The sequence below is a fragment of the Zonotrichia leucophrys genome, chromosome 1A (genome assembly GCF_028769735.1).
Source record: "Zonotrichia leucophrys gambelii isolate GWCS_2022_RI chromosome 1A, RI_Zleu_2.0, whole genome shotgun sequence".
NCBI lineage: Eukaryota > Metazoa > Chordata > Aves > Passeriformes > Passerellidae > Zonotrichia > Zonotrichia leucophrys.
Genome location: NC_088170.1, coordinates 62,546,521 through 63,070,182, shown reverse-complemented (window position 1 = coordinate 63,070,182; position 523,662 = coordinate 62,546,521). Strand labels below are relative to the sequence as shown.

At 37.1% G+C, this 523,662-nt stretch overlaps 1 protein-coding gene across 7 annotated transcripts; it reads left to right on the top strand.

Annotated features, from left to right (window-relative positions):
* Positions 1-86,107: 86,107 nt before the first annotated feature.
* On the top strand, positions 86,108-412,151 carry PCLO (piccolo presynaptic cytomatrix protein). Of its 7 annotated transcripts, none has more exons than XM_064702961.1 (26): positions 86,114-86,479; positions 92,905-94,156; positions 105,370-106,752; positions 225,875-227,095; positions 236,490-241,560; positions 241,936-243,944; positions 271,521-273,729; positions 278,803-278,939; positions 287,063-287,144; positions 299,546-299,671; positions 325,891-325,999; positions 326,617-326,684; positions 329,202-329,410; positions 334,249-334,299; positions 335,198-335,328; positions 336,951-336,977; positions 340,317-340,410; positions 346,924-346,995; positions 349,555-349,735; positions 350,952-351,146; positions 352,409-352,591; positions 363,669-363,810; positions 367,085-367,152; positions 401,698-401,832; positions 402,455-402,600; positions 407,080-412,151. In XM_064702961.1, the coding sequence occupies exons 1-26, from the start codon at positions 86,238-86,240 to the stop codon at positions 407,218-407,220; spliced, it is 15,684 nt and encodes a 5,227-aa protein (XP_064559031.1). In that variant the 5' UTR covers positions 86,114-86,237; the 3' UTR covers positions 407,221-412,151. The 7 variants fall into 7 exon arrangements, with proteins under 7 accessions (XP_064559035.1, XP_064559036.1, XP_064559031.1 ...); XM_064702962.1 differs by having other exon boundaries at positions 329,199-329,410; positions 352,517-352,591; XM_064702960.1 differs by having other exon boundaries at positions 329,199-329,410; positions 352,412-352,591.
* The last annotated feature ends 111,511 nt before the right edge of the window (positions 412,152-523,662 follow it).

Below are 523,662 nucleotides of genomic sequence, written 5' to 3'. Positions count from 1 at the left end.
GCTTTCAGTTGCAAAGCAACTGCAGAGAGGGCCATCAACACTGTAATTGCACAAAGGCCACAGCAAAAAGAGAATATATCAATCTTCAGCTTGGTGGGAGCTGAATATGAAGATGAGCTAAACTTTCAAAGGTTGCAGAATAATCGCGTTAGTCCCCATTCTATTCAGGCTCTAGAGGAAGTGTGTTTGCTTCCCTTTCACTAGACATAAGGCTAAAAAGGACTTAAAAGGAAGGAGAGATGAAAAAGAGACTGATCTCTTTCTTGCCTCATATTTAGTCCATCTCCTGCATAAGAATTTGTGGGTTTAAGCCACATAAAAGCAATGTATCAAATGAAGCAATTAGTCTATTTTTGTAGCCATAAACAAAAGCCACGCTGTGGGAAATCTCTTCTTACCTGAAACTGAACCTTCCTGTCATCAGCATAACAAAGGCTGTTCCCTCACACAAGATCTAGGCAGGGAAAGAGACCAAGGGCTGAATAATTAAGGGCATAGCCAAGGCAGTGATTTATGCAGCACAGATGGTGTGTCTTTCTTTAATGCATACAAGACTTTTACCTGAAATAAGTAAAACCACCCTGATGAGTTTGAAATCAGTAGCTACTTTGCAATAGAATTAAAGAAGCTTCTTCTCAGTTTCTTTGGAGACAAACTTTTTCTTTCAGAGAGAGCTGGCTATTGTGAGAGACTGAAATGTTAATGACAAAAAAAAACCCCACAGGGTTCTTTGCTGAGGCCATGTTTGCACTCCCAGAGAGGGATGAGATGAGTTTTTGGGTGGGTAATGACGAGACTCTGGTCTGCATTAGACAGGTGGGGTGAACAATCACTACCTGAGGTTACAAACTTGGTCTTGAGGCCAAGAAGAGACAGATCTTGAAAGGTGGGATGGTGCTTTTTATCATGCCAATGGCCCTACCCTTCACAATTTATTCAGTTGTAAACACACACACACCTTCCCCCTCTGCTCCTCGGGAAGTTCCTGAAAGAACTGGATGGATGGTTGCACCCAAAGAGTTGCAGTCAGTGGCTCGGTGTCCAATTGGAGATCAGTCAAAAATGGCCTCCCTCAGGGGACTGAGACATCTTCAACACCTTCATTAATGACAGACAGTGAGAATGAATGCACCCTCAGCATGTGAGGGACACCGAACTGAGTGGTGCAGTTATTTGCTAGAGGGCAGGGAGCCCATCCACAGGGACCTGGAGTGGGCCCATGAGAAACTCATGTAGTTCAACAAGGCCAAGTCCAAGGCCCTGCCTTGGGGTCAGGACAAACCCCAGCACCAGGACAGACTGGAGCATGATTGGGTTAAGAGAAATACTTGGGGATATCAGGAGAAGAAAAATTCAACAAGACGTGGCCACGCTGACCTATGGATTGTCCCTTTCTACTCTGCTCTTGTGTGACTCCACCTGGAGTACTGCATCCAGCCCTGGTGTCCCCAGCACAGCAAAGACCTGTTGGAGCAGGTTGAGAAGAGGGCTTGGAGTTCAGCCTGAAGAAGAGAAGGCTCTTGGGAAACAATATTTTGGTTAATATACAAAGGGGGTTTATAAGAACAATGGGGAAGGACATTTTACTAGGGTGTATAGTAACATGACAAGAGCTAATGATTTTAAACAGAAAGGCGGCAGAGTTAGATTTGATTTAGATTGAATAAAGGAAGATTTTTTGGGGGGTCTTTTTTGTCTTTTTTTTTTTTTTGGTGAGACGCTGGGATAGGTTGCCTGGAGAAGTTATTTCCCCATCAATGGAAGTACTTAAGGTCAGTTTAGACAAGGCTTTGATCAACCTGATCTAGTGAAAGCTGTCCCTGCCCCTGGTGGAGGGGTTGGACTACATGGCCTTCACAGGGGCCTTCCACATCAGTCCATTCTGCCAGGGACTACTGAATTAACAGATAATTAACATTACTACACATGGTAGTGTGCCTGTAGACAACTGCCATTTCTATTAGTACCTTGAAATTTTCCTAGTCCTGCCATTTTTGCTTATGTGATCATTTTTAAATATTTTCAAGTTACCTGCAAAACTATATAATTGGGATTTTCTAAATGAAAACCTGCATTCTCTTCCTAGAAAATGAGGATTTTATGCTAGAAGTTTTCTGCTATGACTGTGTTCTCAAATCTCTTACTGTATCAGTGTGGTTTTTCTTGCATCAGCAGTCTTTCGAGTTCCCTTTTTATCTGCAGCGAAGATTTTTTAAAATATTACTGTATTTACAAATACAATTGCTTAGAAGCAAACACCATGCTAGGCACTTCACAGATACCAGCTAAAGACTTTCTTCTTTGTAGGAAGAGATTCGTCTTCAGATCAGGGATTTAGCTTGAGGAACTTGAAACCAATCTATTGGCAAAATTGGTGTGCTTAACATTATTAAAAGAGAAGTATCAGCAGTGGATGAGATTTACCAAGCAATATGTCTGGTCATGGACAAACATAAACTGTGAACCAGTTTGGGAAAAAGTCATAGGCCATTCTGAAAACTGCCTCATATATCCTAATATATTTTTATTAAGATATTTAGCCTAATATCTCTTAGCCTAATATATCTTTAGCCTAATATATCATTATTAAGTTTTTCTTTATGCTAATAGGTTGCATGCATACATCATTTGCTCTTTAGATAGATTGTAGGGTTCAAATAAAAAAAATACAAATATTTAAATATCTGTAGAAATATACAGAGAAGAGATCTGGACAAACACATTCAGATTATTTGTTTACTGTATATTTTTTCCAAATCCTCATTCCTGCAGCACAACTCAATTGCTTTGCACATAGCTGAGATAATGGCAAAGATGTAATTTTGCTGCTCAGCAAATAAGTAACATATGTCCTACTTCTTGAAAGGAACAAATAATGACACTTGTGTTACCTCACACTGCAGACCAGGAGGGTTGTAAAAGAAGCAAACTGCATAGTTTATCAATTCTGCCACTTACATGAGAATTGAATTTTGACCCCATTTAATTCCATAATCATATTCTCAATTATTGAGTAATTTTTGCCCTCCAACTACACCAGCACTGGCCCCTCATTACTTCCCCTGAGTATCATTCTCAGCTGTGTCCAAACAGGGGCTTTTAGGGCTCCATAGGGGGACCAGAGCCAAGGATTCACAAACTGAAACAATTATGCAGGAGGCACAGGAGGGTTAGAGGACAGTAGAAACAGAAAAACAAAAAAAAAAAAAAAACCAAACAAACAACAACAAAAAACCCAGCATGGAATTATTTGTAAGCTGAATTTCCTATTGCAAAAAGGATCTATGACCATTTTACATATTCATTTGCATGAGAAATGGGTTTTTTTTAGAGAAAGCTCACACATTTGTTTGACAGCTATTTCATTTCCAGAACTATTTAATTAATTTCTTTTATTGCCCTCTGTTTATGAGTTAGGGACATATCTGAGGATTTGTAGTCACATAAACATGTGCAATGTACATACAAAACACACCTCTTAGCAAATAGTGCTGTAGAATATATATGTTTACAAGCTAAGCCTAAGAAGTTAAAACTTCTCTAAATTAAAAGTATTTGACACTTGCATTAACTGGCCTGGCTGCTATCACTGCTGCATTGAGTGAGCACCATAAATACTTTCATTATTACTTAGAAAAGTTCGTACACCTGGGTAAAGTAAGTCCAGAAACTGAGAATTCAGAAAACCTTCTGACACATGGCCCCTTTAGACTCTGTTGGTACAGCTAAAACATATCAAACCCGAAAAAAGAATCAGAGTGAACAGCTTTCAAATAATTTTTTTTCTTAAAAATACTGAAAACCCACATTTGTATCTGTCTGGAAGAGCTGAATTTTATGAGCAATTAAACACAAAAGAATGTGTCTCCAGCTTGAACTTTAAGTAGAGGAAGACATAGAACTGAAATGTTCAGGAATAGAACTTTATATATTTAAATGCAAATTACCACAATTCTAGGCTCAATAGCAGAATACAAGTCTGCCTTTACCCCAACAGAAAGTCCCCAGAATAGGACACTTTATTTGCCTGTATTTATCTCCTCTTACCAAAATACAAAGTCCTGTGCTCTGGTTCTTACACGACCTGCTCCAAAACCTTTTACCTCGGACAAGCGGCCTGCAGACATTTCATCTCTGCAGTGCAATAATTTATTGTCTTACACTTATTTACAATCTGTTCCTAGGGCACAAATAATGGTAATTGCAGCTGCAAAACTCCAGGAACATCTGGAATCCACAGGTGATTTCATGTTCAGTACTGTTTACTCTCTACTCTCACAACCAACCCCAATGTGCACATGAAGATGTGTTTTGCAGTGCTTAAAAAGGTGAATTATGAATTGTGGGGAGGAACACAAGACCCCAGCTGGCATTCACATGAAGATGGAGAACTGTGAAATAAAGGTGTCAAAGAACAAGCCACAGCTGTGTTCGTGCTGCCTCTATCAGATCTGTGCCTGAGAGGCTCAAGATTAGCAGAACATGAGATGGAGAGCTGGAATATAAGTTAAAAAACCTGTGTTCAGGGGGATTCTGATTCTGGAGTCCATTGAATGCAAAACAGGCACAAGAGAGTGAAGCAGCCTTTTAAATAGTGCAGGAGGGGAGCTGGTGATTGGCAGCTCCTTCAAATACCAGAGAGGTTCTTGATGGCAGTATAGACTTTTGTCTGGAGATTTTGGATCAGAATTTCTTGGACAGTGTTCTTTGAAATATTTCTAATTCTAAGCACAGGGATACACAGACAGGCAAGCAGGCAGAAAGACAGTCCCCTCACATAAAGAGAAATTGTTTAAATTTAACACAAAAAACAAGTGAAAACTCTTCAAGAAATATAGAATATGGAGAAAAATGTGTTCAGTTGCGAGCACTTAATTTTTTAAAGTTTTAGAACTAAGCATCAATAAAGATAAAAATAAATAAGCAAAAAAAGAATAAAGAAAAAGGAGTTTGAGGTAATTGATTCCTTGCGAGGATTGTTATAAAGAAAAGGCTGTAAAAACAGTAAAAAAAGGAAGCAAGCAGGGAAATAAATGCCAAAAGCATAAAATTCAGTTAAATGAGGAAATAAAAATAAGCACCTGGATTTAGACTATCTGTACTGGTAGTTTACATTAAATTACTTTTCATATAATGCTACTATGTAATTATATTTTTGCAGAATCCTGGATGATGAAAATACCCAGCTTTGAATAACACATATTTCTGATGAATAATATACTTTTATAAGACAAATATTTATTTAATATGCCAGTTGCCAGAAAATTGATAGAAAGAAAATAATCATTATGCTGTCTGTTATTGTAGTTCAATAATATCAGAATGAGAGAATCTACTGCACTGGTGAAAAGGAGAGGGGTTATGTCAGAAAATAATAGTCAAATAAGCCTTTGCTGTCACAGTGTGTCATATAGTCTTCATAGACTGAAATTCCTCCTTGAATTAGGAAAAATGTAATAGTAGAGTTATTGACAGACCAAATTGTAAAAGGAAAAAGTATGCTCTGAAAATGATGAAAAATATTATAATAATAATTGTGAATTAAAACAAGAATTGTGTACATCTTCAGTGATCCCTTCTTAATCGTCATTGACCATGGTGTATAAACTGCACTTTAAAACTGCTATTGTGTATTGGAGTAGTTAGAGCATTCACAAGAGACCAAATTACTTTTAGACTTTTACATCAGTGCCATCCTGGCTCAGGAAAGAAGACTGAAGTGGCAATAATGCATCAGTAGTTTCATTTTTGAGTAGCAGGGGCCATACAGCACTGAAATCTGACAACCCTTAGAGGATACTCCTTCTATAAATGTGGAATCCATACATGCAGGATGAAGAAAGTTAGAATGAGATAAAATAAACAGCTGGCAGGATAAAATACTTCCAAGAAAAAATGGTTAAAGATGTTGTAATAGATACTTAACTTAAAACTATGCCACTAATCAGGTGACAAACAAAATGTATGAGGAGCAAACACACACACACACACACACACATACACAAAAACACACACACAAAGAAAAAAACAAACAAAAAAACCACAACCAAACAAAAAAACCCACAACCAAACAAAAGCCAGATATTATGGTTAAATAGTAAAGAAAAAAGTATTAAGAACAAAAAAATCAACTTTCAAAAAAGGGAGGCTTTGTAGCACAAAGACAGAGAAGATGATAAAATGTCAAATTAGATATAAAACTGCAATGAGGGAAACTAGAAAGGAATAAAAAAGAAAAGAAAAGAAAAGAAAAGAAAAGAAAAGAAAAGAAAAGAAAAGAAAAGAAAAGAAAAGAAAAGAAAAGAAAAGAAAAGAAAAGAAAAGAAAAGAAAAGAAAAGAAAAGAAAAGAAAAGAGAAAAGAAAAGAAAAGAAAAGAAAAGAAAAGAAAAGAGAAAAGAAAAGAAAAGAAAAGAAAAGAAAAGAAAAGAAAAGAAAAGAAAAGAAAAGAAAAGAAAAGAAAAGAAAAGAAAAGAAAAATATTTTAGGGAGAAACTTGCTAGAGGCATGAAAACTAATAATGAAAATTTTTAAATACATCAGAAGAAGGAAATCTGCTAGAGAATTTGCACGGCTGATAGAAGATCATTAAAAAAAGCATTTAGCAGGATAAGAAAAACAGCTAAACCAAATTAATTTTATGTACTGTTAAATAGACACAGGCTAGAAAGTTTCCTGAACAAGGTTCACACATATTCCTCACAGGATGAGATTAACAACCATCCCAAGTAGAATAGGAATAGAATAGAATAGAATAGAATAGAATAGAATAGAATAGAATAGAATAGAATAGAATAGAATAGAATAGAATAGAGTAGAATATTTCAGTTGGAAGGGATCTACAACAACATCTTGTCCAGCAGCCTGACCAGTTCAGGATTGACCAAAAGTTCAAGTGAGTTTTTAAAGGCATTGTCCACTTGACTCCTGAGCACTGGCAAGCTTGGAGCATTGACCACCCATTGACCACTGCTCCAGGAAACCAGTTCCAGTCTTTGATCACCCACTCTGCAAAGAAATGCTTCCAAATGTCAAGTCTGAATTTCTCTTGATGCAGCTTTGAACCATTCCCATGTGTACTATCCCTGGATACCAGAGAGCAGACATCAGTATCTCCCTTTCCACTTATTTTTTTTTATTTTTGAGATTTTGGAAGAAATGAGTGCAAGGAAAAGCAGCAATTTTCCAGGATTGGTTGGCATCCACCCAAAAATCCTTCAGAAACATGAAAATGAAACTGATGAATTGCCATTTGTTGTGTATTTTACAAAAGCAATGAGGTAACCAATGGTAATGAAACCAACCTGATTTACCAGAAAGGATGTAGAATTCTGCATAGTCTGTTTGAAAGCAATTTTTATTTGGTGAACAGTATAACAAGACATCATTTAGTATAAAAAAAAAAAAAAAAGGAAAGAACCTGATTCAATCTCTGCACTTCACAATTTGAGTTTTCAGAATTTTCACTTCTTAAATTTAACACTGTTGTAATTGGAATGCTGGACCAGGATTTGTCATGGGAAGTAACAACGGCCATGAAAGCTGAAAGCATCTGTCTACCAATCATATAATTGATAAGCTCACTTGCAGCAGGCATTTCTTCATAAAAAAGAAAAGAGAGGTACAAAAAACCTCCCTTTTTCTTTCCCATCTTCTGTAAGTTAAGAAAAAAAGCTCTGAAATATTGGAATTTATCCTTTTTTTAAAACTCCAAAGTTGCCAGAAGACCAAATTTCATGTACTAGAGGAAGAAGAATCTTTTGCCTTTTAGTACAGTACTCCAAACAAAAAGATGTTGGGAAGATGAAGTGAACAAAACAAAGTCTGTGCTCCTACATTTCTTACATAAATTGGGGCTTTAAAACTAAATATTTGCCTCAATATAAAAGATAATATTCTTGACCACTGAAGCGGCCAGAACCATTAAAGAGAAAAGGGGGCAGACTTACTTATTTTCTGCCTGCTAACTGGTACAGTGCTGTCTTTTGGATTCAGATTGAGAATATTCTTGCTAACTGATGATGCTAACAGAGATGTTTTAGTTGTTGCTCAGAAGCATTTACTCTAAATCCAGGACTTTTCAGTTTCCCAGGCTCTGCCAGTGGGCAGGTGCGCAAGAATCTGAGGGGGAGCGTGGCCAGGAGAGCTGACCTGAGCTGACCAAAGGGACACCCCACACCATGGAGTGCCATGTCCAGTGCAGAAACTGGGGAATTGATCAGGAGCTGCCTGGGGACAGGCTGGGCATTGGTCAGTGCATGGTGAGCAATTGCATTGTGCAGCTCTTGTTTTTATTAGGCTTTATTCCTTTCTCCTATTATTAGTATTGCAATGGGGACATTATGTGTTAGTAACCATTTGAGGAAGATTATTCAAGAAAAATATTATATCTACTGAGACATAATATGTATAAATATATAAATAAATATATCAACATAGTTTTATATACAATTATATAAAATGCTTGAATATATATATACATTTGCAGATAGGGGTACTAATAAATTTCTACCATGTGTCTGAAAAAAGACATTCATTCTAATGGATAACTCCAAAATATGTATTACTCTTATCTACCATTAAACAAAAAGCAAACCAATGAACAGAACTGTCAGTAGTTTTAATTAATCTGTAGAAGACATACATTAGGTTGTATCTTCTGTGTGGAGAAGACCGTGATTAATAGTGATTTAATTTTCTTTTTAATTAAAAAAACCCAAATACCCTGTACATTGAAAGTTATAAATTGGATGTAAAATATTGGGTTAGTCTATACTTCATTCCACATTCCATTTTTTTCAAAATATCTTGGAAGCTACTGAAGGAAGCTCCACCATGATCAATGTCCTGGCAGTCTTTTGAAAATTTATTTTACATCTGCTATTGAACACCAAGAGCTAGCAAGCATCCTGGAAGCCTGGTAATGAACTAGTGAAAAGCAGCAAAGTTGTGTTGCTGCCTTTGCTCAGAATTAAGGTGGAAGGCAGGATATCCATTCCAAACCTGGCTGGGTGTGCAGTGATCCACAGTGTGCAGCTGCTGAGGCACAGCTGTGTGGAGTCATTATTCACGAGTGGGAATGCTGAGATCCATTTGCAAGGATGTCCCTTGGTATGAAGACCACGGATGTCCTGAATGAAGAAAAGCTCTTCCACTCTATGTGTAAGTCCATGCAGAGGAGGAACTGTGGCATGCATGCTCTGCAGAACATCTGACCAACCTCTGATCAGCTCTCAAAGAGCCTGTGGATCATGAAAAGATGCTGCCTTTACCATGCCTCTTCCTCCTTTGTCTCTTTACCATTCAAAGGGATGAGTATCTGAATCTCAGGCCTGGAAGTTGTCCAAATTCAAGTATCCAAATGAAGGTACTCTTGTGGGAAGGCAAAAAGTTAAATCCATCTGTTACAGAGAGGAAAAAAAATAAGAATTGAAATAAAATGTAACTGTCTGAGGCATAGAGGTACACATTTTTTGGTGCATGATGCTCCATTAAGGACTCTTGTCCTAGCAGATCTTTGGGTCAGAGAAAAAAAGGTTTCTTTTCAAACCCTCCAGTAATACTGCAATAAAGCATAAATATTCATTGCCATCTCTCCCAGCAATTAGAAGGGAATCCATCTCAGTCTGAGCTCCTGAAAACGCCAAGCTCCTTGTCAGACAGACAGAGTCTGTTCCCTCCATACAGACTGCAGAGAGGCACACTTAATCCTGGAATTGGAAATCACTGCACCACTGATCATTGTGACAAACTTATTTCTCAGTTCACTTATTTCTGTGCCTGGATGAGCTTAACTGGGCCAGATCATTTTTGCCTGACAAGTTTTTGAAACTTCTCAATCCAGGTCAAGGTAGACAAAAATAAAAAATAATGATAAAAAATACAAGTTAAGAAGCTGTGCTGACAGTCCTTATTATACTAATGAGCAGATTGGTCCCTTTTGCTATGAGATAATAATTTCCCTGGGTGAGTGATGAAGAGCAGGCTGACATCTAGTAAAACAGGGAAAGCTATTCTGTGCTTTACAGATGCCTTATCTGACCCTTGAACTAATTGTACTTGCAACTCATCAACTCCCCAGTGTTTGGGACATTTTCTTAAAATCATAAAAATGGAGTCGATGGGGATTTCTTGACCGGTGCAATAATCCATCTACCTTTGGGGACAAATCTCCATCTACCTTTGGGGACAAATCTTTGTGAAATTAATCATTTAGCATTAATAATGAAGTCAGATACCAGAATACCAAAGAAATGAAAAATTTTGTTCTTCTACATGTGTTCAAATAATACAGCAATAGTACTGTAGTAAGGCATAAACAGTACAAGCAATATATTGAATAACTTTTTGTGCCCTGAATAAGGGAAGGATCCTATTGAAAGAGCTATGGTTTTGTTTCATATTCTAAAGAGTAGTTATACATTAAAGGATCAAATTAAAGCAACAAATAAACCATGGTATTTATTTTCTTTGGAATTATTTGTTGGATTTACTACTATTAATTAATATTTTTATTTGTTTGTGTTCAATACATGATCTAGTGCAACTGTCTATCTCTGCTGAGGTGCCTTTCAGAACAAATTTTAAACCACTGATTTTTCAGATTGATGTGACTGCATTTTTTTCCACTTTGAGTTGCATTCAATTGCTAATAATAATAGTAGGAAAATAATAACAGCAGAAATGAAATATAAATGTTAACACAAAAGCTATGAGAATAATTCAAAGAGTCTGTGGATAATCTAGAGGAACCTGAATTAGCCATCTGACATCCAGAGCTCAATTTTTCATCATTTTCTTCTATAGTCGGAGGAGAGGAAAAGTCCTCTCTTTGATCTTGGCAAACAGATTCTCATCCTCAGAATCAAGTTCAGGATGGGACAAATAGACATAACAAAATCAATTATACAAGTCGTGACCTTTATATACAAATGCTAAATTTTACATTAAAAATAGCACTAATGAATACAAAAAATATGAGAGCTTGTTATTGAAGAAAATTTAATATTTGCATATGTGCACTGCTCATCTTAATCTTCCTTCTAATTTTTTGTGGGGAGAAATGTTGGATCAGATTTGGAAGAGAAATTCAGTGTTCACCTCTTCATCAGTGTTGATTTGGAAAAGCTTTTAAGTATTCATTTTATCACTTCATTGCAAGACTTCTGATATGTCATTAACACTTTAAAGATACAGAGGAAAACTCAAAGTCAATCTTACTGAAAAAAAATGTTTAATTAAAAGCTTAAATGAATATAAATAACATTTTTAGCTGTTCCTGATAACTTGGAGAGATTTTCCAGAAAGCATATCACTTTATCTCAAACATGCTCCATGATCTCTGAGCATTAGCTAAGAAGCCAGCATGGGACAGTATTTTGAATTTTGATGCAGTTATTTGCCGCCTTAATTAAATAGTATTGAGCTGTGATATCTCAGTCCTTTTTTCAGGTCCCTTTTATCTCCAAGACAGTTGGTACAGGATTTAATTTTAAAATATTTTCTTTTTAATTTTTTTCTTTTTCTTTTTTCCCTAGCAGCTTTGAGCAGCATGTGGACAGGAGCAGACTGACAGGCAGCAGCAAGGGATGGGGACGTGCCACCTTTGTCCACAGGGCAGTGGCCTCAGCAACTCAACCAGTCCCACTGCAGCTCAGTGGGGTGGGTGGCACAGGCTGGGCTTGGCAGCTGTGCTCAGCCCAGAGCCCAGGTGACCACAGAATTCCATGGCAATGCAGAAAGTCCAGGATTTGTGTGGGAAGCCAGCTCTGAGGACCAGGGTCAAGCTCACCAAACCCAAGGCATGTTTGAGGTGTAACTCAGGAGTGGTAATTTCAGGGTTCCCCATGGGAGGAAGGAAAGATGAATCTGATTCTTTGTTCTTAGAAGGATGATTTATTACTTTATGATATTATATTATATTAAAGAACACTATACTAAAACTATACTAAAGAATAGAAAAAGGATACTTACAGAAGGTTTAACAAGATATTAATGAAAAACTCATGATCTCTTCCAGAGTCCCAACACAGCCAAATGGTGATTGATCATTAAGTAAAAACAATTCACATATTGGATAAACAATAACCAAACTACATTCCAAAGCAGCTAAAGAGGGAGAAGCAAATGAGATAATATTGTTTTCCTTTTACTCTGAGGCTTCTCAGCTTCCCAGGAGAAGAAATCTTGGCAAAGGGATTTTTCAGAAAATATGACCATAACACCCAGGACAGGTTCTGAACTTAAATGCAGTTCCTAAGCAAATGACCAATAGAACTCTTTTTCAAACCAACCAGCAAGTTTACACATCAGCTCCATATCAGAGCTGACCTCCACCATCACTGACCAACTTTTGGAGAGGCAGTGTCTGCTCTCAGGTCCCTGCCACAGACCCTGTTACACAGCTCAGCGGCTTTAATGTGACAGCGTGTCACCATCTGTTATGTCCACCACAGCCACACGCCACATTACAAGCACTGTCAAGGAGCTGTGCATACCATGTGAGCACAGAACAGCCCTGCAGCTGGGCAGGGTGAAAAGCTGATTCTTAATTCCGTTTTTTTGTCCCCTGGCTGTAACCGGTTTTCTCACTCCAGCTGTGTTCGGGTGGTGAGTCATCCTCAGTGCTAAAGGTGTAAGAAGCACTCACAGAAACATAAGGAGCAGACATTACATAGCTAATTGTCAAAACTTCCCTGAATGTCTCAGATTTTCGTGAAGCAAGAATCACAAGTCTCATATTTAATGCATGAAAGGAAATAACTCAAAATTCCTTCTATGCAAAAGCCTTAGAATAAAAGTGTCACATCCTGAAAAATCGTGCTCTAAAGTGAGGACCTATATAGAAAAAAGTTCCTCTGTCCATAAAACACATGAGTTGGTAGGATTGTGAGGTAGGACTAAGGAAAATACAGCTCCTCTCTGTGCTGGCAAAGAGCCCTTGGAAAGCCAAAATCTGTATCTGCAGCACTTGGCAGTGGGCAGCACTATCCTGACTGCACACACTTCAGAGAGTCCCTGAGAGTGAACAGATCTAGGCTAAGTAATTTTGATACTTCTGAGATAAGAAGAGATAATAAAATTCATGTTTTGGAAAAGAGCAAACACAAGCCACCACAACATTCCTGATAGTTGTTATTTGATACGTTTGACTACCTTTTCTTGTTCTGTGGCATCTGAAAAGTTTAAGGGCAGTATTTGTTAGACTAGTAATGTGTTGCTAATATCATGACACAAATGGGGATTACACCACAACAGATGCCCAAATGGCTAACACAGTCTGATATTGCTGGAATATTTATGGGCATTCTTCTGTTTCACCACTGTAGAGGCCCTTATGTAATGTTAACAGGAAAAAAAAAAACAACATTACTTTGTCTAAGTTTTAAAAGATCAAAGCAATTAACCAATACTCTTTCCTTCTCCTCAAAAGAGGCCCTTCTCAATCCAATCTTGAAAATCAAGGAGTGCAATTTTCTGTAAGAGGAATTCACTTCTATTACTGGAGCATCCATCTCTACAGCACTGTATTTTAAGCAGTAGTGATAACCTCTAAGAGGTAGTCTTGAAAATATGAAGGTCTATGATCTTCATAGTCACAAAGTTGATGAAATGTAGCTTGAAACCTATGATGCAAAATTTGTCACAGGTGAGACCAAGTCCTATGGGGACGGGCTTGGTCATGCATATTGATTTTGTTGAAAACTTTTACTCTTCTCTAATGACTTTCTTCCATCATGAAAATATGATAAACTTTTCAAATATAACATCCTTTCATGCACTCTGACACTGCTAACACTCAAGCATCTTAAAGATTTTCAAATAGTTCTAATTTTATTTTGAGAGCATATTTTTGTGGTTTAGGACAGTGGGTTGAGTGTAAGTGTGAATTGCTGTATTTTTGGTTATAGAACAGGAGGACATCTTTAATTGATCATATATCCCAGTCTACTTTTTTCCTACATACATCTAGTTTGTGAATTCTTCTAATACTGGGAAAATATGAAGATGATTCAGCTTTCCTGTAGCCTGCTGGTAGGGGTACTAAATGCAGTCCTTTATTCCGGTACTGGGGAGTAAAACAAAGAAAAGTGATTTTTCTTGTGCTAATCTGGATTATTTGTGCTTTCAGTTTCTTGAGTGTGAGGTCAAGTACAGCATCAACATAATCACAACTGCCTGGATGTGTTCTGGTCTGCTCTGAGGACACACACAGGGCAGGAATTAATTTTCCTTTTATGAGGTTAGAGGAGGTTAGAGGAGCTGTTGGTTTCCATCTCAGTATCAATTGCTAAGCATTTTTTTCAGACTAGCACTGAGCACACCATCCTCTGCAGCAGCAGTGTGCTCCAGTTTCAGCAGGCAAAGCCACAGCATTCTAACACTGCACATTGGAGTGTGGGACAAGGAGCTATAAGCCATGCCTTTTTTCTGTGCTATTAAACTGTATTAATCATCATGTCATCTGAGTGTTTGCTTTCCTTTGCAGGTGTTGTGAGCTACTCAGGTTATTTTACTCCTCTGATTTAATATTGATTTCCTTCATTCTGTTCTCTGTACTAGCCAGCTAATCATTAACTCTGTGTGAGAGGTATGAACAATTATAAATACAATATAAATAATGAGAATTCTATCATGCAACTACTGTGAAAAATAAACAAATGATAGTTTTAATAGTCTTCAGAAAACAATGCACTGAGGAAATCAGAGTAAAGGAGTAGTGGTGTTAAAAAGTAAGAATCCATCAAAAAAGGATTCAAAAATTTATTAGAAGCAAAGTAATAAGAAAAAAAGGTCACTTTTCTATACTAAAAAAAGCAAATTTTAAAAATAAAGTTATATGGCAGTTTGTAGAAACCCCAGCCTATTTTACTGGGCTGCACAGACTGTAGATCAAACAAAACACCAGACCTCCATGCTTCTGCATTAAGGTATGAGACAGTGTGTCCTAATTCCCTGGTTTGAAAGAGCCCCCAGGCATGTCAGGTAACTTCTGCTTCTATACCTTTTCATTCCTGCTCTGCACTCAAGCTGCATAGCTGGAAACCTGCAACTACAGACTGCAGACTGGAGCTACAAAGCCAAGGCACTGTGAAAACCCAGATTTACATTTACTGGGTAACCAGAATATCAGCAAGCCCCTTTGTAGATATAGCTCTGCTGCTATTTCAATGATGGCAAAAGATCAAACAAATGTAATTGTTGATAGTAGCTGTGATTTTGCTGATAGCCAAGCGAAGGAAATTTCAATGGCTGAAGCGGCTGCCCATTGTCGGATGAAATTGCAGGTCTGACTCAGTTCTTTCTCCTGATTCCTTCTACTTGTGGGACAAAATAGGCTAGTTTGTGTGGCTGTCAGAGAGCCTAAACACATCCTGTTTCATAAATGAGAGAGTGAAAAGCATGTCAAAAGGGCCAGAAAGGTAGCAGAGCTGTGAAGAGATAAGTTGCTAAGCTGCTGTAAGTCACACTCAGTCACATAAGCACAGCCAATGGTCGGTGTGTCACCTCTTACAGCACTGCCACTGCTGGCTTTAAGAGCAGTATGAAGTGCAATGCATGATTTCTTGTTGCTCATTGTGCTCAGCACATTGTCATGGGACATTTCAAGCTATTTTTGGCCTCCTTCTACCCATCACATTTTCAAGACAATGGGAAGACAATGTGTCTGTGTCTCATTTCCACTGTTATAGTGATTTAATGTTGTGCCATCCCCTGTTCTCATTAATAACCTTCTTAGAGAAACAGTATAATAGGAAATCCACCAGTCAGGAAAGCCTTCAGTGGTAACTCAGCATTGTGATAAAACATGCTGCAGTACAAGGAGAAACTTGTATATGCTCATTGTGAGGAAATGGAAGATGGAAAGGAGAGAATGGAGAGCAAATTAACCCCTTCTGATAACTGAAGCTCATAAACCTCTGGAAGCTTCTCTGCCTCTGTTAGTCATAAGATGTGACAGTAGAGGACACAATCTCTATTGCTCCCCAGGGGATATTTTTCCCCTTTGTAGCAAAACAACCCATTAGGTAAACAGAGCTTTGTTGCCCGTAGCAACAGAAAATTGCATTCCAGCAGGATAACAATGTATTTTAGCTTTGCTTATTTCTTTCAGAATTAAAAGTAAAGATAATCAGGGAAACAGAAGTACAATTAAAATTAGGCCTTGCTTAATAAAGACAGGAGAATTAAAAGAAGGAAGAAGATTCATGAACCAAATTAAAACATATATGAGAAAATTGCCCTGTATTTACCTGCTGCTTACTTTATTTACAGCAGTTGTAGTCTGGCATTCAGTTATTCCCACACTGCCAGACAGCTTGACACAAAGAAGCTGACATTGTTTATATTATAGAATTACTGCTTGCCCTGAGTTGTAAGGGACCCACAGGGATCATAAAGTCCTGGCCCTGCACAGGACACCCCAAGATTCACCCCTGTGCCTGAGAGCATTGTCCAAACACTTGAACTCTGTCAGGCTGGTGCTGTGAGCACTTCTCTGAGAAGCCTGTTCTGGTGCCCAACCACCCTCTGGGTGAAGAATCTTTTCCTAAAATCCAACCTAAACCTACCCTGACACACTTTCAGGCCATTCCCTTGGATCCTGCCACTGTACACCAGAGAGAACAGGTCAGTGCTGCCCCTCTGCTTCACCTCTCAAAGAAGCTGCAATGAGTTCTCTTTTCAGTCTCCTCTTCTGCAGGCTGAACAGCCCAAGTCACCTCAGCCATTCCTCATATGGCTTCACCTTTACATCCTTCCCCATCCTCATGGCTTTCCTTGCACAGGCTCTAACAGCTTCATGTCTTACATTGTGGTGCCCAAAACTGCCCCCAGGACTCGAGGTGAGGCCACCCCAGCTCAAAGCAGAGCAGGACAATCCCCTCCCTTGCTTGGCTGGCATTTATGTGCTTGTTGGCCCCAGGCTTGGCCTTCCTGGCTGCCAGGGCACTGCTGACTCCTGTTCAACTTGCCATCAACCAGGACAACCAGGGCCCCTTCCATGGCACTGCTTTCCTTGACTTGCTTGCACTGCAAGGATATAAAAGCCCTGGGATTCCTTTGTTTGGGGTCCCTCCTTGGAGGCCCCAGCTTGAGTTGTTTCTGTGTTATAGCGCTGTAAATAAATTTCTTTCTTGAGCAAATCATCTGAGACTGTTCTGGGAGCCCTGGGGTTGGGCCAGTAAGGAAACTGCTCCAGCTGTGTGAGTGGGGAGTGTGGGGAGCCAAGCAGGGACCAGGTGGTTCACAGGAGCCACCTCTGTGAAGGGACTTCATTCCCAAGAGTGACACTCTATCCTCAGGAGTGTGATTGCCTGAGAGTCTCATGCTTAGCCAGACTGGAAAAGTTTCCTTAATGAAACCTTTTGCATTAGAAAAGTTTAGTATTTGAAACCCATCTTCCAAGTTGGTTGGTAGCACATATCATTTGTTTAGGAAGGGTGAATGCAGGATGTGGGTACCTTGCAGATTTAATGAGGTGCAAGAATAAAAAGGGATAAGGTTATAAATTTTCTAACTGTGCTTTTACTTCCTTTAGAAATGCTTTGGAAAACTTTCCTTTTGTCCTTATATCTTAATGGCTCCTATTTTTTCCAAACAGTCCTTGGCTTTTAAATTTTTTTTCAAGGAAGGCTATGGATAACATTGGTTAAAATATTACTACAAAGTAAACACTACATTGAAGGAGAATAATGGTAGATTTTATCTAAAGTAGTGAATTGGGGATACTTTGTAATCATCTAGTTTTCTTCAGTTTTCATTACAAGTGAGTTACAAGGGTGGGGAATAAGCTTTGTAATTTTTTAAAAAAGCTACAGACCTGGCTACATGGATGGTAGGTGGTGACACAAATTGAGATGTATTAATGTTGCTATGGGGAGAGAGTCTCCAATAATTCATAAGTCATGAGGGAATTAGAGTCCATTTCTCACATTCATTTTATCAGTAAGAACAGTCTTGAGAAACTTTTGGTCTGTTTCTAAAAATAAATGAAAATAAATTCCAGCAAATTACTTACAGAATATCTCTTGATTTTTTTTTTGTTGGTGAGAAACTCAGAAACCCTCTGATAAGTGTTCCAAAGACCACCATCTGACATTTTACAATGGAAGATCATGGAATCAAGTCATCTTAGACTGCGACTTTTTAATATGCTTTTGAAAACGAAGATTTGGATCATAAAACTGAAACAATGTGAAAATGTGGAATTCAAATACATTTTTTAGAATGCATGAAGCAAACCTAGGTAAAAAATATTTAAATACTTCTCTATTTCAAAGAATTAATTATTTTAACAATAAATCCATGATTTCTTAGTACTTTATTATAGTCAAATGCCTGATTTAATTTTCCTTGATTGCATATTATAATGTAACTTCAAGAATTGCATATTATAATGTAACTTCAAGAATCACGTTTCTTAAATAAGAGCTATTACCTATTAATTCAAAATGTACTTTCTGTGAATATTCTGAAATTCTAGCTAAAAATTCATGTTTCATTGCAGTATTTGTCAATGTGGAACCATGTCAATGTGATTGGTGCAGAAGAAATGGAGAGTGAAATTACCTGGGAACTGATGAGACTCTTTTTGGCTAAGAAATGCAAAAAATCACACTTAATGGAAAAATAACCCTCCCCAACCAATGTTGCCTCTAAACTGATGCAGGGTGATTCTGGTCATGACCCCCCATGCACTGTTGTGGTGGTTTGACCCTGGCTTGATGCCAAATGCCCACCAAAGCCATTCTGTCACTGCCTTCCTCAGCAGGACAAAAAATATGACAAAAGACTTGTGGGTTGAGGTAACGGCAGGGAGAGATCCCTCAGCAGTTATGGGATTTGAGATTGAGGAGACTAAGTGAAGTTATTATTTATCAAATTGTAACAGGAGAATAAGAAAAAATAATAAAAAATCTTAAAATCACCTTACCTGACCCTTCACCCCAAGGCTTAACTATACTCACAATTGCTCCACTTTGTGCTCCCCAGCAGTACAGGGGAAATGGGAGTTGTGGTCTGTTTATCACGTCAGTTTATCTCTTTCATACATTTTCTTTTCTCTCCCAACTTTTTTCTGACTCATAACTGTTTGTTTTCCTCTCAGTACTCCATTTATAGATCTTGCAAACCACAGAAATACCCTTTTTCATATATTCAAATGTTTCTATTTCTTAGACACCAAATGTTTGTTTATATAAGGATCTTATTTCTTCAAATCTGCTTGTGAGTTCTTTCATATTGAGCATCACCTACAGAATATTTTTATAGTCAAACCACTCCTCACATAAAATGCAGGTTAATTTCTCTTCTCTATACCTAACAGACTTACCACAGGGGTGAGGAAACAGCTCTTTTGAATTAGTGGCCATTATCTCAATCACAGGCAATTTACCTGCCAAGAGTCAGAATCAGGACTGACACACAGAAATTTCTGATTGCCTGCCTTGCATCTACTGATTCAGACTGTTAAATAAAGTTTAGCTAGATAGGAACTGATAGACTGATTTTGTTCCAACATTCTCCATGTCCACAATATTCCATATAGTCAGTGATACTTTTGTTTCCAAGTTATGCAGTGCAATCCAGCTATATTCTTTCTAGATTTTCTTAAGTAGAGTATTTCACTTGGTTGTGACTTATTGTGAAAGGCTGTATTCAAGTATGATTAGAATTCAGAACATATCTTTAAACGACTTTCTACATGATTTTGTTCACAGGCAATAACTTTTCTCTATTCAAGTAGTGATGCCAGATCACAATCAATACAGATAAACACTCATGATTTCTCTGGACTTGGCAGAGGTAGGAACTGGTTTGGAGCCACTATGAGCAAATTATAAACAATTTTTTTTAACCAGGGATCAGGAAATAGCTGCAGTGATTTCAATGTGCTTTTTTAAAAGCAGTAATCCATCCTCCCCACTAAAGACACATAGTATGGGTCAGAAAAAAAAAATAGAAAAAGAAAGAAGTAATAAAGGAATTATGGGCAGTTTTGCACTCTAGAAAGTAAAAAAAGACCTTAAACGTTGAAGTGTGTGGGAGTAGCAGAAAGAGCTTGTGCAAAATAACCAGGATCTGTTCCTAAATCATTAAATGGTGACAACTGTATAGAACGACCACTAATATTTAGCTTACAATCTTTCTAAGATGGATTTTTCTCTCTTGGTTCTCTGTAATAATCTTAATTATTTTTGCCACAGCTGTCAATGTTATTTTTACCTAAGGAGTTGATAGCTGGTGTGATTAATAAAGACACAGCACAGCTAAGAGAGAATGACCAGGCTTGCAAAAAAAAGGTGAGCTACAGAGCTGGAAGTGATTGATTGGAATGTCTGGGAAATGCAAAGACCTATCATTTAGTATGTAGAGGCAGTCTCATCAGAAATCTGGTAGAAATCAGGTGAGGCATGAGTGTACACATTAACCTTGGTGGTGGGATAGAACATTGTATTTCAAACACAATTTTGTGTCACTTGAATGACTGAGAGCAAGCACAAGCTTTGCTGGGAGTACTTAGATGCATTTTTACCCAACTTTGAGGTTTCATATTTTACAGGGCTGCAAGGTGCTCCTGGGTTAACTGGATTTTTTGGTATAAAGTACAGATGGTCTTGAATTGGAAAATGAAAAACAGCACTGGACAAATGGACATGGGTTAGCCTTGAACACCATAGGGTTGACAATGAAATAATTATACAATGACTAAATATCATATTGTGATCATTTATAATTCTAACTATTGAGTCCAATATGCTCTTTGAACCCAATCACTTGAAATCAAATCTCATTAAGCTGGTGGTATTTCTTTCAATAATTTCAGCTAGCCTTGAAGCACCCCCAAGGATATTACTGTGACTCTTTCCTTTTACATTGGCCAAGTTATGGTTGAGACTTCTAAACACAGGTGAGATATTAGGATCCAGAATATGTTGTTTAGTCTAACTCCATGGTCAGAGGTTTATGGCAGATTTTCCTTCAAGCAGCAACACAAGTAGTGACATGCTCAGATAAACCCATTGCTAGCATATACCATATAATTTTGTAAATTATCTACCTTTCTTCTGATAGGAGGAAGTCAGTCCTACATTTCTTACTGCTAAATAATTCATATTAATTTCACTGTATGCTCATTTAAATTTGAAGAAAAGCCCTTACTTAATCCTTCAGGTGTTGACACTGCACAATACAATACACTGCACTATTCAGTATTTCTTGATTAGGTAAGATGTGGAAAAGCAATGCCAAACACACAGGAGTCAAAAAATGAACCATAGTGAAAACATTGTGAACTTTTGTCAGTTTAAAATAGTTGCTTTCCAGGTTTTCCTGTGAATTATTATTTAACTTTGCTTTCTTTCACTAGAGCTAGATGTGAGATTTTCTCTTCCCTTAATGACTTTTTTATGTCTTTTGTGTATTTACATACAAATGTGATTAAGAAGAAACATGCTTTTATGTCTTCAACATATGTAATAAATGGCATTGTTTAGTCTGAAGAAAAGGAGGGCCAGAGGGACCTTTTTGCTCTCTACAACTACCTGAAAGGAGATTGTAGCCAAGTAGGGGACAGCCTTGCTCCCAAGCAATACAATAAGAGGAAATGGCCTCAAGTTACAACAAGTTGGGGTTTAGACTGAACACCAGAAAATAATTTCCTCACCTAATAGGTTGTCAAGTGTTGGATCAGGCTGCCCAAGTTTGCCATCTGTGGAAGCCTTTAAAAGATGTGTAGCAGATGTGGCACTTGGGGACATGGTTTAGTGGTGGACTTGGCAGTGCTGGGTTAATGGCTGGACTCAATGATCTTGAGGTCTGTTCCAACCCAAACAATTCTATGACTCAATGACTGCCAGAATGGCATGGCTTATAAAGTCCATTTGATGTGACAATCCTGTTTTGTATAACTCCCTGATCAGTGGATGCCAAACTCAGGTGGGAATGTTGGATCTTGTGAGCAGACAGATCTTTGGCTGTCCTAACTCCAAAAGTCAACATTAAGTTTGTAATGCATATGGGTAGGCTCAGGACACTTATACTTGTCACCTCTGGTTGGAATTGCTGCTAATGCTAATTTATAACTCTCTGTGGTGCACCTGCTATGTGTTGTCCTGTTGTCAGTCCCTGTCTGGCTACACAGGCAACCTACCGGAGTCTGAGCTCTGCAACATCTGGTGTCTGGAAAGAGAGGGAGTCTGATGTCCTGAGCAGAGAATACATCTGAAACATCACTGCATACTGGTTTGGGCAAAACTTCTTCTGTTGCCTTATAAATTCAAGACATATGATTAAAAAGTTATCTTGAAAACAAAGGATTATGAGAAAGTCAAAAATCCAAAACGTGCTACCAAGACATAGAAAAATGCAGAAACAGAATTATTACCAAGTTATGAATTTAGAATTATTGGAGGTGGTAGTCAATATTTTTTTTCAGGTATTACAATGGAGCAAGGCACTGTCCTCCATTGCTAATAAGCTGTTCATATAGTAGTAGGAAACAATACCTGGGATGTGAATATCAGTTAAGTAAAGAGATATAATGTAAAGGAAAATTAGAGATATAATGTAAAGGAAAAATTTCTAAGTTCCCCCATTTCATTATTACTAATTCTATGCAGGTTCCTTTAATACAGGTTAATCCTCTTAGTAAATTAACCCTTCCCTACATTCTACCTGGCTGTTTATTTCCTATCCAGTGTACCTCTGACAGTGTATCTATCCAGGTACAGGATCCAGCTTATATCTTGTTTTGTTAAAAAAGCTGTTCTGGAAACAACCAAGTCCATGAAGTTTATGTCCAGCAGTTAAAATGCCCAGGCTCTGAATGTCATTAATCCAATCCAAGACTGTCAGAAGAAAACATATGGGCTATTTTAACATTCTCGAGCTTCATACCTACAATAATAAACAGTTTGCTTAACAAAATAAGAAAAAAAGACACATTCACATCTCCCCATATTTAATTTCCTATGGTCTAAGTATTTCCCAATTTACATATTAATTCAGCTTAGCCATTAAAATTTACAAGACCACCTGGGAAAAATTCCACTAGATGGATGATCACTGCAACACTGGAAACAGAGTTCAGCTGAGTATTTTCCTCATTGCTCTAAATTTAAAAATGGCAGTGTTAATGTCAAATACAGGACAGAGTTGTGAATGCAGTCCAGAATCCAGGATCACTTTAGTGAGCTCCCAGAACAACATGGTTATACTTGGACTTTTTTTGAGTTTTGGGCCAAATGTATATTGCAAAGTGGTCCTGTCTGCCCACTGGGATATTGCCACACCCAATTATCTGAAAACAATGATGTTAGGGAAATTTTAAAATTAATAAGTTTTTCACTATGAGATTTTCAAGTTATTCTGGTTAATTTGAACTCAAGCTACTCTTTCAATAAATGTCTGGTTTTTCACTCTTGTTGTCTGGAAATAAAGATATTGAAAACCCTTGATTTTGTGGGGAGCTTATAAACCTGTCCAGCTGATTTTCAAAACACAATATTCTCAGTGAGAGTAGCAAAAGCAGGATATGCAGATACTTTTTCTATTTACAAGATTGTTTAATAATTTCTTCTGCATTTCCAACATGTAATATAGCTTAAGAATCACAGAAAAAAGAGTCTTTTTTGAAGGGCAAAAAAAGCCAATCCACAGCAAGGCCTTTTACCCAGACTTGGTACCACCTGACAGAAACAACCAGCTCACTGCACTATGCCAAAATGAAAACCAGTCATCCAAGCCTGCCCTTTTCCTGTTTTTGTTAAAGGCATCACAAACATCCATATAAAATATTTCTGGCAAAAAGAAAAGACTTCAAAGAATAGCCAGGTCACCCAGCCTCTCTCAGAAACACAGCACTGTCTCCTGGGGCATATTCTCCGGCAATGCTTGATTGAGAAGGGTGAGTTTGCTGGTTTTGCTCTCAGTCGTTCCCTTTTTCACACTGTGAAAGACAGGTGTGTCCCATGGTTTGGATCAGACTTATTTAGCCCTAATTTGCTTTTGCACTTCTGTCCATGAAACCCAACCAGATGAATGACTTTTCTTTGGTCTGGTAAGCTTTTCTAGGTATGTCAAAATTGAAATATTCCCTTCAGAAAGATGCCCAGCATTATTTCCACACACCCACCTTCAGTTATCCCCTGCAGCACGTTTTGCTCCCCTCATGTCTCATTATTGAGATTCATTACAAGCATAGGCAAGTGAGAGTGACTCAGCAGCAACAGGGACATTTCCTTTTTCTCATGTCTACAAGATGGGTGTCTGTGGAATAACAGCAGAGAGAAAGATACATTATTGTGCCACAAGGGTGATGGGAGCTGGAGCTCCAATTTATAGTAAAGTGTTTCTGCACACATTTGCATCTATTTTTTATATTTTGATCTGACAGAACTGCTCTATTATGAGACTCTCAAAGTGTGTCTGTGTGAGGTGTAAATGGTTTGCCCAGACCATGGGGTTATTTCAAGGGGTTTTTGTTTCCATCATGGAAACCACAGACCCTGCAAGTGCCAAAGTCAGGCCCCTGACATCATCTTTATGACTATCATCTTCTGTCCACGAGACTAGAAAAAAAATTTGACAGGGAGAGCAAGAAAAATCTGTTAGTCTGCTACCAGTTTTCCATGTGGCTTTGGGCATTTCTGCCTTCTTTCATAATTTGTTTCATTAGCTCTTCAGGACAGCATTTTCCCTTTCTATGCAGTGGATTGTCTCAATGGGATCCTGCCCTCAGCTTCAGCCTTCAAGTCCTGCCATAGAACAAAGACCTGTAATAAATATATTTACTGGCCTTTCCATTAAGGTGCCTTTTGTGAAATCTATTTGATGGATTGCTTCACAGTTACCACAGAGTGAAATCCCAGGGCTTTTAGAGATGGAAACCAGGTGACATACAAGTGTGTTCATCTGGGTTTATTTTAAAAATAGAAGCACTTTGACTGCCATGACACATTTCCCTATACTATTTTCATTAATTAATGCTTTCAGTGCAGGTAACAGCTACAATTAAATTTGTTTTAGTATCTAAAATCAAAGCACCAATCTAGGATTGAAATGAGAACTCCTGAAATAAATAAAAAGTACTGGACTCAGATATAAAATCATCTTATTAATTTGGTTTTGTGGAGTTTTGTGAAGGAGGGAAAAGCAGGGGTTTTGTTCCTGAAATAACAAAAAATATAGAAAATTAAAATAAGAGTCACACTCTAATGCTAGCTGCAGTGAAGGCACTGGTACATAATTCATCACTCCACTAATGCATTCTGGCAGGGGATTATTTCACATGCATGGCAGGATGTGTCAGACCCTTTGATTTAGGGTCTTCTCTAACAGACTCCATTTTCAAAGAAGTGCAAGAGGGTTCTGCTTCCTCTCCCATAAGCGCTATCAAATTCAATAACAATATTCTAAGTGATTTACTAAATCCAAGGAATATTGGGTGCAGATCAAGCAAATTATATCCACAAGATATAAATTAACTAAGGTCTTTGAAGCCCAAAGGTACATTTGAGAAAATCTGGAAAAGGTGCTTTTTAATATTCTTGGTGAGAAAACATAGTTTGGATCTTCATATATTTTAGCATTCTACCTCCTATTCTCATATTAGAAGATTAGTTAAGTAGCATTTTTTATAAAATAAATAAAATTCCCTGTAAGTCTATCTAACAAAAAAAAAAAAAAAAAAAAGAAAGAAACAGCAAAACAACAAAAAACCCAAAACTAAAAACATTTGGTTGACAATGAATGCCATTTACTTGTACTGTGTCTCCTGAATTGCAGTATTCATATCAAACAAAAGGATTTTCATTCTTTTCACTATATTTATGGCTTGAGCTGTGCATGCAACTGTTCTACTCCCCACATATCCATCACCTGACCAAAAATCAAACTCCATGTAACAAAGTTGTCTAAGTAGTCAAAAAAAATAGTCATTTCAATTTTCATAATTAATCCACATTAAGAAAATTGGAAAAGTGAAAATAGATTTAAAAAGTGTGCATATTTTCAGTTTATTGAATTCTTTTTAAACTGTCAATGATAAGATTAATTTAAAAATGCTGTCCATGAGAAGACCCTCAGTTCCCCCTTGACTAAGGGCAGCTGAATTAGCTTATTTCCTCCAGCAGTTGGTGGTGAACACTTGTCTCTCCAGCAGTTACATGGAAGATGGAAGTTGACAAAGTTCCTAATCTAAAACCCAAAGCTGTTTTTTAAATAGAAGGGTGAGAATAATTTTCTCTCTTTTCCTCAATGCAGGAAATATACTTGTTTGCTTCAATTATAAGAGACTTTAAAACTGCTCTTAAAGCATACTGGTTTAAAGCCTGGCTTTATTTTTGTACTTGAAAGTTTATGATTTAGTCTGTGAAGCTGAGTAAGGCAGCATGATTTAATAATCTTCTCTAATCTGGAAATCTGTCTGTATGAAAGATGACTTGAGTAAAGGGAAGCTGTTCCTTGCATTCTGATTGGATTTTCAGACCTGAGTCAAATTAGTCCTCAGAGTTCTGGAAGCTCTTACTTTTATTTATAGAATATATGTCTCTTGTGTTCTGTTCAGGAACTTTGGTCAGGATGGCTCAAACTTTCAGGATTGCATAGTTTTAATCATTTTAATCTTCAAATTTCAAAAATTTCAAAAAAGTCTTTTTGCATCTATCTTTACAATCTGCCAGATTGTCTGTTTCCTGTTTTCACTTTTCTTTGACAAGCATCTGGAAATTTTTGCAAGCCAAGTGCACATTCTGTATCTATAACATTAGAAGCTCTTGCTCTAGTTTTTAATTCCTGCTCCTACTTTCCTCTTTTCCTATTTTGTAACCAATTACAATAATCATAATTACCATAGCCTATCCTGCATAACATCAATTTACATTTTTTCTAAGAGCAACCATACAAAAGATGTAAATGTCCTGAAAACAGATCAAAGCTCATTCTTCCATTGAAAAATATTTAAAATTAATCAGGAAACATGAATTACAATTTGTGCTGTGGGGCTGAATCAGAAAAGAAATTTTGGATTGAGGCTGGCCATCTGTTCTTAAGTCATTGGAAAAAAGAATACTAAATGACTTAAGGATAATATTTTCAGCCTGAATTGACTTCCTTGGGCTCTTGCATCTCCAAGACTGTAAGTTAAGGCACCCAGATTTATAATGTCTATTTCACACCATTTCTGTCTGACTTATTTTATTGTCCCAAAATAGTAAATATGTTTGTTGGTATTCAGTAGCTAAAATTATTAGCCCCAGTGATATTCAATTTGATAAACAAAGACTGGAAAATAAAACCAGAAATCATTGAATGATTTTTTGGGAGTTATTTTTGTCTATGAACAGAGGCAGCACCCTTTGAACACCTTAATCTTTCCTTTTTAGATTAATTCCTGCTTGACACTCTTTTCCAAAGCTTTTGACTAGCTCTGGTACAATTTCTTATTATTCTTACCATGTTCCTAATGTGCTCCTAGAAAATTAGATCACTTTACACACACACATTTGAAATCTAAATTCAAAACTTTATCTTTGAAGCTGTCTTAGAGTTTTGTGGTGAGGCTTAGGTATAATACATTTGGGTTAATTTCTCCAAGCTATTGTCTTTTTGGGTTTCTTGAATTTCTTTACAATAAATACAGTCTGAGTTTATGCCAAAAAAAGTCCAAGGTGTGACTATTTATTAAATTACTCTTAATGGATAAGTTATTGAGTTACCTTTATTTGCCAAATAATTGCCTCATTAATTTTATTAGATACTGAGGGTACAGGACTTGATCGTGAACAAAAAAACATAAAGAGTTTACTAATACGTTCTTAGAAAAGTATGTTGGCTAATACAAACAATCTTTCAATGCTGGTTTTACATGATTCAAATTAATTTTCCTCCTTTGTTTACATTCTGATTCTGCTAGCAAGTAAGTTGTGCAATTATCCTACTTTATTGTGTGTTAGTGGGTGTGTGAAATGTGTACTCTACACCTACAAACAGTCACAGCCCATTTGGCAACAAAATGGGCAAAAGAAAGATATGCCACGTGGTCTGTGTCCAATTGGAACATTATTTATGAACAACTACTTGTAACAATTCCAGTTTCAGGATGAGAATTATTGCCATGATCTGGCTGGAGTTCTGCAAGTGCAGATATTTGGATATATATGGACAGATTGTTGCTTTAAATTCATTTGAGCAGTGTAGTGATGTCAGTAAAAGGGGCTGTTCAGAGCTCAGCAGCCTTGGAGCACATAAATGTGAGCTGCAAACATCAGTGACCAAATGCCACCTCTGTAGAGCTTTGCTTTGCTCAGGGGGCTCACCTCAGTAGTGGAGCTCTGCCAGAGAGGCTTCTACAGATGTTTCAAACAGCTGGAAGCTTTACTGGCTTCTCTTGCTACCTCCCTTACAACTTGTGAGGAAAATACTAGTGTGGAGACTATAAAGAGGAATGGCTCATGAGAGAGAGACTGTCAGGGTGTGTCTCAGGCCAGCACTGCCTCTTCTCTTTGCCTCCCACTGAATTTCAGGTCCTGCAGTGCCCCAGCCATGGGAGTGCATGGCCCTGTGTCTCAGAGCCTGGATCCTGACCCCCACCCTCAAGCTGATGTCCAGAAATTCTGCATCCCCAGATGTGCCTACCCAGGCTGAGGCATCAGGCTCTGTCTGCTGGGCTCTGCTGACCTGGAAGCCCTGAGATCCCAGTCTCCCAGCCCAGGGAGCTGCCATCTCCCCAGCATCCCATCAGATTCACTGGGAATCTTGACTTTGTCTTTGAAGCTTCAAGAGTGGTGATCTTAATACTCAGATGTATGACGGTGTTCACAGGGGTCTTAGGAAGAAGGAAGAGACAAGAATGTTGACTCCATGTTTCATTATTTTATGATATACATTATATTAAAACTATACTAAAAGAATAGAAGAAAGGATTTCATCAGAAGGCTAGCTAAGAATAGAAAAAGAAAGAATGAATAACAAAGGCTCGTGTCTTGGACTGAGAGTCCAAGCCAGCAGGACTGTGATTGGCCATTAATTAAAAACAACTCTATGACACCAATCACAGATGCACCTGTTGCATTCCACAGCAGCAGATAATCATTGTTTACATTTTGTTCCTGAGGCCTCTCAGCTTCTCAGGAGAAAAAATCCTAAAGAAAGGACTTCTCAGAAAATATCATGGCTACATAGATGGAATTAAAATGCACTTTTTTATTCAAGAAGGTAAGGGACAACTCAATTAAAACTACAAATGTTCACTTCCTATAACTTCCTTACTATAAATACAGTGGAAGTAGAAATTTGAAGAAATAAGATCCATGCAGTTCATTTGTTCATGTTTTGATATCTTATCCATTATTCAGGATGAGTATACTGATTGAAAAAAATCAATAAATATGAAAATATCAATCTTCCAGCAGGATGAATAGGGCCTAAGAAAATACATACAGCACTGTCTGAGCTAATCTACCAGATTATCTGAGTCAGCCACAGAAAATCTGAGCTATCTTTAGGCTCTGACATGTGCTAGGAGAATTTGGTTCAGTCCCAAGGTGAATGGACCTTATATTCTTGTTCACTTATAAGCAAACACATCTTCTCCCTTGCTGGTGATTAGAAACTCCTCTCAAAGAGCTTAAAAACTGAAAAGCATTTTCAGTTTGAAGACAGCAATTTTGTGTATTTCCATCACATTGATTTTCAATCTTGGATATTCATTTTTGACACTCAACATCCACACTCACTAGTTTTTGCACATCCATATTATTACACCCAGTGACCTCCAGCTGAAGGTTGGAGATAAAACAGTGGAAATGTGCTTCTTGAGCAAGAGAGAAAATTTTCTCCACTTGAAGACTGCATTTCATGTTAAATTCCTAATCCGATATTTTATCTTGATAAGCAAATAAAATGCTGATCATGAAAATTTTCAGGAAAGTCAATTGCCAGGAATTGTCAAAAATGCTGTGTAACCCAGGAAATATGATTTTTTCTATAACCAGCAAAAGAGTCGAAGTAATGTGTATTGCAGGATGTCAAAACATGTTTGTCTTTGGCTTTATTTCAGCTGAGTTTTGTATTCACTTGGTGGCAAAATAACTATTGCTTCATATTTGTATGAGCTGAAGCTTTGTGAACACCAAGAATGGTAAAAGTCTGGCAAAGCTGGAGAGGAACTGACTTGCAAGAAACAGTCCTTGATGTCAGCAAGGGAATAAGGGGATGACAAAGAGGAAAACTACAATGAGAAAATATTTAAATATAACTCCAAGTGGACCCTAGGAGGAATGAGAAACTCTCATCCACTGTGAACATCACATAGGGAGAGGATGTGAGTTTCAGAATTAAAGTTAGAAAGCATTTCTTATGGAAAGGTGGTCAAACACTGGGACAAGTTTCCTGGATAGGTGGGCAATGCCTCAAACCTGTCTGTGTTCAAGAGGCAATGCCCTTAGTAATATCCTTTGGCTTTTGGTCAGCCCAGAAATAGTTGGGCAGCTGGACTGGATGAATGTTGCACATCCCTTCCAATGCAAATATTCTATTCTATTTGACTCAGTTTGATTCCTACTTCAGTTCACCATAAAAGACAAACAAAGCTGAAAACTCAGCACAGCTATCACCTCAATTCCTGCTTGAAGAAAGATACAACTGTCAAGCTTAAGACAGGAGGGGCATTGGATCATAATGTGAGAGAAAAAGAAGGATTTTAAGTTGTAGGAATATGGGTTCTGTGTAATGATTTTAAGTGTATCATTAATATGAATTGCCATTTCAATTAGATAACTTGGAGGATTAGACCATTAAAATTAGTTTAAATAATATCAGTTATTAGTTAAGTTACATTCTTGTTATTCCTGTTCATTATTACTCTTTATGTTTTAATTCTATGCATGCAGTGTATCTCTCTGGCCAGTTATATTTTATCTAACGCAAGCCTTACCTTGAAACCCAATCTCAGAACCAAGCTGAGATATGGCTGTAGAACATAGCTGTATTTGTTTATATGATGTTGAATTTCAGCTCCCATGAGTATATTTTGAAATGGTAATGCTTTTAACTAGCGCATTGCTGCTTGGTTGGCCTATTACTCATTCATTTTTCTTGTCCATAACATATGTAGAAAACACCCACAGCTACATATAAAGTGTATTTGATAAATACAATCTCATCAGGAATGAGGAAGTGATATGGTAGCACTTGTCCTTTTATTTATTCTCAGGACAGCACACAGGGTGGGATGGCTGAGTGGGTTGGGCCATTCACCCATCTGTCTTTATTTTGCAGGTCTTATGTTGTAACACAGGAATTATATTTCTCTGCCATATTTACTTTAGCTAGATGTTCTCTTGTCCTTTTCTAAGTCCAGCTCTTGGAAGATCTAGGCACTCATTTTATTCTTCAAGATAGACGGTTTTTTTTAGAATTCATTATTAGCATGGAGGTAGTCATACAACATTTTAAGTGGTATTACTCAGACAACAGGAGGTGTAACATCTTGCAAGGTCAAGCCTTTAGAAATCATGCCAGGTCTTTAAGGTCCTTTCCAACCCAAGACATTCTAAAACTCTATTTCAAATATATTGGTCCTTCAAAGAACATAATATGCTAAACTCTCTAGACACCCTACAGGGAAGTTTTCAATATTTACAAGTTAAATACTGTGAATTTAACCTGCTTCACTCTAATAAATATCTACAAGTATTCACAGTTTTTCTTCTGTATGTAGTTAAAAATTGTGCCTTTTTAGTAAACATGACCAGCTCAACAATTTTCTTGTCTTGTTCAAGATCTCTGTACTGGGTGCTTCTCTGTCTGCTAAGCAGCTCAATACATGAATTGTCCTCAAAGTTCCCTTTATGTGATGATTGTATTAAGCTCTATACAAAACAACTCATATTCAAATAACTATATAGATGATGTTTGCTATCCATTTCTTAATTCAAAAGCTCCAGTTTAAAGGGAGTAAAACAGATTCCCTCTACTCTCAGCAACTCCTGCCCTACCAGCAGCCAGTTCTAAGGAAAAGCTTTCCACCTGTGTGGTGAAGTCTTAGAGTCATAGAATATGCTGAGTTGGAAGGGTTCTATCAGAATCATGGAGCCCAGTCCAACACCCAGCCCTGTGCAGGACACTCCAATCACACCAAAACCTTCTTGAACTTTGTCAGGCTTGGTGCTGTGACCACTGCCCTGGAGAGCCTGTTTCAGGTTTAACCATCCTTTGGGTGTAAAAAAATTTCCTGATATGCAATATAAACCCCCCCGACTCAGCTTTAGGCCACTTCCTTGAGTCCTGTCACTGGGCACCAGAGTGAAGAATTCAGTGTCTGCCCCTCCTCTTCCCTTCATGAGGCAGGTGAAGACCACAGTTAGGTCTGACCTCAGTCAGACCAGGCTGAGAAAACCAAGTGATCTGAGCCAATCCTCATAAGGACTCACCTCCAGACTCCTCACCATCCTCACGGCCTCCTTTGGAGACTCTCTAATAGCACAATTGCTTTTCTATATTGTGGCTCAAAACTGTCCCAGCTCTCAAGGTGTGGCCACCCCACTGCAGAGCAGAGAGGGACAATCCCCTCCCTTGCCCAGCTACCAGTGCTGTCTGTCCCTGATGCCTGCAAGACAGGGATGTCCCTCCTGGCTACCAGGACACTGCTGGCTCACATTAAACCTACCACTTGTTGTCATCTTAATGCAAAGCTCCCATACCTTCTTGGTGATTTCTTACAGACATCTCCTCACAGCACAGCCAACAAACTACAACTCTCTTCTCACCCAGCTCACCCACTCTTTTATAGCACTCATCCTTATTGGACATAGCTGTGGCCTGTTTAGGGCAGGCCTGTTCCTGATCTTTGGTGATCAGTACAGCTGCAACTCTTCAGGGTGAGATTACCTTCTGCAATATCTTTATTTTCCTACATTCTGTCCCCTCACAGCCACTGACCAGGACCCTCAGGTCCCTTTCTGCAGCTCTCTCCAGCCTCTTGTTTCCTCATTTGTATACACATCCCCACCTCAGCTGCAGAATCTGGTCCTTGTCCCCTTTAAACCTCACATGGTTGGTGTTTGTCCATCTCTCTAATTTGTCAGGGAGTCTCTGCAGGCCCCCCTTGCTCTGACAGCTTCTTGCAGTTTAGTGTTGTCAGCAAACTTAGTATTCCTTAGAGGTTGGGTTTATGTACCCAAAATCTAATACCTCTGCTTCAGGGAAAGAACGCATCTGCTTTTTCCTGTAGACTCTTAGGTCAGGAGCAGGTAACTGAGAAAATCCTAGTCTCTTTTCCAAGAGTTAATTAAAATGTATACAGTTATGAAAAAAAGAATTTTTTAATGCTTGAAGTCCTGTGCAAGTTGTTATAAGTTCTAGGTTTTATATTTTAAATCCCTTAAACTTCAAATAAAAATTCTTGCTCCACATTTTGAAAAGTGATGATATTGACTCCTGAGAATCAGAGTAGCTATTGCTGATTTTGATCCAACATAGGAATTCCCCTCTAATCTTTATTTAGTTGCCACACCACCACAAAGGAAGTGTCTTTGCTCCACCCTTCACAGATTTCCCTGTTTTAGGCTTCATGTTACTTGCTAAGGAAATGATAATGAATTCTATTTTGCGGTATTTAATTCCCTCCAGGCACTGATTAAGGAACATTAGGTGTTTAACTCAGAGATATAAATCAAAGCCAACTTCAAAGTTTGGGTTTAGATTTGTTCAAAGCCTCTTGAAATTACCTTTCTTGTTGGCAAGATTTGTGAAGGTGACAGATTCTCACCAGCTCTAGTCCTGTGAAGGAACTCTGGAAGCTGTAAAAATGTAGTATCTTTTTAGAAATATAGGATGCAGCATATTTTCAAATTCTTTTGTCTCTGGGGCATGGGGGGAACAGGTCCTTTTGAACTGAAACTATATTTAAAAGAAAGCAAAAAAAAAAAGTCCACCCAAACATATGGAAATTCTGCTTTTCATCCAGTCATACGCATTTTAGTCAAGGCTTGTTGACTAAATTTTGGTGTCCGTACCTGGTTAATAATCCTCTGAATGATTTAAAGTTGTTTAATGTGTGGGCTACTATTCCAGTTAAAAAAAAAAAAAAAAACGCAACCAAAAAAAACCAACAAAACCCTGAAGTGTCCACAAACAGAAGAAAATTGAAAAGCACTGGTAAATATTGTAATTTACGGTTCAGTACCAAAATTCATTACAATTCCACATGGCCTCAAGGTACTTAGCAGGTAATTTGTTCTTAACTGGAAGAAGCATTCCTCTTAGGCAGAGCTGAATTATCTTACTTTATTTTGTTTGTTTGTTTGGGGTTTTGTTTGTTTGTTGTTTTTGTGGAGAAAACTGCATGAGAGACAGGCCTGGTGGAAGGCATTAATATTTGCCTTTAGGGGAAATGTAGGAATTCACAAGGGAAAAATGGAAGAATGGTGCCTGCATGAAAAGAAAGTTAAAATTACATCTATGTCTATATCATCTATATCTGTGTGTGCTTATATCTATACATATACATATATATATATATGTGTGTGTGTGTGTGTGTGTGTGTTGGATAAAGCTATATCTGGTAGCTTTAAATTAGACCCTGGCTTCCCTCGAATCCATTGCACACTTCATTTGATCTACTTGGGGACAAGTCTTCTATTTAAATTTTCTTCACCTAAATTTATGGAGTCAAACTGGGTAAAACAACTAATGAGTAGGTATTTAAGGGGTAACTGGAACATTTTTTGAGAGAGAAATATCCCCCAAAATTAGCCTTATTTTCTCTAAGCAAACACTAAATTCTTCATTAATGCCATGTAATTTATACTAATGTATCCAAAAATCATTAAATTTTACCTCTAGAATATTACTTATCTCTTAGTACTGAACACTACTTTAAACATATGTAAACCTGAATTTGCTCCTTGACTTTTTTCTTTTATTCATTTTTTGTTGCATCAGTGATTATCTGAATGAATGTGCTGAAGACAGATTGGTAGTGTGAGCACAGTACAAAAACCCAGCTAGAAGGACAACTAATTTTCAAAGAAAATACAAAATTCTGGATGCCCCTAAGGTCTTCACACTTTTTACTGAATGTACAATGTTTCAAAGAGGGAAGGAGGGAATGGAAGAAAGAAAGTGATGGAAATGTATCAAGTTTATTGTCCGAAATCTAGATAGAAAAGTAGAGCCTCAATAGCACCAATACTCTTCCTCTGATCGTCCTTCAGTTAATGGATGTCATGAAAGAATCACTGCATTCTATCTCCAGGTGCCTGCTGGACTTCACCTTTCCTCTTCTTGACTCTACCTTTTATTATTCAGTAGGGTCTTAGACGTCCAGAGCAAATAGTTGAAAGACCTGAAAGTTGTTTTCTCATTTGTAGTTGACTAATAATGAAGTGTTCTCTAAGTTCACTTTGTATCCAAGTGAAATGTGCCTCAAATGCACCTAATTTCATAAAGTACTGAAGATTGAAGTGCTTGTTAATTGTACTGATATTACTATGATAATAGATTTTTTTTTGATTCTGCTCTTTGCAGCAACTTTTTAAGGGACAAACCAATTTGTGTTTTCCGGGAAAATGCTGGTTACTGTAAGTATTTTATAAATTAGTTTTCATCTTGGTTGGGAAGAAGAATATAGATTTATATCTAAGGAGTAAAAAAAAAAATCATAATAAGACCAGACTGATTATTACTTTAATCACCAGTCCAATTAAACAATAATATTAATAAAAGGAGAGGTAATCAAGCTAGTTTACTAGAGCTAAGACAGAGTTTTTAACATCTAAGGAACATCTTGATAACCACCCTGCTGTTAAAACACACACAGCTATCTTGGTCCTTATCCCAGATAAGGTGTGTGTTTGAAAGAAGGGAAGATCTGCATCCTCAAAAGTCACCTGGAACAGATCTTCCTCCTGCACCGAATTCAAGTGTCAGAGCAATCTGCATTGCTCCCCAAATGTTTCTGCGGGCTGAAAGTTTGGGAACATCACTTTCAGTGCTTTCATCCTCGAAGGAGGAGCCGGCCGGGGCTCACTAGGTGGTGCTAGGCACAGGCAGGTGGCACGGCCCGCCAGGTCCTAGGGATGCCCGGGAGCATCCCTGCACCGCCCCATTGGAATGGGGGAGAAGAGCTTTGGGAAAGTGACTCAAGTGAAAAGGAACCGGTGGTGTGCATTTGCCAGATCATCCCTGCATTTTAAAGCACTTTTCTGTCTGATAGTAAATAACTTGTTACAGTTGTGTCAGTATTCCCCTTTTTATCTTACTTTAACACTGTCTTTTGCTGTTCTATCTTTCTTCACTTGCATATTAATTACTTCATGATTGTTTATTTTCAGTTCCTCTTTGAGTGGCTATCATTTTGTCAACAGGTTGTTTTCCTTTTGAGTCCTGTGTGCAGCTTTGACCCTACCAATTTTCCTCTTCACCCTACCAGCTTTCCTTGGGGCCACATCTCTTGTTTCTCACTTCCAGCCCATCAATACCTGCAGCTTGACTCCTGCAACCCTGATTTATGCTGAGCAGCATCCTGCCCCAGGCCACAGACAGTGAAGTGTTTCACACCCATGCTGCCATGGCCCATCAGAGGGTCCCTGCCCTGTCTGGGCCATCCATGGTCCCTCAGGTGTGTGTCTGTCCCTGCAGCTGCCACTTTCCTGATTGCCCCTGAGCCTGTTTTGCTGGTTTGGGAGACTCCTGGAACCACCCTGCAGCCACACCAGCCCTATCTTGTGGCTGCTGGCTGGTGCAAGAGCAGCACCAGATTCCCATCCACTCCCCAGCACTCCCACAACACATCAGTCCCACCCCATCAACTCTTTCGGATGCAGACAACATACATTTGAACAGCATGTATATAAGTAGCTACTTAAAGAAATACTGTGGTGTCAGTCAGCCCCAGTGTGAGAACCCAGAACATCCCTCTGGCTGTCCAGGATGGCCAAGACCCCTGCCAGGGGGCTCAGAGACCCTGGTACAGAGCCCAAACTCCTGTGGGTTTGATTATTACCCGTGGAGAAAATTACCAACCTTATATGAAGATCAGCAAGCCACAACAGTTTAGGTAGAATAATAGTGAAGTTATCATGGGGTGGAAAAGTAGATTTTGAGATTTCTGGTAAGTGGGTTAGGAGGCAAGATGGAGGGATCTGGGCATGTCCAGCCTTTCTCCTTCTTCTTCTTGTACTCCATCTTCTGCTGTGATGTAGGCACTTACAGATTGGTTTAGAGTAGAAGCTCATTGTCTAACATAGGTGATAGGTATTGGAAAGTAATTGTAAACATTGTACACGTAGTTTTTAGTATAAAGGCATAACACCACCCCAGGGGCAGTCAGAATGCCTGGAACTGTCCTGCTGGACGGACCTCGGCAGGGCAGGGGAAAATTTTTTATAGCTAAGATACAATAAATAACCTTGAGACTGAGAAATTAAAAGCCCTGACTCCTTCAAGTGCCAGGCTGAGAAAAGAAACTTTCAAACTTTTCTCGGAGTCACTCTGACAAGCTAGAGATCCCGACACCCCAGCACCACACATTAATCTGATGAGACTGGGCAAATCATAGAGAAAATGTTGGGTTTTACTTTACAAAGAACACAATGCCATGTGAGTTTTTAAGTAGAAGTGTATTTCTGCCTCTTAACTGATGAAAACAGTACTACAGATACTTGCTGCTGTATAACAGGTAAATATTGTAATGTTAGTAGTAATTACTCTGTACTTCAACAGGTTTTTAACTTGATGGTTTGTGGGAAAAGACAGACAGCAAACTCCATGTTGAAGGTCACCTGGTGGGAACAGGCAGGTGAGCACAGACTGGTACACAGAATCAGATTTGTAACTTTTAATTCATGGTTCTTTCCAAGCATGACTCCCATGATGACTTTCTCCTAAGTTTGAATTTTAAAAAAAAGAAAAAAAGAATAGGAAGACTGATTTAAAAACAGGCCCCTGCTCTGCATAGAATTTTCCTTTAGTGGCAGACTTACAAGGCCTCAGGAAATATTATCCAGATGCTGACTTCTAGCAGATGACAAAGCCTTTGCTGTCACTCATTACTTGGAACTAATTCTGAGATTGTAAGTATGTGTTTAGGTATACAAGATGCATTCTACCCCACACAGCTAAAAAAATAACTAAATGCCACCATACTCCCAGGGTTTTTTTAGATCTTGTATCCAAGTCTTCCTTCTAATTTGCATATCTATTTCTTGGTAGTTCCACTGGTATAATGCGTGAGTTTCTCAACAGTGCGTGTGGGTTAATTCCAACCAAAGTGGCACTAAAACTACAAACTACCTATTCCTGTACTCTCACTGTCTGAAATTTGTCCCATTTCATAAAACATACAACAGGGGTAGAAAAAAAAAAAAAAAAAAAAAAGATACATAGACAATACAATTCATTTTTTATTCATTTGAAACAGAAGGTAGATTTAGGCAGGTACAATATGTGCAATATATAGGAAAATCTTGCCAATTTCAGCACTTTAGCCTTCTTGATGACTTCCAGTTAAAAATGAAGCTAACAAAAATTAAAAGTATATACAAAAAAGTCTTGGCGCACACACACACACAAAGAAAAAACATCTACTTTTTGAAATGTTTTTATGTAGTTAAGTGGACTTGACTGTCCAGGAAAATGTCCCATTTTTGGGGCTGGTAGACTGTCTGTACCAATCAGCATTAAACAAATTGGCTCTGAGTAAAATTACTTTGAGAAAGGATGGTTATAAGCAATTGTTCTGAGTTTGTGCTCAGAAATCTACTGTGGACCTCCCATGGTCAGACTGAGAATTGGTTAGTCAAATGATTTCTTCAGTGGTTTTAGTGAAACAAATCATACCAGAAATTCTCTCATAATGAGGATGTAAAATCTGAGATACTGATTGGAATGAAAGGCTGCTAATGCTGTAGGGCAGAGCAATTCCTTGATGTAATTGCTCTCATTTCCTACTGAATAGTTGTTAACCAACCTGGGGCAGCACTGGGTGGGAGTTGATTCTGGTAAAAAATTAAGTTCTCTTACAAGGTCTGCTTGTCAAAAATAGTCAGAAATAGAATTTTATCAGATTTTTCAAATTATTCAATATGAGTTTAATTTAAAAATATGTAAATTGGGATTTAACATATAAATAAATCTCTAAGTTAGCTGATTAAAATCATTGAATCAGAGCAAGGACACTTTTGATATGTGACACTGTTGCTGCTATTAGCTAAAATAGAAATAAATTCTCAGCAGTACAGATTAGGATACTGGTTTAGATAAATTTTTAGTTTTTAAAAATAATGATTAGCCACAAAAATGGCATAATATGACCATAACATTATTGATTATCATGATAACTTGTATTTTGTGTTTGATTTGTGTATCAATGAAGCCAGTTTGGAATTTTAGCTGCTGCATGGTCACACCATATGGGTATTTTTGCTTACTGATATACCAGAGTAATGTAATTTCTTGCACTGGGTAAATAAAGGAGCAACAGTCTGATATCAAGATGAGTTCTTAGCCACCAGCTTGTGGCAGAAGGAAGTGGATTATTGGTTAACACAACCTAGGAGATCTTTATGTTCCACAGTTTAAAAAAGTGTAAATTCTGATGATGTATGTAGGTTTTTAAATGAAGTTTCCCTAATTTAGCAGCTGTAGGTTTCAGCTTGGAGAAAGCTTAGATGTTAAATTAAAGCAGATAACTTTACATGAAGCTTTTATCTTAAATAAGAGAGGTGAAAATAGCCACTCCCAAACAAGTGGAGTAATCAGCTTCATCTAGAGAGAGATCAGGAAATAATAGATATTATCTGTAGAATGTAGGAATGCTCAACAACCAAGTCCTATCAGTCCTGTAGAGATGTAAACTTTTTAGATGCATATTATTTTGAATTTTCAATGCAAGATGGAAAAAAATACCTAGGTGCATGAATAAAATATAAGAACTGTATCTTTTATACAGGAAGAAATTGAAGAGAATATAAAATACTTGGGTCAGCTGTCCCCAGAATTAATTAATTAAATGTTCAAAGATATATATGATAGGATAACAAGAATAACAATAAAGAAGCAGTTCTTTGAGGCACATATGAAAAGGACAAGAGGCAACACATGCTACAGCAGGCATGTGTACCAGAAAATTATGAGGCTGAATTTTTGTTAATGAGTAGTCAGAAATTGGAACCATTCCTCTATAAAGATTTCATCCTTTTCATCCATGAAGGTCCATTAAAGTCTACTGGACAAAGCCCTCAGCAATCCCTGGTTTTGAATTTAGCTGTGCTTTGACTTGTACCTGGTACAGATGACGTCTAAATGTTTATTCTAACTTAAAATAATCTTTAATTCTGTGATCTTTCTTAAATAAGGCAATTGTTTTTCTATACTTATTGAATGTTATTGATTTAATGTCCCTGGACATATCAGACTCAAAGGGAGTGACATCAGGAGTTCTTTAAATGTGGTATTTGAACTGTAATTTGGTTTATACATGTGAAATTCCAGGGCAAAGTGGAAAAGAGGTGTCTGTACAGCTTTCCTAGGCTAGTAGTAATGAGTGTCCTCATTCAGCTATGGAAGGTTTAGGGAGAATTATTTCCAACCAAACTTAGATGGCATCATCTTTGTATTATCAGCACTTTTTCCCTGTCTAGGAAATACATAATACGCATCAAGGTCTCCTGCAGTTTCTGTATAGATCTTTATTTTGTAGATTTTAGAGGCATCCCATACATTTTTGCATTTTTCTTGAATGGTTTTGCTCGGTGTGCTGTCAGATTTATTGGCTCCTTCACAACTTGCGTTACTTTAAGTTTTAATGATGAAATGGATCCCAGCTTCTGCTGTTTGTTTATTTGTTTGCTTCTTCACTTGTTTGTTTATAAAACTGGAACCTCCTTATGTTTCATCTGTATGGCTCAATCTGCTATCATCTCCACAGCATCAGGAATAAATTTACAAGTGCAGTTTTTTAGCCACTGATCTCTTGTATGTTTGATCATCGCAAACAGTTTAGCTCTGATGAGTCCTTGCTGTAGTACCCTTAATAAGATGCTTTTATGCTTTTCTAATATGACTTTAAAACAAGTCACTTTTACCATTTACTTATATGTAATCAAGTAACTTGCTTCAAAGTTTTAAATCAAGCAATATTTCAGCAATTTTTATGTCAGTTTTCAGAGTGCTGATCCTTTATGTAGTAGCAAGAAGTAGAGATCTGTCTTTGCAGGTTTTTTGAAATGTCCTTTCAATGCTTTTAATGACATTTCACACAAAACCATAGAGGGTGAATGCCAGAAATCAAGAACAATATGGTTACAATCATATCGTATTTGTGTTCCCCCCAGATGAAGAAAGGAATGATGAATCTGACTCAATGTTCTCAGAAGGCTAATTTATTATTTTATGATAGTATATTATATTAAAGAATACTGTACTAAACTATGCTAAAGAATACAGAAAGGATACATGCAGAAGGCTATAAAAAGATAATAATGAAAACTCGTGACTCTCTCCAGAGTCCCGACATAGCTTGGCCCCAGTTGGCCATTGAGTTAAAACAACTCATAGCAAAAACCAATGAAACAATCATCTGTGGGTAAACAATCTTCAAACACATTCCAAAGGAGCAAAACACCGGAGAAGCAAATCAGATAATTATTGTTTTCCTTTTTCTCGGAGGCTTCTCAGTTTCCCAGGAGAAAAGTCCTGTGTGCAAGGGTTTCTCCAGAAAATGTGAACGCCACAACAATCATAGTCTTTTTCAAAAGGACTTAAACCTGTGCTAGCCAACCTGTAAGTCACACCACTGCTGCAGTGGGTATGTCACATCTCAGAGCTGTAGGTGCGTATCAGGGTTACACATTTAGCAATTATACTCTTCAACTATGTAATTTATGGAGAGCATTTCAACAGGGGTGAGAAATAGATACATATCATGCCATTATTTCTAGTATTGTTACCTGCGGCATTCACATTCTCTGAACATGATTCCTTCTCCCAGGGTTTTTCTCCTGGGAAGCTGAAAGGCAGTGAGAGGCCTCAGAGAAAAGGAAAACAATTCTTATCTCATTTGCTTCTCCTGTGTTGTGCTCTCATGTGGAATGTGTTTGGAGATTGTTTACCCACAGGTCATTGTTTCATTGGATTCTGGTGTGAATGGTTTTGACTCATTGGCCAATCAGGGCCAAGCTGTGTCGAGGCTCTGGAAAGAGTCGGGAGTTTTCATTATTATCTTTTTAGCATTCAGGAAGTATCTTTTCTGTATTCTTTAGTATAGTATAGTATTCTTTAATATAATATAGTATAATAAAGTAATAAATTAACTTTCTGATAAGATGGAGTCAGATGCATCTTTCTTCCCTGCCATGGCCCTCGCTGTGCATTTACAATAATTACCCATATTATTTTCAAACATATGTCAACCACAAAGTGGTGAGCTACTTTTTTCTGCCTCTTCACCTGCTTTATGGGCAGTGTCTCCCTTTTTAGCAATATTATATGCTGATGATTTGCTTTAATACTTGTGGACCAGAAAGATTATTGCTTTTTGCAGGGCACACTCGCTGAAACAAGATACAGCTCCCAGTCTGATGTCATCTGGCTACCTTTGAGCCAGTAACCCAGAGCCCTTTAGAAGTGTCTAAGAAAAACAAACATCTAGGGCATGATTCATCCAACATATTTTAGACAGCAGCTTCAGGAGATGAGATGAATCAAGTTCCTGAGAACATTTGTGCTCTCAACTGAATATAGAGAGGGGTAAAACAACTAATCCATGGGAAGACCATTATGCTGTAGATTACTGGGTTTGGTCTGATGACTGCTGATCTTAGCCCCCTGATTTTAGACCAGAAAAAAACAGTTTTATCATTATTATTTCAATTGTTGTTTTTGTTATTTTTGTTATTAGAATTCTCACCATCATCATCACTATTATTGTTTTTACTGAATTTATATTTAAGTCAAGGGATTACTTAAAGTACTGATGCTCAGAATTATCATGTCAATGATATATTAACTTACTTACCTTCTTATAAAAACTAAAAGAAGATATTCTCAAACTGTTTTGTTGCTTAGCAAAATTGAATATCTCATAGCATGCTGAAGTCACAATGTTCTAGCACCCATCCTAGTTGCACTTTTTTATATGTTTGGTTCTGGGTTTGTTGATGCAATTTGGAAGGAGAATTTGGAGGTGACTCAGCTTTTTTGAATTTTCAGTGTAATTTCTAAGCGGACTGCATAAATTTCAATAAGTTTCTTTTTGTTGCAGTATATGTTTGAAGTATTATCTAGGTAAAATCCACAGTAGCACACTTCTGAAGACAGTTTGTAGTCTGTGAATTTTCTATTAAATATGCAATAATAAGTGCTAATTTTATCTTTATCTTTACAGTATTTTATGATTGAGCTCTGTTTGACAAAATGATTTACAAATAATGCTATTCCATAATTTTAAATTGTATTGAAATAGAAAGTTATTCATTTTCTGCATTCAACATAACCTTGAGTAGCTTCTTTCCTCTCAGAAATTACTCTTTCCAGGGAATGAAGGATTCTCATAAGAACATTTTAGTCCTGATTATTACCTCAAGGCATATTTGCATGGATGTAAAATCTTATACAAATGATACAATGCTCAAGATCTATGAAAGATAATATTTGTAGCTAATAGTTAATATAGTTAATAAATGTATAATATAGTTCATAAATCTTTGGACTCTTCTTTCAGATCATATAAAAATTGTTTTCCAGTTCAAATTAAGCATTAAAAGAGTATGGAAGTACATTTTATTAATTTCAAAACAAAGCTATGTGGAGAGGATAAATATCTACCTGGTAATGATACTGCAACTCTAGGTAGCTAAGCATTGTTTTAGGTTGTGAGAAGCAGTGTGGAACTACAGGATCTTATCCTCTGAGATTTCCCTACTTAAATTTCCATTTTTTTCTGTTTGCTTCAGAAAAGGGTACTTGCCATAGTCACATAAAAATAAAATAAAGCAAAATTAAGACTCTTTTCTATGAAAAAATAGGTAAATACTTTTATTAATTTCATAGAAGCCTTTCTTTAGCTGCTGGAACAGGAGGCATTTCTGATTCACCTCAGGTTGATAGTGACTTGAGTGGCAGATTAACATAAAGGTCAAAGCTATTTCATAAAGCATTTGAGAATTTCTATCTTTCATTTAAGTATCATTTAAACATTTATCGTCTAAATATAAGAACAATTAAGCAATTTGAGATCACTATCACAGGTTATTTTTATCATTAGGTAAAAACATTTGTCCTCTAAAACGTTTGTTGCACATTAAATAGATTCTTCTGTGTTCAATTTGCAAATCAAAAAGTTTCATTGGTTTGGGAAGCACAAAAGAAACCAAACTAGATAATCATATTTATCTTTCAATTTTAATGATGTATTTATCTGCTTCTAATGAATGGAATACTAAAAGAATAGCTCAACAAAAATAAATCAAATAGTTTAAAAAAATAATAAAATATTTATTCATAAAAGTGCTGACAGGTGCCTTCGGTAAGTGTAAAATCACTTGAGGGGAAGTTAGACACTTCTCTAAAAGCCCTCTGTCATCAAAATTACTTCGGGTAATTATGCTTTCACAATAAAAATATATTAAATAAAACAGTAAAAGACCACCTAGCATTTCCTCCTGCCTGTAAGGTGATATATATTCATATTGTCTTACTTTTAATCATTTTTGTTTTAATGGATTTAGGCACTGACAACATTAATATTTGAATTGTAGGTGCCTCAAACCTACTTGGAAGCATGATTCAGATCTAAGACTACAACTCTTTTATCTATTCTGCTGAACATTATTTTCAATATAAGAAACACTATTTGACAAATATTTGAACAGAAACATGACTGCATATAATTTTCAGTAGAATATATGGATAGCCTAGACCCATGTACAGTGCTCTATTTCTTAGATTTACCTGCATATTTGGGGGAAAATCTAGGCTTTCTCACACAGTGTCCCTATGAACTATGTGACTTCACTCTAAAAGGAGAAGAAAATAAAGTCTGAAATTTCACAGGAGCCAGAGCTACAGAAACTGTGGTGCTGCTTTATGAAAATTTTATAAAATGGCTTCTAGTGAAGGCAATTGTGATGCTAAGTTTGGTGTTAGACATTCGCTGAGTACTCCCTTGCAGTCTTCAAGCAAGAGATAAGTGAGAGTGGAGGAAAAATGTGCTGCATAAAAGATGTGTGCTGAGAGAACAAACATTCTCATCTAGTGTTGTGAATCTGTGAACACAGATTTCGTGGTTTGGTTTTTCTTAGAGGGAATTTCACTGTTTTCTGATTTAGGGGCATGTTTTCTATGGTAGGAAAACAGACATAAGCATTTGGGCTGCATATTAGGTCTGATTGCAAATGGGAGCACTGTAAATTAATCTGAGGTGTATTCTCTACTCCTTTTCAGCCATCTCTCTGATCCTAAGGCAAACAGATGGCTGAGGATTTCTCTGAAAGATTAAGTGCTTCGATATGAACATCTCTCAGGATGTAATTTACATGCTACTTGAAGCCTAACTTTTTCTTAATGTGATTGGGTTTTTTCTTCCCAAAATTATTAAAGTATAAAGGAACAAAAGCCATAAGACACAACAATAACATTTGCATCACAAGCTACTTGTTCCTACTGCGACATTGTTTATTTACTTATTACTCAAGCACTCATCATAGTTCCTCTAAGTATATCTTTGTCATCAATTCAAAGAAACAATATAATGTTATGATTCCTTAATTTTTAATGCACCTAAGTATGTTTATATGGGTCATAAAAGCCTCAGGGATAGCAGCAGGCTTTTGATAGATTGTGTTCTTCATGGCTACTTTCCAGCTGATCAGAGCTGCTGATTCCAGCAATATGTAAGTTCTTGACTACCATGATCCTGTATTTTTCTCAGTGTAGCTTCGGATACAAGGGTGAAGCTGCATAGTCTCTCCTGCAGCAGTGCCAGAGTGCAGCCTTCTCTCCTAAACTCAGAGAAGACAGAGAGATTGGAGGCTGGTTTTTTTTTTCTGTGAAAAAGGAATGCTGAGATATTCCCATTCCTTTTCTAGTGGGTAGATTTGATTAATAAGGTGCTATTTTTTTTCTTTGATAATGTAAAAGCCTTTCCAAAGATTGATTTACTCATCCAAATTTAATTTTTTGAATCTGCTTAATCTAAACATTGGCTTACTATGTTGATTTTGTTAGCATAGATCAGTATTTAAGTGACTAAAATATATATGATTTAACACCTTTGAAGTTGTTCCTGGGATGGAATGTCCAATAAGAACTCAGAATCACAGTTCTCTGTACTTAGTAATGCTGTTCACTCTGTAATGTTTGTGACAAGTTTACCTGCCATACTGTATCATCTTTGGTCTTTCTTTCACTAAAATATTTATTCTCTTCTGGAGAAATTACTGCTAAACACAAATATTTACTTAGGATCTTCCTGTGTGGCTGTACTTAGCACAGAAAAACTATCATGAGAAAACATTTCACAGTTAGAGTATTCAACAACTTCCATTCTCTTTTTTCATTTTTACACAGTCCATGTCTCTTCCACATTGGAATAAAAAAAGACATCAGGGATAATCCATCTGCATTGAAAAGTGGAAAATACTCTGCAGGTTGTTCTTATTTAGGTGGTACTAAAATCTTTGACTTGTCAAAATTGTGTTGTTGACATGTTCAACTTCTGATTCACTGTAACCTCAAATCTTGGTTGTCTCAGACATCTTTTTCACTAAAAATCCTTTCTTTAGGATTTTCCCTTCTGGGAAGCTGAGGCCCCAGAAAAAGAATGTAAACAATGGTTATTTGCTGCTGTGGAATGCAACAGGTGGATTTTTGATTGGGCCATCTTGAATGTTTATAATTAATGGCCAATCAATCTCGGACAGAGTGCGAGAGAGCTGGCTTTGTTATCATTCTTTTCTTTTCTATTCTTAGCTTAGCTAGCTTCTGAGGAAACCCTTTCCTTCTATTTCTTTTTAGTATAGTTGTAATGTAATATATATATACATATCATAAAATAATAAATCAAGCCTTCTGATCATGGAGTAAACATTCTTGTCTCTACCATTGCCTGAAAACCCCTGTGACCACGGTCACACTTGGCTTGCTGCCTGCCTGGTTATTCTTCAGCCTATGTTTTATTAACTGGATGGGCTTGCTCAAATAAGTAAATTGTATTATTTACCTACAGAATTCCATAACTATCGACATTTTATTAACTTTTCACTGTAATAAAGTTACATTTCAGTATTTTCCTGCAATATATTCATAGTCTCCTCCAAACCAAAGTAATCTAAATTATAATAAGAAAACAATAAAGCTAACAAGTTTTTTTCCATAATCTCAAGACAGGTTCCTATGCAGTATAGCTTGATTTGTTTTTCATTACTTGCCAGTGCATTGCATATAACTGTTCTGCAGCAATGTTATCTAACTAGTCTTACATTCAACTGTAGCACTTTTATTTGTGTTGTTTTCCTTCCTACTTCATGAGCTTTAATGGACTCAAAATAGAACATCTATTTCTTCCCCTCAACTGCAAGGCCTACTACTGTCATAGTAGACAATTACACTGGTCTGATATGCACCAGATTCTACCTGTTCTTGTTTCATTTTTTCCCATGTCATTAAACTACTTTGGTTATGACTCCAGTGTTTTTCTGATTAGCAAAAAGAAGATACAAGAACTAGAATAATAGGAAAGCAGGTAAAAATTGGTGTGACTTATGGAAGATTTACTGAATAAACTTGACTATAGAGAAATTCAGAGGTGCTCAAGGACTCCGATTTTTCAGCCATCTAAATTTTCTAAGTAGACAGGTTGAAACTGAGGCATTTGCATGTGGAAAAGATTTTCCTCAGAGAGTTGTGAGTGCCAAAAAAAATGTTTTGATTCTGGTTTCATTTACACCAGGACTTGGGTGAAGTAAACAGAGAAAAGCATATAAAAATTGGGTCTGTGCTTTCATTATCAAGCACCACCAAATTCCCTTTTGTCTTGTACATCTGCAAGTATGCTCCTATTTGAAATAACTGCAAAATAACATAAGGAAGGTCTTTGTTTTCTAGAAATTATTTCTTGGTGATCTCATGGATTTACATTGTGAATGGAGTTTTTATTTCTTATAAATAATTTATATTTTTAGTAGGTATATATTATTTTTCACAGCTACAGATGATGGTACTTAGATTGTTTTGGAGAAAGGGTGAGAGATCTGGTGGGGGTGGAGGAGCTGTAGACAAAATGTTGCTTTGTCATTAATTGTGATAATCATGTCTTCCCAAATGCTGGTGATGCTTTCAGCTTGTGAAAATTCAGCTGAGAATTTAACTTCCCTGTGGAAGCAGGGTAGCTTTTATTAATGAGATTATTCTCCCTGCTCTTTGGCTATGCTAAGCCCAAACAATGCATTCAACTTTGATTCAAAGCCATTATTTTCAAAACACTGTCATTTGGAAATTAACAGTTAGGTGAAAATATCTTGCTACAGTAATTCCTTCAGGCTTCTCTTGGCTGCCTCAACTTCATCCCATCTGAAAAGTGATGTATCATCACCTTGGCAAAGATTTCAGATGCTGTGTTCCCAAAAATGAATGTAGCACTTGCATTCATTTTGCCTGTTGCTCTTGGTTTGCTTTTTTAAATTTTAAATCTTTTTGTTTACTTCTGATAGCTCCTCTCCTTCTTCTCCATCATAAGCAGTAATGAATGTATTCATATCTTCTCTTCCATAAACAAAGAAGTGTGTATCAACATTAGCAGTGCATAAATGGTTCAAAGGTGCTGAAATTCATGCCAGATGCTTCAGTGACTCAGTACCAAATGGTGAAATATGTGAAAGCTTAACAAGAGATTCATTTTTCTGTAGAAAATGTCTTCTTCCAAAGGTCTTTTTATGTTAAGAGACATCATTGCTCACAGTTCCTCAATATGCAGAATCAAAAAGCTGAGCAGTCAGCTTACAAAACACAGCAATTTCCTTATGCTGCTTGTATTAAACCATGATTTTATAACAGTCAATTTTTGAGAGAAATTTAAGTAAGATACCTCACAGAAAAAGATTCTTAAGAGAATGGTGTTAATATGTTGATTGTTTGGGTTTTTTTCAGCTTTAAAGGCAAGTGTTAGTTTAGACTCTGATTTTTTTTATTCCTTACAGCTTGATTAAAAAAAAATCAGTTGTCATTTGGAAAGAGAAAAGGATGTGAAAGTTTTTAAATAATAAGTCAAAAGAAATTTAGGCATCATTCAATCCGATTGGAGGTTTGGTCAGTGCCTCAGCCTCATACCTGTGCCTCTTCTGGCTCATTTTAATTTCACTTTCTAAAAGATGGTGACTTATTTCAGCCAAATTAATTCAGTAAATAGAGAAGAATTGTGAATTTTAAAATTAATAAGCATTCTTTTCCCTGTCTCATGTGGTTTGCTCTCTGATATATGAAAGACACTCATATTTCACATGGACTCATGTCCTGAGACACAACATTGAATATCACATAGAAGATTATTTTTATTAACCAACATACTGATTGTTTAAGCTGTTTTAGTGGCCCTTAGGACACTTGGATAGTTGAACCTAAGTCCTACTTGATCACTAGTGCTGAGCTGCATCATGTCTTGATTTTAATGCATTTTCATTTTTAGTCTTTTTCGACATGTGAAATGGAACACTAAAGCAAAACATGTGGAGATTTGAGAACATAGAGATTTTATTTTTAATGATTGATGGAATTAAATACCATGAGGACAGTGCCAATACATTTTCTCTTTAATATGTGGATACCCACAGAAGTTACTGTACTTTCAACATTTAAAAAGCACCTATAATTTATAATTTTAATCTATTTATTCTGTACATAATATTTTCAATTTCCATGCAAAAAGGAGGAAGCAAAGTGGGTAGAGTCCTATTTCTGAGCAGTATCACTTATTTGTGAGACATTACCACATGGATGCATTGTTTCGGATGTAAATGTTATGAGGAAATGTGGATCAAGCAAAAGTTTTTCAGGTATTGGCATTTTTTTCTTGTAAAATTTAATGAAAATGTGATCCTCTGAATTAACAGCTTGATATAAATGTCATTAAAATAGATGGAAATGTATCTATTAATTTAACAAGTCTTTAGAGCAAGCATTTAAATAGCTTTTAATGCTTTTTGCTCCAGCCTGATGAGTATTATCTTCATTATACAGACGATGTTGTGAAGTCCTAGAAAAGTTAAATGTTGATTCCAAGACCACAAAAATGAGACACTTGGAAACTCAAAAACTTATAAAATTAATAGTTTTCTATCTATACTTCATATTTATTTTTTATCTAAATAAATGAATTGTTAAGGGTAATTTTTTTTAAAAGGCAAAATATATTAAAATATTTCTTGATCTTTATATCATAAAAATCACAATCTGAACACTTTTTATTGAAAACAAAGAATCTATGAGGTTCTAGAAAGACTGTAGTCAAGAATTGTTAGATAATATTATGCATCAAAGTGAATAAGAAGCCCGTGTAGGAAATAGTAATATATTGATAAAAAATAATTTTTACAGTGGTCCTTGCTAATAACTGAAATAATATTTTCTTAGTTTTTTTCTTTGATCTCTCTGAGATACTGGTGGAGGTAATAGGAACATTTTCAGTGGTATTTTGACTGGATTGCTTAGATTAATTCTTAAACCAGAGAGAAATGCAAATGACATTATATCTATGGAAAAATTAGCATCCCAAGTTATTATAAAAAGTGCTGTGAGAAGAGAGGAGAAAGGCAATATGGAAGCCAAGCACTATAACACAGTGACAAAAAAGAATTGTGCAAAAGTGATGAAAAACAACACAAGAATATTAGAAATCATGCACCAGTGACTATTTAGCAAGAAGCCATCTAGGCAATCAGTTGTAATGGATTTAGATGAAAATTAAACATGAACTTACTAAGGAATTAAATGCACAAATTATTTATGTGCTTCTTAAAATATTCCAAACATGCCCATGTAAGTTATCAGTGCAGTATTAGCTATATTTACAATGCTATTAAATCTTGGACAAGGTGATACTGGAGTTTTGGAAGAAAAAATCCCTTCTCCCATGTGCTGCAGAGCAGCTTCCATTGAGGGGCTTTCATTCAATCTGATATGAACATGGACATTCCTGGGGCACTTCCTTAAAGCAAGGGAGGAAGGAGAGGCCTCTTCCCATTCCTCTTCATTGCTCAGGCAAAGCCTCCTTGGGCAGAGGAGCTGTGCGTGTCAAAGGAAGGAGGACAGTCTGGCCTCACCATAAGGAATTGACTTCAGGGAGCCAGAACAGTAATCCTGGCAATCACAGAATTAAAGAATCATTGAATGGTTTAGGTTGAGAGTGATTTTAAGATCATCTAGTTCCAACTCCCTTTCCAGGGGCAGGAACGCTTTCTACTTAACCCGATTGCTCCAAGCACCATCCAACCCTACTTTGAACACTTCCACGGATGAGGCATTCATAACTTGGCCAGAAAAGTTCTTTTGTTCTCTTTTCCAGAAAAAACATCATAAAGTTTACACCCACTGTTCAAATATGCCTAAAGCCTTGACCTAGCAAACATTTGGAAAGACATGCTCACTCTCGAGGCTGAAGGTATGTCCCAAGTTGTGACCCTGGTCACAAGGGTTTGCAGGTGAGGGAAGAGACGAGAATGTTGATTCCATGATCAGAAGTCTTGATTTGTTATTTTATGATATATATATATTACATTATGACTATACTAAAAAGAAATAGAGAGAAAAGGTCTCAGAAGGCTAGCTAAGCTGAGAATAGAGAAGAATGATAACAAAGGAGCTCTCTCCGACTCTGTCCGAGAGAGTTCAGTCCTTGATTGGCCATTAATTGTAAACATCCAACATGGGCCAATCACAGATTCACCTGTTGCATTCCGCAGCAGCAGATAACCATTGTGTACATTCTTTTTCTGTGGCCTCAGCTTCCCAGAAGGGAAAGTTCTTAAGAAAGGATTTTTATGAAAGGATGTCTGCGACACCATGTGTACATGGAATATGGAAGGATTGAAATATGATCTTGAGAGTCATCCATGAAGATGAACCAAAGATCAAAATACAAATGCTTTAAGAGAAATTCTAGAAACTTTGTAAAAGAAGAGAGGAGGTTAAAAATGTGGCATAAATTAATGACTCTCAAGTAAAATAGAAGTCATTTGAGATTTGTGCTTGGTTTTATTTTGACCCAATCAAAGCTTTAATCTCAACCTAACCATGGAATATGTTGAGGTACATTGCCACAGATACAGTCAAAGTAATATCTGTGGAATTTAGTTTATAAGTATGCTTGTAAGTCAAGAGAAATTGATTTTAAAATGAGTGGTATTCACACTGTATATCTATGTAGCTATACATTAGGTCATTTCTCACATTGACCTCTTGAATCTGCAGGGAAAATCCAGTTTCTCTGTAAATTGTATTGGCTTTAAGAGACCAAAATATAATCTGTTTAATTTTTCACTCCATTTAGGTGCCCAAGGCAATATATTTGACTCTCCCAAAAAACACATACTGTAAAGCTGGGTTTTGAAAACAAGGTCTAGAAAGTCCTAAGAATCCCAGACAGAAGCATAAATCAATATATTTAGTATAATTTAACTAAACTACTGCCACCAATTTATGTTCAGAATCGCTTTGTCAGTGCCTTGACAAGAAACAGCCAAAAACTCATTGCCAAAGAATTGTCTGAAGAGGAATGAGATGGCAAAAAATTCTCCACTCAGTTTACTCATGTCCTTCACCATCTTCATACAGCACAATGAATGTAAAATAACATATATTCCTGGATTAAATGATGCAGAAAAAAAAATTCACGATTGCTTTACACTGAACTTTAAATCTAAATGTCAGGTTATATTTTGAAGACTTTCCATCCTAAGAAAAAACTTCTTCAAAGTCCAGAGAATTTTGTAGAGCAGAAAAACTGAGCTCAAACTCTCAGGTCTGATCCAAAAGCTGAACAGAAGTTCTTAAACGTATCTGATTATATCCTGGTTCATTTTTGCTGGTAGTAATTGTTCGCATTTTCTCTTCAATTTCTATAACAGGAAGAAGTGATACTGTGTCCAGATAGTAGAAAAGGATTTGGGTTTTAAATGGCAATATTTAGAAGGGAGAAAAAGTAGTTGGGGTGATTGTAGATCTTTAACACTTATCCCAAGTCAGTATTTGCAAGCAAACTGAATTTTTATTATCATATTATTATGCATATGTGTTGTGATTGTTGGAGAGGATTTGGTGTGTGTGTGTGTATGTGGGGTGTTTCTGTGGAGTTTTTGTGTTTTGGTGGTGGTGGGGTGGGAGGGGTTGTGGTTTTTTTGTTTGTTTGGGAGTTTTTTTGTGGTTTAATTTAATTTTTTTCACCCTCAGGATCTTTTTTAATTCTAGCCTTTCTACCCATCTCTGCTTTTTTAAAAATTATTTCCATTCTCAGTCATTATTTATATTTATTGCTACTGTGACCACAAAGACGGTTTGCATTTTTGCACTAAGAATTATTAGCAGAAAATTAACAGCTAATACTCCTTTAAGAAGGATAAGACATGTCCCTGAGGGCTGAGACATCTTTTGATTTGTTCAGCATCATCTTAGCTCTAGAAGCAGTAGTTTTGTTTAACACTGCTCAGTGGAGCACGCTCACCATGAGCAAAGCTTAGACTGTGGCCCCAGAGCTTTCCTTGTTGCAGTCAATTTCTAGAGCAGTTCCCAAGCCCTGCTTTGCAGAGATGGTATGCTGGATGGTTGGGAGAAGGACTGACCCATGGCAATCTAAACAGCAAAGTAAGGAAAGGGTTATTAAACTGATTTGCTGCTTTTTCTTATTTTCTGTTTAAGCTGCCATACAGAAGACTGGCTAGCTGTCATTTAAAACTGACATTTGATTTTCTATGGAAGTGAATCTAGACACTCTCTGATAAACGCTAGGATAATTAATATAATACAAAATTTTCAGTTTTGCAAAGGCATTCCTGGACTACTAAAGGTCCTGATCATTTTTGGCATGCTGAATACTCAGCTGTTCTGCTTTCCCTTGTGCTCATACATGGTTCTTCACTACATATAGTAACTCACCCATTATATTTTTTGGAGTTAGAGGAATTCTGCTACTATGAATGTCATATTTGTCTCAGACCCAATTTTTCTCCATCACCATCCTTACAAGGCTTGTGTACAGAGATTTTTTGCAGTGCACATATTCAGCATGGAAGAAGGCAGTCTCCTTGCCTCACTATTGCATCTGCTCTCTGTAGCAATTTAATTCTGGATATCATGAGTGAGGAGCCTCCTGTGCAGTGAGGCTCCCTACTGCACTGCATTGGCCAGGTTGTCTGTGAATTTACAAAATGGGCTTCAGTTATTATTTTCCCCCAAACCAAGAAAAGTAAAGCACTATGGTTTGACTTGATCAGAGATATACAAAAGAGCAACATAAATCATTTACTGTAAAAAGTAAAAGCCAGACAGTGCCAACAAACAAGCACAAGTGTGGAGAGGAAAAGAATTTTCCCCTTAAAAAGTCCCCACCAAAACACACACACATACACAAGACCCTACCTGATAACCTTTATGATGTAAATACTTGGGTATTCTTTGATTACAATCCATTGGTAAGACTTGATATGGTAGTTTTCCTACATGAGACCTGAAATTCAAAAGATGTGAAAAAAACATGACAATTTTTTTTAACTTCAGAGCTTCTAAACCCTGAGCTATATACTTTTTTTCTCTCATTTTGTGTAAGAAAAATCACTGAAGTTGAGAATAGATATCAAAAGATATTTTCCTTTCCTCTTCACTCTGGCCAGGAATTTCTCTCTGTGTTTGTGAATAAAATAAAAAGTTACAGTCTTTTTCAACTTGTTTTCCTATTTATATTTCTGATACCTTATGGTAAAAATTCCCTGCAGGTATAATGTGATGGCCAGTGCATTCTGCCCTGAAACCACTCTAAATAGCCTGGAAAGAATGAGGGAGCCTGGGGAGTGGAATATCATGCATGACAAGTCCAGCAGCTGGTCAGAGCTGTACTGGGCAGAAGCTGCTCAGCGAGATATGTCTCATGCCATCCATTCTAACAAAGAAAATCATCTCTCTCAGGTATCAAAAAAGTTTGGGAAATATTGCCTGCACTACCTGGATGAATTAATAAATTCTACTAACATATATTAAAACATAAAGCCTCTTTTTTTTTTTTTTTGTGCTCTCTTCTCCTTTAAAAGAAAGTTCAGTATGCTATATTTTTTGTTACTCTTGTGAGAATGTCTGAGCATGCAAATCTTTCAGATACCGTGTAGAAACCTTGAAGTCTTTTTGGAAAGTCTTCCTGACCTCTTCTCATCCAGAATTGGAAGATTTGGGTCAACAAATCTTTACATCTTCACTCAGGTTCTAGTCCTTAGGGATCTGAAGACTTTTGAATAATTGAGTTCCCACTCTTCGTCTCCTCCAGTGGGAAACTACCAGGAAGAAAAATATTTCTGATTAAATATGAATTGGAAAGAAAAGAAAATTATTGAACCATAGACTGTCAGTAAAAAAAATACCAAGCCAGGCCTTTGTCACCCCACAACAAGCTTGAGATTCTGTAGTTCCAAATTAACTCAGTTTATTTACAAAACTCAACTAAGGATTCACTGGTATGAACACATACATCTTCCTGTGAATACTTACACCATTGCAGAAAAACAGGATTATTTGGTGCAAATAAAGGGATATTTCTTCAAAATAATATAATTTAAAATATTTTAAACAAAACTTTAAAGCGTATCATTCTCAAAAAGTGCTGAGTAAGTCAAAGGTTGATTATGTATGACTATATGAATAAAGCCAAATAAGAATTTAGAAACTGCTACTAAAATACATTAGAATGCCCAAAAGCTGTAATACCCCAATCTAAAACAAAGAGAATTTGCAAAAAACTTCTTAATCCTAATTATAATGGGTCATAACTCACATAAAATATTTGATTTGCATCTAGCTTTTTATTAATTCATTGTTTTTCTTGATTTAAACATTAAACAATCAGCTAAGACATTAAATATACCATATCATAAATAATCATTCACCATCTTTAAGAGTATTTTTGATGGGAACAGCTATCACAATTGCCCATAGTTGGGAGGACAAATCAGATGAAGATTGGTAGCAATACCAGGATTTTTTCTTTGTACTCTTATGCTCTGATATCTGTTTTGTCATGCAGATTAAAATTACTGAAAACAAAATCTGAAATCAAGACACTTATGAGCATACTAGGAAGAAGAGCTGAAAACTATAAAATTCACCTATTTTCTTAGTTATGCAAGTTTCATTTTCTATGAAGCTCTTATATTCTACTGATGGGCAATTTAGAAAATTCTTAGATCATTCATCACTAATTGGGAACATTTAATTTATTTGGGCAGATAAGAAATGTGAATGTGGAAACTGCATAGTTTTAAGGCAGTCAAGAGCAAAGACAAAGACGACAGAGAGAAAAGAGACCTAAATTTCCCCATGCCAGCATGAGACTTTGGTCTGGCAATTAATCTCTTTGTTTTAATTTATTTTGTATCAGGAATAATTATATTTCTGTAATCTTGAAGGATTCTGAGATTCTAAATTTAGTGGTGCTCATAAGGCCTTTGAGAGGCTTTTTTGGTAGATGTTCTAAATTAGCACTATGTACTTACAAATATCCTCTAATTTTCTTAAAGGTTGATAATTCCTGGCAGCATTGACTCAATATTTTCTAGGGAGAAATGACTAATTAATTTTCTAATATTGTAGAAACACACTTAAATTAATAAGTTCTACTTACCACAAATTATTTAACACTAAAGAATTGCAGTGCTGTGTTTCAATACATTTGTCATATTATAAATATCTAATTTAAGTTTAAAAAGGATTAGGTATGAAATAACATAAGGCATAATATGGAAAATAGAGAAAATTGACTCTACTGTTGATGGAATTGTAGGAACCAGGTATTTTCTTTTTTCCTTTCCATCACAACTCCTAGATGTTGCTTCCAGGAAAAAAATAAAAAAGGCAAAAAAAAACCAACAAAAAACTGAAGCCAACAAAAACCAAACATATAAACCCCCAAAAAGACCAACCAAACAAACTTAAAGAAAAACAAATCAAACAAAAAAAAAAACAACACAAACAATCAAAAAAGCACTGTAGTTATAGCCCAAACATGAACAATAAAGCAACTTCACTGTTCTGAAAACCTCCTGCAGCAATGATTGAACAGTTCCTGCCACATGTGGTTTACTGCAAACTCACTTTTCCTCCTTATTTAGACTCTACAAATCAGCTTTGTTTTGTAGCCTTTTCATCTTCTCTCAGTGTCCCATTTCTTTTGCTTTTTTTCAGCTGACTGGAAGCCTCTCCTAAATAAAATCCCTCACAGCTCTCCAGTAATGGATAATTGGTACAGAAAGGAACTACGGATGGGGTTTTTCATGCCATTCTTAGTTTTCCATGTCATCTGACTTTTCCCCTCCTTTGTACCTTGAAAATTAACATAATTACTTGTGGTTTCTATAATGAGTTCACCAGACTGCAAGTTTGATAAAATGAAATATAGAGTGATTGCATTTCAACAATACATATTTAAAATGTAGCAAATGTTCCTGAAAAGACCAGAACTAGCTGGAAAATAATTTCTTTTAGGAGGATATTCTGAGCAAAAGCAAATTAAGCTTGTAAATGGAGAGATTTAGGAAAGAGGAATAGAAGTGTCTGCATTGTTTGGTATGGCAGCACCTCCTCAGAGTGAGGTGCTGCCATACCAAACATGAGGTGTAAAAACATGGGAGAGAAAGGGAAAACAGAGATTTGGAAGATAAAGAGGCAGCCAAGACTCCTCATAGGCAGTCTCATCAAAGGAGGTGGATGGGTCTTCTAACCTTGAGTTTGTTTCTGAAAAGCATTGCCTGGGGATAGGGTGAACCTAGGTAGTTGTCTTGGCTTCTACAGCTGATAGTAAACTTCAAGAAATCTTGAAGGTTGTAAATAAATAAAGTCATAAATATCATCTAAACCAAGATGCTGGATACTAGGATTAAATGACAGGGCATATTTTCTTGTGTTACTTTTCTGTAGCACCCTGTCCAGCTGGGTAAGGGCAATAAAGAAGTTGACATAACTTTGCTAAAATAAAAGCTCTTATTTTCATTTGAAGCTTGACTAGTATATAAAGTCAATTTAGGTAATAATGCGCTTTTATATTGTTCTTATTTCTCGTAAAGAAAAATATCAAAACAATTGCATGCTGGCAAATAAGTCACTTCAATATCTAAATTCAAGCAGTTCTAAGATCTCAGGTCTTGTGTATTTGTAATTCATCTGTAGAAGTCAGGCTGGTGCCTGACCCCCATAGTGAGTGAAGCCTACTCCTTTATTTATGAGTGGTTCTGCCAAGGAACAGATAGTGAATAGACAACCTATGACTCCAGGAGAGCACATTTGCTTTTCAGGGTAATAAATTACTGGTAATGATTTCAGAAGAGAGCAGCAGTGTCTACAGAGTCTTCTCCAAGATAGTAGAAAAATACCTCCTGATTTTATAGCAATTTCCTTCAATTGTCAATGATCTGTAAGTAAACCAGTTTCTTTGGCACTTATGTACATAGAGGTTATTCTGAACACTCATCTAGCAAAAGAATGAAATTACCATCACAATTAGCAAGAAAAGATCATTTGAGTTCCATATAGTAGAATTCTGCTTATTTATTTTTTACATGTCAACCTTATCTTGTTTCCAAAAAATTATGCTATTCAATGAATGAATTATCTCCATTACAGTCTCATTTAATTAATAAAATGCAATTCTCACAGAGAAGGAACAGAAAAATATCCACCTTAGAATGGGCTTTCCTCTTCCTATAGAAGACAAAAAAATCATATTCGACTGCGGGTGTTTTATTTCTAGAAAGTAGTTCAGAATCATTAATAACTAGGTTATTAGAGAAAAAATAAAGTAGAAGACAAGATGTTAAGAGCATAGTAAAAGAGCCTGTTTTTTCTTCTTTTTTTGGTTTATTTTTGGTTGGTTGGTTGTTTTGGGTTTTTTTAGCACAGTTTTTGCAGACTCTTTTTGAATATTGCAGTTTTCCAAGAAGAAGCCTTGCACTCTTTGTCTGAAGCCCACTGAAGGATAATGAAAGCTGCCCATAAGCTTTTTATCAGATTGCATGAAAAAAAGTTTCCTTTTTCCAAAAAAGCCCTTGTATTCATGTGACATAAATAGCAAAACCAAAAAAAAAAATTCTGTAAGTTTTTTCACAACATTTCAGTAGAACCTTTAAATACTGTAATACTGATGTAGCACAAAAAGAAGTCAAGTGTTTTGGTTTTTTAATTAACGTTGTCTCTTATTATTTGTTCTTGATTCTCATGCTTTGTGATATTTCATTTTAAGTTCCTTACCTTGGGAGAAATTATTTAGATCAAATTCTTAGCTTGTTCATTGGAACAAGGGTTTTAAATAAAATATTGCATGTAAAGGGAGTTCTCAATATTTTATCCAGTCCTTTGCCCTTCAGGTTGTGGAGAAAACCCAAGATCATCATTCTTACACATTTGTATCAGATGGGAAATAAAAATAATTCAATCTATAAGATGTCTTAAAATTAATGAGTTCATGAGTTATCTTTTTTTTTTTTCCCCAAGAATCTCATGACTTATTGTGCTTGGATTTTTTGAGTGTCTAGCTTTGACAGCAGAGTTAAATATAGATTGTTCATTCATTTCCTTCAATTTTCTTTCTAAAACTCAGCTGTCAAAATCTTTCTACCTATTAATTCAGGTTCTCATTTAACTATCTGATTGCTTTTCAGAAAAAACAATCAACATTTTACTTAGCTATAACTTAATTGTTCTAAATAATTTGTTTTGTTACAATAATGTAATAATGTTCAATAGTCTGAAAAACAGTTCCTTTTATTTTCTTATGTTGCTTTCATAAAATTTTATGCTCTTTTTAAAGAGCATAAAACTTTTAAACTTCTACTAAGGCATTTTGCACTTCAGAATCCTTTTACTACTGAAACTATTGAGTGAAGAAGATGGAAACACCTAGAATGTGTTTAAAAGTGAAAAGTGTATAGATCTGCTAGTCTGGTGAGCAACAGGACAGGCTGCTTATGAGCACTGATAAATATTTCTAGAGAAAAAAAATGTGTAGCATTAATATAATTTAGAGGATGGAACAGTTTAGACAGACAAAACAGAATTACTTTTTTTAATTCACATTTTATTATCTGATTCAGTAAGTATTCATCTTAATTGTAAAATGTTAAAAATGCCCAGGGGGAAATAAACAATCTTGCCACTGAACTGACATTACAAATTCAGCCAAGCATACTGGGGAGTGAGATTCATCTACCTCTTCCTCTGCATGTGAAAGGGCTTTCTAATCTCTACAATCTTTCTCTGTTTATTAATATAATATTTGATTTTGAAACTCTTCATTTCAGTGCTGGAAGTACCCTATTCTTTATTCTAGCAGAGGAAATGGAGTTTGTCCCTTCCTCTGATCAGAGAGACACAATCATACCTTTACCCTTAATTGATCTCACATAGAATCTACCCAACACACAGCCCAGGTGCATTGGTAGAATCAATCATGCAGCTCAGCCAGGGGAAGGGCAAAGTTCTGCACCTGGGGAGAAACAAACACTTTAGGCACTGGTGCTTGCTGGGGCCAATCAGAGGGGACACAGCTTTGAAGAAAATGGATCTGGGAGTCTTGGTGGACATCTAATTGGAAATAAACCAGCATATACCCTGGCAGAAAAAGAGTCTAGTGAAACATTGCCCCCAGGTTGTCTTGATATATCAATATATCAAGATAAACATCTCTTTATTCATTGCTAGTGAGATCACAGCTGAGTCCTGTGTCCAGTTCTGGGCTCCCCACTACTAGAGATACTGGGACATACTGGACAGAGTTCAGTGAAGGGTCACAAATATGGTTAAGAGCATTCCTTCTATGAAAAAAAGATGATGTACTGGTTTAGGGCAAATTTGTTAAAGAATCTGCAAAGGAGGGCCCCTCCAGAAAGCGAAACCCACACGGCCCCTCCCCACAACCGGTTCGGGAAAAAATTCCTCGGAACGAGGTGGAAAGAACCTGTTTATTTGACTGGCCCCGCACCCCCCAGCACACAAAATGAACAATACCCGATGACACCGCTCTGAGAAAGATGGCAAAATCAGAAAGTCTCTTTCGGGGGTGGTTGCTCTGTTCTCAGTCCCTCCGGCGCTGGGCCAGCCGCTGCAGCCGAACCCTTGGTGTTCCCGGGTCCCAGTCCGGAGCAGGTTCGAGATGGTCACAGGAACAGGAGAGGAGAAACAGTCCAGGAAGCAATGTGGACTGTTTAGCTAGAACTAGCTAATAAGCAGAGGCAGAAAGCAGAGCAGAAGCAAGAGCAGAAAAAGAGAGCAAGCAAAAGCAGCAAGCAAAAGCAGCAAGCCCAAAGCTGGAAGTAAAAAAAAACAGCTCTGTGTGCTGCTTGTCTCTGTGTCCTGATAAGAGAAACCCAAACAAAACTTCCACTCTTCAGTGCCGGTCTTAAAGGCACAGAACAGATGAATGGGGATATACAAGCATCATAACGTCACCCCAGGACAGATGAGCTGCAATTGTTCATAATAAAAGGCTTAGGGGGATCTTACTAATGTATAGAAATGCCTGAAAGGAAAGCAGAAAGAAGATGGAGACTCCTTTCAGATCAGACTCCTTTCACTGGTGCCCAGGGACAGGACAAGAGGCAGTGAGCACAAACAGAGATGCTGAAGGCTCCATCTGAACATCAGGAAAAAAATTTTTACTGTAAGGGTGACCAAAGACTAGAAGAAGTTGCCTTGAATTGTGAAGTTTTCTACCCTGTAGATATTAATGACCTGATATGGTCCTGGTCAGTTCTAGCTGACCTTGGAACAGCAGAGATTGGACTAAATGATGCCAAAGGTCACTTCCAACCTTCTCAGCCTGTGCTTCTGTGACTTGCTATTTGTTGTTAAAACATTTCCAAAGTTTGTTTTTCAACTGGGTCTTGGTTTAGGAATTACATCTCAATGAATTTGAACAGAACTTATAAAAAGCGTGATGAAAATCAATGTTCTATGCCTCGTTATCTAAGCTAAGTAAGACTAAAATAACATTAAAATTTTTTTACAGTTGATTTTGATTACAGTTAGGTCCAATTCTATTTGAGTAAAATAAATACCTGGCAAATTGATTTTTTTCCTTGAAATGCTGATTTTCCTTAACAGTTGTCTGCAGTCCCTCCATTCATGTACCTTTTGAAAACAGATCTCTTATTAGAACATTTAGACTCATGATCAAAGGTAACTTTTTCTGTAACTTTGTCTTAAAATAAATATCAGTGCCCAATATCTCTAATGTTCTGTTGATTTATGGTCCTCAGAACAATTTTGCTGTCCTGCCAATAATTCATTCCTATTATGTGTTTTGGGGGAAAGTGTTTTAAAACATAACCTTTTAGATTAAAAGCATCAATTAAATGAAGTAAATGTGCTATAATTACAACAGAGATACACGGATAGGTCTCAGAGAAGATTAACTTAAAAGCTAACTGTGAACACTTAAATGTCAGTTTAATTATTAATGCAAAATGTACTGTTTGTCACAGATGATTAAATACACTCCTAGATAGTAGTTATTCCTGTGCAAATAGGCAGGTGCTGAATATCCTGCTGTTTGATATCCTCCTGATTATGTATGTATGTAGTCTACTCCAGTGAAAGCTCTCTCTAAAGCTGGCTGGTCAGCCTTTATGCAATTTAACGTGTGGCATACCTACTTTGAGTGTCATGACATAAACTGTTGTTCCTGTACCAGAAGAAAATTATGCTATGGATATTTCCATGGAAATGTATCAATCTTTAAATGTTGTATATACAGGTCAAAAAATGTTTGTGTTTAAGCTTCATAAGCATTAGATCTCAGCATTTGAAAATAAAAGTGTTAATATTAGGTCTGTGTTTGTTGTGCATGGCAAGGTTTTGGTAGAGAGGAGTTATAGGGGTGGCTTTTGTAAGAAGCTGCCAGAAGCTTTCCCTGTATTTTAGAGCCAGAGACACCCAGCTCCAAGCTGGATCCACTGCTGGCCAGGGCTGAGCCCTCTGTGATGGTGGCAGTGGGAAAAGTTACTGTGCAGGAGGAATTGCAGCTGGAGAGGGTAGTGAGAAATGTGGGCAGCAGCCCTGCAGACACAGGAGCCAGCAGAAGGAAGGGCAGGAGGTGCTCCTACGAGAGATTCTGGAGAGATTCCCCTGTATCCCTTGGGGAAGATGTGGTGGGACAGCTGTGCCTCCTTCCTGGAGCCCATGGAGGACCCCACATCAGAGCAGGTGTGGGGCCAAGGAAGCTGTGTCCTTGTGGGAAGACCACACTGGAGGCAATCTCCAGGCAGGACCTGTGGACCTCTGAAGAAAGTAGCCCATGCTGGAGAGTTTTGCTGGCAAGGCTTGTGATTTGAAGGACTGCATATAATTTGTTCCTGTGTCAACACTGTCCTGTAGATTCTTGCCTTCAATTGCCTTCAATTTTTTGCCTTGCTTGTTTTTCTGATGCAAGGGCATACAATCATATCCCTTTTTCAGCCTCCACTTTACCAGGTTTTAAAGGACTGCACTCATTTAATACCAACTCCTAAAACAGGCCTTGTGGTACTCCTGGTTGAAATTTTTATCTGCTTTATTTCAAGATATTTTTTCTTGAACCAGAGCTACAATACTTGATATAACCAGCACTGCAGATGGGAGTAAGACCTTAAGGTCTTTCATACTGACATAAAAAACTTTCTTTCTTTACTGCAAATACAAAGTCTGAAACAGTTTAAAATTGCCTTTGCTGTTTTTCAGAATTTTCTCGCATCAATGATTTCTAGTCATCCTGTAACTGATATATTTACCCATGTTCTTTTCCTCTCCTGTTTCAGACTCACCCTCTGCATTGTGGCAACAATTCCTGTTGTTTAGCCTTAAGTTCACAAGCTATTGAATTTCACTTCATTTCTATTATTACCATCCTCAAGGTCATCCAATTTTTCCTATATGGAAGAGGATTTTCAATTCTTTTCTGTACAGATGATGACTCCAATTCTTTTTAATCAGACAATCTCATTAACCCACTCTTCCACTTTGTGCCAAGGACATCAGATAGCATATTAAAAAGATTAACCTCATGACCAGTTCTCAAAAAGATCTACTTGTAAGCCTTCCCCAACCTTGTTCTACTCTTTATTGTGCTTTTCTATATTTCTTGCTTTTCAGTTCTCCACAAATGCAAATATCTCCATATTATCCATTTTTCACCAGTGTGGCACTATCTCAGGTATTTAACTGATGCCCAGATAGGTAAGAGGCACCCAACTTCTAAGGAAAATGAAAATTCATTCTTTTATCAGTAGAAAATTTCTGCTAATCTAGACCAGTAAACTCATTCTTTTTTATGTATTTTTACATCAATATGCCAAGATAAACACCTCTTTTTTTTAGTATGAACATTTATAGGAGCAAAAAGGTTCTGGAATGGTAAAGTAATTTGATAGATGAAAAGAAAACTTGGACTGTAACCTTGCTTTCTCTCCCCTTGAGGGTGAAAAATGTGGGAGACCTGTAAAAGGAAATGCACATGTGGTTTTCTGTACAGAGAGGTAAAAACTAATAATCTGCAAGAAAGTTCTTCTGTTAGTAACCAAAAATATGACAACCACAATATATTTCTGTGTCCTTTACAATGGTGGTCATCTCCTTTTAACCCCAGGTTTAATGAAAAATCTTTGATACATTCCCACCTTTTCCCCTTTCCCCATCCCCCTTTTTTCCTTTGTTCTCTAGGGGCTAGCCTGAGAAGCAAGCTGAAATCACTAGTAGATTGGCATCTAACTTGCTACATCTTAGAAAATGTAATCCCTGCCTAATGACATGTACAGATGCTCATAGTGTAAAAGCTGTGACCCCTGGGAATTTATGGATAAAAGAAATACCTAGTGATGGCCAGCTAAACAGATGCAAAGGGTCATTCCTTTGATTCTTTTGTTCATTCTCTTCCCTGTGCTTAACTGGAAAAGAAAAAGGAAAGAAAAAAGCAAACAAGAGACAAAACCTCAAACCTTTCTCAAAAATTCTGTCTTGTCCTGCCGAGGTGTTAGCATTAAGTTTAGCTTAGCTCTGGCCTTTCCTGAACCATTGACTGCTTCTTACTAGAAGCAATAAATCATTACCACTGCAAACTTTTATTCTGCAGTATTATATATATGGAAACTAGACCTAATAGGCACATTGCAGACCAAAATGCAAAGGAAATGTTTTCAACCCAAAGGCAAGTGATTTCAACCAGAGTTGTGTAATTTGCTGGTTTTGACTTCTGCTCTTCACATATCACATCATTTTCTTTGTGCAAAGTCTCATATTAGTTTGCACTACTTTTCATTTTCTCTGTGCAAAGTCTCAATATTTTGCATCTCTTTCTGAAGACCTGGCCTTTTCCTCCCTCCCTCCACACTTTGCATTATTAGGATGATTAAAAATATTTTTTAATTAATCTCTCAACAATAAGAACAGTGTTGGATGTCATTCTTGTTCAGTGAATTACCATAAAGAATAGGAATACATGTAGGAAGGTCAGCTCCTAAATTAGATTTTTTAAAGATGGTTTTAATTGTTGCTTGGGCTGCGAGTGATGTAAAATTTCCTTTATCTGCCATACTTAAATTGTTTTTTATCACTGATGCTGAAATCAGTGTGCTTTTATGGACTTTACTCTGAATACTTAAGACATTTGTCTGCCTGTGCATAAGCAACAGTAGCATTTAGAGAATTTTCTCAAGAAACTTTGCATAACTGTCCATTTACCACATGCGATGGTAAACTCCATAAAACTAAATAAAGAAATAGTTATGTGAATAGTTGTGTTGCAGTAAAAACTGCATGAGCTCTCGGTCCAATGCAGCCATGGTGACCTCTGTCAGCAGTTAGCCCTTCTGTGCCCTGCAATGGAACACACTGGGAATTCAAGGGAACAGCATGGCAATATCAGAGAATGGGAAACCCTGGCACAAGGTGACTGTAATCTCAGTAATTTCTCTAGATAATGAAAATTGCAAAAGGTTGTTTGTCCTGCACTGTAAAGGACAAGGTAAATAATTAATTACTGTAGAGTGCCTGCAAGAAAAACTTTATTATGGTAAAAAAAATGATCTTCTTCTTATGATTTTTTTCCTTCTGTCTGCATTTTACACTTGTATCATTAGATTACTGAAGTTAAATACTTCTGACCTTTGAGTGGAGTTTGGAAAAAGAAACTTAAATGTGCTTTTAAAATACTGTTTTCTCCTCCTGATGCTCCCTGAGGACTTCATTTTCCCTCTTCCACACAGTGTTAATTATATAGCAGATTGATGTTCTTATGAAAATAGTAGTACATTTGGTGTCCTTTTTAGAAATCTGTATAACTATAAGCAATATTTCCAGTAATTACAGTTCAGTTGGAGAAAAGGTTGAAAAACATGGCAAAGTGTATAGAGAAAGGGTCGGAACAACAATAAGGCAGACAAAAATATCTCCTGAATACAGTGAACTTTTGAGACCCAGTCAAATCTATGCTCTTTTCTAAATGGTAGAGGTCTCGGGGACTCTTTTTTAACATTTGTCATTATTTCTCTCATCAGTGTTATGGAACTGAACCTGCTGTTCTCACAGATGACCACACAGCCCTGGAAATAGCATTACTTTTCTTGTCACAGGACAATTAACAGTAATGAGTTTGGGAAAATTCTATCTCCACAGCTGAAGAAAGTAATATCTTTCACCAGAACTTGACAGAAAAAAACCTCTGAATCCTGTGTAGGAATATTCAGAGTATTTTACCACAGTTTGGGACAAGCAAAACCTTTAATTTCTTGCTTTTTATAGTATAGTAAAATTAGGAGAACTGTGCAAGAGCCAATCCTGACTGAGATTAACTCAGGGTATACTTTTACAGAAGGCATATTGAATTTGACAGTCACAGGTAAAAGAACTTGCCTAAAGTATTAGGAACATGGTAATAAACTGCATTTATAGAAATTTTTTCCACTAAGGAAAACTTCCATCAAAGCTATATCACAATAAGTCATAAATATGTTTTTTATTTTGGGAAGAGAGAATGGAATCTTTTTTAAAAGAGTTTGTTAATTATGATTTAAATGCTTGAAGTAAGGAAAAGCATTTTTACTAACAGCATAAGCAGTTGTTTTGGCTTGCTTCTGTTTATGCCTGTGGAAATGTCTAGCAAGCTTGCAGGCAATGGGAGGAAACATGATTTATAATAGATATAAAAGGCAAAGTTCCACCTTCAAGCTTGAGGGCAGGAAATAGGATTGTGGCTGAGCATAAATGTGCCTCACAATTCGAGCTTTGTTTCTTCTGGTGCAGTCCCATGGCATCAATGCGTTGAAATCTATGGTAGAAGTTACCCCATAACTAATTCCTGCAAATTGTGTGATTTCATTTAGGGCTGAGGTTATAAGGTTGCTGAACAGATCCCTGTGTGTTTCAGAGGAAAAAAAAATAAGAGTTTCTTCTGTACCAGAATTATCTGCTGTTTAATCACTCTATAAATCATGACCCCTTCCACAGAGTGAGTGGATATTCCATGGTTGCTGGGCTCTGTACCAGGGCTCACAAATCATGGTCGTGTTCAGACAGTGCAAGTCTTGATGCAGGACTAAAGGGAGTCAGTGGGATCTTTCACTGATCAATGATTTGCAGTTGTAGGCTTCTATGGAATTCAAAAGCCACCTGCTGGTGTGTCCCTTTGGGGAAGATGTCAATCCAATTAACTGTTAAGAGGTTCAGCACATGAGAAATGAATGTGTTCAATCAGCCTTATTTTGCTAGCACATACAGTGTCTGTATTTTCTATTTTTGCCATTAATTAGGAAGCATTTGGTGATACAGGGTATGCACCATTCAAATTTGCAGAGATATCTGTTGGTATTTTTCTGATTTTTTAGTTCAAGTATTGAGATATAAGAATAAAATTACAGATGGATGTTTAAAAATAAATACTAATGTCTTTATAATTCAGAATTATTTGCAAAATTCATGTCTACAGGCTGAATGGATGCTTGAAATATAGAAATAACCAATTAGAAATGTATAAACTACAATACTTTTTTTCCAAAATTTCTTCAAAATTTAGATTAATCACATATATATTATACTTATATAATTACATGCTTCCTACCATAAATAAGCATAAGAAAGATTAAAATGAGGATGCAATAGAAAAATATACTGCATGCTCATAAGTTAATGATGAAAAAACCACTAATTTCAACCGGCTAATAATTTTATTCTCTATGTTTTATAACCTCAATGAATATATGTTGGTCAATCTTGCTAAATTAAGAATAAAAATGGGAAATGGATATTTAAATTAAAAATATATGACCCTTATAGACATTAAGGGTGGTTGAAGTGTGAAATTTTATTTCACGTGTTCTGATAATCACAATTCTGAAATGTTTCAACCAGCTTTATTGCTTCATCTGTAGGGATGAAGATATCACATTTTAAATGTTAAGCTATATTCTTAACTGAGATATCTCTGGAAGAGATTATCAATGAATACTATTTTTTTTTTAATATGCTATTTGGAACATCATGAAGAAGCAGAAGCATTGGTCAGGAGAGATACACATTAGTGGAAAGAGGTCTTTGCTTTTATGCATATAACTAAGAGAAACAATAGCCCCTGTTCCTCAAAGGTCTTCAAAAGAGACCTTATATCTGTTTTCTGCAGTTTTCTGCAGAAGTAAAAAACAATTTAATCACAGTTAACCTCAAAACACCAAAGGCTATTCTAGAAGGCTGTTTCTGCCAAATGACCCCCTGCATTTCAGGAAAAATAAAAACACCTACTTGCAAAATCACTCTAGCACAGAAGAGTAGGAAAATGTCATCTGAGGGAACATAAACAAGATGGAAATTAAGGTGGTTACCAAGATTTTCTTTAGTTCAAGTGCAAGGATAATCACTGTTTCTTGTGGAGGTGGAGCAATTATTACCTTGGATTGGAAAGGATTTTTTTAAATGTTGAGGCAGAAAAGTAGCAGTTCCCTCTAACCTTGTATTCTCTTTCCATCTGCATCCAGAGACATAACTTTGCAGCAAAATTAAGACAAACATGGAGATAATGTAGAAAAACATTTGCATACAGAGAATTTCTGCTCATGCTTCTATCAGTAACAGAAAACTTGTAATCAGATACCAGATACATGACAGATTTTGCTGATTGCTTTCATCATTGATATTAGAACTGAAATGTACAATTATATATATATATGTAGGTTTATAAATAGTAATTTATATAATTATAAAATGAACAGCCTCCATAGGTCATTCAGGAAAAAGTACCCAGTAGGGAGCAGTAATGACAGCACCAGCATAATCCTTGTCAGGAACCTATTCCAGTGTGGGTCCTTCCTTCAGGGAATATTCACTGGCTCCATTGTTGGGTCCTTCATGGGCTGCAGTGTGGATGTCTGCTCTGGCATTATTCCCTCCCTGGGCTGCCAGCTCTGGTGGCTGGAGGGCCCCTTCCCTGTCCCCTGATCTGTTTGCACTTCTGCTGTTCATCCCACACAGGCATTGAAAATAAATTAAACAATTCCTTCTAAAAATATTATTTATAGTTGTTAGATTATAGTTATAGTTTTAGTTAGTTATAGTTATAGTTATAGTTATAGTTATAGTTATAGTTATAGTTATAGTTATAGTTATAGTTATAGTTATAGTTATAGTTATAGTTATAGTTATAGTTATAGCTATAGTTATAGTTAGCTATAGTTATAATTGTTATACTTTTAAAGGAAAATAAATGTCTATAAGGTGTATTAGGTGTAAGGGGGAAAAAAATGGCCTTGTAAAACTGATGCAAATAGTCTAAGAAGTGAGGATAAAGCTCTAAATATGATGTATTCTATGTCACAGTAAGCTTCATAGTAACAGAACTCAGCATTTTCGGTTTAGTAATGCATTCTTCCATATTTTAATGAGCATATATGTTTTATAATTTTGATGTTAAAGTTCTTGGAAAAAATTACACAGACTCTATGGTGGTTCTGAAATATTTTGCTTACACAAAATCTTCAGAAATTTGAAGATACTGGATATTTTGTGTTTGCACAATTAGCATTTCTGAATTGCACCTTTCTACCTATCACATACAATAGAAACACATGAGAATTTAAAATTTTAAACAAAAGTCATGAGCTGAAGACAGAAGCTAAATTTTTCACTTCTTGATTTCTCAGTTTGGGAGCTTTTTTTCCTACTTGCCTTAGGGATCGCTTACAACTGTTACAGTGCAAAGAGAGACTTGAAGAAAATGGCAGTGTGACAGAGTTGATCACTGCCACAGCAAATCAGGAAGTGTCAAGGTGGCAGCTCCCTCACACTGAACTCTACTATTGATCCAGAGTCAAGCAAAATGCATAAACCCCCTTAAACAAACCCCAGTGACAGGCAATCAGCAGATCCTGAAAACCAATTCAAAGTTACTAGTTTCCACACAAACCTTAGAAACTGGCCAGCAGACTGTTGAAGTGAAAACATGTCACCTGATGTTTCAGCTTTTCAATCCACGGTGGATAGCTTCAGTCAGTGGGGACAACTAATCAATTACCTGGCGTGAATAATGATGGACTATCAGAAACTTTCTTCAAACTATTACTCAGCTGCTAAATTGTGTTAAAACATGACATTGATAATGAATGCAGTGCCATGATTTGGAAGAACTGTTGCTTGCAGACAGCAAGGACATTTCCCTTGCCCAATGTACATCAATTTTAGCATAATTCATTTTGCATGTGACAGTGGAATACACAGGTCACTACAGGAGTTAAAGCAAACCAAAAGTAGAAGTCCAACATTGTAATATGAACTCCAACGTTGTAGTGGTCTCAGATAAGCTTCAACGATGTGATTATGAGATCAGGGAAAATACAACAGATTTTTACAGAAATTTTCAAAATATTTAAATGAGATTTTTAATATACAAATGGATAGTTTACTTGCACATGTCTGCTGTTCAAGTTTTTATTTTTTACAGGTGTACTGAAGCATAGTATAAAGCAGGGTGAGACTTTAAAGGTATTTCAGCAATAGGATAGCTGCGTCTAAAGGATTAGGGACTGGTCATGTGGACAGTTTTGTGTCACAGTGGAAACAGAAGTTACCTCATTTGAGGCTTACCTTGGGAACTTTCATTCCAGTACTGTCTGTTTTTCTGTCTAAAGCAGCTTCTTAAGACCCACCTAGAACACATCATGTCTGTTATGGATGTGCACAAGGGTGGCTGGTAGGAGTAAACAAACAGCTGTCATGCTAATTTTCATTCAACCTAAAACATGACATAGCAAATGCACAGATGAAGCTGCACATGTGAAGAGACACTGAATGAGCCCATCCAAATGTTAAAGCTACAGTAAAGAAAAAAATCTGAGCTCTTCACAGACATTCAGAGAATCAGCAAAGTAATCTTAATCTATAATCCTTGTGTGATGTAATGTGCTTTGGTCTACCGGCAGAAATCATGCTGGGTCAGCTCATCCCAGTTATGCTTCGGGTTTGTTCTTTTCAATTCTACCAACTCAGAATTAAGGGGAAAAATGAAGCGGGTAAGAAATATTATACTGTTACTAATAAAAATCTTTACCCCTTTGATACATTTAAGAATTTGCAGAAATCAGCAAGTAATTTGGAAAAGTTATTGTGAAGAAAACAGACTTTACTGGTTGTATTGCCGTTAAATCTTTAAAAAAACCTGACACTGATAAAAAATAGTCGCCACAAATATGTTGCTAACTAAATGAGAAATCCACCTTGCCCATTAGTTTGCTTGAGGAATGGTGGTTATCAGTGATAAGACCCTAGCTCAGACAGGAAAAGTAAATGTGAACTGGCAGCTATCCAGAGTTGGATTTGTGTGTGTGAGAGCAGGGCACGTGGCACATGGGTTTTGGATCAGGATTGGCTATGCTTTGTATCTAGTTTGTTCACTGCTGCTTATAATTTAATTAATTATATTACTGACAGTTTTCTAAATTAAAAATGACTATTTGAAAAATAGCATAATGAAGTACAGTATACCACTGACACATTCCTGCCCTGAAAGTAATAGGTTTTTAAATAAAAATATCTTGGATAAACTAAACCTTATATAAGATGGCTATGTTATAAAACAGTATGTGAAATTGAATTACTCTCCTGCTATGATGAGTTGGAATCACTGATTTTGCAGTCTGTGTTCAGTATTAAGGGCTACACAAAATACTCAGCTGTGCCAGGGAGGATATGAGGAGATTAGAGAGACTAATATATCACAGACTAACCTCTTTGCTCTGGACATTCACAGGGACACAGGCAATTCTCATTCTGCTGCTTTCTGGAGCCACTAGATATCAAAACAAACAAAAAGAAACCAAGATTATAAGGAAAGCTGAAGTTCAAGGTAAGCAACTCTTTTATTAGTTATAATTTTCCATACTGAATTGTGAATTTAAGTACCAGCTACAATGTTTTAGAAAAAAAAAAGAACATCACTGGTTGAATAGCTACCAGCAGCAAATAATTCATCTTTTCTTTTTTTTATATCTGCTTAGTGGAATTCCAGAATGATATTACTGTTGATCTCAACATTTTGGAATTGTGATAATAAAGGTACTGTGGTAAAAATTAGAATAGTATTAGGAAATGCTTATTCCTTGAAAAATACCAAAAGTCTCCATTGATACATAAAAATCACATGCTGGAAAACAGATAAGCCACACAAATAATTTTTTATTTTCATAAAATCATAAGTTAAAGGGAAATGTAGTCTTATATAACATAATATTTTATCATAATTATTTTTTAAAAAATAGGTTAATAGCAGATAAAATCTAATTAAACAACGCTTTTATGGCTTTCTCCCTTGTCCTAACAGGAGAGATATTCTTGTTTATTTTCTTAGTATTTTAGAAACACATACTAAACTGCAAGACTTATGTTAAAATTTCTGATTCTTGTGTGGATTACCCTTTTCTAGCTGTGTTCTACATCAGTGGTATCAGGAGTCCTGTGAGGACCTTTAGAACATCATGAATACAACCTATAAACAGTAAAACAGCAACTCCACATTATGGAGAGAGTGGTGTTTCCTAGAGATGTTCACAAACAGTGAAATAATTGTATTTCAAACTACATTACTATTACTGCCTACTTGAGGAAGGGAAAAGAGAAAGAAGGAACAATTACCAAAGATGGTAGTAAAAACTGAAGAAAAATACCAACTTCAATCCAAAATAACAACTTCAATCCAACTATTGCAGTCTTAACTGTTGTATAATACTCTGTGCAAGCATACAGAGAAGAGAACAATCAAATTAGTCATATTGCTAAATGCTACTGTTTTGCATTGCTAAACTTTCATGCAAGTAGGAAAAATGGTCCTAAAAATAGTTTCAAGTAAGTTATTTTGATCTTTTTGGAAAGTACTGTGATCCTCATTTACTAATTCTAGAAATTTTTAGGTCTTAAAAATATCTGGTGAAGAGGTACAGCACTTGACATTTATCATTATTTTAAGAAGTAAATATGAGTCAAAAATGCAATTGTGACAAAATTTATTAAAGGCATGAATCTTTATGCTACTTATAATTAATTTACAGAAAAAAATCCTAAATGTAGATATAAAATAAGAATTCTCAACTAGAGATCAATAGAAACTAAGTGACAACAGTAGGAGTTTAAAATTGAACAGGACTTTGAAACTATTATTTTAATGTTGTATATAAACCTGCTCCTACTGTAAGGGAAACTTTATGCTTATGCCTACAGGGTTTTGTCCAAATGCACTGATTTTTAGCAAATGGGCTATTGTATTTTTTTTTCTTTTTATGAGAATAAATAAGTTCTCAAATGAAGTCCTAGGCAATTTAGAATCAAATGCTACAAATAAGTCAAAGTGGTAGTCCTCTGGTGTTTGTGTGATCCTCATGGTAGTAGTAAAAAATGTTGCTACCAGCTGAATAATTCAGAACTTCATAGATTTACCAAAGGCAAGTAAATGAGTCAGGAACTTCTGATGAGGAGTTATGAAGGGACTTAACTGGGAAGGGATTTGAAAAAACAAAATAAAATTTTAAAGGGGAGCTAGTCCTTAGGGAGGAACCAAGTCAAGATTATGGAAAGATAATATAGAAACAGCTCAAAGTTCAAACCTGAGACTGGTGGGAGTTATTAAATCTTGGCCTTTTGAGAGCTTTGTTTTGAGTTGTTTTTGGAAGGAGGTAACTTCAAAAAGTGGGAATTTTGGCTGTGTTGTATATTTCCTTAGTTTAATTTTATTTTGTGGATTTTTAGATCCAGGGAGCATAGTCAATAGCAAACATTTCTGGAATAGAATTTGTCTGTGAAATTTTGGTTTGAAAATGATATTGGGGGAGAGTTACCTCTAACACAGAGGAAAACATTTGAATGGATAGAACTCTTCTTCCATATTATGCAGCAGGTTAACTCAGAAAGTAAACCAGTGAAAGCCCCAAAAAGTATCTAGATCATACTTAAAAAAGATGAATCTTAGATTTCAAAGTCACTTTTCTAGGTCAACAGAAAGAATATAAAGGAGAAAAGAGAACATCCGTTTATTTAGCATAGCACTGTAGATGCATATTTCCTCTTAATCTTTGCATAAATCCATTCTTTAATGAAAAAATGGGGGTTTTTTTCTTCTCTACAGTCATAAGACTATCAAAGACACTGTGGTAATGGGCAAAGTTGAGAACTCAGTTAGGTCATACCCCACCACTCCCATCAGAACCCGTGGGGAGTGTTCAGCTGCTCTTTGATTTTCTTTGTGTGCCTTCTGAGTTACATCTGATTATTTTTACTTTTATTTTTGTAAATGTAGCACAGGTGTTAAGGGAATTATAGACAGACAAAATGATGACTTAAAGAAACTTCAGGGCAGGGGAAGAGGAAAGATGAGATGAAAGAAGGAAGAGGATCCATGTGGGAGGGAATATTTGCTTGTTTTAGCTGAAATTGTAGATTCATCTGTCATCGTATCCTCAGAATTTCTTTATGTGAATTAGTCCAAAAGACTTCAGGAACTGTTAAGAAACTTAATTAAATCTGTTACAACTCTGAGTATCTCTGTGCTATATAAATGAACTCTGTTAAACTGGAAATTCTCCTTCAGCTGGTGAGAGTTAATCTGGGATGTTAAAATCAATGGATGCAATTGAAAAAAATAATCAAGCCCAAATGGGTGAGGTTTATTTTAAGCTTAATGAGTTTATAATAGTATTTCAAAATTCTTTATTAGTTATTTTTTCAGCTAGTTCTTACATTTTATTTAACAGTAAAACTGGTAAGAGAAATGGGCTGGGTATTTACATTCATAATGTACTTGCTGCTGTTCTACAATCTCTAAAAGTGACTGGATTTTGTTAGTTGTGCTGCTTTGGGAAACCCTGTAGCTGAATTAAATCACAGATATGTGTGTGACTTTGGTGCTAAATTATTGCAAAATAGCAAGTTTTTTAGCAGTATTCTATTGAATTAGAGAAAAGCAGTGGAGTCTCCACCCTTAGATGTATTCAAAGCTGTCTGTACATGCTTCTGGGCAATCATGATCCTGCATGAGCAGAGGACTTGAATGGGATTGTGCAGAAGTTCCTTCCAACCTCAGCCAGTGTGTCATTCTGTGAATGTGCAAACATTCCACCAAATCTGTAAAAATATACTTCAGGCCTACAAAAGGCTTGATCGTTTTTCAGAAATAGCATTTGAAAGAGTTCTCATACCCTTCTTCCTCCATGCCTCCAGCTGTTACAAAGATTTTTCCTTGAGGCTTAGAAACTGTTCTTGATCTTAACTGCAGGTGTTATTTGCACTGGATTTGTCAGCCAGGGGCTTGTACTGTGAAGGAAGAGAGCATTTAGGAAAGGCTTATAAACTTTACCTTTCCAGTATACACTAAAACTGAGATTCAACTGAAGACATGGGGACATCTAAATTTCAAGAAAGCTGGCTCTGTGGTTTCCCACAAAGCTGTCTAACTTTATGAGGTATGCTCTGCTCCCTTAAGTTATGTGCCCACAGGTAGGTATGTAATGTCATTTAATGTGCCTTATGGTGGGGCTGGCAGATATGACTGAGAATTTATAAAATAAATTATAGATCTTATAAAAAATCTCTTTCTCTCTGCACTGGCAGATGGAGTCTTAAGTAGCATCTAACATGTTTATGCAATTGCATCCCATCTGTTATTCACCTGACTCCCCCTTAATGGTTTATGGACTGGCTCTCATCCAGCTGCAATGGCAGTCTGAACACTCAGCTCACATGTAGAGTTTGTTTCTGGGTATTTAAATGTAGGCATCCTTTTAACTTAGTTAAATCCTGCTCTAGAATCCAATTGCTTAGTGTGAAAATGATGGTAAGGACTCTGAAAATCTGAATGCTTATTTAGAGAGTGCAAAAGCTGTTGAGAGCAGTGGACCTTGAGAAATTTTCTGCCATGCCACTTGAGATAAAACTGCTGTGGTTCCCTGTTGGAAGCTACCCAGTAGCAAGGCCAACCTTGTGTAATCAGTACACACGCATATGCACACTCAATTGTTCTCTGAGTAAAGACACAGCAAGCAGATGAAGCTGTGAATTGCAAATCACAAGAAATCATGAGATATTTTATCGCACGTCATGACTAGAGCAAGTGAGTTTTCAAAATCTTAAAACCATAAATTACCTCTGTTAGAGTAAGATGTGTCACTGTTCCCATATAATAGACAAGAAAGCCTCCTACACAGTGGTACACAGTTAATAACTAGAAGTGATTATCTTCTAGTGGCTACCTACAGATATATATAAAAAAAAATCTCTTTACAACAGGAAGTCTTGGTTTCTTAAGCTGTAGATCATCTTTTAGGTTTAGCAACTTGTTGAGGAAAAAGAGACTGCTACATTTCCAGATGATCCAAGCCACATCAACATGCCTAACTATCTAAAAAAAGTGGTACTAATAAAGTGATATTGTAAGAGTTAGAAAAGTGTACTGAATATAGTAAGCTTGGGGCTTTTGGACTATACTGAGTTTCATTGTTGTTTATTTCATTATAGTAAAACTCTGGCATATAGGCAACAAATGATAAAAATATTTTTTGTTTGCAAAGGCACTAGATATTTAATAAGAGAAACTCTGTTTCTAAAGTTGAGATTGCACCCTGTGGAATTGTACTGCTGCAGAAATTGTAAGAGGCTAATGAAAGTTGCACATGGCAGTGATAAGTATCACATAACCGATGGTAATTTACATTTTCAGGTACTGGATACTATGAGGAATGTCCTGTGTGGTATGAGACCTATGATAAATGAGAGAAAGATGGTCACCCTGTTTTATTAAGTTTCTCTAAGCCTTCTGATGTTTACATTCTTGTAACAAACTTTCTCACGCACTTTATGTAAATAAGTTATTGTTTTGCATTCTTTTATTGAGGAGGAGAAATTTGATGGACTGTTGGTTTGTCCAGTGTCATTGGAGAGGTGGCACTTTCACCCTCCAATCCACTGTCACTTTTGGAAATCTATAATGTTGGAGTCAGAAATTAAACTTCCCTCTTTTTTACCTTGGAGAGCTGCGTGTTCACGTTGTTTTATTTTGTGTCCTATAGTGACATAAGATATTATGCATTCCTGGGTGCTCATCCCCATGGGCACCAATGACACTGCTAGGGAAGACCCTGAGGCTAGCAAAAGGCTCTGGGGAAATGGTGAACAGCATGGGAGTCCTGGTTTTATTCTCAACCCTCCTGGTGGAAAGGACAAGCTTGGGCAGGAGTAGATGTGCATTTCATGAGATCCCAGGTATATCTGAGGTTTAGTGGGGTCCCTCGTTTGCCTGGTGTGCTAAGATAGATGGAAAGAATGTCTTTAAGAAAGATAAAGGTAAAGAGAAAGGGAATTTCTGCTGTTGTAAAGGAGCAGCTCTTTTGTGGCATGGGCAACTGTGTAGTTGACAGCTTGCATGTCAGGGTCAGAGTGGAGGCCAGTAAACATGACATTTGGCACAAGCGTGTTTCAGACACTCTGAATGTGAGTGAAGGAGTAGACAACCATCCTTAAACAGCTGACTAACTTCTTTGTATTACAGACTTTGTTTCTCATAGGATATTTAAGCCTCCCTGACACCTGCCAAAAGGGCAGTGCAGCAGGACACGTCCCCAGAAAATTCTGGATGTTGTCATGTACAACTTCATAATACAAATGTTGTGTGTGACAAGCAGAGGTGATGTTTTCCTGGACATTCATGGCCTCTGAAGAGCTTGTTGGGGATGTGACAGTCAGTGACAGGCAGGCTTGGTCAGTGACAATGAAATTGCAGAGCTCAAGATCCTGAGGGGATTCCCGAGGAAGGCAAGAAATAGAACCCAGATCCTGAATTCCTGAATTTCAGGAATGTAGATTTCAGCTTAGTCAGAAAACTGGGAAGTAAAATCTGGTGGGAAGCAGTATTGAAGGGCAAAGGAGCTCACAAAAGTTAGATCTTTAAGATCAGTCTCCTTGAAACAAAGCAATGATCCTAGTTCTCACAAAAATTAGTATATATATCAGGAGTCTGTCTTGGTTAAACAAGGACCTGGCTGGGGTCCAGTGCAAAAAGAACATTTATAAGAGTAAAGCAGGCTAAGGAGGAATTTAGAAACATTGCTTGGGTAGGTACAGATGGTGTTAGGTAGGTCAAACAGTGGAAGATGATAGAGTCAGTGATCTGAGTAATCTCAATATATACAGAGCCACAGGAATATAAGGGATACATCTGTGAGTACTCAGAGATTTAGCCAATGTCATATGAGGTAAGTCTGAAAGGTGTCCTTGAAAGGTTGTGGAGACTGGGGGAGTTCCCTGATGACTGGGGAAAGGAAAATGCTACAACTATCTTCAAAAAGAACTAAAAATTATACCAGTAAATAAAAGGCAGGTCCTCTTCACCTTTGTTCCTGGAAAAGTCATGGAGTGAGTCCTGTTGTAAACCATTTCTAGACAAGTGAAGAAGAAAGGGGTGGATGAAAATATCCAATATAGATGTACAACATGGAAGTCATGCTTTGGCCAGTTGGATTGCCCTTATTCTGTTTAATAATTTTACCTATGATCTGGAGGAGAAGGATTCTCAAGCTTGCTCATGATTCCAAACTGGCAGATGAGGTCAATGTGCTCTGTGGTAGGGCTGGCATCCAAGGAGATGTAGACAGACTGGAGGAATGGGCAGACATGAACCCATTGAAATTCAGGAGGGATTTGTGTGAAGACCTTCACTTTAGATGGTCAACAGTATATTGGGCTGTATTGTAGCCAAGAAATTGAGGGAACTGATTATTCCTTTGTAGTCAGCATTTGCAATATTGCATCTGGAGTGCGGCAGCCAGGTTTGGGTTCCTCTGCATAAGAAAGAGATTGACAAACTGGAACAAGTCCAATGAAGGGTTGCCCAGACTGTTAGGAAATTGGAATAACTGTCCTCTGAGGAGAGGCTGAGAGATTTGACTGCATTTGACTGAAAGTTGCTCTAATGTATGTTGGCCTTGTTTTGAGAAAGTGGTTGGTTGGGGTGACCTCCAAAGGCTACTTCTTACCCATTCTAAAATTGGTTTTGGGCTAAAATGAAAATCAAGGCCTTTGGGATATATGACTGGTTTAGTGCCATAGTGAGCAAGGAGCTATTTCCAATGCCTAGAGTATAAAACCTCTAAGTACATATCTGAAGAGAAGGGTAAACTTTCTTAGTCCTGAAGAAATATACTTTCTGGGATAAAGACTGTTGTTTACTTTACCTGAAATGAGCAGTATTCAGAGTCCATTCTAATGACTATAGAACAAAGGTAATTTTTTTACATTTTTCTCTCTAATTCTGTCATGAAGACAGTTCATAGCTCATGCCAGAAAACCTAGTTAGTGTATTTAACATGGTCTACAGCATGTCACTCAATATGTGGTAAAGGAATGTTCAGAACCCACTGGAAATGTGTGCTCTGCATTCTTGTTATCATTCTACATGTGAGCTCCTACAGAAGGACACAGGCACTTAACTTTAATCTCTTATCCTTGGAAAAGGTAACCTTGGCCAATATTTAGAGGTTTTAGTTAAAATCCATGTAATACAAAAGAGTGACATTTCATATAATATAAACTCCCCTCTACCCCTTACCACCCCCCCCCCCCATTCCCCCAACCCTCTGGATTCATTTAGAAGGAAAAAATAAGTAACATCATGTTTAGAATGAACCTGCTCTCTGTGGCATAGGCAGGACCTGAACATATAATCTAAATATGCACTTCACTAGCAAGACTTTCCTCTGTTTAGGCTAAGTAGTTTTTCCTACTGTGTTCTCAGCATGAAAGAGATAACTGCTAGGGGAATGAAAACTTTCAACACTCTTATGTTACCAATTAAAATCCTAAGGAAAGATCCTGAGGGTCTCACTGTTATGCTCGCTGGTGCAAACCCAATTCTTTATTTTAATGTGATTTATCAGAACTTGCTAATGACAGCTCCAATCTTCCCCTAGGTTCTTCCTTGGGTTTGCTTTGGAATTGTAATAATTACACATATGACTCTTTCACCATATAAACAAGTAAAAATTGAGCTCTTTGTGGTGGTATCTCTACCACTATTAGTTGGACTCAACTGCTGCAAGGGAATTAACTCATATTAAAGAAAGCAACAGGAGAACAACGGGACAGAACAACAATATTGCTGTTGCATGTTGTTTAGGACACAGCCTTTGAGATTAGTGGCTATTTTTTCCCATTCTTCCCTTTAAGATGCAAATCACTATTTGAGTAGTAAAATACTGATTGAAAATTATGTTTAAGATTGTGACTAATCTATACTATGCTCATAATGTGAGCATATCAGCATTCCTGTGCTGAACTCATGTGCCAGACCTCGTTTTGTTGAAGTAAGAAAATGTGGTTGTGAGATTTCTGGGAAAACTTAGCCAGATGCCCATGCACTGGCTATTCAGCAGGGTAAAGTGCATGTACTAATTCTGTTTCACTTAGACTGATGATAATGAGGTTAAATATCTGCAGAGGCTTCTCAAAAGTGATTTGTTTAATCTTAAAAATGATGCTATAACAGTAATACTGTTATATTAGAGTGCATGGTATCCCAAAAGCCCAGACACTCAGGTGCTCTGGAGTACCACAAACAATTCTGCCCAGGATGTTTGATAATACCTGGGAGTTTTCATGCTGTATTCAGTTTTGGGTTAGGTGGGTTGTTTTCCCTTAAAAAGGTGAGTTTTGAAGGAGTTTTGAAACAGGGTAGATCACTATTCCACTAGTTTCTCAATCTGCATTTACAAAGTAATGGAGTAGAGAATTCTATGCAGTAAGAGAAGAGTTATAGATATTTGAATAGAAGAGCAAAACCACACAATGCTTTGCAAGGTATCTTGTTATCATCTTTTTTTGGTTATTTTGGTGAATAGTAATTCAGGTGAGACTGGAGAGTAGTCATGATCCCCAAGAACATTTGCTGTGCAGTATTTAGCCAAACTTTGGTTGGTATGTAGATGAGTGTAGGTTTGACACAGAATTAGAACTTGTGAGACAAGCCTTGCTGGTGGGAGCTCTCATTACAAGGCATTGCTCATTCTGTATAGCAGATGGACTTAACTGCTGGATGCATCTTAGCCATCTCTTTTAAACTCCACAGTCTCTGTATCTCTGAAATGAGGTAGATAAATGTGATAGAGGCACTGCAATATTTACCCAAGTATTTATACAAGTTAGAATAAAAAAAATATGAATGCTTAAAATTTTATAAATACGTTTATGCAAATTCTAGCTTCTCTTCTAGCTTCCTCTGTCTTATTTTGTGGTACCGATCAGTGCAGCCTCTGATAATCACTAACAATTAACACAACTCTACCCTCTTCACTTTTGTCTGGGCACAGTACCAGGCATATTATTAAGATATAAAAGTTTCTCCCATTTTGCCAGTTCATGCCAAGGTGCTACTGACCTCTTCCTTTCTTCTGATGATCTTAGCGTTACTTCTCCAACTTCTATGCACTAAATGCCTTTTTCTCAACTGTGAAATGTAAAGAGCACATCTATACTAAGCAGACTGGTGATGAAAAAAAATTGGATGTCTTCATGTTTTTAATCAGTAAATTAACTTCTAGCACTCATTTTAGTGCTGCAGATACACTCTTAACTGAGATTCCCTTGCCCCAGATCGGATTCAGCAATGGCAAAAGATGAACCAGTGTCCTTGTGCTGCTTCTGCATACTCAGCTCTACCTTGGACTGGCTCCTTTGAAGATTTGATGTATCTAGTTTGCATACCAAATTGGTCAGGCCCTGTTGAAAGTACTGCATTACTGATAAAGCACAGTGTTTAGTCTGAATGAGGTTGCATCACTTCAAATATATGGTGCCTTTGTTTTGCAGGGGTAAAGATGCCATGTATGGCCTCAATGTAAAATAGAAAAATGTTTGTGATTGTGCTGGTCTATTTTGGATTCAAATAGATACAATTAAGATTCTACAAAAACTGTGAACAGGTCCTCAAAGGGTAGTTTGATTTGCTGCTATTCATGATTATCCTTTTATATTACCTAGTATCAAAGAAAAGGTAACTTGCTTCTCTATCTCTGCCTCTAAATTTGCAGAAAGAACGCTAATTTGCATGAACTTTTAAAAGGACTGTTTTATCTCTAAAAAGGTTTTAATCATATTTTTCTGTGCAAGAGATTAAGCAATTTTTTATAAGGGTTTTATATTGGCACCAGTGAGCCGGTTCTTAAAAAGTTAGATATTACAATTTTTGGCAAATGGGCTGATTAATTTGATAACTTTTCTTTCCTTGCTACAACAGAATCTTAAGACTCATTAGTTTGTGAGTTTCATTGGTAACATCAAAATGAGAGAGTTCTTGTCACTTTCGGACAGACCATAAAGTACATAGGGAGAAAGATGTGAAAACTACAGGATATAGGGAAAACAGACCTGCAGCAGGACTTCTGGAACAGATAGCTCTTGATTTCATGGTCTTTCATAAGAAAATGTAAATGTCACAGAACTGTGAAAAGAGACTGTTTCCACAAAAATCCCTAAGATATTTGAAATCATAATTTTTAAGGTGAAATCCTTGGCTCCAGTGAAGCCAATAATAAGCTTACCACTGAAGGTCATTTCTCATCCTTTGTCTCTTTCTTATGCTCATCTTACTTCCTTAGGCCTTAATGTCTCTTCCTCCTATTTTCTATTTCAGGACAGATTAAAAGTGAAACAGAAACAGTGTATATAGTTTTAAATATTAAGTCTCATAAGAAGTCGTTTCCCCAATTTTAATTGTTTTATTGAGTGAATTTATTTATTCAAAGTCACTAGTTCTTCTGACTCAGACCAAGATGTTGTGTTATGTTTAAAATAAATACGCCATCTGATTTTAAATATAAGACAACTTCTGGGTCTGAGTCAGAAGAACTAGTCACTCATTTGGCTTTGAAAAAATAAATTCACTCAATAAAATAATTAAAAGTGGGGAAACAAGAGTTCTGCTATTGTTTAAAACTTTCTGATGCTTATTGTTTAAAACTTTCGTTTGGGAACATTATAAAGTTTCAGACTACCCAAATGAAGGACAGAAATACCACCCTCCACAAAATACTCAATATTTAAGAGTATTATGAATGCTCTCATTAGTAAGTATCAGAAAAACAAATGTTTACACTGATTAAATCCCTCTTTCCCCATATTTCTGTTTTGTACTTCCATGCAGCAGCACTTTGCACATCTATTAATAATTACATATAGGATGTTCAGTTCTGAAAAATTACATCGGGATGTGTATTTGTTTCCTTCTAACCCCCTTAACTGAACTTTGTCTTTTCTTTACATGTCAAGGGAATCCACCTTTCTTCAGGTATGACTGCATTGTGTGTAGCCTCCCCCACAGGCCTTTCTAATATCTTTACCTAGACACCATGTGAAGAGGCAACCACTCACACTCATGTCATGCTTCTCCACTAAGACAGTTTATCCTCTGTGCTTTATCATGTTCTCTGCTGAGCTGTTCTCTTGATGTATTCCTGTAGCCATTCAGGAGAGAAGCAGAAAGCCCCCAGCTGGTACTAGTTTCATCACTTACTATGAACCAGTACTGGAAAAATGATCTCTGATTGCTACACTACAAGAGCCCTATAAATATTTGTACAGCATCCCTATGTAGGTCATTTTGGGAGCTCATCTGCATACAGCTGTGTCTGAAGCAAAGTACTGATGAAGCTAAAGAAGGAGACAAGCAAGAGTACCAAATGCTGGCACATCTTCGTCACTAAAACAAATTATATTTGTGAAGATATAGTTGCTTAAGAAACATATTTGAATAGGCAAAATAGAGCCACAATATAGTACGATCTCTAAAAAGGATTTGGTAAAAACTTGGCTCTGATCAATGAGGCAGAAACACTAGTGGCAAAGACATAGAAGGACCAAGGGCTTTTATGGATTGGGTTTGTCCTGTAGCCTCCCAGGTCTCTGAGGGAAAGTATGAGCTGTAGTACAGAGTAATTAAACCAATTGGATATGCAGAAACTTATGACACTAAATGGGATGGGTCAAAAAGTGATGAGGGAGTTGATGCTACTGCAAAGTCAGTCATCTTCAGAAAGTTACTGGGAGAGTTTCCTAATGACCAGAGAAAAGCAAGCCCTGTACCCGTCTTCAAAAAGGAGATCCACAAGAGAACTACCACGCAGTTTGACAAATGTGGCCAGTACCTTCCTGGGAAAGTTACACAGTAAGTCCTCTTAGAAGCCATGTCCAAGCAGACAAAAGATAGGAAGGTTATTAAAAATAGACAGCATGTGTTTAACCTCAGGCAAATCACTCCATCAGGCTTTCAGCATGATCAACTATAGCATTCTTATAGCCAAATTAGTGAGACCTGCACAGTGGATGAAAAATAGACTGAACTATTGGGCTCAAACCAGCTGTGGTTATTTGCATCACATCCAACTGCTGGCGTGTTACTATTTGTATCTTTCTGACTAATGGTATGCAATGTCACTGTTACTGATGTGAGCAAGGCATGGAATACATTCTCTGCAAATCTCAGCTGGGAGAGCAGCAGATACTCTAAAGAGCAGGGCCACTGTGCTCCATCCAGGTGGGAGGATGAGCTGGCAGGAACATCTTGAAGTTGAAGAATGGCAAGAGGAGAGTTCTGTATATGGGAAGGAGTGCACCAGGATAGGTTGTCCCAAAAGCAGCTTTGCAGCAAACATCCAGGTGAAATGCATTCCAGCAGTATGTGGCTGTGATGAAGAACACCATAGGCAGACTGGCATTCCTCTGCTACCTCAGGTGTGGTTGGAAGGTTGGAGAAGGTTATTCTCCTCAATATATTCAGCAGTTGTGAAGTTGCATTAGGAGTACAGTGTCCAGTTTGGGACTAATTGGTCCTGGAATAACACTGATATGGTGGAGACAGTCATCACGATGGTAGTCCAGTACTGAAACGCAGACCGAGGCAAGCTGTAAAATCCCTATCGAGAGGGGCATTCAAAACTCTGCTGTTCAGGGCATGGAGTAATCCGACCTCATTGACTCTAGTCTGAAGGGGTTTCTTGGAGGGGGTGTCCTCCAGACGCGTTTTCCATCCCCTCTTACTTTGCCTCGGGCTAGCGGCGCTCCTTCAAGCTTTACCCGCACATCGTTGTACGCGGACGGAAGGCGAGCGGGAGGGCTGCCCGCGGCTCCCCGCTCGGTCCCTCACGGCGCGGCGGGAGCGTGGGGCGCGGGCGGCGGTGCCTTTAAAGGCAGGGGCTCGGGGCGGGCCCGGAGCTCGGGGGGAGCCGCCCGCCCGGAGCATGCGCTGCGCGGCGCGGGGCGGCGGAGCTCGGCGGGCGGCACCGCCGCACTCCCCCGGCAGCCGCGGCGGCAGCCAGCGAGCCCAGCCCGGCCCCGGCGCCGCCGCCGCGCGGGGCCGTGGTGGTGGCGGCCGCCGAGCCCTGATTGATCGCCCGCGGGGCAGCGGGGCTGCGAGCCGCCCCCCAGCCCGCTCTGCGCCCGGCGGGAGAGGCGGCGAGCCGCGGCGGCCATGGGCAACGAGGCGAGCCTGGAAGGAGGCGAAGGGCTGGGCGCCTTCCCCGAAGGGGCGGCGGCGGCCGGGGATGGCGGCGGCTCCGCGGCCCCCTTGCAGAGCCTGGTCCCGGCCGGGGTGGAGGCGGACCTGAGCCAGCTGAGCGAGGAGGAGAGGAGGCAGATCGCCGCTGTCATGTCAAGGGCGCAGGGGCTGCCCAGAGGGAACCTCGCCGGCGCGGAGCCGCCTCCCATGCAAAGGCATGCACGGAAAATCTCCCTTCTCCCGCTCCTCCCTTCCCCCTTCTCCGTCTCCTCGCGGTGGGGCGGGGGGCGAGTCGCAATTCGAGCTGGGCCCGCCGCACCCGGAGCCGGCGTTCCATTTTGCTGGCAGAGGGAGGGAAGGGGTGGCCGCACGGGCGCGGGCACCAGGACGGAGCCCGCACCCTCCGGCTCTCCCCACTACAGCGGTCTCTGATAATAGCGGCGGTCCCCGGTTCCGTGGGCTGCGCCCTCCTTTCCTGCCTTGCACTGATCTGGAGCACGGGCAGTTTGTGTGTCGGGGCGGGGAGAGATGTGCAGACACCGTTGTGGTTTTCTGTGTGCGGGTGTGTGCTTTACGGGGCTGGAAGCCCCACATCTCTGCTAGCAGCCAGGGAAGCGGATGGGTTCTGCAAGCGCCTGGAGAGAGAATCTTGTTAAATCTTCCAAGGCTTTTGGGCATAATACATTTGCTGGCCGTTACTCTGCTAATTCAGAACCTCTACAACTATCATTCGGCTTCATTAAATAGTCATGGATTGAGGAGGTCTGTTTCAGCCTATTTTTTCACCCTTATTTTTCTTCCTTTTTTTTTTTTTTTTTCCCCCTATATTGGAAGGGTAGAGGCTAAATATATTAAATTGCTTGCCACGGTATTCAGCGTTCTGGAGAGTCATGACTTTACCTCACTGTGCTTTTGCGAAGGCTGGGGTAATTTCCTTCCCTGTTCTTTGCCTGCCTCTCGGCGTATTCTCAGCCCGACGTGCAACAAGCCCGCCTCCCCGTCCGGCTGCTCGGGGCTGCCGCTGTCCGTGGTTCTGAACCACGGCCCTGCCCGGCCCCGTGCCGCTGTCCTCGGTCCTGAACCCATCCCGGCCCAGCTCCGTGTCGCTGTCCTCGGTCCTGACCCCCTCCTCCCCCGACCTTATGTCGCTGTCCTTGGTACTGAACCCCCTCCTGGCCCGGCCCGGCACCCGAGGCCGGCGCCTCTGTTGCTCTCCGACTCCGGGGCTGGGTGTGTTGTTTGTCTTGAAGGAGGAAGCTGAAAGGAGCCTCCTCGACTGTTTCACGGTGCATTGACCTCACCCCACCATACATGCATATTCAGTTTATATAATGTCAGGTTTATATAAGTGAATTCTAGAAGAGAGGCAAGGAGGGTGGGACTAAATTTATTCTTGGGCAATTATTGGAGTCGCTGAGATTATACCTGAGATGATGGTCTCCATTTTTTGAAACTGGAAGTCAAATCTTCATGTCTTGCTTAATTATTGATCAGGCATTAGCACTGTGTGTAAAATAAAATTTTCCATTCAATTTAGATCTCTGCACAGCTTCTGTTGTTAATGAGGAACATTAATGAGAAAAATAAATATTCTTTAGTTCCATGAAACTAAACTCAAAATTCCCTTTTGTATAATCATCTATGAACAAACACACAAGTACTTTGAAACTTACTTTTCACTGGAACAATACCATTAAAAAATAAAGATAAATGTTCTTGAAAGTCATTAGAGTAGGCTGAACTCATTGCAATGTGAATATATCTGCATTTATAAATGGCTGCTTTCCTGCAAACATATTTATTTCAGAAGCTACTTTGATCTTGTTAGCATACCATACTTCCACTCTCTATTTAAAGTAAGGGGACTCTAAATTTGTGAATTACAGCTTTTTACTTTGCGTCAGAATGTTAGCTTTGACTATTATAGCAGTTCCCATCATAGTATTCACGCCTCTCCACTGTAATGAAGTTACTACTTCTCTTGTGTCTTGGTTTGTGGCTTTATTTGCTCCTCTTACTGTTTGCTTTCTTTGCTGTTGAGAGCTACCAAGAATGTTTGCAGTAATTATCAAGAACCTGATACAAACAAAACCCTTGGAGTAAGACTCTCCTAAGGATTACAGATCACTCTCTTCCAGAATAAAACTGGAAATAGGTTTTTTTTCTTTTTTTCTTTCCAGTCCAAATGTTAAGTGAGAGTGTGATCAAAAGAGGAATTCTGGCTTTCAGTCCATATAGCTTTGCATTTTGGCAGTGTCCTTATTGTAGCATCTGTTAATTTTTAACATATTAAGTGGATTCTTCCTCTGTGATTTCCATTCTAACATTAGAGTCTATCAATTATTTTCTATTCTAAATGCTCTCATTCCTGCTCCCAAAATAACCCTAAAGTGTACAAATTCCTTATGATTGCTGGTATCCTAAGGTAATATTTTTTGCAAATACAGGCTTTTTAATAGTAGGTAATATATGTACCAGGTAATATAGTTGCATCTTTACCACCTTAAAATGAATGCTGTACTTTCTAAAACTTCTGTGGGCTTTGAGCTTTTAAGTCTTGTGAATTGCAGTATATGCATTTAGATCTAGAGCACCTAAAGTGAACTGTCTAATAATTGTCCTATTATTTAAAAAAAAATATAATAATGAGAGTTTCATTCTCAAGGTTCCAGTGAGATGTTTAGGATCTGTGGAAATCTTTCTATCCAATTTCAATTATCTGTCTTCAGAAAATTCATGGTTGGGAAATTTCTCTGAAACAAGCAGAGTCAATTTGTAAGCAAGTTCCATTTGTTCTAGCTTCATCAAATGACTCTGTAACTGTGCCAGTGTTCACTTCCTGAGGAATTACACTATATTTGAAAGGATTAGATGGCCAGCTGAATATATGACCATCTAATACAGCTGCTTGGGTTTTTTGGTCATTTTTTTCCCAGTTCAATAAATTGGTCAGAATAGATATAAATAAAATAAATTTTGCTGGATTTTGATAAGAAATGCTAAGAAGTCTTGCTGAGTCGCACTTCTGAAGTATATTTATGGTGTATTTTCTAGAAGAAATATATATATTTTTAAAAAGTTAGCCACTGGAGAATGCATAAATTCGTACATATATTTTCTGTAGATATGAAAAAAATTAACTACCTTTGAGTTGCATTGTTACTGCATTTGTCTTTGAAACTATTAATACTGATGAATGGGGAAAAGACATGACTTCTTAACAGGTGCTTGTAGTTATGGAATTGAAGAACTGGACTAATAGTCTTTTTGTTAAATCTCTGCTCACTCCAAAGTAAGCTTTGATTGGGCTCTAATATGTAATGAATAGAGATGAGTTCCATGAGTCAAGACCAAAGTGAGAGGAAACACAGCAGCACAAAGAAAAGGATTATGTGAGGAAGAACTAAATTATTTTGTATGTTGGGTCTGGTTTGAAGGCTTTTTCATGATTCAAAAGATTTGAAAGCTAGAAAATTCTTGTCAAGATTTAGTTTGAGGTTTCTGATTCTCCAGTTCAATTAAATTTTTTCAGTATCAGTTTGTAGTTCTTTGTAAAATGGTTGTAGAAGAGAAGACTTCAACTTGGGTACCTCAAGCTGAATGAAACAAGTCCAGGCTTCTGACAGAAGTAGCATTTCTCAAGAAGCTTGTCCTTTCAAGGCTTTTTCTTCCACTAGTTAATCACGCGCTGTCTCCATTGCTTAGACACATTGGTATGTACAAAGGCAAGACAAGTCAACTCTTCAGAACATACCTACAGCCTTGAAGAGAATCACCTGAGTTTATTTCCTAGATCATAGGTTTTAATCTCATTTCAAAGCCTGATATCTGATCAGGTGGAAATTTATGGAACACATCATTTGATAAAAATGCAAGCTGGAGCAAAATTCCACTCCAATCCAGTTATTTTTCTTGCTAATTTCCAAGTTGAATTTTTAAAAATGGTTAGGTTTTTTTGCTTTGGTTTTTGTTTGGGATTCCCCCATCCCCCTCTTCTGTTCTACCTTCACATTGTAAGGTTTGGGCGTGGGCATAGGCATGATACCCTATTCTGGACCTGAATTTCAATAGCACTGTTGATTTTTTCTTCTCCCCTCCCTTTTAACTCTTATTGTTGAATGAAGCCTTCCAAGAGTTTGAACATTTGCAAACATGAATGCTGGAGGTGTTCCAGGCTAATAGACTAGTTGCTGGTAGGCTAGTTGAAATGTTTTTTTTTGGTAAGCAGTGCCTTTTCAGATAAACCTGGAGTGCTTATCTAAATAATGAGAAACAGAACTGCAGGTAGACCTACCTTGCTAATCAGAATATAATGTTGGAACCCTAGTTACTGGGAAATTTTGATTTTCTTGACACCTTCAAGAAAACACTACATTTGACCTGAGGCCATAGAGAAAGCTTCCAAAATTAAGTAATAGAACTAGGATTATGAGTGTGTAGTTTGCATAGAAGTGTATAATATCACATAGTAGAAATTTTTAAATTTAAAATTTTAGAGTATAGTAATATATAAAAAATAAAGATTTCAGAGCAGAAGGTTGTCCTTCTTCACCTTCTTCTTCACAAGTTTGAGTAATATTATATATTTAGATTAAAAAATCTGCATTGCAGGGCACAGATAGTTATTGAGTTAAAAATAAAAATAATTTAAGTGTTAGTTCTTAATGAGTTTATCGTAAGAAACCTTATAGAGAGAGAGAAATACGGTTCAATTTTTTTAGTTTTTTAGATTAAAATACTGTGAAACTCACAGTTTGTAAAACTGTAACATAAATAAAAACTAATAAACATCTAAGTCCAAACAAAAAAATAGAATCTAACATATTTAATCCCAACCCTAATATAAAAAAAATAAGCATAAAACTGCTCTTTTAATAAGAAAAAATGCCAATTATTTGAAAGAATTAGATTATCTTTGGGCTTTTCTGAACTATCCTCTTTATTAATTAATCAATGTTGACTGATGGAAAAACACCTGCTCACTTCAGTGGGTTGCACATTAGGGTCATAAGCTTCCAAATATTGTGGTCAATAAGTCCATGGGAATGGGAAAGAATAAATGGAATTGTGGAAGGTTGGGAATAGTTTGTCCTTAACAAATATTGCTTGAGGAAATTTTTAATTAACAGAAAAAGTCAGATACAAGATTACGAGAAATCCTGCATTGAGAGAATTACACAGAAAAGTCTACCACTTAGCTTTGTTCTTTTGTATTGCCATTGCTAGCCATGTAATGGAAAGTAAACACTAATCAGAAATACTGCTAAACTCATGGTGACACTAAAAAAAATTGTAAAATATAAATGTAAAATATATTTTTTAAAATATAAAATATATGCAAAATATATTTTTTAATGTGGCTACTGTAGATGGTTCTGCAGACTTCTGAAAAAAACCTCTTTAAATTGTGCATTTATTTATTTATTAGTCAAGGAATGCAGTTAAATCTAATAAGTGATTTTTTTCTTTTGCTCATGAATACCCAAAAAAATATCATGTCTGGCAAACTAGGATCACAGCTGATGGGTTCTCTCAAAGTAAAACAGTGAAAATTTTATATTTGCAACATTTCTGTGACACTGAAGAGAACCCTGTATCTTCCAGCAGAAGCCTAGTGGTAGCACTGAATAGAATATTTTATTACATCCCTGAGCATTGGCAGCATTGCAACAATATTATAATATTGTTGAGCAACAATGTTATTTCCTGTGCTACGGCCAAGTATAGCAACAAGTGAAATACTGTGCCATATATAAAGCCTTGCTCTTGATTTGGGTTCCTACATTCCTAGTTTCATTTTCTCCAGTTCGAACATACAGCAAAATATTGTTGCATGGGTTTTTCCCAATTCTCTAACGTAATGTGGTGACGTTCTTTTTAATACTGGTCAGTGTGAATTGTTCAGATGATGCTGAGGAGGAGCATGGTAGCTATTGCAAAGAGGAAAAAAAGAAGGTTCAGGGCTAACTGTGAACTGAAATCTGTTTTATTTAATGGAGAACTCTTCTGATTTGTGAGCGGATGGGTGCCAAAATAAATACTTTACAAAGAAGAAGAATACTTTTGCAAAGAAGAAGAATACTCTTTAACTTATATGAATTTTAGGAGTTCATATTGAATTATAAATATATCCAAATTTTGTACAAGTATCCAGAAAGCAAGTTCATAAGTATATTGCATTGTGCTTTTTTTTTTTTTTTTTTTTTTTTGTATGGCTCTGCTTTGATCTGCTAATTTTGACACCTCTGTTTCTTTTAGTCTTCTGTCTCCTTGTTTTTTATATCCTGAGGAGCAGAGTGGAGAGTTAATAATTTGTATATCAGTATAATAGGAAGTTCTAGCTTTGATCTCTTTGGAATTCTGAAAAAAAGGATATCTGGTTAAATATTGTTGTATTAGATTATTTTCTAAAGAATAAAACAGTCTATGACTGAATACTTGTATAAGCCTTTAAAGAATAGTGATTATTTAAATACTTTTTACATGTACCTTGTTATATGCCTTGGTCTTGAAAATGCTTAAGCATTGAGAAACTTCACAGTGCTACCAGTGCACTTCCAGGGCTACTGATATATCTTATTTTATCTAATTTTTATTCTATCATGCATTATTTTGATCTTATTACATTTTCTCTTTGCAGACATCCTGAACTTGATACAAGCCGCCATCCCAGACAACCAGGTAAGCCTCCAGATCCAGGACCACCAGGTTTAAGTAAAAGCAGAACAGTAGATGCGCTGAAGACAGAACAACGGGCGCCTGGACGGAGCCCTTCTACTCTCAGCCTACGGGAATCAAAGTCCAGGACTGATTTTAAAGAAGATCAGAAGCCAAGTATGATGCCCAGCTTTCTCTCAGAAGCCAATCCATTGAGCGCAGTCACTTCAGTTGTGAACAAATTCAATCCTTTTGATTTGATATCGGATTCAGATACAACTCATGAAGAAGCCGGTAGGAAACAAAAAGCTGCCCCAAAAGAGCAAGGGAAACCTGAGGAGCAGAGGAGTCCTGCAAAACATCCAGCTCAACCACAGTCTCCAAAGCCAGCTGTTCAACAACAAGGACCTGCCAGACCTACTGTCCAACAAACGGAGTCTTCCAAGCCAGCGCCGCAGCAGCAGCCTGGGGGACCAAAGCAAGTTCAGAAACCAGGCCATGGCCAGCCAGCAGATGCTAAGCAAGAGCAAGCGAAACAACCACCCCAGCCGAGAGGACCACAGAAATCTCAGCCACAACCATCAGAACCAACAAAACCCATTCAACAGCAAACTTCTGCAAAACCTTCATCAGGCCCAACAAAACCATCCCCACAGCAACCAGACAGCACTAAAGTGACGTCCCAAACAGCACCTCCCACAAAACCATCACCGCAGCAGCCAGGACCTGCCAAACAGCCATCGCAGCAGCCTGCACGGCAAGGAGGTCCTGTCAAGCCATCTCCCCAGCAGACAGGGCCTCCAAAACAGCCTTCTCAGCAACCTGGACCTGAAAAGCCATCTGCTCAGCAAACAGGACCTGCAAAACAGCCACCTCAGCCTGGATCTGGGAAGCCACCTCCGCAGCAAACAGGGCTTGTAAAACAAGTGCCACCCCAGGCAGGGCCTACGAAACCACCTTCTCAGACTGCAGGGCCCACAAAAGCCCCAGCACAGCAAACAGGACCTACAAAACCCCCTGGCCAGCAACCAGGGCCTGAAAAGCCCCCACAGCAAATGCCAGCTGGTGCAAGTCAACCCACCGATTCTGCCCCAAAGAAAACTCTCTGCCCTCTTTGTACAACCACGGAGCTGCTGCTGCACACTCCTGAAAAGGCCAACTACAACACGTGCACCCAGTGTCACACTGTAGTCTGCAGCCTCTGTGGATTCAATCCTAATCCTCATATCACAGAGGTGAGCAATTTTCAAACTGATGTTCACTCAGAATTTACTTTGCTTTTGTTGTGTTGAAACATCAGATGTACCACTGTGATAATTTATCAAGTTCAGTAAAAAAATGCTGTTTCAGATAACTGCTTATGAGTAAAACAGGGTGAAACTGGAGGAAAAAGAAGAAAGTAATGGTTCTCTGCTCATATAGATTTAGAAATGTGTTCTCATCTCTTTATATAAAAAAGGAGAGACCCTAGTGTGACTTTTGTCTCATTTTGATTGTTCTTAATCACCTGGTGTCTATGTTTATAATCTGACCACAATACTCATGTGCAAATACATTTATAGATAAATAATCTTTTCTACTATAAGAACTAATTAAAAAAAAATCAGCCTTCATAGCTCCAGTGTGTGACTTTAGGAAGGGATGTGGAGTGGATTTGCTTTACAACTGTGCCAGTGTTCAGTTGTGTTAGTTGAAAGCCTGAGTCATGAGTTTGCCTTGGTGCTACGTGGGTTATTTCATTCTTGTGGGATGTTAAGATCTCTGTGGACTATTTCTAACCTTGATTACCATTCTTGCTGTTATTCTATAACATAAAAATGGAATAGAAAGCAATATTAGGACTTCAAAAGAATTTATTTTAACCTGATGTTTGTGGTGGCTTGATTTATTGCTTATACATATGCTTTATTGCTCTGCAGGGGAATAAGGCTTTATGTGACTGTTTGCTCAGCTTCTTATACATCCTGATATGCTACTTTTAAATTTGCAAAATAATTGGGGTTTGTTTTCAGTACCAACACTTTTATCAATTTATGGAAATTCAAAAAAAGTGGATCTGGCTCCAAAGGTTAACTAATGATAATCAGAATGGATATTTGGAAAACTTTTTTTTTTTTTTTATCTTGCTCTGGTATTAATTTAGCTGATTTGAGATGAGCACAGGAAGAAGTACAGGCTACTACTGTATTTTGAACCTGAGAAATAATACCCATATCTTTAAAATTTAATCAAAGAATTTCTGGAGCTGGAAAGGTGCTCTGGATATGATGTAGCCTAAACTTCTGCTCAATCTAGTGTCACCTAAAACAGGTTTAGCCAGTGTTGAATATCTTTAAGGATGGAGTCCGGACAGAATTTCTGGGCAGCCTGTGTAGTCAGTACCACAGTGATTTAAGGACATTGCTAGCTGCTGGTTTTCTTTCTAGCACATATTTATTTGTGGCTACCAGGTAAAAAACAGCAGAATTTTTGCATCTAGCAATATGATATTTTTTGGGGTTTTTTTGTTAAAATTGCAAATTTAAGACTGAAAGACTAATAGCAGTAACCACTGGTAGCACTTTGCTTGGTTTAGGAGTGTTAATGTTTTCTTTGAGTTTAGGGAAATTGAGGATTGAGATAACTGGCACTGAAGCCTGGACTGGGAAAGGAGTGACCTGAACATCTGTGTGCAGAAACTTCAGAGCATCTGCAGCTAAGCAGGTGTCAATATTTCAGGGTCTACATGAGGAAAGGTCATTCTGAACTGTTAGGATGAAAAAAAGATGTATAACAGGCAAGAAATGTGACATATTAATATTAAAGTCAACAAGGAAGTTTTATTGCAAACCTTTGCCTTCAAATCCTGCCAATGTTTTTAGGCCAGAACCTCTTACCTTTATTTGTGAGTGCTGAGTTGTTCATGTCTGTAGTGTGCTCTTGGGGCATCTTGAAGCCTCAAGTTTGTTTTCCTTTTAAAGCTCCAGATTTCCTATGGAACTGGTCAACAACTTCGGTGTGTTCAAATGAAACAGGTTTTGAGAGAGAGTTTATGTAAGAAGATTTCTAAGTATTTGGTATTTCTGTGAATAACTACTAGTTTTTGAAGTGGGTACTCAGTAAGTGTGAAATTCAGGTCTTTTAGACAATAAATACAGCTGCATTTAAGACTAACTGATTGCATACATATGTAAAAGCAAATTTGAATTTCATATTAGACATTGAAATAAACACAGGATATGCATTTATTTCATGATAAAATCATTTCAGAAAATGAAGGTATTGGACATCTAATTTATTCAGCTATTAGTTCCAATCTCCTGACTCCCACTCAGGCTTTTCTCATTTGCTCAGCTTTGCACCACCAGCTGTCTTGCTGAAACTTCATTGTGGGTGTCCTGCTCCAGTCTGCCATTGAAGTGTGACAAAAATCACACCTGACTTTATTACTGAACATTGGGATCAAAGTCAGTAGAACCTGCTCTGGCATGGACAAAAAACTCGCTCATTTCAGCTGCCAAGATTCTCGCTTGAGTTATTATCAAGTTTTCCTTCTGCTTTCTGTTTCCTTTAAGTATTTAGCTTATTAACAGAAGTTCCTGATTACTTTTTTACATTACTTTATCCACTTCTTCCCAACTAGCAGGAAGATCATGGTTTGTGACTTGGCTGTCAGTTTTCTTGCTTATGGTGCAATGTTTTTTCTTTTCACTTCTTGTATTTTAACTTCTCCTGAAATATTATTGACCAAAATGGTGTCTTACCCATGCACCTAGTGACTTTACTCTTTTACTTTAGCGTTCCTGCTATTTTTTTTTGGTCATGTTTCATGATTCTGGAATGCCTACATTGTGCTTTTCCCACATCCTGTGTAACTACTGATTTCATTGCTTATGTTAAACAAATTAATTATGGGGAAGCAATAATTTCAAACTAGATGTGGGGAATGGAAGGCATTTATTTAGAAAAATATTTGACTTTTGTTCTTTAAAATTTTCCCTTTGTGCAGCTGCTGGAATTGCTTTCCTAAGACAGTCTCCTTACAAGTTTCTTGCAAGGTAGCTCAGTGTCCAAAACTAATAAAGTGAATATTTTTTCCAATGGAGAATTTTCTAAATTTCTGTGTTCTATATTTCTAGCTGATACTGAAAAGAATTTTACAAGCTGTAAAAACTGGCTTAGGAAGTAGATTGCATACATTGTAAAACCATTATAAAATGCAGATAAAAAAATTTAATTCATTTTATTAATTTAAACCTCCATTTAAAATTCAGTAGTACATGCACTGTGTCTGTTTTAACTCACTAGAGAGAACTCTGTAACTAAGAGCAGAAAGTGATACCTGTATTGCCACAAGGTCAGACCCCTTGAACTGTTTCTCTGAACCTTCTGACATTGCAGTCCTCCTGGGGAAGAAGGATGGCTGGTGGCTTTTGTACAGCAGTCTGGAGAGAACAGGCATCATACATAAGTGTTCAGTAACATATGTCTCTCTAATCTGTCTAGGTATTCATACTCCGCTCATCACCATGGCACATGACTGCCTAGCAACAGTTGCATAAAGTAATGGAAAAAATTATATAAGCAGGTTTGAGGACTGGTACTCTATTCCATTTGCCTTTCATGTACATCAGAACCTTGTAGGAAGTGTATCTTTTACTACGTGGTGACTTATTTTTGCAATTTTTTACCATTTTATTTTCCCAAACCCACTCCCATGAGCCATTAGCAACAGAAAGCAGCACTTCCCAGAAAAAGATTCAGCCCATTAGAGCATTCAAGTAGGAGTAGTCTTTCTGAAAATGAACAAAGGCATCTTGATGAAAAAAGGCAAAACGCACGAACTGCTATAGTTAAATCTAAATTAGCGCATACGCTCAGCAGCTGGAGCAAATTTTCATTCCCTGTGAACTAGTTATTGGAAGATGCATGCAAAACAGACTGAGCAAGGGTTTAAAGGGTAATAACAAAGTCATTATATTCTTTATGATGGTCATCTGTAGAGGTGGTGATCAAGTGGAGTGTTAGAGCTGTGAATGTTGGACCCTTGGCTACTCTGCTCCTGGAGCCCACCTGGGATGTGCGTCTGTGCATGTGGATGCCTGTCTTCTTGGGGGTTTTTGAGGAGGGATTATTCCACATGAATTTTATATACATTAGATCATGTTTCATCCATTGTTCTGGTGTTCTTTAAAGAGAACATTTGAAATCAATCTTGAGGCCAGGTATAATTTTATACATAAATACTTAAAGAAAATTGTACATTCAAATAATGGGAAGCTGTGTATTGGTACAGGATTTTTTTGCTATCCAAAAGTTTTTCTGGGTGGAGATAAAGTGAATTCTTAAAAATATTTTATGGTTTCGGATTTTTTTTTTCCCAAATAATGTGTCTGTGCCAAAGCTGACTTATTGCTAATGGAAAAAAGAGGAGGGATAAAAATTCCGAGAGGAGGAATCAGAAACCCCAAACAGTTGACTATCTCAAAGTGGAGTGTATGGTTTCTGATCAAGTTGAACTTTTTAATGGATTGCACATTTATTTTTCAATTCAATATGAAAAATTTTAAACTCTGTCTGAAATAGTTTCTTTTTTGTTATTGTAATTTTTGGGGGAGAGGGCATGTCTATTTTTGAACTTTTTTTTGATAGGATAGAAATTTTCCATATCAATTGAACTACATATTATTGCCTTGATTTTCTTTTTGCTTTCTTTCTGCCTCTCTTTGTTTTTACAATCATATAACAAGATTTGATTTAAAAATATAATATTTTAGTTCAAATCTTCATAATTATTTTTTGGTATTTGTATTTGTTTTTGTTAAAATCCTGCAACTCTAAATCTAAACATACTTAGACTTGAAGTAGGATCAATAACTAAACAGAATTGAAACAGTCAGAAAGGCATTAATTTTTGTTATTTTCATTATTATCAGGTTGTATAGGGAGAACTATATATAACAATTTAAAATAAGGAAGATGAATATAATTCTTGTGGATCCAGGTAAGTTTTGCTTACACTTACAATAAAATGAATAGAAATTACTCTATTAAATCTTTGTTGATTACATGACAGTAAAGGAAGCTGTTGATTGAAGTATTCCCTGTGGCTTTCAGTCTAGACCCTGCTGTGTTGTAATAGTACATGGGAACCAAAATGCAACTTGGACTGGAAATGATATATAAACAAGAATAAAACTGCCATCACTGTGGGTAGTGGCATGCAATAAAGTCTTAAGTGTTTTGATATCAGGGAAAATAGCTTTGAGTTTGTACACCCTATGTGAACTTGGTGGGGGGATATAACGGTTATATAAGTAAAACAGAAAAAAAAAATCAAAGACCTAAATCTAATTATCAGCTGTTATAGCCATCATAAATTGTATAGAAATGAGTTTAAAAAAACTTCAGCAAATCCCAAGACTTTTAAACATTTTTCATATAGTTATTTAAATACCAGCTCTTAACTGTGTTGAAATAAAGTGAGAAGAGTTGTGTAAAACTGATGGACTTTAGTCTGGGTTCAAACTGATCAGAGAGCAGATGCAAACAAGACTTGTTTAGTTGCCATTTAAAAGCCATAAAAGTGTGAAATATTTGCTGTAGTACAAAGAGTACTTGGGATCTTCCAGTGTTACTAACACTGCAATTTCTATGCAAATGGGGATTATTCACAATTTTTGTGATTAAATTGAAGTTAGCATAGTTCCTATAGTTCTGCCTCTAGCCACAACTTCTGCACAGACATTTCAGAAAATTGTAAAGATCCTCAAGTAGAAGGGTTATGGAAGTACAGGATACTGTTTCTCTCTATGGAATATTCTTAAACAAACTCCCACATTGTTTCTGTCTTAGAGGAAGGCTGTGTGCCTACAGTTCTGCTTTACTTTAAGGATTAGATGTAGAAATAGCAGTGATGCCTTGTGGTTTTTTCTTTTTTTTTTTTTTTCTTCTCTTTACATAAGGGGCAGAACATAGAGGCAAAATCCCTTTGTATAGGGAATAGTGTCCCAATAATTTAATTGAGCAATATTCTACAATATGTTGGAGTGTTTTCTCATTAGTCCAGAAAGCTGGCCTGTACAGTTTTTAACACAAGTAAATAATAAATTAATCTGCATAGCTAAAGATGTCAACTGCAGTCAGCCATCTGTGCCAGTATTGCTGTTGCTCAGCAACTGTAATTTACTACTATGTGAGGCCATGTGATGTGGGGTGGTGTTTGCTGGGCAGCCACTGGGCAGGCAGCAGAGCCCAGCCCTGCTCTCACCAGACAGCTTAATCCTTTCCATGATTCACTCAGTGCAGCTCAGATGAACTTTGTTAACCTTTTCTTTGCCACTCTCTTGATTTGCAGTTAGATTTATTTTGTCAATCATTCATGTTTCTGGCATATTAAATCTCAGTGCAGTTGATGAAAGCAATGAGCATTTGTTGCATTACTGCATGATGCAGTGCACTGAGCTGTGTTTAAATGTCTTTTCCCTGGCTATGTGCATGAGGCAGCTTAATCATATCCTTGGCTATAAAAATCTAGTTTTTAGATATCCTGAGATACTGACATTCAAAAAAATTTTCAAAAGGTTGTGTTCATGATTTTGCTTTATGATTCTAATTACATAAGCTATAGAATAATAGTTCCCCAAACATTCATAATTCATATGCAAACTATAGATTTTTGTATTGGTAATTTAAGTAGAGTAGTGGAGTATGTTTTAAGATTATGCTAACTGCATAATATAATTAATTCTGTAGTGTTCGGTAGGTTTAGAACAGCTAAGTAACATTTAAAAATGGTTTTTCAATATATCTATTTACAAAGTTTGCACCAGCTTTGGTTTAGCACCAAGCTGCAGAGCTTGTAACCATTGCTGTGGTTTGTGGAAGGATACCCATGGACCATGCTGCTGGCTAGAATCTAGTGTCTGGTTTGTGAGCATCTTGAGTCAGTGTTCTCTGGCAAACTCATCATATACCTGAAAGGAAGGTAAATATGTCTTTTGTAGTGACGATGTATTTGCCTGAAATGAGGATCAGTTGCATACTGTGTACAATTGTTAAATGTTTGGTTTGGTGTAATTTGCACAGCTGAGAACTTATTCATAAAAGAATGGTGTAGAAGAAAAAATTTTGTCTCCAGGATTGCACAAGCTTCTTTAGAAGACATTCTAACTTTTATGTTGATGTACCAATTTAATTTGGTTTGTGATAGTTGGTTTTTTTCATAACAGGATTTTCTGATTTAGCTTCTTGTCTTAGAGTATTCCACCACACTGCATGAAGCTGCATAAAACCATGTGCTTGAGCACTTTATTTTTCATGTTTCTCTCATCATCTTGGCAAAAATGTCTGCTAAGAGCCAAATCTGGATTTGTCACTGCTCTTTAAAATTGTCAGGGACCAAATAAGTTAATGTGTTTTCAAACTAAAAGCTGATTTTGTCAATACAGCTTTGGAGCAGTGTCAGCAAAGTCCATTTTACATACCTATGGTAATGTAAAGGGATGTTAATATTTTATGTATATTTTAAGTTCTTTTTTATGACTGTTCTAATTGAGAATGAGACCCGTTCACTTGGAGTGTATCTCTGCTCTGCACGAGGACTGTTAACATGGCTTCTGAGAGCCACATTCATACTGTGTGCCAGTAATTTTTGTATGAAATGTGTGCAATCTTCAAGTCAAAATTTATTTCTCATGTACTTCTGGAATCATAGAATCAAGGTAGATTCTCTTCCTCCCCTACATCATCTGCAAGGATAGAAATTAAGCATGCCAGGCAATGCACTTGGTGACAGCTTTCCTTTTGCTTTTGATGAGTCTGTGTTGTTAGAACAAATCTCAACAATTTTTGAAGAAAGGAACAGACACTGGATTGCCTTCAACTGTTTTGGCTTTGTTTGGGATAGGGAGAAGGACTGAACTATAGTTGCTATTTGTTACTGGTGTCAACTGTTAGCTTGCCTTTCTTTATGCATTCATAATCTGTGAAATGTAGTGTTATAATTTTTTCAAAGTAATTCTCCATGGATGTTGTTAGTAAAATACCAAATAAATTCATTTGGTGCTTCAAACTAGAAGAGTTGATGCTATGGTTGATGAATATATAAAATACATTTTAATTACTTTTTGTTGTTCTGAGGGCATATAGTTTCTACAACAGAAAACAAAGCAGCAATTTTCTTTGAGTTTAAATCTGAACAAAAATGCTGCATGAAATCTGTCAGGTTTACTGTCCTAGTTATGGCACTTATTGGTAGGGGTCTCAGAATGAAGAAAATCACTTACAGACTTCTTCTAGAAATAAGACCCAGCTCCCACCCTATATATTGGTGTAAAAACCAGACAGCTTGGGTTTCTCAGCATCAAAGAGGAATCTCCGTCACAGACAGGAACAGTGAAAGCTCAAAAGTTTTCCTGGAAACTTTTGCTTTTTTACCCCACATAATGATATTAGAAATGTGGAGAAAGAAACTAGGAGGTCACAGAACTCCTGCTCAGGAACATTTTTAAGGATAGAGAAACATTTTTATTTTAGGTATCTGCAGCAGCACTAAGTTTTATTTAATCTGTAATAGTGTGTAAGAGCATCTGTATTTAATGGAAACCCATTCCTGTCAAAATTTATGGAAAATCTCTGTAATTCTGGTAGAAAAAACAGGCAAGTGTTTGATAGAAAACTATATCACATAGCACATTTAATTTTGAACTCCTGCTGTTCCAATCACAGGACTATAGTTTGTGCAGTTTTGCATTTGTTTGAAGAAGTGTGTAACCTATAATGACTTGTGCATTTTGGCACTTAATTCCTCCCACTAAAGTGCATGGGAGGAATTTTATGTTTAAACCAGAGAGATGTAAAAAATAATACAGTGAAGTGAAACTTTGTACATTTTTCATTTTTAAGTTCAACTGTAGGTGTTGCAAATTTGGGTTTGGTTTTGGAGGCTTCAGTTTCATACCAAGAATGCACATATGTGTATATATGTATATAATTTCTTTAATAATAATAAGGAAAAGATTAGTGGTTGAGGGTTAAGGTTTTGTCTTCTGCACAAGGTTGTTTTGAAATCTGTAGCATAAAAGTAATGGTTGTTTGTCTTCCAAGTAGATAACAGAATCAGACTGGACAAGCTGCAGGTTGAAGACAAACCTAAATGCTTATAAGTGCAATTTGAATCTGGACACCTTAAATGTAATAATTATTAGAATTACTCATTTTATAGCCCCACCAAATCTACAGCTACTTCATTTGAGGCCTTGAAGGTGTCATAGTGACTTAAATTTAGATTTCCTGGAGGCTGAATGAGGACAGGTAGGCACCTGTTATTGCCATGACATAAAAAGAAGCAGAAGCAGTGAATCCCTATGGAAAGCAAGTTTTCCAAATATCTGTAGGAATCCTTTGAGTAGGGGGAAAAACCATTCCTTGCTTAGGTCCATTAAAAAACTCCTCACAGGATCTTGTCTTTCTCCACTGTAGAGCAAAGCAAACCTCCCTAATATAAGAAATCTTAGTTACTTTGCCAAAGCCAGACAACTGTGACAGCCTGGTCTTTGATTACACTTAAGCCCTAGAAAACCCTGAAGGATTAATCCAGAAATGGTATTAGTATGTATCTAATTAAATTATGTTACTAATATCTAAAATCAGGTAAGGCAAGTGATCATTAAGCAAACAAAATTGGAGTTAAGCTAAATGTAATCCTTGCTCAAGTCCTCTGTACAGGTCTGAACTTAATTCCTTTCATAATTCAAAGCAGAGTTTAAACATGTGTTTCAGTTTTTTTCAGTTGTTTTCACTTTTTAACAATCATTTGTTATATGCTTTGCCAGTAGAACAGAGAATTGTTTAAACAATCTAAAAAAATTGCGCTGAAAATGGAAGATAAGTGCAGCCTTATTATGAACGGAACTTTACAGCTGAGGCCAAAATTTGTGATCACTTTGTGAAGCTGCTAGAAATAGTGAACTTATATTCCAGAGTGTGTGTTTATACCATGTTTATCAGAATAATTCAAATAACTGTGTTTTAGGGAGCTGCATCCAACTCTTAATTTTTGCTGCTACAAAAACACAAGGCTGGCAAGGCACACCAAAGTAATGAATTCATTGCCTCAGTCCATGATGCCAGAACTCCTTTCTTCCAGTGAGCTCTGATATTACACAGACAAAATCTTTCTTTGCATGTAGTGCCTCTAGATTTGTTCCATGGTGAATAGTAGAGATTTCATAGCATCACAGAGTCATTTATGTTGTAAAAGATCTCTAAGACCATCAAGTCCTGAGTGAGAAGCAGCATCCAGGAATCTTCACCCTTAAGGGAAAAGAGACTTATGTTCTGTGTTCTCCTACTTGCCATTCCCTCTGTTGCAGTGGTGCTGTAGCTGGCACTGTGAGTTTCACACAAAGACTAAAGAATAGGAGAGGAGCTCAAGGTGACCTGCTTAAATATCTGCTTGCAGGTGGAGGCCCACGAGACTCTCTACCATATTGAATGGCATTTTTGCTGCCTATAATGTTTCTGCTAGTGATGGAAAGTGTGGAAAGTAGCACGTGACCAGATGTTTTAGGCAATTTGATCCTTTCTCAGATGGGGAAGCTGGGCTTATCAGAAATATGGTTTCCCTCTCATGTAACACTGTTTGGGAATGATGAAAAGTGTTTTAAAGTTGTGAGGTACTGTAATTGATGAGAAACATACATTATTTGCACTATTCCTTCTCCTCTGTGTGACAAGAGGGGCCCATTGTACACAATAATTATCCTAGAAACTTCTAATATCAAAGGAGTTGGGAAACCTTATTATGGCTCTTGATATACCATCCAGACTCAGGCAAAGCTCATCACTGATTTTAGATGAACACTTGCCCCCTGAAATTGGTGGTAATTCACAAGTCTGTGTTATACCATTTAAACACCTCTGTGGCTAATTCATTGGATACATATGTGCTGCCAATACCTGTGTGCTGTAATTTAAACCATTACCAAAAGCATAAGCTGCATTAAGAGCTTGATAGATGTATACTTAAGGATAATTATGAATTTACTCTGTTTTAATAATTCTGATTATTGTTTTCCATCAGCAGACTTGATGTGTTAAACTATTTTAGCAGTATTTGTCATTTCTCTGGCAAATCATTGCTGTAAATGAATCACCGGGTCCCATGAAATTCCAATGCATTTTTTTCATTCTGATGGGTTTTTATCCTCCAGTATTCAGCTGTGTGTAAACTGAATGTGAAGCCATTAGAATCATGGGCTCAGTTATAGCTTGACTCACAGCGATGTGGAGAAGAATGAAAATAATCAGCTGTGCATGTTAATTGCAAAACATTAGTAGTGGTATTTCTCCCTTTTTACACAGAATTTTAAAATATTGGAGCAAGTCCTATAGTAGAATAACTTATTATTTTTTTTTATTAACTTTGTCTTATCTTAATTATAATTGCCTTTTTTTTTTTTTTCAGATCAGCGAATGGCTCTGTTTAAACTGCCAGATGCAAAGAACGTTAGGAGGTGACCTAGGGCCAGGTCATGGTCCTGGGCCACAGCCACTTGCACCCAAACAGAAGACACCCATTCAACCTTCAACAGCTAAACCATCCCCTCAGCCACAGCCTGTTCAAAAGAAAGATGTAACTCCAAAACCTGATCCTTCACAGTCAGCAGATTCGAAAAAACCTCCTCCACAAAAAAAGCAAACACCCTTGCCTGGGTCTCCTCCTGTAAAATCAAAACAACCCCGTGCAGAACCCACTGAGATTTCCCAGCAAATAGATGCCACCCCAAAATCTGATCAAGTCAAGCCAACACAGGCTGAAGATAAGCAAAAACAACCCAGTGTACAGAAGCCCACAGCAGACACTGTATCTACCTCTGTAGCACCAGAGCAGAAGCAGGATTTGGCAGGCCCCAGACCACCAACACAACAGAAAGTGGCAGACTCCCCAAAGCCTGAGCTTGCAAAGCCATCGCAGGACACACATCCAGCTGGGGATAAACCAGATTCCAAACCTGTTCCACAAGTGTCCAGACAGAAGTCAGATCCCAAGCTTGCAGCTCAGCCTGGGGCTAGACCAGATGCTAAAGCTCAAAAGCCTGTTGAGCCAACGCAAACAAAAGATGATCCTAAAAAGTTACCAACAAAAGCAGCCCCAAAGCCTGATACAAAGCCAGCTCCCAAGGGCCCACAGGCAGGGGCAGGAGCCAAGCCAGGTCCAGCACAGCCAGCACCTCAGCCCCAGCCACCTCAGAAAACTCCAGAGCAATCAAGGCGCTTCAGCCTTAACCTGGGAGGCATCACTGATACCCCTAAGCCTCAGCCTACAACACCACAAGAAACAGTTACTGGGAAACTCTTTGGATTTGGAGCTTCTTTCTTCAGCCAGGCCTCAAATTTGATTTCCACAGCAGGTCAGACAGGGTCTCAGCCATCGGGCCCCCCTCCGCCTGCTCCTGCAGCGAAGCAGCCCCAGCCTCCACCACAGCCTGCAGCCCCCAAAGAGGCTGCTCAGGCTCAGCCTCCTCCAAAAGCTGTTCCTGTAAAGAAAGAAGCCAAACCTCCTGAAAAATCAGAGCCATCCAAAGTGGATAGTGTTCTAACGAAAGGATCTGATTTAGAAAAGAAACCTGGTTTGGCTAAAGATAGCAAGCCTCAAGCTGCTGAAACTAAGAAACCTGATGGGCTGTCGGAACCAGAGAAAGCTAGCCAACCTGAAATGTCTTGTCCCCTTTGTAAAACTGCACTAAATATTGGTTCTAAGGATCCCCCCAACTTTAACACCTGCACTGAGTGCAAGAAAGTTGTGTGCAATCTCTGTGGATTTAACCCAATGCCGCACATAGCTGAGGTAAGGTGATGGAGTCTATATTTGCCTCGTATTCCTACCCACAGGTTCCCTGTGCTGTGGAGACATAAATAGCTGGTTTTTAGCTGTTGAATTTTTAAGAAATTTTATTGAACCTTTCATCATCTCAAGTCTTTTAAAATTAAGTATTTGTGTTGTATGAAACTTTGTCATTTGTCAGATAGCACTGATGAATTTTTGGCATATTAAGGAGGTCTGTAGAGATGGTTGCTAGGGCTTTGAGACATAAGCAGATGTGGTTATAAACTCCTTTGAAACTGGGGCTGCTATGACACAGCAAACTACTGTATTTTGTCTGTTATAAGCTTTTTCTTATACTTCAGTGTTGTCTCCTAATGTGTGCTTCTTTAACCAGTACCTCTGATCCAAAAAACTCTTGAATGAAGAAGTGTGTTAGTGCTTAATTATTGCCCTTCCCTCCTGTTAATACATGATAAATTAATTCTATTAATCCAATTCTGGCTCTGGAGTCTTTGCATATGCTGATGCATTCATTAGGAAGGTTGAAGTTTGAGTGATATCTGTGTGGTGAAAGATGTAATTTTTTGGCAAGAACAATACAAGGCTTAGAAAGGAACTTCATTCACTAAAAACTGTCACTTTGAAAGTGCTTTTTTTGTGATTGCCTGAGACAGCTAATCATATTTAAAAGAATTACACAACTTATTTTCAACAGTTTCTTCACATTGCATGTTTTTATCTTTCTCCAATTTTTTTTTTACAAAGGGATTAGTAACTTTATACTAGCTTAATGGATAGGTGGAGGTACATCTTATTTGCCCTATAAATCTGGCAAGTTTAATTCAACAGAAGTAGACTAATTAAAAATACTTGTGAATGGTTGAAATGTTTAAGTTAGTCTGTGTAGCACATGAGGACTGGGGCAGTTGGTGTTCTGTCTTTGAAATCTGAAATGACAAATGACTGCCAGGGTTAAAGGATATCACATCTCTGTCTTAAGGTGAGAATAAATGTAGGAAGAAATAGCATATTGCAGGGAAAATATTGCTTATGATGATTGCATATGCCTTTCTTTGTGTATTATTTTCTGAAATATGCTATAATTTGAGAGGTTTTTTTTCCTAATATAATAAGCACATTTTATCCAACACATGAATATGTTGTCTAATGCATTTGGGGTCATTTAGGTCAGAAAGAAATGTCTGAAACTGCAGGAAGAAGATTGATCAGGGATTGAAAATTGGGGTTCAGTTAACTTTTAACATTGTTTATGCACTGAATACCATCAAACACACACACTCCATCATTATCCAGCTCTGGGAATACAGACACACAATTATATGGATTTAATTGTGAAAAATGGTTGCAACTTTCTCTAGGGGCTTTCTGGTATGCATACACAGAGTACCATGGAAACAAGATGTGTCAGTTCTGGTGAAACATTGCTCAAATGACAGCTACTCAAGTCTTGGTGCATGACTTGTCCTCAGTGTTGGCTTAGTTGTGATGGTGTGGGACTGCCTTGTGGTGTGCAGACATGTTACCTTGGTTTCCTCTGGTTAAGATGAAAAGGCTGATACTCCGTTTCTGTTTTTCCATCACTGTTATTTTAGAAGATTCCCTCTGTTTCTGCTCTTTAGAATATCCAGAACTTGAAATATGAATGATTTTCCTTAGTCTGACTTCTTCATGCCTTTCTTTGTTTCTCTTTTGGCTCCTGCTTGCACATTCTTCTTCCTTGTACTACACATTTCCACCTCTGTCTGCATTTTCTGTCTTGCCTTCTTTTTTCCACTTACTTTTACTAGAAAGTGGCAATTTATTTTTCCTTCATAAAAGGGAGTGATTTGCTTGGCTGAGAGCATCCTGACTTTCCCTTTCATAAAGATTGGACAGACAGAGCAGGGAGCTCATAGTTTCATCTCTCAATGTGCTGTGTAAATAATGTATTTATGGCCAGATAGCAGTTCTGTCCCTGGATGCACAGTATATGGTATATACCTTTTACATGACAGAACCATGATGATGAGCAAATAGTTAATGCTCACTTGCATACTCTTTTTGTCCACCAAATTCTTCTAATGTGTTCAGTCCTGTCTTGGAGGTTTTATTTACTTGTCTCTTTCTTTGGGACTTAGGAAGGAGAAATAGAAATGCTTTTAAAATTGATCTTTCTGGTGGTTTTCTACCAAATTCTTTTATTCCTATACTGTTCATTCAGATAAAAAATATAATTCCAGAAGCTATATGCTATCTTGGCCCCAGAAGTGATTTTGGATGAACAAATATACTGCATCTTAAACATAATCTTAGTTTTGCTTTGGGCCTGCAGCTGTATCACAATTATTCTGACAATTGCTTATGTGTTGTCTACATTTTGTTCCCTCAGTAATGGCTGAAAATGAGTGGAGTTTTATTGACTGAGTGATGGCTGAACTCTTGTTGCCAACAAAGCTTGTTATTCGGCTACATGATAAGGATCAGTCCAATGGAACAGGGAAGCCAGTGTTTCATTGTCAAATGCAGAGGAGCATCTAAACCCCATGGGCACTTCTACCTTAAGATCTCTCAGCAGGGAATTTTTTCCAGCCAATGTGCTGCACTGCAGACTGGGCTGAGAGTACTTTTAGGGGAAGAAAGTGCTTTCCTACAGTGGCAGTTGTTTGTTCTTGCCTGTATGTGACAGAAATAACTATGAAAAAATTCTTTAAGCTGCTGCAAACAGTCCTCTAATAAGCCCTCTACTGCAGAAAATATAACTAGACTCTTACCTAGTCAAAATCAGCAATATGCTATTTACTTCAGTGAAATTGTTTTGATTTGTGCAAGCAGAGAATTAGGCCAGAATACATTTTCTTAAAATGAGCTGATTGTTCTTTTTCTCCCTGATTTGTTGCTACAACAGTCAAACAGTTATTTACTTAAATGGTAATTTATCCATGATGCAAACAGCCACAAATGATTAAATAAATGACACTTGATAGATTTCAGAGACCCACAGGACCATGGGAGCTCTAGTGCATTAGCAACTCCTTATTCTGCCATTTGCTCAATGGGGAGGAGAACTGTTTACCAGCTCTGTAATTAGCTTTCCAGCTCAGGTAGTTGGAAGCAGCTCTATTTTTAGTAACAAAGCACAAGATCACAACTGCTGAAGCCAGAAATGAAATGTGTGGCAACGACCATTTTGTGCATTTAAAACCCAGTGAACTGTTCAGAATATTGAGCAGGAGCAGAGATGGTTGTCTATAATGTAATTAAATACGTTGAGGTCAGGAATGTAGAACCTGTGATAAATTAATGCAGTAATAAAATGGAAAAAAAGGAGATGGTTTAAAAGCTAAACTAAGGAAAAATAAGATCATCCAGATTTTTAGATTCTATGTGGGCAGTATGAAGGATAACATCTTAATAGAATCACGTTATGAATAGAAAGAGTTAAAAATGTGAAGTGTGTATATGGGACCGTGCTAATGGATTTAATCTAATAGAACCACCAGGAGAACAGCAGAAGCACTATTTAGGCTACTGAGAGCTATAAAATTACCTGGAAAGGCACTGGGAAGTAAAGAATGCTCCATGTGTGAAATAAATTACTGGGGCTACAGAAAGGAGAGAAAAGTTTGGAATGATGCTGAAGGACAGGGAGAACTGGGGAAGGACAGAAGAGACATCATATCTTTGACATGGTCAGGATTTCTTGTTTGAAAAAGATATAATCTGTTAGAGATATGATCAGAATACATAATATAAAAAATTCTAGAGTGATATTTCTTAATATGTTTATTATGACACATGTATTCTGTATGAAATTTGTCTTTGTGGATATGATGACAGGAATCTGTAAAGCTTGATTGTTTCTGTCCAATCTATATTTTTGTATATCTCTATTTTATAAATAGTTGTATCACTTGCCAAAAGAATTTACATGTTTTTCTGATAACTCATTTTACTACTCCTACTTATTAGATTTAACCAAATAATTTTTCTTGTTCCCACAGACTATGGACAGAAGGAAAAGAAAAAATAGAAATTATTTTTTTCTTTAAAGTAAGCACAGTGCCATGATTAAACTCCATATCATAATCAGGTGAAAACCTTGCTCTTCCAGTATGAACTTCTAGAAGTAGCAGTAAATAGCCTTTTGGAACTAATATGAGCCTCTCTGAAGATGAAGGGTGGTGTCATGTACCTGGACACATCTTGGGTTTTTCTACTTCCTCCCAAAATCCTGCAGAAAGGCAACAGGTATGGGTGGGTGAGCAACCAGTGTAAATAATTCTGCTAGATTCTGTTTTTCCAAAACTTCACTGATATTTTAGATGGACTGAGGGCCTGAGCAAGTGTGCCCTAATACTCAAGCTTCAAAAGCAGGCTTTAAAAGATAATTTTTAAAAACCCCCAAACCTTATCTAAGTGAATCAAACCCTGCTGTTAAATGCCCTAATGTGCTTTGGACTTTTTAAAACAGTGTGCAGCAATATTAAAAAGTAATAATCCATATATTATTCTACTGAAAATCTCTAAAATAGTGCACTGCACCATCTGAGGTGACACCCATTGCCTATCTTTAATTAATTAACAGCTCTGTACTGTCATGTATTTCCTGCTTGAAAAAGCTCAGAGTGCTCTGCAAACTGGCAGGTTGAGCTCCTATAAGGAACTCCTATCTTCTCTTTTATGTTTGGTGACAGGTTGTTTGGGAAACAGATGGTGTCTGGGAAACATAGTGGAGAAGAATTTGCACTAAAGAGACAAAGAGAAAAACAATCACTCCTTTCAGTTGCATAATTTAGCATCTCTGCTTCTTCTGTCTCCCCTTAAAGAACCTTTTAAAATTTTGATTGTAAGAAAGTGAATGTTATTACTGTTTAATAAAGTAACTAAATAATACAGAACATAATAGGCTAACACAGTGTACTCCCTAACATTTATGGAAATTTTATCCATTAAATGATAATTCTTTATAATTAAGAAAATATTAAAACTACTGCTAATTATTACTTTGAAAGATAAAATCTGGCATTGAAAAACAGAGTGCATGTTAGATGATAAAAACCCCACTGTATTTCTTGACTGTCAGAGTGAAATTAATCTCACTCCTAATTAGGTATCTTACTTTTCTTCTTAACTTATTCAATATGCATGACAGACAAAAATATTGAAATGGAAATATTTTTCATAGCGGAATGACTCACCTCTTCCATTTTTCCTGTAAAGCTCATATATTGTGTATATATACAGAATAGAAGGGCTAATATGGAATCATTTTTGATGGATGATTTAGTCAAAATTGAACACAGATAAATATTTTTTTAAAAAATTAATGCCTGAATTCACTTTTTAAATAAGTTTGAAGAGCTTAAGCTTCTTCAACAAAGTTAGATTTTGGTGTTTCACATTTGCAGAGCTATTTAAATGCTTAAATATAGACAGATACTTGTAAGGATGTTAGGAAATCATGTCTTCTCTGATGCCTCAGCTAAACCTGTTCCAAAAACCCTGCTTTGGCCTGATGATTTTACAGGGGCCTGAACTTCTGTCTTATGCACATCTTGAGCTGTTCCTTTTGGGCAGTGCCTTGCTTCTGTTTAAACCCCTTTGAAGTCCAGACATGGAAACCTCTTGTGGGGTCTGATTTTGGTGTGTCTTTGAGAATAGTTCAACCAGAGGCAATCCTGCCTGGCATTAAGCATACCAGCTACAGCTACTTTAATAATTGATTACAAGAATAAAGCCTAATTATGCTCAAGTGTGATGTGGTGGTGGTTTGCCAAGTTTATTTCTTCTTCAATGGTATTATATGCAAAATACAAACCTGCAAATAGGCATGTGACTCCAGGACTCTCATTCTCATCTCAAGCCTGTTGCTGCCATGGTACAGCCAAGCTTCTTGTCTCCCAGTATCCTCCAAGACCCCATGATTCTGCACTGAAGTTTCAACAGAGTAACCCACTGCATCCAAATAAGCTATTCAGTAGACGTCCTGTGATGGTTTTGTTTGAATTCCTCATCACTGTAGAGGGGAACGAAAACCTCCTTTCATTCTCACAACTTTCTCTGAACAGGTGTCTTGCAGTTCAATAGAGCTGCTTGGTCCAGAGCAATTTTTAACACTAATGCAGTTTCATTTTTTGGCAGTCAGGTTTTGATAGTTATTTCTGAATGTGATCTTGGGACAATGTTTGAAAGCAAAGCATCTGAGATCTCTGTGGTTATTTGTCAAGGCATGAGTTACAAGATTGCATTCTTGTTGATTTTCCCTTTCAGTATTTATGACCATAAAATTAGGTTTTGTTTTTTCCCCCTGAAATTAAATTCAAGGAGTGAAGATTGGTCTCATTACTCAAAGTAATAGTGTGACCTTTGGAAGAACTATTACCATGATTAATTGCCTGCTATTTGTTTCCTTTATTCTAATCTCGAAAAGTTTCCAAATTGCTGCTCTGAACAAAGAACTCCATTGAAACCAACAGTGAGATATAGACATAAAGCCATGTAAGGCCAGATGGCTTTTATTAATGTTGGTAATGGCCACTGATGGTGTGAAATCCAAAGGGATGTCTGCAGCAGCACTGCTGCTGGCACACACAGCTCCTGTCTATCTGGCTATTTTTCATCCACTTGGAATTCATTTGCAATGAGGTCTTTACTTATATACATTTATTCTATCTTAGATGCCTTTGCAGCTTTGAAATATAAAATCCTTAAGTGAGTGATTAATGCAGAGCTTTCAGTGCTGATTTTTGTGTGTGGTTTATTTTTCTCCTGTGCAGATAGTTTATAGACTGGTGTATTAGAGACAGTCAAGCTGGAGACACAAATGTAAAACAGATTATCAGGAAAATTACTGACCTGGCCTTGAGCCAGGTGATTTTCTTCTCTGTTACTTCATTAGAAATTTGGTTGGTGTCCCATTATTGAATGAGGAAGAAGTCCTTTGAAAGCTAACCTGGTATCAACTTTTTGTATTTTTTTACTCAACTTTATAATAGTAATTTAAAGAGAATTTACTTCTTGAGATAAAGGTATTTCATGTTTTTCTTTTCCATTAAAGCATAATATATTTTTGTTCATGCTTTATTGAGAAACAAAAATGCTTACTTTAAAGACTTTAAATGTTGCTGTGAGTTTTATTTAATATCAGTATAAAACCCAGTGATCCACTTCCAGATTTTCTTGAGCAAACAGTTGAAATCTGCTGTATGTTAAGTGCCTTAATTTTTTAGGGTTTTGGTGCCCAGGTAAGGCATTATATGCTATCCGATCACATTGACACTGTCATAAATTGTGTGACCCTAAAATATAAAGCACTTAGCTTTTTGTAAGAACCCACACATAGTTTTGGTGTTCTGACAGATTCCCTAATAGAGGGAGGAATTCAAATGCATTTTTTTTAATATTCCAGGAATATGAAAAGCTGATGCTCTTCCAAGGAAAAAGTGCTATCATAGCATTTTGAAAATTATCAGAGGGTTTTATATGTCTAAAACCAGGATTTTTTTCCTGAATATTTGTCATTGTGATTGACTGTAGTAGGACAAATAGATATTGTAGTATTTAATAATATTCTGAGAAGACAATATACTGTCAATTTAAATATTTGCATACATTTTGTGGTCTCATTTCTTGAAGAGCAAAGCTATTTATTTTAAAGAAGTTAAGTTCCAATTCCTGCATATGTTAAAAATTTCATGTCATGTTTCTGCTGACCAAAAGCCAAATGTTGTCACGCCACAACAGCATATTAGTAAAGAAAGGTCAATATTTCACACAAAGAAATTCTATAAAATCTCTTGTTTTTCACTACTGTGGGATGATTTTAAACTTAATGGGATGGCACAAGTGTAATCAAAGTAATTTTGCAACTAATTTTAATGTTTGCAAGATGTGTGGCCAGCCGTAAAATAAAAATTCAGATGTAAAGGAAAAGATGAAATGAGGAAGAGGGAGCATTTACCTGATTTTTGTTTGTATTCTGCACATTATTATTTCTCCTTGAGCTAATGAAAAGATTGAGTAATTTAAAGAGACAGTCATCAATAATTATTTTTATTTTGCTGAAATACATATAGTTCAGTGGACCAGAATGAGAACAAATGTGACTTAAGATTGAATGTTATGTATCTATTAAATTGATTTCTGCAGTATTACTAAGAGTAAGGATGGAGGCTGAGGGAACCTAAGCCATTATGTAGTAGTGGAAAGGCGATTAGATTCATGCCCGTAAGCTGCTGGAGATGCTGTCTAGCAGCATTTGGAACAGGAGGTCACAGACTGATGTTGAGGAGGGGGATTAGCTGCTGCTGAACTGTTCTGGCTGAATTTTACACAAAATACCGTTGAACTGGGGGGAAAGGGGGAAAAATATATATTTTTGCATCGCCAGGAAAAAAAATGGAAGAGCCAGTAGGTTGTATTAGACCAGAAAACTCACTGAGAATAATGATGAGGTGTATTAGTTTTACCTCTGTGTTTGGAGGTTAATGAAATTACTCAAACAGTGAGGTAACTTAGGCTTCTAAGGACAAGACTGAAAGACCATCTGGTGGTCTTCTGTTTTTAGTATTTCTAGGTTGGTAAATTTCTTTGTTGTTGTTGGGCTTTATTTTTGTTTTTCCTTAGCAAACAGCCTTCACATTGGAAACGGTCCAGCTGTCATGTACAGAGATTAGAAAGTGAACATATGAAACCTTGTTCTTACGCATACTATTTTAATGCATGCATTTACTTTTTCAGTTACTTTTTGTAGTTACCTTAATAATTGCGCTAAAGATTGCAGATGTATTTATTATATTTTAATTTTATGGAGGGATTTCTGACCACTATCCTAGCGTCCAAAAGGAGTATACTGTTGCAATTTTTTTTTTGCAATGGCATTCTCATAATTGCTGAAGACATTGACATAACTCTGATCCTCATCATTGGGTCAATACAAATATCTGATTTTTTTTTTGAAGTGCCACTTTATTAATTGATCCTAAATTTTGTATCTTCCCTTTTAGATAAGAAGAAAAAATGTATTTCTTTCTGATTGCTGACAAACTCTTAGCTATTGTCTTCAGGATACTAGTTTGTAACAATAGTTTGGAAAATTTAGAGCAGGATATTAGGTTTTTTACTGTCCAGCTAAGCTGTCAGATATGCTTGTTCCTCACCCTCCCCCAAACCAGAACACCAACTCTTAAATTTCTACATAAATGTAATTTACCCACATCTATTCCATGGCAATTTTCACTGAAACATTGAACTTTGACACAGTACAAGAGAACCAGCCTGGGCACACACCCAAGTTCAGATGTTCTCTTCTTGCTTTTGAATTACAGGAGGAAAAAGATTGGAGTGTTTGAAATGCCTGTTATTTCTTAATTAGTTTTGTTTTGAAATGTGCACTAAATATTTTTTTTTTGCTCAAAGGTCAGTCTGACACTGAAAATTGGCTAAAACAATGAAGTTTAAGCATATTCTGCCTTCTGGCTCTTGTTTTTGGTGTTTCATAGGCGAATTTTCTATTTTTCTTTAAAAGTCAGAAGTGGACATTAAAGTTTCAGCACTATCTCTAAAAGTATTTTGATATTTTGTAAAGTTTAACTATACCTATGGAAAGGGAAAAACTCAGAATAAAACCAAACTCTGCTTAGTTTTTAGTTTTGTTTTTTTTTAAGCACTTTGCATTTTCTACTTAATGTGGCTCAAAGTTGATGTGGTATGACATTTGTAAGACTGAGAAAGTGTAGGCTTTGTACTCATTACAGAACAGGTCAAACAGGACTAAACCTCTTTCATGGGCTTTTCTACATGCACCTTTTTGTGACCCACAATGCACTTCTGTTTTTTCCTGACAGTTGTAGCTAAGAAAACTTCTAATGTGCTGTGCAGTGAATTTTTAAAGTCATGTGCCCAGTATATCTGGGACTCAGTTACACTGTTATGCCAGACCTCTAAAGAGGAAGAGCACTACTGTTTTTCTTCTGTATCACCTCTCAGCAGAAGTATCTCTTGATCAAAACATGATGTTTCATTTGATTTGTCACCCTTTTAAATACTTTAGCTGTGCTGCTTCTTTTCCAGACCTATAAGAATTGTGCTACTGCTCTGTCACCCTTCAAATGACAAGTCTGGTCAATGTATTTTTCATAAGGTGCAATGAATGCATATTTTAGCTAAAGGAACCTATGTTTGAATACATAATGTTTTACAATTAGTTACAGACATAATTAGAGATGACAGTGAAATTCATACTCGTCCCTCCCCTTGCTTTATTCTCTATTGGTATTGGTATCAATATTGGTATGCTATTGGTAACTGGAATCAAGAAAGGTTCAGCTTTCATGTGGTAAATTGGCCTGTTCCAGGTGTCGGTCTAAGGTGTGATGCACTTTCCCTGATGAGTTCCTTAAGCTCTTTTGAGCTTGGTCCTTGTTGTCTTTCCAGGATAAAATGAAGTTATATTTGATGCTGTAAGGATTGGTAGGTCTTTAGTAACTGTAAAAGGCAAGGTGAAACTCTCTCTACCTGCAAATCAGAGTAGACCATCCTGTCCAAATCCCAAAGAAGGGTCAGTTGAAGCAGGTTCTTAGAGCCAGTTAGGATTTGATTGGTTCCCAACTCGGAGACTCCACAACCTTTTTTAGACAATCATTGGCCACCTTCATTTTTTTTCTTTATAAGTATTTTGTTAAATTAGTATTTATTTGAAGGAATTGAATTCAAATGAACCTAAATGCTTAGTGCTTGAATTTACGTCAATTTAATTTTTTTTCCTGTTCATTGGATACCTTTGAGGAGACTGTCCTTATCTTTTTTTCACTCTCCTCTCACCTATTTGCACACATTGAGGCAACCTTCCTCAGCCTTCTATTTAGGCTCTTTTTTTCCCCCATTTCCAGCTCTCTCAGCTTCTCCTTATATGATTGATGCTTCAGACCCTTAATCATCTTCATGACCCTTTACTGGACTTGCTCCAGTATTTCCATGTCTCTGTTTTACTGGGAAGCCAAGAACTAGGCTAACTGTCCCAGCAGTACAGAGTACAGGGGAATAATCACCTCCTAGATTTGCTAGCTATGCTCCTCACTAAGACAGCTCAAGATGTTACAAGTGTTTAACCCTGGCTTTTGCTCAATGCCTCCCCTTATTTTCATTCCATGCTCAAGGGCTCAGAATACATGTGTGGTGTCTTCCAGCATCATGGTAGCAGGGTGAGGTGGACCACTTTCCTGTAAACACAACTTATTCATATTAACAAAAGTTATGGGCTCCAGAGGATGGAATCAATCCATGATCAGTCCCTGCTAAGGAATACTAACTTTAAACTGGCCATTAGTCACTGTACATCAGTGAACTTCATACAGACGGAGGTTCTATAAAGTGCAAATTTTGGATTACTGTGATATATCTACAAAATATGTCCTAGCAGATCTTCTCCATGGCATGTGCATTGACTTCTCCAAGTTATATTAACAGGTTCAACAGCAAAAGGTATAGATACTGTTTTGGTGGAAAGGAGTGGTTAGGACAGAATCCAAAGCAAAATTTCATAGGATGTTCCAAGAGTTGAACCTTATCTGTATGTCAGGAATATTTATATCTGAATCAGTTTAGATAAATGTCACTTTCCACTGTCTCCTTTTCCTAAATCAACTTCCTTTCTATACATGCTGAAAGTGTTGTTATTTGTATTTAAAACTGTCTTCTATTAACTATGGGTCTCCTTTGTCTTGTCATCTTTTACATTAATGGTTTTCATTTTTTAAGTGTCTCTTTTTGCTCCAAGCAGTGGAGGAGAAAAAAATTCAGGGTTAATGGGGTAACTTCAATATTTAGTAGCTGGTTTTCCAGGTGCAGAACTTCTGTTGCTGCATCTTGAATCAGTGGATGCATTTTGTAAAGTGTAAGGCTTTAAAAACACCCTGTAATTTACAGAGCTTTGAAGCATGCTGGAATGAAAATTTGTTCAGTAATGATCTGTTTTTTGAACCTCTATGCATGTAAAAACAGTTAATCCCTATGTTCCAATAGGATTTTATTATTTTTATTAGGTGTTTCATGCTCTCTAAATTTTGTTTGGATGGCTTGTCCATATAGAATTAATAATTCTATACAAGCACATAATCTATATTTCTTGATCTTAACTTGCTTTTCAAAAATAAGTAGTCATTTTTCTTTGAGGCCTGGGGATATGACATCAGAAAAAATGTATTATCACTAGAATGAAATTATACTAGAGCAGATGATATAAATTCATTATTAGTAGCAAACAATTATTGATATATTATAATTATAAGAGGAATCAGGGTGAAATGTTTGGGTCAGTCTTCATCAGCATGCAGGATCTAATTTTCAGAGCATGTCAAGGAAAATCTACTCTAGTTTTGTTTCTGAGTCTGAAGCTATAATGATTGCATGTCTTGGATGGCTTTTTCCCTTCTGTTTGCTTTATTTCAGTTCACATGCTCTGTCCTTATGACTTGGATTAATTCTGTGTGCATTGCAGAGTATTAATATCCCTTTTAATTAGTTTCTTATTGCCTACATAGACAAAAAATGACTTCATAGTCTGTGAGAAATCACTGAACAATGGACTGAAAAGCATTTAGTTCCTTTCAGCATTAAAGTTTGTAATTTAGTTCTTTTCAGTACTAAAGTTTGTATATCTGAGAAATCAAGGTGTCCTTGCAATGGCAATTCAGTTTCCAGGGCACAGGTTCCTCTCTTTATGCATTGGAATCTTATTTACACAAGTCAGTAAATTGACACAGTTTTAAGAAGGTGATGCTTTGAAGTTTTAAGTACAAAATGTATACTTGCTGATAAAATAGGGTCAGGTGCTGGTTAGGAACTGGTCATTCTCCTGGCACAACTTCTTTCACATTTTTGAATGTAACTTATGTGTGCAGTTTCTGTTCACATAAAAATATTTATTTCTGCTGACAAGTCTCATCTGCTGTTTGCTTGGCATCACTTATTTCTCTGCACTTGACTTCAAGTCTGCTGTACTGAATCTGTCTGAGAAGAGATACATCTTGAATTTTGTGTTTGTAAAACTAGCACTGCTAGTTTACATCATTCTCTTCTCTCCACTTTTTATTTTCAGACATTTAAAACAGTCTTTTTTATTGCCTGTTTTTCACTTGATTGTGAAGTTAAATGTGTGACTGTCATATTTAACTACCAAAAAATAAGATCCATTTTTAAAAACATTAAGAGAAATGAAACAAGGCAAGTGGAAAGAAGGTTCTGACAAAAAGACAGTGATTTGCAAGTTAGTGCAATAAAAACTAATAAGTCCAGTTAACAAAAATGTATTTCCTTGCAGTTATATTCCCTATATCTCCTAAATGTACCAAGCCAGAAGCCAGTTCTTCAGCATGGCAGAATATGGCAGATGGAATTATTTCTGTGCAAGTATTAAAAAGAAGAGCTCTACATTATCTCCGTCATGATTTAGTTTTGGGCTTCAGTCCCTATGCTGTCTATTATTAGCATCATAAAACATAATGGAAGTATTTAGGGATTCAAATGCATAGATTCATGCTGGATTTCACTTCCTTATGTATCTGCAGATGGTGTGTATATTTTTGCATATTGGATTTTATGGTGGTTAGAATACATTTGATGGGGTAAATGTAGGGAAGTGCAAAGATTCATTGCAAGTGATTCATTCAAAGACCTATATGTATCTTTTGTGAGCCATTTGGTTTCCAATGAAGACTCTGAATCATTATCTTAGTTTATCACAACTTCTTTATAACTTGATGAAACTTTTTTCCTTGTTCAATCAAAAAGGCTGGGAGTCTGATCTATTAAATGCTTGGATGCTTGATGTTGAAGGGTTTATCTATACATGAGCAGAATAAAATCAAGACCTTGTATGCATATAAAGAGAATACAGGAAGTCAGTTTTTCTAAGGATTTTGATTTGGACCCTATATGAGCACTCCAGTGTAATTCTAAACGAGGCAAGTGAAAGCAATGTGTTTTTGAATCATGCACAACCTGCAAATATAAAGACACAAAATCACAGAGGTTCAGTCACAGGAATGGATTTCAGTGATCAGTTACAAGTTGATCAATTGAATTAATCAGGTTATTTTTCCCCTGGTCTAAGTGGAGTTTAAAAACTATGAAGTTCACAAACTCAATTCTTGAGGACAGGCTTTCCTTGCACTTCACTCAAGAAGCTACTGAAAGGGAAAGATGAGTCTGTAAAGAGACATCTGAAAGATGAGTCTCCATCTACTGTATGGAGGGTGCTCACCAGGAAAATTGCCTTAACTTTTGCAGTGGCTTTCATTCTTCATCACAGGTGGAAAATTTATGGAACCAACAGCTTGCAAACGAGACAGAAGTGTTTAGTTATGGAGTGTGTATGAATGGAAAGAAAGGCACAGCACAAGTAATTTCTTCTCCATTTATTGTTTCATGAGGAGATGTCCTTTGCCTGTGCTGGAGTTCCACAGCACCTACTCTTGTGACAAGCTGTTTGTCAGCATAGTCTGGTCGAGCTGGCTGAAGTAATGTGGAAGGGGAGATAACAGAAGGAGTTACAAGACAGTGATGTCTTTTAGATGAAAGTATTTTCTAAAATTAATCAAATAGGTAACATAAATGCCATTTTCCTTGATTTATTTCTCAAGAGTTGACGGAAATTACTCTGATTTCAGGTAGCCTGGCATTGCTCAATCAGCATCATGTAGCAACTGTTCAAATCAATAGATGGTTCTTGGTTTTAGCAAATAGTGTTGTCTGACAGGATGTGACTGAAATAAGTCAGCCTTAGGAAGCAGAACTAAATACCAGATTCAGTGCTTACTTTCTGTCTGTGGGGATATATTTTCATAGTGGCATTTAGGATTTTAGAACTTCATCTTCTGAACTGATTAGCTAAGTGAGAAACTTCGGCTCTCATTAGTAGTTATTTGCAGATATGTTCAAAGATATGGCACTAGAATCCTAAACATTACTTCACCAGGCTTAGAAGGATTTTCAGGAAATATCAAACTTACAGTTCAAGCCTTAGTCTTGCAAGTAAAGAGCTTTCACATGAGTAATCTGATCTACTTCAGCCTTCTGGTTATGAGTAGGGTCCTGCTGTGTCTCACTCCTTTGAAGGAATGACTTATTCTATGAGCAGCTCCATTCATTTGATTGAACTTTTCAAAAAGAAAGAGAAAGCTTATTAAGAAAATAGGTGACAAATTTTGTTCGTCCTGAGTGAAATCATGGTGATGCATGAAATCCTTTAAGAAGGTGACTAATGTGGTACAATCACTTGAAGTGATGCATGCTGGTTTTTCATGGTGCTGCTCTGTTTCTTTGTGCCTAGATGTAGAAGTTTTGAAAATATGTAATTGGTTTGTGATTAGAAACTTTAGTCACATCCCCATAATTGCTATGGTGAAATTCAGAAAATGTGTCCTAGGTAGTTAAATGATTCCTCAGTACTTTTAAAGTCTTGTCTCAGGCTTTTCTAAATGGGCAATTATTTGAGAAGAGGAGGAGTTGTTTTTAAGACAACAGAGCAGGTTTCATATAAGCAAATATATTTAAAGTGTTTTTAGTCTATGCATATTATTTCAAGGAGGAGAAAAAGATTCGAATTTGGAGGAATGGCATCTTGAAGCAATACTGAAGGCATAAATTTTGAAGCTGCACTTTCAAGACCACCTGTGTCCCTATAGATTGCTGAACCTGAATAAATCAACAAGATGACCAAGAGTCTGAGTCAGTGCTAATATACATTGATCATTTGTGCTTCCATTTCCATTAGTGGTGATGCTATTGAATTCTGTCAGCAGCCAACATGACCAGGCTCTGTAAATAAGGGTGTTGAGGGCAACAGCAAGATCTCATTGCTGAGGTGTGCACTGCAACAGCATCTGAACAGGGCAAGGAGAACAGGTGGGACATGGGATGGTAGACAACTAACACAAACATTTAAATTGCAGATACAGAATGACTGAGGTTAGGAGGTATATCAGTATGTCATCTGGTCCAAGTTTCTGTCCAAACTACGGTCCACAAACCACACCAGGTTGCGCAGGACTTTGACATCTAGTTTTGAAAGCCTCCACAAAAAAATGCTACATGAAATCTGTAGACAAAGTGTTCCAATTCTTCAAAGCCCTCAGGATGAAAAAAGTTCTCCATAATTCAGTTTAAACCTCAGTCTGCAGCTTCTTGTCCTCTCAGTGGGCATCACTTTGAAGTGCCTGGCTCTGTCTTCTCAATGGTCTCCTCCTTTGGTCTCTGTTATTTTCCTGAAAAGCAGACTTCTGCATGCTGAACAAGCCTCTTTCCCTCATCTTCTCCTTACAAGGGAGTTTTTCTAGCTTCTAACCATCTTTATTGCCTTTTACTGAGCTTTCTGCAGCTTGTCACTCTTTTTTTTTTTTGGTACTGGGAGATTGACACAGGATGCAGTGTGTTAGATGCAGTCTAATAACTAATGGGCTCACATCCACTGGCTATGAGCCTTTTAGACAGCCCAGGGTGCTCAGATGTTCTCTATAGCAACTGTGCTATATCCATCCTATTTATTAGTGGGCCCATGTTTTTGTTGTCCAGACCTTTCCTTGCATATTTAGCATAGAAACTCTTCTTGTTGCCCTTGATGTCCCTTGCCAGTTTCAATCCCAGCTAAGCTTTGCTTTTCCTAGACAGATGGTTGTGCAGTGTTTCTAAATTCCTTCTTTGTAGCCTAATTAGAATGCTGGTTCTGGAGTAGAGGCAGGGTTCAGAGGTTCAGGCATCCTGTCCCATGTGTGTAGCTGGTTGCTTGAATGATATAATCCTACTGTGAACACTATATGCAGGAATATTTTGGAAGACTGCTAGCAAGTGCAAAGAACTACAGAAATATGCCCTTTACAGTGCTGTTTGTGGTTTAATGTTTACATATACTAATGCAAATATTTTTTGACAGTCTCCTAGTCCAGGCATAGACTGTGCCTGTTATGGCAGTTTATATTTCTGATAGTCATAAGAAACCATCTCAGCTTCTCAGAGATGATAAAGCCATTGTCCATGTGAGTCAAATTTACTTGAAAGTTAATGCAGTTGCCCATCTAAACTTTATGATAATGTCTTGTTCTTCTGTGCTGAGCTACTTGGCACCATTGTATCTGTCACATTTAATAAAGATATGTTCATCTTCAACTTTATTTCATAAAGGAATTGCCAAACTTAGCATATCAACACATCACATTGTATCTTTGCTATAAGATTGGGTTGGTTTACCATAGCAAAGAGTTTGGCCTTCAATATTAAAAGTAGTGTGAGTTATGTTTATCACTACTCATAACAATACTTACTTTCCTATTATAATGTATGATTAAAATTCATATATTCAGATATTCCAGAGTTGCCTGACAGAGGTGTTACTGCCTGTTACTATTTTAAATGACTGCTTATTTGCATTTGTTCTTTCATTAGCTCTAATAGATGATGACATAGCATAGTGGGGGGAAAAAATTATGTTAAACCAATGTTGTGAAAGAGACAGTTTTAATGTGGTAAACACAAAATTATCTTGACAAGCCAAAGATATTTTCTAGTTCATTTTTAGGAAAGAAAAACCCAAAAACAACAGCAACAACAAAAAAACAACCAACCCAAAAAACCCCCAAAAACATAACCCAATTCTTCTTTAAACCCAAATACCTTGATGTTTAGTGAAGATTTAATAGTTGTGTAAGGTGAAGAAGGAAGCACTGATATATGGGTGTAGAAATAGTTTGAATAGAAGTTGCTATTTCTGTGTGGATTGAGTGCATATCTTTATTTTGAGATTTAAATCAGAGATTAGACTCAGTCTTGGGGGTTGGGTTGTGTGCAACAGCCAGAAGCAGTGACAGCCATGGTCCATTCCCTAAAAGTCTTCAGCCAGCTCTGCTTGGCTGAAGCTGCTGACTCAGAGTAGGAATGAAATGTTTGGTTAGGCTCAAAAGTTGGGTGTCTTTCCCTGCACCAGTGTTGCCATCTTATTGGAAAGCTCCCATACTTGCTCAGTGATTTCTCATGGGCATCTCCCCACAGCACAGCCAACAAACTCCAACTCTCCCCTCACGCAGCTAACCCACTCTTTTGTAGCACTCTTCTTCTTATTGGACACAGCTGTGGCCTGTTAAGGGCAGGCCTGTTCCTAACCTTTGGTGATTAGTACAGCTGCAACTCCTCAGGTATGAGACTGCCTTCTGCACTATTTTCTTACATTCTATCCCTCCACACACCAGGGCACAGCCAAGCACCATAATGCCATTTTTGCTGCAGCTTAGCTGGAGGAAGGGCACAAGCTAAAGGCATATTTCCCACCAAATATGGTCCCAGGATCAGATTTGCAAATTGCCTTGGCAACAGTTCACCATCTTTCACTTGTAAATGGTAAGACCACCCTGAATAATTATGAGTACTAGACACTGAGAAGTTGGTCAGCAGGTATGACAAGGTACCCCAAATCTGTGCCCCCCAGAAAGTTTCCCTGTTATGTCATCAGAAATCTTTTCCTTATGCAAGAAAAGAGGTATTAGAATTATTATAGAGAAGATATGTAACATTTCCATGTGAACCTCTGAGCTATTAAAGTCAGACAGCAGATTAGAGCCCATCATTTTCTCTCATTTAATCAGTAGGAATCTGAAGTAGCTGCACTGACACAGTAGAATTTTCCTCATATGTACCAGGGTATTTGAGAATGGATTTCAACTTTAAATCACTGAATTAAGGCAAGCCATCTTTTTCATCCATGTGGATGTCTGCAGCCTTAGGAACTCATAACATTAGCTGTAGGTAGAACTTGAACTGTGTTTTTGGAACTCTTGATTCTAAAACTGACCATCCTTGGGCAATGTTTTTCATTTCCTCTTTCCAGTCATGGACTGGTCTGCCAACTCTGTTTGCTTTCCATTCTGCTCAGCACAGACCTAGATGTGGTTTTTAAATGATGCTGAAATATAAATTATGACAACAGCTTTTAAAATAGGAATTATTAAACTCCACAAAGTCTCCATCTGCTTGCATATCAGCATACAGAATATTTGCTGCCCAATGCCTCATGCTCAGTAGAGAGAACATTTTTGCTTGTTTCCATACATCCCACTCTGACCCAACTTGGAATGTAAATCATCAGAAATTATTAGGCATCTGTCTTTCGGAGATTACTACCTCTATTTTATAGAGCAAACATGTCTGTAGATTTTCTGAAAGGTTTATTTTAGAATTTCATCATCTGCGTTTATCTAAAGTGAATATTGTTTGTTTATTCCCATTGTTGGATACTATAATTCTTTTACATGAAGAGGTGCTGTACAATAAATAGCTTGCTGGCAAAGGAAAAAAATGGTCAAAAAGAGGAGTTTAGATTAGTTAAAAATTACTGTCCTGTAAGCATGAATTCTAGCACACTCTCTGGGATAGGAAGTAGTGGGGATATGAATCCTAGATTAGCTAGAATTCTGGTGTGCTGTAATGCCATAGTGATGGACTGAAAGGCCAAGAAGTCTTTGGTAATTTATTCTTGTTTTACACAAAACATATGTTTTTGTGACTGTGCTTCAAAAATAGGCTGATATGTTGGAAGGGCTCCCAAGAAGCTTTAACAATTACTTTATATGTAGACAAGGAGAAGACCTCCAGAAACAGAGAAAAAGGTATTTTGTGTCTGCTTTCATGAGGAAGAGTATAAGATCAGCTTTTGTAAGATTCTGGGAGTATCCATTGAACATAAATAGCACAGAGCTCTTGAGGTAAACAATTCTCATTGCAAAGTGAACATAGTCAATTTTAGACCATCAAAAGAGGTGAAGGATTGAGCACAGCTGGTTATTGCAACAAAGTACTGAGAATTGGTGATAATATGCTATTTATCAGTTGTATGACATGAGGAACTATTATCAGAAATGCCATGGAAATCAAGATAAAAATAGATGCAGTTTATGTAATGTAGGTTATCTTAGGTTGGATAAGACTGTGGTTTGTGTTAAATGCTACATTAGACTAATTCAAAAAAGTGATTTCTCCTGCCTGTGAACAGTGTAATTGAAGATGATCTCTCAGGTTAAATCTTCTCTGGCACATGGCTGAGCAAAGTGCAGAAAAGTGCCATCACCTGCAGAGTAAAGGCTATCAGATTCATGAGCAAACCACTTTCCCTTTTACTGTTCTGAAGATTCATGTGCCACCAAATTTTGATTGGTGACACTGTTGTTTGGGTTGTTTGTTTTCTTTTTCTTTCTCATTAATAGCAGTCAGTCTTCATCTACTTCCATTCTTTTACCTTCTAATCATCACACAGTCAAAGAAAGAGATTCTTATTTAGATATCTTTTAAGATTTAGTCTAGCTTCAAGATGAAAACGAGAACTCAAGGTTTCTGCAGCTGACCACTGAATATTCTCAACACCATGTATAGCACTCATCCTAATACCATATTAATTAAAACAACTTGAAAAACAGAAGGGGTTTTCATTGAATCAGCAAATCAAGAATTACTTGGAAAAAAACCCCATTTCTTAATATTACCTCTTCCATAGGTTTCAAAGTCTTGTTGTTGCCTTTTTTTCTGACAAAATAGGACAAGACTAGGCTGTAGAAAAAGGAAATTTACACTCCAGATGTTAAGGTCAAATAAAATGAATCACTTTCAATGGGTCTGTAATCAGATCACTAGATCTGAGCCCTTCTGTCTTTTTTTTTTTTTAAGTTCACCTGTAGAGTGAAATGTAAGCTTTGTACTTGGCACTGCTTCTTCTTTTTATGTGATTGTGGAGACAAAGGTTTCTTTGTCTAGTCTTCTGCTTTCGCTTTGTATGTTGTTTTTCTAATGTGGAGAAGGAAAAGGTACCTTCAGGTTTATTACTTTCTCCTGTAATTTAGCTGATGTTGAGATTTCAGCTGGATGAAAACATTCCTATGCTAATAGCTACATTTATTGCACTTTTATGCTTTAGCAGTGGTAAATAATTGCCCCAAGACAACATCTGTCCTTATTTGTCTAGTTTCATTTATGTTAATGTATAAACTGAGCTTTTGATAATCACTTACCCACTTTAAAAACTTACTTCTGTGTGTTGTACTACTGGTTTTGGTTGCCAAGTTATGTATCTAGGTAAGGATCTTTAACTTCCAGATCAGCAGCAAACCCAAGGCTCAGAGGAAAGTTCTCGAAATAACTCTTCCTCTGCTCTGTCTGTGCTATGTCTGTCACTGCACTGTATTCCAGCACAGGATATATTCAGTCTGTTTTATCACATTTCTTGTACCTACTGTTGCATACTGTCAGATCTTGGTTTCATGCTAGCAATTTTCCAAGCTTTATGGATGTATTAATTTTTTTCTTCTTTTGATTAAAACCACTGGCTCTTCACAAGAATATTCTTTCATACAAGAGCTTGTTTTTGCTTGAATATGTGAATGGGGCTAAACTAACTATCTTAGAGACTGGTCAGGTGTAGTTTTAGTTTAGTCTCTGCTTGCTGTTCTGCCAATGTGTCTAAACTCTAGGAAAGTTCAGTGTGAGAATGGATACTTTTCTCATTTCTTTTGTATGCTGAGGAGGCTCTTAAACCATATCAACTGCCTGTGCCTTTGACCATATTCCTGGCTCTAGGAATGTAGTTTTACCTTGGATTATCAAACAACCTTTGCAAAACATCTCTTCTTTTGTGATAATTCTGATGTGTGGTGGGATGGGACCATAACAATTTATACCTTGCTTTACCAGTGAATTTATAAAAATAATCTCTTCTATTGCAACTGAATTGCAAGGAAATATGATCTTTAAATTCAGCCATCTTGTTAGCCAATGTGGCAAGTATGGCTTTGGTCCAAGAAAAACACTATGAAATTATATCCTTGACAGATGCTTCAGCATAGTCAGAGTGACTAATCTTCATTTAAACTTAGCCTTATGCCAATACAGCTCCACTAATGATTATATAATTGTGAACATGAAGCAAGACTTGCATTTAGAGAGAAACCACCTAAATGCATTTTGTCTATTTTCCATGCAGCTGAAGTTCTGACAAGTGGACTATTAGCTGTCATTGTGTTCAGGGGAACAGTGTGGTTCATGGAAATTTCAGAGATCCTGAGGGTCTTTCCTGTGTTTGCTTCCCTGTCTTCCTTCCCCTTACTTTAGTCACCGGAAACACATTGACCACATCCTATCTTCTGTGTACATGAAACATCTAGAAAAATATGAATATATCTCTCAGAAAAGTAGTCGTCATATGAAGTTTTCAATATAAGCTTATTTTGGGATGTTTCATTTTTTGCTTCATTCTCACTTCAAATGTGGCAAGTGTTAATAACACCTTAAAAATAGTGTTCTATAATTTGTCCCAGTTTCTTTGAATCTGTTTTTTTTCCTCTTCATGAACATTTTCATGTTCTTTACCCTTTGACTGGGCTTGTTTTTATATCTAATAACATCTCAGTTCTTACTCTACGTGAATTTTTCTGTGTTCTGTTTCTGTGAGTCAAATTGTCTTGCTCTTCTAGGTTGCATATAGGGAGGACTGGTTATTGCTGCTGCTGCCAACTTTTACAAAGCATTTTGTACAGTCTTAGCTAAGAAGTAGTATGAACTTAAATGTAATTGGTTTTGCACTATCCTATTTATGGTTATTAATCTGTAGCAGATGGGTAAATTCCCCAACTGTTCTTACTGCTGTTCCAGGTGTTTCAGTGATAATTATAATTTATCAATATGGGAAAAAGTCACAGACAAACAAAAGTATAAAAGCCATTTTCGTTTGGATTAAGGAAAGAGTAAAGGAAATCAAAGATGCCTTGAAGTCCCACATCAGGGCCTTTTTCCCTGGCAGTATCTCTTCATATGATCCGTGATATTGAAATCAAGATAAGGATTTGGCTTCTATTACCAGTTTCTGCTGGTTTCTAATGTGACAGCAGGCAGGTGAGCTTAGACAGCATTGCTGACAGCTTTGAGTGTCTGAACAAGGTCAGTGCTTCTTCCCTCTGTTTCCTAGTTCCTGTATTATTATGGCTTCTTGCAGCTTGTAGAAGTGATGATGTGATACCTGCTTCATCTCCATATCCCATCTCTATTTTTTCCATCTACATTTCACACCAATGTTGAGTTTTGATATTGGAAGCATCAAAGAGGTCACTTGGGAGAATTTTTCTTTGTACTATTCAAATGTATGGGTCTTAGGTGTGTAAATAAAACTTTTTTGAGCCTGCCTAGGGCTCTGGGATAGTGCCTATTCTTCTGCCTATTATCCTTTGTCTCCAACTCAGAACACAGTAAGTACTGTGTGTCTGTCTTCTTGCTTAGAGCTAACAACAGTATCTCACCATTGCTGGATTAAATGCATTCTCCTATAAATCATTGAGTTTAGAGAGACCAAATAGCTGAAATATTGTGTGTTGCTTTGGAAGATGTGTGAAGAACAGAGCCTTGCAATTGGAGCTTCAATTTATTGTTTTACCTGCAACTGTAGTTGCTGATGTCCATAAAATCCATCCAGATGTATTCAGTAATTCTAGGCTGCTTTCCTGAGTTGTTGTAGATAACCTTAATGTATAAATTTAATATAACTGTGAAAAAAGTAATATATGCTTTGGTATAGGCTTGAAGGACATAAGTGTAAAAGTTCTTTGCATTATGAAATTGTAGATAGAAACCCTGAATGGTTGAAGGAAGCTTCAGTGCTATTTTACTTCTGTTTGTCTGTTTCCCTAAGGTCAGGTTATAAATTTCCTCATCAGATTTGTCCTTTCATAGTAGAAAATAATCTGCCTTATTTTTTCTGGAGGCAAAGTGTTGCAGGAGAAGCTCACTGTCTGACGTAGTAGACCCTGATTAAAAAGGTATGTCAAATAGCAACTGTCTCAAAATTCAGGCATTATCTGACTCACACTGAGCCTCCCTTCACTGTGAGCACAACTGTGAGGGCTTCATGGAGCTGTCAATGGCATTTAAATAACTAATGACACCTGAGATTGATTTTTGGGATTGACATAGAAAAAGCTGCACAGATACAGGTTGGTTATTGTGTGCTTATGTATACATGTGCATAATGGTGGAAACAGTATTCTCCCTAAAATATTTTTAATTTGTTTGCATTTGTAATGACTCAAACCCCTGTGAAAGGAGCACTGATATGCTTAGTCTTCTGTTGCATACAGACTACAATGTACTGTGTTTCAATTTAAAAAAATGGGAGGACACTCAAGGCCAAATGAGCAATAGAACTCAATTCTAAAGTGACAAAATCCTATTTCTAGCCTATTTTGATGACAGAAATTTTGCTTTGAACTTGTGCATATGATGTCTGTATCAAAGACTCTATCACTCTTGGGGAAATCCAGCAAGGGAACCTCAGTTCCTAGCAAAAGCAGTGTAGTTTGAACCAACTCTGTTTTATTTTTAGCAGCCAATCAGAGTAGGGTAATGAGAATGAAACCCAAATCTTAAAAATGCCCTTTATCCCACACCTCCCTTCTTCCTAGGCTCAACTTCACTCCAGAATTCTCTGCCTCTTCTGCCTAGTGACACAGAGGGATTCAGAATGGGAGTTGTGCTTGGTTCATCACATATGGTCTCATTCCTTGCATTCTCCTCACGGAGAGAACCTCTCTCACCCTTCTCCTGCTCCAGCATGGGGTCACTCACACAGGAGAAGTTCTCCCCAAACTGCTCCCACATGGGCCCCACATATTCTCACTTCTTTCTCTGGCTGCAGAGGCTTTGGCACAGTAATTTTTTTTGTTCTTAAATATGTTATCCCAGAGGCTCTGTCTGATACCATACTCCTGTTGCTGATGGGCTCAGCCTTGGACATCTTGGAATTGGCAGGAATTGGTTCTATCAGACATGGGGGAAGCTTCTGGCATCTTCTTAGAGAAGCCACTCCTATAGCCCCCACCTTCCTCCAAGACCTTGCCATGCAAACCAAATACATCCTCTTAGTGCTGCTGAGAACCTGCTTTATTTCATTTATTATCTTAAAAAATTCTGACTATAATTAGAGTTTGAGAAACCTAACTATCTCCTGGAGACACTTATCAGCTTTGATAGGGATGATATGCAGTTGGATATGCCATATACAACTTGGATTGAAAGTTATTTTGTGCACCCCAACTCCTTCAGTGTGTAACCAAATCTTTCCTAATAGATGAAGTATGAAAGAGCCTGGAGTGTGCTGAGATGGGAGAGAGGCAATGTAAACGGTGGGTAACAGAAGCAGTAAAGTGGAAGAGAATCTGAAATAAGAAGGAGCAGAAATGGAAAAGGTGATGTGATTGCTTTGTAAAATCAGGGAGTAAAAAATCAAACAAAATAGCCCTGCTTGTGACTAATCTCTCATCTTGGCCACTATCAGGTATTTCAGAATAGGGTCTAAGAAATTTTTATTTATTTATTTCATCTGAGAGGATGATTGCAGAATTCCCTGTGCATCAGGGACAGATGAATTTTCTAGATCACATGTGCTAGTGAAGAGCTTGAGGCTGTGCTAGCAGAGTTTATATCTCACTGTGGACATTATTTTTGTATGAACAGGAAAATAATTAATATTTTGTGCATGTAAAGATCTTTAAACCTTGATACTGTCCTCTGCTAGTGTAATAGCTAGCTTATCTTTTTGAAATTTTCTGAGTACTAGGGCAAGGCTGTGTTCTGCGTTTCATGAGGTGACCCTTTATTTCTGCTATTTTGATAAAGTGTAAATTAGTCTGCAAAGCACTCCTTTTTCCTTTTTCCTTTTTCCTTTTTCCTTTTTCCTTTTTCCTTTTTCCTTTTTCCTTTTTCCTTTTTCCTTTTTCCTTTTTCCTTTTTCCTTTTTCCTTTTTCCTTTTTCCTTTTTCCTTTTCCTTTTTTCCTTTTCCTCTTTTCCTTTCCCCTTTCCTCCCCTTTCCCATTTCTTTTTCCTCTAGAATAAGCTGCAGGCAGCTTTGTAGTGTGGACACAAATTATTTTTGCCCCATTAGGAAAGTAAGGCCAGAAGAAGAGGAGGGGACAGAGAGAGCGCCTTGTGCTGCATCCCAGGGAGCTGCTGCCTGTGTTGGACAAGGGCAGGGTGGAGAGGGGCACCAGCCATAGCCCTGACTTCCCCAGGTTGTGGCCCAAGGTCACTGGCAGGGGCTCCACATCCATGTTATAGCTCCTGCAGCCTCCTGCCAAGGACAACCATTTGTCTTGCCTGTGGAGTGGGGTCTGAGTGTTCTGTGGATCATTCTGTATCTGTTGTGTACATGGGGTTACTCAGCTCCTTTTTGACCCATCCCAACCCTATCAAAGGCTTTGTCTTTTGGAGTCTTTACAACCACTGAAACTTATTTAATCACCTATTTCTGAGTTATTATCTGATAGCTCCTTGTTTTGGAACCCAGAATGCTGTCAGGAGTTTTCAGTCGCTGGTCTTCCTTGCCTTTAATATCTCAAACTGTGTTATCTTGCAGCTTTATAACAGCTTTGGCATCAAGGTTTTGATTTTGCTCCTTCAAGCTACACACTGGTAGGGAGAGGTTAATAATTTAGATGCCTTTACTAATTTTCAGCTTTATTTTTTGGATGTTTTGAAATTAATTTGAAGCCTGGTAATGTTCATTTATTTTATTCTGCACCATCTTCAGGGACATTCTGGAACAGATTTAGAAATCAGTGATTTGCTTATCTTGACTTGCACCTTGCAAGCACTGCCCTTCCCCTTTGGAATGGTTTTGATATTTAAGCTCCCAATTTTGGGTGATGCAGTTTTCATTTGATATGAAAAGAACAGATTTGTCCTTGCATGTACTGTGAACTTCCTTTTACTTTGCATTCTCTATTTTACTAAGTCTTTCTGCAATGCCTGGCAGCCTTTCCACAATGTGATTAGAAGGGAAGTTAGTGTTTGACTGGGATATATTGCAATCTCAAATTTCTTTTGGCTATATATTTTGTATTTGCAAACATGGAAAAAACCAGTATAAGTAAGCACAAAAATGTACAGTTTTATATTCCTTAAAACTACTAGATGTTCCCCTTTTTCTTTTTTTTTTTTCTTTAATTACATGTAGGTAATTAGATGGTGGATTACCACAAAAACATTTCTCACTGGGTTATAATTATTTTTAGGAGATAATTTTTGACTATGTGTATGTGTAATATATCTGACTTGACATTTAATAACATGATATGGACATGTATAAATAAGTGGATTTAAATGATCAGCCATGGAGTGATTTATTATTGAGTTACATTGCCTGCTATTGCTATAACAACTGAGTAAAGTGATTTATATTGTGCAGAGATATTTTTCTTGGCAAGAAAACAGCCAAAGTGCCATGCTGCCATATTTTCCTTTCCTTGATTTCTCTTAATCTAAACTGTACAAATGGAGATAGAAGTTTTTTCTATTAAATTAATAAAATAGATGTTATCATTTTAAATTTGAAGCATTTGTCAAGTAAATAATTATTAACACTTACATAGTGGATCAGGAAAGTGAGATGCTTGACATCAAAGTAGAATTGTAGCTGGATGACTACAATATTTTATGCTTGGGAAACAACAGTACTCAAGGTACTGAAATAAGGAATATTTAATGAATTTTAATCCCAGTAATACATTATATTGAATTTTTACTTAAATATTTTTATCCAAGATAGTTTGTGCCATAATCTGCTGTTTTATTAATGAACATGCTTCTGTAATTTTTTTGTTACAATTAATACTTATTGCACAGTCTATTCCCAGAAAAAAGTTATATATTTGACAGGATTTGTATTTGTTGAGATGTTTTAGGTTGAAGAGGAACTACTTATTCCCTAATCCCAAAGAGAAGTAAAACATCTCAGAATGCTGATGATATGACTTTTCTCCATAAACTTGTGGCAAATGAGATCATGGATCTGTTAGATAATATTCTATTATTCCATGATTATCATGTTTCTGTACTGGTCATCAGATTTAGTGTAAACCCAATAAATTATTGAAGGAAATGTGTGATAGGGGCCAGTCCAGTATCCTAGATAGGATGAGGGGATATTTTACAGTTGTTGCAGAGTTCTTTGGGATGAGGCAGTTGTGAGCAATTCCAGCAATGTTGCTATTTTCTATCATAAATATCTTTATTCCAATGTTGTTGGAATTCAGATAAATCGTCATTTTCTATTAAATATCCATACATTGCTGTAAAAGTTAATGGCAAACAACAAAATTGTTACCAGCAGTAATGGTAATACAAGTTGAGTTAAGGAAATTGTTATGTGCTTTTTGCTCAGTTTCCACACTGAGCCTAACAGGCTACTGGGGTAGTTTAGAGGCAAAAACAAAAAGAAAAAAATCCATCCCTAGTCCCAAAAAAAGACAAAAAAAAAAAAAAACCTCAAGCAAACCAATAAAAATCTGCCTTTAAAGTATTAGCAGGAGGCTTGGTCTGAGTGCAGTGATTGGTGTCAGCTGTCTGATAAGTGTTGCTTCTATCCTGGAGATACAGGCCCTGTTAGATAGTGCAGGGTGGGAGGGAGATGTTTCCTACAGACTGTACAAATTTGTGCACCCAAGAACAGGCAGAACCCAGATCTGGTGGGGTTTAGCTGGCTGGAGCCAGGCTTGACTACGTCTCCCTTTGAACGCAAGATCAAAAAAAGGAAATATGATGGGATATGGTGTCATTGGTTTCACTAAAAAATCACTTGTGCAATCATGCAACAATTCATTATAAGAGCTAGGGAAGAGAAGGGTTTCCCACTTTTTTATTATTTAATTAGTGAACATTTGGTAAACTCATTCTACTAAAAACATGTTAATCAATCTTTTTGGTTGAGGTTCCATAGATTTTTGCTATTGCTTTTCACGATCTCAAAAAAAAAAAAAAACAACTCCACAAACACAAAGAATGCACCCCAATCCAGAAGACTATGTGGAAGAGTTATGTGAGATCATGTTAATCTCTTTTTAATTTTCTGTTTTTGGAAGGAATACAACTCAAAAACAGAGAAAAAAACCTGACTGAATATTTCTGTAGACACCTACCTCTTGCAGAGAAGTAACAGTTCCAGTTTTATAAACTGGCTCCATTAATAATTTCCTTGGATGTTGTAATAGTTACTTTATTTACAGAATGATTTTGTAGATGACAGTTGTTGAAATATTGGTTTTAAGTAATCAAATAGTTTGATAAATAAATCAGCCTTGATTGAAAGAGAAAAAGAAACTTGAAATTGCATCAGGCAAATATCAAACCCCTAAACTGTTATCATTAGCATAATGTTGTTATAAATAGGTGAAATTAAATAAACAGTTCTTTAAAAAGACTTAAGAAGGTTATGGTAGAGAATGCTGCATGTTTTCTTGTGTCAAGTGTTTGCTGAACTTCAGCATGATGTCTAAAGCAGTTGCACTTAGGTAGTCCCCTCTTCCTCTCTTTTCCTCACCACTCAGAGCTCTAGGAATATTTGTTCTGGCTCAGAAAAACTTCTTTTGTCTCTCAGGACAGTAACTGCCATGGCTGTGAGTTGGGCTTTTCAAGACTGAGGAAAGGGGAAAATACTAGACAGAAGCTGATCAGTATCTTTTCCACTATTCAATGTATGAAGTACTAATGAGGTTATTTAATTCTGTATCTGACAATGAGTATGATAACACTGAAAACAGATTAGGATCCCATTCTAAGAGAAGATTCCTCAGCAATTTAAAAAGATCAAATCAAAATCTTCATTGCAATTATGTATGAACACAGTTTAGGGAGAGTGCCACCCCACACAGAAAGAGCTACAGCAATACCAACCTGCAGAACTACTGCATTGCCTGGAGGTATTCTAGATACATTTCTGAAAGGAAAAGTTAATTTTGTTTTCAGTGGCCAGCAGGTATAGCTATTCATTTTGATCTCATAATTCTGAGGTGAATTTGTTTTAAGTCAAGTAAGAAAATATTCTGAAATGAAAATGTTTGAAGTTAAAATTACTTTATAAAGAAATACATGTTACTCATAAATACAGGATACTGAATATAAACTAAGGTTCTAATGTGGCAACACAGAGTTTTGGGTTAAATTTATTTAGCATTAGGGTCTTTTTCAGTGTATAGGTACTGAGTTGAGAAAGGCAAACATTTCACTCTAGCACCAGATGTGTTCTCTCTTCAAACAATGTCTTTTATACAGAAGATGAAAAAATTACAATTATCAAGTAAAATAGTCTGAAATACTTGTAGCAATGAGTTTGTAGAAATAAATTATGTTACTGTAAGTATACTTTAATAGATTTTGTGCTTATTGAGGAAGATGTGATAGGCATGTATGAAGGAGCAGAGGAAAGAGGGAAAATTCTATGTTAAATTTGTGAATTGAGGATAAAATGAATTTTAGTAAAATGTAACTATCATGTTAAACAAGATAACAACTTAGAGGTGTCATCTTTTATCACATAATGCAATGAAACTTCAGTACAAATCTGATATAAATAGCTGATAAGCCCTTCTTTAGTACAAATGAGCATATTTAAACCTCGCTCTTAACAGCAAATAAACACAGAAGCAGATGTTTTGTAGTAGAATAGTTATCCTGAAGTTCAGGTGCAATAGTAAAGGGCCAGATTTTCACTGGTGTAGATCATTACAGGTGGCATTCGATTCTTTGAATAGCCTAATCTGTTCTTTTTGAAGAGGATTTATAAGTGCCATTGTGGTGAAAATGCTAAAAGAAATTTTGGTCCTTTTTTCCTCAAATTTTTTGTTGTTGCCATTATTTTGGGTTTTTTTTCAGAACGAGCCATTATTTTGTCTTTGTGGTTCAAAAGCTACTTTTAACCAGATGGATTTTTCTTAAAAAGAATTGCAATGCAAATATAATCTGAAAATTCCTAAACTTTATTCAGCCTGACTTCTGAAACACTGCTTTACTCATTGGAGCTATTCACATAAAGGAAAGAACTTTTGTTTTATGTCATTTGAGAGTTTGGGACATGAAAGAATTTTAAGTAATTTAAGTTCCTACCCAGAGAATATTGAAATTTTTGAAAGACTATTATCACATTAAATTCAATGTGACTGCGTATTTTGTTTTTGATTCCCCACAGCATTTATAATCATGTGTTGTTGCCTTTATAGTTATATAGCAGATCATAACACAAATCTTTGAAGGTTTTGTTAAGGCATTCTTGAAAATTTTTTTCGTTGTCAGTATGCTTGATGAAATATCTAGTGAACTGGCAGGTAGTTACATAAAGAGTGGTAAAATCTCTTAGGGCGAATGTAACAGTATATCTAATGTGACATGCAGAAGAAGAAGCTGTGTTTTAACAAAAAATGGTGTTCCAAAGTTCAATTTAAAGTTGTTTTTTTTTCTTGATTAGATTTATTGCAAGTGAAAGATTATCCCAAGCAGTCACTTTCTCTCCTTTCTTTTGACGAACAAGAAGAGGCACCGGAGGAAACAAAACTTTTGATTTGGTGATACTCTTGGCTTTCAAAGCTGAGGAGTCACAGTTAATGTTTTAGGATCAAAGGAAAATATCTGGGACTTATTCCTGTTCCAGAAGAATGCATAACACAGAGACCACACCATAATATAACACCTAATGGACAGCTGGACTCTGCTCTGCTGCCCTTTCAGTAAATCCACCCTTGAGAGCAATTGTTGCTAGCAGGGAGTTACTCATCCTAATTGTACCTCATCAGAAAAGAGATCAAAGTGGCAAAACCTGCATGTCACTTGGAAAAGGGAGAAAAGGCAAATAGCTTCAAAGTGTACCAGCTCATTCTGAGGTTTTATGTTAGCTTGCACAAGGTGCACCTCTTTTCCATTTCACATGGATGCAATGAAGATGAAACCAATTTGGAGTTGCTTAACCATAATTATACCCACTTAGAAATCACTTCTGCTTCTGCATTTGTGCCACTGTTCCAATCCATTAGGGAATGTGCTTAATAATAATTTACCAAGTGTTACTGCAAACAAAGAACTCCTGCTGAAGGAAAACAAATGACTGAGATAGAAAATTGACTTCTTTTTAAATGAAACAAGCAGAAAAAGTCCACAACCTAATTGACAGAACAGAGTTTGGATCCTGGCTAAATACTAAGCAGCACAACTGTCTTGTCAAATGAAGAGATACTTCAGAAAGAAAATGTGTACCTTGGCTTTCAACCATTTACGTTAGGATGGTTAATTTGTGTGTGTGTGTTTGTGTGTGTGTGTTATCTAAAGGCACAGAGTAAGGAAATCTGCAGCTGGGAGGAAATCTTCACCTTTTAAAATTTTTTTTTATTCTTCCGCTCCCCTTTGTCCATCCCAGCCTTTCCCCCTTTCCCCTCAATCTTCTTTCTTCCTGGTATAGTAAATCCAGCGGGTCTGCCCTTTACAACACATGCTCAGGTTTTCAGGTTTGGAGAACACTAAAGTCCAGCTTACACGAGACTACATAAACAATCAGTTTCTTCTGGAGTTCCATAGTTGCTGAGTTTTCATGAATATTAATTTGAATTTGGGCACTATACTTTGGGATGGGTAGGATTTAAACACTTAGGTGAACTTCTGTATCTAGATCAGATGCCTAGTAAAGCTTTTACATGACTGGCCTGCTAGTATTTTTATTTTTAAAATTTGTGTTTCTTCAAAGAAAATGCTGCATTCTTATCAGGGCCAGGGAAAATAATTGGTTCTTTGGATCTCTTAACTATTTGCTGTCAGTGTTGAATTATTTAGAATTTATTTATCACATTATTGCTGTATTATATAGATCAGTATATGAGTGATAGTATAATATGTACAACAACTGATATTTAGGATGAACAGGTCAGATGTGTATTATCAGTGTTGCTACATGTGTTTACACATATAAGTTGTAAGTATTTCCCTCATTAATATTATTCTGATGTGGCAATCAATATGAGAGGCTGCAGAAAGGTTGTAATACATTTACTCTACCACATCTTGCTGCAGTAGCACTTAAGTAAAAGCAATACTTTCCCTAGCCTGGAGGTGTTGTCTTGGGTAGGTAATTTAAGATTTAAATATGAATTTGACATGAATAACAGGAAAATGAGACAAACTTATGCACTTTTTCTTAGCTGAGTGTCAGTGGAGCCATGTTGAGATTGGACTCTGACTCCTGGAATTGTTTTTCTTGACAATAAACTCTAGGCTATGTAACCCCATACAGTCACTCAGCTTTGTGGTTTGAGAGTTTCTGTTACTGTGGGTTTGAATCTGCTTGTACAGACAACAAAATTGAATCTGGGTCACCCATATCAAGTGTGCAAGTGTTTTAACCAGCAGTTATTACATAAAACTGGAGACTACAGATTTTTTTTTTCCACTCTTGTGGTCTTACATAAGAAGGCACAAAATGCCACTGCAATTTGCACTGAGTTTTTCAACTTTCCTCTGAAAGGCATACTGGCTCAAGCCCTTCATGGGTTTAAATAGAGGATTGACTACTTTCTGGTTCCTTCCTTGGCTTCAGTACAGACTAGCTGTGCAGATTCATATGCCAATACTGTTATAACCAAGACCTATGGTGCCTGGGTATTGCTCCCTAAAATGGGGGTTATGGCATGGCCCTCAGTAGTAATGTTTGCAACACCTGTAATGTTTGCAACATCTTTATATTAAGCATATTTAGGTAGCTTGATATAAAGTCCCTGCTTTCCAGGCTGGGAGTTTCTAAGCTGAATATCTAAATTTATGTAATTCTCAAATGAGAGCTGTGCTGGGAGGTTCTACTGTTCTTTTGCTTTTGGGAAGTAAGGAGTTGGGACACATAAGATTTAAAGTTGGAGTACAAGCTACCATATAAACAGATAAATGTAGGAAAACTGTCTTAAACTGAATTAGTGATTTTGGCCTAATTTTTGGTAGTAGTTAAAGTTCTAATATCTATTTAATTGATTATTTCAGTTAAAGAATATCAGAGCTAAAGTATTTCCCTTCTATCAATGTTAGTGTCTTAGATCATCAGTTGGCATCAATCTACGATTTTCTTGGAGCTGAATCCATTACATCAGAGGAGGATCTCTTTTTCCCTTCATGTCCAAAACCTGTGCTCATCCAAGATGAAGTTTCCCTGCTGTGTTCTCATTCCTTGTCTGCCTGTGCCCAAACTTCTTGAGCATTTAAAAAACAGTTAGGGAAACACTGTAGTGAGGTTCTCTTCTTGTCTGAGGAAAATCCATGCATATATATATATATATATTTATATATATATTTATACAAACTCATGTACATGCACATACATTAAATATATACAACATATTATGTAATATATCCTTTTACATAACATGTGGCAATGTGTACATAGTATGTATACATTCATAGTGTGTTTTGTGTGCTAGTGAAAAAGAACTAAAGAATAAATCAACATACAATCTTCATGGAGGCAACAAACCCATTTTCCATAATAAACTGTTATTTCTTCCTGTGGGAGATGGAAGAAAAAGAAAAGCTTAGATGTTAAATCATAGAACAAAACAGAATCAGCAACATTCTTAATAAACTGGTAGGATACAATCCTGAAAACAGATGCTTTATTGTTAATTCTCAGAAATGGGAATTATGGGTGAAATTCAATTTTAGATATTAATTTACGTTCTTCCCGATAATGTTGCAATACAGCATGTGAATGTAACTTGCAAGTAGTAAATCTCAAAATAAATAATATTCACAAATGTCACCTGACTGAGGTCAAGGAAGTGTTCTCTGTGTGTTTATGTATATGTGTATATATGCCAGGCACATATGTGTATACATGCAAACTACGTATGTATGTATTTATGTGTACTCTACACTTATATATTTGGCAAAAACCTTCAGAAATATCAAATTATTATTGCATATGAGGAAATTGTGTGCACAGAAATATGGAGTGTGCACCCACGGACACAACACCAGGTTCTGCATACTCCCATGTAATCCAATGGATTATTTTCTCCCCATGCTTTTATTTGAATCCTGACCTTGTTCAACACTGGGAAACAACAATGGCTTTCCTGTTGACAGCAGTAAATCAGTCAAAGAAAAGAGCATTTGGAAAGCACCAGCATATAGAATGTAATAAAATACCACCAGCATTTATGTTTTTGGTATCATTTCTGTCAACCGGAGGTTAACATATCAGAAATATCTTGTCCTTATCTGCATCTCAGAGTCATCAAAGTAATCTGTTTCCTATCCAGTGGGATTCCTAAGGAAGGCATCTCATAGCCCTCTCTCCTGCCAGCGCTGTGCTTGGCTGAGCAGAGGCAGCTGGAAGTGATTAGAATAGACTGACATGTGAAATCACGTGGGAAGGGATTCATCTCGCTGAAGAACAGGAATCAATGCTCTGTTCTGTAGGGGAAGAGGAGTTTAAGTACAAAAATGAGCAGATTTTCAAAGGGGCACATGGGAATTGAGCTACATGATTGCACTGATCCCATTTAATATTGCAAATCACATCCTACCCTCAGTAGATTATAAACAGACTGATAATCACAGATGATAGTTTCATAAGAGCATAGGAACTGCCAAGCAGGAGTGAAGCAGTGTTGCTTTATCCTAGTTGTCCCTACTAGCTCTCCCAAAACAGAAACTGATATCAGGCAAAAAAACCTAATAAATAAATATTATAAAATTATAAAAAATTGTATATAAATAAAACAAACTAATAAATATGTATCTGTAAGTGTTACATTTGTAAGGTGAAAGCAGATGTTTCCCAGACATGCAATGTTTGATGATTTCATTTTAAATGTGCACATTACTGGGGACGGGTAAATTGAAGGGCAAAGAATGTTTGTTTTCTCATAAGCAATATCATCTAAAAAACCCAAATTTGTACTATATAATATTTTTTTTTTTAAATCCAGCTGAACGTATGCATTTTATGTTTTGCTTTTATCATGTGATTTTGTTACTTGAGCCTCTCTCTGTAATTTCAATACCAGTATGATACATACAAAAATCATCTCTGCTGAGGTATCTTGCCCACTGTGTTCATCATCTTGGCATCAGTGTGATATTGTAACTTGGTAGATTCTTGGTATAATTTTATTATTAGTCTAATTTACTGTTCTGCAATACAAACACACACTGAGGAGAAAGGCATGCATTTGGGAACTAGGCAGAGCTTTTCTTCTACTTCCATAAACTAGGTAATTTTTTGGTTTCTAAATACTGAAAAAATAAATGAGATAAGTAATTATTGAATTGTGAGAATATTCACACTTTTTTTTTCATCTCCCTAAAGAATTCTGAATTTTACATAGATTTGGGAAATCATGGAACCCGTGGATTAGATTCAGAGATATTTGTAATTTGCCCTGCATCTGAAGTGATATCCCTTGTTTTAAAATTAGGTAATGTTCTGGAAGTGATGCCTTCAGGGGAGATAGGCAGTGTTGTTGATGCCCTAAAGTATCGTGCTTGTCTGCCATCTAGAGCTGTTGACAAGTTGCCTTTTGAATGTCATTTCTCTGCGTGACATTCTGGCAGTCACTTCCTCCTGCAGGTGTCCTTCCTCTTGGTTGTTTAGCTCAGGCAAACCCAGTGTCAAAATTGTGTACAGTGGCTATTCTGGAAGGAAACAGAGCCTTTTTTGTTCTGCAACAGCAGTGAGAAAATGCCATTTAATGTAACAGCTATGAATAACAGACCAATATAGGATATTGTGAACTAGATATACAATGTTAGAGATGAGCATATTCACACCACTAGTCACAGGTTCCTTGAGTTAAATTTTGTTCTGGTTGTCCTACCTGTACTGTGATATTAGAGCTAAAATATGTCCATTTCAGATCAGGGAAGGAACCTGTGTGTTTCCCATATTTAGCTTCATGCATACTCAGAAATGTACATGGCCATCTGTCCAGGGTGTAGAAATACTTACTAGAATTTATTGTAATAAAGTTTGATAATTTATTAAACAGGCAAAAATTAAGTATTGTACATGAAACAGAGCTTGCAAGGTGAGCCTGTCATGGAAGGCATTACAAGAGGGACTTTTGGGTACAGCAGCCATTTGGTAACTGACTTAATTCCCCATTGCAATCTGGTCACTCTTACTGTCTGATGCTCAGATTAATCTCTTCTGCCTCTAGTCATTAAAAAGTTAAGCATGATGCTGAAATTATTCATTTGGGCTCTGTGTGAATTGAATGGAGAGATGTTATTTTTGCAAGAAGTTTGTCCATCTGCAAAGAATGTCAGTTCTTGTCCACGGAAGTCAATTCTCCTGTTGACTCCAGTAATAAACGTGATAACTCATGTGTTATAAAGCAGAAAATGCTCATGTGTTTAAAGGTAGGAAAATAGAAGGTATCATGAGCTTGGGAGAGCTGTTCCTGCCAAGAATGCAACCAAAACAAGAGCAGAGCCCTTTGATGAGTATTTTGAGCACATTTTCTCTCAGTCACTGAATGATCCTCTAGTAAAAAATACATAACAATTGATTGAAAATTAAATAACACCAGAAAATCTTTCTGAGTGGCAAAAAAGTTAGTATTTTGACTATTTTTTGATGAGAATAGCAAATTTGTCTGACCTCTGTTACGAACAGGATGACAGAATTTGCTTGTCAGAGCAGTGCCCAGCCTTTTCTGAGACAAACTAAAAGACCCTCAGAGTCTCCCAGTAGTCAGCTGGAAAAGTGCAGCAACACCTGAATCTTTGCTGTCGGGTCTCCTACTCCACCAAGAGTGGGCATCAGGTGACCTTGCTAGAAATCCCAAACACATGTTCATTGGTTTTATCTAACTTTTGAGAATAATTAAAAAAAAAATTAAAATATTTGATTATATGTATCTGCACACACACATAAGGATGAGGAAGAATAGAGTGGAGTAACTCAGAAAATCATTGAGGTTGGAAGCATGAAAATTATTTCTCAAGCAATAGTCTTCATTTTAAAGGTAGGAAACCTGTTTACTTATCTTTCCTGTGTGTGCTTGTGGGAGTGAAAATTCTGTGCAGTGTTTTTCATTGCTCTCAAGATATTAGTAATTAATTCCCTGAAGAATTGACTAAGACAATGTCTGGCTTCTTTGTTTATGATTTCAGAATAGGACATAGTCATCCATTCTGTATAGAATACTCCTTTTTTTGGTTTTTAGCCTGTGTACATTGGGATTGTATGAACATAAGGGTGACAGTGTTGAGCCACACCAAGGTGCACAGAAAAAAAAGTTCTGTTTCCATCAGCAACAAATACCAAAGGAAGAGTGAGAATAGGGGAAACATATTTTATACTTTGCCCTGATACTCTCATAGCTTCTATTTCTGTAGGCAGTGGTCCTTTAATAATGTGTATATAGGCTCTGCAAGCTGCCCTTGAGTCCAGATTGAAGTTCTCTTTCTCAAATTCCCTTGAGGTTTCTCTGGCCTTTGCTTTTGGATCTGCTTTCTGCACATGTTGCCAGTCTTCGTGGTCTGTTTCTTCTCTTCATCTACTCCATTTGTTTTTGTTTTTTTTTACCATGTGGCATCTTTCATTTTGTATTTTTAATTCATTTTGTATTTTTGTTTTCAGTCCTTTCATCTAAACTGTTAATTTTTAGTCAGAATTTTCCTAAAATCAAACTTTTTTCTGAATTTTTCTGCCATTTGGAGGAGTACTATCAGTCTACCAGTCAGAAATAACTGTTATCAAATGTTTTGGGTTTTTTTTCCCAATAGAATCGGTCATTTCAATAGCATTTTTGTTTATTTTTGAAATTAAAGAACAAAAAGAGTATATTGAAAGAATATTGCAAGCCGCAAAGTCAAACACAAAAAATGGACATGTAGGACTTTAGGTGACAAGTGTGATCTTCATTTACACTTTCCTTCCTTCCCCAGTAACGGATATTTAATTATGTAACAACTTTCTGTTTGGTGGTTTTATATCCACCCCAAAGGACTAGTTATAATATTTTTTTCTTTTTAATTTTGGATATTTGACTTAGTTCATTATTTACTGTATATAGAAAAAATCATGGAGTGAACACAAAGCTATCAAATTTTTCTTGCAGAATGACATAAAGACTAAAGCAAAAACCTCTGCCAGGCAGTTAGAGAAACATCAGACCTTCACTGTTCAGTGTATTTACTGTAAGATGGCACTGCAGAGCTCCCAAAGGGCTAAGGGTTATATGTCACATTCTTGTCTGAGTTTTAGACCCCATCCTTCAGTAGCCTTCAATGGTCAGTGAACTGGGATTCTTTCAGCTGATAAATTCAAAATGTTTTATGTGAGGGGAAAAAAAAAACAGCTCTAGGACAGTTATCTCTTATGCTGTGTTGTAATTAACTGTGCCTGTACCTGTGTTGTGCAGCAGAGCTCATCTACAGAGGAGCTGCTTCTGTCTTTGCCATTAAAAAATATTTTACTCTTTAAAATGAAGTGGTGAAGTTTGCAGTATGGACAGAGACTGATCCCCTGCTTTGCCTTAGAATGGTTTGAGAGTGACCCAGGTGAAACCTACACCAAAAACTGTTCCAACCTCACAGTGTGCACAAGCACAGGCCAGGGACTTTGCTCGGGACCAGGTTTAGTTTAGGCAATGGTGACCATCTGTGGTGGTGTCAGTGAGGAGTCCCTGTGTTTATCCTTTCTGAGGTGGTTTTGGGTTAGTTATAAACAAGCAAACTGAGAGGGGTGCCCTGTAATGATTGCACTGCACCCTAAGAGGGGAAGCCATGTCCCAGTTCTAGGGTGCATATTCAGTGCAAGGTATAGTTCATATAAATTTTTTGTGTTGAAGTGTGACCTTTATTTTCTTGCCAGGCATCTCATGACTTTAGTGCAATAACCTGTGACAGATTGCTTGAACTGGAGAGCCCCGGAGCCCTGCTGTAGGTGAAAAGTGGATGCTCCTTACTTACAGTGAAGCATGTCAAACGAGGGAACAAAAACTGATCTTTTAAAAAACCCCAAAAATACAACAAAGCAAAGCAAATAAAATAAACATAGTGGACTATGAATAAAAAAAACCAGCAGATCAGGGGTATAGAGTTAAGTATGCATTTTGTTAGGCTTGTATCAATGTGCATTGTTTGGTGGATAGGTTGTTGGGATGGTTGCAGCCAGTGTATTATTGTGGTCAGTGACTCCCTGCCTGGCTGGGCATGGACACTCACAGCCCAGAAAGCCAACCCAGTCCTGAGCCACATCACCAGCAGCACGGCCAGCAGGTGAGGAAGAGGATGCTGCCCCTCTGCTCTGCTCTTGTGAGAGCCCACCTTGGGTTCTGCATCCAGCTCTGGGGTCCACAGCACAGAAAGGACATGAACGTGTTGGAGCAAGTCCAGAGAAATGGTCAGGGGGATAGAACAGCTCTCCAGTGAAGGCAGGATGAGAGAGTGGGGGTTGCTCAGCTAGAAAAGAGAAAGCTCTTATATGTGACTCTTATAAGGTGGTACTTAAAATGGAGAAGGGTCATAAGGACTATGGGCACAAACTTTTTAATAGGGTCTGTTGTGATAGGACATAGTAATGATGTTAAGCTAAAAAAAGGGTTTTAAACTGAAGAGTAATGGATTTGAACTAAATCTACCCTCTTTTAAAACAAAAGAACATGGCTTTAGACTAGGTATAAGGAAGTAAGTTTTTACAAAGTAAGTTTTTACAATGGGGGCAGTGAAACACTGGAACAGCTTGCCCAGAGAAGGACCCCAGCTCTGGATCCATTTAGAGTCAGGTTGGATGGGGCTCTGAGAAATGTTCAGGGTGTCCCTACTCATTGCAGAGAGATTTGGATGAGATGGCCTTTAAAGGTCCCTTCCAACCCAAGCAATTCTGTGGCTCTATGTAAAGGTACCAACTTTTAATTCTGAATTCACGCACATAATAAATTAGACCAGCAACTTTGCACTACCCACGCTACATTTGCTGTCTTAGGCTGTATCACCTTTGCTAATGTTTTCTCTTTGCTTTCTAAAAGGTGTAAACAAAGGTGTAAAACAGCTGTTTGCTTTCTGCTAAATAGTAAATACTTGGTACTGACTCAGCCTCACTGATTTTGTGAGAGAGTGTCTTTATTTGTCTCTGCTCACCTGTTAATGTGGTTGTATGCTAAGGCATTGTGGACAGCTCACAGAGGAAATCTGCAAGGTTGCCTCACAAATGAACACATCTTATTTTGTCAAATATAATGCTATAATTAGCTGCATCTACGCTTTATGTTCTTTGCACTCTGTTTATTTTCCTTAAAAATTAGTCAGTGTTGTGAAAGCTTTAAAAGCAATGTGCATGTAGCTGACTAGAATAGAATTAGAATAGAGCAAATGCATGTTTTCCTCGGGGAAAGGGGATGAAGCCAGTTGAATGTAATTTTAGTAGTGGTAAAGCAGACCCATACCTCTGATTTCTAACTAAATACATAAAGAAATTGGATTCATAGCAGTTCAAGGAATTAAATGCTTTGGTTAAGTGCCCAGAATAAGTTACAGAATACAGGCCTGAAATGGTGGCTGGATATGGTGTGAAGGTGTCACTGCTGCCAGGGAGAGCTGATGAAGAACATAAAGGGGATTTTGCAGGAATGGGGCTAATGAGAAGGAAGCAGAGCACTGCAGAGGTTGGAGAGAACTGCAGAGGAGAGAGTTTGTTTTTCTGGTAGGAATGGAGAGCTATCACCTCAGTATTGTATTTGGTCTGAGTTCTGCATATTAAGAGGAATTGAAGGGTCCTGGTTGTCTCATTACATCTTCTGACACTGAAGTTCTGGCTCAGATTATGGGTTTTGCTATAAATTATGCCTGGTAATTATGTTCCAGAGGGATGTAATGGCTGTTAGTTATAGTATGTTGTGTTTTGGCTGTCATGTCAGTACATTCTGAAGTATATCAGCACACTGCCTATTTTTGGCTTGACAATAGGAGCATAGAAATTCACTATGTCATCTTCATTAAACAGAACATGTTCCCAGAGGATGATTCCACCTAGTATTCTGGAGTCAGTTTCTTTTCATCTGCTATTTTTTATACTTTACATGCAGAGCTCAGGAACCCCTTTTGAAATGTCTAATAGGAAAATTTTAAGTAGTTTTGACTTTGTTTTACGTTTGACAAATTTTAAGTAGCTTTGACAGTGTCCATTAAAAATTAGTTTCTCTATAAAGAAGGGAAAGTATTTAGATTGTGCTGTTCAATGACACAGCAGGGACCTTACAGATCATGGCAAAATGTGACTTGGGTGAAGAGGAAACATTTGATGTGTCAGTCTGTGTATCTGTGGATGGACACAACTCTCAAGACAATCAAGGAAATTATCTTGCCTTGTGTGGGGAGAGCTGCATACTTCACCTCTCTTCATAGTGTCACAGGGTGATACAGGTTGTAAGAGACTTTTCCTGAACATGTAGAAGACAGTCTCACAAAGCTGTTTGCTTGCAGTCACATAAAGGAGTTGTAATCAATATTTTTCTTGTATGTTGAGATCAAAGTACTTGGTCATAGATACTGTCTTCCACTTTAAAAATGTACCTGAGATTTACCAATAACTTGCCAACAATTACTGCATGACAACCAAACCCCAGATTTCCCTGTCTTGTAGGAGCAATATATTCCTAATCACCAGAGCACAAAGGACATGGCTACAGGAACATGTACAAATAGATACCAGCTGTGCTGTCTCATTTCCTGAGCTGCTCAGAGATAAGACACCTCCAGACTTGAAGCCAAGTATTCATCTCAAGTGCTGCTCCAAGCCTGAGAAAGTTTGACCTCTTTCCCTGCTGGGACATGCTGGGATAATGACATGGCTCTGTACAAGTGAGCTAAAGCCATCTCATGCTCATTGCACAGGCAGCACAAGCATAAATCTGTTAGCCCTTGTCATGCTATCTCAAATACTGCTAGGTTTATTTACACCTAATATATATTACTCTTGTTTTTTGGCTGCTTATGGCAAACTGTGGGCTGCTTTCTAAAGGCTAGAATTAGATATTTGACTGTAGGATTTTAGGAAAACCTGGCTTGATCTGGTGCCTTCTTTAAGGGGATTTATCTTTTCCAGTGGGCTGCTGTGAATCTTACTCCTAAGATCCTGCTGTCATTTGTATGCAGTCCTGTGTGGCAGTAGCCTTGATTCTTCACCACGAAATTCCATTTTAAAAAAGGCATTTTCAGTGATTAACACTTCTTTTTTATTAATATCTTCCATTCAGTAAATAGATAACTTGTTTTGAACACTGTTATCACTTTTCCTTTAGTGATAAACATTTTCATTTGTGCTGTAAGTGAATGATGATTTCTTTGAAAGTGTGATTAAAGCACTGCCTTCTTCCTAATCCCACTTTATTTTATATGATAAACTTGATTCAATGAATAGCTGTCTGAACCGCACAACAGTAATGAATATTTGATTTCATGACTTTTTCTCAGTAAAGGCTGAAACAATACCTCTTTTAAAGCTCTGTATGCGAATGCATCAGATTGGAAGGCACTGCAAGAGATTTTGCTGTCCACTCTCCTGCTTAGAGCAGGATCAGTTCTCAGGTCAGACCAGGTTATTAAGGACTTTATCCAGCCTTGTCTGGAAAACTGCCAAGGCCTGCACAACCTTTGGACAGCAAATGATTGCCTCTTTAAAAGGGAAATATCAGAGACTGAAGAAGGGAATGAAAATAAATTTTAAAAAGGAGAGGCTTGACAAAGCAGATGTTGTAAATCAGATGTCTTTTTATGCATTTCTTTATGATCACTTAAGTTGTTGACTCTTTGAGTATTGTTTACTACTTCTCATCCAGTGTTTCAAGTACACTAATTGGCACAGCTTATATTCTAAGGAGATGTTAGGAAGCATTTAAGGAAAAACTGCCTTGGGTTAAATTAATTGCCTGTTTCCTGGCCTTGTGAATCCTAAAATCAGTGAAAACTTCCATTGTGCGCTTGCCTGATGAGAGGGTGGAGTGTACCCACCTGCCAATGTTATTTTGTGCAGTTTGGTTGGACTTGGTCTCAGCTCAGCTTTTCTCTTACACCAGTTTTTATCAATGCACTCTCACATAACCTCTGTCTGCTCAAGTGCTGTCCAAAGAAGATGTGAAAATTGACCCTTCTCTTATTCAGAATAGAGTGTGAGATGCTTGGAAGTCATACCAATAAGCTGTGTGCACCCTTCATAGGGGCACTTTGCTGCACTATTATCTGTGCATCGGTTCCACAGTCTGGCTCTGAGTTCTGAGGAAGTGTTAATGAGCTTGAGTCGTGAGAGCAATTGTCTGCTCTTCATGGGAAAGGAAATGGAGTCTTTGATCATAATTGCAAATATAAATTGCCCATCCTAAAAGCTAAAATGTCAGAAAGCTTGTTTTAATTTGTTGTGGAGCTGCAGCGATGCTTCTTTGAGACATGATCAAGGACAAATATCTCTGCAGTTTATTTGCTTATCTTAGTATGAAAGACTGGATTACTGTGTGTGAATTAAACAGAGGATCATAATGAAAATGATGCTCAGCTAACTCCATAAAATTTGGTAGCTAATAGATGATCTATACATTCCTTCCTTCTGGTAACTACAGGATCATCTTTTTAGGATCTCTTCCTTATATAACCCCAGGAAAAATTGTCCATTTTCAAGGGTCATCTATTGCTTGGACTGGTCTGGCAAAACAGTGATTTGACAGTTTAGTGCTTGCTTTATGAATTTATTAATGAATTCTGACATTATTCAGCTTTTCTTGCTGGCATTAGCTTTTTGTGCATCTCTGATATTTATGGTATAGATATTTTAGGGGTATATGGAAAGGGGAACATTTTATATCTTTCAAGTCAGATGTGCTTCTTGATCTTGTAATTCCTTTTTGCAGTTTACCAGATGGCATCAGATTTAAACTCATGTTGAGACTTTGTGCTATGCTGAAGCATATAAGATTGATTAAATCCTTTGATATTCAGTTCAAATTGAGGTTTTAGTTAAGTTTCTTGTTTAGAGTATTGCAAACAACAGGTTCAAATGTCCTCAGAGGTATGACTGCATGGGGAGGACCTGAAAATAGCTGCAAGTTTCTCTTTCACTGTATTTTTATATATTAAAGCATGCCAAATGTGGTCCTAAAGCATCTTCACTTTATTCATTTTAGATAAAAATTCTAGCTGGGAATTTATGACAATTTTTTTGGTAGCAGGACTAAAGGAAGCAAAATCAGCTCCTGGGGCAGGTGCCATATGAATTTGATTAGTTTATATAGGGTATTTGCCATACTGGCTGGTCAGCCTCTCATATAAGCTGTTCCATTTTTCCATATCACTGTCAGTGGTGAGAGAGAAGCAGAATCTTCTTTACTGTTCCTGATTTGGATCAGTCTCAGAAAAGCCATGGTCAGTATTTAGGAGCAGTAGAAGCATCCTTGTCTATGGTAATTTGGGCACATGTCTAGGAAACAAGATAGCAGGAAAAAAGCCTATAGGAGAGTGACTTTTGTAAATGCTGTTGTACATGACTCTTTTCAGCATATATGCTTTTGTATATAACAAGTTTATTACCTTCCATAATTCTAGTCACAAAAGCAGGTTTAGGTATTATTCAAGCTTTGTGTAGACACTTTTCTCCTAAATCACACCTAACTCTTCAAACACTTCAATGAAATGGAATTAAAATTATGAATAGACAATTTGCAAATTGTAAATTTACCCTTGTGGAAGATTCGACAATTCAAGAGAAGCAAGTACAAATGATAAGTTACAGTAGGAGTTTTTGATTTAAGGGGGAAGAGTATGGGTAGATATAGTTAAATTGTATCTATTGTGAAACTGAAGTCCTTAAAGGTGCCATGGCTGAAAAAAGAAGGGACCTTTAAAATGCAAATGATTCATACCTCACAAAATATGGGACTTCAAATTATTTTCTTACAGGTGGTCCCAGTGAAATTACTCACCAGTGTGCCTGCTCTCAGGAGCTGAAAACAGAGAGAAGTGTCCTGTCCAGAGTGAAACAAAATTGTGTGTAATTTCTTGTGAGGATATTGGCTCTAAAATTTTGAATGTAGAAGTTTTGAATTTGGAGATGCTTATATTAATTTTGGAAGCCACTTTGAAAAGTAAATAGTTCCACAACAAATTCAATTCAATAAACGAAACCAATTCTGAATTAGTTTATATATGAAGCAGTTGAATCCTACTCGGACTATTAAATCTTTATTATGTCAATTTAATGTTTTCAAGCTGGTATTAAAATTAAAAAGAAGTCTTTCAAACTTCTGGAATTCTGTTAGCATTGCTTTCTGGAAAGTTGGTCCTCTTGCACCTTGTCTAGATACACTGTGAAATGACAAATTGACTTCTGCTAGAGCCTGTTCACTTGCTGTCTGTATGACAGGAATGCAAAGTAGATGCCAAGTGCTGCCGAATCAGTGGATTTTTCCAAATATGCTTCCATTTTTTACATGGCAAAAAGCAGTAAAGAGTCTGGTCTATTAAATTTTGCTCATTGCTTTTATTTTTCTCAACATCTTTTACTCATGAGTTCTTGTGTCTGCTTGCTGAAAACACTGGTTCCTCCACAGAAGGTCTTGTTTTGTACTGCATATTTTGGTTTTGCATGGGGCACTCATTTAGCTTTCATAATTCAGGAGCTTTCAGAATACTTACCTGATTAAAGTGTGCAATATATAATTATAGATATTTGCAGGAGGAGAGAATCAAGAAAGCATTATTTCTAAGGTTGTAATTAATGGGCTAATCTCTCATCCTTGCATCAAGAAAGAGGATTTGCTACGAGGGAATCTCTAAGTTCTGAGTATGTCGTAATCCACTGAGCAACTCAAGTGTCCAGACCAATGATACTTCCAGGCTCTTAGAATTGCTGTGAGTGATCTGCAATATGTGAAAATTGAACTGTTGGGGGGGTTTGTTTGTTTTTTTTTCCTTTTCTCCTTATTTTATTTTTATTTTTAATTTTTTTATTTTTTTTTAAATTTTAAGAAATTTTAAGAAATCTTTTAATACAAAATAGATAGCCCTTTTAATATAAAAAAGGGCTTTGGACCAGTTCCTTATATAACTTATATACAACTTAACGCAGTTGGTCTTGCAATCCATAAGCCATCATAAACCTTTCTAAAATAGAAAAATCAAAAATCACTCTTTACATCATTTCTGCACATCTATAGGCAAAAAAGCCAAAACTGGTGAGGTTTTGTTTCCTATTTTTTTTCTCTGTATTTAAGTGTGTGGCCCAATAATAATGCATTGCAAAACCACATGATGATGGCTCAACTATTTCATGCTAACACGTCCAACTTTATATAAGAAATATCTGCTTCAGAAACACACATCCTAGGTAAAACTTTAATGACTTTTTTTATAAGATGGTTGTTTTCTTCAGCTGTATGGACTCAGAAATGTTAAACCTGTAACAATGGAACTCACCACTTAAAATCATGGCATAAATTGTATTGAAAGGGACCTCAGATTTTCACCTAGTCTGACCTCTTGCTTATAGCTGGGTCAGCCTTGAAATCAGACCAGGCTATTAAAGGCTTTATCCAGTTGGTCTGGAACACTTTAAAACATATAGAAACTTTCTGGGCAATCTGAGCCACTCCCTGGCAGTCTTGAGGAAGAAGTTTCTCCCCACATCCATTCTGGACATCTCCCATCTCTATTTATTTGTTGACCTCACTGTCTCACCAGGCTGTGCTGTGAGGACCTGGAAGCATCTTCCCAATAATCTCCCTGTAGGTTTTGGGGGATTGCTGTTTGCTTCTCCAGACGCAGCCTCTGCTCCAGATGTCCCTCAGCTGCTTCTCACTGGTCAGAACTGATTTCCTTGTAGACTCTATTGAAAGGAAGGCAGAAGATTCTAAACTGTGTGTCAGTGAATGCAAAGGTGATGGAACTCATCAGATTACATGGATAGAAATGAGTGGGGATCTTGGTTCAGCATGAAGAAAAAAGGGCTATTAGTGACTGAGGTAAAGTACAATTCAGGTTGGGTTTCCCATGCAGAATCACAGAAACACAGATCCATTTAGGCTGGAAAAGACCTCTGAGCTCATTGAATCCAACTGTTACCTCATCACTGCCAATTCTCCACTAACCCATGTCCCCAGCTGCCACATCCACTGTCTTTTAAATAATTACCAGGGCTAGTGACTCAGCCACTTCCCTGAACAACCTGTTCCAATGCTTGACAACCCTTTTGCTGATAACATTTTTTGTAATATCCAATACCCTGGTGTAACTTCAGGCCATTTCCTCTTGTCCTGGCTCTTCTCACTGGGCAGGTAGGATCAACCCCCACCTTGCTACAACCTCTTTTTTCGTTGTTGTACTACCTGTAGAGGAAGTTTGGTTCATCCACTTTAGTAGAAATTTGCAAAGTTTTCCATAAAATATCCCTGCCAAAGCACAAATCTCTAGCCTTTAAAAACCTATTATGATATTAATAATGAAAGACATGTCTATATGATTGGAGTGTTTTGAAGGAAAGTTATTAGTTTTATGAAATTTCACTTAAAAATTTAAGTCGTACTTTTGCCTGTGAATTTTGCTAAGAGAGCAACTCTAGCTTATTAATTTTCTGTATTACTGTTTTGAAAATATTTTCAGAATAGCAGTTGCATAGTCTTTTGTAGTACTTAACTGTTTTTTCTGATTTCATTTGGTTTTTGCCTTTGATTCCTTCATAATAATTTTTAAACAAAGATAGCAAATCCTCTGCTCAGAGATCCTCCAGAAAATTCTCTTCAAAACTAATTATATCTGTCTTTAAAATCTCCTGGCTTCTACTGCCCAAAAAGTAGTTTTTTACTGAAAGATAATAGTCTAAGCACAGTGCTCAGTTTCTTTTTACTGCATAACAGTAACTCGATGTGACATTTCTGCATTGTATTATTATCAAGCTCTGAAAACTTACTAAATCATGTTCTGAGTGATCAATGGATTTATCCTTTGCAAACTAAAGTGCTCATCATTCATGGCACTCCTTTGTTCTGGTGGAATAGAGGACAGTTCTAATGCATCTTGTCAGGTCCTCATTTTCTTTATTTCTTTGAACATGAACTTTACTTTTCTATAAGAAATTGGATAAGTAGGCATTAGGTAACAGCCAGATAGGTTTGTGTTTTGTTTTTTTCTTTTCTCAGAAATAAAGATAATCTTTTTTGAGGAAGAGTACAGTCAACCACAGCCATTCCATTTGTTCAGAGTTCAATACAACTCCTTCATTTTGGGAATTACGTAAAAATGAAAATAGCAGAAATGAAATTTCTGTCATGGGGAATGGAGAAAATCAGATGTTGGACTTGGTCCACGCTGTAAATCGTTCAAGCCAGTGTATTTCTATGTCAATTCTTAACATGAACAACAATGGTAAAGTGGTTGCTGCACTCACTTGCTAAAAATCACTTTTAAATTTACTCACAGGCTGGAATTTAGAACAGATGATGGCAAGAGGCAAAATTTTGGTTCCTCACTGAGATCCGTGGATGAATGACAGTATCTTTTTGGATTTAGAGAAGTAGCTTCAGAAAGTATTTGGTGCAATATTCAGCCCCAAACAAGCAGTCTAATGCTGAAGTATTAATGTATGGCACTTTATGTGTTATAAATTATGGAAGCGATGCTCTCCAGTTTTTTAAAACCTAAACATAAAAATGCACTTGATTTTGTTCATAATTTACCAGTACAGAATTTCCCTAACTGTGAGGAGATATGAGCATGTTGTAGAAAAAAAAAAGAAAATCCTTCCTGCTGCAAAAGCCAAATGAAACAATATAAAATGAAAAATATATATAAGAGAAGACAGAACAGCTGTGTCTCATTCTGGAACATAGTACTTAATGTCAAAAAAGAATTGGTTTATAAGAATTTATATTAGGGACTGTATAAGTAGGCAACATACCTTGAGAGTCGTAAGTTTGTATTATTTTATTTTCAGTCCTATGGTTTCAGGATTTGGGGTTTTTATATGATGAAGTGAAATAAAAATGTTTCCCAGTGTTGGTATAAAACATAAATATATGGGAATTTCTGTTCACTTGAAATGATGAGGTATCCTTCAGATACCTTCAGATTCCTTCTGAGAATACACTGCAAAAAATGCAGGGAAGAAAAAACTCACAGTTACATTTAAAACAGCTCATAATACTCTAAGTTGCCATAAAATAATAAAAAAACAAATAAAGAAAACCCAAAAGAAACCACAAAGAACACTTTTTTCCCATATTGTCATTTCCAAATGATTTCCTTTGTTTCTCCCCCTCAAACTTTGTTCTCCTGTCGTTAGTGCTGAGATATTTAACTTGAAGTGCACTATTTCTGGATTTTTATAAGGCTGGTGGAAAGATCTCATGTCCTAAAAATTATTTTTTTCCTGGGCACCATTTGCAATCAGAAAAATGCTACTTTTTCATGTTAATATTGCGAGAGGTACTGTCCTTCATAAATGTAGGCATATTTTTCAAATGAAGTGGAATTCTGGTAAATTTAGCTGTTCAGTGACTGTGTCTGCAAGGGACTTTTGCAGTCAGTGGAGAGCTGTTCAGTGCACTCTGTGTGGAATTTAACAAGCAGTGCTTCCTCAAGTAGACACCTGTACTTGCTGAGATGGATGGTGCTTTACATTTTATTGGCTGTATTGACCAGGGGCTTTGCTCAGTTGCCTGAGCAGTGACACCCAGTACTGGATGTCTGTGAGTGTTTTCCCTGCCTTCCATCCATGCAGATCTCTCAGGGAATGTCTGTTCAACACTCTGCTGATATCTGCTTTGGGCCACTAAGATCTGGGTCTTCATTCACTGTAGTAGAATTCTAAATAGCAGTCCATGAACTTGTAAATACCCAAGTGTAATCACAAAACACAGAATTTCAGTGCTCCCAGTACAGAATTTAGCATAAATATAAGACAAAAATAGTCCTAGCCATAAATGAGACCTTGCTGTGCTCTTGAAGATAGTATGAAGGTGAGGGATGGTTTTAGGCATGACAAAAGTGGACAGTAGCTTAAAGTATTAAAAAATGTTGTGCAAGAGAGATTTCTGCTCTGAGAGAAGTGTCTGAAGTGCTAAGCCTGGCCCAGAGGCAGCCACATCACATCCCTTCCAAATCCATGCAGCAGCTGGACTGAGAAAGTGCCTTGGCTCAGTCACAGGCAGAAGGGTCTCGCTGCTGAGGTGTCCAGCCCGGCTTTGCCCTCAGTGTTTAGAAGAGAAAACTATGAAAAAAATTCAGAATGGAGTGTTTGGGGTCAAGAGAAGGTTGCTCAGGCTTGTTACCCAAAAATTTATAGGGGATGATGACAGATAGGGAAACGGCTCTGCTGTGACAATGCACTGACAATGCCCCCCTTGCTCCTGGGGTCCAGGGAAGTCTTGTCCCTTCAAGAGTTGCTCTAAACACACCATGTGCTCATGAAAAGTAAACTAGAACTGGAGTGTAAATAATGAGAATATATATATATATATATAAAATCTGAAGATGTGGAGTATTGTATGCATTTTTTAAATAGTGATTAAAACTTGTTTGTTTCTTGGGGGAAGGATGAGGAGCCAATTACACTTCTATAGAGCAACTGCAGGGAAGACAAATAGAATATGAGCTTGTCTTGGCAATGTAATAAAAGAAAAATGTCAAACCATTACATATCTTATTATTTTGAAATAGCACAGGTTCCTGTGTTTAATCTTTCACTGTCCAAACCTAAGATAATTTCCAAGATTTCCTTGAATATTAATAATTTTTAATTTAAATGCAAAGCTTTTTAGCATTACATTTTGTACATATAAATCAACAGCAATAGTATGTGTTGGCTGCAGGTTTCAGCTCCTACAGATGAATTTCAAGGGGGTGTCAGAGTCCTTTCCCTCACACTTGTCCTGGAAGCACAATTTTAGTTTACCCTTGATGAGATATTTTACTGGGTGATTAAACAGAATATTAAAGAAATGTGATGAGTAAGAGTCTAATTGGGGTTTTGAAGATATTCAGCAGTTCATTTAGGGATTCAGGATCTGTTCACAATTTGGTGTCAGTCTCTGATGCTTACTTGTGATTCAGAACATCTGACACCATGTATGCTCTCAGGGTCTTCTGATTTTGAGTGTTTCATTCAAATACCACAGTGATTTAAATAATAAACCACTCTACAGCAATCATGACATCCTGAAATAACAATTCATGCTAAATTAAGCAAAGAAAAGTAGTGACAGCTGACAAATGTCTCTTTTAGGAAGATTGCAGTTGTGTTGTTCTTTTAGTGTTGATTTTCAGTTTGTTTTCCTTTCTTCAAAGTTTAGTTAATATTTTTAAGATACAAGTGTGGTCATTTATATTGCTTCCTGTCATATTTAGTGAAAATATCTACAGAATTTTTTTTCTGGTTATAGGTAGTTAATTGTTCTAAACCCCTTTAATTTTATAAGATCCTTGTGTATCTTTTACAATATTAAAATTTAGCTGAGCTGTTCTGTGATTCCTAATGATAAAATATCCCGGACCTCTGAAGCACACTCATTTTATAAACTCCAGTTAGTTTTCAAAAAATTAATAAAACCCTAAACTTGTCATTTAGCTTACAAAGTATTACTTTTCTATTCTGTTTGAAAATTTATATTTCCTTCAGCCTGTTACTTGAAGGGTAATAAAACTGATTTTGTGAAATCAGTAAACCATTTTATCATTATTTTTCTCTTAATAGAACAGTTTTTTTAAGGGAGTAGATGGTAGTTGTAGATATCTCCAGACAGAGATGCTTCTTCTACTTACAGAATTAGAATAAAATTAAAATTGGACACTATTGTGCATCAAAATACTGCTCATATTGCAGTTTTTGAAAAGAATGGAGAGGACAAAGGAATAACAGTCTAAGAATTCTGTCATTTATTTTGTATCCAGAAACAATTCTATTTGCATTACCGAGTGCTTACACATTGTAGAAAAGTCTTAGTAACCTACTTGTAACCTGTTTGTAACCTACTTGAAGATATCATTCTTGTCTACCCTCCATAAAGAGAGAAATCTGGTAATGCATTATCAAAAACATATGCTATGAACCACAGTGTTTCTACACTTTCTTTCATTCATCAAGGATCTCCATAGGAAAAAAGAAAGACAATGCTGCATTGGATTTTTTTCCAAATTTAAAGATTTAAGTCAGAAGGCATTGTTATATACAGGCAGAATTAACCTCCAACACAGTATAGATAACCAGTTTCCTCTGGTAAATTTGTTTTTTAAGCTCCAAATAGCAACAAGGGAAATAAAGTACTATGGTAATTAAAATGGTCTGCACACTTTTCCACCCCATCTGCCCAGCTGAAGGAATAAAGGAAGATCTGATAGAGCACTGGTTTGTTTTTTTAAAAATATCTGATTTATTTCCTCTACATATACAAAGCTTCTCTGATAGAATCCTGGCTGTCTTCTCCAAATTTGTAATGTACAAATTGTGAGGAGGAGCAGCATAGCATAAATGGATCTTGTTTGCAGAACTGGTATGCACATATGGAGAGAGGCAAGTGCACTTAATAAATGGAGGTTGTATTTTAAATAGAAGAAGGAGGAGGAAGGTCAGAAGGTCAGAATGTTTGCTGCTGAAAACATGAATTTCCCATTTCTGACAAAAAGCTGAAGGTGCTGGACTGAGTTGGCAGTGCAGGGTGTCAGCACGAGTGGGTTTGTCTTGGCAAGGTTTCAGATTGCTTTAAATGAGTCCAAGTGAGTTTTGCCTCCCCTTTGTGTGGGCAGAGGACCTGTGAACACCATGAGTAAGGTAAAGGTGTGTCTGATCTGGGGCAGCACTGCTGTGCAAGTAACAGCCCTTGGTGTCAGCTGAGGCCAGGAGGGAAACGATCAGACTTCAGCAGGGAATAGTGAGAAGGAGGCAGAGTGTGATGAGAAGACATATAAATAGAGCTCCAAGTATATCACAGGATAGAAAAGGAAGAAACTCCCACAACTGTGAACATCATACTCCCAGCAAGGATCCCAGGTTGTTCACAACATGTTCAACTTACCCTTCTCTCTGTTTGAGGAAGACAGTAGGTCTTGACCCTAAGAAAAAGAGGAATATTGAATAGACAAATATGTCAAATGAAATCAGTAGATCCTACAAGAGTTTGGTATAGCTATGATTAAGGTTGTTTTTTGGGTTTTTTGGGGTTTTTTTTGTGTTAATTAGGTAATTTGGATGGTGTAACAGTTTGAACTAACAGTAAATTCTTATATCTTTATATATAGTGTCTTTCCATTTGTCCATAATAGGATTTTGAGTAAAATGCTGTGTTCCATTTTTAGGACTTTAAGCAAAGGGCAGGGTACAGTAATGTGGTAAATAGTCTCAGAGAAATCATTTGGGAGAAGCCCAGTAAGCCTCTAACAAAGGCAGACTGAAATGCCTAGAGGAATCAGAGGGTTTCCTCCTCTTTTATGGCTATGGCCAGTACATTCTGCTGGATTTGGAGACAGTAGGCCCAGGAGAGTCTAGAATCAGGTTTCTAATCCTCTGCTAAGTGCTTTAATCCCTTTGATGTGCAAAATACCCCTGCATCTACCACTGCTTCCTCCTCTAGGAGGTGAATGGTTATCCACCAGCCCAGGCACTGCAGTGCTCCGGGTGGTGAAGAGCAGATTGGCTGCCCAAGGACAAGCTTCTGAAAATTCAGCTTAACAAAGGATCACCACAGAGGGAATTTCCAGGCCACCAGTTATAATATGAAGAAAGTCTAAGCCCTGCCAGAGATGGCCACTGGGTGAAATGTGGGTTGAATTGCTCTCCACACTGCTCTGTCACTCTTTTTAGTGGATAAATTGTCCACAATCAGTGCTGTGGGTTAGGAATTGTGCTGGTCCATTTGGTTGAATTGCTGGGGTTTGTGATCATGGAGCTCACAGTCCCTCTGTTCACATGCCTCTCTGGAATGAAGAGAAGCTGTGACTGCTAGATCACTGTGGGCAGCTTGTTGATGCACATCAGAGAGATAACTAAAATCTTGAAACTGTGATGACGTTAAAGACAAGAAAATGTTCTTATTCATAGGGTTGCAGCATCTGTAGTGTGGAACAATGGAATCAGAAACACTTTTAACAGGAAGCAATAAATATTCACTTCCACTGAAATATGGGAAAATGTTCAACATGGAGCTGAGTATTTTCAGGATCTGTGAAATACAAAATTCCCATGACAATATTAGAATAGCACTAGCACTCAAACAGTAAAATCTTCAGAGCTGCTTAACTTAATTGCCCTGGCTAAACAAAATCTTTTTCAGATAGAAAAGGCCACCTGAATGAAAATACATTTACTAATTGTCACAAGCCTGTGAATAAACAGATTTACCAGGCCAAATTGTCACCTTAAAAACTGAGGCAAGAAATAGAATCCTATAGTGTGTCTAGCATGAATGGACACTTCAGGGCATGACCACAGCTCAGTAAAGGGCAATGCAGTGGATACCCCTGAATGAACACCTATGACAAGTGCAGTGGTAAACAACACTATTGGATAATACCTGGCAAGACTGATCCTAACTCTAGGATAGTTCACTGGCGCAGATATCAATTTGCAGGTTGCTTCATATGGAGTCAGCTGGTGTGTGTTTTTATGACACAGATATGAGCTTAACCACAAACTTGCTGTTGAAGCGATCAGGAAAGTTGTGCCATTTGACAACAGATGGAAGTGTTCATAATCATAGAATCATAGGATAGTGGGGCTGGAAAGGACCTTTAAAGGTCATCTAGTTTGCTACAAGGTCTCCCTGGAGCCTTTTTCTCCAGGCTGAGCAACAGAAGCCCTTGCAGCCTTTCTTCACAGAAGAGCTGCTCCAGCCCTCTGATCATTTTTGCAGTCCTGCACTGGACTGACTGCAGTGGGTCCATGCATTTCCTGTGCTGAAGATTTCAGACTTGTCTTACATGCGTGGTATCACAGGAGCAGAGGGGCAGAATCTCCTCTCTTGACCAACTGGCCAAGCTTCCTGTGATGCAGCCTAGGACACAGCTGGATGTAATCACACCTTACTGTCTCGTATCCAGCCTTTCATCCACCAGCACCTCCAAGTTCCTTCTCAGCAGGGCTGCTATCAATCCCTTCATCTCCCAGCCTCTATTGATATCAGAGATTTGCTCTGATCCATGTGCAAGAGCTTACCCCTGACCTTGTTGAACATCATGAGGTTGTCATGGGCCCATTCCTTGAGCTTGTCCAGGTCTCACTGGATGACACCCCACCCTTCCAGTGTGTCAGCTGCATCACTCAGGTTGGTGGCTTTGGGGAATGGATTGGGGGTGCACTCAATCCTCCTTTTCATTGACAGAGCACTGCTCTCACTACAGACCCCTGAGAGACACCATTTGTCACTGGGACATGGAGGCACTACAGTCTGGATGCAACCATCCAGCAAATTCCTCATCTACCAAAGAATCCAGCCGTCAAATTAATCTCTTTCCTTTAGAAAGGATGTTTTGGGGCAGCCCTTAGGGAAATCCAGGTGGTTATAGGAATTGTTCTGTTGCTTCATAGATGCTATTAGTCTCTGCATTAAGTATTTTGCTGTAAGCAGAACTTCTGCCTGATAGAGAACCTGTATAAAGTGCAAATCTCTTGATTCAGAATGGTCCTGCAAGCTTACATCTGCAAACTATTAAATGAGTTCACATTCACTGAGAAAAATGAAGTCACAGAGACACAAATAAGTGCTGGCAGTGCTGATGAAAGCAGTTATTTTCAAGATGTGATTGTTCAGCTTCAGATATCTTTTTTTTCCTCCCTGTTACTGAAAGGAAAACCATGAAGAATAATATAGCAAAACTTCTTAGACTTATTATATTTCTCTAACATTTCTCAGTTCTTTCTGAAGCATTCATATGTTAAGGATATTGCAATGATTTTTGCATGCAGCCAAACTTTTACTGAGAAGAAACCTTGGATGGCAACGCTGTTTACATGAGCTGTCAGTGTTGTATTGCAGAGTTTTATGATGTGGTGTTTACATGCTCAGATCCTACTCACATTGAGATTTACATGCTGCAGCCCTTTTCCCTCGATTTTTTAGGTTTGCCAAAGGTTATTAACAGTTTTGAGGACTCCTATCAGAGATACTCTCAGTCCTTTTTTCTCTAACTGTTGTTTTATGTCTTTATTTAAACTTTGTAATGAAAAAAAATCCTTCTGAAACTGAAAATTTGTCCACATTTTATGGTCAAGCCTTGTCCAAAATAAGTATGATGGAAACTGTGAGGAAAAAATGATATATTTTCCAAATACATTTTTCTCCGAAGTTGAGGAGTATATTCAATACTTTTAGGTTTGCAGTGCAGAATGTTGATCAGTTCTGTACCACAGTGACATGTCCTGTTGGCCTTGTATCCTGAGCATCACAGGATTAAGGGTGGTGTATTGTATGTGCCTGCTTTCTCACATACCCCCGCATCACCATGTGAAATTAGAGCTTGAATATAGTATCTAGAGCACGAATTTTCAGGATATTATTGACTCCATTCATCTAACACAGGAAGATTCAGAGTATCAAAAGTAAGCTCTTCCTCTGTGGCACTCTGTAGAGTTGCTAATACCTTTCCTTTTCCTTCACAAGAAAGTGTGAACAGTAACTTACCTAGCTGTCAAATAAAGGTAATGATTTGTATCACCTCTGGGAAAAAAATATGATTTGGGATAAGTGGATAGTCCTTCAATTTAAGATTAAGAATGAGGAGAGCAAAATATAAACTGCTTTATGCAAATTGCAAACTGCCTCTCAGCCCTCTCCAGAGACATTTTTCAAGTTCCTTTCCACACCAGACAACATCACTAAGTGGCTCAGACTTGTGGGTGAGGTGGGTGCCATGGTAACAATACCAGGTGAGTAAGGCTTTTAATGAACATTTTCATAGAATCTGGATCACGAACTCTCTGTCAGGGTTTAGATCACGACTTTTACTTGGGTTCTTCAGAATTGTAGGGTTTGTGTACACCAATACACAATTGGTGTAAATTAGCAATTGTCTGACGTGCCATCTCTCTATATCTGTTTTAATTTTAGGTCTACGCTTGTGGTTTGGCTTGGTCAGGAGGCAAGTTTGGTTAGATGATAGTAAGTGTGACACTTTATCCTGTCCTGACAGATGCTGTTTCACCATCTTGATATTAATAGAGGAATTATAGTGTAGCATTACCTGCATGGACATTCTAAATCATGGACAAATGAGGTTAGAACACTGGTGGACACTGGTGGACACTGGAGCCTTTCAAGAAAGAGCACTGGGAAGATTTTAGGTCATTGCTTACTGGAGGCAAAAGGCTCTGTGATACTCAGCAGGTTTTTGTTTGGCTCAGGGCACTGCTTTAGCAGCACAATAAGGTTCTGGGGTACAAAGGATGCACCTACATGCATGCACATGACCTGTTTTCCTTTGATTTGTCTTTCTCTCCCTCCTGTTTGATTCTGCAAACGTGAGGAAATTTTTTAGCAAGATGCACAAGCATCTGTTTAGCTATGCAGCTTTTTTCCTCTTAGTTAGCATCTCTGAGATTCTGTAATTACACTTCTGGGTAAAATAGGCTGTCATGATAACTTATGCATGGAATGCTCTATTTAAAGTAGTGGGCCTCATTCTTCTTAGATTTACACACAAAGCAGAGGTAGGGCGTGATGGAATAAATTAGAGGAAATTTGGTCTTCCTCTGAGAGAAATAGTTGAAGTTCATCAACTCAATACAAAATTGACCAACTTCTAGAAAAAAATAGCTAGGGAAGATTCCTGTTTCTAGTATGATATGGATACTGAATATTTCCATGCTTATTCTGTAAGATATACATTTCTTTTTAGGCCAGCAGGTCTTTTGTTCAGGTTGTGCTACTGACCTTAAACTGTTACATTAACAATAGGGAGGAATACAGGACTGGCAGATGCTGTGGTGTCAATGTGAATTACTCATTTATAGCAGCTTGAGAGTGAGATTGATGATCTTGAGAGCATGTTAAAGAGCATAACCCAGAAGATTAATCTAGTGAGAAATATTCCAGAGAAAAACAATTGCTAAGAGAAAGCAAAAGATAATCTAGAAGATAATGTCTTGTAGCATCTTTATGGTTTTCTTTGAAAAGTTGTCTGGAAAAGATTCTTTGCTGTAATCTGAATGCCTGGTTTGCAAAATACTTATCAGGCTGATTGATTCTAGCATGAAAATTTGATTTCTGCTGGACTGAAAGATTTAAAGGATAACAATTAAATATATAGAATTTTCATGTGGCAGGTTGTAAATCAGGGTGGCTGTTGTGGTTTAACCCCAACTGGAAACTCAACCCCCCATAACTGTTTGCTCACTCCCCCACCAAGAGCATTGGGAAGAAAGAGTCTGAAGACCACAAGTAAAAAAATTCATGGGTTGAGATAAAAAAAAGTTAAATAGATAAAGCAAAAGCTGCACACTCAAGCAAAGCAAAACAAGGAATTAATTTGTCAAGTGTGCCGTGACTTTCTCTGAACCACCTCACCTGGCTGTTCATATTTCTTATCTTATGCAACAAAAATTTGGTACAACTGCAGTTTCCCAGATTCCTGATAATACAGAAAGCAAATCTTGTTTCTAATTACCTTAGATATAAATTTAAGGAGCAGCACAAAGAATGTATCATTAATTTCTGTCAGGATGCCAATTTAGATATTCTCATTTTCACATTATGAATACATAACTGAAAGCAAAAACTGCCTAGTTTCTCTTGTGATTAGCCAATCCCCCAATATAATAAAAATATGAGTATAATTTTATAGGCAAAAGATTTAATTTTATATGGTTTTATTTTGTTATTCCCTGTGAAGGAATTGGCTTGGAAATACACAGAATAGTAATACAGGAAATATTTGTAGATTTCTTTTTGGCTAAACAGGAAGAAGAAGTTGTTTTATATCATCACATTCTCTGACAAATTTTCAGGCAGTGATTCTAGTGCAAGACCAGGATGAGAATCTGCTGGTGAGAAGCCTCAGTATTTCATGCCCAGAGCTCTGTTGTAGTGGCATGTCATTTGTATGAAAGCCACACAAGCTTTTGCATGCTTACAACAACAGTGAGTCATTTGAGGACTCAGTGACATGTGAGATAAACTGTAATTCAATTTTCACCAAAGATTCTCTCCTTAATGCAATTTGAAAGGTAGAGGGCTTGCTTTTTATTTCTTCTCAAACTATAAAATGTTATTTCCTAAATTTGAAATTTCCTAGTGAGAGTCCCTACGCAAAGGGATTTTGTATATATTCAATTGTTCTTCCACCAGTGTGCTCACACTAAAACTAAAATAAAGATTAAAGAAGATAACCCGCTAAGATTTTTTTCTACTTTAAAATGTGGGGTCCTCTAATTTATGCTTTTGAAAATTATTATCTAATGGCTTCTTCTATATTTAGAGATTACTGCTTTCTTAGTTTTCAAAAATACATTAAGAGAAAGAAACATGGAAGTTATTTCTGGAACACACAATGATAGGTGTAGGGACAAATCACAGGATTTATATGCTGATATCAATACTCATATACAATATTTAAAACTTATGGTATAGCATGTATTCAAACTTTTCAGACATGAATTTTATGTTTTTGCTTCACACTGAAGAACCCATGTGGAGATGCTCTCCCATAATTGATCAGTATCTTTCTCTACGTTTTCCTTAGAACTGTTTTGGAGAAAAATATCTGTTTTTCATAGGAAAACATAGTTCTGTCAAACTTATAATGACAGTTTAACTGAAATTTCAGACAGGCAAGAGGTTAGGTTCAAATCATTAGGTTTTCTTACAGAAAATAAGGTGTGATAGAGTAAGATCAGGTAAAATAATAATGCTTCATTTGAAGTGTTAGCAGTAAGAGGGTGCAATGAAGGTGGATAAAAGCAAAACCAAGATAAACAAAAATTATTTAATTCTGGAGGGGCAGATGAATATCCAAGTACTTTTCTCAAAGTCCCTCCTGGTAGAATTTCAGAAAAGTCCATTTCTAGATTGTCCATCTTTAGTTAATTTCAAATATTTGTTTTGACATTCTTAAATCTTCAAATTGAGAGGATTTTTTAAACTCTTCAGAAAAGAAAGGGCTTTTGTTTAGGTGTAGAATAGTTGATAGCTTGTCATAGCCCCACTTTATAGAATTACGGATTTTTTTCTGTAATATTTACATTAAGGTGTTTGCAGGAAGTATTTGAATATTTATCATCATAATCAAAGTCTAATTGATGTATATATTAAAACCTTGATTGTCTTTAGGGAGTGAAACTTAACTGCAGATCTCCAGGCAACTGCTATCACCTCTTGTTTCAATTATGTTCTTCATAATTATTTTCTTTTACTAGATGCATCTGTATTAACTTTGCCAAACATATAAATCTTTCATTATAATATGTAATGTATTTAAATATAACAAATGTATGCGTGTTAAATAAGTAGATGGCTAATATCAATGTTTTCTTCACATGCTTATATACAAGTCATGTTCTCCATTCTCTTTGCATTCCTTATTGTCATGTGTGTCCCCAAGTTCTCCACACACAGTATTGTAGTTGTATTTAGACACTATTATATTAATTCTGTTAATTGGGGTCCTGTGTCTTGCTCAATTGCTTTTTGAATTTGTTTTTAAAATTTATTCCTCGTATCTAGTCAAGGAGTTAAGGTAAATTGAGTCACCTTTTCTGCACTTAATTGGCTCTTCTCCTTAATCATCACAGCTGCTTTGAACAAACAAGCAGAACTAACCCTGCTTTAGGCAATGCTTTTAACTCTCCTTTACCTTATTGGCTGCTATTTTTTTTTCCCACAGAAATTGTAAAGATACATTACATGAGAACTTGCTGTTTATGAACTCAGCCAGTGCTTGGAAAATGGGAAGTATGCCCAAGATTATGGAAAAGCTAGTGAGAACTGCATATCCCAGGAAGCAAAATCCATGGCATTGCCAATATTCTTAGCCTATTAGGAAATAATCTGGTTAGAACTAATACCTGCCCATAATATGCCAGTTTTCTAGAAACAACATCAGAGAAATTAAACTAAAACAAAAAAGTAAGGGAAGAAACAAATTTAAAAGAAGTTCAGATTGTATAAGACAGAACTATGAATCTGAAAATAAGCCATGACAAAACCTGTATTAGAACTGCCGCTATGTCTGTGAAATTGGAGAAAATCATGACTTTGAGAATTTAGCCAGTTCTTCCTGAATAAGCCTCTGCAGCTGAAACTGGATATGGCCTTCCTTAGGTTTTTCTAGGGTCTGTGCTGTGGCATTTCTTGTAGATTAAAATTCCTAAGCCTACAGTTTGGTTGTTCAAGGGAGTTTAAATCTTGGCAAACTGAGTTCTTGGAGCATTTCTATTTGCATGTAATTATTTGAGGATCTTATAAGGGATTTTGTTAGAAATGGTACATTATTCATAAGTGACTTGACAAAATAGTGTTAAATAGTTACAAAATAACCTGCAAATTTGCAGATGCTGCCTCATGGCCATATCATACATATGTGATAGCTTTCATCACTGAAATTCAACCAACTGTTGGAAGTGTATTTAATCTCGGCTTCAAGATTTGTTTTGTTCTTGCTCCTTTGTTTTTCTTTGCATGTCACAGCTTTATAGATAGTTTTCTAAAGGTGTTTCATATTGTACTTTCAACAGTACACACAATATGTGAAATATAATTTCTGGACCTATCTAGTCACTTTGTGTCATTACATCTTCAATGAAGATGCAGAAGCATTAGGAATCACTATTGTTGCTCCAATATTGCACCTGTTGCTTCATAAACAGCTGATTTCTCCAGAAGCACTGGTCATGAGTGTACCTCCATCAGATTGCTCAGACAAAAACAGCTAGCAAGTTGTTTTTGTAGGCTGTGGTGGAATGAGCTGTAATTAAATCTGCTGGTGGCAAATTCATACGATTCCCTACTTTTGTAGGCTTCCAAGATTAAAGGTAAAACACAGCAATAAATGCTTATTAGTTGGAGCCATTATGCAAGTTATCTGGCACCCCCTTCACCCCCATCTCTCTGTGCTTTTGTCCCCTTTTAACTGTATGTCCCTAATTTATTTCCTTCTCTTCCCATCTTTCATTCATCTTTTTTTACACTCCTGGGTTTCCTTCTATTTTTCCTTGCTCATTATATACTTCAGAATTGTCAGAAAGAGGGCCAAAACTGAGCTTTCTTAGAGGAAAGCTGTTGGGACTAATCTAACATGTAAACTCAGTTTGATGTGTAAAATCCAATGAAGAAATTATACAGCCTGGCAGAGCAGCAAAAAGGAGACCATAAAAAATGTAATTAAACAAATCAGGAATTGAGACCTTCACACTTCACCTCATTTTCCCTCTGATTTGATTATTGTTGTGTGAGAATATTTTCTGTGGTATTACTCTCTGTTTTGTCCCATTTTAGAAATGTCAAAACACTAAGGGATTTCCTTAAGGAAAATATTGTTCTACTCCCTAACTTACTATTTTGTGACATAATGGAAGCAAATTATTGAATATACTTACATTTCTCAGTTTTGTCATATTCAATTTATGTGGTATGCTGAAGCAAAACCTTTAACTTTTAAACAGTAAAATGCTCCATACAGTCATCTTTAGAAAGCGAAAATCAAACTATTTTAAAGTGAGAAACAATGAATCAGTTTTACAAAATTGATAGTTTGATTTCTGGATGCTTGGTGAAATTTAACCTGTTTGTTTTTTAAAATAAAATTTAAAAAATTAAAAATTCTAAAAGGACTACGCAGAACTTTTTAAAAAACTCAACCAAATAAGCCAATTTTTTTTTGCAAGATATTCTTGATGTTTTTTACTCTCAGAAAATAGGATAATGATGCATTACTATTATGTCTTTTACTATTACCTTGACACCTTTTGGTGAAAGAGAAATGAAACTTTTTTTCAGGAAATCTCTTTTTCTTTGCTGTGTTAGGTTGTACCCCTAAAGACTTTGGTTCAATCACTTCTACCATTTTACCTCATTCAAAGTTTTGTTTCAAAACTAAGATCTTTATCTTCCTGTTAATCTCCAAGTACCTGAACAGTGTGAGGACTGTGTTGGTGTTTCTCTGGCAGAAAAGTGAAGGTACATGTTCTGTCTCTTATGGTGTGACATAGTATGAGCCTTTCTAGGCTTGAGAGTCATTCTCTAGTCCCGTGAATACATAAGGGGAAGATCTTCAAACAGGATAGATTAATAAACCTGTATTTCATCTCCTAGGGTTGTGCTCTCAAGAATTCCACTGCAAATGAAAGTATCTCCATTGAATCTGAGAGATGCAGAAAAGTGGTAAAGGTACAAGAGGAGGCCCAGACCTCAGGACTGGGTGTTCAACCAAATTAGTTGAGCAGATGGTGTTTAGAGAGGAATACAGAAAACAAAAGTCTCCAGGAAATGAAATTAAAAACTCTTAAACCAATGCAAAAATAATAAACAGTTGTATAATGCTCTTTTAAGTGAGGAGAAGTCATGGAGGCTAAAGGTTCTTAAGAAATGTAAAAATAATTTAAAAAATAACAATAGGTTGCTAAAGAAGATGTCATACATGAGCATGAACATACTAAATGAGAAAAATATAGTGGATAGGTGTGGAAAACATAAAGAAAGAACAATGGAAAGGCCAGTAGTGGAAAAATCAAAGACAAGTAAAAAAGGTAAGTGAGAAAATATCCATCCAAAGAGTTTATTTTTTGTCTCCTTTTCCTCTGCACTTCCATCATCTTAGGCACGGTGTTCTGGCATTGCGCAGCATCAGGCTGTGATCACTAGCAGTTTTTATTAGTAATGTGTGCCCATCTGTATCTAAATGAGTTCCTTCAAAGGCTAAATTTTAATGGTTTGCAACTTTTTCTTCTGTAATTAAATGAAGAAACTGTCACTAAACTGTGCTAGATACCATACTCCCCCTAAGCAATCAAGGTGATGAACCATTCAGAGCAATAGTGTGAAAGCCTGAATTGCCATTTTGTGAATAAATTCTTATATTAGCTTTCAAGGCATTTTAGATCAGCAAGTGCTTATCCCTTGGGGGAAGAGATGTTTTATGGGCAAATCCCAAAGTTGTCAAAGGTAATTTATTGATTTTGTTGCTTCTTTTATATCAGATATAGGGACCCATAGGCATTTTGTTGCACATATAATGACAACTTCCTAAAAAATATTATAATTTCCCTTCTTTCCAAATTAAAATCAGAAAAAATCACACTACCTCACTGGACCAGCACTGTAGTTTTAATTGACAGTCCATTGAAGACTTGAGAATATCTTTGCCAATTTAGAGATATTTCAAAGCCTACTGAAAATACTGTCTGATACTTCATGTAGCAGTGTTTTGCTTTTAAATTTGCAAATGAAAATAAGAAGTTTTCATAAAAATTAAGAAAATGAGATAGAGTTTCATGAACATATATATGCTGTTTTCAATCAGATAGCTCTGTTCCACCAAAGCCCATAGGGTTACCATTACAGCTAATGTGCAAAGCTGTGTTTTCACTGTAAAACCAGACAGAGGAATACTTTAATTGTCTGTTGCTATATTAATGTCTCAAAGAACACTCAATTATTCCAGTAGTTCTCTTCTTCTTGGTAATTATCCTTACTCTCATGGCCTAGTCTACAGATTGTCTGTGATACCTCTTCTCCAAGATGTCTAGCTAGAGGGTACAAAAGCACTAATGATGGTTTTTAGCTTTTAGTTTTTACTAGTATATCACTGAAATAAATATTTGCAGGTGGCTGTTGCAATCATCACTTTTTCAAGCTTAATGAAGAGAGTTCAAAATGAACTTCACTATTGAATTCTGCTTTGAAATCACTTTGTAATTTTTCACAGCGTGTTGGAAAGGTTTATTGTTTTGACTTGAAGAAATCTATTTGAATTTATGGAAATTAGAATTAGAATAACATGCAGTTCACATTTAACACATCAGAATATGTTGCTGTGTGAAAATTGTGAGGCCTGCTGGGTTAATAAGCCAGTTTATGTAAACAAAGATGTTACTTTTTATTGTGCTCCAGCAAGAGTCTGTGATACAAGAATAGATAAGGAAATACAAACTATTTCCAAAGCTTCAGTTCTCTGACTTCCATCATTATTTTAGAAGAAAAGTCATAAAATGCTTATGAAGTTGTATTCTTGGCCCTTCCAAAAAGAGGATGCATATTGTTTTGATGCATAAATTTCAGTGTCTCTTTTCTCCTTCCCACCCCAAATATATACATATATATTATTCCTGAAATTTTATTTTTTATTCTTAGAATATCTTTCACTTCTCAGATCACCAAGAAGCATCTTTTTATTCTTTCTTGATGATGCAACCACTCTAGTCCAGCTTCCCAATTACTGAGCCATGTCTGTTCTACTGGTAGAAGTACTTTTGAGCCCAAATTTTGTGGACTCTTATGCCCTTCTGCAAAATTTTGGCTGCACTTTCTCATTTTCAATAGTTGATTTTTTAGTGTCTTCCTCATGGTTTGAACAGTTCTTTCATCCAGAAGCAAAATCAGAGAGGCTGATTTTCCCTGGGATGAAGACTCTCCGTTCTTTCATGATGAATTAGTTTATGGCCCTACTTTGCAAAGATGTACACATCTTTTAATTATGCACTTTGAGAATCTGATTGCTCTTAATGGTGCTAAGGAAAATATGTAAAGCAGTGCAAGTAGTGTATTTTTCCAGTCAAAGGTTTACAAGTCTGTATTTGCAAAAAGAAAACCAGAAATAAAATAAGCCTAATATTTTTTTAATTTCCTTAATGATGTCAGAACCCTGTGTATGGAATTGTCATTGACTGCACTAGGAGTCTACCCATCAAATACAAATCATTATAAAGCCTCTGTGTTTTCTTCTAGAAATAAAACCTTCTCCTTTCTTTATCATTGAAAATTACTTGTAAAGGGAGATAAAGAATAGTTAATAATTATGAATAATAAAAAAGCCATTCTTTCATTTCAGCATAAAAAATATTTCTTTAGAATGGCATTACATTTATTTTTCACAAAATGAAAATATTATTAAAATGTTTTTAAAAATTGCTGTGGTCTATAAAAAATCTTCTGCTGGCTAAAGTCTTACATCAAAACTTGTTTCTGTTTTACTAGTCTGAGCAAAAATAAAGAGATTGAACTCTTCACCTTCCATAGCACAGATTATCCCTGTTTGGCTGGGATTTTAATTTCCACTGTGAACTCTCATGTTAAATGCTCCTGTTTTACAGGTGGGCTGCTGTAAAATGATTATCAGGTTTGGTACCTTTAATCAACTTTCATATGCTAAAATAAATCAGAACTTTTAGTAGTCTTGCATATTATTTCGTTAAGGAAGTGTAATATTCACTCACCCTGAGGCAGCCTTCTGAAATCAGTTGAATTAATCACACCTCTCCAGGGACTGTAGGGGCATCAAATGTAGCTCTGATGCTCACATTTGGGCAGATAAAGCCATTGCAGGAATTATTTTGTTTTAGGAATCTTTTTTGCAGAGGATAAGGCCAGTCCCAAAACAAAGTCTTATATCCTGGAACAGTGGAGTGTGACTACAGTGGCATAGCACTAGATTTGATGTCTGCATTTTCTACTAAAAATTAATAATAGTGAATTCATTACCCTCTAGTGGGATAAAATTTGGGGGATATAGGAAAGTTAATGAAGCCAGAATTTGATCTATACTGACATTAGCATATACACAGCAACAGTCAGTTCATTGTTCTTATTACTAATAAGGAATCAAAATTTACCTTAAACAAAAATTAAGCCAAAATTAAAATCTAAGAGGGCTCAAAATGCAAATTATGATTCAGTAGCTTTGTTTTAAAAATCTCCTGAACTGAAATGCATGATCTTTTAATAATATATTTTATAATAATATTAGTATAAATTTCTCTTGTGACAAAGGAAAATTTGTTTTGAAATTCGCTTCCATACAAGTGGGATGTCATTGTGTTACTGAAGACAAATTTTGGAAATATTTTGTTCAACTCAGTGCTAATAGAAGTCAGACTGTATTATGCTAAAATTCTAAAAAAGTAAAATTTCAGCACCATGTATGCTATGTTCACAAACCCTGCGTAAGTATACTTGAAGAACCAATAAAACCATGCAAGGTGAAATGCTTCCATGAGAAAATTCTTGTATATGCTTGCTATGCTTAAAGATATTTTGGTAATCAGTAAAGAACAGAGGTGATTGATACCAACATCTTTTTTTCTTTCCTGTGATATAATAATTGTTTCTATACCTAGTTATATATTTCCTGAACATGAACTTGCATTTTTTAAAGCCATGAGTGAAAACCAGGGAAGTATTGTCCACAGTAATTAAATTCTTGCCTCCTATTGTGCCACCTTTCCTAGAATATAAATATAAACATAAACACAAATATAAATATAAATATAAATATAAATATAAATATAAATATAAATATAAATATAAATATAAATATAAATATAAATATAAATATATGAAGCCACACTCACATATGTGGTCTGAGCCATACAGGGCACCACTGCACTCCAGGGCAGAAGATGAAGAAACAAATACTCAGTGTCATGTTGTGTAACATTATATAAAGCATTCATATGCTATAAAAACAAAGTGAAATTAATCCATTGCAGCCTGTCATATGCTATAAAAATAAAGTGAAATTAATCCATTGTAACCTGATTCAGGAATTACTTCCATAATCCGGAAAGAGCAATGAGATTTTACAATTACAGACTGCTTTCTCATGAGAATAAAGAAACTAAAGAATTACTCACAAATACTGAAAAAATCTGGGTTTACCTTTATTATTAACCATAAAAGAGTGAATTTTCCTTCAATAGCTGTTCTTCTTGTTTATGAATAGGAACCACAACTGTTTATTTCAATGCTTTTGTTTCTAAGGTTGGAAAAGCCAAGACTCTTCCTCTTACTGGAACTTTTTGGAATATAGGTGTCTGGATTTTATGCACCAGACGTTACTTCTGCTTATCTTTTACTAATGGTAATTGAAAAAATGTGGTAGATGCCAGAGAAGTAAACAGCAGCATACCTTTTTATAATTGCTTCTCATGAATTGCTAAACTACATTAAAGTGGGTGCAAAGTACTTGCAAGGGGTTTTTTTTAGTATTGTTATTTATTTTTTAAGAATTATTTTCAATAAAGGGAGCTTCCTTAGAGCATCCTTGCAGTTAGAGTCTCACACTGCTAGAGCAGGGAATGAGTTAGTAGGTGGCTCTTGCCATTTCCATTTCTCAGCCTCCAGGACAGCCCCACACCCTGTGTAGTCAGAGTATGAACTACTGCAATTCCTGAAGCTGTTTTACCTGCGTGCTCTTCAGGTTTCCTTTGATGCCTTGAGAGGCTACCTTGAACAGAGGCTAGACAGTGTTGAAGGAATAAAGTAGATATTTATTTAAAAGGCCATCAAAGTATACACCTTGGGCTTTACCTTTAAAAACTACCACATTTTTTTCTCATTTCAGTGACTGCAAATGCCCACAGGAGCCTCAAAACACCTCTCGTTGGTTGTGTCCAGTGAGGTCAATCCATAAAAGTAAAAAACTAAAGGAACATATCAAATAAATGCAATGTCCAAGTTCAAGAGCATACAAGTAGCTCCCTGACTTCAGCTCACAAATGTTGCTTGATAAATTTTTAAAGCAATCTGGCTTGTGTGCTGGCTTTTCTAGAAAATTCAATATTAAGAGCTTGTGAATCCTCTTATCCTGGTGCCTCCATTTTCTTTGCTGTGGTCAGTGAGATGTCCCAGATGAAAGCTGAATGTCCCTCCATGCACTTCCTCAGGGGTTATAAGAGGAGTGTTGCCATTTTGTCCACTTTGTCAACAACTGTGTTTGCTGCATCTTCCCAAATTACAAACATACATTATCAAATGTTTATGAAAACATGGCAGATTCAAATGCCTGAGAGATATCAGCTGAGATCCTCTTTTTGTCTATTTTCACTTCTCTTTCTACTTTCTTCACAACGTCGTGTACTACTCTTCAAAAAATGCTGATCAAAAAAAAAAAAAGACTGATTTTTTTAACATCTCTGCTACGTATATGCTGGCTGCGTTTGCAAAAGTTTTGTATCCCCTGGGCATTTTCTTGGCTTATTTTCATTTTGACAATGCATGCAACTGTGTGTTTTGTTTTTGCTACTGCTCTGAACTCTCTCTGCCTTACTGCCGCAGGTTTTTTTTGTTTTGTATTCCTTTAGTATTTTGGATACTGTCTCATGTAATTCTTTTGTCGCTTGTTATAAGCCTCATTTTGTTAGACAATTTCTTTTGTGTAGAAAATTTTAGTTTGCTCTTTCAAGAGTTGATTCTAAGAATTCTGACTACTCTTTTTATTCTTACTGATCCAAATCATAACCTCTTTTTTTTTTAGGAATTTTTCTAGCCTTTGCAAATTGCGAGACTGCAATTTTTAAACTTAGATGAGATTCCATGTGGGGTATCATATGCCACATCAAATTGCAAATTCTTTGGCCTTCTTTCTCAGAACCAGCAGTTATGGGACATCAGGCTCTCCTGACATCCTCCCTTTTTGCTGAGGATGACTGCTTTGCAGAATCACAGAATATCCTGAGTTGGAAGGGAGACATTAGGAATATGGAGGTCCAGCTGCTGGCCTGCACAGGACAGCCCCAAGAGTCACATCGTGTGCCTGAGAGCATTTTCCAGTGCTTCTTGAATTCAGGCAGGCTTGATGCTGTGACCACTGTCTGAACATCTCTGGGTGAATAACCTTTTCCTAATATCCAACCTAAACTTCTCCTGACACAGCTTCAGGCCATTTCCTTGGTCCCTGTCACTTGTCACTGCACAGAAGGATCAGTGCCTGCCCCTCTGCTTCCCCTTGTGAAGGAAGCTGAAGACCACACTGAGGTCTCCTCTCAGACTCCTTTTCTCCAGGCTGTGCAGATAAAATCCCCTCAGGCACTCCTCATAAGGATTTCCCTCCAGTTCCTTGGCCATCCTTATTCCCCTCCTTTGGGCTCTCTGTAGTAGCTGAATGTTTTTTTTTTTTTATATTGTGGTTCCCAAAACGGCCCCCAGGACTCGAGGTGAGGCCACTCCAGTGCAGAGCAGAGTAGGAAAATCCTTTCCCTTGCCTGGCTGACAATGCTGTGCCTGATGTCCCCTAGGACAGGATTTGTTCTCCTGGCTGCCAGGGCTCTGCTGGCTCATGTTCAACTCTCCATTGACCAGATCCCCCAGATCCACTTCACTGCTGCTCCCCCAGCCTGTGCACACAGCCAGGATTGCCCCGTGCCAGGTGCACAGTCGGGCACTTGCCCTTGTTAAACCTCACATGGTTGGTGATTGTCCATCTCTCTGATTTGTCAAGGTGTCTCTGCAGGGTCTCTCTGCTTTGGAGGGAGTCACCAGCTCCTCCTTATTTTCTATCCTCTGCAAACTTAGAATCCCTTCCAGTCCTGAATTCAAGTTTTTAATGAAGATGTTGAAGACCACATGGCAGAGGCCTGTGGGGCTCGCTTATTGACAGGTCCCCAGTCTGATGTCCCCCATTCACTATAATTCTTTGTGCCAGACCCATGAGCCAATTGCTCACCCATCCCACGATATGTTTATTCAGCTCTGTGCTGGAAATGTTCTTCCAGAAGGATACTGTGAGAGACAGCACTGAAAGCTTTACTGCAACCCTAAAAGATTCCATCAACTGGCTCTCCTTGATAACTAGGGGTGTTAACTTCTCATAAAAGGAAATCCAATTTGACCAGCAGGGCTTCCCCCTCATGAACCTGTGCTGGCTGTGACCAATGCAACTAAAGAAACTATTTTGGTCGCATCTGTGTTACTGTTGTCTTCCAAATTTCCTAAGTTTTAGTGCTGGGGCAAACTTTTAGCTGCAAAATTCTTCCAGTGTTCTTTGGCACTTTCCTTGTGAGTGTACCAGCTGTGGGGTAGAATCCCATTGCTGATTTTGGTGGTTCCAGAAATTCTGCCTGATGCTGTGGCCTCTGAAGCAGCTTTACTGAAGCCTGTTGGCTGGCCTTGCATGGCAAAATTTAATGTCTACAGCTAAAACTGCTCCCACTCCTGCAGGAAGGAGCCTTGTAGTGATGAGGGTCTGTCTAACACTGTCCCCCAGACTGACCAATTTTTTACAGAGGTAACATCAAACCAGGATGCATGCTAACAGCAAAAATGGGTGAGAGACATGGGTCTGAGCCTGTTCCATGCCCCTGTTAGCTTTACTGGACTAGAAGCAGTGTCAATAATATTAGCCAGTAAATTATATATATGTGGGAAATCTAACTTTTAAAAGATTCAGTCCCTCAGGAGAAAGAGCTGATTTGCTCTCAGGAGCTGAAATAAGAGTGTTGCCTCACTTTATAGTCCCAAATAGAAAAGCACTTAGGCATTCCCCAGGACAGAGGGAATCCCACCTTCAAATATCTTTTAAGCTTTATTTGAAGCAAAGGTATGAGCTTTGATCTCCTATCTCTGAACCCTTAGGCTTGCCAAGTCAGTCTGTCTGTATCTGTAGTCCAATGAATATTTAATTATTGAAAAGGGGAATAGTGCTTACAGAACACATTATGGTGTCTAGCTGCAGTCTTCCAGCTGAAAAGTGAGTCTAATTTTAATACCTGACTTTGCTAATTTATCTGAAACAGTCTAATTCACTAAGTAGTAATGGTTTATAGTATTTGAGTGAAAATAGAGGGTTATGGACACCATGTGCCAGGGTAATCTGAAGGTATCTTGCCTTCCAATTTGGCTTGTTTATACAGAATTAAAAAGTAAATGCTTCTGACATGTTTCTCTTTTCTGCATTGCTTCAGAACATTATGTGCCTTTGGCAGTTTGCAGCCCTGGTCTAAGTGCTGTCATTGCTTTTGCAACTTTAATCTTTTAAGATAATTTAATTTCAGCTGACTTTTTAGATTTTTCAGTAAGACATCATTTAATTAGTGTGAGTGTGAACTGGACTTTCCCATTCAATTGAATGATTTATAATTAACATTCTCATTTTTTTTGTTAAACTGCAATTGTACTCTACATTCTTTTTAATCAGTTTTGTTTGTGGTATTTATTTTTTTCTGTTCTTTTCAAGTTGTTCTCATTTGTGTTCTTCTGGTAAAATGCAGTAATTATATCCTTATTAATTCCAACCTCTGCCCTCTTAATTACAATTAGGGGAATCCATATATTATTATATTTAGATTTCTGGATAATTTGAGACAGGAAAAAAAAGTGGTTTTTAGAAGCTTGCATTATTGCCTCACTCTCTCCTTTATTATACTGCTTATGTCTGCAAAATTCAAGAATCAGATGGAAACTAGAAATAACCAGTTCATAACCTCCTATTCAATCTTTGTGCTTTTAGATGGGAGGACCTTTCTAAAAAAAGTTTCTGTACTTTCTTTTTTCCAACCATATTTTAATTTGTCCTCTATGAAGTATTCTGTGCAACAATAGTGTGATGACCTGCTCTTCTGTGTTCCTGGAACTATCTTGGGAATTCACATAGTGGATATTCTACTTCAGGTGTGTAGGGCTAGAAATAAATCTTTGCACGTGTGGGCAGAAACCAAAGTAGAACCACAAAACCCCTTCATATTCCTGTTAAGGTAATGATCAACAGATGGAAAGTTAGTTTTCATCTTTTGTCAGAAAGTCTTTATTGTGCTGGCTATTTCTATTGTTTATATTTCTTTCTTTATTAGGATTAAAGCAATTACAAGACAGTTCAGACAAGTACAGACCTTAAAGTTTTCTTTCCTGGGTGATTTTTTGCCTGCAGCAATAGATTAGCATTGCTTTGGGAGGTGAAGTAGTTGGTGTTGTTTCCCCTTCTGGCTGTGAGCCTGCACCTTTCCCAACACCAGGCCAGGGGGAGCAGATGTAAAATAGCTCAGGCGCAGCTCCACTCACTTCTCCTTTCCCCTGAGAGGCTGATAAAGTTTTTTCTCTGATTCCTTCTCTCTCCTCCATGATGCATAATTGGAGATGGACCAAAGAGTGCAAGAAGTATCCTTCTCTGCTCACCTGGAGAACAGTGCTGCTGCTGTTGTTGGGTGTTACCCTTCTCACAAGCCACAGGAAGGACAAAAAACAGGAAACAGAAGCAAAAAAAGAAGGCAAGGAAAAGCAGTGGAGCACCCTGGAGGAGAGATTTGACAGGAAGATGAAGCACAGGAGTAGTTGCAGTGAAGGCATTTTCCTCATCCACACAGATGGCCTTCGTGCCATCGTGCTAAATGCAATGAGGAGTGTTTAATGCTTGCTACTCAGATGTGAACCTTCAAAACTAATATCCTATTTACTGACTTCTAAACTATGCCTTGCAGATGAATGGAGCATTTTGGAGTATGGAATGGAGTATTGCAGCATTTTGGAAACCTTTATTCCTATGGTTGGGTTATTGAGACCCTAATGAGGGGACCAGTTCCCCTGGTTACAGTTGATTGAGGAATGCACTGACATCCCCATTACTTATGGCAAATATAAACAATATATTCTATTGAAAATATAAAGATAACAGGATAGCTGCTGTACTTATGCTCAAACATATCTGACAACTGACTATTCTCAAGTTTAGCTTAATGTAATTTTTCTAATGTTTCATTCTGCTGAAAAAGCTCTCACAGTGTTAGCTGGTACTCAGAGATCAATGAATGTCATCTCAATGTTGCCTCCACCCTGAGAAGTGATGTTCATGCAATAGCAAATATGGTTTTATTTTTCTATTTCCTTCCTGACAATCCAATGAGACATCCACCCCTCCCATAATTGTGTCCTGTAGATCATAAATGTGTCAATGAATCATGAGATATTTTTTTCAACTCACTGACAAGAAAACTTAGTTTTTAATGAGAATTTAGACAGATGTGGAACAACCTCTTTATGAAAAAAAAAAAATTAAACACCTAACACATTTTACTAAATCAATTATAATTTGACATGGCTTACTGTGAAAGAAACATGAGGTTCTTATGAGGTCTGATGGGATGAGGTTTACATTTTGGCATCAAGCACTTTAAACATACAGATTTTGATTTTCTCTCTGTATTTATAGTGTAAAGGGGAAAAATATCTTTAATTTGCTACTAATTTTCAATAGAGAATCAAGAATTACGGTCACTAAACACATTCGGGACAACATTTTTGGGGGATACTAAAAATAGGTTGCAGGTTCTGGGAAGCACCAGGGAAATCTGGCTTCCAAGAGACTGAATGTGACCTTCTTATTTGTATTATTCGTATTATTTCTAATCCCAGTTTAATAATGGGAAATCAAGAATGTAAATAAGAGAAGTATTTGTTTTAGTATTCATTCTTGATATTCAGAAGTTTTAATTCAACTTCTGCTTTTTGTCATTGATAATTGGAATTGGGGATGCTCATCTGGTAGTTTTATGATTCTGATTATCAAGTGGATTGGACAACATAGGAGATACTGAAATGACAAAAACCAGATGCATTCTTCTATTATCAGTTTTCTAAATAGGGATGAGTGACTGGAATGACAAAGGAATTGGCCAGCTGAACATGTTGGCCTGATCCAGGCCTGGCTGCATTGCTTCCTTGTCAGCTGGGTTCCCCCTGTGCACTGTTGTACAGATTTGCTGCACAGTTTCAACTTCTCTGCCTGCTGTTCAGAGCCATATTTAGCAACACTGTGATCACTGAGCAACCAGCAAACAACTTTGGGTATTTTTCCAAAGGATTCCCTCCATTTTGCCATGAAAGATAGCAAAGAAATCCAAATTTATTTCTGTTCTCCTTTGTGCCTTATCCTTTTCACTTGCATTTTGAGCTTCTTTATGGGTAGGAAAGTCAGAGATAAATTAATTATATGTAAATGTTGAGTTACAATTATGTTCAGTAAAACAGTGATAATCTGCACTTCATTAAGCAGCTCACTTAATAATCTCCCAAAAAAAAGAAAAAAGTAAAATTCTTGTCTCTTTTACAGACCTCGGTAAGGACTTAAGGGAAGATGCTGTAGTGAGGTTTCATATTAATAAAGCTTGATTGCATTTAGTACATATCTGCTAGATTACTGAGCTATGACTTGTCAAATAAATACAGCACAATTTGTGATAGCTTTTTTAATAGAGTTTATTCCTTTCTAATTTGCAAAATCTAGTCATTCATAAGAAGTTCCCTTGACACTGGTGTCAAGTGGCTTAAATCAATGCTATTGGATAAATTAATTTTATTTATGTAAAAAATCTACACAGGGCTGGTGAACACAGTGTCTGAGTTGGTTTCCCAGTGCATTATCACAGTGGGGAAGTGTGAGGATCTGGTTTTGCTGAGCAGAAAGCTGCTGTATGAGGATCCTTCAAGTTTTGAGTAATCTGGTGCCTGAATGTTTCCCATCTGGCCCCAGGACAGGGGTGAGAGCTGGCTCATGTCTCTACCATTGAAGCCAAATCACCAGCACGGCACACCCAGGGCTCAGTCTGGACACTTGGACTGCACATCCTCAGATGGCACTTGGACATCCTTGGTGTTTGACTCTGGAAGTGTGGGGGAAATGTGCATTTTTTGGGACCTTCCTGTTGCTACAGTGGACCACTACTGCCTGTTCCATGCTCTTTGTGCTGCAGGAGATGAGCCACAGTTGATCCACAATTTAGGGGGGACACCAGAAGGGCTCAGGAGCAGTGACACCAGGCCGTGGGCTCAGGGTGATGGGGTCTCAGTGTAGGATGGGAGCTGCATGCATTTGTTACTATGGGAAACCTGGCAAGCCTAAAATCACAGACTTTTATCTTCTGTGACAGAAATCCTCACTACTTCATCAAGGTTAAGAATGAATTAAGTGTCAGTTCTTCAGCTACATTTATACAGGTGACTTGAGTATCTCCAGAGGGTGCTGAGACTTGTTTTCAGAAAATGATACACTCCCCTATAATTGAACTGTTTCACCCAAAAAATCTAAGTGGTCACACCCATACCAGGCCCAGGCAATTTCCCACAGTCTGCTCATTGGAGATTGCTTGGGAGGGTGCTATTTACATGATAAGAAACCAAGGCTAGTGATCTAACATTCAAATGACATCAGGTGTTGAATTTTTGTGCCTGAAGGCACTTCTAGCTCTCCTTAATTTGATATGGTCAAAGCCTTTGGAGCTTTGGTAAAGCTTCTGACTTGTTTAGAAAGTTTGTGCAGAAGTTGAAGTTTACTCAGATGTCCACGATCCAAGATAACTTCACCCCTGTGACAGAAATTACATTAATCCTCTTTATTGCTGTCTTGATTAACTGTCACATCTAAAGTTGATCCCAGCCTCAAGGAAGTATTAGTTTTTGGCAGGGTGGGGAGATGTGGAATGTAAAGATAGATTTGACAGTAAGGGTGCCTTTTAGTTTTGCAGTGGTAAAAAATAAAAATAAGATTTTAAAAGAAGAACAAAAAAGAAACAAAGATACAAATCTTGACTCTGGTGATTCTCATTTTGGTGGAATCTGAACTGTTCTGTTGCTGCTGAATGAGTCACACATTTAAACCTGCAGAACTGAAAAATAGGTTGTTGAGTTGAATCAAACAAGAGATTTATGCAGACTTGTTGTGCTTCAGAAGAAAGTCTGTAGAAAGCTTTTTGAGGAAATGCAGTCTTGCAAATGCTTTCTGCTGTCGCTTTTGATGTTCCCAAATACAGAAGATGTCAGCTTGAAAGAAGAAATGTTCTTGGTAGGGAGGGATGTTGACTATATGAGAAATGGATTTGTATTATAGCACTCTATTCCCCTTGGAATGTTAATACAAGGAAGTGCAAGCTATTTTATTAAATCATGGATTCCAGCATGGAACCTGTCAGTTCTGCCAAGATGTTGTATTTTTAGCACTTCAAAGTTGCTTGTCATGCTCCCACACCTCACCTGCAAATTGTGTGTGAGAAACAATGAAAAGTAATTCACAGTGGCTTCATGTGTTAAGTGCAAACCTCTATCCATTTATATTATCAAGACCTTCTAAAATTACATTTTAGTTTAGTCCAAACAGCTGCATTTGGTGAGGCTAGCTGATACAATGCACTTTGGTTAATCCTGTAATCTAAGAAAATTAATTTGCTGCTTATTCATGACAAATATTTCTTGAAAAGAATTGGTGAGGGTAGGGAGGTGGTATGGGAAATACCAGAAAAACTAAAAATACATGTGCCTCTTGACACATGCATTTGCTCAGTCATGGATAATCTGACATTTTCCTATGAATGCTTCAGAGCTGGAAGTTTTGGTCCTTGTCAAGAGAGGCACAGATGCCTCCATGCTTTGGGTCAATTATAATTCCACAAGCAGAGAAAGAGTCCAGGTGTCTAAAAATCTCAAGGTAAAAGTCATTATAAGAGTGACATAGGGACCTGCCTTTTCATGTTATAGCCATCTTTTATAAAATGTAGCCCTCAGCTTTTCAGTGTTCCCATGGGTGTTACTTACACCATGGGGTTTTTTAAAGACTTCTGTGTGCTAAATAACTGAGAGCCAAACTGAAATCTGCAGAGAAACATGAAGCATATTTTTTAGAGTACACATCTGAGTTTTGCTTTTCTCTCAGTGCTTTATTATTCAGATGTTCTTTCTTTAATCCTGCCCAGAGTACTGACATGGAGGACTGAGCCAGTCATGTAATGTGGAATCTCCAGTCAATTCTCATTTCCCATCTAGCAAAAGAGACAGGCACCTCTGAGCAGTAAACTACAACAGCAGAGGAACTTTATCTTCCTGTCGCTTAGCATCAGGGATCCCTTAGCCCTCTAGAGCAGGATGCTGTAAGGCAGGTTCCTCTGGGAGCATCCTGTCTTTAGGGAAATGAATTTCGCCTTCTCCATTTTATCTGGGCTGTACATTCATTTCAATCCACCAGCTGGAAACCAACTACCTGAGCTGATCCCACTGCCTGGGTATCATTTTCTTAGAGATAAGTCACTCTTCCAGAGTTTTGAAGGATCCATTGGGCACTGAATTGGGAGGTGATGAGAAACTTTGTGCACTGCAGAAAGATACTTGACACTAACCTAGTTTCATTTGTATATCTTACCTGACTTGCCTGAAGTTATTTTGGATTTACACTGTTACAAGGGACCTATATCTTTTTGCAGAATGGCTTTCTTATTAATTTGTTCCATTTTTGGCATTGCAGGTTGTCTTGAGAGAAGTTATTTTATAAGTCAATATCCCATTTTCAATATCCTTCTAGAAGTCCCAAACCTATCTTCATTCTGCCAAAAATTAATTCCTGTAAGTAATTAATTTTTTGTGAGTGCTTCCCTTGAATTCCCGTTATTCACCTACATTGGAAAAAATCCCAACATTTATTGCAGAAGGGACTGCTAGGCTCAGCAGTTTGGGGTTTTTTGGTGGGTTTTTTTGGGGTGGTATTTTTTTTTTTTTTTTTGGTTTTTCATGTTTGTTTGTTTGTTAAACACCTTCTCAAACAGAATGTCAGATTTTTTGGGGCTGGAAGGGCTCTCTGGAGGTAATTTTGTTCAACCCTCCTGCTCAAGCAGCATCACTAGAGCAGGTTCCTCTGGGCCATGTCCATTAAGGTTTTGAACAGCTCCAATGAGTGAGACTCCACAACTTCTCTGGGCAGCTTGTGCCTGTGTTCAACAACACTCACAGTAAAAAGATTTTTGCTTATAATTAAATGGAAATTCCTGCACTTAAACTTGTGGCCATTGCCTCTTGTCCATTCTGCTCTTTGGACTCATCCTGGAATAGCAACGGGCATCCATTTACTTTGTAGAATTCTATTAAATCATAAATGCAGAATTATACAGGCAATAACTCAAATGTCTTTGTGCTTTATGAGTTCCCACCTACATTTTGGCTGTGTAATATCTGCAGCTGAAGGACATGGTGTTTATGGAGCTAGGACTGATTTTACTAACCAAAAAAGAAGTGCCACTAAGGTCTGATTATTTATTTCTCAGCATTTGAGTCCTTCTTTGTCCCTTTCTTAAACTCCCAGAATTACAACACTTCAAAGCTTCATCTTAGTATGGCACCATTTTTGAAGTACTTGCATTTAAATTTATTTGCATTTTCCTACAAACCATATTCAGAAGATAGAGCTGGGTGGTCATAAGAAGCTAACAGGTCAGCAAAGTGAGACAGTGCCAAATTGCAATGTGTATTAGATGTAAACTCAAGAAACTCAGGTTTCATGTGCTAAAGTGGGCACCAAAATGATTGCTAAAAGTAGAGTGGAGGTGAAATAATTTAAAAAGCAAGTCAGAAAAGCAGTCCATTTCTTAATGAGCATTTTCAGTATAGTTTTGGCACAATAAATTCTGATCCACAGTTCTGAATCCACATTGTTCCAATCAGTTGCTAAAAATGGGAAAACAATCCAATTAAATCATGTCAAAACAAAAGGATAGGCTTTTAGAATTTTAGTGAAGTGCACAGATGATAATACAAAAAATTACTGATTGTGTGAACATAATGTATATTATAACTTTTATTGGAGCACCAAGATCATACCAGAAGTACCAACATGTGAATAATTAACTTGACATTACTTTTAAATTCTTGTGTTATGTGATGAAGGCATGATGGTAGTAACAATTCTGGTCTGAAGTTGTTGTAAGCTATGTTTTATTTCAAGTTTTAATTAGCAGAGAAGGATGTAATTGGGATTGGGGGACAATGAAAGGTTTTATCAATAAATGTAATAATAAGTCATTCTTTTTCACTGAATAAAAGAAATTATAAAATTTGTTTCTTTAGCCTTTTGACTAAAATATTTAATTTCAAAATCCATTTAGAATATATTTTAATATTTGTTTTGCTACAATATTTGATTTTGTGTTTATTTGTATGAAAATTTGCTTTGCTATACATAAAATATGGCTGCAACCCCTTGCTTCCATGTGGGTGCGTTCTTTGAGCTTTGTAAATTTACATTAAAAAATAAATTTCAATAGATTATGGTAATTTTATGTAATTGTTTTTATGGTCTCCTACACCTTATGATTTTATATAATTTTAATAGGTTGTCAGTCACCTATAAAATTCCTGTTTCCTCTAAGTAGCTGTACTAAATCAATTACATGTTAAAATAATGTGATGAAATGTTACTAAGGAAGTAGGGAACAAGCAGTCACAAACACCTTTAGAATACATATGAACTGTACGTGAAAAGTCTTCTCTCCATATTTTCCCACTAATTGCTGTGATCCAGTAGAGCAAGGTGTTTGGTCACTGATACATGGTAATTTGGAATCCTTAGGCAGTTTTGTACTTAAAAATCACCTCTAATTGTCAGATGTGATGACTGCAGAAAAAGGTGTCTTTTTCTTTGCAATTATTTTTGTTTTATTTTCATCCCATGCTTATTACTTAAAATGCTGATCTTCATATTTTACTTCTTAGTTAATACTTGCAAAGCAGTTTGAAAATGAAAGGGACTGAATTCATCATTGTTAGGCAAGTATTGAAAAGAAAATTTTATTATGTTTTTGACTTCTGTGTAAGAAATTTCCCAGGCAGAAATGAAAGTTTCTGTTCAGCCTTCCATTGACCTTCATGCACTTAGCATTTTCCATTTTTTCAGTTATTTCTCCCAGCTGAGGTCTTGTTTCAAGAAGGATCAGTATTGAATTTAGTCAGAGGATCCTGGATAGCAACCTTGTTCATTGGAGTGCTAAACCAAAAGTGGAATATTTTTATTCCACTTTTGCCAGTAATTTATGCCATGTTCTTAGCTAGATCAGTTAACCCAGGTCAGTGCCCATCCTATTTGAAATCTGAGCAGTGGTCACTGATGCTGTTCTTCATCATGAAATTGTCTCATTTTAGTCTCACATAACCTCCATATGGCAAAGAACATAAAAGGAAACAAGCAAAGTGGCAAAAATATTTTATCTGTAAGATATTACAGGTTTCTTTCAAAGCTTCACCACAATATATTGAAAACTTATAAGTTTTCCAAGTGTGGGAGACAATTAATTTATTTTCTTCTGCATCCTAGAGGACATAAACATTTTCTGAATATAAATGTAATTCTGCTAGACCAAAAAAAATCTTGCTGTTTTCTTGCTTCATATAGAATATTAAAAAGGATGGAAAGCTGAGTGATATGGTGAGCTGTGACAGTGTTCACAGGCGTCTTAGGATGAGGGAAGAGATGAAGATTTGACTCCATGTTTCAGAAGGTTTGATTTATTATTTTATGATATATGTTACATTAAAACGATGCTAAAAGAATAGAAGAAAGGATTTCATCAGAAGGTTAGCTAAGAATAGAATAGCAAAGAATGATAACAAAGGCTTGTGGCTCGGGTTCTCTGTCTGAGCCAGCTGGGTTGTCATTGGCCATTAATTACAAACATCCAACATGGGCTAATCAAAGATCTCTCCCTGTTGCATTCCACTGCAGCAGATAACCATTGTTTGCATTTTCTTCCTGAGGCCTCTCAGCTTCTCAGGAGGTAAAATCTTAAAGAAAGGATTTTTCATAAAAGATGTCTGCAACAGTGCACTTACTGGGCTGCTGCCCAATGAGCTGGTGATGAGTTTTTGTGTGTGACCATGTAGCATTTTTCTCTGTGTCTGTCCTTCAATCTCTACAGAAGTCTGCCTGTAAATGTCCTTATTCTGCCTACTCATGAAACAAAAGCAGATATGAACAGCAGGAAAATAAATGCTCATATGCTTATCTGTGATTCATAATATGGAACAATATGATCTTAGCACCATCCTTCTCAGAAAATGACAGCAAGCCAAACTATGAGCAAACAGATATAAACAAACCACGTTGGTCAGATCTCCCAGTCTCAGCAGGCAGGAGCTGTGCTGTAGCTTGTGCACTTTTGTGCAGAGTGGAGGCAGGCAGTGATTCCCTCATTCCCTTCCCAAAGCTGGTCTGGTCCATAGAGGATGGAGCACTGCACAACTCCACCCCTCTGAACCAAAATTTCCAGTCTGCACCTCGAGACATGGCTCACAGAGAGGTCTTTGGAGCTGTATCTTTTCCCTTCTTTGCACTGTGTTTAAATTTGTCAGGGATATATAAGGTGATTGATAGAACATGTTTAGTGATTAAAGTATTGGTGTAAAAAATCTGGGAGCCATTGGTGCACACAACACAGCGATGTTCATTCCCACCACTGAAAAAAATAAATGTTCTAAAATCTGCTTCAGCTTTTTCTATACATCAGCCAGAATGATTTGCCAACTGCACATGAGGAGTAAACCCAGAATAAAATCAGGACATTGATAATTTCAGTTCATCCAAAACATAAAAGCTGTTAGACAGATGGATCCCTATTTTTTTATTTTCTCATATTTCTTTATTGTTATCATGAAATAAAGAGATTCTGTTATTCACAGACCAGCAGCTTTTATTTATATCACTTTAAACTTGGATCCCAAAATGTGTATATTTTTAATATCTTTTCAGTTATTTAAGAAATATGTTTTTGTTTCTTCCCCATAGTTTTTATGAATGCAAATGCAAAAGCTTTCCTAAAATCAATATTAGAGTATTACTGTTTTGTTTTCTCTTTAACTGGACCCTGTTTATTTGTATTTAATCATGATCTTGTTAATACTCTTGGTTTAGCCTTTCCCTCACAGAGGTCTGGAAGTGGTTAGAGTAAGCAACAAATCTTGTATCTATTTCATTATGGGGAATTTAAGCACATTTGGAAAATCTGTTCCATTCACAAACTTTTGAAAAATCATGACACAGATGAAGCTTTAGAAACACTCAGCAAGCTCCTTCACTGAAAAGAAGTCCAGGCTTCATCACCCAAGAGAAAATTATCCTTAATAAAAGTCTTTTGAGCGAGGAATGGCACAGAGAAGTTGCTGCTTTATAAATTTTATTTATTCTGATTGCAGTTTATGAAAACATCATGTTGCTTTCCAATTAGTTGCTACCTGTGAGTTCCTGCAGTGTTCATAGGCACATAAACACAAAATGTAAATGTGTTTCTTGTTCCTGTTTGTTTTCCTTAATCCTTTTCTGGCAATAAAGTATTTGTGCAATATAACTCAAACTGTCAGCTTTAATACATGCTGCTTTCATATGTTTTTCTACTACCTATCCCAAGAGGAAATAAAATTTATTCCAGCTTCTATTTCTGAAAGTGTTTAAGGCATTGAATGGATATGTTTCATTGAGATTAGGATAGATAAAATGTGTTAACGAAACCTAGGTAAATAACATGTCATTTCCAAAACCTAGAAAGTCAGAGTCTAAGGCTCAGATTCATAAAGTTCACCCTTTCTCTCCCCATAGGAAAACATGATGAATTAGTGAAAAATAACATAATTTATTTACATTTATTAAAATCTGGAAAATTCATCTATTTAAATTAGATGCATTAAGAATAACGAGAAAAAACCTTGATTTTTATGGGAGTCAGTGTTCTTTTGGACATGAAATGTGCACCATTCCAACAGGTAGTTATAAAAAAAGTACAAAAAAAATCTTTGATTTCTATTTATTTTATTTTATTTTATTTTATTTTATTTTATTTTATTTTATTTTATTTTATTTTATTTTATTTTCTATTTATTAATGTCCTCTCTACTATGCATTTTACTCAAAACAATATGCTGTGCTATGTCTTATGTGACAAAATGGTACAAAAAGTACAGAACATAGATAAGTGTATGCACTATATGCAAAAGTAATTTAAGTATGTAGTACAAGAATAACACTGAAAAGTGATTAATCAATTTTGTGTGATGCCACAGTTTTTCTACTGTGTTGAAATTTTAGAGGAAAGAGAGGAGGATCTCAGACTTCTTGGGTACTTTTCATAGTGAGGTATGCTGGGATGGATAAGGGAAGTTAATATGGGTGCCATTTGTATCAAAGAATAAATGCATTGTAAAGCCTGAAATTCACACAGTATGAAATAGAGAATCCAGAGATAAAGATGATTTGTCTCCAGATCCTGTCTCATTTTGGTATTCAGATTATTAGCACTTTTCTTTTATTCTCAGCTTTCATCTGACCTTGCCAAAGAAGTTCCTAAGAGGTTGAAAATTAGCTCTATATTGTGATCTCTCCTTGAAATGCATTTCCTGTAGGATACATGGAGTGGGGTTTTCAGGAGAGGCTGTGGTAAGCACTGGCATTATGAAGGAAGGTCATCCCATGAGACCAGCTCATCGAGGTTAGGAAGGAGCATCTGAACTCATTAGATTTCATCCAAGAGACTGCATTAGATCAAGTGTGACAACTTGGAGGCAAGTTAAACTAAAAATAAAGCTGTTGACATAACAGAATAAAAATAAAAATAAAATTACATTGCATGAAGAATAACACTTATATCAGTTTCCACAATATGGGACAAAGAGATGGAATACAGTTGCAGGCATCATGAAACTGGGATTTTCATGCTCAGCTCTTGCTAAGTCAGGCTCTGACTGAAAAAGTAATATGAAATGAAATACACTTAATTATACAGAAATAAATTAACTTGGAATATTATTTTTTTCTCTGTTCCTAATTAAAGAAGTGTAGTTTAAAATTCGTTGAAGGAAATTTAGATTTTTAAAGGACAGTAATTAACTGATTTTATTATTTTATTAGCTCTGCTTGTTTCTACATTTCTATTTTCTAAGACTTCCAAGAATAACAACTACAGGATTTTCTTACTGATGAAAAACATGAACAATATTTTTTAATGGGGAGGCTAAAAGGCCAAAATATTTTCTTCAGTCTATGGGCTTGGTTATAATCCTAAAAAGTTGAATTTTTTCTGTACCTAGGAAAAGGCTATAGGAATAATTTCAGGTTTGCAAATCAGTTCTCTGCTCTCTGATTTAACTATAATTTTTTTTCAGTTCATATGCACTGAAATCTATTAGTTGAATAGTCACTGAGACCAGTGAATTGAACCATACTGAATGCTTGGAATTTAATTATCTTAAATGCCTTTTGTTTATATGCAGTAGTTTGGCACAAATCTGATTATATAAATAGTAAATTGTTCAGTTAAAGCACTGTTAATAACTGAATAATAGAATAAACTTGTGAGGTTTTGAAATGATTCAGCCAATGAATGAAAAAACAAAGACAGTTTTAGTAATATAGAACTTCAGACAAAATTTAAAAACACCAAAACGATGAAGAAAAACATGCAAACTTTGGAAAGTTCTGGAACTGCATGGATACAAGTATCACATTTTTTAAGGTTATTGGTAGAATCACAAAGTGCCTTTGCTAACTCCCACGAACATGCCTACTGCAAAACCACTTTTTGTCAGGTGAATCATGACATAAATGGAAAGAAGTAGATACTTTTAAAGATCTATTCATTAAACCCTCTCTGTAAGTGCCTTTTTCCACTGATAAAAAATGGTGACCTAGAAATATCTTGTTTCCTCCACTGTCTTGAAAGCAAACCTGGCATAATCAAGTCCTATTCTTTTAAATATCCTGTTTTAAATACTGAAATGCTAAGCAAAGGAAGGAGTTTGTATTTTATGACAGAGTTACTTACAGTGATTTAAGTGGCATTTGTTCCCTCTTGCCCATTCCTGCTCCATATCCACTCATTGAATTGCGCTGTCAAACTATTTGTGTGTCATGAGGTGAGAAAGTTCCCCCAATCCTAATAAAAGTTAAACCTGATAAATATTTGATTTTTTGCCATGCTAATTCCTTAGTCAAGTTCACATCTATTTTCATAAAATGTTGAGTAAATGGATGAGAAGGCAGAGGCTTTTTGTGCTGGTATTTTTTGCCAGAGAAATACAGGTGAAACCAGAGACCATGAGGTTTATAATGATGCATTCTTTTGGGGAAGGAGTGGGGAATAAAGAGCATCAGCCTTCATGGAATTCACAGAAATTGAGTGACATGGAATTGCAGACCTTTGTGATTAAATTATTTTAGTTTATATTGGTTTTAAATGGCTTAAAAGTTCTCTTTTTCTGGCCTGACATATATTGAGCAGTCAGTGGCACATTAATTCTCTTTGTTCCTTGTACAAGTGTGGCAAACAGAGGCTTAATCACATTAGGTAAAAAACCAAAGGAAAACCAAACAAAAACAAATCCAAAAGTCAAACAAACAAGGAAACAAAAACCCCACAGTAATACAAACACATTAATTTCCAGTATGAATAAGCCTGGACTAGGTTAGAGACAATTAGGAAAATATTATTATTTCCATTTAGTGGGTGATGGTGAAACATGTTATGAGAGTACCTAAAGATCCACCCAAAACAGTTTTTGACCTATATGTGACTATTGTGAGACTCTGGGGAGGACAGGGAAAATCCCACAGGACTGAAGAAGCAGCAGCATAATTCATAGGGAGGGATACTTCCAGTGGATCCCAGCATTTTCCTTACTGACATTGATAGCGAGGCTACAGGTATGAAACTGAAGATAGAGTAAGGCTAAGAAATGCAAATACTGTGAAGAACATAGTTAGAATTCCTAATACAGATAAAAATATGCTGTCTATAACCATCAAGGTAAGTTTAGTAAAGACAAGAACAAAACTCTAGTTTTAATAGGAAGAAATATCACAAATACATGACAAAAGAATGGTATCTGAGGCAATAAGGTACATGAGCTCCATGTAAATTAACAGTGTGATATGGTTTCAAATGAGACAAATCTCTTTCCCAGATTAACAGACACTTTATAAGAGGGCTGTTATTACATCTGCATTCACTGCTATTAAGATCTCAGCTGGAATTTTGTGTCCCTCTTTTGAGCAAATCTGCATTAAGACAGGTATACCCCACTGAAAGGTAGTGCTGTTGTAAATAACAAGAATGGCCTGTGGAAAAAAAAATTAGGCTGTATTGTTCAAAAACACAGAAGATTTAGGGAGATACAACTGTCATCCAAAATGTGGAAGACCATTCTGGAGAAATCCATCTATTGCTATAAAAGTAAGATAGTAAGGCATTTTTTGTATTTAGGAAAAAATTTCATCTTTTGCAAAGATATTAGAATAGTGGGGAAATAGGGTTTGGAAGGCTGTCAAATTTCTTTACTTAATTATTTTAGTATTATTCTTGAAGGAATTTTTTTAATCACAAGAGATTGGATTAGGCTCAAAGGGTTTTGCATCCTGCTTTAAAGGTTGTAGAGGATGCTCTTTCTGTGAAGCATGATTTGAATTTAAAGATTTAGCTCTGTGTTGATATCAGTGGCCAGGTTATGGGTTTGAATTACAGCTAGTATGTGATTACTGTTTAGAATTAGCAGGGAGAGTTTGGAGCAGAGAGGGAAAATTAAATTTTGAGTGGGGTCAGCTGAAGTAAATGGCTGAATATTGTCAGCATTAGATGACGAAGTGCAGGGTCTTTAGAAAAAAAACTTGTAGGAATAGCAGAACCAATGCAAAATACTAATTTCAAGAGTTTTAGAACTGCTGAAAAACACTTTACTGCTAAAGATTATGAGTGGATCCTCTATAGATTACACATCTGTCTGCAAATTTTGAGCCAAAATATGAAAAAATACAAGCACTGAATAGTGTAACATTCTGATGCATTTCAGCTGAATACATCTGGTAAATGCACTGAAATAACATTTAACTTGAGATAATACATTTTACAGCAAATTATGTGAAATAAACAGGAAACCAGAAAGCATCATGTTTTCAGAATATAAGCAGTTAGTTTGCAATCCAGTCAAGTACCTAGATTTAGACTGTGATAGAAACCCAACTAATTTCTTTCCTGCTAGCTCCCCTGCCATGTTACATACCATAGAATAAAAAATAAAACTCAAACAGATTTACACAGGTGGGGAAAATAGTACAAGTGACATTCAGGGCTTTATCTCTTTCTTCTTTAAAATGAAATAAAAAATTCTCAGACCTTATTAACTTCTGAATGTGGGGGCAATTTCACCTCTGACAAAGCCGCAAAAGACTCAAAGGAATTGAGAAGGCTTCCTATTGTGGAAAGCACTTGGGGTAATTCTTTGTGAAAGCTACTAGTTCAAGAAGTGCTTCTCTAAATTTACATTTTTTTCAGCTACAAAGGCAAATTGTCCCCATGCTATTATGATTCAAGAAATATATGCAAGCATATTTAATGTTTTCTTTCATTTGTATTCCCTATTGTGGTCAAGAAATTATGGAGCTCTCTGTAGGTGCTGATGCATGTATATGTAAAATATATATATATATATATATATATATATTTCTGTGTCTATACATGGATTTATTAATTTGGTATACACAATGGTTTTTTGGGGTTTTTTTTTGGTCATTTTTGTGTGTTTGTTTTTATTGTTAGAACTTGGAAAAATTCAGCAGAAACTTTGACCTTTTCTTTTTTCCATTCTGTTTACATGCAGTAACACATATGGCAGTTCTGCCACACTAGGTAATCCTCATACATATGGAAAACATGAGGAACAGTGCTGATTCCTGGGAATTTTGCCTTATGTTCTAAGCACAAGAAACTGGATGTGTGTGTCAGCCTATCTACTTCTACCTTTTCTTGGTCTTAAGTTAAGCAGAAGTAAATTTATTGCAGAGGTCCAGAGCAGGTCACAAGGGAGTTTTTAACTCTTCCATTTACCCCTGACATACATACCAGATGCATTTTTCTAGCCTGTTCTTTAAAAGGTTTTAAAATGTTTCTTTGGGAGTGCATGGTATTTGTATGCAGTGAGACTGAAGCAGTAGCTGTAGAAAAGAACATCTGGTCCTCTTCAGAAGCAGTATTTTTCTCAAAATTGTATGTAATATCCAATAATGATTTCTGTCTAGTGAAAGACTAAGTGAACACTGATTAGGAGCTCTGTGTATTTCAGATTAATTATGTCTTGTGGGCAGTGTAGCATATGCTGCAGTATCCAGAAGGCTAAATTTAAGGATACAGAAATTTCCTTTTCCAAGCAAATCAAAGACACAGGAGCAAAGTGATCTTAATCCCATCTGCTGTCAGGAAAGAGCCAAACATAAGCCAACAAAAATTATAGAGGTCTCCCTGATGACTTGCCACTGGTGCTAGGTTACCAGTAGGACTTCATGATTTTAAAAGGTCTTTCCCAACATGAATTATTCCATTATTTTATGGTTCTATAATTTCTTGCTTTATTTCTTGCTTTATTGTCAGCTGTAACCAAGTGGTTCATAGTGCAACCACAATTATACTGAGTTTCTTCAAACTTAATTTTTCAAGTTAATATGGTGATCTGATACTGTATGTTGTTGGGTCTATTATTTTTTTTCCTTCATAGTTCACTTTTTTTGTGCGTGGGTTCTTTTTTCTCCTAACATGGAAAAAAATATATATAATGACCTATTCCAGTAATCTGCAGTTTCACAGCAATTTAATTTAATTTATCCAATTTTCTTCTTTTTTTCCATGCATAGAAAGTTCTCCTTCCTGAAAAATTATCAATGGAACATTGAACTTCATGTCTATATCTGTTCTGGTGGGAACATTGCAGGCAATGAATATTGAATAGCTAAGAAATAGCTTATAAATATATGAACAAATCAATAGAATGTATCTTGTATCATCACAGATAATTAAAGTGATTTTCTTTTTCCCTCAGCTAAGGATTAGCATGTATTCACATTTAATGGCAGTCTTTGTTTTAAAATTAAGTAGGGAGTTCTTGTGGAAACAATCCAAATCACTCCCTTTTCCCCAAATTTGGCACATTCTTCCCTCTAAAACCTGTGTTTGCAACATGCCTGATTTAAATCAGAATTAATACTTGCTGCTTTCCTGAGAAATCTAGTACAGGACTTCAGAGTTTACACGTATGTTTATTATACTGCAGAAAATGAATTAGAGAAGCCTGTGCTAATACTGGGATTTATTTATAGCCTGGCTTTGATTTTTAAAGTATCTCAACCATTTAGCCCCATCTGACTGAGAAACATCTGTGAAAGGATGATTGACATGTACACTCAATTCCTAGGGCAGGTTGTGTGGCAGTGACAGGGGATTGTGGTGAGGGGACTCTGAGGTTGGTTCCTCACAAATTGGAAAGCAGGAGGAGGATGTGTGACCACGAGTATTAGCTGCTGTCCCTGCTCTGTAGCTTGAAATGGGCAGTGTGTCACACAGCAGATTCTCTTGTGATCATTGCAGAGCTCTGCTGTGCTTTTGGTATTGATGCAAAGGGGTGATGTGGGCAGAGTGGGGACACAGTAAACAGAGGGACTCAGCTCCAGCTGCAGAAATAATCTACATTCAATGCATATGGATAGGAGCCCAAACCTACAGCCCTACAGCCTCTCTTGGCCCAAGAAATGCCCTTCTTTATGTCCAGTCAGTGACATGTTTAGGAGGAAGAGAGACACTACAGTCTGGGTCAGCCTGTTTTTTCTTTCAAAACTGAAATTTTTACAGCCCACTATTTGTGATAGTATTGAACACCCATATTTGGTCACTCCAGACCTCTCTGTCTTCCTCCATCTCTTCACGGAGCAGATCCAGCATGGAGACATGCTTCATCCTTGGGAGATGACTGAATTACTCTAAAACAGCACAATGAGAGACCTTTTTAAAATTGTTTTACCTGGACAGAATAAATGTTAGAGCAATTCTTCTTTCAATTCCCAAATAATTACATCTATGATGATTTCAGAATGGAAGCAGGAGAGAGCTATGCCTTATGGCCAAGCAAATACTTGTTTTTCCATAACCAGTGAAAGGCTGTAGGTTTTGAACTCGTGAGACAATGGAGGCCAGCATGATGTTTGTTTTAGCTATTGTCTAATGGCCAGGTGTCTCACCTTTGTGTGAGCTGAACCTCTGTGAAGGATATGAATGTTTAATGTCTGGAAAACCTTGTCTAGGCTAGGTGATCTAGATTATCTTCCATCTCTCATGATGATCTAGATTATCTTTCATCTCTCATGATTCTGTGAGTATGACGATGTACTCAATGAATGATCAAGTGTCTAGAACATATGAATCAAAAATTTCAAGTTGTTTCCTACTGATGACATAACCTATGCCTGCCCTGTTCCTCAGGGCTCTGAATAGATCCTTAAGAATCAAATTAATTTGGTTGTAATGCATCAGCCTCATCTGTGCTCCAAAATCTAGAGAATGCAAAAGAAACTCATTAAGAGGGAGATTTACTAGCCATGCCAATATGAGTAGATGTTTCTCATAGCAAGTGTTGTATGACATATTGCAGAACAAATAAAGGTGCTTGCTGGGCTGCTTGCCTTTGCAGCTCTCAAAAGCTGCCTGATACTAAGTACAGAGATTAGTCATTTAGTCATTTTCTGTGTACTCAGAGTATCATTTGGGATCCCTTCAGGACACAGGCACTGGCTTTCTGAAGCTGTCATCAGGTGAATGGAAGAAATCACTTAGTGAGCCATTATCAGATTAAACATCTAGGGAAGAATCCCAGAGTTAGGAAAGTGAACCAATGCCAGAATTTGAAAAGGTTTTTTTCTTGTTGGCATTAGACCAACATATTGTACTCAAAAAAAATGTGCTTGCTTTTGAATTTTCTACTCTTTGCTGTAATCACTAGAAAGAAAGGAGCATTTCAGGACTTCGCTGATTTTACCAATATATTACTTTATTTAAGTAACAGAATACCTTTTCATATACAGCCCTGCTTTGTAAGAAACTCCAAAGTCACCATTTCTGCATTAGCATCTCTCTGAGGACCCAGAGCCCTGTATGCCACACAACCTTGTTGCAGTCCTTCCTTGCCTAATCATCCTTTGTGCATTCCCTGATGTGAGGACTGGATCTCACAGCAGTCTTTCAGCTGGCAGATGGGCTTGTAACGCTTGAGGGGGGCTGTTATCCTGCAGACACAAATACCTGAACATGGCAAACTGCTGCCCATGGCAGAAAAACTTGGTGAACTTGTATTCTCTAAAACTTTCCATAGAATAAAGGAATTTCTGTTAAATCAACCTGAATTTGCCAAGTAAGGCTGTGGGTTTGATCCCTGTATGGGATCACTTAAGAGCTGGACTCAATGATCACTTAAGAGCTGGACTCAATGATCCCTCTTGACTCAGAATATTTTGTGATTCTTTGAAATGCCCTGAAAAGCAGAGGCATTCTTAATTTTCACACAGTTACTCTCTCTGGTCCTAGTCTCCCTCTTTTCCAATCTGTAGGAAATATGTAGCTTTTCTAGAAAGTTGCAAGGCTTGATACCTGGTTTATCTCCTGGTGTCAAGTGTCCGTGTCTCTAAAATGATGTGTTCACTTAAAATGATATTTCACAGGTAGTGGTAGTGCTCCTTATGGCATCTGAATTATAATATTCTTAAGTAATATAACTTAATGTGGTAACTATTTTATATGGGAAAGTATTATAGACTCAGAATTATTTAGGTTGGAAGAGACCCTTAAGATCAAGTCCAACTGTTAACCTAACACATCCATCATCTATATTACGTTCTTCTTCACATTAAATCAGTCTAACCCTTGGAAAAGCGCCACAAACATGGTGCTAATATTATTTTGAAAACAACTGATTTCCTTGTATAGGTAATAAATACTATGGATATATTTTATTTATTTTATATGTGTATTACCCCACATCAGAGAAGCAAGCTTTAGATCATAGAAGGTATTACAGTCTCATTTAAATGAAGACTCTCATTTAAGTACTAGCAGACAGGAGCTATATAAAGCTTTTTTTTTTTTTTCCTAGTACTTGAAGACAGGAGCTTCTTTCAAGTTTGCAGAAGGGCATTTTAGGCTTGACACTAAAATATGTTATTTGGTTGTATCATGTCATGTGTCATATCTTTATTGTTACAAAAGTTGGTGAGCCTGTGATGTAGCATAAAAGCTTTCTGGAAGGCAAGTTTTTTTAATAAATGTCTTCTATGCTTTTTTGAAAACATTACTTGGTACAAGAGTTTTCATAACTTTTGTTCTTCCTTCCTCTGTCCCATGCTGTTCCATTTTATATAACTGTGGAGTTCTGGTTAAGGTGTATTAGAAACTGAATTTCAGCTGCACTGTATGCTGAGGTACACACAAATTTAATTTCTGTGAGTCTTATTTTGAGGGCAGAGTTCATTCTGTTTATTCATATACTGCTGTCAGACTGATAACTATGGAAGGAGACCAGGAAGCTGGTCTCCTTCATATAATGGAATTGTGATCTGCATTTGGCTGGAAAAAAGCAAGCCCTTTCCCTGTGCGGAGATAACCCCACAGCTGCCTGCCCTCTGAGCAGACACTGCTGAGGAGCTTTTTTTGCATGGGTTCTTTTTGGCTTAATCGATTGATCTTTGTCTGAATACAGTCCTATTTGATTTAATGTTGAAGCCTTGGATGCAAGAGTCAGGAAAATTTTCTGTAGCAGTTTCCTGTAACCAGACTGTGAAAATCTGAGTAGAAAACCCTTTACCCTATTGACAAACCAGCCAGTTGTGTCTCTCAAGAGCTATTAGAGGCTTCCTCCTGCTGGTCTGAAAAGCTTTTACGTAATGGGGTGGAAAACCACTTTGTCAAAGGGCACAAATACCTCTTCAGAGAATTCTGAAAATAGCAACCTTCCTTCCTCATCTGCAGCACAGTAGGGGCCAGCTCAGCAATTACTGTGATGACTAAAGTGCTGATAAAACAGCACTACTCGCCCTAAGGAGTCTTGTAAATAAAGATCTCCAAGGCTGTCCCAATCTTGTGTGGGGTAGCTACAGCAACAGTCCCAGACCTGCCAGCAGAATGCAACACCCTCTAGTCAGATAAGACTGAAAACATGGTTTATATTTACTGTAAAGCCTGTTTTCCTACCGTGTTATCCCTAACTTAGAAAGGGCAGAATGTATGCACTTTGAAATGCTAACTGAGGCAAGAGATGAATTGCCATTGGCAAACCATTCTGACCATAGAGTTTTATTTCAGTCACTTGAGTCATTCCTGGATAGGTTTTCCAAGTCTCAGTAAATATACTGGATGCTGGTACATGCTCCTATTGCTGCCTACACTTCCATCCATCTGTTATCGTGGCATGAATCCTACTTAGAAGTTGGTCAGACCATTACACTAGATAAGGGGTGCCAAGGGAGTGTGGGTTTAGACACTTACAAAAGCTCTTCTGCAGGCTATCTCTGCTCTGAGAGAGGGTTGCCACATTGATGCCACATGCTTCCTCACCTCATGACATCTGTTGATGCTGAAATGCCAGAAAAAACCCCGTGTAAGTGCAAAATGGACCTTTCTGTTGCTTGTATATGCTGAAAAAATTAATTGCAACAGATATGTTTCATGAGATCACATCCTTTTCCAAATACAGAATCACCTTGCTGTTGTTTTTAAAACAGTTTTGTGACTCAGTATCAGCTAGTAAGTCTGTTGGTTCTAGAAAGTTTGTATTGGTCCTAGTCTCAGTAGCTATCTTAATTATGACATATGTACTTCAAAGGGCTTGATAACTAAGTCTGGATCATCACCATGCAGTTGTTTGCTTATAATTTCATCACAAAATAGTGGTTTTGATGTATTACACCACATTTCTTATAGTTGATTTTTAGTTTTTCTTTTTGGCCAATTCCTTTTCTTGATCAGTTTATTCAAACTATTTGCTTGGTAAAGGATGAAGGTATTTTATAGTAAGTTCTAAAACATGCTCAAACACATGATCAGATGTGAGTTGAATTGTAGCAGCTTGACAAACCAAAGATCAGCTGAGCTGTGGTGATGCCTCTGACTCCATCTTATCAGAAGGCTAATTAGTTACTTTATTATACTGTATAATTCTATACTATATTACACTATATTACATTACATCTAAACTGAATCTGTCAAGCACTCAACTCTGCACAGAACTGCACAGAATCTCATGACTGTCACCCAACAGTCCTGACATACACACACACACACCTGGCCCTGATAAGCCAAGGAAACAAAACATCCTCAATGTGGCTACACTGTAGTCCTGAAGTGCTGAAGTACCCACCCTGCCTGATGAGTGAGTGCTCCCTCAGAAAATTCACAGATGACTTTAAGATAGGGAGGATGTTGATATTCTGGCAGGTAGGAGAGCTCTGGAGGGATCTGGAAAAGCTGGATGGATGGGCTAGCATCAGTGATACCGAGGTTTAACAAGATGAAGTACCAGGTCCTGCTCTTGGGTGACAAGAACTCCATGCAATATACCAGGCTTGGGGGTGTGACTGGAAACTGGCCAGGTGGCAAAAGACTTGGGATTCTGGTTGAGAGCCATCTGAACACAAGCCAGCAGTGCCCAGGTGGCCAAGAAGGCCCGTGGCATCCTGGCTGTATCAGCAGCAGTGTGGCCAGCAGGAGCAGGGCAGGGATTGTCCCCCTGTACTCAGCACTGGTGAGGGCACACCTCAGATCCTGGGGTCACTTCTGGGCCCCTCACTACAAGAAAGGCATTGAGGAGCTGGAGAGAGTTCAGAGAAGGGAACAGAGCTGGGGAATGGTCTGGAGCAAAAGTCTCAGGAGGAACAATTGAGGGATCTGGGGGTGTTTAACACGGAGAAAAGGAAGCTCAAGAAGAAACTTATCACTCTCTACAACTCCTTGAAAAGAGGTTCAGTGAAATGAGGGTTGGTCTCTTCTCCCAAGTGATAAAATGACAAGAAACAGCCTCAAGTTACACTAGGGAAGGTTTAGATTGGGTGTCAGGAAAAATTCCTTCACCAAAAGGGATGTCATGCATTGGAACAGGATGTCCAGGGAAGTGTTGGACTCACCATGCCTGGAGGGATTTAAAATACATTTGTTTAGATGTGACATTTGAGGACATAATTTAGTGGTGGACTTGGCACTGCTGGTTTAGCAGTTGGATTCCATGACCTTAAAGGTATTTTTTTTTTACTTGAACATTTCTATGATTCTATATTGAATATCCACTGTTAAATGACTGTAGAGAATTAGTATGACATTTTAATGGATTAGCTTATGTCATCATAACAGCATTACATGATGATAAGACAACTTTGTTACAAATGTGACTAAAGATATGCCTCTAACACATTTTAAAATTCAATCAGAATGGGAATTAACATTTAGTCATGTGGGGGGGCTACATTGGAAGCTAGGTTCAGCAAGCAATAACTGCATTGCTTATAACAATATTCTCAGCTTATCCTTACTTTGTATTAAAATGGCTTTAACTAACATTGGTAGAAGTAGTGTAATCACAAGGAACTATTCTGTTTTAATTTGTACTGCAGTGGGCTGAAACTGCACATGCTGGTAGTTACATGAGCTTATCTAATGAGAGCTTCTTCATTAAGCACCATATCATGATTGTGTTCACTGATGTGTGTGAATCCTTGTATATAAATATTTATAGGAGTTTTATTCTACTACTTAGGATGTTTCTAACAAGTTTTTCATTATTGTTTCATAAACAAAAGTTGAAGTAGAAATGTAGCTACGTTTTATACCAAAGAATAATAAGGCCTTTAAAATTGCATTTTAGTTCTTATTTTCTATTCACTTATTTTCTACCATTGTTTGTAGGATCATTGCTAGAGTCTGTTTGTTGTTATTTTGAATTATATTTGAGCCTTTTAATTCATCATTATTAGGATTTTCTTTTAATTTCTTAAAAAAAATTTGAAGTCACAGGTTCTACTATAGTAAATGTACGTTTTTAATACAAAGTTCAATGAAGAAATGGCAAGGATTTTGGATCAAAATCTGAGTTTTCCTGTTCTGTTCCTGGTGCTCCCTGAGACTGGGTGGGATTCAGATAAAGATTACTATCTCTAAATTTATTTGACTACAAATAGGTATCCACCCTCCTATTACAGTAAGTGAAGATCCAGTCAAAGCAGCTGATGGAGCCTAGAGAGGGAATTGGGTATCCTAGAGAGGTACTACTGAAAATACACTTTAATGTGAGCTCCTGATAATGTGAACTCAGAACTCTGCACAAGGATTGAGGTGAATAAACATAAATACCTGATACCATTTCAAGCATGTTTGAGTGTCATTATTTGCAATACAGAAAGCAGAGGTCTTCTGTAGATACTGGCTCATATCTTCCAGCTAATTTCTTGTGTTTTGGAGTGTTAATGCATATTTTTAAGTGAAAAGACTTCTCAGTCGAATGTATTGTGTATCTATCGAATGTATCGAATGTGTCTTGCACTTCTACATATGTGTTTTTTTCACATTCTGGCAATATGAAGAAATTACATTATCATTATTTATTTCTAAGTATTTCCCCCAAAAAGAATCACTCAAAACAGTTTCAACACAAAAAAAAAAACCTATTTCTTTACATGAATATAGACATTTCCCATCTCTATGCAGTAGTTTGTCAGTTAATCTCTGAGCACCACAAAAATATTCCCTAAGTGTCCTGTTGGTTGACAGCTTCTATCAGTGTTAGGTAATCATTTCTTTGCACGTTGGTTGTCACTTCAGACACATAAAATTAATCAGTGCCTTTCATAACACCCTTCAGAAAATGGAAGTTCTTAGTGCACTTATCTTTTCCTCTCACTGTTTTCTTCCTTCTTTCTGTGCATGTCAGAGAGAGACTGTGAAGACTTTAAGGGAAATGTTGCTGAATTAAATTAAATGCTTAAATAAACATCAAATAAGTTTTCTGGAGTGGAAGTGAGTTAACATTTTCTGAATTCTGGCTAAACAAGAAAGTAAGATTGCATTTGGACAGTAATTATAAAAAATTACTTTGTGGGAAAAAACCTATTTCAAACTTTAGACATCACAAAAATATTGGAGAAAGATTCATTTGAAACTGGGAAAGAAACCTTTACTACCTTAATCTCTAGAATTTTACAAAATATTCCTAGGTTAGATATTCTGGAATGCTTTAGAAGATACAATTTCATATTTAATCTCTACCTGATTCAACTGAAGGTTTATTCTTCAAATTTACACAAAGTCTGGGGGACATTAATTTAATTTTTTAAAGGATTATAATTTTCATATATGTTTCATAACATTGTAAAAATAAGTTTAAAACTTCTATTTATATTCAAAAATCTCAGTGTAGCTCTTTGATATCTAAGGCTGCATTAATATGTCGTCATTTATTGATCATTGGTGACATAATTTTTTATTAAAAATTTATCACACAGACTGTTTGTCTCTTCTAGACTATAGGAACTAGAGACATATTTATCATACTCCTTTTTTTACCCATTTAGACTACTGATCATATAATTGAGTAAACATTTTATTATATTTTTTTTTACCCATTTAGACTACTGATCATATAATTGAGTAAACATTTTATTATATATCACTTAAATGATTCATGTGGGTATGTCACAGAGTGGCTCAAGCCCTGTGCATCTCCATGAACAGAGCAGTGATTCCAGTCCTGGGGTAGCTCAAAGAAACCTTAGATTTCATTTACCTCTTGCAGAAGTGAACAAGAAATTTCTGTAGTCTGAAGTGATTTCCTCCAACCCTGTTTTGTCTCAACAGCAAAAAATATGTGGCAATGACTCCTCCAGGTTTCATTAAAAGCATATCAGCAGATGGCTAAAACAGTGAAATCCTGCCCCTGACAATCACTTTCTATAGGTGTAAAAAAAGGAAAAACCTTAACTTGCCTGAGCAATAACAAAGGAGATGCCAAACCTTAATCTCTCCCTGGAATCCAGTTATTTCTTTGGAGTGTTTCCTGTGGAAGCTAAGCATTCTGTTCCTATGAATTACTGGGAAATTGCATTTTGTGTCATGTCAGACGTAAGAAACTCAGTGCACTCTCTCAGTGAGGCACCATGCACTGTGAAAACTGTTTTCAAAGATGCCTAATCACACTTTTATTCATCCTGATAGACCTTAGATTATAAATGCTGTGAGTTATTGGATTCTCCAGAGTTTGTGCTGTAAGAATATACCAGTTTAGCTCTGATTTGTAATGGGAATTGTACATTCACACTGCTGTTTGCAGACAGATTAACAAAGGTAAATATTCAAATGTTTTCAGCATTTATTGTTCTACTTAGAAAAAGCAGTGATATACTCTAAAATGTATACCCTGCAAGGGAAGACAATAAGGTTGAATAGTAAATTTGGCCATTTTTATTACAGTTTCTTACTTATTATTAAAGTATGATTTCTGAGCATAGTTATATCTCTTGTAAAGCCACATAAAATACAACTGATGCCTGTGTGTCTGAGTATACTTGTAAAGCTGATTTGAATTCTACCTTCAGTCAGAATCAATTTTGTTAAAAAAATACGTTTGACTCTCTGCTCTTCAGTGACTTCTGAACTTCTCAGTGAACTTCATTTCAATGAGCCATGGCTAACCTGACAAAACAGCATGTTGTCAAGAAGGTTGCTATCCTAGAAGAATGAATAAAAGCAAAGTAAAACAAAATTTCCATTTAGAGAAATGGCCTATGCTACAGATATGTTCTGGGGTTGAAAGCTCCTGGACTTGCAATGATATATGAATGCTTCTGAAAAAGAGATTCTAAAATATTGTTTGCCTTAATTTTTCAACATAATTTAAGATGGTAAAAAATCAATAGAAAATGGGAAAAAATCTTTAATTGGAAATTCAGAAACTTTGGATTTACTTGTTCAGCTCCACATTTTACTCCTGCTTTTAGGCTTTCATGTACAGTAATTGACACTGTCAAGTTTATTAGCTGTTTTATTGGATTTTTCACTCTTTACCGTCAAAAGTTTCCAAATCTGTGTAGGTATTACTGAAGACTTCCTCTACATCTTGTATATTTATTCAGGCAGGTATTCAAGGTTATAGTCTTTATTTTTTTTTTCTTCATTGTGGATTGATTTTCATTGTGGGCTTTTATAGGGTTTTTGTGGTTTTGGTTTTTTTGGGGTTTTTTGTGTTTGCTTGTTTGTTTGTTGGATAGAGGGGAGAAGCAGGTTGGCTGTATGGTATGGATTGTTTTGAGGTATTTTTTTTCCTGAACACCAGAATTTCTAATATAAACTCTGATTGTGCAAGTTATGTATAGAATTCCTTCTATACTATCATGTATTAGAGAGCTTAAACTAAGCAACTAAGCAACATGGTTTGCCTTTTACATTTGGTACTTCTCTCATAATGTTCTTATATTCCTGAATGTGGTTTAAATTTACATATGCTAGAGAAAGATTATGTCCAGAAATTCTGAATCCCAACTTCAAATTGAGATTATTATAGTAATACCAATTGCAATATTCTTTTCAGTATAGGTATTTAAAATAATAAACTTAATAAAAATTATCACTTACAGCTCTTGCATGAAAATGGAGTCAGAAAATTATGGAAAAGCTGTCATGGACATAAAATTAAATTGTAATTCATTGCAAAAAGTTGTTCATAAGAGTAAATTGCATAATTAAACAGGACTGAACAACATGGAAGTACAAGAATTTGCAAATTGTAGTAATGACCAAACTACACTCTTTTAAGTGCTTATCTGTAAGGCAAATAATCTATGCTGTGCTATTTTAGAGGTTATCATTAATTTGTATCAAATTTAATATGAGTGAATTCATTCATAGTGTTCATTCAGAATTAAACTCTATTCTTAGTTAGAAGGAAGAATCTGTCTCTTTTTATTTTCAGCTACAATGCTTAAGCTGATCAGATATAACAATTTCCTTTAGTCTCTTTTAAAACATAAATCTCTCCTGAATATATTGAAATATTTAATGGAATAGTGCAAAAAAATGTTACTGCTGTATTGAAATTATTGTCCAACACACTAGATATAATGAGACCATAAGCAATATAAACTATTAGTAAACTAATTATGAGTTGTGGAACAAGTTATAGACTGAAACTGCTTGCACTGTTGATCTGCATGTTTCCTGGAATGTTTTAGCACACAACAACTTATAATAATACAGGGCAGTTGATGGTCATAATTTGCATAATAGCTTGCAAAATAGTACCACAGCCAGTCTGGATGGAGTCATTCTGGTTTGGGCTAATTTACTTTTAGGGGAAAGGGCTAGCAAAGACTTACAGACATGAGCTCTGCTGTGCCACTTGAACTCAGTTTTGGAGAACAAACACTGACCCATTTGTTTTAGGATATAACCATGGGGCCCTGCCCATTAAGGAGACTGATGGCCCTAAACAGCACAACCTGTACCTTGAGAGGAAATGCTGTAATGGCTAAGCAGGGTACAGATTTAACATCTAATTTTCTCTCTTAAAATGTGTTAGGCCTGTGTTGTATTCAATTTTAAGACAGATAAATAAGACTTGTGTTTGTGAGCAGCATGCTTCTTTCATGCCCTGTAAGGTTAGTTGTACCCAGCTCAGGTATATTGTCAGGTATTTCAAGACAGGTGAGATTAATGTTCCACTGACATCCGTTCTCCTTTATCTCAGATGGTGTTTGTACACTTGAAAAGGGAGAAATAGATTTACAGTTCTGGACTTCTTTGTTCTTTTTTTGCATTTTCCAGAAGAGAGTCTGCACGGCCCTCAAAATTGTCCCTCTAGCACTTTCAAATTATTTTTCCATCATCTTTTTTAAGTACTAAAGCATGATCTGCCAAATTAACTATTTATAAAATTGAGTTGATTCCAATTAAGATTATGATGACTCCAGGTATTAAAATATTTAATTTTTCAAGGTTGGGTGGTGAATACTACTAGACTTCACATTTAGAAACTTTAATTTTGCAGGTAAACAAACATACATTTCCCCACCCAAAGCACGTCAAATATTCTCTTTAGCCACTGTGGGCTGAACAGATATAATTAACTTTAGTTAAAGTCTGCTATATTCAAGGAATAGTTACTTCTTCTGCAGTTCAAATAATCATTTTTTTTCACATGTTCTACACAGGAAAAATTTGATTACCTTAAAAACATTTTATATCTTAATTTTAAGTAATTTGTGTAGGATCAACTTTAACAGACCTTCCTTAAATCACAATGAATCTTTAACAGTTCAGAAGTATTTCATTGGAAACACATAATTTCAGGTTTCCTGTTGGGATTTATTAGGTTTTTTGGTTTTTTTTGGGTTTTTTTCCAATGACAATTATTGATGTGCTTTGAAGCACATTAACAGTTTTTGAATGTTACAACAGTCAGCCCTGTGTGTCTCTTCTAGATGTGTATTGTATAAGTCAACAAACGCTCTTTATTACATCAAGACTGGGGAGTGTTTATCATCCAGAAATCTTTTATGGGGCTGAAATAACAATTGTATTCCAACACTTTTAGAAAGCTAACTGGAGTGTGTGCAAGTTCTTTCTATAATCTTGATATTCACAATGGGCACATGGTCCCTATGTAGAATTTTAAAAAGGCCTTAGAAGGAGTCCCATTCATAGATGAGAAATTATCTATACTTTTCTTTTTCTGCCATTTTTCTGGAATACCATAGAAATCAGGAGTTTATAACATTTATCATCAAGCTTTTGAGATATTTCTTTTCTACAAATATAAAATTTAATTTCCTCAAAATTAATGTTAGCAAGGAGCAAAAGGAAATGCAGACACTAAACCAAAGATCAGTTCCTGGGCTTGTGTCTGGTTCACTAAACTGTCTAAAATAAATCATAAATTCTCCAAATGCACTTTAGTCAAAAGTTTTGGTTTACAGAGAATGCTGTAATGGTTCTTTTTGTTATGAGCATTGTGAATTAAAGTCTGAACAGGACTCTGGCATCCAGAAGCAAGCAACCCATCTAAATGCAGCTTGTCATTATCTGTGTAAGACAGAAAAGAGAATGGTGGAGTCTGAAACAGGAATAATATTTTAGAAAACATAACACAGGTCTATAGAAACTCATACTAAGGAGCCTAGATCAGACAGAAAAGATAAAAAATATATATGAATATTTAAATATATTTATAAAATATTTAAATATAAATATTTGCACCTCACCTGTTGTGGCACCAGATTTGCTGGGGGTTTTTTTTGCATCTGAACTCTCTAGATAAGCCTCATGTTTACTTATATCTGACATGACATTTGCATAGATTGGCAAAGGTCTCAGTTTTACAGAGGACATTTGTAAATCTCACCAGGTAAAAGTGAGATTAATATCAGATACTGCTTACCTATCTAGTGGATCTGTGCTCAGAGTGATAAACTGTCAACCATGAATTCCAGTACTATTTATTCCTGTAAAAATGGTTGTAAAAGGGATAGAAAATGGCAAATTCATAATGCCTTCTTGTCACATACATTGTAATCAGAACAAAAAATATCACTTTTTTTTTTTCATGAAAATCATCAAGCTGTAATGAGAACAGAAAGCAGCACAAAATAGGTACCACTTCTCTGAGCTTCCTAAAATGTGATCTTTTGTTGCCCTCAAATGGCATTTTCCATTAAAGGATTCTTTTAGTCTGCTCATTCTACAGTGGTTTTTTTGTTCCCTTAGCTGTTTCTAAGTGGTTCATTAAAAATATGCACAGATTATAAAAATGTAATGTGGTCATGCAGTTTTTTCACAAGACATTTTAGAAATATTTTATGTCTTTAATCATTGTAAAAATTATGTAAAATTCTGACACTTTCCAGCTAAGCAGGGAGAGTTGAAACCAAGTAGAATTGATTTGGGTCAGCTTGAGGAGGGTTGTGGGTGGTTTGGGGCAGCAAATATAAACTGCATGCACATTATTGAGTGGGCTTTAAGAAAAGTAACTTGAGTCTGAAATGCTGCATTGTGCTGCATTATGTTTAATATGACTTTTAATAATTTCTAGAACTTCATTTCTGTCTTTTATCTATTTATAGTTTTTTTATTAAGACTGAGTATGACATATTTTCTGATTCCAGAAATTCTGGAAACTTGGTGAGTTAATTTCCTAATTGGTGGCACAAAAGACTCAATCAAGCATACATGTTACAGATAGTCCTTTTGACAAAAAGATCTCACTTTCTGACATAGTGATTAAAACAGATTCATTTTAAAAATAAGCTCTTAAAAATATATTTGGGCTCCCATGATTCTGTGATAATTTTTCAAGCTCTGCTTTTGCAGACAGAATCCTTTTACAGTAGATCAACGACATGTTTTTCAAATCAAACCAGCAAAGATACAGTTTCCTAGAGCGTTCATCAGGTTTCAGAGAGGAAGCTCTAAAGGCAGATTAGCCAGTCCTACAGAGAAGCATTTTTATTTAAGTGTGTTTTTACCATGCTTACTGCTGTTATATAACACAAAGTGGTTACCAAACCATGATAAATAGAGCAGCACTCATTTCCTCTTTATTAAACAATTGTTTTTTTCTGAGAAGGATCTTTATTGGTGGAATGGGAGTAAAATGTGTCTTTTGTAAACTTGTACCCCCTGAATCCTCTGGGTTTTGCTGTGCTTTTTCCTCCAGCAGCTGGGTTTCCTTTTAGTGATGCCTGTTTGTGAGCTTTTGTCCTGTCAGGCCTTGCCCTGTGCTGCAGTCTTTTGCTGATTTTTTTTTAATTTTTTGTCAAACTTTTAAACCATTTCCTACTTTTATTTGTGTATCTGCTTTTTAAATTAGTTCATGTAGCTTGTTGATTTAATTCAAGGAGTGCTTTTACGTAAAACCAGACAAAACCAGGCTTACTTCTTCTCTGTCTTCATGTGTTCAGCACAGTTTATTCTGCAATTTCCTAGATAAACTTTTGTCATGAAATACTCAATTTTGTTGCAGATATGGCTTTGTTTTCCTACTTCCATGATCAACACTGCCAATTAAATTCATTAATGATTATTGACAGCAATGCTATTCCCGCAAGTCATTTCTAAGGAATGTTTTGGCAATATTATGCACCATCTACAAATTAGTTCTCTAAGATGCAATGTCCCATGAGGAATTTATTGGGCAAATACTCTGTTAGAAATAGAGAACTGAAAAGAGCTGGTGCTATCTGAGTGAGCTACACACTCACTATACTACATTACTGCTGTAATGTATATTTTTAACTATGATGGAGAAGTAGCTAATGAAGCATTGAAGGATAATGTTTTTTCTAAGTGCCAATGAAGCATAATCTGGGAGATTGAAGCAAAATCTTAATAAATGAATGAAGCAAAATAAAATTAATTTGTCAGACTAGTTACAGAGGTAAATGTTCAATCAACAATAAGATCTCTTAAGATGGCAAATTTTATGAATCTTGGTTGGTATTTTGGTTATGAATTCACTTCCCAAACATCACCGTGGAATGTACAGTCAGGTGAATTAGTATTTACACATTTACACTTTTGGGGTTTTTTGGGGGGTTTTTTTTGGTGTTTTCTGCAGATACTGGCATAAGTGCTTTCAGTGCAATTAAATGTCTTTTACACAATTTTCTTTTACAGAATTTCAAATTTATAGTACATCATATCTGAAAACATAGCAGTAGAAACTCAAGATTTTTTGGGGAAAAAAGTCTGCTTAGTTGTTTTTGCAGAATAATTAAAATGATTGCATCCAAGTTCCATCTTTGAAGAAAAAAGATTATTTGTGAAGTACTGGGTTTATATTAAATGCAGATGATTTTAGGACATAATTTTAACTGCTTTGATGGACAAAAAAATTCACTTCTGCACACTGGAAACTGCTTCCAGTTCTGCCCTTGAAGACAGATGTGAACTTTCCACTTCATTGCCTAGAGATGTTTTTTTAAAGAGCTCCATAATGGTTCATTTTACAAGCAGACTGCATATTATTCTGGCGTCAAAAGCTTGTGAATTGATTACATGGACTATAATACAGATATGATAATTTCTGATGTGTTTTAGGATGCAGTTTGAATTCTCCGGGCCATACACTTGCAGTTATGATCTCTGTAATACACTCTTCATGATTTTATATCTGCAGCTCTTCATAACCCACTTTGACAAAGGCTCTTGCTTTCTGAGGTTATTTAAAATTTCTATCAATTTATAATATAAATGGGGTTTATTCTTTGTTTTTATTCAGGCAGATTCATATTTTACTAGAAGTTTGGTTTGTTTTTTTTTTAATTGGTTTATGTGATATATATGATTAAAAAAATAGAATGTAAATGCAAATTCCTAATTTAAGCTATATGGTTTAATAAAACTGAGTAAGTTTCAATTCTAAAGATATATTTCTTTAGAAGAAAAAAAAACCCAAATTATATCCTGGTTTTATAAATTATGAACTAAGGTGAGAGTGCAGTAGGTAAATTTTTCAGGTGGCACAAAACCAAGAACTAAAAAATTATTTTGAACAGTTTTACAAAAAGGCTGTTGTAGTTTTTTGCTTTGTTTTGGTTTTTGGTTTTGGTTGGTTTTCTTTGTTTGTTTGGCTTGGGGTGGTTTGGTTGGTTAGTTTGTTGGTTCGGTTTCCTTCATTCTTTTTGGGTTTGTTTTTTTTTTTGTGGAAATTTTGATAATTTTAGGTAAGTAAGGAGATTTAGAGACCACCGACAAATTCCATTCCACTATTTTGCTTTGGGATTTTTTTATTTTTGTTTTTCGTAAAATGCTATTTCGATGATTTAAGACCATTCCTTATAGGGCTGTCCTGAGGTAAGTGGAGAACTTGTAAGAAGCAGAAAGCTGCGGGTCTGTCTCTGAAGAGGAATAAAAGAACAGTAAAAGTGGTTGTAACATTTTTGCTGAGGATTGTTGCACAGAAAAGTGGAGGCACTGCCTGGGTGAGCTCCTTACTTCACTTTAATCATCACAATCCCATTGGCCATGTGAGGGATTTCATAGCCCAGACAACACAGATAAGCAGAAAGTTTTGGGGTTTGGGCTGCGTTTTTGGGAGTTTTTTTTATTTTGTGATTTTTGGGGTTTTTTACTTTTCACTTTTCATCAAACCACTGAGAGCTGTTGACTTCTCTGTCATTTTTATCTCCAGATGTTTGTCCTTGACTTATAAGAGAACATACAATTAAATTAATTAGATGCTGACATTAGTATCACTTATCCTGGAAGACTGAGGATTAGATCATGTTATTTATGATATAAACAGGTTCTTTAAAGGGGTTTCAAGGATTGGGCAAATGCTTCAAATTTAATTAAGACTTGAAAATTGACTTTTAATGAGAAAATAAGATAAGCCTATTTTGAATAACAGTAACACATTTGAAAACATAAAACTTCAAATGAATGTTGTTCTTATTTGTTTGTTGTTTATGTTAAGGGTTATTTTTTGCCATTTTGAGTTTTTTAATAAAGGATTAAAATATAGACTTCATTCCAAGGTTTGGAGAATTAAAAATTTTGTTTGTTTTTATAACAGATGTTAATATTTTGGGTTTAGAAGTAAGAGAACTGTGTGCTTCCGAAATGACAGACTAAAAACAACAGTTAACTTTAAAACTCAATAACTCTTTATGTTAAAAGTATTTCAACATATTTCTAAAACTCTTCAACAATTTTCAATTTATCTAAAAGTTTTACTAAAGACACTTGAGCATCAAATACCCTTTTAAAACATGGTTCAAGTCAGACCATGCTTTCAAGATAAAAGTTAAGCTTCTGTGCAATTTCTGCTGTCATTGTAAGAATGATACAAATATTTACCACAAGAATAATGTTTGTCAAATGTGACATAAGGTACAAAATTATTAAGTATGAATACATTAGGTATAGTAGGAAGAAGAAGAAGAAGAAGAAGAAGAAGAAGAAGAAGAAGAAGAAGAAATTCAAATAGCAAATGTGTTATTTCACAGTGGAGCCATATTTATTCTATATTTAGCATTATTGTTGTAGAGTGTTAGGCAGTTTAAACCACAAGCTATTTTCATGACAGAGTAACTGTGCTGCTTTTTGCCAAAAGAGACTGTGAGTATCACTCCTATTTACGGTTCAGCTCCATGGTGTGGGAAGGTGCTGAGCTTGCACCACATGCATCTTGGTCTTGCATGGCTTCTTTTACAGGTTATATTTTTAATGTTTCAATAATATTCTTTAAAACATAAGTATAATTATAATTCATATGTTCTCTAGCTTTTGGTTCTGTATTTTTATGCCATCTAAGAGCCAACATGTAAAAAATTCAATGGATAGAGAAATAATTGGAAGAATAATCTTTGAAGCTAGAGAAGTTCCCCCCATAAATTTGGTTATCTTTCTAAGAAATGCTGAAATGTTGAGAATAGAGAACTCTTTGTGAAACTAGAAGGATTTTGGCATTAAAGAATCCAATCTGTTAAAAACAACGGCCCCTTCTGGACAATAAACTCTATGTATAAAAGTTTGTTTGGCTTCCTAAGTTCTTCATACCTCTGTATGTGTGTGGCTGTCTGTCTATGTATCATTCATGCAAATATAATTGAACAGTTATGGATTTGCCCTTTCCCTGAAATATTTTTGAAGATGTACGAAGGGATCCTCTGTCTTATCAAGGAGAAATTCTGAATCTGCTAAACTATATAAGTAATTGTGTAATTAGCATTTGACCTGAGGTGACTAGTTGATTTGAAAGGATTCTTTTTCCTTCTGAAGACAGCAAAAAGAAGTGAAAGTGCAACTAAGGAATGCTAGGAGGTAATTTTGGAAGCACTTCATTTTTTGTAGGGATTTTTTCTCCACTCTATAGTACAGTGTGTATTTTGAGATATGAGAAAAATTTATTTTTAGAAGGATAAAACAAATAATTTTCAAGCATAATGTGTCTATTACTTGAATGTAAGTCCATTGGGAAATGGAGTACTCCTACTAGCATTGAATATAAAAGGGCCTTTCCCTTACTTCTAAGGAGCTATGACAGATCTATTGACTCTAATGAGACAGAAAAATAAAGCTCCAGATTTCACAGGTTTTTTGTTTTGAGTTTTTGTTTTGTTTCATGGGGTTTTTGTTGTTGTTGTTGTTGTTGTTGTTTTTTAATTGGTGGTGGTGGTGGTGTGTTTTTTGCTTTTTTTTTTCCTAGTCAAGCACTGCATTTTCCTTTTCTATTTAATATTTATATTGAGAGTAAGCCAGTACTTTTGTTTTGGGCAGATTTACATTGGTTTAGATTATTTGGTCTTTTATTTGCATAATTTTATGGTGTCTCTTGAAAGTAAACTCAAGCTTATGTGTGATTGCTGGAGTATATAGGATTTATTTGCACATTAGATACCAAGAAAACATGTGCTTTAAGCCATACTCTAGCATGACAGTATGTTATACTTTAAAACAGATTGCACTCGTATTTCTTTACAAAATACTGACAAGAATTTTTAATGAATATTGGTTTGAAGTTTCCCAAAAAAAGTGTTTTATTTTAAATTCTTCCTGTACATATTTTCCAAACAATGGGAGAACACAACATGCTCACATTTTTGAGTTACAATTTTTGACAGGATTTTCCTGCTGACTAAATGGCATATTCCATTTTAAGACAGTCTTTCCAATATTTTCTTTATGTGGTGGCACAAAGGAAAAATTGTAGGCAGGAAAGTGCAAGGTCAAAACAATGAGTGGGACATACAGAAAAGATTATTGTCACTTAAAACGTGTCACCACAGTCTCCCTGAGAGCTGATCAGCAGCAACCTCAAAGGAGGATGAAGCCAAGAGACTAAAAAGCTTGTGTTTCTCCCTTTTGTACCTGCACCTCATCTCTCCTCTTGCCTCTCCCCAGACTTTGCACTGCATTGCTTCAGGGCTTGGGAATTTGCCTCTTATCAGTGAAAATGGTCACACCTGCTGATAAGGTGTTATTCTGCTCCTGTGTTGCAAAACCAGGCAGTGGCTTTGTGGTGCTCTGCCATCTCTGCACACTGCCCATGGCAGGGAGGGCAGTTTGGTTTTCACCTCCTCATTTTGGGTGTTTAGGAGAGATTTCCATTGGGAAGAGCTGCAAAAGCTGCTGGAAGGCCTGTGTGCTTCTCAGCACGTACCATGTCGCACAAAGCCATGGTCATTCTGCACAGGTGTCACATCTATTTCCTTTGTTTATTTCTTTTATCTCTTTACTGCCGTGGCAGCTGCCAGCAGATCAGAAAATCAATTACATGCAAACTTCTTCCTGTATCTGTAGGTAATGATTAATATAATTTTCCAAAGCCAGGTAAGGGACCTTCCTTCCCTTTCTGCTGCACCTGTGTTCTCTTCATTGAGAACAGTGTTGCCTTGACTATGAATTATCCCCTTTATATTTTTTTGCTCATTTCTTTGCCTGTCCCCCTAATTTTTCAGGCACCTGAAGGATTCAGATATTATTCACATGACACTGAAAGCAAACATTATATGCAAACCATTGCTAATAAACTGAAATTATAAAGCCAGGTAAAATAAAAATAACTGATAAAACAGATATGTACACTGTGATTCAGATTTAAAAGATTCAAACAGAAGAGAAAAACTGAAAAGTGGAAAAGAGTCAGTGGAACTGTCTTCAGGTATTTAGAGATTTTGAATATCAGACCATTTATTTAAATATCAGATTACAGATTTAGGTCTGTTCTTCAGGCTACTATTTTGGGAAAGGTTTATCTTTGGACTTTAGTGTAGGCTCTGAGCAAATCTCACATTCATCCTTGAAGTGAGGTCTGTGTGGAGCACAGCTTGCTGCAGGCTCTCTCCCTAATCAGGAATAGATACAATAGTCAGGCCACCAACACTGTTCATATGAGGAGAGAAGGTCCCATAGCCTGCTGAGTGAATCTGAGTGGACAGGGTCATACATTTAGGTCCTCAGTTAAGTATTTACAATTGGTTAGATGAGAGTGGATATAGCTAGGACTTAAAAAAAAAATAAAATCAGCTTTTTTTCTTTAAGTATTTACATCTCAATTGATAGCATTTCACTTGAAGCATACAGATTCTTCACTAAAAATTAATTATTTAGGTAAAATGGGGACAAAAGACACATTTCAGTCTGTCTTAGCAGAGAATTTTGGTTTTTCAAAGCATATTTTTGGGGTGAACTGCACTTGTTATTTTTAGGATAGTCTGATTTGCAAGAGCAAGCAAAATACAAAATGGTTTTAAGAGCAATAATACATGTAAGTTGTCTCTGTATTTCTATTGAGGATGAGCAAAACAAAAAGTTCTTACAAAGAATGGTTAAGGTGTTTATATACATGATCCATCAAAGTTCAGGTAGAAAGATTGCTTTTGCAGCTGATAACTAAACACATATTGTGAAATGTAATAAAAATAACAGTTCTCCTTTGCTATGGAACCTAGTTCCATAGGTAAGATCTGGGTTTTGAACAGAAACAATTTTCTCTATTTACTGTCTGTAAAAGGTCAGCATTGAACACAGAATTGAATAGACCACAGAATCTTCAGGGGATGGTGTTGTTTTTTGTTTTAGTGCCATCTGTGACACTGGACATTTTGTCAGTTCAGAACAAATAATAGCAATGGTGGGATGGGAATACTCACATATTCTGCTGACCAGTTTGTGGAAAATCGTGATTCAGCTGCTAGGAAGCACAGAAAACAGTTATTCTTTGATACTGTTGTAATAAGGGGTACAAAGGAGCGCAGTGAGGCTTCTCAACATCTGCATATAGCCAAGAATGATTACAATAGCCTAACATTTTTAAAGCTCTGACTAAACTGGTTTATAAAATAACTATTTAATAAAACCGTATTTTTACCATAAAATTATGACTTCAGACACTAACACAACCTTGGATTTCTTTGTCCATAGAGTCTACAGAAATCTTTAGGAACTGCCATTCTATCAAAGCAAGTTAAGAATAGCATTAATAGAGGTCACATGCTGCTATTCATTAATGCACAACTGTGTGGTCATTTGTCACGCATGCAAACAAACAGAAATTGTTTTAGTCATCTAATTGAGAGAGAGAATGTTGCTGCAACAATTTTTATCTCACTCTGGTTGTCAGATATACACTGAAATATGTTTATGAATGTAACTGTTGTCTTCTTATCCTGCCAGTAAATTCTCAATCTGCAGTAGCTTTTGTAAGTGAAATGAGAAACCAAAAATAATACAAAAGCCCCTCTGAGATGGACTTTGCAAATTAGAAGACTCCTTAATAAAAAAATTGTATAATCATTGACATGTAAGGAGAGAAAGTTGATTTTCATGTGTACTTCATTGTAGAAGTCAACATTCAAAAATATCTTAAATGTTTTATAAACAAAAGCTTGTCCTTTGAATTATGCCCATATCAATTTTTTTGTTTGTTTGTTTTTCCTTTACTGGGGTCGTTTTTGCCACACTAACAGAAGTGGTCACCAGGAATACTAAAGTGCTCGATGGGAATTTCTCTGTGTAAGACTGAGGAGGGAGGATCATGCTTTTGTTTTGGGCAACAGCAGCCCTACAACTTGCCAATACAGATACAAGGAGGACTTTTAGTGATCTTGTTATATTGATGCATGAAAAAAGCAACAAACATATCACAGTGCAGTTAGATGCAGAGTAAAAACAATTACAGTGTTGCTAGCCCCTCTTCAATGAAAAAGTTATTTTTCCACAGTTTTGGTTTGTTTGCATCTGTGATGGTGTATATATACACTAGGGATACATTTTTGTGCATTCACAGCATAATTCTAAGCCTCTAAGGGATTTCAGCAAAATAACTAAGGGAAATTAAAGTATACACAGACACTATACACATAAAAATCCCATTATATATTAAATTTAATGGCTAAAATAAAAATTCCCATACAACAGAGCAGTTGCTGAAAAAACACAAAACTTGAGCTTTTTCTGAAGGTGCTGAGATGTCTCTTGAAGTAAGGGTACACACTTTTCAGAATTGTCATCACTTGAAGAAGTAGGTCATCTTTGTGTTGTCATACTCTATTTCATCTGTACATAGTTGAGTGAAATATTCAGCAGTCCCAACCCTATTGAATTAAGGAGCAGGTAATTCCTGACACGTGGGAGAAACACTGATTTCTCTTTGCTTTTCTGGTAATCTGCTTCAGTATTTACAACTTTATCACTTGGTGTGGAAAAAGAAAAGATCATTGAAAATAACTTATTTTATTTCATAGTTATGATGGCTTACAAGTAAACATATTAATTAGTAACAATAATTACAGTCTGAGATAACAGTCTTCCTCAATCACATACTTGAAACTCTATTTGAGGAAATGATAAAAGATGGTATTTTGTTTTCAATTGTTCAGAAAACAATTTCATCTTGGTTGCAACTTCAGCAAATAAAAAAAAAAAAATTCTTAAACTGAAAAGGTAATCCCTTACTCCTCCTGTTGACAAAATTCTTTATTCTGCAGGGATTTTAACAGGTTTTTTTGGTTTTATTTCTTTTTAATGTGATGCTTTAAACTCATCTGAACCAGGGTTTGGAGTTTTCTGTGATCTCTCTTTAGTGGCTAGAAGACACCTTGATGCTTAAACTCAACTAAATTTTGTGAATCTATTTAATGCTAATGATATAATGCATTCTTCTCATGATTAGTATTACAGAAATGCAGTTTTTAAAACTGGTAAGATTCCATGAATTATTGAGTGATTTTGCTGGCAATCACATCACATATTGAAATTAAATGTGTTTCTCTGTACCACACTCCTATTGTATCATACTCCAAACTTCAAATCACTGCTGGCAACGAAGGTGTTCTAATTTTAAAGCTAAATTTGTCCATGGACCATTAATATCCATTTGGTTTGCAGCCAATATACCTTTCCTCCCATATAAGTCATATTTGTGAGATTCATTTCCCTAGGTTAAATTAGCCACATTTTTCTAACCTCTTCTCCAAAAATCAACCATCTGACTAAGCATTTGTTTGCACATAATTTCTCCACTTGAGGTGGAATCCAAAAATAAGTTTAAGTTCCTAAGTGACATTTTAGACAAAATTGATGTGTAAATTCAGGAGAATGAGCCTGGAAAACTGTCTGTGACCTCCACAGACACTTTATCTGTGAAAACCTATCTGCATTTTTTCTAATTCTGGATGCCATAGAGGCTTCACTGTGGACCCTGTCTCTGCCAAACTGGCTTCATTTAGACATTTACCTCCTGCCTGCTTAACACTATTTGGATAGAGAAAATGTGGGATTTTAGTATTTTATTTCTGTATTTTTTTTCTTCTGCCAGATCTACAGTCTTTGTGGTCATGCTCTGAATATTTATGCTTCTCTATCAATCTATGTGGCAGAGCTGATAACTTTTTTATATGTAGATCTAGCAATTTGAATATTTCTTCTAGAGGCAGGAGATCTAAGTCCTCAGTTTGTGTGAGATTTGAATTTGTGGATCACACACCCCAAAGAACTGCTGAGGCCAGCATTCCCTTTCTAGATGGGAATGTAGCCTTCCCTCTCTGTGTTTTGTTCAGGCAGTGTCTACCACAGGCAGAGCAAACACAGCAAGGAGAATGCACAGGCTTGACGAGTACAGAGCAATTTGTGGATGAACACACACAGCAGATAGATATCAATGAAGAGTTATTAATTAACACATTCACCACCTCAGTGAGATCTTTGGATAGTGTCTGCTGGCCAGACAGTCATCAGTCAGGTCAGACAGCAGCAACTTCTCCACCCCCTTGGAACATATCAGCCAACCTTTACACTTGCTGGGCTGTTACCATCCACTTCTCTTTATTTTCCTTTTGGCTTTGTACCTCTTCATGTCAGTATATTTCTACCTGAATTTTTCTCCCTGTGACCCTATGGGGCTTTACATTTTTTTTTTTCCTCCAGTTTTCTTATATCACCTGGTTTTCTCCAAAATACCATCTCAGCAGTGTTTTTCTCAATAAAACTGAGATGAGAACTCTCAGCTGTGCTGTACCAGCCTAGGCCTTGAATCAAACACCTGAAACTCTGAGCTGAGCCTTTCAAGAGTTCCTTCACTCCTTTACTTTGCAGGATGGGCCATTCTGTAACCAGCAGGGCAGAGCTCTTGCTTGATGGCTGAAAAACAGACATTGACAATGAATATTAGACATATGCCCTTTTCATAATGACATTTGTTTATTAAAAAACCATGAGAGGAGAACATCGTGACAGAGCTATTTTGCTCTGCTCAGCAATATTGGGTTGTAAGGGTTGCTGAAACCAGGGAGAGCTGTGGATTCAGGGTATTAAAGCTCTTGTATCACTTTAGTGCCAATCATAAAGTCTATGGCCAATTCAGGGACCAAAGGGTGTGAAGAATTCTGTAAGGAACTAAGAAGATTTATCTAGTGAAGACTGCTAAAAGAAGATGATGTCCATTTCCCAACTCCTAATAAATTTGGGTTGACAGGCTTACTGAAGAGGTAGCCTTAGGGAAAATCTTGCATTAAGGGCATGGGGTTAACTGAGGAAAAGACAAGTCTAAGACTGAGGCATATGACTTCATGGTACAAAATCTGATTTTACAGAGAACCATTCTGACAGAGAATCGGGAGCTAGAGGCCTGGTGCTATAAGATGATTTTTGTACATTCTTTTGTGACCAAATATCTGCATGGTGATGAGAAACCATTATATGAAACACATAGCTTTGGGAGTGTCATACAGCAGCACTAAAAAACAAAGTGGTAAATAGATGCAGATATAGAAGTCCAAGAGCACAATGGCAAGGTTCATTAAATCATGGATATCTGGACAATTCCAGGTTATTTCCCTACTATCACATTCATCATTATGGCAGAGAGGCAAGTCTGTGAGTTCCCTCTTTTGATAAAATTTAGTGCATTTTACCAATTTTCTAATAATCAAATTTCTTTCTTCATGTTAATTGTCATTATTTTCCTTTTTAAGAGTTCTACCATGTTCTCAGCACAAAGCATAGCCCTTGAGTTGCAGAAATTTACTCCAGGGAAAAGACACTAAATAGACACAGCAAGCAGTGCAAACAGTGACTGGGTAACTAAACACTTAATACTGTTACTGAAGTTGCTGAAGTTGTTATAGGTATCCAGAGAATGGGGTCTGTGAAGGATTTAAATGAGGGAAAGGGAAGTGATGATGAATCTGAGAAGGAGCAAGTGTATGAGCAGTGAGTAGCTGCAGCTGGGAGGTACGAGATGGAATCTGCACCAACAGCAGAGACAGGAGAGCCAAGTGTAGATGTACTCCAAATGTAGATTGAAAAGAAACAAACATAGAGGCCCTAGAAACTGGATATAAAGAAATAAAAAAAATAGGTTGAACAAATGGCACTGCAAAAAGAACATGTGAATTTAAAGTATAAATTATCATGTCTATAGAGAATATCTATATACCAGTAATTTTTTAAACTATGGATTATTTCATGGCAGAAACCACTTCATTATGTTTTTTATATAATTAAGGATGGCTAAGGCTAGATTCTGAAAAGCTTAATACATTTAAGTACTGTCTTATTCTCATGCCCTGTGCTGACTGAAGCTATATTAGCACAAATATTAATGGCATTATTTCTGCTTACATTGGGGAAGGAGCATTTTTCAGGCTGAATGGATAAAGCAAAATCTACCCCCTTTTTGTGGGTTTAAAATCTTTTCAGCCCTCCAATAAATTGAAAAAAAAAAAAGACTATGATAATTATTTTGCCAACTTTTTAATGTTGATCCTCACAAATTTTATGAGAAAACAATCAAAGCTAATATGAAATTGGATCTGTTTTTCAGTAGTCTTTTTATGCTGCATTTTATCTAGCATTTTTAGTCCATTTCAGACTTCTAATAATAATTTAATGATTTTCTGTGGGGCAGATTTTTTTCCTGCAGCATTGCTTCTATTTTAAGTTCATAAAATACAGTACACAACATATGAATGGCTTCCAATACAGTTTTCTAGGAAAAGAGAGGAAACTGTGCTAAGAATTCCAGATAAACCCATAAAAAATAAATATTTGCAAGAAAAACGAGTTATATTTTGCACATTCATTTAAAAAAAATAATTTGTATTTCTTAATTAGTGCTTCCTCAACAAATGATGTGTAGTTGGAATACTGTAACTCCCAAGGAGGAGAATAATGGATCCTGAAGGATCATGTTTAAATGTTTTTTTCAACAGAAAATAATTTAAACCTTAATTATAATTAATAGTCTGATTTAGAGCCACATTCAGCTTGGATTTGCATAGGATATAGTAAGTGTTAGGGGAGATTACTGCTTCAGCTGATAAATTGCATTTATTGGGACAATATTATTTGGTACTATTATTAAATGTTTTTGTGTCAATTGCTAGGATGCTCACTAGTTTGGTGACTTCTATAAAAGTAGAATAATAAATACACAAGATAACTTTTTGGTGACCTGAATGATGATGCATATATTCTTGCTTTGCTTGTGCCTCGACCAAAATTTTAAATAGCCTCTCCTTAGTTGCATTTCCATAAAACTAGCCCATTTGAGCTGTTCTTACTTAAGATTTTTGTCATGTCATCTGTGTTTCTTGTAATTTATATATCACTTTTATAAAAATTGTTGATCAGCTATTTTTAAATGTAAATTTTATTGCCCATTATACACCACTTATCCACCAGTGAAGCTCATATTGCACTAGTGAAGTAAACCTTCATTAGCTATTCTAGTACCCAGAAGAGAGTGTTTTTCTTTCCTTTCAGTGCCTTTCTGTGCTTAAAATTTTCTTTTGCTATTTTAAAGGAACTATGAACTAAATCTCACTGGAAACAGTGTGATTACTCCTCTTATGTAGTAGCTAGGCAACTGGCTAGGCACAGATAGAAGCACTTGTCTTTTTTCTGATTTTGGGGAAGAAAAGTATAAGGAGCCAGGGTGCAGCAGGGATTTAGCAGTAAAGTGAGCAGAGAGGTGATCGTCCTGTTGAGTTACAGCCATAATGAATTTATACAGATACCTGTACAAAACCTCAAGAGAGAATTTCCTGAGAGAAACACAGCCATGAGTGCCAGTTGGTTCCCTTTTTCTCAGGCTAGCAAAATTATAGGGAGATAACGATAGATTATAGAGGCTTTAGAAAGAAATGTATGTTAGAAATATGTCAGCAAACTGCATATATAGGTCATCAATGCTTTGGAAAAATGTTGTTGCTGTTAGTTTTCACAGTGCCTTTTTTATATTTGTTCATCTTGGCTCTCTGGATGGAACCTGATATGCTCCATATCTGGAATGGTGCTATGGAGCTTCCTGCAAGAGAAGGAAAGAAAAGAAATAACTTACCAGGATGTGACCGTGTTCACAGGGGTCTCAGGTTGAGGGAAGAGACGAGGATCTGACTCCATGTGTCAGAAGGCTTGATTTATTATTTTATTATATATATTACATTAAACTATACTAAAAGAATAGAAGAAAGGATTTCATCAGAAGACTAGCTAAGAATAGAATAGCAAAGAATTATAACAAAGGTTTGTGGGTGGGCTCTCTTTCTGAGCCAGCTGGGCTGTGATTGGCCATTAATTACAAACACTCAACATGGGCCAATCACAGATGCACCTGTTGCATTCCACAGCAGCAGATAACCATTGTTTACATTTTGTTCCTGAGGCCTCTCCTAAGGAAAGGATTTTTCATAAAAGATGTCTGCGACAGCAGGATACATAGCGTTCAGATGGAAAGAATTCAACTGTATCAGCTGAAAACACTGTATGATTTTATTGTTGCTTTTTCAAATAAGTAACTTTATATGTTTGTTGTGTCACAGGTTCAGGAATGGCTGTGCTTAAACTGCCAGACCCAAAGGGCAATGTCAGGACAACTTGGAGATATGGGCAAGGTGCCACTTCTGAAAACAGGCCCTTCACAACCAACATCCAAACCAGCTGCTTCTCCTCAGAAACGTCCTGTGCCTGCTGTCTCCCATTCCCCTCAGAAGACTTCCACACCTCCCACTCCAGCAGCAGCAAAGCCAAAAGAAGAACCAGGCGTTCAGAAGGAAGCTCCGAAACTTCAGCAGGGGAGATTGGAAAAAACATTGTCAGCTGATAAAATCCAGCAAGGAATTCAAAAGGAAGATGCAAAACCTAAACAGGGAAAACTTGTCAAGACACCCTCAGCTGATAAAATCCAGCTTGCTTCTCAGAAGGAGGACCCAAGGATTCAGCAAACAAAATTGACAAAGACAGCCTCCTATGACAGAGTTTTGCAGGATGTTCAGAAGGAGGATGAAAAGCTCCAAGAAGCAAAGCTGGCAAAAACATCCTCAGCTGATAAAATTTTGCAGAGAGTTCAAAAGGAAGACATAAAAATCCAAGAGGCAAAATTGGCAAAGGTACCCTCAGCTGACAAAATTTTACAGGGAATTCAGAAAGAAGACCCAAAACTTCAACAGATGAAAATGGCAAAGGCACTGTCAGCTGACAAAATCCAACCTGCAGTTCAGAGGGAAGATACAAAACTTCAGGAGGTAAAATTGCCAAAGGCAGCTTCAGTTGATAAAATCCAACATGGAATTCAGAAAGATATAAAACTTCAACATGAAAAACTTAAGAAAACTTCATCGGTGGATAAAATCCAAGAGGAAGGTCAAAAAGAAGAAACAAAACTTCAGCGAGGGAAACTCTCTAAGACACCTTCAGCAGATAAAATTCCTGCAACAACAACTGCAGACCAAAAGATACCCCTAAGCACATTGGAAGAAGGTAAAGAAACTGTTCTCCCAGAAAAGAGCACACCACATCCAGAAGACAAAAAGGCAGAAGTTACAGCTGAGATTAAAGACCATGTTGCTGAAGAGAAAGCGGAAGTTGAAGCACCTTATAAGGGACTGCAGGCTAAGGAGCAAGAAGATGTTAAGAAGGAGGATTTGACAACTGGGATTTCACAAGAGGTTTTGAAAGCTGAAAAAGCCCAGGAAACAGAAATTCCTGTTCAAACAACACCTTTGCCAGGAGCCGACCATGTGGAAGCAGTGCGAGAAAAAATAGTAAGTGTTTTTCTGCCTCCCACTTGCTTCTCTCCACCTTAGAATCCAGACCCTCTCCTTCCTGTTTTACTGTTATTCTTTTTACAAAATGATTCTAAATTATAAAATCAATGACTTCCATCGAGTGAAAGGTTCACTAGTTAGTCTTATGCTCTACATGCACATTTCAAGGTACTTGTCTGTTTTTAAGTCTCAAGCAGTTAGGCATTTGAAACTAAGGCAAAGCTCTTGTTCAATAATTTTTCCAGTATTTCAGATTTATTTACCTTGATCTCTTGACTCTTCAGACCTCAAAGATTAACTGTTGAAACTGGAGTGTTTTCACAGTTCTCAATCCCAAAAGGGAATAATCTGAGAGAGTAACATGTACATCGCTTTGCAATAACAAAATATAATATAAATTTTAGGAATACTTTGTGATGCCTGAACATGGTACATGAAAGTATGCAATCTTTACATCTTTTTACTATTTAACTGATTTATCTCATATGGACAAGTACATTCAGGTAGGATATTTGTGGGCTCTCATGTCAGAGGAATGGGTGAGTTTGTGATAGCATGTACTAGAGGTCAAGTCACTTTATCAGCTGAAGATAATAGCATTCACAATTTGTTGAGAAATGAAAAGTTAAGGGGTTTTGTATTAGCACTGCAAATTAGGTGCAGTGATTATTATCTTATGAAAGTAGTATGTTATGAGGGTATATTGTAAACTCAGAGTAACCCCAACAAAGGGAAGAAATGATGCATCTGACTCTATTGATATCAGAAGGCGAATTAATTACTTTATTATACTATATTATTCTATACTATATTGCAATGCATTTAAACTGAAACTGCACAAGCACTCAACTCCACAAAACCTTGTGACTGTCTCCTGACAGTCATGGCACACACATGTGGATGCAATTGGTAACCTTGGCTAAATAATCTCCAGAACACCTCCCACATGAGCACAGCAAGAGGAGCAGCAAATGAGATAAGAATTGGTTTTTCTTTCTCTGAGGTTTCCTCACTGTGATTCCCATAAAATATCCTTGGGAAGTAGTACCTTGCTTTTCTCTGTGAAGAGAAATGTGGCCACAAGAGTAGGAGTAGGCTTAGGGAAAGTATATAACCTTTGCAAGAATTGTATTTTCAAATAATCCTAGTCAAAAAGGTCAAGGATTTGGTTGATTTTGTTTTATGTATTTCCTGGTGGTAATTAAGATATCTGGACAGAAAAATATTCCAGTTCAGAAATTTTGCTTTGGAAAATACTATTTTCATGAACAAAGTCTCCTGTCTGAAATAAACCTCCTATTACACGTTATGTTCACTGCTCTTGATCATATCAAGAGTTATGGTGTATGATCATACTGAGGGAATCCCTGAATTATGCTTAGAGTAACATAGCCAGAAATCCTACCTTTTGGACCAAACAAAAAGGAGATCTGGGGAAATCCTATTTCAAATTGTTCAGTATTAAAGTTTCTCACCTAGCTTGTGCTTTGTAAAATTACCTCTGATTTATTTTTAATTTATCTTTATTGAAGTACTTCAGTGTTGTCTGTGCTGTTCATCAAACATTGCTAGGCACAGCTCTTCCCAAGAGCGTGTGATAAAAGTGGAAGAGGTGATGCCAATTTAGATATCACACATTGCTTCCATTTCACTAGGTAAAAGACAACATGTACACATTGAAGAATATAATTTATGTGTATTTCAGGGCAGAATCATATGGAGAATTTCAGCTAGGTATATTTTTAATTAGGGATGCAAGGGAAAACCTTTCTGCACTTGACAAACCACTGTCATTTTATATTAAATTCTGTGGAAATGGTAGTTACTAACTCTTCTAGCTTTCCAATAGTAGATAAGCAATTTTTGCTATCCTGTTTTTCACTTAAAAAAAGGCAGCAATAAGTCCCTGGAGCATGAAAAGGCCAAAGTTCTGATTCAGTACAAACAGAATAATCAATGGGAAACCATAGAATCATAGAATGGTTTATATTGGAAAGGACCTTAAAGTTCATCTAATTCCAACCCCTCTGCCATCAGCAGGGACACCTTCCACTAGACCTGGAGGCTCAAAGCCCCATCCAGCCTGGCCTTGTGCACTTCCCTGGATGGGACATCCATCCACGTCTTCTCAGGGCTACCTGTGCCAGTGATTCAGCTACTTCATAATAAAGAATTCCTTCCTAATATCTAATCTAAATTTGCCCTTAGTAAGTGTGAAGCCATTTTGCATTATCCTGTCCATGCTCTTCTAAATATTCTCACTATTTGCTCCGTTCAGATTCAGGACAAATCACAGATATCAATTGAGAGATCTATTATCCTTTAAACAAAAAAAAACCAAAAAAAACCAAAAAAAAACAAAAAACCCAAAAAAAACTACCACCTTCACCACTAAAACATGCCCATAAGTACCATATCCAGATGTTTTTTGAACCGTAAGCTTTATATTTTCAAATAAGAATAAATAAAAGTGAGGAAGAATACAAACAAATAATATTTATAAAGCTAAAACTTCTAATACAAAATAGTTGTATAATGAATTGTCTCTGTCATCACAGAAAAGCCACTGAAATAGCACAAATACAGTTGGAATTAGATCCTTTTTTACATTAGTTAGAGAGGCTGCATTTGCTGTTTTTAAAGTCTTATCCAGACTGCAGGTTTTAAAAGTCCCCTTCTTCCTCATTTCTCAAGAAGTTGCTCTCATCAATGTCCGTATTAGAGCTAAATTTGTCCAGTATTAAAAACACACAGTAGGCAAACTCAGAGGAAATGCCATTGAAATATTCAGAAAAGCCCAGTACTGCGACATGTACCAAAGTACTTCCTAATTTACAAGGGAAAAAAAAGTTTTTTTCATTTAAATGTATTTTTTTCAATCTCAAAGAGTTGTAGAATATATATACACAATCTTTATCAACATTTTTTTGGCAATATTTTGTCATTCATCTAAAAATCTTATGTTTATGATATGTTTGCAAGTTTAACAATAATGCTGTCTTTGTGGATGTGATGGCCAGTACCACAGAAAATAAGCTAGCTGTCTGTCCGGTTTATCTCGGCTGTTTGAGGGGCCTGGAAAGGCCCGAGGTGGCCTTGGGGCAGCCCGCGTATCGAAGGACGAGAAGAGGCTTCAGTTCTTCTTTCTGGTTTTATGTTTATTAATTGTTTATCTAAAAGATGTTCTTTCAGCCGAACAAAGATCTGCTCAGCAGTCAGCCATGGGCACACTGACTCTTCCCCCTGACCGCCACGTATCTTTATACCCCTTGCTACGTATACAATATTTATCATTTTTCCCCAATACCGTCTATTGTTATAACTCGGTGTACTCTTAGTAATAACCAATCCAAAGGTGCCACCGTGGCCAAAGAAGATGGAGGAGAGGAGGAAGAAGAAGGAGGGTAGGACACACCCCAATTCCTCCATCTTACTCCTCTAAACCCCCCTGTACATAAATCTTAAACCTTGTGTCTCACCCTCTAATTAACTAATCCCTTCACCATTCACCCTGTGAAGCCCTCATCCTTGTCGTCTCCTGTGCAGGACCAAAGTCCAGCCACCAGACACTTCTGGCAACATTCCAGGACTCCCGAGACCCCCAAGCTGGTCTCGGAGGCTCAGCATCTCAGGACTGAGATCTTGAGATCCGACATCTCCCCCTTCTGTTTGCCCCAAGAAAACCTCTTTTACAATCCGATTCCAGGCATCTGGGACGACATGGATGAGGACTAGGAGAATTATTACAACATAAAATCCTAAACTATTAAAACATAAAATCCTACCCTTAAAATTCTTCTCCAAATGGGAGAAATGTCAAAGAAATCTGCCCTTAAAATTCCTCTCCAAATGGGAGAAATGTCAAAGAAATCTACCAGCTGATCAATATATGATCCTTTGTCAGTTTCCCCTATAATAGGTAAATTTACCCCATTGCTTATTGCAATTCAAGATCCCAAGGAGAAAACCCCCCAGAGTCTTTTGTCCTTATACAGAAATATTCAAGACCCCAAAGAGAAAACCCCCCCCAGAGTCTTTCGTTCCTCTTGTTTCTCTTCTGAGTTGTCCTTTGCAGTCTGAGTCCCGACTTTTGTCTGAGTATTCGTTTCTTCTTATATCTTGTTGAGGAAAATCGCTGCATAGTTGCAGACTCGTTACGAAATGATGCTGTAGCTCTGCTGAACCGATCCGGCATGTCGTGCACTTCGGTCATTCCCCCACGAGTGGTGCTGTCACCGGGCTCCGTGGCTGGGATGACTGCATGAACACAACTGCCTCTCATTCAGCCGATTGTCGCTGTTTGCAGGCTTACTTGAGACCGGGGTTACCTAGTTTTTGATTCAACTGACAATAGGGTGAAAACACACAAGCCTCCCCAGGAGGGGAGAGGCTTGGGACTCCACGAGGGTTTTTACCAAAGGCACCAAGTCTGGAGAGGGCCCCTCCTCGCCTGAGACGTCACCGGGGGTCTGGCCCGCCCCCGCCCGCGCTCGGCGCATGCGTGCTTTCCGAGCCGCCCTCTGTCTCTCCCGAGGTAATTTTTCCCTCTCCCTTTTTGTTCCGCCTCTGAATTTTCCCCCTTCGGTCTGCCCCGACTCTGTCTCCTCCTCCTCCGACGCTGTGTGTGTGTGGCCTTTCGTCAGTGTGTGCGGCCCGCCCCCGCCGGCACCCGCGCCGGCCGCGTCTCGCTCCGGGTTTTTTTTGCGTCACAACCGTGCGCCCCCTGTGTCTCACGGCAGCCTTTCTGGGATTGCGCAATTTCCCCCATGCCGCTGCCCATGTCGGACGCCCCTGCTGCGCTGGCATGTGACTTCTCCCCCGGGTTCTTGTGAGTTTTGCCCGCCGCGCGCGTTTCTGCTACCTCGCCGGCCCCCGGGGCCGCTGCACCTCCCGGCCCTGAGCTTAGCAAAGCCGTATCTGAACACGCGTCTCTTGTTTTTTCTTCAGCCGCGCTCCCCGCCTGCTCCGCCGCTGCCTGGCTGCCGCGAGAAAGCGCCTCCCCCGATCCCTTTTTCTCTCCCCCCTGCTCTCCCCCCTCTGCTCCTTTCCCCCTTCTGTTTCTGAGTCCTCCATGCTCTCTGGGGTTTTTGGACGTTTTTGGGGTTTCCCAGGGTTTCTGGGTTTTGGGACCGGGTATTTTAATAATATTTCTTGCTCTTTTTCTCCAAGAGCATTTTCCTCTCGGCCTTTTAAGGCCAGAGCTAATAATTTTTTCCTGGAGCCTTGCTCCCCCCTCTCTTTCAGAGAGGCCCCCCCCCGGACGTCTGCTGCGTCTCGGGGTTATTTCTTCCTGGCCTTTTAAGGCCAGAGCTAATTTTTTTTTTTTTCCGGAGTCTTGCTCCCCCCTCTTTTGAGGGCCCCCCCCCGGACGTCTGCTGCGTCTCGGGGTCTTCCTTCCTGGCCTTTTAAGGCCAGAGCTAATTTTTTTTTTTTGTGTATGTTTGTGTCACACCTTATAAGGCGGACAAAATTTCCCGTTGTTCCTGGGAAGGTGTGCCCCCCATGTTCTTATTTTTCAGGCTTTCTTACCAAATCTGTTGTTCAGAGCAGTCTGGACGTCTCGGTCACTGTCCAGCAGATTACGAGAGGTGGACCCAGGGCACCTTCTGGTTCCAGTCCGGGCTGTTCTGCTACGAATTATCTTCGGCAGAAACTGAGAGATGGAATTCTCAGTGACTGCTGGTTTTTTGCAGTCTCTGTTGGCTTTTTTTTTTTTTTTTTTCTTCTCTCTTGTCTTCAGGGCTTTGAAGGTGGTGGTGGTGCCCCCCCCCGAAAGGTTGTGGTGGTCAGAGCTCACCCAGTGGAAGCCAAATGCCCGGTTTATCTCCCTGAAAGGTTTTGTGGTGGTTGTTGTCCGCCCAGGGAACGCCAAGTGTCCGGTTTATCTCGGCTGTTTGAGGGGCCTGGAAAGGCCCGAGGTGGCCTTGGGGCAGCCCGCGTATCGAAGGACGAGAAGAGGCTTCAGTTCTTCTTTTGGTTTTTATGTTTATTAATTGTTTATCTAAAAGATGTTCTTTCAGCCGAACAAAGATCTGCTCAGCAGTCAGCCATGGGCACACTGTGCCGTCCCCCTGACCGCCACGTATCTTTATACCCCTTGCTACGTATACAATATTTATCATTTTTCCCCAATACCATCTATTCTTATAACTCGGTGTACTCTTAGTAATAACCAATCCAAAGGTGCCACCGTGGCCAAAGAAGATGGAGGAGAGGAGGAAGAAGAAGGAGGGTAGGACACACCCCAATTCCTCCATCTTACTCCTCTAAACCCCCCTGTACATAAATCTTAAACCTTGTGTCTCACCCTCTAATTAACTAATCCCTTCACCATTCACCCTGTGAAGCCCTCATCCTTGTCGTCTCCTGTGCAGGACCAAAGTCCAGCCACCAGACACTTCTGGCAACATTCCAGGACTCCCGAGACCCCCAAGCTGGTCTCGGAGGCTCAGCATCTCAGGACTGAGATCGTGAGATCCGACAGCTGTCCTTTAAGAATAGATGTAGGTAGTGACAATATCCTAAGTCTCAGACTACACAAAATAGGGAAAAAAAAACTCAGAGGCTTTTCTTGTAAGTATTGCTTGCATGAAAATTTTTGCATGTACCATGGTGCAGGCAATGATACAAACAATAATTTTAGAAAATATATTCATATTTTGGTAACCTTTAAAAGAAAGTTGGATTTTTCTCATCCTGTTTATTTCTAGTGAGAAATGAAGTCTGTCCTCAATGTAGATCTTTTTCTTCTCCTTGCTTTACCAACAGCAGACTTTCTCACATTCAGTTTCCTGGGATTCATAGCAGTCATTTATGTCATTCACTGAGGTTCAGCACCAGGATGGGCAACAGCTGCCATTTCCTCTGGTTTGGTCACAGAAGGTATTAAATATTGGACTCAGCTGAAAGGATACACACAAAGGCTGAAGCTGTTTCATGACCAGTTGTTCTCTGCTTTTTTCTGTGCTTAACTGTTTAGTCAATGCCTTCTGTCTCTGCTTTGCACCAATAGTATCACATCATCTTGGAGAACCAACTTCTGAGAGGTTCAGTTTCAATGATGGATGCATTCTGTCCATCAGCTCCTGGGAAACCTTCTGAGCTTGAGCAATGTTTGCATTTTTAGTAGCTCATCTAAATTTATCATAATGATTTTTGTTGGGTGTGTCTTCATAACTGTAAACATACTGGTCATAAATGAAAAAATAACAGTCAAATGTCAAGTGAAGTTTTAGTGAGGAACATGCTATTTATAGAGGGAAAAGCAAATTGATTTTAATGATATATGTATTTTTGAAACATAGCAAAATAGATTTCCCTTAAGAACTTTCTTCTTTAATAAAGCGGACAAAGATGTAAATATAATATACAAAACCTGAAATTTTAAACTTTGCTTCACTGCTGACTTTTTGTAAAGACCATACATAATGCTGACCATAAGGGCTAGATAATATCCAAGACTAGATTCTTCAGAATATTGAGAGCTGTAGGCTTCAAATGGTGATGCCTTTCCAAAGCTGTTGTAAGTACTGCAGGTTTCTCCATGTTTATATATTAATCACAGCCTTATCATTCAAGAAGTCCTTAGAAATATTTGTTTTCACATTGGATTTCTATTTGCAATGGATTTTGCTGTGACGGCAGATATTTGAATTTACAATATTGGCTATAATGTTGATAAGAACAAATGTAGTTTGTATTCAGTGTAGTATCTGATTTTGCAAACTATTTAATAAATCACTCCTGTGAATGATGATTAATAAAATATTAATTAGTATACACTGTAATAATAATATAAGTAATATGAATATAAATATTAGTGTTTGAGTGTAGGATTATGTTCAAAGTGATATGGCTAAAAGCAAGAATGCATAACTTGGATGTAAATAAAATCTAAACCTGATTCGTTATAAAAAGTAATATGACTGACTATAAAAAATAGTTGGGTTTTGATATTTTGACCCTAAATGTAACTTTAGTGTGAATAAACTTTGAAAGTACTTGTAGTTCATAGCAACTTGAGTGTAAATGTAATTTAAAATTATAATTAACACTCATGATAATTTTTCTAGTATATTTATTCCACAGTATTTTTAACTACTTTTCAAATAATTATGTTACCAATGAAGTCCATCAATTAAATCTTTAAAAAAATGGTTTGCTCTACTTCAGAAATCACTGACTTAGATTAGCAAATTTGGTAAATATGACCTGTTATTGAGAGCCCTAACAAAAAAAAGATCACATCTTATTAATTAAATCATGAGGCTTTGGGATGCTTGTTCTCAATTTGCCAGTGGATTTGGGGACACTTCCTAAAATTGTCAGCCCAAAGCAGAGCTATGGTGACCTGTATTTTGGAGAGTGAACTGTTTTAGCTGAATAATGAGGTATTTTCGCTAAGTACAGAGCATTCCACAGCTGTGAGAAGCAAGAGTGAAATTGTTACAAAAATACTTTCTGTAGGATATTTTTAGTATTTTTGTTATTTATAGAAGGAGATAGAGATGCTTGTCAGTCAGAATGAGGTAGAAGAATCTGGAATGACTGAGGGTGTTTTATTAGGGATGAGAAGGAGAACGTTGGTTCTGATGCTCAGTCAGGACTGCCTGCCTTCTTGGCTTCCTTTAATCGATGACCATCGTGCTTTCCTCCCTGCAATTACACTGCCCTACCAGCAGATTACTCTGCACTACCAATTTACCAAGAAACTTCTTTTTCATGAGATTCTCAAAAAATAGTTGTACAGTGCCCAGCTGTAGGGGACCTTCCAATATGTGGGGATATTCCAAATATCATTAAATCATGCTTCACTGCTCTATGTATTCTGTTGTATGTTGAAATGTGTAATACTTCAGTCAACAAAATCAAATCATGAGGGGAAAACTTAACACATTTCTAGCCAATTATAAAATGTTGAATGGGCAAAGAAAGGAGCAGACTCCAGAAATTCTGCAGACATTTGTAAAGCTATATTACTTTGTGTTGAAAACCATGTAGGCAGCTTTAAAACAGTAAATAAAATCTTCAAATAAATATACCCCTGGGCAAGCTGTCCCATGAATGTATGATCAAATGGCAGGTTATCATTAATAAATGTTCTTAAAACAATTAAATTTTATATTGAAAAATAGAAGTTCGTCTTGAAACCAGTAAAATCAGTTGCCAGTGTGGACAGCCATGGAAAGCTTAGTTAGAGTCAATGAAAAAATCAAAATTTGAGGAACTTTTTTGTTTTATTCTAATAGTTTTGAATAGCAAAATTAGTGTTCAGTCTTCATCTGAGTAATGAACTCATCTTTTAGAAATAAACCCCACTTTTTAATTGCCAGGAGACATTAAGAATTTATATATAAATATATACACACGCGTTATGTATTTATTTTTTTAGGAAAAGGAGGATGACAAATCAGACACATCAAGCTCTCAGCAGCAGAAAAGTCCACAAGGTCTGAGTGACACCGGGTATTCTTCTGATGGGATATCAAGTTCACTTGGTGAAATTCCAAGTCATATCCCCACTGATGAAAAGGATTTACACAAAGAAATTAGTAAAAAAGACACCATTTCACAAGAAAGTCCACCAAGCCCCTCAGATCTAGCTAAATTGGAAAGTACTGTACTCTCAATTTTAGAAGCTCAGGCAAGCACTCTTTCTGATGAAAAATCTGCAAAAAGCAAAGAGCTTTCTGAAACATATGGTGAACAGACAAAGGATCAACTTAAAACAAAGCCTTTGCCCGTCACTCCAGAATCTTACAGTTCAGAGGAAGAAGACTTAAAAGCTATCAAGGAAGGTGAAGGAACCATTGTAGAAGAGGGCAAAGGAACGGCCTCCTCCCAGGCACAGTACAAGGAAGAGCATGAAGGAGATGACATATCAGCAAGAAGGCAACAGCGCTATGACTCTGTGGAGGACAGCAGTGAGAGTGAAAACTCACCTGTCCCAAGGAGAAAAAGAAGAACTAGTGTTGGTTCTTCAAGCAGTGATGAGTACAAACGAGATGACAGCCAGGGATCAGGTGACGAGGAAGACTTCATTAGAAAACAGATTATAGAGATGAGTGCTGATGAAGATGCTTCAGGTTCCGAAGATGATGAATTCATTAGAAATCAACTCAAAGAGATCAGTGCAGCTGAAAGCCAAAAGAAAGAAGAAGTGAAAAGCAAAGCCAAAGGAACAGCTGGAAAACACAGAAGAATGGCACGGAAAAGTAGTGCAGGCTATGATGAGGATGCAGGAAGAAGACATTCATGGCATGATGATGATGATGAGACTTTTGATGAAAGCCCAGAGCCAAAATACAGGGAAAGTAAAAGTCAAGACAGTGAAGAACTTGCAGTATCTGGAGGAGGAGGCCTTCGACGTTTCAAAACAATAGAACTAAACAGTACAATAACAAACAAATATTCTGAAGTATCTGAACCACAAAAAGGTATTTTATATTTTGATGAAGAGCCTGAGCTAGAGATGGAGAGTCTTACAGATTCACCAGAAGATAGATCTAGAGGAGAAGGATCTTCTAGTTTACATGCTTCTAGTTTCACACCTGGTACATCTCCCACTTCAGTGTCATCACTTGATGAAGACAGTGACAGTAGTCCTAGTCACAAAAAACTGGGAGGGGAGAGCAAACAACAGCGCAAAGCAAGGCATCGGACACATGGTCCTCTTCTTCCCACTATTGAAGATTCTTCAGAAGAAGAAGAACTAAGGGAAGAGGAAGAACTGCTAAAGGAACAAGAGAAACAACGTGAATTAGAACAGCAACAAAGAAAAAGTTCTAGCAAGAAATCTAAAAAGGACAAGGATGAGCTCAGAGCCCAGAGAAGAAGGGAACGTCCAAAGACTCCACCAAGTAATCTTTCTCCCATTGAAGATGCATCTCCAACAGAAGAATTACGACAGGCTGCAGAAATGGAAGAGCTGCACAGATCCTCATGTTCTGAATATTCACCCAGCATTGAGTCAGAACCTGAAGGTTTTGAAATCAGCCCAGAAAAAATAATAGAAGTGCAAAAAGTTTACAAATTGCCTACTGCCGTCTCTCTATACTCACCAACAGATGAACAACCAACTGGACTCCCAAAAGAAGAGAGTGGTCAAAAGACACTGAAAAGTGCTGAAGAGGTATATGAGGAGATGATGCATAAGTCCAAATCATTTCAAATGTCAAATGAAAAAGATGAAGTATTTGAAAAAGAATCTTTGTATGGTGGAATGCTAATAGAGGATTATATTTATGAATCTTTAGTAGAGGATACTTACAATGGAACTATTGATACTAGTCTTGTTATGAGACAAGATGAGAGCAGTGAATATATACAACCGAGAGGAAAAGAGAAAAAAGCAAGAGCTTCAGAACAGGTCTATGATGAACCACAGAAAGTTAGTGATCTAGAGAAAGACTACTATAGTGTTGAGACTTTACATACTATTGTGCCTCAAGAAGATATTGTTTCTAGTTCTTACATTATCCCAGAAAGTCATGAAATAATTGTATTAGACAGCACAGTAACTTCCACCATGGAGGAAAAGCATTTGTTAGATGCAGAAGCTGCTTATGAAGAGCTTATGAAAAGGCAGAAAATGCAGCTAACCCCAGGGTCTAGTCCAACACAACCAGCTTCAGATTTCATTCCCACATCTGATACAAAGGTGTCTGGAGGTGGAGAAATAGTAGATAGTACATCTTTAACATCAAGCACTACTTCAGCAATCTCAGATGTGTCACCTGTCAGTAGCACAACACTTTCTATCCCAGATGTTAAAATAACACAGCATTTCACAGCAGAGGAAATTGAAGATGAATACTTAACAGATTATGCCAGAGAAATTCAAGAAATAATTTCTCATGAAACATCAATATTGACCTACTCTGAGACATCAGAAGGTGCTGCATCAGTTTTACCTTCTGATACAGCTTCCTTAACATCATCTACATCTTCAGTTTCTACCACAGATAGTTCCTCACCCATAGATAGTGCAACCACAGGTTATGTAGGCCCATCAGATGGTGTAAGTAAACCAGCAGATTCTGAAGGTGTCAGGATAGTAACACAGGTTCCCTTAACATCTGCAAAAGAGTACTCTGAAGTGAGCATGCCTTATGAATCTATTGCCGGAGCCACTAAAAAACCATCTCTTGAATCAGATGCAGAAAGTGTGGAGCAAACTGCAGTATGTTTGCCTGAAACTGCACCTTTAGTGGTGGCAACTACAGTTACAAAATCCAAGGAATATGCAGCTGACATCATTACCTTTGATACATCCAAAGCAGAGAAGGAAGCAGCTAGAAAAATTATAAGTACGGTAGAGGCTGGCAGTGTCAAAATTCATCATGAAGAGCCACGCAAAGAATTGGGTGTTGATATGAAAAAGATTGATTTGACTAGTGCTGCATCTGAGCAACCACCTATATGTATAGCACCAGTACCACTACCAGTTACAGAGCCTGCACCAGAAATATCTTCTGTACTCACTCACAGTGTTGTAAGTAAGACCAGCATGGTCTCTGTGCCTTCCTCAGCTCCTGCTGTTTCAGCCAAAGTATTCTCTCTTTTTAGAAGCTCTTCTTTGGATTCTTCTGCTCATCCTTCTCCACCCCCACCTCCTCCTCCTCCACCACCTCCTCCACCACCATTACCACCACCACCTATTTTACCCAAGCCAGCCATTTATCCCAAAAAGAAGCCACAGATTAAGGCTCCAGCAGCAACAGCTCCCACAGTGGTACCTCCAGTCACAAGTGTTCCAACACTAGAGTCCACAGCTGTATTAAAGGATCATGTGGTACCTGTCACTAAAACATACACCCCAACACCACCTCCTGTACCACCCAAACCATCCTCCATTCCAGCAGGGCTTGTTTTCAGTCACAGGACACCTGAAGTAACTAAACCTCCAATTGCTCCTAAACCAGCAATTCCTCCACTCCCAATAGCTGTTCATAAGCCAGCAGAAACACAGCCCAAACCAGTAAGCTTGGCATTGACTTCAAGTATGACTCTGAATTTGGTAACCACAGCTGAATACAAAATACCATCCCCCACTTCCCCTTTGTCTCCACACTCTAACAAATCTTCACCAAGGTTGGCAAAACCTTCACAGGAAACCTATGTTGTCATCACATTGCCATCTGAGCCTGGAACTCCCACTGAAGCTATAACTAGCCAGGCTGTTACCAGCTGGCCTCTAGAAGCACCTTCTAAAGAACAGATTCCCCAACCTATGCAACCAGTTTTTACTACACCCATGAAAGCTATGGATATTCAAAGCATGGCAGGTCAGAGTATGTATATTTCAGGTGCACTGCAAGCTATTCCTGTGACAACACAATCAACTTTTGAAAAAATCCCTAGTTCAAAACCAGAAGTGGTAACAACAGACATAACCAAGACCACGGTGTCTGTGGTTAAGGGTCCAGTGCCTGGTTATGGTTTAGGTAGTGTTGCTATAACTATACCTCCAGAGCCACTACACATTGTAGACCAGCCCAGATACAGAGAGAATGGAAGGTTCCATCCTTTGGGCGATGTCATCGACCTTCGCACTCTGACTAAGATGGACATTGAAATGAGGGACAGCTGTATGGATCTCTCTGCTGTTTCCATGGATGTAAGAAGGCAAATGCCAGCGAGTGACACAGGTGGACGGCCAGTAAGTACTGTCCAGCCATCCATAATAAATCTTAGCACTGCGTGTGTTGCTGATGCTTCTCTGCCTGCAGTCACTGAGACGGTGACTGTAGTGACTTGCACTGCCACTGTGAGCTACACCACCAGCACAGACAGCCTTGTGGATCTGGGGCACGCCATGACAACGCCGCTGCAGCTAACAACATCAAAACATTTTGAGCCTGCATACAGAGTGACAGGCAGCCAGGCCTTCTCTGCAGGTAGAGATGAAGTGCCAATAAATTTATCACTAGGTACTTCAACACAGGCAGTGACATGGGCTACTACAAAGCCTGTTACTGTGCCACCTGTTGGGGTTACAAATGGTTGGACTGATCTCTCCACTTCTCAGGAGCCAGCAGAGAGTGGAGCAGTTGACCTTAGCACCACAAAATCCCACAGAACAGTAGTAACAATGGATGAAACTGCTTCAGGTATCATAACAACGGTAATAGAAGATGATGAAAAGCCTGTAGATCTGACTGCAGGGAGAAGAGCTGTCTGTTGTGATATGGTTTATAAATTGCCATTTGGTAGGAGCTGTACTGCTCAGCAGCCTTCTACTACACTTCCTGAAGATCGTTTTGGCTACAGAGATGACCATTATCAGTATGATCGTTCAGGGTCGTATGGTTACCGAGGAATTGGAGGTATGAAACCATCTATGTCTGACACAAATTTATCAGAAGCTGGACTATTTGCATACAGAAGCAAGAATAGCTTTGATTATCGAGTTGGGGCAACTGATACAGCAGTAGATCTTACTTCTGGAAGAGTAACTACAGGTCAGTATGACACAGCAGCAGATCTTTCTTTGAAATATAATTTTGATGTTCCTCACCTCATTTCAGGATAATTTTTTTATTGTTTTTTTCCCCTCCTTCTGTTATTTTGTTTTCTTTTGGACAGTGTGACAAATTATTCCGGATTACACGTGTTTTTCATTTCTTCATTTTACGTATGTGTTTGCACAGAGGTGCCTGCATGTGCCTGCATGTTCAGAAATGCTGTTTCCTTCACATCTAAAGTAGATCATTAACCTGAAGATTTGCATGCAGTTTCCCCTTCCCATTTATTTCATCAAGATGGGATGACTTACAGAATCCGCAAAGCAGCATTCTTTTGTGGGACTGGACTGTAACTTTGCCCTGTAATTTCAGGTGAGGTTATGGATTACTCAAGCAAGACTACAGGTCCCTATCCAGAGACTCGGCAGATTTCTGGCCTCGGGCTCAGTACACCACAGTATTCCCAAGCAAGAATGGTGTCCACTGTGGGTCCCCAGTTTGGCGTTGGAAGTGTTTTAAGATCATCCAATGGTGTTGTTTATTCTTCAGTAGCAACTCCAATCCCATCCACATTTGCCATCACCACACAACCCGGTTCTATTTTCAGTACAAGTGTCAGAGATCTACCTACTCTCCAAACAATTGACTCAGTGCCCTCTTTATCAACTTTGCAACAGACTCAACCACTCCCAAGATCATATAGTTTCTTGACAACTGTGGCAGCTGAAAAAGATAAAGCAATTACTGCCATTGGTGTGGAGACGGGGTTGCCACCTCATTCTATAGAAACTATTACCACTGAGCCAACCAGCTTGATACCTGCTTTAACTACAGCATCTGAAGTTTACACAGATGTAGTTGATGATGAGGTTGCCCTTCTCATTGCTCCTGAAGAAGGCAAACAGCAGCAGCTTGATTTGGAACGGGAACTTCTTGAGCTTGAGAAAATTAAGCAGCAGCGCTTTGCAGAAGAGCTGGAATGGGAACGGCAGGAAATTCAAAGATTTAGGGAACAAGAAAAGTTTATGGTGCAAAAAAAGCTTGAGGAGTTGCAATCCATGAAACATCATCTCTTATTTCAGCAGGAGGAGGAACGGCAAGCTCAGTATATGATGAGACAAGAGACATTAGCCCAGCAGCAGCTGCAGCTTGAACAATTCCAACAACTCCAACAACAGCTTCACCAGCAGTTAGAGGAGCAAAAACTTCGTCAAATTTATCAGTATGGTTATGACCCTTCAGGAACTGGGTCACCACAAACTACCACAGATCAAACACTTTTGGAAGGACAGTATGCAAGCACAGAAAATGGCCAATTTTGGCCTACTGATGACACAACCACTACAGCTTCAGGAGTGCTGGGTATTGAAATTCCACAAAGTCAAGCATGGTATACAGTTCAGTCTGATGGCATTACCCAATACATACCCAGGTCTGGTATCCTAAGCTCAGTTTCAGAAATGTCTCTTAAGGATATTGATGTTAGAGAGGAGAAGCAATTGAAAAAGAGAAGTTCTATGCCAAAATTACGTGGTCCCTATGAGGAGTTTGAGGAGACCCTGGAAGAGCCCCGGTGTTTCAAAAAAATAGTGGACAGTGGAGTGCAAACTGATGATGAAGATGGAGCAGAAAGAGGTTACACCAACAGGAGACGGAGATCCAAGAAGAGTGTTGATACAAGTGTTCAGACCGATGATGAAGATCAAGATGAATGGGATCTTTCCAGCAGATCCAGAAGGAAGCCTCGTGTAGGAAAGTTCAGTGAGAGCACCACTGAGGCAGACAAAGCCAAACCCTTCTCCAAGGTATCTAGTATTGCAGTTCAGACAGTGGCAGAGATTTCTGTGCAAACAGAACCTGTAGGAACAATAAGAACACCTTCCATCAGGGCCCGATGGGATGCTAAGGTTGAAATCATAAAGCATATTTCAGCTCCAGAAAAGACATACAAAGGAGAAAGTCTGGGATGTCAAACAGAGACAGCATCAGACACTCAGAGTCCCCAATATCTGTCAGCTTCATCTCCTCAGAAAGATAAAAAACGTCCAACACCATTAGAGATAGGTTACACCTCCCACCTTCGCCCAGACTCCACATTACAGGTAGTCCCTTCCCCTCCCAAGTCTCCCAAAGTTCTCTATTCACCCATTTCACCCGTTTCACCAAGCAAAGTTATAGAGTCAGCATTTGTACCTTATGAAAAGCCCATGACTGATGACATCAGCCCTCAGAAGATGCTGCATGCTGACATGGCCAAGGTTCCTCCATCAAGCCCAAAGACAGCAAAGATGATGCAACGCTCTATGTCTGATCCTAAGCCCCTGAGTCCCACAGCAGAAGACAGTTCCAGAGCTCAGTTTCAGTACACTGAGGGTTTTATGGTAAGAAGTATTTGCTTGCTTTTTTTTTTTAATAATATGCAATTCTGGAGCTATCAGTACAGCATGAGGACAGACACACTCATTTCCAATACATGTGTATGTAGTCTTTTTGCACACCTTGGTAAAAAGTCGAGAGGAATATCTGCTGTCTAAAGCAATGATTAGTTCATTCACTGCTTTGCCAGGAAACAGAGAAGCCGATATTACTAATAATCAGGAAGTAATACAAGAAGTTCATTTTCACAATTTGGATGGCATTTTGTGCTTTATATGGCAATTCATTGCCAGTGTAGGGGTTACTGGCAATGCTTCAGAAAATTGAAAGCATTTCCTTTCTAATCATACAACATCCAGCTCTTGTGGCACAGCCTATAGTGCATTTACCTTGAAATTACTGCATGTGCCTTCTGAGAAGCAGATAACACCAGATTTATAATTGCCTTAGTTAGTTGTCCTTTTTGACCCTCATGAGGTTTCTTAGCCATGTGTGATTCTGTGGATAATCTTCTGTCCCATCTTTTATCCTTCCCAGACCAAGAGGTCTCATATCAAAACTCCATTTTTAATTTGTTTGTTTTAGATAAGGAAGATTATCAGGAAGTTATGCAAGTTTTGAGGGCTGTTTCATATAGGAGTCAGAGGAGGCTGACATAGTAGGATAAAAAATTTTCATTTCTGCAGTATTTCTTTTCCTTGAGAAGTAAGATTTCATATTTGGTAATCAGATTGATATTTCTGAATAAGACGAATAAGTCTTGGGAAGAAAAAAAAGTACCTTTATAATATAATATGTTCTTGGCTGTCCTTTTATCTGAGACCATTCCCTTCTGTCAGTTGATGCATCAGTATATTTTCAGAACTCTGGAAGAGTTGCCATTCAGCAATATTTATTTTTTATGTTCAGTTATTGGTGAATACCAGTGATTAGTACAGGCTGGATAGGATAGAGGGTTTTTTTTTCTCTCTGCTTGATAATTTGTGGTGGCTTTCAAATGCAACATTGTCTGGTTATACCCTCCAAGGCTCCCACTGTAAGTAGTTCCTGCAGCTTCACATATTTGCGCAGTATTAAATGCTTCCCATGCTGTTACTGCTTGGAAAACATATTTGGAAGTTTGAAGGGAAAGCCATAGTTATGGCATTGGCACTCTGTATAAACATCATTCACTAATGAATGATAATCACAGTGGGGGAAACTAGCATGAGCACTAAAGTTTCATGTAGAGGAGTTGGAACAGCATCTTGAAGAACGTTGCTCATGGATTTTAGGAAAGTGTTGGGTTCTACTTAATAATGGAGAGTAGGTATAATACTGTAAAATATTATAATTGTAAAAGTATAGTAAAACTGTGTCTTAGAACGAATTATTCAGTTCAATTATTTCACAGATACACATATATATTTGATATAAATTGTATCCTTCTATGATGGATGATGAATTCTATAAACAACTCATTGTTTAAAGGTCTTTACAGTGGAGTTTGAACACATGCATTATTCTTTAATGATTCATGAAAACAAAGAGCTTGTACACCATTGTTTCTTTTCGTACCAACATGTTCTCTATGCTTTTGCCTTGAGCCCAAACAGCAGTAAGCTATAAGGTTTTCACTAGTGTGCAGCTATCAGGCAGCAAATAGTCCATGTCTCAAAGTAGTTGCAGCCTAAATAAAGTAGTGGGGCATTTTTATGGAAGGTAGGGTGCAAGCAGACAAGCACAAGAAAATTAAAAACACTTCCATGAATAAAAAGTGGACTGCATTAACTGGGCCATACAGTAGAGGGTGAGGAAGCTGCTCTGCAAATTTCCCATGACCATCATGGCTGACTTCAGCTTTGATGCTATGTCAAGAATTAAGATTGTTATTGTCTGATGGAGTTTTGTTCATAATGTGTCTTCATAATGAGGTTCAGTTAGCTTATGCTGAGGTCAGGTACATGAATTTTCAAGGAGAAAAAAGGCACATGACCAACAAGAAAGAAAAAAATTACAGTGATCCTTGAAGAATATAATTGACTGACCTCATCAGCATCTGGAAACAGGGGCATATATTGCTTTTGCAGTTTCTGTATCAGTTTCAGTTCTCAATTATTCATTCAAGTTATGTTAGGAAGGAGAGTTCTACAGTACAAAATCTAAATTATCTAGTTTCCACAAGACTTACAGTATTCCCTCCAGAATGTCCATTTGTTATACCATGGGTTTAGGGCTGTATCATCTTGAAGTTCAGGAAAGACCGGACAGTGATTTGTTTTGTAAACTTTATCACATTCAAAAGTTCTGTGAAAGCATACACACAGTGTCATTTTTGGCAAAGTGCAAACCTTGTTGACATTTTTTCAAGTATACATCTTTGTTGTTAGGGCCACATGGTGCTGCTATACTTAAGTTTAAATATAGGATCACTTTTGGGCCATCCTTCTAAGTGTGGAAGTAAGATGCTGCCTTAACTTTGAAATATTTTTGGCACTGGGACTGTTTTTTATTCATTCTTTGTATGTACAGTGCCCACAACAGCTAAGGTCCTTGTTAGTTCTCTGTGCATGCTTTTGTGCCTCCTAACACTGAGTTTCTAATTTCCTAGTTAAAAAATGGAAAGGTAGAAGGGGACAGTTATGTCATTCAAAAGAGTGAAGTACAGTATAGAAAAACTTCCAAAACAGCTCACTCTGAAAAGGAGAATTTACTAGAGCTGAACATAAAAGAATAAAATGGAAATGAAAGATTGATCTTTCACTACCTTAAGGAAATTGAATGTGTATATGAATATTTTTTGCATGGATGAATATCCTATCACTTTTTTAATAGTTCATGAATCAGGGTTATGTCTTTGTCTGCATTCATAAACATTGCAGGTGAAAAGGGTATTCATGTATAGGATTCACAGGCACTTTTTTCATGACAATTGAGCAAAAGAAGTTGATCCTTACACAATTGGTGGGACTAAAAGAGTAAGAATAAAACTGATCTCTTTTGAAGATTTACAGTGAAATGATAACTTGTTCCTCAGACAGTGCCCTTTCATCAGTCATGCTCTTCTTCCAATAGAAAAATTTTTTTACAACATTTTAGGGAAGGATGGTTATGGAGACTGACTAAGATGATTAAATATGTCTTAGAACTCTTACTTTAAATATGATTTTCTTATTTAAGGCAGCTTGAAGAGGAAATCATTACAACATTTTATCTAATCTAGTATAAGTGAAATGCTGAAAAGTAGCCTGCTAGCTAATTACATAATAAAAATTCCAGGTAACATTACTTTTAGTGGTGGCACATTTAATTTTCTGACAACAGAAATTTTTCTGTGTGGTTATGTTATAATTCCACTTGATGGTCTGTCATAGTCATTGTCTCTATGTGAGCACTAGAAAGAATTTAGATGGTGCCTTCCTATTCATCCAAAGAAAAAATATTGCTTGTCACTCTGTCTGCTTTTGTAGTTCTTATATGCTACCCATTAGTGATATATATTAGCACTTACGTACAGCTGAGCCAAGAAAAAATTAGGAATTGTAAATTGTCAGTGGCAGAAACAGTTGTGAAAGCCACCCATTGGAATTGACATTTTGCAAAGATACCAAATTTTGCTGTTTTGTGAGCTTTGTGTCTCTTGCACTCCCTGTGGCAGGGAACTCCCCAGCACTGATTTTATTAGACTGTGCAGCATGGTAGGGTTCAATAGAGTGAATAGCCATAGGAATGGTTTCCACAGAGTCTGGAAGTGAATATTGCAATTCATCCATTCAGCAGCAACAAAAAAATTGTGAGTACCTGTCTAACATAATAAAGAACCAGCTTTACACCAGTGTGCCACAGAATCAAGTCACATGCCAGTCACAGTCATCTTTGGCACTTGTACAGATTGCATATGTGTAATTAAAGATGGGAGTTGTCTTCCTTTTGCCTTTGGATGCAAAATGTCTGTTTAGCTAAAATGAGGCAAATTGCAGAAGATCTTGCACATGACCTGTCACACACATAAAGCATCCCCAGCTAAGCAATGCACAGACTCAGCAGAAGTGTTTGTATTTTTGAGACTAATGCAAAGACACATCTGTCAACAGCCTGTCAGCTTTAGGGTAGAAACTGTACATTTAAGCTTTAACACTTAGAGTAAGTCCTATCAATATGTTTATGAAGAGAGACTTTTCTTGACATTTTCATCTGGTGTGATTTACCATACTTGTAAGGCAAAAAAAATTCAAGTCTTCATAATGTAGTAAAAAAAAAAAGTAATTATTTCCAGCAAAACCCCCTCAAAATGTGTCTTTACATAAGAAATGCAAGATTTCTTCTATTGCTATATTAAGAGCACAATTATACTAAGTTTAGGAGTGGAATTTATTTTAGCTGGCTTATTAACACATTAATGGGTATCATCTTCTGTGGTATTCTGAAGTTTTCAACTTTAAAACTAGAATATTAAAACTTAATGGTTTCACAGAATCACAGAATGATGTGTGTTGGAATGGACTTCAAAATTCATCTAGTTCCAACTTTCCCTGCCACCAGGGACACCTTTCACTACACCAGGATGCTCCAATCCACATCACACCTGGCCTTGAATATTTCCAGGGAGATGGGGCATCCACAAGTGACCTTTGCAGTGTCAGACAATGCTGTACATCTGAGCACTGAAAAGGGAAAACAAGGTGGTTGTGCCCAGTAGAATTAAGACCTTCCATCCATCATATCCATGATCTGATTTTTGCTTGTTTATTCAGGACTAAGCTGATCACCAGACCTGTAGTTCAGCAAGGAGTGTTCTCCATGGACAATGAATAGAGAGAAAAAGGCAGGGGTAATTACCCTGTTTGAAGGTGGATATTTCTGTTTGCTTAGGTTCCTCAGAAGCAGGGAGTAGGTTCATTTCTTAATGTCATGCCAGAATGTCAGGTATCATAATTCTTCTACTGCTGAAGCACAAGACATAGGTGTTTCCCTTGGTTTCCTGTTATCTGAGCTTAATTCCAGCTAAGAAGGGTTGGAACTTTGTTATTTTTTTTTAGTTACTGTAAAATATTCAGAAGTGATTTTTGGTCTGGGACATAGGTGGTCACATCATTGTACTGCAAAAGCCTTAATTCAATGATTTTTAATTTTCCATCGTAGTTCTATGATTCAGCCCAGAAAAAGGGAGTAACATTTTGGTTTCTGCAAAATTTATAATTCCATATAAAGGAAGAATCACCTTTAGCAGAAACAGCTGCTATTTCTGTTTCAGTACAGATGGGTGTTGAGTGAGGAACCATCTTTGGTAGAATCTAAATTCTTAAATTTTTATTTTAAATTTTAATTTTTTAGCTTTGCTTCTAAGTGACATTGGTGTGTTGTGGTTTAATGAAAATTTTCCAGACATTGGTGGCAATTGGTCCTTCATTTTGAGGCTGCATAAACCAGCCCTAAAGAATGATCTGAGAGAAGTCTGATTTGCATAATTCAGATGTTTTCCATGCAGTTTGTGAACTGCACATGCAGGAATGCCTGGAATTGTGTTAATACATTAGCAACTGAGGTCTTACAGGCCCTACACTTAAGCCTGAATGCTGATCCATTGCTTATGGATGGGAAATCTTGTCCTGAATTCAGGCCAGCAATCCAGAGAAGGTGTAGATGTTCCCACCAATTTTCTTTTGTGCTTTAATATTGTCACATGCTTGCTTTGTGTGCTTCAAACTAATTCACTGGGAACTGAGTTACAAAGACAGTCTCTGTCACATTTAGAAACAATTCTCAACAATCTTATCCCTGTGTAAATAATAAAATAGGAAGATTTAAAATTATTTTTTCCACCAGTGGTCTGAATTATTTACAATTTAGAGTCCTATTAACATTTCAAGCTACTATTTCCTGTGAAGTATTTTCTATATATATCCTTTGGAATAACATTTATGTGACTGAAGTGAAGCATCTTTTTTCCATCTGTCAGGTCTTCCAAAGAGACAGAATATCCCAAATTTAGGCAACATGTCATATTAACATTATTTTCTAAAGCACATTTAACTGGGTCAGTCTTTTCTGCCTGATACTTTTGTATTCGTTGGTTTCACACCTTCTCTATTCAACCAAGGGACGTTCATGCGTTATAGAAAATCATTATAGTGTTCACTCTTTTTCCTTAACACTCTTTTATAAAGCATGAGATTTATGGCAAAGTTGAAAAAGAGACTTAGTTTTATGTCACTTGGGCCTTTTCTCACCTGCTTTCAGCTTACCCATCTTCCTCTCAAGCTGGCACTTATATAGACATTAAGGAAACCATCCCTGTCTACAATTCCATCCCTCAATCTTTTATCTTACAGTAATACAAAGAAAAACAGAGGTACAATAGTATCTCTATGTTCATTTCTGGTTCACTTTGTTACCGTGGTTATCCATTTTAAGAATACTTGGAATATTTCGTGTGGAAATAGGTAAATATCATGTTCCTTGTCTTAAGGTAATAAATACTGGATATAAATTTATACCGTGGAACCAAGCAGGCTCAGAAGAAAGACAGAGGGGCACATGCCCATGAGCAAATTTTGGCCTCCTTCAGACCTCCATCTCCTCTCAAGCCACAGATTACTGTAGTTAGCATGAATAGGAGGGTAGAAGTTCTACCAGTGGAATTGTCTGACTGAAAAAAAAAAGATTTCTTTCACATGCCCTCTTGATAATTCTGGCTTCCTGCATTTTATTCTATCTACAGTTTAATGAGCATCTTTGAAGCTCTGAAAACTATACTGATAAAATTAATGTACATTCTCCAAAAGGAGCAGAAGAACAATGTCTATAAAATCTTTATTAGAAGGAAAGTGCTATCTGTGCTTTATTAGCAAGTTGTTTGGTGCGGTAGAAGCTGAACAACAGATCAAATTAGCTGATGTAAATTATCTGCTGTACTACATTTTTGTCCAAAAGGAGCCAGTCATGGGTTTTGACTGGTTTTCCCTGCTGGGATTTGAGCCTTTTTGAGTTACATTTAGGACAGAACTTACTACTGATTTTCTCCAGAAGAAGGCTAATTTATTTATAGTAATTCCTAACTTATTTTTAGCATATGAGATACTAAAATTTCAAAACTCTCTATTATTCCCTTAGGAAAAATATGAAAAATAATTGCTGTACTAGATATACCCCATATAATCACCCCAAAAAATAAAAATTACAAAAGGATGACAGGAAGGTAGCCCAGTAATCTTTGAGCTGGATGTGTTTGTGTTTGTAATACTCTTCACAGCATTATTAGATTCATAAATTCATACCAGATCTCTGAAGGTTTTCTTCTTATCTGTAGAAATCCTGACTAGACCAGATCCCCTTGTGCTATCAGTGTTTAAAAATGCAGTCTGCTAATAGCAACTAACTGTTTGTTTGCTTGTTTCTTAGTTTTTAAATTAATAAGACTTGCCTATGTTAGTTCTAACTTTACTTTTGTTCTGAGGTTCAAAATCCTTCTAATCAGGCATTGCTTTTCTGAGACAGTGATTTCATATTAAAAATAATTTGTTAAGATAGACACGTGGTTTTGCATATTACGGCTGCAAGATCAAATTCCATTATTAAATATTAAGAAAAATAGTCCCTTCTGCTGCACTTCTTTACATTCTTACTCCAACACAACATTATTGCTAAGCTAATTATTTTTCAATGATTTTTAAATGGAAGTTTTCTTTCTATCTGCCAGCTGGAAGTGAACATCTTAGGTCAATATGGTCACTGTCAAACAGGAAAGCAGTTTCAAGTGTATCAAACAGGGACTTGTCCTAGGCTTTACTCTTTAATAATTCAATTTGCAATTTAAAGTATGAAGAAATGACTCATAGCATTTTTAGACCAATATAGGAAATACAATTACTTTGGAAAGCAGAATTGCAATTCAGAGCAATGTTCCAAAATTTCAATAATGATACAGACACTACAGGTAAAGAAGAAAAAAAAAGAAAACAAAACAGGAATATTGCTGATTAGGCAATAGCAGAAGTGAAAATGGTCCAGTGTACCAGTAAATGTTCAGATGTAATGTGAATTAAAAATATCAAGTGCTTGCAGGAAAGGTAGTGGTGGTTTTGGGAAGTGCTGACAGGTGGTGCCTGTGTAGGAGATGTGCTGCAGTTGTTCTGCTCTGCTCAGTGGCTGGTGAGATTTCAGCTTCAATGCTAAATGCAGTTTAGCTGAGCACCCCCGAAGAGTTAGAGGATGAGATGTTTGAAAGTTGAGCATAAGAGAAAGTAAAAAGATTTAGACAATGTTGGTTAGCAGTCTGACCAAAGCTGGACAAGTCTTTCATTGTGTTAAACATTATTTTAAATAGGACAAATATTAACCACTCTATACATCCAGTGGAGACACAGGATAGATGATCTCAATCTGTGGCCTGGGATATTTAATAGATATGAGCTTTCTAACTGCAATAGCACAGATGCCTTAGAACTGATATATTTTAATGAAACTGTGTTACATCTGAATATTGGTAATACCATAAAGGGTTAGATAGCTGACATGAATGATTTCCTTTCCAAGACAAGAATATCTTGAGCACTAGGAGTAATAAAATTATGTTTAAAAATTAAATTCTAAAATTAAATACAACTTTCTTTAGTATTTATGGCTCTTCTGACATATCATGCACATCTTTGCTGTTAATTTGTATCAATGCAGCATTTGCCTCAGAGTGCTGAGTAAGCAAACCACTCCTCTATATATGGCCCTTTCCATAATATGGATGAATTAATATGAATTTAATCTTTTAAATTAATTGAATATTAATTTAAAAGATGGGACAGACATAATCAAATAGCCTAAGTATCCCTTGTTTTGTTCCTTCCATCCCTTAGCTGAAGTGGCATTTACTTCTTATTTTAGTTTCTCTTCTGAAGCCTGGAAGTCTCTTGTTTTCCTTGGCTGACATAACATAGCCTAAGGTATGAAAGGTTGGAAATAACATGTTTAACATTAGATATTGGTGGTGAAAAATCCCACCTGATCTGGCCACTGTATATTCCTGTTATAATCTGCAGGCAGAAGTACTCCAAGGGAACAGTAGTTAATCCACTTATTTTATGGTTTTACTTTAGAATAAGATTAATCTCACTCATTTCTCAAATGACTACAGTAAGGTTCTAGATGATTGAGACTGCTTTTGGTCCCATGGTCACTCAAAAAACCTGTCTTGTGATTCTTCTGTGTTCTTATTTCCTGTTTTTTCTTTCAAAACAGTGAATTTCTTAATTATGTACTAGTTACCTTTCATCAATTCTGCACAGAAAAAAATTATGATTCAGTTAAAGATAGGTTTATAAATTGTTTTCTAGGTCCCAAAGCTTAATTAAAGAAAAATATTTTTAAAATATTAATTTAAAATAACTTTCATTTAGTTCACTGAAACATTTTATAAAGTCTTTTCACTTTTCTGGTCTCTTCACCATGCTTTTAAGATGAATGACTGCTGATAAATGGGCATCATAGAGCACACAAACTTCATAATTCCAGGAGAAGGTTGACTCTGCTGATGCCAATTCAGAATTTCAGAAGCTATCCTATCAACAGTTCTCAAAGCTCACTTGGAGAGAGCAAGTTTTTCATTTGTGCTTATCTTCTCAGTTCAATTTCTCAAAATAACTTTCAATTTTGTTACCAAGAAGTATTTGAACTCTGGTTAAAAAAGTGATTTACCTGCTGCAATGTTCAGCTCAGGGAGTGGAATCCATAATGGCATGGTAAGTGCTTGCAGTCCCTGCATTTAAAATGAAGATGTGAGAGAGGGATTAACAGTAGCCAGGTTGGGTAGGGCTATGCTGCCTAAGTCAACTCTTTAGAAACTCCAAATACAGGGGTAAGTCTGTCACAAGATATGGCTTAGACATCCCTGTGAAATTGTGATGCAGAGCCTGAAATTTCTCCCTTGGTGTGAGACTGCAGAGGAAGCCTGCCTTTTGGCCCTCCTTCAGAACTTCATGCATTTTGTACATCATGAATTCGGGTCTTAGTTCAGTTTCTGTTCACATTCTCCATCTGTCCATATCTTCCCTCTAATCTCCTTGCTAAACCCAACTTCTGTTTCCCAGCTGGTCTTTCTCAGACTCTCTCTCTCATCCAATCTAAGTGGCTCCTATCAAAATGCAGCTTTGATTATCTCACCTTACTCACTTTGCAAGCTGTTTGCTGCTGCCAAATCCAGCTCAAGCACTGAGTGTGCTGGTGCTCTTACACTGCCTGGCAAGCCTTTCCCTGGGGCATTATGGCCAAGCAGGCTAAATGGGCCAGCCAGCAGCTAGGAGTGAAGGCAGGCTTTGAAATTTAATAACTAGTAAGGAGGAAGGTCTGAAGGAGGATTATGTGCTGAGGATTTCTTTAGTGTGTGTGTGTGGGATGAGAAGTTTAACAGGTCTGATTTCTCTTAGTCTGGATAACTCCTTGATTTAGACACTCAGCAGTTGCCAGAGGTGCAAAGATAGTCAGGAAGGGTGATGGATGGAGAGAATCAGAAGGAGAGTTACCCATCTAAAATTTAAATTTAATGTAGGGAAGATTATTGCAAAACTGAGCCTTTATTTTAAGCTGCTGTATAGCATTATTAAAACACAATGGCGTAAGAATCAGGAGGTAGTTTGGAGGTAATAATTACTTCATTTGTTTCTGGAATACATTTTCTGTAACCTCCTTCATAGCTGTGTTTTTGCTGTATATATACAATGCAAGAGGGCAACAGTGAAATAAAATTATGCTACTTGTCTGAGTTGACATTAGAGGCAAATACTGGGGTTTTTTTAGTAATTTTACTGTCTGGGTTAATCACTTACATCATATTGATGCTCCTTTTATGATTCTCAAGTTATAACCAACAGCATCAATATCTGCTCCTCTAGGAAGAATGGAATGGAATAAGTGAGTTTGTGCTTTGCCCATTTGATCAGGCACACTGTAGTATAGAGAATTTTAATGTAATGCCTTCTGATATTTCTTTAGGCAGTAAAAATGATTCTTTTGACAGTGGTAGTGTAGGCTGTTCTGAGTCCTTATGTTCTTACGGCTTGTTTGAGCATTGCTTGTCTGAGGAATGATAATCTAGGAAGAGGAACACATTTTATCTCTTTTCTTCCTGTTTCTTCATCATTTGGCCCAAAAACTCATTATGGAAAACAAGAAGTTTTGACAATGTTAGAGAAGTAGCATTTTTACCAAATGTGTACACACAGACACACATACGTATATGTCAGAAAGCAAATGGCTTTTTTGGAGGGTATTTTTATCTCAGACACTCTGCAGTTATGGGACATCAAAGCTTTAATTTAATTAAAATAAATATTGAAGTTCATAATCTTTCACTCCTTACACAGCATCATAGCACTATATCCATTAAGATGTTGGTGTCTGTTTAGTATTTTGAAAACATTTGCTCTCTAAACTCCTCAGTCACCACAGATGCCAAAATGTCAGGTTGGAAAGATGCTGTGGAGGTCATACAGCCCACCTTGCCCTCAAAGCTAGGCTAATTTCTAAGTTAGATCAGATGTCTACAAGACTTGCCAGGTTGAATTTTGAAAATCTCTAAGGATGGAGATTTTACTGTCCCTCTGTGCAATCTATTCTGAGAATTCACTGCTCTCATGTCGAAGAGTGCTTCACTTCCCTTGTGTAACTTTTTCCTTTCGTCCTTCATTGTGCATCCCTTAGAAGAATCTGATTGTCTTAGTGCTGCTTCATTTTAGAGTGGAGGACAACAATTTGATTTTATTCAAGCTCAGTTCCCTTAACTTCCCTCCTTTGAACAGACACTTTCCCTCAAGCCCTGACCATCTTACTGGGCCTACACTGGGATCTCTACATGACATTTTTAATGGTTTGTGTGGATAGGAAACAGGGTAGGAAGTGTTGGGAGACTCTCCCATCTGAGTCCTTCTCTTCCAGTTAAAATTGTTGTTCTCATTAGCTCGAGTGCAGACACACTCGAGCTCCTGTGCTGCTTCACTTCAGAAACAAATTACATTTCCTAAAGCATTTCCTATGCAGCTTTATAAAGAAATACACAGCACAGTTCAGGAAACATTAGGCTATGCCCCCCATTAAGCTCTCAAGCCCTGTAATTAGTTTAGAGTAATTTGGGAAATTGCTGGATTTGGAGTTTTGGGTTGATGGGATTTTTTTTCACTAGAACTTCCTCCAATTATCTAGATTTTTAAATAGTTTTAAGAAATCATTGTTTCAAAAAAAACCTAGTATTTTTTTGGGGTGCATGTAGTTCATAGTTGATATATACATTCTAAGTTACTAATATCATTATTATACATAGAAAATGTAAAAAAATGCATTTTAGATTTTTTAACTCATAGATTAGAAAATGTCTTTCCTTCCGATGTTATGTAACTAGACTTGAAAAAAAATTTCCTAAAATCCAGTGATAAGCTCTCTCTGAAATACTTATTTTAGAAAATGTGGCATAAAAATATTTCTGTGTTTTGTACAAATATAATAAGAAGCTACAATTGAAGGATAAGTGGAAGGATATAGCACTGTCAAAACACTCTTAAGTTACTTCAGAATCCCAAATTCTAGTTGGCACTCATTAATGTGTTTTTATTTTGGAATTTCTTAGAACATGAATTTTACTACCTTCATGTTGTAACATTTTGCTCTAATATTTTGCTCTATTTCGGAAGATTAAAAAAATGTTTATAACATTGCTGCTGAACCCTTTGTGATCTATCATGATGAGTCTACTGTGATGCTCAGACCTGAGTATTTCCGTTGACTTTTGAAACTATAGAGGCTTCTGTTTCTGTTGTAGAATCACTAATCTGATGGTTCATACAAAATTCTCTAAAATTAATGATACACTTTGTTAATTCAGTCAGCTGTGGATCATGCCTTGAAGAATTTTTTTTTTCTTTGGATTGCTAATTCCAACTATTTCAAATATGAGGAACTTTTGCACTTCCTTTAAAACAAAATTTCTCAGTTCTGGTTGTTATAAAAAATGGAACCCCTAAATTGACAGAATGTGGGGAGCAGGAAGGAAGGCTATTCATTTAAATGATTGAAATATTACTGCTGGAAATTTTGTAGTGGAAACTAACCTTTAAATCTGAATTTTATTTTGAAGAAGTTCAAAATTTGCACAGGAAGAATGGAGTTTTGTTTGGTAGAAAAATACAGTGATAAAAAATAAAAAATACAGTGATAGTTTTTGGAGAGAAAGAAAAAAAAAGGACCAGGCCATTTTCAAGATGAAAAAATAGGTAGTGATTCTCTTTAAACGCATTTTTCCTATGTCATTTAAAAGAAAAAACAAAAAAAAAACCAATCAAAACAATACCCCACCAAATCAAAAAACCAGACAACCATGGAGTTTTTTTCCCTCTACTACCCCTTCCTAATGGAAATCTTTTAAAAACAACAACAACAACAACAAAAGAATGTTTTTATTAATGGAGAAGGATTTTCTGTCTGACTTGTTCTGGAAGTATGGACAGTACAGTCAATAAAGTGAATGGTGGAATGGGGACAGTGACAGACAGTGATAATCAGCTCCATTTGTTTCAAAGCCCGGAAGGAGTTCGATATATAGAAAAGTTCTAAATGTGTGCATTGAACTGGAGATTTCAATAGAGTAGCTGAGACTCTGGAAGTCTCATTTTTGCATCAAATTTTTGATTCTATATTTATTTTAGTATTTTTGATGTGTAGCTTAACCATGTTGATTTATTTCACAGACAAATTAGAATAAATTAAGAAATAAGGTGAATCAAGAAAGGTGCCCTCCTCAAAAAAAGTAGAAATATGAAATGAAACATGTTTTAACTTCTTTGTCCTAAATATTTTGTAATTATATAATGGAGAGAAACATGTAAATGCTTTTAAATATTTCTCTGTGTTTCTGATCCTTATTTCTGAAAGTGTTTGTCATCAGTTGTGAGTCTTCTGCTGAAAGTATAGGATTACCATTACCAGTAATTTATTATTAAACTTTTAAGCATTTTTAAAAAGGATATTACAAATACTTTTCCTGCAGTTCAGGAAATTCAACATTTATATACTCTTTGGAAATCTGGTGGCCAACTGAAAAACAGCAAATTGAAATTTGCATTTTATAATTTCTCCTGAGTTGCTTATACAGAAGAAAGAACAGAGTTAAGAACAAGTTGAAGGTTTTAGAGTATTTTGGTATTTTCACATGCAATTCAACAACTGGAAATCCGTTTCATGACAACAGAACATGCAACACAATTTCAGATCAAAATCCACCTGATTCAGCCTTTCCTCCATGACATTGACTAAGTCATAAATTTTCAGTAAAAAATGAGATCATCAACTGATACAAAGTGATTTAATGTTTTCCAGAAAGAGAGCAGAGTGAGTAAAGAAAAATGTTTCATTGTGAATTTAGTACTTAACGTTTATGTGTAAAATGATGTTCAAACAGCACAGTAAGGAATTGCACACTAACCCACAGAGCTCCTGGATGAAGCATTCTGAGGTAAATTCCATCAGAGCCTCACCATTAGGGATAATCCTCATCACTATTCAGCAGCCTGGCTCCTGGCTGCTAGAAGTACAGCAAGGTACTGGAATGATTCCTGTGCTTTCAGGAGAGGAATCTAAAAATTAAATTATTTCGTATTTCCTGATGAAATACAAACAGCTGGTGCTGTTAGTTTTATGAGTTCTGTAATGTTTATAGAAAGGCTCTTTTGTTTATAGTCTTATCAATGATCTATGAACATCAATATTGTCATCAGAAAATGGAATAAAGCCATATAGATACTTGACTTGATGACTTAAAAATTATCTAACAGCACTGTTCATCATGGAAAATCGCTTGATGTTCACTATCCTAGTCTTTCCAATGCTCTAAAATCTTTGCAGGATTGATGATAAACAATATCTTTTTGTCAGTAGTAGCTCACAGGCAGATAAATATGTGGCTAATAAAGCTGGGACCCTTTAAACATTAAATTTTTTGCAGGATCAAATATTTCAGCTACGATATGTTGCTTCTCTTAAATAATATCCAATATTTATATTTTAAATAATACCAAATTAAAACAAAAATTATTCAAAATTTGCAAAATATGAAATATAAATATTTTTTAAAATTTTCTTATTTAGATCTAGGTGCTCCTAAACTGCTAATAAACTTAAAATGCCCAGAAAATCAGGTTTGACTCAAAACGAGACAAACTGAAACAAAATCTCTGCACCCATTGATTTTATATAGGTGAATTGATGACCAAAACTATTTTTCTACATCAGACACTGTCTAACATCCAGTTATTTAGTGTTCCAAGTAGGAATTCCTCATCTCTATAGAGCTTTTAAACATTCTATTATGGCCTGCTACTGGAGGGTGACTTTCAGGATTAAACTGTTTAAAGTTTGTGCTTCTTGTCTTTCCATCCTTGCTAAAGTTCTCAGTGGCAGCATTGTGCAATGGATGTTTAGAAAAACCATTTTCATGGTTAGCCAGTTTTTCTTGTTTTCTGACTAAATACTAACTAATAAGTGTTCTTGCCATGTTCATCCTGATACTCCACAGCCCACACTTGTTCTTGTTTTGTGTAATTCTGTTTTCTTAAACTTTTATTGTCCTGGAACTGTCTCCAGAGACATCTTCTGACATCCTCACCAGCTATAAACCATTAATCACTCCTGCCTTTTTCGGTGTTTGGGAGCACATCTCTGACAAATCACACTCACACATTTATGTGTTCAGTTCTGCTCTGAACCCATCAATGCTGCCATTTCTTATCTCTAAGGGGATGTATCACCACTCTGTACATCAGGCTGTTATAGGTCCAGTGAGCATTGATCTATTTGAGACTTGAGAACAATAATTTCATTTTCTGTTAACATTTCTGGACCCAAAAAACACTGAATGACACGGCTACAAAGCCTCATATTTTGTGAAGATGTCACTAAAATATTCAGTAGGCATTAGTTTTCAATGGTTTTTTAGCTCTTACTCTTCCATTCGTCTAGAATGTACATTTGGATGATTGCAAATATTTCAGGGTTTCATTAATTTTCTTTTCTTTTTATACTCTCTGTTTGCTAGAAAATTTAAAAGGGTGAATAAAACACATAAAAACAACAGAGAAGAGAACCAACCTAAATCTGTCATTGGCCTGTGAACATTTTTAATGATTATTTCCTGTGTTTCTGTGATAAGAAATGTCATATTGCCTGTTTAGGGTGATTGGTATAGTCCATATGCATATAATCAAGCTGAGCTATTTTTTATCTGGATTGGTTTTTTTTTTTTTTACCTATGGTAGCAGTGGACAAAGAATGGTTTAGAACAAGAATAAGAGTTCTGAAATTGAGGGAGAAGAAAAGAGCCTTTTTCCTTTTGTACATGCAGTGAATATATATCCTAAATTCCAGGCCAACTATAAGAATTTTCATTTTTCTGTCATGTCTTGAAATACTGCTCTTGCATTAAATTCTGTTTCTCCTTTTCTTTCTTTTTTTTTCTTTTTCTTTTTCTTTTTTTTTTTATTTTTTATTTGTAGGTTTAGAAACTGCAAATGGCACATTTTTTTCACAATAACTTCTGGTTTTTCTGGTGCCTTGTCTTAATTTTTAGCTTCATTAGTGTTAAAAAGTAGTCTTTGCCAACTTTCTGTCTTCCTGTCCTGCTTGTCACAATAAGCAGAAAAGGGAAGAGGAAGGGCATGATTCTAAAATAGCATAATTGCTATTAAAATAGTAGGAAGAAAATTCATTAAAAGGTTACTGCTTTCTTCTTCCTCAGCCCTACACAGTTGCATTAAATATCACATTGCATACAAGGTTGTCATCTGATGCAATTTATCCAGGAGTGGAATACTTCCTCCTCTGAAGATGAATGTAGATTACAGTGCTAGTAGAAGAAATTATATTTAATAATTAGTAAAATAATAAAATTTAAATATTATCCCCGTGCATGCCTTTAAAGAAGAAAAAGAGGATGTTCTAAAAACTCATTTTTATTCAGTTGAGCAAATCAAGACCAAACCGAGTTCCTTGTCTGGATTTTTTGGTAAAGAGATGGAGTGGATGTCCAATCTAATTTTAAATACAAATGATGAAGCATTTGTCACTTCTGTGTTCCAGCTGCATGCATCCATGTGCAGTATCCACAGAGAGTAGAATACATATAAAAGTAAACAAAATAACAAAACAACCCGAGCAAAAAGTAAACTGAAAAAATGGTCTCATACCTTTTAAAATATTTTTTTGAAAAAAAAAAGACAGGTAATCTGTTTTCCTTTGGTATCTGTTTAAACAGAAAAAGCTGTTTTCCTTCCATGAGAAGATGCTCTTTTTTGTATCAGTATAACAGATTTCTGTATGTGTTTATTCAAGTGTAAATGCTTTCTTTAAAGAGTTGGCTTTTTGCAGGTTAGGGGTGAGGTATATTTGGTTTTGTTTTATTTGTGTCACTTGGAAATGCATTTGTATCAAACTGAAAATGCCATTTTTATATGAGAATAAGAATAGGAATATGGAGTTTTGTGTGGTCTGGCTAGTGCCTGTTCTCACTGTAGAAAAATGTAATGGAAAATCCGGACATACTGTGAGTAGTTTTCACACCTCCTAAGTTTTGCCATCTGTGGCAGATGATCCACTCTGTTTGTTGTCAGGTTCAACTACATTTCTTTAAAAGGTGTGAGGATCACGCCTGCCCTGGGATCAACTGAGCGTATTTTAGGGGGAATTTTTATGTTTCAGAAAATGAGGGATGGAGGGGGAGAGGAAAGAAAAGTTTCAGGCAGAAGGAAGTTCACGAGGGACATTGAGAAACTGCAGAGAAGAGAGAGAAATATATTTACAACATGGACTGAAGGAGAAATTAACTTGTCCAGCTGAGGCAGAGGGGCTTATGCAGAGTCTACTGCAAGACCTAATAGCTGGTGAGTTCTTGGAATGGATTGAAGCAATCAGAGAGAGTTTCCCAAACTTCTTTTACATTCTATTGTATTCTATTCTATTCTATTCTATTCTATTCTATTCTATTCTATTCTATTCTATTCTATTCTATTCTGTTCTCAGGGTGTAATATTGGGACCATGGTATATAGTACCGGAGCTGAGTCAGAAATGTGCTTTCCACCAACAGAATGTGTTGTATAGGTAATTTTAAAACATTTTTGGAAAGAGAGGGGGAAAATTCAATGCAGATCATTCTGCAGGTGCACAGCAGTATGGATGAAGCCAGGGCTGAGCAGAAAAGACAAAAAGAAGGTTTTGCTGTGATGGCTGTAGAAAAGCCTGAATTAGCAGGTGGGCACTTGGTGAGTTTGTCTAATCTGGGCCTTACAGCAGCAGCTACATGGCCATTGTTCCCCAGCATGAACCACATTTTAGAGAAAGTGGTTAATCAGGGCTCTGCTCACTCTGCCACCTTTAATCTTAGACTGGGGAAGTAAAGCATCATGAGTACAGAACAAAGTAAATATTGCCTGATCAAACTGAGCCAAACCCAGAACCTTTGATTGCTGAGGAGAGGTATGAATTCTGAAGAATTGAAGAAGTGGTGAGATTCCTGAAAAATAACAAAATAATTAAAACTCTTCTTCAAGCAGAGGAGCCAAAAGCAGGAATTGAAACTGTTCAAGTTGCGGTGAGCCTCCTGTCCTGAGACATTTCTTGGTGGCATCTGTGTTACATGTGGCCATTTTCATGGCTGTCAAGTGAAAGAGGTGTGATTATGGAGTGAGCTGAAGAGAAGTGGCACTTTCTTGCAGTTCAGTAGTCTGCAGGACTGGCTCAGATTAACTCTGCACATGATGCCTGTGCTTGGGCAGATGAATCCTCACTCTTGTGAACAAACAAGGGCTGTGGCACAGCATGTGGTGTCTCGTCAGCTCCCATCCTGTGGAGGAAGTCTGTAGTGAAGGAGAGGCAGAAAAAGCCAAGATTTTCTCACACCATTTTCGTTTGGTTTTCTGTGGTTTTTTTTTGTTTGTTTTTGGTGTGGTTTTTTTTGGTTTTTTTTTTTCATTCCCTATGAAACAAGATATGTATTTTCTTCCTTTCAAAGATAACAGGGGAGTTAGTGTTGATTGTTTCAGTATTTTTTAGATTTTTTTTTAATTGTTGCCAAAAGTTTGCAAAGTAGCCTGATATCTGTTGAAAACAGATGGTGCTAATTCAGCATATGCATATCATACTGATAAGTATAAACTGTTCTGAATTTTTCTCGCGAGTATTTTCTGGCCAGGCTTCTCAGTTAGATTGCATATAATCCTGTAAAATTTTCCATAGATGAGATCTGAGTTTCAAATAAAATATATTATTCTGACTGAGGGGTATGACACATAATGATTTGTGTGTTACATGATAGGAAATGGTGTGTTATTGATTTCTATTAGTGAATGAGCCCATGCTAAGGCTATTTCATTACATGCAGAAAGGTTTATTCCAAGGATTTTGTTATTTGAAGATAAAGTTGACTGATGCCTTTCTCTATTGCCACAAGTAGCTTCGCAATCAACAAATCCCAGAGCTAGCAGTTAATATTTTGGTAAAATATCCTTTAATATAGCTTGTTTAAATTACCAGTGGCAGAATCTCATTGCCTCTGTATTGAAACACATTACAATGGTACAGTTCTTTGTTATCAGTTAGTTAAATCCAAAAATGGGTTGTGTTGTAGACAGGGCTCATCATGTGCAAACAATATCTGTATCTTAATCTATCACAGGCATCAGGTTGTCCGTCCACATCATAGAACTTCTGATAACTTCTGATAACATTTTGGCAGAGAAGTTCGGAGTATTTTCGATTCTGTATTTATGTAAAATTCTTTTTAAACTGTCATTGAATCACCAGAGGGGAGAAAAAGAAGTGATGGATGATTAAGAAGCACTAATTATGTTTTAGTGTAATATAAAATGTTATAGTACATAGTCAGCATGAATCTACAGGCTTTGACTTAATCTTGTTAAGCATCTACCTCAGAGGAATTCTAGTTTTGCCATTTTTATTTCCCCATATAGTGAATCTTCCTCTTGTTCAAGTTATTGTTATTCAATACATAGACTCTTTGTCCTCTGTTTAGTCATTTATATCATAATCTTTTGGGTTGTCAGAGTAAAATATGTTAAAGAATTCTCCTCTTCAGAAACCTTCCTGAGTCATGGGGAAGACAGTGTATAGGAAAATCCATTAATTTTGTTCCTTTTTTATTTTAAACAAAACTTGCATATCTTCTTAAAAGTAATTAGCAAATGAGGAAAGATTTTAATTCACAGACAAAGGGATTTGTTTTAAATGCTTTATCAGTCTTTGGCCCTGGAGTAGAGCTGTAGTATTTTAGCTCTCAAAGCATGAGCTGGAGTTGATGCTGAAAACACAGCAGTGCAACAAGGGTAGAATTTTCCAGTGTTTTCTTTCTGTGAAGTCCCTCAATAGTTTTTAGTATACTGATATATAAATAAAATACTTGAGAATATTCAACATGTCTTAGTACAAAGCATCTAAAGACAAGCTTTTAGGAAGCATCTGTAGCTATTGCCTACATAGCAGCTGTGTATTTCCTGCAATGTTTTCAAGCCTGTCATAGCAAAATAAGAAATCTATATTTGTCATTCAGCAAAGAAATTCTGACCATGTTCCTCTAGTTGGAGGACAGACTTTCCCCCTTCTCTCCCTTCCCTCTTTCCCTTCCTTTTCCTCATTTTTACTTCTCTTCTTTCTCAGAGATTGAATAATAGGGAAAATAATGAGCCCCTTTGGTAAAGAGATTCCAATGCAGAAGCAGAACTCAGCTCTGACAATTTGACTCTTTCTATTGGCTTGGCAGATGCCCATTGTCTGAATCAATCTGCCAGAGATTTTTCTCCATTGCAAAGTAACTGAAATACCTGCAATTGTGTATACATTTAATATAATTAAACAGTGAATCTCTCACATAAACTGCTATCCCAGTACATCTTTCAAATACAAGTAATATTATTGAAAAGATGAATAGCAAAGCGTAGCAGAAGGGGAAAATAAATTAGGAATAAAAAAGAAAATAATGAGTTTTGATGGTAATATCACTGTGAGTTAACTAGAAATGTTTCCCTTTTACATAAGGCTTAACTGTGAAAGAAAAAAAAATTACAAAAAGTGGTGAATTGTACTTAGGCAATTGGGAAAAAGGACTGTTTTCAGTGAACAGATAAAGCAAACAGTATAAACATGATCTGCAGAGGTAAAATAGGGGAATTAAAATGTAAGCTTCTGAATAATGTATATGTTGTCTAAAATCCTTTAAATGCACATACATAGAAGGTTGTTGCAATCCCACTATTTAAATCAAAGTTTCAAAACAATGGATTTCATTTTTTTCTCACAAACTGATTCTTCAATGATGTATTACTGCTGATTTAAACTGCTATTTCTCATTTTTAGAAATTGAGGGGGGAATTGCCCCCTTACCCTTTATAGGCAAATTTGTCAGTCCTGTTCCAAATGAATCCCAAATCAGTTAGTCTGTGTAAAACTGTCTTCTGTGCAAACAACTGGGAACAACTATTACATCTGCTCTCATAAAGTAGCTGAAATGTAGATTTAGATCCCTTTGAAAATCACAGTGTAAGGGCCACATCTGTCTGTAGTTTGCATATCAAATTTCCTTTGAATTTCTCCTTTCTCACGATCAAAAGAAGCATATGGGCTTTTATGTGTTTAACTGAGGATAGAAGTTGGTATCTCACATCAGCTGTTAGGAAGTGCACTGTGCTGTCTCCCTTGCATTTGAAGTGAAAATGGCAATTTCAAACAATTTCACAGAGAAAATGAAGGAGTAAGGGGATGGAAAGTACAAAAGTGTTTATCTGAGGAATGAACAACTCTGACTGACATGAAGGAAAGCAAAAAAAAAAGGAAAAAATCTTATTGTTTTGGAATAGACTATTTCTAAAAATTGTATATTGGTGTTAACAGCAAATAAATTTATCTTTATAGGCCTTCAAAGGAGTGGGGAAAAAATAAAAGAGAAAAACAGACTGACTGGCATCTCAGTGCTGCTGTGTAGTGATTTAGAAACTAGTTTTCTGCCTGACTGCTCAGTCCCCAGAGCAACATACTTGCAGAAAAGGACAGGAGCTACATTGAAGGAAAGCTCTAGTATATCACTCATGAAGCAGGGTATTTCACTCCCCTATACAAGGCCAAATTCAGCTCATGAAAATTAATCTTGCACTGCCCTTGCCAGCAATGGCACACAAGCCAAGGCAGTACTGGTTGTACGATAAGGTTTTACTATGGGTTAGAATTTGTTCAGAGAATATATTAGTCCACTCTCAGCACTGCTGATGAGACCAGCTTTTATTAAATACATGTTTCTATATATTTTCCTCACCATACACAACTCATCTGCTTCCCTTAACCTGATGGCTTCATTGGAGGGTCCCCACCTTCTGTGGTTCTTGGTGCTGTAGAAGTGTCCCTATGTCATCCTTGGCCAGTGGAGAGAAGCTTCTCATTATTCTTGCTCTAAAATTTGTTAACCAGGGGTTAACAAAGGTGGTACCTTCCCATCAGCAGAATTACTAATTACTATTACCAATAATAGTATTAAGTCCAGAAGTGTCTATAAAAACTTACATGAGAAATTTTCTTTGCACAGGTCAAGTTAGAAAACATTGTTCAGGACCTCTGCACCTATAGGAAGATGTAGTTAAGGATTCCGTACTTAAAATGAAGTAATCTAATACTGGTGTTAATATTTTTAGGAGTTAGGTCTCATTTGCAAGCAGTTTTAAAGATGCTGTTAAATTACCGAGAAGTCCTTAATGAATGATAACAGATTTCCACAGATTCTTTGTAGTAAATTAAATGTTTAAAATAATGAATTGCCAAAATTTCTGACTCTTCTGACTCTTCTGATACATTTCTAACAATGAAGAACACATGCTGTAATACTGAGTAACACATTCCTACCCTTTATAAGTAGAACAGCTGTATTGCAATTGCAATTTTAACTGTGCATTTTGGGGCTGTGGGGGAGTTGCATTTGGGAAGGTTTTTGTTACATGAAAAATCCAAGATGTGAGAGCTGAAAAGTGAGCTACAGCACAGGCTTCACCTTAAAGATCTGCATTTGTCCCAACCCTAGGTGTTTTGGTTTTTTTTCTGAATGGGAAAGTAATTTCTATCCCTCCACTACCTGACATCTTATCTGGTTAAACCAGTTTATTCCCAGTAATTTCATTAACACATCTGCATTCATCTCTCAACCTGATGCTAGCCATAAGTTGTCTGAGACAGTTTACTGATTGCATGGTCCTTGTTTGAAGACAAAAAATATTATTTTCATTGTTTTTCTGGTAGCAGAAAAATCAGAATGCAGCCAACTTCCTGCTGACATTTCAAGTCCCTTGGAAATTAACATCAAATGTTTCAGGGAATCTAGCCCTGCAGAAAGTGAGGTTTTTTTCTTTACCAGTACAGAACAGGATTTTCACCATGCTGTTGAGTGTTCTGGGGATTGTGGCAGAGGAGCAGCATCATCTATAATCCACTTTATTATTGCTTTTCACAGCACCACAGGCTGTAGTAGTCTGACATCACTGTGTCTATTTTATAGCCTGGTGATGACAAACTAATAAGATGCTGTCATCACAACTGTAATTTACTTCTGCAAATGCATATATGTATACATATATGTATACATATTGTATACATTATTTTCAGCATTTTTCCCTACTTATAAAAAAAATGGAGATATATATATATATGTGCAGCAGATCTGTTTGGTAATCTCTAAAGGGGACCAAAGAAGAAGTTGGTGTTGTGATCACAGAAATTTTTAAAAAAGGAATAAATTATAAGAATTACATTTTTATAGCAAAATTTAAAACATGCCAGTATTCAAGAATTGTATGTTTAAATGTCAAAGCTGAACTTCTGAGCAGATGAAACTAATATCCAAACATGGCTACCTAAATGGAGAGCAGCATATCGTGTTTAAAAACTCAGTTGAGACAAAGACAAGAAAGATTGTGTAGCTAGAATCACAGTAATTAGAGGTAGAAACTCATTACAGGTATCCTGAGCCATTCAGTCCCCCAAAGTAAACTATCTCTTTAAAACAGATAAAAAGCAGCAGACCGTATTAGTATTTCCTAGTAACTGATTCTTGTCAGAGTCTTGCTGACTTTGTCAACAATGACATCAAATTAAAAGAGACAAAAATAGGTAGAAGAAGGTATTTTTAGAAAGATTCGCAAGGATCAGAATGGTCATTGCAAAAGAGTTATTCCAAAGTCACCACACAATTAATTCAACAGTGTTCACAAGCCTTTGTCCAGATGACCTCTATAAATCCAAACTCAGACAAAAACTCTCATCAAGACTAATGTGTATTGGCAAGGCAGGAAAGAAACATTTTGCTAAATCTGTTTGCATGCAACCTTCAGCTCAGTCTTTTGACTTCCTTACTGTGATGTTATCTTGTCATTGAATTGCAAGGCTGAGAAGACTTCCTCCTATGTTTATTTCAAAACTTTTTTAGGCTTAAGGAGTGGTGTTGGAAGGGGAAGATAGTTTGTTTCTCCATTCTTTAGTTTGTAGTATTGTGGAGAACTTCTCTGTGGCTTTATTTCAAGCATGAGCTTAGGCCTTATTTTAACAAGGTCAGCTTTACCTCAGGAGCATATATGATTACCATTAAGTCCACCCTGAAGGGATATCCCAAACTAGTGTAAAATTATACAGGAGTCAATGATAAAATAATAACATTTTTATGAGCATCATGATAAAACAAAAAGCCAGAATAATTTACTTCTAAATTTTGGAAGTTGTGCGCAACATTTAGAGTGGTCATTTGCTAAACAAAAAATTATTTTAAAAATTAGTGGGGATACTAATGGTTAGCTAGAAGTAAACTGCCTAGAATTAAGGGGGAAAACATGGTAAAATATAGTAGGAAACTTTATTGTTTATTCAGTCAGAGAGCTTGCTAAGGTCACCTTTCTGACATCTAATTTAACTTTTAACCAGTGATTGTAAGGTCTAAGAATGCCTACTTGTATTTGATAGGTTTATGTGGCTTCAGAGTGGTCTCATGGAGGTTTCTGCCCCATCTTTCCTTTGGGTACTTCAAATGTAAAGTGAGCATACATTAGAAATGTGAGACAATGACAAAAAACAGAGATAGGACTAGACAGGACAATTACCCCTTTCCACTCCCAATTCTTTTTGATAAAGAAATTAGAATTTGGCAAAGATCAGCCCTAGCTTTCCTTTTTTTTTTTCCATGCTATTTAAAAAATTCAAAGGAAATGCAAAAACTAATAGCAGTCACTTTAAAGTTTTCTGTCAAACTATTGCAGTTGAACTTCCCTTCAATCTACTAAGAAAGTTCCCAGGGAGCATGCTAACATAAGTGATGATGGAAATATCCAGGAACAAGAAAAAGACACACATTTTATCACAGTACTAATTTTCTTTTTCTTGTCCCAGTATAAATCTCAAGTAAAAGCAATTAAGCCTTCCTTTTGTGAGAACAGTAGCTAAAAGCTAGAGGTTATCAATACTTTTTCAAAAGCAAGTGTGACATCTTCCTATAATATCTGTTAGTCTAAGCTTCTTCATATACAGAGAGATCTAAAAGCATTTTTTTTTTGTTAAAACTGATACTAATCTGCCACTGAGATTTATGTATCAGAAATTTAACTATTATCTGAAAATATTAATTCCATAAAGTATTGTAGACCTTTTAATGACTGTTTTATTAATAGCACTTCCCAATACCAGTGACCATCTGTGACTGCTTCACCATCTGTGATCCCAATTTCAGTTCAGGAGGGGGAAATAACAGTGGTATTACACTGATTCTACAATATAAAACATTAGCCAACTAGACCTACTGTAGATGATTAATTTGTCTTTGCTTATAAGTGCATACTGAGAAAGATAAAATTAGCTCCTTTGATTTGTTGGCACAACATGGGTTTGTGAAATAGCCACAGGAAGCTGAAAAGATTAAATTGCTTTCATTGAAATCTGAAACGTGCAAAAGTTGATGGAATTTAGATGAGGAGAATAAAAGAGCTTAAATGGCATTTGAAAAGGTGGTGAATGTTTCCTTAAAGATCTGTGCCAAACAATGTGTTGATTATTGCAATTTTTCAAAGCTAGGTAACAGAGGACCAGCAAAAGGAAATTGTCAACACTTCTTAAAAACTTGTACAGTTTATTGATGCCATATCAAAATAAACTGAGAAAATACTGATTTATAAACTCCTACTTAAAATTAATATTATTTATATCCTATCTGAATGAAGTAGCACTTATTTCAAAATAAATGCCATTTTTAATTAAAAGCAGTTAATCCTTGCAGAAATGCTTTCCTTTTCTGCAGAGGCAGGAGAGTTAATTTGATCAGAATTGGTTTTATTCTTCTATTAAACTGGGCTAAAATGTTTCCATATATTGGTAATAACATGTCTGCATTCCTTAATCACTGAGCTGATTTTTCTTTTGTTTCAGTGTATGTGTGTAGATCAATCTCTTTTCCTTTGCTAAGGCAAGATTTGTAAGAGGCTTTAAGGGAGATAGGGTATAATTTCAAAATCATTCAGGTCCCGCTTCTTAATCTGTATACATAGTGTGGGAGCCTAAACTTGAAAACTAAAAAAAAATTTCAAAAACAGTAGTGATTTAGGATGCAAATTGAATTGCATCTAACCACTTGCATTGTCTACTTTCCTAGCTTATGAACTGACATTGGCACCTCCAAAAAAATTAGTTATCAGCCTAAGGTAGATAGTTCTACATCAGGATGAATCACTCTTCTACCATATGGGGAAATCTGGACATCTGGGTGGAATTAAATTGCTATAATTTTATACTTCCTAATTTTTTCAAGTTTTAAACTGTAGCTTCCTAACTGGAACAAATTTCATTTATGAAAGACTTCAGTGAATTGAAGAAAGCTTACATCAGTTTTGTAAAGGACAAGAAAATCCCCTGAAAAAAAAATACATATATAGCATCAACTATGAGGCAAAAAATTACAAGATCATGTAAGAACTACCTGCCTTGTCACTAGAAAGTTCTGCTTTGTTGTCTGGATTTCAGTAGAAGTTATAGCTTATGGGTATGCATTCAGTGTCTGGCTCAGAGTAATCTATTTGACTGTACATATTTTATATAAATTTAATTATGAATGCTTATATAAGTACATTAGTACATTTATAATCATACATGATTTTTATTAAATTAAATGTTATATGAAAGGGAGGTGTGTATATATATATTTACTCCCCTCCCACACATATATGCATTGAATATGTTTATGTATAACCATGTAGAAATTTAAAAAATAATTAAATTATTATAGATTAAACTTTAAGAATATAAGGTAGATTTTTTAACCTTAGGCTAAACAAAGTCTTAGTGAGTGTCACCCTTATTTTTGCACTAGATTGCTCATTTTTATTAGACTGATGGCCATTTTCCCTTCTATTTTCTGCTGCTTAATCACACATACAAAATCTCTGTCTTAAAGAAAGCATGAGGTTAAGTTAAAAAGCCATACCCTGAAAAAATTTAAATAACTTGTGATTAATTTCCCTTCAGGATAGTGATTGAGTCTTGTTTCTTCTTTTGCAGTCAAAAGGTTCTTCAGGCTTGACTCCATCCAGCACCCAGAAGAAGGTGAAGAGGACTCTGCCCAATCCACCTCCAGAGGAAGCCACAGCAGGAACTCAGTCCCCATATGCTTCTGTGGGATCAGTTTCACGGAGAAGGATTTGTAGGACCACCACTATGGCCAGAGCCAAAATTCTTCAGGATATAGACAGGGAATTGGATCTGGTCGAACGTGAGTCAGCCAAGCTTAGGAAGAAGCAAGCAGAGCTAGATGAGGAGGAAAAAGAAATAGATGCCAAGTTGAGATACTTGGAAATGGGCATTAATAGGAGGAAAGAAGCTCTGCTAAAAGAAAGAGAAAAGAGAGAGCGTGCCTATCTCCAAGGAGTAGCTGAAGAACGTGATTATATGTCAGACAGTGAAGTTAATAATACCAGGTCAACCAGAATAGAAACTCAGCATGGCTTGGAAAGACCACGCACTGCACCCCAGACAGAATTTAACCAGTTTATGCCACCACAAACCCAGCCAGAAACACAGTTTGCCCCTGCTACAAGCCCATATGCTCAATATCAGTATTCATCTCCTGCCCTGCCAACTCAAGCACCAACTCAGTTCACACAGCAGTCCCATTACCAACAACAGCAGCCTTTGTATCACCAGCAGGTTTCACCCTATCAGACCCAGACAGCATTCCAAACAGGAGCTACCATGTCCTTTACCCCACAGGCTCAACCTCCACCATCTCAACAGCCATCCTATCAACTCCCATCGCAGATGATGGTGATACAGCCAAAGCCAAGACAGACCACATTATACATGGAGCCTAAGATAACAACAAACTATGATGTAATTCGCAATCAGCCTCTCATGATAGCACCAGTGTCAACTGACAATAGTTATGCAGTTTCTCAGCTGGGCAGTAAATACTCTACCTTGGACTTAAGGATAGGACTAGATGAGAGGAACAGCATAGCAAGCAGCCCTATATCAAGCATATCTGCAGATTCGTTCTATGCAGATATAGACCACCACCATACATCCCGAAATTATGTGCTGATTGATGATATAGGAGAACTTACTAAAGGAACAGGAGCTCTTGGTTCCAGTTTTAGCCTCCATGAGAAAGATCTGACCAAAACAGATCGACTTCTTCGCACAACTGAGGCCAGGAGAGCACAAGAAGTGTCAGACTTCCTGGCACCACTGCAGACTTCCTCTAGGTTACACTCCTATGTTAAAGCTGATGAAGACCCAATGGAGGACCCTTATGAGCTCAAACTTCTGAAACACCAGATAAAGCAAGAGTTCCGTAGAGGTGCAGAAAGTCTCGATCATCTGGCTGGTCTATCACAGTATTACCATGGAGAGGGCAGCTACAGGCATTTTCCAAAATCTGAGAAATACAGCATAGGTAGGCTTACTCTTGAGAAGCAGGCTGCTAAGCAGCTCCCAGCAGCCCTCCTTTACCAGAAGCAGTCAAAACACAAGAAAGCCTTGATAGACCCCAAATTAACCAAGTTTTCACCTATCCAAGAAAGCAGAGACCTTGAGCCTGACTATTCAAGCTATATGACTTCTAGCACTTCAACACTTGGGGGAATCACTACTAGGGCAAGGCTTCTTCAGGATGATATCACTTATGGCCTTAGAAAAAACATCAGTGACCAACAGAAGTACATGGGGCCACCACTGACGTCATCCATTGGAGCAGGCCTTGGGACTGCACTAGGTCCAACAATGAGATCTGCACTACAAGATGAAGCAGACAAGTCTTATAGCAGTGGTAGTAGATCTAGGCCCTCATCTAGGCCCTCCTCAGTGTATGGGCTCGATCTGTCATTGAAAAGGGATTCTTCTAGTTCTTCTTTAAGACTGAAAGCCCAAGAAGCTGAACCTTTAGATGTTTCCTTTAGCCATGCAGCACCTTCTGGAAGAACTAAACCCACCAGTCTGCCTATTAGCCAAAGCAGGGGAAGGATCCCAATAGTAGCACAGAACTCAGAGGAGGAGAGCCCACTAAGTCCTGTTGGACAGCCAATGGGAATGGCAAGAGCAGCAGCTGGACCCTTGCCACCAATATCTGCAGATACCAGGGACCAGTTTGGATCGAGCCATTCATTACCTGAGGTCCAGCAGCATATGAGGGAGGAGTCACGGACTCGAGGCTATGATCGAGATATAGCCTTCATCATGGATGACTTCCAGCATGCCATGTCAGACAGTGAAGGTAAATTAGGCCTCAGACTGGTATCTTACTATCACAACGCAAATCCTCATTTCTATGCATGTGTCTGATTTTTGTTACACTTCAAAGACTTGTTCTTTTTCTGTTCCTTGGTGCATCTTCTGTGTATCTACATTTTTTGGGGGTTGATTTGTTTTGTCGTATTTGATATTTTTTATTTTACTCTAACAGTTTCTGAATGGTGTTAAGCTACTATTGCATGCTACTGTATTGTTGTTGATTTGCTTTCCTTTTGGTTTGCTTGTGCATTTTCCTTTTCACTTGTTTATGTCTACCTTTCAGTGATACTGTGTAGAACATTCCATGTACAATACAGACTCTGCCATCAGTCTTTGTGTGCAGCTCTCTCCAGTGACTGTGAATCATTGAACTTATTTGCAATCGTTTTGTTGGGATTTGGAAATAATCTCCCAAATCTCTAAAAAACTCCAGTAATTTTATGTGCATGAAATTTCATGATAGAACACAAAAAAATGATAATTCCATCTCCCGATGCACCAATTTAGATCTGTGTTTATATAGAAATAGTCTGCTCATTAAGTACATATTATATGTTAGAACCATATAGAGCTTAACGTGATAGCAAAATAACATTCTACACATGGTTTGTTGAAAGCATCCTGTCATGTGGACTTCTGTGCATTCAGAATTGTGATTATGTAAGATAATTTGTCTTTGAATGGTGCAAGACAATCGCATACTTCAATAAAGGACATAAAGTATTTTACTTCTGTTGATGGGTTATGCAGCGTAGCTGGTTTTATATGCACCCCATACACGTCTGCCAAATAAGCACAAGAGTTTATCTCACTTAAGTTCATGAAAGAAACCTTTCTGATGTATTATAAATAGTGCAATTAAAAATGCTGCTTCTGAATAAGTACAGCAGAATGTTAAAGCTGATGTTGAGTTAATAATTGCAAATTATGTATCAGTTTTGTTTGAGTCAGTTCAGAATTAATATATTCTAAATTGTTTAAAAATCATAAAGTTAGTTTGAAGGCAAATGAAATGAATATGTTCAAAATTGTATGCACTCCATTAACTTTTTCTTATGTGTATTTACTGCACAATAAAAGAGACTTTGCATGCGCTCTATTGTCTGTAAATGGCAATGATTGTCTCAAAAGACATATTTGCATGATTATGAAGTAGTATGGTTTATTTTTCACATTTCTACTAACCTTCGTTCATTATTGCATTATTGATTTTTTACACATACTAAATCTTTCATAAGCATTAGAAAAAATTATCTTTTTGCCTTTCTCATACTTCATACTAAGGGCTTTGTTCTGTAAGTTTTTCTTCATGTTTCTTAGATATTTATAATGCCCTCATGAACTCTGTGTTTCAGGAGAGACTCAGGGTCATCAGCTTTTCTTGATATTTATTAGAAGTTTAACTGTTTTTATTGGCCTTCAATTCTTAGCACACAGAATACTATAATCTGAAAGCAGTTGAGAGAAACTCCCTGAGTTGAAACTCATATCATTCTTCCTAAATATGCAGATGCAATCTTGTCTCCTCTCAGCTTGTGATTTTTACGGGTCATTCTAGAGTCACATTGTGAAAGATACAGGACTTTTCCTGCTGAAAACTGAGGAGAACCAACCTGAACCAAAAAGATCAATTTTGATGCTATTCTACTGCACATGAACAGGTCATAGGGAATTACATATCTGCCCTACAGTGCATTATAGTTCTCATATATATTTGTAACAGACATACATGTAACACTTCAAGTTGAACATGTTTCATGCTTAAATCAGTCTCTGATTATTTAGACCCTTTCTGGTGTATTCTAATTCCATTCACATATTCTGTATTAGATTGATATGTCACTCAGGGCTTCCCCTTCCAACAGTCTTTTTCTAATTTCTATCAAATTTTATCTTCACAAATGGCCGATTTCTTGGGAAACAAAAACACTTGATCACAATATTTTCAAATATGCAGTCTAACAGCAAGTAACCTGTATTGAAAATTATTAATGCAATTTGGATGTAAGATAAAAAGTGTTCAAAAGAAGCAATTACATTTCTACAGAAAGTCGTGGCCTTCTTTATTAGGGACTGCACTCTTCTCTGTAGTGATCTGATGCCCTGACAGTGGGCAGCTATTCTGGCATGTTTCATTCAAGCTTTTAGCACAATTTGCTTTGCAACTTCTCTTTATTTTAAGCAACCGCTGCGTGGTCTTGATGAGATTTCATTTAAAGAAATTAGACTTAAGCACTGTCTTAGGAAAAATTTTCTTGTACTACAGCTTGATTTATCATCTTAAAAGACATTTAAAAATTAATTAAAAATGTTAAATTTGAATTGTTTTTCTTTTGTTCAAATTCAGAGACATGCGTGACTTTTTGTTCATTTTTTATAGGTGACATCCCATAACAAATACTAGAAGAGAATGCAAATAGGACTTTGAGTCCAAACCTTCTGTTTTTCACGAAGTACATACTGTAACAAATCTTAAAACCATGCTTCAGGACATAAGTAGTGATTACACTGGGTTTCCAAACTTCAAACAGGTTAAAAAAGCCTTAGTGTCAAAAGAGCACAATGTCCAGAGCTGCCCATTGAAAATAAACAGCATTTTGAGATCCTGAAACACCTGGGATTTTCTCAGGGTTCCCAGTACCATGAAAACTCTGATCCAGCAAACAGATCTCTGTCAACCCCACAGCTGCCACTTTCCACACATTTTTAGTTATGCTGAAGATAATAATTTTCAAGAAGGCTGAAGCTAGTACTCAATTTTATGACTATAAATATCCTTTGCTATTCAGAAGGTTTAAAATGTACTTTTTCTCACCTCAAGTATATTTTTTCTTTTATATGCTAATTTGGAAATTTTTCAGCAGAGTTTAGAAGTTTAAAATTGAGATATCAAGACATCAAGATATCAACACAGTTGGTTCCTTGTAATTTTTCATCTGTGGGATTTACAGTGATCAGTATTATTTCTCTGATTGAGTTTCTTGGATCTCACGGCCTGAAGTTCAATCTCACCTGGTTCATCTGTTTGGGTGGAACCACCTGGCTGCATTCTGTTAGCCTTAGAATAAAAGGATGACTTCTCTAAGACTGTCAGTGGTCCATCTTGGCTGTTGTCAGGTTTCCACCTGTGACAAATCCCAGCTGTGCAAGCCAAAACCAATGGGGTGTGTGTGGACATGTGAGTGTGGGGGTGTGTGTGTCTGTCTGTATACACAAATATTTATAACTTCTTAAATTTCAATAAAATACACACATTCATCACAGTTTGATTAAAAAAAAATAAAAAAGGCTAGTCTGAACTGCAGTATGGAACTTTACATTTTTAAGAGTAATAATCCAGGAAATGTTATTTAACTGAGGCAGGAGGAAAAACAAACTCATTCTTTCATCTGCTCAGATGATGACACAGATTGTGATAGCCAGCATTAGCATCTGGGGTCAGGAATATGTATTAGGTTCTTCATGCAAGCTTCAGAAAGAAGTTCTGTCAGCATGAGTTATGGAGAAGCCTGCTTTGTGCAGGTACTGATCAAGTGGCATAAATGTGTAAAGCATGAAATTTTGCAAGCTAGATCATAACTGCTATCAATTGGGTTATTGATAGCAGTTAAAAACTAATCAGTAGTGAGATAAGCATCAACCTCTAATAATGTTTCTGGTAATTCATATATTCTTATCTAAATAATATTAAATAAACCATTTCATGTTAGATTAAGTTTGTGCACAGTCATGAAGGGACTGTATAATATCAATCATAATATTAATCAAGATTTAAAAAAAAAAGTGAAGGCTTATTATATTATATAGAATGTTGTTTTTACCACATACAATGTATTCTTTTAAAAAAAAATCCTGCATATATATTTTTCCTCTTTTTGGAAAGCTTTAAAAAAATAGTAATGAAAAAACACAGCTTCCTTTTTTCCCATTAACATATCTTTAAAATTATTTCTTAAACCAAATAGATAATATTTATTTTCACAACTAAATAGGAAAGATTATTAACACTACCATTTTTCCTTTTAATTCTTTTCTGTGTTGTGTTCATTCACTCTTATTATAGCAAAAACTGGTTTTATTTAAGTTTTGCAATTCCTTGTGGTTTCACTGAAACAAATATTGTCTTCCTTTGATTTCCAAATTAATTTTGCTTAATAAAGCATAAAATTCAAACTTTCCTTACATTCTACTTTGAATTACCTGGTTTACACTGATTGGGAACATAGAAGAAAACAGGACATGATTCTGATCCCAAAGGAGTGACAGCTATGTCCCAATAGTCAGTAAGCATAAATATATCCATTTGCAAAACTGATTTCAGTGAAATGATGTTATTTGATCCCCAAAAGATGCCTAATATGACATTTACTGTTGCAAAGAGTAATATTAGTCTTGTAGAATTTTTTGCAGAAAGAACATTTAAAATCCATACATAAAGATTTGTACTGCAAAATCGGGGGATGGAATTAAAAATGAGAACACTTGCAATATTTCTGCTTAGAATTTCAGTTACATAGATTGGTTTCCTATTTTCTATGATTTTGTTTGATATCAATTTCATAAAGATGTTGTAATTTTCTTATATGTAGTTCCAGATAATTTCCAAAATATTTTGAACAGTACTCAGTTCAGAAATTTGGGAATTAGTGGAGTCTGCAATTTGAGGGTTGATTATGATTTGGATTTTCTGAGTTTGGGGTTTCTTCTTAGTCTGCTGCAAAATACTTAATATGACTAAATTCTTCTCAACAAACATTTTAGAGATATGTGAAATCTGCAGTGTATTTCTTAGCTGCCAGAAGGAGGGAGTGGCTATAGCACTTGGTAGATATCTCCTGTATTTAATACCCATGGTTCTGACATAAACAGAATCTTCTCCCTTTGCTGTCTCACAGCTAAATAACGCTCAAGTTCAATGTCTCAAGTCTCACCTCTAACTTTGCTTTAGCTGCATGGCCAATTAGTAACACTCTGCATGTTTGCTATGCACAATGCCCATTCTTGCCCTTTGCCCAGCACTGGACCAGAGCATTTGACCTGTCCTTGGTTTTCAAAGCCTACCATCTCCGCCGGGAAGAAACAGATTGGTTTGACAAGCCCAGAGAGCCTCGTCTGGAGAACGGACACATCCTTGACAGAAGGCTGCCAGAGAAGCTGCCACACTCTCGACCACTAAGTCAACACCAAGATCAAGTAAGCTGTCAAATAAGATGTGCCTCTAGTTTTATAAATGATTGGTAATTTAATCATACTGTCCAACAGTTCCCATAGGAACTACAGGATTACTCAAAATCCAGCTGCATTCAGCTGAAGTGCTGTTGAACCTGTATTCATCACCAACATTTGATGGTGAAATTAGATTAACTTTCCTCTACAATTCAGTATTAATTTTTCAGGTTGTCTTTTGACTTCTGAAATATAACTGAAAATATCTGTACCTTAAGTATTCCTATTGGTGAAAAAAAAAAGAAAAAAACCCCAAACAATTAGTCTAATTTTCCCTTACCAGCTTTATTTCATCCAAATTTAAGTCCCTTATTTTAGTAGTTGAAGGAAAGAATTCCTTTATCCTTTTGACATTTTTTCCACTTTCAGTTGGTAAGTATAATCCCAAAGTGCTGTGATTAATTATTGAATAAATCAGTGAGGCTCTATCAATCGAATACTTAGAATATTTCATTTATTAGAGAGAGAAAGAAAAATACCATAGTCTGCTTTTTCAAGCTTGCCAGTTTTAAAATCTAGTTTATCTTAGGGTACCATTCTATTTCCACTTTTTATTAACAAAATTTATGTATTTCAAATCTCTGAGGTCTTCAGTTGCTTGTTTTAGTTGTCATTTTTACTAACTGATTTAGATTGTATCCTGACAAATTCTTATGTTTTGATTTAGTTTACATTTTTACATGAGATCCAATTAAATCAGTGAGTGCATTTGCTCAAGACAAGAGGAAATAACCTCCAGTTGCACCAGGGGAGGTTTAGATTAGATACTAGGAAAAATATCTTAATGGAAAGGATGGTCAAGAATTGAAACAGGCTGCCCAGAGAAATGGTGGAGACATCACCCCTGGAAGAGTTCAAGAAACATGGATGTGGCACTTGAGGACATGGTTTGTGGTGAGCATGGTGGTGGTACTGGGTTGACAGTTGGACTTGATCACTTTAGACATCTTTTCCAAGATATTTACAGTCCTGTGATTCTGAGAGAAGGTGTTGCATGGCCCCTTTGTGATACTTAACAGCTTAAATTGCTCAGTTAATTTGTCAGATAGCATACAACACAGGAATGTCTCTGTCATGAAGCCTTTCTTCAAAAAAAGTTTTATGCTGGTGAGCATTTTCACTGACATTTCATTTGACAATTAAATGTAGGTTTTATGAAGCAACAGTGTAGATTTCATGAAGTAAGTGTTAAAATGTCTTACAATACAAGCTTTCATTTATTTTTTCCCTCGTTTTCTATCCCTAGCATATATTGAGATTTACGCATCCTAGGTTGTACTGAGCCTACTCATTTCTTGTTGAGAAAAAGAGCTCTACATGATATAATTCCTACAGCAATCTATTCAAATAGATCTATGATTCTATGAATCAACTTAATTACATAATAAAGGATCTTTTTGAGTCTTAACATCTCTTAATATCACTGGCAATAGTTAAAAAACCTGTCTTTCTCAGCACTTTAATCCTCATGAGAAGCATTAATTATTCTAAGAATACATAACTGTATTTTACCACTACAGCTTTCTGAAGTAAAATTGAAATTTTTCCCTAAAAATCAGATTTGTCCAAAAGAATTACTGCTAACCCTGATCTCTGTGATCAGGAGATGATTAGTAAGATACATCTAACTTTTAGAGCTCCAGAGCTTTTGTCCTGGGAAACAGTTCCAAGGCAAGGTCTTAGTCACAGAGATCTGATCATTGCTTTTTTTTTCCTCAAATAAATAGCACTACACTAGGACTAGTTGAAAAAAATTGTTCAAAAATTTCAGCAGGAAGGTTAAAGGGCCTAAGAGTTCTTGTTTTCCTGGACATTTTCATGAAAACAATAGGTTTTTTTTTTCTCTCTCAAGCTGTTGCAATATGCTTATATGGAAATAGAGATGCAGCACCAAAATCTTGTCAAAGGAATTTTTTAAAGGTTTTATGAAATATGGGATGTAAATTGGAGAGTGAACATGTTCTAAATAATTCTATCTGATGCCATGTAAAGCCTCAGCAGAAGAGAAGTGATGTGTGAGGAGAAGTTTTACAACAGTTCCTTCTTCTTCTCTTTCCATCCAGGTTATCTACTGTCAGGCACACATCAGTACAAAATAGTGTCAATGACTCTGCAGAAGGGAGAAATGCCAGGTCTCACCAACTCCACATCATCTACCTAATCAAAATGTTACTCAGAGCTTGTGCACATTAAGAGTCTTCTGGGAACATTTGTTTAAGATAACTTAAAAATATTTTCAGACACATACAGAAATTGAATTGCTTTGTGACAAGATAAAAAGGGACAGAGATATTTTAAATAAGTTTCATTAGCTCCATGATGAGCTGTGAAATATTTAGCAATAGAAGAAAGTAAATCAGTGTTAACATCTCTATTTTTTAGCATTAATATTACATTTTCAAGTGATGAAGGCAAATAAACCATATCAGGGCAATGAGAGTGATGAGGCAAATTCATCACTCCCTAAGGGCTTTTTCAGCCCTGGGTGTAATGAAAGGGTTACTGAGTTCATTGTGCCAATGTTCTCTGTCTCCTGTATTCACACCTCAGTACTGCACAGGAACCTGTTGGGCCCAAGTATGATGTACTCAAAATTTACAAAAATGGCAAGTCATTCTCCATCCAGAACCATCTGAACATATCCACCTTCAACCACAGCTTCCTTTGCTGCAGATGATTTCCTGAAATTAGTTAGGAGGGAAGTTTCCTGGTTAGCACAGGAACTAAGCCATTACAATGCCCTTAATATCCCTTACTGAGCACAAACCAGCCACAGAAAGAATAATTTGCATCAATAGCACTAATCTGCTTGTAATCAGTGTTTCCAAATATCCTTGCTGGCTCTAAATTTGTTATTTTTAGGACCTTCTGTGTTAAAAAATGAAAATATTTTAATGACCACTGTAATACATGTATTCCAGAAAACTTTGATTCACACATGTGAAATGTCAATTTTCTTACTAGATGAAATCAGAACTGCTTGATTACATCCCACAGAGTCTGTACAACTGAAGGTAATAAATAAAGCACAACCCTGAGCTTTTGAAGCAAGAAGGCAGTGGAGTGACAACCCTGAACCTCCAGGTTTCCATGGATTTCTTATAACCCAGTAGATTAAGCTCACATACTGTATTATAAATATTAAAATATATTTGTTTCTATAGCAACTTCTGTGGTGCTATTTAGTATTCTGAAATCATGTTAAATTGCAGTTCAGTTGAATATCTTAATAGCCATTTCCCAATGTATTGACTCTGGACTGCTTACCTGAGGAGGTTAAAACCTTATCAATACCTTATCTATTGTAGAATTCCCACTGATCTCTGCCGACCCCAACAGTTTGCTGTCACTTCCAGCTCACCAGAAACTTATTTAAGCCTCCTGACATAAAGAGTTTTTTTCTTATTATTTTTTGTGAAAATTATTTGCATATCCTGAACTAAACTGGCTGTTAGAAACAGTTTGGGAAAGAACAGTAGGAGAAATGTCAGGGCAGTAAAAGTTCATAGCAAGGGCATGGACAATGAGAATATATTAACAGGACATAAGTAGTTTTTCAGTGAGGGGTTTTAAATACTTCCAGTCATCAGAGGTGGGTCCTTTTAAGCCCTAAATTAATAATAAAATCATAAATTCATCATAATAGCAGTATATTGCCATCAGTTCACTTAGGCAACAGTTTTCTAGTCACAAAAAGAAGGCAAGTGTCCTAGACATGAAACCTTTTGAATGCAATCCCCTATTTCTAAACAACATAAAAAATTATATGCTTTTGTCTTCATTCATGAGTTATTGCCATTTTCTTGAAATTTAAGTCAAGTCTTTTTAGGGGCACTTGGAAAATTAGAAATTACAAAAAATAAAAGTGGGTCAAAAGGGAAGTAGTGGGGCTAAAATGAGAAAATACCATTTGCGACAGAGATTCAGAAGGCTACCTGCACACTTTTGTTCCACATTTTACTTAGCTTTGATTGTTTTCCAACTATTGAGAAGAATTTATTTTAAATTGTAGTAAACTGTTTTCTGTTAGAGACTTGGTTTGGAGTGGGGGGGGACGTTTTGTGGTTGAGGTTCTCTCGAAATATGATGAGAAATTGGAAATTTCCAACTTTAGTATAATTGTTCAAATATTTAAAGAGAGGATTTAATATCTAATATTAAATATTTAATATTTCATATCTAAAGAGTGGATTGTTAGCCACCCCCTTACTGTAATTCACAAAGGAATTTATCTGGCAGTGCCTCATTTCTTAGTCACTCAGAAATGTTTTTATCTCTGCATGCCAGAATGACTTCTGGAGCAAAGGTCAGCGTTGAATTTACCTAATTGCAGAAGAAAATGCAACTCATTATGCAATTTATTAATGAGCAGGAACATTGTATTTGTTAAGTTTTTATCCAGTGTGTGTTTTGGAAATTATCTCCATCACTGGGGATCTATTAGCAGAAAGAACTTTCCACCTTGAGGATTTTGAGACAACTCAACATTTGTGCTCTGCACAGAGGAAATTTAGAGGTTCAAAGGGGCAGAATTACCACAGTTGGAGAAATTATTGGTACCAGCTTGCACAGGCCTCGTGTGCTCATGCAAGTACCTGTGGTATTCAGAAATTAGGATGGATACTGCCTAACCCGCCACCTTGAGCATGCACCATCTTCTTCCTGGATACCCACCTGAGGTAAAGTTTCCCTTGAAAATGGGATTTCCCAGAGGAAAACCATCTGTAGCTGTTCAGTCGCCTTATCAGGCCCTGTCTGACACCAGAAGAGGAGATGCAGCAACATTTAAAATCAGGAATTACTTTGGTGATCCAATCCAAAGCAGTTGATACATTATAAGTGTGGCTATGGCCTGGAAAATTAAAACACATTTCGTTAATTTTATTTCTTAAATACAGCACTGGGGAAATTTTTTTCGTCTTGATTATACTCTTTAACTTATAATATTCTCTTTTATGAGGCTTCCATAGTGTTTGTTTATCAGACAAAACACTTAAAGACAACGGGAAATGAAATGCATTTTTAAACTCATCTTCTATTAGAAGCCCTCAGCACAATTATTTCCCATTCATTCCATTTTTGGAGGGCCTTTGAGCTGACTAATAACATCAAACACATGACCAGAGCTTACATTTCCTGAGGAAGAGGATGATATGCCAGTGCTGAACTGCAAATCAAGTGTACTGAATGCTCCCAAAGAGGTGAGGAAGGATGACAGGGACAGGTGGCAGAAATCTCTGGGGTTTGTAGCAAATATGTGGGATCAAGTCAACTTTTGCCCTGTGCCCTAAATCTGTGCTTGTGGACTTGTCCTCTGCTCCTGCAGCTGTGCAGTGGAAGGATGGCCCCTCTGCACCAGTTTGGATTTCCACTGCCACAGCTGGGTGGCTTCAGTGGGGTCCCCGTCTGCCTTCCCTGGCGAAACTGAGGGAAGAGTCAGCTTGAAGGGATTCCTGGCATATATTCAGGTGAAGGGAAACAAACTCTAGTGGAAAGAAGAAGATGAGAACTATTGGAAACACAAAATAATTTGTGCTCTACAGGTTTTGAAATATTCTAGTATTCTAGTATTTCAGATAAATTTTCAGATAAATTTCAGAATAATGTGTATGAATTTCAGATAAATATGCTCACTAATGATTAAAGCAAAACATAAAGAACAATGTAATTGCTGTTGGTATTATCTATTTACAGCAACCTCTGTTTTTTCCTATTTGTTCTGCCACTTTCAGAAATGTCTGAAAGTAAAGGCCTAATGACATGTTCCATTTAAGTACTGATACCTACCAACAATAAAAAATAATATACTACCCTGGATGCTAATAAAATGTAATGCTTTCATTCAGACCTATATAAATCACAAAGATTTATTCTTCTCATAAAGTTCTGGAAGTAATGAGGAAGCAAGAGGCTGAAGAAGGAGACAGTCTGTATTTTCTGATGTATTTGTTAGCAGTCATGTACAATATGGCATTGAATATTCTTGGATTGTTATTTATTAAAAAAATGAAATAAGATAGAGCAAGTAAAATAATATGAATTGAAGTTTAAGAGCTGCAGCACTCCTCAGTTTAATTGAATTACTCACACCAAAATGGATCCCAGGCAAGGATCTATTCAAATCTGTTCGTACACTTTTAAACTGCAATGTTTCATTTTTTTTATTTAATTCAAAATAAAATTAGATGTATTCTTCCAGATTTTTTGCAATTTTATGTAAGCTACCTGTGAAAAATGAATCACTTCTTTTGTTATATAAAACTTGTTGTATATAACTTTTGTTGTTATATAAAATTTCACACTTCTGGAAGTGTCATTAAAAACATAACACTCTCCCTAGCCATTAATGAGTGTGGAAGCCTCATGGAACTTTATACACTCCTGGTAGTATTAGACTCTGTGTTGTGACAAAATTCCATGATAAATTCAAATGTCTGCCTGATCACATGTTCAAATTTCTTCTGAAGCACTTGTCTGCTATCAAATCCATGATCTCCTTTATGTCTGACATTAATTAAAGTCAGTATTACTCTCACCCTGTTGGGGAGGATTTCAGTCTTCTACATGTAACATCATTCACTGGATAAGTAACTGAATTATGACAACAGATATATGAACTCTTACTGGGATTGAGCTAAGCACTCCCTTGATTTCTCAGTTTCCCTTCCCATCATTTATACGTGCTATCCATTCACTTCATAAACTTTCCAGGGCGGAACTAGGTTTGAAGTGCTTGGCTCAGGAGGAGCTTAATCCCTTTAAATGCTACTTAAATATAAATAGTGATAATAAACCCTTGGCAGCAGGCTGCTGATGCACTCAAGCTGCTGCTTTTCCACATTGAATAGCATTGTCCCTGTGGATCCTTGAGGTCCCATCCTGGAGCAGGCTCAGTCATGCTCCCTCCTCTTGGTCTGGGTGCATTGCCCAGGATTGGAACTGACATGCAGAGGCAGGGAAGGGATGGGTTCAGCTTTGTCACTCATGCTCTGGGGTCGGGGTAGGAGCAGGTGAGAGGCAGGATTGTAGCAAAGGCAAAGAAGGCTTTATTCAAAAGAATTGCCTGGTTTTTATACAGTGGTACGATAGATTTTATTCTATTGGTTAACTAACAGAAACATCTTTCTCACGCACTATCCCTGAGAGAAACAGAAAAATAAAGGAGAAAAATAGCACCTGCACATTGTTTATAGTCAACAGGTTATCGCATCTTTCCAGCTCCCCAAAATTTCTCACAAGCCGCTGTGAGAAACGCTTGCTGTTTCTCTCACACTGTCCCATGGCATCCACACAGCTTTGCTACCAAAAGACCAAAACTGCAGGCAAAGGGGGGCTTTGATGGCTGAGTGTTGCAGCTATCACTCTGCAGAGGGGTTTTGGCTTGGGCTCAGGACAATCACCCCTGGAAGGTGGGTCAGTCCCTGCAGCTCAGGGCCCCTCCTATGCCCGAACCATGGGGCAGGTGGGATCATTTCAACAGGACATCTGGCTCTTTAGAGTTTGTTGTAGGGTGCATTACTTTCAGCTTTGATGTGGTCTTGGATAAGCCCAGGTAAACGTTGCATATTTGCAGATAATGTACTCCTACGAGTCTTAGGTCTTTCAAATAAATGACTTTTGGGATTTGAAGACGAGGTACATTGGGCCATGTGGTTTTGCTGAAATTAAAGCAGTAACTCATGGATGGTAACACATTAAACTAACATTTTGTTTACATGTCTAAGAAAAGAATTTTATAAAAATACAGGAATAATGTTTTGTTTCTTATGTTAAACATGGCACGAATAAAGGATTAAGGTTAAAAGAAGCTACTGAAGAGAGTGACCACCTTCTAATCACTCAAAAAAATCAGAAATAAAGCCATATTTGAAATTAACCAGGAGTTATGAAAGCAAATATTCATTACCCCACGGAAGGAATTTGCAATCTGACAAATGTCTCCAAACTTGGGAGAGTTTTTGAATTGAGAAGTTGTGATATTTTCCCAGATGAAATAAGTTTATTTACTTGTTTCTGTTTAAACTATTTGAAATTATTTATGCAATTGTTGTTGATTATCTTTTTATGACACGCATATTTGTGTTCCTCAGATAAATGGGAAGCCCCTGCAGTACATTTTCCCTCATACAAGGCTCAAACTACTGAGAGACCCAAAGGACCACACAGTTTCAGGTAAAAAACTTTCTATCAGACATGATAATTAATTTGATTAGCATGAATTATACAACAGATTTCCAGTATTAAAAATAGTTCCTGTGTCTATGCAGCAGGAAATTCAGTGGTCATTTTAAATCTTGCTCATTTGCTATAACAGAAAGCAGCAGTGCATAAAAAAGGTCACGACATCTGTTCAAGATATATAAGCTGTACAGACATTAAAAACAGAGGGAATTGGTTATCATATGAACAGTCTGTTTTGCTGTTGCTTTTTATGTAACTCTACATTCTCTGCATGAGTCCTTATAAAATAAGCTTGTGTAGGTGTTCAACATGTACAGAACTGAGAATTTTATTCTTTCTCTTCTGGAACTCTCCCCTTGGTCCCCCTCCCCACTCCTCCCATAGAGGCGATGAGGAGAACAATCAGATCCCGTTTTTCCATGATATCTTCACACGGAGACATTTATCACAGGACTTCAGATTTATCCTCTTTTTCCCTAACACTGACATGAATGTTCATGTAAGTCAGAGTCTGCTTGCCAAGGAGATGAAAGTAGCAGAGGTGATGTTCATTCACCTCCCAGGCTGAGACCTGGAACACAGTGTAATATTTTCATGTGTCAAACTGTAAAAGGCTGCCAGCTAAAGGACCTGTCACAGGTAAGGTCTGTCTGTCTGTCTGAGCTTCTGGAATTGCACCCTTTCTCATGTTTAATACTGATATGGAACTCAAACTTATTTCAATATACTGGTTTTGTTCTTTCAGAGGTAGATGCTTTAAGTGGTTTTTCCGTGAAACCATCAGACTTTCTTTTAACTTGCTTAAAAGATTCTAATAGTGTGTGTCAAACTGTGTTTCTGCACAGAAGTAATTACTGACTGCCAGCCCTGGTGTTCCCTCGAGCATTAAGCAGAAAGTGGCATGAACTTACTTGAATTGCTAAATATTGTTTTCACAGGGTTTCTGGCAGAAAAGTCTTGATAATTTCCATCCTCAGTACCCACCTCACATTTAGGGTGTTAAATGAATGCTCTGTATGCATGATGAGGTATTTTCTTGTTATTCAGCGTAACACCCACCGATGATTTCAGGCTGCAGAAAGACCCCTCCACCCACACAGCCCAGCCTGAAAGGAGCTGCCAGCTCTGCTGTGTGTCAGCCTGTGCTGCTCCAGGCCCTCCCAGTCCACAGGAACTCCTTGGCATCCTTGTGGGGATCTTTGCCCTGCGGGCTGATGAGTAATGCTGTGATCCAAGCTGCTGTCTTACTCAGAAATAAGACGAATTACAACCACGCAAGTGTAAAGCTCGTGATTTAGTGTTGCTGAAGCCTGCTTTCCTATGTAAAATTACTCACCCTTATGCAGAGGGAAATGCCTATTCCAAATTCTTGATTAACTCTCATGCTGGCAGTCACAGCAGCACATTGTGCCTCAGGGAAAATGCCTTGTGAGCAGTGATGTGCAAACCCAAGGTGTAGATATTGACGTCTCATTGACTAATGCCTTGCATAAATGAGGTCCCATAGGATCAAAAATTTGCTGAGAGTCCTGATAACGTTATAGAGCCCTTATAGAGCCCACACTGGGATTTCTCACTGCTATAGCTATACAATATTGTGCTTAAATTCTAATTGGAGAAAGCAAGCTTGGCTCTGTCTACAAGCTGCAGTCATATTTTTGTTTTAGTCCAGATAAATGCTTGGAGACCTGCACAGATATATTTCTGCATGATGCATACCTAGATTTCCCTACAAGTATTTAAAGACCTAAAAGTAAATTTTACATAAAAAAGCCAAAGGTAGAATAGGGTGGCCCTGAAACAGAAGAATTAGTTGTAGTATTCACTCCTTGTACATCTTTGAAGTAACCATAACTCCTTGACTATGTACCTCCCTTCCTTTCCTTCTCTAAAGTGTCTGAATGATTTAACTGTATGAAAACTCCCTTCAAATGTGCAGTGCATTATACTTAGCCTTCAGCTTTCCAAATGACCTCGACCAGAGATAGGCACATAGTTTTAAAAAGAATTAAATTTGTTTAAATATTATCTGCAAATTAATAGTAAACATCTGTGTTTATTAACCAGAGGAAGACATAGAAGTCTATTATGCAGCAAAAGTTACTTAAAATATTGGTACATTTTAAAAATATATACTTTTATACCATCACTGTTATCTCACTACAAGAGTTTTAGATATTCATCTAGATTGCATGTCTGATTGCTTCCCCAGCTGTTTCTTTCTGTTTGTTTGTTTGTTTGTTTTTATTTGTTCCCTTTGTCTCTTTTTGCTCTTCTTTCTTCCTGCCCTTCTTTCTTATCAAAAGTACCAAAATGAGGTTTTGACTCATTTTGTCTGCATTTATACTTGCACCAACACAGGAAGTGTATGTTAAAAACCACATCCTCAGTAAAGCTCACATAAGGAGTCAGATCTTTCTAGAAGAACAGTCGCTGTTGAAACCACCCTTTGAGCAGCATCTTCAGCTGAATTTTTGTGTTGCTGGATTGTTACAAGCCAGCTGGCCTGTGGTCCTGGGTGACCACAACAGGGTGAGCACCATCCATTGTCCCCAATTTCCTCACAGTGCATACAGAACCTCCTCGGTCTTGGCTATGCACAAAAGCCTCTCCTATGTGATGATTTCTGCACATCCAAGAGCAGTTTATACTTATGTTTTAAATGATCTATGTGCAGTTTGGTCAGTTCTGAAGGAGCTGTCTGTGGAGATGCCTGAGACTGACAGATTCTCCTCAGGGATTTCATGAACACACCTTCAATGTACAATTAGTGTATCCTAACTGGAGTGTGCACAGCAGGAGTTATACAGGGAAATGTCCTAAATTGTACAGAATTCCCACTTGGAGAGTTCCTGTAGCTGTTGACCAGCTGCTCTGCTGGGAAACTGGCCAGTGCTTCAGCCCATTATCTCATCTCATCTCACTGGAGTTCTTGGGCCAACCTGGCCATTAATGATTCAGTGTGCTGGGTCAGCCCAGATAACCAACTCTACCACAGCAGCTGTAATTTTAGGACAAGATTTCATCTTAATATCACCTTTATAAGTTAAATTCCACAGGTATCATCATAATCTTACTACAGTAGAATTTGCCGCCTGATTATGAATGCAAAACTTGTCACATTCTGAATATCAATAATAAGACTAATCCCAAATATTGTAAAATTCAGGCTTTTCAACAATGTATTACGTGCACATGTATTTGGTTCATTTGCTTTCTTGATTAATGAAAACTGACTCTGAGGTACAGATGCCTTTGATGCCTCTTACATAACCTGGCATAATTTTGCACACAGAAGCATATAATGTGAATTTTGGCATGTGAATGATGTGTTTGAGGATTGAGGAACCAAGCCAAAATTGTGATGGCGAGAGAATAGTAGTGCTGAATGAAAAATAATTATAAACTTGCTCACTGTCTGCTCTCTTGAAGGCTCTTGTTTCTTTATTATATACCACAATCTAGAGCATGCAGATCTACTTTTTGAGATATGCAGTGTCCCCTCCTCAGACAATGAGAGGTGTGAAGGAATTTCCCAGGATTAACTCTGCAAAAAACTGGTTAATAATTTGCAATTAAGGAAAAAATAAAAAGGAATTGGCATCACAGATGTGCTAATGTGCCAAAGCAATGAGGGCAGTGCTCAGTGAATGATAATATAGCAGTGTTTAATGCTCCAGAAACTCACTGTTTGTTTTCACTGAGAGTCCCTTGTTCCTTTTGGATCCTTTAGCAGAGCAGCATAAGTGCTGTTTTATGCTGCCAGAATTTTCTCTTCTGTTTTTTATCACGCCATCATTATATTTGAAAAAGTGAGTCAAGGATGTGGCTATTGAAGGTAATGAAAGCACTGGCAATACCTTTGGAAAAGTTGCAAAGGTAACTTACATTGTGTTATTCCTGATCAGGAAGATGTTTAGGCACACTCAGGGGGAAAATCCAACAAGGCAGACACATCTCAGTAGGTCTACAGGTACAATGAGTGCACTCAGACAAAAGTAATTTTTACTCCTTTACCTCACATAGGCTGAGTCAGAAGTAATTCTTCCTTTTTGAAAGGAGAGATGTTCTGTGTTTTCAGGGAAAAAAAAAATGTACCTTTGAGCAGCCAGACTGTCTGTGTTGGGGAACATCCTCTTCAATTCTGGTAAAAAAAAAAAAAAAAAAAAAAAAGAAAAAAAAGAAAGAAAAAGAAAAAAAGAAAGAGGTAGAGACACGATTCAGAAAAATCTGCAAACTTTGTAGTGCAGCAAAGAATTAGCTGGTGGGAAGAAGAGTGCATCCCTAATCTCTGCCTCAGCAGTGATGTCAGTGAAACTGCAAGCAGAATTACAGGGTGGCTGTTATGTTGCGCACACGTCAGACATGCCTCACACTCTCCCTAAGGATTGCTAATTCCTGCAAACAACACTACAGTGCTGTTTCTGCAGTGTGCCAGCTCATGCAGTGCTTATCTGGATGGAGAGGAAGGGAATTCAGAGAGATTTCCTGTATCAAGACTTCACTACTATAAAAATTTGTTCTTACAGAAAAATACTAAAGGGCAATGAATATGTGATTAGTAATCAATTAAAAACATGTTAAATATAGTCACAGTTTATTTTCAATGTGAGAAGTCAGAGTGAGAACTGCAACCCTCCTCCTGTCCCCATACTCTTAGAGGATTACCTATCCTACTCCTTTCACTTAATGTTGGGAAGAATTGAGATAATACTTTACACAAAAAAGCAATACTCTCCTCTAATATTCCCTTGTCACTGGAGAAGGACTTAATCCTTAATTAATGGTCATCATTCCCTCAAACACTCACTCCTTACCAGAAACATGCCACAGAAGGTAAAACCCATAAACAGAAAGGGACTGAGCTGTTGCAGTCAGGCTACATCAGAGATTTTCCTGGGAAGTTATATGGAAGTGAATGAGGACAGGACTGGAAATAAAAGGAAAGAGAGATATCTGGTTTTGTCTTAATATCAATTTTAGAAAGAACTCAGTACTGTTAAACTTTTCTAAATAAAACCAAAGAAACAAATAAATTCTTCTGTGTGCTAGAAACACTTTGTAGAGGTACAGACCATATATTCCTTGTCTACAAATTATTTTAATTTGAAAAGCGCTAGTGTGTGTATTTAAAACACTTTCCATGAAGTCTTTTAGGCAGTTGTTTATGCATATTGCAGTACATGAACACTTGAGATTTTGAGAAGAAGAGAGTTGAAGATTTGGAGTGGAGGTAATTGAGAGGCCAATGTGTCTCTTGGATATTAAGGTTCCATTTGTTTTCATAGCTGTCATGCAGAAAAGGCTGCATAAACAGATCACTGCAACACCGAATGTTAGAGTTCAGTAAAACCCCCAGATTTCCATGGAGGTTCAGCTGTCAGTGGCACCTATTGAGCCATCGGTGTCTTAGTAAACACAGATGAAATTCAGTGCCTACAAGGGATTTTATAGATTTAAAACTACACTCTACCACAGATGGCACCATAGATTCTAATATGACAGATTGTCCAAAAAGATGAGACTTTTATCTTGTTTTCAAGTAGATGTGATAAATGCTTCAAGAAGCTAATTCATAAAACACTTTATGATCCTTCAGGATGATAACCAGTGTGCACATCAGCATGAAGCAGATTTGCAGCTGATATAAATCAATGCTGTGCTATTAAAACAACTGCAATATATCTGCATTTCATCAGCTCCTGATTTGACTTCATGTGTATTTTATGCCTTAATTGCCAATGGCCAAGAAATGCAATAGCTGAGTAGATACAATCATGTTTCTAGGAAATTTCATTGAAGCTAATTTTACTAGAAGCACCAAAACAATTCTCCTGAGGACACTCTTGAAAATGCTCTACCTATACAGACAACCAGCCTCTGATATTGATCATCATGTTATGTATTCCAGAGAATTGCATAAGAATAACAATGTAAATGAAATTTTAGGCTGGATTTTATTATACCTTATTTTTCCTGCTGTTTTTAAGTTCCTGAGTTAACTTGTTTTTGTTTGCTTTGTCATGTTTCCTTTCTCTCTGCTCTCCAGACTTTAGAGATTGCTTTATCACCACTACAATGTCTCAATAAATAGCTTGAATTTCTTCATGGTACTTTTAATTCTGATCTTTCCAAGAGAAGTCATTGATGTTTTTAATGTGTTTGAGCCTTCTGTTCCATACAGACAATGGAACAGGGTGTAAAATTGTTCCAGCAGATAAGGGCCTACCAGCCCCCTAGCATATGTCTGGTCTAGATAAGGCTGGAGGAGGAATGAGGAGATAATGTCTAGTAAATGAACACGGGAGGAAGGTATGTTCTGCCTCCATTCACAGCCAAGTAGTGTTGAAAGGCTTCACATTGTTTGGTCATTGCTAAAACGTGGTACATTGGCACATTGCAAAGTCTTTCATGCCTAATGTCTCATTTGCATGCTTTCTTCTCCTGCATTTGCTACCACAGGACCTTGACTAAAGAAAAGATCACCCTTGTACTTCCTTGCCCTAATTCACCATTGTGGTTTTGTTCCAGTGTGGGGGATTTTTTTATATTATTAGAAAGTGATGAAAAACATATTTCAACAAGTCTGTGCATTGGCTCCTGGATCTGAAACACAACAGTTATTCTCTGTTTTGAAATTTAAACATATCTCCCATTTCAGCCTACTCAGAGACAGGTGTTCTTTGCAGTTCAAGCCCATTTCAATTTTTCCCATTTTACTTCTGTATAGTTTCAACTTCAAAGCACACAATATCTGAAGGTGTTAAAATCACCATGGGTTTACAGAAATAGTGAGTTTCAGCTACCATCTTGAAGGGTATTATTTAAGGCTCTCAGAAATCAAAATCAATAGCACTTTTTTAATATCTCTCTTAAAGTTCAGTCACTTAAAAGTCTATTAAAAATTCATATAGGTCTATTTGTAACTGTGACAAAAATCAGATTGCTGCTGACACTCATACAGTTTCTTATGCCAATTTGCACAAACACGTGTGATTACTGAAAATCTGTTGTACATTCTAATTCCTTCTTTGCTTTCCTTGTTCATATAATTAGAAAGACAAATGGTTTCATACTTTCAAAAATTAGCCCAGAGGAAATATTTGCTTGAGTTAACACATGAACAATGTTTGCACAGAGCTTCTGAATCATGTGCCAGCATTCTCCTGCAGTTGTTGAAGTTGTTGCTACTGCACAGGACCTGCATGATGATTAAATATAATCAATCCTTGCATTTGCTGCTGTAATGCTATTTACTTTCATGAGATAAAACATCACTGGAAAATTAATTTTCCCTTTTGTGTAAAATCGGGACCATCAACACCAGCAAAACCCTGCTGGGCCTTGAGGTGTTCATTTTTTTGCTGCTCTTATTGTTTTCTTCCTTATTTTTAACCTTTAACTTATGTATGGGGTTATCAGCAATTGTTTGTAAAGGCAAGCCTAATAATTGCTTGGGTGCTGAAATGATTCCAGGAAATCTAGACTGTTTATACTCTAATGTCTATAATGGAGCTGCTCAGCAAAGCAGTGAAAAGATGGTAAAATTTCATGATCTTCCCTGTGTCCTGAGAGCAACAGACAGATTGGCTACAGCCTGATCTTTATTATCTCCATAAGGACTGAATTGTAATTGCAGAGCTCGGGTTATAGTCAGCATATTCTAGCAAAGTAAATTACAGTCTTTCTGCTGTGTTGCTACTGTGACACAATGAAGTATACAAGGAGATAGGATTTCATAGTGTTTGAGACATTTTGAGCTACAAAAATTCAGAATAAATATATCAAAAGGGACAGAAAGTACTTCATGGTGGAAATAAGAAATAAGGAGTGATGAATTTTGAAAATGCATTTGCAGTAATGCTTGCCAGGTCACCAGTGACAGAATTTATTAGTAGCAGGTTCTTGGTTACTGATCATATATAATATATATAAAAATATAAATAGAAATAAATAAATAAATAAATATAAATATATATTTATAAATATAAATATAAATATATATAAATACATGCAATGAATATGCATCACTGAAACAGTTAATAGTGTCTGGAAGGATATGAAATGACAAATGAAATATCCTTTTGAAAGTCAGAGTTTGATAATTGCCAAAAAGCAAAAAAGGCCATTCAATATTTTTCCTCCAAAAATGGATTTCTCACAAAAATAACTCTGCAGTTATTAAGCACTTGAAGTCTTTGCTAGCACAGAATGGAATGGAATGGAACGGAACGGAATGGAACGCAATGAAATACAAAATACAAATTACATTATTTCAGTCAGAAGGCACCTACAAAAACCTTATAGTCTAGCTAGTGACCAATTCAAGGTGGAAAAAAAACTTAAAGTAGTTAAAGGCATTGTTCAAAAGCCTCTTAAACCCTGACAGGCGTGGAGCACTGATCACTTCTTGCAGAAGCCTGTTCCAGTCTTTGACCATCTTCTCCACCTAAACTTCTCCTGGCACATCTTTGAACAGTTCCCACAAGGTCCATCACTGGATACCAGGGAGAAAAGCTCAGCACTTCCCTCTCCCCTTCCCCTCCTCAGGAAGCTGTAGAGGAAATGAGGTTGCCTCTCACAGCCTTTCCTCCAAATTTGACAAACCCAAAGCGTTCAGACTCTCCTCACCGAACATTCCTTCCATCTCTCTCACCAGCCTCACTGCCCTCCTTCAGACACATTCAAGGACCTTGATAATCCTTCCCAAATTGTAGGGCCCAGACCTGTGCACAGATCTCAAGGTGAGGCTGAACCAATGCTGGGCACAGTGCACAATCAGCCCTTTTGACTGCCTGGTGATGCTGTGTTTGGTGCCACCAGGACAGGGTTTGTCCCTTTGGCTGAGCAGCACCCACAGATCCCTCTCTTTTTTACAGCCATTGCTTTCCCCACTTACACTTGTGCCCAGTCACAGGTCCAGGATCCAGCATTCCCACCTGCTAAATTTCATCCCATTAATCACAGCCCAGTGTTCCATGCTATCTAGATTCCTCTGAAAGGCCTCTTGTCAACAGCACCTCCCAGTTTTTGTCATGAGCAAACATGCTAGTGGTGCAGTCAACTCCTGCATTCAGATTTTTGACACCCATATGGAACAAATCTGGCCTAGAATTGATCCCTGAAGAGCACTGCTGGTGCCCAGTCCCAGCCAGATGTCATTCCATTCACTACAGTCCTTTCAGCTCTGCCCTTCAGACAGTTCTTCACCAAGAACATTGTGAACACACTCATCCCACAGCTGGACAGCTCATCCCTAAGGATGATGTGAGATCCAGCATCAAAAGGCATAGTAAAATCCAGAAAAATTACATCCAGCACCTTCCCATCATCCTCTGGGAAGGTGACCTAAAGCTTCAAACTCTGATTGTTCATATGTTCAGCTGTATAAATCAAAGGCTTACAAGCTAACTGATTTAGTATCTTTTTTTTATTATTTGTTTGTTTATCAATGTATAAAAGCCATTTTGTTGAATGATCAGCCTTGTCAAAGTTTAGCATTATAAATTTTATTCTGTATTTGGTTTGGGTGGGATTGGGTTTTGGGGTGGTTTTTTTTTAGCTTAGCATGCTCCATCTTAAAGCTTTAGTTAAGATTCGATGGGAGAGTAGGATCACAGCCTTGGGAGATCAGTAAAAACTGTTTTAATTAATTACCAGTCTTCTCACTTTGAAGCATCCTAAAAAGGATTGGATTTCTAGGTGCAAAATTCCCTTTGAAGAGATGTTCTCCTGAATATATTTTCATGGAAATCAATACTCATAATTCAGAAAGGTGCCTTCTCTTATTCAAATCACAGTGATTTGCTTTTTGATGGTTTACTGGTCTCGTGTCTTCTAAAGAAAAAGGAAATTTATTAATCAGGAAATCTGAATAAGAAACATTAATGTATGGTTATATCAAAATAGCCTGAGAGATGGAAATTAAGACTCAAAATTAAAAATAAAAGCAACAACAAAAACAAGGGAAAAGATATCTAAGAAAGCATAAATGAATGTGTCTGATGGGTATTTTAAAACTGTCTGCAGTCAAAGTTATAAACTGGGCAATGAAATTTCAAACAGAAGTAGTAAGCTCAATATTTTCAATAGATAAAATATTAATAGGCCTGAAAACCCAACTTTACATGAAAAAATACACCAAGATCCAAGCAATATTTTATTGTCAACCAGAACAGAGCACTTAGAGCTCATTCATTTTAACTACCAGGAATGAAGGCTTTGTAATTAACCGTAATTTAATTTGTAATTTAAATAATTTTCTAGTAGTGTTTTTGCAACACACACAATCTCACACTCACCAGTGATTGTCCCTTAGCAAGCATATCTCTACTTTATCCATAAGGTCAGTCATACATTTGACTATAAAACCTGCAAACATAAAATACAAGCACTTTCAAAGTGTCTAGAATAAAAAAAAAATCATCATATAATAGCATGAAAAGTACTTTCTTTTATTAGCAGTAATATGGACAAAACACTCGAAAAACTAAGCAAATGTATCAGCCAAGATTTTCAGTTCCCTAGCATAGGTATCCATGTGAATGCCTCTGAAATCAAGTGTACACTCATTTATATGACAAACTACTTCTCTGCCATTCTGTCACAAATAACCTATGAGAAGTAGAAATGCCAAGACTGTGCATCATGATAAAATCCTGACTCTGAGGAGTTCCTGCCCTCTGTGATGAAAAATATAATTAAAATTCCCTGTGTTGACTGTGTGAGTTAAGATACTGTGTCCTTGCTTGTGTGTGTTATGCACAAAGAATAGTTGTTTATTGGCTTTGCTGAACTCACTAGTTCCCAGTTTAAACATATTAATGACTCTTTTCATACTGCTTGATCAGAAGTTGTCTGTGCAGCCTGCACGAATTTCTAAGTTCTCAGGATGGACTTATGTTTAAATGTTTTTTCAGGTGTATGCATTCACTTTATGCAATGAGGTACTTAGTTTTTAAAAATTGTATTGTCTAATTTTTTAAAGGGCATCATCCTTAGAATGGTGGCTTTTCTATCCCTGTCAAGTTAGGAAAAATATACTTTACCTACCAGTGCAAAATTTCCAATTTGCACTGAAATAAGGTAATTAACTTAAAATATTAACACAGTTTGTTCCGATTAAATGGAAAAATCACTCTCCTAAAAGAAAAAAATTGGAAAATATCTAATTATGAGGAAAGCTGAGTCAAAAAGTATATAGATTTAGCTAAACTGGGATAGAAAAACCAGTGGACACTTTTCTTCTGTCAGAAATGCAATGTGGTAATCCTTTTACTGAAAGAAACTCAGGGCTGACTTATGAAACACTAATGGCATTATGAAAAGGAAAAGCCTTAATCTAAAAAGACAAAGCTTTGCTTTGGTGGTGTGGTGACCTTTCTACAGCTGGTTAGTCTAATCACTCAGCAGGTTTGGCTTATGAAATTAATCAATTGAAAAATATTATTTTTAGCCATTACAATAAAGGTGGGTAAATTTGCCTTTTAATTCTCAGACCTAAGTGTAAATCATCTCATATGGAACTTTCTTCAAAGAAAAAAAATAGTTTAACTAATAGTTTAACTAGGAAGTTTTTGCTTTTTTTAAGAGCAAAATAACACAAAAAATTTGCAATGCATAAGATTATTTTATTTTATTTTTTTATATTTTGAGCTTTTGTTTTCACCCTCATTATTTTGTACAGAGGCTAGTGATCTGCTTCTCTCCATCTGAAACAATGAGTGATGAAAATGTGTTTATCTCTCTACTCTTTTTAAGAGGAAGAAAATATGTGATTTATTGATGCTTTACACAGAATTCTTGCCTGTTTTTTCCACCATTAATTTGCACATCCTTTGATGTGAAAGATGTCAATTTAAAGCAAATATTAAAGAAAAGTAATAGCATTTGCCAAATATAGGTTCATGTAAATGTTCGTGCGTTGCTGCTTGAAAAAGCAAGCTCAAGGATCTCTGTTAATGTCTCCATAATTATGTGATTCTAAAAGCTCAGATATTATAATTTCTCAGCTAAATTGCATGCATGTTGTAGGCATATGATAAAGCTATCCTTTGAATCCACACTTTTGTGTTTCTAGCAATTTAATTCAATTTATTAATATTGCAAATAGATTGTCAGAAGAAGATAGGACAAGCTTCAATGTAATTTTTAATAACTCAGTTGTTTGTGTTATGTCAGTCATGCAGTAGCTGCTCAAGAAGATCTTCCCAAATTTAAGTCTTTAGAAGAGCATCAGATGTGACTGCAGTTAACCCTGATCTTCCAACTACAGACAGAAGTTATCTGGGACATCTTCAGTAACCTCTGATGACTTGTTCTCTTCCTTTCCTTCCAGTGAATTATTCATTGCTTCATTTCTGTTCAAAGTTTTCTCTTTCTTTTGATCACAGGCAATGGACTGGGAATCCGAGTTGTAGGTGGGAAAGAAATTCCAGGAAGCAGTGGGGAAATTGGAGCTTACATTGCCAAGATCTTGCCTGGGGGCAATGCAGAGCAGACAGGGAAGCTTATAGAAGGTAAGATAAATGAATTATTAAAATATGAAGCCATGGGACTGTTGGGAGTTTGTCATGATTATTTATAACACACATTTTCTCTTGCACAACGGACGCAATCTTGTGCAAGGAATGAGAGCTACACCTCCATGATGCTTAAAGCAGAAAAGTCCTGAGGGAAAGTGATTTTATGGCTTCTATGGCCAAAGAGAGTTGGCACAATGAGCATTATTAGGGCGTGTCTTCAGTAACATGTGTCAACATGATGTCTGCATGGCCACATGTCAGCAGCCGGCATCATGGACATGGGTTTTGATCATCTAAGTATCCTTGTTTGAAATTACTTTTGTTTCTTAGTTTTGTTTCTTATACTTCTTATATTACTTAATTTCCATTTGAAATTGTATTTCTTAGTTGCACAGGTAAACCAGATCCAGTTGTCTCCCAGTTACATGCACAAACTTATTTTTTTAGTCCCCTGTAATTCATTCCTAATGTTAGTTGTCCAATTGAAGGTAACCATCCAACCTGCCCCAACAGGCAACAGAGAAAAAGAGGTATCCCCAGAAAAGCAGTTATTTCATCTAATTTAGACCTCTGTTTCAAGAATTGAAAGTGTCTTCCTCCTTTAATTGTCTTTTAGAAAACTGCATTCAACTTCACATCATTTTTTAGGCTACCAAAGCTAGGTGGAGTGAGTATTCATTATCAATACATTTTCTAGGATTATTGCAATGTGATCAGTCTAACAATTTATTTCTGTGATTACATGGATACCACCTTCTTTTTATAACTTTCTCTTTTTATAGCTATTTTCTAGTTCTCTTTTACAAATCTATATGCACCTGAAGTGTCAGTCTGTCCATAGACAACAAAAGAGTACATTTGTGTACAACTCATTAAACTCTTTTATGTTTTTTCTTTTTCTTAAATAAAAGCATGAACTCAGGGAAAAATAACAAAAGAAGAAAAGTAGGAAGAATAGTTATTCCAGGCAGAATTAAATTCACATAAGTTTTCTGAATGGTAAACAAGCAAAAAAAAAAAAGTCATGATTTAATCAAAAGTACTTTGCAGGCAGAAAAACTGAGTAAATTGATTAAAGAATGCATTTATAAGGAATAGTTTAATTATTCCGTGGGTATTACAAAACAGTGTCACCTGCATTCACCCTGCAACTTTTTACATCCTTGGTGCTTTCTTTGCCAAAATGTTAATGATATACAACAAAAGAAAAAAAACCCAAAGGGACACAAACCCCAATGTGCAATGAAATTAAAAAGAAAATTAAAAAGAAATATATTTATTTTTGGCCTATACACTTGATTCTGATATTAATTTTTAATGGGTAGTATCTCACTCATGAAATGATAGAATAGTGTTATTTTTTGTGCATGAATGATGAAAGAATTGACCTTAATTTTGTGTGTTTTGAAGCAAATATTTGTTTTGGCTCCCTTTCTACAAATAAGTAGGTCTTTCATAACTGTGCTAGATCACGCATGCTTTGTTTCAGTACCAAGCAAGTAAAGAGGAAAAATGTGGTTATTCAACATTTACCCAGGACTGGACATTTCAAGAAAGAGAATGAGCAGTTAGAGATTGGAATTATCTGTAATATTTTGGTTTCTTTTGCCAGGAAATTTTCTGGAAATTGAAGTTTAAAACAGTTCTTTATTCACCACATTTGGTTCATTTCAGCAGTGATCAAGAACATCTTGGATTTACAATAACTACAGGAAAAATCTGACATAGAAATTTACTTTTTAATCTGTTCATATAATGAATTTTGAAGGTTTATTCTTATTTTATAGGAAGATGACTGTGACAGTAAAATATTTACTCCTTTGTTTCATTCTCCCATCATATGTTCAGTCATGTTTCTAAATCAACCTTTATAAAAGTATCCTAGACTTGGATATGTTGGCATAAATCAACTCCATCAAAATCCCTATATTTCATCTGTAGAATTTGTCTACACAGTGTCTCAGAATATGTTTCAGTATTGATGTGTTAAATGTTCTCTCAGAAAAAAAAAAAATGCATCCTGCAAAATGCACTTTGACTATGACATACAAGACAAACATTTCCTCTCACTGTCATTCACCTTTGGGTCTTGCCTTTACATCTAGTTTACTTTTTATGTTATTTTAGATGGCTATCGGGGATCAACAAAGATTTTTTTCTACTTCACTGTGAGTTGTGGTTGGCTTAGTGGAAATATGGCTGGTGCCCATTTAACCTCTACCCCTCAGAAGAGCTAAAATCCACTGAAGTCTTCAATCATTCTCATATTGATCTGGGTAAATCCAGCCAGACTGTTGGATTTACCAACATCTCTGAAAATAGAAGCTGGCCTTCTTTTCTTTTTCAAGTTATTTGCTGTCTCTCACACCACAGAGAGAAAAAATAAAGAAAACTTTGCATGTCATTATCTGTAAATGCATTACTTTTTTTTTTTCAGTAATCATGAGTCACTTTTCCTGATTAAATGCTGTGTGACTGCAAGATAGAGTATAAACAGTCATCAAGTAAACATCTACTAATGTCACTACAAGTTAGTATCTTGACTCATTAGCCTTTCTAAGAACATGAATCACTCTGAAAAATCCCATCAACTTAATTAATTCCTCTAATTCTAAAAACACCAGGTTAAGTCTGAAAATCCTACCAATAGCATAAGAAACAAGGCTGAAGAAACAAGGTTGGATTTATTGTGGTTATGAAGGAAGACAAACTCCTACCTGCTCTCTGTATGACTGCATATAAATAAATGACACAGAGATAGCATTCCTATCCTTAGGGAATAACATAAAATTTTTGCCTATTTAAAAAGCTTTGGAGGAGTCTTAGTGCTGAAAAATTTATTTATGGTTCTGACTGGCAAATACCACTCTTCCCGGTTCTCTCACCTTGAATTGCTTTCAAATGTCAAAAATATCTCTGATTCATCACTCATTGGCGTAACAAAAACTGGGGGTGGAAGACTCATTCCACGGAGCTCATCAAGTGCAAGGGCTGTGTCAGTTTGATAGATGTGCCTGTGCTCCCCCTCGTGCTGACAGGAACAGTTCAGTTCCTTTCCACCTGGTGAATCCACTGAGTGAGCGGCATTTCAGCCAGCATTTTTCAGAAACAGAAGAATATAGAGTAAGGAGCAGAAATGAAATGTTTATGTGTGTTTCCTACTCCTACAAGTTTTCTGGATGCCCTCGGCATTCCAGTTTTCTGATTGGACCATTTCAGTAGGCTGAGTAGAGAACTGGGAACTGATAACAGGTGTCTTTATTTCAAGTTTTCAAGCCAGACAAGCTGTGTTGCAATGGTTAGGTCATCTGATGCTCACTGAGATGAAGACATTCCCTGACTTTCCAGTCTTCTAGAAATTCTGGTAAACCAGCTCTGTAAAAAACTTATGGTGAACTTGATTTGTGGTGATCTTACTGCCTTGGCTTATACCTCACTCAGCAGCATTAGTCAGACTTCTGTTATCCTGTCCTGAGCCCTTATGTGTGCATGTCTATTTTTAATATGTATAGATCATTTAAAATATATCTTCTCAAGCTTAAAAAACAGGAAAATAATATATATGAAGACAAAAAATCTTGTCATTAAAAATACTGAAATAGAACTTCCTGGAAGAAAAACTACCTGATAGACATAAGATACTGAAAGATAATGAGACCTGCTAAAGCTGTTAAGTATGTCAGAGGAGAGAAACTGCACTGCTGTTGGAGAGTTCCATCTTAGATGTGATCTTAGTTAATGGTGCCCTCCCCTCAGTCCAATCCTTTTGCACTTATTTTTATCTAAATTAATAATTACTTTTCTCAGGATGCAGGAAACATTGCTCATGAAAACACTGTAAGGGTCCTGTCAGAGCCACCTGCCTTCAAGAGTAGGTAAAAGCACATCCAATGTCCTCAGCAACAAAGTCTAAATATTGAGGATAAGTTCCTAAATGTGCTCAGCACCTTTTAGAATTTGATTCACCGGCTAAGAAAGAGATGGTCAGCTTTTCTAAATTTGTTTACTGCCTTTAATTGTGCTGAAAGTTTCCCAGGCCACATGGCTGGTTCCCCTTAGGAAAGCATTCTAAATGAGTGGGTCTTTGGGAATGCCAGAGATCTCTTTCATCTCTGGAAAACTGCAAACTCAGAACTTTAAGATGCCTTCAGGAAATTAAATTGAGGTCTCCATATTTCCTCTTATCCATATTTATTCATGTTTCTTTTCCCCTCATGCATAAAGTTGTACATATTCTTAAATATTCAATTGTCACAATTTTCTTCTGTAAGAAGACTTTTGATACAGAGCTCACTCTCTCTAATGCCTTAATATGGGGTCAAATAACACTAGAATCATTCCTCAGATTAAGACTTAGAGCCTTCCTTTGGGCTTTCATGGGATGGCACAGTTTATGACCTCTTGGATCCACAGACCATGGCCACAGTGTCAATAAAAATACTTTCTCACAGATCTGGAGCCAGTAGAGAGAACATTTTCACTGCTTGTCACCAAGCAACTTTCCACAGCAAACTGACATATGAGATGAACAGGGTGTGCCATACAACATGCTCTTCCTGGCAAAAGAGGGCCACATCTAGACCAGTGGGAAGTGATTTCCATCCAAAGCAAAATATGATAGGGGAAAGGAGAAAAGAGCTATTTGGATAACCTCCATCAGAGAGCAGTCTAGCTCCCCACCTTCAGTTCATGGAAGAAGAAGGCAGACCCAGGAAGCCCTGTGAGAACCCTGCCTTAACCAGAATGCCCTGCAGCTCCCACCCATGGAGCTTGGCTTGTGACCTAGTTCACTTCAAGCATCAGGCTTCATAATGGAAAGATGTATACTGAGAGAGTCTTCAAAGGCAGAGAAGAAAAAGTCAGGGTTCAGTGGGACTCTTTTCTATATGTGTCCAAGTATGGTTAGCACAGCTCTTCATTATTTCCAAAACAGGCAGTAAATCAAAAGGAAAATTATTATAAAGATACAAAGACTTATATATGATGATAAAGAGAGCAGCTCCACTGTTAGGTGAAAATCTACTACAAAATATCAATCAGCTGACCACCCAGAAATGAGAGTGAAATATGAGAGACTAATATGAGAGCCTTTGGTAGCAGTTTTGAATCTGGGGAAGGCTGCACATGGAAACTGAAAGACAGACAATATGTTCATGGTGTTTAAGCAATCCCTCATGCATAAAGTAGTCTGCATTAAGTGGAGAAAAAGAGTATTTATACTGTCTATAGTTCTTCCTCTGAGGAGAATGTAAATAAGGCTAATGAATAAACTAGAGAGGAGATGGCCATTGTGGGGGAGATGATTATCTGTACTTTGGTTGTCTAGTATAAGTAAGATGAATCTGGCCATAATCAATATTGGGTAGAGGCTTTTGGAATATTAGAATTATTGTTTAAAGATTTTCCTGAATTCTGGGCAAAGACATCTTTGAATACAGGTAGCTTTCTCACTCCTCCATTTAAAAGTGACAACTAGATAGCTTCCAGAACCTGTTTCACGTCAGCCATGCCCTGGGAATGTATCCCTTCATGTGTTTTCAGATCATAAATTTTCAATCATAGCTTTTCAAGTTTTTAAGTCCTTGTCATCTTAAAGCTTGTTGTTTACTGGCATTGGAAACACATGATTTCTTTCAAGTCCTCTCAGAAGGACAGGGGGATGCAATGGGATTACTGACCAGTCCATGAAAAGATTATAAAGAAAATGTTAATAGATTTTCTGCTAACAAGTTCTTTGATACTTTTTTTGGCTACTTTGGATAGCATCAAGTGCTGAAAAGCAAGGCCAGACTGTTTCAGAAGGTCTTTTGCAAAGGCACTCCAGGTGTAATGGCTGTCCATCTTATCAAAGCTGTCTCTTGTCGTATCACAGACGTGCTTTGCATGCTGCTTGGAAAATGCAGCGTGACTGGAATGGTCATGGGTATCTAAACAGCTGGAAAACCAGAACAGAAGCAGTAAGTCACTATCCTTCTCTCTACCCTTGTCACACTTCCCTCTTATCCCTGAGTTATAGATGAGCACAAGTGTAACTCTGGCTGATCTTTTATCGGTCACTGGCTGGTCATCTATTTGTGGGAAGTGCAATAGGTCTTCCTGAGTTTTAAAATAGTGTAGTGAGCACTGCTTGCTGTTTAGACAGCTAAAATTGGAAACATTGATTGCAGCATCGCAATGAAAAGAGATTTTACAGTCCCCATGAAGCAAAGATAGTGAAGAGCCAGCATCCCTTCTTGAGTCCCTCTGATAATTACATTTCTGGCAAAAAGTAGATAGCACAATGAAGCTGGAAAATGATGAAACAAAATTAAAAGGAGCACAAGAAGGGAAGGAAAAATTCTCAAAAAACTGGATAAAGTCTTAAATGAACACTAATAGTATTTCCATCCTCTACTTCCATTTTGCAGTTTGGCTGCTTTAATTTATTACTCCATTGAGAAAAAAAGTATTAATTTTACCCTGTTCTCTAAAGTGTTAGTCTTCGTGATCTATTTTGCTGTCTGTGCTTATTCTGGGTCAGAAGAGAAGAGAGCTTGCTCTCAACGTTTTCCCTGGGCTACAGGCTCAGGTTTCTCTGTCCCAGCAGAAACTGGCTTTATCAAAATCACAGAATGACTAGGTTAGAAGAGATCTTCAGGATCGCAGAGTCCAACCCAGACCCAATGCCGCCACTAAACCATGGCACTGAGTGCCACACCCAGTCTTTTTTAAACACATCCAGGAATGGTGACTCCACCTCCCTGGGCAGGCCATTCCAGTACTTTATCACTCTTTCAGTAAAAACCTTTTTCCTAATATCCAACCTATCCAATCCAATAACAGGCAGTGCCATTGTTTGGTTGTAAACTTTGCCATAAAGCTCTTTAGAAAGGACTTAATCTAAAAAAGAGAAACAAAATAACCTCCCTCAGCTGTAAATCATAATTTACGTAGCTGTGCTCCTCTCATCCATGTATTTTGTTCTGCCTTGTACTTCTTTTTTATAGGTAACAATCAGAGGTATAGGATTATTCTTGTTAAGCATGGCAATGGACATTCAATATATTAAAAAGTGCCTTTAAATATTTTTAAATTAATTTTTTTAAGAAAATTAAGTTACTAGAAAGGACACCCTGCCAAAGTGTATCGCTTAACATGTTGGAATTACCCTAATATCTGCTAGAATGAAAAAAAAAGAAAGGCAGAAATCTTCATCATGCTGGTTTGGCTGTTCCCTGTGCTGTCCCACTGACAGTGGTCTCACTTCCATTCTTAATATGGCAGAAGTTGAGCTGCTCTGAGAGTTTTATTTGGCCTCTTGCTAAGATAAGAGAAAGAGATGATAATTATCAGATGGAATGAGAATTGTTTCAGTACTTGCATGGCACTTACAGAAAGAAGTGAAAGTAGAAATAGTTGCAGTATAAACAATTGACTTGGAAATGTATTGAGAGCTGGTTACTCTAACACTGTGCACAGCTTTATTTACTAAATCTCTTTTGTGGTAGTTGAAACACACTTAGAAAATAGCACTTTCCCTGGCTTTAGAAAATATAGAACATATAGTTTAAGGAATTTTAATCTTATGTTGTCAGAATGATATAACTGGGGGTTTACAAGGACACTTGATTAGAAAACTTCTTATATACTTAAAATATTAGTTTCAATGAGATAAAACAAGTAATATGAGATTGTAATGTTTATGCTCAGAATGTAATTTCTGTATCCTTGATTTTTCTGCAACAAAAATCATCACTTAAGAAATGTTAGAGAGTAATTAGCATCTAGGAAGTAGTTGAGCAGCTGCAAGGACTGAGCTTTTAGGATTTTTTATTTATTTAATCTAAAGCAGAAGGCAAAACTTAAGGTGTACCTATAAATTCTGTAAAGCTATGGGAAAGAAGCATTGAATGGAAACCTATTATGACCAGTAACAATACGGCCCCTTGCATAATGCCAGCTACCAGTTTTTTCACTCCTGCATTTAGTCTTGCCATGTACCATATAAACTACTATAGTTTATACCTTCTTTATGATCAACAACTCTGAAAATAACTTGAACAATTAATTATTGATGAAAACAAATTTTGCTAGAAAAGGCATATTATACAAATTGCACAAGGCTCTTGGATTCCTAATAACAAAGAAATAATTTTATCAAAACACTCCTATGGTTAGGGGTTTTTTTAAGTCTAAATAGATAAGTCTGATTTATGGAAACAAGAAAAATAACTGGGATGCTTCAATCAGAGGCAAGAGGCAAATACAGTCACTAAATATTCCAGAGCTAATGAAGTGAAGAACCATCACAAAGGTCATGAGAAAAACACTCATCAAATGTTTTAAATACAAATTGTGGAAGATCACTGGTAAATGTCATTGCTGTCATAACTAGCTTTCAATAACACTCCACCAAGATTGTATTAGGAACTACTACTAGCTATTATAAAGTACTCATGTGGAGCTATGCAGTTAGTAATTTTCAGATGCACAGCTTTTGCCAGCAGTTATTTTTCAGGACCTTGATGAGCAGTTCCTGTTAGAAAGAATATCCACTTCTGGGAAAGAACCATTCCATGCTTCCAGAGAATGTGCCTGGAGCCCTGTTTCTCTGAGCACAGCAAGGCAGTGTTGTCATCAGGCTGCCCACAAAGCTTTCTTGGCTCCTGCTGGCACCGTGCAACTTTCTGCTGTCCTCTGGGATCACACACATCACAGCTGCTTTGTGGTTCTTCCTTTGACATTGACAGATACCACCCATCCAGGTAGTCCCAGTCTTTCTGTCTTACTCTTGAATGCTTCTTCTGCTTCTGCTGTATTCTGACACTGTGAGTACTTTTAAGGCTCATTTGTCTCCACAGAAGAGTTAATTCCTTCTTTCACTATTTTTAAGATACTGTATTAAAATCAAGTGGATGTGTTTTCCTCAGAAGATGCAGGTGTATTTCATGTGTCAGGACTCCCAATACATACTGGCAGAGCTGGCAAGAGGTGTGTGGCTTTGCTGGTTTGGGCAATACTGGAGAGAAGATGGGTTTAGTTACTGCATCCAAGATATTCAAGGATAAAGCTGCATCTTTAGTCAAACACAGGCAGTCTGTCTGGGATTGTTAAAACAGGTATTTTCTAGATCATGTTATACCTGATAGCAAATATCACAAGCAGAGACATAAAACCACCGTGCCTGCCCCTTTGCCTAGCTGCTTGCTGAGACTGATGATAGGGACTTGAATCTCAGCCTGGAGCATCAAAGATATGTGCCTGTATTGCTCTGGTTCTTGTCTTCTTCTTTCAAGGACCAGCTTCTGTGCAGCAGATTTACAAAGAAAGCAGGCAAAATTCTTCAGTGCCTAAACTGAGGCCAATCTTTCTTACCAGTGAAAGTCATCGAACACACCCTCCCATTTCCATTCACTATGCAGGGAGCTTAGGTATGTCTTTTAGATGAAGTCTCTCACTAATAACCAAAAATTCAGACTCTATAGGCTTACCTTAGGCATGCTGAGCCCCATCTCATAAAACAAAATCAGGACATTTTTATCTGATGTTTATAAGGGACAAGGTCTATTTGGGTTCACATACTTGGGCATTCCAGAAAAACATCTTACTACAGTGTGAAAAAGCCTTTTGCATAACCACTGAACTGTGTTGTTTGATAGTGACTTCCCAGTGAACTGGGAAGCTAAAAATATTCTAATTCCATTTCCTATTGTGCAGTTTGCTGTGGGCTCAAACTTGCAGACTAGCATTTTGATGTGATTGTAGTAAAAAAAAAAATCTAGTGAAATCAAAGTGAGGGTCATCTTGAAGTACAGGTTAAATAAAGCTAGGTCCTTATGGAGAATTATTCCTGCCACTGGATTCTAAAAAGTGTATTAGAACATTTTGTATTTACATGTAGCAATTTTAACCTTCAATCCCATTCCTGAAATCTGGATCTCCAGGAATATTAGGCCAGCCTGGTCACTCTATGGAATGCTATATTGACGTAAAACATAGCAAAGATTCAGGGCCCAGGGTGAATTGTCCCCACTCAGGGTTTGTTCTTCTGAAATTCAGGGTAGCACACAGCCCCTGTCAGTGATTCTCAAGAGCTATGTGTTGTTTGTAAACCACAGTTCTCAGCAGCAAACAGGATTACAGAGAGCTCATTTTTCTGCCTGTGAACTAGGCACTGCAGAAAGCAGAATTTCTTTAGTCATTTGTTATTTCAAAGTACTTACTAGGCAGGTGTGTGCAAATTCTTCCAAGACCATAAGAATCATTATGAAGAGTTGTTAATAATTTAATTTTAAAAAAGATGACTTATTTGAGAACTTATGAAGTTACCTTATACGTGCATTAATATGTTCTGGGCAACTTTTCAAACATTTTTTTAGGTACTTAAATATTATCACTTCTGGAAAAACTGAATTAGTCATTATTGGGGTGGTTGGGGGGGATCTAATTGATTAGAAAATGCAAGGATTTGCAAACAGTTTCATTCAAGTCAGTAAGATGACAATAATTTATAGTATAGCTATTTCCTCTGCATATTGGAGCTCAGATTTCATGAATAATATGTGGTGGAATGAGCATTTTTAGGTCAGCATGTAGTGACATTTTCCTTCACAAAATCAAATTAGAATATAAAATGTAAAACAATTGAAGGCAAAGATATTTCAGACAGCCAACCTCAGTGTCTGGCAGACATGGGCAGGTAGCAGCTCTGTTCTCCAGGGTCTGAGCTCTGCTGAAGTCTCTGGAGGGACACAGCATCTGTGAAGTGGTTCACACTGCATTTGAAACATGTACAATATTTCCAAGTCATCATATATATGGTGCAGCTGATCCTGACTGCTTTTGTGTGGAAATGCAGTGCTGCAATACCTGCCAAGGGAACATGAAATCTCCGTTCTGGGGCTTCCCCAACACAGATAATGCTGAGCTGCTCAGATACTTCTGCTTCTAAGGAGAGCTGTGTCTGAAATGGTGCTTACCACTGAATTTCATTAAAAACAAGTGGTTGGGGCCATTTTGTTTTTACTTGGATCTTGCTTCCTGATTTCCAACTAGTCCATCTTCCAAATTATAAAGCCTAAGTTAATATTTAGTGTGGTAATTCAGGTACTTTCTGGGAACTGTACTTTTTTGTCATAATATTATGCAGAAGTGCAACACAGTTATTTTTTCTTGATCTCACGTACATTTTCCCCTGGTATTATTGCACATGTTTCTGTTATTCCCAAACCCATATAGTTATGAAAACAGGAGCTTTCTTAAGAATTATTTCCAATGGAACCACGAAATGCTTCAGTCATAGCACTGTGATCCTCATTCCAGCTGATTCCTTTTTTTTGGTGTATTACATTAACAAAAGGGATTGTTCATTAGTGTACTGCTATATCACAAACATTTTATGTCTAGTAAGTACATTATTCCTATGTTTATAACATGTTAAATGTTCTTCTCTTTAGAAGTCGGCACTGTCAGTTAAAAATAAAATGTGTAGAAGAACTCTATACTTTAATTCAGATCTTAAATTGGATTTTTGAGTAATAGTAAGACTTCACATGGAAAAGGTGGGACAAAAGTGTCTGCCTTTTGATAGTATGGAAGTAAAGAAAAAAGTTATTTGCAATTTTAGTGAAAGTTTGTAGAAATATACTGAATAATGAGGCTACAGCTCTATGTCTACTTCTGAATGCCAAGAATTACACTTAAGATCCAGTTACCTATGTAATATTGTGCATATACCCATGAATTTTGACTGTTAGGGACCTTTCCCTGGAGATTCATTGCTGCCAAACCAAAAGGGCATGTCAATAACCAAGAAGTATTAAATCTTAAAAAGTCCATAAGGCCTTCAAGATGGTACAGGTAATTTGATGATAAAGAAGAGTCATCCTGTAGTAGGGCTTCTACTAGAGTGGTTCCTTAGTCTTCAGAAGAGTAAAGGATTTTCTGTTGGCTTGATTTGTTTTTCTTTCCTTTTCATCAATTTATTGCTAAGAGATCAGTAAGGACAGAGTAGAGACACAGTGATACACATTTACTAAAAGAAACTCAAATTAAAGACACAGGGAAAATATTTGCAATCTTTTTGCATGCCCATGTGCTAACTTTCCATTCCAAAACAGCTCACATCAGGATGTCTGGATTGTCTGGAACAGCCTTTAAAGATACCCAGAAAAGCAGTATTAGTTTTGGTACTACCCACAAGCTCTGTTCTATGAGGGTTCAACTTTCAGAGGCAATTCCTCTTTCTGAGCACTTCTCATCAGAGCCAGAAGACAGCTAACAGATCCTGTATTGCACAGCAGCACCCAAGTTGCTTCAACCCAGGCCTGTGAACTTGATACTGGTCATGTGCAGTCAGACTGCATTGCAAAATGCACAATAAATATGGGACAGGCCTGTGTTGGAAGGTTAGGCTGAACTTTATGGGCAGGCAAAAGGTAAAAAAGAGTAGGAAGGAGAGAAAAAGGGCATTAGCATGATCTGTTTAGAGGAAATGAAAGGCAAAACCAGAGGAAAGCAGTGTGGTGAAAAACCAACTCCCATGTTCATAATTTCTATTCATGATATATGTTCAATAACAGAATCTATTTTCATGGGCAAGATGAGTGCCATTCACCTGCCCATGTGCAATGACAGGGTCATTGGCAGATGCTGACCAGTCACCCCAATGAACAGAGGGTTTCATTATTTCCTAATTACTAGATAATGTGCTGAACAGCACCCCATGAAATTAACCTTTAAGATGACAGTAAAAGGAAATGAGTCATTCCAGGCAACGCTCATCATGGTGTGAGCTCTACACTTGCTAAATGAGTTCTGTCATAGTGTGGGTGAAGTGGAATCAATCCATATAACCATATAATTCATACATTTGCTGCTCATACAGGCAGCTTTGGAACTGCTAAGTAGAAATAAGCATTGACTTATGTCTAACTAAAGCAAAGTTATGTATTACATTAACTGATTATACTTTTCAGATGGGTCTGAAGTCACTGAATAGAAAGAACTGAGAGTTCCTGAGTGTGTGAAAGAGAGGATAAAATGAATCAAAATTCTAGGAAAGTACTTTCATGACTGCTGCTAATGGGGAGGTAGGAACAGTTTTAATCTTAGATAGTACTAAAGAAAGAAAAGATAAATCTTTCATCATCTTATTCACAGACCACTGTAGTATTCTTAGAAGTATCAGCCTATCTCAGTGATAGTAATACCTCTGCAATTCACACAGTAGGAGCTGACTGATTAGTTACAAAACAGGGGCTTTCTTCTGATTCAATAGCTGTAGAGAACATGAGACAAGAAAAACACTTCCCACTGTTTTGGAAGGAGTGAAGAGCCAAAGAAGGAGCTGAAAATACCTTCAAGCACGACAGTGATCCTTGTTGAATGTGATGCAGGCAGACTGGCAGATATGATAAAACAGCTTTACTGAGGATGAGCATGAGGCACACACTGCTCTATCTGGATGAATACCCTTCAGTGGTGCACATGGATGGGCTGCAATGCTGCCACAGAGGTTCTGTCTCTGAATGGAGACTAGCTAGGAGAGCACCTGACAGCTACAGCAGATAAACACTTCTCTGCTGCCTACACTTTTCATAGATATGGAAAAATTTGGTGCCACCTAATGGACAGCCCCCAGCTCCCAAATTCTGGATGTGTTTTGCAGGAATTCTTTTGCAAGGCATCTAAAAAAGGATCTCCCTATATTTGTTAATGCTTCACATGAAGAATTTCTCATTCAGCATCCTTAATCACATATCTTCAGATGAAATATATATTTTTTATAGGTGAAGACTTAATAAGCCCCATGGGTAATACAAAGGTTTCTGTATTTGCTGGCTTTAAATTTATGAACTGGGGTCATCTCACAGCTTCCTCAATTGCAGCAATATAGCAACACATAAAACTAAATTACTGCACCTAAGTGTTCTGATCTGTTTATGGGTGAAATTAAACTAGCTATTCTGTCGGTCACATAAATTATTCTACACCATCCTTAAGCAAGTTTACTGCTACAGCTGCATGGACATTGCTATCTGTTTCAGTAGAAATCCTGACTATGTCAACAAGATATTTAGCCCAAGGGGTTTATATCACTTGTACACTTGCAGAGTATATTAGCAAAAATTAGTTAGACTATGGACTATTACAATGACTGCCATAATGAGTAATACTGAAAACAATTGTTATTCCTGAAAAAGCTGTTAGGGATAACCTGTTTGCATGCCATGTTCTTCAGGAAGCAAAACAGGTTAAGAAAACATAAGAGTATATCTCTTGTATCAGATGAGCCACAAGATACGATAAATTCAACATATTTATCTGTGATGTCTGAATAGATGTTTATATATGTTTCAAGATGCAATATCTCCTCTTCCTTGTTTGAGCCTGCCCTCCCAGTAGCATCATCCCTAGCTGGAACATGAGCATTAGCATTAGATCTGCAATTTGAACATCATGCTTTGTGCTCAGCTGTCACTAAATTCAGTGGTACAAGTAAAGTCAGTTTGATGAATTTCAATTTGTAAAACTACATGCTTTGAAGAGATGCATCTCTTAATGAAACCAATTTTCCATCTGCAGTTTACATTTGCAGATTTTCCGGACAGATTATGGGTTTGGTTATTCTCATTTTCCTGTGAAGGGAGATACAGTAGAATTAGGGGTGTTCCCAAAGGCCTCCAAGCAAAGTACAAAGAAGGAAAAAGATTGGAAACTGTATTTCTGTTGCTTCCATTCACTGGAATGAACAGGGGAAAAGGGATTGGACTTTCATTATTTTCTTTAAAATATATTCTATATATATCAAGGTCAGTTTGGATGGGGCTTTGAGCAACTTGGCCTAGTGGAAGGTGTCCCTGCCCATGGCAGAGGGTTGGGAACTATGTTATCTTAATGGTCTCTTCCAACAGAAAGCATTCTGTGATATTATCATTCAATAATTCAATACAGTATTTATTTTCATCTATTAAAAAAAATCAAATAATCTGTTTTGTTACTTTAGGAGAAAGTAAATATTAGTTGTGGTGAAGATAAAGAAATGCCTTTGAAATGGGATGACTTCATAGGCAATTTAGCAATTCCTTGGATACTTTTCACCAAAGAAAAATTGCTCTAAGACTTTCATCTCTAAAGGCTACAATATCATTTGTGACTCACTCTTTATTGTATTCAGTGTGTTTGGGGGATTTGCAGTTTCAGTTGACATTTTTTTTACTTCTTGCATTTATTTTTGCCTTATTTTTACCTATTGTTGCATTACTGATTCCCAATATTTCATATATGCAATTGCTCAGCTTTGAGTGGAGGCTCCTTTTACTTAAATTTTCTGGAAAATAAAGAAAATATGTAAGTTTTGTTCTGTAAATTACAGCAGCTATTTTTTCTCCTTTTGCCTGGGAAAGAATATTTATTGGTTTTACGTGAAAAAAACAGAGATGGTTGTTTTAATCTTGTACACTGTCTGACACTAATAATTTTAATATTTGACGCCTGTGAAAAAGACTCAGACATGTTTGATAGTTTTGGTGAAATGAAAGAAGTCAAAAGATTAAGCAGTGAAGTGATCAAACTCCTTTGTCCTTGTTGACCCATAATATATATTTGAGCTTGAGTCTACAGATGAAATGCCAGTTTCACATTTATGTTTGGCAGTTTAAAAAATAATGCTCAATATCTCACTTGGGCATGTATTTGAAGGAGAATAAGCTGCTGCAGTACCCAGTAAAGTTAATGTGAGGATGCCATGCTGGGAATTTGGTAACGGTTCAGTGTTTAAAGGTGGTTTTGATATGTCATTAAAACAAGTTTGAAGAAATAGGGACAGTTTGTCTTAGGGCTGGAGTGTAATTGCTAAGTGGAGGCTATGAAAGCATCAAAGCAGACAGATTTATTGCAATTGTTGTTACAGGACAAGGTGTTGCCTGTTTGGGCAGCAGTTTCTGGTTGCTGTGCAGAAACAGGAGCAGTAGGTTGAGTACCTGCACCACACCATTGTCACAGAGCACTCAGGCTGGGGACAGACACATCTTTCCAGCACCTTTCCTACCTTTCCATCACCCAGTTCCACATCAAACCCAACTCTCATCTTTTTGACCCATCTCAAAACCATAAACCACATAGGCAGTTTTATTCCTTAGCAGTTTTTATGTTGTTGCTTCAGCAGAAAAGCTCCTGTGTGCCTTCAGGAGGTTTGAAAGTGAGCCCTGAGCTACCAGCCCTGACCTCCTTTGGGTGGTCATCAGCTGCAAGCAGGGCCTTGCAGGGCATTCCTGTGTTTGCTGTCATGCTTGGGGCAACAGGCTGGAAACTGCTTATCCTGGAGCGGCACAAATTTAATTTCTACAACTGTAGCTATCAGTCAAGGAATGTGGTATCATAAGTTTGTTTTGCTTGTCTTTCGGGTGCTTACACGGTGAACTCAGTGCATTAATTGTTATCATAAGAAACACATAAATACACAGAGACTGACTGTAAGAGATCATTTGTTTTAGTGTAGATAATGAGAAGAAATAGCAGCTGCTGCTAATCAGTATGCGTGTGAGTATTCATAGAAGCTGATTAGGTATATAGCTGCCAGATAATCACCGTCCAATCTTGCATGTACAGAAGAATAGCTTCAGTAATTGTGCATTCAAATTTCTTTTAAAGAACCTTACAGAGAATGGCAAAACTATGGGTGTAATCCTGCATCATTTATTTGCAATGCTCTTTTGTCATGCATGTATCCTACACTTATTACAATGAACCTATTTGTTAGAATAATGCTACTTCTTTGATCAAATATTGCAGATCAAATTTGTATAAAGAGATATTAATAAAAAAATTCAGCTGACAGTAACAAGTATGTTAAAGATGTGTAAACACCAACAGAATTACATTCTAAGGTATTGAGAAGAATATAAATTATTCTAAATTATTTAATTTGAAATTAAATTTAAATATTTTTATATTATTATTTTGAAGACAATTTTAGTAGCGTATCATGGACTATTCTCACTGAGATGTATGACAGTCATTGCAGGGGCTCACTTTCCTTTCTCTAATTCCTTTTGCAGTTCTGTAAGTGTGGTTTTACCCTGGTAGGCAGCTACACCCTGTGCAGCCTTTCTCTCACTCCTCTACAGTGAGGTGGGAAGAAATCACTCTATCCCATCAAAACCAGTACAGCCACTTGAACTGCACTCTTAAATATGACCATGCACGAGTTTCATACCTAGATTGATTAGATCTCTCTGATTCTACTCATAAAAGCTACTCACAAACCACATTTAACCAAATCAATTTTTTTTTTGATTCTTAGTTCCTAACTCAGATTGTGCAAGACATGGCTTGAGCTTTGAGGAAAGGCTACTTTGGGATCTCTGATCGATCTTGGCTGAGCTGAGCAGCCTCAGCACCATGAGGGAACATTTTTGCTCTGAATGCAGCACCGAAATTATGCAGGACTACCATTAACGTTGTTAATCAGATGTTCCTAAAAATGAGCTTTGTGCCCACATTTATCACTAAACTCTGAAGAACAAATAATTATTGAGAACTGAAATCCTGCAGTTTTTCAACTTCCTGTTAAAATGACAGTTCTAACAGGTAATTATTAGTGTCTCTCATTTTTCTAGCACATATGGAACCTCTGTTTCTTAGGGTTGAATAAGCCTAACATTTATCACCAAATTCCTTTATGAATGAGCTATAGGGATACAAAAGTTGGAGAGTTAATACCCAATCCTTAATACTTCACAAGTACTACCTCCTCCAACTCTATTGTTAGTAAGATTTCTGATGCACTTGGTCTTTCAGTTCCTCCTTCTCATTGATAAGGTACAGCTGTCAGTTTGCTAAACTGAGGAAAAAAAGTCCTTTTCATTCTCTAGGACAGATTTATCACTTTAAATGACAAAGGAGGGAATCAATACACATATTTTTAGGTGTCTGGAAAGTAAATATCTTACCTCACCTTGTATTATGGGCTCTTTTTGTAACCATAAGGGGAAGAAGGGATGTGATTCATCTCATTCCAAAAAGGTGTCAGCTGAGATGAGCCGTCCTAAGAGGAACCTGCTTCTCTTCATTCATTAACTACTCAAAATTCCTAGACAGCTACTGAGGCAAGACACATACCTTTTTACAGCCAAAAATTGGTACATTGACTCTAATCCCAAAAGATGGTAAAACCAAAGCAGCTGTAAGCATGTGTGCATGACAGTTGTTCCCTGCATCCTGCTTTCCATGGTCTTTTATTTATTATTCTAAATCTCTTCAGAATTAGAATAATAATAAAAAAAATATATCTTTTATCACTTGTGGTTTCACTTGTGGTCCATTGAAACCAACCAATAATCAAACAATTTTTTTCTGCATACTTTCTACAGCTATGGACACGTATGTGTCAGGAATTTGTACAAGCATACATTTAGATACTACAAGAGAAACATAAAACATGATCATTTAAATGAAGTCATTCCAATGATGGAAAAATTTAGCAAAGCTTGATTTAGAACACAAACAAGTTGATTCAGAGGTAATATCATGGAATTACTTTATCTTGTATTATAAAGAGTGTAATTTCCAAAAACCTTTTTTTAAAAGGAGAATTATATGCATTATATGAAAAATAGATACATACAGGAGATGAGAACTGCACAGCACTGGCCAAAATTTGTATTCACTTTCCTCAACTTTCAGGTTGCATGAGTCTCACAAATGAGATAATAGTGTGTAAATTCTACTTTATATTTGAATAATCACATAATGTCAGAACTGTAAAATTACTCTCAGGGTACAGAGGACAGAGTGACTGCTATTAAAACACATCAAGTAAGGATCTCACTCTATGCCATGTGACAGACTGGCATTTTAAGGTCTTCAGCTATTCTCATTAAGGCTTGACTTTTTGCTTAAACAGTGGTGTTTGCTCACTGTGAGTCACAAACATTTTCTGTTCTTGTTTCTAAATGACCTTAAGTAGCATTGGCATGCAATGCATAACCATGGCCTTTGCTCATTCCTAGCAGGCTTTCAGTATTTAAATTATCCTAATTATTCCTCTATTTTCTGAATTGGCCTCTGTAGCCCCTTAGTGGTGATACGGCTGGAAACCAGACAGGAATTCACCAAGCAAGGGTGAGACCCCCTGATCTGTGTGAGGACAGCCTCTGCAGGAAGCCCCAAGAGACTCAGAATGCTGGGGGTCCTCATTTAGGAGTAACTTTTCTTTGGCATTAGTTCTTTCCCTGTTGTCCTTTTCTAATATAGCCATTCTGTCCCAAGCACCAGGATGTGTATATGCAATTGCTATGTCCAGAGAGCAAGGGATGTCAACTGCTGAGCCTGTTTCTCACCCTCTGGGATCATAAATTGTCAACCACATGATGGTCTCAGAGATGTACCTTTTGCACACTTTCAGAAGCTGATAGTAGTCTTTTGTTTCTCTACCTCACACCCTTGTGAAACACTGGAAAATGTTGCTGGGTTACTCTTTGTCCTTTTTTTATTATCTCAGAGTCTTCACCCTGTTCTTGACCTTCCTGCCAGTCTTTTTTAAAGTTTCAGGCTGCACTTTGATTTAGACAATGCTTTGCTAAATACGGTTCTGCCTTGTCTTTTTTAAGCTACTTTTCCTTACCTGAGCAAAGTGTCCTTTGAAACTGCACTTTAATGAGTTAGGATCTTGATGGCATGCTAACCTATGTGCCACGAATCACTCTTTTCTTCCAGCAAGATTCTTCTGGGAGTTCTACATACATAAATTCCCACTCATATTTCATTCATAGAATCACAGAATATAATCACAGAATATCCTTAGCTGGAAGGGGCCCAGAAGGATCATTGAGTCCAATGCCTGCCTCTGCACAAGGAAGTCCAAAGCATCACAATGTGGCATTCACATTTTCTGGAAAAGTCCCTTCACCCAGGATTTTTCTCCTGGGAATCTGAGAAGTCTCAAAGAAAAAGGAAAACAGTAATTATCTGATTTGTTTCCCCTGTGTTTTGCTCCTTTGGAATGTGTTTGGAGATTGTTTACCAACAGGTGGTTGTTTCATTGGTTTTCTGTGAATTATTTTGATTTATTGGCCAACCACTGCCAAGCTGTGTCAGGACTCTGGAAGGAGTCACAAGTTTTCTTAATTTTTTTTTTTAGCTTTCTGTGAGTATCCTTTCTGTATTCTTCAGTATAGTTTAGTATAGCATTATTTTATATAATATAGTATCATAAAATAATAAATTAGCCTTCTGAGAACACGGAGTCAGATTCATCATGCCCTCCAATGTCGGGGCACTCCATAAATACAATATCATACTTTGTACCTGAGAGCCTTGTCCAAGTGCCCCTGGCAATCTTGGTGCTGTGACCACTTCCATGAGAGGCCTGCTCCTTTTCCAGCCTAACTCCCCTGCCAGAGCTTCCTGCCATGCCCTGGAGTCCTGTCACTAGTCCCCAGAGAGATCAGTACCTGCCCCTCCACTTCCCCTCTGAGGAAGCTGCAGACCATGGTTGGAGCTCCCCTCAGTCACCTCTTCCGTAGGCAGGACAAACCAAGTGACCTCAGACTCCCAAGCCCACTGAAAAATTTTTGAGAGAGGTCTCATGACGACAACAGCACAGTGTTTTATATATATTTTGTTCTATATGTTTGCTGTCATAATTTAAATTCTTAGGCAGAATAGAAGCTAACTAAAGACGGAGTGATTCTTTAGACATACACTGTAACTTCCACAAGAAGTGTTCATTTGCATCTCATGGCATGTGATTTTTTCCCCTCCAAAAGAAAATTTCAGACCCAAATATCACTCAATTCGCAGATGTAACTGAAAGAAGACTAACAGAACTGCATTTTTGTAAAGAAGAATAAATTATTCCTCAAAAAGAGAAACTGAAAAAAACCTCACTGAATTTGGGATTCACAAATATAGATGTATAATGCAGGCAGGGACATACTAGTTTAAATTCACATCTGGCATTAAAATCCCAGGAAAATAATGGTTGTAACTATTTACCATTCATGAAAGAGACAGCAAAGAGAAATTCCTGCAGCCTTGTTGTAAACTATCTTTAGATGAATCTTAAAGTGACTTGGAATTAACAGACTTGTTCATTCTACCGCATATTACATAATTTAAAAAAAAATCTGAATTCATAGTAAACTGCTTTTAAAAGAGGAGGGGTTTTTTTTGTTGTTTTTGTTTTCTTTTTTTGAGCATAGCCTAATAATGAAATGTTTAAGACTTTCAAGTCAATTAGAGCATTTTACAGGAAGGTGATTTCTCTATCAAAGTCATTATAATCTCCTATATGACATTACTGAAAACAAGTAAATACACTCTGCTCTACAGCTTCAGTGAGCACTGTGAAGGCAGAGGAGTGGTCTGGAGACAGAGACAAGCACTCACCTGATGTTCATGTGGCAACAGAGAGAGCTCATTCCTTGAGCCCCTCTTTAAAAAGGGACTTTGCCTGAATGGATCATTGATCTTTGACACCACCCAGCTCCCTGACCAGGGAGATGTCAGCAGCTTAGGATGGAATGTTATTGGTTGAGGTTCCTGTCTGTCACCCCAGGGGGGGGTTTCTTATTTATACTTTATATGGGCAATTAACATATAACTTCTTTATATGTTAATTGCCCAGTAGGAGTAAGCTTGTGCTATGACATAATGTGACAAACAACATGCTGCAAAAAAACCACTTGTTTGGTTTTTTTTTTTTTAACACTGAATAATTACAATGCACCACAACATTTTGTTCAGCGTGGTATAACTGATCATGTCTGCAACTCTAATGTAAACTGATCTTTGAGGCCATAGTAATGCTGAAAGCACTATAAACATATCATTTATATCATACTTATTTTCATAAACAGTAACTCCAAGCTTCATTTAACTTGCCAGAACTTAAATTAGGTCACACAAGTAGAAGCAGATCATCACTTGTTGTTCTAGCATGATTCAGACTGAAGGATGATCTATGGAATTGGGTACTAGCTGATATTTAAATCTAAATCAGTGGTGGGGTGTATAGCTGCCAAAAAGTGCCAAGTACCCCTCAAATAAAAGTATCCCTCATTTGCTCTGGCCATACTTTTCAAAATATCATTTTATAGTAGTATAGCAGCCATAAGGCATAGGAGGGTCCATTATATAATTTCTACTTGATAAACAACATATCCATTTCTAAGAATCGTGAGTGTTGCCTATATAATAATTGTAATAAGTGGAAAATATTCAGCCTGAGTGTGAATGACAAATGGGAGAAGAAGTTAAGGTGCCAACAGAAAATAATGAGTTTTGATGTGATTCATTCAGTTTGGGGAAATACATTAACACATTGACTTTCATCAATCTATTTTGAACCATCAAAAGGGTTTAGAAATAAAGAAAAATAACTGGAGAGCATAGACCATAAAGTAATTTAGTGTTGAGTATTAGACTGCAGGTTTATATTGTTTCTCCTTATTCTGAGTGCACATTTAACTTTTATAGCACTTTCTGGGATTTCAAAGTAGTGTTTCTGAATTTTAACTCTTACTTGATATAGAAAGATGCTAATATTCCCTGATTTTTATTTTACTGATTGAAGTTGCTAATCTATAGAGTCCAATTTCATTTTCCTTCATGAGCATTAGATCAGTGAAAAATGCAATTCAAAGTGACATGTTTATTATGTATAAGAATAAACAATACAGAATATGAAGAAGGAGAGAATGAACCCCAGCAATCTGTGGTGATAATTACGGTGCAACCGAAATCAGAGGCTGTATTCTAAGATTGTAATATTTAGATATTTTTAAATTTCAGTAGGACAGCAGCTCTGAGACTTTAAAATGAATGGAAAACTAATAGCTTTTATACACAAGAAGAGTTGGAAATAGTTGCAAACTCTTAGTGACACAGCAAACAACAGTTTTTCCACTTCTTGGGTGCCTTGGGTATACTAAATAAGGGAAGCTGCAGTATAATAGTGCCTTAAAAGTGACTGAGATTAACTTTATAACAATGTACATTATGTTACAAAGGGGAATGAAATTCAAGAGATGTTCCATGGTTCAGTTTAATATTTCTGTATTTGAATCAACTATGTCAAGACTTGTGTTTAGAGTAATCAAATCCTTGGATGATTTTCAGATTCCTTTCCATTTCAGCTTTAATCATGCTGCTAGCTTATGTCTGAAGGATGTCTGAAGAGGAGAGAAAATATTAGAAATCATGTAATGTGAATGAAAACTGAGAAAAATATTGTGCCTTCCAGTTGACAGAAACTCTGATAGAGAGACCTATTCTATCTGCATATTTTATAATTTGTTTTGTACTGTTTTACCAATAGGAAAGTCATATCTACAACCACATTCAGTTAAACAGTACAGATTTATCACCCGGGCGATGGAATGAAAGATATATTTATTGAGAGCGTGGGAGCTGATATTGCTAAAATTAAGTTGTTGCTCTCCCAGTAAAATAATAATGAAAGAAAGAAAAATGCAAGAAGAAATAATATATTTGATTATCAAGGCAATTACTAGTACTTCCTTGGTCAGCAGAGTTTCCATGGAGCAATGTAGGTTTTTCTCATCTTCCTTTTTTTTTTTTATTTCTTACCTACTGCACTGATGACCTGAGGCATACAAGCTTTTGGAAATTTGACTATCATGTCCTGCCTACCAATGACTAGTGACAGAATGTGATTGGTTTTAGGAAAAAAAAATTATCACAAGTCTCTTGTAACTCCTCAATACTTCTTTTCTCTTTTTGTTAATTAGACTTGCATTACTTCTAAAGGTCTTTTTTGTAACATTACCTTTTTTTTAACAAAATGTGCATAGCACTTACATGCTGAGAAAAGAGAAATCAGCTTCTCAGCTACATTTTTTCTTTTCTTAGACCCAAGGTCTATCAGTCTGATCAGTTCAGTTGTGTTTAAGTTGTTTGATTTTAAACACTCATGGATCCACAAGGCACACAATAAAAAGAAAATACCCCTGAGCTGACAACCTAAATGCATCTGTGTTAGCTGAGGCTGCTGAAATTCAATTTCCTTTCAGTTTGTTGCTTTGTTCATGTGTGTGTGGCCCTTCTGACCAGGTGAGTGACTGTAGCACAGTTCCACACACTGTTGAAACTCTCACCAGTGAAAATCAGACTTGGTTCCCAAATCCTGGCACTGCAGTTGTACTCAGCTAAGCTCTCCCTTCCAGTCTTTTAAATTAGAGTTGTTGATAGTAGCTCAAGTAACTCATAGTATTTTGTTGAAAAAGCTTTTTTTCTTTTTTTCTTAATATAAGGATGTTAGCTGCTCTCTCAAATATCTAAATCTTTCAACCTTTGTTCTTGTTCCTTGCCACTACATGGAAATGGGGGTTTTCCTTGTCTTAATCATGAGGTTCATAATGTCATACATTACATCCTATGCCATGATAGCATTATGAGGGCATACATTAAAAAGAAAAAAGACAAAAATAACTTCAGTTCCTTCCTTTCTAGAAGCCTAAAGACCAAGCTCATGCTGTTATATTTGTATGACTGAAAATCAGGGGGAAATGAATTTGTTCATAATTACTGTTGCTTTATTCCAGAGGAACTGAGTTTAAAATCAAATCTGCTTTAACAAGCAAAAGCAAGATCATGTTTTTGAATCATGGCTGGTAAATGAAAGGGGCTAAATTTTAGGAAAAGTCAAATCTATTTTGACATTAGGCAGCTGGCTTTACTGCCTTCTGAGCATTGCTTTTTAGTCGTTCTGCACAGTTTGTTTTTCTGTAAACTTCTACAAACAAAATGATAAATTCTGGCTGACAGCAGTTATGAGCAATTCTGATATTTCAACTCCTAATTCAAGGAATCCAGTGGAAAATTTTGGAATACAAATGTGTATATTTATTTCTCATATTCTTTCATTGTCAAATAATTCAGTCTGATTTATTCCATTACATTTTTTCATTATATTTTATTTTGCAGCATGCTTTTATATGAGTTTATCACCACATTTCACTTCATTATTTTTCCCATTTGTTATTAGCAACAGCACAGGACTTTGAGATTAAAATATGACCCAGGTGAAGACTTGGTTTTATCTGTGTAAGTGGTAGCAAGCTAAGTGTTTGTGGTTTTCTTTGCTGTGTGGGTGATGTGGTTTTCAGATGTTTTGTAGTGCATTGCTTTTAGTGGACTATTAATAATTCATTATCTTGTCCCATTAAGCAATTTTTTTCCCACTAGAGCCAGAGGCTTGGATTTTGACAGTTGTACATCTGTTTGGAGTTCTTATGACTAATTAATTCAAAATTTGAACCCTGTTCTCAGGACCTCGGTTGTAAGTCCCAGATACGAATTTAGGGTTTGCTTTGTGTAAACATTTCACCTTAACCAAAAATTTTCTTAACAGAATATACCTCACATGATTTATAAGGGGATTGGCTCTGCAAATACTGAGTAAAATACTGTGCAAGTACTCTGCAAAAACTTCCTTGCACAGATACATTGAACCATATTGAGTCTCCTGACTCAGTCCTGGGACACTTGGAAGACACAGCAAAACAGATCAGTATTCAGTATTTTTCAGCCTGATTAATATAGCTCTGTTTGTATCTTCCACTATGAAGTGCATTCATCTGTTTTGTCCATTTTTATGAGAAAAGGTAGGGAAGAAAAATTTAAACCTTCATACTACCAGGCTGATGTTTGAAATGTGGAGGCACATGTTTTTCATTAAAATTGTGTAGTCCAACAGCCTTCACGTTTTTCTATTTTTGTAAGTGACAAAGAAAAGGAAATATATTTGAATTATCTAATCACATTCACAAATTATTCCATTTTGAGGCTCAGCTTCTCAGCAGCAATTTGTCACTGTAGGAAACAGTTATCTTCCAAGACCATGGCTGGCCACGAAATGTCTGGTATATAGAGTGTTTTGGTTTCTTGCCATGCTGGTAGGTGTGCATGGTTTTGATATTGGAAAAAATTTTCAATATCATGCAACCCAGACTATGGAGAGTGCATGCAAACTTTGAAACAGAGAGAATTAATCTCCTTTCTTGTTTCAGCAGGTAAGTTGTAGCTGAAGAGACAATAACATTCAGCAATCTAATCTGTGTGAAGTGAAATGCTAATGTCTTGTGCCATTTGAACAACATTCACTGAATGCCACATCAAATTGCCTTGTCAAAGCAAGGCAAGAAGGATCTAACTGATGCCTTTGTCAAAATCTGAGCCCTTGACCTCTTGCTGCTTTGTCTTCTTAGGAATGCAGGTTCTGGAGTGGAATGGCATCCCCTTGACTGGGAAAACTTATGAAGAGGTTCAGAGCATTATAATTCAGCAGAGTGGGGAAGCAGAAATATGTGTAAGACTGTGAGTTTTTCCCCATCTTTCTGTTTCCATTTCTTTTTGGCTTTTCATGGCTTTTGTTTTTTTTAAAGTTTTTTAATTTTAATTTACAGTTGTTAAGGTGGAACCTTTGTTAGCACAAAACATCAATGTAATAATAAGCAAGAATTCACTGTGACTGTGGGAGACCCTTGTATTCTGTTTTTCTCTTAAAGTCAGAAGGAGAGATAAACTGAATCAGATGCTAGTAATTATGCTTTTATAAACAATTATACCTCCATTATTAGGTCACAATCTCCTCTCATGACAAACATACAGTTCACTGAATTTACTGATGTTAGAAAAAGAAGGTAATCTAGTAATAACTGGACTTCTAGTGAAATCTGTATCCTTTAGATGAAAGTCATTTAAGCATCATGAGAAATGCATACACTTGCATTAAATCCATTAAAGATTTCACCTTAAAAGAAGCTTTTCTTCTCAGCTCTTTAACAGCATTGCAAATGTATATCAGCTAAGGAGGGACCATGCTTGGGAGCTGCTTTCTGTCATGAACCACTATTCATTTACCTACTTAATACAGTAATGAGGGTATGAGGAAAGAGTTTCTTTTGTCTCAGGCTTCCACTTGCTTTCTTTAGGGACCTGAACATGCTCTCAGACTCCGAGAATCCCCAGCACCTGGAGCTGCACGAGCCAGTGAGGGCAGGTGAGAGACAAGAAGTTGCTTTGATATTGTTGCTCTGATATTGGTGGATAGCAGCTGAAAACTGCATGTGATATAAGCTAGGATGTTAGTATTGTCAGCTCTGGTGTTACATCCCAAATATTTCCATGGGTAGAAAGGCGACCATGCCTTATATAAAAAGGCAAGACCAGGGGATGCAGTGCACGTGCAACAAATTTGCAGACAACCCCAATTTGGGCAGGAGTGTTGATCTGCTGGAGGGTAGGAAGGCCCTGCAGAGGAATCTGGGCAGGCTGGACTGATAAGCCAAGGCAAATTGCATGAGATTCATCAAGGCAAAATGTCAGGTCCTGCACCTGGGTCACAACAACTCCAGGCAGCCCTACAGATTGGGGGCAGAGGGGCTGGAAAGCTTCCCAGAGGAAAAGAACCTGTGGGTGCTGGATACTGTAAAGTTTACATGTGATGTGTTGTTGTCCTTTTCCCTTCTGCTGCCCCTAAAGTTTACTTTGTCCAGCCCCTGAGTTTGCACCTGTGTCAGTACCTGGCCAGGGAGTTTCTGGTGTCCCCAGGGCCTCATCTGCCATCCTGTGTCCAAACCTTCTGCTGCCACCCCAGGCCTCTGCTCCTCTAAACTGCATTATTAACCTGGAGTCATAAATACTTCAGTCTGCTCAGTGCAATTGCAGCTGTGCCTTTCTATAGCAAAATAATGAAGAATGGGCAGTATACCACACCACTATACAAGGTGAGGTGTAACTCAGGCAAATTTAGGTTGCAGCCATCTGGTCATTAGACATTTGCAGCCAGAGATGCCAAAACAAAGCTCCCAGTAAACTGCAGCAAGTTTAGATAACACACAGGTCCTAAGGCCTATGTTCATAGAACCATAGAATTGTCAGTGTTGGAAAAGACCTCAATGAAAATACCTGTTAGCTTAATACAAGGTTTGTGGCCTGCTATAAGTGACAAAACCCCAGTATTTACTGGATAGAGGGATGCAGTAGCAAGTACTCAGTGTCTTGTGAGTTCTGTGATGGCAGTGCTTTTGGGGGGATTTCCTTCTGTTCAATCAATATCACAACTGCAGGCTTCAGTCATTGTATCAGTCATATTTAAGCTAACTTTGCATCAACATCCACAATCTTACTGGCAATGCAGGCCCTCAGTAAGCTCAGTGCAGATTAAGATTTTTTCTCTTACCATTCTGTGGGTCTGCTCTGGGTTCTGTGGTTTTGTGGCTGCTCTTTTATGAACCAGAACCTAAATTAACTGGATTAAATCCTCATTTTTCTAACCATGTAAAATTTCCTAGCTATTAATATACTTACCATCAAGCCACCCTTAGTTGAAAATTGATGTTATTGATAGTAATTGAAAGCAAAGACTAAGTATGACAGAGCTTTGAAGCAGAGCAACCCCCATTTAAAAAAAAAAAAAAACACCAAAAAGCATTGAAAGACACTGAAATCAGTTTTGGAAATGACAAAAACTAGAATGAACCAGCTTTTTAATTAATGAATAAAACTCAAAATGAGAAGGAACAGAAATAAAATTTTTCTATTCTTTCAGGCGTGCTTCCTCGTAGTCTGGCAATCTTATAATGGTTTCTAAGTTGAAACAACACTGTAGAGTTATTGCCATTACCTCTGAGGTTTGGCAGACTTTGCTTTAGAAGGGAGCAATCTCCATTTTCTCTGAGAGAAAAATGAATTCGCCAAGCAGGCAGGATAAAGCTGAAGTTTTGCTTTAAACCTCTCCTGCTTCGGAGAACCTGGGAACCAAGCTGTTCCTAGCATCCTTTTAACTCTCTTCAGTCTAGCAGATATGAAACTTACTTGACTTCATTTCTGTGTTAGATAGAAATTGCTATCTCCAAAGGGTAAATTCCTCCCACTCATTCCTGGTCATCAGGGAGGGCAATCAGACTCCTACTACAGATGCCTCACAAAGGCGTGAGTAATGTAGGAAAGATGAATCAGGGCTTTCAGCCTTCATTTGTTTACATTTTTTCTTCTGTGAATAATTTGTGGTAGTAAAGTTTTGAGGCTTTTTTTCTCTATATTTTTGTCTAAATTATCTCAGGAGCAGTTCTGTTCAATGTTCTGTCCAGGATGATTTAAAAAAAGTTAAAAGGAGATTTAAACTTTTACAAGAAAATTCAGATACTTAGTGAAAATGGACCAGTTTCAAACAATGAGTGATAGCACAGGCTATTCTTTAAAACTGTAATTTGCTCCAGTTTGACTCAAAATTATCAGCAAGGCTTGTTTTTCTTCACCTAGAAGTACCTCCTCAGAAAGCTTCTTAGGTAAAGAGAACTAGTGAGTAGCACTAGCGCACAAAGATTGGAATTGGAATGTCGATGCTGTGGGAGAGATGTCTGTTTTTCATAGGATGCCTTTTGCATGTTCAAAGCGCACAGGCAGATGACATGAAAACTTGTCAGGATTGTTTTGTTGTCCCTGTAGCATGACAAGATGGATCTGGATGTGCTGGCTGTTATCAATACAGAGCTCTCTTTCTTCAATCCAGTAGATAAAGCGAAGTCCCCAGGGGTCGATCCCAAGCAGCTGGCTGCAGAGCTCCAAAAGGTTTCTCTACAGCAGTCGCCTCTGGTTGCTGCTTCAGGAGTGGAAAAGGGATCTCATGCCCACTCTGGAACCACTTCTGCCACCTCCAGTGCTGTTCCCAGCCCTGGTCAGCCTGGCTCTCCCTCAGTGAGCAAAAAGCGGCACAGCAGCAAGGTAAGAAATTTACAAGTTGTGGAGCAAGAACATTTTGATCACAGGAAGAAACTGCCTCTTTACCTCCTTTAGTGTAGCAAGAAATCCCAGCACATCTTGGGAAACTCATTAGCTGGATAACAATGAATATCATTGTTAAGATATTGAACCTGGACATAATGAAAGATTACGTGATTTATCCAAGAGATTTGCCCCTTTCTAAAAACAAAAATAAAATAACCTTATATTATTGTTTTTAAAATTTTAAACTGCCCTTTACAGCCTTTGTTGCTCTTGCTTTTTAAGTGCATCCTACATGGTGGTGAGGTACTATTTCCACTGGAGAAGCCGATATTGCTGGGACTATAATTTTTCCTCTCTGTACTAAACTACAAGTGCCACAAGCTATGAATAATCATAGCAATATTGATGTCATAGCAATGTCTCTGAAAGCCAGGGAAAGATTGAAAACAAAATTTACCATTAAAAGGTGTTTTGTCATTAACTAATTCCTGTGAACTTGCCAAGCATAATTTCTCATTTTCTTTGCCACATCCTGTCCATTCCTCAGCTGAAGTTCTTGTGCATCTGCACACCTAAAAAGGAAAGAGTGGGAATTTAGTAGCATTTTTTTCACAGTTAAAACTGAAAACTAGATCATAAAGTCATCTGTCACATTTTTTGCATTTTGTGTCAAAAAAGTCAAGACCTGAAGTGAAACTCAGTTCTTTGAAGACTGCACTTGCTTAAGGAGTTTGCAAGACTGCTGATTGCTATCCTGAATATCCAGCTTCTGACACACTTACAGTGCTTCACGTTGCAAAGTGCTTTCTAAACTTTTTCTACTCTGCACCTTTATTCATTTTTGGGACTGTCAGGTTCCTACTGCATTATAATTTTTAGTTTTGTGCTGTTGAAACAATGTCTGTGATTTGGACAGATGAGTTAGGTACTGCACAATCCAGAACCAGCAAGGTATCTGCTCATTTCAGACAGCTCTTTGATATGCCAGCATAACTTTCATGTAAAACACAAAAATAAAAATCTTTTTCATCCAACAATTCAGTACAAACTGGGAAGATATTTATTGATCAGCTTGGTTTGTATAGTAATTCTGTCTTGCCATAACACCCATAGACTTTCTACAAACCAATTCAGGTGTGTGATGCAGAAGTTAAATCCATTTGCCAATATTTACTGGATCTAACTTCAGGGATGTGGCAGAATTGCTTGTCCTTAGGTCAATAGTTAGATTCACTACAGAATACTCTGGATATTGTATACATTTACATATGCATGGTTTTTGCCACTGAATAAGTTTCTGAAGTACCGTTCCCACTGTTCCTGGGTGAAACCTGCCATCCCAGTGAAGGCACAGCATGCAGAGAGCAGGGCTCTTAGTGCTCATGCCACCATCTACACTGAAATGTAGGTCTCACATTTGGTGGGATGAATCACACTCCTAAATTCACATTTTTATGGAGATCCATAAGCCCTTGCTGTGCAGTATATCCTGGAGAGGTGCCCCATTCTGTCTGCTTGAGGAGACTGGGTTCCCAGCATTGGCACTGTAGCAGGTCACCTAAAGTTAGATGCATAAATTTAATTTCCTGCTTCACAGAGGATTTAGGATTCTTTTATGAAAATTCAGCTCTAGGCTTATAAAGATGAAACAAAAAAATTATTAGAACTAATGCCTTTATGTAGGAGATGCAAAAGTCAGAACTAGTCAGGTAAATATCTAAAACATTCTTTGCTTTTTTGTGAAAATCATGTTGAGGGGCATTTCTTTCATAACAAGCATAGCTCTTGTTGACTTGTATAGTTTCTGTTCATTGACTTCAGGCCAAGTTTATAATGGTGTTGAGCTCTGTTAGAAGAGAAAGCTCATCCTCTCTGGAACTGCTCTTTGCCTTGGGCTGACAGCATTTCTAGGCAGGCTGTGTGCAGCCCTGCCAAAGTATCATGACAGACTAAATATCCAAACTGCCTAGATCTTGTTTTTGCAACTGTTTTTATTTTTAGCAAGTACTTTTAAGAGGATTTTTGTATAGAATAAACACTCTAGAAATGTTGTTGTGGTCTCTGCCATATTCTGCAGTGCCAATTTTCTCATATTTGTTGTTGCTAGAGAAGGTGATAGTGCATAGTGCATCAAAGCCTTGCATTAACCAGTTTCATGTCATGGTCATACAACCTCCTTGAGCAGGTGTGATGGCATTACAAAGCACCATATTTTACACAGGGTGTGTGAGTGCATGTGGGAGTATCCACAGCAGTTAGACAGAAATTGATTTGCCATCACAGGAGAGACTTAACCCTTGGAACCCTTGAGCTGGCAATATTTTGTGAAGATCTGTTTATTTTGTAGTGTAAATTCATAATCATTCTATGGTGAAGATTGCATCCAGGATATAAATGACCTATAGAAACATTTAATATGAAGAATGGATTTTTTTTTTCTTAAATCCTCAGATCCTTTAGTGCCTCTGAAAGTCAACTGTGAAATACTTTCCCTCTTTAAAATTAATCCTCACTGAGGCCATGATAAAGGAAAATACTCTTTGGCATCTCTGCCTCTCAATACAGATCCAGCTTCAAAGCTGGCCCTGCTCTGAGCTGGGGGTTAGACCAGATGGCCTTGAGAGGTTTCTTTCAGCCTAAATTATTCATGTTTCTTTAAAATATTTGAGTAATTTTTCATGATCAGTTTTAGATCTGCTGACATCAGAGAAAATAGAATATTTTATGTATTGAATCGCAATCTTGTAAATGATACAGTGATTCAACAATGATACAGAAACATAAAAGTGCACATTTATTTTTCCAGAATCCACTTTACAAACTACAGCTTAACCACCTTTGGAAGTCTCAATACAAATTCCTCATGCCCCTTCCCTTCTCTATGAACTCCTCCTACATTATCCATACTCATACATTCCATATTACACGACATTCAGAGAGAACAAACTCATTATTCTTGCTATTCCAACTCATGAAAAATGAGAGAATTTAGACTAGCTGGTAGTGATTTTGTAGCCACAGCACAGCTAGCTCCATGTTATTTTTTGCAGTGTCAGTATTGTCAGTGCTAGTACAGCCTGAGGTCAGAACTATTAAGTATAATAAAATCCATTTGTAGAGGTAAAGTATGAGAAATATAAGCCATTTATGGCCTACTTTGAAAGACTGCATGATGCCCAGGGAGCTCCCTGTCTTTGGCAAAATCAGTGAAATTCACTCTGAATAGTCTTGTCAAGGACCTAACAAGTTTTAGGAGTATATTGCTATCAATCTAAAATTTAATTTCAGATTCAGAACATTTCACAGAATACTGCTGACTTATTTTTAGCTGTTGGTCAAGTTAAACTTTTTTAAAAGCTTTGTAAGGTACTAAGAGAAGCTGACTATAAAATTTCTCATAAGAATTCTTTTCTGGATGCAAATGCTTTCACAGACAAATCAAGTTTGATTTGGTTTTGGGTTTTTTTTGGTTTTTTGGGTTTTTTTGCTTTTTTGTTTGTTTGTTTCTTTGGTAAAGCTTGTTCATAAGGCAACAAGACAGTGAATATACCCGTATAAGAGACAGATTTGGGCTAGTTTTCTCCTGTGTTTTCATTGTGATAGTGTTTAGCTGGGATATTTCTGGTTAGTTCTCAGTCTGACTGATTGAGAGAATGTTTCTTCAACACAAACCTGAAAAGGTCAGTGCATCACCTTAACTTCATGCTGTGGTGCAGGAAATGTGGGCACTTCATTGGCCTAATTTAAAGCAGTTGATTTCCTACATCTTAAAAGAGCCTTGAAGGGTTTTCTTGGAGGGTCTGGCAGCTCAAAAGAGAGAGGTGGTTTTTACTCTTCTAGGAAAGTGATAGAAATACAAATTACATGGAATAATGTCAGGCAGCTGCTCACATCTGGAGGAACAGGATGTGACAGCTTCAAGACCAGTCTCAAGAGAACAGCAGGTTTGTCCTTGTTTGCACCAAGGAAGCAGATATGGAAAGAATACAAAAATATTCAAATCCTACTACTGAAACAGAGCTTTTTTGCTTGACTGATGGCTTGCAGATTATAATTTGATCCAGAGTGGCTCAAGGCCACCAGCCTTTAACAGAACAGCATATTTTTCTGAGTTCAGGATTCTAATCCAGTGGTGATATTATTTTTCACAAACAGGAGGGGAAAAAATGGCAGAGAGAAACATTACGGATTCTATTGCTTTTTGTCAAAAACGTAGACAAGTTTAATGATAATGGAGAGAGGAAAGCAAGGACAGAAAATTTAAATTTCATGTCACAGAAAGTATGGTGAGGAATTTGAAGATGAAGTGTTGTACCTGAATTGACTCTCAGAAAACACAGAATGAAGTAAAAGACATTTTATGAGGCGGCTTGCAATTGTGTAATCCACTTAGTGTACATCACTTGGTTTTAGTACCATTTTCACTCTTTTTACCCACTTTCACTAAACTCAGTTCAAATTAGAGTAACTTTTGCCTCTCTCTGCCTTTCTCACATTGACAGAAATATATTGCTGTGTTTATGTGGTATGGTCCTTTCTTTCCCTTGGCAGCATTCATGTTAGGCAGGGTTAATGCAATGTGTTTTTTTCTCCCCATGCCTCCTTGTCTGCTGAGACTGTAAATATTTGGTGTTAGAGTTGTTTGATTCTGTACCTGCATAAAAGCTGATCAAAATGTCTGGGCTGGACTGTAAGTGCTGTTGAAATTTATAACCATTAGTTTTGACTGTAACAACTGGAGACAGTTTTTTAAAAAAATTGTGGCAATGCAGCAGTATAAGCCCCATCTGTTAAAAAAGTTAACTTTGAAAATCTATTTATTTTTAATCTGGCAGCCCACGGAAACTACAAAGTCTGCTTCCCATCCAATCACTGGAGAAATACAGGTAAATGTGTAGTTTTTTCTGTGTAAATTATTGTTGATACTGGCTGTGTTTTTCTTTGAAATAAGTTTGCAGAAAAATATCTCCATAACTTATTTCTTATTCAACTCCAATCCCTTCTTTCTTATTCAATTCCAATCCCTTTCTCTGATGTCATTAATGTAAGTCAGTGCTTGATTTTTGCACCTGTCTTTAATGTTGGATTATGAAATACAACCAGTACAATGGAAAATGCTGCTGTTCCCAAAGGGACTAAAGGCATAGTTAAATTCATTCTAATTCTTAATCTTTGGCCACTTATTGTGATTTTCCTTATAAATTCCCAGTCTGTTTACATTAAAGCAAGAATTGCTGTGGGTTTCTTATACTGCAGTGTCTTTCCATGCCATACCAAGTTTATGGTTATCTTATGTAAATTATGCAATTTTGCTTTAGCCTTTTAAAACACTCAAAAAGAGAACAGCAGAGCAACTGAAGCCCAACTCCCTATAGATATCTGGAGGGTTTTTCCCCCTTGATTAATCTCTCTTCTATATTGGTACTAAAAGTCTTTCCATAGTATTATGACATCCTTGTCATACTTGGCTTCCAGGTAGATAGGATGTGTGCAATTAACACTAAATAAACTGGGCTATTGCTCAGAATAATATCAAGGGCTCAAATTTCCTTTGCTTTTTCCTGACTGGAATATGAATGTTTCCTTTTTTTTTTTGAAGGTCCAGTATGATGATCTAGCATCTCATTCTAGTCAGGAGAGAGAGACAGAAAGTTCTCGAATGTGTTTATTTGGTGGGAACATTGAGGTCTAAAACTCAATTTATTCAAAGGGTTTAGGAGATATTGAATCACTCAAAAACTAAAAGTAGCAAATAACCCTACTGTGTTTTAATGCATTCAATAGCTTCAAATCAACTATGACAAACACCTTGGCAACCTTATCATCCACATCCTTCAGGCAAGAAACCTTGCTCCCAGAGACAACAATGGCTACTCGGACCCCTTTGTTAAAGTTTATCTTCTTCCAGGGAGAGGGTAAGTGTAGGACAAATTTTACCTTGAATTTTCTTTCAGTTTAGGTTTGCTACGTGGCATTAATAAACAGAACTAAGAGTTATTGCTATAGAGAATCCAGGTGCAACACCAGCAAAAATGGTGGATTTTTAATACAGAGTCAGCTCCTATTCCCAGGAGAATATACATATTTTGCTAATGACCTTAGGAAATTTATGATCATTCCTATAAGTATATGTTTGTGGTTCTTTTTGTGTTGCCTTTTAAAAATTACAATACATGTAAACATATTTAAAATAACAACAGTCTCAATGAAAATATACTAAATAGATGCAATACTTTCTGTAATACAGAAAGCTGCATGTTAAGTCTAGCATGGAATGGTTGCTTCATTTCAAAACAATCTGAATTTAGAATTTATTTGCAAAAAAGCAAAATTAAAGTACCTGAGATAGATTTATGGTTGCAGTATAATAAAAAAGCCAAGAAATACTTGTCATAAAATAAATTTCTCCATCAGTATTTTATGGAGCTTTTTTTTTTTTTAAGAGTGAAGATATGGTTTTAGAAATACTGATAATTTTTTATTTAATACTATACAAGTCACTAATCACTTTTTCACAGATCGTTGATTTTTTTGACTCTTTAGTTACAAATAGCTCATTATTATTTCTTTTAAAATATATGTTTCTGTATCAGCAGTATTATAATTATTCTTTTGCCCTAATGTTACAGAATGTCATATGTATATGGAGAATGAAAAGAATGCATGGTTATAATATTGCTGCTGACTTCAGTGACACAATGAATATATCTAAAATTAAGCTGATGTATCAGACTCTATATTGAAAAGACAGATTTATGGAAACTCCCCTGCTTGTGTAATAATGCTCATGCTAAAAGACTCTTAGGATAGAGCAATGCAAATAAAAATCTGTATTTCTGTTCTACTCAGACTAACAGAAAAGTGGATGCTCAGGTCGCAGCTCACCATTTGGCCTATGGGCAAGAACACTAAATGCATGTTTGGTACAAATAAAGCCAAACATTTTCTTTTGTGGCTTCCTAATTCCAGCTATGCAGTATTCAATATCATTCAGTAGCACTGGGCTAAAAACTATTACTGAATGTAAGGGGAAGAGGTGCTTAAGCTTGGGAAGTTTTTAAATGCACCTAAGGGTCTCATAAAATGTTTGTCAAATCACTCTTAGTGGGAATTTTGTAGGTACATTTATTGATATGGAAATAAGACTTTGAACTAAGGCACGTTCATCCTATGACATATCAGTTCAAACTTGTTGCCAAGTCATGAAGAATTGGATATTAGTTTTGTTTGGGTTTATTGTTTTAAAGCATGCCACCGTTATAGTTTTGCATGTAACTTAGGCCTTTAGGGAATAATGAAAATTAATAGCTTCTTAAGTCTCAGACTTTTTTCGGAAAGTAGAAACTTGGGTTGCTGCTGAATAACTTTAATTTGTAGCTCAGTCCATGCTAGACTTTTTATTCTTCCTTATACCTCTATTTCCTTTGATTCTGGTACTAGAAACTACCCATTATTCATGTTTTTCTTCATCTCTGTTCTCACTTTCTCTTACGCTGCTTCCTCTGTGTTCCTAACTCTGTAAATTCTGGATGTGCAGACAAGTCATGGTTGTCCAAAACGCCAGGTAGAGTCCACTATCTTCCAACTTGATTCTTTCATTTTCTGTATGCATGAATGAGACAGTGAGCCTGTGCATTGAACTACAGAGTTCTCTTGAGTTCTGATGGCATGAAACTGTGGTATGGTTTTGGTTTTCATTTACTAATTAGGTCATTTCAGGAACTGGAAACAAGTAGTTAATGCTCCTTAGTGCAGTGTTATTCTGAGACCAAACTCTGCAAGAAGCTCAATGTCTTTTGAAGTCTGGAAGAATTTAGTTCAGAGATATCTAAAACCTCATCCTCACTCACTGAAAGTTGAAAAACAACTAACTGTGAACCTGTATGAAGATTTTAAATGGTGTTACTGCCAAGAGAAACAGGTTCTTTTTGGTAAAGAAATGGAATATTTTTCTCTATTTATCTTGAACATTAAAGCCAGGTATAATTCTAGATAATTGCTCAGATAGATTAATTAAATCTGCTTGACCACATAAGTGGTTATTTGTGGTAAACAAACTTAAATTATTGAAATTAGGAGTGCTTTATTTGTCCTGGAAACATAAGCTCACTTCTCAAGATATGCTAATGTCAGCCCAGACTAAGCACATAAATATTCCAACCCCAATTTTAAATTTGTTTAAAAGTAATACTCTGACTAAACAAGTGAGCAGATTAATTTCAATAAACAGATTTCTATAATCTGTCTCTTTTTAAATTACTGAAATTATTTAAAGAATATGTTAAAATCACACATTTCATTTGTGTATTCATTACACTTTTTAACATGGTTATTCTATTATGCTTTTTTCATCATACTTAATAAATTTTATTATATGTTAATAAATTATAATTAAGGAATCAGAGAGAAAAAAATAAAAAAAAAGAAATATGCCATTTGTATCTTTCCACACAGTAATACTCTTTGAATTTCAAATGCAAATTATTTCATGATCAGTGACATACCAGTGACTAATTTAATGAATGCATTTTATGAAAGCATCTTCATCTATTAATCTGTTAATTGTTGCTCTGTTAATTGTTGTGGGGAAGGTGCATCAGGGGTATGAATGTAATGTGTTTGCCAGATCCTTCCCTTCAGAAGCGTAGAAACCTTCACCTCCATCCAGCTTAGCCTGGTTCTGCACCTCCCTGGAAGAAGTCAAGGTCTCCTGCCTCCCTCTGCAATAGACACAGACATAGACTATATGGGGGTGGGCTCAGCTCACCCTTTATAGATCCAAATATTCCATGGACTTCACTGGAAATATTTCAGAGCTGCCATGTTAACAGCAATTTCATCTTTTGCAAGCTCTGGAACTCAACACTGCATGAATCACCTTCTCACATACTTCAAGAAAGAATCAGAAACTTTGAAAAGGTGATGAAGTCCTACTACTGCAAAAGGAGATCCAAGAAAGGAAAGGGAATGTTGGTGTCATTTTCTTGGCTGAGTGCGCAAAGGATTCTTTTCCACTTTCTTCAAGAAATGAAAGTAAATCAGTTCCCTAAAACCAGCAGGTCATGGGACATCTAAACAGGATGTTCTAGGCAGGGGATGCTTTTCTCATACCAGAGAGTGGGAAAAGAAAGCTACTGAGGTGCTTTAGAATTTTAACTGCATTACTTAATACTGTTTGCCAAAGAAATCTCATTTCTAAATGGATTCAGATTTTGTATTTCAACTTTCTTTCCAATATATGCAAAGAAATAGTTTTGTGTAAGTTTCATTTTCATATGCTCTTAGTCCCCCTAGATTTTAAATCACCCTTGCCATGCCATGCTATGGCTGACAGAACTCCCTGAACTCTGGAGAGCTGCTGCTTTCTTCTTGTAAGCAGAGGTGAACAGATACTGTTTAACCAGTCCCAAAACCTCTCACATTTTTCAATAAACTGAAAGACAGTGGATAGCAAGATGTCCAAGAAAATATGTGGAAATACATAGAATGACTAGAGAAAAAAAATGAGAGGAAAACTAGCTGCAAATCCCTTTCACATCAAGATATCAGGCTAGGCAGCTTGGATAGAGCCATCTCATTTCAGAGAATAAAGCCACCCTGCAAACCAGATTAATTAGATGGGACCACTGCACAGCAGAATTGAGTTTATAGAGTGAAACTGCTGGTGCTGAAGTCCCCACATCAACATATGTGTGCCAGTAATGCACATGTATCTTTCACATGACCATAAATCAGAACTGTTCCTGGTACCAGATATGGTGCATCAGTGACTGACTGATTAAATGTGTTCCTGAGTGATCCTTCTCAGTTAATCTCATATGAAAGGAATTAGTACATTAGATCTGGGACCATGCCACAATATGAACTAAAACAGTTAAATCAAAAGTTATTGTAGGAGAACCAAAAAAGACTCTAATATGACATATACAAGTTATGTTGTGCCATTTTGTCTTAGTGCTGGAGAACAGTCCAGGGAGCATTTTGTTTAGTAATAGATGTAGCTAGTGTATACTTTCAGCTTGACAAAAACAGTTTCTTTACCTTAAATCTTGTGGGTTTTTCAAAGTATTAAAAGATTCTCATGTTCTCCTACCCAGGTTTTTTAGTTTTCCATTAAAATTTATGTTAAATTAAAATTGGAATGAAAGCAAATCTAACATCAAAGCTCACAGAGCTAGATGAGTCCATATTCTGTTTAAGATTAGTGTATTGCTTTCTCAAAACTCAGGAAATGTAAAGTACAATATAAAGCATTAGTGAATTATTTTTAAAACAGATTATGCAGCCAAACCTTTGTTCTTGGCTATTGACATGAGGAAAAAAGTGATCCTGATGCACTTTTGTGTTTCTTTCCAGTACAGCTAGAGGTATAGGCAGAGAACATGATCAATAAGAAATTAGTTCTTCAATCATTAACAGGATATTAGTTACTTTATGGCATTCATTAAATGTGTTTGTGAGATGGGATTCCTGTAATTAGAGATTGCAACCTATAAATATAATGAATTTGTGCTACTTTAAAGTGCTAATGGGATGGTCGTGGAAAAGAAATCAATGCATTATCACCTCAATTTAGAATCAGAGCCCAATATCTACAATGAGAGGACAAAGTCCTATGTGCATATGCTGACTGATGCTTTATCTTGAAATGGTTTAAGGCAGAGCAAGCCTGCTGAAGAGTCAGGAGATGTTTTAAAAGACCATCTCATAAAAGCATACCAAAGAAAACATCCCAAAGGCTCTCATTGTCCTCTCGTAACCCTGAATTGCTGCAGAAACGAAAGATGCAGCTCTTTTCTTTTTCTGGTTTTTGGTTTATGGGTGTTTTGGGCTTCTTCTGTATTAGAGCTGAAAGAAACAAAAGATCACTAATGTAATGTTTTGTTCCTTTGTTCAAATGCAGCGCTGAGTACAAGCGGAGAACCAAGTACATACAGAAAAGCCTGAATCCTGAGTGGAATCAGACAGTCATTTACAAAAATATCTCCGTGGAGCAGGTGCGTGACTGGTGCTGCTCTTCTGTGCTATTTGCTGCTTTATTCTCTGCATGGTCTGCAGTGCTCACTGTGAAGGGAGCAGTGCTACTGGCAATTCTCTGAAACCCTGTAAAATCTTACCAGATTTAGAATTTGAGATTCTTTCTTTGCCTCTTATAGAGCGTCCTATGGAAATCCTATTTTCTTGCCCTTCTGCTCATTAACATGGCAATTTGTGGGGATTACACTCATAAGTACAGATATAAGAAATTAAATAAATAAATTTAAATGATAATGGAATACATTAATAAGGTAATAAATTAAGACATAAGTTTCTGAAGTAGATGCAGAAATCATAGTCACTCTGTTCCAACAGCCATGCAAGCTAACACAAACCACAATGTCTACCATTTTTATTTTAAAAATATGTATAAAATGTAGATATACATTTTTAGATTTATCACTAATTCCATGAATCACATGAAAAAACTTAGAAGATATTTGATTTCCTTGTCATAGAAAGATTTAACTCACATCTGGGAAGGATGTCTGCAGTCTTCTCTGTTTCTTAGTGGCTTCCTAACTCCAGCTGTGCTTCTGAAGCAGTGTGAAGCAATTGAGTCCTCTACTCCTCCATCTCTTCTCATAAAGAACTTTTAACCAATTTGAAAAAAGATATAATTGGCAAAATAATGATCAGTTCATTTTTTTAGAATTATGAAGTATGTTTTATAGATTACTGGATTTTAATGCAGTCCTGAATATTTCTGCCTTTCTTTCTGTTTTGTTCTTGATACTTTCAACTTCACTTTACACTGCCATTTTATCTTTCAGTACTTGTAAAAAAGCCCAGAATAACCAGGCTCTTGAGTGAATAGATTTCCCAATGCTTTTAATATTCTTCTCCATCACAACCCCAAGACCTCAATACAATCTTCCCAATTTAGAATTTGGGTTTTCTTTCTTCTTGTCCAGCGAGAGGAACATAGATTAAAACACTCATTTTTGCATGGAACAAAACCCTTCCCTCAGAGGGAATTGCCTTGCTGCTCATGTAATCTACACATGTAGATTTAGTAGCAGTAGCTCAGATTTCCTTCAGATGTGTCCTGTTGCAGGTAGTGGTTTATGGGATTTTCTTACTGCCTCATGCAGGCTTTTATAAATGGTAGCTATTTGACAATTAAACCACACTGATGTTTTCCTAGCTGCAATATAAACGCTAAGTTTTCTTCAATTGGCAAAAGGGTTTGGTAAGTCTTTGCAATGTTTCCAAACTCAGCTTTTCATTTAAGAAAGATTCTTATGTTTTCTTAATTTGCTTGGGGGCTGTGCTGTGACATTTCACAGAGCTGTTATTAAGAGTGATAGAGTATTGTAAATTCAGTGGCTGTTTGGTGCTTTTCAAACAGATAATGATATTAATTTAGGATTTCCCAGACACTAATTTTTATGACAAGAAAAAATCTTGTGTCTTTAATGTCAGTTTTCAGACCATTATTTGATTAAATATGCCTTTAGCTTGCATGTTGAATACTTTACATTTTTGCTTCCTATTTGCAAATCCTTTCCTTTTGCCTTCCTCTGAGACTTTTATGTGTTTATGTTTTTAAATGTGCAAACTTCATTTTAGAACCACGTCTTTTATATTCAAGCATCTTGTCACACAGAACTGTGTGCAGAGAGCACTGTTTGCTTCCATATCTTTCCATGATTTGTATTTACTGCTAAGTAGACAAACCATGCTGAGACACCAGTGTGTGTGACTTTTCTCCTACAAAATTCCATGCCCTGGCTTAGAGAACCTACAGTGAAGCACATTTCTAAATCACAAATAACTCAATGCTGATGATGAGTGTCCTCTACAGTCTGAAGAACTCTCACCATGTAAGAGACCATCATTTGCACTCATAACTCTCACAAATCTGTATTTCAAAATAGTTACAGATAGAAATAGAAATACAAGCCAATAATTGCATTAGTCTGAGCATGAGAGTTCTGTTCACCAAACAAGTAAAACTGCATCACACATTGTTACACGGAGTTAGCAGTCCAATTCAAACATAAATTCATTAATTTTTATAAACAGCATTTCTTCAAAGAAATATATCCTTTCCCCCATGCTTTTTTCTCTCCATCAAAGCATGCATTGCTTGCAGACAGCAAATAAGCATTATTAAATATTTCCTAATATAGTTCTTTTAACGTCACTGTCTAGACTTTAGCTGGTTGTACAATTTTTTATTTTCCTTTTCTCTTTCATAAAATAGTTGAAATTAAAGTGAAAATAATTATGGGAAACAGATCACTCTTTGAAATGAAACAGACTTTTTCAAGGTCAGAATGATTAGTTTTATCACATATATAGCAAATTTTGCTTTGACAGTTGCAGAAAAAATAAACTGTGAATATTTAGTAATTTAAGGGGTTTGTTAAGTAATAAAGTAGAAATAATTAAAATTTGAGAGGAAGGCTGAGTACAATTTTACAAATGTTGTGCAATAATTGCTAACTCAAGTCTAATATCTACTCAGAGCAAGAAAGAAAGCATTAGAATAATTTAAGGAGAAGATGATAAAAGATGTAAGTTCTGTTGCTGGTGACACTATTGGTATGCTGTATGACCACACTGTAAGGTGTGGCTTTCTTTGCCTCAATTTCTTACTTGCCAGAAAGCAAATAAAAGCATTTACTTATATGAAATAATTCCACAAAGCAAATAGTTTTGGTGTCACTTATATCTGTAATTTGAAGGTAATATATTTAGAAAGAGTAATATTTTCAAAATCTGAGGGATGTGGAAGCTTATGTCTTATTTCCAAAAGTAAGAAAATCTTTTTTATGAATCAGTAAGGTATTGCTATTTAAATCTTACTTAATATCTAGGACAAAAGAAAGTAAGTTCCTAAGTGACCTATAAAAAGCCTTTTTGTACTCCCATGTACCAAAGTACATAAATACAGAGAACAATAAAATGTTAAATATGAATGTAAGAAAAAGAACTGTAATGGATTACCTAATACATTAATTTCTACTCATGAAACATCCTGACTGAAATTACAGTATTTTGTATTATTTCTGAAGTAAATATAGTAGTACGCTTTTAACATAGAGGAAAGAACAAGCTGCATTGAAATTATTTCTTTCCTAAGGCAAATCCTAGTATGAAATTTTCAAGGAATATGTGTTGAATATTTTAATTAGTGCATATTTAGCTACACAGGCAGACACTATCCATAACATCCAGACATTTACAATGAGGAACAAGCCCTTCTGTACCTGTGGGGTTGGTTATGCCTTCCAAAAGAGACAATATTTTTCACATTGACTATTTCTGCAAATTCATTCATTTTCTTTAAAATATGGCTGTCCTTAGACAGCCTAAAGCTAACTGGAGTTCACATGCAGTAATGTGCTTCTAGGTGGATTTCTATTTATTTTATTTTATTACTGCTTTTTTTTCCACTATGCTAAGACTGAAATTGTTTGGTAGCACTTTTCTTCAGAGTATGTTTGGGGCTCAGATGACATTCCCAATATCTGGAAACTGTTCTTTCTTTTTTGTGGCACTCATTTTCCTGTTGTACATTGCCCATTGCAGAAAGCCATGGTCAGACAGAAAGAGGGTTCAGTATTGCTGTCTGTCAAATTCCTGATGAGCATCAGAACTTCAGGATTCACATCCTAAAACTGATTGATGAAAGGCAGAGCCCTTATGCAGTGAGGCAGAACTGGGATGGTGAAATGGCTGCTTTTAAAACCAGAAGCCATTTAGTGCTCTTTGCCCCCATGGTGGCACACAGATACATCTTCAGAGAAGCACATTTTCCCCTGCTTTGAAACTCGTTTCATGCACTCTGCCTCACAAAGGTCTTTCCATGGTTTTTCATTGTCATAATATTTTATAAAAGCTTTATTAAACTAAAAGGCTTAAAATAGATTTTGCAAAGTATAGAGTGTTGCGGTGTGTTGCAATATCCTGTTTTACCTTCTCCCTTCCCCCTCGCCCCTCGCTGAGTGTGCCCTGTCAATCAGGCTAACATACCAGCAAGGCGTCGTGTGATAGGTGTCCCTAGTCCCTTGAGACCCTGCCCCTTCACCTGGTTGGTGGCTCACCTGTCCCCTCCCCTTCCCCTGCCCTGAGCTTAAAATGTGAATGAGACCATGCGGCCTCCATTCTGTTAGCAGCAGTGGCCCGGTGCAGACATCTCTGTACCCATGGAATAAACATCTGGCAACCTTCTAGCAGAATCCACTCCCTTTCTCTCCACCATCGCCAGAAGCTCTCTCTCCTGAGGTAAACGGAGTCCTGACAAGCCTGGACTTGCCCCGCTGCACTCTCCAGCAGCCAAGGTATCTCTGGGGTAAAACACCGCAGTGCTGCCTTTGGCCCAGCAGCGAAGGTCAGAACTGGCCCAGGCACCATCTAACTGGTTATATTGGGATTCATATTCCAATAATAGAGTACTGTAAGTTTTCATCACAATTTTATTATCACATTATTGCAAAGAAGCTGGCAAAAGTATGGCTCCAGTCACTTGAAAATCTTTTCTTTTTTCCCCTTTCTGCCTAAATTTCTTAAAACCCTAGGGGATTTCCCCCCATTTCCTGCATCTATGCATTTTTCTCTCTGTCCTTGCACAGTCATCAAGAAGAAATCTCCTCTCAAAATAGCAACAACTGTGACAATATATTTCTGAAAAGTATTTGTGCTATCTCTTTTAAATGGTAAAATACATATATACTTAATATAACACCTGGCAGAAAATTGTATCATCCAAGAAGCCAAAAGCATCATGGACCCATGGGTGCTCAGCTCACTTTTTCAGGTTATTTTTCATGTTGCAGTTTCAATACTGTCTTGGAACAGCAAAGAAAAGTTATTTTATTCAGTCAAGGAAATCAGCTTTAGAAATATTAGATAAGAAATTTTCAAAAAATAATCTTTTTGTTCATTCGTGCAGGATATTTTTTAAATCAATGCTTAAGAAGAATATGGCTTAATTATGTAAGAATAAAACAAAAAGATTAAAGAATTGCTCTCAATTTTTTTTTTAAAATCTTAGGTTTTAAGTCATGCTGTTGTGTGCTTAAAGAGTACATTGTTGATGTTAGAAATAGTTTAATTCCCCTTTGTGTGGGTTTTCCAGGATGTGCTGATTTAAATTTTCTTTTCATAGACATTGGCTTTGCATAGTTGTGCATTTCTCCAAAGCTGGCTGGGAGCAGATGATATTCTGAATACATAATGATGAGATTAAATTATCACTTAAAGGCAATTGCAGGTTGCTAGGAACTGTTTTAGTCTGGATGAAGAGAAGGGGCAATGGGGGGAAATTGATGATTGTAATGACACCAATGTTGTGGGTTCCATCCTGGGTGTACAGACCATCAACTTCAGAGTTGCACTCAATGATCCTTGTGAGTCACTCCCATATTCTGGGGTGCTGTAAATAGCCAAGAGTGCTTTCATTGCAAGTATATGCAATGTGTACAATGACTGGTATAGTTTATCATTTTGAGCAATGACTTGATCCTTTGCTGTCCCTCTGTGACCAGCAGCCAATTAACAGAGCAGTGAGTGACAGGTTGCTTCTGTTAGGATGATAACCTCAACTATCACATAAGAATTCATCTGAATTCTTTAATTCAAGTATGTGAAGAGCCCTCTTTTCCTCACTAATGCTTCCATTCTTCATTTGTGACTTCTCAGCCTGACTTTGCAGACACCCTACAATCGGCAGGATTTTCTTTCAAGCCACATGAATTTATTACTGCCTTTGCAGCCGCCTTACAGCCTTTTGCCCTAGCACACAAAATCAGTAATCAATCCTGCCCCTACATGTCCTCAGAGACCCCTGGAAAAATGCTCAGGTCAGTCCTTACAATAAGGTCAACAGCTTTGGTCAACAGTTTCACTGTCTTGCGCTCTCTTGTCATATAAAGATCACTTGTTTCTTACTGTGTCCTAAAGAGTGCTTGACACAGCTACCATGCCTAACAAGGTCTGCAGATAATGGCTTTTGACAGCTGCCATTAATACCCAACAGTACAACTTGTCTGCATGCCTGGATCACTTACAGACTCTCACTGACTTCACTGAATTCTGCAGGCATTAAAGCCTGCTCTTCACAGATGAGGTTATGTAAATAAAGTGTTTGATATCATACATTTGAAATTCACACTCAAACGCACTTCAGGCAGATTTCTGCGTTCAGACAGATCTGGTGATGGGAAAAGCTGAAGGAACAAAAAATGGGGCCTTAAAAATCAGTTTGACTCTTGTAGTGTACATAAATTCTGTCCAAAACAACTTGTGGGAATTCCTAAAATAGGGCCAAGCCCATCTGGCTTGATGACAAATAATAGTGCCAAATTATTTTTCTCAGAACAAGGTTGATGAAATGGTGAAAATTACCATGAAAATGCCTTATCCTATGAAAAAGGACACGTAGAGGAAATAATTTGTAGAAACCGCCAGAAAGACTTGATCTGAAGTTTATGAATTTAATTATCCTTTTCCTTGAATTGCAGCTGAAAAAGAAAACACTGGAAGTGACTGTGTGGGATTATGATAGATTTTCCTCAAATGACTTCCTCGGTGAAGTGAGTATCTTATTTCTTCCTCTCTGCTAGTAATAACTGCAGGCTGTTATGTGGAGACTGTTCTCTTTCAAGGTATGGTACACGTGTTAAGTAAAACTGTTTTTTACATCCCAGTTTTACTGTTCTTAACAAATGGTCATGATTTCTTTAATTTAGACATGAAAGATAAATCCCTTTTATCTTGATTAACTGGGGGCAAGCTAATTTAGGACCCAAAAAACTGTTAATTTGCTGAAAATTAATACTTTCTTTGAGTGTGAGATAGCAAAAACATTCAAAGTGACTCCAGGGGAAATTCTTTTTATGACTGAAAGCTGCCTGACTTGATTTTACCGTAACATAGGAAGGTTGAGGAGGTATTAGTCTTTGTAAATGATTAAAGGTTTAAATTCTGCCATCAAACCATATTTTAACACATGCACAAGTATCTTCAAGTATGAGCAATTTAGTCTTGCTGATCAGTCTCATTTTTTAACATTCTGAAAAAGTAATATCATTAGTAAAGTATGAATGAAGGCAAAATATAATCTTATAATTAATAATAAATGAGTGCTCATGGGAAAAAGGATTTCTCTTTAAAAAACAAATAAACAAGCATATGCACATATAATACGGAATTACCAGCAATAAATATGAAATAAAAATAATTAAAGATGTAATTACAAATAAAGATTATTATTAGAAACAGAAGCACAGGAAAATTGATCTCTCATGCAGAGTAACTGAGAGTATCTGGGCTCATTCTACATTTGAATTCTGCAAAAAAACCACAGAGTTCAGCTCCAGTTCCCCTTTGTGTAACTACCAAACTGAGCAATCAGTGTCACTGTTTGAACAATTACTAAAATAAATTTATAGGAAGCTGCTACATGATTACTTATTTCCTGCATCCTGTGTCCATATTCTTGTTGAGTTCAGCATGTTTTTCCAAATGTAGGGCTTTACTGAACATTTACATCCTTGGTTTTTTATGACATTTTGAAAAGGGGTGCTCCTGCAACTGCTTCTACATGAATATTTAAACCTTTCCCCTTCAAATTTTCTTCAATCTCTGGAACTACTTTTTATTTTTATTTTTTTTATGGTTTTTAAATTGTGAAAGCAGTTATTTAGGGGGAAAAGCAACAGAAAAGACTATCCAGTGTATCTCGGCATCAGGATGTCCAGAGGAATCCTGCACCAGAACATCAGATGTGGCACATAAAGGTCCATATCCATGGAAAGTGAAACAGAAAAAAAGGAAAGCTTCTCCTTCTACAAAGCAGAGCCCCCAGCCTACACTGCCCTTTGGCAACAATCCTCAGCCATGCTCTCTTCCAAGTCATTTTCAAAACTTGACTTAATCCCTCAACAGGGAGCATGCTAAATATTCATCTGTTAAGATTAATTATAGGTCTAACCAGAAAGACCAAGCCAGATCATAGTCAAGCTATAATACTGAAAGGAAAAAAGAAAAGGCAAAAAGTTTTAACCTAGAAACCATCCATTTGTTAGGGGACTTCCCCATCCCTATACTTGAAGAGGCTTTCTTTAATTCAGGGTCTTGTAATAAAGTGACAAAAACATTGTTCCCTGGGGTAATTGCACACTTTGTTTGTCTAGCAGTTTTAAAACTTCCCTACCTTGCCTTAGTTTTAACCCTCTCACTTTAGAGCCAGTTGCAAATCTATTTTTGACCTTCCTTCATTCAAGATTCTGTGATGAATTTCAGTACTTTATGTCCCTTGGGCCCTCTCAACTGCAAGCTTATTAAGAGAGTAAGGTGTCAATGCTCTTTTTTGTTTGGTTGGGTTTTTTGTTTTTTTTTCAAGAAATTTCACCAATGTCCTGCTAACAATGAAGGTGGCTTAGAGCTGATTTCATCTACAATGTTTGCAGGTTTTTTTAGCCAGTTTATTTGTTTCATTCCCACATTACTATTGCACCTCCTGTTTTTTCCCTCAGTAATGTTTAGATGCCTGAATGGTCAGCTGAATTCTATTATTTTAGTGAAGTGCAAGAGTGATCCTGTTTTTTTCTTTTTGTTGCTACTTCTGCATATGTGGATTTTTTTAAAGACTCAAGAAGCATGAGCCTCATATTATTGAAGACCTCAATAAAAGCAAATAGGCAACTATTTCCCCCCTTAAAAGCACTGCTAAAAGGCAGGAAATTATACTGCTTGCTTCTCCTATTAGAAAATGTCTGTAGAGAGGCAGAATGGCTGGATGTCTTTTTAATGTCTTTTTACTGTAGCTGTCAAGCTCGTGCTCACAAGCCGCCCTCTGAACTGCCCAGTTGTCTTTGTGTCCTTATGCCACAGCCAAAGGACTCAGCTCACAGTCCTGACCGAGGTCCTGGGGAGGAGACATTGGTTCAGGCACATCAATATGCTACTGAATCTGAGTTTGGGGTCACAGCATGCCCAGGGAGTCCTGAATCTGTCAGCACAGAGCCTCATATCCTTCACTCTTACACCTGATTGCAACTTATGACAACACAGCTCCAGTCTCTCCTGATGTGTGCAATCACGAATAGGTCAGAAACAGGCCATATATTATAACTTTGATTTATTTGTAGGTATTGATTGAGTTATCCAGCATCTCTCAGCTTGACAACACTCCTCGGTGGTATCCTCTTAAAGAACAGAGTGAAAACATAGATCATGGGAAATCTCATTCTGAAAAGAGTAGCCAACAATCTCCAAAACCATCTGTCATCAAGAGCAGAAGTCATGGAATCTTCCCGGACCCCTCCAAGGGTAGGAATGACTTGGTGCACCTGATACGAAATGTTTTCCCAGATGATGTGTAAACCTTTGCTATGTGTAAGTTCTAATAGAAAAATAAAGATACTGGTATGAAGTTTGTATAAATTTTTATTAAAAATGCATTTATCCCTGTGATTGATTAGTTGGAGACAAGGTTTAAGTTGTCTCAATCTTGTCAGCCAGCTTACTGAGCAATGATGTCCTTAAACCAGCAGCATACAGACTCTACTACTACTCTAAATGTGCTTTGCACATCTGCTATAGATTCTGTGCCCTTTTGATTTTCTTGATAGCCTTGGACAAACTCAATATATATTTAGCTTTCTATTTTTCATGTTCCTTAAATATTCCATGGATTTTTTTTCTGAAAATGCCACGTTAATATTTTATAGAACAATGATTATGCTGCAATAATGCATATGCATTTCCAGTCAATGATAATGGATTGTAGCACATCTCATTTTTATTGGAAATCAGTGAAGCTGATACAGTAGAAATATATTAATGTTTACAAAAGCAGAATTGATCTCAGTGTCTCCTGGTTCGAGAAATTTATCTCTAATTCTTTTTTTCATACTAAGTAGTCAGTGGACAGGTGCTCTCTTAAAGCATATTATGTGTCCTATCAAAGCAAAAAAACATTCCATCTACAATCCAGATGAGTGCCCCAGAGGGACAAGACTCTGCTCCATCTCCTCTCTATTTCTCTGTTTAACATTTTGCCAGGGACTGGTGTCTATATAAGATGTCTGTCTGAATTAGAGGTAAGTATAGAAGATTTTGTAAGTTAGGCTGTGATTGTCCTGATGGCATTATTCAGGATAAAATGACATGTATTTGCTAAGTATTTGATACTGGTGTAGGTGATGCTGCTTAGCCTCGACATTCTAGAGAACAGAAAGTGGAAAACACCATGCCATCATTCCACCAGTTTGAACCAGCACAGGAGGTCTAATTCACAGGTGATAAAAAAAAAACCTAATACTAAATAAATTATTCTCTGGGCCAGGTGACAGTGGGGGAGTAGAAAATAATGCTTTCTAACAGTTTCCTAATCATGATATATCCTGATGCTTTAAATGGAAAGGCACAGCTTAATCTTTGTTCCTTTTCTGGAATTCAGCTAGAGAGACCAGTCATGAGGAAGAGAATGAAAATGTCTGTTTTTAATAAATGCAAGAGTTGTACTTCTTCATTTTCCTGGTAGACATGCAGGTGCCCACCATTGAGAAATCCCACAGCAGCCCAGGGAGCTCCAAGTCTTCTTCCGAAGGCCACCTCCGCTCTCACGGTCCCTCCCGCAGCCAAAGCAAAACCAGCGTCACCCAAACGCACCTGGAAGACGCTGGGGCCGCCATCGCCGCTGCTGAAGCAGCTGTGCAGCAGCTCCGCCTTCAACCAAGTAAAAGACGCAAATAAATTCCTCAGCATGGCAGCTTAATGTTCATCTGTTGCCTTTTTCCCTGCTGTCCTTCCCTTTTCGGCTATTTTTCCTTTTTTATTTTTTCTGTTCTTGGCACACTGTGCTCACTCTGTTCAATGTCTTTCTTTGTGTGCCTGTGTGTGAGTACATATAATTACAATATACTCTTGTATTTAGAAGTCTTTTGTTTATTTAGTTATCTATTTATTTTATAAAGACTGCAGTGAAACTGGCTGTTTCTCCATCAGTCCCTTCACTCATGGTCCATGATGTTCCATGGTTGTGCATGACCCACAGAGAAGTCCACTGTGTTTTGGTGTCACTAAATACCTACCAATGAAATAATCAAAACCTGCAGAGATGCAACTGCCAGCTCTTCAAATTGCATACAAGACTGAGACCACATTAATAACAGGATGTATCTATAAGTAGCAAGCATGAAGGACAGTACTATACACACAAAAGAAGATTTGAAGTTAAAGAAACTTTTTTTTAACTACATGGCTGAGATTTCTATTTTTGAAACATGACTGTAAATATCTATTTTATTTTTTTTTGGAATGGAAATATAAGGCAACTTTCTTTATATCTCAGATACGACTGTGTTAGTGATGAGCAGAACAGAAATACAATAAAAACATTAAACACAATAATTGCAAAACCATTAAACACACAGAGCCAGTAACAACATCAGATTTCAACAATGTTGTCAAGTTAGCAAACTCAAAGGGAGTTGAGAGCTAAGTCAGGTGTCAGAGTTCAATTTTTTAAGTAGATTTTTACCATGGATTGATTAAGGGTCAAGTTAGATTTCATCTGACAACTTCAAATAGGTTAAAATAAATTAAAACCATTCCATTCAAAAGGATTACTCTCCAGAGTATACTTCTGACCAGTATCATCTGATTGCTAGCTGAGGGTTTAGTTGATGGCAAATTAAATCTCTCTGACTGTGAAGTCATTGTGTTTGTCTTTAGGATTTGTTGATATGCCATAAACTCACCATGGTATAATGCAAAACTGGGGGAAAATTATTTCCCTTGTCTTCACTGTCATTAATACAGAAACAGCCAGTTTTGATACTCTTTAATGCTGTGCATGTGGTGTCTCTTTGGTGTTTGAAAACACTACTTACTTAAATACAGAAAAAAAAAACCACTTCTGTTTGCATGAATAACATTTAAGCTGGTTCCATCTGAGGATACATACTCTGGGTTTCCATTTCACCCACACTGCCACAGCAGCACACAAAAGCGGTCAGTCTAATCATGCCAGGAAGCAGCACAGACACAGCATAGCAGGAGTCCTCCCTATTCAAAGAACTCAGTCTGACAATCTGCCTCCACCAGCCAATGACAACAAAGACCAAAGCCAACTAGCCCTCAGGAAAGTGATGTCTGATGGACCAGTCAAGCCTGAAGGAGGTGAGCAGAAAGACATGGTTAAGAAACCAACTACATCCCAAATACTTCTTGCCATGTCGACTAATTCATTGCGATATTTAATTATTTATTTTACCCCTCCATTAAGTGCTGTAAATGTTAACATGAATCAAGAACTCTGCTTGATTTTTCCACCTATCAGCGCATAAATCCATCATGAAAAACTGTGCTAAGAAGCATTATGAAACAACAAATGTGTGCACTTCCATTCCACTGGAGTACTTTGAATTCTGTTGAAAAGTAGTATAGCTTTGCTCATGTTGTTGCCTAATAAAAAGCATGCATCCAAGCTGGTCTGCTTAAGCATGATTGGACATTTCTTGTACTGTGACAAAAACCTAACTGCACATTTTTGTTTCTAAAAATGTAATTGGGACAATAACAATTCCTGTTTCCTCTTCCAACACAATTGTCATATCAACAGTCATTAGCATAGATAATTTTTCAAACCACCAGTGGAAAGGAAAGGAGTTTTGATCCATGTATAGCTCAATCTCTTGATAATTTTCGTATCAGCATCTTTAAAAATTATTTTCTACTTGTAGGCACCTGTAATACCACATATCATCAATTTATTCCCTCATCACAAATAAAGAGCCAGAATCTCAATCAGTTCAAATTGCCACTGTTCTTTTGACTTCTGGAGCATCTTGTTTATTTCCATGGAATCTGAGGGATAATACAAATAAATGTACTGACTGAACTCCCAGATGTTCTTTTGTGCTGTAATCCCTTCCTAAGCTCTCAAGATGTGTTGAAGGTTTTTCTGTCAACACCGTTGCACACATTGAGCAATATAAAAACTGGGTGAGGGGTACAGGAGAGAAAGAGGAAATGGTACTTTAGACAATATATTGTAAGGGCAACAAGTCATTTGGACAACAAGTGTGATCTTAAAACCACTAATAAACAGGGCAAAAGTAACAGGTCTTTTATGGCATATTTAGAAATGACAAGTTTTTTTCTTAGGAGAGCCTTTAGAATTCTTCCGTAAATCCAGGTATTCACACACAAGCACACACACACACACGCACACACACACACACACACACACACACATGGTATTACTCTACAGCTCAAATCTAGATGCTCAGCCCAGGCAGAACCAGGGAATGCTGTGGTACAAGCTCAGCATCATGTCTGAAAGCTGCATACCACTCCTGGGGGGTAGGCCATTCAAATCTAAATGACTCTTATGATCTTTTGAGATGTCGTGTCTGTCGAGTTTTATCACAGACTCGTAGCCCTTTGGTGATGCCTTTTCACGTAGATAGGTAATGCAAAACATTTTGCTTGTGATATAAGATTGAATATATAAAGTTCAGATATACATTTAAAATAAAGAAATAGTGAGTCTGTTGGCTTCAAGCGCCTATGCCAACAAAGTGTTATTCTATCTTCTTTATTTTTAAAATTTAAAAAATAATATATACTGATATGTACATGGCTCAGCAATATTGGAAGGATCATAGAGAGTTATGGGAATAAGAGTCCCCATTATAAATAATGAGTCCACATTATAATTATAAGAGTCCACAATAATATATAAAAAAGGTTAAAATTGTTATGAAGACATGTAGTACCTCTGTCTTTTTACTTCTGACAAATAAAACACAATCCTTGGTCACCTCCACAATGTTTACAAGTCTGGTTTCAGACCTGTGAGATGTTTTGGCTTTTCTTTATTGTTCCAAAGATAGTTTGTACAAATTTATTCATATGAGGTGGGCCAGTAGTTACCATTTTGAGGTTAATGACTCTCATGGCTTTTAGCAGGAATGAAAAGCAAGATGATTTCACAGCAGTTTTGTGCTGTGAGTATGAAAGTAAAATGAGATGAGTCTATAACCTCTAATGCAAAAAGCACCAAAGATGCTCTAAACAGCTTCCAACTTACGGACTTCTTTGTGGGATGAAGAGATGATAAAGAAAGGAGAGATTTCACCTTCATTGTGAACTTTGAATATCAGGGCATTGTCAGTTTCCCAGCCCATTCCTAAAGGGATGATGCATGTTTGTGGTACCCACCTCCATTATTATACCCACCCTACTTTATTGGTAGCTGCAAAAGGACACGTTAGAAGCTGGTTTTAATGACTGAACAGTCATCTTGTCAAGTTAGTAAATTTTTGTTACTATGTCTCAAAGCCCTTTACTAAGGAAGCCATTACAGATAATACACAACATTATTATTATTTTTTTACCATAGCTATTTCTCTGTGTATTTGTTAAACAATAGCATCTTTTAGAAGAATTGTTTGGGTTTTTTCAGCCTAAGTACACAGAGGTGATGGAAATGATTCTGTGCTGTGAAGTCCTTCTATGCCTAAGGTAACCCTCAGAAAGAGTGTCCTCCTTTGATCTTGCCTCTGAATAGCTCCATTTTTTCTCTTGAATTGATCTGGCTCTAGAAAAAACAACAAACCAAGCAAGACAAGGATCCTCAGTCATTCTGACAATGTCTCAGAGAAATCCTTCTCTAGTTCTGATTCCTAGGACCCTTTCTATTGGGTCTATTTTGTCAGTTATCAACTGTGTGTCTGTTGAGAAGTAACAAGAAAATCAAATAAGATCTGAACCTATAGCATAAATAGCGTATTTTGTAAAAACAAAGGTCTTTCATCAGTTTTTTGTTGAACTGAATTGTTTCTGGATTCCTTTTACGGAGTAAAAAATGTATTTAAATTAATCTACTTTAAAATTAAGGTGAAGATGCAACAAAAAACATTAGTTTTTGCAGAGAAACTTTGTAAAATCCAACAGTCAGCTACAGCAGTTAATTAAAAATAAACCCTGAAGTATAATTTTGTCATTGCCCGTGAGAGATAAGAGTGTGATCTACAAAGAAACCAACTGCATGCTACAATTTCCAATCACATCCCTCAGAGAGGAACAATAACATTTCAGAGCCAACTCTTTGAAGGCAGAAGTTGCAAGGGATCCAAGTCAGAGGACGGGTGGAGTTAATTTGATTTAGGTTTTGTGCAATATATGAATCATTTCCAATTACACATTCACTTAAAATTAAGCTCATTCCCTTCAACATAAATTTGTGTATTAAGAGTTTATCCACCAGATGAGTCAGTTTTGGAAACAGTGTGAATCAGTCCATCACCTTTTCAGTCACTAATTTATCCCACAAAAGAATCTTCTCATTATATGGAATTTTCTTGGTAGGTCAGTTATGTTTAAAATAAATTATTTTAGAATTCTTCAGCTACTTGAAAAGTTAGAGATGTTCTGATTATTCAGAACACCACCAGTTCTCTGGATACATGCATATGAAAGAATAGGTGCATTTGGAATATATTTTTTACTGATTTTATACAAAAAAGTCTAACCCAGCTTATAGATTTAAAGGACTGGACAACATGCTTTAGTTTTAATACCTTTCAATAAAGTGAATAAGAAAGACAAGATCTGAAAAAAACTTCAGCACCTATGTTAAGCATAAACATGCACTACCTCTGCCTCATCATAGTAGAAATTTGATTGGTTTGTCCTCTGCAGAGAAAAAGATGCCAGCTTTTCCCCTAAAGGACAATGATTGTACAATGAAAAATCAATTCCTTTATTACATTAGAATATCCAAGGGTGAACAAAAACCCATTATTTTATGACCAAATGAGAATTTCTAGAAATTTATTTTGAATGTTCCTAGCATCTTTGAAGAACAGTAAATTAATATTTAAATACTAAGTACCTCAGTAAGTGAATTTAAGTTTCAATATCATTGTAGCCCTACTTTTTATTCTTTCCAGCAGACACTCATGAAAAAGAAGCTACAAGTCAATATGCTATTGCTTGTACGTCTTTTGTTGATGGATGCCATAGGCAGCTTCTCTTCTATTTGGCTCACATTAACCTGAACAAATAATCAAACTGCCACAATAAAAACACTGCTATACTCACCTGAACAAGTTAGCAAATGTTAAAGATCTAGAAAAATTGCCATGTGTTTCAGTTAAAGATCCAAGCATCCCTCTTAATTTAAGGTAATACCAGCATTATAATTCTACAGGAATTTATGTCTAATTTTCAATAATGGAAAGAGTTTTTCAAGGTCAAACCTCTATCAACTTAAAATTACATTTCCTTAAAACATCCTCTGACACATGTACCTGGTATTATATTTTTTCATCACTGAAAATGGTGGGGTGGGGGAGCTGGGGGTGAGGAGGATGGAAGAAAATGGAGCCCCACAGAATTTCATAGAGGAAATTTCATCTTTTACATCATGCATTTTCCATCATGACACAACAGCTTTTCCATACAGTTGTATGTCAAGGGATTTAACTGGCTGGGGGAGATCTACTCTCAGAGATTATATTGTTAGTTAGAATACCTCCAGTTTCAAAACTCTACATCAGCATTTTCAGAATGGTACCCAATTAAGTCTATCAATTTAAACATCTCAAAGAATTCCAGTTTAAAACACTTTAGTTCAAAAGGCAGAACATCTGTTTATAACTGTCTTGAACCAACAACTTTCACACAAGTTCACTTATATGTCAACATAATAGGTTAAAGCTACACAGAAATGTAATGTGGTGCCTGCATCAAGACATTGTCATCACTGCACAATCCATGATACAACTCTGAGCCAGAACTGTGTAATTTCTAGCCACTTAGCTGCAAGAAATTAAAATTTTTATGAATTTTCCTTATCACTAAGTTCTATTTGCTAGCAATAATGGAATGAAAGGAAATTGATTCCTAGGTTACATAAATCTTCTGAATTGGAAATGATTGTGGTTTCAAATACCTGCTAATTTGGGCTCCCTTTTGGTCTGTATCCATTTTCACACATTTAATAGGCAATGCCATGTTTTAATTTCCTACATTATTTTAGGATATTTCCTTCACACTTATATAATTTATAGCCCAAAGCTGTTTAGTGACTCATGTCACTAGTTTCTTAGTTTCCAAGTTAAATGGGCCTTCATATTGCTCCAAATAACCCATTTCCAAGAATCATTATCAAAACAAGAACAGTTTGTCCCCAATCTCTGCAGATAGCAGAGAGTGTCTTTTCAACCTTGTTCCAATCTAATAGCTGGCCCATTTTGCTTTGGATATTCCTGCTATTTACTCTTTCACCATTTTAAACTGACATATAATTTCAGAGAATTGCTCAGCTTCTTCATTTGATAACTCATATTTCAAAAGCATTTTTTCAACATTTTGTAGGAGAGACTAACCCTACAGAGTGCATGGAAAGTTATTTCGTCTAAATTGCTTTCCTGGGTAAAGAAATTACTTCAGTACAGTTTAAGAAATGTGTTGTTCTTCTGTTACTTCTCAGATGGTAAATTTCTCTGTAAAGGATTGTCTTGAACTTTCACAAAGTATCACTGCTCAGTATCCTATAAAATCCATGTCTAATATACAGCTGTGGCTGAGATGGGTGACACCATGTTTTAAAGTCCTGTTCAGTATGAGGGACCATTAGGAAAATAAACTATCTTGGCTGACCTGAGGTAGATGTGTTTGATCACCAGTTGTTTATGCATCCCCCAATCTGTTGCCAGTTCACAAAAGATGCAACAAGCAGTTCCAACAACAGTTCTACCCTAACTGAGCAAGCTGGAGCAGCTCTTGCTTTTAATGCTAGCAAACACTTCATGAAAACAGGAAAACTGGCCTTTGGGGCTCTTTGAGTTTGGAGCACTTGAAACACAAAGCTACTGAGAGTGAAGGGCAGCCAAGCTTCTGCCAAAAGACACTGCATGAGATGCCCAGTCTGTCGGTCATCAGAAAATTACACACAGCAGATGGGTGCTTTCACCTTCTCCCATGGGCTTGCATCTCTTTGAGAAGACTCAGAGTGATGCTTTCAGCCTTTTTTGTCACCCAGAGTTTCTCAGAAGCTGGACATTTAAAAGAACAAATTCTTTCAAGTAATTAGAGGGCAACTGGGGAAACTTAATCCTGAATCCACACTTGAAGGGTTTTTTCCCTCCTCCTGTTTGGTTCACAAACAAAACCATTATTCCCAATGTGTTTTGACAGATTATTTCTGTTTCTAGACAGAAACTGGAAAAGGAGTACATCTACAATTTATTCACCAGGAGAAAGTGCTGGTTGAGTCTGTTGTTTCCTCCATATGAAGCACAGAACTGTATAGTCAACTTTTTAAAATTTAAGTCTTAAAAAAACATCCATTCACTGTTGAATAGCTGGAGTGGCTGAGAATGCTGGATTGTTTCCATTTTCCTGCAAACTGATTTAGTAGCTCCTGGTTATAGGTCTTGTGTGAATGATCAATCTTCCCTATATTAGGTTTTAACAAAGTATCTTCTCTGTTGTCTGTTGAAAAAATACTTTTCTGAAAGATTAAATGAAATGATATGCCTTCCAAGCTTTCCTCTCTTACTGATTTTAATACTATATTTTCTTCATACTAAGGCATGACTTACGCGTTTTTCTTGATTCTAAAAGTCTTTTTTCTAACTGGGTCCATCAGCCAAAGCAAAAGCAAATACATATTTTTGCCATAATAATAATTTTAAAACTTAGAAGTAAAAAGATGGAGTGGATAGCAGATAGTCAGTGCCAACCTCCATCTTATTGAATCAGCAATTCTTTTCCAAAAAGGCATAAGGATTGAATTTATCATGTCCAAACATCATTCTGTTGATTTTTTTTCTTCTTCCTGTAAACCATGCAGAGTACAAAAGGTATCTGTCTAACCATTATAATTTTTTTTGAAAACCCTGGTCCTACACCAGGTATAAAATTATCATCCACTTTTTGGGAACCTGAAATAATTACTGCAAGCAGTTGAGAACTTTTCCAACTCATTTATATATTATTCACTAGAATGATTGACCTGAAATTTCGCTCATGCCAGAGCCTGTAAAACAGGCAGTTTAACAGAATCACTCAGAGGCAGCATTAACACCACTTTTCAAACCACTAAATGTGACATATGTACCCATTAACACCCATTCCAAGTAGAGAACATTTCATCTCATCGAGGGAACTACTGGCTAAAATAGGATTAACAGATGAAAATTAAATCAAATCACAACAATAACTTTTTATAATAGGAAAACTGTGCCCTATGTCAGAGAAAGCAGCTCATATTAGGGTTTTAAACTTTCATTTCATAGTTCCATTCTTCACAGTTAAATGGGTGGGCAGCCCAGATATGATGATATTGCAGTGCTTAGAAACTGCCAAGCACCTGATAAAGTGTGAAAAGGGTTTACAGAAATAGGGCTGGAGGGGGTGAAGGGATATCTCCTTTCTCCCAGAGAGAGGCCAAATGAAGGTGCATAATGACCTTCAGTTAGGTTTTGTCTCTTTCATCTGCTGGGACCTGACGAGTCTTTTCTCTAAAAATGTAAAGTTTTAAGAATAATATGAAATTGACAGGAAAACCTTGCCTTTGGGAAGTATTTTAAAAGTTTTTTAGGGTTTCTAAGAGTTTTTAAAAGTTGTTTATTGGGTTGGTTGGGTTTGGGGTGGTTTGGTGGGGGGGGGCATCACTTAAGAGCCAGAGAATAATTTGCAAAATCAAAGGGCAAGGAAGCAATGAAACACTCTGGGTACTTAATATTCAAATGATGAAAAGTGCCTTCACCTGCATTCTTATTTAGGTAAACATTGTAGATTTCTGTAAAGCAAGACTGCAGCTTGTAGCTCCAGGCACCTGTGTGATACCAGATGACAATATCTAATCTTTGGACTCAAGTCAATCCATATGAAACTGTTCAAATGCTACAGACCAAAGCATCTCCTGCCAGAACTTGGCTGTCAAAATCCATGGACTGAAGAATTTTCTAGCATAGGCAGATGTAAGCAGAAGCTCTGTAACTCAGAATTACCCTGCCCTAATACCATAATTAAAAGTAAAATTAAAACTAAATATAATGCAATAGCTGTCTATCCTTTATGTGGATATGAACCCAATTAACCAAGCAAGGTGGAAATTGGTCTGACACTTTCAGGAATTCTCAGACCTTACATAGACTGGTAAGACTAGAGGAGCAATAGAGTGAAATCTGACTTTCTTGATAAAGTTTCTATGACAACGTTTGCATGTATTCAAAAAGAAAGGGCAAGACTGCAAATGAGTGTGCATACTAGTTTCTTGAATATAAGAGCATGGAACTAGTTCTATCTTTCCACATAGAGTGGAACTATAACCATAGTTATACTAACTCTCGGGGGAAATATTGCATAACAGCAAGCATTGCCGCATCATCAGAACTCCAAAGTTTTGTGTATAACCAGCAGAAACTTAGAGGTCTAGATGTATCTGTAAAAATCCTGACATGTAGAAAATGTGGGTGTCTCACAAGTTATGAGATGATCTCTGTATCCAGATTCTGAATTTGACATGAAACCAGCTGTAAATCTATTTGTGGATTTCATATCTTGTCACAAACTGACACTGTGATTCATTACTTTCATAGAGCAGACAGGAAAGAAAAAAAAAGAATAACATTAAACTTTAGAATTTTCAAAATCCAGTCATGAATCTAAACTTGGATCCATTATAACCATTCACCAAGTGAAGTGACCTTATGGAAAAAAACATCAATATGGAAAATTATGTGAACTGGTGAAAACAGTAGAAAAACTAAAAATACAGCATACTGAATGTGTAATCAGGGTGCAGCTGTTTCAAAAGAAACAGCTATGCGTTGATTATAAATAGATGAAGCAAAACTTCTAACCCATTTCTAAAGAATTCATTCAAGCTTTTCTGGATTGAACTAAATTCTAGGTTCTTACTGGTTTTAGAAATCCACAAGTAAAGAAACAAGAAATGCTAGTTTTTGCAGAAAAAATCAGTAAAAAAAAGGAAAATCCTAGATATGAAAGATCCTTTCAGGCCACATATGTCATGGTGATTTATGGTACACTAAGTAAATTCATGCCTAGGGGAAGAACTGAAGATTCTTTTCTGTGCTGGCACAATATTGTTTTGGCTTCCATGGGTTTTGCAGATGTGTTGATCTCCCATTTGTACTCACCTGTGAGGCATTTGTCATGCCATGGCACAAAAAAAAAAAAAACCCCAACAGAACAACCTAAACTAAAGGAACCCTCAGAATTCCAAACAGACAACATTGGGAGACATAGAGGTCTTGCAAAGACAATGAGAACTGAGGTAATGAATCAGTTTGGGACAGTCATGAGAGAGCCACAATTCAGGCTGTTAAAGACAGGGCAACAGGCAATAATATGTTATAATAGAGAGTTTGACCTCTCCTCTCTGAAACATCACTCTTGCCCAGCACCTCTCAGCAGCATTTTGCTGACATGTCACCACAGGCACAGGAATTCACACACAGCACCATCAGCTGAAAGTGATAGAGCAACCACTGCACACAGCCACCCCAGCTGGCTGTCTCTCTGGAAAAACACGGGTGCTTTCCTCCAGGTGAGATATTGAGAGTATCTGCTGATAACACCATGATTTTAAAATGTATTCCTTTTGTATTTACATCCAAGAAGGCAGCCTATGATCAATTGATCAATGTGTAAAGTCATGGAATAGAGCTAAAGGATAATTTTATCTGAAAAAAACGTTCCATTTCATCTGAAAACAACGTTCCATTGACAGATTCCATTTCATCTGAAAACAACCTTCCATTGACAGATTCCATTTCTGGCTGTGGGCAACAGTGGAACAAAGGACATTAATAGAGTTGAAATGATCAAAAAGTTATGTGGCAACTTGGTTTACCAGTGAAGAATCACCATGGAGAATATGGATTCCTTATCCCAATTCCTTGGGATTGCCCAAGGATTGATGACATGAGAATTGCTTCATTTATTGCTTCCAGTTCAAATTACTCACCTGTTTTTGCATTACGTTTGAGGAGTTATACTCAGCTTCCTGGTCCCACATCAGGCAGCAGGCAGCGATCTTCACCAAAAATATTATTCAGTTAGTCAGACATAAAAAATATTGATTACCAGTTTAAAGCAAGACACTGTTGGGGCTCTGGCTCTTATTAAAATTCCAGTTAGATACTTGTCCAATTTATTTTTAAAGAAGAATCTCTTTTAACTACTTATATAGGAGTTTCACAGTTCAGCAAAATAACATAAAATCTCATTAAGTCTTCATAGAAAAATAACTTTGCAAAACATTATTTTCTATCTTCAGTATATATGCTCAGTAGGTTGAAATAGATGAAACATGAAAATAGCAGATGTATTAGAGGACATTTAGAAAAAAATAAACAACAACCCAAATCTATATTAATATTCCCAGACAATTGTGTTATTCAATATGAGAATAGCTACTCTATTGTTCCTGTATTAATTACTATGTGTAATGTCACAGTGTCCTTTTTCCTTTGTATTTCTCAACTTGCAAAATGCAAAATACTGGATGATTTGTTCATGTAGTGCAGTAATGTCCAAAACACAAAATAAGGCAATCTGAAGTAAAACTAACATATGGTATTCTAACACCAAATGGTATAAAATTCGATTTAGGCATCTCCCATCAAATTATGTTCATTAAAATTCTATGCACATAGTAAGAGAGATCCAGATGGGTAGAAGCAGTTGAGAAATATAATGCATAGCTGTGTTATGTCTGAAGAGGGGTGGGGATATTCTCTGTGACTATAGGTTGTGTGCTTACACATCTTTGCAAACTCCTCTCCTCAAAATCACCTAATGCAAAGAACATTTCATAAAGAATATGAGGAAAGCCCCACTGGGGCTTTCATTTTTACAAGATTATTGTATGAAATATTTAAGATGAAAAACTGGTTTTCTGCCACTTTAATCAGAAAAGCAGTGTTAACCATTCTATCCTGGTCTTGTTTTTTCCTTCAGGCTGTTGATTTGAACTATTAACATGACGGGAGAAAAAAAATATGGTGGTGTGTTATTTGGTTTAGAGCACCATATACATGAAAACAAACTTCATCTGCAAAATATGATAAAGCAATATTTGAATGTAAAATATAAAAGTGAAAGTGTTTGCAGCATGTGATTTTGATAAATTACTTTTTTTTTCTTCATGTCAGTGCTACTGATGTCTTAAAAGTTTTTGGTAACCAAATGTTCCTGCCCTGTACAGCAAGGTCTGCTAATCACCGACCTGCAGAAAGCTCTGTCTCCACTGGCTCGTCAGCCAGTAGCTTTGGCAGTGGATACAGCATGGATAGCGAAGGCAGCAGCAGTGCCACGGGAGAGAATAACCTATTTCCCATCCCCAGAATGTAAGGTTTCTGCATTCCTATATTGTATCCTCCATTTTAGCACAATTTATAGCACTTTCACTGTGCCAGTCATCTTCTCATGCAGTTTCCTCTGCAGACTTGAGTTATGCAGTAGAATGGCAGCTAAAGGGGGGATTTCCCCACAGTTCACACTTTTATTCTGCTTTGTTGAGCATTGGAAATGTTAATGACCAATCAAACCTCTTCCTCAACCTTGTGAATTTCTTCCTGTCATGTAGGAGATGTGCTGGTCTCAGCCCTTGATGAATGTGTGTAGAGATAGGCTTAGTTTATGTTTATAAGTACAACTATTGTAGGATTGAGAAAGCTTAGTTTAAATTTTCAGATTTTCCTCCCTCTGTAAAGAGATGTTACTAGTGCAAGGGGAATTCACATTCTGGATACACCACAGCTTTTCCCAAGTTTTTAGGAGTTTCAAAAGAATTTCTCAGTTCTTGGCTGGAAAAAGGTTTTTGGTACAGAGTCCCTGTAGGAATTATCAAGCTGCTATCAGTGCAATGATTCTATAAAATGATTTAATTATCCAAAATTTTTAGTACTCCACAGAGAAAAGTTTTGCCAGAATTTTTTCATCTCCTCTATCAGCATGCACCATCATTTATCAATTTCATTTATATTCCCTAATAGGACAAAGTAACTTCTGATCAATTTAGTGATTCTGTCCTAAAAAGTTTACAGATTGACTGTTCTCAAAATATTAGTTGGTGTTCATTGTTCATTCATTGTCTGCAATAGTTGTTCAATATTTTCTCTGGAACAAAAAATTTTTGCTTTTTCCTTGAAGTTGTGAACTATTAGTCGTGAAAGATATAAGCTTCCTAGAAAAACTTGAATGAAGTGAAAATTCTCTAGAACTGTGATATTTCTGAGTATTTATCATTTAATAAATAAAGTACAATGGTATTTGTCTACATCTTGTTAGTAACTAAAGGGAAAATAGAGATAAATCTAAGACTTCAATCTCACCTTCAGAATCTAGCAGGATTATGTGATTTAGATTGTAGGGTGCTAATTGTTTGATTTGCATGGGATTTTTCACTCATGTTGTTCGAAGTTAAAAGGGGAAAACAAAGATGAACTTTGACAAAATCAAAATCAAAAGAAAATTATTGGGCTGTCATTCCTAGTGAGAAAAGCAAAGATACATAAAATCTATGTGCACAATAACACAAGATGGAGCTCTCAATAGAAATTTTCTGTTCACACATGCCAAATTTGAGTCCAAACAACATCACTTACTGTGTATTGACTGGCAATGTGACAGTGCCTACAGTTCCTTGCTATTTGGCTGACAGACTCATTGGTCTCCTAAGCCTGAAATCAGCCCCACTTCTACTGAAAAGCAGGAGGAAGTCTCCACAGCCTCAGATTTTCTCATAAAAAATTTTTTCTCATGAATTATAGTTAAGTATATAAAATATATCCACGTCTCATTTTTTGTAAGGCCACTTTTTTTTTTTTTTATTATGGCATTTTAAATTAAGTTATTTATATGCTTACAGAGTATTTAAAATTACACAGAAATCTTTTACAGACAGGACCTGCTTCATTTTTCATGTTATCTCCCCAGGGAGAAAATGAATGACAAAATAACTGTTTAGCATCAGATCATTCATGGAGAGAATGTTTAAAATAGATAACTGTTTCCATTTTAAATTCTGTAAAAAAATTCTTATTTATCTGAATATATGTATAATTTTAATTCTACTCATCATTTGCACTCACACTGGCTTGATAATGACTTCAGGGACTCAGACCTTGTACACTAATTCAGCAAATCCATAAGCACACAGCTTACGATTTGGATGTGAAGTATTAAAAGGGCTAAATATTTTTAAGTATCTTGGCATTTAAATTCTCTTTTGATTATAAGCTCCCTGCTTAGACTAAGTTTCTGGTCTATCAATAGAAATTGTTGGGTATGCTGAGTTTTACGCTCTTTGTTTTAGTCCAAGTGCTTTAACCATAGCAACAATTAGTCTTGAAGCAAAATAAAATAATTAAATAGTGACACCATAGGAATTGTTTGATGAGGTAACTAATTAGAATACTTGCCAATATTAAGTAGCTATAATTATCAAGGGAAATTAATAATTATTATACAGTTACATCAATCTGAATATATCTTGTAAATTCTTTCTAATTTGGTTTTTTTTTTAAATACTCCTATTATCCAGTTGTAATATTCTTGAAAGCTACTCATGTTCTTATCTCTGATAAAGACCAGATTCTCTATGCTTTTGTGTTGTGTAACACTTTATAGCAGTATTATTGGCTGTAAAATAAAATACATTTTGAATGCAAAGGTGAAAACCAATTTAATGATGTATAATGAATATAACCCTTGGGAGAAATAATTCTTGTATCATATTTGTAAGGATTTATGAAGCATTATCTACAGAAGAAGGAAATAGCTTTCAGTTTAAACTCAATACAGAATCACTTGAAAAACTGATTTTATACTAATTTTTTTGTTCCCTGTGAATTTGGACAACTTCACACATGAAGTTTTCTTCTCACAGGTTGACACTTTTCTACTCAGGTAGACAAGAACAGTGCTGACCCTTTAATACCCAAGAAATCACATGCAACTGAAGATAATGCCTTATAGTGTCTATCACAGCAGTCAGAGTCTTAGGGCAAAAAGGAAACTAGAAGCACAAATGTTTGAGAGTGATTTTAATCATGCCTTTGAGCTTGCAACAAGTATAATTAAAGATAGCTTATATTTAACTTTCATTTGGTAAAAGTAGTTATTAAGATTCCAATGAAGGTTCTTTGTACACAAAATTCAGGAAAATAGTGAACTCTAGGGCATGATTTATTCCACTCTGTTTAGGATTAATGTTAAGTTTTCAGAATTGTTTCTTATGCTTAATCTAAACTATAAAGTAAAGCAATGATTTAAGAAGATGACAACCACAAACCTTACCTTTGAAGTAATTGAATTGGTATGGTAGACCAAATATCAATTTTTATGACTGCTTATTATTTATTTCACTTTTGAGTATGACAAGATAAAGTGAGAAGAGATTTGTAGCCCCAGACTGATGTGGGGCAGGTAGCAGACAGCACCTGATGGACCCATTCTGTAAGAATGTACAGGCTTACCAAGATGTGATTGCAGCTGCCTTCAAAAGAGAAAAAATATAATATTCTTAAAAGAACCAAGCCTCATTAGCTTAGATATATCATTGTTTTAGCTTTTATCTTTCTATGGTTTATTGACAACAGCAACCATACCTTTTCACAGAGGGAAGATGAGCCAGAATGGACAAGAACCAGTGAAGCAGTCGGGAGTGGGAGTGACTGATTCAGAAGGTAAAAAGAAATACAAACAGCTCCACAGTGGTACCCCATCTTTTTAGGAAGGATGTGCCCATTTCTTTGGCTTGTCATGCTATGAAAAATTAGTCTATGCTCTCTTTGTATTGTAGATTAAAATCCTGACTTTCATTTTCTCTAGGGGTCCTTTAGACAGAACTCCAGTGTAATGATTCTTCAGTTTAAATGAGAATGGGGCCCTACCTGTATATTTAAAGTAATTAAATAGTTAGATTGCAATGAATAATATATAATAATATCTGTCTTCTGATGTTCATTGCTTTTCAAAGAAAACATACAAAGTATGGAGCAGACTCAGTGCTCAGTGGATTCGAATAATATATATCTAATTCGTATCAGGCTCTATTTATATAACATTTCAGAATATTTACTTCATAAATTAATTATTAATATTAGTTTTTACATAAAACATTAATTTAAAATAAAAATATTAGCTGAGCAGGTTTGACTGCTGCACTTAATGCAGATGAACTATAATGAAACATTTATTGGATTGGGAAATCCTGAGTGATTTTATTTTGGTATTAATGTGGTGCTGAGAAATAAAAAGACACTGTAATATTGGAGCTGGAAAGCACCAGACAGAATGACTTTCAAAATTTCATAGGGAATGTGGTTATCTTTTTAATGTGTAATAATGGAAATACACATGAAAATGGAGAGTGTTTTGTACTAAAGGACATTTTATGAAAATTACATTTCCCTTTACATATGAGGTATATTCTTTCAAGTGTATGTTTATATTGACCTTAAATATAAAACTTAACAACCATGACCTTCATTTTATTATTAAAATAAGACCTTTTTCATTTAGATGCATTTCAATGAAGCTTGGAGTATCAATTAATTAATAAATCAAAATTTATATTTATAATTGATAAATGGACCTTAAGCTTAGTCATTTAAAAAAATCAACATTTTTCAGGTTTCCAGAATCTCTATACATGAGAAAATAATTGCTGGTTCTATATTTGAGTAAAAGCATCTAATGTTTCACAGAGCTGAAGAAATCAAATTAGAATTTACAGGTAGATCTGAAAAGTTCTCTTTTCCAAAACAAGAATTCTTACTCGTATATATGCATTTTACTAAAAATTTCCATACATAGTACTCATTAAAAAATACTTAATAATTTGCTTTATCAAATATCAAATATGGAATACTTTAATAGTCTTCCTATCAAAATTGAATTTTTCAATATTATATTTAAGCATTAAAAAAAATCTGTTTTCTAAAAGAGAAATGATGGGATGAAAATGGGAAGTTGGGAATTTTTTATTTTTATTTTATCATTATGAGTTTTATGCAGATTTATAATTGTAAAAAATATATTTTCATTATCTTGTTCATCGTAAGTTGCCCCTTGGGTTATATCTTGCATCCTAAATTTCAGAGCCTAAAAATACAAAATATTTTCATTTCTTGTTGGTGTTATTAATTAACGCCAAACCCAAACAAATCCAAGTAACAATAAACCAAACAATACCCAAACCACCTTTTGAAACATTCTGAAAGATGTGTGTGTAACGTTTGGTCTGAAATTACCTTTCCAAAGTTATGTTTCTTCTTGTCTTCAAAATTTGCAAATTACTTAAGAGCTGCAATTTCCTAATTTTCTCTTACAATGCAATTCACCTCTGCTACCTTGGGAGCTCTAAGTGTTACAACTCCTATTCTGATAAAATGACTGGGTCATATTGAGTGGTTTTGGCCATTGAGAGAGGCTGGTGCAGTCAGCCTGGATTTCAGTGTCTGATTTCCAGCTGACTAAGAGGGGAAAGGTCAGTTTAAAAGGATAAGTTAAACTAAAAGCTGGAAAACAATCAAGAGCATTTGAGTTTCACCATGTAAATGTAATTATGTTTTGGGAAAGTAGTTCAGAATTTAGAGGAACTTACTATTAACTGAGAATTACTTCAGAATTACAGATTTATTTTGGCATTCTTTTTATAGATGAATAAAAGAAAACTACAATCTTAAAACCATGCATTTTCTTTAGTTCACTTACCTGTGTTTTGGACCAGATGAGCCCTGGAGTTAAGTGGAAGCAAATATTCATTCCCACTTTTCATTAACTGTACAGATTTCCCATAGCTGGTATTTGTACTTTTATTTGCAAATAATGACTTAGAGTTACATGTAAAACTTTTTCATACTGGTACTCTTTTTTTTACATTTTCAGACATTCTTAGGGCATAACTTCTATAAAAAGTAGCCTTGGGTTAATCTCTTTAAAATGGTGAAGAATAAATTTAGTTGATTGAACACGCAGTTCTACTGCTGTGTGAAATGTTTTAGTCATCCAAGTCATCCACACAGGCCTGACAAATCTGGCAGGGGACTCAGAGGATCTTTAAACCAGTAGACGCAGGCAAAGAAATGTGAGATACTAAAATGACAATGAGAATTTGTTTCTGGGTGCCTGAAACCAAACTGTAGCAACGGGGCTTGAGTTCAGCTCATGGGGATATGACAACAGAATTTAGGCAATTACATAAGTGCAATCTCCAGAGAACACATGCTCATTTTGTAATTGTTTGCCCACATGTGTTAATGTTTTGTTGGGAATAGTTTTTGTGCTATTAACATATATCAGGATAGTTTTAAGTAAATATTGGAAAAGAGTGCTAATTACTTTGCTGGCATGACCAAATGGTCAATATAAACAACTGTGATCCTGTCTATGATAATCTTTGTTTCTCTGAATATATTCTCTTCTCATAGTCTGTATTTTTGTACTACTTAATAATATAAAAAAATCAGAGTTTTGTTCTTGGACACTGTATTAGTTATTTTTATGATATGCATTGTTGCATGCTATCTTACTGTGGGTATTCTGCCCTGAGCAGATGAAATACTTCATCTTCTTAAGCTTCAGTGAATCTTATTATACATATTGTGGTCTCCATTAAGTTATGCAAGCCAATTTCTGTAATTGTTTCAGAAAGTGCAATATACCTTGTTCAAAGATTTCTTATAACATGGTTAAAGTATTACAGACATTATAAAAAACTCAATTTCATCCATGTAAAGATTGAAACTAATAATTAAAACCACATGATTAATATCTTGATTCAGTTGTAGATCATGATTGGTATATCTGTCCTGTGAAGTTGCTCAGTTGCTCAATAAGCTCCAGATGGTATTTTCCACCTACCAACCATTTATCCATTTAAAAAATATATGGGGAAATATTTCCATACATTTTATAAGGGTGAATTTGCTAGGTAATCCCAAGATGCCATTTCTTCTAACAGGAGAAAGATATCTAGATATAAATAGCATTGTCATGGAAATGTTGCATCTTCTCCTGTTGAAGATTCTGTATATGTGCAAAATATCATTCCTCAATCATTCCTCAGTCCTCAGCCCCTGAGGTTCATCTCAAGCAAAGAGTCTTTTAGGAGTATGTCAGAGTCTTTTTTGAGTGAATGAGAACTCACAGTGCTTCTGTCATCCTCTGTGGCTGGCCTTATTGTTGTGAGGATTTTCAGTCAGAAAATTGTAATCTTTCTACAAGATCAGTGGAGCACCTCACCCAAATCTTCCAAGACAGTAAGGTTTTCCTACCTTTCTTTTTTCTTCTTTTTTTTTATTACCCTCTAGTCCATGTCCCGAATACCAAAATCTTCTGTTCTCTGTCCAGCCATTTCTCAAAGGTTCACTTTACGGCCTTTCCAATTGTCCTTTGAGCCTCATACTTTGAGTGTAATTAAACAACGTTCTCTGAGTAAGAAACTGTCTCCCTCTACAGTTGATTGAACCTGAACAGAAATTTTCAGAATGTTCTAGTAAAGGTCCAGTAAATATATTCCCATAGGACAACAGAAGGAATAGATTTGTATTAATTGAAAGTCTAAAGGTGCACACATACTTACTGAATTTCTACAAAATTATATGATAGAGATATGTTCTCATTTAGTATACTTTGGTAAACTCTTGCAGGAGTTTTCCTTTTTTAAATTTATTTTTGGTCATGCTAGTAATTTGCCTAAGTTAGAGATTAAAGGAAATAAAAACAACAAAAAACAAGCACAACAAGAAGAAGCTCCAAACATACTTTGTGATCATATTTTAACAGGCAAATTTTACTGTGGACTTAATTGCATCTATTCAGAGTAGTTTAAGATTAAAAAAAAAGCTTTTTTTTCTTAATTTTTGAGCTCTGTGGTTCATCAGCCAAAATAATAAACAAAGAAATACAGAATGGTTTAATTTCTTATCACTGTATTTCAATAATATAGGCAATCTAATCTTTATTTATGACAAAAAATTGTTAAAATTCTACAGAAACCTTTAAACATGCTAGGAAGTCATTCTAATAAGATTTTGGAAAGGTGCATGACCCTCTGAAAGGGAATAATTTGACTTGTAAATGTTCCTTTATAGCTTTTTGAACCCCCCTAGTCAAATTTTCATCCATCCTTTCTGCACAGAATAGACCCTGGAGCAAATTGTCTTGCAAACTGTTTCACACTGTTTCTCCTGAAGAGGAGCACCCAGGAGTGATAAGTGGATTATCTCTCTTGAGTAAAACAAGGCATGAAACAAACTGACAGAATAGGCACAGCTAACCAATGCCATATTCTTCAGAGTAATTAAAACTCAGAGAAAAGAATTCATTTTTATTTGCTCTTAAATGAGGCTAAAGTAACACTCTTTAAATCTCAGGATTCATTGTATTATGACTGAGAACAGGCTGAGGGCTTGCTGCATCTCACACCTTAAACCAGCATTTTGATTTATTTTAAATCCCAATGTTGAAATATCAGAAGTATAATGTTATTCCTTATGAGGATATTCAGAGAAAAATGCCCTAATATTGGATCTCCAACTTGAAAGGTTTAGGAGGAGAAAAAGGGTAGATAAAGAAAGTTATTAACAGATAATTATGATACAGTTACTGAGATTTGCAAATGCTTTTGTATATGCACAAATCTATACTTTGATGTCTGGTTTGTCCAGGCTAAAAATAGCAGGTTTACTACAGGTGAGAAAATTTCTTACTTTAGAATTATCAGGGACAGAGCACCTTTCCTATAGAGACAGGCTGAGAGATTTGGGGTTGTCCAGCCTAGAGAAGAATGACGTTGTAGCTTAAAGTAGATAAAGAGGATTTACAAAAAAAGGAAAAAACTTTTTGCCAGGGCCTACAGTGACAATGGTTTTAAACTGAGAGTAGATTTACATTGAATTTGTGAGGCACTGGATCAGGTTTTCCAGAGGAGTGATGGATGCCCTAACCCTGGAAGCGTTCAAGGACAGGTTGAACACTGGGGGTTTAACCAGCCTGGTCTAGTGGAAGGTGTCCCTGTCATGGGGTGGGGTTGATGATCTTTACAGATCCCTTCCAGCCCAAACATTCTATGACTCTTTGCTATGAAGGAGTTGACAAAGATTTTTGAAGGGCTCAACACACAAACTGCAGATATGCCTGCTCGGTGTGAGTGGCGTTCTGGGAGCTGCTGTACATTCGGGTGTTTGACAGCTACAGAAGTAAAAACATTTCTCTCCTTCTTCTGTACCTTTGATTAGGAGCATCAGGCACCCACATTTCACACACTTCATCCAGTGTTTTGTTTTGAACAGATAGGTCAGCAACTCTGTGCCAGGAAAATTCCACTTTTTAGTTTCTTTTCATTGTTTCAACTACTGAAGCAACATGAGAATGTCACATGTACAGTACTGGGTAGCAAGAATCTGAGAACTGTTATTCCCAAGGAAAATTGCAAGTATATTTACATAGCATACAATGGCTCATTTTTATATTTATGTTAGGAAGTGACTGAATAGACAGAAGAACTGTGAATTCACATGCTGGAGTAGTCTTGAATTTACCTACAGATCATAAACTAGTACATATTAATTTTTCTTAAAATTTATTGAATTGAACTAAACTGAAAATTTTTATCTTCTGTAACATGATTCGTGACTCCTGGCAGTATAAATAACAGACAAAGAATAATATATAGAGCAGCAGTAAATGACCAAGTCAGAAGCAGTGACTTTCACCACGTGGAGAATAGTTTTAGGTTTCTGGACCAAGGCTTAAACCAATTCTTTTTAAGACCTTTTTAGATTGGTATCTCAAAACCACAGAAAGCATCATCTATTTAGGTCAAATACTATCTTTGACATTTGAGTTGTGGGAAGGGACCACACGTCCCTTCCCACAACTCAAATAATTCTGGATTTTGCTCATTTAATCCTAACATATACCAAAATGTATGAGAACCTGGAAAAAGTCTGGAATTTCAAGTATTTTTGTTTTAATCAACAGTGTCTTTTACTGATTGAGTATGAGACTGCTGACTTGATTCTAATGGATATTGATCCATGGATGTAAAGAGAAATATAGACAATCTGAAATGTTACCAGCATTTTATCATCAGATTACCACTGACTTGAACAGTGGTTGAATTGCATTTTTTTAGTTTTGAGTTCATGTCATGTACATAGCAAAATAAATTGCTGCACATTCTCATTGTCTTTGCTCAAGAGCAATATAAACATGTTAATATATTTTTGAAAACCCATTCTTAGTGTCTGTAATGCTTGCTTTTATAGCCCTATTGCCCTTCTGATTTACATGTAGAAAACGTTTAGGTTTTTTTCAAAATAAAATATTACTGATTAAAATGTAATCCTTTCCCAGGAAGATATCTAATTAAAAGAAGAAGAATTGCCAAACTTCTCTACTATCCCTGTAAATAAAAGGGCTGAAATTCAACCTGACTTTGTTTAAACTGTCTTTAATATAAAATCAGAACCTTGCTTTCTGCCATTACCTTCTAACAAGGGTCTGCTACTACTTGACACTATAATTCTAATCAATTCTAACAAAATTTAAAGCAGAAAATACCAGCAAGGGCAATTTCTCACATGAGCAGCTGCTAAATTACAGAGCCAAAAAGGACATAAGGGAATAGAAAACAAGTACTGAAAGCACTTGCAGATAGCCTGCCTGCTGATTTTAAGAATTTAAAAGACCAGATACACTTTTCTGTCACAAGGGATCCTTAAGCAATGAGTCAGGCCTATGCACTGGCAGTAGTCCTTACCCTCTCTCGTTTTTTAAAAAGAAATCTATATTTTATACATGTCCCCTTAAGCTAGGAATAGCCTTACTACTAATGCCTAAAACCCAAACTTAAAAAACTGAGTCAAGATAAACAACAGCAGCCTTATAGACCTAAGTATTATCAGCTTCCTCTCTAAACTCTGAGAAGTATTTTTTATCTATCCCCAATTGGCCCCCACATTCTAATTTCCCACCTGGCTCTCCAGTAATAATTGGAGCAATTAGTTCTGCCTTCCTGAGGTACTTGCCAGTATAATCCAGCTGGTTTTCCTAAAAAGAAGCAGAAAGAATTTAAATAAGAAAAAAGTTTACAGCCAGAGATAAAAAAATCGAGGAAAAGAATGACAAGTTCTGTATTATTGTATCCACATCACAAACAACATTGATTTACACAACCTATTTCTGAACTGTCACTGTAAAGTGTCATCAAAAGAAAAGTAAATAATCCAGGGAGACTGTGCTTAACTGGTAGCTGGTCTGCAGTTTCTGCAGTTCTGAGTTCTGTATAACTTTGGCTAAAAGGCTATTAGAATTTAAATTATGTCTCAAGATAATTATAAAACAAAGTGGTTTTTTAAAGTTTTAGTTTTAAAAATTCTGCTTTCCCCATGGGATCTATTTAAATTTTTTTAAAAATTGCTAAGACAAATAAACAACAAAAAATCTGAAAAGCACAAATATTTATTCTGAAAACCAAAATATCACACCTTTGAAGTGATACTTCAGTAATCACCTGGAAAGTTAATTTGTTTGCTTAATATTATTAATAACTTTTATTGCCCTAGCTTTTAAATACATTTCTCTTAACATAAAGCTTTTTGGAACTTTCAGAAAGCTTCTTTTTGTGACTTCTTGAAGTTGCAATGAGCTCAGGATGTTTGAGCTTGGAATCAGAATGCTAGTAATTCCATCAAAAATCTAAAAAATATATATAGTTTAATTTCAGAACTAAAAAATATTTGTAGAATTCTGGAACTTATCTCTTTTAATAAGATGTGGTTATGAAGGAAATCTACCTGGCACATTTAGTATAAATAACCAGTTAATAAGGACGACTGTCAACACTGGAAAGCAAGAAAAGGAATCCCCCCACCAAAACTGAGTGAGGGTGAAGGTGCTGGAGTGTGTTTAGCTGAACCTGAGCCATGTCTGAAGAAGGGCTCCTTCATCTAGTGAGAAATTTAAAATAGAAACAGAGTCACTTTACATGCTAAATGTTCATTTATGATCAGTAAAAGTCAGGTTGAGGCATTAATATGATAGAAGGTGAATTGCTAAATACTAAATGGTTTCTCTTCTGTCATGAACCTTAAACTAGTACTTAACGAGTAGGGCTTTTAAATGTCACTTTCCTGGAAAATTCAGGTGATCTCTTCTTTTCAGCACCATGATTAGGAATTTTGTGCATGTTCCAAGGGAAAAGAAGTAAGCAAAATAGATCTGTTCTAAAGTCAATAATATTCAATACTCAAATACATATAGACTATTCAGTATTATGAATTATGTTAAGGGGGCTTCAAAAGATCATCCCAACAATTCAAGGCACAATATTGTTCCTAAAAGGCTTTTTTAACTTGCACCAAAAATTCTTAGTATTGATAGAGATGTCACAGCTTCATTACTCTGTTCTATTGACTGATTATCTTAGTAACATGTTTTTCCTATGTTCTAGTCCAGTTGCTTAATGAAATTAATACTCAAGGACAGAAATAAGAATCCAAATCCAAGATCTTCCATTTATAAATATAGCATGTTTTATAAAGCACTTCCTGTAAATGGATTATTCTAAGCTTGCCTACAAATGATAACACAGCTGTTCCTATGGAATAGTTCTGAACTTCAGAACTCTAGTATTAGAACTTCACTTTTGCTGTATTTATTTGAAAGGTTACAAAAACCCAAACCCAAGATTTTCATAACTTGTTTCTATACTAGAGAGCCCTTTATAGCTCCCTAATGTCTTAAGATTCTTATATTTTTTTTTTTTTTTGCTAATCTATAACTTAGAAATTAAACTATTATCCTGGGGATTCAGAAAAAAGGTTTTTTGTTTACCCTTCCATATTCTTGAATACAACCCTTTTTTTTGGACTGATATTCAAACTGTTACTTTGAAATGCTGTTTAAATGCAAATAAATCTAGAGCATTTCCAGGTGGGATCACATGGTAATCTAAAATTAAACTTCAGCTGATCTTCATTTTAGCATGTGAGAGTCCTCAAAATTATTGGACTGTGAATTGTGTTCCAAGAGAGAAGGCTTTAAAAACCAGTGCATTAGAATGAATATAAATTTTTCCTATGATGACAATGCCTGGATATGTCCAAGTCTTCTGGTAGAGAGTGTGTTTTAATGTCTATAGCTAGAAACTCCTGCTTTGTCCCCACTTAATTTTCAGATTAATTTGCTTTCCATAATGTTCATTATTGCATCCTATGATAGCAGTCTTACAGGCTTGCAGCTCTAATGAAATGTGTTATCCACTGCTGCAGTATGTGAATTATGGCTTTTCTGTTAAGGGAAAGACTTGGTGTGGGTATTTCTCATAAAAAACTCCTAACACTTTGTCCTGTGAAGGCGTTTGTAATTTCTTTAGGCTATTGCATGTTGGTCTTTCCTTATGTACATTACTTATTCTGACATTACTAGGCTATGACTGGGAGGGAAGGAATCAAATGGACAGACTAGACAAATTCAGTAAAAAGTAATGTACTCTGTGTGTTGAAATTGACACAAAAGTTTATTTATCCTAATCTGCAAAGGGATTCAGGGTCTTCAAGTACAAGTGTATTTTGCTGTCTGAAATACTCCATTTTTCTGCCTCAAACAGTTACAGTTTCATAAAGTTATGGGTATCCCATAGATTCCTAATCAAATCTGCCATTCCAAATCAGCCAGTCCTTTTCCTTTGGTTAGGAGCCAAAAGATTATAATGAAAATTTAAAGCATTTATTTTAGCTTCCTTATCTAATGCTTAAGTGGGCCATATCAGATGAGATTAGTGCTCCAAATGGGCTGGGTTTGCTTGTGTGGTAATGTCATCCATTGCAGAAGTCTTTATTTTCTGAAGGCACCCTTTGGTATGTTTTCTTTCTGTCATACCTTCTTTTTTTAATATTTCTTTGGATTTCTTTTTTTGTCTGCTATATTGGCTTTGCACTCTGACTGACTGTGATGTGATAACAACATGACTGAATTTGCATGCCTTGGAAAATGCACAAATCTGCAGATCAGCTGGGTGAAACATCTGATTCTTACACCTGCCTTCACGTTTCACACCACTGTAGTACCTACAAGTCCACATCCTTTTCAGAAGCCTGCTAACATGCTGCCTACAATAATTAGTCAATTTGGGTGATTTACCAGTCCCATGTGTAACTTGCATTGATGCCTGCTGAGTGTGCTTTGGATTCTGGCTGTTTCCTCCTGCTGCTCGTCCAATATCTATAGCATTATCCACCAGCCTCCTGGTTGCCTTGGCTGTGCCTGGCTGAGTGTTTAGCTTCTTAGAAACACATTCAAATTCATGGAACACTCTCTTATATTCTTGAAGGAATTGGATTCCCACTGATCTGTATGCAATTATTTGCCACTTCTATAAGCTGTGCCCTTCTGACTAGTCTGATCATCTGAAAAGTTCCTTTTTCTTGGCAAGTAAAAGAGAGAAAAGGGGATCTTTCCAGCCTGTCTCTGGACATTTGTGAGACTTACAAAAAAGGCACCTTATCTCATTGTTTATATGTTAGTTTTAAGATTATTTTGGGTTTCATTTATATTTTAAAGCAGTATGCAAGTCTCAAACTTTATGGAGACATTTTCCCCATATTTTTATGTTTGAAAAAGTGAAGTCTACACAATATCTGTGCTGAGTATCTTCCTTCCTACTTGATGCACCCTTTTCAAACACATCCACAAAGCAAAGTTATCTAAATTCCTGTCAAATTGTAATACAGATTATTATGATTCAGAAACTATCAGTGCAACAATAGGTTTTTTAAGCCCATGATAAATCTATACATGAAAGCTGCCATTTCCAAATAAAGGAATTTAATAGTGTTAGAAAAAGAATAAAAGAAAAATAACATGAGATTTTTTTTCCTGTTGGTGAACATTTTGGACACAAAGGGAGTTTTCATAGCAATAGTTAAACAGAATTTAGGACGCAGATCCTAGGAGATGCTTTTCACCTCTCCTAGCAACCACACCTTACCTAGATGTTGTTCCACTGATTAAAGGAGCTACTCCAGATATGCAAAATTATAGAAAGAAAGTGATATATTGAAGATAATCACCTTCAGAAAATGGGTATACTTGAAAAAATCCTGCAGCATGAGAAATAGATTTTTATAATTTGTATTCAGTAGTGGAGACAATACCAAAGCATACTGTTTTCCAACAGCAACCAGAAAGGCAGCATGAGTGAGGCAAAGCCAGTTTTTCTTACAACATTTCTCATTCTCTGGAAAAAAAACCCCCAGCAACTAATGTGTCACTGTACACTGCTTTTTTACCCAGACTCTTGAAATTGTCTTGTTGAATCTACCTTCTTTTATGCAAGTACAAATCTATCAAGGAGGAAAGGTAAAAAGGCCATAACCTTTCCATAAATGTCTCATTATTTTGGCTATCTGCTTTCTTACAATTTAAGGATAAAACACTCTGATATCATAGCTACATCCAACTATAATATGACAAATCATTTCCCACTTTATTGGCAGCATCTACTGCCCTCAGGTTAGTTGTTCTGAATAAAATTCCAAAATTAAATATTGCTGTTTTCTTGTTTAACAAAGCTGACTAATTTATTTCAAGTACAATTTTCTGCCACTGGCTAAGGATTCTAAATTGAAGACAGCTTGAAAAACGGATATAATAGGAAGTGATGCAAATCCTGAAAGAAAGAACACCCACACAAACAACAAACACATCCTTTTTTCTCTGCCCCTCTCTGGGATTATCTGAATATGTGGATACATATTTAAAGCACTGACCAAAGGTAATAATTATTCCAATTTCTTCTGTAATTTTGAGCAGAAAGTTCTTTCTTGAGGAAAGAAATGTCTGTTATGATCAAAGATTAAAGTAAAAAAAGAAATCAGAACTTTTGGATGTATTTTGTGCATTTATCTAAGTTATTATTTTTATGTTAATAATCCAAATTACACCATAGCAGATTTTTTCATAAAAAAGTTCCTAAAAATTATCTAAGCAGATTGCCTAAAGAAATTACAAGTTTAGATGAAGTTTTAACTGTTTAATTAAAACAATCCCAACAAATTTCCAGAAGAGATTAATAAAATTGACATCTTCCTTAGTTTCCTAAAGAATCTTTTGAATTAATAACCTGATCTTTATAATGCAATCCCTTGTAATGATAGAATGAGGTTTCTTATACATTCTCAACTGACTGAAATGTTTTAAGTGGTTTGTTTTATGGTACCATGTTACCTTTGATGGTTGGCAGAGGAACTTCAAGGTTTCCACGTCATTTGAAATCATTGTAAGTGGAAAGACAGAGCTTCTATTTGGAAACTTTAGATAATGCACACTGGGCATTCTATCCTTCCATCTGTTCTGATGGCCTTTAAATGTCTCCAGTGAAGGAGACTCCACACTCTCTCTGGGCAATCTGTTCCACTGCTTGGTCACCCACAAGATAAGTACTTCCTCATGTTCAGGTGGAACTTGCTGTGCATGAGTTTCTGCCTGTTGCTCTTGTCCTTTTGCTCAGCACCTCTGAACAGAGCTCGGTCCATCCTCCCATCACCATCCCTTCAGACACTGACGGACATTGGTGATGCCTTCTCTCAGTTGTCTCTTCTCAAAGCTGGATAGGCCCACTTCTCACAGCTTTTCCTCATGAGAGGAAATAATTTTCATGGTCCTTTGGTGGACCTGCTCCAGGATCTCCATGTCCCTGTTGTAGTGAGGAGGCAAGAACCAGACATAGCACAGTGTATGTGGCCTCACAAGGGCTGAGCAGATGGGTGGGATCACCTTCCTCAGCCTGCTGGTAATGAAGGCTCTTCCATTGGCCTTCTTGGCACAATTATGCAGAGCTAATTGTCCACCAGGACTCCTAGTTCCTTCTCTGTGGAGCTGCCTTCCAGCAGGTGCAATCTCTGCTCCTCCCCAGGTGCAGGACCCTGCATTTCCCTGCATTGAGTTCCAGAAGGTTCTTCTCTGCCCGACTCTCCAGCCTGTTGAGGTCCATCTGAAGGGCTGCGCAGCCCTCTGGGGAATTGGCCACTCCTTCCAGCCTTGTGTCATCAGCCAACCTACTGGCAGTATCTACTCCTTCATCTAAGTTATAAGTTGAACAAGATTGGACCCAGTATCAAAACCCTTGGGGGATATCACTTGTTGCAGGTTTTCATCCAGGTCTCTGTGCCACTGATCAAAAGCCCCCTAAGCTCTGCTGTTCAGTCAGTTCTCCATCCATCTCTCCATCCCTTTGTCCAGCCTTCACTTAATGACTTTGTCGATGGGGATATCATGGGAGATAGCATCAAACACCTTACTGAAGTCTGGTGAGCAACATTCCCTGCTCTCCCCTCACCTATCCAGACAGGTTTTGGAATTCAAGTGATGCTTGTGACAGGAGAGGCTGCCTTCAGTGAATTAAGGGAAGTTTTACTATTGGAATTCAGTATTGCCCCATTTGAATTCTGCAATAAATTCTGAAATAAATTAATATATTTCATTGCATTGTTCAGGAAACATTGCTTCACTTCTGTATAATATTTATACATGGTCATGACACACATAGATGACATAAACAAATAGATGTAGTGGCCTGGATGAATAATGTTTAACAGTTTATGTTGGGGTGTACTTCATGAAAATCATGGAAATTTCAGCAGCCTAATATTGGCATGAGAGAAGAAGGATCACACAATGAGAAACTTTCAAGTATGTGAAAAATACAGGAGTGGTGCTAGAGAATGCAGAAAAATTACATTTGAAGCATTTAGATGACTGAGCAACTAAAGTTCTGCAAATTATTCCTGAAAGTAGGAAATATGTCCACTGAGCAAGCCTGAGCTAAGACTCAGCAGCTTTTACTCTATTAGTTAGAGTAGCAGCATTTTTGTCCTACTCTATAGGTGATCTTTACCTCCCCAGGTTATCACAGGGCTGGCTCACTGTAATGTATTTACTTTAAATAAGCAGAACTATATTTCAGAATGTTGCTTACATACATGTAAGGAATCCTTTGTGACACAAACTTTTTGGAAGTCAGATAGCCTGTCTTGTCTTCACAGAAATATCCAAACCATGTAAATTTTTTTGCTCCTCTAGTTGGTTTCTGTACTGATGCTAATGGCATTTTTGTCTCTTTTTTTTTCCTTTTTTATTGCAGTAAATTGTGAAAGGGAAGGTAGGATCTATGAACCATTTCAAATGGAAAATTTGTATAATGCTACATGATAGGATCAAAACCATTATCAGCACTTTGAAATTAACTTACATAACTCTAACTTCATAAACTTAAATTTGAGCCCAAATATCTAGACTTGATTGGTTCAACAAGCAAATACTTTGTGCTGAGGCAAGGTAGATTCATGCTTCAATGATATATATGCTTACATTTGAACAAAGGGACATATATTCATACACATGGGTTAGAATCTCATAAAAAGATGCTTCTGCCCAAATTAAGGTGCAAATGAGACCATATGGCAATGTCAGGAATATGGATTTTATTAAAGAATAGATGTGTGGTAGGGAGGGCAGAGAGAGGAGAGAGAAATATTAAATAGAAATGCAGTCACCACCACATGCAGGTATATATAGATATATGTACACATATATGAGTTATTGAATCTCACATAGATATATACATACATATGGACACATATATAACATAATATTTTTTTGACCTACCTCTTTGGAAATAAAAAACAAACCTGGGTTCTGAATGAAGTGCTTCATCTCTGTCTGTGGTGTTCTTCATTATTCAAAATACTGCTTTTGTTTCATTAGCTTTTGTTATCTGAGAATGAACATCACTGTTTTTAACTGCAATGGATAACAAAAAAAGATAAGTCATGAGTTGCATAGTGCCTCTGATATAAAAAGGCAACAAATCCTATTAATATTCAGTTTTACAATTGACTTTTACCTGTCAATTGTAATGGTCTTCCTTATTGTAAACATTTACAATAATTTGATGATGAGTGATTTCACTGGAAATTTCTTTAGAATCTGAAATAAAGGATAAGGAAAATTATGATCTGATATTTGATATTTTGCAAGCAGGACCTGCTTGAGTAGTTTGGGCATTTCGCGGAATATAAAAAAGTTATATTTCAGTCTCTTACTCATTCTGTTTCTATGTTAATTACCTAATTAAAAACTTAGAGTTTTGTCTACTATATATAAAAAACCCTAATTCAATATCTTTTTACATCTGGGACCTCTGAAATAGGTAATGCAATGAGAAATTTCATCATGGGATTTATGGGAGGTTCAGCCACTTAAATAAAAAAATGATAATCAATGGAATGAAATAACCAATATGAAGGTACAATCAATCTGACCTATTTTAAAACTCTATTTGCAAGTAAAACCAACTATATTTTAGATGAGCAATCCCTCAGATGAAGACAGCAACACTCAGACAGACGAATCCTAGCAGCAGGATTACCTAATGTCCAACAGATGTTAGGTGACAATCACTGTAAAACATTACTCTAAATGCATCAAGAAGTAACTTTTAAGCACATTTAACTTTATTTTAAAAAAATGCTATTTTGATTTGGTCTGAAGTTCTAAAATGACTGCTGTTCTCAACACTAAGTGCAATTACCATTTGGAGTGTTAAGATCCATATTAATCTTGAATTAACAAGAACCATGAGATGGTGTCAATTTGTATACTTTTTTTGTTTTATTTGTTAGAAAAGGTTCTAATTAGGGCATGAAAAATAGAATAGGGGAGAAGTTTTGGGTTAACAATTTACTCAGATACAACATAACCATTTTGAAATCATAGACATATAATTGTTATAGAGAACCAGGATGAACATTGAAGGAGGTCAAAAATCTACCAATTTTGTGCAACTGTAGATAGCAAGTACTAATTCTATTTTAATTGCATTTATATAATTTATTATTTTTGGTTCTTAGAATTCAGTATTTCTAACCAGTCTGATGAGGCTGCTTTTGTTTTGTTTTGGTTTTGTTTATTTATTTATTCTATTGATTGGTTGAGGTTTGTTTGTTTGTTTGCTTGTTTGTTTGTTTGTTTGTTTGTTTGTTTGTGTTGGATGGTGGGTTGGTTGGTTGGTTTTTTAACAAGGCAAAAGGAATTTTGCCAGGATTAGTGATCAATTTAGAAAAAGCTTCTCTTTTGGTTCCTCTTGAGGAAAACACCATATTAGTTCTCGCCTCTTTCCACCTTCCAAATCTCCCTGGAAATAGCAAAAAAACCACTGTAGAGATGATATCCTGTAGAATTCTTTTTAACACAACACTCATTTGGAAAGAAGTAGGAATATTCCTGGTTCACTGAATCTTGAGTTCTGTAGATCTACAGTTACTGAATGCCTCCTAGATTTTTTTGTCTCTCAGAGGAGTTGGTTGTATTTGCTGAAAGAATTTCACCCACAAAAGACATTAGCAGACAGCAGGTTCCCTTGTTGACCTGTGACAAGTCTGGCAGGAAGCTCTGGGTGCCTAAAGAGATCAGATGAGCTCTTCTCTGAGTCCTGTACCTCTGTGGAGATAGTGGGTCTGTCCCTGCTCACTTCAGTGCAGTTCACCAAGAATCACAGCAGACAGAGCTAAAATCTGTTACAATCTCGAGGGAAAAATCACAACAGAAAACACAAGTAGATTATATTAAAACACAACACATAGAATAAGTAACTTCCTCTTTTTTTTAGACAGTGTCACTAGCATTTATCATCACTGACAGTTCAATCTATCTCAGATTTGAACTGTATATACATCATATAATTTTAGAATTAGGCCTTAGGAGAGGCATGGAAATTATATCAACAGTTCAGGAAAGTTTACTTTCAAATGCTCCAGTGATTTCTTCAGGGCTCAAAACCCACTGTATTTAGTATTTAGACTTTTAACTCACTCTTGGTTAATGGAAGGAAGAAAAGGATCCTTCACCAGCTGGAAAGGTGGAAGTTAATAAACGCTGGGAACTCCTAGAGCAACAAAGATGAAACTGGAAAATAGGGAACAAACGTGATGTGGGGACTTGTCAGAGGTCATACAATAATTTTAATGTTGCACACCATGGGCCTGTTTGGAAGCACAGACTGAAATTTTGGGCAGTGGGTAGCCCATGAGGAAATCTGGCATATGTCTGTCAAAACAAGAGTGAGGAAAAGGATAAATTTCTTTCTTTAGACTTTTCTAGTTAAGAGTAACAAGGAACTGAAGTGTCCTTAAGCTCTGAGGTGTTCCCAGGCTGTTACATTCCTTCTTTTGATTTTTGGCTAACAGTTGGGCCAAAGAGAGAAGCCAATCTGCTCACTTCTTAGAACTAAGCTTTCTTTAGATAAACTCCACATTCAGCTGAGTCCAGCACACTTCATGAACACTCATTCCCAGCGTTGAAAAACTTTGGGATTCACCACCAACCTTTAACTTATATGGAGCACACCCAGCCGTACATTATCAGACAGAAAGTTGTTCCAATGCATCTGAGCTCTCCAGCTCCCTCCAGCAAAAATGAGCAATGAAGAACTCAGCTTGCATTCATGCTATGGCACTGCTGATTTCTATCTCCTGCAGCAAAACTCTGGAATGAACTGGACTTGCTTTCATGTAGAAGTGCTAACTTGTTGATAGCACCACAGCTATATTTAAAGCTCTTTTCCTGAGGCAGATTTGCTTTATTGTTGACAGTAAAATAGATGGGCTATAAAAAGAGATTTTTGTTTTCAAACAGTTGGGAAATAATGCAAGGACCACAAAACAGATTCAATATTCTTTAGACTTCTTTAAAATGAGCAAAACTGAAAATATGCTATTGGTGCCCAAAGCAATTTTTAAAATGCTGAAAGTCCTGGCATTGGAGGCAATGTCTTTTTCCCACAAAGCAATAGATTTTTTCATGGTTTCATAGCAAAATGTGCAGTGCCCACTCTGTTCTGCTCCAAACAGAGATTAAAATACTCTTCAAATCAGATTTTTTTCCAAGAAGGTCACTTGTAAAATGAAAGCAACAATTTTTCTTGAAACACTATTAATTTAGAAAATGTCTTTGTGATAATTATTACTTGCAAACTTGGCTGTAAAATTAACTATGCAGGGAGCTGGTCATAGGAAAGGATTCTTCCCTTCCACTGGGTGCTGGTTAGTATGAAGAAGATGAAGCCAGACTCTTCTCAGAGCTCAGCAGTCAGAAATGAGAAATAGATAACATTCACAAGCTGAGGAAAAGGAAATTCTAACTGAATAAAGGGGAAATAAAAAGCAAGCTAAACCAACAAACCCAACAAAAGCACATAAAATAGTTTTTCTCTACAAAACTCTACAGAAGCCTCATCTAATGTGGAAGTTAACCCTGTGAGTGTGAGGTTGGACTGGAGTGCTCCAGCAGTCCTTTGCTCTGTGAATCATTTTATCAGTTTACAATAGCTTCATAAACCATGCTTTAAACCAGCATTATGTCTGTGAAATGCCATTTTTCCTTTCCCTGAACCTCATCTCTCCCTTCATGGTGACATAAGGCGTGCGCTGATTCAGGCTGGGTGACTAACCCAAAATCCAGGCACTGGGGTGGGGCAGGGAAGGGTGAGGTTACAGGGGGCAGGATCCTTTCTGCCAACGAGCTCATTAGGCAGCTGCACAAACATTATGGCTACAGGAGATAAAGTCAGGGACGCTGTGTGGGAAGCAATGAGCAGGAATTTGGAGAGAGCTCTTTCACCACCAGTGCCTGTTTACGGCTTTTTTAAGCCTTGGTGATTAGTTACAGGTAACAATCTTTTCAGCTAGACTGGTGCTGAGGATGGTGTAATTTTCTTTAGGGGAACATCTCATCAGAAAGAGTTTAAAGCAGCAATCTGCTTCAACTGTTTATTAAAAACTCCACAGTGTTTTTCATAACCACTGAGCTGGTTGAATTCCTCCCGGGTAATTGCTTGATGTTCCCTGCTGCAACTGCCTACAATTAATGTATTCTTTTCTTTCCCTAATGACAACAAGACTTGGAATATCTGATCACAGGCTTTGTAAATAAGGGGTTATTAAAAAAACCAAAATTGTTAAATAACAGAAAAAAAAATCCAAGTCAGGTTGTTTATTTTGCACATTCTTTTTCTGAAAGGATGATGGTTTTATGGTAAATGACTTAGGAAAACTCAGTAATTTTATTTTTTTGGTCAATGCCAAAAAAAATTGCACCAGTTTTGTCATTTGACAGCAGAGGATTTAATTCTGCCTTTACTAGTGCCTGTTTTCAAAGCATAACAAACAGCTTTCAAAATCAGAAAGCACAGTACTCAGTGGGGTAGCAGACTTGCCTTATGTTTCTTGAAGCATTCTTGATATAAAAAAATTCTCCTTTGCTGGAGCTTATATGTCACATGGAAAAAGGCAGTAAATTCAGCATGAAGCTTGAAAGCTCGTTATCTTGTTGCCTCTATGTGCTTCTCTGAGATAGTTTACAAAAGTAATGAAGATTACCAATGTACATTTAGTTGTCCTTACTCTCTTTAACTGTAGTTGTCTCACCTTTCTGATTGGAAGTACTGCTTACAATTACTTATATTTCTGTGAAAATAATGATTCTAAACATATAATACTGGTCTCACTATCTACTATAATAGTAGTCTCACTATCCTTTCTAAATGTTAGGGGTTTGGTAAATACCACTAGCATTATTATTATTAAGGGATAAACCCAAAAATTTTACAAAGAAGAGGTAGTGGAAGCTGTTGAAAGTATTTATCACAAAAGGTCTGAGACAGAAATTTTGATTTTTTTACTGGAAATTGTGACTATTAGCTTACAGTATGATGGACATCTCAGGCTAAGCTCTAACGTAGAGGTTGTTTATGTTGTGCTACTGAATTGTATTGTATGGATTTTATTTTGAAATTGGAAGGTGAGTGCTTTGCATGGGATAACTAGAGCCTTGTGAGCCATTTCAGTAGCTAGTTTGCAGTCTCCCACATCAGTATGATGGTCCTTGATAAGAATCATGGACTTAAAATTCTACATTCTTTCCTGCAGCCAAACTATGGTGGGAATGAGGAATGAAAATGCCCAGAGAAGTTAAATTGGTGCTCATCTGAATTACGATGTATACATATGCTCAAATTTCAGACATGAAGATGGTGAAATGTGTAGATTTGGCTGGTAAATAAAGCTTCTCTCTCTTTGGAAGAGCTACCAACAGAGAGACCTTGTGACTTCAACACTGAGTGGAACATGAGTACAACTGCACTCAGAGACTTGTGGTTCAGCAAAGGATCCACAAAGTTTTGCTTTTGAAACCTCATGCAAGGGAGCTTGTGGTGCATGTGGTAAGGAGAGGGTAAAATTGGACATCAAAGACAAAACAAATAAAATAACTTCAAAGATAAAAGATGGTCTTCAGCTTCTTTGGCCATGAAATCCTGTATTTCACAATGATAATCACAACAGAGAAATAATTAACACTACCACCAATCAATAAATCTATTTAAATTCATATGAGTATGAACATGTCATATTTTCCAAATCAGGTAGATAACTTGATCCTGCTCTCAGGGAAGAAACACAGGTCAATTTTACATGATTGAATCCAGATATCATACTTTGAATTTGAGAAAATTGGCCCATAGATTTTAGCAAAACAATTCCTTCCTATAGTGGATCATAATCTGAATTGATCTTTAGTGATTTTATTAATGTTCCTGAGCTAATCTATATTGCTACCTCAATATTTGCATATTTAAATATTTCTGCCCTTATTTTTATGCTTATGTACTCAGTGATTTCTTACTTTCGTTGGGAACTCAGTAAAAATCTGTTCAAATCACTAAATACTGTCAAATGCTAATGAGAACTACTGAATCAGTCTTTGAATCTTATTTTTTTTCCACACTACTCAATCATTTAATATTTTGCATGTCCTTTAATCAGTTAAAATTATTTCTGAGATTTTATACAGCTGGTAATATTTTTTTTCTGACCTAGAATTAAGAGACTTATATTCTGTGAGAAAATATACATCACAGACTGTTTTTTGTGACAGATGCAGAAAAAATTTGTTGGGCATAAGATTTCTCACAAATAGCACTGAAATTGCAATCTGACACTGGTTTTTCTATGTGATGAGGAAAGAGGAGGTTGATCTGGTGCTTTACTGTTCTTTGCAAGGTTGTCTCTGGTTTTGCTGAGTGTCTCAGCTGGTGTGGTATCTAACCATGGGCAGGCACCAGCTTGGCAAATCATTCTTTATTAATATTACCCAAAGGGACAGTGCATTTTCTTGGGTTTGAGCCAATTCCAAGCAGATATCCAGTAGTCATATTGTATCTCTTTAGGGTATCTGAAAAAGCAATGCTGTAGAGTTTTTAAATATTCTTTACTTCATCAAGACTCCTTTTGCGGTGGCTCTTGGGAGGAAAGTATCTTTCTTCAGTTCATGTACACCTAAACTGGAGGTTTAATAAATCTGTATATCAGATTTTTATTCAATCTTCTCTCTTACAGTATGAAATTCTTTCTGAATAAGTTAAGAATCCAGGAAAATATATGTTCTGGTTTCCTAAATCTTTGTCTTTAGTTTAACCCCCCCACCACCACCCCTTATTCTCTGTTCTAAATTCACTGAATTGTAAAGAAAGGCTGTGCAATTTCGTCAGGTATTGGCATCATATTCATGAATGATGATTACAAAGGCAATGCTATACTTTATTACAAATTAATAATGAATACATAACAGTAATAGCTTGGGTTCTTTTCCATGTCCCAGGTATTTTACATTTCAAAACTCACCAGACATATTTTTAATAACATGCAAAGAATCTATGCTGCACTTTCTGTTTGTGAAGTCTTGTAAAACCCTACTTCTAATTCCCATATGCACAGCTTTAATTTTTAAATGTAAATTATGAGCAAGACTTCAACAGTCATCTTCAAAAGAGCAGTATTAAATCTCAGAGATTCTTGACAAAATCATGAGAGTTGGCCTCAGTGCATAAATTCTATGAAGTATTAACTCTCAAAACAAGAGACAGCTTTTTCAGTTGCCAGAAAGTAAATCTACAGGAGATATCAGAGCATTAGCTCACTATGAGATACTCCTTTGTATTCATTATTGCAAAGATTCAGCTATTTATCTAAGTTCCACTGAATGCATACTGCCCAGAGCAGAAAAGGATTTTCAATTAGTTACAAAATAGTTGAGTTTCTTTTTATCTACAGATAGATGGTGTATGCTTCAGTGACTTCAGAAAATGGAGAGAGTTTCTAAGCCAGACAGATATAAACACCAACCTATCTTTGTTTTCTTATTCACCTTTTCTGGTGCACATCATTTTAAAAAAACTTTCATCGGTAAAGTTTTCCAGTTTCAGGTGGAATTGATATCAAGTCCAGGTGAAGGCCAAGAAATCATAGCCTCAAACCCCCTCATTTGGGACACCCTCAGAGTCCAAGATGGGATTGCCTCTTTTCTGTGTGGTGCCAGGGAAAGGTCCCAGCATCTGAGAGCAATCAGCCTCTGACTTTTTATTTCTCTAAAAAGTCCTGAAAAATATTTTAGGTGATAATATTGAAAATTTTCAGTCTTGCACTATAAATCATCTCTGCTGCAAATCTATCATATTCTCCTATGACTGATTATTAGGCCCTTTTATTTTACTAAAATCCATGATTCCCAGGTCACCTTTATTTGTGACAGGACTTCTACTATCTCTCCCATTTCTCATGGAAGTTCAGAAACTCAGAAACATGTGTGGCATTTTCACCTCTACAGAATATTGTGACCTCTTCTGTAGCATCATTTTTCCACCTTGAATGTGGACTTAAAATGATGACTTTTGCCATTGCTTTTTACTCTACATATAATTCCAGTTAGCTGGAATTAACTGTTAACAGGTTTCTTTCCAATTCATGAACACTCTTAATAGAAACACATTTTCCCTTTCTCATTTTTTTTCCATCATTTCAGTCTTCATCACAAATCTGAGTGGATTTGCATAAGTGCTGTACTGTCCCTGTACTTTTCCTTCTGCTCTAGGTTTTTATATAATATTTTTTATTCAAACATATCTCTGTGGAGCTTAGCCATACACATCAGTTCAACAGTGCAATGAAATAGCAACTTTAGGATGTCTGTTAGAGCAGCTTGAGGGAACCAGCATTGCATGAAATAAAGAATAATGGCATTGCTGAGTGCTGAATGAGAGGGAAAATGTAAAGTATGCATTCCAACAAAATGCAGGTACATTAGTCTGTAAAGATTTCTGGTGCAAGGTTAAAAACTCAAAAGAAAAAAAAAAGGCATTTAATAGAAAACTCCAGGCAAGAGGCAAAAGGTAAATTGATATTTCTCCAGACTGGCAACTTTAGGAACTATGCCCATATTACTGTAAGATGCTTTCAAGCATCAGTCCTCCACAGACTATAGAACTCTGAATAATACTATGGAATGCTCTGCAGACCATTTCTGTTCTTCCCTCCTGAGCAAAATTTGGATTAACAAGTGTTTTTATTTAGTTTTGACTGAGCTGATTCCATATTAATCCTGATTAAGGGAAAGGATCATCTTCCATTGCTCTGTTGGGCAGATTGTGCAGGTAGTAGAATCCCAGTAGAGACTACAAGCATTCATTCTTATGCAAAAATTTCCTAGGTTCTCTACAGCCAGCCCCAAAATGCTCTGATGGTCCTGGAAGACAGATTAGGTTTTCTTTCCTATGTTAGTCACAATAAGCTTTGTTAGAATTATCACAGCTCTTACTGTCACACAGAATAGGCAACGTCTCTTACACTTAGTAGTCCTATTAGCAACAATAATTCCAGTAATCATTTTTATTTAATGCAAAACAAAGAGCATCTCAACAGTGAGCTGCTACCACTGCACCAGGAAATGTAAGTATGCAAAAGGAAATCTATTAATATAAGAGCATACCTGTCTTCCACATGAACAGTCAGTGCAGAAGCTTTTGCTCTGGTGCCCAAGCTGTGCAGCACACACGGCTGTGCTCTCCAGTGTGTAGCTCCAGGGAGGTATGAGCAAGACTTTCAGCATATTTCACTGAAAGTGCCTCAGAGCTGCAGTATAAATCTGAGGGGGAATCTGGAAATCATGATGTGAGGAGTGAACAGGCTTGTTCTTACCAAAAATTTTCATCTCCAGCTATCATGATAGTGTGCCTACTAGGTTTATAGCACAAAAGAGTGCTAACATATTGTGTTAGGTTTGGTATGTGTATGGATGTATTTGTGTATACAAATGCCATCTTCCACCTCCTTCCCAAAGAAAGCCTTATTAAGTTACATATGCCACCATGTGTTAAGTAATTTTTTTGTGGGCTATAAATGACTTGGCCAAGCTGTGAAATGAAACAGCTTGTTCCACTGCACTAACAGTGCAGGCTCAGTGCTTATTGTCTGTGCAGTAAATGTTCGATGAGTCACTCTCCAAACGAAGCCACATCATATGTGCTTCTTACACCTTTTCACTCTGTATGCATCCTTGTGATAGGACAGCTTTGGACAAAGAGAAAATATCAAAATATACTATTGTTTGCACTTTTAAGTCAGAAAACAGTGGGTTTTGTTTTTTTTTTTTTAGGTTGATTACGGCTTTTAAAAACTTCAATCTGTCCAGTAAAACTAAGCCTGTATTAGATTACTAGATGTTTAGGTAACATCTACTCCTGAAGTTAGAATTTTACCTTTGAACTAGTTTTCTATTTATTTTTTCTAATGAAATCAATTCTCCTAAGAGATGCATCTAATTTTATCCATCAGCCTTTGAAGTTTTTGTTGTTGTTGTTGTTGTTCTTGTTGTTTTCATTAGACTATAGGTCCAAAACATTGCAAGGAGTGAAAAATCACTGCGTAAACAGCCCTCTGCCAAAGCAAATAGGGAATTTCCTAGGTATTCCTATTATGCAACACATTCTTGGGTTTACATTCAAATGCAACATGACTGCTCTTGCTTCTGCCTGACCCACAAGTTCAGCAGACATGATCTAAATAAACTTTGTTTTCATGTCATTCTTCCCACTTCTGAGTGGTCAGCAGGTTTCCTAACAGAAAACTAGTTTTTGCAAATGCAACCTGCAAACATTTTCTTTTAGTTGTTTTCAGTTTTAGCTGGTTTTATTTAGGAAATACATTGTTCTTACAACATCTTCTAAGCACTCCGTGTATTTTAACATTAGGTTGGTGAATATTTGTTTACATCCCAAGTACAAAATATTCTGTTCAATTTACTTGTCTCTCTTTGGATTCCCAAAAGTGAATACAATAAATGCAAAATCCACTTGGTAATCTAGTCTTTCCTCTCCTGATATTATGCTACATAAGACTTCTGAATTGTATTTGTATTTATTTTATCCTCTTCATTATATCTTTAAGGACATTTCCAATTATCTCTTGCTACCATCCACGTGACTCATTTTTCTCCCCTTGAAGTGCTCATATTATTTCTATTGTACTTCCATTGTATTTTAACATAAGACAAATGGACTTTAATCCATTTCCTAGAATTTCTAGCATTTCAAGCCAGAATGTCTAATTTCTCAAAATCAAGCTGACACAATGAATAAATAAATCTGTTGTGATATTCAACTTCATATGTATATTCAGAATGAGCAGGTGTAAAATTTTTCATTATTTTGACACAGAAAGTGAAGGCTGTCTCAGAAGGGATTTTGTCATTTGTTGTTGAACTCTCAAAATCTTGCATATCAAAACTAAGAAAAGATAAAAAATGTCTTTATCATGAGAGAGGGAAAGTAGCTTAAAATCTATCATTTTTTATTGAGAACCTAAGCAAATCTAGCAAAATCCTCCCTGTTTTTGTATAGGTGAGACCCATTTTGTGTTTTCATACTGACATGGGAAAAAAGTGCAGACTCAGTCATCCTACTTTAATAAAATATTTATGCTGTGTTACACAGAGATTATTGTAGCATTGTGCAAATACTTAACTGAACTGTTGTTATGTCGCATTCAGACTTTTGCAGGCAGTTTGCAATTTTTTTCTCCCTTTATAAACACATTTTCTCCTTAGTAAAGCTGCAGTAGAATAAGCTTGAATAGTCAAGGTTTAGGTTGCTCTGTATGTACAGCATTAGTTTTCTTCTTCTCCCTGTATGAAGTTTTTTTTATACAAAAAGCCAGGGCAAAGTGTGCTTTTCATCATCAAAATTTCAGATGTGCTGTGGCAAGCCATCTTTTATGCAACTGAATCTGCAGCCTCTGATATGTCTCATTATGTAAGATGCTAAAATTGTGAAGACTATGAATAGATATTTAGTCTTGGGCAGTGATTTATGGTGAGGATGAAAGGGAACAAAGGTGGCTGAAGAGAATTTTTTCTTGTGAGATTGCATAGTTTCCCCTTTCATATCCAGGCTGCACCTATCTTTGAAGTTCAATTAAAACCACAAGAATAATTTCAACCATCATTTCAGCTTTCTCTCAAGTTTTAGCTTTCTCTCAAGTTATGGAAAATTATGGAGCTGTATATTTTAATTTTGATACTTTTAGCCCAGTTTCTTTGGCTAAAAATCTGTTTTCTAAATGAAAGCCATTAATTTGCCTCTCCACTAACACTTTTAAAAATTCAGGCATTACCTCCAAAGGCATTTATCCATCCAAAAAATAAAAGCTTATAAAGGTATTATCCCTACTGCCTACAAAATTCAGGGAGTTATCCTTAGACATAAACATTTCCTTATGATTAACCCTGTCAGTAGTTTTTAATTATAAATCAGAGATAAATTTTGGGGAAATCTGATATTTGAGGTAAGTGTAGATAGAATTATCAGTTTAGAACACAAAAATTCCTTTCCACAGAAGTGGAACATATAAATGAGAGATAATCTATACTATGAGTTGTGTAAATATCTTGACTTCCCTCACTCAATTTTCTTTCTTTCTCTAGCTACTACCAGTCAAATGCACACAGGTATCCTGTGTTCATCTTCATTGCTGAAATCAACCTGTGGAGTAATCTCTGATCACCTAAATTTGATATTTACAGGTTTCATTATTTTCCCTCTATTTATTCCAAATATCTCTATGGTACAGGAACAAGTCTGGCTAGATTATTGGAAAAAAATCTTAGTGGAGAAGCTTCTGATTCTCTATACTGTCATTTAGGGTACTATCTTGGGCAGCTTCTGATACTAGTGAAACTCTTTCATCAGATTCACCTCCTCTAACATTATTCCTTCATTGTTTTCTTCCCACCACCTCACTTTTCCTACAACATTTTAGAAAGTCACACAACAGAAATAAAATTGGTTGAAAGTAGATTGGTACATCTTTATTTTTCATATTTGAGCATTTTGCGAAGTATCAGTGTTATTTTCCTACACATCACATTACTTCAGATCTAGAATTTTTACATATGGTATCCATGTATAGTCGCAAGTGAGTTTTGGTTTCATTCATTTATTTTTGTTTTGTTTTGTTTTGCTTTTATCTTTCAAAATGATGAATAAAACCTACGAAATAGGGGCACACATAGAATGACCATTAAATGGAACAGAGCTTAAATTTTTTTTTTCTGGGAACTATTCCACATCTCAACAGGCAAAATACTTTTTCTGTTTTCAAAATATATTTCATACAACATTTGTTATTGTTTTGGTTTTTTTTACTTAAAATAAGGATTTGGGGCATGCAGGCTAAATTTCTGCAGAAGTATATTTATATTTCTTTCAGCAGTGAGCCTGCTAGGTCTGAGAGTCACAATGTAAAGCTGTCAGCTTGCTCATATGCCTGAGCCACAAATTCAGCCACCCTCAGTGCCCACAAAATTGTAAATTGTGTTTGCTGCAAACAAAGTTGCTGAGTTCTGCTCCTGTCCCCCATCACACAATTGCATGTGCATCACATCTGAGAGCACTGGGAAATACTAATGGAAGATCTTCTTTGCTCATCTCATAGTGAGATAATATAGTATATATTATAAATAATATATATTAAATTATAATATACATTATGTAAAAGATTAATATAATATAATATAATATAATATAATATAATATAATATAATATAATATATGCATAATGTATAATATACATAATATACAGCCTGTCCTCAGCAGTGCACAATGCAAGGTAAGGAAGGGGAAGGAGAAAAGAGAGGAGCTCCTTGGGTTCCTATCTGCTCCCACCACAGAGCATCCCTGCTCCCAGAGGAGATGTTTAACTGAGTTTGCCATCTCAGAGGAGAGTGGCTGCCTGCACACAGTGTCCCTGCCTGTGCCAGGTAAGAGACAGAATAAATCATAATAACACCCAGCCCTTCTTTTGTAACAGCATATAACCTTTCCACAGGCAGATTAGAGAAGACTGAACACAAATTAGGGACCCTTAGCAGCTGGAGTTCCTCCTCAGAGCACAAAGTTGCATTTATCTACAGCCTTTCTCTGAGCTTTAGTTTGTCCCATGAGCTGTTGATTGCACTGTGAAGAGCAAACTAAGTATCCAGCTGTGAGAGGAGCAACAAATTTAAGAATATATTCAACCTCATATTTATTGAGAAAAACTCATGGTAGTGATCCCATCATGTATTTAAAGAACTCGGAGACAGAAGGAAGTGGTTGTTAAAACTGTGTTAGATGTCTGACTTTTCTCACTGCAGGAAAAAAAAAAAAAAGAATATAAAACCAGGCTACAAAAGAAAACTGTCGAAATTTTCATAGGGAAAGAAATATGTGGGCAAAATGTAAAAGACGAAAAGAAAGAAATTTAAAAAAAATCATAAAGACAAAAAAAATTTTGGAGCCTGTAAAAATTGAGAAGTGCTGTTTATAAAGGTTATTAATCATTATTTTGAAGCAGCTTTGCCAGTAGCTCATGCCCCAGCGAGAGGATGAAAGGCATGAATGCAAACAGCTGGTACTGCAAGTAACTTGTGTGATGATAAAAACAAAAGAGAAAGAGAGAGAAAGATTTGCTTTAAAAAAGAATGGAAGATTTTGGCTGACATTTTAACTTCTTGATATATGTATGTTTGAAATTATACTGAATATTTTTGCTTTACTTTCAGCTGGAGTTGTTTAGCTCTAATACTGAAATGTATATACTATAAATTAATCTATATATCCTATTACTTGCAGTAATACTGAATTATTTATTGCAATAAGATCATGTTATCTTGTTTTTCTGAAGCACAGCTGTCTGTTGGAGGACGAACATGTGATTCTTAAAATAGCGTTAAAGGAATCCAGCAGAAACATGTTTCTTGGTAAAATATCAGTGTGTTAGACAGAAAATGATGTCTATGTACATCATGTACGAGATTCATGGGTTACTGTGGAGACATTCTTGACAAGTGACAAGGTCCTCATCAGCCTTCCCAAGACTTTGTGTTTTCCCCTGGGATCACACTCCAAAGTCCTGTCTGTGTTTACATGATCAAAGTCCCTCTCCTCACAGAAAACCCAGTCTCAGTTACTGAACCCAAACAACTCTAAGAGATGTTATTAACTCTATTTCAGGGAGATGAAATCTGAGATCAGAAAGCTACTAAGAAACATTGGTCTTGTGACTGAACCCATCCCTTTTTTGATGTCTTTAATCATGTCCTGTATTTTAAAGCTCTTATTTTGTCCAATTTTATTTCAAGTTTTCGAGACATGGATTGGAATCTCAGATCACTCAGATTTTATGACATGCTACTATATGTTCTAACTCTCTAACTATTGCAAACATATAGCTGAATACAAGTTTTTTTTAATTTAAGAAATACAGCTACATAGGAGTATTTTATTTGTTTTATTCTGGAATATATTATTTTTCATTACACCATGTTAGAGATAACTATCCAAGTACAAGTCATTAAATACCTATGAGACAAACAGTAGTTAAGTACATCCAAAAAATTCCTTTATTCTATCAATAAACACTGTAGAGAGGCCTCAGATGTACATTAATTTAATTCCTCAGTGTATCAAAACAGATAAAGACCTAAGGAGATTATGCATCTCTTCAGTAGGCCAATATCACTGAGAGCTGTTTAGAAAGATCTTCCTCTGATTTAAAATCTTTCACCCTAAAGTGTCTGATTCCTGAAGCACCAGAAGAGCATTTCCTATCTATTTTGTAAACAATAATTTCATCTATAAACCTCATTTGAAAAGATGAATGCTGGGAAATATTTGCTAAATTTTTTTCCCTTGTATTTCATTTAATTTCCCTGCTGTATCACTCTTCTGGAACAGGAGAGCCCATACCAATTTATACACAATTATGAAACAAAATGTCAGTTTATGTATTTTCCTGATTCTGTTTTCTGGCCATCTGGCATCCACTCAGGAAATTACTCAAGTATGATGTTTATCAAGCAGCAGCATTTAGGCATCTCATATTTAAATTTCCAAGTTTAACCTACTCATACATTATCCATCTATGTGAAAATACGTAGTCAACATCAGGAAGCCATTCAACTTCTTTTAAGATAAAAGTGCAAATTACCTCAGAACTTTACATTTGGACAATTGAAATGAATAAAATTCCTGCCATTCTGCAGCAAGATTTACTTGCTCATTTAATGCATTGCTGAATTGGCCTTGATAACACAGAATGATGGGAGGCAGCTACTTCTGTCTTGGGTAATTCTGTTTGACAGCAGGCATTTGATTAGAAAGGAATGGGAGCACAATCCATACTTATCAATCTCTGGAATTGACAACAACAGTGCAGATGACACATCCTGTGATTTACAACAGCAGTCAATTAAAACTAATAGCAAAACTAATTAACCTTTCACAATGCAGAGTGTGACAGTTTTACTAGAACAACAGCTTTGGTGTTGCCATCACTACAGCAAATTTAAACTCCTTGACTTCTAAAATACCTTGCAGCAATTTGGTTAATAACAACCTCCTTTTAATTGGTAATAAATTATTAATAAATATAGTTCCCTAAAAAGAGGTAAGCAGTCATTAAAAAATAAGCATGAATGTTTTTGATCCTTTGTATAGATATAGATATATTTAAGAATTGGTTGACTGCAGTTGGCATGTTGCAAAGGTGAACACAATGATGCTGTTCATGAATGTGGTCCTCTTGTGGTATATCAGTGTGTGTTTGATTCATATGAAACAGGTAAAATATCACACTAATTCAGCTTAAATATCTCTTATCCTTTTCAATTTTTACTCTAGCATATTGTTCTAGAACAACTCTTTTTCCCTCCTTGTTTCCTAAGCAAAATTAGACAGTAATTTTTTAGTGCTTTACTATATGGTTCCTTGCCACTGTGATAATCCTGGTTTGCACCTCTTTCATCTGAAAATAATTTTGATTGATGGAAATGTTACTACTCGAGTTAAAAATTGTTTTTCACTTCTTTGGGAAGCCATATTAGTACTTCCCTAAAATGATATGCACTATTTCTTTTTCAGGGTTGAATTGTAGCATTTATCATCATCCAATATATCAAAATACCCGCAATCAGTTCCATTCTCATATCACTTATGATTTATGTTTTCTAAACTTATATAAGAAGGCAAAACATTGTGATTGGGTGCTGTATATTTTGTTTTATTCCCACTAATGCAACCCTTGAGGTTATCCAATCCCATGACAGTCTGAGGAAGTTTATTTCTGTCACACCAAACATGACATTAATGACACATTCACGTCCAGCTCAGCCCACCATGAAATCTCACCAGCTCTAAGATGGTTCACTATTAACAATTCCCCTCATCTCTCATTTTCATTTAAATATTCAACTCCACAAAACAAGGCACATATTCTCTATTTTTGCATACCCATCAAAAGAAAGATGTATGGAATTTATATATGAGAAAGGGGAAAAAGCTAAGCAATAGAAGGAATAGGAATCCCTTCCGAGTCTACAAAACTCTGGTGGGTTCTAAAGTTTGTTTGTTTTAGTGCAATGTTTCATAAGCCTGGTGTTCAGGCTCCTTCGCTCATGCTGTGGGAGAAATGAAAATTAGTATGGAAGCACAATAAAGCTATTATGCTTCATGTGTTTGCAGCTGTAGATCATTGTTTTCCCCACAATGATGTTTAAATGGTGAAACAGGATTGCTTGTCTTAAAGAATATCTGGCAATATAGAATAGTCCATGGAAAATTCCCAGATGCTGAGAAATAGTGTTGGATTATTTAAATATAACTTGCTGGAAGAATGTATCCTTTTTTTCTGGCTCACAACATCACAAGTGGCATCCAAACCACCTCATCTCATCTTGAGCTTAATGCACACCTAAATGAGAAAGGAGGCACTGAGGCAATCAAGATGAGGTCCTAACAACTAATGCAAACAGAGCTTAAAGGACATAGAGGGAATCAAGAAAATAAGCCAAGTACATTTTCCAGAAAAGCCTGTGATTCACTAAAAATTGCCTGAAACTAATATTAGGCTTGTCCTACAACTTTCCACGCTGGACTTTTTCTCATGTTTCTGGGAGTCAGTGCAGGAACCAATACTGATCACAAATTCAGATTTACACACCTTTCAGGTGTGTCATGTCTTCATCAGTGGTTTGAGAATTTTATCTGCAGAGAAAAGAAGGCATTATAATTTTGTCTTTTATATCTTTCAAGTCATTCAAAATCCATAATTTAACCAAGATGGGCTCAGTGGAAACTCAACTCTTTTCAGGGAAAGGGCATTAAAACAACAGGGATATAATGAACAATAAAAGGGACATTGTTGGCCATTCCTTCTTTGACCCCAGCTATAAATGATCTTTTCTGTTGGCATCACAAAATGAAGATTTCATTATCTTTGCATAACCATGTAGCAGGAAAAGATGCTATTATTGCATATTCAAACCTATAGGAATGGTTTTGTGATTATTAAATATTGTGAAAAAAATCACTTGCTTCATAAAGGGTCCTCTCCCACCGTAGAAATAATAGAAGTCTGGCTCAGCTGAAGCTGAATTACAAATATATTAGGGACTGTAACTAAATTAAATTCTACCTTCAGTTTGTGAGGGGAGTTGGGGGACAGCTGTGATTATTTCTTATTACACTTTTACTCATGATCCCTCAAACTATTTTAAGTAGAAAAAAAAAATAGAATTTACATCTGTGAAACAGAAGCTATCATTTTAGAGGGTGTTATTCAAATTTAATTATACATTTGTGATACAAGAAGTTATCTTTGCATGCCACTTGGCAACTTAACACTCTTTAATTGAGAACCTTCTTCACATGTACAATTGTTTATATTCTGCAGAGTTGCTTTGCACCTTACAACATCTTGGCAAGGCTTCTGGGATGTCCAGTAAAGTGTTAAATCCTGCTGGCACCAGAAGCTATGTAACAAAGAATCCCAGCTGCTTTATGGTTTGATTTCTTTCGAACTAATGTCTAAAGTGAAGAGAAAGGTGAAATAATATTTTCAGTAGCAGGACAATAGATTTAGAAGCACAACCCCCACTCTGAGATGATGTTAGTATGGAGAGGATTGAGCTGGGGATGCTCTGCTCCCACGCCCTACACATTTAGGAGATACAGCCCTGCTCCTCTCTGCCTGGCTTCTCTAAAGCCTTGTGGGAGGACAGGCAGAGGAAAGGCAAAAGAGCTTTGTCTACATTTCCTTCTGTGCCTTCTCTCCATCTCTGAAATGATTTAGAGAGGAATTCATAAAATGTAGAAGTAATGGCCCTGTATTTCTACCCACATAAGCAGAGAAATTACCTTTAATTTTAAAGGTCATTCTAAGTCCTTCCCTTGAAACTGTGTGAATGATATTGCTCCATGTATATAGGAAGGTGAAATAAAATGCTGACTTCACCAGCCTTACTTCATTGCCTTTGAATAGCTTACTTTTAACACTCTATTGAAAGTTCTCTTTCTTCTTTTCTTGCTTCTTTTTTTTCTTTTTTAAACGAAATAATTTCAGAGTCTTGTAGTAGATGTTTCTGTAAAGGTGAATTGCAGTGACCATTATGTGACTTATAATGAGAAATTTCTATTCTTGGGAAAAAAGCTCCACTGAGGCAAATACATTCTGAAGCATATAATCTAGTTATACAAGTTATGGTGTGTGCCCACCATTTGTTCATCCAAGCTTTACATTTTCCTTACATTCCTGCCTGAAAACTGAGCTATAAGTATAGCTATAAAAATTATAAGGAAAAAACCACAAACAAACCAAAACCAAAACTAAACAAAAACCAAACAAAAACCCCAAAACAAAACAGCAAAAAAACCCATAAAATTTTACTGCTCTCAAAGTTAAAAAGATACATTTTGTTTCCTCTCACTTTAATGAGGGCTGTCTTTTCTGCTTTTCCAGGTAAAACACAAGTTATGGGTGAAATCAAGATTGCGTTAAAGAAGGAAATGAAGACAGATGGAGAGCAATTGATAGTAGAAATCCTTCAGTGCAGGAACATCACATACAAATTTAAATCTCCAGATCATCTTCCAGGTATCACTAAGTAAACAGCTTCATGATATTTTGAAAACATTAAGTAGGTTGTATCTTGTCATTTAACATCATCACTAAAATGGAAAATAAAATTGATTCTTTGCCAGGATGACATATTCTACAAGATTCTTTTTGAATTACTTATTTTCTCCTATGACCAATTTTAATGAAAGTAAAAGCATTTTCTAGAAGGAAATTAACTCTCAGAAGTTAATCTTCTTTTTAATTTACTTTTTATTTTTAAAAATTAATCCATTTTTAACTTTAGTAAAAATTATAAATCCTTAGGTAATAAAAGAACAGATATAATTAGTAGAGCATTGTATTTTTGTGAAAAAGCTTTTTAAAAACAAAAATCTCATGTTCATAATGATATTTTCACACAAAGACAAAGATATCAAGGGTTTTTTTCCCTTCAATGACAGTATTATAAACTCAAAGTAATTCCTTTGGATTTAGTGGGATGGGATGTGGGATTCACATTTTACACCATGTGAGTGAGAACAGAATATGACTTTGTAGAATATAATTTTTTCACAGAAATTCCCCTCTGCTGAAATCATTAGCAACAAAGATGATTTAAAAGCTCCTGTATTTAACTCATTGAACTATTTTTCCCCAGACCTGTATGTGAAGCTGTATGTTGTCAATATCTCGACCCAAAAGAGAGTAATCAAGAAGAAAACCCGGGTATGCAGGCATGACCGAGAGCCTTCGTTCAATGAAACATTTAGATTTAGCTTGAGTCCTGCTGGGCATTCTCTTCAGGTAATTCTGCATTTTATTAAATCCTAATTTTTGATGTTGTGTGTGCTGTGCTATGGGCATTTGAGCTCAATCTACTACCTCAGTTGTTTGCTGAAAAGAAAAAACTACAAATAAATTAACACAGTTATATAATAATGAAAATATCAAGCTAGAGGAGACATTAAAAGATGGATTACTCCATCACACCACACTGAGGAAGGGTATTTATAGATCAGGCCTGAAAATTTTAGGATTGATTTGTTCTTAAAATCCCCCAGAGAAGGGAGTTATACATGCCTTCCAAGAATAGTTTTCTATGTATTTAGACATTTTAGTGCAATATCAAAATCAAATATGTCATATTTTTAATCTAAGCTCACTTATCCTTAAGTATCCTCACAAAGTACAGAGGAAAACTGATTTGCCTTCTTTATAATAAAAAACCATAGGGTTTACAGTGGAAGGCTATTATCTTACCTCTCCTCTCTATTTTCCAGGCTGAGTCAACCAAATTTCTTTGCTATGTCCTTTTGCCTAAATGCTTAATCATTTTATCATTCTCTCAATTTCTCCAACCTCTTTAAAAGTTGTGATACCTAGAATTTGACACAATAGTCATAATCTCAGATGCTGAGAATTACTGATTGTGCCCAGCCAGATATTCTCTGGTATATTTGTAATGGATTTGACTTTCCGTCAGTCTGTGACACATCAAATCATGCATGGAACTGGTTCAGGAATAGTCCCCCTCCTGTGTTTCAGTTGCTTAGACAGATTTGGTCATATGGCCAGATCTGGATTTTTTTAGACAGGCTGGATTCAGTTCCTCTACCTTCGTTTATTTTCACATTAGGAAATAACAAGTATAAGCCATACATTCAGACTTCCACCAGTCAGTGGAGGGGGATGAGCAATTCAAGAAGTATCTGCATGCAACTCTGTCTCAAAAAGTCACTGGAAGGCATTGTTGGGCATTTCAGCATCCAGTTAATGAACCTTTAAATCTCTCAGACCAACCTGAATAAGACAGCTATATTTTGGTGATTTAAGTTAGTCTGGATTATCTAAGTGCCAACATTATGCTTATTGATTATATCATTAACATTACAAATGGATGTTACTTACAAAACAAGACCCCCTAAAAAGCAGATACTGTTTTTCCTGTGTTAAGGTGTCCTAATATCTTATTGTTTCAATAAACTAAAGAAAAGGCTGTTTAAGAATTGACATTTTCTGGGAAAAGATAAAATGCCAAAGTTTAAGAGCTCCTGTAAAAAATTTGCTTCCAGTGGGGGTTTGAAGAGGAAACCACATATAGGGTAGACCAGTAAAGAAAAATTCACAGAGTCCTATGGAAAAATAATCCATGAGGTTTTAAGGAGGGAGATAGTGAGTGACACATCCATAAGAACAGTTATCCTGAGACTTGACATTTCCTCTGGAACTCTGTGATATAAAGACAAGAGGGAATGAGAGGAGATCTCTTTGTGTTCTTTAACATGGTCCTGAGGGGAAGCAGAAGGGCAGGCACTGATCTGTTCACTGCTGTCACCCATGGCAGGACTCAAGGGAACAGCCTGAAGCAGCCAGGGAGGTTTAGGTTGTACACCAGGAGAAATTTTTCCACTCAGAGGGTGGCTGGGCACTGGAGCAGGTTACCAGGGAAGTGGTCAGAGCACCAAGCCTGACAGAGTTCAAGAAATATTTGGACAACACTCTCAGGCACATGGTGCAATTATTGGGGTGCCCTGCAGAGGGTCAGGAGTTTGACTCAACCATCCTGATTGATGTCTTTAAACTCAGTATATTCTAAAATTTTATGATTTTATGATATGTGCTGATGCTGCATACCAGAACTAAGAGAATGAAGGCCATAAAAATATCCTGTAAAATTATAAAGGAAAAAGTTTAAAACAAAGAAAAAGCATTTCTGCTTCATGAGAATTGGAGTTTGAGCTGTAAAATGTATTACCTTTATATATTGTAAGCACTAAATAATTTCAGAGAAAAAGTACCTGGAAAAAATTATAGGAGAAATTTACAGATGAAAGACATCAAATTCTGTTAAATACAAACTTACTGCCTGTGAGTCAGGATGGTCCACAGAGCTTAGTAGGTATTTTGAATGAGTGTAACTACTTAACTGCTTTGTCCTTATATTCTACCTTATACACTACCCTCTTCACTTCTGCAAGCAAAATATTTTTTTTTTTGGAGAGAGCTTGAATCTGACTCAATGAATCTGTTTTTATGTGCTCTTCAAGCTCAACAGTCTATTTGTTCCCATGGCAAAGCATGAAGCTGAATTACTTGAATGCTGAATTTGAGTGATGAACATTTAGGGCCAAAGAGATGGACACAGTCCAAAGAGACTTAGGGGAGAGAGGAATTAAACAACCCAGAATTTATAGAACAAAAATGGAACTGGAAGATGATGGGAGAAAATAAGATCAGAGGGAGGGAGTAAGATGAGATCAAACATGATAATAATGAAAGGTACAATGTAAAGAGTGATGAGAATCAACCAGAGGCAGAAATTAAGACAAGGGACTGCAGTCTAAAAATCAGCAGCAAGAGCTGTGAATATTCACCATAAAAATGAATCCATGGGCTGTTGAGGAAAAAGAAAAAAAGAAAAAAATTAAGAAAGGCTTGAATTGTCTGGTACAGAGTATTGGGAATAAATAAGAAACAAAACCCCTGGGTCTTAAAAACTAAGACTAGCTGATCCAGGATAACAAGACTGAAATTTAAGTCCTGGAACGCAAAGGAAACAAGGATGAGAGACAGACAGGCTAGAGAATAAAGATCCTAGGGATCCATCTGGGAGGAGTAAGGAGAAGGAATAAGGACAGAACCAATGAAAAATTGGATAAATTTTTTTCAGTCCCAAAACTGCTAATTGTCTCAGAATGAAAACATTCTGTGGAAAACATTTTGGCAGTTTTCAGACAGGCACTCTCCTCAGCCCCTGGCATTTTTTTCCTCGCTTCTCTGATTTCCCTGTTCCTTGGCAACTCACCTGGGACCCTTCTGGAAAGCACTAAGCTTCTGGCTCCTGGCTCACTGCAATTAGAAATACATAATGTCCTATGCAAGGATAATCAGAAAAACCCAGAAAAACAAATTTCACAGATGTTCTGGTTTGGCTTTCCAGCTTCTGGGCAGTCCCTTCTTCAGCAAACACCAAAACTAGGTACCTAGAAAGACATCAGCAGTGGAACAGGCTGCCTATTTTCCTCAAGAATACATTTTCTGAAGAATGGAATTTCCTATAGTTCAATGCCTAAGAGTTTTCCCTTCTCAAACCTTTTGGCTAGTAGCCATTAGGTATCTAAACTGTCCATGTTGTCAATTGATATCAAAACTGGACAAGGAAGTAGGAAGCCTTCTCAGAAAAACATTTGCAAATTGCTTCCCTTTTGAAATTTATTTTAAACTTTATTTGTAAAGTAAAGTTTGCATTTTTTACATTGCTTTCCAAATCAGAATGGAAACTTTTCAAAAATTGTGAAGTTCTTGATTACAGGAAATTCTAGTTCTTCTACAGACCTGTTACATTTCTACTGCCATGTTGTTTCAGCAGAGTACAAAACCCCTGTGTTCTGTCATTTTTCTTCTAGCATAGATCTTTGAAACCCTGCAACAAAATGCTCATTTTTCTCTCTTGCTGGTTGACATGGAGAGTGACAGCCTCCTCCCATTATCAGTGACTTCCTTTGCCTGTTGCTTGTTGAGGTCTGCTCAGTAACTGAATATTACAAACCTGCTGCTAATTCTGCCATGGAGATACAAATCTTCCTTATTTCTTTCTCTTTTTGAAAAACTTAGGAAATTAAAAAAAAAAAAAAGAAAGAAACAAAACCAAAAAATCTCCCACACTGTACTTGTTAATTCAGTTACTTAAGAATTAATAAATGCTAAATTTTTTTCTGAATATGTAACTATAAGTCATGCCATGAATTATACATATTATCAAATGCATTTTCTTAGAAACATGTATAATGAACCTATAGATTCACAGATTTGCAGAATGAGACAAGCCCTTCAGAAAAGTGTATTGTTTGCATGGCACAAGCCTCTTTGGCTGGAAAATATGTACTTGGATGACATTTCACAGAAAGCCTTGTACATCCAGTCTGCATCAGACCTCCACAGACTTAACAGGAGCTGCTATTCACTTGTACAAAGCTTTATCTTGTAACTTAAAACTTGACCTTATGCTCATCTTTGGTAACCAGCAGGTGAACAAATTGCTCATTAACATTCAAGATTGTCATCTTCTAATTGCTATGCCCCATGATAAGGAAATAGAAGCAGGAGAAGATTCAATTTTCACAGTGCTTTCTGTGAAGGGAAAGGTAACTCTGAAAAGTGATGGTCAATGTTTATTTTCTGTGCATAGCATATTTGAGCTCAATATCCTGAATCTTTCATGTTTTGCTAGTATTATGTTACTCTGGACATTGGTGATGATGATAATCATTATTATTTTCACAGATTCTGCTTGTCTCCAATGGAGGGAAGTTTATGAAAAAGACACTGATTGGGGAAGCTTATATCTGGCTTGACAAAGTGGATCTAAGGAAAAGAATAGTAAACTGGCACAAACTGTTGGTCAGCTCCACACAAACACACTGAGCAGAGCTGTCTGCTTAGGGCACAAAACATGCAGAGTCTGCTCTAAACAGAATCACTTCAAGAATATAGTTTGATATCATTGTGTTTAGCTAGTCTTTCAGATTACAAAGTAGAAAAGAGCAGTCTCTGGGCTACAAAGCACACTTAAATGAGGGCTAGTACACTTATTTTTGCTGCAAAACACAGCAAAAGGAGAAGAAAATCTGGGCCCAGAAGTTAAAGTGAGGCTGTTTGAAACGAAGACTGGTAAGAGGGCTCCATGTTGTTGGACTCTTTGTGAAGAGAGGAAGTGTGAAGGAAATGAAGGAGGCTGGAGGCAGGCGCTGACGCAGAGCTCAGCTGCAGCTGGAGGAGTGTGATGGGAAGTGCAGTCTGGTTTTCTGTGCAACCAGAAGGAAATCATTTTATGCAAAACCACCTAGGGTGACTGACTTTCCAAAATCTCACTTATTGAAAGTGTAAAACTTGCTCCTCTGCACCTTAGGATCTCTGATAATTTGCTGTAGTGAGATTACGCCACTTGACACAAACTGCAAGGTGTTTGCAAGAGTGGTAATGTTATTTTACATTACTTATTTCCTTCTTTCTTTTTTCCTTCAAAAACTAGGCTGTGGAGAATCAGATCTGATTGTTTCATTTGTTTCTGTGTGTTAACAATGGATATAAACCACTCTCCTAAAATGTGATGAATAAAATTATATAAATGGTCTATAATTTGGGATGTGGTTATAACGAGTAAGGACAGGTTAGAAACTACACTACATCAGAAAGATAAAATGCTGTTTCAATGTCAGTGACACAGTTTTTCACCCCACCCTTTGAGTCAGAAGGTCTGAATCAGTTTGAGATTGAAGGGACTTAAGCACTGGGACTGATGCAGTTATTTCAACCCGTCCTCACATTTTTCAGCAACCAATCTTGCTCTGAAACTGTAGAAAGACAATGAATTTTAGGCTATTTTGTGGCACTTGGGAGCAGCAGCCCCACCATGCCAACAGTGACCCTCTCAATGCAGGGTCTGTATCAACACTAGTGACGCATTTGGAATCTAAGGGGAAGGGACAGCAGGGCAGCTCCTGACTGGATGCTGCTGCATCAGAATGAAAAATATCCTCTTGCTATCTCAGGTGAATGTCTGAGCATAATCCACTCAACAGCATGGCTTCTTGGTGAGGAAAGAAATAAATAAGAAGGTAACTTGCAACTTTTAAGTCTGTGTCAGCACTTCCAAGCATCAAGTCCCTTTTTCAAGGGTCTGAAGCCAAGCGGTTCGCTCACTTGGGAAGAAACTACTGCCTGCCATGGCTTAGGCTGGCTGCTGTATTTTCCCTTGTGGCATGTTTGAAGAAAGGAGAGCTTTTTCTCTCATTCCTAAAAGTATGGCAAGTTTTTTAAAACCCAAGAATCAATGGTACCAACTCCCATGTTACTCAGAAGTCATTTAATATTTCACAGCTTCAATAAAAAGTAGTTTCCCTGGAAATATGATCTCATGACCTTTGCATACTTAAAAAGAAAATTAAAAAATTTCTGCATGTCAGACATTTCTTTTTCTGGCCCATAAAAGACTTTCCAATTTTCATTATATTATTTGATGTACATCGTCTTATATTTTCTGGATATATGTAGTACATTTCCACAGGTTGTGCAAGACCAGCTGAAAATATTCTTCTGGAAATATTATATGCTTAAAAAAAAAAAAAAAGAGGGAATATAAAGCTTAGGTTATTAAGCAACTGAGCAACTGGATTGACTGTGAAAAAGCTACACTATTTAATCTGGTAACACTTCCCACATAGATTTTTTGGTTTATGTTTATCAACTTAAAATATCAGCATGGAACAGGAATATGAGAAGAAACATACAAATTATATTGTTACACACACCAAGGAAACTCCTGTTGTTCATAACCTGCTGGTAGCCTGCTTAACTTGCAAGCAGAGCAATCTTACCAAAATCTTATTAGCTGTCTTAAAAACACAACATCACTTACAGTGGGAGTAGGGTGTGTGCTTTAATGTTGAATTTTATGCTTTCACCAGTAAACGTATACCCTACCTCTCATATATTTTAAGAACAGTCCTCTAGAGTTATTGTAAAAATTCTATGTTTTGATGTTGTATCTGTTTTTATAAGAAAATTCTTCAAAGAAAAAATCCCCGACTGAAACAAAAAATCCTGTGTGGATACATTTGACATAAGTGTTGCTCTCTTGGTGGGTTATCTTGCATTCCTGATGACTGTACTGTGTTCCTACTTTGAAAAAAAAGATCTGCAAAAAAAAAAAAAAAATCTGTGTGAAGTGCAAGCCACGAGGTGTGCAATTTTGTGCAAACTGCTGGTGATTTTGCTCTTGCTAAGATTTGCTACAAAGGCAGCAAGTGGCACTGGTAGTTGCTATGGAGATTTCTGAGAGGAAGGAGCAGTCTGTGGCTGCCTGTAACCATCATCTGTGACTGAGAACGTGGCCGGGCGTGCTTTGCTCTCACACCCCTACAAATGTGCCCAATATTTTATTCAATGCTTTTGTTGAGTGAGGCTGGAGGGGGACAGCTGCCTTTGAGGCTAATCAGCTGTCGGACACTGGTTTAATTCAAGCATCTTTGGTTCTCTGAACAACACCCAGAAATGTTTCTGCATGTTGAAATGGCAGTTTTGGAACACAAAACTGTCATGGAACACAAAGAGTGGAGTTTGTGAGCTCTGCCTTGGCCAGCTGCAGCAGGGATGGGCTCCTTTGGGGTGGGCGTGTGTCACACCTGGGCACACACACTCGGCTTTCTGAGGCAGCAGCATGCAGAGGTCAGAGAATGCCACCAAAGTGTGCCAAGTTCCTTTTTTCGACCAAATTTCTAGGTTGTACTGAAATCACTCTATGCAACACAGGTTCATGTTTGAATGCATAGTTTCTTTTTTTGTTGTTTGTTTGTTTGTTTGATGAATGAAGTCAGGAAAAACTCTCATGACAATGTTTTTAAAAAAAAACAATCAAACAAGGACTATCAGTATTTTTTTACTGTTTTTGTATATATCTCAGTATTTTTTTCTTTTTCCTCATTAATTTTTGTTTATTTTATCTGGCCAAATGTGCTTAGACGTGGTAACAGCTTTTATCATTTCTGAGTGATTGATTATTAATGAGTTCACATATTTCTATGATTGCTTTGAAGATACATATTGCAGGGAGGCAATAGCAGAGGCATTTAACTCTTTTGATTCATAAATCTTCTGAGAAAACAGAAATTGAAGCTGCTTCTTAGTTCAAGCCTTGTAGAGTGGAAACAAGCTGAAAAATGAGCAAAAGCACAGTGTGTGTGTTTACAAATGACAGGGATTTATAACTTTATCATTGTTATTAGTATGCATAAAATGAGCAGCAAACAGCCATTTTTTTTTCCAGTTTAAAACACGACATGAGAGTTACTATGATGAATGTTGAGCTAGTTCTTTATCATTACACTTTAAAGGGATAGTATCCAGGGGCAATGAGTGTTGCTTCTTTATTATTACCCACAGTTTTACATTACATGGATCCTGTATGGAAAAACCAAAAACCAGTTTAAGTCAGTCACAACCAATCTGCTGACTTGAACTGGCTTTAAATCAAGGCCTAGGAAATATTTGAGTTATTTTTCTGGATGCTGGATGTTTGCATGGCTACATTGTGGGATATGGTAGCTGGTAACCAGCTGATATTGATTCATACTTTGAGAATGATGATGAAGAAAAAGAAGACATCTATTATATTGTAAGCTAGTGTGAGCCCAATAGAGATTATTTAATTAGGATTTAGTTTCATGGAGATATCATAAAGATGTTAATAGTATTTTTTTAAATTATTATTTGAATCATAACTGACACTATTTTTAACTAGTTTATTTTCATTGCTATGATGTTGAATGTCCCAGATTCATTATTTGAGTATATATCTAGATATGTACATACCTATGTGAATAGCAGAGAAAATTTGTGTGAGTGTAACTTATAAAGGTAATTAAACAGAGAGGAAATTTAGCATAAGTATCCACCTACATTATATTTAAACACTAGTCCTACATGCCCTGTGAATTTTCTGTACACCTGGCATGTAGGATGAATTGCTCTTTATAAATACATATTGCCTTTAGAAGGAAAATAGGAAGAATAAGTGACCGGATACTCTCTCTTTAAACCATAAGAAACATTTTAATGTTTTCTATATGTTCTGTTTTATTCTTTTGAAAAAAATTAATAAGCAAATATATTGATGAGCTCAAAAGTTATAATATATATAGATATCCATAATTAAAACGAGATGATTTGATGAGAGTCATTTTCTTAATTTGTTACCCTGTAAATAAATATACATTTTTGTAAAACAAACTGAGTTTAAATTATTAACTCCATTTGACATCCAAGCATGTGAGTGTGTCCTTATTTGATTGTATCTTATAGATGTTCAGTGATGTGCTCAGGTGCTCAACAATGGCTGACTAAAGTGTGTGCTGTCATGCTACAGACAACATGTACAGCAGGCACAATGTTTAAAAAAATCCAAAAAACACCAAAAAAAAAAACCCTGCAAAAAAAAACAACAAAAAAAGAAGAATAGTCCTTGGGCAAATGTAATGTTTCCACAGTGAATGTTGCATGCATAGGTGGTGGTTTGTTGATATTCATTTCGTTTTGAATTTTTTTTATTTTTCATTTTGCTTCCAGAACCATCAGAAAAAATGAAAACAAAACAGACTTGTTCTAAAAGTTGTAAAAACTGAAACAAAAGCAGTATGAGATTGTATAAAAATGCTTGTAAATCTGTCCCAGTTTTCACTTTATGTATAAATCCATGCCATGGTTTTGTGATTGTATACAGGATGTATCTTGAGAACTTATGCAAATTGTGCTCTATAAAGGCTGTTATCCCAGTCTGACAAATAAATATTTAAAATATGTGGTTTGGGTTCTTTTTCCTCATTAACATGCAAACCTATTTTGCTGGTTTATATTTCCCATTTGTTGACCACAGTGGTTTTATGGTGCTGCTGTGCACATTGTCTATACTCTTCTGTCCTATTTCAGCATTAGCAAACCTCCCAGGGTATAACTCATCTCCCACACTTCATTTTGAAATAAAGAATGGTTGGTTCATCAGAGCTTTGTTCCAAACAAGTCAGAACCAGAATCACGTTCAGCTTATTGATATCTTCATACACTTTCACCTCTGGCATTGTATATAGGCAACAAATATATGTGCACACAGCAGCACAGTTTAGGAATATCCAGGGGTTTGTCTCCTCAATGTGAAGAAAAGATGAATTAAAAATGTAGCTATACTCTGTATCCTTGTATGTCCCTGATGGAGACATAACAAGAAAGAATATGATAAACCCTAGAAGGATTTTCTCTGGCTCTTTCCTCCACCAGAAATGTTTCCAGGAACAATATATTTTAGACTTTGCTATAATAAAAAAGAAATAATTTTCTTTAAGAAATCATTTTTTGTAGTACTGAATTTTACCTGACTAGTGTAACATTTGCGGTGCTTTTCCACTGAGACTGTATTTTTGAGCCATGTCTAGATCTATATTCATTATATTTGCACAGTGTCCCTATTTGATAGAAATAATTTAAAAACCTCCAAACATGCCCCCCGAGTGAAATAAATTGTTTTATTCTGGCACCAGAACATATAGACTAGAATTATTTTCTGTGAGTTGATGCATTTTTCTCAGAAATTAATGTAATGAGAAATAGACAAGAACTTTGAGGATGCCTCAAGAGCAGAGGTGCCCTTTTTCACACTACAGCACTGACAGAGGCTGACTTTTGTTAATGCCCATCAGGAAAGAAACTCAGCTTCCCAGAGCCTGCCTCAATCACTAAGGTATGAGTTCAAGGCACTTTGGGTGCCTCTCTCTGAGAAAATGACTACAAGAACGTAGTTATTACTACAACAAACACTTCACCCCACACACAGCCCAAATTTTCAGCATCCCCTTTTACTTTGATGAGGAAGCTCCTGCTCAGCATACTGGCCCTCTGGAAATAGTTAGAAAACATTCCTGAAGTGTTAAGGGAAAGAGAGCTGGAATTATCTGCAGTGGAAGCTGTAGATTTATCTGAATCTAGCTCTAGGAAACTAGTTTACAGACAGAAAATCCCAGTGTCCCTTCGCAGACACAGAAAGAATGATTAAATAATGTGCTTCTTTTTAAATAATTAAAAATATTTAACAAAAATATGTGTTTATTTACTCACAGAGCGCAGTAAAGTGCAAAGTATGCATGAGCTATTTCCTCATATAGCTTAGAAGCTATGATGTAAAACTGGGAATTGGGATATTCATGGAATGTTTTTAAAATAAGCTGGACTTGAAATTCATAGAGAAAGAAGTTACTGAAAATCATACATAGAGATTCAGCTTAGCATTCTGGCTGTGAGGACAAGTCTCTCTGGAACTCCAGCAAGAATATCTTCAACATATATATTCAGCTTTATTGTTTTCATAGAATCATGGAATCATAGGATAATTTTCATTGGAAGAGGCCTTTCAAGGTCCTGCAGGACAGGGGCATGAGCTGGGACATCTTTGACTACATAAGGTTGCTCAGAGCCTCATCCAATCTGACCTCCAGTATTTCCAGTGATGGGACATCTAGCATCTCTCTGGGCAAACTGTTCCAGTGTGTCATCTCCCTTATTGAAAAAAAAAAAAATTCTTCCTTTTATCTATCCTTTTATTTCCTAGTTTAAATGGTTTCTTTTTGGGAAGGATGAAAGTTTAACAGGAAAATCTCCCAGGTATGTATGATTGGCAGAAAGATTTTTGAATGTAGAATCTGAAGAAGGAATAAAAATGAAAGCAATTTTTGATATAGAAAAAAAGAATTGCTGAGCCAGTCTTAGTGGATAACTAAGAAGGCAAAGGGTGTGTTAGTTAGAAGGGGTTTTTTTGACTTAGAGCAAAGGATAAACCCACCTCAAACAAGAAGATGTTTTTACCAAGTAAAAATATACCACAGGCAAACAAGCCTGCCAATGTTGCAAGTAGAAAAAAGGTCTCAGAATTTTCCACTGCAAGAAAACTGAAAAGCAACTTCTAGCTTAAACTGTAATGTACTAACTTTAGTGGTTGGAGAATATGGATGAATATGGTAATTATAGTAGTTATGATAGGCTACAGGTAAAAGTTAAGGTATAGATTCGTTCTTCTGTATTAAGATGCTCAGCGAAGAAAAATATATAATGCAATGTAACCAAAACCAAAGAGTCTCCAGGCCTGCCTGCAGCTGGAGCTGACAGCTGTGGGCACAGGCTCTGTCACCCACAACCCTGGACTGCTCTAACATCTTGGATGTAATAAACTGCATTTTGAAGAGCCAGCTCACCTCCAGTTTTTAACCACCAGGACCCCAAATCCTTGTCCCCAGGACCACTCTCAAGTCATGTGTATTTATAAAGGGAAATAAGGGAACTCCTCTTACTTTTTAAAGGTGATTTTCCTGACACACATGATGCAGAAAGAACATAGTGCTTCTTTTCCAATCCTACTTTAAAAGCATGCGCATGACACAAATTTCAGTCCATGAGTTAAGGGTATTAATGAATTTAGGCCACATCAATAAGCAAAATAATGTAAAAAAAAAAAAAGTTACAACTTAACAAATTGTCCAAGTCTGTCATACCAACATGCATCACTTTAGACTGGGAAAAAGCCCCAAACGCATAGTAATATTTGGATGATTTATCTGTATCAGCATAGCTAAGACGGTATGTTTGTTTGCAGACAAGGACTCAGACACTGTAGGTCTGACAGAAGAAGGATAGCTTACAATTTGAACAGGTTGGTCATTTTGCTGCAATAAAGTGGCTATTACTTTTACCTTTCCAAAGGATCTCTATTAGTGTGTCCTTCATTTACTGTATCAGGATCTTTGGGTGATAAAGTATCAGATAAGATTTTTAAGCTCAGGTGAAAGAGCGAAACATAATAATCTTTTTTTCAGCACAGACTGTCAAATCTCAGAAAGTTCTTGGTGTTTGCAGTTCAGCAGCCACAGCAATGATAAAGATAGAAGACACTGACAGCATATTGGGAGCTGGGATCAATAGAAAGTTGGTAGGGTCCTTGCTATCCAGAGGAGCCTTGACTGTCAGGAGAAACGAGCTGATGGGAAACTCATGCAGTCCAAAAAGGGCAGATGTGAAGTCTTATATCTGAGATTAAATAATCTGATGTATCAGGCTGGGGCCAGCCGTGTGCCAAAACAGGGTCAGGCCTCAGGGAACAGCTCTGCTGGGTAAAGGCACAGAGATCCAAGCTGCTGCACAGCCCTACATCACCTCTCCTGCCCAAGGAGCCTTTAAGCCAAGAATAAACAGACAGCAGGACAGTCAGCTACAAGTGGGATGAAAAAGTCAAGCGGAAAAAGAAGAGATGCAACTTTATGGTGAAAGTGTAATGGAACTAATGCAGGGCCAAAAACTCCTCTAGTCCTCTTTTTATGAGAGAAGGTACAATATTTAAGGAATGACACAATGGCACACCTACTGAAAGTTCTCTGAGACTTTCTAAAAGTAGTCTTTCCACTGTATTGTGATTCTAATTGCTCTTATACATAGCAAGTCCTTGATTATTTATTCCTTATTATTAAAAAACATCCAGTGCATTATTAAATTATTTTTTGAAATTATTGCATGTACATATGCTTAATGAAACCACACTACTAGCGGTTTTGTTTAAAAATTCAGATCTCCAGTTTATCATGAAAAATTCTATTAAATTGAGGATTTAGGGCTTAGCAGATGATTTTAGACATTCTCTGTATACGCAACAAGTTTTAATGTCTTGTATACACAATTACTTCTTCCATATCTAACTTAAATTAATTTTTCTTGACTGGCATTTTAAAATATAAAGGAAGCAAAATGTTACATCTTTAGACTTTTTTTATATCGTGATGGACAGAAGCCATTCGAAAGTAACTCCTGATAATGCAAAGAAATTTCTGTATCTTGATGATAATACAAGGGAAAATTTAATTTCTCAGAAAGTTCTCTTTTACAAATTTTCAAGAACAATAAAAATTATTAAAAATTTACTATCTATTTCATCAATTCAACCTACAGATGGTGGGGAAATGCTATTCCTGTGTTTTAAAGGTGAGGTGCTGAAGCAGAAGAAAGTTACAGCCTCTTTACAAAGGTTTTCAAGTTTTCATTACTTGCTCATCTCCCCTTTGTAAATTATAGGCCTTATTTAGTCTCTTCCTCGAAGAGGAAATCAAATAAAAGAAAATCACATTTCAACTCTGTGTTCTGAAAATCAAATTAATAAAACCCAGAATAATTTTGTATATCTAAAGAAAGGAGGTCAGATCAGAGGCTACAACTAGAGGACATTAAGCAGCTGTTTGGCAATAAGCATCTGGAGCTTTCATGTTGTTTTTGAAGCAAATTTGAGCTGAACACGTTTGGGCAACTGCTCAGAGCCTCTTGCAATCTCTGCTCTAGTTCACTGTGGTAATACCAGGGTCATTTTCATTAATGGCTTTGAGAATTCAGAGACTTTGCAACCTGGAGGCACTTCATTCTTCCTTCATCCTCAGCATTCAGATGTAATATGGAAAAAACCTTCCTGAAAGCTAAAATTCACTTTGTTAGAACTATATTCTGTTCTCAGCCTCATCTAGCGAGACTTCAGGGCACAGCAGAATTCAGTATTGTTGTTTTCTTTCCATTTTTTATTATAGATAAAAGGATGCAGGCATGCAAACTTTCCAACAGCTCTCCCACTCTCTACCAAAGTTCACTTGATGTCATCTTTATTCAGCTAATATTGGTGCTTCCTACTCTGTTGCTCAACAGAGTTTTTCTTTCTAGGTGTGGTGTATATCACTGTCATGGTTAGAGCCTGGCACAGAGCCAGTGCCCCCATGAAAATGCCTCACCCTGGTGTCTGCTGTGAGATGTGACCAGGAATAAGCAAAACAGGCTCCAACTTAAACATAAAGAACACTTTATTACCTAAACTACAGGAAAATAGGGAAAGACTATAAGGAAAAGAAAAAAAAATTGAAAACCTTACAAAAACCATTTTTTTCTTTTCCTCCTCCCCACTACCTGACTTTCCCAATCCAATACATTCTCCCAAATCAACTGCCCAGCCCGGCACGACACTTTAGTATACTCAAACTTCAGTTCATGAAGAGGAAAGGAGTCTTTCTCGTTCCATAGGCTTCTCCTGGAAACACACTGAAACCTCGTGTGCTTCCCTGTCACTTCGGCACCGCCCGGAAAGTCCTTTGCCGCTTGTGACATCTTCCTTCCATGCTCAGTGCTCTCACCACTGAGACATGGCCAGAGCTGCTTTTAGGGTTGTCTTTCAAGGATGCCTTGTCTCACTCCAAAAAGGCACAGTCTCTGCTTTTGGGACATCTGTCCCCCCCATATTTTTCCAACCCCCTGGGGCCGGGGGGTCCTCACGAAGAACCTTCCTGGTTTTGAGGCACTGCCTCCCCCTAAATGCAGTCTGTGTCACAGGAACAACTGAGTCCATAGCCACGAGAAAAGTCCAGCCAAAAGGCCAAATCATCTCTCCCCATCCAATCATCTCCACATTCTTTGGGCCAGGTCTTTGTCTCATCTCATCTCTTATCTCCCTTCTTATTCAGCTTCGAGGAGGATTAGCATTTTTGCAAGGCCCCAATCATGCAAGAAAGGGTTAAAAGTTTTCAGTCTCTGTCGGTCCGGGAGCGACTCCCGGAGTGACTCCCACGCACGCTGCCCACACGCTGCCGCTCCGGCCGGGCACTCTCCCTCCTTCTCCTCCTGGCTGGCTGCTCTCCTGGGGGGGGGGGGGAGGCTGGCTGCCCGAGGGCTGACTCTCTGGGATCTTCCACCCTTCCATCCTCGAAGCCCCCCGAAGCCCCCTCAACCCCATCTCTGTCCAGGCCCCGGGCCTACCGCTACCGCATGGCCGCCCCTCCCCCGCCCAGCAGCAGCGGGCTGGGCGGGGGAAGAGATCTGACCTCTTCGCCGACGATGTCCAAAAAAAGGGAGTGCCAAGGGCAGTGCCCTGCTTTTAACCTTTTAACCCTGTGTATTCTCGGAGGTGTGTCCAAACCCCACTGGCTACACCGGGTGTCAGTCTCAAACCCAAAACCTTCATTGGTTTGACCACAGCTTCCCAGAATTCCCACTCCTTCCTGGTCAAACCACGACAATCACACAGACAGGATCCCCATGCCTAGTTCACTCCTTGTCTCCCACAAACATTTTATGATGGTTCTCCAGCTTCTTGGCTTGGATTAACTCAATATTCAACCACAAAGGAGCAGCACAGACTTAGAGGCCTGCATTGTAGGAATTTAAATTTAGGTAAAAAAATAAGTTGTGGCTATCATCACAAAATTTCAAGCTAAGCAGTTTGCAGTTTAAGGAGGAATAACAGTGCCTGGTAAGCACAAAAGAGTGATGTGGTTTAATGAAAATAGATCCTGTACATAGTTTGTAATCCCCTGTTCATGACAGACAGACTAATCAATACTCTACAATGTTGCCTTTTGAAAAAAGCCCCACAGCTACAGACTGACTTTGCTTACTACCACTCACAAAAAAAAGGATAGATCTGAGCTATTCAGGGCATTGCTGTGACACATAAAGTTATCTGAAACTAATCTCTTTCTGTTGTTTTCCTGAAAGGCCAGACTTTCCCTGATAAGCAATTCTATGGGTTTTCATTAATTCTGAGCATATTTCAGACCACCAAGTATAGTAAAAAGGCATAAGACATGTATAGTGTACTCTCTAATAGCTCAAAGAAACACACACACACAAAACCAAACAGGCCATGTCTTTTAATATTTTTTTCATATACAGTAAAAATATATATTTTTAATGACTGAATATTGCTAGTCCTGGAATCAGTGTTCCCAGAAAGAATTGTATTGCTAAATTACTTTCCTCTAAAAAATAGGTAGTGCATGCATGCTAAGGAAATGTGCTTTAAGTCCCTGAAAGAGCAGTGTTTGGTGATGTGGATCACAGCAAGTTGTGCACATCAGTTTACATGAGAATAGCAAAGCAAGTCTGTGCTTTTCTAATGATGTGTTAGAGGGGAAAAAAGTAGCCTGTATACAATAAAAGCTTATTAAAATCAGGCTTCAAAACTACATAAGATTTTCTTGAGTGAAAGCTAGTGTTTGGTGCAAGGGCAATTTTCTCATTCCTACCACAATGGTTATTAAGGTCTTTAAGTTCAACACAATTTTACAGACTATGTATGTTGCTTTACTGCCATGAGGCTTCTCAAAAGTGTCAGTGAGGGTGAAATTAGGTTTATCACCATCATTAAGCTTATTTTCTGCATCTTGGTATGATCAACATAAAGAGTAAATATTTGAGGGCACAATAACTCAATGTGCCCACACAGAACTCCAGAGGGTAATATTTATCATTATAATAAGCTCTCAAAGGCAAAGCTTAATCACATAATATCATCAGATTAATAATGAAGTAATTGTTAGTATATAGGTCAACATAAGAGTCAAGAGAAACAGAAAGAATCTTTAATTATAGTGTTAATGAAGGAGCCATGTAACAATATTATAAAGTCTGATGCCTGTGGGATAAATGATTCCTTCTATCCCTTCATTACCTTGAAAAAATTTTATGGGCACATCTTTGTGCATGTTCCACACAGAAGAAATAGTCTCTGTAAAACATGTTACATATATTTTCGTTTTTGCAAAGGTGCTTAGCATTTGGGAAAAGAACATCAAGAGTTGAAAGTTTCAAACTGATGCTTTCAGTTTTTAATATCTCTGACAGACACTAATGCAGCAAGTGAAAATAATCACCAGTATTTTCTATTTTTCTGAGGCTTTAAAACTCTTCTTGCTATAGCAACACCAAGTAACAATATCAAGCAGCAGAATTTTTAAAGGTGCTGTATGACTTCATTTAAGGTCTGATGTATCCAAGTTTGCTCTGATTCAGCACTGTGCTGTCACCTTCCTGTGTGGGGAGCTGAAGAAGAAAACACACACACCACATGCCCACACACCTGTTTAAAATTCTGATATCCTTAACCTAGTTACACAGGCATTGGAGATGACTGCTGAGTTACAGCAGCAAAATATTGGGAATGGGAAATAAAAGAGAAACTGTTGTTCTCTATCAGATGAGGAGAAGGAAGAGGAGGAGAAGGAGGAGCTGCTGCACACACCCACCAGCACTGCCCAGGGGCAGCATCCCTAGCCAGAGAAACAGGAGTGGAATGATCCTTCTCACCCTCTTCTGCTTTCTGTTCCTGCAGGAGCTGTGGCTGCCCTTCATGCCTTCTTGTTATGCCTTTTGTGCTTCCATGCTTTATGGGGTGCTTTTCATGCAGTGTTTTACTTTTTTTTTTTTTTGTCTCAGCTGTGTTTGAGCCAGGTTCTGCCCATCCCTTCTGCTGCATCCCTTCAGTGAGCAGCATTACAGCAGAGAGGATTTGGATCCCTGCCCTTAGGACCCCTGGTGTCACACTACCCTTGTACTCCTGTACTCTGCTTATAGACAGGAAAAAAAGACTGCACCAGTGACTTGTTTTCCTTGGAATAAATCTAGTCAGTAATTATAAGTCCCTAGTGGTTTCATGCCATTTTCCAATTGCACAAAAATTCAATCTTATTTTAATGGCTGTAATACACATTCTGTCTACAAGCATTCAAGAAAGAATTGCAGAGCCCAGTAAGGTTCTGTGTGGATCAATATGAATAGCTATAAAATAAAAAAATATTTTAAAACCTTGAAAAAAATTGTGGCATGTTTTCAAATTCAAAAGAAAGAGAACCTCACTATTTTAATTTTTTTAAACTCTGTATTCTCCTGATTATCAAAGAACAGTTACTACATTTTAAAGATTACTACAGGCTGGAGGGAGGCAGTTTGTGACGGACTTCACAAGGGTCCGAGGATGAAGGAAGAGATGAGGATCTGACTCCATGTTTCAGAAGGCTTGATTTATTATGATATATATTATATTAAAACTATAATAAAAATTAGAAGAAAGGATTTCATCAGAAGGCTAGCTAAGAATAGCAAAAAAAAGGAATGATAACAAAGGCTTGTGTCTCGGACAGAGAATCCGAGCCAGCTGACTGTGATTGGCCATTGATTACAAACAAACAACATGGGCCAATCACAGATGCACCTGTTGCACTCCACAGCAGCAGATAATCATTGTTTACAATTTGTTCCTGAGGCCTCTCAGCTTCTCAGGAGAAAAAATCCTAAGGAAAGGATTTTTCATAAAAGACATCTGTGACAGAAGTTTGTCTTTTTCAAGAGTAAAAGTTAAAAATCTTTTGCCCATCCTAGACAACTACAGTGGACTGAAAAAGAGAAGCTGATATTTTCATTCATTCAACAACTAGGCACTCATCTGAAGTGCGAAGGGTCATGGTTCATACACCTCTTTCCTATTTGCTTCTCATGAGGGTCTGAAAAATAGGATTTTCTTCTTTGGTGACTTTAACATGCAGAGTCTGCTCACCAAGCCTCTGAGTTTGATGATTAAAGACAGAAGCCAAGAACAGTGACTGAAGTGTCTTGGTTAAGTTAACCCGGTGGGGCAGTGCCCATATGGCAGCACCTATTTCAAACCTCTGATGTCAGCAGGGCCTGTGGCATTCAAAACATGGCTCCAGATCCAGGCTAGCTGAGGAACTAATCTGTCTTGCAAATTTGGTTTGTCAGGATTGGATGTTAACTTTAACTGTAAAATATTTTAAATATTTTTCAAGAATTTACTATTTCACATTTTTATAGATGACAGTAAAAGTAAGCAAGCATATGGAAAGTTCAGGTTTTGTGTAGAAGTTGTTGACATAGCACTGTGTTAACCTGAACAATAATGATAACTATATTAGATAGCTATTTTTGCTTGAAAAAATTTGTATTAATTATTTCCAAGGTTCCCATGTGTTCTGGGCTTCAATATTAATTTTTAATCATAGTAGTCTTGGGTCTGTGATCCATTTCCAGTATCAAATAGAGTTCAGCCAGTCTTTGAAAACATTGATTCAAGCTTCAAAAGAGTATGAAGAATGCTGACTAGGAAAGAGCCCATAGATATAAGCATAAGGAATAAACAAGTGAGCAAAATCTCTGAGGAAAAAAACCCAGGGGCTAAGAAAATCTGGGGCATTCCTCACAAATATGTGCAATCATTTTTCTTTAGAAAACATCACTTGAAGGTGAGGACAGTAAGATTACCTTTTAAATATACAAATGTGGTGATAAACTTAGGAGAAAAGGGAATAGAAATTTATTCTAAAATTATAAACTAAAAATAAACATTAATAATAATTTTATAGTAAATTTCATTGTGCAGACACTTATATTAATTTCCACATATTTTAAATATTAATGACAGCGATGTGACTACTTAGAATAAACCAGTTAAATAATTTTTACATGTTATGCAAAATAAAGTTGTAAGCTGCAGTTCTTACAACTTTTACTATGATTTGTGAAATTCAGAAGTCCTAACTCTAAGTTGCATATTTTTTTTTTTCTCCTGACTTTTAAAGGTTGTGGATTTTGAAGTCAGCAGCAGATGGCAGCAGTGCCATCAGCACCGCTCTCAGGTTTCCCCATCTAGCACTCAGACCGCAGAGAGCAAGTTTTAGAGCTTGCAGTAGACTTCACAGGGAGAAACTACCCTAATTAGGCTGAACCTTAATTCTAAGGCAAAAAAATTAAACAGAAGTATAAAAATTAATTTTTTGATAACATCAAATTTTAACTGAAAACATATCTGTACAAATGCTCTCAGCCATGTCAGTGCTGAGGAAATGTTGGGTTTAGAAAGGAGTGAAGGCTGTGAGTGGATCTAATTCGCTAAAAATTATTTTTTCACTAAATCTTTGGTCTTTAAAATTAGCAAGAGATTCATTAGACCAAGACTTTTGAGGCAATGATTTAACATAATTAGGATGTAATCAGTACCTAAGTTTCTTTAATGTATTTCTGAGGTCCTTTGTTAGCATATAATATTCATTATACAAGCTTGACATGTTGTGGACAGCCCAAGATTTTCAGCAGTGATGCTATAAAATTCCAGACCTATGGAACGTGCAAAGATCTCCTCATGAAATTCTAGGCTGTGCAGCCAATAAAACCAAAAATGATTAAACTTGCTGGTTAAAAATCTAACCTGCTAAAAACACTTAAACTCTCTATAGGATTCCTGCTGAACTTCAACTGATACTTTTTGATTTTTTTAATGGATCATTTGCACAGAAGGGGTTATTTTTCAAAGGACTGAATGAGGTTTTAGAAATAATGGGAAATATCTTTCAAAAATTACCATTACATTAACCACTTGCTAATAATCAAGTCAATAAAAATAATCATAATCAAGTCAAATGAAAAAGCATTTTTGATAGTTTTCATGAAGAAACTTGACCCTGCTGTGTGTTTTATTGCTTACACCAGCTGTTCCCTCTCTTCTGGCAAACCCCAGATAAAAGAGAAGAAGAAATCCTCAGACAGTCCTTCAGTATATTTATATTCAAGTATCATCATGACATGATAACAGACCACTGGTGTCTGTGGAGATGTGACAAAATATTGCCAGTAATTTTTAGGTCTGAAAAATCAACCCAAGACCAGGCCCTCAGCAGCTTCTTTGTGTTTATGTACCTGTAATAGTTTTCCTCAGATCTATAAGCAATTAAATTATTTCAGAAATTATTTTAATAAAAGTTGGTAGAATCACAGTGTTGAAGGATCCATAGGATCAAAAGAAAATTTCTGCCAGAAGGGATCTTAGAAGGTTGTGCCTTCTGTTCTTTGCACTGTGGAGACTGAAGCAAGAAGCAGAATAGTAAGTACTCCAGAAATCTTTGTGACACTCACTTTCTAACCTCAGAACTGATTTTCTGTACCCATTCATTGGCTGTTGGATGTGGATTTGACTCTTCCATGCTGTCATGAAGGAAGAAGAGAAGGTTTGACTATGGAACAAAAGGAGAAAAACCTGTTTTCACTGAGCAATTCCACCATAATGTTGTACGCACTGCAAATAAGAGGATGTGTCACTCTGCTCACAGACCACAAAGTGCAATGTTCCTGAAACACTTCAAAAATTCATTAATACTTCTATTTCTGGTTATTATTGTTATTATTATTATTATTTTTGTTGTTGTTGTTGTTGTTGTGGTTGTTGTTGTTTAAAAGGTGCAGATAATATAGTTCTGCCCCTCCAGCCCTCATTAATGTACCACAGGCAATTGGGAGCTCTGGTAATTGAACTGAGCTGGAGATGGGAACTTCAGAGGAAGCACACAGCTGTTGTTTTTGATTGGATTTATAAAAGTTGCAAACACTCCTTTTTGCCAGGAGATGGTGACATAACTCCATAAAATGTGGATGTGTGGTTTCAACAGAAAGCAGAAATATCGATTTTAACACTGTTATACAGAATTTTAACATCTACCCATGTAGTATTGAGCCCTAAAATTATTTCAGTTTTGAATGTTTCTTAAATTTCTCTTGTTTGGGGAGTTTGCTTGCTTGTTCTTTGATTTCTCTATAGGAAACTAGTCATGTGGGTAGTTATGCCCAGAACATAATCCAGAGTTTAGTTTATTTGGCTTGGTTTGTTCTTTATCTTAGGTTACATCAGTAAATGTGGAAGTTTATTAATTAATTAATATATTGAAACTACAGCTAGAGAGATAATCTAAATACTGATAGCTGTTATGAACTGCTAGTGAAAGAACAGACAGGTATTTTGCACTGATAGATAAAAGAAAAAACATGTTTGATTGCAGGATTGATTTGAAAACACCAAGAGAAAATAAAACTGATTTGGGATTCTTAGGATCATTACAGAACTCCCTCTTCTGTAAATCCAGCTATGCTTCAAGCCAGCATTTTGCACAAAATCAGAATGCCCCAAATGAATTGAACATGCTCAGTACTTTTCCTTGTACCTTTCATTTTATTGTTCATTTAGGAACATTTTAACCTTAAAAAAAAACCAACAACCTGCTTACCTATCTGTTACAGAACTTGAGAGAAAGAGACACATTTAACTTACATGAGTTCCGTTAGTTCCATAACTAGCAGAATTGGAAATGGTTTCTGCACTACCTACATCCGAAATTTTCAATTTTGATTTTCAGTTTGTTGTTTAGAACTGAGAATTTTCTAGGACAAATTATTTTGATCATGAAAGGATCTTGCTAGATCAAAGATTAAACAAGCTCTAGATTAAAATTTGTTTAAGCTCAGACATGGGAACATCCTGAGGAGCTGGAGCACTGCAAGGATGCATTCCTAAATGTCCATGTGCATCACCTGAATCCCACCTGAGGTCAGGTTATTTACAGAGTCTGGCTGCCTTTTAGCAGGTGCCAGAGGAAATCCCTTTTAAGACAAATCCCAGGTTGTCAAGCCTATGTTTGATGATAAGGATAAACCACCAAACTGCTTACAGCATGGTTTGTCTCTACTACTTCTAAACTCAAAGACCAACCAAGAACCTCCTTTCCCTACCAGAACTCAAATGGTTGACTCAAATGAAATCTTGTTCAGGGCATAATCCAGGCTTTATATTTCCTTCTCTCACGTGGTCCATTAGTAAGATCTACTGTCTGCTGAAGCCCAAAATTATTTATCCATCTTTACAAAATTTATTTTGCCTTTTATGCCATTTTCTACATCTACCATGGTTTCTTCTTTCACTATTTTTAACCAGTGACCCAAGTCAGAAATCTAATGTATTGACAGGCTTGAGGTAACAAATTCCAAATGTCTTGAAGATATCTATCTACAGACTTCTTTTAGATATAAAAAATTTTCTGTCATCTATGTGATAATTATCATTATATTCTCACAACTGAAAAGAACTATATTTATGCATTACAAGCCTACTTTTCAACAAATTTTTGTAAATAAAAAAAAATAATTGTCTATTTTTTAATGAAAAATTGCTAGAAATACTTAAAGGCAGTATTGAAACTTATTAACACTTTTTACTAAGGTTAAAAGGCTTGAGGCTTCAGTGTCCTGTCCACCTGGCTTGCCTTGACCTACAACTTTTAATTACCAGTGGTGAGTTTGGAGCTGCACAGAGGTGATCTTAAAGGTAGCAAGGAAAAGAGACAAATCTAGTATTTTTTTTGTTTAACACACACAAAGATCACAGCACATGGTAAATTCATGTGTAGGTGGAAGTGCAGAGCAATGAAGACAGAAAGTTGCAAATGGATGTTAGTAAACATTTAGAAATGGATTCATGTCCTGCACCTGATGGCTAATGTGACAACCTCAGTATGACCTGAAAATAAATGGCTTAATAAGCTGACTGCTTTCATAAGGCAGAATAAGGCGAGTACTACAGAGAGGGCACAAATCCCTTTGGATTTCAGATGCTGGACAGCCTGTATCTGTACAGCTTCAGAAGGAGCCCACATGGGTTTTCCCACAGTGCTGCAAAAAGTGAAGCAAATCCCATCCACTGAGAGAAGCTTTCCCTTGTGATCATCTGAGATGTTATATAATTTTCTTCTGAGGAAACAACTCTGTTCCTAACAGATGTTCTCAGGAGAAATTCCTTGCTGTAGTATCTGATAAAGGCAAGGCCAAGTTGGTGGCAGTGCCATACAGGGCCTGCTCCAAGTCACCATCTCCTCCAACTCAAAGTCTGGCACAAGGCTCCTAATATGCCTAATGCAGATCCAGACATGAAGAAGAAGAAACCATTGCCATGACAAAGGACTCCAGATGCTGGCAACTCACTGCCTTCCACTCCCTAAAGGAAGCTGCCAGCCCCAGGAGGCAGAGGAGCAGGGTAAGGATGAGCATCACATCTGGAAAGGGGTAGAAACAAAGCACATAAAGAACAATTTTAACAGTTCTGCTTCTATTGCTGAGAGTTTTTTTCTGTGTTCTAACTGTATTCCTCTTTGTCTTTAAAATTAGATCTGGGTTATGAAAGAGTTGCTGCCACAGTTAACAAGAAATGACTGACAAATGTCATCAATTATGACTTCTATAAAGCTGCACACATCCTTATCTCCAAACTGGAGACACGTGGATTTGTAGGGTGCACTATTCAGTGGATATGGAATTGGCTGGATGGATGCAGCCAGAGAATTTTTGTCAATGTCTCCATACCTACATGGAGGCCAGTGGTGAGTGGTGCCCCTCAGGGCTCTGTCTTGGGGCAGGTGATCTGTAATATCTTTATCCATGACACACTCATGTCAAGTGACCTTTCAGCAGGTTTGCAGATGACATGGAGCTGAGTGGTACACTTGACACAAAAGAAGGAAGGGATGCCATCCAAGAGAACCTGGAGAAACTTGAGAAGTCGACCCATGAGCACCTAATGAAGTTCAACAAGTGCAAGATGCTGCACCTGGGTTGGGCAGTCTCAGGCATGAGACTGGGAGAAGAACCCCCAGAGAGGAGCCTTGTGGAGAAGGGCCTAGGGGCTCTCATGCATGAAAAGCTGGACATGATCCAACAATGTTTGCTTGCAGTCCAGAAGGCCAACCTTATCCTGGGCTGCATCACAAATAGCATGGACAGCAGGTTGAGGGAGGTGATTCTGCTCCTTTACTCTGCCCTCTTGAGAACCCACCTGAGCTACAGTGTTCAGCTCTGGGGTCCTCAGCACAAGGAAGATGTGGATCTGTTGGAGTGAGTCCAGAGGATATCACAAAGATGATGAGAGGGCTGGAGTTTTTTCTGTGAAAACAGATATTGTTTAAATTTTGGCATTGTTCAGTGTGGAGAAGAGAAGGCTTTGGTACTGAAAGTGGGCTTAAAAAAAGAGTGACTTTTTACAAGGACAGCTGGTGTTAGGACAAGAAGGAACAGTTTTTAACTAACACTTTAACTAAAAGGGTAGTGATTTGGATTAGATGTTGGGAAAAAGTTCTTTATTCAGAGAGTGGTGAGGCACTGGATCATTCTGTCCCAAGAATCTGTAGATGCCCCATCCCTGGAAGTGTTCAAGACCAGGTTAGATTGGGCTTTGAGCAACCTGCTCTAGTGGAAGATGTCCCTGTTCATGGCAGGGGGATTGGAACCTGGTAATCTTTAAGGTTCCTTTCAACTCAAACCATTCTATGAAGAGACTAGTTTTGTCTCTTGTTACCTTTGAGACCACCTCTGTGCAGCTCAAAACTCACCACTGGTAACTTAAATGAAAGTAAAATGATTCTATGGTTCTATTATAATAATAATTAAACTTCTGAGATTTTGTTTACACAAACAAAAATTTCATGCCTCTATATTAATTAATGCATGCTTCTTCTTTGCCACTAAACAAGATTTTGAATTTAATACTGTCTGCATCTGAATGAATCATGGGATGACACCTCTGAAGCTTGATTCAAGTGTGAGTAAGAATCTAGATTTCTCTCCTTTGTTCCAGGCATTGCAGCTCTCTCACCTCCCCAAAGCTGTAGTGGTAAAAGTCCATCTCTTTTCTAAACCTTGCAGACTGACAGAAGCAAAACTGTTGTGCTCACTGTTCCCCATGTATTATTTCAAATGTTCAAGCCTGGTGAAAAAAGTTTGAATAGGATTTCTCCTTCCATGATACAGCATTTCTGTTCTCTCAGTATCTATCAGTGTAAGCCTGTGCAATTTTGTGTGTACTGAAAATTGTCTACAACATCACAGTTCTTTTTGGGTTTGGATGAACACTCCAAAACCTCTGTAAGAGGCTATCTAACAAAGATTAATATTTTTAAAACAGTAATTTAACTGTTTAAATTACTTTAAATTACTTTATTTCTGATCTCTAAGACTTCATCTTAAAGGGAAAAGACAAATATTTTTTCAGTGATGTTGGGAGCTGAGATTCATAATTCTACTGCATACACAAAGAAGCAAACTCAGTACTGGTATTGCTGTTAGGACATGCTCTTATTTTCTTCTCCTCTACTAAATTGTTACAGAAATTATCCAGAAGATAACTGCCTTATGATATTTATTTATTTATTTCTCCTTCCCTGCTCCCTGGTCCTTTTCTTCTTAGAATATGCACTCTGATTCACAGAAATCAAACACCTTTTCTCTCAGAGATGACCTTACCAATATCTGACTGCCTGAAAAAATGTTTTCAATTTCCACTTAACTTTTAAATGTACCAAGCCTATCTTAAACCTGAAGAAGGGCTTTGGCACTCAAAAGTTTGCTTAATTTTTTCCAGCTATGCTGAGTACCCTGATGAGACATATTTCACATTGAAAAAAATGCTTTTGCTTGGTACTAAATGTCAGCAATGCTTTTTCGATGGATTACTTATCTCTCTATGGAAACTAACATCTCATCAAAGGAGTTTATAAATTGTTCTGCTTTGGGTCATAAGCTGAAGGATTCTTTCTGTTTTGTTTGTGTGAAGAAGGCAAATGGTATTTACTGAGTCGTGATTCAGTCCTGAGATTAGATGAGTTCATGAGTCATTCACACCTGGTATTTAGATGTGCCTATGGTAAATCTTTTCCACTCCAAATTCATTACATGCTCATTTTCATTTGGCTGCAAAGCCTTTTTCTAGCACTATTCCACTTCTAGTAAACACACAAGTATGCAAAATTGCCCGTTATTAAAATGTCTAGAATATAATATTAATCTAAAGTGTTTTTTTTTTTATTTATAACACTTGTGTTTCTTAGTTCCTTCTTGTACCTCTTTCAAGGATGAAAATCTCTAAGTTTGGAATTTTTATCCATCTCAAGAACAAAAAAAAGGTATTTTCAATGGACACAAATACATCTGTTGGTGTAAAACAGCAGATGCTTATCAGCTTTCAGTCGTTCACCTCATCCATACCATCATCCCAGGACTAGATTAATAGCAGAGGAATTGATGGTACAAGTATAGGGTAGTTCCACTTGTTCTTGAGGAATGGCAGAAATCTCAACTCCTCTATATTGATCACTAAAGCAAGGCAGTCCCAAGAGCTGGGCAGAACCTGACTTGGGCACAGCAGAGGCAATATGAATTGTGTACCAATTACATGTAAAACACCCCAAAAAGCATGAAAGAACAAAGGAGACAACAATGAGGTGTAAAGGAAAATCACTGCCCCGGCAGAAACAGGGGCAGAAGCAGAAGAGAGAGAGCAGGATTCCTCCAGCCCCTCTTCCCCAGGTACAGATGTTACACCTGAGCAGTGCTGTTTTGTATCCTCCTCTTCTGGTAGACAAAGTTCACTTCTTTTATCTGCCATTCATCACATTTTGCTACTGCAGCTCAGCACTTATCTCTAATGTGTTGTCTTTTTCTGTGTAACTAGGTTAAGTATATTCAGAATTTAAAGCAGGTTTTTGGGTGTGTGTGTGGTTGTTTGTGTTTTCTCCTCTGCTTCCCTGTGTAGTAAGGTGATTGGTACTGCAACCCAGAGTCAACAATAGTTGGATGCAATAGTTCATAGAATCATGGAATATCCTGAGTTGGAAGTGACCCATTAGGAGCAAGGAAGTCCAACTCCCAGCCCTGCACAGGACAGCCCCAACAACCACACTGTGTGCCTGAGAATGTTATCCAAACACTTCCTGAGCTCTGTCAGGCTTGGTGGTGTGACCACTGTCCTGGGAACCCTGTTCCAGTGCCCAAACAACCTTTGGGTGAAGCACCTTTTCCTAATATCCAACTTAAATCTGCCCTGACACAACTTCAGTCCATTCCCTCAGGTCCTGTCACTGGTCACCAGAGAGAAGAGATCAGTGCCTGCCCCTCTGCTTCTCCTCATAAGGAAGTTGTAGACTGTGATGAGGTCTCCCCTCAGCCTCCTCTTCTCCAAGCTGAACAAACCAGGTGACCTCAGCTTCTCCTTGTATGGCACACGTGCAAAGTGGGACAATCCCCTCCTTGACCACCTAGTGATGCTGTGCTTGATGCACCTCAGGCTGCTCCTTTCTACCCTTTTCACCACAGATATGCAAACAGAAACACTTTCGTGGATAATTAGTTTCTCTACTGACAGCAGCAGGTTGCCTCTTCTCTCTGTCTCTGTGCCTTTGTACCCACCTAGCTGCATGCAGTATACAGCACTTAGCAAGCACTTCATGAGCCATTTATCTTTTAAAACTCTTATTTTTCTTCTAAAGAACAACTTTCATGTTTTGTTAATACACTTGGAGACCTCAGTGACTTTATGTATGTTTTCTTTAGAGCTCTGACTTTCTTCTTTTAACACAATAACACTCAAAAGATTTTTTCATTAAAAACATATTAGGAAACTTCTGAAAACATTCATTCCAGTCCAGGCTTTTGAGATAACTAGAAATACATACCTTTGCACATTTCTGAAGAAAATTGAACTAAAAGTTACATGAACTGATGCTATGTATGGAAATGCTCCTACTGGGTTTCTCTACCTGGTTATTAATCAGATCCACAGATAAGATTTTTAGATCTGTAACATGAAATTATATATACTGAATCTTGCAACCAAATGAGGACTAACTTATGCAAATGAAGATACTGTAAACATCGAGCTTACATTGGAAAAACGCCTCTGAGATATTATATTATAGGACTAGTCCATGAAGTTCCATTTTTTGCCATTTCAAACCATACCAGCTATCAATTTACATAGATATTCATCACCTTAAAAGTTTTGATAAAGTGTTAAATACTTTAAATGTTTGAATTCTTCAGGCTGTACCCCCCAACGTGAAGCAAGGACTTAATTCACACTAGTGACATTTTTCTGAAGGAGCTCAGTTTACCAAACCACAGTGCAATCATACAGAAAATAGGGCCAGATGTCAGTGGGAAGGTTCTTATTGATTTTGGTGAAAACTGGAAAACTGGAGAATGAAATGTGGGACCAACAAAGCTATGGCAATTGATAAGTCAATTTGTCACCTAATGGGATTAAAATTGCCTATAGATCAAAGAGCTGGAGAAATAGCATAGCTTTTAACCCTGCCAAACATCTCAGTTAAGATTCACTTTTTTCCCAGAAGGAAAGAACAGAAGTAATTTAGCAAATTACAAGTTGTAAATGGCTTAGACTGTTCTAAGACATAAAGTAGGATGAGAAGGTGGCACACTGGGAAATCATATGGGGAATAAAGGATACAAGGAATTCCTGGTGTGTTTAAAGAGCTTAGTCTACCAACAGAATATTATACATGACTATCCAATAGTTTTGTGTCCATACATCTCTCCCTCTAGTCTGAAACGTGTTCTTATAATTATTTTTGTTTAAATGACACACTGTAATTTAATGATCCATATTTAAGACATAGCAACTTTTTCCATACCTTTTTTTTTTCCCCTGGAAACTGTATTTAGAAGATTCTTTTCTTTTGCTTTTGTCCATAAAGTACAATGTGTGCACTAGATGGCACTCAGTGCTTAATGCTCAGTTCTGTGCCCTGTCCAGAAAAGAATTTAAAGGGTTTAGTGAAATGATTGCTGTGTTCATGTTACCTTGAACTGATAGAATTGCTAAAGACAGAAATGGGAATTTATTACTTTGCGATTTTATTTGTAGCACAATGAAATGTTGAAAAGGTCTTGTTTACATCAGGTTATCATGCAATGAAATAGCAATAGGAAAAATTTAAAATCTCCTAAGATTATATTGAATTACAGAATTCCCACCAAAATTCAGGCAACAAAGTCCTAATTAGAGCCTCTACCAGATGGGAAAAATGTAAAAACAAAGGAACTATGAAGAAAGTATTTTCATGGACTGTTTCATTTTTACCAGTGAAGCTGGAAAAGGAAGGCTTGAACTCCAAAGGAGACTTCCTTTCAGAAGTCTCCAGACTGTTATGTTCTTTGATATGAATATTATTTATGTTCTGGGAAAGTATAATTAACTTTATATATTACAGTTTTCTCAAGAACAGTGTTAAAACAGAGATTTAATTTTTTTAGAGCTTTTAAGATAGCTGAAAATAATAGGTAAGTTTTAATATTTATTACTTTCACTATAAAATTCTACCTTAATTTGATTATAATCTAACTCATCAGGACATAATTTACAACAAAGCAAGAATATACAGAGTTAATGGAGCATTTATTGTGCTCCTTTTTCCTTGTGCTTGGACTATGTGTTTCTGCTTTCATACATAATCATGTTCTTTTCCAAGCACAGTAAGCCTGGGGATGCAGCCAAGACCAGTTCCTATTATCTCCCTAACTGTGATAGTCACACAAGGAGGAAATCTCCATGATATTTTTCAAGAATAAAGAAAAGTCACATAAGAGCAGCAAAATTATCCACCAAAAATACCAAGCAGCTGTGGCACTGGCAGGGTTTTGGGAGCTGATATTATATCAGAACAGTGTTCTTGGCTCTCCTGCCTGTCCTTCAGACAGCCACTGCCCCTCTGGCACACAGAGGTTCAAGTGCTCTCTTTACTCTCCATCAGTCATCAGAGCCACTGCATTCCCTGTGCTGCTAAGGCTGCAATCAGCCAGGTTGGAGATAACTTTTGTAACTAAGAACAGCCACAATGAAGTCTGAACCTTTTCACATTAAACTGAGATGGGATCTAAGACACCATCTAGACTGGAGTGCATAGGTGTAAGAATTCTGTGAAACACTGCAGAAATGGCAAAGATATCAATTCCTTTGTAAAAGTATCTTAGATAAGGTTCCCACCATTTTGATTTTTGATTATTTGCTGGAATGATGAATGTTTCTCATCAGCCTTTCATGAAGTATTTCTGAAAATCTGATCTGGTGTCCCCTTGAATTTACGAGTTTTTGAAAATACCATTTTTGTCACCCAGGGGCGATTGTATTGGGAACCTTCATCTGACACCTCATGAGGTAGCTATCACAAGTTTGGTGCCACAGCTTTTGCTAGATTTTGTTGTTGTTAATGACTCTTTTTCTTTTAGCAATAGTCCACACAAATAGCAGAGGAAGCTTTTAGCTTTTTATTATGAAGAAAGCTTTTCTCAATAGGATGTATCCTTAATCTAAGCTGAATATCCCAAATCAATTTTTTACAAGGAAGTCTCCAGTTTTTCACTGTTAAGGAGTGAGTATAAGCGCAGGGTTCTCTGTCTATATGTAAAGTGTTTTCAGACAGAACTATTGATATCTGTTCTACTCTTACTCTATTTTATTTCTTCTGTCCTCTTAAAACAATTTTGTTTACTTTGTTTTGTGGAAGGAGAGGTCTTTACCCCACTATTATTTTGTGATGCCCTTCTGTATGCAATAGGAGAGATTAATTTTCACTTTTGCACTGTGTTAGCATATTTTACCTGTACATATGATGTAAGATCTCAGCATATTTTCTATTCATGTAGCAATAACATACCATACTGGAAGAAGTGGAAACATAATCTTTACATTATTTTTGTTCCTTGACAACAAACAAATTATGTTCCAATGAGTGAAATCAGGTTTTGCCATGAAGCTTTCAAAATCTCACAAGAGTAATTAGCATGAATACTCTGCTAACTCTCTAGTTTTCATTCTACAAACAGTAAAATTTAATTCAGGAGACTTTAAATTTGATTTAGATTTCTATTACTTGCTAGTAGAAAAGAACAGAGATTTCAAGCAACTTTCATGGTAATTAAGAAAAAAATAATATCTTCTGCTACATTGCAGTCCATAATAGCCACCCCATTAGTTACTCTAGATGATCTCCTGGCTTTTAGTGCTCACTTCCAGTTATAATGGGCACTTGTGTTCTAAAGGAATGTCACTAATGTTTTGCCCAGAGTACACATGGAGTTAATCAACAGGCCATTTAGGGGACCACAAATGCAAGTCCTGCAGATACAGAGTGTGATAAATGAAGGAAAATGTTAGAGGAATAGTACTTCAGAAGCAATCAATATGAGAGAAAAATTTGTCATTCTCTCTGCACTAAGATCATGGCTTCCCCTTACCTTAGTGTATGTCATACCTAGATAGATACCTAATCAGAGATGACAAACTTTTCATTATTAAACTGCTCCTGTGTTCAGTTACATAAAATGTTATTTTCAATCTGAATTTGTATTATTCCTCATCTTACCTCTGAATCATCTGCACATCTGAAATGAAAACTATGAGGCCACTTTTCTAAGCTACCTGCTTCATGAAAATTTAGCTTTCTATTACCCCATATAATTCACATGAAAGTGCCAGAGAGAAAAAAAATACCTGTGAAAAATCTGTGGGGGGCATTTGAATTCATCCAGTTACTCAATGTATGGATTAGAGTAGTGGTTAAATGTCTAGCTCTTTTCCTAGATCAACAGGACAAGGCAGACTTTTTGATCAGCCTGGAGTCTGGTCCAAATGTTCTTGTGGAAGGAACATGGGATTAAGGTGGGGTTTAACATAGTAGGGTTATGGAGCCACAAGAAGAGCAGCCAAATTGGATCCTGGGGTTAACACTGACATTGGCATGTCTGGCTGAGTTGGGGAGGTGTTTGATTCCTGCTCCGAGGATCTGCAGTGACTTTTTTAACATGATGAAGATATGAAACCCCATTTCAGGGAGGCAGGTTCAAAGCATCTTGTCTCCTCTAAGAGCAGACTTGTGGCACCAAATCACAAGTCCTTGAATTGGGCTCTCAGGCACCAGTTCTCCAAGTGGTCTTGTATTTCCCTCATGTCTGCATACAGTGTCTCCATTTCACAATTCTGAACACTGTTCTGCTCACAGGCAAATGGGCTAATGTGGATCTTACCTTACTGTGCCACTGAAACGTTCTGTGTTTCACACCCAGAAATTAAATCTTCTTATCCTGGACTCAGACACACCTGATCTAATGTGGACAGCTATAGTGAACTTTCTGGAGACCCTTAGCTCCTACATAAAAGCCCCAAAGATAAGAAACCCTGGAGAGCAGACCTTCAAGATGGCAGTTTAGATTGGATAGATCAGGATGCAACACTCTTAGACATAAGCCACAATTTATCCAGGAAATAAGCAGATTAAAGGCTTATTTACCTAATAATAGGGCTAATGGGAATGTTTTGTTTATAAATTTAGTAATTTAAAATAAGGGAGAAATGAAGATATGAAAAAGCAGATGTCAAGCACCAATGGGGCCAGAGGCTTCCTGAGAAGGTTCCAGAAGCAGTGAGTGTTTGCTGTGGCAATGGGACACAAAGAGGATTAACATTCCAGGCAATCATAAAGACTCGATAAGTGAGCACAGTTACCAAAGATTCTATAGATAGCAGATGAAGCTGTAGTTTATCAGAAAACAGCAAAATTACCTCCTATAACTCATAAAATCATGGAGTGATTTGGGCTGGAAGGACCTTACAGATCATTTTGTTCCAGTACACTTTCCAGACACTTTCCACTAGACCAGGTTGTTCAGAGCCCCATCCAGCCTGGCTTTGAACACTTCCAGGGATGGAGAGATCACAATTTCTTGAGCAGCCTATTTCAATGCCTCACCAACCTCACAGTATATAATCTCTCCCTAATATCCAATTCAAGCCTTTCCTCCTTCAGTTTGAATCCATTCTTCCCTGTCCTGTCACTTCATGCCCTTGTCACAAGTCCTTTCCCAGCACTCCTATGACACCCCTTAGGTACAAGAAGGTGCTGTAACGTCTCCAAACCTCCTTTGCTAAGACATTCAAATGAACAGGGTTTTCTGAAGTCAGAGACTGGTGTGTAGGGAGGGACTTACAAAACAGACAAGCTTTTAGAGAAATGTTTACATTAAGTCAAATCCTGAATTCACAACAAGCTCTCATTGTTACGGAGGTGCAATAATTTTACAGAAATTAATTTATCTGAGTTAGAGTGTGGTTTTCACTTAACATCTAACTCTATGACAGTGCTTCTCATTACCATATTTGTTCAAACCCCCAAGATTTTATAATCTTATTTGTTCCAGGAAAGCAATACTCAAGGTCTGGAGTACTTTACCTGTATTAACATGCTTACTTGATGCATTTCTTTGCAGGTGAAGAGGTCTTTACTCATTTCCTTGTTTTTGCAAACACTGAATGTCTGGTTTAGAGTTAGAATTTCTATTCTATTAGAGTTTCTATTCTATTAGAGTTTCTAATGAAATCCATGAGATATTGTCTGTTTACCAGCTTTAGAAAATAAGGCTAGAATTTTACTTATTTGCTTAATTTTGTATTTCAATGTCAGGTTACATATCTGTGTAACAAACGTTTATACCATTCAGCACAGTTCTAAGCTTTTTTAAAATTATGGTCATTATTTAATTTTAAACAATTCCTTCCCTTTCTAAAAACTTCCTAATTTTATCAATATTCACAGTCAGCACAAGTTTCAATACAAATGGTAATAAAATAAAATATTACCTTTCACAAAACAAAGTAGTTTTAGCAGTTCCCCTAAAGTTATTATTGTATTCCATCATATTTATGAAGATACAGTACACTTATGAAATATAATACAAACAAAGAGGCAGTTAGCAACAAAGCAAAACAGCTCATTTTATGCTTAGCATGACAGTTTCATTACTGCCCTACACAAATTTCATAGCTGTAATAAGATCTGTTGTAAATGTGAGCTATTTTGAGACTAAAAACACAGCATGCCTGACTTCTGGTTAGCTCTGCAGGTTTTGATTTTATGAATCATAATATCTTAACTTGAAATTTACATTAAAATAAGGCTAAAATGACAGAAAGGAATTGTGGGACTCTAACTAAATCTCATTTAGTCATCCTAAATGCCTGATTCTTAAGATTAGAAGCAGTCCTCCAAAATAAGTTGGACAGAGGGAGAGAGGGAGAAAGAGGGAGGGGAAGGGAGGGAGGGAGAAGAACAGAGGGAGGAAGGGAGAGGTATTTCTGAAGAGTTCAAAGAGAGATTTGGTCTGTTCAAGTTAAGGCATTTAGGTGAGGTACAGTGGCTCCTATTCCAACCAGTCAGGCACTATAACTGGGGATATTACTGCTCTACAGCTGGCAATGGCCTATTTTGCTGTGTTTATAGAAAATCAGACAGTCAATTGGTCCAATAAAGGCAACCTATCCTCATACAAAAAAAATAAATTAGAAATATATATTAGATTTTTTTATGAGGTCTTCATGTGTTGTAGCCTTTTATGAATCTCAGCAAATGGAGAAGCCATAATGGTTCTGTGAAAACCTTTCCAGCACTTTTTTGTCTGACTATTAAAATGTATTGTCTTCCACATAGGGCTATATATATGTAAGGTTATGGGACCCTATAAAATATTAAAGCTGTTCCATTATTATCTATCCATAATATATGAATACATACATATATTCTAGGTTGGACTAAGCAGAAAGTGTATGGTCATGCTTACAGAGATTATTTATCAAATTCAAACTTTCTGAAAGAACCACACTTTCTTTCTAATGTGAAATGTGGTGATTTGGTTTCATTATGCTTATCTACAAGGCTAGTAGAATCAAAACTCCAATCCTATATTTATAAATTAAACAAGATACAAATGCTTCCTGTTACAGACTGGTAAAGTTTTAGGCTAGATGTAGTTTTGGCCCATACCATGGGAAACCCTTTGTGAAATATCTGCTGGCATATTTCAGGAATTAGTCTGGACAAAAGACACAGAGGTGAGGCAGCTTCAACATGGCCACCTTTTGGAAAGAGAAGAAAATGGAGATGCCAGACACAATGCCAGTGTCAGAGCAGTCCTCTGTGCAGTGCCAGCTTTTGAGCCTGTTATCTGATATGTTTTACCTTTCTTGGGGAGCAGGGAGTATTTGAAAATCTTAACCCAGATGTCAGTGCCCTGGATTTGGGCTCCTTGGAGATAAATTCACACTCACACCAGTTTCTTTTCTCTTTAATAAAGTTGATTAAAGTCACATACTTTTCTTGTGCCATAGACCTTTCATTATAAAACTACTATTCCCTTACTTGACATCTCTGCATCTCTCAAGACAGATATCCATTCCTGACTGAAAAGAGGAAGCCCTGTGAGCATCCACTTGTATAATGAGGCAGGTTATTTTTCAAGGTACAAATTTATCAAAAAGCTGCAACAGTGGGAATTCCATTCTCTTCTCTGGGGCATTTTAGAACTGTTTCTTATATTAAAATTCGAGTCCAAAAATAACTAATGCTTTATTATGGATGATTAACCTGCTGTAACTAAAAAAAAAAAAGGCAGACAAGATTTTCCACCGAAATAATTGTGATTCAAAGTGATGAAGTGGAAAACATTCTAAAGGAAATCTTGCAGCTTTGGGAGAAAACTCTTGTTCCCCTTACACTGCAATACCCCTTATGATTTCTAAATATAAACCCAATGGGACTCTGTGCACTGAATTATTCTTCTTTTCTCATTAAGTTTGAATTTTAATAGTGTTTTTTTCTCCTGATCTTTTATTGAGGGAATTATTTGGAGTTGTACATTGCTTTCAGATTCATTTGGGAGTACAAACCACCAAACCAGAAAAGTTTACAAGCTTTCCACAAACCCTTGTGAACGGAAGCCACCAAACTATTGACTATATGATGCTCATTGTGACTGCAGCATCATGCAGGGCCATGATAAACTTTTAACCTTGCAAAACCATCAGCAATGGCAAGTTAATTTTTCAGATCTACCTCAGAGAATTCATGCAGAGATTTCCAGCACCTCCTGAGTTTGAGCACTGCATGTAATGGAAGGCTTAGAATGTATGGAGCTCACAATTGTCAGTGGCACAGTTGAGAGCTTCTGGGTAAGAATCAAGGGACAAACAAACATTGTGGATGTCATCATGGGAGTCTACTGTAGACTTCCTAGCCAGGAAAATCATGGCAATTAATTATTCCTTGAGGAACAGAGGGACACTTCTGAGTCAACTGCCCTTGTACAGCTGACACAACCAGGCCAGAAGACTCCTAGAAAATACAAATTAAAACTTTATGGACCAGGTGCTTAGGAAACCAACTGAAAAAAGTGTCCTCCTTGGTCTACTGCTTATTCACAGAGTGGACACAGCGACCACATAATGATTAAGTTTAAAGCCCCTCTTAACAGAAGGAAAAAACTCAACTCTGGACATAAATACAACAGATTCAGGCTGCTCAGAGAACTAGTGATTAAGAACCCTTGGAAAAATTTTTCCAGCTTTGCAGGTACTGGGGTCCATCAGTGTGGGTCACTTTTTAAGCATCAACACCTAAGAGCACAGGAGCAGCAACTCCAAAATGTCAGAAGCCAAGCAGGTGAAACTTGGGGTTGGCTGAACAGGGGGATCTTCTCTTGGAAAAAAGGCAAAAAGGAAGGTGTAAGACCAGTGGAAGCAATGTCAGGGAAAGAATACCAGGATGCTTCTTGCCACTGCAGGGAGAAAGTTTGTGCAGCCAAAGCTCAATTGAAGTCGAAGCTAGTTTTTCAAAATTCATTAATCGCAAAAGGCTATGTAGAAATAACATTTTCCTGTTACTGGATTAGGATGCTCACCTCATAAACAGGGACAGAGATGAGGCAGAGATTTTTAATGCATTCTTTGCCTCTTCAACATGGATTATAGACCAAGGGGGTTTCAGTGCCCTGAGCTAGAGGACCATGACTGGCAATGATCAACTCCCAGGTGACCCTGAGCTTCTGTGGGATCTGCTGCTCCAGCTGGATCCCTACAAATCTATAGAGCCTGATGGGATTCATCCTAGAATCTTCAAGGCACTGGCTGATGTCATTGCAAAACATCTTTCAATGATTTTTGAGAAATCTTGGGAATCTGGAGAGGTCCCAGATGACTAGAAGCTGGCAAATATTGCCCTGATTTTCAAGAAGGGCAAGAAGGAGGACTGCAAAAACTACAGGCCTGTCTCAGTTCAGTGTCTGGTAAAGCTATGGAGAAAATTATCATATTGAAAAACACATGGAGAACAATGCTGCCATTGGTCACAGCCAGCAGCACCTCTTCATGACAGAAAAGTCCAGCTTATCAAACCTGATTTCCTTTTATAACAAGGTAACCCGCCTAGCTGATCACAGGAAGCCAGTTAATGTAAGAGTTTTGGATTTCAGGAAAGCTTTTCATATCTCCCTTAGTATCCTTCTGAATAAAATATACAGCATAGAGCTGGATAAACACAGAATACTCTGTATTTACCACTAAAATAAGGGACAACATAATTCTTTAAAGATTTAAGAGGAAGTTTCCATCGGCAGTTCAGTATAAACTATTTACTTACGATAACTAAATACAGAACCCTTCCGAGCTTCACACACTGGCAACATACCTCCATTGACTGCAGGGAGCTCAGTATACATTTGGGAAAGATTTGGTTCTAGGAGTATAAAGCTTGAAGGAAAATCTAAAGGAACCAAGGGAAATCAAGAATATTGAATGAATTCCTGATGCAAATGTATTCTTTTCATTGAATTGTCTCCTCCAGGGTTTATTATGGATGCATAATTTTTTGTTAGAAAAAGTTGTTCAAGATTTATTTTTTTAAAGACAAAGAAGGAGCCATACCATCAAGGATTATAAAATTATCTTCTATATTAACCTGCTGTTGAGACAGAAATTTCAGCCAAGATTATAAGATGTTTAAGTAGTCATCTCTACCCAGTGAATTTGAAATGTTTTAGGCTTCAGTGGTTATGGGTGCCTCAGGCTGTAAGATGTTCTGCCACATTCACACACATCTCACATCTCTCCTTGCAGGCTTGTATTCTTGGGGGATGTTAGGAGATAACAGCAACTTATCAACAAGTCTTACCAGTAGCAGCCAAAAATCTGCTGCTGACATTTACCATGACCAACTAATCAATCTCAAAATTAGGTCAGCTGTTTTTTTACCAGCTAAAAAAGACACAATTACATCACTGAAAAGAAAACAGAGAAAATCAGTCTGTGATCCTTTCATAAAGGACCATTACAAAAATATTTTAAATTTTAATTTTCTCTTTCAAATAAATGTCCTGTGCTCCTATACAGACACTTCAATACATAGGTATAGAATAAAGAGCTAAATAAAATATATGACTCAGAAATCTGGTTGCTGAATGGATTTAAAAGTGCCAAATATGAAATATGTATCCTTAATACAGAGTATAATTAGCACCCAATACTGAGAACATTGCTAACACCAGATGTTGTTCTATTTAACATGGCTCATCATACCTAAGCTTTTCCCACTGACTTGCAAGGGCCCTATCTAATTAACAACCCTATCCAAGCAGCCTGAGCTTTTAATTAAGGCAAAACCAGTGCTTGCAAGGCATTGATCTAAGAAGTATTCAATCAAACACATGTCATTGCTTTGGTGGCCTTTGGGGAGTATTGTCCCCAAGTTGTTACTTAGGAGAACAGAGCCAGATTTTAGCTGTGACTAAGAGATGTTGCAATAATATAAATAAAAAATCACAAACTACTTTCAAAATCACCAGCAAGGATACGATAGCCTAATAATTTTGCTACATCCACTATGATGTAGAAACTAGCTACTCATTTTTTGGGTAGATGCACTCTTTCCTGGGTGAAAAACTTGATGGAAGGATGAGACCAGAGAGTGGCGGTGAGTGGAGTTAACAAACTACATTATATAAATATAAATATATAATATAATATAATATAATATAATATAATATTTATAATATAAATATAAATATAATATAAAATATAATACAAATATATAATATATATAATATGATATAATATAATATACATATAATTAGATATACATTATATATAAATATATGGAAATATATATATATATGAGACCAGAGAGTGGTGGTGAGTGGAGTTAACAAACTACATTATATATAGAAATACATTAGTGGCAGACCACTAATGGTATTCCCAATGGCTCTGTATTGGGGCCAGTCCTATTTAACATCTTTATGGATGATTTAGATGAAAACTCAGTAAGTTTGCAGCTGGCACCAAGTTAGGTGGGAATGCTGATCTGCTGGAGGGTAGGAACACTCAGCAGAAGGATCTGGAGAGGCTGGATGGATGGGCTAAGGAAAACTGTATGAGATTCAATAATGTGAAGTGCTGGGTCCTGCTCCTCAGTCACAACAACCCCAGGCAGCTTTACAGGCTGGGGACAGTGTCTGGAAGAGCCCTGCAGAAAGGGACTTGCAGGTCCTGGCTGAACGTGAGTCAGCAATGTGTCCAGGTGGCCAAAAAGGCCAATGGCATCCTGGCCTGTATCAAGAATAGAGTGACCAGCAGGACTGGGGAAGCGATTGTCCCTCTGTACTCAGCACTTGTGAGGTCACTTAAATCCTGCATTGTTTTGGGCCCTTCACTACAAAAAGGATATTGAAGTTCTGGAGCATGTCCAGAGAAGGGCAATGAAGTTAGTGAGTGGTCCAGAAAATGAGTCCTATTAGGAGTGGATGAGGGATTTTGGGTTTTCGAGCCTGGAGGAAAGGAGGCTCATGGGGGACCTCATTGCTCTCTACAACTACCCAAAAGGAGGCTGCCTTACTGAGGTGGGGGTCAGTCTCTTCTGTCATGTCTTAAGTGAAAGGATGAGAGGAAATGGCCTTAGGTTGTACATGGGGAGGTTCAGATTAGAAAAAACGGGAAAGAGTGGTTACACACTGGAATCATTTGTCCAGGGAGGTGGTGAAGTCACCATCTCTGGAAATATTCGAAAAGTGTCTGAGTGTGGCACTTGGGGATATGTTTAAGGGGTGATTATGGTGGGGCTGGGTCGATGGTTGGACTAGATGAACTTGAAGGCCTCTTCCAAACCTGATGATTCTCTGTGTGATTCTCTGTTTTATCACTGCTGTAGAGTCTTGAATATACTTTTTTTTCTTTTCTGTCCAGACTCAATTTCTCTCACCCAGCATCTACCTGGAGTGCAGCAGTCCTTCCATGCCTGCTTTCACATCATCTGCCTGGCTAACAATTGTTCTTTCATTGATAATTCCTTCCCAGCTGAATACTCCTTTACTTCCTCCATCCTAGCACATGGCCCCTTCTCTACCTTCAGTGATTTTGCCAGTGTTCCAGCTCTCTGTACCCATGTACTCTCTACAGTACATTTGCAAGAAGGAAGGCTGAATTAGAAATCTTCCTTTTCTGTTTTTCCACCTAAACACAGGAAAGGCTGACTGTTAATAAATGTATCTGCTCTCCATTTGAGTGCCCTGGGCAGCATCTATGTAGCACAGTATGCACCAGTCCAGATAAGAATGAGGAATATCTTGTTAACTGAGTGGAGGGCATCTTAACTGAATCTAAAAAATTATGGAAAGTATGTTTTAAAATTTAGTAATTTGACCAGCCATGGTTCACATTTCTGAATTATAAAAACCATCTACCTATCATTTATCAAGGCCCTGTTGCTTGAAGGCACCAGAATTTTAAAAAGAAATAGAAATATTTTCTGCCAAGATCCTGGCTTTACCATATTATTGAATAAGTCTTGTGATAAATATAGAAATTAAACAGCTCCTTTGTGTGCCAATACTTTATTATTTATCACAGATTAACAGATGCTATAAATCCTGTGTAGACTTCTAGGACTATCATTGCCACCAACCAGTTTAACCCCTTTTAGAAACAGTATGTGCTCATCCCTGCATTCATGAGCACGGTGTATGCACTGGCCTAGTATCCCTGCTATTAATGAGGGGAAATAGAAGTATTAGCCTTTCACAGAATAACAGTTTAGAAGGAAAACATTGTGAAAAAAAAAAAAGACTGAGCTTACTTTGTGAATATTATACTATTTGTTCTGTCTCTCAAGAAAAGTTTAAAAAGCTAAGCATGCTGTATAACATGAAAATGGGCTTAAAATAAAGCAAATAATCGAGATCAAATAGACAAAGCTCCTGCAAGAGAGATAAATTAAAACCAGTTACAAATTGAAGATTAATTGCATACTGCTTGTATTTGTGCAGATTTATATAGTCCTTACACAGTCTAGTTCAGATATTTTCAGTCTACCTTTAATTTTATCAAGCAGTCGTGTTTTTTGCCTTAATTCTTACACTCCTCAAGTGTTGTACAACAATTTTAAACAATTCATAATACTGATATAACCTAAGATAACACTAAGGACTCATACCATGTCAAACCTGATGTACCTAAGAATATTTCCTATTGAATGAAAACCCCTCATGCCACATAAATTTACCTAAGTCTATGAAACTATAGATTATTCTAACAGAAAACAGGACCAAAATTTGAGATATGGAGGAGAGATGGTACAGTCCACATAAGATAAGAGACACACATTTTGATGTCCATCCTGGAGATTTAATATGGGTACCACTTTGCTAACAAAGCCATTTCCATTTCATAGCAAGAAATAAAAGGAATTGCAAGGGCCCTCAGTTGAATACTTAAAAATGTAGTGAAATAAATACTAAGCAATTATGCCACAAATTTGTACATTCCTCTTTAGATCAGTTCCTAAATGCAAAGTTTTGCCACCTTTGCCAACCCTAATAATTTTCAGTCCTCTCTAGAAAGAATATGAATTCTAATGAAACACTTTAAAAAATGAATAAATCATTGAGTTAATCCCCCTTGATAATGTGTGTACTGAAAAACTTAATTCCTAATTTCCATTGACACACACACAAAAATGAAATTTTCTTTTCATTAAAGTTAAAATGGCAGATGTGAGGTGTTTTTATTAAAATTGATGGCAAGCAATAAGTTTTTTAAAGCTTCTAATGCTATATAAGGTATGCAAGCTATGAGCAAATCATCCCCATGGGACTGAGTTGTGATGCTAGTTTACCAGTGATTGTTAGTGATTAAGGTTTTATTTTCTCCATTATATTAAAAAGTGAGAAAGGAAATAGCAGCAGTAGCACAACAGCTCAGGCCTTATTATCATATTCTTTCCTCATGAAACCTAATGAATGTCATTGACAGTCATAAATATCCAGAGGCAAGTGTAAAAGTACAAAGGGAAAAATCTTAGCTTTCAAATTATCTCAAGAATACAGTAGAAAAAACCAATTCATTTAATTTTTGTTGGTTGTGTTCATGTTGAATATTAAACTTTCCTATTAGGCAGACCCCAAATCCCCTAATCAAAAGAAAAACTAAGACATATATTTGCACTAGGGTGTATGAATAAATCCATATAAAAGTCAATCAGAATCAATCATAGAATCATATTGGTCTAGCTTGAAAGATATCTCAAGGAAATAGAGCTCCACATGAAAAACTCCAGTTCTGCCAACATTATACAGGGACTTGAAAGTCTAATTTGAACTTCAGTATGTTTGTATACAGGATATGTATAGATAAATATAAAAACTGATGCTAGAGAAAATGTAAGGTTACCTTAAAAACTATTCATGTGTTGAAACAGCCCTCAAAATCTTCCCTGGACCTGTCATACTCACTATTTTATCAAAACATTCACTACTATCTAAATTTTAATTTTCTTCCATTTTAGGCTACACAAAACCAACTTTGATGCTTTGAAATTTATGTAACCATCAGGCTTTTGTCTGTTCTGTGTATTTTACATAAGCTGAAGGCTACAGATATATTTAAGCACTACCATATTGCTTTGAACAAATGGAGACTTACAATGTGAAGAAGCAGAACTCCACTTTCTAGCTAAAGATATGGCAAATGTGGTAGGAGGGAAAAAGGAATAAAACAAAGCATTTACAAGACTATGTGGAATAAAAACATCTCAATTCCATCTCATGTAAAGTTTTCATTTCAGGGTAACAAAATCAAGATGACAGAGTTGGCTAGTGGCAGTGTTCTGAAAGAACTCCAGATTCCTGATTTCCACTCGATTTCCTCCACGTTGAAACACATCACATCTTCTTCAGAAGAGTAATTGTATCATGGGGAAGCAGAACTTCCAGAGGCAGAACTTTCTGTCACTTCAGCAAGATGCTTTACACCTCATACTTTGATGAGCATAAAGAAACATAAATTGAACATAAAATATATGCCAGCTCATTCTTTCCTACCTAGAGATACGTCCTAATAAATTACCCATTCTTGAAATGGGGGTTTAATGAAATGAAGTGTAAAATACAAACAGATCCCCATTTCCATGGGAAATTGAATCCTTACTGCTTTATTCCAGAATGGCCATAAAACTACTTTCAAGAATCTTTAGAAAAATATTTTAAATTATTCCCTTAAGCCTACTCAGATCTGCCTTATGATGAATGTGGGAGGTTGAGTGAGAGCAGTTTATATGCCAAGGAACAGGGAAAAGAAAGACAAAGGACAGATTTAATAATAGGAAAGAGGGTGTTAGTTACACATTCTTATGGTTTCTTTTCTCTAAGTGTGTCTCATGGCTCTGTTCTTATTTCCTTACACTATAGCCAAACAGATATTTTTGCTGTTGGAAAAAAAAAGTAGTCTCCTTATGAAAGGAGACTACTGGTTATGATTTGTATTGTCTTTTGTATATTTTCTGGTGTCTTTATCTCTTTAAATATCAGTTACAGGCAAAGCACTTTACTAATCACAGTATTTTTAAGATGTTTGTCATCTGAGTTCTACAACTGGATAAATTCAATAACTGTAATGTAAAATATCATTACTTAGGTTAATTTTACTGCCTATATCCTGGAAGTTTTGTATTGCCCTAATTATTTTAAACTTGCAAGGAACAAGAAGATATTTCCTTGGTCTATAGAATTTTTAAAAGCATGCTTGTCTTCATTGAATACTTCTATGTACAGAATGCTTTCAAATTAAATTGAAGTTCAGATGTTCATAGGCTCTGTCACAGTTCTTCAAAAAACACTTAAAAGATGATAATTATTTCAAACAAGTAAAGAAAAATTCACCGAGTAAGTATGCTCGAGTGTTTATATTAGCGCAGCTTGATGGGCTCCAACACACCCTCTCAAAACACCACAGGACAGCTATGATCTAGGAAAAGACAAGACCTTCTGAAAACCTACACCAAGGGTGTATCTCACATGTGGGAAATGAGCCAGAACCACAGAGGTAAACATCATGACATCTGAGGGACATTGAATTAGTCAGCTCAGAATTCAGCCTCCCTGACTGCTGTCCAACGGGGATAACACACAGACCTTTTCATACCACTGAGCATTAATTAGCCTGCTACCAGTTATAAATATTAATAACATTGTATGTTTTATTCATTTCTCTAAGTGGCAACGTTAGGATTCTTCCCATTTTACATGGGCTTCTAAAATATGTCACACCAAAATGTCTAAATTAAAAAAAATAGTCAAGGTAAAATTTTTTCTACCTTTATAATGAAGGAAAAAGGGAGTCACATGTTACTGGAACTGCACTGGTAACTGCACTCTCTCTTCTGAGAGAAGATTCCTGCTGTTTAACTGCTTCACATCCTTCACATATCTTTGTCCACCACATAAAGACCAGGTTGCCTTTTTGATTTTCAATGCAATTACTCTCCTGTCAGTCCTGATTTCCCCGATATTGTCTCAATTCTGCATGGTCCTTTTTAGTAGATTGCATTCAGATTGTATGTGCCTTTCTTTACTGTGAGACAATCTCATATAGTAGCCAATATCACAGCTTATAACCAGAACAAAGATATTTATGCCCTCTCACTTTAATCTAATAATTCCTACTCACAAAAATGACATTTAGGTCTGATGTCCTCTTTGCACCTCTAGGATTTCATTCTTCTGATAACAGGTTATTACCTATTTAAAATGCTTTCTTTGGATGTCACAAGACATCCATTCAAGAGCATGTTCTCTTTGGTGATTGCTAAAAAAGTTTAAAGAATCAAGCTGAACTTTAAACATATACTTTTTGAATGCTTAAGCATTCAAGAAGCAATGGATTCCATGGAAGCAATGGATCTCATTCAAGTAATCTGAATGTACATTTCTGTAACAGAAGGTAGCACTGGAGAACTGATATTTCATTTCTGCTTCAGCTGTACTCATAGGTCACAGATTTCTGAGATAATTAATTCCTCTTATTTTGCTTATTTTGCAGAAGATAAACTCATTTAAAGATTTAGGCTTGACAGCACAGAAGTCTGCAGCTCCCTACTCAGGAGAATTGAACTGCAGAATAACAAGGGACAGACAGTACTTGCAGAAAAAGAGATAAATATCTCCAAAGGAAGAAAAGTACTCAGGTATAGGAAAAGTTCATTTTTTCTCATAGAAGAGTCGTTTTGTAGCTCTCAGGATGCCTGCTGGCTGCTAGGGTCTAGTAAAAGGATATTTACCAATAGGTAGGTGCCTATCACTCTGGGTACAAGAGAGGGCCAAAAGCAGGATTCAGAAGAGAAGTTAAAATACACTAAGGATATAAGGAAAAACCAGAAATGAGACTAAGGAATGAATTTTGGTGAGTCTTCTTCTGATGAGTCCTTCTTACAATGTATTCTCAAACCATCAAGCAAATGCAGGAATGCATTAAGCATCCAGAAATGAATCACAGAAGGAAATCTGTAACCAACTACATGTGATTTCAAGTGCCTCGCTTGAGAAAGAAATACTTACTAGGCAATTTGAAGTTCTCTTAGCCTGGATTTAGTTGATATTTCATTAGGATTAGCTGGAATCAAAGGAAACCAGTCTTAACCAAGATGCTGAATGTTGATTCTGGCTGCACTGCTTTGCTTTATGGTTGGCCAGCTAGGCAATAATCCTGTTATTACAAATATTCTTAAACTACTTGTAGGATGTTCTCTCTTGGCAAGCCAAGAAATCACCCATGCTTACAAGAGGTTCACTCTTAAAGTGAACAAAGTTTTGGATGTACTTAGATACGGCAAAGAAGCAAGGCAATAAGGAAGGGTAAGAAACACTTGAGGATTCCCCAATCTAGACATTTTATGTTCTGTGATGAGAATGGCTTTCAGAACATGGTACCTCAGTGGCAGCTCCCTCAGAGGTGTTTCTAAAATGACAAAATCTATTTAATGTGGCTTAAATACAGGAAAATCTCCTCAGATAAAAGGGTTATGTTTCATACAATCTTTTTGGAAAGACTTCAACTATGAAGTTTCATGAAAACTAAACAAGAGGAGGATAATTCCAGAAAAACAGTTGTTAAGATTTTGTGTTGGAATAAAGAAAGGTAGGGAAAACTGTGAGCAGCTGCTCATGATACCACAGTCAGGAAACAATCCAATTCTCCTACTTAAGCATTGACTAAATTTGCAGAAGTCAATGGAATTACTCACATAGTTACTCACCTCTACATGACTAAGACTATGTAAATCCACCCCAGACAATGAGTATACTCAATGGCATAATTCTACTTGTGCTTCACATTTTAGTGAAATGTCATCCCTTTTTCCTGGGAAAATCCCTTACAAAAACAACTCTATAATTTTGTGCCCATCCAGGTTTTAAAGCCTATAGACTGTTGAAGATCACAAGAAGAGCCACTCACCCATTTGATTTCTCATGCCATCCCACTACGGCCAACACTCAATCCCCAGCCACAGTCAGGGTAATGTCAAAGGACTCTTGAGACAAATCCAAGGAAGAGACACAAATATCAGTTTGTTACAGACTCAGAACAGTTCTCAGCCCAAATTTTCAATGAAAACATTGAAGCAAACAAACAAACAAAAACCAAAAGCATGCTAATGAAAAAAAACAGAAAAACCCCAAACAATAATCAAACCAGAAACCAAAACCAAACCCCTCAAAAAAACAAAAACAAAAAATACCCCCCAAAAAACCTGAAACAAAACAAAAAAAACCCACAACAAACCACACCACAACCAAGAAACAGCAACCAAATTGTTTCTCATTCTGAGAATGTGTGTAGATACTAAAAAAAAAAAAATTAAAAATCTCAATTTCTAAAATTTTCAGCATTACAGACTGAAGGAAAATGCTTAGGCTCATGCTATGACCTATTGTTGTAGGTAATATTTGGTAGAATTAACTGGAAATGTGGTAGCTTTATCACAGAGAGATGAGTACACATTTGAGATGCACAGTTTATTCTGCCTTTGTTTACTAGATTCCCTTTGAAGCAAAAATTGGCACAAGAAAGACACATTGCTCTGATAATTTTAATTAAAGTTTGTAATGCATCAGTGGATACCTAAACCCAAATATCAAACTCATCAGATGTTCTGCCACTACCCCTTCCCCTGAAACACTCAGAGCATATGAAATGGAAAGTGCTGAAGATCTGACCATAAACCTTCATCAGCTATAAAGCTGATTTCAGCTTTTTTTTTATGGATTAGAGCATATCCAGGAACCCCCCTGTCATATGCTATTGGGAGCAGAAAAGGTTAGGCTCAATCTGCCTTGGAGTCCCTTCGAATATACATGATGGGAAGAGAACTTTCCCAGAGCCAAGCACTTTATTCCTGTCTCCTGGCAACTGACATCGAATTTCCTTGAATAAATGACTAATCAAATTGTACACAGAAACTCCTGCTTGGTAAAACATTTTATAAAGAGCAGACAGATCTAAATGTCATGGCAAATGTTGCCGTTATCACAAGTGGTTTATGGTTAATGCCATGAGCAGTGCCAGAACCTCAGGATTTATGAAAGATAACACACATGCTCAGGATTATATATCTTTCTCACTTTTCCTGTGTTCCTCCTTAACTCCACATGTTTCTCACATCCCTTAAACTTGAAGGCATGCTACCCATTCCCTGATGCCAGTGTCTCAGCTTGCCAAATGAAAAACACATGTTTTATTCATTCTCTAGGGTTGTAACCACCAGGATACTGCGTGCCACCCCAGCCTCTGTGAATGAGCATGCAAAATCAGCTCCTAATGGTTGCATTTGTAATGTCTATATAGTATGCACAAACATGTGCACTATCCTCTCTTTCCCATCAGGATTTATTTCATAGATGGCCCAGCTGCGGGCTGTGAACAAGAGAAAAAACAACTGAAAATTTATTTACAGGAAAAAATCTTGTTTACATGAAAGAAAACAAGTAGGAATTCCTCTTTCCTATATATATAAATCCAGAAAGAAACTGGAAAGAACACAGAAAAATACCAAACTAAATGCTGAAGAATTTTGTTAGCATCAAAAATTATCATTTGTTCTTCCTTAAAACAATTAGACATATTCCTGCCAACATATTAAAATCTGGTGCATCACTGGTACAAAAAACAAGTGTTCCATAATGCTTAACACAGAAGTTGAAACTGTGAATAAGATCAATATAAAAGAGTAAAACCTTTTTCATTTCTCCTCTGCTCTTTTCCTTATAGACTAGCCATTAAAGCCAATGTAATCTTTTTGATAGCCTGTGATTTCCCAGCACTGTATCTGTCTGTGATTGTTATGAACGAGTGTTGGAGATCTTAAAAAATCATAAGAAAGACTGATATGACAAAAGCCATATTTAATATTAAGTGACAACACAACAATGTTTTTTGGCAAAATTCACTTTACTACTGTCCTGGATTGCCAAGCAAATTGTATTTGATTTGCCATCTGTATGGCAGTTGTCTTCTGTTAAGTGGGCAGATTTCCTTATCTCTTCCACACCCATTCCTCCTTCCAGGGAGACATCTGCTGATAACAGGCTACTGAATGTCACTGCATGACTGATAAGTATCCCATTGTGAGAGGCTCCACCCAGAGGGAGGAGCCCAAGCATTCCTATCCAGATATAATCTGGAGATTCTGGAACACCAGCATGGCTTTTCTCTACTGGTTTTCCCAGAGGAACAGCTGATCTCTTCCATTGGATCTTCAGAGGAAGACTACACCTTTCTACAGGATTCATGCTCCAGCAGAACCACCCCTGACACTCCAGGAGGGCTGCAGCCACAATTCCAATTGGATGGCTACTAACGCTCTGACCATCAGGGTGTCAGGTTGTATTCTGATTCTGTCAGTGTTGTTTTGGTTTACTGCATTGTTTATCTTTTTTTTTTAATTTTCTCTCCTAATAAAGAACTGTTATTCCTGCTTCCATATTTTTGCCCGAGAGCCCCTTAATTTCAAATTTGTAGCAGTTTGGATGGAGAGGGTTTACATTTTCCATTTCAGGAGAGGCTCCTGTCTTCCTTAGCAGATCTGCCTTTCCAAACCAAGACAACCACTTACAGGAATGTTAAGACGCACCAAGGAAAAACAAGCAACACAAAACCCCAAAAAAATCCAAGTAATCAAAACAGAAATTAACTGAGAACTCTTTAGGGTGTATGTATGTATGTGTGTGTGTGTGTGTGTGTGTGTGTGTTTAGGCATGTGTGACAAAAGGTCAAGGGCAAGGACAAAAAGGAATACAGCCTTAAAGTTTACTGGCTTTCAAACTTAACAGTACTTTAACATAAGTTGTACCTGAAATCTAACAATTGAACAAAGGAGCAACACATATCTAACTTAAGTTAACCTTAATTTATAACTTAACAATTTAGTACAGAAATAACACTTAAAAGCATTTAACTTAAAATTTCAAAGTTTTATTTAGAAACTTAGCAAAAGAACAACACTTAGCTGCATTTAAGTAAAGTCAAGTAATAAGTCTTAGGCTTACAGGCCTAACTTACTTAGACATCTAAGGTTCTTCAGCATCTAACAAATCAGCATTTCTCCCAGATTTACTATAGCATATGCACAAGTTTATGCATCCAGACATAAAGAGTCAGTGCAAGCAAGGTACCTGTGAAAAATTCCCCCTAGAGGCCAGCAAAATACTCACTTTGGAGCAAGGGTATCAGCCCAGGAGTCATCATCACTCAGTGATCCTCCAAGCACAGCAAACATTGGAGATCCCTGGCTCTGAGAGACCCCACTCAGAGGGAGGTTGCTGGTCACAGCCTGCTGCAGCCCAGGAGAGCCCAAGGGTCTCATTTTGGACCACTATTCATAGGGGCTCAAGGAAGTGGGCTTTAATCATAACAATGTTTCGTCCTGGCCACAGCTGGGGTTGTCTTCTTCCAGAGTGTGAGAACAGGGATGTGCTGTTCAAGGAAGAAAAGTATTTTCCAAGGCTTTTTATACAGCAAACAGGAGCTCATTAGCAATTCCTGGGGGCCGACAGTATTTCTGATAATCTCAGGAAGAGCTGGGCACAGGTGCTGTTTTTCAAGGCTGAAGCCTAACAAATATTTCTCAGATCACACTGCAGCCTGGAAACAGTGTGGGGAGAAATGCACCACCACAGATTGTTCCTTCCAAACCACAAAAGCACTATTTAATCATAATGTGAAATAGATGCAGATATAGAAGTGTGACTGTAAGACAAATACACTGGTTTTAGTTGTTTAAAACTTAGCTAGCCACCTTGTAATCATTCCAAAACTTTTCATTCTTTTTTTCTACAAGATTAAATTTTGGAGTGAATATCTCTATATAAACAGCCAAGTCTTTCTGCAAACAAGGAAAGATATTGGTTTTGTTCAGACCAAGAAGCATACATATCTTTGAGGGTTCAAGTACCTTCACCATCTGGGAAAGAAACAAAATACTTGACAGAGCATTTCTCCTTGCTTCAGAAATGTTTTAGCATCCTGTGAAATTTTCCCTTTATCTGAGCATCTGAAGATTTCTTCCTGTGCAGTTTTGCAGAACAGCATATCCATGCTGAGCATGTTCCATCCCAGGGGAGTCAGAAATTCCTCAGACAGTGAGGAACTGTTCCTCCCCACCACTACCCCCCACCCCCAAGTAATAATCTGATTCTGCATTCAGGAAATGAGAGAAAGGAGAGTGTCTGGGGATTCCAACAGACCCAAATGGGGTGCATATGACAATTCATATGCAAAAGGCCATAGAGAAGGTTACACTGCTAATATTAATGTCAGCATTTGACTACTTAAGCATAACATTCTGTAAATTGTATGTCATTTTCTGTAAATTGGAGTTACAAAGATCCTTTAATTTCACTCTTTCTTATCTCCGGCTGTTGCTATTGTGTATTTGTAGTTGTTTCAGAGAAATTGCTCATCAGTTACTTCTCCTAGGAAACCTTGTCATAGACTAAGAAACCTTGTTTTAAGTTGGGTTTTTTCTCTTGCTGTACATACTATTTTTTTTTCCTTTTTCATCTCTTTAGTGGGTTGACCCTGGCTGGATGCCAGGCACTATTCTATCACTTTACTCCTCAGCTAAACTGGGAGAGAAAATATAAGGTTTGTATGTTGAGATAAAAACAGGGAGAGATCACAAGCCTGTTATTCTCATGGGCAGAAAAAACTCAGAGAAATTAACAGAATTTATTACCAATCAAATCAGAGCATAATAATGAGAAATAAAGCCAAATCCTAAAAACATCCTCCCCCCACTCATCACTCTCTCCAGGCTAAACTTCACTAATTATTCTCTCTCTCTTTTCCCCTACAGAGTCACAGGGGGACAGGTAATGGGTGTTGTAGCAGTTCAGCACATGTTGTTCTGCTGCTCTTTCCTCCTCAGCAGGAGGACTCTGTCCTAGGTTGACTATATGATGCTTTCATCCCCAATTGTCTGTTCTGTTTATGCTGAATAATAAGTTTTTCACCTTTAATACTTGTTCCAGAGAGTGAAGGGGGAGAGAAGAAGCAGCATTTTGTTTTCAGACACTGCACTCAGTCCTCCACATTCCTGCTCCTGGACTGTGCTGTCTGTGGATGGACAGACAGCAGGACAGAGCTCTCCTTTGCTTTTAGTTAGTTTTAGCTAACTGAGGCAAAGAAGTTCCCTGGACTATGGAGTGTTTTTTGTTTGTTGTTTTGTTTGTTTGTTTGTTTGTTTGTTTTTTCCCCTTTACTTTGGAGCTGTTTAACCCTGCTCTGGCCTGAATACCCAGAGGAGCACCAGCAGCTCCACCTGAGGCCCACCAGGCCGGGCCTGGGCCGCGGCATTTCCAGCACTGAGGGACTGATCAGAGACTGAGTGAGCTGAGCTGCAACCCGGGGAGGGGACTTTCTGAGTTTGTCATCTCTTTTGGAGCAGCTAGGGGTTTTAGTGTTTAATATTGTTTAGGTTTTATTGTTTAATAAACAGGTTTTTTCCCACTTTTCTCCAAGGAGGTATTTTCTCCCAGACCAATTTTGGGGAGGGGCTGATTGAGTCTGCTTCTCTAGAGGAGCCCCTTTGGGGGTTCTCTCCCAAATTTGCCCTGAATCAGGACAGACTCTCACACTCTTCCCCTGCTCCAGCATGGAGTACATATCACAGAACTCCAGAATATTCTGAGCTGGAGGACACCTACAATGATCGTGAAGTCCAACTCTTAAGGGAATGGCCCCTACAGACAGTCCTCCATGAATGTGCTTCTCTCCAACAGGAGTCTTTCCCGTGGGCTGTAGCTCTGCAGGAGCTGCTCCAGGGTGTGTCCCTTCTCATGGGATGCTGGTTTTCAGGAACAGGCTGCTCCCCATAAAGCCACAAGTCCTCCTCTCTCCATGAGTCCACAGGTTCTTCAGGAACTGCTCCAGCTCAGGCTTCCCACAGGGTCACAGCATCCTCCAGGCATCCACCTGCTCTGGTGTGGGGTCTGCTCCACCATGGATCTCCTAGGGCTGTAGGAGCACAGCTGCCTCACCATGGTCTTCACTGCCAGTTGTTTCCAAGTATGGAGCACCTCCTACCCCTCCCTCTTCCCTGCTCTTGGGGTCTGCAGGGCTGTGGCTCTCAAATGTTCCCACTCCTCTTTCTGATTTGGTTGCTATTGTGAAGCATCTTCCACCCTCCCTCATGTCCTGCTGCTACCCAAACCTTGCTGTGCAAACCAAATACAAAAGCTGTGAATGCACATCTGTTCAAAGTTGCAGAGCAGTTGAGCCAGAGTAGCCAGACAGCTCCTAGTGGAGTGGGAACAATATAAAACCAAAAGGAAAGAACCTTTACCTAAAGAACACCCAGAAACAATCTGTGGGATTTTTCTTTGGGGGAACAAAGCAGAAGAGAAGTGCAGGAGTGGCCACTGTGTAAAATCACTGGCTGTGCACACTTGCAGTGTGGGTGGACCCCAGCATCCCATTAGCTGCTCAAGCTCAGTGCAGGGCAGATTACAGTCTGACAGCAGCTGTCAAGCTTAATTCAGCCAGCAAACTACTGCTAGAAAACAGACACCTTGCACAGTGGTTTCCTCAGCTCCCAGCTCAGTTTCACTTGGTGGATCTTTGTGGTACTTTAAATAATGAATCTGATTTTTTTGTGCCTGATCTGTTGATTAAATTTTGGGTTTCAAGTTTCAGCACATCTTCCTGTGTTTCACAAGTTCCTATTTATGTTTTCTTCCAAGGCAAAAATGTATTGTAAGGCTGTTTTATTTGCAAGGCAATGTTTAACAAAACAGTATGAGATGTAGCTGATTAAAAACGCAGCCAACAATAAAGTGATTATCTTTCAGCACAGTGTGTGGTGCCATATGGCGACTGAGCAAGTGGGAAGAACTAATGCTTGAAATGCAGCTCTGGTGATTTATGGTTACTGACTTCCTGTAGAAAATTACTTCTTCTTTCATAAAAAACTAATTATCCTAAAAAGTACATGTTCGCAGAGAAAATTTATATTGATAAAGTTGCCAGTGCAATATTCAAGTGAATTAATGATCCATAAAAAGCTCAAGAGGTAGGTGCTTTTTGAAACACCTGTCTTGATCTATCCTGCTGACCCCGATCAGGAAATTTGCTTGAAATAAAAATGAGCAGCTGTTTTTAATGGCTTTTTTTATTGTTTATTATATTTATAAACCATGTATAATTACACCAAATAAGGAAACATACATATGAGGAAAAAGAAATCGTTCTTTTGTTGGTTTTTTTTTAATTTCAACTAATAAAACTGAAGACTTTGTAAAAAATGGCTATTATTTCATAAACTCAAGGAATTTTCTCTTCCTACAAGAAAAAAAATGAAAAAAGCTAACAACATGGAAAACAAAGTAAGACTTAAAGCAGCAATCAGATTTTCACCAAGAAAATTTCATGCAGAATTTTTCATTGATTTGATAGAACCACATTTATCTTTATGAAATTCATTCAAAACACTCCATAGATTACATAGAAACATGTCTTTTGCATAAGACATTAGATAATTTCTAATATGTAAAAAAATCTGTCATGTGGGATATCACAGTAGATGCTTTCATTATTCCTGTGTTTTCTGTTCAATTCTTTCTTCTATTATGTAGGTATCTGATGTCTCCTCTTTATCTCCTGAATGCAGTATTATATAAGTGAATTCCTTTCAGTCAGTCAATCTCATATAGAAAAAAAAAGCTGAATCCCACAGTGGCTTGTAGTGGCTCAAAATATGTTCTTCATTTCCCTCTGAAGATGACAAGTGCAACTGTCCTGTCTTCATCCTCCCAATTATTTGTAGTCTCATTTCTCTTTTTTTTTTCCTTTCTCACAGTTCTTAAAATTTAATATTATTTATATGTAAATTATATAAATTAGAGTCTTCAATTTTTTTCTCTACCCTAATTACTTTAAAGGCTCATCACCTTGAGAGAATAAAGCTGTCTGTTCCTTCTTTGTCCTTGTTCTTTTTATTTCTCCAAGAAAACAGAATCATTATTTATCACACAACTGTATATTCTAATTCTTCTCCTTATCTTGTGCATATTTGAGTTTGGTGATCCTATATGGTGCCTCTATTTTCTGTAATTTTTATAAGCTCAGATGTGGAGTCAGTGTAAAGAAGGAATCATGCACATAGATCTCTATGTCCACAACTGACTGATTAAGGTGCAGTACTGTTTTAATATTTGTGCAGAGCAGTGTTAAAGAGAAGCAGCTTTACTGAAAATAGCAGCTGCAATGAATTTTTACTTTAATTTAATTCAAATTTAAAACCAGCAATCAGTTGAATGAAGACTGAGGGTATTCTAGCTATTCACTCAACAACAGAGTAACCCATATTGCTTGAGGGATATAAGGGAGAGACTTTTTATTAATTAAAAAAATAAAAGATCTGAGGCTTAGTCTTTCTTCTGCATATATGCAAATCTTTAAGATCCACTGAGAAAAGAACTTGAACTAGCAGAACGCCATAAATCATGTCCATCTGTTTCTCTACTAATTCACTCACAAAATTGCAATAAAATGTGTAGCTTAATAGAAAAAATATGATTTTCTCTCTTCTCTCTAGCTTTAATCAAAAATTGCAAATATTCACAGAATATTAAACTATATTCTGTCCATTATCCTGAATTTGGTCTTCTTCCTAACAAAACAACATAAAGAACTTATCTGCTAACACTACTTCAAAGGTGCTATTGAAACATGAGTAATGTTGTGAAAGTAACATTATTATAGAAAAGCCCCTAAGAACTCTATGCAATGAGAAGACAAAGGAATAGCAAGTACAGCAGAAAATTCAAATTTGTTTGTTTGTTTGTTTCTTAAGGGGTTAAAAAAATTAGAAAATCATAAAGAAGATAATGATCCCAGAAGACAATGGAGGGAAGGCAGAAGGAGTATCAGAGTATAGGATACTAATGTGCAGGAAACACAAAAGCTGCAAGTTCAGATGAAAGGATGTTCCTTCTTCCTCTAGAATATCCTTTCTTCCCTGGAAAGTTTTGTTGCAGAATTGAAAAGGCTGACAAAGAAGCAAGAACTGTAGCATCTCAATTCCATGGATTCCATCAGAAGATGCATTTGCATCTTCTTACATGTTGCATGTCCTACAGAAACTGGAGAGCATTTCTCTTGTATTGGGGCAGAGCAAAAGAAAGGATAGGGGGCATGAAATGGAATGAACACTGCAAGAGACTGATAAAGTCCTGGAGCAATTTAGCTTGGGAGAAAGATCTGAAGATCATCTAGTCCAAGTGTTTGCAGAAAGAATGGTTTACCTCAAAGATCAGTGAGATTGCTTATAGTCTTTGTCAAATTCAGTTTTGAGTGTCATCAAGCACAGAACTGTCACACTTCCCTGGAAGACCAGTTTTCTTTTTTGTCCACCCTTATATGCAATCGAAAATTCCAGCAGAGGAATTAAAAATATTGCTGGCAACTGTCAAAATCAGATTTGCTAAATGAAATGACCACATTTTATTGTGTTTTATCACATTTAGACATATTATTAAAACAAAAGCATGGGTAAAACTGAAACAGAGGATACACACTAGTAAAACAGGATGGCTGAGTTTATTTGATGGCTTCTTGTGAATTCCAGGTTCTTATTATGTAGTCTACATAATCTGGACTTCTTTACCAAAATAGTACATCAGACAATCCAGAGATGGTGTCCTGAGCCTCTCTCTTCTGTGTGAATGCATCACAGCCTCACAAACAAGGATAGAATATAAAAAGACAGAGAATTAAGTTAATTTATCCATTCTCCAATCCATGTATAATCTCACAGTGCAGATATTTTGATTTCAGTTTTATGACTAATTTTAAATACTTAAGAGCTTCACTAGGTAAATATGAGAAAAAGAGTAGATTATATCTTCTCATATAAATGCTCCCTGAACATGGATCACAGCCACATTGGAAATGCAGTCAAGGCAAGGGATTCTTATACATCACAGCCCTTTCTTACATGGCATTTTTTGTGTCTGAGGGTATTTTTACTGATCTGAACATGGAAATTATGGCATCTGCTGGTTTCTGAGGTTAGGAAAAGGTGATTTACATGGATCCTTTACAACTGCCTGTTGCTATGTTTCAAAGTTCATAGAACACAGATCATTACCTTAAATTAAAATTTCCCGTGCACATATAAAAAGCATGAAGGCTAACATGATTTTGCATAACAAAGAATAGCATACTTAATATGTGTCAAATTTGGCATATAAAAACATGATATAACAATCTAAAGAAGTGGGAAATAGAAAACAAAGATTCCTTTATCCAACTCTGATTAACATAAAATTTTTACACAGATATATTTAAATTCCTTAAGCTATGTCCTAAACAAGAGACTACTACTAAAACCTGATTTTGCATAATTGGATTTTCAGTAATTATGACTATTTTAGTATTTTCCCTCTGCTGTCATAGCTCTTGTCATTAAGAAAATTATTTAAGATTATAGTATACCATATTTGCGAAGAAGAGGCGATGTGATATACAGGAATACAAATTATGATAGGAAATTTAAAATAATTGTGACCTGCAGACTTGCAGAAAATGAGGAATTTTAATATATTGAAATCAGTAACTGCTTGTCATTCACAAAGATGAAAATGCACAATGGAGACAGTCTTATTTCAACACTGCTCAATAATAAATCAACAGGCCAGACATGACTCAGAGTCTGCTCATAAATTAGTCTTTTGACATGGAACAAGGAGACACAAGGAAAAGGAAGGCAGAAAAGAGAAAAGAAGATAAATAGCAAGACTGTTCCTCAAGTGGCTTTCTGCTCTATTGCTCTTAGACAATTACATGAAATATTAAATAGTGAAATTAATGACAAAAAGAGTATGTTAAACAAAGATGCTGTAATGGATCAAGTTATTGAAAACAATAGTAGATTAGCTATAAATTGATGTAAGACCATTATAGATGTAACAGAGTTCCTTGAGATACAACAATAGGCCTAGACATGACTCCCATTACACAATCCCCAAATTGGCAATTTTGAGAACATGAAAGTATTTCTTTTTCCTATTATTGGCAATAGCAGGGAAAAAAAAAAGGCAGATTGAATTGACATAACATTAGGAATTTACATGGGTCAAATCTGCATGACACAGAAGTCCCACATTACTCCAATAGTCAACACAACCAGGTCTGTCTTTTTACCACCAAGGAAACTGGTGTTTGATTTAGAGATCTCAGTTGTGGACTTATTTTACCCAGAACAAACCCAGGCCTGTTGTTCTTAACTTATAGTTAAAGGTGATGCTGGAGGGACATTGGCAGTGGGCTGTCCTCTGCCTGCCTCTGTTACATGCATATCTGAGGAGGCTCAGTTAAAATCAGAGACCTGACAGATCTCCACTTTTTTTTTTAAACTAAAAAAAAAACCCAAAAACCAAACAAACAAACAAACACACCAAAAAAAAACCTCCAAAAAATTAAAAAAAATTAAAAATATATAATCTTTTGAGGTGTTTTCTATGTATAACAACAAAGACAATCTCCTATACATCCAGGACACTTTTACCAAATAAATGGAAATAAATTGGGTTCAGATGAAGAAATTCAGATGATGAAATTGAGACAAATGTCTACCGCATCAACATGTGTAATGCAAGCCTGCAAACAAAATTATCACTGTGATTTCTGTGACTGTCAGCATTCAGGATTGCTAGTTTAGTAACAAAGCAGCACCAAAGCCCATCCAGCTGTGTGGTATTTTATAGCAAAAAATGGGTCTGAGTTGCAAACAAAAGAGCTGTTTAAGAATCTTAACAACCTTGTCTGCATCTTAAATGCATTTTCAGTGTCATACTAGGAAAAACTGTGAAGAGAAGTAAGAGAGGATGAGTTCCAGTAGTATAAAATTGAAATCAGTAACAATATTTTTTTAATATGTGAAGCTGAAGAAATAGGAGATTTTGGAGAACTTGGAAGTATTTTGAGGTGGCATCAACACCACTGTTAAGAAATATACATATCCTGGCTCTGTTTCCTCATTGTGACTAAATAATTGTGGCAAATTAAGTGTTAAAATTTCAGGAGAAAGAAATAACATTTAAAAAAAAGCATAATGGGTTCAATTAAGGATTCAGAAGCAATACAAATGAAATAATTTAAGTTTACTTTAGTTATTATGATTTTAACTGCTTTGATAAGCCTCTGAGCATGGCCAGGATAAACAAAAAGCTTTAAATTTAGATTTAATTGGGAACTCATTAAGCTGTTATGTACCAGATTCTGTTGCTTGTGAAGTGTTTTATTTAACATCACATTTCTCAGTCCAGTGTGAGCAGGAGGGACTGGTTTGGCTGGCACACTGAGTGCAGACCTGCATCTAGCATTGATGATCCACAAACACTCTGCCAATGCAACCAGATGGCAACTGGTGGAGAAAAAATCAGGCCCACTCTATTATGCTCAAGATGTTTTCTTTTTGTGTGGGCTTTAATAAGCATGTTGCACCTATACTATAGACAGAATTGGCATATTCCTGTCTATTTTCCTTGGATACTAGCATATTTCTGTAAATCAAAGAAACTCATTGTGCTAGCCTGATCAAAGTTGATATAGTTCAAAAAAGATTTACAGCTTCCAATATTAAAAATTTATGGGTAGAAGTAACATATCTTATTTTTCTATAAGAGCTTTTATGTCTCCTGCCAGGAAGGTGAAAGGGCCTGCAGAGATGAACAGCTAAAGTTGCCTTTATGCAGTGTGGACAGTAACCTATGGGTGATGACAGTGACAACGCATCAGGGTCAGAGGACAAATCATCCATCAGTGACCTCTCTAATCCCAGCCTCTGAAACATCATCCAGGGAGCCAAGATTTTTACCCTTTTTAAGGAATTATCAACCTTTTTGCTGAAACTCTGGACTTACATCTGTCTCAAATTCCCAGTGAAAGGAGAATTACAAAAATGCACAGGCCAGGAGGAGCAAACCCCAGAGAGTTTAGCATCTGGAATTTGCATTGGAAGATAACACACAAGACCAAACAAAAAACAGCGAAGGGAAGTCTGCAATGTGAATATCTAGTTCTAAGGACCTTCTAAATTTAAATTTGAACTGTTTAATAAAATAAATTTTCTAAAAGGATAAATGTAGATCAGCAGGGACACTGGAGAAAGTTCTGCTTTTCTCATTTCTCCTATTAAAATCTGTTTTCTCTAGTTTTTCCTCCAGAAGACAGATTTCATAATTTTCCTGTATCCATGGTTGACACCTTCTTTTTTTTTAAGTTACTTCCCCACCATCTATCATATGGACTGTTTTTCTTTAAAATCAACATGTTTAATCAACATGTTTCTCACTTAAAAGGAATGACATCCAACAGCCCAACCCAAAAGAAGTCAACCAGAAAACGCAGGAAGATGCACTGAAATGATCTACTTTGACCAGATATTGGTCATAAAAAGACAAAACAATTGAGCTTGTTGCCAGAGGAAAGAATTGCTTTTTCTGGGTGGCTGAGTAATTGGGTTTCAGTTGCAGATGCATTGGGTTTCCAGAACTTACAGTTCTGGTGGTCAGCATGAGGAGTGGACAGGAAGAGCAGATGAATGAGCAGGTAGCATTGCCACAGGTGAATGCAACACCTGGGTCCTGTGCCTGCAGCCCTTCAGCTGCACAGGAGCTGCAGGTGGGCACTGCAGTGTCTGCATTTGGGCAGCTGGGTTGTCCTGGAGCTGACACCACTGTCACTGCGGAGTCTGCTCAGGTGAATCACCAGGGAGAAGTGTGAGTGCTGGGAAACCAAGAATGAGTCTGGAACTGGCAGCAAATAGCTGGAAACTGTTACAGGAATTAGCTATTCAAGATATAAAAAACTTAGATCAAAATTAGAGGCCTTTTATCTTTTGTCTCTGCTTCTCCCTTGTCCCAGTAGATTTTTCCTGCTGAGGATCACATTGTAAAGAAATGGGGTGGCACTTGTCAATATAGAATGGGTATGAACAAAACTAAGTACTGTTTATGCAATTTTTATGTTGTGAAGAAGAAATAGCAGAGATGAATAGTTAAATAATTTATTAATTTTAGCTTTTGGTATTAATTTATCAATTACAATAAACAGAAAGTAGTGCATTAGATCTTTTAAAAACTGAAACATGGTTAGTTGTTGGGGTTTTTTCCATTTAGCCTAAGATCCCATCTTGCTCTTTTCTCCATTTCTCCATGTTGCTATTCCTCCATGATAGTCCCTAGTACCTTAATCTTTCTAGGCCACTGAAACAAATATTTAAATACCTGACACAGACATAGTGTTATCCTTAGTGTTATCCTTATCACTAAAAATTCTTTCTGTCATCCAGATGACATCTGACCCAACAGCATTCTTGAAGTTTTCATACATTTATTTGCTCTATATTTTATTCTTTCAGTTGTCAAAATAAAAATAGGCTATCAAGCTAGAACTTTAAGACTCATCAAGGTTGTCACATTGAATGTTAAGGTTACTCTTTTGTGTGTTTTCAGGGTGATTTTCAGACTGACAGGGATGAGAAGTTACTTTGTTGAAATCAGATCTCTTCTCACCTCCCTATCACACTGAAGGCTCATCAAGGTAGAAAAAGCAAGTTTAGAAGGGTTAGAAAGACATTAAAAAAAACCCAAAAAACAGTAACTCAACAGTTGACAGAAGGGTGAAGAACTTCTTCAGGTCAAATTGAATCTCTCCTTTTTGATGGATAAAGGCATGGAAATGTCTTGTCAGTCACACTCTTATACTAGCTGGGATAATATTATGATGCTATTTCTTCACAGGACACAGCTGGAAAAGTATGAAAGTCCATTGCAAATATTCCTTTTTACACAAAAATTAGAAAAATTATGATCAGCTTACAAAAACTCAATTTTCTTTTCTAAGTGCAGCATTTCTAATTGTGAACTGTAGCATTGTTAGAATAATTTATTTCAAGATAAAATCATTTCCTCAGAAAATAGTGGGACTCAGTTTAATGAATGCTCCATCAAAGGGCAGTTAGACATGAATCAGATCTAGCTTGAAAGACTGTGTCTTCTAATGAGATTTCACAGCTGTGGATGCTTCTGTAGGTAATACCTAGAGATACTTAGTACATCATTTGACCTCCAGGTATGTCTGTGCTCCTGTGGTTCAGATCCCTCTGAAAAGCATGAGGGAACATTATTCTCAATTATTTACTGGGCTTTAATTACTGCCTTTAGGACCTACCTACTGTGAGCAACATCCAGTGAAAGTACTCAAGAAGAGGAGCCTTGGAGGTTTTTTTTTTTTATGATGGACCAAAGTCTCAAGTGGTTTTTTATGTTTTTAAATAATATTGAAACATATTGATGAGGGGTTCCATTTGCTACTTCAAGTAGTCATCAGCAAGTGATTTGTGAAATATAACAGACTTCCTGTATCAAGAGTCTTTGTCAAATCTTTTGGACTCATGTAATCTTTTGAGTTATTGTTAGGACATAGAGCTTGTAGTATTTTCTTTCTTTCCACTAGCTTCAACATCCAAAAGGACAACAAAATACTTCTGTCAAAATTTGATTTCATAATTTAACAATGGAGATACAAACACGTGGATTTTGATCTTTATTAGTGATCTTGTTTACTTTTAAGATTTTCCCTGAGGTTTAATTTAAGAATCCTTAAGAGTTCCACAGTCAGATAAAGCTCTGTTGTACGACATTTGGCTGCTTAAACTACAGCTTAGAATGTTAATCAGCCTCTGCTTAACACACATTTATTCAGACTGTAAGGGGCACCAGACATATCTTCCCCTGAATTTTAAAGGCTAGAATTAGCTGAGGAGCTAAGACTTCTGTGCTGCAAATATTGCCATTTCTTACACCAGTGACTTGATTAGGTCAATACTTATGCATAGGCAATATCTAGAAAGGATAATGAACTCCATGAACTTCAAGAGACGCCCTTCTTTCCTGCTTCTCTTTGACTTCTAGCCATTTCACAATGGCTAGAATTTAGAATATTGCTAAATTAGCAATGAGGACTTGACCATTTCATCTGTACTATGATATTTATTAAAGTCTCACAGTAGCATTATTTAACATTTCTTTTGGAATTACATATAAAATAAGGAGATCTTTCTTCCTTTAGTTCAACATTGGCAGCAAAGAAATGGGGACACATACAAAGCCAGAGAGAAAAAGCCCACAAATACCATAATCCCAATGGAAAATGCAATTAAATATGAGCTGTGTGCTTTTTCCAACCCTTCTCTATTTCCAGAAAAGGGGAATTAAAAATCCCAAAGGGCAAGAAAAGCTGTGGGAGTAATTATTCATCACCCTACAAATTCACAGAGAAAATGCACTGCATACAGATTTCAATCACAGAATGGCTTGGAAAGGACCTCAAAGATCCAACCGCCTCCTTGCCATGGGCAGGGACATCTTCCAGTAGACCAGGCTGCTCAAAGTCTCATCCAAAGGGAACTGAAATTAAGACCTTGATTTACTTGAATCCTAATAAAAATTTTCTATGTCTTTTCTATCATTTTTTGGCTTTTTACCATGATTTTGCAGTTTGTTCATTATTATCAGCCATAACCCAGAGAGCTACTGGGTTAAGACCTCTGAAGTACTACATGTAACAGCATTTATGGCCCATTCCAAGCAATTACTTATATTTAAAGGAAAATATTATTAGAGTGATAATTTTTGCTGTCTCAATTAAACTGTGTTTTATAGATCTGCTACTTTGACTGAAATATTCAGTCATGAACTACACTTTTTTTCACTGCAATTATATTTAGTGAATCAACATAAAATACCCAGACAACATCTTTCAATGATTTAAAGGGCTTTTTGCAATAGCTGCTCTATAAAATTTTAATGAGTACACACAAAGTGATAGACTTGTGTATTCTATAAAAGGCAGACAAATCTGCAGGTAATATTTGCAGAACTTACAGAGTTTATTAAAAACAATATTTTACTGATGCTTATGAAACTAAACAGCTCCAACATCCTGCCAAAAATTTATTGGCTAATAGTTTTCAAAAGTTAATTTTTGAAAGGAATGGAAAGAGAGAGAGAGAACAATTTAAATTCTACTTTGGTTACTATCACTTACAGAAGAATAAAAAGCACTGCTGAAGGAGTTTGGTATTGTTCATGTACACTATTGCTGGCCACCCTCACTAGGCCCTTAGAGGGTGCTGGAAACCTCACAGAGTCCCCTGTGAAGTTCCACAGAAGTCTGCACCAATTTAGCCCCAGCTCTGAGTCCATATGTAAGTTGCTTCAACAACTACAGGCTTGTCATCCCACTTGCATTTTTATCCATGCCTTCCAGAAAACAAAGGAGCCTGACTAGTGCAAAACTGCAGTGTCACAACAACAACCAAGCTTCCTTACTGTTCAGATTCATGGCCATGTGATAATCATAATAATAATATAAACAAACAAAAAGCCCCAACACAAATACATACAAACACAAAAAAAAAAAACCCAAAACCTAAAAAGCAAACTCCCCCAGCAAAGTAAAAAAAAAAGAAGAAAAAAAATCAAACACAAAAAGCCAACAAAACCCAACCCAAACAAAGAAACAAACTCCAGCCTAAACAAAAATAAAATCCCAAAACCCACAAAAAAAAAAAAAAAGTCAACCAAAAACTCAGAACCCTAAATAACAGGGCAGGAACAAAACAGAGAAGGCTGAGAAGCAGCTGAAACTACTTAAAATTATTTCTGAAATCCATGGTTATTATGTAATCCATTAATACTCTTCTTCTTGTGTTCTTGGTCAACACAAATTCAAACAGTTCTTTAAGTTTTGGTTTAACAACTGCAGTGCTCCATGAAAAGCAGATGTAACTCAGAAAATACAGAAGGGAGATATTTCTTTCATACGTAAATATATTCAACCTCTTAATTCTTCTTCTCTTTATGTGGCCCAAATTCCCAAATTGTACTTTTGATATCGGCAGTTTTGGAGGGTGGAATACTGAGTGCCTCATGAGGAAAGTGACTTGCACTGGGGCTCACAAGGTGGGACATTCTCCCTCTGTTGTGCAATCTCTTTAACTTCCCAACTACCTCTTCCTTTCCTTCTTTGACCAGGATTGTTTCCATCTTGGATGAAATGGATTTTAACTCCCACCATGACTGAAATGAATTTTAATTGGAGCTGTATCCATGTTTGGCCTTGCAAGCCAGTTTTGTGTCCTTGCACCTAGTATTTCCTTAATAAATGAGACACAGCAATGAACATGTGACTTACATTTACCAGCGACAACAAAGTTATTTAGGAAAAGATCAGATTTGAACTTACATGTTGAGCAGTTTCTCTAGGCAACAAATCTACATTGAAATCCACTGTGGATGTAGAAATTTTTAAAATGGGAGTATTCCTACTTTGACATGTTTAGATTCTCTGATACAAGCAGAAATTAAGGTGGCTAAAAAAATCATGTAGCTTAGCTTGTTGAGGATTTAATTCCCCTAGAAAAGAGTGCAACATGCACATACTAGGAAAAATTACTTAATCTTCTCATTACTGCATGTTGTAAAATTACTTTTGGCTGAAGGAACATAAAATGGGCTGTTCAAACCCAGCCAATAAGCTTCTTTTACAGTGAAAAGGTAAAATTTACAGGCTGCATTGTCTTACTTCATCAATACATGATCACGTCTATACTGAATATTATGTAATATCCTACAATTCAATATATATTAAAAAAGAAAGAGAAAAACTGAATCTGATTAAATATTTGTCCTTAATTATTTTATTTCTGAATCAATATTGAATTACATATCTTTAAAATAATACTTTCTTTTCTTGTCAGATGCATAGAAAATTGGAATGCAATTTGCTGTCTGTAAAATATATATTAGTTTCTTAATTCATATCATAGACTATATTGTCAAGTCACACAAGGCACTTATTCCTCTTGCTTTCAAAAGAAAATGGAATAATTCTATCCTTAGACGAACTGCAATAGAGAGAACACATAGTTATGATCTGGAGAGAGTGCTATTGACTAAAACAGGAAATAGGAAAACTTATAGCAGAGCTATACTTTGAAATAGAAAACCAAAAACAAGTAATTAATTAGATTATTCAGGGCAAAGAACTCAGATGCCAGTTCTCTGATCATCATGCTGTGTTTTGATATGAATCCAAACAATGGCCTTATTTCATCTTTGCTATTTCATTCTGTCATGCTTAGCAGGAAGCCACTGCAGTCACTAAGGCAAGGTAGGTCATTGTCAGCTGTGTGCCAAATTGCATTCAAAGAAGCTCAGAGTATTCTAATGACCAGCCATCACTAACTAGTCAACCTCCTCAATCTAACCTCCCTTTTCTCTTATATAACCCACCAGAATTGAGTTTGAATTCAGTATAGTAATTTTGCTATTTCAGTTCTATCCAGGACATTTAATTTTGGCTGTAAATTCTGGATTTTGGTGCCTGGTCTGCATTGTTCTTCACTAGTATTTGTCTGAAATGGAATAACTTGAATTTTTATATTTAAACTTTTCCTGAACTCCTTCTTGAGGAGTTTTTGCCTTTAAAGTATACAAAATCATGTCAGATCTTTCTCTTATATCAATTCCAGCTTTAGAAGATAACCTTGTGTAGAAAACTATGTCATAAGCCAAAAATATGAAGAACAATAGTCTTATTCTATGTGAGAAGTCCACCATTTCATTGTGTGCATGTTATACTGACATAAATGGACTGTAACCAGTCTCATTCACAGAATCATGGAATTGTTAGGGTTGGAAGAGACCTCTGGGGATCCAAGGCAGGGTCACCTAAAGCAATTACACAGGAATGCATCCAAGTGTGTTTGGAGTGTCTCCAGAGAGGGAAGCTCCATGACCTCCCTGGGCAGCCTGTTCCAGTGCTCTGCCTCACTCAGTGTCAAGAAGTTCCTCCTCATGTGTAGGTGGAACTTCTTGTGTTTATGGTCATTGTAGCTCACCCTGTTGCTGGGCACACTGAAAAGAGCCTGGCATGATCCTCTTGGCACCTGCCTTCAAGACATTTATATGCATTGGTGAGATCCCCTCTGTCTTCTCAGACTAAACAGGCTCAGGTCCCACAGTCTCTCCTCACAAGAGATGCTCCAGACCCCAAATCATCTCTGAAATGGTTCTTCACTGAACCATTTCCAAGCTCACCTTGTCTTTCATGGACTGGGAGCTGAGAATTGGACAGAGCACTCCAGATGTGCCTCTCAAGAGCCAAGTAGAGGGGGAGGATCACTTCCCTCAACCTGCTGGCCACACTCTTCCTGATGCAGGCCACACTTCCTGATGCACTCTCACTGATGCAGGATACCCAGGATTCATGTTAGTTCAAACAGACACGAAAAAAGTGAAATACTATAAACTTTAATCTCACATAAAATCTTTTCTCCTGACCCAAGGCCCTCAGAGTCAATAAGAAACTTTTTGCTTACCTTGAGGGACTATTGAGTAGATTCTTATAATTCAATTTTTAGGCTTTTTGCTTTTTTTCTTGGAAATCGCTGAGATAAAATGCTTATTGTCTGAACTGTGTTGGAACATCTAAAAGGAGAGGAAGTTTTTCATACTACCAAAATAGCTCCTTACAGTAATGTAAGTTTCTTCTCTGGTTATTGATCTGCTTTAAATTAGCATTATCAGAAATGTACAGAATATGGGAATTCTAAAATTTAATTCTCCTCACTGATGCCAAGTAGTTCTGGTGCAGTGGCAGCTTCAGTTATAAATTCTGCATTATTCTGGTCCTGGTGTTACAGCCTAAATTTTCTCAGATTGACTAGCTTGTAATATCAGGAAAGTGATATTATGATATTTGACAATTCCATTGGGCATCCTTAGCTAATCCACAGCTACCCTCAGATCTGATCAGATTTAGATCAATTTAGTTTCATTTTGTCCGACCATTGAGATACATCCATATCTCATACACACATATACAAATCATAAAAGCTCCCAAATAACCTTTCTTTTTATTATTCATGAATAGGTACCAAGTAATGATCATTTCCAGTCACTGTGCTGGGATGAATCCAAATCAGATCATATTTCTTTAATTATCCAGTCTTCCAACTGCACCTCTTTCTTCATAAAGAACAAAAGAGAGTTTTCCTTTGTTGATAAAGCCAGTTGTATTCATTAGACAATGAATAGTTAATGAATTAGACAAAATGAAAAATTGGCTTATTTTGAAAAAGTGAACAAAACAAACTGACCTACACACCTCTGGAAATTTTCAATATACAGACAGTACGTTTATCTGGCTGCAGTCAGATCTAACACCTATAGACACTTTTTTTGACAGATTTATTTTTGGGGCCTTTTTTCCCTTCTAAGTGTACATTCCCAGAAAAAACATGGTGTTCTTTGACAACGAGTATGTATTGCCCAAGAACTAGGTGGAATTCTTTGACACAGAGTGAATTGCTCATTAATTCAAAATGCGTTTTTTTCATTTTATTTGTGCTGCCTCAAACACCAAAACACTTCACAAAGGGACAGCCTGGCACTTCTTGCAGGGTAAAGTAATTTAACTCCACTGAGTTCCTGATATATTGGTAATGTCAGGCTGTCACGTCACAGAATCTTTTCTCATGTGGAATGGCTTCCAGCAAGCATTTCTATTGCTCCTGGTCAAAGCCTGTGCAGCACTCTGCCATGAATAGCTTCATGCATCCTGCACATTTATTTCCTGAATTATAGGCCATACACTGGCCAGATTCACATTTCATTTTGATAACTTCTTTTGTTGACCAAGGTTGAATTGCCATGACTGCAAACATTGTTATATAGCCTTTATAAATTTGTTGAAGAGCTATGATTCAGTATTAATATCTTTATTGACATAGGTTTTAATTCAAGTCATTTACTGAATAGCACTTATGTCCATCTGATCTTCCATAACAATTTCAATATTAAAAACATTGTAACACATTTGTTTATTTTTCAGCATATTGCCTGGGATGCCTCATTTGAAAATCTGCATCTGAAATACTGAGAATATGCAGAAAGATGTACTGGAAGAGTGCTCATTAGAGCACATCTGCTTTACTTCTGAGAGGGCAGCAGTCTCAGGCAGGTTGTTTCATGTTTGTTTACAGAAGAATGTTCTCTTCCTGGGCACTTCAACAATATGAAATACACAGTTCAGCACATTGAGGTCAGCAATCTCCTTTCAACCCTAGAAGCAGGAAAAAAAGGGGCTTTTTTGGTGTAGGAGGAAAAATAAACAAACAGCAAATTGGTCCCCCTAGTTTGTGTCTTTTTGCAAGAAAGAGCAATTGTGTTATGAAACAGGTTAGTTCTGCCAGGCTTTAGTAACACCCTTGCCTCACTCATCATAACCTGTTTTTCCCTCTCTATAAGAATATTCAATGAGCATTGCTGCATGAAACATCATTGCTTGAGCACAGTGAGTGGAGCACTGAAAGAATGCATAAACACTGCCCTTTGCAAGACTTTGTAAAGGCTTTTCATAGGCTCATAGAATTGCTTAGGTTGGAAAAGACCTTTAAGATCATCAAGTTTAACCTAATATTGCCACTATACCATGTCCCTAAGACTACATGTCTTTTAAATACCTTCAGGGATGGTCAATCATCCATTCCCTGGCCAGCCCATCCCAATTCTTGATCATCCTTTCTATGAAGAAATTTTTCCTAATATTCAATTTACACCTCCCTTTGTGCAATTTGGGGCCCATTTCATTTTGTCCTACTGCTTGTTCCTTGGAAGAAGAGACTGACCCCCACCTCATATAATTTCCTTTCAGGAAATGATGAGGTTTCCCTGAGCCTCCTTTTCTCCAGGTTAAACACCTCCAGCTGTCCCAGATGCTCCTCATCAGATTTGTGCTCTAAACCCTTCCCCAGCTCTGTTCCCTTCTCTGGACACACTCCAGCACCTCAATGTCTTTCCTGTAGTGAGGGGCCCAGAACTGAGCATAGGTTTAGAGGTGTGGCTTCTCCAGTGCTGAGCAGAGGGGCACAATCACTGTTCCTGGTACAGGCCAGTCTGCCTTTCCTCAATACTGACAAAAAACCCCCATATACATGCAAGCAAGCAAGCAAGCCACTACTGACAACACAAAGTACAGAAAATAATTGTAAATTCCAATACACACTGATTTAATGTATTGAAAGGGTCATGGCATTGGATGAAGACTTCTTGAATGGAAAAAAAGAAAGTACAAGGAAGACAAAATTTAGTGAAGGCAGCATAAAATCTAATCCACCTATTTTAAGGAGCCTAACTTAGCCAGGGAACTCTTATTTTCACAGGAGCCCATTTGTCTATATTGACACTAAAACAAATTTAGGGTTTTTAGCTGAAATAAAGCAAACATTTTCATTAATTTCATAGCATAATATCACTGTCTTCAATATTTTCATGATTCATGAAGTACTACTCTACATCCAGGCTCTGCTGCTGCTGGCTGATGCCTCAAGTGTTTTATTGCAATCCCTGACTGTCCTGCTGATGAAACTATCTACATAAAGGATCATAGAGAAGGAGAGTGTGGGCCTTGCATAAACCTATAAAACTATTGCTGAGAGGATTCTGAGGGCAAAGGCATTGCAAATAGATTCTTCTTGGTTCAAATAAATGCTAGGGAAAATCTGGCCTCAATGAGATAATTGTCCCTTTCTCGGCTGTTTTTGATGGCCTAGAAAGGCTCAGGATAGCCTTGGGGCAGCCCGCGCTCTAAAGGACGAAAGGAGTCTTCAGGTTTTTTCGGTCTTCAGTGTTTATTAATTTTTTATCTACAATATCTTCTCTCGGCCCGACAGAGGTCAGCACAGCACGTCAGCCATGAGCACACTGCGTGCACTCGGGGTGGTCAGTTATCTTTATACCCAAAACTACATATAAGATATTTACCTTTTCCCCCCAATACCTTTCACCCTTATTGACAAATGCACATTTAGTAAGAACCAATCTCAAAGTGCCACCACCACCACAGAAGATGGACGACAAGAAGAAGAAGGACAGGACATGCCCCAATTCCTCCATCTTGTCTCCCTAGCACCCCCCTGTACCGAGATTCTAAACCCTGTGTTTCACACCATAACTAATCTATCTCTTCACCATTTATCCCCCTGTGATCCTCCCATCCTCATACAGGTGATGTTTCCTGTGCTGCATCAAAGTCCAACCACCAGACACTTCTGGCCATGTTCCAGGACCTCTGAGCCCCCCAAGGGTTGTCTCGGTGTCTCTGCACATCAAGACTGCCGTGCTGAGATCCCACAGATAATGAAGCCAAGCTTGGAGGAAATGAGAAAATCAATTCTCAAGAATAAATTGTATCACCTTCTTCTTCTACTGTACACATGCAGATTTAGGAAAAAACCCCAAAAAACCAGAGCAAATGGGAAGCAATTTGTGTCTGTTTATTCCTGTTATAGGTGAAAAAGCAAGTATTTACAGTAACTTATCCGTTCCAAGCCATACTACTGGGAACTGAAAAGCTCAGCTCAATTCATTGGCTTAACGCCAATTGAACCTCATCAAGACTTTTGCCTGAGGCACTTACATATCTATTATGTCTATTTTCACTCTGTCTGCAGGGAGAAATGCATATTCTAATGCTTTGAGTGTTGCTTCTGTCTTCATATCCCATGAAATTCCAGAGGAGAGCAATCCTAGAGCTCCTGGTATTTTGAAATGACAGATGGGAGTATTCCTCAGGCTTTGTCTTATGTTCAATATTTCAGAATTAAAATCTGGGGTTGGGTGAGACGGGGAGGTTGGGTTGTTTGTCTGTTTTTGGTTTTTTATTGCAGTTTCCACAGGTGCCATTTTCTCATGGTAGCAAATAATGAAATCTGATATTTTTCTAGAGGGAATAATTGGGCTTCAGGAACAGTGTAAAGCACCACTATCCTTGCCACAGATAGTCACACCACTGTCCTTCAGTCTGACTTCATGTTGTGCAAACGTTAGCACTTGCTTGAAGACTAATTTAAACTTTTCTAGACTGTGAAAATATTGTCATGGTTAATGCTAAAAAATGCTCCAGAGCTCAGGTGAAAGCAGTGTCTGACAGTGTTCTGCAAGCTGAACTGTGCTCCTGGTGAGAAACTCTGAATCTGAATCTGGTGTCAACATCCAGGCCAATATGTTAGGCTAGCCAGAGCTCAGCACACGTTAGGTATCTAAAACTGAAAAACATGCACCAAAGAGCCAGGAGGCAAAGCAACATGACTGTCTCTGTGCTTTAATTAATACCCCAAAGCATGCTCTTCTCCGTCCCATTGATCATTCCTTCTAGATCTTATTAAAAACCATAAACAAAGCTGTGGGATTTCAGAGATATATTTTGGGCAATAAAACATAATTTTCTGCACATAGTGAAAAATGATGCTAGCCTCCAGAGCTGTCATCATAGTTTGAATGGCAGTCGAGATGAAGATAAAGTTTGTCCAAATTCTCTGGTTCCTCATGTGTTAATTTAGTGTGATGCTGGAGAGGAATAACCTCTTCAATAGTAATTGTCAAGTCTAGGATCTCAGACATTGCCATATTATGGGAGATTTTGACCTTCATCTGATATACCAAAGGCCAACTACTGTGAAAGACAACACATTATTCCCATGTCTTCACAGCACTTTACAGACAAAGACAGATTCCTACCCTAAGGATCTTGCTTCTAAATTAACTACAATAAGCAATAGATACAATAAGGAAAAGACAGAGGGACATAAGTTAGTTAAGGATGAAATACTGAAATGATGAATGCCATATTCTGGGTATTTGCTGATGGTCCAATTCTCATGATCAGGAATTATAAATTCAAATGTCTTTTTTTTTTTTTCAATTGCATAATTGTTATTAAGGTATGGACAGAGAACAAAACTGGCCTGATGCTTTGGATGTAGAAGATGCTACATTTTCCCTAATAAATTGTCCACAGTAAATATTAACCTTTGCAAAATAATTTAGCATTCATTGCCAAGCATTAATTCTAACACAGGAGCCAAATATTTTTGGCCTTATCCACACCTTTTGTCATGCTCATCCTCTTTAGGCATTTTTGTTATTGAGTTTTATTAGCAGAAGTTCTCAGAGATAGTAATTTTTTAAAAATTGTCTAATACAACCATGAAAATTAAAGGGATTGACTTCCTTATGCATAGATACATGTGTGCAGCTTTTTTCAACAGGAATAGCAACTGGGGAAAAAACACTTCTGTTTTCACACAATATATTTTAACAAGAAATGACAACATAAGGAATAGTCAAAATCAAAAGACAGGAGTACTTTAAATAAATAAAATAAATAGAACATATAAATAAATAAATAAATAAATAAATATAATACAACAAAAATTTCCAGTGGGGAATTTTAGCTTCTCTGCTGAAAAATAATTCTGCAATTCCAGTGATATTTATGCTGCTACAGTGATTTAGTAGCTGTAGAAACATTTTCTCTTCTCCATATTTTGGTTATTAGATTTGAATTCCCTAATTTTACGTTATCAGAATTATGTAGTGACATTTTCTCTTTCCACAAACTCTAGAAATTCCCCATCAGTTGAAATCAGTCTAAATACAAGACTAGAGAAGATTGAATAATGGGGCTGATTTCATTTCACATTTCATGCTGACATTTTGTCTACTCAACAGAAAAAAATCATGTAGTCCAGGAAACTTACAGACATGGTTAATGCTGATTGCTACAGCTGGAACATAAATTTTAAAATCCTAGACTGTTGGAATCAAGGGCAAACTTTACTTCAAGATTCACACAAAAGATTGATGACTCAATTCAAAATATTTCAAAACTAAGTACAGTCTTTATATTTGGAAATACCCACAACAAAAGCCACCAGCTCCTAATTTCTCCCAGTAACTTACCCTTCAAAGTCAGAATAATACAAATGTGGAGGCACTGCAAATTCTGTGTTAGATGAGATGTAACACCAGCCCCTACAACCTACACATTCCTCTAGGAAAATGAAGAGCAAATGTGTCTCAGGGAACAGCTTCATTCAAAGCACTGCAGCAAATGAAAGCTCTTCCATGAACAAGCAGCCAGTTTAAATCAACCCCTTGTTTGTGAGTGACTAAAAGCTTGATTCAAAGCACATTAAAGTAAATGTCAGTTTTCCTATCAACTTCAAAGGGTTTTAACTTACAACTGAAAATCAAAAACTGCAGACATCTGCTGGTGTCTGTTCATAGGCCAAGATGAAATTAATTATTGTTGGTGGATTGGGTTTTGATGCTGTTTGTGGTGCAGGCAGTGATCTGAGATAAAGCCCACCCTGTGCCAGTACAGAGGAGAAAAGAATAGTGAGAAATACTGCCTACACAACTCAAGATGGAAAGTTCTTTCTTTCCCTTACACTACAATGTTACTCACCCTACACAAGAATGTGAGAGCTGAGATTTAATTCAAAAAACATTATGTGCTATCATGACTCTAAGAATTTATCCAGTTCCCCTAGGCTAATCACATACATCAGAGAAAGAGGTACCAATTTACCACTGGGTTCTAAACAGACAGATGAATCCTTATTTTCCTAAATCAGCATGCAATTCATACTTGTGTCTTGAAACCTCTGAATCTACCCAGGTTCAGACAATGTTTCTAAAATTCCCCTCTTACAGGTAGTTTCTTGAGACATAGATCCTTCCTGATTCTGGAAGATCTTTTGGTGCAGTCTGCCAACATAATTTCAGTAAATCCAACTTTTTTTTTTACACTAGTAGCTGTTCTAGTTACAGTAAACTACATGTATAAGCACAACTGAGAAATTAAGATTTGGAATTCGTAGGATCCTGCCCAAGAGACAGATTTATCTGCAGAATACTACTGCATAAATCCTTAAAGGAAGCTTGGGGGAAGGGGAATCATTCATTTTTCAAATGAAAAGTTGAATTTTAGAGGTGCAAAGTGTAAAGCAGTAACAAGGCAGAACGGGATATATAAAACCAACCAATTAGCATTTCATCATCCATATATTATCTAGGTAATAAAATTTATTTCATAATTATAGATGCTCTAAAATAAAATCAAAAGTAATACTCAAGATATCTTTATATGTATCTAGCTACCAGGCAATTAGATTGGAAGACTATTTAATAGTTCCTAAAATATTTACAGCAGTAAAGATTTCAAATCCTATAAGGGTGTGGGTTTGCAACAGTGGGAAATCAACCAGTTAGTGAATACCAAGCAACATGAGAAGCATTTCCAATAATAAACACAATTAGCAATGCAGATGAGAAATCTATCTGATTTATAGGGTGCATATGCAATTATAACACATTAATAAAATGTTACCCACAGAGCAATCCAATACATTTGTTTACCCATGCTCCCAGATTAAGAAAGTAATGTTGTCAACCAACCAATTGTGGGCATTACATATTCAAGATTAATTACCATCTGCATGGGACAGATGTTAAATCTTCAATTTCACAGCAAGGCATCTATAGCTTATTTCCCTTGGACTGCTTCTTTCTCTGATCAATAAATGTATCAGCCTAGCTGTTCGTCTTGCCACAGAGGTCAGAGGAATGACAAAGGTACATCTGGTTTTGTGTCAAATAAGGGCTGAGGAAATGAATCCTATCAAAGCAGATAAACAGCTCAGCTGCAATTGTCCTTCAGTCTTTAACTCATCTGCTCATTATGAAGTCTTGATCATTTGGGGAATTTGCTAGCAAAAAAAACCCTCAAAATCAAAACCAAGCCCCAACACCAAACCACAAAAAAAAAACCCCAAAAAACCAAAAAAACACCAACAAAACAAAAACAAAAACAAAACAAAACAAACCCAAAAAACAAACAAAACCAAAAAAACCCAAAACCCACAAAAAACAAACAACAACAAAAACAACAAACAAACCAAAACCCCACACCTTTTTAAAGAAATTTCAAACTAGAATTGAATTAATGTTTAATTTTCCTATGAGCTGGGCTCCATTGCCCACTGCACCTTCAGCTAATTCAATCATGCCAGTTTAAAAGCAGATTTTGGCTAGGAATATACTTGCAAAACTCTATTTTTTATTATTATTGTTACTATTATATTTTAATTTTGTTGCATAAAGAAAATTAACAGTTTAACTAATTGTCATTTTAGTGACCAGAAAGTGCTGGTTTTGAAAAAAAACAAAACAAAAAACCAACATAATATATAAATTTTAAAGGCATTATGACTTCAGAAAACAATGCATAAGAGTATTCTCAAATTAGGGCTGGACCAAGAGTGATAAAACAGCAATCTTGCTATGGCACACCATATAGGTCTCTACTCTGTCTGCTTCCTTACTTGGGTGAATGCTCTCTGCAATCTCAGCAACCTCAGTTTGTGCCACCTCAGCCACCCATGACTGCTCTGGATTGTCTGCTCTGTGAAGATGGGAGTGTCGGAACCCAGGACATTCCTCTGCCTGCCTTGGAGGACTCGAGACCCTGGCAGGGAGCTCTGAGACCTTGGCACAGAGTCAAAAACACCTGTGCCTTCCATTTCAACCCATTGAAAAAATTAACAACTTTGTGTGAAGAGTTACAAGCCACAAGAGTTTGAATAGAATGGTAGTGAATTAATCACAGACTTAAAAAGTAGAATTTTGGGGTTTTTAGAATGGGGGTTCAAGAGGCAAGATGGAGGAGTCTGGGCGTGTCCTGTCTTTCTCCTCCTTCTTCTTGTCCTCCATCTTCTGCTATGCTGGTGACCCTTCTGAATTGGTTTAGGGTAGAGACAGACTGCCTAACAAAGGTGATAGGTATTGGCAAATTATTGTAAATAAAGTACATGTAGTTTTTAGTATAAAAAGATAACACTGCCCTGGGGGTGGTCAGTGTGCCATGAACTGACCTGCCAGACAGATCTCAGCTGGTCAGAAAAAGAATGCAATAGATAAGAGAAAATAAACAACCTTGAAAACCAGAGCTGAGGAATCTCTACTTCTTCCAGCATGGGGCTGGGAAAAAAAACTTTTTAATACCTCAGGAGCCATTTCAGCAACAACAAACCTGACATTGGCATCCCTGGGTGGGCTCCACTCGGGGGGCCCGAGTCCAGACCATTGAAGAGAGTTCCAGCCCGAGAAAAGGTCCAGAAACAGAGAAGAATTCCTGAACAAACATCTGCTCTCTGCAATCTCAGCAACCTCAGTTTGTGTCACCTCAGTCACTCATGACTGCTCTGAATTGTCTGCTCTGTGAAGATGGGAGCTCTAACACAGTCCTGGTTAGATAGACAGCTGTTTCTGTTCTGTTTAAGCTCCTTGGAAATGTCCAAAGGCACAGAAGGAGCCAAGGCCACAATTTCCTTCATCTGGCAAAGTGACAGCTTTGCTCAGCTCTCACACACGCATCAGGTCAACTCGGTCTTGTTCCCCTGTTACTAACAGGGATGTGACCCTTTCTATTCCCATCCCAGAGGAGTGCCCTGAGCACCATGGAGTGCCCTGAGCACTAAACACCTCTGTGCTGCTGAAGATCAGTCCCTGTGCAGTCAGGTGTGCAACAGCCAGGGCAAGACAAAAGGTCTGACAACAACGGGGAAGGAAAGGCTTCTGGTCCTGCCCTGAGGGGAGATTTTAATCAACCCAGCAAAACTCTAATAAAAAGTAAACATTGCTTGAAACCTTGCATCTCCCTCAACGTGTGTGTGGGTTAGGTCACTTTGACCAGGATAATCAATGACTAAATCCTCCTTTTGCAGTCTGAGCTCGGTCCCTGTGGGTGTGTATAATGGTCACTCAGTTCCTGGGTGCCTGATTTGGCTTCTGGACAATTATGTTAAAACAACATGGCATTGGCATACACCATACTATTAAACATGCTCTTGGTAAGTGTTAGTGATGTTTTCTCCGAACAGTGGAGATGCCAGACATTTCTGCAGTTTCTTGAACTGCCAGAAGCCAATTAAACTGGATCTTCTTGTGAAGAGGGAGAGAGATAGTAAATTAAGAGGTCTAGATCTCCTGCAGAGGCAGCTGAGTAAGGCATTCACATGTTTGTATTAAATTAGGCTGAGCATGGTTTCCTGATTGAGAGTCTGTATGTAATACTTCTGTGAGGCAATGTCTATGTTAGACGTAAAACACAGGCATGGTCTCAGGAGCTTTAAGTTCTACCCAAGAATCTAGATGCAATACAGGCCTTAAAATATTTGCTTAAATAAAAACTGTGGACAATGGCTACAGTCATGAAATTGCAGAATGGTTTGGGTTGAAAAGGACCTTTAAAAGCCATCCAAACCCACTGCAATATTTAGGGACATCTTCAACTAGACCAGGTTGTTTAGAGCTTCATCCAACCTGACCTTGAATGTTTCCAGCCTCTCAGCCTTTCCTCTTTGGAGAGGTGTTCCATCCCTCTGCTCATTTTTATGGCCTTCTTTGGAACCTGCTGCACCAGGGCTGTGTCTTTCTTGTTCTGAGGATCCCAGAGCTGGATGAGATGGGCTGGTGAGAATTCCAGGTGGTATTTCACCAGAGCAGAGGGGCAGAATCACCTCCCTCAGCTTCCTGCCCACACTGCTGGTGATGCAGCCCAAGATACAATTGGTTTTTTGGGGTGTAAGTGCACATTGCTGGGTCATGTCCAGAATTTCATCCACCAGCCCCCAATTCAGGGTCACTCTCAATGCCCTTTATCTCCCAGCCCGTATTGATACCAGGGGTTGTCCTGACTCAGGTGTTGAACATCATTGCCCCACTCCTCAAGCTTAAAATGCTATGTATAAACACAGAATTAAGGTTGCACAACTAAATTTTACTTTGAATTGTTTATTCTTCATCACCTTATTAATACCGGCACTGTTACTAGGCCAGAAAATGTAGTTCCCATTTTATAAAGGATAAGGGTAATCTCAATTTTATAAATTGAGAATTAAGACAAGCATAGATTCAGTAATCTGTCTAAAAATTAATTTCTTTACATGTGTTCTAACTCCTTCAATTCCTAGTGAATTTGCTTCCACATTCTTTTTATTTTTTAAAAAAATCTCAGATAAATTACAGTAACAATTGTCACCAGCACTTTACTCTGTAACAAAGGCAAACAAACTGCTCTCAGGATGTTCTGTCCTGTGGACACTGTGTCCAGGACACAATGTTTTTGAGAATCTGGTTTATGATGGACCACTTTATCTGTTTCCATTGACAGGACTCTCTATAAAGATAAGAACACAGCTGTGCTGCTGGAGTTTTCTGCAAGAGGAACTCATTGACTTTGAACCTTTGTTACTCTGGTAATATTTGTTTCAGTGGAAAAAAATGATAAACAAGGCTCTGAATCACTTTACACAATACATAGAAAACTTGAAGATTTCATTTATGCTCTTAGCCATGAACTGTAGGAAAAACAGCATTGTCCACAGAAATACCGTTTCCATTAAAAATAAGCTCTTCTCACTGCTATTGTTGCAACAACATTTAAAATGTGAGCCAAGTGAAAAGATAAAGCTCCTACTGAAGACCTGTGGGGACCTTGCTGTTGTTGCTGGAGGAAGTTAAGTGGAAGAAACAAAGCAGGCAGGGGAGTTAGTCTAACAGAGGGAGGCTCAGAGAAAGGCCAAGGACATTGCCAGGAGCCAGGAGCTGCAGTAAAGGCATTTCACATGCTGGACTCACATTTGGACATGGGAGAAGAGGCGTTTCTTTCATGAGATTTCTTTCAAAATCCAGAGAACACCATGATAAAGCTGTGATACAGTTTCAATGGCTCAGATTTCCTGACTTTTGCTGCCATGCTTGTTTATTGCCTGCAGGCTTCAGAAAATAGTTTTAGGAGTCCTGTGTGCCAAGTAACTTCCTATCTAGTGGAACAGACAATGTTGTTTTTTTACTTTGGACTTTTAAATATAAAATTTGTATTGTGATCATCTGAACTTCTCCAGTTAAAGGGGTCTCATTTGGCAGGAAATAAAAAGGATTGTAGTGAGAAAAGAAAGGCAGAAAGAGGGAATGTGATTCTGCAGCTTAACAATACTGACTTAGAAAAAAGGGTTTAATAAACACCAAACAGGAGAAAAAGAAAGATGGAGCAAAAGAAAGTTGTCAAACACTAGAATAGGCTGCCCAGGGAAATGATGGGATCACCATACCTGGAGGTGTTTCAAAGACATGTAGATGTGGCACTGAGAGCATGGTTTAGTGGTGGACCTGGAGATGCAAGCCTAATGTTTGGACTCAATGATCTTTAAGGACTTTTCCAGCCAAAACAGTTCTGTGATTCTGTGATTCTGTGTATTTTATCAGCACTCAGCTAGGACAGTCAGGTTCTGGTGTCCATTTCTGCAACTGCTTCCATGTATCATTTACTGACCAATCATTTATTAAAATAAGGAAGGAGATTGCCTCCTGTGCACACTGATCCAACTAGGAAGGTAAGTGGAGTTTTAAGGATGTCCCCCTATGCAACATCTGCTAACACCAGAGTTTTCTCATGAAGTAAAGAGATTTCCTGGAGTTGTTACTGAGATATTTAACTCTTTTTTATTGGCTTGATAGTCAGCTTTTTATTGGTGTCTTATATAATTTCCAACTGATCTCCATGGTATGATCTTGGTAAGAAATTTTTTTTTGTAAAAGTAAACATAAAGAGGAAAACTAGTTGGCAGGAAATGACAAGTGACAGCTACAAAGTTGGTTGGCATATAGGATGGAGAAAAGGACAAACACTGGAAAAAATTTAGGTGATCTGTCTCACTGGAGATTCAAATATTTTGATGACTGCTTTGTTTCAGACAAGAGAGAAATATACTAAAATGTCCTGTGGGACCTGCCATGGTACACAATGTTGGCACAGGCAGAGCTGTGGGCCACAGGAATGCATGGCATTCCAGCCCATGGCAGATATTGGGAAAAAAAGAGAATTCAAGAGACACTGTTGTTAGTTTTCATTTAATACTTGGAGATATTTTCTTTAATAATAATAGTGGTACAGATACTCTATTTTATCAGAACAGATATTCTCTATATCTATATATATATAGATATTGAGAATATATATCTGTTCTGTATCTATATATCTGCAATAGTCTCTAAATTATCAGAAAACTTCATCCAAAAAGGAATATATTCCCTGCAAAATTCACCCTAGACTTCACCACTGAGACATGGAATACTTTGTAATTGCAGAGATGGAACTTGTGATTCGCCCTCTGTAAACCCCTGCTCCTTTTCTTCGCCTCCTGAAGCAAATACTTGAGATAAAAGAGATGATTTTTTTTTTAACTTTCTGGGTCATTTTCTATATAGAAGATTACTCCTCTCATGTCTGTTGTTAACTGTTCCTGTTACTCTAGTTTCTCCTTGTGTTTCCTCATACTCATGGTAATATCTCTGCTCTTGTGGCTGTGCTTTGCCACAAATGTGGTTAATAAATGACTCATAATATGCTTTATAATTTAGTATGGCACTGTGTTGCATTGGAATATCAGGTGCATACTTTATACCACATAATAAAAGGTACTGGGCCAGTAAAATTTAATTTCAAAATGACATGGGTTTGCAAAGTGCATAAAGTTCAGACAGATATCAGTAATCAAGGGTAATGAAATCCTGCAGGTATTTTGTAGGAGCCCTCACCGGTGCAATAACACCACAGCCCACAAAGGGGCACCCAGATGCTGCATTTGAATCCACAATCTTCCACTGCCTTCCCATGTGTATTTCCAGACACTTTAACTTCAGAAGTTTCCAGACAAAAGTTTCCTCTCACCATGACACCACTCCCAAGTCTTGGTGAAATCCCAGCCTATAAAAACCTCTGCAGTCAGAAGGATTCATTTGAATATACATTTAATTAATCTCTCTTCATTTATTACCCTGACAACTATGATACAAGAGTAATTTACAGATATTGCTTTTTTCCCTGCAAAACTACCGATATGTTTTAGACTAATGAAATTGAGGCCAACAACAACATTAAAAAACAGCCTCAGAGGAAAACTGCCAAATGCTTGTTTGGCCAGAATGTTTATCATAAAAATAACATTACACATGCTCAATTCTTATCAGTCAAATGCTTCTTGAATTTGCTCTATATGCATTTGGCTATACCTTTCCCTTTTCTAGCAAAGTCTATCCACACAGACATTGCAATTTTGTCCCTTTCCATTGCTGAAAGCTCAGAAATGAGTCAGCTTTTCCAACAAACCCCCTACATTCCCTATTTTCCTGGTATATTGCACTGAACATATGTATGCTAGCTCTTTTTTCATGTGAGTCTGTAGCATCTCTGACCCACTGGAGAAAAAAAAAGAAGTGATGGGCCCAGTTTTGAGGCAGTCAGGATGTCAATATTTTTCTCAGCTGTTAAGAAACCTGTAATGAAAGCGGATTTATAGCAATTTTATTCCACTAAAAAATCTGCATAATGAATCTATGGCCATGATTTCTGCCCTGTATATTTGCCAGACCACTGCTTTAAATACTAATATTCTCTGAGAAACCGAGTTCTGCTTATTGTATGGCTGAGAGGGCAAATCAGGATAAATCAGATTAACTCAGCCAATGAAAGCAATAGTTTTACTCAGAAACAGATGACTGTCATGTCTACATGAGCATCGTGGTGAGCATCTTGTGTTTTAGGTGAGCACATTCTGCCATTCTAAGCAACATTAAAAACATCTTCTTGTATGTATAAAAAAAATCACTATTTTGCTTTGCTAATTAAAGTGGAAAAGTATGCAATGATTGAAGAGAGGGCATTAGGGGAATGGCAAGCCATCAACTTCTATGACTGTAAATTCTGCCTGTCAGTTTTAACTCTGCCATTCTCTTCAGAACAGTGCCTAATTCTGTATCTGCCATGACAGCATCTTATAATATTCATTTGCAGAGGTTTAAATCAATTTACAAAGCTAGAAAACGCATCACATTTCTGATAAAAATCACACATTACATCAATTGGCAATAGCTTTGTCTCAATAATAGTGGCTGGAGAAGGGTAGCCACATGGAAATAGTGAGATTTGAGAGATTTTCTTTGGAATATTATGTTGCAAATAAACAGTGTAGCTATTATCTGAGGATCCTCTCAATTTTATCTATTTTTTTCAAAAATAAAATTGTTCAGTGAGGTAAGCAATCCATTTTACAGATTCTAGCTATAGATGATGTTTATTCTCACTCATTGTTCTGTTCTTTTGAAGACTGAAAAAACAAAGATGGCAATATTGTGTTACCAGCAGCTTGCAGGAAATGTCTTTGGAACTTGTATTAAGCCATTTAGCATATGCTTGCTTAAAATCTTGCTGCAGAATGAGAAATGAAGTGTCATGAACTCAGCTGTAAGATAATAGTACTCAGCCAAGCACATTTGTATCATGATATGTCTGGTAAAAAAGAAAGATTTATTATGTCCTACCCATTTACAGCACATTGCAGGCAGAGTTGTAATTGGCCAGGATGGTTAAGATTTGATTTAAGACAATGCTTCTATCAGCTTGATTTTGTTAATAGGGCATAAGTGTTCCATACAGAATTATTTCTTCCTATGTTACAACCTGCCCTGGGTTAGCTGTGTGCTGAAGTCACATCTTTTCTTTTCCTGCTTTTTCATCATTTATTATGAGAGAATACAGAGGCATTTATTTGATCACTCCCTATATTTACACAAGGAGAATGATATTTCTCAGCAGTTTACCCAAAATGTCACCGTTTTCAAATCAATAATGATTGTCAAGAGGATTGCAGACTCCATTTTTACTCACTAGGATATTTGATGGATTACATTGATCATAGCTAAGTACCCTTTGATATCAGACAAAGGTCTCTTTTTTATACTTGTTATAGTCCAATGCAGAAAAATAAAAAAATTAGATTACAAATGTACATTAGTGAAGTGAGTAATTAGAAGTATGGTTTATGGCCAACAGTAGTTAAATGGCTTAATCTTTATTAGAATTATGGTTTATGGCCAATAGTAGTTAAATTACTTCATTTTAAAATATATATGATGAATCATATTAGCAGAATGGAGTGTAATGAAGGTAATGAATGCCTAATTCTCTTATGGAAATGCACAATGCCAGTTTCAGACAGAATCCTAATGACATAATTGTGCATGAGGATTTTGCTGTTTGTTTTTTTTTTCTGAAGTCAGATGTTTAGACAGTTTTAAACTGCATTCTTAATAGCTCTTGGTTTGTTTGGTTTTTTTTTTTTGAGAGACAAGATGGCACAGAAGGAGCCATATGAAATCTTCCACCTCTAATACCTTATGGCAGTGACTTGGATTGTCCCCAGGCTGATAGCAGTCATGTATTAGTAACATTATTGAATGGCTTTTTCAGTAGATTTCTCGGTTAATTTTTCTCATGGACTATAGCAAGTAGGACAGAGCTAACAACAGGATTTGTATCTTCACTGGAGGCATGGAAAATACTGGAAGCAGATGGATGAGGTATGTTGGTGAGGCAAGATTTCATGAAATCCAATCACTGCAGCAGCTGGTATCTGTGGCATTCACATTCTCTGAAAATATCCCTTTGCCCAGGATTTTTCCCCTGGGAAGCTGAGAAGCCTCAGAGTAAAGGAAAACAATTCTTATCTCATTTGCTTCTCCTGTGTTTTGCTCATGTGGAATTTATGTGTTTGGAGATTGTTTAACCACAGGTGGTTGTTCCATTGGATTCTGGCAGGAGTTTTTTTGACTCATTGGCCAATCAGTGCCAAGCTGTGTTGGGGCTCCAGAAAGAGTCAGGAGTTTTCATTATTATCTTTTAGCATTCAGTATCGTTTCTGTATTCTTTAGTATAGTTAGTATAGCATTCTTTAATATGATATAGTATTATAAAGTAATAAATTAGCCTTCTAAGAACATGGAATCAAATTCATCATTCCTGCCTTTGTCAGGACATTCCCAGCAAATACAATAGGTAGCAGCTTCCTAGTGCTCTGGTATGGAGAGAAGTAGGATGCTACTGTTCTAATCTACTGTTGAGTCTTTCAAAGGTGAGGAAACAAAACAATTGAGTCAGACCTAGAGTTAGAGTCTGGGATTTCCAGTCCATTCCTACTTCCTTTGGTCAAGGGATCTCATGGGCTGTAATTACATCCACCTCCTCCTTTAACTTGTCCTCCAATTAGCTGTCACTAGTGGTTAAATGATACAAAACTAAGTTTAAAAGTTTAGAAGTTTAAAATTTCCTTTCTTTGATGACAGTTTCTAATTTGATTTTTGAGAAGCCAACTAGTCTCTCATACTCCTTGTGCATGGAAATAACCCACCATGATGTGTTTTGGCTTCTGCAGCACCTCTTGTCTCAAATACCCAGATTGCCTTGACATGGGGAGTAGAACATAAAATTGAGGACAGCACAGAAGTGCTTCCAGGTCCCTCAGTTTAAACTTAGACATGGTAAAAAAGAGAAAGAAAGAGGAGCACTTTCCTCTTATCCTGTTTTAAACTTCGTGGGATGTGGATAATTTGGAAGTGGACTCTATTTGCTACATTAAAAAATAAGTCAAGTTCTAGGGGGTGCTGCCACCAATGCCAAATGTCAAGACAGTACAGGCAGGTGTTTGGATTTTTCTGCAACATGGGTTGTGCTGCACATGCAACTTGTTATCACGTTTTCACAGGCAATGACAACACCTTAGGAATTTTTTGGATGCAATGACTTCCAGGATTCTCCTGGATTCAAGTTTACATCTTAGCAGAACCATGATCTAGACAAGTTGCCTGCCTTTTTCCCTTGGCCTGTCTACACAGCCAGGCTTTAACAGTAAATAGTTGATGCAACAGCCTGAAGCGGCACATAGAACATCTTAGTAAAGGAAGAGATATTTGCTCCTCTTGCTGTTCCAAGGGAGAAGAGTTCATTTATTTTTCCATTATTTTCTCTTTCAGAAAAATTCAAAATGCAAAAACGGTCCACATAGCTGTGATTTAATTAAATATTGAGCCCCGTGTAAAACTCAGAAAATATTGCATTTAAAGCTACTTATCTTCAGACACTGGTGCTTTCAGAAAAATGTCCCTGGTTAGGAGGTTTCTTGCAACTCCTGTTTTAATTCATCTCATAGAAAGTAAATTTGCAAAGCTGTTCGGCTGTCAGGGGAAAGGAGCAAGGCTACTGTGTGTTGGAGGTTCCAGAGGGAGAGCTAGAGAAAAAAATCCTACCAGTCAAAGTCAATGCAAAACAATACATTGCTTTTAATGTGTTTACCAAGAACCATTGTTCTACCATTTTTTTCAGTCCTTTTCCATGAAATATGCTTCACAAGGGACTGTTGGCATGTACACAACAAAACAGACAAACACAATGTTAAGGCAGATTGTTTAAAAAGAAATTAATAGCAAATGTTAAAGAACCACAATATGATACCCTGGGGAATGTTCCAAGGGAACAAATGGCTTATGCAATTCAGGGTATGCAACTCTGGCCTGCAACGAGCATCAAATAGGGGTGAAGATAACCATATGATTTTAATTGAAAGATTATGCTTTTAAGCCAGTGCTGGTTTCCTTTGTTACATGGTGCACCAAACCACTCCAGTCAAAGGACTCAAGTGACTGAGCTGACATTTGAACAAGCAGTGAATTTTTGGTTATTTTTTATTGCCTCCCTTAATTTGCAGGGTTAAAAATTCCCACTACCATTGAGATACGACAATATTCTCTAAACAATTAGGAATTCTCTTGGTTAATAAGTAAGATTGGAATCAATAATTTTTCTGTTTGTGAATTGTGTTCAAAGAAAATTTGGTTCCCAGTCCTTTATTGAAAAGTGGATGGAATAAGTTTAAAAAAATTGTAATCCCATTGTAGTCCAATGCAGAAAAATAAAAAAAATAAACATTGTTTAAATAGTTTCTGGTGTCAAAAGGACAATTATTTATGACATTCATACCTCAGGTTTTATATTCAGCTGCCAGTGAGGCTACAATTGTTACCAAGTTCAGCAGTAATTATTTCTTAAATGCCTCTTTAAATTTATATGTGCTGCTGAACAATCATTGAACAGACTGTGGTTATTTTCAGAACTAAAAAATTTGAAGGCTGTATTGATTTTTTGACAAAGTTTTTGGGTATTGAATTTTTTATACAATTTCTCAAGTTTTAATGCATAAATTTAATCTACTATATTCTAAATCTAAGTTTCTAGGCATCAAGGAATCTAAGTGAAGATTATTTTCGCAGGCCAAATATAAGCAATGCATACTAGTGGCTGAAATGGAGTTCTAAATATCCAGATTTTGAATGTATTATTTTAGAAAATAAAGCAGGAATAGGTCTAGAACAAAAATAAGCCCTTTTTTAAAATTCAAAATTTGAAATTTAAGTCCAAAATTTCAAATCGAGCCCAGTAGTTACTGCACCTGTCTGGCCCAGGTGTGGGGCAGAATGTATGGATGGCTCCTCTCTCCCATAACTTAATGTTGGCTTATTTTGATTCATTCATCACTCCCCAAAAAGTGATTTATTGTCTCTTATTGTGTGTGTGATATATTGCTATTTCATAGAGCTTTTGATGCAGCCCATCTTTCAACATGTTCCAGGAATCAGAAGCTCCAGTAAATACACAAGCATTGTTTTCAGTGGTTCTGCATCATATTTAATGTTGTGGGTGTAGTGGTTATCCAGGTAACTGTTACCTAAGAGGCATTCATCTTTTTTCCTTTCCTTTTCTCTCTTCATCAAAAGTTAAAAATAGGATTGGCTTTGATGCAGAACATTAATTCAAGGGAGCTGATGTGAGGACCACAAACGAAACCTGTCATCTCCCACCTGCAGCTTTGTCAAATGTGAGGTGGTCTAATTTGCCAAGTTTCCCAGAGATGTCAGGCACAGCTGCTACTCATTTATGGTTTATAAAGGGACTTTAATCAAACCTATGTGGACTCTCAGGGCTTGCACCAATGGCAGGGATAGACTGAACTCACTAGATCCTTATTTATTAGTGTAAAGATAAAAGGTTTTTGAAAAATAATATCTGGATGTTGTAGTTGGAAAGATTGGTAGGATTAAATATAAGTACAGTAAGGGCTGTACAATAAATATTTGTTCTAAAAGAAAAGTCAACAAAAATGTTGCTTCTGAAAGATAAATTCTGCAATGGTAAATGTCAAATATTGGGGCAATGCTAAGAAAGAGATTTAATATCCGATGTCTTAGGAGGAGAGCCAGATAATGAAAGCATTGAGATTACACACAGGGTTTTTCTTCACATAGTAATTTAGGTGGGATGGAAAAAAATCAAGGATATTGGCACAAAGAAAACTTAGAATCTGAAAGAACTGCAAGTTTGTTTGGCAATACAAAGTTTCCAATGATCTTTAATAAAAAAGAGTGTCTCCATGGTGGGCCTGAAAGCTGAATGATAGGTAATAGTTCTCACAAAAAAATTCAGCCTTCCACTTGAAAATATCAGCACATATATCTTTTTCTAGTTTTTATGTCTTTATTTTTGGTAATAGTTCTAATTTCAGTAAGAAATATCAGATTGCATGCTAAATGATTGATTGAACCAAGAAAATCATACTTTGCTTGTCTGGCAAAAACAAAGAAAAACAAAGAAAAATTTTAAGATAAGCTCCCACAAAGGCACAGCACTTCATCTTGAAGGGAACTGCTAACTCAGTTATGAAGGACACAGAGAGTGACATATGTTAGCATCTCACAACTCAGCATTGGCTGTAGACAAAAATGGTGATTTGATGCCAAAGGCAAGCAGCTGATGTATAGTCTTACATGAGCTGCAGTTTTAAAATTAAAAGAAAAAAAAAAAAAGGAAGCTTGTCAAAATCAGCCATGATCTCTTTATGGCTGAGCTAATAGTCAAGTACAGGGCACTGTCACTATCAAAAAAAGAACCATGGTATATTTCACTGGCTGCTTGTAAGTAGGTAATGGATTATTTCAGTGGGTGACTGCAGTGGTCAGGAGATCACAGGCTAATCAGAACAGGATGACTGTGTGCCAACAAACACTAATGAGCAGCTATTCTCATAATCAGTGGTGGGACTTGCAGTCCTGCAAAGGGCACAGCACAACAGCACATGCAGATGGGACACATCCAAGTCTGGCACAGCAGGCTATTTGCCTGAACACAGGAACTGAAATTACAACACTGATAAAACTGGGCCGTTGGTGTCTGCTAGATATATGAATAAACCCATTGACCAATTTAAAAACATCCAATATTGTTTCTGTGTGTTCTGACAGTGGTGGAAGGTTGTCAGTCAGTAGGTAATGAGATAGGTAGCTATCTCATTAAATGCATGTGGAACAGGGAGCATGACTCGACAACTCTGATCTTGAGCTGCTGCTGTAACTTTCAAACCCATTGTATATTGTTTGGTCACTATCATTTTACATCCTGGCCTTTTTTATTGCAATTAATGAATATGGAATATATTCAATAATCCAGGATTTAAATATTTCAAAAACCTTGATTATGGGATAAACAAACTTTGGAGGAATGAAAACCTGGAAATATTATTTTATTGAAATGCTCAGAGAATGCAAAAGTGAAAGGCCACAGAAAGCTGGAAAAGGACCAGGAAAAAGTTAGGAACTTTTCCACAGTACCATGGTCCTTGCAGACTGAGCACTTTTTCCAGGTCACCCTCACAGCATAGATAGTTACCTTTCCTAAAATAAAAGAAATATGAATAAAACATAAAAACAGCTTTACAGCCATTGTGTGTGTGTGTGTGTGTGTGTGTGTGTGTATTAATCTTTTCCCTTCTGGTGAAATTATTCTCATCACTAAGTTGAGGAAGTCAAGGCCTTCCCATGCTGTTTTTCAGTCCTCTTATCATAACTGCTGACATTACTCTGGCTGAACTCCAAGACTGCCCTATGCACATGCTACAACACCAGCTGACAGGCCGGTCTTATCCACTAGATTTCAGTTTTTCCTTTAGCCTAACTTTAAAGACTTTGCTTTTTTTTTCTTTCTTTTTCTTTTTTTTTTTCCCAACACAGATTTCTTCCCAAGTACCTTCAACATCTGTTAATTTGCTCTTCTATTCTCAGCACTGGACCTCCACTGACTCTAATCCAAAAACTCCATTCCTTGAGCAAAGCTCAAAACAGCACCGTATTCTTATAAATAGAGCTCCAGTTAAATCATCTGCTCTCTGTCACATGAGCACGAGAAGCAAGGGAGTAAAGTGAACTTTGGACCTGGAATCTGTACATCACAAAGGCCCAGTTCATCTTCCAGTCTTTTATACCTAAAATGGAAAGATTTGCTAAATTTAACTTTTATCCTCTGCATGAGAATGCAGACTCATGTCCTCAAAATTCTGGAAGCAAGGGTTTGGTTTTTTCTTTGAGAGTAAAATATTCTGGAAACTGCTTTGTCTGAAAACTGGTATTAGGGAAGCTTAGCAGTAAGAAAGCTGACCTAGAGAGGATTTTCTCAACACTGCAATAACTAGAAATAGATTTTACCTTTTTGAATCTAATGCATCAAAAAAAAAAAAAAGGTAAAAAGAATAGCTTCATGTCTTAGAGCTTTAAATATCAATTATGGCAGGGTTCCTTTCAGGGAGGTGAGTTTATATATGTTCAAAGTAGAGGCACTTACCCTACATTGTGGTAGGGAGCAGTCCTATTTCTATAGATACTAACACTGGACAAAGAGTCCTTCTTTCTTTTAGTCTGTCCTTTCTTCATTTCTACAGAAGAGAAACAAAGCTGCTCTTTTCAACACCAAATATTTTTATTTGAATGATGTCTGTCTGTGGACTTTTCTGACTACTGTCTGAACTGACATAAGAGTTTCAGGTGCTCTGCTCATCACTGAGCTTAAACAATCTGTTCTCTCAAAGTCAGATAGCATCATTATTTACTTTTTGGACTTTCTGTTCAGGGCTAAATATATCCGACCAGCCAGGCTGCCATAAAGACTGTGCCTGGAAAATAATGTTAAAGCTGTCCAGGAAGGGAAAGCATTGTGCAGTATGCTTCAGTAAATGGATTAAATGAAAGGCAGGCAGTTTTATTCTGAACTTGTTCTCCCAGCAAACAAGAAAATGTAACAAACAGGCCAAGTACCCACTGTTCTCTTTGTCCATACAGTGGCCAGGTTTCCTTATTTCATTTGTGGCCAATGCAGTGAATTTATGAGTCACTTAGACCTGTTTTGACAAAGTATTTGGCAGGATTAATTTCTCTGAAATATCCATTGCTTCAAATTAACCATAATGGCGTTTGAATGTAACATTGTATTAGCAGTAAAACTGTCATTGAGCACGTGGCCATTTCTTTTCATGGTGCAAAGACATTCTGCCCATGCTTTAAACCCTGGATCTGTAAACAGAGAAAGGTATCATTAGAGAAAGAATAGACTGCTAATATTTTGCTGGGCTTTTGGACTGGGTTATTTCCAGGGCTCATTTCCTGTCTAGAGATAAGGCCTGAGGCTGCAAGATCTGGCCCTACCTTGCTGCATCATCCTCACTCACACAGCTGCATCACACACATCTGCTGCATCCATGTTCTCCCACCTCTACAACAGAGAAGTCAATGCTTATCTTCTTTGCATTGTTTTTTATATTAAATAATAGTTGTTTATATTTTGAGATATAAGCAATTATAATTGCAGAGGTACCTTCCATGGTTTAATCTCACATGGCAACTCATCCCCACACAGACACTTGCCCCACCTCCAGCAGGATGGAGGAGAGAATCAGAAGGGTGAAAGCAAGAAAACTCATGGCTTGAGATAAAGACAGGTTAATGGTACAGAAAATGAAGGGAAAACATTTATAATAATAACAATAACAACAATAATAATACAACACCAAGTAAAGGATGCACAGTGCAATTGCTCACCACTCACCAGCTGATGACCAGCCAGTCCCTGAGCAATGGTCTCTGCCCAGCTTTCCCCCAGATTATACAATGAGCCTGTCACCATTTGGTATGGAATATCCCTTTGGAAGCTGGGGTCAGCTATCCAGGGTGTCTCTCCACCAAAACTTCTTGTGCCCCTCCAGCCTTCTTCCTGGCAGGACATGCAAAGCTGGAATGTTCTTGACAGTATAAACACCACTTAGCAACAACTGAAAACATCCCTGTGTTACCAACATTATTCTTCATGCTGCATCCAAAACACAGCATTGTATTATATAATAGGAAGAAAATTAACTCTATCACAGCAGAAATCAGAATTTCAAAGTCACAGAACAAATATTCTGCTTCAAACCATTATTCTACTCTGAAATCCTTTTATTTTTTAGCAAGGAAGGTGTCTTATTAACTTCCTAGGCCTCCTCCATGTTTACCATTCCCATTTGGATATGCATCATACACAGATATTACAGGTTTCATGGGTAGACAAGAGCAACTCTATCACTTTCCAGTGTAAAAATTGAACAGTGTGTCCATGGTGGGATCACAGGATAGCTCATGCTGGAAGGAACCACTGGAGGTGCCCTGGTCCAGCCCCTGTGTGAGATTGCTGAGCACACCCTGAGCCTTGGAGGATGTCAGGATGTCAGAGCCACCTCACTGATGGCAGCACCTCTAGTACATTGTAGTACACTAGAAATAATAGATTGAAAATCTGGCAAAAATACCAAAACCAAAACCCCCCCACAATCTCATTATCTTTTGATATTTGCTGGGAAAAGAAAAGCTTTAACAAACCTAAAGCACTGGCTCTATATTACTATTAGAAAAATATCATCCCCCAGTAAGGAGCCTGTGCTGATATTTGAAAGAAGAACCTTTCTAAGCATTCATTGTCTAATCCAGCTCTTATTGAAGTCTCTGAGGAAATTCCTATCAGTGAGCAGGATCATTCCTATTTCTCTTTTTAACAGATTAGTGTGTGTTTACATGAAGGCCATGTAGGCACCAATTAATCTGTATTCATAGAGCAACTGCAGAGCTTAAAAATCCCTGACATTCTCTTCTATTGGTAATTCAGAAATTTGCCTTGGCAAGCAATAGGATTGAGAGCATCCATCTCTTTTCAGATTTGAAATTCCAGTATTTCTTTGCTGAAATGTAGTTTTTAACTCATATGATTCTAAGTATTAAACAAATATAAACCAAATACAGGGTAGTTTTAAGGTTCAGAGAAATCCCAGAGTTTCTGGTCCTGCTCACAGCTTTGCTGAGAATCCTCAGAAAGGAATTTAGCAAGTGTGTTCAACTTCACAGTTACACTGTCAAATCATGTGGGCAGAAGGCAAACAGTCAAGAATTACATGAGCCAAATGCTGCTGCAACTTTTCAGGAAATTCTGAGCAGCAACGGAGGCAGACAAAGAAGAAAATCAAAATAGAAAAATGGTCAAAATGTAATTGCTTCACCTAGATGCACTCCAAAGAGAATCTCCTGGACTTTCTTAGCTCCTTGCCCATCCATACATTTGCATGCCTATAGAGTGCTTGCACCACATAGGGAATACATTGATGCCAAATTTTGCCCCAAACAGGCAGAGTGACTGCCTAATCAGACTCAGCTTAAGTCAATTAAGCAGGAGGTATTTTTATTAGCGACGCGTCGGAGAAATCACAAAATGGATTTCTGAGTTCACATAGCAAAAGCAAGCCTTATATACAATTTTGGGTATAGGATTACATCAGATCAGATACATAATCATGCATATTCATATGGGGTGTGGTGTAGGCGGAGCGTGGGCGGAGCGTAGGTGGAGACATCTCTTTTGGGGAATTTTCAGGTGGTCGTTCCTGTTGCCTTCATCATAGACGGGGTCTTTCTGATGAGTCTTCCTCTTTAAACTTTTGAACTCTTTTCCTAATTTGGTCAATTCCCGGTGTACTTGGCTTAGATCCCGTGGCTTGGCAAAACCCTTAGGGTCGTTTTGACATAAGCTAGTTTCTCCTATACCTACCTCTTCCCCTGTCATGATGCTCTACCTTTTATCTAATTTATTGCTCTGTTTTCCTAGTGCTGTGCTTTCTCCGTGTGTTCTAGTGCTAGGCCCTTCTTTACATGCTTCTCATTCCATGTTTTAACCCATTACTTCTGGAAGGCTATCTGCTTTAGGGCTTCATTTCCCCCCTTTTTCTTGTAACTTACGAATTCTTTCGTCAAGTTCTGGTCCTACAGGACGCTGATAGGTTCGTACTATTGCCCAAATCATTTGGGTCCTCTTCATTATGCCTCTTAATCTCTACTACAAACAAATGTTTGTAAGAGTTAGTAATAACAAAGCTACAATTACTACTAGCATTGGGTGCACCAGGTAATGGAAGACCTGTGTAGCTGTTGGGGAGTATCCTGTAAAGATGTCTCACCAGTGATGCTGGCCTACTTGTTCTACTTCGGTCAGGACATTCTTTATCTTTTCTGAATTGTGTTCTACCTGCCATACCGTTCGTCTAGTTGTTTGATTCACCTTTTGCACCAATTTCTTTACTTCAGGGTGTGCAAGCATTGCTTTGAGAATTTTGACGTCCATCCCTATTTGTAATTTCGGTATCTCTTGATATAGGTTGAAATTTGCGTTAATTAGCTGTTGGGTAGTTATTGGGACAGTGTAATGAAAATCACAACTTATGATCTTGGTAAAGTTGCATACACAAAAGTTAGTATTGTTAGTCTCTTCTAGGCAATTATCTATAGTGACGTTGTCACAAGCTGTCCTTACGCAAGCACACCCATTTCCTATATAGTAAACTTGTGATTGGGTTCTATTATGCGGAAGCATTTCAAAGGTGCATACACTATCTTCGGCATCTAAGTATAAATCTTCTGCTTCTACCACGGCGTTTTCGCAAACATAGCTTACATAGCCTAACTGTCTCCTAGGAATACATGCTTCTGTGCTAATCGATTGCCACCTCTTTTTGGTATAATCATAACTAGCCCAGACATTATGGTCTATTGGCTTGACAATGACACTCTGATGTATTGTCCCTAGAGTGAGGATGGGAAAGATAGCTCTTTCCTCTGCCGCACTAATGGTGAGGACATAGGCTTCAATGTGTTCTTGTTGGGGTTCATAAGTGAAATTTACTAATTGCCACCAGGCTTGGTGGTCTTTCTCGAATTGTGTGGTGTGATTGTCCTTTAATATTGTTTCCCTTATTTCTTGAGGTAATATACCTGACGTTCCTTCTCTTATTATTATTCTTGCTGCTACTGATTGTACTCATTGTTGTGTCTGAGGACATTGGATAGCGAGAGCAATATCTTTGCTAAATTCTCCTGTATAATCAACAAGCTTCACAAAATCTTCTGCAGTATGGTTCGCTACCATGGTTAGTAATTTTACTACTAGCGATTGTGTTTCTGCTAATGTAAGCATGGATGAACTGAGGGGCATCTTAAGCTTTCCCAGGTTCGTCGTGACGGTGCTTAATTTGTTCACTAATACTTCTTGATCTATCGTGTTTAATATACTAAATCCGGTGCCGACCCACTCACTAAGATCTCTTTGTGCCCTCCTGTGATAAGACCTTGTCGCTAGCCATGCATTCCATCCCTTGAGGCTTTGCTGTATAAATGGGCGGCAATCTTTCTGCAAATGTGTAACATCGGTATGGATGTTCATCTGCACCTTCTTCAGAGAGTAAGTGGGGTCTAATAATAATTTTAGTTCATTAGATTTTCTTATCACCTGAGGCCCTATAAAGGTCAGGTTATGCACTATTTTACATTCTACCGGTGGAGTGATTTCTTGGGGTAAGTCTAGATCTGGATACAATGGGATCATGTCTTCTGATAATGCCACTTCATATTGAACAGCCCGTTGAGGGAAGCTAATACTTCGCTCCAGCGTTTTCAATTCTCTTTCGCATGTGAACATCATCGACTGATCTAATCTAAATGCCATCTCACACTGTGCCCTCCCTTCCTCAGGACTACTAGATACTACGATCTTTCCTGCAGGAGAGAGAAGAGGGTAGAGGTCAAAGGTTATGTTTCGAGGATGTAGTTCCCCAAGCGAATCTTCTGTATAGATTACAGAGTTTCGGGGTTGTGTTCCGGGTGGATCTTCCCGGAAGTCACTCCACTGGCATGAAATTGGGCTCTTTTGCTGGGTCCAGACAGTGGGCTGGCCCATCTTCACTGGACTAAAGGTAATTAAGTTATGTTCAGGGGCTAGCATTGAGGGTTTAATTGTTAATACTAGCTGCCTCGTTTTCCCTTCTACCGGGTCAAGCTCTCGACACCCAATTTGGATTTGGTCCCCCTTGTATGCTACCATGGAGGACCGATCCCACGCTTTACTCGGATATGGCTGATTGTTACGCAGGGCATAAACCTCGAAATAGGGCCCTCTCATTCCCAGCTCCAGGTGAATACACTGGTGTGCATAAGACCATGGTCTATTGGGGCAGAGTCTTGGGGAAGAGCTATACTTATCGAAAGTCCAATGATCAGAGTTGTAAGGGTTTGAGGTGAAGTCAGGATCATGATGTCTGCTCTTGTTTGTTCTCTGGAGCTTTCTTGACCCGTGAGTAATGGATCTACGCAGGTCGCTCCTTGATCCGAACCGCGGTGAAGGTAGTCAGCAGCACTTGGAAGGGTCCTTCCTACTTCTCTTAGGGGTTTTCTTAAAAGATTCTTAACATACACTCAGTCACCGGGATTAAACGGATGCAATTTGCAGTCAGGTTGTTTAGGTTGGTGCTCTATCATTACAGTAGCATTCTTATCGAACTGCTTCCCCACCGTAACTACATAATCGTAAATGTACTGATTACTAATTTGGTCTATAGCGTCCCCATTTACAACTTGCATAGCATAAGGTCTACCATACAGAACTTCAAATGGGCTTAACCTTTCTTTTGACCTTGGTTTGACTCTTAGCCTCAGCAGAGCAATAGGCAAAGCTTGATACCACTGCAAATTAGTCTCCTGGCATATTTTGGCAATCTGCTGTTTGATAAGATGATTCATCTTTTCTACTTGCCCACTGGCCTGTGGACGGTAAGGCGTGTGTAATTGCCATTTGATTTGTAATGCTTTGCTTATTGCTCTCACTACTTTTGCACAGAAATGTGTACCCCTATCTGAAGAAATGGTCTTCGGTACTCCAAATCGTGGAATAATTTCATTCAATAACACTTTAGTTACTTCTCTTTCCTTATTTGTCCTGCAAGGGAATGCTTCAGGCCACCCGGAAAATGTATCAGTTAATACCAACAAGTACTGAAACCCCCCTTTTCTTGGGAGTTCAGAAAAATCAATTTGCCATACTTCACCTGGAAATTTACCTCGATTTATTGCTCCCTGGTGTATCTTAGTCCCTGTATTCGGGTTGTTCTTCAGGCATCGCTCACACTGGGATGTGACATGTTTTATGGTGGTAAATAATTTTGGCCCTGCTATCCTAGCTTGCAGGTACTGATAGAGCGGATCTAAGCCTTAGTGGGCTTTTTCATGTTCTGCTTTTACAAACTGCCACATTACGTTTCCTGGTATTACTAGCTGTCCCGTTTCTAATCTACCCCAACCATTTTCTAGTATTTTGCCCTTATTCCTTTGAATCCATCTATGATCTGATTCCTGGTAATCTGGCTGGATGTTGGTATCTAGCTCTCTTGGTATTAGGGCTATTACTTTCACTTCTCTAGCCCTTGCGGCAGCTAAATTAGCTTCTGTATCTGCCTTCTTGTTCTCTATTTCTGGAATAGTATTACCTTTCAGGTGTCCCTTACAATGCATTATGGCCACTTGTGCTGGGAGTTGGACCGCCTTTAGCAATCGTAGAATCTCCTCTGCATGCTTGACTGTTTTCCCTTGTGTAGTCAGCAGTCCTCTTTCTTTCCAGATGGCCTCATGGGCATGCACAACGGAAAAGGCATATTTAGAGTCAGTCTATATATTAATTTGCATGTTCTCTGCCAATTCTAGAGCTCGAGTCAGAGCTATCAGCTCTGCCTTTTGGGCTGAAGTCCTCGCAGGCAAAGAGTTTGACTCAATTACTTCTTCTGTGGTAGTAATTGCATAGCCAGCCAGTCTTACTCCCTGCTTCACAAAGCTACTGCCATCCGAGAACCAGTTGTCTGCATCTTCGAACGGCTCCTCTTTGAGATCCGGACGACTGGAGTAGACGGCTTCAATTGTTTCTAGGCAGTCGTGTTCAATGGATTCTGCTGGGGCTCTTCCTTCTAGAAATGAAGCTGGGTTCACAATGTTAGTTACCTGAATAGTTACATCATCTGATTCAGCCAGGATGGCCTGGTATTTTAGGAATCTGGAGGGCGACAACCAATGATTGCCTTTCTGTTCCAGCACAGCCGACACAGTGTGAGATACCAGCACAGTCACCTTTTGACCCAACGTGAGCTTCTTGGCCTCTTCTACGTTAATTATCACTGCGGCTACTGCCCTCAGACAGCTTGGCCATCCTTTACTTACTTCATCTAGCTGCTTGGAGAAGTAGGCCACAGCTCTCTTATGTGGTCCCAACTGCTGTGCTAGTACTCCTAGGGCCATCCCTTGTCGCTCATGGGAGAACAGCCAGAATGGTTTTGATACATCTGGGAGACTTAAGGCTGGTGTTCTCATTAGTTCTAGCTTTAACTTCTTGAAGGCCCCTTCTGCTTCGGGAGTCCACACTAGGACATTCTTGGATCCCTTCAACAAGTCATACAATGGTTTAGCGAGTATTCCGTACTGGTAGATCTATAGCCGACACTAACCTGTCATCCCCAGAAAGGCTCGCAGATCTCTCACCGTCTCTGGTTTAGGCATCTGGCAGATGGCCTCTTTCCTAGCTGCTCCCAGGGATCGCTGTCCTCTGGAGACTTCGTATCCCAGGTACACCACTTCCTTTTGCACCAGCTGTGCTTTCTGTTGAGAGACTCGATATCTGCTTAAACTCAGGAAATTTAGCAAGGAAATGGTCCATTCAATGCATTCTTCCTCTGTCACTGTTGCTATTAGGAGGTCGTCTGTGTACTGCAAAAGGGTACCATCTCCCAGCGGCCTTTCTCACTGTTCTAATTCTTTGGCTAACTGGTTCTCAAAAATCGTGGGGGAATTGGCCCATCCTTGGGGTAATACCGTCCAGGTGAGTTGGGTCTTTCTCCCTCTATCTACAGACTCCCACTCAAAAGCAAAGATCTTTTGACTCTCAGGTTTGGGTTCCACACAACTGATTGTTAGGCTTATAGCTGTAATCAGTTGTTCTTCATTTACTTGAAATTCCAATTTGTCTTTGATGAACTTTATTACGGCTCCCAAGTTTTCCAATAGGTCTCTCCCCAATAAGGGTTTTGGCGAATTTGGTAAATACAGGAACTGGTGAATTCTCATTTGTTTCCCAATTTTGTATTTAATAGGTTTCAAAAAGTAAGCCTTTTCTGGTTGGCCTGTTGCTCCCACAACTTGTACAAATTCATCACTTTTAGGTACCAATTCTTGATTTAAAACCGAAAAGGTTGGTCCCGTGTCAAACAAAAAGTTCAATTCCTTTTTACCTTCCCCTAGCTCCATTTTAACCAGTGGGTCTGCTAGGGTACGGCCCACCGGTCCCCCTAATTCACTATCTTGATGTGTGGTAGTAGTAGTGGCCATCAGCCTTTCCCTTAGTCGGGGGCATTCTTGCTCTTAGTGTCCCATTTCTAGGCAGTAAGCACACTGATTTGGCCCTACTCTAGTTGGGTGGGGTTGGAACCTCCCCCTCCCTCCTATTGGGTTGCCTCTACCTCTTCCCCTAGTTCCAGGTTCCGAGTAACCTGTCTTCTGAGCTGCCACTGCTACAGCCACTACTCGAGCTATCTTCCTGTCTTCCTTTTTCTTCTCCTCAACTTCTCCTATCTTCTACCTGAATTACTATATTCAGTTTCTGTGAGCTGTTCTCTGCCTCCCTTTCACGTCTCATCATTCTTCTCACTATATCTCAATTCAGAGACATCGCCCCTCAATTTAGAGACGTCACTTCCCAGTGAGTTACTTTTGTCCCCAGTCCTTGGTGTGCTGGTTTCCATTCTACAGATGCCTCCACTTCTGGGTGTGTGGTTATCCCCATATGGACTGAGTTCGGGCAGGCTACGTGTCTCCCTTCAGCTCTCCGCTCCTGACGGACTGCCTTCCTCCCCTTCGACTTCTAGTCTGGGTGGGCTGTCAGCATCTATGTAGCTTCTCGACCCCTGTAGACTATCTAGTCCCTGAGGGCTGCTTATCTTCTCATCGATCTTTGATTTTAATGGGGTACCCCCCCCGAATTCTTCTCAAGTCTTTCTAGTGCTTTAAGATACATCTTAAGGGGGTTTTCATATTTACGTCCTTGCTCTGTTGACTTCCCATGGCTATTTTCTGTGTCTGCGTTTTCGGTTTAATCTCTTTCTCGCAAACACTGTATGTCAATTTATTTTAACACTTCATACACACAATTTCCAATCGCGTCTCATCCACTCTCATCCACACCCAAACACTTTAATCTAAACCGTCCTACCTTTCCGGTCTATCAAAGTACACCGCTTTACCCCGAGATGTCGCTGGCAAACCTATAGTACCGATACTGGTCAACTTCGGGCTATTACACACCCGTAAAACAGCTGTAAACCAAGGTACAGTTTGCAGATGATATCACAATAAATTCTTACACACAAAAAGGTTACAGTTAACACAAAATACCAAATCCTTTACGAGATTCTTGCAAACAACATAACAGTTAAACAAAGGTGTAGCACAAATGTATCTCCTCAAAACCTTATCAGAGAAAGGGAAAAATTGGACAAGGTCCCGGACCTGGCTGGATACGTTCCCAGGCGTAGTTTAAAAATTCAAACAAAGCAACAACGCTTTTAAAAATTCAAACAAAACAACAGCATTAAGGAAAAACATACACCCTTTTAACAAATACTCTTTTCCTTTCCTTTTTTCTTTTCCTTCTCTTTCTTCCTTTTTTTTTTTTTCCCTTTTTCCTTCTTTTTCTTTTTCTTTTTTTTCTTTTTTTTTCTTCCTTTTTTTTTCCTTTTTCCTTTTTTTTTTCTTTTTTTTTTCTTCCTTTTTTTTTTCCTTTTTCCTTTTTTTTTCTTTTTCTTCTTTTTTTCTTTTTTTTTTTTCACTCTTTTAACAAATACTCTGATTCCAAATGGGGACTCAAACCCCAATACCAAATGGGGACTCAAACCCCAATACCAAATCCAATACCAAATGGGGACTCAAACCCCAATACCAAATGGGGACTCAAACCCCAATACCAAAACCAATACCAAATGGGGACTCAAACCCCAATACCAAAACCAATACCAAATGGGGACTCAAACCCCAATACCAAATGGGATTATGCCAAGGCGTCCCTATGGCTCCCGTCGGGCGACTACGTCTAGTCCCCGTTTCCCAATTAAAGCGCTTTGTTCCAAATTCAATATGCAATAAACAATTAAAATACCTCTTAATTGGAGCAGGAGATGCAGGAAACCCCTCGTCCACCGAAGAGCGCTGGTCCGGGGGGGGAGTCTCTTCTGACAAAAATCTGTCAGGGGCGCCCGAGGGTCCCGGCCCCGGACCCAGCTCCGGAGGACGTTCAAGGGTCTGCTCTCCCGTCTAGTGTCCCATCTGGGTCGCCAGAAAATGATGCCAAATTTTGCCCCAAACAGGCAGAGTGACTGCCTAATCAGACTCAGCTTAAGTCAATTAAGCAGGAGGTATTTTTATTAGCGACGCGTCGGAGAAATCACAAAATGGATTTCTGAGTTCACATAGCAAAAGCAAGCCTTATATACAATTTTGGGTATAGGATTACATCAGATCAGATACATAATCATGCATATTCATATGGGGTGTGGTGTAGGCGGAGCGTGGGCGGAGCGTAGGTGGAGACATCTCTTTTGGGGAATTTTCAGGTGGTCGTTCCTGTTGCCTTCATCATAGACGGGGTCTTTCCGATGAGTCTTCTTCTTTAAACTTTTGAACTCTTTTCCTAATTTGGTCAATTCCCGGTGTACTTGGCTTAGATCCCGTGGCTTGGCAAAACCCTTAGGGTCGTTTTGACATAAGCTAGTTTCTCCTATACCTACCTCTTCCCCTGTCATGATGCTCTACCTTTTATCTAATTTATTGCTCTGTTTTCCTAGTGCTGTGCTTTCTCCGTGTGTTCTAGTGCTAGGCCCTTCTTTACATGCTTCTCATTCCATGTTTTAACCCATTACTTCTGGAAGGCTATCTGCTTTAGGGCTTCAACATCATGATGATGGGAACCATGTGTTTTATACACTCCAGAGGATGTGTCCTGTTTTTTCAGAAGGCCCAATTTGCAGGATCATTGACTGCACAATAAATGGGTTTGGTTTTGAAATCAGCCCAGGGGCTGTCTTTAGGACAGTGCAGAAGAACATGCTGCAGCCTGGAGGTTGAAGGGAAAATAGACTGCTGGAGATCACTCCTTATTTTACTCGAGGGCCTTAAGAACAGAAAAGAGGCAGAAATATTTCTTTCATGCAGCACCTAAAACAGGCAGCTAATGGTATATATATATATATATATATATATGTAAAAAAATTTAAATAAAACCCCCGAATATGTTGAGGGCTTACTTCCCAGAAGCCAGGAATTCAAATTATTGTTTGGATGAAGGGGGTGAACTGGGGTGGAGGGGGAAGGAGAACAAAGCATTATCAGTGTATTCCCTATTCCTGCCTTTTATCTGTGCTTAGTAAATCTAATCCTGCTGACTGATCTTCTTGTACTTATTGAACTGCAATCTTCCTTTTCTGTGGTGCTCCTTTACCCTCTTCCTTTCTGTATAATGTAGATATTCAAGGCAAACGCGAATATTACTGCAATAAAGAGAATTATTGCTAACTTCTACTAATGTTAGACTGTCTGCGCAGGTTCATCTGGTGGGACACAGAGCTCTGGTGCAGGATGGGTTGCTCATCACTTAATGATACAGGTATGTGGTGGATAAAAATAAGGTAGAGGTAAGGTAGAGAAAGCCTCAGAAAGAACTGCAAGTAGTAGCAATATGGTGAAAGCACTGCCATGAGAAAGGACAGTATGAGAGCATGGTTTATTTAGCATAGTAAAGAAAAAGCTGAAGGCAGTTTTGATTGTTCCCTAAAAATACACAAGCAGAGTGAGAGAAGTGAGAAAAGGAGTATAAATACCACCAAGGGAGAAGAGCTTCGCTTTCTAACCAATACCAAGGCAGGGATAAACATATACAATGTCCAAGAATATATTCAGGGTAACATTTTCTTTTAATTATAAGGGAAAAGTCCTGCAATCACAGAATGGATGAAAAAAAGCCTTCAGTGTTAATAAGATAGAACTTGTAGATGGTCTGATTGACAGAGAAAAGGGAATATGTAATTCAAAATCTTCCTTTAGTCACTCTAAATATGACCCATAGAGTTTTGTGGGGGTGGGTGGAGCTGGGGGCAAAGTTAGACAAACAAAAGGTCTGCTTTGGGGTACGCCTGGAACACACTAAGTTGGCAAAGAAACAAGGAGTAAGACTGAAAAGTCCATTTAGGTATTTATATTTCCAACATTAGAATGCTGCTTTTGGGTGATAGTTAATGAAGTAAGAGTCATGGAGCTCCTGGGAAGCCATTTGGACTATGAAGGCATTTTTAAAGAAAAGGCAAAATGTAGGCTGCCTAAGGAGCCCAGAAGGTCAAAGCATGCTGAAAGATTTGTTGTGAGTCACCTGGCCACTCTGAGTGTCCCAGAAATATCAGATATTTTTATGAATGTGTTTGGTCTGGCTGGGATGGCCCTTTTCCCCACAGTGGCCCTTTCAAAGCTGTGCTCTGTATTTGTAGCTAGAATGATGATAACACACCAATGCTATGCCTTTAATGAGTCACAAATAAAAATCATGGTAGATCACCTGCAGATCATCAGTATTTTTCATTGATATCTGCTATCTGTATTTTTGTTGAATTGGATCATGCACTGGCAATGTCCCATGCATCAGGCAGACCAGGAGTCTTTTGCCCTCTTTTGCCAGCACCAGCAATGAGCAGCTCACTGAGCTTAAGGGTTTGGTCTTCAGCTCAATTTCCCTGTTGTGCAGGAATCTTACATTTGAATTTCCTGTGCTTTAAGCAGGGGGTCTTTGAAATGAATGACTGAATATTCATTAAGCCAGACAGAGTGTATATAACCATAATGTGATGATTTAAACACCACTTGTGTGAAGGGACAAACTGAGCCTGTTCTTGGACCAGTGCTATAGCCTGTGAGCATCACTGTCTGCAGTAAGGAGAAATTGTCACATTTTCACAAGAATAATTTTCTTTCTTACACTCCTATAAGAAACTGCTGTGGCTCACACACATCAGTGAATCTTTTGTAACTCTCCTTGCACAGGTACTCAGCCTAAGGAAAATGTGACTTGATTGTAATTAAAGAAGGTTTACATTTTCCCTTACCCCAGAACTGTAAATACCTAATGTCTACAGCAGAGTACAGACACAGTTGAAGGAGAAGCACAGCACTTGTGTTACAAGAGCAACTTACCCTGATTAACAGGAAAGTGCAGGGAAGGTTCCCTGGAGCTGCTAGAACTTTTAGCAAACACATATCACTCTTTTAGATTTCTGATCCTATGAATTGTTTATGTCTCTGCAGAAATGAAATGATTCCTCAAAATCTTAAGGCAGCTATTGATACATTTTGTCTGTATTAAAATTTATTTAATGTAAAATACTAAATCGTTGGTACAAAAGGTGGTAAGTAGTTCTCATTTCAAGCCATGGTCTTTGGTTGAAGTTGTCAGGCACTCTCATGGGGTTTTTTGTCCTGCACAAATCTTTTCAGCCAGTACGTGATAATTATCAGGATTTCTCATGTAAGTGGAATAAAAAACCTGGGCTTAGTTTGAGCTGCAGAGCCCTCAGGCACTGCCTTTCATTTGCCAGCTTCTAGCTATTAGGTATTAGAAATATATGAAGGGCTCTGGGAGACAGGCGTATTTGGATATGCTTCACTCGAGTATAATGCACCTTTACAGAGGTCACTGGAGCTGGAAGAAGTCAAAAAATAAGGAGTGATAATGCATTTTGTACCAGACCATGGGTACTAACAACCTTATTTCCCATTGTGGTGTTAATTATATATCAAGGTAGGAAGGGCACTCCTCCAATAGACACAACTTCAGGTATACTCTAATAAAAGAAGAAAACAGTTCACAGCCCACATGATAAAAATGCTTAAAATTGCTTAATATTGCTGCCATGAACAACCAGATCAGTGCCTAGGATTCCACTGTTTATGTCATTTTTCCAAGAAGGAGTTCCTAGTCCTGGTTAATTATGTGTGGGACGACCCAACTTTCCTGCCCACTCTGCCTCAGGGAGGCATTTTCACATCTTTCCAGAGCAAGTTCCACAGGCAGAGGGTTACAACAAAGGAGAGAGATCCTAACTGTGCCCTTCCACTGCAGTTTAAGTTACATGGAGGGAGAGATGTTGGAACAGCCATCAGTGTCACAGGTGCCAGTTGTCTGATTTATTCCCTCTCAGAGGAACGTCCTGGCATCTGTGTGCACAGTGACACCTTGCCAGCTGGCCAGGGGGCTGTCCCCTCAGCTGTCCTTCCAGACAGATGAACTGCACTGTGCACAGAGCTGCCTGCCAAAGGACAGACTTTCCAGGAGAAGGAGAGGGAGAAAACCACTTCACATATTCCTGACAGTAGTTTTACTTAAAATTTGTTTACAGAATTAAGTTTATTGGACTAGCTTATCACCAAAGCCATCTTTCTGACACTGCAGTAAGTTACTTGGATTGTGCACCATAAACCAGAGCAATTCACATAGCAATTTACATTCTTTCTAATGTTGCTAAGTGGGGTATATTTTTCTCAGTCTGGTCATAACACAGTATGGGCAATATGATCTTACTTAATCTCCTTTTTTATAATCCCAGATCACTCAGCCAAAATAAATACCTCTACCTTTAGGTAATTATATGAAATAGTTAGGTTTTAAAGCCTAGCTTTTTGAAGCTTTAAATGGTTTGAGCACTCAAAACTCTTGATAGCAATCCACTTGTGAAAGTGTGCCACAAAACCTCAGCTGCCTTTAGGGAAAAGACAATAGTTAAAACCCTCACAACTCAAATGTTAGTACCAGCCAATGAGCTGGTAGTGCTGATCTACTGGTTTCTAGTGGTTTCTATAAAATAAACCCAAATGGGGTTCTTTACTCATTGACAGTTTGAGAATCCTGTGCAATTTAACTATGAAGAGAGAATGAGCATTCCTAATTTGTTTTCAGAATGTAAACACATGTTCTCGTGTGTAACTAAAAGAATGGTAAAAAGCAGTATTTGGCTGAGGTTGAATTGAGCTAAAAAACACAAAAAGATAAATACTGGGTGAAACTATTGCACAAGATTTGTAAGACTCTAAAGGCAGTAATATAACAATGGTATTCAGACACTGTGAATAGTGGTAATGCTTTAAAAGAGCCTGGAAACTGTATCTATTCACCCCTAGAATATACACTTCTTTTCTTGAAATAAATTAGCAGTGATTTTTTTTTTTCATGTTTATACTCTTATTAATTATCTCCTCTTTCTATTTCCAGTTCATTCTGCCCACAGAACTTACATGGTTTGGCATAGAGCCTTTTACAATGCTGATCACATTATTTGAATATAAGAAAAAACTATCTATGCTTTTTTAATGATAGACATGCCTGCAAATGTGAATGCTTATTGTTATTCTCTCTAAACCTCATGCCCTTTTACTCGCTCATTTAATGTATTTCAGCTGAGTGAATTAAAAGCAGTATTAAAGACAGTGAATGGTTGTTCCTGGCTCATCTGGGTTTATCCAGTGCATTCTAAGTAATATACCTGGTTTCTCCACAGAGACAGGAGTTTGTTTCCTAACCTTTCTGAAGCACGACTTCATACAGGCAATAGCCATAAAATCATAAAATCATAGAATGGTTTGGGTTGGAAGGGACCTTTAAAGGTCATCTATTCCAATCTTCCTGCAGTGAGCAGAGACGTCTTCAGCTAGATCAGGTATTTAGGCATAAAGCTGCTACAATGACTGGACTGCATTTCAAGGTCTATAATGTACTCTGCCTTAAGTCCTAACCTAGGAAATTTGAAACTTCTCATTTTATGGTAGAGTAGCAAAGGAGCTGCTGGATTTCATCTCTGCTGTCTATGTCTCAGGTAAAAGGGGAAATGAAGCAGTGCATTACTCTTACATCTGCATCACTGAAGAGGAAGTAGTTTCAACATTTATATGGTGTCTTAGCACATCTAAATAAGGTCTTATTTCTGCAATTATAGTGGTTGAAGTTTTCATCTAAGGTTCATTCTTACTGATTCTTTCCTGAGAATACCAGTTCTGTACCTGAGCCAAGTCAATGGCATGAGTTAGTGTATTCCTAACACTAAACAAAATCATATGGCCTTAGTCTCAGTCAACCTTAAAGGATGTTTTTAAATATGTGAATGGACTTTTCATCAAGGATGAGCAGTGTTCACAGTAAAGGCTAAATGTGGTTTGCTTTGCAAATGCAAGTGAACAGCTGGGCAGTAGAATATTAAATCACCATAACTAGACATGCAAGGCCACACTATTCATGCTCAGAGCTCAAGTTCCCATTATTCATCCATCTATTTACCACCCCTATTAGAATTGGACTCTGTTCAGTCTGATTGAAATTGCAGGGGATACTCAAAAAAGCAACATCTTCTATACATGTGTTTGTGACTGCTGAACTTTCAAAACTGTGCTTTTTCTTTAATTAAAAATATAAATCTGTTACGTTCCACAGATGGACACTGGCAACATGAGCTTCTGTCATATTCCTTCTCATGTAAAATCTTGATGTCAGGCTCTGTGATGCAAAGTAGCAAAACACTGAGTGCAGAAACCATCCAAACCTCATTTGGATTCCCAAAGGACTTTGACCCATCCTAGCAAGCACATTTTAGACTGATTATGTAGCTGTCAATTAAAGTGCTGTTCTGTGCATTGAGATTACTCAGACTGTATTCTTTATCACAACCAAAATAAACCTACTGCAGTGGATTGTTTTTTCCCTGCTAAACAAATGCATAGTGAACATGCATAAGTAAGCCTGAGCACTGAATCTTTTTGCTCAGATTTGCCAGTGACATACCCAGTAAATGTCTGGAGTTCAAAGCTGACAACAAAGGTAGAGACACAATTCTGCTTTGTGAGGTGAGGATTGTGACACTGTATAAACTTGGGTTTATGAATTATGAAATGCAGTATTCATCATGTATATATTATAGGATTGCATGGCATTAACAACCTTGGTCTCCATGACAATACCAGAAAAGATGTTGGATGAAAAAATGGCTATGAAGAATATGATTTAAATAAATATCACAGTACTTCTGAGTCTTTTTTATTTAGCACAAATTTTAACACGTTTAAAGTGACCAAACTATTATTGTCCTTCTTTATCTAATTAGACACAATTTTCTCAGAAAGCGATCAACTTTTTGCTACCTGTATGTAAAAGTCAAACCAGATTAGAGATTAATGGGTGATGGGGTGCATCTGGCCAAATGGATTTAGTGTACTCTGCACTCAATTTACAAAACACTGACACTCCAAAATGCAATGCAAACAATTATATCCCACCCTCAAAGTTTATTTGGGTTTCCCTCTTGATTACAAAAACAGCTTCAGGTGACCAGAGATAGACACTGTGAAGGTGGGTGGCAGCAGTGTTAGTTAGCAAGTCAGGCAGGCACAAACTTCTCTGGGCACCCCTCTCTAAATGCGCAATTGCATTTTCCTTGTGCTTGTCATGCCACTAATTAGGTGGATTTTGAATGGGTTCATGTTTATGTTGTCAAGTGAACATGTGGGTATAAGTAAACTGTGACTTTATATGGAGCTCATTAGCACCATTGCTATACAATCCAGTAATATCCATCATTTCACAGCAGACAATAACTTCTCTGTCTTTGAATTTTAGTTCCTTCTTCTGGACCCATTCTTCATTTTCCCTTTCAGGACCATAGGTTCTCTGAACAAAAGATAAATTCAATACTAAAAAAAAAAAACCCACACAAAACAAACAAAGCCATACAGGATGGTCAGGACCATATAGTTTAAGTTAAGTTTGAAAGGAGCCACACAGATTATTTTAGGATTGGATTTTTTACATTTTATTAAATCAAATGCCTAATTCTAGCCTTAGATCTATTTTTATCTGTATGAACTATTCACTGGCAGCATGCTGTAGTGCTGCCACTCTGTCACCTCACCACTTCATATTTGTAAAGTGGTGCAATAGTAATTTGGGGCCAGCGTTAAATTCTTGTTATTAACTTAGTGCCTGATCTCTTTTTAGTCTTTAATATACACTCAGTTCTCACATTGTCCGCAGAGAGATGAAATGCTCTATTATTCTCCTAGTTTATGGCATGACAATTTGAGCAGAAATTACATGGTGTGCTTTATGTAACTCCTGCCTTGGAATAAATGATCCTTGTTTTGTTTCTTCTCAGCCCTCCTGGTTTCACCTTTCACAAGGGAAGATACCAAAAGAGGAACTCAGACTGTAAAACTCAGAGTTTAAGATTCCATTTTTCTTTAAGCAAATCATTAATCAGAAAATATTCTCTTCTGGTTTGCTCCTGTCACACTTGCACATGCAAACACTGCCTGACTGCAAATAAAGATAGCCTCAATGAAACTCCTAGGTAAGGATGCTTAATGTAAGAGGAACCTGAATGCTCTACTGCATATATTTGTTCTAGTCAGGATGCCTCACTTTGGCAATGTCTGTGCTGTCTCGGTTGGATAGGTAATTACTAAATTCATTTTAGATGTAATACAAAGAATAAACATTCTTCTTTGTTCCTCATGGCTGCTGCTCCTAGATGACTTTGGTCTGCTACAAGTGATATGGCCTTCCATGGCATCCCTTGTCTAATAGTTCAGTGGCTGGCATATCAGTTTTGAGAAATATCACACCACACTGAAACTTCTGATGACCACTTTTGTTTCCCCTTTGAAAAAAAAACCTTTCAAATTTTCTTTAAAATTTTATTTAATTGATGATTTGCTTTTGGCACGGCATTATTGAAAACTAGAACATTCCATATTTTTAAAATGTGACTTTTAATATATTTTTACAGAGGCTTCAATTAGTTGGAATCAGCCTTTTAATGGCTGAAATCCCAATCATATTACATTTGAAAGGTGCTCCACTGACATCAAATATAAAACTAATACATGAAAACAATTTTTCTTTAAGAATTATGCATTTGAGGCACAACTATCATTTCAAAGTAGCTCTAGGACATTATTAAGGAACCCTATTCCTGGATTTCACTAAACAAACAAAACCTTTCCAGACAGATTAATTTCAATACTTCTCTATTAATAAAGATGAAGGCTCACCTTATCCTCAGCTAATCATCCCCAGAAGGTACCATTGCTACAGTGCCTATAAAAATCTTCTTCCATTTAGAAAAAATGCAAAATCAGATTACATTTCCACAACATTGGCAACAAGGCTCTTTCCTGTCTCCTCACTGGTCATGAGGTCTTCTAAGGATCATGGAGATCTCTATGACTTCCATATCAAAACAAAGGTTTGATATGATAATCAGCATTGATATATGTGATAAAACTCAGTAAATCAAGAGAAAAAAAACCCTTTTTCTCAAATGTTTTGTCGACATACAACTTCCAGTGAACACAGGACTCAATACAATTTTCAAGTCTAATTCACATTTTTACATGTTTTATCAGCTGTGTGTTTTAGAAAGCCAGAATCAAATCAAAACCAGAATGCCAGGTGGTTGCAGAGAAATATAGAAACCCATTACAAACAGAAATACAATCAGTTTTTCCTTAAACAGGAAGATAGAATACATTAAGCATTTTGATCAGCCCACATTTTAAAGAAGATCTGATAGATTTCTTTTTTATTGCCACAGCTGTGAAAAATACCTTTCACAAATGATTGTGAGTTTTCATCACAAAAATGAATAGCTAGCATATTGCATCAAAATATTGCCATTCCCAGAAAATGTTTTAATACTAAGTTTTCATTTTAGAAAATTAATCTTTTCCAGATGCTTCTTTTCGCAGTTTGTTTTCAAATTACCATGGGTCAATGACAGCTACACTTTTCAGATGTTTGCTTATGGGTTCTAAGATGTTCTGTGGCAGCTGTTCCGTCAACTTGTCCTAGAATACAGAACACACTCAATCATATCTAGTAAAAATTAAGTCTATGCTACCAATGTCCAAATTAGTTATTAACTCCCCAGTGCATCAGCTGAGGAGTTTAGGTGTTCTTAAATCTTAAAAAAAAAATTTTTTTTCCTTTCCTTTTACAGCATCAGAGCTTTCTTGGGCTCAATTCACATGGCAACACCAAGGCATGGGAGCAGCTCAGCTTTATTCACATTATTCCATCTCCCACCACCTTTCAGAGGCAGACACACCAGAGGCCCTTCCCACTCTCCCCTGTGCAGGAGGATGTGGGATCATGGGCTCCTAACGAGGCAAAGAGCCATCTGCATTGGGCCCCTGTCTCCAAGCAGACTTAAAACTGAGTCATCTACTTCAGAAGCTGCATAAAATATGCTGGAGGACATAAATAATTCGCACAGCTCAAAAATTAGATTCTTTACTGGCTTCTCTTCCCTACAGAGAAATGAACCCATCCAGATCAGCAGCTACCCCCAACCTGGGCTTGGAACCAGGTTTTACTTTTCTTTACATGCACTGATAGACAAGGAGGTACCTGTCACTTATCTAACCAGAAAAAAATAGACTTGCTAATATTATTCAAAAGCAAAATATAAGAGTCTGCATTTGCAGTGAATATACTGAAAATTTTATCCAAAATGCAAAAAAAAAGGCCCCAAACCCATCTGCACTGAAAAACCTGTAAAAAGCAACCAATATTAATAAATCTGAATTAAAAAAAATAATTTTAATCACAAGCAGATACCAACACACATACAGTAAGTCACTGGAGGCAAGGAGGGTTCTGAGCTCACAGCCTTACCCCAGTGGTTTGGTATTTGCTATCTCTCTTCTTACCCTCTTCTCTTAACCCCAAAATCTTTTTCCTGGGCCCTGATCTAGAGCTCACTTGTCAGCAGGGGAAGCCTTTTCACCACTTTTAGGGGCATTAGTCTGAGAGCTTATTTTCCTGACTGCACCCCTTCTCACTGCTGCAGTGATTTCACACTATTGCAGTGCAGATTTTACTGTTTAACTTACAATTCCAACAACTACTGATGTCAGCAATCTGAGTTTCAGCAAGAAATATGAACACATCGTGCTCTGTTATATATAACTATTCCCTGAACTACATTAAAATATAAAATTTCCTGATACCTGCACATTTGAAAACCTATATGTATGCCAATTTTTCTAGCACTGGCAGAATTAAGTTAGTGGAGAACCTCATACTTCCATATTGTTGGCATCTCAGACTTTTAAAGAATATGACTCTGTTCTGATGGCATTATTATTTGGACCTGACTTTTCTGGGGACTCTTATCTATTTTTTTTTTAAATGTCAGATTCTAATACAAATCAAACCAGCAGGATAATGCAATGATTACTAACATCAAGCAGTTCAAATATGAGAGGACTCTGCTCTTAGGCTTCTCCACTGACACTAAAATATGTCAAAAATAAGAGTTGCCTATCACCAGAAGCCACATTTTGTAGTGGAAATGCCACACACAACAAGAAGATAATGAAACTTACTAATGAAGAATATAGGGGAAAAACTCAGTTAATGCACAGTGATGTTTTCAGAAATGCATTCAGAAATTAACTATTATATTTTCAAATTTTCATAGGCCGAACTACTGTATAACCTAATGGCTTGACCATGCAAATGCTTCCATACATATGGTTCTCTATAGCACTTTCTGAATATATTTATGCAGCTTTGGGTGCTGCAGGTAAAAACAGAATGCAAAAGGAATAGGAATACTCTTTGAACTCGCACATGTGGAAAGCATCTTCAGGGAAATCTCAAGTTCAGTGTCCTGAGGCTTTGATGCCAATAAAGTTTATCCTCTAAATAAAATTCCCATTAAATGTTCTTAATCATTATATGTGCTCACTTTCTTCGATGTGTTAAAAAAATTTTAAAATTGTAGCATTTTCCTTATAGAAAATAAGTTAGTCAATCTAGAACAAAAACGTTCATTCTTTCTAGAACACAAGTTACTGTGATTTAACTATTCTATTAGATGAGACAAATGTGTTTGACACCTAATTAACAGAAAGGACAGAAGCAGTGTTGCAGAAGTCCCACATTTCAGCACTTCCCCAGCCCAGAGAAACTGGTGAGAAAGAGTATATTGCTTCTTAAAATGTAAGGAGTAGACAAAGACAGCAAAAAGAAAAAGAACCTGATCCAAAGTTAGAATGAGCAATGAATTCATCAGGGTTTAGATCAGCCCAAAAAGAATGAATGAAGAGAAATGCACACAATTCTTCAGCAGCATTCAAATGTGTGAGGGATGTGCACAGATACTACATGCAGAAATGAACAATTTCTTCAAACAGAAAAACTTATTTTGGTATCATGTTGCAATGTACTTATATTCTCACAAGTGTAATAAACAAGTTATTCAGCTTAACAAGCATGAAAATATCAGCATAATGTTTTTGACTGAAAAGATTTATATAATAAATGTATTAATGCAATGTCACATTATCAGTGCAGAGCACTAGCAACATTTTTTAAAATTGCGTTTTTAAGCTGATGTTTGTATACCATTCAGCAGGAAGGGGAAAGTGCTTATGCAAAGACAGACATTGTGACAGTCAAATACTTTTGAAAACTTATTTTCAGAATAGATAAAAAATGAAGAAAATAAATTTTCTATTGCTACTCAGAAATCTGTATTAAATGTAATTTTTTGATTTCTTGTCTAGTAGAACACCTCCCAGGTGATGTTCAACTCTTATTTTCATACAAAAGTTTAGTTCTGATCTTATGAAAAATTTTAGCATGGGAAAAAATAAAAGCTCCACAGAATCTGATACAAAGCCATGACTAAGCAGAACTCTCAGGACAATGATAGCAAATTCCTGTGTTAATTTGCATGGAAGTAGAACAACTTTCTGTTAAAGGACAATTTATAACATCTCAATTGTTCCTCAAAATTAAACAGATTCTATCTTCATAAGTTCTCTTTCTTTAATGACTTGTGAATTCTAGCCAAGTATTTTGCAGTCTAACAGTGGTAATAAGTGTTTAATTTGCAAAAAAAAGTTTAGTCCCTTATTTTTTAGAAAATTTCAAAAAATTATAAAATAAATTTATAAATTTATTTTCATTTCAAAAATTTCAAAATTTATAATTTTTAATAAAATTTATACACTTTAAAAACATTTAAATAATTTTTTATAATTTTTAATAAAATTTATGTACTAATGGTGGATGTATGTAAAATTATATATATATGTATATATAAAACTCCATATATGTATATATAAAACCCAATATCTATCTATCTATATATATATATAGATAGATAGATATAGATATAAAACCCGATATACATATATATATGATAAAATATTTTTTGCAAAAGAAAGTACTGCCAGAAGTAAGGCAATGTCTGTTAGATGTTGGTATGCTTTGTGCTTCTGGATAGTTAGCCTGAGATTCATTTTTGTGTGACAGAAACCAACTACTCCTTCCAATGTTTTTAATTTGGTTGAGACTATTTAAGTGCAAGACAGTATAAAAATACATGTGTTATACTCTCTCCAAGCACCATGGCTGTAAAAATAGTTGCAGATGTAATTTATAGCTCAGAAAACGTCAGAGTTATATTTGCAATGATCAAGATCTGGAAGAATATATTATCACTGCCTCAGCCACAGCTGGGTTTGGGATCTCTTCTCTGTAGTCTTGGATGTACTATAAGCAAACCCCAAGTGGTAGTTCTGGTTCTGTTCAATCCAAGAGACTCTGCAATATCCAGCTGCTCCACAGGACATTGCATTGCCCAGCAGCTCCACCAGACTAAAGTGACACTGCCATTTAAACTGTCTGTTCACCTCAATGTGTATCTTTAATCAATTCAAGCATCTGAAAAAGGTATTTCAGTCTCAGGGCTTTAGCTGGTCAGAGTGACCCTGAGATGAGTTAGAAAGTCTCCTTTCCTAGCCCGGTGGTCAAAGAAGGAGTCAGAGCTCTTCATTTCTCGGTCTCAAGGTTGTTTATTGTTTCTTATCTATAAAATTCTTTCTCTGACCTGCCGAGGTCCACTCAGCAAGACAGTCAGAGGCACTCTGCTTGCCCTGGGGCAGTGTTATCTTTTTATACTAAAAACTACGTGTACAATATTTACAATTACTTTCCAATACCCATCACCTATGTTAGACAGTCAGCTTCTACTCTAAACCACTCTAAAAGTGCCAACATCACAGCAGAAGATGGAGGCCAAGAAGGAGAAAGGCTGGACATGCCCAGATTCCTCCATCTTGCTCCCTGAACTCCCATTCTAAAAACCCCAAAAAATCTATTTTTCACCCTGTGACAAACTGATTATTATTGTACTTATACTTTTCTGGCTTGCAGATCTTCATGTAAGGTTGGTAACTTTTTCCATGGGTCATAACCAAAGTCACAGGTGTCTTGGGCTCTGTGCCAGGGTCTCTGAACCCCCTGGCAGGGGCCCTGGCAATCCAGGACAGCCAGAGGGATGCCCTGAATTCCAACATTTCAGAAGTTCTGAATAGAAAGAAATCTAGCTGAAGGCAGGCAGCTATCTGCAGGATTGTGCCTGTTTACTTCTGCAGATTTCTGGGCCTCAGGGGCGGAACCAAGGCTGCAATGGCAGGTTTATCCCCATTGCTCAGATTTCAGAGCTCTCTCCAGAGCTCAGCAGGCACTTACAAGAACACTCTGAAGGAAGTACTCTTCTAATTTAGAGCCACAAGTAGTTCCTATGTCATGTAAAAGAGTAGGTGTGCCTGCCTATGCAACATGTTCAGGTGATGAAAACTGATATCCTTTCTTCTAGGATAACCTATACATTTTTATATGATGAGATAGTTACTAAAAAATAAAATCCCAGGAACACTCCAGAATCTTTATTTGCCTGATGGGACATTAATACCACTTTCTCAGTGTTTGTTTCCAGGTTCTGGAGCTACTCTGCCTGGACTGGAGGAGTTCTGGTAATGAGTCCTGGTTAGATCATCATCACCTGAGGTCTCATCCTGCAGGCCACCATGGGTCACCCTGCCAGAGTGCTGTTTGCCAAGGAAGGAAATTCAATAGGGACTGAAGATCATCAGAGACCTGGGTCAGGCTTCATAATCTGCACAGTTTTATGCAGGAGAACCAATTGGGATTGACACATCATGTCCATACAAGTTAAACCTCCCAATATCCAAGAGCAGTGATGCACAATCTTTTTGGGGCTATTTCTTGTTTCCTCCCTGTGTCTGTGTTGGACCATAAAGTCTTCCCTTTACCTCACACTCACTCTTGTGAGACCAGGAGTGCTATGGGAGTATGAGCATCTATGTCCTGTCCCCACCTATCTCCAAAGGAGTAAATCCCCACCCAGGCTGGTTGCACAAGCATGCACACCTGCCCACAGCCCCACCTGGCTGCACAATTAACACCCAGATCTGGCAAATGGAGGCTTGGCCATGTGTCCCTATTACCCAGCAAATATGTCTGCACTAAACTCTTCACCCACCAGCTGCTTCCATTCAGTATTGCAGCGAGCTGGGAGGACACAGCTCCACAGCAGAGTCAACTTTGCTAATCTCAGTCGAGCTTATCTTGGGGAAAAATGGGCATTAACTCCTCCTGAAGGCTGTAGAACACGAAAACAAGCTTTCAGTCTTGCTTTTCCCATTCAAGAATTCACCTTACACAGAGCATCCTGCATCCACACAACCAATATAAAAAAGAACAAGAGTTTCCTCTGAAAATGCACTTCAAAATCATTCTGTATTGACAGAGTTCAGCTGGAGTATTTTTTTTGTTTGCTTTGGAGACAGATGTATAAATACATTCAGGTGAAAAAACAAAAGAAAATTCTAATAAAACAGCAACAAGAGCTGGTTTGTTTTGTCTTGTTTTTGTTTTTTATTTTTATTTCAGTCTTTTCCATCTCCTACTAATGGATCCCTTCTGCTCATTGTAGGTGTCATTGTGCTGATATATTCTTTTCATATATTTCTGAATTCCTCAAATCAATTCTAAGCAAAAGGCACTGGAACTAGGTTTGTCAAAACAAAACTACCCCTTGGAGCCAGTGAAGCTTTGACATCACTCTAGGATGTGCCAAATGCACTCATTTACTCAGAGCTCATTCTTGGATACTCTTCTCTCTAGGGAGCAACTATACATCAAACAAATGCTTTGTAAAAAGCTCTACTCATGGCTCTATGACAGATTCATTTTTTAATATCTGTAAGGCACAATTTAAGCAGGATTTCATGTACCAATAGATTTTACTTATTTCCAGAATCATTGCTATGATCGTGAACATCCTTAACCAAAAGTCCATGCACAAAGTCACCAGCAGAAAAGCTGCAGTTGTATATAATTCACATAATTTTCCCTCTGAGAGGGTTTTAGTGGTGTGGTCTTACCTACCAAACTAAGCTGAGTGAAGACTGTCAGATGAAATAGAAACGATTGAGAACAATTCAAGAACGACTTTTAAGTCAGAGCAAAAAATCTGTATTAATTCTCACATATGAAGGTAAAAGTGAAGGCAGGAAATGTAAACAACATCCCCCAAAAATCCATTTTTCAGAAGATACTTTTATTGACTTTTACTAAATAAATTTCAGTGTATACAGAGTGTTTTGCTTGTGTCTTTTTCTAAGTAAAATCTAAACTAGTTGTGTATGGAGACAAAGTTCTTCTTTATAAGTGAGTATTTCTCACATCTGAAGCCTGAATTGAGCATTGTTTTTGCCTGTTAATGAAGGTAATATAATAAACTGCAATAGTGGCAAAACTGGACAAGAATGCAAAATCCAGAATCCCCCTCACTAACCTCCTCAAACTGTTCAGATGTATACATAATGTATATTAGCAGTAAGCAAGAGGCAGCCAGAGGCCCCAGTGAGTGTGGAGCCCTCACTGTGCTGATTATTGTATGAGCATAAACAGGAAATATTCCTTCCCTCAAAATTACTCCAGTCAAGACATCAGCAAAGCACATCAGGGCTCGCAGGAAGCAGTGTGGAAGAAGGATGCTGAACCTGAGGGCAGCTAATTGGAACACAAGATTGTGAAATCTATTGGCTGAACACTCAGCCCCAAGCTTTAGAGATTTATATTTTTTTATTCCATGAAAGAAGCCGACAAGAGCTACAAATGAATCACTTGGGGCCTGTGTCCTTAAGGACTCTCATTAACCACAGGTATCTCGGTGAAGATGGATCTTGAGACAGAAAGGAAAGGAGAACAGGGTAATGGCTGTGTCTAATGACTTAGTTGTAAAGGCACAGTATCTAATAAAGCACAAGTTAATAAGCTCTCACTATCAGAGACATGACAGAGAGGCATGGTGATGACAGAATTTCTATAACCAGATTATATAAATAATGTGAGTTGGTGGGGAGAGCCCTGGACAGAACTCTGCATTAAATTTTAAGCACATGCCATTACCTGAGTTAGAGAATCCATTGCAGCAATCAGAAAAGTGTTGCATACCCTAATTTCATTGTTTAAACTATTAGAAGGAGAAAGAAAAACCAATAAATAAAGAGTTCAGTTAAAAAATATTTATAGTATCTGAGCTCTGGGCCATTGCTGTGCTCCTGCTGCTCTGGGTATCTTTCTCAGTGCATCAGGGGTTCTGAGCAGAGCCTACCACTCCTGAATCATCCTTTCTGACAGGCAGGAGTTGTGTGAGAGGAGATAGACTTATCATTACAAAGTCAATGACCTGAATTTTCCCTAGATTTCCAGTAAAACAGAACAGGATAATGAAAGTCTTTGCTTAGCTAGTTGCAGTTCACTGTCTTTCTTAAAATGCCAACAGCAAGTAACCAACAATGGAAAATTGCTCAAGGAGAACACTTTGATCCTTTCTCCAATGGAAATTTTATCTGGGAGAAGGAGATTCTTACAGTTTGAGAAAAAAAAAAAAAAACAAACAAAAAAAACACCACCCAAAAAGAACCCAAAAAAATCCCCACCACATAGTTGCTGGTAAAATAGAACTTATAGAACTTTATAAGATTGTAAGAACGACATCAGGATTTTAGGATTGCATTCAATAAAGTCAAGTGCTATATTACTTCAGTTACTCCATCCTATGTTACATTTGCTGTTACTGAGACTCAAAACATTGGGTGAGTCAGATTCATAAATATACAGTATAATGTCTAATGACTATGACTTTTATCACATTTCAAAGATTGTTTTCCTTTCCATGTTCTGTTTAGGACAATGGTCTAACCATAACCCAGAAAATATCTTGATTGTAATCCCAGAGAAGTAATTAAAAAAAAAAAAAAAAAAGAGTAGGTGAACAAGAATTAGAAGCAGGAAAAAAGAGAAAAAAGAGAATTTGAAGCAGAAGGGAATTTTCAATTTCAAAATTGCTATTAAGTAAATTATTATGACTTGGAAAAGAAAGGTGCAAAAAATATTTGCATAACCACCAGTGCTGGAGAATCTGAAAAATAGAAAACTACACTTGCTAAAAGCAAGCTGATTCCAGAGCAGGACAAAATGCTACCACCAGCTTATCACTGCTGCTGCTCCCATGCCTGACCTGCCTCTCCTCCCACTCCTCAGCTCCTCTTCCTCACTCCTCACCCGCCAGTGAAGGCAGATGGCAGTGAGAGCTGGAGCAGGCTGCAAGGGTTAGGGGTGCTAGAGAGGAAAGGCACTCCAGGACGAGTTGCTGGAGGCAGGGAGATCCTCCAAGGTTTCTGTCATTGCTGGGCAGCAGCACAGCAGCCGTGGCTCCCTCCTTCCTCCCTCTGCCCTTGATGGGAAGCGTTCTGGAAAGCGTCTCCCTGCACACAGGCCTGCTAAGACAGAGAGCAGAGTGAACACGGCAGCAAGCAGGGATCACTCCATCTTTCCTCATCCTGACTCTGACAGATCCACACAGACCTGACATGACAGTTGCCTGGGCCTTGCAGAGCCCCACAGCCAAGGGAAGGGGGAGGCAGGGCAAAGTGGGATAAATAACGATACATCCGCAGTAACAAGGCAGCGGTGTGGAAATCTGTCAGGGAATAAACATTTCTCATAATAGAAAGGAAGCAAGGCCTGATCTTGTGTAATACAAGCTGGAGTTAACACATTCTGCTGCATGG

Coding starts and splice junctions, on each gene's coding strand:
- PCLO (XM_064702959.1), top strand. CDS start 86,238: ATGGGCAACGAGGCGAGCCTGGAAGGAGGCGAAGGGCTGGGCGCCTTC. Junction 106,753..225,874: donor CAATGCCGCACATAGCTGAG/GTAAGGTGATGG, acceptor GTTGTGTCACAG/GTTCAGGAATGGCTGTGCTT. Junction 349,736..350,951: donor CTTCCCGGACCCCTCCAAGG/GTAGGAATGACT, acceptor TTTTCCTGGTAG/ACATGCAGGTGCCCACCATT.